The sequence below is a fragment of the Sminthopsis crassicaudata genome, chromosome 2 (assembly GCF_048593235.1).
Source record: "Sminthopsis crassicaudata isolate SCR6 chromosome 2, ASM4859323v1, whole genome shotgun sequence".
NCBI lineage: Eukaryota > Metazoa > Chordata > Mammalia > Dasyuromorphia > Dasyuridae > Sminthopsis > Sminthopsis crassicaudata.
This window is the reverse complement of record NC_133618.1, coordinates 103,317,288-103,873,910: the sequence shown is the minus strand read 5'-3', so window position 1 is coordinate 103,873,910 and position 556,623 is coordinate 103,317,288. Positions and strand designations below refer to the sequence as shown.

The 556,623-nt window shown below is 34.5% G+C and overlaps 2 protein-coding genes, 1 long non-coding RNA gene and 1 pseudogene across 8 annotated transcripts; 3 read left to right on the top strand and 1 right to left on the bottom strand.

Moving 5' to 3' along the window:
- The first annotated feature begins 78,124 nt into the window (after positions 1-78,124).
- LOC141552663 (glyceraldehyde-3-phosphate dehydrogenase-like) lies at positions 78,125-79,484 on the top strand (annotated as a pseudogene).
- A 91,365-nt stretch (positions 79,485-170,849) lies between these two features.
- Positions 170,850-229,761, top strand: RTN4 (reticulon 4). 4 transcript variants are annotated; one of them, XM_074286944.1, is made up of 9 exons: positions 170,850-171,810; positions 181,191-181,247; positions 181,966-184,389; positions 215,930-216,137; positions 219,387-219,525; positions 227,134-227,203; positions 228,246-228,292; positions 228,473-228,531; positions 228,774-229,761. In XM_074286944.1, the coding sequence occupies exons 1-9, from the start codon at positions 171,237-171,239 to the stop codon at positions 228,814-228,816; spliced, it is 3,621 nt and encodes a 1,206-aa protein (XP_074143045.1). In that variant the 5' UTR covers positions 170,850-171,236; the 3' UTR covers positions 228,817-229,761. The 4 variants fall into 4 exon arrangements, with proteins under 4 accessions (XP_074143045.1, XP_074143047.1, XP_074143046.1 ...); XM_074286945.1 differs by lacking the exon at positions 181,966-184,389 and having other exon boundaries at positions 170,860-171,810; XM_074286946.1 differs by lacking the exons at positions 181,191-181,247; positions 181,966-184,389 and having other exon boundaries at positions 170,853-171,810.
- A 1,063-nt stretch (positions 229,762-230,824) lies between these two features.
- EML6 (EMAP like 6) lies at positions 230,825-515,262 on the bottom strand. Of its 3 annotated transcripts, XM_074286942.1 has the most exons (43): positions 514,936-515,262; positions 513,063-513,959; positions 384,199-384,358; positions 377,571-377,669; positions 369,960-370,028; positions 363,662-363,847; positions 358,145-358,280; positions 336,589-336,790; positions 332,791-332,928; positions 330,673-330,929; positions 328,600-328,812; positions 325,015-325,182; positions 323,947-324,053; positions 321,622-321,740; positions 320,556-320,742; positions 317,420-317,525; positions 308,348-308,441; positions 301,169-301,269; positions 298,175-298,377; positions 295,277-295,388; positions 294,903-295,030; positions 291,248-291,389; positions 290,531-290,683; positions 290,230-290,361; positions 284,486-284,574; positions 277,143-277,319; positions 272,302-272,503; positions 272,057-272,183; positions 254,307-254,385; positions 253,628-253,757; positions 251,496-251,594; positions 250,771-250,791; positions 250,221-250,394; positions 249,029-249,237; positions 247,618-247,775; positions 246,773-246,887; positions 243,536-243,724; positions 241,776-241,948; positions 240,898-241,060; positions 236,038-236,141; positions 234,738-234,891; positions 233,847-233,947; positions 230,825-232,433 (listed from the first exon to the last, which is right to left on the bottom strand). In XM_074286942.1, the coding sequence occupies exons 2-43, from the start codon at positions 513,257-513,259 to the stop codon at positions 232,409-232,411; spliced, it is 5,898 nt and encodes a 1,965-aa protein (XP_074143043.1). In that variant the 5' UTR covers positions 513,260-513,959; positions 514,936-515,262; the 3' UTR covers positions 230,825-232,408. The 3 variants fall into 3 exon arrangements, with proteins under 3 accessions (XP_074143043.1, XP_074143042.1, XP_074143044.1); XM_074286941.1 differs by lacking the exon at positions 514,936-515,262 and having other exon boundaries at positions 513,063-514,880; XM_074286943.1 differs by lacking the exons at positions 250,771-250,791; positions 514,936-515,262 and having other exon boundaries at positions 513,063-514,879.
- On the top strand, positions 484,496-514,422 carry LOC141554716 (uncharacterized). Its single transcript, XR_012485925.1, has 3 exons — positions 484,496-484,633; positions 494,299-494,413; positions 514,349-514,422. It is a non-coding gene; the product is annotated as an uncharacterized LOC141554716 (long non-coding RNA).
- Positions 515,263-556,623: the final 41,361 nt, after the last annotated feature.

Genomic DNA, 556,623 nt, shown 5'->3' with positions numbered 1-556,623 from the left:
TGGAAAATAATATGGTCTGTTAGAGCTAATAAGAACCTTAGAGAATTCTTCAAGCTCCTGGCAGCAATTTGCTTTGTTTAGTTTATGTTATCATGTCATATAAGCTTTACTAACATAAACTAACATTTAACTGCTGCTTTGCTAGACAGACAGATATAGTTTAATATGTAAGTAGCAAAAGAACATCTTAGAAATGGAATTTAAAATAAGTACAAAAAGTTTTCAGGAACTATTAAGTATGAATAGATGTATTTTTCTTACTATTGCAAGTTTCCAGGTTTATTTTCATTTTCTTCCATTTTTTCTTTTTTTTGGTTTTGTTTGATTGATTCTTAATTTCATTGAGTCATTCCTTTTGTTCAGTTCTAATTTTTAGTGAATTATTTTCTTCAGTTACTTTTTTTTTTTTTTTTTTTTTTTTGCTGATACAGTTGGGGTTGCCTAGGAAGTGTTAAATGACTGAACTCAAATTTGAACTCAGGTCCTCCTGACTATCTACTACATCAACTAGCTGCCCCTCAGTTACCATTTTTAGCTCCCTTTATTGAATTTTTTAATGAGTTGATTTGTTCAATGGATTTTTTTTTTCCATTTCACAAATTCTGTTTTTCAAGGAGTTGTTTTCTTTTTCCATTCTGTCAAATCTATTTTGTAAGGAGTTATGTGCTTTTTCCATTTCACTAAATCTATTTTGTAAGGAGTTTTCTTCAGATAATTTCTGTGTTTCCTTTAACAAATTCTCCTTAAATGTTCTTATTTCCTTTCTCCCATTTTTCTATAATTCTCTTTTAAGATCCTTTTTGAATTCTTCCAAGAGAGCCATGTGAGATGGAAACCAATTCATATCTCTCTTTGGGGCTTCATCTGGAGATGTGTCCTCAGGGTTTGAGATCTCTTCTTCTCTTGCTCCATAAAAATGATCTATATGGGCAGAACTCTTTTTTTTTTTTTTTTTTTTTTTGAGGCTGGGGTTAAGTGACTTGCCCAGGGTCACACAACTAGGAAGTGTTAAGTGTTTGAGACCAGATTTGAACTCGGGTCCTCCTGAATTCAAGGCTGGTGCTCTATCTACTGCGCCACCTAGCTGCTCCCCTGGGCAGAGCTCTTTTTGTTTTTTTGCTCATTTTTAAAGGTTGAGCTGTTAGGGCAGAGGGGAGATTATCCAAATGTCTTCTCCTGGCAACAGTGGCTGTGCTGGGTCTGGGTTGGTGCTGACTAACTTCGGGGGCTGAGTAGTCAAGTCCCACGTTATTCAGGGGTTCAGGGCTCACTATTTGCTTTTTGTATTTGTGTTGTCTCACTGCTAACCTGCTGGTCTACTGGCTTGCAACCAGGATAGAGTAGCCAACACTGCTATAGATTCCTTCCAGTAGATTCCCCAACACCAGAACCCCACAATGTCCTAGGTATCTGCACTGCAGCCACCTCCCCTCTTCTTTGGTGCTTGATTGAGTCAAACCTTTTCTGAAGTTCTTCCAAAATATCTTCTGCTGGAAATTTGTTACACTCCAAATATTTGTGGATTTTGTCACTCCAAAACCAGTTCAGAGACTTGATTTGGTATTGGTTCTGAGAGACATCAGGGAGAGCTCAGATAAAGATGTGTCTACTTTCTGCCATCTTCTCCAGGTTTATTTTCTTGAAAATGAGAAACTTGTAGAATCTACTGCAGAATTTTTTTCTTACCTATAATCTTATACTCATTAGAGGCCTATCAGAAAAATCAGAAAATAAGTTTATGGGCAGAGCTTTTTATTATATGAGATTGTTAAAGTTTTTAGTTTTGGCATCAAAATTATCTTTTTATTAAATTATATATATATATATATATTATTACATATTAATAGGGATTATACTTTTTGTGATCCCAGAGGCCAGAGCTAGAATCAACAAATAATATTTAAACAAAGTAGATTGTTCCCAACATAAGAAAGAAAACCTTGCTAAAAAATAAAAGTAAGACAATGGAAAGGGCTAGCCTAGTAGGTAAGAAGTTCCATGGAACATGTTTCTAAGTGCTGTGGATTTTTTTTAACTTTTTTTTTTTTTTAAATAAAAAGTTCACTTTAAGAAATAAGGAATGGCCTAACCTCTCTACTTGGGACTATGCTATTAGCCAAGCTTTCTATTTTAAAGCTTTAGTACTCTGTTTTAGAGTTTAATTAAGAGATGAGCTCCAAACAACTGATTCTTATAAGGACCACAAATAAATGTTAAAAAGATTTGAAAATTAAGAACTTTTAATTAAGAACAAGATAACTTTTGCTATGAAATAATAATGATGGTGACAATAAAATTCAGTTCTTCCTATAGTATGTCAATTTAATGATCATTATACTTCTCATACTTAGGATACCAACAGTTAGGTTAATGTTTATAGATATTTTTAAAACTGTGTGATTCTTAGCCTCCTCAGTCAGGGATTTAAGAACAGATGAGTAAAAATATGCAACTACATGAAGAATGTTTTGTGTATTGATGATTCTAAGGATTTTATTTTCCTTTGTCTGAGTGCCTTCTCAACTTTTATGACATATTTACATAGTTTATTCATCCTCTAAATCCCATTTCTTTTAGTGAATCCCTCCAAAAACCTCACTTATCTTTTTCAAATCCTACAGGATTCATTGTTTATATTACTAATTTAATGTTTATTATATGCTACTTTGCATTATTAGTTATCTTTCTATGAGTATATTTGATCTCTTCAACTAGATTTTAAGTTTCTTGTGGTTAGATACCTTATACCTCTTTGTATCCCAGTGCCTTAGCATACAGAGCTTGAGGAATACTTCTTAATTATTATTTTGTCTTCTTCCTGAGGACCAGCCTAGCTGTCTCACACCCAATCAAAATATTTAGGTTAAATTTTTGTTGTTCAATTGTTTCAGCCCTATTTGGCTTTTTGTGATCCCACTATGCAACCTATCTGCTCCCTACTTTAGGCCTAGGGACAATATAATGATTCTTCAGATCTATATAGTTCTGTTTCTCTGCTGTTTTAGAGAGTTTATTTTTTAAAATAAAAATATCGATTGAAGTGTCTTGTTAAAAAAAAATTTCCATTCATAAAACAGATACTATAAATCATTAAAAAGATATTTGTTATACATATATATTCTTTAAAAAATATTTTTGAAATGACAAAGTCTAGATTATTACAAAATTCTTATTCTATGAAGATCCATTATGTCTATTGAAGTTGGTAGGTTTTGCCATAATTCACTATTTAAGTTGATGAATCACTGAAATTTTTTTTACAGCGTCTTTATTAAAAAATAAACTCATGGACTTACATAAACTGATGCTGAGTGAAATGAGCAGGACCAAGAAATCATTGTTTACTTCAACAACAACACTATATGAGGATCAATTCTGATGGACGTGGCCCTCTTCAACAATGAGATGAACCAAATCAGTTCCAATAGAGCAGTAATGAACTGAACCAGCTACACCCAGCTATGACTATGAACCACTACATAGAATTTCCATCCCTCTAATTTTGTCCGCCTGCATTTTGGATTTCCTTCACAGGCTAATTGCACACTATTTCAAAGTCTGATTCTTTTTGTACAGCAAAATAACTGTTTGGACATGTATACATATATTGTATTTAATTTATACTTTAACATATTTAACATGTATTGGTCAACCTGCCATCTGGGGGTGGGGAAGGAGGGGAAAAATTAGAACAAAAGGTTTGGCAATTGTCAATGTTGTAAAATTACCCATGCATATATCTGGTTAATAAAAACTATTAAAATATAAAAAATAATAATAATAAAATCATACATGATCTATGACCAGTATATAAATAGAACGAAACTATCTGAACAATGTATGGTTAAAACTACTATTCAAGTCAAAAGTCATTATCTTTATGAAAATAGTTTAATATGGGAAATTATCTCAGTCATTTATGGTCCTTTGGATCTTGTTTTTCTTTAACACTTTGTTGCTAACAAGTTTGTTTTTAGAGGAATATTGTCCTGCTTAATTAGTGAAGAATCCAGTTTTTATGATCTTTTGAAGTAATATCTTTTAGAAAAAGTATCCCCTCCCCTATGGTGCCTTTAATGCTCCTCTTCCCTCCTGTTGCCACTCCCAGTATAGGATTTATTTTACTCAAAGGATCAAGTGCTGCTGCTTTCACTTAATCATTGCTTCTTCTAGACCTACCACAATTTAAAGCAAGTAGCCTTTTTATAAGTAAACAAATTTAATTCAGGTCGCCTTCCCCACACACATTTAGATGTATCTTTAAAAAATCTTTCTCTTTTCCCCTTATAGTGGTTATTCTCTCTCCCTCCACTTCTATATCCACTCTCTCTTCTCTTCCTGTTTCTCTGTTTCTTTCTCTGTCTCTGTTTCTCCCTCTCTCTTCCCCTGTTCTTCCTCCCTCCTTCTTTTTCCTTGTCTCTCCTCTCTCTCTTTTATTCATTCTTCCTTCTTCCCCACCTCCAGTGGCTTTCAAGCAAGGAAGTTTCTATGAAACAATATTAGAAATGGAATAGAGCAGCCTGTAACTCTGGGAGCTTTAAAAGATCAGAAAAGCCATAAGGTAAGTGACAGGAATTCATAGCAGAGGCTAGAATAGTTGTAGCCCCTTGAGCCCAGCCCTTAGGCCTGGGGACTGACCTGATTAAATTAACCTGGCAGTAAATGGAGAGCCACCAAGACACCAGCCAAACACACAATGCGTCTCCTAATTATATTGTACCTATGTTTCTTAGCAGCTATTTTAAGTTTGAGCTCACTCTCTATAGGGAGTGATGTGCAGAGGTCTTGGTTTAGGGGGATATTTTTGTACTTTACGGCGGCTATATCTTAGTAAATATCCCTTTATAAAAGCAAATTAATGTTAATGGACAAATTGGTATGGAGGAAAAAACAAATACTAATTGCTGGAGATATTGAGAAGTTACTTAGTGACTAATATTGGAAGAGGGAGCCTAATGGATAGACTTAGATTTGATAGTTTTAGAGAAAGACATTCTTCTTCACTCTTCAGAGTTTAGCCCCAGAAGCCTTTGGAGAGAGAGTGCTGAATTATTAGAAAGGACCTGATCTACAAGTGCTAAAAGGGTGAGTGAGTCCAGAGCCTTGAAGCACTGCAGGTATAATTACTGTATAATAACACAAAATGCTGGAGGAAGGATTTAACTGATTTGAGGCAGTAAAGTGGCAGAGGGATAGAATGCTAGCTCTGGAATCAGGAACTCCTGAATTCAAATTTGACCTGAAACTGTGATTCTGGGCAAGTAATTTAACATCTATTTGTCTCAGTGTCCTTAACCGTAAAATGGGGATAATGTCACATTACATCCCAGGGTTGTTTTGAGGATCTAATGAAATAATATTTATATAATGCTTTGTACAATAACTGGCACATAGTAGGTACTTAATAATTATTCTCTTAAAGCTTTTGGGAAAGGCTTAAGAAGGGACAATTAAAATCTGGATGTATAGGAAGATATGAAGAACAAAGACATGGTAAAGCATAACAGAGCAAGGTGTGTTCCGAAGGCAGAGTATTCAAATTTGGTTGAAGTACAGAGTGAAGAGAACCAGATTCAAAAGATGTATTGGCTTGATAATCAACTTGTAAAGAAGTCTCTAGTGGAAGGTGCTAAGATTCTATCCTTGACTATGCTATTAGAATTTTTAATTTCAATGAATAAAGGTATGATTAACATAAAGCTAGGAAAGATAACTAGGAGCAACATAGGACTAGACATCAGTTCATCTGAAAAAAAGTCCATAGGTTTTGGTGGGAAACAAGATCAATATAAATTCATAATGTGACAGGACAGTCCAGTAAAGCTACTCTGGTTTGAAGCTGTATCAAGAGAAACACAGAATTCAAGATTAGAGACAACAGAATCCCACTGTCCTCTGCTTGGATCATCTGAAGTTTATGTTCAGTTCAGGGTACATTTTTGAGAAAGGCCATTGATAGATAAGCTGGAAGCATTCAGAGTAAGACAACAAGAATTGAGAAGGGCCTTGAGATCATAATATATGAGAACTAGGGGAAGGAAGGGAAACCTAGAAAAGGTGAAATACAAAAGAAGTGGGGAGTGAAGGCACATGTGAAAGCTGTTTTACGTTGTGAATCATAGATCATATCATGCATTTAGAGTGAAAATGACCTTTGAGACCAACTCTTTCACATCTCTGAATCTTCCCAAGATATCTTGGGGTTTACGGGCTAAATTTCTTAAGGACTTTCCCAAAAACCAATCTGATTCTCACTCACTAGCAATAGGTCCTAGGCCAAGCCCCTTTTGGTCATTGTACGGAGGTCCTGATCGACTTACATTGAAAGTAAATAACAGTCATTTCTGCTTTGGCTAGAAACCTTGAGGGTCTTCCCCTCCCAGATTCCTGCATTCATTATTGATTTATTTAGATTTTTTTTTTTTTTGGACTAGGTGAAAGAGATTCTTTGCTTCAATTGTTACTTAGCATTAATCACAGCCTTGATCACATGGCTGTGACCTCTGCCAAACTGAGAATTGTTGAAAAGCTTAGCTTAAAAAGTCTCACATTTCATCCCATCTCCAGTCCTCTTGATCTATATCTGGCCACTGGACCCAGATGGCTCTGGAGGGGAAAGTGTGGCAAGTGACCTTGCCCAACCCTCTTTCACATTTGATTCACTTGTTCATCATGCATCACTTCCCTGATGTTGTGATTCTCTTGGAGAAACAACTGAGGTCCAGGGCTGTTCAGGCATTTACCCTATGACTACATTGTGTAAGAGAGCTTGAATTTATTCTGCTTGTCTCCAGAGGTTAGAACTAGGACAATGGGTAGAAAGTAGTAAAGAAGTAGATTTTGATTTAATGAAGAAAAAGTTTCTTGATAAATAGGGATAAGCCAAAGTGGTACAAGTTGTCCCAGGAAGAGGGAATTCTACTATAGAATGGCCTAGATGGCCTCTGAAGTCTCTTTATATTCAGCAAAATGACCTAATGCTGGAAAGGTAGGACAATGCTATATTGTAAATGGCCTGGTAATTAGAAGTTTAATAAATACTTGTTGATTGATTCCATTTCTGACAAGAGTATGAACTTTACCTACTAGCCACTAGGAAATCCCTTTATATTTTTAGGTGGAATAATAATAATAGCAACTAACATTTACATTTTAGGTTTGCAAAGTCCTTTGCAAATATCTCATTTGACACAACAATCCTAGAAGATGAACGTTACTGATTATCCATATTTTACTGGTGAGAAAACTTGAGTTAGACAGAGATTAAGAAATAATAATATTTGCATAGCATTTACTATGTGCCAGACATTTTTCTGAACATTTTATAATTATTTTCTTATTTTATCTTCTCAGCAACACTGGAAAGTAGGTGCTATTATCATCCATATTTTACAGATGAGGAAGCTGAGGCAAATAGACATTGAGTGATTTGTCCAGGATCATATAGTAAGTATCTGCAGTAGGATTTAGGCCTTCCTGATTTTGGGTTCAGCATTCTCTCCACTATACCATCTAGTTTCCCCTAGCTGAGTATAACTAATCAGATATATAAAGGAGAAGTTTTATTCAATAACCATTATGAACAATTGAGGGGAGGTCAGAATGCCTGTTAGGAGTACTATTATAATACAGATGGGTAGCAATGGAGGGGGTGAGGGGCCTAACCTAGTCTGTAGAGTAAATAGAGAGGAAGAGACTCAGAGATATATATCAGCCTGAAATTGAGAGTTGGGAATCGATAGGATATGTGAAGTGGGACAACAGGAAGAACCAAAGATAAATCCAAGTTTTTTAATGTGAGAAAGGTAGCACCACAGATAGTAGTAATGAAATAAGAAAAAAAGAGACGGGTTTAACAAGGATGACCATAAACCCAGTAGATAATAAATATACAAATGTGCCAGGTTATCAATAACAATGATTACCTTTCTATCTTACTTGGCAATTCACAGGTAGAAAAAAATTAAATGAGTCTCCTTTATTGCTTATCTGTGGATTGCTAGTGTCCCCTGAGTAGCAGATCATCTCTCCTCTGGAGTTAAGGGCTAAAACCCTTTCCTACCTGAATTATAATTTTAAAGCCCTTAAAGTTCAAGTTGGAGAGGACAGAAAGGGAAGGATATCTGGAATTATAGAATGCCTACTATGTGCCAGTCACTGTGCTAAAATGTTACTTATTTGAATTCTGATAAATCAGATTTTGATCCAAATAAGCTTTCTGAGTGAAACACAGGAAAGAAAGTAAAAGAAACTTAATCTAATCTAAATAGCTACATAGCTCAGTGATCCCCATCTAAAATGGCAGCATGAATGCATCCAGATATCTTTATCTCAAAAAACCAGAGTCTTCCTAGATATATATTTTATACCTTTGTCTCAGTTCTGGAGAGGTCTGCCCTATTCTCAGAGATGAGATGTTTTATTTGTTCTGATAAACTGCCCAGACTAAGGCTTGATCTCACTTCCTCTCACCATCTGACCCCTGTTTGCCTAAGATAGAATTCTTGCCTCTGACCAAACTGTGATTTGTGGGAAATGTTGCTGCAAGGAGTGGCAATAAAGGAAGTCTAGCTTTGCTAAAGGTTTGGAGAGCAGGAATTTGTTTTTATGTATGAACCTCATCAACAGAAGGTGCTGACCAAGTTGGTTTTAATAGGCAAGGAAAAGGAGTAACCATCAAAGTGGCAGACTAAAATACATGGTTGAAAAGAGACTCCAATGAAATGTCTTTATATGAAGCTAACAAAGACAATAAAAGAGTTGGAAAACATGACCTTATTTACAAAAGCTATTGGAAAATGGGATTATTCAGAGTGAGGAAAAGGCTAGGGGGAAAACCATGAAGACATGAAACAGAGGAGGTTGAGAGAACTAGCTCTTCCTTCCCATAATTTTCCACTCTGTTTTCTCTGCTTCAAATGTGTTCCTTTTTGATTTGTACTTCTTAGAATCCTTTTTCTTCCTTCAAAGCTCCACTTTCCAGGAATCTTTCCCTAATCCCTGCTCTCCCTAATTTTTCTTGCACTATATTTATTAACATGTTATTTTTCTCTCTCTTCTCCTGCAATAGAAAGTAACCTCTCTGAAGGCAAATATTGTTTTTTTTTGTCTTTGTGTCTCTAAGGCCTAGAACAGTATTATCTGGCAAATAGGAGATGCTTAGTAATTGTTTTTTGAGGCAGGTAGGTGGTACATCTTTCTGCTCTGGACATTCTTTCTGGCTGGCTCCCTCCCTAGAATAATCTCTTCCCATGCTCTTACTAGTGACCTTCCCTGCTTCCTTTAAGTTTCAACTAAAACACCATCTTCTTTGCTTTCCTTCTGTTATTTTTTTCTTATTTATCCTATTTATAGTTTGCACTGATTATATTTGTTATCATGCTCTCTTCTCTATGTTCCTCTGGAGCAGGGATTGTGTTTTGTGTCTTTTTGTACTCTCAGCACTAAGCCTGACTACTTAGTAGGCACTTAATAAATGTTTATTGATTGATTTAATTACAATGGATAGATTATCAGGCCTTTAGTCAGGAAGACTTGATTTCAAATCCAATCTCATACCTAGTTAATTATGTGGCTAAACCTGTTTATTTCACTTTCCTTATATGTAAAATGGGAATAACAGCATCTACCTCTCAGAGTTGTTATGAGGTCAAAATGAGATAATATTTGTAGAACTCTTAATATAGTGCATGACACATAATAGGTACTATATAAATAATAATAGTTACCTATATAAATGTTAACCATCATCATTATTATTATTAACTGAATTTCATTCCATCTTTGCTTAGAACAGAGCAAAAGGCAAGGATTTTTCAGAGGAATAGGGAATGTAAATTAGATTCAGGGAAGAAGTTCCAATAGGAAGGGTTTTTAAATATTGGAATCCTGAGGATGGCTGTAGTTTTCAAAGAGTTGGGGGCTTCCTCATGCAAATAGAACAGTGTTGTCCACAGACAATAGTATTGGGAGAACCTTACCATCCACAGGGACTTCCTCTTTAACTCTGATTTTGTCTACAGTTTCCTCCATGATGATAATAAACATTTTTAGTGTACATCCATTTCCTAGGTCATACTTTACCTGGGATAAATGATCAAAGGTATGAAGAGAAGATGCTTTAGAGAAGAGCCTTCAAAAAGTGGTCTTTTGTTCTACCAAATCAAATGTGTATTGTTTTTGTTTTTATTAATCACTGAACAATAAGCATAATGGGATCCTTTTGGAAGGGTTATTCACCCTCAAAATAATGGTTTGATGTGATTAGAGAAAAATCCACATCCCAGATGTTAAGGATTCAGTGCTCCCATCATCACAATCTGGAAAATCTGCATAAATATTTTTGGCCTTCCTTAACAAAGAAGAAGTCTGAATTATTATGTTATTTAAACATAAAATATGTTGATATTATACAATACTATACATATATTTTATGCATTTCTGGATTTCTAAACTTTTTCTGTGTCATCTGCTGGGTTTCATGCATCATCTAAGACTTCTGCAAACTCCCCCAAAGTTCTCATTTAATTTCTTATGGTGACCTGAGACATATTGAAACCTAAAGGGGGAAGTCATAACATGAAAGGGATAACTGTTGTTGAAGATGCCTATTGTTAAATCAAAGTTTCTTAAATTGTGGAACATGATTCAATATGGAGTCATACAACTAATTGTGGGGGTTGTGAAATTTTGATTTATCATCAGTAAATGTTTGATTTGTATACCTATTATATGTACCAAGGGTCACTTAAAAGTTTCTCAGGCAAAAAGGGGTCATAAGTAAAAAAAAAAATTTAAGAAATCCTGGTTCAAATTATGACATGTGGTTATGTTCATAAAACTTATCCATTGACCTATGTAACTTACATGAACACTGTGAATGGACAAAAAATTGGGTCCAGAATTAAACAAGAAGAGGTGTATTTAGAAAGTCTTTGAGAAACTGCAAAGTTCTTTTAATGGCCACAAACTTTTAATGATCATAGAAATACACACACATATTTGTATATGCACACATAAATGTAAATCAATATCAATAATCTGCCAGTGTTGTTATTATATGAGTAGGACTTATGAAATAGTACAGTTTCCAAAACATTAAAAATAAGTACAACTCAAAGTATGATGCAGAGGTGCTTGGTGAAGGTGAGCAGGCTGCAACACATAATGCAAACAAGGAACTACAAAGAAGAATCAAAGAAAAGGAGATCAAAGAAATGTATGATCATAAAAGAAGATGGGCCAATCATGTGATTTTGTTATGTCAGTAAAAGACAAGAAAGATTGTGTCTTTGGACACAATTTTGGACAGACCCAGGAAACCAATTTGAGACACACAGTATAGATAGTCATAAATAGGTTATAATCTGTATCATTGAGGGGAACATTCATATCAGGATCATAGAACCAAATAAATATTTAAATAATGGAATGGAGTATTTATCTGTTAGATTGCTTTACGTCAGGGATAGATCTATAGCAGGGGTTGGCAGACTACTGCCCATGGGTCAAATGTAGATCATCTCCTGTTTTATGTGGCCTTCAAGCTAAAAATTATATTTTTAAAAATGGTATTTTCCCCAGTTACACATAAAAAATTTTCTTTTTGGATACATGTACATTAATTTTTAAAAACATTTCCTTATGAATCATGTTGGGAGAGAAAAATCAGAATAAAAGGGAAAAACCACTAGAGAAAAAAAAAGAAACAGAAGAAAAAGGGGAAAAAGTGAACATAGCATAATTGATTACATTCAGTCTCGATAGTTCTCTTTCTGGATGCAGATGATGTTTTCTCCAATGTTTATTGGGATTGCCTTGGATCACTGAACCACTGAGAAGAATCATGTCATTCATAGTTGACCACTGAACAGTTTTGCGGTTACTGTGTACATTGTATTCTTGATTCTGAGGATCAGTTCATATATATTTTTTCAGGCCTTTCTAAAATCAGTCTGTTCATCATTTTTTTAATAGAACAATAATATCCTCTTTATATACTACAACTTATTTAGCCATTCCCCAATTGATAGGAATCTACTCAGTTTTCAATTTCTTGTCACTACAAAAAGAGGTACTACAAACATTTTTGCACATGTGAGTTTTTTTTCCCACCTTTTATGATTTCTTTGGGATACAAACCCAGTAGTAGCTCTGCTGGATTAAAAGGTATGCACACATAGAGCACCAGCCCTGAAGTCAGGAGGGCTTGAGCTCAAATCTGGCTTCAGACACCACTTCCTAGCTGTGTAACCCTGGGCAAGTCACTTAACCCCAATTGCTTCAGAAAAAAAAAAAAAAAAAAGTATATACACTTTGACCCTTTGGGTGCCAGATTGCTCTCCAGAATGGTTGGATCATTTCACAACTCCACCGGCAATACATTAGTGTCCCAGTTTTCCCACATCCTCTCCAACATTTATCATCTTTTCCTGTCATTTTACTGAATCTGAAAGGTGTGAAGTGGTGCCATAGAGTAGTTTTAATTTGCATTTCTTTACTCAATAGTGATTTATAGCTTTTTAAAATATGACTATAGATGACTACTTTTTTCATCTGAAAATTGTTCATATCAATTGGGGAATGATTTGTAGTTTTATAACTTTGACACAGTTCTCTGTATTTTAGAAATCATAAACACTGGCTGCAAAATTTTTCCTGAGCTTTGTGTTTATCTTCTAATCTTGGTTATGTTGCTTTTGTTTGTGCAAAAACTTTTAAGTTAATGTAATTAAAGATTCCATTTTGCCTTTCATAATGTTCTCTAGTTCTTCTTTGGTCATAAATTCTTCCCTTCTCCAAAAGATCTGATAGGTAAATTGTCCCTTGTTCTTCTAATTTGCATACAGTATCACTTATTATGCCCAAATTATAGACCTATTTTGACTTTATTTTGATATGGGATATGAGATATAGATATAGACCAAGTTTCTGACCTATCATTTTCCAGTTTTCCCATCAATTTTTGTGAAATAGTGAGTTCTTATCCCTGAAGCTGGAGTTTTGGGGTTTATCAAATACTAGATTATTATAGTCATGATTATTGTGTCATGTGCATCTAACCTATTCCACTGATCCACCACTATATTTCTTAGCCAGAACCATGTTTTTGAAGACTGCTGATTTGTAATATATTTTTGGATTTGATGTTGCTAAGCCACCATCCTTTGTATTTTTTCCATTAATTCTCTTGATATTCTTGACATTTTGTTCCTCCAGATAAATTTTGTTATTATTTTTTCTAGTTCTATAGAATGTTTTGGTAGTTTGATTGGTATAGCACTGAACAAGTAGACCAATTTAGGCAGAATTGTCATTTTTATTATATTAGCTCAGCTTAGCCATGAACAATTGATATTTTTCCAGTTGTTTAGATCTGACTTTATTTGTGTGAGAAGTGTTTTGTAATTTTGTTCATATAGTTATTGGGTTTGTCTTAGCAGATAGACCCCCAAGTATTTTATTTTTCTTATAGTAATTTTAAATGGAATTTCCCTTTCTATCTCTTTCTATGGACTTTGTCATTAATATATAGAAATATAGATGATTTGTGTGGGTTTATTTTATATCCTGCAACTTTGCTAAAGCTGTGAATAGTTTCCAATAGGTTTTTGCATGATTTTCTAGAATTCTCTAAGTATATCAACTGCAAAGGGTGATATTTTTCTTTCCTCATTGCCTATTCTAATTCCTTTAATTCCTTTTTCTTTTCTTATTTCTAAAGATAATGTTTCTAGTACAATATTGAGTAATAGTGGTGATAATGGCATCCTTGTTTTACCCCTGATAATTTTGGGAATACTTCTAGTTTCTCTCCATTACAAATAATGCCTGCTGATTTTTAGACAGATCCTGCTTCTCAATTTAAGGAAAACTCTCTTTATTCCTTTGTTCTCTAGTGTTTTTAATAGGAATGCGTGCTGTGTTTTTTTCAAAAGCTTTTTTTAGATTTTTTTGAGATCATCATATGATTTTTGTGAGTTTTTTTATTGATTGACAAAGTCAATTATGGCAATAGTTTTCCTGATATTGAACCAGCCTTGTATTCCTGGTGTAAATCTGACTTGGCCATAGTGGATTATCCTGCTGAAAAGTTGCTGTAATGTCTTTTCTAATATTTTATTTAAAACTTTTTCATCAATATTCATTAGGGAGATTGGTCTGTAATTTTCTTTCTGTTTTGACTCTTCCTGGTTTTGGTATCAGTACCACATTTGTGTCATAGAAGAATTTGGCAGGATTCCTTCTTTACCTATTTTTCCAAAAAGTACAAGATATTGGAATTAATTGTTATTTAAATGTTTGGTATAATTCACTTGTAAATCCATCTGGCCCTGGAAATTTTTCCCTAGGGAGTGCATTGATGGTAGTTCAATTTCTTTTTCTAAAATGGGATTATTTAAGTAATCTATTTCCTTTTCTGCTAATCTGGGCAATTTATCTTTTTGTAAATATTAATTCATTTCAATTAGTCAGTTTTGTTGGCATACAGTTGGACAAAAATAGTTCCTAATTATTGCTTTAATTTCTTCCTCATTGGAAGAATTCCAAATCACTCTTTTCATTTTTGATACTGGTAATTTTTTTTCTTTCCTTTTTTTAGTCAAATTAATCAAAGGTTTATCTATGTTGTTGGTTTTTTCATAAAACCAACTTAGTTTTATTAATTACTTCAATATTTTCAATTTTATTAATATCTCCTTTGATTTTCTGAATTTCAAATTTGGTATTTAATAGAGAGTTTTTAATTTGTTGTTTTTCTAGCTTTTTTAGTTGCATGATCAATTCACTGATCTCCTCCTTCTCCATTTTATTCATGTAACTATTTAGAAATATAAAATTTTTCCCCAAGAACTTTTTTGGCTGCATCTCATCCATGCAGCTTTTGGTATGTTGTCTCATTATTGTAATTTTCTTGGATAAAATTATTGATTGTTTCTATGATTTGTTGTTTCACTCATGCTTTTATTAAAAAGCTTTCTTTTCAAAACATGCATAGATAGTTTTCAACATTCACCCTTGTGAAACCTTCTGTTCCAAATTTTTTTCTCCCTCCCTTCCCCCCACTTCCTCCCACAGGGAGGCCCTGGATGGCAAGTAATCCAATATATGTTAAACATGTGCAGTTGTCCCATACATATTTCCACAATTATTATGGTACATAAGAAAAATCATATCAAAAAAGGAAAAAATGAGAAAGAAAAATACAAATAACACAAAGAGTGAAAATAATATGTTGGGGTTCACACTTAGTCTCCACAGTCCTCTCTCTGCGTGCAAATAGGTCTCTCCATCACAAGACCATTGAATTGGCTTGAATCATTTCACTGTTGAAAAAAGCCATGTCTCTGGAATTATGCCCCAAAAGTTATCAAACGGTGCATACCCTTTGATCCAGCAATGCTACTACTGGAATAATATCCCATGGAAATACTAAAGAAGGGAAAGGGACCTGTATGTGCCAAAATGTTTGTGGCAGCCCTTTTTGTAGTGGCTAGAAACTGGAAAATGAATGGATTCCCATCAATTGGAGAATGGTTGGGTAAATTATGGTATATGAATGTTATGGAATATTATTGTTCTGTAAGAAATGACCAGCAGGATGAATACAGAGAGGTTTGGAGAGACTTACATGAACTGATGCTGAGTTAAATGAGCAGAACCAGGAGATAATTATACACTTCAACAATACTGTATGAGAATGTATTCTGATGGAAATGGATACCTTTGACAAAGAAAATCTAACTCATATCCAATTGATTAATGATGAACAGAATCAGCTACACCCAGAGAAGGAACACTGGGAAATGAGTGTAAACTGTTTGCAGTTTTGTTTTTCTTCCCAGTTTATTTTTACCTTCTGAATCTAATTCTTCCTGTGCAACAAGAGAACTGTTCGGTTCTGCACACATATATCTAGGATATATTATAACATATTTAATATGTATAAGACTTCTTGCCATCTAGGGGAGGGAGTGGAGGGAAGGAGGGGAAAAATTCGGAACAGAAGGAAGTGCAAGGGATAATGTTGTAAAAAATTACCCATGCATATGTACTGTCAAAAAAAAAAGTTATAATTATAAATTTAATTATATTATATGTATTATATATATTATATTATAATATATGTTACATATATATTATAATATAATTATATATAATTATAAAATTAATTTTAAAAATAAAAGAAAAGAGCCATGTCCATCAGAATTGATCATTGCATAATCTTATTGTTGCTTTGTACAATTTTCACTTGGTTCTACTCACTTCACTTAACATCAGTTCATATAAATCTCTCCAAGTCTTTCTGAAATCATTGTTTCTTATAGAGCAATAATATTCCATAATATTTATATACCATAACTTATTGAGCCATTCTCCTCCACCTAATGGTCATCCACTCAGTTTTCAGTTCCTTGCCTCTACAAAAAGGGCTGCTACAAACATTTTTACACTTGTGAGTCCTTTTCCATCTTTTATGATCTCTTTGGGATTTTGGCCTAGTAGAGATACTGCTGGATCAAAGAGTATTTACAGTTTGATAGCCCTTGGGGTATAGTTCCCTGTTGCTCTCCAGAAGAGTTGGATCAGTCAACAACTCCACCAACAATGTATTAGTTTCCCAGTTTTCATACATCCCCTACAACATTCATCATTATCTTTTTCTGTCATCTTAGCCAATCTGAAAGGTGTGTAGTTCACCTACTGATTCTTTAGAATTAGATTATTTAATTTCCAATTGGTTTTTAATCTGCCCCTTTATTAAATGTAATTTTTATTGCATTGTGATCTTAAAAGGATGAATTTACTATTTCTTCCTTTCTACATTTAATTGTGAGGTTTTAATGCCCTAATACATCTTTTAATGTATGTGCCATGTACTGCTGAGAAAAAGATATATTCCTTTTTATTCCTATTCAATTTCTCCAGAGGTCTATCATATCTAAATTCTCTAAGATTCCATTAACCTTCCTATTTTTTTTTTCTTGTGTATTTTGTAGATAGATTCATCAAATTCTGAGAGGAGGAAGTTGAGGTCCCTCCCCAAAAAAGTATTTATTGCTATCTTCTTTCTTCCTGTAACTGGCTTAAGTTCTTCTCTAAGAATATGGATGCTGAACTACTTGGTGCATATACACATTTAGTATCAATACTACTTCATTCTATGGTACCCTTTAGTAAGATATAGTTTTCTTCCTTATCTCTTTAGATAAGATCTTTTCTTTTTTTTTTTTTTTTTACTTTTGCTTTATTTAGATCAGAATTGCTACCCTTGCATTTTTTTTTTTTTTTTGCTTTGACTGAAGTATAATGAATTCTGCTCCAGCCTTTTACTCTTACTTTGTATGTATTTCTCTGTTTCAACTGTTTTTCTTGTAAACAACATATTGTAGGATTCTGGCTTTTAATCCAGTCTGCTAACTGAATCCATTTTATGTGAGAGTTCATCCCTTTCACATTTACAGTTATGATTACTAGCTCTTTCTTTCAGTATTTCTTTCCATCCTGTTGTCTTCCCTATATACACTTTTCTTCTCTATTTCCACCCAGTCCTTCCTTAGTAGTGTTTTGTTTCTAACTCACCCTGCCCCCAACCTGACTCCCTTTCTATTACCTCTTCTCTTTTCTTATCCCTTTCTCCCTGCTATTCAACCCCTCTCTTTTCTTTCCCCTTTCTCCTCCTACATCTTTATAGGGTAAGATAAATTTCTTTCTTTTCTTTCTTTCTTTCTTTCTTTCTTTCTTTCTTTCTTTCTTTCTTTCTTTCTTTCTTTCTTTCTTTCTTTCTTTCTTTCTTTCTTTCTTTCTTTCTTTCTTTCTTTCTTTCTTTCTTTCTTTCTTTCTTTCTTTCTTCCTTTCTTTCTTCTTCTTTTTTTTTTTTAATGATAGCCTTTTACTTTCAAAATGCATGCAAAGATAGTTTTCAACATCCATCCTTGCAAAACCTTGTGTTCCAAATTTTTCTCCCTCCTTTCCCCCAACTCCTCCCTTATATAGCAAGTAATCCAATATTTGTTAAACATGTGCAATTGTTTTTTAAATTTTTTTATTATTATTATAGCTTTTTATTTACAAAACATATGTATGGGTAATCTTCCAACTTTCCCCCCTCCTCTAGATGGCATAGTGCAATATATGTTAAATATACTAAAATATATGTTAAATTCAATATATGTATACATATTTATATAGTTATTTTGCTACACAAGAAAAGTCGGATCTAGAAAGAAAGAAAAAAAATCTGAGAAGGAAAACAAAAATGCAAGCACACAATAACAAAAAGAATGGAAATGCTATGTTGTGGTCCACACTCTTTTCCCATAGTTCTCTCTCTGGGTGTAACTAATTCTCTTCATTACTGAACAATTGGAACTGGTTTAAATTATCTCATTGTTGAAAAGAACTACATCCATCAGAATTGATCATTGTATAATATTGTTGTTGCCATGTACAATGATCTGGTTCTGCTCATTTCACTTAGCATCAATTCATATAAGTCTTTCCAAGGCTCTCTGAAATCATCCTGCTGGTGGTCTCTTACAGAACAATAATATTCCATAACATTCATATACCATAATTTATTCAGCCATTCTCCAATTGATGGACATACATTCAATTTCCAGTTTCTAGTCACTACAAAGAGGGCTGCTACAAACATTTTTGTACATGTGAGTCCCTTTCCCTTCTTTAAGATCTCTGTGGGATATAAACCCAATAGAAACACTGCTGGATCAAAGGATATGCAACAAGTGCAATTGTTAAAGTAAATTTCTATATCCAAAAGTGATTGTTATTCCCTCTTTGAGCAAACTGATGAGATTGAGCTTCAGATAATGTTTATCTCCCTCCCTTCTTTCCCTGTATTGTAAGACATGTAATTGGTCTTTTGTGCTTCTTCTTGTGATACAATTTATCCCATTTTACCTCCCCTTCCCTTTCTTATAAGGATTATAGTGGGCTTAATCTTTTTTTCTACCTCTTAATGTCTTTTTCTTTGATATCATCACATCGGAGTCAATTCATACCCACACTCTTCATCCATGTATGCTCTCTCTAACTGTCCATTAAAAGAATACAGTTCTCAAGAGTTACAAGTATCATTTTCTCCAATCTAGCAATGTAAATAGTTAACTTTTAAATAATGGTGATTTTTTTTCCTGTTTATCTTTCCATGTTTCTCTTGAGTTCTGTGTTTTTGTTTAGTTCTGGCTTATTCAGTAGAAATGTTTGAAAGTCTCTTACTTCATTGAAGATCTATTGCCTTCCCTGAAAGATGATACTTATTCTCACTGGATAGTTGATTCTTGGTTGTAATCCCAGGTCCTTGGCCTTTCCAGAATATGGTATTCCAGGGCCTCCAATTTTTTATTGTAGAAGCTGCCAGATCGTGGGTAATCCAGACTGTTGCTCCTTGATAATTGAATTGTTTGTTTTTGTTTGTTTTTGTTTTTTTTTTTTTTTCTGAAAGCTTGCAGTATTTTTAACTTGAGATTATAGTTCTGGATGTTTGCAATAATGTTTCTTGGGATCACTTTCTGGAGGTGATCAATAGATTCTTTCAATGACTATTTTGCCCTCTGGTTCTAGTATATCAAGTCAGTTTTCCTTAATGATCTCTTGAAGAATGCTATCCAAGCTGTTTCTTTGATTGTGGCCTTCTGGTAGATCAATAATTTTTAAATTGTGTCTCCTGAATCTATTTTCCAGGTCAGTTGTTTTTCCAATGAAGTATTTTACATTTCTTTCATTTTAAGAATTCTTTTTAGTTTGTTTGACTGATCTTAATGTCCCATAGAGTCATTAGCTTCCATTTCATGGTTCTAATTTTCAACGTATGATATTCTTCAGTTAGCTTTTGTATCTCTTTTTCCATTTGATTAATTCTACTTTTCAAGGTATTGTTTTCTTCAGTGGATTAATTTTTTTTTTTTTACTTTTGTCCAGTTGTATTTTTTAAGGAATTATTTTCCTTTTCCAAGCTGTTGACTCTTTCTTGCATACCTCTCATTTCTTTTCCCAATTTTTCTTCTACCTCTCTTATTTGCTTTTTAAAAATTTTATGAGGACTTCCAAAAAGCTTCTTTGGGCTGAGACCAATTCATATCATCCTTTGAGATTTCCCATGTGGCATTTCTTTGTTTGTTTGTTTGTTTTTTCCCTTCCTTCCTTCCTTTCTTCCCTTCCTTCCCTCCCTTCCTTCCTTCCTTTCCTTCCTTCCTTCCTTCCCTCCCTTTCCTTCCTTCCTTCCCTCCCTTTCCTTCCTTCCTTCCCTCCCTTTCCTTCCTTCCTTCCTTCCTTCCTTCCTTCCTTCCTTCCTTCCTTCCTTCCTTCCTTCCTTCCTTCCTTCCTTCCTTCCTTCCTTCCTTCCTTCCTTCCTTCCTTCCTTCCCTTTTTCCTCTTTTGTGCCTTTTATGGTCAAGTTCTGCTCCTGGGATAATAAAGGGGGTTGTTGTCCAAGCTTCTTGTGCCACTCTGAGCCTTGGCTTTGGGTACAGGAGCCCCTTGTGTTTGGTGTTTTCTTCACAGCAGGAGTTCCCCCCGTTTGCTTTCTTTAGGCAACAACCTGGTTTTCTGGGCTGCAGTTTGCCTTCTGAGCTGAGACTAGGGCTTATCGCACTAGTCTGCTCTGCCAGGACCACAGGTCTTAGTTGCTCATCTGCTGTGAGTAAGATCCTCTCACTGGCTTTTCCAGATAATGTCTTAGCTGGACTGAACACCCCTTTCATGCCATTGAGATTGACCTTTCTTAAAGTCCTTCCAATCTCTCTTGAATTGGAGGATGGTTTTATTCCATCAGACTTGATTTCATGAGGCTTGGTTTCATATGTTTTTTAAGGAAAACTGGGAAAGCTTGAGCAGCTTCCTAGCTTCAGTTTGCCATCTTGGTTCCTATTTTTTACATATTTAATGTAAAAACCATTCTTAGTTTCTGAGCCATAGTTTAGTGACTCTAGTTATGGTGATACAATAGACAATAATAACCTGTTCTACATTTGCTTCTGTGTTTTTCAGAGCTCAGAAAACATGGGATGATTAGCAAACTGAGAATCTCTGTCATGACAGTCTGCTAGCTCTAGAAAAAGCCAAGTGACAGATCTAGCAGCTGCTTCCACAGGTGTCATTGTCAGTTGATCAAATTATATAGACATCCTGCTCCTGCTGGAACTCTTGTAATAATAATCATGATATGTATAATGGGTATCATTGTTCATCTTCTCGATGAATGGGGAAAGAATTGGGGGAAGGGAGAGACTTTGAAACTGAAAATTTTTTAAATTGTAAAAAGAAAGGAAAAACAAAAATTAAAAAAAAAAGGAAAATAATATCATGCCAGGTACTATGTTAAAACATTTCATAAATATTATCTCATTTGATCTTCACAACAACCCATTGAAGTAGAGGTTATTATGATCCCCATTTGCTAATTGAGGAAACTGAAGTAAAGTTGCCTGAGATCACAGAACTGATAAGTGTCTGAGGCCAAATTTAAACTGAGGTTTTCCCAATTCCTGGCCCAGCTCTCTATCTATTGTGTCACCTAGTTGCTGGGGTGTAAAGTACAATATAGGTACATTCACAAATTTGAAATCTCCCTACTCTCCTATTCAATTCAACAAATGTTTATAATTTTTATATTGTGTTCAAAGTCTCTCTTTGATGTCTCATTATTGAGTAGAGGTATTCCTGGGTTCTTAAAGGCTTATGAATGAAGATTAAACCCTAATATTCCAAATTAGCTAAAAAGGTCCAAATACCACCTCATAATCTATATGACTCTTGTCCAACGACCAATCCAGCCATGTTTTGGGTGGTTTGTCATAAAAAAAGCTGATTACTAAGCAGTTGTTTTTGTTTTTTTTTTTCTATTCTTAATGACTCATAAAAGATAGCTACAAGATGTAGAGCAGTTTTGATCTGCTCTGTGATCTGCCAGCAGAAATCAGGCCTATTGTGATTGAAGCAGAGATACTTTAAGTATGAAACTAGCTAGGCATTGGGATTGCAAATATGAAAAATGACATAGACCCTACTTTCAAGGAGTTTACAATAAAACAGGAGTGCTAAGACACATGTAAATAGTAAAGCCAAGAAATAACTTGAATCTTCTGCTCCCTTTATCACCTCTATTAAGTCTCTACCAAGTTCACTTTAGGGCATGATATTAGTGATGGACAAGTATTTTCCTTGTTTAGTTGGATTATTTCCTTCAAGGATGTGATGATGGGGACAACTAAGTGGTGTAGCCCTGAAGTCTGGAGGACCCGAGTTCAAACCTGGTCTCAAATACTTAACACTTCCTAGCTGTGTGACCCTGAGCAAGCCACTTAACCCCAATTGCCTCCGAAAAAAACAAACAAACAGACAAACAAAACAAACAAACTAGGATGTGACGATATTTTAGCTCCAGAATTCTAGGCTAGGCTGGGTTGAGCAAGGCTCCTCCCTGGCCTTGATAAGATACCAACCAGACACTGAGGTCCTTTCTTGAACTAAACTGCCAAACATTCCAACTCTGCTGCAGACAGCACAAGTCTGTTGGGCTGGCCACATTGTTCGAATGCCAAATGGATGCTTGCCAAAAGGACTATTTTATGGAAAACTCACACAGGGAAAGCACTTAGAGGGTGGTCAGGAAAAGCATACAAGGATACTCTGGAGATTTCTCTTAAGAATTGTAGAATTGATTGTATGATAGGGGAGACAATGGCACAGGACCACCCAGCAAAGGGTGCCCTCTCAGAGAAGGTGCTGTGTTCTATGAGCAAAGCAGAATTGAATTAGTTCAGAAGAAATGAGAGATGTGCAAAATTAGAGAAGCTACCCTAATGTTCATAGGGGCTATCCGTGTCTGACCTGTGGCAGGGCATTCGGAGCTCATCTTGATCTGATCAGCCATAGTCAGACACACTGTAACTGAACTCTAACATAGTGAGGTCTTTTTAATCCTCTTTGAGAATGAGAATGACAACCACTCTTGTTATGGATTCTGGTGGTCTCTACTACCATCTAGTCCCTAAAGGGGAAGGGACCTTTGATGGTTCTTTTGACCTTTCAAAACTCACAAGGTCAGTTCTATATCCAGATGCATACTCACTTGAGATTAGAAAAGGATAAACCCAAAAGAGGCAACAGAAATGGAAGTGCTGTATGTCACAATCAGGGTAGGGAGATAAGGCAGATATTGCCCCTTCCTCCACCTAGTCACTCACAGCAGTCCTTCTCACTTAAAAATTACCCTCTGTGAGGGAATGGAGAATGTTCCCTGAAGAATACAGAGATCTGGCTCAATAGTAGTAAGATATTTTTTATAACAACATAATTCAGACTTCTGATTCATCAAGACTGGCACCAACAGTCAGGAGATATCTGTATTTTGAAGTGAGGACAGTTCAAGCTTCCATGCACTTGCCTAGAATTCTGGATGAGAATTCCCATGCCCCAAAGTAAAAGGAAGGAGGTAGAACATTACAAGGTACACAAATAAACATATGTTGGGCAGAATGTGATAACTACATGTATGTATCACAATACATTTGTAGAAGACAAGATCATTTTCAGTTGGAGAGAAGGCTCAAGAAAGACTTCCCAGAGACAACGACCCCTGAACTGGACTTGAAGAAAAAAAATTTCAACAAATAGAGTTAGAGGAGGGACCTGTGAAAAATGTATTGAAGTAGGCGATGAAACATGGAGTTCAGGGAATAACTAGTAGTCTGCTTTGGTTGGAATGCATAGCACTGTACAAGGAAGTAATGGAAAGTACAGTTGGAGGCAGACGGTGGAGGGCCCTAAAAAGTCAGGCTGAGGAATTTATATTTTAGCCTATAGGCTAAGGAGAGTCACTGGACATTTCTGAGCAGGCTGATGACATTTTTATTAGGAAGATGACTTTGGCAACTGTATGGAGGACAGATTGGAAAGGAGAGGGATTTGAGACAAGGGAGTGCTGCTTCAAGGTTTATTCCCTAGACTTCTGGACTTGCCTTTGACATATTTATTTTTTTCTCTTCTACTTTTCCAGTAATTCTTTCCCTCTTCCCTCATATAAGAAGTAAAGAAGTACAATCATACTGAGTTTCTTTTGATTTGATTAAACTACTTTCTTTTTCTCTCTCTCTCTTTTTTTTTTTTTTCCTCTGAGGCTGGGGTTAAGTGACTTGCCCAGGGTCACACATCTAGGAAGTGGTAAGTGTCTGAGATCAGATTTGAACTCTGGTCCTCCTGAATTCAAGGCTGGTGCTCTATCCACTGCGCCACCTAGCTGCCCCCCCTTTTTTTTTCTCTTTTAGTATTAAAGTCCTGGCCAGCCACCATCAGTCAGCTTGGTTCACCTGCCCCTTAATGATTTGATCCCATTAAATGCTAACTTAGATAAGAAGTTAAAAGCCAGGGTAACTGGCTTCTTTGGAGTCACCCATTATTTCTTTAGTAGTCACATATAACCTTCTCATCTGCAAATACATTATTAGTGAATTTCCAAGGCAAAACCTTTTGACGAAGGAACTGGGAATTCATGATTAAGGAAGCAGTAGGGGGAACTTATAGTGGCAATGTGGAAAGAGCACTGAAATTAGAATTGGAAGTGCTTTGAGACCTAGTTCTGTCATTTAATAGTCTTGTGACCTTATTAAAGTTGCTCCAACTCTGTAAGCCTCAGTTTCCTCAATGTAAAATTGGAATAGTAGTAACAATACTTACCTAACTGGATTGTGAGGAAAGCATGTGATATACCTTAAAGCATTATTTAAATAGGTAATCACTGATAATAATAGTAATTAGGTTATTATTTAGAATCCCTGCTTGTTATATTAACAATAATTTTTCCCAAATAGCTTATGAAAAGAATGTTGGTCACATCGTGATCCAGAAATTTCTTTGGGAATGGAGTGGGTTCCCAGAACAATTTGTAAATGTAAATTAATTGAAAATTCCCAAAATGTATTTCATAAACAGTCATCTCTGTTACTGTGTTTGACCTGCGTTTAGGAGGTTCCTATGTGAAGTGGTAGAAACTAAATTAGTTTTTACATTGAGATTGAGTCTGAGAAGAATAAGGGGAGTCCCCTCTCCTTTGCATCATTCCATTTTGCCTCTAAGCAATTAATAAATATTCATTCTATGTTGATAGTGTGGGGAGCTTTTGAGGCTACCTTTTGTGGAACCTTGGACCAGATTAGCACTGAGCAGGCTTGTACAAGGTAGTTCTTTAGAAAAAGAAAAATCTAAACAGAACCTAACACTATGTAATTATTGTGAACAGACTTGACTGTAGAAAAGAGATGAGAAAATGCATTTCCCTCTTGCCTTTGCAGATGTAGGGAACTATGGTTATGGAACATTGTATATATTGCTAGATTTAGATGAGGCATTAGTTTTGTTGAACTGCTTTCCTTGCTTCATTTTTATCTTTGTTACAGAGGACGTCTCTCTGGTTAAGAGAGGAGGAAAGGATATATTTGGAATTGATGATAGTGTAAAAAGTTAAAGATATAAATAAAAATAAAAATCAATAAACATATCCTTAAAAGAAAAAAAAAATATTCTGAGCTTCAGGGAATTAAAAAAAAGGCCCTAATGTTAGTTAGGACATTGCTTTCCATGGTGGCAGTCACAGGAAGTAATTATAAACTGGTAATAAGTTCATGATAAATTAGCAATTTGTATGGACCAGGGGGATAAAAGATAGAATGAAAAGATTCCTGGAGAAAAGGGTCTAACTGAGAAGATATCAGAATACTTTCTCTCATGATGACTCAACAGACTGTAATTTATTCATGAAGTGCCTGTGTACAGTATGGAAAATGAGCTAAAGCTAGAACCTGATCCCTGCCCTAGAAAGTTTAGAATTAGGAAGGAGAATCAGGTGTGAGAATGTAAAGGAACATCTAAGTGATAGAATGAAGCAAACTGACATTGGAATTCTGGGAAGATGGAGATGCTTTTTTAAGGAGAGGGAAAGAGACTTTGCTTTATCCCAAGTGACAGCCAACTATGAATCTTTGGTCTGTGGATAGGAGGAGTGAGTAAAATAAAAGAAGATTGGAGGTTGTAAGAAACTGTAAGAATTGTTGGAAGTTGATACAGAATGAGACAAACATTTTTAGACATGATCATGCATATCTGTTACAAGGTTGTTGTTTTTTTTTCAGTGAGAGGAAGGGACATAAGAAGAAGAGAAAATAAATGCTTGTTAATTGAAGAAAGATTTTGGGGGTTAGGCTATTCTGAATGCCTTCTGAAATTAGCTTTGGAGAGGAGGACATTTAGAGACCAGGCTAATCAGACTCTGACCATCCCTTTTCTGAGTAGGTTGTGTGACTCCACAAGGCCAAAAGAAAGAACGCTTACTCCAAGCAACAGTCTTAGCACGTGCCCTAGTTACACAGCAGAATGAACAAAGGAATGATTTAAACATCTTGAAATAGAAATGGCTATCGTGAAGCACCAGAGAATCAGCAGAATCATTGGATTCCAGCAAATGCAAATCCTTTAGGTCTCGGTATTCTTCCATCCTTGAGGTCAGATTGCTGGCAGTCTATGTGAAGGAACTTTTCAAGCAATTTGCAGCCAAGAGAGTGCCTCTGGAAAAAAGAAAAGGGAAAAGACAAAGCTGAGTTCATTCACCCAGCTTCTGGAACAAGGAAAAGGAACATAGAAATAAGCTGAAAGAGAAATTAAATCGAAAACCTTTATTTCTTGCCTCTCACCATTACCCAAAGAACCATAGGCTAGAAGCTTAGAATGAAGAAATTGATGCCATTGATAGAATTCCTGGTCCTTTTTCTGCCACAATTCTATTGAAAGAGCCACAGAGTTATTTTTTTTGTGTGTGTCTCAGTTTCTTTCCCTAAAATAAGATGTTAAACTTTGTTTCCCTGTCTCTCCATCAGCCAGCTGCAATGGCAGCACAAGTTTCCAACTGGAATAGAGGGAGGCAAACAGGGATCCTTTTGAAAACAGGAATGAATGAACCTTTCGGGATAATGCATACTCCAGTAACTCAAGAGGCAGCAGGAAGATATATTTTGACACTAGGCCCATTTTACTATAAAATAATCTATGCATAAGGGGGCATTTAATCTGAATGGCAAGGTCTTATCACTGAATAAATATTGCAACACTTGGGTCTTAGCTGAGCTAATCATGTGCAAAGGAAGACTGTGCCTTTCTGAATTCTCTGGCCCAGATCTTAGATCTTGATGCTCCTGGTGTGAAAAGGGGAAGCAAAACATCATAGGTTAAGCTATAGGATAGCTAGTTTCTTTTAAACAAACTTATACTTAAAGAATTGAGTCAGCAAAAGCACAGGACTAATAGCCAGGAAATGTGAGCTCTCTAGCCTAAGTTCCACCTCTGGTCTGCTAAAAGTCTGACTCTAGACAAGATGCTAAATCATTTTTGTTTGGTTTTCTTACCTGTAAAGTGGAGATAATGCTATATTGCCTTACCTATTTCACAAGGTTATTTGGGGGATTAAATGAAATAAATATAAAGCACTTTTGAAAAGTGTCAATTGTTATGTGAACAAATGAAAGGCTTTATTATTACTACTAACCATTTTCTTTCCAAAAAGATCCATTGGGGTCCTAAAATAATGCACAAATCTCTTCTTTGCTGCCGGTTGTCGGGGACTATGGCATCTTTGATGTCACAGCAAAAATAAGATGCAGCTGAAATTCACCAACTCTGCTCTTTTTGCCAGTCCCTTTAGTGAGATGGTTGTTGAACTACAAGATTGAAATGGTTAGTTAGAGTGAGATTCCAGCTGTCTCTCTCTTATCCCCTCAGGCTGGTGGGCATTCTGTTTTTCTGGAAGCCTCAGGTCTGGTCTGTAATAGGAGCCGTGTCTGAGAAGGCACTGCAGGGCGCCATGGCAACCGAGCTGCTGCTATTGCAGGGTGCCTGCCAGGTTGCAGCTCAATCCTATCAGTTATCATTCCTACAGGCTCAGCAGAAAAGAAGGCACAGTCTATAATTTAAATTGGAGGAAGGAAAATAAGTGGAGTGGGGAAAGGGGGATCAGTAGCACAAGCAGTCAGGTATGGATTCATTCATTGCCTATGGTTCTCACTTTGAATTAAATCTCTAATTGCAGGGAGAGAGGAAGGCCCTGTTTGTTTTCCCAGAACACCCCAACATGTAGTCTGATCTAAACGATCTGCTTAGAACTATTGAAGTCTGGGACATTATTTTCAAAAGCCAAATAGCCTGAAAGCAGGATAGGGGGCTGGACTTTCAGGGAGTGGGGAGTTCAGTTTTCTTTCTGACCTGGTATTAGAGAGCTCTGCAGCGATCCTTAGCCTTGAATCCATTAGGCTGTCACTTTATAAATCTGCCTTTTTATTTTCCATTTCAGCTGATAACTAATCCCCCGGATAGAATGTTGAAGGAGGAAAGGACAGGGAATGGTAGTACAGAGTCTGGATCACCACACATAAAAATAGGCTTATTACAAATTGTGAGACCCCAGGAAAGATTTGTTGCCCCTTCTCACTGTCTTTTTTTCTTGTCTTTGTTGTTGTTGTTGTATTGTTCAGACCTGTGACTTCAGAAATATAGCAGTTTCTTTGTGTAGACTCCCTCCACAAAAACAGATCAGCAATCCAACAATGACTTTTAGTCTTGAACAGTTTCCTGGATATTGGGATACTAAATAATTTTCCAAGAATCACACAATGCTCATGTGTCAGAGATGAGACTTGAATTTAAGTCTTGACTCCAAGGCTAGCCCTTTAGTCCCTTTAGTAATTGTGTTCTTTATGGAGACTTAAAAATTATTTATTAGCATTTACAGAGTGCTATGTGGTTTGCAAAATATTTAGCAAATATTTTGCAATATTTGCCAAATAACATTTTGACATTGTTATTTGGTCTTTATAACAATGCTAGGAGGTAGATGATATAATTTATCTCCATTTTACAGAGGAGGAAATTGAGGCACAGAGAGATTTAAGTGAATTGCTCAGGATTGTGTAACTAGTGAGTGGATGAGGCTGAATTTGAACTAAGTTCTTAATTCCATGGCCAATGCTCTATTGCCTATGCTACTTAGTAATCATAATAATAATAAATATTTATACAGCTTTTTAAAAGTTTGTATATGTTATCTCATTTTATTCTCATTACAGTCCTGTGAGGTAAGTACTATTATTATCTGATATTAGCAAATGAGAAATCTGAGGTTGAGAGACAAGCTTAATCGACTTTGTCTGAGGTCACACAATTAATTATCTGAGGCTGGACTTAAATTCAGTCTTTCTAGATTCAGCATTCTACCCATTCTACAATTTATCCTTTTTTTAAAAAGTGTGTTCCCAACTCAAAAATTCCAGAAATAGAAGTCATTGCTTAAGAGTCTGGAACTGGTAGGAAGTTGGGCCTTATAAAAATCTATATTGTTCCAGTGTTGATTACTACTTTGATTCATTAAAAATGGACTCCTCTCTTTTGATTACTAGAAAAAAAGAAATCTGAAGAAGTCTAAGCTGCCATCTTTTAAACAGAATTCTGCACAGATCCTAGAACACTCTTGGTAATAGGGTCTCTGAGTTGTGTCCTTTTAACAATTTGATAAAAGTTTTCTCTTTTTTGTTTCCCTCTTTTATGTCTTTCTTTTTATTATTCTGTCTTTCAATTATTACCCTGTAGATCTGCACATCTTGACTGTCTCCACTTTAGGACAGAGATTTTTTTTTTTTTTTTACCAAAGCTTTTTATTTTCAAAACATATGCATAGATAATTTTCAACATTCACTCTTGCATAAGCTTGTATTCCAAATTTTTTCTCTTCTTGCCTGACCCCATGGCAAATAATTCCATAGATGTTAAGCATGTGCAGTTCTTCTATACATATTTCCATAATTATGCTGCACAAGAAAAATCACATCAAAAAAGAAAAAAAAATGAGAAAAAACAAAATGCAAGCAACAACAAAAAGAGTGAAAATACTATGTTGTGATCCACACTTAGTTCCCACAGTCTCTCTCTGGATGCAGATGGTTATTTTCACAACAAGACTATTGGAACTGGCCTGAATCATCTCATTGTTGAAAATGGCCACATCCATCAGAATTGATCATCATATAATCTTCTTGTTGCTGTGTGCAATGATCTCCTGGTCCTACTCATTTCACTCAGCATCAGTTAATGTAAGTCTCTCCAGGGCTCTCTGAAATCATCCTCTTGGTCATTTCTTACAGAACAACAATATTCCATAACATTCACATACCATAACTTTTTTTTTTCCAGGTGAATAATTCCAAGTCTTTATTCAGAAATGTGAATACACTGAATACAAAATATATATGTATTGTTTATGGTTAACAATTACAACAAAACAATTCTATTGGTTCTTAATGTGTATTACATAAATATTTGGATGATTAGAGTCTTAATTTACTAAATGACAGAATTTTATATGGAAAGGTTATTTTTACTTTTATGTATTTTTTTATTATAGCTTTTTTTTTTTTACAAAACATATGCATGGGTAATTTTTCAACAGTGACTCCTGCAAAACCTTCTGATCCAACTTTCCCCTCCTTCCCCCCACCCTAGATGACAGGTAGTCCAATACATGTTAAATATGTTAAAATATATGTTAAATATAATGTCATATCATAACTTATTTAGCCACTCTCCATTGATGGGCATCTACTCAGTTTCTATGAAAAGGGCCACCACAGACATTTTTGCACATGAGGGTCCCTTTCCCTCTTTTAAGATCTCTTTGGGATATAGGTCCAAGAAAAACACTGCTGGATTGTAGGGTAGGCATTGTTCCCAAATTGCTCTCCAGAATGATTGAATCACTTCACCATTCCACCAACAACGTATTAGTACCCCAGTTTTCCCACATGCCCTCCAATGTTCATCATTTTTTTCCTGTCATCTTAGCCAATCTGAGAAGTGTGTAGTAGAACCTCAGAATTGTCTTAATTTGCATTTCTCTGTTCAATAGTGCTTTAGAGCACCTTTTCATATTGTTGTGCCACAGTTTCCTTTTAATGTCCAGACCCAGTTTCCCTAATTGCCCTACTCAGTTACTCTGCCTCAGGTTATAATCATTCCTTCTTAATGGTTGATAGGATAAAGGTCTTATATCTTAGACCTTAGGCTGTAATCATTCCCTATTAATGTTTGATGGGATAAAGGTCTTTATCCATTTTAGACATCATCAGGAGCCTTCCCCCATTAGGTCATCCCCATCCAGGTACCTCCCCCATTGTATCATCGTTCTTGTTACCCTATAAAAGAATCTAGTATCTGACATTCATGACTGGATTCTTGGAGACAATAGTCTCATTCAGCTCTGGGACCAAACCATGGATCCATTTGGTCCCAGTAAATCTCTCCCATTTAATAAATTATTAAATACTCTCTAATCTTTATCTTGCTCAGTTTCTCTAGCATTGCAATCTGACTAGAAATGCTTTCAGTTTCTTCAGCTGAAAATTGTAGGACAGAGATTCTTAAACTTTTCTGTGTCTTGGACACAGGATAGGCTGAAGTCTTTGAACAGGCTTCTCAGGATAATGTTTGTAAATGCATAAAATAAAAGATAATATTATAAAGGAAGCCAATTATATTGAAATACAATTATCAAAATATTTTAAAAAATCAAATTCATAGACCCCAGATTGAGAACCCTGTTGGATGGTAAGCAGTTCGAGGGTAGGACCTGGGCTCAGTTGGATAGTTGTCCAACTTAAAATAGACATTTTGTTTTATCAGTCTTCAACGTCATCATTATAAACTGTCTGTTTTTTACAAACTCTTCCTTTAGGATTTGCAGAATTTTGGTTCATCCCACACTTATCAGATTTCCTTTTCCCTTTTCTCCTTTAGGGGATACAATTTTGGGTGAGCAACTTTGCCTGATTGGATTATAGAGGGAGTGGCTGACAGAATAAGAGAGGAGAGAGAGCTCATTTGTCACCTATTTTCATAGACACTGCATTAGCTGCCAGGCTGATATTGATTTTTAAATTGCTCTCTGTGATTACACTGCATTATGCTTTGATTTGGCTTAGTGCCCTGATCTGAGCTTCTGGCTTTAAGCATCTCTGGAACTTCTCTGAAATATGCTGATGCTTCTTTTTGGGATGAATCCACAGCATCTGCAAGGGGTCCACAGACTGTCACTGATATCTTTTCTGATGAATGCTGTAAAGCTTTTTAAAAGGGCCAAGAAGCAAAGGATGCCTGTGCTAATTACTCCATAGCTTGGCAATTCTGGATCAGTTCTGAAATTGCTTCATATCTTAGGGGAATTGATGGCAAGACTAATGGAGCCACTAAGCTACCCTTAACAAGATAACTCACTCAAATATAAAACTTATATAGGAATTATCTGAGCCCCTATCAGTAAGAAGAGAAAAACTGTTCTGGGATATAGAATTAAGGTCTATCAGCTAATTCTTTCTTTGCTAAATTAGTATCTCACGAATAATGTTGGTGAGTGTTAATGAAGATCAAGATTATTAAGCACCAACAATTCTTTCCAGGGGCATGGCTCTGCTTGTCCTCCCACTACATTTTCCATTCCAAAATGCTGCACAAATATTAGCTTCCCCTCCCCACCCCTGCAGCTTTCTTCTTTGCACCAAAGTTCTCAGTGGTATGTGTACAGCGGAACTGAAGCTCTGCAGAATTAAAGATTGCAATGTGGGGGGAAGGGTTAGTGAACAGAAATTGGTTTCCTAAAGCTGAGGTTTCTGGGTGGAATGGCCCATTGCACCCCGGAAAGTGAGAGATCCTGCAGGACAAAGGAGGGTGTGCTGAGTCATAGAACTTAGCAGTGTGACAGGAAATGTGGGGGAGAGACAGAAAGTGGAGGGGTCAGGATCATGTGTGTGCCCCAAATTAGCATAGATTCACCCAAGTGGCCCACAAAAGGAGAAGCTCCTTTTCCTTGGAAAACGGTTTCTTTTTCAGTTAACCAAGGGAATTAAAGGGGTCTCTTTTAACAAATGTTGCTTACAGAATTCTTATATTGTTGGTCGATATTTGGGGAATATTGGGGAAATTATAAGGAATGATGAATAAAGTATTTCAGATGTCTGAGTGTATTTTAAAATTTATTCAATGCCATAGCTTTGTGAGTATGCAGAACGCTAGAGAGATTATCAACAACTTGTTATATGGGCCACATTAATGACGTCAGAACTGGAAGGAAACTCAGAGTCTGAGTCCAGTCCATATGACATGTAAATGAAAATTCCAAGCTCAGCAAGTAGTCAGCATTAGCTTGAAAACTCAGGGGCAGCTAGGTATTGCAGTGGATAGAGCACCAGCCCTGAAGTCAGGAGGACCTAAGTTCAAATGTGACCTTAGACACAACACTTCTTAGCTGTGTGACCCTGGACAAGTCACTTAATCCCAATTGCCCCAGCAAACAAACAAACAAACAAACAAAACCCCAGTCCTCATATGGTGGCTCATTCCACTTCTGAATAGCTTTGTGAGAAAGCTATATGAACAGAGTGGTGGGCCTGGACTTAGTAAGACTCAGGGCTTATTCACATTGGTCTCAGATACTTACTAGCTGTTTGCCAGTTCCCTTATTTGTAAAATGGAGATAATAATAGCACCTAACTCTCAATGATGTGGTGAGAATCATGAACTAATAATTGTAGAGTGTTTAACATAATACCTAGCACATAGTAGGCATTATATAAATACTTACCATTATTTTCTACTAATCGTACCTAAAGCTGTTTCATTTTAAGTTCTGCATATTAAAACCAAAGTAAGAGATATGGGTCTACCTTTGCCATCCCAAAGAACACAGAGTGATATGTCATCACACTAATCAGCCCTCTTAATGATCACTCTTCCCCACATTCCCAAAGTTGACCAGTCATTTAAGCCTTCTCTGGACTCAAGCAGTACCCGCATCACTGGACTCAAGCAGTACCCGCAATTTATCCACAGCCAAATAGAGTCACAGGACTGAGCCGTGTAGGGCGTGACCAATCGACAAGTATTAAGTGCCTATGATATACCACACAGTAGAATAGGTACTGGGGATCCAAATGCAAGGAATGAACAAGCTATCCTCGAAATAAGGTTAATAAGAGAGTCAAGGAGAATATACACAGAGGCCACTAACAGTTCTAGTGCAGTTTGGTGATTGAAGCTGAAAACCGCACCAAGACTGAGTTGTTAATGGTTCAGTCCCTTTCCTCCAGACCTGATTTGTCCTTGGTTTTTGAACTCACTAAAATATATCATCATATGATATAATATAATATAAAATAACATTATGAGACATAATAATGTAATACATTTAATGTAATTATATAATATACCCTAAAATAATATACTATATATAACATAACAATATACTATAACATAATACAACAATATAACATATCATATTATAACAATATGTAATATAATAGAGTAGCACATATAACCTACTATATTACAATAAATATACTCGTTTTGGTGATGAAGATTTGAATTAAGATCTCTCTGCTTTTATGTCTACTTATCTTACCTATCATGTTGGCTAGATAAAGGCTGCTAGCCTGGGGAATGCCAATAGGGAGGAACTTTCTAAGGTCATACTCTGAGCAGCTGCCTCTTCATTTCTCTCTCTTTTTTTTTTAGTTCAAATCACATTTATTCATATGTATAGCATTGTTTCAATGGGAGAGGCACAAAGCTAAGTCCCTGACTTCAGGGAGCTTATAGTTATTTGGGCATATATCATTTTTTTATTGAAGCTTTTTATTTTTAAAACATATGGACAGATAATTTTTCAACACTGACCCTTGCATAGCCTTGTGTTCCAACTTTTCCCTTTCTTCCCTCTACTCTTTCCCCTAGATGGCAAGCAATCCAATATATATTATACATATTAAAATATGTTAAATTCAATATATGTAAACATATTTATACACTTATCTTGTTGCATAAGGAAAATCAGAACAAAAAGGTAAGAAAATGAGAAAGAAAACAAAATGCAAGTGAACCACAACAAAAAGAATGAAAATGTTATGTTGTGATCCACACTCAGTTCCCACAGTCCTCTCTCTGGGTGTAGATGGCACTCTTCATCATAAGATTATTGGAACTGGCCTCAATCATCTCATTGTTGGAAAGAGCCACATCCATCAGAATTGATCATTGTATAATATTGCTGTTGCCGTGGTTCTGCTCATTTCACTTAGCATCAGTTCATGTAGGTCTCTTCAAGCCTCTCTAAAATCATCCTGTTGATTGTTTCTTACAGAGCAATAATATTCCATAACATTCATATACCACAATTTACCCAACCATTCTCTAATTGAGGGGCATCCACTCAGTTTCCAGTTTCTGGCCACTACAAAGAGGGCTGCCACAAACATTTTTTGCACATGTGGGTCTCTTTCCCTCCTTTAAGATCTCTTGGAATATAAGCCCACTAGTGACACTGCTAGGTCAAAGGGTATGCACAATTTGATAAGTTTTTGAGCATAGTTCCAGAATGGCTAGATCTGTTCACAGTTCCACCAACAATAGATTGGTATCCTAGTTTTCCTACATCCTGTCCAACATTTTTCATTATCTTTTTCTGTCATCTTAGCTAATTTGAGAGGTGTGTAGTAGTATTTCAGCATTGTCTTAATTTGCATTTTTGATCAATAGTGATTTGGAGCATCTTTTCATATGATTAGAAATGGTTTTAATTTCTTCATCTGGAAATTGTTCATATCCTTTGACCATTTATCAATTGAAGAATGGCTTGAATTCTTAAAAATGAGTCAATTTTCTATATATTTTTGAAATGTGCCTCTTCATTTTTCAGCCTTCCCAAGAAGTACTGAGTAAGTCTGCAGACCTTTCCCCACCCATTCTTTATTGCTACCAAATAACATCACAAACTCAGATTAAGTTGTTCAATTTTTCTTTTATGCAACAATGGCATATTCTATAGCAAAAAGGAATAGCCAAAAAAAGAGTATGTGTGCTCTGGGGGGCAGAATTGGGGCTTTCCTGAATGGCCTCCTGCTTACAGGGAATAACCTAAGCAGGAATTCTATAGGGAGTGCTGAATTTAGAGCAGTTGCCTTCTCCCTATCCAGAAGAGTGGGAGGAGAAAATTGTCTTTCAGGGATCAGGGATGATCTGACCCAGCCTGACATATTAAGCTTCCCTTTTCAGTCCTTAACCACTCAAATACTGAGGAAATAATGGGAAAATAGAAGAGCAAAAAGTAGGATAATGTATTTATACCATTTGGGAAGAGGGTGACTTGGGACCTATTCTTTCCTTAATATATAACTCTATGGTTAAGTTGCAGGGAGGAGCCATACCTACCATCATCCTTGTCTCTCCAGAGTAAGAGTTCTTAATTTTTTGTGTCATAGACCCCTCCTAGAGAAGCCTCTAGACTCCATCTCAGTGCACAAAATGAAATACTTGGGATTAGAAAGGAAATTCAAATTTAGCAAAAAATAAATATATAGGTTTTCTTTTCTTTTCATCCAAGTTCATGGATCCCAGCTTAAGTTTCAGAGGTCTCACAGTACACATCTAAGAGTAGTGTTACTGCTCAGCAGGAATTATAAAATCAGATCAGAGTATAAGAGCTGTCAGACTTGATGGTCATGCCTCAGGGAAGTATGGAAGCTCAGAGGAAGGGCTGAGGTCACCTGGCTCAATGCAATCTAAACACTTTTCAGTTAAGTTACTAAAGTCCTTGTGCAATCCCACTCACTCTCACCCCCACCAGTGCTGGCTTGAGGCCCAAGGGCTTCGTCTATCAGGATGGAGAGATTTCCTAAAATAGACATCATTGTCATCCTTTCTCTTCCTTTAGCTCAGATGGGTGGGGCATTGCCAAATGTGCTGGGAAAGATATTCCCATCCTCCTCTTAAGAACTCTATTCACAGAAGTTTTGTTTTGTTTTGTTTTATTCTGAGAAACCCCTGGAATGAACTCCCCTGGTCTTAAGGACTTGAAGTTGGTTAGAGAGTCATTTCAAGTTTGCTAGTTTCCAGCATTGTGAAGACTTATTTTACCCATGTTTGATTTTAAAAGCTATCCACAACTCCCAAGTGATTTAGCCATCTAATAGATTCTTCTCTTTCCTCCTCTTCAAACTCCCCCCTTCCTCATTCCCTACCAAGTCCCCCCCCCCCCCGCCCTGAGGCTGGGGTTAAGTGACTTGCTCAGGGTCACACAGCTAGGAAGTGTTAAGTGTCTGAGATCAAATTTGAACTCGGGTCCTCTTGAATTCAAGGCTGGTGCTCTATCCACGGCGCCACCTACCAAGTTTAAAGGAGTTTTAATGATTTGTGGTTTCAACTGTCTCTTTCCTTTTGTGTTTAAAAAGTTGGCCCCAGGAGGGACCCTTGGAATATTACTGGGGTATCAGGTTATTTCCCTAGGACTCCCACCATCTTTGGAGCCTTTTTAAACCAAATTTTCAGACCAAATTCAACCCAAAATATCCTTCTGGAGTCACTATTTCCCTATGTATATATTGTCTCTCCCAGTTAGAATGTAAGTTTTTTGAAGGCAGAGACTGCCTCTGGATTTTGTTTTTTCATCAGTAGCACTTTGCATAGTGTTTGGCACATAGTAAAGCCTTGAAAAAAATCTAATTAATGATGAAGAATACCTACAAGGGTCTCTCCCTGAAGAGAATCAAGCCCAAAGTGCTAAAGTCTCTTCAGACTTCAATGGCCAATTTTGCAAGTGTTAGCATGGGGCATGTTCAGCAAGTTATCAGGAAACAAGACTATCCAAACCTCTTTTTTCTTTCCTGTCTGGAAAGACAGACCACTTCTCAGGAGTAGATGGCTCTTTGCCATTGTGAAAAGATTCATTTCTCTATCCCCCAACTATTTCCCTCATTCACGGTGTGTTTTAATATAACTACACACCTCACTGGTTTTTACAGTTCTGATTTTGTTCTACAGATTTGGCTCAGGTTCCTGGGGGATGAGTTGTTCCCACCCCCTCCCTTCCTGTAGGCTAAAGAGTTCTGGAACCAGGAAGGTTTTATGGAGAATTTTTATTTTCAATTGGCGATTGGTGACAGTTTTTTATTTGTTTTTGTTGTGAAGCCTTTCGGATATCATCTGGATATCTGTGGTGCCACCCTGCCCCCACCCTTGTGATTAAAGAGTTTCCAAAACAAGAGTAATGTGAAAGCAACTTAGTTTCCTCCTGCCCAGTGATTTTTTCCTGGAGGATGATACAGTAAGAGGAAGAGGCAGAAATAGTCCTGATATCAAAGCCAGGTGTGTACTGGGTCCTTTGTAGAGGGGACAAGAAATACAATTTAGCATTTTGAATTTGGTAGATTTGGTAGGACAAAAGTGATCACTCCATTGGCAGCTAACAGAATAGTTCATTCATTTATTCAAAAAATGATTTATAAAGTAACTATATAAAGTACACCTATGTGAAGCAATTATAAAAGTACTTACTGTGTGTAAGGTGCTGAGAATAAGGAGTCTGCATTCTAAGGGGGAAAATATGTAACAGATAAGATAATACAAAGTAAAATTTTAAAAACCACATTTGAATGGTTTGGCATTAATATCTAAGGAGATGAGTTCAGGAAAGGTTTTGGGTATGAGAATTGATTACATTTGTAATTAAAAAAAAAAAAAAATCTGCACTTAGCAAACACTCCCTCCCAAATGAAAATTTCCACTTTTCAAACAGAATAAAGAAGATTTCATATGAAACCATGAATTTTATTACTTACACTTTTTCCCCCCTGAGGCAATTGGGGTTAAGTGACTTGCCCAGGGTCACTCGGCTAGGAAGTATTAAGTGTCTGAGATGAGATTTGAACTTGGGTCCTCCTGAATTCAAGGCTGGTGCTCTATCCACTGCGCCACCTAATAAATCCAACATACTATTTAAAATAATCTTATTACATATATATTTTAAAGGCATATAATAAATTCAACACATCGCTTTTAAAATATCCTGCTTATTTGGATTTCTTTCTGAATTTTTTTCTGTTCTCCTGTATTTTAAACAAAGCTAGGAATTCTAAGAAGCAGGAGTGAGGAGGAAATACATTTCAGATGTGAGGGACAATCTGTGCAAAGACACAAAGGAAGGAGAAGTGTCACAGGTGATCCAACAAGTAGGGGCATAATGTGAAGGCAGTCTAGAAAGATCAGTCAGAGCCAGGCTATGAAGGGCTTTAAATTCTAAACAGAGAAGTTAACATTTTATCCTAGAATAGCCACTGAAGTTTTTTGAGTAGATCCATTCTTTAGGAGCATAATTTTGAAGTTATATGAAAGAGAAGGAAGATCCTGGAAATATAGAGAGAAAGAGACCAAATTGGAGATTATTAAAATAGTGTAATCTAGAGGTGACAAAAACCTAAAGTGCTGGACATATGAGTGGAGAGAAGGACATGAATTCCAGGGAAGTTGTGATGGTAGGATCAATAGAATTGACAACAGATTGACTAGAGGAGGGGGCAAAGTAGAATAGAGTCAAGAATAACATGATGGTTGTGAATCCAGGTGGCTGGAAAGACGTCTTTAGTATCAACAGAAATAGGAAATTAGGAGAAAGGATGGTTTGGGGAAAAGATACTGAGTTCAGTAGGGGACATATTGAGATCCCTATAGTAAACCCAGTTAATGAAGACACAGAAGACATTAGACAATTTGGAACTAAAGATCAAGATTGGGGATGAAGGGTGATTTATAGAATAATGACTCATCAACTTAGGGTTGCTAATTGAGCCTATAAATTCAACAAAATAAAGGGTATAAAACAGAAGAGAAAAAGGCTTCAAGACACCCACTTTTGGGGGTAAGATATGGATGACAAACCAACAGAGATGGCTGCAGAGAGGTAGCATGGCAGAGTAATACAGGAAATTCACTGAATCTGAAATCATAGAACCTCAATTCAAATGCTAGCTCTGGTGCTTTTATAGTATTACCTTAGACAAGTCACAACCTACCTGTGTTTGCAGTTCTTTCTTTGGAAACTGAAAGGATCAGATTAGATGGCCTTCAGCTTTAAATCTAAATTAGAAATAGAATGACCATACATAGAGAAGAGAATCAAGAGAGAGTGGTGTCCTGAAAACCCAAGGAAGGGAGACTAAATGGCATAGAGACAAAGTGCCCCAGAAGCCTAGGACAGGTAGCATAGGCCCCTATTAACCCAAACCTCACCTTTATTCACTACAATGTAGGCATTAGGACAATATCTGAATTATTGCAGGAGCAGAGAGCAGTTGGGACTTTCTGGGAAGACAAGGTAATCTTAGAAGAACTCATGGTTATTTTTGGCTTGACTAGGCCCTGCCTAAAGAGAAATCCAGTAAGTTGACATCAAAACAAAGTAGTATGATGAGAGCTGTGTTTTTATGTTATGTTCCCTTTACCCAGAATTTCCTTGTCCAACTGTGCTCCAGGCAGTGTTACTGTGAATATCATTAGGTATATATTCAACTTGGCAGGTTTCAGCCTGCTCTTGTGACTCCATTGGACATCTGGCCAGCTAGCAAACGGCTGCAGCTGTTGGGGGGCTCTGTTGGTGAGCAGCTGGGCTCTCTGTAGGCAGAACCTCTTGGAAGATAGTTCCAAATCTAGTGTGGCAGTGCCTGCTTATTCACCCAACAACAGGCACTATAAAGGCCCCTAGAAGCATTCCACCTATTGTTGGTTATGTCTCTGGATAACTGGCCACCTCAGCTAAGAAATGATTTAATATATTAATGTTGAGACAATCTTATGCTCTGCTTGCAATGCTTGTGTGGCAGAGGCAAAAACCTGAAGGACACATGGCCTCGGTAGCCATGGGAACTTTTTCCCCATGTTTCTATGTTAAGTCCTTTCCAATGTCAAGGTCTTTTTGTCACTCAGTCCCTCAGGGGATTCAGTAGTGTGCTGGTAGATGTTTGACTGAGGGGGGAGGGAGAGGGGAGAGGAGAATGTACCTATGACACACACTTTTTAGTTTAATTTGCATATTTAATATTTTCCACATCACTTTCATAAGTTTAGAAATCAACAAAAATAATAAATTAGTCTCTTGTAACATTTGGTGCTTTCTGAAATGTAAATGTTTACACTGAAAATTTAATAGTCAGTTAAACAACTTGAGCTGAGACTCTGACAGGCTTAATTGTATATTTATGTCCTTAGAAAGACAAGAATCCCCAAACAAAATCTAGGAGAAGGAATTCTCAACTCTTTAGCAGAGATATGTTTCGTAAGATATAAGTGTGGAATAATTACAATTAGAATTTTTTCAATGTATTAACCAGTTTTGTTGAAATTTTTCTCATCTTTTAAAAATAAACATTTATCACCATTTCTATATACGATATTTGCTAAACTAGGCCCTGTGGGGTAGGTAGTAGGGATTACAAAAATATTAAGAAATCACTAAGAGGCTTTTCTGTCTACCTCCATCTCCACATCTCCCCTTCCCAACTCCCACTCCCAACTCCCTTCCCCCAAACAACCCTAATCCATGAGAATAGGAAAAGGGAAGTAATAAAAATAATAATAAAAAAAAATTGGTCCAACCAATGCAGAAACTCATTTGAAAATGAATATGCTCAGGACATAATCTTTGTAAAGCTGAAGATTAAGTCTAAAGCAAACATTTACAATGAGAATTGTCATGAGGAATGTGCAGGAAAGAGAAGCCATACTATGTAACTGCGCTTTAGGAATGTTGTTTACAGTCAGGTTAACTTGGAAAAATTAGAAAGAAATCAAGCTGGTTCTACAAGAAATCAGGTATGCATCAAAATTTTTTTCCATGGCAAATTGGAAATGCTTGTTCAGCTTAAAGATTATACTTCCTTAGTATCTAATGATCATTGTCATTTACTATAGCTCTGGGCTTTGTGACTATAAAGAAGGTTGGGGAATTTTTGAAGCTTGATAATTTCATTTATATTTGACATTAGACTTATATTAATATTATGAGGAAAAGGTAGTACTTGTTTTCTTTTCTCTGAATTTTCTAAAGGAAGCTGGGATCTTTGTGCCATTTGTTAAAAGGATTTTGGTTCCTATATTATTTCCTTTTGCTGGTCCTGAACTAAAATCCAGAAGTTCTTTAAATAAATTTTAAATATTTTTTTTTTTTTTTTTTTAATTTTTTATTTTATTTTATAATTATAACATTTTTTGACAGTACATATGCATGGGTAATTTTTTACAACATTATCCCTTGCACTTACTTCTATTCAGATTTTTTCCCTTCCTCCCCCAACCCCCACCCCTGATGGCAAGCAGTCTTATATATGTTAAATATATTACAGTATAATTTAGATACAATATATGTGTGTAGAACCGAATTTTTTGTTGCACAGGAAGAATTGGATTCAGAAGGTAAAAATAACAGTTTACATTCATTTCCCAGTCCTTTTCTGGATGTAGCTGGTTCTGTCCATCATTAATCAATTGGAATTGGATTAGCTCTTCTCTATGTTGAAGAAATCCACTTCCATCAGCATACATCCTCGTACAGTATCATTGTTGAAGTGTATAATGATCTTCTGGTTCTGCTCGTTTCACTCAGCAATATAAATTTTAAATATTAACATAAGTTGTTTAAAATTGCTTGTATTTGTATGCCATCATTTAAGTTACACCTAGGAAAATAATGTGAAAAAACAAAACTGTAGCAGAGACCAGCAAAATAAGCATTTATTAAATCACTATTATGTGCCTGCTATGTGCAAGTTGTAATGTAAAACTTCATACTGTTTCTAAAAATCCACTTACATGCTTTTAAATTCAGCAGATCAGTGCTCTATCAACATAGATTATAGAGGCAATTTCACAGATTCGGTTTTCCCCAATGATCTATACTCTTGATTATTTTTACATAACAGAAATTGTGGATCTCTGTATAACTATACTTTGAGAACTAATTAGCATCTTGAAATTTGTAGTTCAAACAGACAAATATTCTCTTTTGGCCCTGTATGTTCTTTGAGATTAGGGAGACTTCTGAGCTAGAAGGCAGAGTTAGTTGAGTGATGCCTTGGAGTTCTTGGCTATATATAGACCTCACCAGACAAACAGGGAGGCAGAAGGGAGACCTGAAGAGATAGAAAAAAGCTAGAAAAGCTGGAAAAAAAAATCATCAGAAGGGTGTATAACAAAAGAGAAAGAAAATATAGAGCTGAGCTTTGGTAAAAAAGGGAGAAATTGAGGACCATTATCCCTTAATAGACATTTCAAAGCAGAAGACTCAGGCTGAAGTTGCTGATTATATCTACTCCTTCCTGATCAAGAGGAAATTTATTTTTTTAATGTCCATTAAGACAATGTTTATATATATTCTACTTATTTTTGTTACTCTAACATTTCTGATATGATTCTTCAATGATAATGATTAGCTAGAAATTGGCTAGAGATAAGAAATTCAAATTGGGATAAGAATCTTCCTAACTGGGGGCTTTGAGCTATTGTGATTGTATTTTTAACTTTTCTTTTAATACAAAGTCCATAAAACAGCAGAGTAAGGGACTACATTCTCTTAAGGTGTCATTATATTGCCCCTAGGTTTAAAAAATAGCCATTTGTTGTAATAAGGTATGACTGATTAAGCTAATTGTACCTTCTATGATGACACCCAGGACTATCAGTATTATTTGTGCAATGGAAAAGAGACATTGGAAAACAGAAGTCCACAATCTTTCTGAGCTACCACCTGGCTACTTATTTCAAGCTCAGTTCTATAACTCATCTTTTTTGAAAATACCAATTTGCATGAAAAGAGTGATTAGGAAGGATGGGAGATAATCTACCAAACTGGGAACATAGCCTAGGTGGATCAATGTAAAGGTGTGCAGATTCAATTTATTCACAGTTGAGATAATTTATTTACTATAGTAATCCATTGCTTAATTCACTCACATGTACTTTATCACTTATTCTGGGTTAATAGGAAAGGTGTGTCTTCAAAAGAAGGCAGGATTAGATGGGGTAAATATGGATGTCAAATGAAGCACAGAGCAAGGATGGGGATTGCTAAAACATACTGGATGACCTTATATAAAATGGATATTTCATGGATTCATCACTATGTATTGCTTCCTCCATCTTTTGAGAATGAATTGGGAATATGAGAAGAGCCTGAAACAGCTCTGATAGTGTGAGAGCATGTGTTGTGGAAAATTGTCTTGGGAGTTGTTAAGTGGTAGTTTGCCAAGAAGCAGAAATCTTAGTGCTGGGATTTGTGTTTATTACGCACAGGCAGTACCTTATATATAGGAAACACATGAGAAATTAAATTAAAATTTTTAAATTGGATAGATTTTTTTCCCTCACTAAATAAAAACACTGATTGAAAGTACTCAGTATTGGAAAGGGCCTAGAATTCAAAGCTAGAAGTCTATAGTTCCATGTTTTATTCTGCAACAGGTGCTTGATTCATTGAGGAAATCAATTGATCCCTCTGTATCTCAGTTTCTCCACCAACAAAAACAGGGTGATGCTTGCCTATTATACTTTGCAGAGGTGTCAGAAACTTGCTCATGGCATAAAAAGTGTTAGATATCATTTGATTCACTGTGGAGGATTTAGCAAAGGTTGAGAATCTTTCTTGTAGGAAGGAATTTGGGATTATTTGTACTAAGTACTCTCTCTCTAAATATCTCTTCTCTTTTCTCTCCCTTTACTTCTCCTGTATTTTATTTAGTTTCATCTATGTATAGAATAGCAAGTCCATTTCCTTCTAAGCAAATTTCTGAGACTACATCAGTTGTTCTGGATATATTCCTTCATTGTTTCAGAAATTACATTTCTTGTGATGGACTGATAATGATATTGATATTCAGTCTACATTTACAAAGTGCTTTACAATTTGTAAAATGATTTACACACATGATCCAATTTGAGCCTTATGATTACCTTGTCAGGTAAATTTTATAGGTAATGTTATTTCCATTTTTACAAATGATAAAACTGAGTTACACAGTTTGAAACATATACATATATGAGATAGGATGCTCTTCCAGGTCTTTTGGACTTCTAGTCTACCATCTTTATCTACTAGCCACAATTTCCCTCTTAACTTTAGAATATTTAGAAGTAAGTAGTAACTGTTATCAGCAATAAGAATTTGGTAAATCAGAATTATGTTCACCTCAGACATTAGATGTATGACCTCCTTTCGCCTCTGTTTTACTCTGCCTTCTTTTCCTCAATTGTAAAATAAGTATAATAATCACTCCTACATCCCAGGATAATTGTCAGGATCAAATGAGATATTATTTGTGAAGTAGTGCCTGGTACATAGTCAATACATAATAAATGTTTTCTTCCTTCTCCAAAGCACCATTTCTCTAATCATATTTTCTAGTTTTTGAGGCAGTGACATTTGTTAAAGGTCCTGTAAGTTAATCCAATGTCCTCCTGCTTTCATTCAGCTTATTCCAGAGCTGCCAACCCTGTCCTTATTTGTTGGTTTTATTGCAGACATTCATACACATTTTAAAGCACTTCTTTGAATCTTTTGGGCAATGGGTGTGTAAGTTAATCAGTTGAAACATGCCTTAATTATGTGTTGGAACTGGCTTTATGAGAGTTATTACCTTCTTAATGATGGTAGATTACAAATAGTTTCCATGGTTTTAATTTACATCTGTGTGCTGGCATTCCCATTTAGTTACTAGTCAGAAAGCTTGCCATTTGGAAATACAAAATACCTGACCCATACAAAAAGCCCAGAAGGATGTTTCTGTCTGTCAATGTTAAATATTCTTTAACTGTCACCTGTTAAGCAATCAGTATTGATTTTGGTAATTATGTCTGACCATGAACCCATTGAAGGTCATGTCCTTTGACATGCCAAGACTGGATGTCAATTGATTGATTGCTTGCCAAACAAGCCTTAATGCTTTTCTTTGATCCCATACAAATATATTTTTATGTACAACATCCAGAATGCTTCTGAAATCTCGGTATTCTGCAATCACCATCAATATTAAGTAAATAAGAATTTCCTTATTATTGTTCTATGGGAAATGATGAGCAGGAAGCTCTCATAAAAACCTGAAAAAATTCCTCTATGAATTTAAGCAAAGTGAAATGTATTGTGTACAAAGTAATAGCAATATTGTAGGATGATCAACTGTGAATGACTGATACTTTCAGCAATACAATGATCTAAGACTATTCTGAAGGACTTATGATGAAAAATGCTATCCATACCCAAAGCAAAACCTGATTGTGTCGGAATACAGATTAAAGCATACTTTTTAAAAACTTATCTTTCTTGAGGTTTTTTTTACAACGTGACATTTATGGAAATGTTTAGCATAATTTCACATGTACCTTCTCAGTGCTGGAAGGATGAAGAGAAAGGGAGAAATCTGGAATTCAATGTTTTAAAAACAAATGTAAAAAATTGTTTTATATGTAATTGGGAAAAATAAAAATATTAAGTACATTTTAAAAAATTTAAAAGAACTTCCTATCTCGCTATATATAGTGTGCCTATTAAAATATATATATATATATATATATATATATATATATATATATATATAAAATAGCTATCACCTTAAGAGGGAAGGATAGCATAATATAGATTATAAACCTTTTTTCTTACATATAGAAATAAACAAGTACTAAAACTCAGTTTTCTTTATACAAAATGTCTCTTTATCAGGTAAAGAGGTGTTTACATAAAAGGAATTTTGTACTAATTAAACTTATCTCTTTAAGAACCAAATCTTTAAAAAATTAATTTCTCACAGATATCTTTCTAAAGACTATTGGCCAATATGGCTGCCTGAACAGAGACATTATCCAGATTCCATATACCTAATAGAATAAAAATCTGAAATTCATATCAGACCCAAAAATGATCAGGAAATCAATGAAAAGCTATAATAACTGATGTCTTTTAACTCAGAACTACACAAAAAGTCAGTCAAATGCCACGGATAATAAAAAAGGGGGCCATAAGAATATCTAAAACTAGCACAGACAAAACAGATTCCAAACAAATGAACCAAACAGATTCAGAGCTACATGTCTAGAAGTAGTTAAAGTGGAATACCGCCCCGCCCCTGCTCCTTGAGAAAGCCCCAAAAGGGACAGAAACCCACCACCACTATCTGTGGGTTTTAAAATCACCAAGAATATTTGAGATCAATATGCCAGCACTCAGACTGAGGTAGCTTAGGTGCCCAGGGCTCTTAGGAGCAATCTTTTCTGAAATTATATAGAGAGCCATAAAGATCTAATACTCTCAGTCTCAAAAATCCAAAATGCATAAGCCCTGGAGGCAGAGGTCAGTGAGAAGGTAGATGAATCAAGACAAAACCAAGTAGGGCTGACCATCTTACCTCCAAGTACAGCATGGGCAGAGCCTGGTTCTGCCATAAAACTAAAGCAAAACAGTAAGTAAATACATACACACACACACACACACACACACACATACACAGAGTGACAGAAAGAAAGTGAGAGTGTGAGAGAGAGAGAGAAAGGAGAGGAGAGAGAGGAGAGAGAGAGAAAGGAGAGAGGGAGGGAAGGAGAAAAGGAGAAAAGGAGAGAGAGAGAGAGAGAGAGAGAGAGAGAGAGAGAGAGAGAGAGAGAGAGAGAGAGAGAGAGAGAGAGAGATTTAAAAAAAAACAAGTTGAAGGGAGATAATTTAAGAATGGTTGGATCCCCTAAAAACCAAACTAATAAAAGCTTGGGCACTGTGCTATTTCAAAGAAATCATAAACTACTTAAATCTATTAGTGAAGATCTCCTGAAGTGATCATTTCTTGAAACAAAACTCAAGAGGAAAAGTCTCAGGAATGTCATAACCAAAATTTAGATTTTTCCATGTCAAAGGAAAAAGTACTCTTAAGTATCCAGAAAGAAACATTTCAACTACTTACTAAGGACAAAATCATACGAGACTGGAAGGCTTCCATTATAAATAGAGAAGATATTGGAATACAATATTCCCAAAGGCAAAAGATATAGGCATTCTATATCTAGAAAACATATAGATAAGGGTAGGCCCAACCACCCCACATCATTTTAAATCTAATATCTTAACCGGTTAAGAAGAAATCTCAATTCATCAATAAATCAAAGGGCTTCAGGGCAAAAAAGCTTTTGAACTAGAATGACTGGAATGACATTGCAAAATAATTGTGTTTATATAGGCCAAGGAAACTTGATTACACCCCTGAGATTTTCCACAGGGAATATTATCAATAGAATCGAGGAGGAAAATTCCAGAAATTGGAGTAAGTGTAGAGCTCTAGCTCAAGGTCATCAAAATACATCCTGAAGGCTAATTCAGATCCACCACTGTTTTTGCAGTCTCATTACAGCTGAGCTAAGAATGACTTTTTACATATTTAAAGACAATAAAACTTTGTTTAAAAATGTAAAAATTATTCTTAGTTCAAGAGTTGTACACAAACAGGCAGGTGGCTGGATTTGGTCTGAAAGTGTTGCCTGTAGGGATTTGGCCTGTAATTTGCTGACTCCTGTAGCTGAACTCTTTGAGTAGGGAAAGGAAGAGAAAGAGGCTTCAGCTTTGGCTTTGCCCAGGAGATCCTTTTTGAGAATTCAACTAGCTTTGCAATTAAAAATCTAAAAAGTGACTTGTTTTTGTCCTGAAAAGCCTATAATTCTAGAGGAAGAAAAAAATAGAATTTTAATAGATAGAGGACTTTCAAACATTTCTAGTAAAAAGATCAGAGCTGAGAAGAAACTTTGAAATATGAATGCAAGAAGTAAAAAAAACCTAGAAAGATAAATTTATGTGAGGAGTTGAAAGGATATGTATGATGATGTAGAGCTAACACTTTAGTAGAGTGAAAAAGAAACAGTGTCTTCAAAATTTTAATATCTTCAAAGGTTACGTAGTTGTCAGATGAATGAAAAAACAAAACAAGACAACTTGGAATCTAAGAAAATGGCCATCTACTGGGTAATGGCTAAACAAATTATATATCAATGTAAGGGAATATTATAGAATTGTTAAGAAAAGACAAAAGAGAACTTCAGAGAATCCTGACTCTAGTCAATACTGCAATATCCAGATGAAATACATTACCCACCTCCTTGCCAGCACAGTGGTGCACTTACCAGTATTTTTGAATATGGGCATATTGCAAAATCATTTTGTTTGATTAATCATAGTCACTTCTTTTTTTCTTCTACAATCTTTTAATTGGGAAGGATAGGATAGGATAGGTGAGTAATAGTAATTGCACTTGACTCCCTCTTCCCAAAAACCACCCACAAAACATTTTTTAAAATACACAAAAAAAGAACAGAAGGAATTTCAGGAGGAAACACAAATAAAATAGTTTTTAAAAATGTGTTATTAGTATAATAATATAGTATATGTACTAAAATGTATATAATTAGTATATTCTTTTAAAAGTGTGTGTAATTAGCAAATACTTTTAAAAAGAAGCAAGTAGAATTAAACGGGAATTTGCATTTTCACATATTTTCTCTTCATATTTTGCTGTATATTAAAAAATTTTTGATGTTTAAATTCAGAATAAAAAATGAAAAAAATAGGGTAGCTAGGTGGAGCAGTGGATAGAGCACTAGTCCTGAAGTCAGGAGGAGCTGAGTTCAAATGTGACCTCAGATACTTAACACTTCCTAGCTGTGTGACCCTGGGCAAGTCACTTAATCCCAATTGCAAAAAAAAAAAAAAAAAAGAAAAAGAAAAAGAAGAAAGAAAGAAAGAAAGAGAGAAAGAGAAAAAGAGAGAGAGAAAGAGAGAAAGAGAGAAAGAGAGAGAGAAAGAAAGAAAGAAAGAAAGAAAGAAAGAAAGAGAGAGAGAGAGAGAGAGAGAGAGAGGGAGGGAGGGAGGGAGGGAGGGTGGAAGGAAGGAAGGAAAGAAGAAAGGAAGGAAGAAAAAGAAAAAAATCTAACATATCTGGAGTACTTCACTTCCTTAAAAATAATTTAGGGAAGGAGCCATTATTGTTCAGTCATGCAAGTATATTAGATTCTTTATGACCCTATGGATCATATGGCACTCTAGGCTTCTACTGTCCCCTGAAATTTCAAGTTTCTTGTCTATGGATTTTTCTTGGCAGATTAGTAGTTTTCCATTTCAAGCTTTCTTGCTTTTTACCAGAACTCTCTGCTATGATCTGTCTGTCTTGGGTGACCCTGAATGGCAGAGCTCATAGTTTTATTTAGTTATGCAAACCATTCTGTCACAATAAACCAGTAATCTAGGAGAAGAGGCTGTTAAAGGTTGTTCTTTGCTTTTTGTCTAAAATTCTGATTTTATTCATGCAGTAGATTATCAGTGTGGAAACTCATCTATGACTTAATGTAAGTAATTGTCTATAGGTCTGAGAAGTTGTGATTTTCCCATGTTCATATGCCTAGAATTTGTCAGAGATAGGACTTGAACTTCGATCTTATTAACTACAAGGCCACTTTATTAACTTATATTGTCTTGTTATTTTTTTCTAGTGAGTCAGGATCATCATTATGAATACTGGTTCACAACATAAGTTGTGATACCTTCAGGGCAATTGAGGTCTCTGAGTCTGGTTTATTTACTAAGGGGCATTTGCTAGTAAGCATTCTATTTAGCAAACATTTATCAGGTATTTACCATGGACATGACACTGTATTATGTGTCAGGGACAGAAAATGAAAAATTATATAGTCTCTGACCTTAAAGAATTTGTAGTTTAACAGGAGGATGATGGCTACCCCTATAAATATGATTACAGATAAAATGTAATGGAGGCAAAAGAAGGATCAAGACAATATTCATTCATTCATCCATTCAATTCATTAATTCAAAAATTATGTGCTACATTTGGAGTGAAAATTTAAGAATATTAAGATATGTTCCTTGTCTTAAAGAAACAAATCTACTGGGGAGCTAAAAGATGAACAAAAATAGCAACAATACAAAATAATATTCTTATGAGTGCATAAGAGAACAGAATTAATTATATTTTCCTGCTTGATAAAAACACATATAGGTCAGTGCCTGGATCACTGCTAGTTATAGATCCATCAAACCACTGGAAATCCGATGGCCATTTTTCTCACCTATTTTTGGATATATGTTTGTTTTCATTTTTCAGAGTACCTCACTAAGTGACTGTATGGAAATTAGTTCCATTTTGAATTATTGTTGGCTGCTTAATAGATGGTTTTCCTGGATCTAATATGTTCTAGTGACCAAACAAGTCTACCCAGTTCATTAAGTTATTTGTCCTATAGGTTGCTTTCTCTGCTCTTCTTCTCCTGTATTCTCTTATTTTTGGTCTGGAAAATGATCTAGCAGTAGGGGGAGTATTGTGGCTTTGATTATCCTCTTAGAAATAGAGTTCTTTATCACTTGAGATCTAGGGAATGAGTATGAAGTTAATTCCCTTTGAAGATGAAGAAGCAAGAAGTCCCTAGAATTTCCCATGGGAAACTCACATTGAATGCTGCCTAGAATACACCCATATCTTTCCTCCATCATCTTTATTGCTTTATGAGAATGAGATTTCTATAATTTCTTCAGTGTCCCCAAGCAAGTGTGTATCTTTGTTATTTTTAATTTCTCTCTCACATTGAGTACTCCTTTAACTTGGCTGATATGCAGCTGGATTTGTACTCTTGATAACCCTCAAAGATTAGAGAGTCAAGAAGAGTGACTGAGTTCAAAATTCACTTACCATCAGTGTAACTGATGGGGTCACTGTGGACCTGTGATATTCAGGGGAACTTAATACAGCTGCTTGGCAAAGCTTGAATTTATAGATATTTAATTTTCACAGACCAAAAAGTATTTCCCAGTGCTTAATTATTAGGATGAGTTTCACATTCTGGGGATGCATTGAACTGAGGAACAGAGAGAATGGCAGGAGGTAATTACCAGTGGATTCTGACATTTAAATATAGGTTGGAATTATAGTTCATTGCTCACATCAGTGATGTTGAACTTTTATATCCTGTTTTCCCATCCCGTACATGACTGACTCATACCCTCTTCTACCACAATATCTGTTGTTATCTCTTAGAAGGGAAAATAAGTATAGGTATTGGAGAACTTATGTGTTAGAGAGGACATTATCAAACAGTCAATAAAAGGAATTCTTCAATTCTATGAATTACTAGCATGGTCATTGTGCTTGCTTAGAAATTTGAAGATTCCTAGTCTTGATTCTTAAACCTGAGCAGATTCAAATTTGAAGATATTTAATGAAACATTTGAATATTTGTTACAATGTGCTGGATAGTCTATTGAGATATTTATATATGTATCATCTGGCCCCCTTAGAGGTAGTCTACTAGATTTTATGTCTTAGTCAAATAATCTTTATCATATACTTCAATTGCAAGAACACAAACTATTGTATATGAGAAGAATTCATTCATATATATATATATATATATATATATATATATACATATATATATATATATATATATACACAAACATATATATGTCTATTTGAAGCTTATTTTTGAAGGATTTTCCAATGAAGAATATGTAAAAAATCCCAAATAATAAAAAAGTTATTCCAAAGAAAATAATTGTCCAATTTTGGATTGGATATTTCTAAATCAGTGGTCTGACCATGGCCTTCCTCTGCTCTAGATGCTTCAGTGGCTCCTAGGATAAAATATAAATCCTTCAGACTGATATTTTAGAACTCTTTATTATTTGATCCTGACTTCTTTCTTGTTGGATGTCATGCTACCCTTTCTTATGTACTTTGCAATCCCATCAGTTTAGCCAACTTTCTGCTCTCTATGTGACATTCCTTCTCTTGCCTGCCTACATATTGTTGTGCAGGCTGCCTGCATGCTTGGAATAATTTCTCTCTTCATTTCCTCCTCTTGGAATGCATAGCTCCATTCAGGGCTCAGTCCCAATGCCATTTCCCACTTGATACTTTTCCTTATTCTCCCAATTATTAGCATACTCCCCTCCATGTCAAAATATCAGAATCTACTTTGGATTAACTTTGTATTTGTTTCCTTCTAATAGTATATAAGCTCTCCAAGGGTACAGACTGCTTTTATCCTTTGCAAAATCTGGTATATGGTAGGTCTTTGAATTGTACTGATTCATGACCCTTTGCTGATTCAAGGGGTGTTTGAAAATAGAGGCATTGGGTTCTATACAGACATTTGAGAATGTTTCAGGTCTTGGAGAGATTGAACACAATACAGTGCAGGCTACTCTATAGTTCATTGGCTAGTCTCTCAAAATTACATCTTAAAATTGAAAAAAAAAGAATAAAAATCTTAGAGATCATACAATACAACAATAACAAATTCAATGTAGGAATGCTTCCTCTGACATATAATGATCCCTGCTTCATACAATTCAGTGATTGGGAGATCATTACCTAATGGGGCAGCTCATTTTGAAAATGAAGGAAATGATGAACAGACTGATTTCAAAAAAAGCCTGGAAAATTTTACATGAACTGATGCTGAATGAAGTAAGCAGAACCAGGAGAACATTGTACATAATAATATCAAGATTATGTAATGATCAACTATGACAGACTTAGCTCTTTTCAACAATTCAATGATCCAAGACAATTTAATAAACTTTGTATAGAAAATGCTACCCCTATTCAGAAAGAGAACTATGGAGATTGAATGTGGATCAACACATACTATTCTCAGCTTTTTGTTGTTTGCTTTTTCTTTGTTGTACCTTTTTTTTTTTATTCTGATTTTTCTTCACAACATGACTAATCCATGTGGATTGTACATGTATAACATATCAGATTGCTTGCTGTCTTGGGGAAGGAGAGGGAAAGGGAGAAAAAAAATCTGGAACTCAAAATCTTACAAAAATGAATGTTGAAAGCTATTTTTACATGTAACTGGAAAAATAAAATACTACTGAAATAAAAAACTATGTTTTGCATGACTGTACATGTTATATAACCTTTATCAGATTGCTTTGCCTTCTCAATGAGGGGGAAAGGGAAGGAGAGAGAAAATTTGGAACTCAGAAATTTTTAAAATGCATATTAAAATTGTTTTTACATGTAAAAAATAGTAAATTAAAAAATAAAATTAGAACTCCTGGAATAGCAGTACCCCACTCCCCAACTGCTAGAGGCAGGCAAATTGCTGTAATGCATAGAGCACTGGATCTCAAGTCAGGAAATTGTTATTCAGTCATGTCTCACTCTTCATAACTCTATTGGCATTTTCTTGGCAAAGATACTGAAGGGGATTATCATTTCCACTTTGCCACTATACCCTAAAAACCACAGAACTTTTTCATCTAACTTGTTGCAGCTGTTATAGGTATTGTTCTACAGGTATTATCTTCCCTATTGGATTAAAACTACTTTATAGAAATCTTGCTTTTTTGTTTGTATCTTTGAGGTTTACCATGATACTTTGCAAATGGTATGCACTTAGTAAAATTTTTCACTTATTCATTAATTTATTCATTCATTCAAATAATACTATTGTTCCCATTAATTCTGAGAAATATTTTGGTCATACCATGTTGGAGAATGGGGTTTTCTGGGCCTCTTATCCATCCAAGTCAGTCAAGGTAAAAAACAAAACAAAACAAAACAAAAAAAACAAACCCTGGCAAATTGACCTAGTAATCAGGGCATTAGGAACTGTGAGCCTGCTTTCTAATTTTCTGTTGTAGCCTCTAAAATAGAGGCTAACAGTAGGGATTTAATTCTTTTACATTCACTATCCTAAAAGTGTACCTGTCCTGTACTGTTGATGGCCTTGAGACTTCACAGAAGAATTGGCCTAAAATAAAGATTCGAGTAGTTCCAATTTGCTGCTGCAAATATATACAGATTCAGGCTGCCAGAGAACCTAATTTACTTGTAATTGGAAATTCTACATAATAGAACCACTGTCACTTGGTCAAACTGGTCATGCTCTTTGTGTGAAAATTTAGCTTTATTGCCAGTTGAATAAATATTTTCTTTTTTCCTGAAGAAAAGATGCTTATGACCTGTGTTTACCCAGGCCATTTGAATCATTATTTCTGTGTCCTTTATATAATATGAAAACTCACCCCATCAATTCATTTAAGACATTTTCAGAGCTCATCTGAATATCTCCTATCATACCGTGGGGGAAAAAAAAATTGGCTTTCAATTTTTTAATGAATTCCAGGCACAACCCTCATTTGAGGACATGTAAGAACCTTTGTAAGTGGGGAAGAGGACACAAGTGCAAGTCTTGATTAATAGCTTGAAATTTTTTTCAAGCTATTTTTAGGCAAAAAACACTGACATACCTGCTAATTTAATTATTTACCCAAGCTAGGGAAGTGGAAATTAGCAACTCAAAGAACATTTCCTTGGAAAATTTGGGGAACTGGTAATGCAACTTAGTTTCTCTCACCATGTAAAGAAGAGATTTATGGTATTGAACTTGGTTCTGTTTTATTTTTTTTTTTTTTCGTAGCATAAATACACCTTTGGAAATTTGCTCTGTATTTGGGTACATGTTTTCATACACAACACACACATGTATACTGTGTAGATATAAACATATATGCATGCATAATTTTATTTTTTTCTATGTATATGAAATCTTATTTTATTTCTTCTCTTTCAAACTCAATGGCAACAGAAATCAATTGTGCCCCTTAAACCTGAACAAATCTTCCAGCTAGGAATATGTAGATCAATGACAACACATGCTAAGCATTTACTAAGTACAAAGCCATGTGGTTGGTGATACAAATATGAAGAAAAAGTCAGTGCCTGCCCTTTAGGAGGGCATTCCTAAAGAATAAAATATGGACTCAGATAAATAGAATTCAAGGTTTAGTATAATTGGAATGAAGGAGAAATCAAGACAAATGACTCTAAGAACATTTGAGGAGAATATACTTTCAGTTGGGACACCAGAGAAGGTCACATCTGAACTGAGCCTTGAAAAAAAGGAGAGAATTTTGACAAGATATAGTACATGCTATTCTTCATTAAGACATAAATGTGGAAGATGGCAAGTCAAATTTGGAAACAGAGTTCATTTGTCTAGAACATAAAGTATGTGAAGGGGAGCAGCATGAAGTAAGACTGCTGCAACTAGATGAACAGTAAGCACAGTAAATTTGAGGCACTGTGCTACAGAGGGTAGACCTGGGTTTAAGTCCTATATATGGATTACTACCCTGGGCAAATTCCTTAAGCAACCAGTGCCCCAGGAAACTTGTTTTTAAAAATGTTTTTATTTGTTCTCTGTTTCTTACATTATTGTGGTTATCTCTGATATCCCTTTTACATCTCCCCAATGAGTATCTCATATAACAAATAATAATTTTTAAAGACAAAAAAAGGAAGAGAAAAAACCTCCAGCACAAATATATATTGAAAATACATTGAATAAAAAAAAATATATATATATATATTGAAAAAGTCCAAAAACATGTACAATGCATATCTGTGTACTTCCTATGTCCATGAAGGAATGAAGCAGAGGTATCTTCTCATATGATTTCATTTGAGTTGTGTTTGATCTAAAGATCAATTTTGTTACATTCACATTGGATTTTTTAGCATGTGACTATTCTTTTCATTTACATTGTTGTAGTAGTTATTATGTATATTGTTTTTTGGGCTGTTTATTTCACTCTGCATCAGTTCAGATCATTCTCTGTATTCAAGACATACATAATCCCCCTTCCCCCCCTCCCCCCCCCCCCAGGCTGGGGTTAAGTGACTTGCCCAGGGTCACACAGCTAAGAAGTATTAAGTGTCTGAGACAAGATTTGAACTCGGGTCCTCCTGATCAAGGCTGGTGCTCTATCCACTGTGCCACCTAGTTGTCCCGACAGACATAATTTCTAACAACACAATAATATTTCATTATATTTAGATACCACAATTTGTTTGGTCATTCCCCAATAGATGAACATCTACTTTTCTTACAATTCTTTGCTATCACGAAAAGTGCTGCTATAAATATTTAATGGGAACTTTCTTCTTTTCAATGACTTCCTTGGCATATAAATCCTATAATAGAGTTTCTGATTCAAAGGGTATGGATATATTAGTCAATTTTGCTTACATAATTACAAATTGCTTTCCAAAATAATTGTATCATTGTCATTTTTATCCTTCTTTAACAATTTGCAGGGATTGAGGTTAAACTTCTGGACTATTTTGATTTGCATTTGTCTTATTAGTAATGTGGAGCATTCTTTCAAGTTCTTGCGAATAGTTTGCAATTCTTTTGAGAACTGTTGATATTTTTTGACCACTTACCTTTTGGGGAATGGCTATTGGTCTTAAATGTATTTATTAACTGCATGTGTGTGTGTGTGTGTGTGTGTGTGTGTGTGTGTGTGTGTGTGTGTATGATACTGATTTGTATTGTATTGTAATTTTATGCAAGATTCCCCCCCCATTCTACCACTTCCTTTCTTATCTAAAGTACATTAATTTTGATCTTGTAAAAGATTTTTCAGTTTCATATGATCAAATTTATTTTTCCTAATTGCTTTTCTCTTATTGGTTAAAAATATATCTCCTCCATCTGCACTTAGAAAGAGCACTGTGGGGACTGAGTATAAATCACAACATAGTATTTTCAATTTTTTTTTTTTTTTTTTTTTTTGCTCTTTGCTTGCATTTTGTTTTTTTCTCATTTTTTTTTCCCTTTTTGATCTGATTTTTCTTGTGCACCATGATAATTGTGGAAATATGCATAGAAGAACTGTAAATGTTTATATTGGGTTACTTGCCATTGAGGGGAGGGAGTAAGGGGAAGGGAAAGAAAAAAAAAATTGGAGCACAAGGTTTTGCATGGGTGAATGTTGAAAATTATCTATGGATATATTTTGAAAATAAAAAGCTTTAAAATTTTAAAAAAGGATTTATCTTTTGCTCTTAGCTCAGAGGTATGATCTTCTTTTCTAATTCTTTTCATAGTATGATCTTTAATATTAAGGTCATATATCCATAGAATGTATTAGAAAGTGGCATATGGTATTGGTTTAAGCTTAATTTCTATCAAACTTCTTTCCAGTTTTTCCAACATTCATCAACTAAGGAATTTTAATACTGGGTTATTGAGTTCCCTTGTTTCTGATTTTTCCTGGTCCAGTTCATTCCATTGATATATCTTTCTCTTTTTAAAACCAATACAAATTAGTTTTGATAATTGCTGCTCGATAATATAGTCTGAGGTCTAAAAATGCTATTCTTTCATTTATCCTTCTTTTCATGATTTTACCTGACATTCTAGATCTTTTGGTTTTCCAAATGAATTGTAATTATTTTATCAAGTTTTATGAAGTATCCCTTTAGTGATTTGATTAGCATAGCATTAAAAGTATGAAGTTCTTTGCAGAGTATTGTCATTTTACTGTATTAGCATGATTTATTCATGGGCATAAGCTATTTAAGTTTTTTCTTATTTATTAAAGAAACCTTTGTATTTAAAGATATATGCTTTTGGTGTGCTTTGGTAGGTAAGTCTCCAAAGAAGTTATGCATTTTGTATGTCTTTAGAATGGGATTTCCCTTTCTATTCTTGTCTTGTGTTTTGTTGTTATTACATAGAAATGTTGATTATTTTTAAAGATTTATTTTGTAGTCTGAAACTTACCTGAAGCTATTGCCTCAATTAGTGTCTTTGTTTATTCTTTAGAATTTTCCAAGTATGTAATCTTCTCATCACTAAATAAGAATAGTTTTATCTTCTCTTTACTTTCTTTTATGCCTTTAATTTCTTCCTGTAGTCTTATTGCTTTTGCTAATATTTCCAGAACTATGTCAAATGATACGGAGATAGTAGGCATCTTTACTTCTGTATTTCTCGAAAAAAGTTCTAATCTATCACCATTTCAGGTGATGGTTGCTTCTGTTTTTTTCTTATGAAATTTAAAAAATGGTCTCTTTATACCTATTTTTCATTCAGTTTTTAATATTAATAAATTTTGTACTTTGTTAAAAAAATTTCTGCATTATATGGTTTTGGATGTTTGGGTTTTTAATTTGGATAATTGTGTTGATCATTTTCCTAAGGCTGAACCATCTTTGAATCTCTGATAGAAACCCTATTTGGTCATAATAAATGATTTCTTGGTTAAATTATTATAGTCTTTTTGATAGGATTTTGTTTAAAAATTTAGAGTCAATACTCATTAATTAAATTAAGTGTTTTTCTTTTCTAAGTTTCAAATTGGGTATTAGGACTAAACTTATAAAAGAATTCTTGTAGGGTGCCTTATTTCTCAATTTTGAAAATAATTTGTGAGATATGAGTACTAATTGCTATTTAAAAGTTTGATAGAATTATCTTGTGAATACATCAGGACCAGGATTTTTTCCTTTAATAGTTCCTTTACAGCTGAACTTTTCCTTTTCTGAGACTGACTTTACAAACTCTATTTGTCCTTCTGATGATTTGGGTATTTTATATTTTTGAAAGTATTTATTTCTTTTGTGTTCTCAGTTTTGTTAACATTTAAATGTACATAATATGTTCTGGTTATTCTTTTCATTTCTTTTGATTTTGTTGGGATTTCTTCCAACTCATTTGCTATTTTATTGATTTGATCATCTGCCCTCTTTAAACTAGTTATATAAAAGGTTATCAATTTTATTAGTCTTCCCAAAGGACCAACTTTTAGTTTTGTTTACCATTTATATGGCTTGTTTTTGTTTCTGCTTTCTAGCAAATTTATTTATTTTTAATACATATTGCATTATGAATCATGTTGAGAGAAAAATCAGAGCAAAAGGGAAAATCCATGGGAGAGATGAAAAAAGAAATAGAAAAAAATAATGAACATAGCATGTGTTGATTATTTCATTCAGTCTTCTTAGTTCTTTTTCTGGATGCAGATAGCATTTTCTGTCCAAAGTCTCTTGGGATTGCTTTGAATCATTGAACCATTAGGAAGACCCAAGTGTTTCATAGTTGACATTGCACATTCTTGCTGTTAATGTGTACAATATATTCCTGGTTCTCTTGTTTTGCTCGGCATCAGTTCTTGTAAATATTTCTAGGCCTTTCTAAAATCAGCTTGTTCATAATTTTTTTTATAGAACAATAACATTCCATTGTCTTCATATACCACAACTTGTTCAGCCATTCCCTAATTGATGGGAATCTACTCATTTTCAATTCTTTGCTACCACAAAAAGGGCTACTACAAACATTTTTGTGGATCCTTTTCCTTCCTTTCTTGATATACAGACTCAGTAATGGCACTGCTGGGTTAAAGAGTATGCACAGTTTTATACCTTTTGGGCATAGTTCCAGATTGTTCTTCAGAATGACTGGATCATTTCACAACTCCACCAGCAATGCATTAGTGTCCCGGTTTTCCCCACATTCCATCCAACATTTATCATTATCTTTTTCTATCATTTTAGCCAATCTGAGAGGTGGGAGGTAGTATCTTAAAGTTGTTTTAATTTGCAGTCTCCTTTGATTTTTAATCTCTTTTTTGTGCTAATTTTAAGTTTGTTTTATTGTTGCTTTCTAATTTTAAAATGCATATTCACTAATTAATTCTCTTCTTTCTATTTTTTAAATGTGTTTGTAAGGATCTGATTTTCCCAGTCCATCACTTTCCCAGTCCATCATCATACTGGTATTTTTTTTTGTTACTGGCATTTCCTTTTACATAATTATTAATCGTTTCTATGATTAGTTCTTTGACACACTTATTATTTAGGGTTCTTTGTTAAGTGTCCAATTTGAATCTATATTTTTGTTTGTGATTGCTAAATGAATGATTATATTTATTATGCAATGATCTATAAAGGATGTATTTATTATTTCTGCCTTTTTACATTTGTTTACAATATTTCTGTGCCCTAACATATGATCAATTTTTGTAAAAGTTTTATGTGGTGCTGAGTAATATGTATATTCTTTTTTTCAGGTTTATTTAGAAGACACCATAAATCTTTTAGTTCTAATTTCTCCAGCAATTTGTATGGTTTTGTTTTATATTCTACTTTTTTCTTTTTTTTTAAGACATCCTAAACTGAGAGGGGGATATTACAGTCTTCTATCACTATTGTGTTACTGTGTATGTCTCTTTGCAGTTCAGTTAATGTTACTTTTATGAATTTGTTCAGCTAACACATTTGGAGTATAAATAATTGGTATTGATTTATTATTATTGTTCCTTTCAGCATAATATAATCTTTGTTTATTCCTTTTTACTTTTTAGATGTTTGTTAGATAGCATGATTGCAACTCCTGCTTTTTTTTTTTGGACTCATTTGATATATTATAAATTTTTTTAATCAATTCAATTTTATTTTGTACATCTTTGTTTTTGTAAAATGTGTTTCTTGAAAGTAATAGTAAGGTATTTCATTCTTGTTTGTCATTTCTTTTCATTTTATTGAGTTAACACATTAACATTTAAAATTATTAGGGTTAGGTTTACATCTTTTCCCTACTTGTCTTTAGTATTAGGGTTTTTTCCAAGTTACCATTTTTTCTCTTTTCTTTTGTAATCATAGGGCTATGACTCTTTAATTATTTTAGCTTAACCTTTTTTAAGATGGCCCTATTTCCACCAACTCTTTTTCTTCTCACCCAAAATCCCTCTTCTCATTTGCTACTTTTTTCCTTTTGGAGTTTTGCTTATTAATTTCTTTTTGCTTATTGATTTTATCTGTTTATTTGACTCATCTCTTCTTTTTCCCCTTTTATATGACCAAAAAGATATCTTTCTTCTCCTCCCTTTTTATTCATCATGCTCATTAATTTAAAAAAAAAATTTAATTTTTTTGTCCCTTTCCATAAAGGCTTTCTTTCACTCTCTTCATTATTCATCCCCTCTGTCTACTCTATACCTTTATTTTCTGATTTATGATCCCTATAATTTTCTAGTTCTTGAATTCCTAATAGAATAAAAATGTCTTAGAAATTCATTTTGGGCTCTCTCCTTTAGGAACTTTTTGCTTTGCTTAGTAAAGCTTGTTTCATGGATGTCCCTTTCCATTGTGTCTGACTCCCAGAATAATGCCAATTCTTTTGCAATGAGGTTAAGTGACTTGCCCAAGGTCATACAGCTAGGAAGTATTAAGTATTGGATTTAAACTCAGGTCCTCCTGACTTCAGGGCCTGTTCTCTATCCACTATGCCATCTAGCTGCCCTTCTTCCCCTTTGATTTTCAGTATTTATTCAAAGATGCTTGACTTTGTTTACTAGATCTGAAGGTATGAGAGGTTGTGAGGATCAAATATCTATTCCTCTATCCTACTGATTTTGTGATCTGCAAATTACCAGGAAACTCTTAGAAGATTCTTAAATTGCTTTCTTACATCAGCTGAAGGAGTTTTTCCAAGTAATTCCCTATAGGAATGAATTCACAGATCCAGTTCCTATTCCCCTCCTCTTAGAATTTGTGGAAACAGGAAAAGTTGTAGGTAGGGAAGGGAATAAGTAGTTATGTAGCACCTACTATAAGTCAAGCACTGTGCTAAGTGTTTTGCAAATATTATCTAATTTAATTTCATTTAAAGTGAAGATAAGCTAACTGAAGCCATTATGAACCTAAGCCTCCAAGTACTTATTATCCCAGAAAATACTAGGTGTCCAGTATTCAATGGGTTGATTTGGAGGAAGAACCTTAGATTAGTCACTAAGAGAAATAATGACAAAAACCTGGAGACTTTAGATTCATTTTTTTTTTTTTTTGATCTGTAGACTGAGCTATAAATCAAATGCCAGAAACGAAAAACTCAAGTTATATGTGTTGAGAACCACTAAAATGTCTTCCATAACTTTCATGGTGTTTATCAATTGTTAATGTTCATATCTTTCCACTCTTCCCTTGGGTATTGATATATATTTTTTCATCTTTGTGAATGTTGAGTGCCTCTTAAATAGCAATGATTTTATTTTCATGTTTCACATTCATATTTTCTAGCACAGATAGTATGTTTAAGGAATTCTTATTAAGTCAAATTTCCACACCCTGCCTTTACTTTCATCCTTTACCACTGGATTAATTTTCAGATTCCTGCTCTCATCTTGTCATTGTGAGGATTTTCCAAATTCCCTGGGAAGGTGTGAGATCACAGTGAGGCTTCCTTAATCTTCACTTAGTGGAAGAATAGATTTTTTGCAACTTATTCCAGAACATAATCTTTTTGCCCAATTTAAGTGAGGCTGTCAGTGAAAGTCAGTGCTGTTAGGTGCTATTATCACCACTGTTAGTAGGCTTCGCTCCCATCAAGAATTGGGCTGTCCAGGATAGATAAAACCCTTATCAACCAGGGAGATATGAGACTACAGTACAGCTCACTGAGCACTGGGGAAGGGGTGGACAGAATCTGATCATGAGACAACACAAGTCCCTTCTCCTCCCCACTCCTTGCTGATCTGATCACATGAGCTGAGTAAAAAGGCCGCTGTTCAAAACAGCAGCCAGAAGGATTGCAATTATAATAGCAAAGAGAATGGATTCATCCCTAGTGCTCCATTAAAAATGGCATTCAAAATTATTGGAAAAAGCACGAGATTTATAATCAGAGGACCTGAATTGATATACTAAGTCTACTTACTTCTGCTGAAGAAACTAGAGCTGAGAAAAACAGAAGGACTGAGGGATGTGAATAAAAGAACCTGATGATTGAATTTAAATATTTGAAAGTCTATGATGTGAAGAATTAAATTTGCTGTATTAAGCTAAAGGGAAGAATAATTACAGGCAGAAGCCTCAAAAAAAAGCATTGATATCAGAAACAAATTTCCCACAATTAGAGCTATCCATAATTGTGCTGGAATTGTCATTGAGATAGGAGACTTCCCTTCATTGGAGGTCTTTAAACAGAGACCAGAAGAACACTTATTGGGTATATTGCAGTGGAGATTCTTTTGGGAGTTTAACTAGATGGCTTTTGAGGTCCCTTCTTGAATATTCTAAGATTTTGTCGATGAGTCACTTCACCTATTTTAGCCTTACTTTCCTGGAAAATGAAAAGATTGGATTAAGTCTGAAGGCCCTTTTCAGATTTAAGGTCTTCAATCCAATGGATAAAAAAAATACATTGCCTTTCCCTCCCTTCTCCATTCTCCTGAGTTCCATTGCTTACATTCTTTCCCCTTTAGTTTAATGAGCTGAACTAAGCAGAGTTAGAGGGAAGGGAAACTTTTTTTCCTGTTGGAATAAACATTATCCGGCTGTGTAAGTGTCAGGTTCTCAAAGTCATACTAAAGAGTAGAAGAAATACACAGGATTCAATGACTGACTATATATTTCTGTTTTCGAATTGAGGTATCACATGAGGATCTCACTATGCAAATTTTAGAGCCATCTGGAATTATCTAAGGCAGGGCTTCTTAAACTTTTCCCACTCACCACTCCTTTTTGCCAGAAAAATTTTTGGACCCCAGGTATATAGGTATGTAAAATAGGTATAAAAATCAAACATTTACTGATGACAAGTCACAATTTCATGACCCCTACATTCAGTTTGCAAACCCCATATGGGGTCAAGACTTAGTTTATGAATCTTTAAGAATTGAAAGCCTGTTTTGGGTGAATGTGAAGATATCTCCATCTGATCTCTTGTTTTGAAAACAACCCATCACACTTAAAAGAAAGAAATAGTGTTTCCTGGCAAAGTTATCTCATAAATGTTTATTAACTATTCTTTTATTTCTTATTCCTCTTGTTCTTCCCTGATTGACTCTCTTAAGTATAGCATGCCTCTTCCTTTTTCCTGTCTCTCAAGTTGGACTTGACTCCAACTTGAACTAAACATATTGAAGCTTTTCAAAAACAAACCTGTAAGGGGACATTTTGCACCTGGGCCAAACTCACTTGAGAGACAGGAGGCAGAGACTTCTGGGATACCCAAAGTCTGAACCTAACACTAAATGTGGAGGGTCCTGGGAATCATCCTTTACTGTCCTCTCTGTCTCTCAACCTTCATATACAATCACCTGCCAGACATGATAATTCTATTTCTCCAACATCTCTCAAATAGATCTCTTCATTTCTTCTAGTAAATCCTTAATTCAAACTCTTATATTACTCATAAAAATCATTGCAATAGCCTGCTAATGAGTTAACTTCTTCCAGTTTCTTCCTGTCTCTAATCTGTACTTCATACAACGAATTTCCAGAATAATCTTGCTAAAACAAAGGTTCTATTATGTCAGTCCTCAGCTCAGAAATCTTTGATGGCACTCATTTGTCTCCAGAATAAAAAAAAATCTTAACTTATGTTATGTCATAGGTTCCTCTGTTGTCTATAGAGAACAGAATAGTATTTTTAAAAAAAAATATTGAAGGGACTGCTACATTTCAGTTAGAAGTTTTTGAAAGTGAAGTAATTTTGTTGACATCTAAGTTCACAGATGCTCTGAAATCTATCTACAGATCCCAAGTTTTGAAACCCTACTCTAGGATAAGACAAAAATCTCATCGTTAACTAGATATGGCTTGACTAGGTCAAAATACAATGGGAGCATCTCATATTTGGGAACTAAGAGATATGAAAAACTTGGAGTACCCACCAAATAGGATTTATTTTGTCATTAGTGCCTAAATTTTGTCAATAGTGGCTACTTAATTGGAACATGAAGTCTGAATGAGGTAGGAAATGCATTTTTGGTAAAGTTCCCTCTAGTTCTAGATGAATACAATTAAATTCTTTATTAGGAAAACTAAAGCATCTTTTACATAATTAAAGTAACATTGTTGAGAGCAATTAGTGGCTTCATTATTTTAGGCCACTTATTAAACAGATTAAGCATGGATAAAAAGACATTTTTCAGGGATAGCCTCATCAGACCAGTTTTCAATTGGTCTAGGAAATAATAAGTTTATTTTGGTAAATATTCCCATCAGATTCCTTTTCTAGATGGTGATGAATTTCTATATTCCACCCTCTGCCCCCTACAATTGGCCAGTGGAGTTAGCCTAGATCCCACAACAAGAAGGCCATCCTTGAACTATGCTGTCTGACATGCTTCATTTGCTGTTTCATTTGCACATAAAGCAAATATCCCCAACATCACCCTTCTCTAGCCTCCTCAATTAGTATCCCCTTTGTTTTTTGCATCCCTTTGTTGGCCTGTTTGGAAAATAGGAGAGGAAAGGAAGTTGTCTTTATGGGTAATGGCACCCAGAGAGCTGGCTGCTAATGAAGGAGCCATGAATGGTTCAATTGTGTGGCTGTTTATATAGTTTTAACTTTAATTTGCATCTGTACCAGGCTCCAATCCCAAGACTCATTCTGCAGTGTTTGGTGCTTTTATCTTCTTCTGTGGACCCTAACCTGCCAACTTATCATTTGCCTAGAGGAAATGGAAATTTTTTTCCTCCCTACTTTTATCTTTGTTCCTGAATTGTTTGCACATACATGGAAGAAAATACACTCCACAGGGCAGGGTCCTGGGGCGGCTTTTTTCTTTATATTATTGTTTCCTTTGGGACTTGGCCCTCTCATTAAAGGCCTTTTAGATTGTAAAGTCCCAGAGGAAAAGAGCCTGGGATGAGGGTGGGAAAGGTTCTACGTATGCCTGGAGGAAGAGAAAATGCCCTTTTACTTGGATGGCCATTTTTGTCCTTCTTGAGCTACCCACCGAGCATTTATGTGAAGCTCAGCCCAATGGCTCCTTCTTACCTGAATCCCAACTTGTATTCAAGAGCTCAATCTAAACCCACCCTGCTTATCTAATTTTATTTTTCACAATTATCTAGTATGAACCCTGTGTTCTAGGCAGTCCAACGTTCTTCCTATTTGCCCCCTTTCCCCTGCTAATACATTTCGGGTTCATTACTGTCTTTACACATTTTTTCATACTGTTTTCCCTGCCTGAAAAAGCTTTCTTTCCTTTCTCTCTGGCAATCTCATCTTCCCCTCCCCCCATGTTTCAATTTAGGTTAGATTTCCATTCACTTAATACCTGAGCATCTACTATGGTGCAAACATTGTGTACTGAGCATTGAGGATACAAAGAAAAAATGACATCTCCTGCTTAGGAGCTACCAGTTTATTATGGTGCAACTTGTGCAAAGATAAATAAAATACAGGACAGCAGTGAGGAAAGCAAAAGAGAGAATTAGACCAAATACTTTAGCAAAATTTAAGACAGAAAGAAAATTTCAGTTTAGGGTCTGGGGAGGAGAAATCAGGGAAGATTTCTTGGAGTAAGTGGCATCTGAGCTGAGTTTGAAGAAAGATTAGGACTATAACAGCAGATAGAGGAGAGAGTATATTTCAGGTATGGTGGAATAGCCAATATGGAGTCACCAAGGCAGGAAATAGCATGGAGAGCCCAGATAATAAACTGGACCTGGAAATAATAGTCCAGTTTGGAGAGACGATGAAGAGCATAAGAAAAATTAACATAAAACAAGCCTGGAAGCCAGATTGTAGAAGGCTTTCAATGCTAGACTAAGGAGTTTGTACCATATCCTGAAGTCAGAGGAGTGAACCCATGCCTTGGGAGGACTATTTTGGCAATTGCTTGAAGGATGGATAGAGAAGCAGAGGGGCTGGAGAAAGGAAAATCAATTAAGAAATTATTACAGTGGTAAAAATGAGAGGTTGCCAGGGCCCTTTATTAGATAACTTTGGCACATAGGGTAGAGTGCTTGGCCTGAAGTCAGATAGACCTGAATTCAAATCCAGACACCTAGTGGCCCTAAGCAAGTCACATAACTCTGTTTGCTTCAATTTTCTCATCTATAAAATGAGCAGGAGAAGGAAATGGGAATGACAAAAACCCCAAAAGGAGTCTTATAGAGAACAAAAGCCTTTATGGACTTTTTTTTTCCAAGTTGCTCTTCTCTATATTGATCTCTTCCTTCTTTGAATTTCTTCTAGAGCATTTATTATCTATTTCATACTATTTAATGACATCGTCTTGCATTTCTTCTCTTTGTTAGCCATTCCAGTACAAGGATATATATTTGTATTTCCCTCAGTACCTACTAGCACAGTGTCCATAGGGTCTCCTAAATACTTGAGTGATAGGATTTTCTAGTGCACTGAATGTGTTTTCCCTAACCTTTCTAGCTAGGGAGAAAATAAATGTTCAACAATCTTTCCTCTTGTTATCAAGGTCATGAAAAAAAATATTTTTTAAGGAAATTAGGAAATAAATAAAGTCAAAGGGCTAACTTAATCCTTAAAAGCAATTAACAAATATGGCAGTGTAGAGGAAACACTCATCTGAATTCTCCCAACATTCCCCTACAAATAATTTTAAAATAATACCCTAGATCTAATTTTGGGGTGACAGAGCCAACAAAGATCAGCTTGAGAATTGTTCTAGCCCAAGACAACTTAAGAAGTTGCACAAGAGAGGTTGGCCGGAAGCCTGCATGGATGAAACACTAATGGTGGAACTAAGTGGTAGTTTTAGAAGCAACAGGACCTTTGGGACCTCTCAAGCTAGAGATAATAAGGATAACTGGTCAGAAAGAGGCTACGGACGACATTTGTGCTAAAACTGGGTGTAGGACCAGTCATTATTTGGTACTTTCATTACTTATATTCACTTGTGGTCATAGTTCAAGGGTGGAGAAAAACATTTTTGGCCAAGAGGGAGTGGGAACACCAAGGAGCAATATCACTTATTTGAGGAGCAATATCAGAATTAACTCTGAACATAATTGTGCAAAAAATACAATGCTTTTCCTCCAATTCCACACTGGGAAGAGAGTTCAACCTTAACTTAAAGTTCCAAATCAAGAAATAAGATAGAAATATGAGTAAAAAACAACAACAAAATAACCTGATAATAAAAAGTCATTATTGTTACAAGGAAGATCAAGAAAGAAATTCAGAAGACAATTAAGTCAAAACAGCTATAATATTCTAGGAAGCAAAAATTGGAATTATAACTAAAAATAACCAATCAGCAAAACTGAGTATAATCCTTTAAAGGAAAAAATATATATATAATGAAATAGAGGACTCCCAAGCATTCCTGATGAAAAGACCAGAAATGAATAGAAAATTTGATTTTTTAATATAAGGCTTAAAAGAAGCATAAAAATAGAAACATAAAAGAGAAATCATAAAGGACTCAATAAAGTTAAAACTGTTTATATTTCTATATGGGAAGATGACAATGTAACTTCTAACAACTTTATAACCATTAGGATGGTTAGCAATTGTGATCTCAGATAAAATAAAAAACAAATTAAAAGAGATACAAAGTGAAACTACATCTTGATAAAAGGAACCAGACATAATGAGTGATAACAATACTAAACTTATGCACCAAATGACATAGCATCCAAATTTTTAAAAGAAAAATTAAATGAGTTATAGGAAGAAATATACAATGAAGGACTTCAACTTTTCTCACTCAGAACAAGATAACTTTAACCTTAAAGTATATAAGAAAGAAGTAAAGAAGATGAATAAAATCTTAGAAAAGTTATATAATAGACCTCTGGAGAAAACTGAATGTGAATAGAAAGGTATATGCCTTTTTCTAGATTGTACATGGCATCTTCACAAAAATTGACTACCTATTGAGACATAAAAACTTTACAAATAAATGCAGAAAAGCAGAAATATTAAATACATTTTGGACCATAATACAATAAAATTATATTCAATAAAGGGTCATGTAATAATAGATTAAAAATTAATTGTAAGCTAATCTTTATCCTAAAGAATAAATGGGTCAAAGAACATGTCACAGAAACAATCAAACAACATTCTAAAATTTATGAAACAGAGCCCAAACTGTACTTATGGGGAAATTTATCTCTCTGCATATGTATACCAATAAAAGAGAGAAAGAGAAGATGAGTGAATTGTACAGCACCTAAAATAACTAGGAAAAGAACAAATGAAAAATCCTCAATTAACTACTAAAATGGAAATCCTGAAAAATCAAGGAAGAGATTATTTAAATTCAAAGTAATAAAAAAAAAAGATCCAAAACAAACTATTGAACTAATAAATAAAATTAAAAGCTAATTTTATGAAAAAATTAATAACAGATAAACTACTGGTTACTTTGATTAAAAAATAGAAAGAAGAAAACCAAATTACTAGTATCAAAAATTTAAAAGGTAACTATACCACCAGTGAAGATGAAATCAAAGCAATTATTGGGAGTTATTTTGCCTCCTAAAAAAACTAGTTGAAATAGTTACCAATTTTAGCAGAAGTGCAGAATATAAAATAAACTAGCATAATTTTCAGCATCTCTATATGCTACTGACAAAATCTAGTAGGAAAAGATAGAGAGAAAAATTCCATTTAAAATAACTGCAAGCAATATAAAATACTTTGATGTCCACCTGCCAAGACAAATACAGAGATTACATGAACACAATTTCAAAACACTTTTCACAAAAAGACAGATCTAGACAATTGGAGAAATATTGATGTTCTTGAATAGACAGATCCAATAAAATAAAAATGACAATTCTACTTAAGTTTACTTATTTAGTGCCATATCAATTAAATGACCCTAGAATTATTTTATAGAGCTAGAAAAAATATTAGCAAAATTCATCTGAAATACCAAAAGGTCAAAAATATCAAGGGAATCAATGAAAAAAATGTGAAGTTTCAGATTTCATAGTATTACAAAATGGTAATCATCAAACCAATAAGAAACTGGTTAAGAAATAGAGTGATATATACTATAAGATATTTAATATGTATGGGAATGCCTGCCATCTAGGGGAGGGGGTGGAGGGAAGGAAGGAAAAAATTCAGAAAAGAAGGGAGTATAAGGGATAATGTTGTAAAAAAAATAAAATTAACTATGCATATGTACTGTCAAAAAAAAGTTATAATTATAAAATTAATTAAAAAAAAAAAGAAATAGAGTGATAGATTGGTGGAATAAATTAGGTACACAATTCACAGTAGTAAATGACCACAGCAATCCAGTGTTTGATAAACCCCAAATCCATACTTTTGGGATAAGAACTCAATTTGTTTAACAAAAATTGCTGGAAAACCTAGAAAACAGTTTGGGAGAAATATGGCATAAGCCAATATCTCACACTGTATGGAGATAAGGTCAAAATGGATAAATAATTTAGACATAAAGCTTAATATACTAAGTAAGTTAAGAGAGCATAGAAAAATTTATTTGTGAGATTTATAGATAAGGAAAGAGTTTATGAACAAACAACAGACAGAGAATCATAAGAAGTAAACTGGATGATTTTTATTACAGTTAGTTAAAAAGCTGTTGCATAAACAAAACTAATGCACCCAAGATTAGAAGGAAAACAGAGAGCTGGGGGAAAATTTTTTTATGGGATGTTTTACTGATAAAGGACTCATTTTTCAAACATATAGGGAACTGAGCCAAATTTATAAAATAAGAGAAATACCCCATTTGATAAATGATATTTGGATATAAATAGGCAGTTTTCAGAAGAAGAAATCAAAGCTATCAATAGTCATATGAGGAAATGCTCTAAATCATTACTGATTAGAGAAATACAAATTAAAACAATTCTGAGTACTATGTCATGTCTATCAGATTGGCAAATATAACAGAAAAGGTAAATAACAAATGTTGGAGAGGATATGGAAAAATAGGGACACTAATGCTTTGTTGGTATATTTGTAAACTAGCCATTTTTTGAAACTATGCCCCAAAGCTTATAAAGCCAGGCATATCCTTGACACAGCAATGTGACTACTAGGTCTTTATCCCACAGATCAAAGAAGAGGAAAAAGGACCTATTTGTATAAAAATATTTATAGCAGCTTTTTTTATGATAGTAAAAAATTAGAAATTGAGAATATGCCCATCAATTGGGACATAGCTGAACAAGTTGTGGTATATGGTTGTTATGCAATATTTTTGTGCTATAAGGAATGGGAAGCAGGATGTTTTCAGAAAAAAACTTGGGAAGACTTAAATGAAGTCATGCAAAATAAAGTGAACAGAATCAGGAGAATATTGTACACAGCTATATTGGAAAGATGACCAGCAGTGAAAGATTTAGATACCTTGATTAAAACAATGATCCAAGACAGTTACAAAAAACAACAAATCCTAGAATAAAAGTCCTATCCACTTTCAGAGAGAGAACTGATTAATTCTGAATGCAGATCAAAACATACTTAAAAAATTTTTTTTCTTTGTTTTTCTTGTCTGTGTTTTCCATTTACAACATGGCTACTATGGAAATGTTTCACATGATTTCATATGTATAATCAATTTCAAAGTCCTTGCTTTCTCAAGATAGTGAAAGGGATGATAGGAAAGGGAGAAAGTGTGGATTTCAAAATTTTACAAAGTGAAAGTTAAAATTTTTACATGTAATTGAAAAATATTTAATAAAATAAAATTATTTTAAAGAAGTAATGAACACATATGTGTACTTTTTATATGCCATTATATTTATCGCATATGGTATGTGTGTATGTATTTGTGTTTGTCCATCTCCAAAGTCAGTTTCGCTTGTTGTCCCATAATCTATGGAAAAAATTTTGTGGCCAGCAATATAGCAAGCACTTAAAAACTGCTTATTGATTGACTAGACTTTGCAGAGATCATGGGACAACAGAAAGAAACTTGATGAACCTATGGTCCTCTGTGTGACTAGACAAAAAGTTTGCTGATCACATAGAGAAAATAAAGTGACAGAGGTTGTTCTGGTATTTTTGGAAGTAACAAGAACCATAGGAAAGCCTCTAGATGCTCTGTGAAGGGTTAATAGAAGGAAATGGACAAGAATCACATTGGATGAGAAAAAACAGAGATGGGAAAGAGAATCCTCTCATGGAACGCAGGTACCTGAGATCAGGTACCTATTTGAAAACAGGTTTTGAGAAGGCAGAATCCCTGGGCCCCTGGAGACCTACTGACCCCATTGGGGGTTTTCTTGGCAAAGATATGAGAGTAGGCTACCATTTCTTTCTCCAGCTAATTTTACATATGAGGAAACTGAGGTAAACAGGGGTAAATGACTTGCTTTAGATCACACAGCTAGTAAGTATCTGAGGCCAGATCTGAACCCAGGTTTTTACTCAGATTTTAGTGCTCTGAGTCTACCCTGTCTCCAGTGTGATACTGTGCTATTGAAACAGGCTTTATTCCATGGAAGTAGATTCATTCTAGCCTCTAAATCTGTATTTAGAGGAGAAAATACCAGGTGAACCATGATGCCGATTTAAGACAATTTAGACCAATAGGTAAGATTTTTTCCAGATATGAATATTAGAGAAGGAAATATTATTTACAGGCAATTGTATGTGAGGGTGCAGTAAGTAGAATTCTGTGCCAGGACTCAAATCTGGCCTCTGACACTTAAGCTGTGTGATCTGGACCAGTCACTTGATCTGTTTGCTCAACTATAGAACAGAGATAGTAACAGTACCTATCTCAAATGCTGTCATGAGGCTCAAGTGAGGTAATATTATAAAGTGTTTAAAAAGTGTCTGGAACACAGTAGGTACTATATAAATGCTCACGCCCATCCCTATGTTTTGGTTCCTTTGCTAAAAAATTATCATTCTGTGACCAAATCAGGTGCTCCTCACTTTATGCTTAGGATACCTTTTCTGAATCCCCTGAGTTCTTTCAAGCTATTCTTCTCAAAATGAAGGCAAGGAATATTCTTACTTGATTTTCTTTTTCTCTTTTTCTTTGGCTCTTGAATTACAGAATTAATCACAGAATGTTAGAATCACAAAGGGTTATTTATTTAGGGAATTATTTAGGGGTTGTCTGATCCAAACCATGCCTTACCTAAGTACATTACTGGGCACAGGAAAGGTGCTTAATAAATACTATCTGACAGATTAAACATGAATTTTCCCCTACAACACCCTGGACAACTGGCCATCCAGCCTTTGCTTGAAGGTGGCCAATGAGGAAGAAGCCAGTGGGGCTCTCAAGGCAGCTTACTCTTTCAGTGATTCACTCACAAAGCCTTTAAATATCAGTGAAGGTTGACTTTCCTCATCCTTCTCCCATGATTTTATCTGGGGAGATAAGACTTATTTATATAGAGGAAGCAGAAGGCAATAGGTTACAATAAATGTTTGTGTTAAAGGGGGCAGTATAGATAATAAGTGCTATAGGAATTTAGAGAAAATAAATTAATTCCCTCACATGGTGACTTGGAACCTACAAACTAGTCCTAGTTGTGATTATTCTATATCTACATCTACATCTCTATTTCTATATCTATCCATCTCTTTTTCTCTATCTATAGCTATATTTCTGTTCATCTATAGGTATGGGTATAAGTATAGATATATAATATATAATATAGATAGATAGCTATGTAAACCTATATCTAAATGAATATGATGATGTCCATTTTATCTGGATAAAACAAAAAAATATATCTTTTTTTGTTTGTTTGTTTGTTTGTTTGTCCCTTTTTTTTAATGTTTATAACTTTGTATTTCAATATAATTGATTTCCCTTGCAACTTTACATATTTTGTTTTGTGTATTTAAAAACATGATTCTGAGAATTAATCCAAAAACTTTGCCACTCTGTCAAAGGGAGTCATGACCCCAAAAAAGTTAAGAACTGTTGTCTTAACTTAAGTCTATATGTCCTGCAGCGCTCTATGACTGACAGTTGAACTTACTTTACCTGTGACTAGCTCAGGTGGATCTGGTTCAGGGGCCCTGCCTGTAAGGCTGATTGTCTTCCTGCTCTGATCAAGCAGGCCTCATGCAACCTGCTAGGCCTGTCTCACTAAGGCTTTCTTTCACTGCTCTGCCTGGAATAGTCTTAGTGACTCTGCAAAAATTGCAGTCACATTGATTTCATGGTCCTAGGGAAAGGGCTGCATTTGCAAGTCAGGGACAGGCTGCTGATTCATACCAGGGCCCCTGGGCAGAAACTTGGTCTTACTCTATTCTTTATACAAAAATAAGTGAATGGTCAGCAATCAATAAATGGCCATCAGCCTATTCACTGTACCTGGGAAGGGAATGAGAGCAGAGAGAAGAGAAAAGAAACAAAGTGTTGATATTTCAGACCTGACTTGTGGCAAAATATGTCTGTTCAGGGTATATTCAAGTCTGGCCCTCAGGGAAGTAATCTTGTGTGAGAAGTCTGTCATCAATAGGTTACCAGGTTGCAGTTATTTGGCCCTATAAATTCATTTAGTTAGAGTATGGTTATAGGTTCAATCTCTATGTGACTCAGTTAACTTCCTATGGGGGGAAAATGTGTATGTATGTTTATGTGTGTATAAATACACTGTGTGTGTATATATATGCATATGATATACATAGTGTATGTATGTATATATTTATATATTTACATATATATGTGTATATATATGCATATATATGATACACATATATAGTGTATGTATGTATATATTTATATATTTACACACAAATATATTTTACGCATGTGTGCACACACATACTTATGTACTGTATGTAGTACAGTGAAGAGAATGTTGCACTTGAATACAGGAAGATCTGAGTTCACATGTGACTTCTTATACTTACTAGTTAAGTGAACTAGAGAAGTCATTTAATATCTCTCATTCTCAATTTCTTCATCTGTAAAATGTAATACTAGCATCTACCCCCAAATTTGCTGTAAAAATAAAATGAGGTAGTATTTGGAAGACATGTTAAAGTATTATAAAATGATAACTAAACATATACTTGTTGCTATCCCGTGAGAGAATCATAGAAAAGGATGAAATGTCCATTGCTAGCTAATCTATTCAATACCTGAATAAGCATCCTCTTCACAATAATAGCTAACATTTATACAGTGCCTTCAGATTTGTAAAGTGCTTTACACTTATTCTCATAACTTTGGGAGGTAGGTAGGTACTATTATTGTCCCCATTTACAGATGGAGAAAATAAAATCAAGGGAGATAAAATTATTTGCCAAGAGCCACAGACAAATCATAAGTATCTGAGGTAAGATTTGAATTCAGGAATTACTGAATCTAAATGTAACACTCCATTCCTTGCAACAACTAACTGCCTCCCATGAATTAATAAGTAAAAGGCTTACTTTGTATCTGAAAGTTGAAGCAGTTAGAGTACCAACAAAATGGAAAAATAAACATCATTTTCCTCTTGAAAGCAATGTGTAATTTTTGGTTTGAACCTATAGTCAGGTTGTGCTGTTCTGCAGATGAAGTGATGATTAATGACCTTTTCTTATGTAAACGTTCAAACTAAGTTCTTTGGAATGTGTTTCTGGGGAACTCCTGAATTTCCTTTGATACTTAGTAAGAAATACTAAAAAGAGAACTGGTTTAGTGGACAGCTGTCTACCTAGGACATGTTATTTCTCTATCCTGAAGAATATAGCCTTAAGAAACATTTGCTGGAGAAGTTCCTGGAGTATTGAGCAACAAATGTAGATATTTGTTTCCTTTTCTGTACTTACTACCCAGGCAATTGAGCGACTTGGCAAGAGGATTAGGAGTTGGGTCATCCAGAACCCTTTCTTATTCTTTTCCTAAAAATGAGGGATAAGTATACCTTCCCTCTGAACCAGGATGTTGTGAGATTACATTATATAATAATGCAATGTGAAGTGCTAAGAGAGCCTCAAAGAGAGGATATTGATAATTACTGTTGTTGTAAGAAGAGTAATAATCATAATGGTAGAAATTATGATGCTATTGATGGTGACTTTGATAGTTACTCTACAGTGAAATTCTGCAATAATTCCAAGAAAATTGCCAAAAATTTAAAAAATGTTCCATGATAATTCTTGCTCAAAGCTTTGTGCTTGGGGAGTTGAGAATGGGGAACTAGGTAGTGGTTCAGGGGATAATTGGGTGGAGGAGAGAAGGCTCCTTGATTGCTCCTGAAAGACTCCAACTGGTTGCTTGATCTATGAGAGATTTGTGCTGGGTCCATTAAAAGGTTTACATTTTAATGTGTGGGGTGGTCCTTGTGCTCTTTTATAAGGTAGTATTATGCCTGAATCTTTGGCTTTTTTTTAAAGGTAGAAATAGTCTTAAATAAAGACGTTAGCTATATTGGGAAAAGATGAGGACCAACGATGGGATAAGACCTTTGTTAGGGGTAAATAGTATGATGATATTAAAAAATGCAGAAAATACACATCTTCTCGACCATTATTTTGTTTTTGTTTTCTCTGCCAAAGAGAATGATGTCTGACTGGAAAGGATAGAGCAAAAATATCTAATAGGGAATGGGTACCCAAGATTAGTAAAGAGATATTAAGTATATACCTATCCACCCTTGATGATTTCAGATATCCAGATATATTACATTTGGGTGTCCAAAGAACTGGTAGATTTCCAAGCCATGGTCAATGATAAGTACAAAAGCATAGAAAAAAGGGAGGTTTGTAAGAAGTGGAGGAGAGCAAAATATCAGTTTCCAAAAATAAAGAGTACAGATCCTGTAAGCTATAGGCCAGTAAAGTTGACTTAACAAAAGTCTAGAAATAGATTATTAAAGGGATGGTTAGTGAATGTCTAGGAAAGGAAGGAGTGGTCACCAAGAATCAGGCTTCATCAAGAACAAGTCATGCTCAACTGAGGGAGTGTTGCAGAGAGGTAATTATGAGAAAGGGCCCTCTAATATGGATATGTCTCAAATTCCCTAAAGCCAGGTAAGACTAGCATTAATAGCTTCAGAAACGGCAGCACCCAGATGCTTGATCAAAAACTGCACCAGTCCCCCCCTTTCCCACCTCTTTCCCCATGTTCAAGTTTCAGCTTGTTCTCTTGTGTCTTTCTCTGAATACAAAAAGAAGTAGATCAAGAGTAAGATCTGAGTATTTACATTTTGAAATTACTTGGTCATCCCTTACTCCAGTTTTTACTGAGGAAAAACTCTCTTCTCCCCTATTAGATGTGAATTCCTTTCTTGTCTCCTGCTTCATATATTAGTAGTCAGACAAATTCATGGCTTGTCCCATGTTCCCTTAATAGTTTAATAACAGTTCAAGTTACATAAAATATAAATAAGCAATGAAAGGAATAAATCTTCCAAATGTCAATCGCCATCACTACAATTGAGAACAAATATATGTCTTCCCTTCTTCCCTTTTCCTTTCTGATTAAAGGAGAGACATATTGTATAGATAAATAGAAGGCAGGTTTTCCATTCCAGAGACAGACACAGTGCTGTGGACTGGATTTGGCCATTTCAGCACCCATATATCTCTTTTCGGACAGCTTGCTCTCAGGTTCTTGGCTATTGTCTGTTCACTCATGTCTTATCACTTCCTCTGCTCCAGTCCTAACATCATCTGCCTTCTATTTATTTGAATTATGGCTGTTAGCAATTACTCTAATACCCACTTAGCCAGTCCAAAGCCAGTGTGCTGGATGCAGGAGTGTGATGGTAAAGGCTTAACAACTGGCTCTTCAGAGGGGAAACAGGTACCACAACACTTTATGTTTAATTTTCATTATTAATAGTTTCTCCATGAGTTTCTTAAGTGTAGGTGATCAACAAAACAATAAGTCAAATCCTGATTTATAGCATTTTCTGATTTCTGAGATACAAATGGTCACCTTGTAAATTTGACAACTGATTCTTGGGAGACAATATCAGAGATGGATCTCATTACTGTCCTCCGTCTCTCCTGCATGGACATTTCCCTTTCTCTTTAGAAAACTCTTCTCTTTCAACTCTTCTCCAAATTTAGTTCCAGGATCCGTTAGTGCAGATGCATCCCTGAGACAAGATTCTGAAGCAGAGCAGATAGATTCGGCCATATTGTGTGCCAGGGGACCAGGGCTCTATCTCCCTTGAGCAGAGTGAATATTATAGCCATCAATGACCCTTTTGTTGGCCTTAACTACATGGTTTATATGTTCCAATATGATCCTATTCATTACAAGTTTATGAGCACTATTGCATCTGAAAATGGAAAGCTGATGGTTAATGGAAAAACCATTACTATCTTTGAGGAGCATAATCTCACCCAGCATTAAATACAGACATAGTGGAGCCAAGTGTGTAATATATATATAAATATAAATTTACCACTATGGAAAAGCCTGGGACCACTTGAACAATGAAGCTAAGTGTATCACTTTGCCTTTCTGCTGTTTGCCCCTATGTTTGTCATTGGAATGAATCATGACAAATACAATAATTTCCTTAATATTGTCAGCAATGCCTTTTGCAATACCAACTGCTTCCTGGTCAAGATCATTCATGATAACTCTGACATTTGGAAGGATTGTAAGGCACGCCATTATTGCTACTCAGAAGTTGGCAGATAGTCCTTCTGGCAAGTTGTCAAATGATGGGCATGGTGCCGCCCCAAATGTCATCCCTGCTTCTAATAGTGCTGCTAAAGGAATAGGCAAAGTCATTACAAGCTGACTTGGGAGCTTTTGGGCATAGCCTTCCATGTTCCCACTTCTAACATATCTGTGGTGGACATGACTTGCTGTCCAGAGAAACCTGCTTGGGCTACATGAGGACAAGGTTGCATCCTGTGATTTTAACAGCAACACATACTCTACCTTTGATACTGGTGCTGATACTCGATGACTGTTTTGTAGGGCACATTTCTTGGTATGACAATGAATATGGTTATAGCAAATAGACCTCCTGGTCTACATGACCTCAGGAATAAAATGGAAAATTTTCTCCTTCCATGAATCTTCATCCTGAACTGAAAGAGGAATTTTACCAATAAAGAACCCAAATCTCTAACCCATTTCCCTATACTAGAGATCCCATGCTCCTTTGACAATAATTGCCTCAAAGTGTAGTAGGGATTGGAAAATATAGAATTCTATGTTATGTACCATCAAAAAAGTCATAGTCTGCAGTGGAAAAAAAAAAAGAAAAGAAATTTCTTCTTTCAAGGTCAAGGTTGGAAAATATAGAATTCTATGTTGTTTACCATTGGAAAAATCACAGTCTGCAGTGAAAAAAAAAAAAAAAGAAAGAAAGAAAGAAAAGAAAAGAAATCTCTTCTTTCAAGGTCATAGGAAACCTGAAGAACTAGGACAAAGTGTTCTAACTAGTTTGATCTTTCCATATCTCTAAGCTTAAAATGTGAATTATAGTCATTTTTGACAGTTTTACTAAACTGAAAGGCAAGAGAATTGGTACAGGTACAATTTTCCTACATTTTAGCAAAACAGTGACAAAAATCTCCTTGCTATTCTTGTGGAATATAGATACTCTAGATATAGGCTAGACTGTAAAATATTTAGATGTTTGGTCCTGTGGTTTTTATCATTTAAACCAATGCTACAGTAGGCTTTTCAGATTTATAAACGACATGAAGTCAGATGGTATATTAACATATTGGATGAGTTAGGAATCAAGAGTATATTGATGGGGGCAGCTAGGTGGCGCAGTAGATAAAGCACCAGCCCTGAAGTCAGGAGGACCTGAGTTCAAAAGTGACCTCAGATAATTAACACTCCCTATCTGTGATCCTGGCCAAGTCACTTAACCCCAATTGTCTCAGGGAAAAAAAAAAAAAAAAAGTTAAGCAAAAGTATATTGATGGATTAGTACAGGTGTCAAAATGCACAGCTTCCCAGTGAAATCAGAATCAGATTAAAATATAATTGAAAAAATGTAAAAAATACAATAAAACATAAATAATGCTAATTTATAGTTTTCTAAGTCAACATATGGCCTGCTTGAATCCTTGAGTTTAGCACAACTGGACTAGAACAGCTAATAAGATATAACTTAACAGGATTAAATGTAAATCTTACTGTTGAGTCAGAAAAAGCAACTTAATGGGTATAAGATGGAAAGGTTAACTAGCAACAGATTTTCTGAAAAAGATCTGGGCTTTTTAAGAGAGTGCAAACTGAATATGGGACAATAGTGTGTCCTGGCAACAAAGAAAGCAATGGTAATATCTGGCATCAACATAGTACGTTAAGGTTGACAAAATACCAAAAAGATAATTATGTGTGTGAGCAATATAACAACCATGTAAAGTAGATACAATGAATATTACTACCTATAATTTACAGATGAATAAGCCAAAGTTTGGAGAGGTTAAGGTCCATTAAACATAGTAAATCTCAGAGATGGAATTAAAACTCAGGCCTTCCTAATTCTAGGTCCAGTACTTCATTCACTATATTAAGTGGCTTCTTATTGCAACCTCAAGCTACACAGAGATAGCTTTTAGTACAGAGGGAAATGAGAATCCCATTCTACTCTGCTCTGGGATGACCATATTACGTTCAGTTCTGAGAAAGACATGGACAAGTTGGAAAGTGTCCAGAGAAAGACAAATAGGATGCTGAAGGGTCTTGAGATCATGTCACACGAGGACAAGTTGAAGAAGTGGGGTTATTTAGCTTGAAGGAAAGAAGAGGAATGAGTAATAGCTGTCTTCAAGAATTTTGAGAGAAATCATTATTATGTAACTAATTATTTATATAGGGGAAAGCTAGTATTTTTCCTTTCTCTAGCTCCTCATTCTCTACTAGGCCAAGTTAGCACCTAAAGGACATTGCTGATAAATGAGATAGCTCAGATCCCCAGAGTAAATGCCTTTCAATCCTAGGTGGGGGTTGCTGCCCCCCCCCCAATCCAACTAGAGAACCTTACAGAATCTCAGGTGAATTTTAGCCCATTGTGTTCCATTCAGCCAGGTCTAAGCAAAAGTGGACCCCTTTTTCCTCTATATTGCTTTAGGCAGAGTAGCCTGGATAAGAGATAAATGTTTTTATCCAAGATGTCATCAGAATCGTCTCTCAGCCCCTCATTAGAATGGACTTACTTCTCAATATAACACTCATTCTGTCATTATTTATTAACCAGTCAGAGTCAAATGCCACCCTTAGGAACACCCAGTCTTCCAAGAGCACATAAACATTGAATGGGTTCTATGAGGGGTCTTTATTGCTTGCATGATTAATAACATTATTAATTACCAAAAACTATATCTCTTAAACTTTTTACACATCACAACTTGAAAGTTATCTTGTAGAAGGACTAGATTTGTTCTACTAAGTTTCAGAGTTCAGAAATGGTCGCATTGAATGGCAATTAAAGTGAAATTGATGTAAGGAAAATTTTCCTAGGAATCAGAACTATCCAAAAATGTGATGGAGTGGTAATGGATTCCCCTTCATCAAACAAAGATTAGATGACCATTTCTTAGCTATGTCATAGAGGTTATTATTTTTCACATGTGGGTTGGACCCTGAGTTCCTTCCAATAGTAAAAATAGGCATTATTTCAAGATATGTGTTTATTTTATCCTTATTTTATTCTCTGTGTGTTACTTCCACAAATAAAGAACTCAGTAGGGTATGGTGGAGAGATCCCTGAGTTGGGAATAAAGAGAAGCTAATCTTAGCTCCATCATTATATGACCCTAGGCAAGACTTCACTAGTTAGGGACTCAGATTCCTTACCTGCAAAAGGTGGGGGTTGGAAAAACATCATCTCCACCTCTGTGATACAATATAAGATGGTGCTAAATTGTTCTGCTGACATCTATGTATCACGTATCATGTATCATGACTCCTGAGCCTCCCTGAGCAATAATCTAGATTTATCCCATTCCTAGATTGCTACGCTAATAACAATCTGGCTTCTGGGCAGAGCTTCATATGCTTCTCAAAAAGTCATCTCAGCAATTTGTAACTATGCCCAAAGGGCTATAAAACTGTGTATAAAACTTTGATCCAATAACTACTGGGTCAGTATCCCAGAGATAATAAAAAAGGGAAAAGGACTCATATATGCAAAAATGTTTGTAGACAAAGAACTGGAACTGAGTAAATAGATGCCCATCAATTGGGGAATGGCTGAATAAGTTATGATATATATGAATATAATGGAACATTAATGTTCTATAAAAAGTGATGAGTAGCCTGATTTCAGGAAAGCCTAGAAAGATCTACATGAACGATTGCTGAAGGAAGTGAGTAGAACCAGGATAACATTGTACACAATAACACCAAGATTATGTGATGATCAACTATGATGAACTTTTCTCTTTTCAAGGCAACAGACTTGGGATAGAAAATGCCAATTGTATCCAGAAAGAAAATTGTGGGGATTGAATGTGGATCAAAGTATAATATTTTCACATTTTTATTTGTTTTTTTTTCTGTTTTGTGTTTTTTTCCCCTTTTGGTCTGATTTTTCTTGCACAACATGACAAACATGGAAATATGTTTTAAAGGACTGCACATATTTAATCTATATCAGATTGTTTACTATCTTGGGAAGGAGGAAGGGAAGGGAAGGGGGGAGACAAATTTGGAATACAAAGTTTTCCAAAAATGAATGTCAAAAACTATCTTTGCATGTATTTGGAAAAAATAAAATACTACTGAGGAAAAAAGGTCAGTTCTCAGTTATACATAAAAATGGGGAATGGGAGGCCAGGTCTGAAGGTATAAAAGGACTGGAATGAGAGCCAGATATAATAGTGGAGAACATCTCAGGAACTTAGAGCCCATTCCTGAAATATCTTTCACTATGTTATTACATGTTATTGTTGTATGTTGTTGTTCCTAGAGGGACTAGAAGAAATCTTGGCAATGACTGGAGAGGACTGTGTTGTGTTTTCTGAGGCCCTTTTGTTGAGGCATCAGGCTGAGTAACCATCACATGGGAGCTCCCTGTTCCAAACTGTCCTTACGAAGCTATCCAGTGTATTTTGTTTTTGCCCTCAAATGCTTCACCCACACTGATACAGTATTTTTTTCTTTGTGAGAATAATTTATTGTAATAGTTTTGTATTTATGTACGCATGCACACATATGTACATATAGATGGAGCATAGAGGAATTTTACAAAGAGGAATTTTTAGTTCAGAAGGCATGATATATTCTAATTCTCCCAACTTGTGGGAGGCTAACCCTCTTCCTCTTCCCTTTGTACCACCTGAGACTCTGGGGAAAGGAAGAAGATTAGGTTCTTAGTTTGGCTCTGTTTTCATGGTCCCAGTTTCAAGACCAAAATTTCTCTCAGTTTCAAGTCCCAGGCCCCCTGGCTGCTCAGGGCTTCTGTGCTCACCTACTTGACACTCTACCTGCAAGTTCAGTTTTTTTTTTTTTAAGCATTAATATCTTATTTTTTATATTACTTTCCTTTCATTCCAGATATATTCCCTTCCTTCCCCCATTCAACCAAAATAAAACAAGAAAAAAATTAGTTTAGCAAAGCCAGTGGATATTCAATAGAGTTGGATGGAATGATAATGCCCTTGGGGGGGCATTTTATTTTATTTTTTTCATTTTTAAAACTGTATTCAGTGGCAGCTAGATGACATAGTGGATAGAACACCAGCACTGAAGTCAGGAGTTCCTGAGTTCAAATTTGGTCTTAGACACAACACACTTAATAGCGTGACCTGAGGCAAGTCACTTAACCCCAATTGCCTAGCAAAACAAAACAAAACAAAAAATCCCAAAACAAGAAAAAAAAAAGTTTTATTTTTCCAATTAAAAGTAAAGATAGCTTCCAACATTTATTTTTATAAAATATTGAGTTCCAATTTTTTTTTCTTTCCTCCCTTCCCTCTCCCCTCCCCAAGGCAGCAAGCTATCTGACATAGGTTATACATGTACAATTCTTTTAGATAATATTTCCATATTAGTCATGCTGTGAAAAAAAAAATCATGCCAAAAAGGGAGGAAAAACCACAAGAAAGAAAAAACAAATTTAAAAAAAGGTGAAAATACTATACTTTGATCCTCATTTTGTTCTCCATAATTCTTTTTCTGGATATAGATGACATTTTCCATCCCAAGTCCATTGGAACTATTTTGGATCAATGTTTTGCTGAGAAGAGCTAACTCTAGCATCGTTGATCATCACATAATCTGGCTGTTACTGTGTACAATGTTCTAGTTCTGCTCATTTCACTCAGCATTAGTCGATGTAAATTTTTCCAGATTTTTCTGAAATCAACCTACTCATTTCTTATAGAATAATAACATTCCACTATATTCATATAGGCATAACTTATTCAGCCATTCCCCAATTAATGAACATCTCAATTTCTAATTCCTTGTCATCTTGGGGTACATTTTTAAACTGCAATTTACCTTCCACTTTAAGAAACATAGAGATACCTATAACATTACTCACTATCCCTGATCTCCCAGTTCTTCTTTTCCACTTTCCCTCCCTTCCTTTATACCCATGACATCCTTCCCTACCTCCACTAGTTAATCCTACCCATATTTCTTTTTTTTTCTTTCTTTCTTTCTTTTTTTTTTTCTGAGGCTGGTGTTAAGTGACTTGCCCAGGGTCACACAGCTAGGAAGTGTTAAGTGTCTGAGACCAGAATTGAACTCGGGTCCTCCTGAATTCAAGGCTGGTGCTCTATCCACAGAGCCACCTATCTGCCTCAACCCTACCCATATTTCAATGTCCACCTCTTTTGATTGTTTTCCTACTCCATCCCTGTGAGAGTAAAGTAGTTTTTCCCTTATCTCATCTCCTAGCTCTTTATATTCTAATGTATTTATATTTTGTTCTGTATGCTTGCCTGTGTTCACATTTTCCCTTCCCCTACTATCACACACCCATGTTCAGAATCAAGGAAACATTTTGTTAGAGACTGTTCAAACTCGGTGCCTAGGCTATGCTAGTTAAACCTGAAGTCACTTGGACATGAGAAGCTGGTTCCCGAGTGACTGCGGCTGCCTGGGGTTTCTCAGTCCACTTCCTCAACCTTCAGATAAATAAATATACCCACCCGCACACTTTCCATAGGAGGGTGTGTAGAGTTCTGTCTTTTCGCCACAACACAAGGCGATCACGTAATTATCTTCCCCCTCGCAGTAAATAACAACCAGTCGCGGTTCAGGCTAGGAGTACTGCAGGGCTGGTATTAACCGTTACCTGCACTAAATATCCCTCAGCGCTACCTTAAATGTGATGTTTGTGCTGATTCCCAGAAGCCTAATCTGCTGTGATACCGCCCTTTTATCTCACCCCACCCCCATCCCCACCTCATCCCTATATCTCAAGGCATCTCTATGTCCCTATTGTCTCAAGGCTTTTTTTTTTTTTTTTTTTTTTTTTTTTTTTTTTTTTTTTTTTTTTTTTTTGCAAATAGTCTGCAATTAATTGGGTATGGTTGAGCATTCCGCTGGCCCAAATGGTGTGTTTATTCTTGCTCAGTTGTGGATGGAAGCTTCGATTTCTTAGGGGCACTTAATAGATTGTAAACTCCTTTAGGGTAATAGGAAGATAGAGCAATAGGGTTAGGACTCGGCTTTATTTATATTTGTATTTCTCCTAGGGCTTAGTCCAGTGCCTAGCATTTATTAAGTGCTGAATAAATGTTTATTGCAAGAAAGTATGAATGGACATTAACAACCTGGCATTGCTACTGATGCTTGTTTAGAGCCACAATCCTCAACTCTCAATTTTAGAAGCAAAACTGATAGCTACAAATTACGGGGCAATTTACTGAAAATTTGTCTGTAATTTACTGAGAATAGATGTTGATGAATATGAAAGAGATTTAATTAAAAGCCAGTAGATCATGACGCTTTGAGCTACCCTGAGAACAATAAGAATTATTTGCAGGTGCAAGGATCAATTGATTCACTCTAATTATACTAACTCCTACCCACCTCCTCTCCCATTTCACAGATTATCTCTTCCATTCTGGTGCTTTAATCAAGGGTCCCTGGCACTAATCCTCTATGTTCTTTCTAATAGCAACCTCCTGTGAGCTTCCTCTCTCCATGTAGTCCTATTAGCATCATAGCCTTCTAATTTTAGTTTCTATTTTGCATTCTGTGTTGCATGCAGTGAAATATAATTGCTAGATTTAAACAACCTGAGACAGGAGAGAAGTCAGGCCCGTACAGCTTGCCTGTGAAGTTGGCAGGAATCCCAGATCTGGTCGCTGGTGCCTGATGGCTGTCAGTCTGACAGCGCTAAAGAGAAAAGCTGTTCCTGGATGCACATTTCAGAACTGGATTCTTTCAAGAGTCCCCAGAAAGCTATAGCTACTCCTCCCCTTTTTCCCGAACATCAGAGATCCAGGTGCGTGATCTCAGATACGCCTCTAATCTGACCCTGTGGCAATCCAACAGGACACAGATTATGGAGAATTTTATTTTAGGTTTGTGTGTGTGGTTTAGAATGGGGTTGAACAATCCAGTTGGGTTATTGTCTCATTTTGTGGTACTGAACTGAATCCAATGTTCTGTCATGAATCAGGGACATGCTTTATCCAGTTGGCAGGAGGCCGGGTTTCGCATTAACTGGCGAATTGTGTTCTTGGGAGAGTGTTGATGTCTGAGGCAGGCTGTCCTGCCACTGCGGTTCTGGTCAGAGGCAGAAGAAGAACAGGGGGAAGGCTATTCAAGACCCGGTGACTGTGCAATTCATTTGGTTAACTCTCAGGTGCAGTCACTGCCGATACAGAAAACTCCAAGCTGTTAGCAGAGTGGCTTCCTGATTTTGGGGAGCTGTAAAACCCTGTCATTTTTTTTTTTTTTTTTTTGGATCCTGTAGTGGCCCCTAATTGGTCCAGGTGGCAGATATCTCTGATTCAAATTAGAGAAAATTACAATTACTTTGATTTGGAGAGTTTAGAAACAGCTACTGAATCAATTGAATATAGCCTGAGGCTTTTAAAAATGAGGCTAGGAATCACTGGTTTGGCATTTGGGATGGCTTTTCTGTTCCTTGGACAGAATTGTGCCTGGGAAAACATGGGACTAGCTGTTCCTCTATCCTGAATACATATGTAACTTGGCTTCCATATCAGCATTGGGTTTTCACTTGCTTTGTGTCCAGTGTGTTTACAGAGAGGGTGATCGTGTTTGGACTAGATACAGCAAGCAAAGATTATAGCTGTTTTGAGTCAACTGCTGTCAATTCTGTTTTCACATTTTCATTCTGATTTTATTCATGGTTTACAACCCATCAATCAACAGATATTTATCTGACAGATGTGAAAGATTGTGGAGGATACAAAGTAGTAAAAATCACTTTCCAATTCTAACCCATTTCAATCCCATAATTATTAGAGTTCTACTATGTGCAAGGCATTATGGTAGGCAGGGTTAGTAAAAGATTAAGATTCCCTTTTTACATTCAATGGGTGAAATAACAGATAATTAAATAAGTTTAGAGCATCATTTATGCATTATACAATTTAATTTTTGGAATTCAACTATGTGGACCAGGCAGAAAATCCAAACAAACCAAACATCATTTTTAGATACTTCAGGCAATTCTGCAGCCCTACCATTCTATCCAATGAATGTTTATATGCTGAGGAGTGAGTGGAAGCTTAATCTGAAGCTCAGCCCTCAAGTCAGAATCCTTATACTGAAGCCTGTCTTTCCCTTTGCAGAACAGAGAAAGAGGAGAACAGTGAGGAAGGGGGGAAGTAAAAAAGGGTTGGGGGGAATGATGGTGCCTTATTTATCCCCAATATGGGCAAAGCTATACTTAGAGCCAATCCCTATCTTGAGAGTTACTAGTCTGAAGTGCTAACTTCCCGTTGTCCCAACTGTCAAAGGCTGTTCCTTGTGGAGACCCACTGTGGAGAAAGGGTAATTTTGACTAGAGATTTTAGCTTTATGAGCCAATTTTAGAACCACTAAGATGTAATTCTACTGTTCATGCACATGATAATTTGAGGAGGAGGAGGAAGATAATAATAATGAATATAAGGGGATCATAAATGACTTCTCATAGGAGATAACACATGAGCTGGAGGATTCTTTCCCTTGAGACAAATAATCTCACTGGAAAACCAGAAGACATGGGTCTTAGTGCTTGGTCCTCTTCAGTAGTACAGAGTAGTAAGTGCTGTCAATCGAGTGTTTACTCCACCTGTCATGTCCAGAACCCAACACTAGTGAGAAATCTGGGGTATCATCCCACCTCCTTGTGCCTCTCTCAGGCTCTGTGAGAGCTGGCTATGATTCTCCTCTGGGTTCCGCCTTGTGTGGGTGATATTCCAGATTTTTAAATTGGCCTAGGGTTTGGCATGAATTTATACAATCAGATCATAGCTCAGCCGTCCTCATTCTACCCCAAGAAAACCCTGGTTTCTCATCCTATCCCTGACATGTTTTTGGGAGGTCACAAAGATTTATTGTTTAAATCTTTATATAGAATTTTAGAATGAAATGAGAACAATTTAACATCTCCCTTGTTAATATGATTTTCTTCAGAACAAGTATAACCCTTCCAGTACCAGAATAGCCAAGTTCCATAAATGTCCAGTCTTGAATCTCCAGCTTCCTCTGCCATCACATGAATGGTGTGGCATAGCTTCTAGGGAAGATGTAGCAATAACCTTAAAGTCTCCTGGCCTTGGGAGTGATGTAGTTGAAAATTATATATTTCTTTCCCTACCTTCTAGGGGAGATGTAGCAATTACCTTAAGGCCCCCAGGCCTTGGGAGTGATGTAATTGGAAATGATGTATTTCTTCCCATAGATTATCCTGCTCAGTTTATTCTATATGACTAGGATGCTAGGGCTACAAATATTGCTGGTTGGCAGATTACAGCTTGTTGGTCAGTGATAACAGAGTTTCTGAGACTAATGAGTAGCAATAATGAGTTATTTAAAATTGTAGGTAGCAGGACAAAACTGGGTGTCTGCCACTTACAGGTCAAAACATATCTCTGGAAAGTCCCTAGGAGCTCTGCCCAGAGAATTAGGACCATTGTACCTGTGCACAAAGTCAAAACCAGGTCACTTTTCAATTCCACCTCCAAGCCATAAAATTAACATAATAGTGATATTAAGTTCCTGGTTTCTCTAACATTTTTCTATAAATTTATCTTCTTCCCCTGGTATTTGCAAACTTCTTTCGGAACTTAGTCCACTTTAATTGTTGTTATAATTATAATAAACTTTGCCTTTTGACTTGGAGATGAGTCCAAGCTTGCAAATACTTTTGAGATACCTTGAGACACCTCTGTGGAACCCCAACCTTTTTGGAGTCTCTTTGGGCTCCAACATGACCATGGAAATTTATTTTGTTGTCCGCCTTTAACTCATCCCTGGATCTCATTCCAAGCTATATGGCGGAGGTAGTATTACTTGCATGACATTTTAACTTACCTTAACATTTTTCTCCCATTATCAGTGGATAGAGACTATACCTGAAATTTGGAAGGCTTGAGTTCAAATCCAACCTCAAATCCTTACCAGCTGTGAGATCTGGGACAAATCATTTAACCTTTGTCTATCTCAATTTCTTCATCTTCCAGAGCTGTGAGGATCAAGTGAGATGATATTTATAAAATGCTTTGCAAACCTTAAAGCACTATATAAATTTTTATTGTTTTTATTAATTCCCTAATTCCAACCGATTCAATAAATATTTAGGTTCATAGATAAGAGCTTAAAAAAAATCACCTAGTCCTTAATCATCTAGGTGTTCTTAACCTTTTGTGTATGTATGTCTGTGTCTGTGTGTTGTAGACCCTTTAGATAGTCTGAACCTCTTCCCATGATAATGTTTTAAAATGCATATGATAAAATGTATAGCATTATCATTGATCTGAGAAATGCAAATTAAGACAACTCTGAGGTACTTCTACTACACATTTCTCAGACTAAGATGACAGGAAAAGAAAATGAAGAAGGTTGGAGGGAGGGCATGTGGGAAAGCTGGGACACTAATACATTGTTGGTGGAGTAATGAAGCGATTCAATCATTCTGGAGAGCAATTTGGAATTATGCTCAAAGGGCTCTAAAACTATGCATACCCTTTGACCCAGCAGTGTTTCTACTGGGATTATATCCCGAAGAGATCTTAAAGGAGGGAAAGAAGCCCACTTGTGCAAAAATGTTTGTGGTAGCCCTTTCTGTAGTGGCAAGAAACTGGAAACTGAATGAATGTCCATCAATTGGAGAATGGCATAATAAATTATGGCATATAAATATTATGGAATATTATTGTTCTGTAAGAAATGATCAGCAGGATTATTTCAGAGAGGCCTGGAGAGACTTAGAGGAACTAATGCTAAGTGAAATGATCAGAACCAGGAAATCATTGTACACAGCAACAGCAAGATTATATGATGATCAGTTCTGATGAACGTGGCTCTTTTCAACAATAAGGTGATTCAGGCCAGTTCCAATGATCTTGTGATGAAAAAAGCCATCTACAGCCAGAGAGAGGACTGTGGGAACTGAATGTGGACCACAGCATAACATTTTTGCTCTTTTAGTTGTTGTTTGTTTGCATTTTATTTTCTTTCTCATTTTTTCCCTTTTTGATCTGATTTTTTTTCTTGTGCAGCAAGATAGTTGTATAAATATGTATGCATATATTGGATTTAACATATATTTTTTATCATACTTAACGTATATTATGCTTGCCATCTAGGGGAGGGGGCAAAAGGAAGGGGGAAAATTGGATCACAAGATTTTGCAAGGGGTTATGTTGAAAAATTGTCCATGCAGATGTTTTGAAAATAAAAAGCTTCAATAAAAATGTATAGGATTATAAAGGAAACCAATGATATTGAAATAGATTAATAAAATAAAATATGATTGATAATTTTTTTTAAGCTTCACAGACCCCAAATTAAGATTCCTAATCATTTTATAGATGATAAACTGACTTCCAGAGATGCTATTACTTTCCCCAAATCACATACATGTTTAGAATATTTAAGGCCTTGTGTTAGGAGCATGAGATGTAAAGATAAAATGAGACTCTATAATGATATAAAATAACATAATTCACCATAATAATATGTGTATATCTATATCTATATCTATATATATACACATATATCCCTGTCCTAAAAGAGTTTATGATATACTATGAAGGACAAAGCACACAGGTTAATACCTGTAACACAAAGGAGAATCTGATCAGTGCATACATTTAAGATCTTCTACCACTCAGGAGAACTGGTAACAGCACCTCTGGGGAGTGATACATTGCAGAGGCATCCAAAAAGCCAATATTCCCCTTGTTTTCTCTTTCTGGGACAGACTTCCTTTGCATAATCTAATTCCATTATAACTTTCCACCCTTATGTCCTGTTATTCTCCTCCACACCCTCTATACTCCATCCAAATTCTCTATCCCTTAATAACCTGCATTTTCTCATCTCTGCACGTTTTCTACTTCTCTCCTGTTCCTGAAATATTCTATTTCTTTGTCTACTTAATTCCTTCTTTAAAGCAAAATTCAATGTCAGAATCTTTCCTGATCCTATAATCTGTAATAATGCTCCCTCTCCAAACTTAAATCTACTTTTTAATGTAGTTCTCTCATGTAAGTGATACCATGTTAGACCGAAAGTTGGGAAGACCCAAGTTTCAATACTAGTTCAGACACTGAACAGGACAAAATCTCATTCAGCTCAATTTCCTTAATAGGGAGAATAATAGTGCCTAAAACACAAATGAGCTAACATGTGTAAAACATTTTGCAAATCTTAAAGCACTCTAAGTGCTAGCTATTATAGTTATGGGATTTTGTCATATCTCCCCAAGACAACAGCAAAGCAGACGTGTGTGAGTGTGTGTGTATACATTTATGAATATATAACAGGCAATATGGATTGGAGGAGCTCTTCCATTGGGTATGAGCTAGCTCATGAAGACCAAAAGAGTCTCAAATCTTGCTGAAAAGGAAAAAATTCCCCTAAGTCCTAATGTAGCAAGCTGACAACAGGGACATGATGGAGATTTTCAGTTTCTCTTGTATTCAGGTTTCTCACTGGAATCTTTCTCTCCCTTCACTTATCTAAAAGGAGGTAACTGAATATTACAGATTTTTCTCAAAGTTTGAAGCCAGGAGAACTGCAGATATCTCTTTTCTCTTGGCATTTCTCCCCAGTCCTTCACATAGGTACAGAATATTGACCTCTACCAATGAGGAGAGAGTGCCATATTGATAGGCTTTGGAGATCAGATTACATAAGGAAGTTTTAAATGCTCTAGCCAGAAATAGAACAGGCTACTTTGGGAAGTATTTGGGTTGTATCACTAGAGGTGTTGTTCAAGAAAAGGCTACATCAGTAGTGTCAAATTAGAACAGAAATAGAGATTGCTAAACTATACATAAGGATCTTGTGAACCATATATTAACTTATAAAACTATTTTTTATTAATATGTCAACACATTAAAATCAAATAGGAACTATATTTTAATGTGATTCAAGCTGCATTTGGGAGTGCTAAATGGCTTCATAGGCCTGTCACTGCCAATGACTCTCTTTGCAGGTATTTCTGCACCCTAAGGAGAAGGTGCAAGTGGTAGAACCTGTTTTGAAAGGCAGATATAAGAGCGTTTAGACAGACATGTTATTTTGGAGGGGCTTGTCAGAGTAAATGTATGGTCAGGAGGATTCATCCAATTCCAGAAGTCAAAGCCTTCTAAATTCTATATTCAACTCCAGCCTTCTGCCTCTAGGGCAAAGAAGCAGATCAATAGCTATTTTGTTAAGGTAACCCCCCATTTGTAGACAGTTTCTCTCCATCCTGGGGTATTCCCTATTCTCTGGAACCTTTAATCCAAAAAATTTGTTAGATCCAAATTTGTTAGCTCATTCACTCCTAACAAGAATCAGAGGTATCAAACATTCAGTTAAATACTCCCAAATACAGCCCGAACTGGATTAAATATGATTTGAAAATATTTATTTATTTAATAGTATTTTTTCCAAATACATGCAAAAATAATTTTCAACATTCACCTTTGCAAAAGCTTGTGTTACTTTTTTTTTTCTCTTTCTCTCCCTCTCCTTCCTCTCCAAGACAGCAAGCAATCCGATATAGGTATTTAACTTATGTGCAATTCTTCTAAACATATTTCCAAATTTGTCATGCTGCTCAAGAAAAATCAGCTCAAAAGGGGAAAAGAAAAAAGAAAGAAAAAAAAAAGACAAGCAAACAACAACAAAAGTGAAAGTACTATGCTTTGATCCACATTCAGTCTCCATAGTTGTTTCTCTCCATAGGGATGGCATTTTCCATTACAAGTCAAATGGAAGGGGGCAGCTAGGTAATGCAGTGGATAGAGCACCAGCCCTGAATTCAGGAGGACCCGAGTTCAAATCTAGTCTCAGACACTTAACACTTCCTAGCTGTGTGACCCTGGGCAAGTCACTTAACCCCAGCCTGGGGGGGGGGGGGGGAAAGTTAAATGGAATTGCCTTGAATTACTGCATCGTTGAGAAGAGCCAAGTTCATCACAGTTGATCATCACATAATCTTGTTATTACTATGTACAATGTTCTCTTGGTTCTGCTCACTTCTTTTAAGCAAAACTTTAATCAGCCTGCTCATCATTCCTTATTGAACAATGATATTCCATTACATTCCTATATCATAACTTATTCAGCCATTCTCCAACTGATGGATATCCACTCACTTTCTAATTCCTTATCACTACAAAAAGGGCTGCTACAAACATTTTTGCACATGTGGATCCTTTTTCCTCTTTTATGATCTCTTTGGGATAGAGACCTAGTAGAGAAGCTGATTAATCAAAGGGTATGCACAGTTAGTTGTATAGCCCTTTGGATATAGACATATTTAGCTAAATAAAAATATAATAAAACAGAGATGTTAATAAGCTAATAAGTTAATAAGCTAAGTCAATAATTCAGAGAATGTATATATCCCTTATTCTATCTGAGTTTTACATTCCATCTATGGTATATTTTTTATATATTTGTTTTCCTGTTAGAATGTAACTTTTTGCAAACAGGTGCTTCATTCTCTGTACTTTTATACAAGTTTAGTGTTTAGTATAGGACCTGGCATAAATACATGTTTGAGTATGTAACTCCAATATGTTTATATTTATTTACTTATAAATAATATATGATGACTATTATACTTAATGATATATAGAATAAAAATTACAGAAGGTACAAATTAAAAATGGATGAGATCAGGATGAAACAATATTTTATTTCAGAGTCATTAAGGAGCCACTAGCCTTTATGATATGGCCAGAACTACATTTTAGAGAAAGTACTCTGATAGCTGTGTGGAGCATGAATTGGAATGAGAGTTTTTTTTTTTTTAATAAAATTTTATTTTCCATTAAAAGACATTTAATTTATCTACCTTCAACCTTTCAACCTTTATCTACCTTCTACCTTTCAACTATCTCTTCCTCCTGAAAAGGAAAAAAGGAAAAAAGCCAAAACTCTTGTGATAAATATATATAGTCAGGCAAAACAAATTCTTGTATTGACCATATCCAAAAACGTGTCTCATTATGCCTTTTCAGTTTAGGATCAGCTTGATAGGAAATTGGTAGCATTCTTAACTTTTTTGCTTCCAATATTTTCCACATTTGTTTTGTTTATTAAAAAAAAACAACTTTTAAATTTTATATAATAAAACTATTCATTTTATACTCCTTTGGAATCATTATGTTGATCAGAGGTTTTTTTTTTTAAGTCTTTAAAGTTATTTCTTACAATATTGTTATTGATATAAATTATTCTTCTGGTTCAGGTCACTTCTCTGTGCATCAATTAATAAAATTCTTCTCAGGTCTCTGATATCCTTTCTTATAGAACAAGAGTATTCAAATACATTCATATATCATATTTGCTCAACCATTCCCCAATTGAAAGGCAACACTTAACTGAAAAAAAAAAAAAACCCTGCTATAATTATTTTTTGTTCATATGGGACCTTTTCCTCTCTCTTTAATTTCTTTCAGAATACAAACCTAGTAGTGGTATCTATGGATTAGAGGATATGCATTGTTTAATAACTTGCTGATCATAGTTTCACATTGTATTAACGTGACTGCTTCCCCATAATCCCTCCAATATTTATTATTTCCCTTTTTTGGTCAACTTTGCAAATCTGATAGGTGTGAAATAGAAACTCAGAGTTGCTATTATTTGCATTTTTTAAAAAATTGGTAGTAATTTGGAGCATTTTTTCCATATGGCTATAGATATTTTGGATTGCTGTCTTAGAATACTACTGTTTGTGCCCTTTGACCTATCAATGAGGGGATAGGTCTTATTATCATAAATTTGAATATATTCCTTATATGTCTTGGAAATGCAGCATTTATTAGAGAAACTTGATGCAAAAGACATCTTCCCCACCCCCATATCCTGACTCCATCCCTTTTAAGAGGTAGGGGATCCACAAATGTTGTACATTACACATATTTTCAGACTTTTCCATGTATTTTGGCTATGCTGATTTTTTGTTTTTCTTTTTTTTGTCTTAAAAATATTACTTCTTATATGGGACGATTGAGCAGTAGGAAGGGTGCTTGCAGAAATTATGGTAATGTAAAAAAAGAAGACAAAATACATAAATGAAAATTTATTTTAAAACACAAATTTCTGTGTATATAACATATTCATCATAGCTTTAGGTAATTCATTAGTATCTCCTTCCTTTTTCTGCCCAGTCATAGTTGTACTTCTGTACATATCTAATTTTTTCCTCCCTTAGTCATATACCCTCCACAAAAATCCTTTTTCAGTGATTCATTCTGGCATAAAAGTGACCTTTTGTTCCCTAAAGCTATGTTAGTAAAGCACACATTGTAATAGATTTTATTAAGCTGGAAAGGTTCAAGTATGAAACCCTTTGTTGGTGGAGTTGTGAAATAATCCAGGCATTCTGGAGAGTAATTTGGAACTATGCCTAAAGGCTATAAAACTGGGCATACCTTTTGATCCAACAGTCTCCCTAACTGAGGTCTGTATCCCAAAGAGATTAAAAAAGGGGGAAAAGGACCGACATGTGCAAAAATACTTGTAGCAACCCTTTTGGTAATGACAAGGAACTGGAAATTGAGTGGATGCCCATCAGCCCCCATCAGGGGGAATGACTGATATGTTATTGTATATGGTATATGGTATATGAATATAATGGAATATTATTGCTCAATAAGAAATGATGAGCAGTCTGGATGCTGAATAAAGTGAACAGAATCAAGAGAACATAGTACACAGTAACAACAAGATTATGTGATAATCAATTATGAAGGATTTGACTCTTCTCAACAATGTAGTGATTCAAGCCAATTCCAACCAACTCAGAGATGGAAAATGCCATCTACATCCAAAGAGAGAATTATGGTGACTGCATGTAGTTTGAAGCATGGTATTTTCACCTTTTTTTGTTTGTTTCTTTCTCATGATTATTTCTTCCCTTTTGATCTGATTTTTCTTGCAAATATGGAAATATCTTCAAAATATGTTTAAAAGAATTGTTTATACTTAAACTATATCAGATTGTTTGCTATATTGGGGAGGTAGGAAAAAAATCTGAAGCACAAAGTTTTACTGAAATCAATGTTGAAAACTACATTTACATGTATTTGGAAAAATAAAATAATATTGAAGGATAAAAAGAAAAGAAAAAAAAACACTCTAAAAGTACATTCACTAGACTGTAATCTTAGATCCTTGAAGTTTTTAGATATATTCACAGTTTGGGTATATACTCAGCTGTCCTCATTTCATGAGTCTTAAAACTAGATTTTCCAAATTTCTTTAATATTTTTATGGCATTATAGCATTCTTCCATATAAAGTCATCATAGTTTACTAGAAGATCTGGGTTCCAATCCTGCCTTTAACATATACTGTATGATTTTGGATTAGTAGTGTAACATCTTAAGACAAGGATTCTTCATCTTTTTTTGTGTATCATGAGTCCCCTGGAAGTTTAGTGCAGCCTAAGGATTCCTTGGAATAATGGCTCTTTAAAAAAAAAAAAATCACAATTGAGAAAAATGCTAAATTTCAGTTAGATATTAATGAAAATAAAGATTTTTTTTTTTACCCGCCCAAGTTCACAAACTTTCTGAAATCTATTTATGGACCCAAGTTAAGAACTCCTGCTGTAAAACTACAAGTTACAAATAATGTGTAAATTTGCCCTCAGTGAAGAGGGTCTTTCACACCAGGAAGTCCAACATGAATGAAATCATTGGTAGGTCCAAAAAACCAAAACAAAACATAGTTTAGTGTATAAGCAGATTTAATGAAAAAGGAAAACTTTGGTATTCTTAGAGAAGTAGGTAAGACAAAGAATAGGAGAATAAGGGGAGAAAATAAGGCAACAATTACAAGGTAAAAAGATAGTCTGAGAAAGAAAACATTGAGTAGAAATAAGATGGAGGAAAATTCAGAAATAGTAGTTATACTCTTGAATGTGAATGGGATGTTTATAGTAGCTCTTTTTATGGTGGCAAAGAATTAGAAAATGTGTGGATACCCATCAGTTGGGAAATAGCTGAACAAGTTATGGTGTATAATGAATGCTACTGTATATGATGAAATACTATTGTGCTATAAGAAATAATGAGCTAAGTCTTAGAAAAGCCTGGAAAGACTTGGAAAAAATTATGAAGAACAAAGTGAGCAGATCCAGAAGAACACTGTATACAATAACAACTATATTGTTTTAAGAGCAACTTGAACAACTAAGTCATTATAAATACACAAATTAAAAAGAAAAGACATATAAAGAAAGAAGCTATCTGCATCCAGAGAAAAAACACTGATAAATAGAAATATATAAAGGATAATTTTATATATCTAAGCCTATATGTGTCTACTTAAAGTCATTTCTAGCTGGGAGAGTGGGGGGGGGAAGGAAGAAAAGAGGAGGGAAAAGTAAATTATATTATAATTTTATTATATATCAAAAAAGAATAGCAAGTTGTACATAATAGATTTGCAGTTCCATCTGCAACCATCATTTTATTATACAATGTTATGGAAATGCTTATTTATGCCATAAATTAAAAATAAAAGAAATTTTAAAAAGGAAAAATTTTATTCTATTAAAATGCATTTTGGAGATATCTGTTTACTTCAATTAGAATAACTCATATTTATATAACGTTTCAAGGTCTGCAAAAGGCATTAAATGTGTTATCTCATTTGATTTATTCATGCTTTTCCTGACCTTTGCTATAATGGATGTTTTCTTTCAATCCCAGGACCCAAACAATGTCACTAGGGTTTATCTTGGAAATCCATCTTCATAAAGATAGCTTTTGCTTCCAGATTAGGTTAGATTCAGTGATACAGAATGGTTGCCATGGACCACAGTATGATATTTCTAAGCATACCCTGAGAACTGATGCTGGATGCCTGAAGTAGCCTTTACTGGGTAGTGGAAACATAGGTATCTGAGGGTGATACTGCATAAATAGCTCAAAGGTCAAATGGGGTTCCCTCTATGTCCCTTTGGATAAGCACACTTAGAACAATATAGACATAGCTTTTCAGAAAGCAAAATGCAGCAGCAATTTAGTTTTTGTGTTGTTTTTTTTTTTTAAGAGAAACATGAGAGAATATTGAAAGTATATAAGATTGTAAAACTCGTTGCTAGGGTGTTTTTTTTTTTTTTGTTTGTTTGTTTTTTAATTTTTAGATTGGGAAGCCCTAGCATCTATTTCCCTCTAAAATGTCACCATTGCAGCTAAATATGAAAATAATGTAGCAATAAGCTGCCTAGATCATTTTAGAGCCTGCTGTCATTGCTCTTTATGCCTCCTGGATTTGAGAGCCCAGACTTGGCTCACTAATGCAAGCTGAGTCATACTGCAGATTCTGCCAACTGAGGCAGAATCTTCTTTTTCATGTTACTCAGAAATCCTTTTCATGTTACTCAAATCTGACAATAGTCATGAAGATGAATGGCCATGACTTCAAAAGAATTTTTTTGGAAGGATTTAAGTGAATATTTCTATATCTAACTTATCTGGGTAGGTCTTATATTTAAACTCCCTTCTGTGAGGCTTTGGAAAAACTCTGAATTTGGAATTAAATTGACAAGCCATTTAACTTTTTAGGGCCTCAGTTTCTTCACCTGTAAAATAGGGATAATAAGACTTATTAGAATAAGTCCTAATTAATAATTTATTTATCCCATGAGTTTATTGTGGCAGTCTTGCTGAAGTGTCTTGGGCAGGAAAGCATTTTGTAAATATTAAATGTGATTAATTATTATTATAAGCATCTCCACTTTCTTGCTCTTGTTTACTTAAATGAGAGTTGTGGTTGGATGACCTTCCCTTAGAATGGATACTAGAAAGTTGCTACTAAGCCAAGTCCTCTGCTGAAAGCCCCTTTTAGAGGAAAAGAGGATTGAATAGAAAGAGCATTTTGTTGATATGTAATGCAGTTCTCAGAAGCTTAGGTCCCATTTGGCTCAAGAGTCTGTGATTTTTCTAACTTATTGGAGAACTTGGTAAGAGATGAAATTTTATTGTGAATAGTTAGTTGTTTTCCTAATATTGCCATTCATTCCATCTGAGTCATAACTTGCAATTCTAATGTCCAGGAATAAGTACCAGTTAATGTATTCTAAGCAGGCAGCTTGAAAGGTGCCCACAAATTAAATTATTAAGACAAATTCACCTGAAGGTAGGTAGATATGGGAAGAAACCTTAGAGAGAGACTTCAGAATACAAGGCCCCAGCAAGGAAGAGATTCTAGGACATTGTCCCATGTGTGGGAGAGTCAGAGAATCCAGGAAACCTCAATGGTATTGGTCCATGCTAGAGGATGGAGTAGGGTGATACTAGGTAAGATTACAAATCTCCTTGAGTGTGACTATTAACTGGGAATGTGGAGGAAGGAAAAGACTTCTATTTTAACTATATGTATACACACACACACACACACACACACACACACACACACACACACACACATATATATATTTTCATCACAACATTTTCATCAACACCTTTGTAGCCTGTTCTTATTATCTTGCCTCACAGAGGCCAAAGGTATGATTCTAAAGTTCAATTATTTTCATTAAAGAAATAGAGCAGAATTCTCTCAATCCAAATCATAATAATAGTTAACATTTATATAAAATTCTTTAAGGTTTTCAAAGCACTTTACACTTATTTTATCATCACAATAACCCTGGGAGATATGTGCCAATAATAAACTTCTTTTGCCAGTTTAACTTTTCAGGTTTGTAAATTCATTTACGAAGGACCTACGTCACCAGAAGGGGTTCCCACAACTCTTTGCCCTGCACTGAACCTCATCATTTGGGGACAGAATCCGGAACCTCTTCATTTGGTTCTCTGACCAGAAATCGAGGGGAGCTGGACCTCATCATTTGGCTCCCTGACCACCAGGAATCAAGGGAAACTGAACCTTTTCACAACCATGACCCTTGATTCCCCAAAACCTATTATCCCTGTCAAGAAAGTTGGGGGGAAAAATTGTGGCCGAGAAAAGGAATGTCAGTTGTCTCTTTTGGCTTTCAGACATCGGTCACTGATTCTGGGACTGGAGCCTGGTCACTAGGGGTGGTGACCAGTCTGATGAGAAAAAAAAGGCAGTTGCTACAGCTGTGGAGCAGTGGTATCATGGCACCAGCAGTAACTCTGATCCTTTAATTTGTTCCTCAAAATCCTCAGCTCCCCATTCTATACCCCAAGTTCTTGCTCTCCCGACTATTGATGCCCTTCCTCTTATATTTAATTATATTTATATTTAATATAACATTTAATTATGTTGTCTGTATATGTTTGAATGTATAGTACATGTGTTAACTTTATGATATATACATATATGCACATAAACGTATGTATACATATATGTGTGTATATGTACACATATATGTATTTTTAGTGCTTGTTGTTTTAACCATTGTAATATAAGCTCACTGCAAATAGGGAATTGTTTCATTCTTTGTACTTATTTTCCCAAGGCTTAGCACAGTGCCTGACATATATTAGGACCTTAAAAATACTTGTTAATTGATTTGACCTCTGCCGAATCCTGGGTAAATGCTGACAATAAGACTTTTGAAGCTATTCTGGAAATCTTGCCTTCTGTTCACTTTAAGATAAAAGAATATAGAAGGAATACTTTTTTGTTTTGTTTTGTTTTTGCACTAAAAGACTGTGCCTCACCTCGAACTTGCCAAGAGCTAAGGCAAAGAGAGCTTTATAATGTTAGTAATTTTCACATCTTAGATAACTCTCCTCCCCAGACCACTGTACTTACAAGGTCTTACTGATGATGTAAACAGGATTGGAAACTGTGGAGTAGAGTCTTTGAGGGAAATTAACAGCACTATAGATAGAAATACCCATCATAATTTCAGTTGCTCAGGCTTTGCTATGAGACTTCTGAATAAATGGGTATGCAGAGGGCAGAAATAAAAAAAGAGAATCTTCAATATCCAGAGCAGAAATTAGGGTCAGGCAAGTCAGACCCCATCATGCCCACTTTAAATGAGTGGTTTAGAAACAAAAGGACAATACTCTCAGGGATTTGCTTATTTTTATCACATAATGCTACTTCCTAAATTGTCTATGACTACCTGATGGGGAAGGAAATGTTACCCCTCTAAATTTCAGCACATAGGATTAAGTATTGCTTATTCTAACTTAGTTTTAGCTTTGGAGATACTAGCTATGGCAGGAAACTTTAGAAAATTTTCATAGAGCCACGATTCTGCATGAATTTCTATGTCTATGTCTTTGGTATTGTACAATAATTCCAGTAAAAGCCTTTTGTTATTTAGAGAGCGATGAACCCAAAGTGTAATTGTATGGAATATAGTAGAGCTATGGGGAATTTTAGGTCTCTGATTATGATATATATATATATATATATATATATATATATATATATATATATATATATATATATATATGTACACACACACACACACACACACACACACACACACACACACACAAGCCCTTATGAATTACTGATACATATGGATAGCCATAGCGGCTATGAAAGCTCCTGCCCTTGAACTATTTCTCCATTCCCAGCCCACAGGCTGCATCTGATAATACTGCAGCCCTCAGCTCTCTACTTGCTATCTTTAATAGTCACAAGGAGACTGGGACAGCAGAGCTTAATCTCACTCTTAGACCTGCTGCTGCTGGGATGGGGGTGGCCACCACCAGTGAAGTTTCTTGTTACCTCTGGAGGTAATGGTTCTCTCTCCCTGGATGTCTTTAAGTAAAATCTAGGTGCCTTCCTGCTTGCTTCCCTGGTTTCTCCCTGTCTTCTTGTCTCCTTCCTATTTTTCCCTCCTCCCACTCTCTAGGGATTTTTGTTCAAGTATGGATTAGATTAAATGGCCATTAAAAACCCTTTCAACTCTGACATTCTCTGTGTGTATGTGCATGCATTCACATGCATGAGCACATGTATATATGTGTGTATTTAAATGTATTCCTGGTATCTCCAGTTTGAACTTAGAAATGTTACAAATTATGTTATGTTCTATATATAAGTATATAAAGTTCTCTATATAAATATACATAGTATACTTATATACTTATTCTATATCTATGTACTAGATGATTAAAGGGACTTTATAGGGAAATATATTGTAAATTCCAAAATACTGACACAATAAACTTTTAGAATGTATCTTATATTTTGTTCATATGTTAAGTATTGTTATGCACACACACATCCCCATTGTTTAAAATCCCAGGCTATAAATGAAAACTTAGAAAATAGGTTAATCCTATTATCTGCCTTGCCTTTCTCTAAAGCATTGCATGAACCTTGAATTTCAAATAACAATTGGTTACATAAGCCTCTGTGTAGATCTGTGTTTTTATTTTGCAGCCAAAGTAATCAGGTAATTTTTAAAAGTAAGGCATACAATGTGTAGTTTTATTTTTTATTCTTGTACTATATATATATGTATATATATATATATGTATGTATTTTTTCCCCTGAGTTATTTTCCAGTGCCTAAATGATTTATATTTTTGAAAACTTAATTGACAAAGAGTGAGTAATCTGGTCTTTGAGATCCTTATTTGTCTGGGAGTGGAGACAACATTCCTGATGCTCCCAAAAAATCAAGGAAGGCGGCTGTGTTAAGAATGCCTGACTGATCAGCTGATGCTTTCTTTGTCTCTACTCTGAGCCTGACTGACATCTCTGAACACTTTTGCCTCTACTCAGCCTGAAGTATGTGACCTCATTCTATAAATATCAGCCCTTTACTAGTCCCTGTTGAAATTAAAAAAAAAAAAAAAAAAAAGCTACTGAATTCTCTTTATCGTATCCAATCATTAAATATATATTCTTTTCTTCTCTTTGCTGTGAAGTTTAATCCTCTTGTGATGTCTAACACATTAACTCAAACTATATACCTAGAACAGAAAAAAAAAATGAAAAAAAAAAGTTATTGTTCCTCAATAGAACAGACAAGAACCATGTCTTATTAAAATCGTGGTTCTCCCAGGGTCTAGAATGAAACTCAGGAAGAAAAGAATTCTCTTTGAAAAGGTATTAGGTTAAAATTTACATCATACATTTTAGATCATGAATCTATATTTAAAATATAAAATAAGACCATTTAGGGTTATATGGGGGAGATGTAGTGGTTGGCCTTTTGCTATAAATAACACTGATAAAATATATATTCCAATATTCAGATCTTGCCCTTCTTCTGGTTATCCTATCTCAGTCCAGTAGAGATTGCTTTCTCTCCTTTCTCCTTTTACATTGCCAAATAATGGAGAATTAAGGAATCCAGTTCTAGGATTTCCTGTGACTTCATAAGTGATTTAATTTTCATCAGATAATTATCTAGAAAATGACAATAATAATATTTATAGTAACAACTTTATAGGGCTATTGTGAGGAGAACACTTTGTAAACCTGAAGGCATTGTAGAAATGTATTTATTAATGTTATGTTTTTTTGTACCACAATAAAACTCAACCTCCCTGAAGGCAGGGATCATGCCTTATGGAAACTGTGCCTCTTCCAGTGCTTTGTGGGGGGACTTGTATATAGTAAATGCTTAATAAATATTTGTTAAATGAATAAATATTAATAGCCTACAAATCTGACAGAAGGAGGAACAGAATATAACAAGTATATTTAATCTTTATTAGAAAAACCAGAATATATTATATTAGTTAAAATATATCATGGCTATTCTGGTGGGACCTTATACCTAGATTGGGCTTGCAGGCCTTTTTCCCTCCACCATGTTCCTTCATATCAGAAAAAAGTTAATTTGATCCCATGCTGTAGAAAGGGGAGAGTAAACAACAAAGGTAGGATCTGAATCCAGATCTTTTGATTTGCAAATCAGTGGTCTTTTTGACATAAGCTCTGATAGTCTTCATCCATAGTGATGGTCCTGCTACACGGCTTTTTAACTTATTAGTAGGCCTCTTGAAATGAAACGCTTACCTTCCAATCACTTTGTGAGGTAGATAGTATCTATATGTATCTATACCTTCATTTTACAGATGAGGAAAATGGAGTTCAACACAGTATTATGACTAGGAATCAGGTCTCCTGATTCCAAGTCCAAGGTACTTTCCTTTCACCACATCCTGCTGCTTTGGCTAAAGTGATAGTCACATAATGCTGTATTGGTGAGACAAGTTTAGCAAAGAGTCATGGAATCTCCCTGTATTTGAGTGACTCATGGATTAACCAGTTTGGAGGGAGGATAGAGATTAAAGTTTTGTTGGATCTGTCATGGATTCTTGTAGGGTTCTGATGCTTTTGGGTCTGGAGAGAGAGCATTTAAAGTTTCATTTTGTAAACCAAATGCTTTTTAAAAATCAACAGTCAATATAATGTTATTTTATATTTATTTATATTTCTCAGCCATAAAGATGTGGCCTATTATAGCAAATTGACATATTTCTCTAAATGCAGAATGAAACACATTTAATGATACAACCATTACAAAACAAATGTGTTTACAAGGCTGTTTTGTTTTCATAAGGCAAAACTTTTATTTGGGGTAAGTTGGAAAATGGAAGAAAAAGAAAATATTAGGATAGTGATATAAGGAAAATAGAAAGGAAAGAAGAAAATATACATATATATGTGTATATATATATATGTATATATATACATATATATATATATATAAATATTTATATATATATGTATTTTTCCTCTGAGTTATTTTCCAGTGGAAAAGAAGGAGCAAAAAGAATTAGAGACAAGCTATATAGACAATGGTGGTGCTACCATATTAAATGTAATATATATTAGAAGGAAGAAGCTATATGTGGTAGAGTCATGATTTCATTACAATCCTCATTTTCTGGCTTTTGGTTATGGAAATGTTCATGTTTATTGAAGATGAAGTTTATTGTACATTTTAATTGTCTCTCTCTTCTCTACTTATGTTTTCATCAAGGATACTCTTGTTCATGAGCATAGACCATTTTCATAAAGGTTTAAAAAAAAACATAGATATAGCTGATAGTTATTGATATCTCTTCAGTCTCATTTTCTTTTTCTGCCAAACTCAAAGCACCATTGAAATCTTCCCTTTTGAGATTATCTTGAGAATCACTAAGTGTCTTTAAATCTATGTCACCTCCAGACTGGATCAAGTCTAGCCACTCTTCCTGATTTGATCTTTAGTTCCAGTAGAACTTGTTCCTGTGGAATATTAAGGACAGAGATGGCAGATTCCAAATTAATGTTTTCATTATCACTGCCAATGAGAAGACATCACTATAAGTAATAATAGAGCACATTTACATTGTGCTCTCTAGCTTACAACAACCTTTTAAAATAGGTAGTTTAATTGACATGTTTCCCAATTTACAGATAAGAAATTTGAGACTAAAATATTAACTGATTCATTTGCCCAAGGTCATCAGACTAATGTGACAGCCTTGTAATTTGAGCCTAGATTTTCCCCCCCATTATGTCATAAACTATAAAACACCCACAGATAGGGTCCTTTCATCCTCTTCCTAATTTCATCCACATATGATCTTTATTGAGTCATTTTTTCCATGTGATTTTTTGATGTTTTTCAAGGAAAATATTATTGGTAGTCTTCCACTCTCCTCCTACATAGAGTTTTGTTATTTAACTAAACTGATGGTATTTTGACTCCCATGAGCCAAAGTTCAACAAGAAAATAAAGAGTTTGCTGATTGAAATGGTTTCTGGGCTCTTTTATTCTCCTTGTCACGATGATTGCTTTACATCAGTATAAGTCTCTTAAGAAAAATATAATGTCTCATTTCATGTCTTTTGAAATTGATATCTTTAATCAGGTTAAGTTGAATCTGATGTAACTGTACAATTTTATCTTTATTCTTCCTCCTAATTTGGTATTCCTTTGACTTTTGCTTTAGCCAGCTGATGATTTGATTGAAAATATGGCTGTGATTCTGACAAGGTGGCAAGATGGCAGTGTGGTAGAGTGTGTGGTAGATTTGATTTAGAAGTCCTGCATCTGAATCTCAGTTTTACTAAATACTACATCTGTGACAACCTTAAGCAAGCCACTTAACCTCTCTAGATCTAGGTGACCATAAACTGTCTCTGATTCTGTGATCTTATGCCAGCTATGCTTATAGTATGTCATTTCTATTATAACTAATAATTAATTTCATTTTGAATGATGCCTTTTGGAATTTTCCTAAATTATGTCTTCCAAAACCCTGTTTGAGGAAAACATTCAATAATTGCATGATAAACAATGACAAATATGAAGAATTCATTAAAAGTTGGAAACACTGCTATGAACTGATGCAGAGAGAAGTAAACAAAACAGGGAGAACAGTTTTATACAATGACCATAATAAAGTTAAGGTAACCAGCACTGAAAGGCTTCTGATTAACTCAGTAACCAATTTTGAAACTAGTCTCTGCCTCTGCGCAGAGATTAGTGGTACAGCATCAGGCATTCAGTTTCAATTATAGATGACATATTCATTTGTTTTTCTTGATTACATTTATTTGATATAATGGAAGGTTCTAATTGAGGATTTATTGGGAAATAGTGATGATAAGAATGACACAGAAACATCAATAAAACATTTAAAATAAACCAAATACATTAGAAGGTATTCACAATGTGTAAGTAGGGCTTCCAAATTGTCTAAAAGTCTTTGACCTCTCTCTCTCTGTTCCTGCCTCTGTCCTCCTGTCCCTGTCCCTCTCCATCTCCATTTCCTTCTTTTTCCCTTTCTCTCCCTTCTCTTTCCCCTCCCTCTCTTGTTTAGGAACCATATTTTTCAACATAATTTTACAGTTCTCTGTAGCTGAATTTGCAAAGTACATGTGGACCTAATTTGCAAGATTTTATCAGGTTCTCCATAAAACTCAATTCTTTATTCTCTACAATTATCTTCAGGGTAGTCTATTTACTTATACTCATTATAAACAATTCAAGGCAAGGTGACCAAGTATTACATGAAATGATGTTTTTTGTTGCCTTTGGGCACATGATGAAATTATCACCATCTCCTTTAATTTATGTCCTTCTACTTACCTGTGATTCCATTCTAAGCAATGAATGTTTATGTGTAGACTGTAATCACCTTCATGGTAATGTATTTATTTAGGTTCATCATAAACACTTTAAGATAAGGTGACAAAGTACTCTATGAAAGGATGTTCCCTGTTGCCTTTGGGCAAATGATGATACCAACACCACCATCTACTTTTTATTTGTGCTTCTCCATTTGTCTGTAGTCTCTTCCAGTTTCATTTATAATAAGAATATGACAATGGATATGGTTTAATTCCTCGAGGAAGATATCAATTTATTGACTTTAGGACAAAGATGGTGGATTGAAATTACCAGCAGTTAAGTTCATGTTCTGTTGCTATAGACTTTAAGTCTAATTATAATTCTATATTAATTATTTGGTAGTAATTTGATATTAAATTTGATATTTAAAGTTTGATAGATTCAGTGAATTCCCTATTTTCTGTCTCCTCCACAGAAATCTTGATTCTCAGGAAAACCTTGTGATTTTGTTGGTCCTGACTGATCACTGTATTTAGACCATTCTTTCAAGAAAGCAAGCTCCTGTATCACTTCATTCCCCACTCTTCCACCCTCTCCTCCCCTTACAACTACCTTAAAACCCAGCATAAATCTCTTTCCTCCTCTTTTCATCTATGTACTTGTGGAACAATAAACCATAATTACAGCAGTTCTAGCATTGTTCCTGGGTAGGACACATGCATTTTATATACCTTTGAGGGTATACTCACCATTCCAATAACTTTTAGATCCAAAGTACCTCTCCCTGGCAACTATGTCTTTTTTGTGAATTATTTGTAGCTAGGTGTACAATGGATAGATTTCTGGACCTTCATTCAGGAAGACTTAAGTACAAATTAAGTACAAATTCTGTCTCATTATAGTGACTCTCTGTGACTCTGGCTGGGAAAGTAACTTAAATCTCTCTCTCAGTTTCCTTAATTGTAAAATTAGAAAGTAATAACACCTACCTCCCAGGGTTATTATGAGAGTAAAATGAGCGTAAAGGACTTAGCACAGTTACTGGCATGTAGTAAGGGCTTAATAGACATTTATTTTCTTCCTTCTTTTGTTAATGTCAACTTTAAGCCATAAACCATCATAGAGAACATTTTGATGGACTTTGTGAATTTTGTATAGAGCAATCAGGGAGGACTGGCACTTCTGGTGTGAAGGCTTGCCAAGCCCTTTTCAGGACTGCTCACCTTTGGTGTCCACCTGTTCACATCTCTCATTTGTGATTCCAGGAAGCTGTAGCATGCACAGTGGTACTGTCTTGTCAGATGTGTAAAACCAAGTGAGGATAAATGATGAGCCTTAAACCTTTATCAAAAACATTTGAAAACTTCCTCAGCAGAACAGAAGGATGAGGACAATTTGTTCCAAAGATGAAGGTAGCTGACGGAAGTATTATGGAGTGCTTAGACCTTGGTCAGATATCTAAGATTTCAAGATCATCTATTGAATCTCAGGTTATCACTAGTCATCTTGTCTTTTGTCTTGGCACTTGACTTCAATAACTTTGGAAGAGAGAGTGAGGCTCACAACTTTATGCAACTCTGATTTACTTAAATCCAATTCATTCACAAGTCAAGATATTACCCCATGATATTTTTGGTCCTCTTTGGAAACAAAAGACAAACAATTTTAATTTCCTTAGTTTTTCAATGGAGAAGCACATGCAGGATTCACAAATATCTAGAGAAGCTGTCACTTTTTTGGATAATATTTTATTATTTCAAATACATATAAAGATAATTTTCAACATTCATTTTTATAAGATTTTGTGTTCTAAATTTTTCTCCCTCCTTCCCTAATTTCCTTCCTCCCCAAGACAGCAAGCAATCTGATATAGGTTAAACATGTGTAATCCTTATAAATATATTTGATAAAAATTAAACCAAAAGGGAAAAAGTCCACAAGAAATAAAAAGCAAACAGACAAAAAAGGTGAAAATGGTATATTTTGATCCACATTCAGGCTCCATAGTTTTCTCTCAGAATGTAGATGGTGTTTTTCATCCCAAGTGTATTGGATTTGTCTTGAATTATGAATTATCATATTGCTGGAGAATAGCCAAATTCATCACAGCTGATTATTCAATAATGCTGTTGTTACTGTATACACTGTTCTTTTGGTTATGCTCACTTCAATCAGCATCAATTTATGTAGCTATTTCCAGGTTTTTCTGAAATCAGCCTGCTTATTGTTTCTTATAAAACAACAATATTCCTTCACATTCATGTACCATAACTTATTAAGCCATTCCCCAATTGATGGACTTCCACTCAATTTCTAATTTCTTGTTACTATAAAACTTGCTGTTATAAACATTTTTTGCATATGTAGATCCATTTCCCATTTTTGTGATCTGTTTCACTGTTAGTAGTAGTGACACTGTTAGATCAAAGGTATGCAATTTGATAGCCCTTTAGGCATAGTTGCAAATTGAAGCTATCATTTTTTATATTAATAATGCTTTTGGTAAGCAATAATTTATAACTTTCCCACTTTGAAAACACTCTAAACAAATTTGACTGATAAAATGCCTTGAAGAACTAGTTATCACAAGATTTTTTAGGAAAAAATATACACCAAATTGAAAAAGTCTTAATGGTTCAAGTTTAATAACCACAAATTAAGGAGGAAACAATTTAAATTAGCTAATGACAAAATCAAAATCCCTAGCCAGAAGCTGCCAATGCCCAGATATTAGAGGTTCACATTTATATAGTGTTTTATAGAGAGAATTTTTCTCACTTTAACGTTATGAGACAAATAGTATAAATATCTACCCTCAATTTAAGGGTAAGGAAATTGACTTTGAACATACTGTCAGAATTAGAACTTATCACCTAGAGCATCTGATTCCAAGTCCGATGTGGCTTTCTTCCATTGCCCCACCCTGCCTCAGCTGATGCAACAGTAGCACAATTCTGAAATGGTGAGACAAGTTGCAGCAAATGGCAAATGAATCCCCTTGGGAATGAGTGACTCATGGAGTAACCAGTTTGGAGTGAAGAATCCAGATTAAAGTTCTTGGGGGCTAGACGTGTTTAAGGAAGGAAAGTTGTTCATTTGGAATGTGATGGGCAGCAAGGGTCACTGAGGTGAAAAGAAAGAATCTGAGGAGCAGCAGCAGCAGCAGCAGCAACAGTAGCTAGAAATCCCAAAAACATCAGAGGAAAATGTTTTTGGTTTTTTTTAAGACCTGAATAGAAACAAGTTTGAACAAGGAGTAAGGCCTCCAAATCAGAACAAAGTCAAAATTTCTGTGACCTGGGATAAAAATGAGAATATCAAGTGGACAGAGCCAGTCTCTAACCTGTAGATGCCTCGAGCTGAATAGGATATTCAAGGCACTTTATCAGTCAAATATCTGTTTCAGAGCAGGCTAGAGACAGGAAAGTCAAAAATCAAATAGATGTTTAATTTCAAAGTAAGGGAAATGGCTTTCAAGCAAGGACACACATTCTGGAGCCCTGTCTCTTCTGTGGTGGAGGAAAGGGGAGGACCTTATGTAGTGTGGGGAGATCTTAATACTTATACCAGTGGCTGTGCAGTGAGCTGTAGTCCTAATAATAAGGGGCAACAGCAACCATGTGACAAGTTTGATTTTTAGAAAGGCTTCATGACCAGAAGTGACAAATGACAAGTGACAGGTTTGATTTAGAGTAGGGCTTCATGACCAGAACATGGTTACAGCAGTTGCTTGTTGGAGCTCAGAGAACACCTGGTTAAAGCAATACAATAATGATAGGACTTTGCCAGAGGGTGATTGCAAAGGATTGCTGTTATGTCAAACTCTGGCCTCCTTGCTGGGCCTTACCTCTGGAAAACAGGGTGTCTTCAAATATCTTAACAAGCGATTGGTTAGAAAGAAAGGAAAAATCATCCTTTGTGCTGTCTTTGCTTCATTAAAAAGAGCTAGTTAGGCTTTGGGAGCATAGATCTTATCAGTTTTCTATCCCAAGTAATACCTGGAGGGATGGAACTTTGAGAGATCATAGAATCATCACATGGAGCATAGTTTCATAGATTTAGAACTAGAAGGGAAACTAGAATCAAGATAGTCCAATGGTTTTAAATTTGATGTCCATAAACTTTAAAAAAAAAAAAAAAATATATATATATATATATATATATATATATATATATATATAAAACTATATTGCAAAACAACTGGTTTTATTTGAAATCCTATGAATTTTGCTTTATTCATTAGATATTATTATATATGTATATATGTAACACACATATGCATGTATGTATATATAATGTTTCTGAAGATAGCCAAGTGGGTCTAGGACACTAAAAAAATATTAAAAACCCTTGTTCTCACTATGAACACATTAATTTAAATGACTTGTTTAAGGTCACAAAGGTAGTAAACAGCAGACCTGGATCAGATAAATTCAACAATTCACTATTCTTTTATTTAAATTTCTGTTTTTATATGTTTTGTAAAATACATAATTATTCTGTGAAGTTTTACATATGTAGTCCTTCAAATGTGGCCTGATCAGTTCATAAAATAATATATCATGACCAAGTCCTTTCTTATTCTGGGTACTACATCATCTCTCTCTCTCTCTCTTCCCCGCCCCATACATCATCTCTCTTAATGAAATCTAAAATTACATTATTTTTTTAGTTACACTATTGACTCATCTTCAGCTTACCGTCCTCTAAACTCCCTAGAAATTTTTCAAACATTTGACTAGACATCTCTCCCATTTTTTACCCATGACATTGATTTTTTAAATCCATGTATTATTTTGTCTGTGTTCATTTATAGTAAGTAATTTAAGATGTGTGAGCCTTGTCATCAGTTTGACTAAGATATAAGCAAGACAAATGTGGCAGATGAAATACTAGTGTTAATTCTTAAATAAATCAGTGTGTCACTAGCATCTGAATGAAACTTTAGTCTATGTTGACTCTCAAGTGGGCAATAGTACAAGCATGTGAGAATGACAAAAACAGCCAGAAACAGAGAATAGAGCCTGTGGCTCTGGGAAATTCTAAACAACAAATTCCCTGCCTTCTTTACAGCTAACCTAGCAATTTTGACCAGAGGATCAATTATTCATTTAGTCCCAATTATAGCAGATATTAAAATGCAGAGAACGTTTTCAGCCATTTTGATTGATGATTCCTCAGTGGTAGGCAATTGTAAGAAAAAAAGTAGATAAATTTGAGTCAGCTATTGTTAGAAAACCTTGCATGCCAGAATTCAAGAATTTTGTACTAGAAATAGGTGATTAGAGATCCCATGGCATTTACAAATATTTATCATCTGAGGCAGCTTTCTATTGTTTATTAGCAGAGACACTTTCATTTTTACAATATGGATAGTACAATAATAAAGGCTTGATGAATTTTCCCCTAAATCATTGGAACTATTCTAAAGATATAAATATTATACTTGAATACTTTTCCAACCCTAAGGTTTTTACTGATTTTTCATAAATAAACTACAATATTCCTTAATGAAATGCTCATGTTCATCTCTTAATTTTTGATATTGGTTACACATATTTATGTATGAGTTTTTGAAGGTTTGAAGGTTTAAAATTTTGAAGCAGAGTAAGAGTCATTGAAACTTTCTTTCTTCTTATCTTGTTCAGTCTCCCAAATTGTCCTAACATGAACATTTCCTATCCCTCCCCCTTTTTGAGAGAAATAAAGAAAACTATATAATCTTCCCTCTTTCCTTTTTTTGTTTAGAAACAAAAAATACGTTAATAAATGTAATGTGTTTTGGCCTTTGCTAAGGATTGCAACATGTTCAGTGGAAGGTCTTTCACCTTGGCCTCTACTTGGGGGAAGGGAAAGCCACATGCCACTCACTACTCCTCTTTACAGGGGTTTTTTTGTTTTTGTTTTTGTTTTTGTTTTCTTCCTCTCTCTCTCAACCTCTGATTCTTCTCTATTACTCTTGGGTGAGAAGTACATGAAGCTATCAGTGCCAACAGTGCATTCCAAGTCTGTGAAGAGCCACAGACCATGAACTAGGATTTTAGGAGGTACTTGGTCCTTCCTCTCATGAACCAAAGGTATTCCATCCTTCAAACTCAATTTAATACAATTCTATAGATTTTTATTGTGCCCCGATTGTGTGCCAGATATTGTACTATGTGCTGAGGAAGATATGAAGACAAATAAGACTTGATCCCTGCCTTTCAAGAAGTCTAGTAGAGGAAATGGCAAGATATGTATTCAAATAATTATAATATGAAACAGAATTTAAGTATATAAGTTCAAACATATAGATTTTCATTCCAAGTGGCTGTAGAAAAGCTAAAGGAAGGAAGAAAAATAAAAGCCTCTAGAGTATAATGAATTGGGGGGCAGCTAGGTGGCACAGTGGATAGAGCACCAGCCTTGAATTCAGGAGGACCAGAGTTCAAATGTGGTCTCAGACACTTCACACTTCCTAGCTGTGTGACCCTGGACAAGTCACTTAACCCCAATTGCCTCAGAAAAAAAAGAAAAAAGAAAAGAAAAGAAAAAAAGAATATAGATCACACCATCATAAATCTAGGGCTAGAGAGGTCTTTTTTTTTTTTAGATAAAACTTTTTATTTTCAAAAATATATACATAGTTTTCAACATTCACCCTTGTAAAACCTTATGTTCCAAATTTTTTTCTTCCTTCCTTCCCCCTACTCCCTTCCCTAGATGGCAAGCATGTACAATTCTTCCATTCATATTTCCACAATTATCATGCTGCACAAGAATAATCAGATCAAAAAAGGAAAAAAAAATGAGAAAGAAAACAAAAAGCAAACAAACAACAAGAAAAAGAGTAAAAATACCATATTGTGATCTACACTCAGTCACCATGATTCTCTCTATGGGTGCAGATGGCTCTCTTCATCATGAAACCATTGGAACTGACCTGAATCACCTCGCTGCTGAAAAGAGCCATGTCCATCAGAATTGATTGTTGTATAATCTTGTTGCTATGTACCATGTTTTCTTGGCTCTATTCACTTCAGTTAGCATTAGTTTATATAAGTCTCTTCAGGCCTTTCTGAAATTATCCTGCTGATCATTTCTTATAGAACAATAATATTCCACAACATTGATATACCATAACTTAATCACTTATTCTAATTGATGGGTATCCACTCAGTTTCCAGTTCCTTGCTGTTACAAAAAGAGCTGCTACAAACATTTTTGCACATGTGGGTCCTTTTCCCTTTTTAATGATCTCTTCAGGATACAGGCCCAGTAGAAACACTGCTAGATCAAAGGGTATACACGATTCAATAGATAGTCCTTTGAACATAGTTCCATATTGCTTTCCAGAAGGACTGGATGAGTTCACAACTCCACCAACAATTCATTAGTGTCCCAGTTTTCTCACATCCCCTCCAACATTCATAATTATATTTTCTGGTCGTTTTAATCAATCTGGGAGGTATGTAGTGGTACTTCAAAGTTGTCTTAATTTGCATTTCTCTATTCAATAGTGATTTAGAGCATTTTTTCATATGACCAGATATGGTTTTAATTTCTTCAGCTGAACATTGTCTATTCATATCTTTTGATGATTTAGCAATTGGAGAATGAATTGTTCAAAAGGGTCTTTGACATACAATAAGAGTGAAGAAACAATACTATTGGACTTGAGAAGACTCAAGGTTCCTCATCTATAAAATGAGGGAGTTCAATTACATGACCTCTAATATTCCTTCCCCTTTTAAATCTATTGTCCTAGGAATGAAAATTGTTAAGGGTGACTGTAATTTAGGATCAGATATTTGCCTCTAGGTTAGTGCATATGGAACTACTGGGGAGCAAGATAATTGCTTGAACAGTGAGATTCATATCGTTGTGGAATGAGGAAGAAGAACCGACAAGAAAAATGGTAAAGTTTAAAACTAAAGATCTTCTTTCTAAATATTTTTAGTTTGGTAGATATGAATTCTCCTGATCAGCCATTTAGTTGTATCACTTTGTAACACATTTTTTTTTTTTAGTCTAGGCAACACTGCTTCATTTGCGGCTTTATACTGACATAATAATAACAGCTAGCATTTATATAAAATCTATTATGCGCCAGACATTGCACTAAATGTTTACAAATGTCTCATCTGATACTTATAACAACTCTGGGAGTTAGATACTATTATTATCCCCATTTTACAGTTGAGGAACCTGAGGGAAAGAAGTTAAATGACTTGCCCAATGTCACATAGTAAGTATGATAGTTTCTCAGTTACGAAATGCTTCTGTGGGTTTTTTTTTTTTTTTAAACTGCCAAGTTTCATCCACTATAGATGAAACACAGTAGTATATATCCACTTTGAAAATGAAAGTAATAGTAGAATATACTTTAATAGAACTAACCAGTATCCCAAATGAATAAAACTAAGGTCTACATGCTCCTTATGATCAATATTTTAAAACGTTAAAATTATGTCAGAGATGTTTTCACAGGCTGCTAAAATTATAACAAGTTCTAAAAAAAAAAAAAAATTATAACAAGTTCTAATCCCCTTCTGAAGGAATTCCCAAACATTTGTTGAGAAGTATGCCCTTCTAAAACCATAGTGTACATTTTTGTGCTCCTATATGTGAAATGCAGATATAAATAATGTGCGCTTATGAGAAATTATATTTATTAAGTTTCGTATAGGATTCCTAGTTCAGATGCAGACTTTTTATTTTCTATAATATTCAAATACAGGTCAGGGAGATTTAATACTTTTCTTCTTTTTTAGTAATTGTTGATATTTATAATATATTTTGACAACTTCAGCTAAAAAGACATTAATCCCAAATGTGAACATATCATGTGATGCTATAGAAAGAGCAGTAATTTTGGAGACCTAGGTCTGAGTTTCAACTCTACCACTAACTGGCTATGAGACCTTGGGCAAGTCACACCACCTCAAAAAAAAAGTTATTTTATTGGTTATTTGGGAGGCTTATCAAAGAAGCTCTGGATTTGAAGTCAGAGTACCTTAGTTCAAATCTAGGTTTCTGCCATTGGCTTAAGCCTCACCCAATTTTAGGGGGTTCCCTGTACCCCAGCTCTATTTAACTATTAACAGTCAGATTAGCTTTTACAAAGAATTACTTCAAAGATATAATAAGAACAAAGTGACAAGCACCCTTCCTAATATCTGGGGAGGCAAAAACCCCTGTATACTAGTATGTATGCCATATATAATCTCCCCTGTAACTTGGTCTCTGGGAAGGGAATTAATATCCATTCTACAAAGTTCCAAGTCCAAAGGCTCCCTGTCTTCTTAAGGTTTCTTTGCTGAACCTGAGATGTCAGGGAGGGTGTGATTATCTCCTTTTTAGTGCTTTCATCTCCCCTCCTGAGAAGTCAGGGGGGGCGTGATCACCTCCTTTTTGGGGTTCTCATCTCCCTGAAAAGTCAGGGATGGCGCGACCTCCTGTGGTCTAAAACAAAAGAAAGCGGGAGATGTAAAGGGCTAGAACTGAGCAATGCACTTGGATGATGAAGCACGTGAGACTAATTGCCAATTGGACGGTTCCCTATTAACTTGTTTAAGGTTGACCCTCCCCAGCTGTTCTGTGCTGACTTGATTGGTGAGACAAAGAGAGGGAAGTGACTTGTGTGGGAGGAGCAAGAGAAACTTGGGTGGTGGAACTCACGCTCACTTGCACTCGTGACCTGGCGTTGGAGACGACGGTAAAGATCTAGAATAAAGACGTTTAGTGATCCTGACTCCTGCTGATTTCTGGGTGGAATCCTGGCTTCAAAGTTACCATGGCTTGAGTTTCTAGAGCTAACTAACCAACTAGCTGTACCTAGAAATGAAAAGGATGAACTAAAGTGATCAAAATCCTAAAGCTATTTTGCAAGGAAACAGGCCTTTAAACTGGAAGAAGAAGGTGGATGTTTCTTCCACAGCCAACTTAGTTATTAGTGACCATCCTGGTGGGTGAGCAAGACCTTTGCCACTGGATGCAGATGGAAACAAAGAACAAGACTGTCTCAGTCTGGTACTTTTAAAGACAGTCTGTTCTGGCTCTGTAGCCAAAGGAAAAAAGGTTGCTTCCACCCACAAGGCAGGGGAACACAGAAGCCTTTTCCTAGGAGGAAGATTCTGCTATCTCCCACATGGGCAGGAGCTTAGGTGGTTCTGACATATGCAAAGCCCAGCTATATACTCCTACATAGTTGTTGGCATGTTGAGTTCCCCATTAGACAATGAGTGCCTTGAGAGCAGGGCCTGTTTGCTTAGCACAGTGCCTGGCATATAGTAGGTGCTTCCTAAGTGATTATTGACTTGACTTGAGCCTCAGTTTCCTTATCTTTAAAATGAAGGAGTAGACTTAAATGAACTTTGGATCTCTCTCAGATCTCTAAATCTATGAGTTTTTTCCTTCCTCTCTGTCATTCAGTGGATACCTGTGGACAACTATAAGGCAGTGGAAGATAGATACACTGCAGGAGTTCAATTTGGAACTCAGGATAGGGAACCATAGTAGGGAAAAAGGAAACCACAGACAGAATCACAATACTCTAGAAAGGGTGGAGTATAGACTTACAGATCCCAGAGAAATAGTGATAAAATGAACCTGCTGGGGACCATTAGACATTTCTTAGTTTTTTTTTTTTATTGTTTGTTTCTTTTTTAAAAAATTGACCCTGACTGTGATGAGCAAGGAGATTTAAAGATTATCTTGCTAAATCCCCTTTTTTGAGAGGTCCAGAGAGATCATATAACTTACCTTAGATCATGCAGTTTCTGGAAACCAAGCATGGATACCTGACTCTAAAACTAGCACTTTTCTCACTGTACTAGCTGCCTTCCAAATAATTAAATGTATTTTTTTTTTGGTGAGGCTTTGTGATTCTTTTGTCCCACAACCTATATTTGAAGTCCATTAGTCAGCAATATTTGGTAAGGTGAGATATTTTATGTTCCATCATGCCTGATGCCACATGGGGCCAAAGACCTATCTGTAAAATGAGGCCATTGGACTAGATAATCTCTAAGGGACTGCCTCGCACTAAATCTTATGATCCTGAACAGTGAAATGGACAGAACAGGATCTCTCAGGCTCAGAGATCTAAGATTTTTTTTTTTTCCTTAGGAAAAAGGATGGTTAAAGAGACAAGAAAAGGGGAGGGTATAAGCAGGGAATTGGATGGGAAAAAAATCCAATATAGGCAGCTGCTAGGGAGAAGAGAATGTAGCATATGTTTTTTTTTTGTGTGGTTGTTGTTGTTGTTGTTGCAAAGGAAGGATTGTATTCGGAAGGTAAAAATAATCTGGGAAGAAAAACAAAACAAAACAAAACAAAAAACAAAACAATGTAGCATATGTTTCAAAAGTAAATCTATAGGACAGGTATGCTATTTCCTCGGGTATTTATGAAAGTGAGGATAGCTTTCCTTCCTACCACCTACCCAGTTACACAACCACCAACTCCAAACCCTACTCCCCTTTTTCTGTCCATCATTCCTGAAAAGCTCTTGTGAAATTATCAGTGTAAGAGAAGGAAAGAATATCAATGGGTTAAGTACTAGATTGGATTTTTTTTGGACATTGTTTGACCTTCTTGAACCTCTGACTCTGGAGCAAGAATTAACATTTTTATTGATTTTTAGATCTACCATGACCTCTAGGTTTGTGAGAAAACAAACAAACAAACCTCTACAGAAGTAATTATCATTTGATCAAATGAGATATTTGTAAAATATTTTACACACCTTAAGTTGCATTACAAATATGAGCTATTACTATTGTTATTATGCTATATATTAGATTTTTAGAAATATATTTTTCCCAAGACATTTGACCTAATTCAAATGGACTTCTAGATTAACAAGTCCCATGTATGCGATATAATTCAACCAACATTTATTAGGCACCCACTATGAGCATGATATTCTGCTAAATAAGGAGACTATAAAAACAAAGAATGAAATAGTCAAACATTTGAATAAAATATTCCCTACCTTCAAGAAGATTACACTCAGGGTTTGTACTTCATACAGGTGGAAAAGGTGAAGGTGGAAGGAGATGGGAAATAACCTAATTTATTCCTTTCAGTGAAACTTGAAATGAGTTACTGAGTAGCAGTGTTTGATGAGTATCATGAAGATGGACATAAAATACCTATATACTAGAAAGAGTAAGTGATGTAGTGAGTAGCTAGAGTGCTAAACATAGAATCAAGAACTCTTCATTCAGATCCTACCTCAAACACATAGCTAAGGAAGTCAATTGTAAATAGGGATAATAATAATAGCTATCTCACAGGGTTATTGTGATAAAGTAAATAAAGTACTTTGAAAACAATATAGCTATATAAATGTTAGTTTCTACTACTTACAGGAAGATTGAGGAGGAAAATAGAAAGAGTGGATAAAACAGATTCCCTTTTATAGTTAGTCAGCTTTGTTTCTATAGGAGACAAATTAATTAACAATCGGTATCAATATAATTCCAAGAAAGTTTCTTTTTGTTTTTATTTCTCTTGGCTAATACTGGATGAAACAATTATGAACTCAGGCCACTCTCACTTGGACTTTGAATTTCTACCTTATTTTTATTTTACATAAGTCAGTTATGTGAAAAAAATGTTTTGTCAGCCACATATTGTGCCCTTGGTGAGCTTTGAAGGAGGGAAACAGCAATGGAATTACTTATTAACATCTTCAGAAAAGAAATGGACATGAACTTTAAAAAAAAGTCAAGAAATTTTCAGAAAATGAAGTTGAGATAAATTTTTCTCTAGATGGACTTAACTGGGTCACTACAAAGATTCTATGAAGGGGACAGAGTTTACTAGTGTATTTAAGGATGTGTGGATATATTTTAAAATTTGAATTTTTGAATGGCTATTTAAATGCATTGATTCTTAGGGATAGATTTATGGAAGACAGGGAAGGTGACAAGTTCTGTTTAAATAAATCTCTAAAACAAGAAGTTTAAAGAGAAAGGAGGAAAATTCCATGGATAAAAAACACAGTCTTCAAGGTTTAGTTCTAGTTCATTCAACAGATGTTATTGAGAGCCTCTGTACCAGGCCCTATGTGCTTATCTGTTCCTCTCCTCCCTTCTGCTAGCTTTCCAGAGAGGGCTATCACTGACTGGATTCACAAAGAGGAGCTTGAGGGGGAACAATGTTTGAAAACAATCAAGTCTATTTTTGGCACAGGGGCAGTATAGAAGAATGTGCAGGGAGAGAAGGCAAATAAAGTAAGCGATGAAAAGACAAGTCTAGGTGCAGGAAGGGAAATGAAGAAAAGGATGAAATGGGAACAGAAAATTTTAAATACAAAATCAGAGGTTTAGATTTGGGTTTGCGTTATAGCAGGCCTACATGATTCCTTGAAAGCTTTTGGTATCCATGTTTCATCATGGAAAGGAACTTCCTAATTTATAGCTTCCATTTTTAGCATAGCAATTTTCCTCCATTTTAATCAAAGAAATTATTTCCTTTCCTGCATTTTACCAAGTTTGATACTATATTGCTCCATGGGGATAAAGAGAAGAACAACTCAAATAATTCTGGTGAATCTGATAATTATGCAAATAAGCTAAATTATTATACAACAAGAGGTACAATAATGCTAGTTTGAAAGAACCAATATTTGTTTTCTAAAAAGTGTTTAATAGTTTTTAATAGGTGTGACTAGAAAGAAGGGAAATGAAATGGAGCTCCATTTTAAGCAAACTCAATAAATGAAAATCCCATTTTAAAGGATCAGGTAAATAAATTACACAAGATATAGAAAGTCCTTTAAATATCAAGTTCCATTAGAACATTTAAAGCAATCTCTTTTATTGCACATATATAACCTCTATCAGATTTCTTGTTGTCTTGGGGAAGGAGGAAGGAAAAAAATATGGATCTTAAAATCTTATAAAAGTGAATCCTGAAAACTACCTTTACATGTAGTTGGAAAAAATACCATTAAAATAAATAAATGAAATAACCCTATTTGTAAAAATTCCATTTACTCAACCATCTTTCAGGAGTAAATTCACTATAGAGGTGAGACCCATCCTTTGGACAATGGAGTGAGGTCTATTTCACAAATGATGTTTCTAAAGAGCTGCTCTAGACAGAAGTGCCATTACATTCTGAATTGTGAACAGTCCAGTGAATCAACATTCCATCTGCTGGCTCCACAGAAATGCACATGAGGTTTAATGTGCAATATAACTTGGATGCTGAAGAACCCTATGGAGAAAACTACAAGCAATAAAAAATATCTGATTCTTTTTTAATAACTTTACTTTCTTATAGTACACATTCATAATAATGCTTTAAGGTTCACAACATATTTTAATAAAATTATCTCATTTTATCCTCACAACAACCCTGAAAGCTGGGTGCTATTTTTATTCCTATTTTTGAGATGACAAATTTAATTTTAAAATGCAGACTACTTAAGTTATGTGCCCGTGTCTCACAGGTAATAGGTATCTGCAGCAGGATTTGACCTCAGTTTTTCCTTATTCCCAGGGTCCAGTGCGCTATCCATTCACTACTTCATTGTCAAAACTTGTTTATTTCATATGCTTGGTAGTTATTTTACAAATATTCTCTATCTTTAAACACATATATGTAAATATATGTCCATATACACATATACATTTACATGTATTTCCTATTAGATTGTGAGTTTCTTGAAGGCAAGGGACTGTCTTACTTCTGTCATTGTGTTCTCCAGAGATATGTAGTGACGCCCGATATTGTCTATTGATCAATGATAAGGATCTATTCTTTCAGTTTTCAATTATTTTGTTTTTCAGAATAATGATGTTGCAGAAACTACAAAACATTGTTTTCAGTTCCCACATTGATTTTTCCTTGTCCTTCATTTTGTATTCAGCTATTAATATTTCATATAGTCACTGGAAATTTCTACAACTATACTGATGCATGTGAATAGTGTGATAGAAGAGCCACAATAATGTGACTTACTGAGATAGAAGAGGAATGGGTGATAAGACTGGAGTGGGATTTTTAAGATTCTATATCATTTTGTAGATCAGATCATTTTTGTTTTTCCACCATAGTTCTCTAATGTCTTATCAGGCCTGGTGCTAGTCCTTGGTTTTAGAGTTGCTAACCTCTCCTTCCTTCCACAATTCTTGTTCATTTTGATAGAATATACCTCAACAACACTTAAAAAATAACACTCCTAAGTTCATAGTTTATCTACTGTTAATAGAAAGTAGAAATTGTGTCCTTTAACCATGATAGTGTGGTACTGACATAGACTACAATGAGAGTCTGGTTCTCTTGTTCTCCTTTCTTCATTTCACATTTCTTCCTAAATGGATTTGTCGGATTCTTTCACATTTGTCTTTATAGTAATTATTGGGCACCCAGTTTTATTCCAGTTTTAATTGTCACAAATAACAAGCAATATTATTGTAAATGGCCTATTATCACAAATAACTTCAGTTCCTTGAGAACAAATATTATATATTATTTATCTTGTATTTTGATTCATAGGATCAGAGTTTTAGACCTGGAGGAATTTTCAAGGCCAGTGAGTCTAACCCCCTACTTTTACAGATGAAGAAACAGAACAGAAAACTTCTGTTAAGTGACTTGCCTAAATTGATTTTAATGAAGGTATGACCATTATTGTAATTTTTCCCCTGAGGCAATTGGGGTCACACAGCTAGGAAATGTTAAGTGTCTGAGATCACATTTGAACTCAGATCCTCCTGACTTCAAGGCTGCTGCTCTATCCACTGCACCATCTAGCTGCCCACATTATCTTAATCTTAATGTAGAAAATAACCCAAACAATTATTAGGTACTTTATAGTTTTATGTTAATAAGTGATAATGATAATGATCATCATAAAAATTATTGTTTTTCAGTTGGGTCTGACTCTTCGTGACCCTATTTGGGGTTTTCTTGGCAAAGATACTGGAATAGTTTGCCATTTCCTTCTCCAGCACATTTCACAGATGAGGAAACTGAGGCAGACTGGGCTAAGTAACTTGCCCAGGATCATACAGCTCGTTTGAAGCTAGATTTGAACATATGAAGATGAGTCTTCCTGATTCCAGATCTAGCCCCTATCCACTGCATTGCTTAGCTTTCCATGATAATCACAGCTAACATTTTATATATATATATATATATAATGTACTATTTTCTAGGTATTGGCAAATGAAGAAATTGATGCTGACAGAGGTTGTGACTTGTGTCTTTTTGAATCTAGTCTCAGTACTCAATCCACTGCACCATCTGCCTTCCCTTTAGAATAAAATTAAAATAATAGAAATAGAATTTTTTTCTGTTGGTAAAATCAGTATACCGGAGCTCATTTAAGGTTCATAGAATCTCAGAGATGGAGCCGGAATATCCCAATTATTCTTTTGAGTATTCTTGTCAAAATATCTCTTAGAAATTGGGAAAATGGGAAGAAAACTATGCTGGCAGACTAAGAGTCTGGAATTTGGGATTCATTATTGATAAGAAATTAAGTTTCTAAGCATGAGTAGTTTCAATTTTAAAAATTCAAAAGCAATTTTATAATCCACTATCTCAAATATGTAACAATGTGTTCTTACTTCTCAATATAAAGCTATTAAAATGGGGACAGATGAAAGAATATTATCATTTAAAAGCTAGTAATACTATCAGCGAGAAAGTACATTTGATGCTCTATGAATCTGAAAGTTTATCCACTCATGGAAAAAAAAATCTCAGCAAAAGAAAAGGCCAGATTTTATTCTAGAAGGCCATAAGAAAACAAAAAAGACTCAGGCACAACTGAAGGATTTATAATAATTAAAAAAAAACTTGACACAAAAATTATTCATACTGCATATTTTTGGAGAGAAATTAATATAAAATAATAATGGTTAGCATGCACCTGGATTTATGAGCCACTCACCATAATGCCTAAACTCAGTAGAGAATTCTTTTAGTCAGTTTTGTCTAAAGATACTCCAGTAATGTTCATTTTATCTAATGTTTTTGAGTTCTCTTGCTAAAAGCATCTGCTATGGAAGTGGTTGCTGTAGTGAGTGGGTTTGCTCTTGCTGTTGGAAAAATGGGAGTTACGGCCAAGGTGGAAAAGTCTTTGAGGCAACCTCTCCTGAATATAGTTAGTCTATCATTTCACCAATAATGTACTATGATGTTTCTTTTTTTTTTTTTTTCCAACTATACTCTCTGAGGTGGTAACTTCTGAGGTTACAATATAAAATGGTCAGAACTCTTTAGAATTTGATCATAAATTAAATGTAGTTCAGCCTCAAAAAGGCTTTACTTGCTTCTTCCTCTCTATTTCATTGTATAATAATGAGTAATGGAGGTGACTTGATTAGCCTTGGAGTATGTGTAACTGGTTATGGTCTGTAACTGGTTATGATCTGCTAACCACATGGTTAGTTAGGAGAAGGTTTTTCAATTGTCAAAAAGATACTAGGAGCCAGATCCTCAGTATTCCTAAACTACTCTCTTTTTCTTTGACTTCTTTGCTGATGACACTGGGGAAAGATAATGTTGAAAGGCTAAGGATCTTGGACCATTTCCTCTGCTGCAATGTAACCTATGAATAAGAACCTGGGCTCTTTACTAGCCTCAAGTATTTGTTCCTTGGTTTTTAGTGAAGCAATTAAAAGACTTTATTTTATGAGTTTCAAAAGATCAAGAGAGCAAGCCTCCAGGTCCATGCTAGGTTTGAAGGCAGCCCAGAAATGATGCTTCAGGAAAGCCTTCAGAACCTAGGCCAGCAGTAGCTGAAACAAAGCTCATCCATCAGCAGTGCCAAATTTGAATATGAACTTGGTTGGACCAATGTTATGTAGAAGCTGAACTAAGTTTGAGCTTCTTCCTTTCAGAGACTGAAGCTAGATAGGAAAGAATTTGCCTCCTAGATGTTGGGGTAAAATGTTCTGATTTTTGTTCTTTCTATAATTTAAAGCAAATAACCTTTTGTAAAAGTTATATGCAATAAAAATTATTACAAAAACTAATCAATGTTAAGTGATTTCATGGAATTAAGGACATTAACTACTAGAAACTAACAGCAATAGGAATACAAACATTGAGTCTGCAGGCATTGAAGAAGAAACCCCCAAATCTAATAGGACCCTGAAGGAAAGATATAATAGCCTGGCTTTGGAATATAGTATTCATCTACCTAGTGTACTTTTACAACAAATTATAATGGTTCCTGGAATGATGGCTCTTATGTCCTACATACTTTTTTGACTTCCATTTTGCCCCTTCAGCCCATGTTAATCCTTCAGTAGACGGACCAGCAGCCCATACTTTTCATCTAGGCACAAATCTTCTACTTCCTTCTAAATTATTCCCTTTCCTTATATTCAAAGGCCTGCATCTATAATCTCACTGAATTGGATACTCCCTCCAAAAATGATATATAGTTAGATATGTATTGACACACATGTGTGTGTACATATTGTCACCATGATGAAACTTTGGAACCTACATGTGTGTGTGTGTGTGTGTGTGTGTGTGTGTGTGTGTGTGTGTGTGTTTTCCAGTTCATCCTGAATCATTCTTCTCCATTTTCCCATGAGTTCTCCAGTGGGATTTTGCCCAATCAATGTACTACTCTCCCAGTAGAAACCCAGTCACAGAAAAAAAGCAACTCACCCAAGCATATTATTTTTTGCATATCCAATCTAATAAGTTTTACATAAGCAAGCAAATATTTCACAAAATCACAGAATTTAGATTTCAGGGACCATTTCTATTCCATGCTGTATGAAACCCCCACTACAATGTGATCAACAACTTATCTAGCCTCCATTTGAAGACTTCCAAAGAAGAAGGCCCTACCATTTTTTAAAGCAGCCAATGTCAGTTTTGGAACATTCAAATTGTTCAAAGGTCATTAATCCACATCGCCAAAATACATCTATAATTTTATTGAATAAAAGTCCAAACTTCTGAACATACTATTCAATCTATTTCTGTGTCTCTTTATCTCTCCCTCCCATCATCCCCACCCCCCTCTCAGCAGCTCCCATCTTACATCTTCAACTTTGTGCCATCCAGTTAACATTTACTGATGAAGCACACAGTTGTTTGGATGTAGAATATGGAGAGCTAAGTAATATGAAATAATGACAAAAAAGGGCAAGTGGCCTTGAATGCTAAACAAAGGGTCTGAACTTAATTTAGTAGGCAATACCAAAGAGCTATTGGAGGGTTTTGAGTAGAGGAATGATATAACCAAATCTATATATAAGCAAGATTAAGCCAGTAGTTGTGAAGGATGATCTGCAGGAAGAAAATAGAGGGTGCTCCATCATGGACCCTGTGTGCTAATTTCTGATTATCCTTTATGTACTTTATTCTCATTCCTAGCTTTGTCTCTTTGCTTATGCTAGTCTTTCAAAAGAAATACCTTTCTGACTCCTCTCCACTGGTCTAAATTGTTTATTTTCCTTCAAGGTCTATTTCATCCATGGCATCTTCCTTGCCCAAAAGATGTTCTTTTAATCAAGCTTAACAAACATTTCTTGAGCTAATAGAAAGAACTATATGCAAAACATTATGCTAGATTTTTTTATTGGGGCATGCAGATAAACAAGGCAGTGTTTAGCAATGGTAGTCTGTTGAGGGAAGGGGGGGTTGGATAAAGCATTTATTAAGTTCCAGGCACTGTTTTAAGCATTGGGAATATGAGGATACAAAACTGAGAAAGCAAGACTATTTTTGCTCTCAAGGTTGGTACATTGGCTGTTGTCTTTCATTCTCAAACAAGACCAAAAAGATGTCATTATGTTGGGGTCAAGGTAAGGTGTGTCCGACTGGTTGATCAGACCAATATGAGTGCGGAACGCTCTGTCACAGATCAGACACACATAATTTTTATGACTATTTAGAGTAGAGATATCTCTAAATTTTTACATCTTAGGTTTTTTTTTGTTTGTTTTTTTTGGTCTTCAAATCTTTGCTCACAGAGTACAGCTCCTTCTTTGCTGAGTGCATGTCATGCTGGGTGGTCCTGGGTCCCATGTCTAATAATCAATTCCAAAATTTTTTAGAGAAACCTTGAAAGTGTTCTTGTAACATTTCTACTGACCTTCATGTGAGCACTTACCTTGTATGAGTTTTCTGTAAAATAATCTTTTAGGCAAATGTGCTTTTGGCCTTTGAATGATGTGGCCAGTTCTTGAAGTACTTACATTCTAAAATGGAAACATAACATGTAAAGGGAATATGAATGTTGGAAGGGAAGAGAGAACACAGCCAATGTGGAGGTGGGGCAGACCAGAGATACCCTGAAGGGACCAGAGCAGTAGGGCTGGAGCTTCTGATGCTATGATGGTTTCAAGCAGGTACTTATCAGTAAATTGAACAGGCCAGTCATCCTCTGGGGCAGCAAGGTGCATAGGTAGAGCAAACCAAAGAAAGGAAGAGTGAAGATCCCTCAAATTCAAGTCTTGCTTCTGATATACACTTATTCTGTGATACTTGACAAGTTACTTAACCCCTTAGAGGCAGCTAGTGGGCTCAGGGGACAGAGTAATGAGCTTGATGTCAGGAAGATTTTTTTTTTAAATGAAGAAAGTGTTTAGTTTTGGATTTTTCTATTTAATTTTATAATATAACATTTTTGACAGTATATATGCATAGGTAATTTTTTTTTTACATTATCCCTTGTACTCCCTTCTGTTCCGAATTTTTTCCCTCCTTCCCTTCACCTCCTCCCTTAGATGGCAGGCATTCCCATACATATTAAATATGTTATAGTATATCCTAGGTACAATATATATGTGCAGAACTGAATTTTGTTGTTGTTGTTACAAAGGAAGAATTGTATTCGGAAGGTAAAAATAATCTGGGAAGAAAAACAAAACAAAAAAAATGCTCACAGTTTACACTCATTTCCCAGTGTTCCTTTTCTGGGTGTAGTTGTTTCTGTCCATCATTGATCAATTGGAATTGGATTAGCTCTTCTCTATGTTGAAGATATCCACTTCCACCAGAATACATCCTCATACAGTATCATTGTTGAAGTGTATAATGATCTCCTAGTTCTGCTTGTTTCACTCAGCATCAGTTGATGTAAGTCTCTCCAAGCCTCTCTGTATTCCTCCTGTTGGTCATTTCTTACAGAACAATAATATTCCATAACATTCATATACCATAATTTACCCAACCATTCTCCATTGATAGGCATCCATTCATTTCCCAGTTTCTAGCCACTACAAAAAGGGCTGCCACAAACATTTTGGCATATAGAGGTCCCTTTCCCTTCTTTAGTATTTCCTTGGGATATAAGCCCAGTAGTAGCACTGCTGGACCAAAGGGTATGCACATTTTGATAACTTTTTGAGCATAATTCCAGAGATGTCATGAAGATTTAAGTTCAAATCCTATCCACTTATGACTAGCTGTGTGACCCTGGGAAAATAAGTTTCCCTCAATCTCTGATTGCCTCAACTTCCCCAACTGTAAAATGGTGATAATAATAACAGCATCCTTCTCACAAGATTGTATCCCAAGGAACTTTAAGACTATGAAAATTGCAGGAAAAACTACTGATTTGTCTTGGTATAAGAAATTCCTTACCTAGAACTCACTTTATTGATAAAAATACTTCTTCCATTTTTTAAAAAAATGAACAGACTAGGTTCTTGACATGAGGATATTATATTCTAGTAAGAAAGGCAGTGCAAAAACATAAATAAACAAATACAATACAGTATGTGGTGTTAAAGGCAATAGATAGAAATATGTGCCATATGATAAATGTGGAAGTATATTTAGAAAAATTGCACATGTTTAACTATATTGGATTACTTGCTGTCTAGGAAAGGGGAGAAGTGGGGAGGGAAGGAGAAAAACTTGGAACATAAGGTTTTGCAAAGGTGAATGTTGAAAACTATCTTTGTGTGTTTTTTGAAAAATAAAAAAGCTATTATTTTTTAAAAATGCCATGGGAAAACAGAATGACATGATTACTTTAATTAGAGGATCAAGGGTGATCTCATTCAGGGTTGTAGAATGAATCTTTGTGATGCATAGAATATCAAATGTGGGTAACTGCCTGGAAGGATGATAATATCCGTGACAGATGTAATAATAATAGTATATTTTTATGTAGTATTTTAAAGTTTGCAAAGAATTTATATCTATTTACTCATTTCATTCTCACAATAATCCTGTATGGCAGGTGCTATTGTTATATCCATTTTACAGATGGAGAAACTGAGGTTCAGAGATTAAATGATTTTACAAGGGCCACTCAGTCATTATTTAAGGTAGGAATAGTAAATCTTCCTTCTTGACTCCAAGTCCAGGGCTTTATCCACCAAACTACAGATTAGTAATTTTGAAGATTGTAGATTTGGAAGTGGGAGGAAACTCAGAGGACATCATATACAGCTTCCTCATATTACAGTTAAGGCACTGAGGTAAATGTAGGTTAAGTAATTTGTTCAGAGTTATTTACTCAGCTAGTATGTTTCTGAAGAAGTATTTGAACTCAGTTCTTCCTGATTTAAGGTCTAGCACTCTATCCATTCCATTGTTAGCTACCTTTATTACTAGTGTGATCTTGGGCAAATTAGTTAACTACTGTCTGCCTCAGTTACCTCATCTATAATATATATATATATACATATATATATATGGATTATATTATTATAAGGATTATATGAGAAAACACTTAGCCTAGCACAAAACACTCACTATGTAAATGTTAGTTATTATTGTTAAATGTTAGCAATTATTATTAATTAAAGAAATGTCAGGGGTAAAATTTGAACTGCGATCTTCTTGATTCAAAATTCAGCATAATTTTCACTGTGCCTTACTTCTCAACACGACAAGAAAGAAATACAGTAGAGAGGTGGTGGGAGGGTGTAGGTGGTACCATGCACAGAGCTCCCCTGGGACAATTCTGCCAGAGGTTATGGAGAGTGTTTGGGTTGAATTTCTGGCTGATTGCATCAGTACTCCTTAGGGATGCAAGAGACAGTGTATTTAAGGGTAGGGAGCTGCGTGATTAAGGTTTATGTTTTTTTTTAGTAAATAATCTACAATTCACAAAGAAATTACACAAAAGAATTGAGCAAGACCAAGAGTTGAGGGAGACATGTAATTGAAACCCTTTTGTTTGTGTTTGAGAACCTTTACTAATTGTTATCCACCTGGAAATTTTTTCCACCTGGAAACAAGAGTAATGGAATTGTGGTATGTGTATGTCTTCAGAGTGTTTGTGATTGTTATTACTGTCTTATCATCATCTTTGGCCATGCTGTTCCCCATCTTGGAACTGTGTATATTTTAAATTCACATTTCGGCTGTCGCGAAAAATTTTCCCAGTGTCAGCAGATGAGTTTTGTCCCTAAGAATGCTTCCATGAGCCACTTGTTTATCCTAAGGGCATGCCTGTGCTACAGATGATAGGACCTTGTCAATCAGAGGTTGAAGGACTCTGACAGGGATAACAATGTCTAGGGATTGAAGGAGCCAGGGAAGATTGTTTTCTTTTAATAATAGGGGACTCCTAATATGGAAATATGTTTTGCATGATTTCAAATGTTTAATTTATGTCAAATTGCTTGCCTTCTCAATGAGGAGGTTGAGGGAGGAACCCAAAATATTTTAAAAATATTATTAAATATTTTGACATGTAATTAGGAAATAGTTAATGAAATAAATAAAAGTATATGTTTTAAAAATAATAAGAGAACCTTGAGAACATTTATACTTGGAGAAAAAGGAGCTGGCTGACAATAATTAAGTTAAAGATGGAGAGGTAAAGGGAGATTTTCCCTATATCAAAATTCAATATATCGATTTTTCAGAATGTGGTAGGAGCAAAAAAAAAAAAAAAAAAAAAAAAAATCAAAGAAATAGGTTCAGGAGTTAGCTTTGTAAAGGAGAAGGGATATAATTTGAAAAAGGAAGGCAAAAGGAGAAAATTAGTAGAGTCAGATAGTTTTTTAATTGGAGAGAAAGAAAATTAAGGAAGCTTAATAACCCTTTTTTATAAACCCCCATACCATTTTAACTGTTCATGTCCCTGCCTTTTATTTACATTAGATAAAACCCTTTGTAACTGAGTATGCTGTCTCTCTCTCTCTTTGTCCCTCTCCCTCTCCCTTTCCTTCTCCCTCTTCCTCTTTCTCTTTCTTTCCCTCTCCCTCTCCCTTTCCCTCTTCCTCTCTTTCTTATGCTTCTTTCTCTCTCTTTCTCCCTCTCCTTCTCCCTCTCCCTCTCTCTTTTTCTCTCTTTCTTCCAATATTTTGGAATTCCCCCATAGTACCTATAGTATTGCCTATTGTCCCCATAGTACTTGGTACAACAAGGTAAAGACAATTCAAGATTTATTAAAAGCAAAAGAATTTCAGAAGATTATCATGATAGTTATATTTTCCCCAAGGCAAAATTTTCACTTTTAATATTAAGATTTTTTTATGTAGGCCTTTTAAATTAATGAATTCAGTATGAAGAGAGATTTAATGACATTCCTACCAGAAGAATTAGCTATTCATATGCACTTAGTTGTATAATAAATATTAGGAGCAATATAACTTTCTTTTGTGACTAGTGGTCTTACAAAGTGTGGCTAAAATACTGGGTCTGAAATCAGGAAGATTTGAGTTTGAATCTTGCTTGCGAAATCTTGCTGTGTAACTCTTGGGTTCAGACTCATTTTCCTGAGGATAATAATAATACCTACCTTGTGGTGTCGTGGTGAATATCAAGTATGATTATATGTGTAAAACATTTTGCAAAACTTAAAACTCTAAGTATTATGTAAGCTTTAATCCAGTCTCTTTACTGAGAGACATAAGAAATTCATCTTTTTAAAATTAATTTTATAATTGTAACATTTTTTGACAGTACATATGCATAGGTAATTTTTCACAACATAATCCCTTGTACTCCCTTCTGTTCCGAATTTTTCCCCTCCTTCCCTCCACCCCCTCCCCTAGATGGCAGGCATTCCCATACATATTAAATATGTTATAGTATATCCTAGGTACAATATATATGTGCAGAACTGAATTTTGTTGTTGTTGTTGTTGCAAAGGAAGAATTGTATTCGGAAGGTAAAAATAATCTGGGAAGAAAAACAAAAATACTAACAGTTTACACTCATTTCCCAGTGTTCCTTCTCTGGGTGTAGCTGATTCTGTCCATCATTGATCAATTGGAATTGGATTAGCTCTTCTCTATGTTGGAGATATCCACTTCCATCAGAATACATCCTCATACAGTATCGTTGTTGAAGTGTATAATGATCCCCTAGTTCTGCTCATTTCACTCAGCATCAGTTGATGTCTCTCCAAGCCTCTCTGTATTCATCCTGTTGGTCATTTCTTACAGAACAATAATATTCTATAACATTCATATACCATAATTTACCAAACCATTCTCCAATTGATGGGCATCCATTCATTTTTCAGTTATAAGAAATTCATCTTGATAGGAATCTACAAATAGCCATGAAGTTTAGGACAAGATGAGGAGTGGAATGATGAAAGTCATTTCAGAGCTTACTAAAGTAACTAGTTTAGGAGAAATTTAAGGACAGGCTCTATGGAACAATGATGAAAAACTAAACTTGTTAAAAACCTTTCACACTGATTGTCACATCAAATTTTTGTCTCCATCCAGGGGCAACATAAATAACAGATTTAAGTGTTGGAAAAATGTTAGAGGTTATCTGTTTCAATTTCCTCACATTATAGAGGAAGAAATTGAGATCTAGAGAGGAAAGATGATACACAAGTAGTAAGTGGTAGCCCCTTTGATCATAGATCTAGGGTTCTTTTTTATGTATGATGCTGTTTTAATATATTGTGCCTTTGGCTATGGTATCAAGGTATAGGATACTCTGGCTTCTTTCTAATACACTCTGATATCAAGAAATCAGAGATTTTGCCACTAAGAAAAGCTTTACCTCTGAAACAGATTGTAATGAATTTAGAACTAAAACTCAGGGTTATTTGCTGCCCTTTGATTACCTATAAGCTTCAAACTTTGACAAATTTAACTGATATAAAGAATTAAAATATCATTACATGCAACCTGTAGGGCTGTGTTCTATCAAAAGTAGAAAACTGAGTCCTTGATATTTCAAGGTTTATTTAATAGTTCTTCCTTTATTTTATTTTATTTCTCCACTATTTTATTCTTTGCTATTACTCTTTTGATTGTTCATAAATGATTTTGTTAAGAAATTTGTTGGAGTAGCCATCCATGAGACATTACTTAACTGGAATAGTGTTCAGCACTAATGGACACCTAGGTCTTTTGAGACTGTTTCTCCTTCTTTCTGGCACTCTCTCTTTCCTGTTGGGCATGAGAGCATAAACATCATAGTTCTGCTCCTTTCACCTTTCCCTTTTCCTGCTGGGCAGATGGACAGGAGCCTTCTTGGCTATTCTAATCCCCTCTCTTTCTACTTCCTGTAGACCTGAGTATGCTAATTCTTTTCCTTTCACTCTTGGTGAGCAGAATGGTAGGCTCCAGCTTGGTTCTTCTGCCCCTCCTTGTTTGAGAGGTGGTTAGGACAAATTTTGATTGGCAATTCATTTCTATTCTCCTTCAGAAATAATTCTTTGCTATATGTTTTTATGGGTTTTATTAAGTATCCTATTTTTGCCATATAGAAATCACTTTGATCTATTTGTATATTTGTAAAGAGCCAGGAATTTTTACTGATACTCTAGATGTGCTTGATAGTTCCCATTAAATGTCAATCTCTTCTCTCTCTGTCTCTGTCTCTGTCTCTATTTCTCTCTTAAAATGGTGTGTTCGTTTAGTGGGGTTCAATCTGTCAGGTTTTCTATTTATTATTGCCAAAAAAGATTCTTATGTGGAAAGAATACTAGCTTTTATAGATTTTGCATGCTCTAGTATTATTAACCATTACTTCTTCCACTTCTAGTTTCAAAGAGATTCTTCTTTGAATAATGTGCATCGGATTTCCGCCAAAGTCCTCATACTCTAGTACTTCTAAACAGATGGCTGGTATGATAAATTAGGCAGTCTGGTTAACAGCTACCAAACATTCATGCATAGGAATCCATAGATTGTTCATTACTTTAAATATATATGTATATACATATGTACACACATATGCTTTAAATATATATGTATATTTAAAGATCTACTAATTCTAAGATATAGTTTATAGTAAATATGTATAAAGTCACCATGTGGGTAGTTCTTAATTTATGAATGGATTGTATTAAGCTCATTTGTAAATTGGTTGCTTGGAACTGAGATTAGATTTTACTTTATAAAGTCTTGTTAATGGGTGCTAGTTTTACAGATTAACCCATTAAAACCCCACAAAGGTTATTTCTATTAATATGTGAATCCTAGGCTCAGAGAATGGGATGGGAAGGGAAGAGGTTTATGTAGTAAGTATAGAGGTTTGCTTTTGGCACTTCCCATGTTCTTTACTGCACCTTCCTCCCACATATTAGTGTGCTTAGATGCTTAGAACCTTTATTTTGCCCTATAGTCCCCTATAATATTTTTACTTTGTAAGAAAAGTCAGGTAAATCTCCATTCAAAACTCCTTTTTTTTTCCTAGTACATTTGAATCTGGCTAGATTAGAAGAAAACAATTTGACTAATTTTAGTTTCAGTTTAATGGCTCTCTATTAATGACAATATTTAAACAAAATATCTTGCTGGAAATATGTACAGAGGATTATTACATGGAATATAGGCTAAGACTATATAATCTTCCAAGTTTTCATTCCACGTTGTCCCACTGTCCTACCCAAGAACATTCCTCTCAATCCCCTTTCCTCATTGATGAGTTCCTGAGGGGAGGGAAGAGAAGGTCCTCTATTTTGGGGACATGTCCAAGCCAACCATTCTTCTTTTTAAAACTTCTCATTTTCAAAATATATGCAAAATTTCAACATTCACCCTTGCAAAACTGTGTGCTCCCTCCCTTCTCCTTACCCCCTTCCTTAGATGCCAAGTAATTCAATATATGTTAAATGTGCAATTCTTCCATACATATTTTGTTATTTTGACAATTATCATGCTGTTCAAAAACAATCAGATCAAAAAGGAAAAAAAAACTGAGAAAGAAAACAAAAAGCAAGCAAACAACAAAAAAGAAGTGAAAATACTATGTTGTAAACCACAATCAGTCCCCGCAATTCTTTCTCTGGGGGCAGATGACTCTCTCCATCACAAGTCCATTGGAACTGGTCTGACTTACCTCACTGTTGAAAAGAGCCACAACCAGGGGATAGCTAGTTAGTATTGTAGATAGAGCACCAGCCCTGAAGTCAGAAGGACCTGAGTTCAAATTTGACCTCAGACACTTAAACACTTCCTGGATGTGTGACCCTGGGAAAGTCATTTAACCCCAATTGTCTCAGCAAAAAATAAGTAAATAAATAAAGAAAAAAAGAAAAAAAAAGAGCTATCATATTTTCTTTTAAAAAAGAAAGAAGCCATGTACATCAGAATTGATCATTGCATAATGTTGTTGTTGCTATGTACAATGATTTCCTAATTCTACTCACATCAGTCAGCTTCAGTTTATATAAGTCTCTTCAGGCCTGTCTGAAATCATCCTGCTGACCATTTCTTATACAACAATCATATTACATAACATTCATATACTATAACTTATTCAGCCATTCTCCAACTGATGGGCATCCACTCATTTTCCAGTTCCTTGCCACTACAAAAAGATAAACCAATCATTCTTAATTTCCTTACTGGAAGTGATTTTGATTCTCTTCACTTAAAGACCTTCTTCCCCTACCCTTCAACCCCAAAATTCTTTTAGCTGCTTTTTTATATATTATTTTCCCAGCGCTTTGAGGGCAGGGACTATTATTTTGCTTTTTTATGATTTTATTATATACCTATAGTGTCTGCCATTAAGACTCTGATATTAATTCATTTTAGAGTGAAAATTATTAATACTGTTATAAATCTAATAGAAATATCTGCAATTTTTGAAACAAAAAAGCTTTTTTTTTCTTTTAAAAAATTGAACTAAATTTATTTTTGTTAGATTTTAGGTTTTAAACTATTCCCCCATCTCCTCTAGAGAAGGCCACTATTTGATACACATATGTGTGTATACACAGACACACCCACCCACACTATGTATACTTCTATTTATCAGTTCTTTCTCTGGAGGTAGATAGCATCTTTTTTTCATAAGTCCTTTGTTTTGAGTATTTATAATACTTTTTAAAACTTAGTTGTTCATAGTTATTCTTAGAGTAATATTGCCATTATTATGTATACATTCTCTGATTTTATTCAATTCACTTTTTACTATTTCAAGTCTTTCGTGTTTTTCTAAAATTTTTCGTTCATTATTTCTTATAGCACAGTAATATTCTTTTTTTCCTCCCTGAGACAATTGGGATTAAGTGACTTGCCCAGGGTCATTCAGCTAGGACGCATATAGTAATATTCTTAATAGAAATAAAATGAAATGTTAAGCAGTGTAACAACAGGGGGGAGACAAAGATTAAAAAAGAAAAAATGAGTCTGGGAACCTTCTTGCAGAGTCAGTCAGCTTTCTTCAGCTGTCCCTGCTTTTCATAGATTTCATTTCTTCTGAAAATACAGATTTTCTGTAAGCTCTCTGTCCTTTCTCTCTCTCCCTTCAAAGCAATGGGACCTGGAACAGTAACTTGCAGGGGTAGATCTGTGCAATGCCGATGAAGTTCAGGACCTGCCTATATTATCTGTTACCTGAGAAACTAATTTCTTCTATGCAATATAAATAGAAAGCAAATGACAGGTAATTCCATTGGTAAGTGGTTCACTTTCCATATTCCAAAACAGAACTCATTATCTTTTCCCAATCCTTTTCTCTTCTCAACTTTCCTGTTACTGTTGAAGATACCATCATCTTGTGAGTCACCATGGCCCACAATGTCAGTGTCATCCTCAAGTCCTCCCTCACACTCACCCCACATATCCAATCTATTCTCAAGTATTGTTCCTTCTACCTTTACAACATCTTTAGTGTCTTCTTCTCTGCTGTCATCAAACGCTTGAACTATTTGATTCTCAGTCTATATGCCTCACGTTTCTCCCTACTCCAATCCATCTTCCACTAAGCCATCAGAATGTTATCCTAACGTACAACTCTGAACATGTCAAAACCCTTCCTCTCCTGTAAAACTCAAAAAGTCTCCCTATTGTCTCCATGATTGAATTTTAAATCCTCTGGCATTTATAGCCCTTCACAACTTGGTCCTTTCCTAGGTTCTAGTGTTCTTGCAGTGTACTCCCTTCTAATTATTCCATAATCCAATTACATTGTTCTGGTTGCTGATCTATCTTTATGTTGATGATTCACTAATCTACTGCTCCTGTCCCAAACTTTCTGCTGGCCTTCAATCTTGAATGTCTAAATTGCCTTTCAGATGTTTCAAACTTAATGTCCAATACATTTTTTAAATTTAGTGAGTCCAAAATTGAATTCATTATATTTCCCCCTAAATCCTTACTTCCTCATATCTTCCCTGTTACTGGAGGGTAACAGCATTCTTCCAGTCCCTCAAACTCAGAATTTAGGCCTCAACCTGGAATTCTTACTGTCTCTCATACCTCTATACCCAAACTATTGCCAAGATCTGTCATTTTGTCAACATCTCTCAAATAAGCCCCCTTCTCTGCTTTGATATAGCTACCACTATAGTACAGATTCTTATGTCTAAACTATTGAAATCATTGCCGGTGGGTCTACTTGCCTCAAAAATCTCCCCATTCCAATTCAACCTCCTTTCACCTACCAAAGTGATTTTCCTAAAATCCAAATCTGATCACATCCTCCCACCCCACCATTTCCCACTCAAAAAACAGTGGTTCCCTATTGATTCCAGGGTTAAGTGCAAAATGTTCTGTTTGACCTTCAGAATCCTTTATAACCTTGCCTCTTTCTATCTTTTTTAGTCTTTTAATATCTTACTCCCAGACATATACTCTGTAATTCATGATCACTGGTCCTAGCTGTTCCACAAAAAAAGGTGTTCTATTTCCCAGTTCTAGGCATCTTCACTGGCTATGCCTAGAATTCTCTTCCTCTTCTTTCTTCCATCCTATTTACTGGCTCATTTGGCTTCCTTAAAGTTCCAGCTAAAATCCCATCTTCTACAGAAAACTTTTCCCAATTCCTCTTAATTTTACTTCCTTCCCTCTGTTAATTATTTCCTATTGATTATGTATATATTTGTTTGCGTATTTTCCCCCATTAGATCGAGAGCTCCTTGTTTTGGAGGTTCTTTTTGCCTCTTTTTGTATCCTTATTACTTAGCTTAGTGTCTGCCATATTCTAGGCATTTGATAAATGTTTATTCATTGATTGATTCCTGAACATGACATTCCAACTCTGGACTGCAAGAATTTTCACACGATGTCCCCTCCCTGTGCTTGCAGTGTTCTTCTTCATCACCTCCATCTCTTAGCTTCTCTGGTTTCCTTCAAAACTCAATTCAAATTTCACTTAGTGCAGATGTCCTTTTCCTCAGCAACCTTTCATTTATACTAGATATATTTTGTAGATATCTATTTTAACATTTTTCTCTGGCACATAGTAAGTGCTTAAATAATGCTTGTAAATGCTTGATTTAAATTATAGAGATGACTGTGGGAAGAGCATTAATATACTTTAGAGTTATCTACCAATGTTCTATCCATTGTACACATAAAGCACAACTCTACAGAAATTTACAATAATATAACTCAAATTTGCCAGATACTTTTACATCTGTTGTGCCATTTTATTCTTACAGTCATCATGGAAGTTTGTCTTAGTTTTTCTCAGTCATGTCCAACTCTTCATGTCCTCATCTGGGATTTTTTTTTTTTTTTTGGCAAAGATACTGAAGTAATTTGTTATTTCCTTATCCAGTTCATTTTACAATGAAAAAATTGAGGCAAACAGGGTTAAGAAGTGATTGGTCCATGATCACACTGTTATTAAATGTCTGAGGCTGGATTTGAGTTCAGGACTAGCAGCTCCAGGTCCTGTGCTTGATCCTCTGCACCACTTACCTGCTCTAACATGACTTGTCCTGAATCACACAGATAGTAAGGTAAAATTTAAACTAATTTCTTCCTAACTCCAAGTCTTGCTCTCGATCCATCATATTGCTATTTATCCTCATTAAAACTGAGCACAGAGGGATGGTTTACCTCTCAGACTTGTGGAGGAGGAAGGAGTTTGTGTCCAAGGGAGAACTAGAGTCCATTATTGATCACAAAATAGAAAATTTTGATTACACCAAATTAAAAAGTTTCTGCACAAACAAAACTAATGCAAACAAGATTAGAAGGGAAGTAACAAATTGGGAAAACATTTTTACAGTTAAAGGTTCTGATAAAGGCCTCATCTCCAAAATATACAGAGAATTGACTTTAATTTATAAGAAATCAAGCCATTCTCCAATTGATAAATGGTCAAAGGATATGAATAGACAATTTTCAGAGGATGAAATTGAAACTATTTCCACTTATATGAAAGAGTGTTCCAAATCACTATTGATCAGAGAAATGCAAATTAAGACAATTCTGAGGTATTATTACATACCTGTCAGATTGGCTAAGATGACAGGAACAAATAACGATGAATGTTGGAGGGGCTGTGGGAAAACTGGGACACTGATGCATTGTTGGTGGAGTTGTGAAAGAATCCAACCATTCTGGAATTATGCCCAAAAAGTTATCAAAATGTGCATACCCTTTGACCCAGCCATACTACTACTGGGCTTATACCCCAAGGAACTACTAAAGAAGGGAAAGGGACCTGTATGTGCCAAAATGTTTGTGGCAGTCCTTTTCATAGTGGCTAGAAGCTGGAAGATGAATGGATGTCCATCAATTGGAGAATGGTTGGGTAAATTATGGTATATGAATGTTATGGAATATTATTGTTCTATAAGAAATGACCAACAGGAGAAATATAGAGAGGCTTGAAGAGACTTACATCAACTGATGCTGAGTGAAACGAGCAGAACCAGAAGATCATTATACACTTCAACAATGATACTGTACGAGGATGTATGCTGATGGAAGTGGATTTCTTCAACATAGAGAAGAGCTAATCCAATTCCAATTGATTAATGATGGACAGAATCAGCTACATCCAGAAAAGGAACACTGGGAAATGAGTGTAAACTGTTATTTTTACCTTCTGAATCCAATTCTTCCTGTGCAACAAAAAATTCAGTTCTACACACATATATTGTATCTAGAATATACTGTAATATATTTAACATATATAAGACTGCTTGCCATCTGGGGGAGGGGGTTGGGGGAGGAAGGGAAAAAATCTGAATAGAAGTAAGTGCAAGGGGTAATGTTGTAAAAAAATTACCCATGCATATGTACTGTCAAAAAAAAAAGTCATAATTATAAAATAAAATAAAAATAAAAAAAAAAAACTGAGCACAGAGAGGTAATGACAGGATGCCTAACTCTTAGATTCATTAGATCACAAGGCTTCTTAAATATTGAAGATTGAATGTTATCCTCATAAAGGGAAAGGCAGAACTTAGCTTTATTTTGAAGAATTTAACCCTTGCTGGAAATTAAGCATCACTTAAATGACTGCAACTAAACGTGTACAAGGAGCACGACAACAACAATAAAGAGCAATTGATACTTGGAGAAACATATTTATGGAAATAAGAATGGAACATGTATGTAGAATGATCTTCCATTAGTGAGAAGGTTTAAAACAGTGGTTCACATATTCTTTATTAGACAGAAATACATAGTTTGCAAAATCAGAATTATATGGATCACTAATTATAAAGCTATTGGATGGAGTTATCAACAATTCATTCTTTTTTTCTTCCTCCTTTGCTTTTTTTTAGGGGGTGGTTTTCTATATTTCTTCATGTTTGGTTATTTTTCATTCTATGATCCTATTCCTGCCCAGTCTTTCAAATGACAAATTTTTCCTAATTCTGGGGCTGATCCAGATTAGTTATTCTTACTTGGCTTTACTTTACCTCCTGTCATCACATTACTATGGTTGGGCTCACTGTTGTTCTTCATTACTCTGCTTCCTTTGCAACAACAAAGTGACTAGCCAGAGATTGTGGCTCTAAATGGAGCTGCCAAGCCCTAAAAGGAAAAGGTCCCTTGGGTGCTAAGTTCTAATGCTTGGTGTGCCACTCATTGGCATTAAAGTTAGGATCGCCTATCTCAGATCTTCCTGCTATTATTTCTGAAAGAATAGATGGGTGGGAGCCACAAGTTCCAAAGTTACAAAATCTTGCAACTGATTTTCCTAGAGAGACAGAACATCTAAGAACTATTGTTGCAACTGGCATTCATATAACAAGCTGCAACTTTGTTTGAGCAGTGAAAGTTTCTGTAGATAGTGAGTATATCTGCTTACCAGAAAGTAAGTACTCTTGATCACATAAAAGTTTTTTTTCTTTTAATTTTTTCAGTTAGCATTTTAAATTCACTTGTTTCTTTCCTTATTGCTCCCTACCCATATTTGAATAGAGTTAAAAAAAAAAAAAGAAAAAGAAAGCCTTCAATATATAGCTGTATATACATTTTCATTTTTATCCATGTCTGAAAATATATTTCTTTACCTTTATAATTATTACACTAGGATTTGTTTTCTGTGATTTAAATTTTTTCCATGTTATATTATCCATGTATATTTTCCATGTCTGTTTATTTCCTTTCCTCCTCCCCCCTTTATATCTTCTCTTCCAGGAAGTGAATGGGCATATTTCAACTTCATTCTTTTGGATTTTTCTTATTGTATTTTTCAGAGTCCTAAGGTCTTTCAAAGTTGATTTCTCTATAATGTAATCATTGTTTAAATTGTTCTCTCTTTTTCTACTCATTTCATTTTGCATCAGTTTAAGGAGATCTTCCCAGTTTCTTCTGAAATTGTCCATTTCGTCATTTTTGTGGCATAATAATATTCAACAATATTCCTATACCACAATTTGTTAAATCATTCTCCAATAGAGAGATAGTTTCCTTAGTTTTCAATTTGTGGCCAGAATGAAGATATATTATAAATATTTTTGTGTGTATATGCAAACATATATGAATATATATATATGCATATATATGTATATATATATATATATATATATTGATCCTTTTCCTCTTTCTTTGATTTATGTGAAGTATACTTAGCATAGTATAGCTGGGTTAAAAGGGGCATAGTTTTCCATAATGACTGACCCAATTCACAGCTCCATCTATGATACAGTAGTGTACTTATTTTCTCATAGTCTCTTCAACACTGGTTTTCTTCCTGACTCGTTTGCCAGTTGGATGACAATTTAATTAGTATTAATTGATGACAGTATTAATCAGTATTAATAACTGATACCAAATAACCTAAAAAAATTAGAAAGTGGAATAGAACCTGCTTTTTACTGCAATTGCTTTCAAGCAGGACAATTAGTGGGCTCCCAACAAGTCATGTTGAATTGAGTTTGTCTGTTTATGAATAAGTTAAGACCCTCTTGATTCAAAACTAACTTGTTCCTTGGAAAAAGAGGAATATTGACTATTAAATCTTGGAGAGCTTGGATTAGAAAATTAAAATGTTGCCTTCTTTTGAGACGAAACCTCAAAATTGAATTAATTCAAAATTTTTAATTTAGTGATTTGGAGCATTTTTTTTGATATGAGTATTGATAGTTAGATGATCTACTTTTGAAATCTACTATTCATATCATTTGACCATTCATTAATTAAGGAATAGCTCTTAGTCTTAAAAATTTTAATCAGTCCCTTAGATATATTGTATAAGAGACCTTTATTGGAGAAACTTGTTGCAAATTTTAAAAATTTCAGTTATCACTTCCTTTTCTAATTTTTACTACATTAGATTTGTTTGTACAAAATCTTTAAAATTTTTCATAATTCAAGGTATCCATTTCATCTTGTGTAATTCTTTTAACACTGTTTTTCATAAAATCTTCCTCTTTCAATAGAATAGTAATTTCTACCTTGATGCTTTAATTTATTTATTCTTCAACTACTTATATCTTGGTCATGTAGATCTAATTGGACTTCATTTTGGAATATGTATGAGGTGGTGGTTCAAACCTAATTTCTGCCAGACTATTGTCCTTATATAAATATTTTCAATTGTGGCCCTTTATAAGGGCAAAATTGGATTGAAGATATGTAGCACAGTGCCCAGTACAAAGCTTCTTAAACTGTGGGTTATGATCTCAAAAGGGGCTGCATAACTGAATGTGGGAGATAACAAAATGATGATTTGTTGACAGTATACGTTTGATTTGTTTGCCTATCTTAAATAACTTCATATCCAGGGTATAGGAGCTGGAACCCTGGAGAAGTATACTTGAAACAAAGTGTTAATTCAGTGGAATTCTAGTATATAGTAGGTACTTAATAAATGCTAATTGATTGATTGATTTTTGTGGTTTTCTAGTCAGAAAGGAAACCCTTTGGCCATTTGTTTCTCAGAGAGTCTATTATTTGATAGTTAGCATTATTGGTATCTTAGCTATAAAAACATTTATTCATTCATTCTTTCAGTAGACATTTTATTAAGCATCCACTCTGTGCAAGCTACTGTTCTAGGCACTGGCATATAACATGCACAGCAAGGGAATAGAATTAGGGATCATACATTAATCAATCAATAAAACAGAGTTGAGGAAAAAAAAAACATTGTCCTGTGTGAAAGGTAGTGAGGTACAAAACAGATTTTCAACAAGCATAAACTAGAAGTTAAGTCAAATCAGAATCTAGGATTTTTCACAACACAAATATCCAAGGTATTGTTAAGGAAGAAAACACAGGACTGGAGATCTCAACCTGGAGGTCAACTTGGATCAAGAGGGATACTACTAGAAATGATTGTGAAATGACTTTATCTGTCTCCAAAAATCTTCCCAAAGCTTTGGATTTTTGTGGTAATTGTACTAATTCCCAATATCTTTCCTATTATGACATATAACCATGATCAAAAACCAACTGCTTCAATTTCCTCATGACCAAGTAGAGCTAGATAGGATGTGGAATTAAATACTATCTTTCTCCCTTGAATTGATCCCTGGGCTTTAAGGTAAAAGTTCAGTGAGATATTGTTGATGGAAGACTTCAGCTGATTCTGAGGCATAAATGTCCTTCCTCATGTGAAAAAGATCTTCATAAATTTTTATGATAAACTTTTTTTAACCATTAAAGACACTAAAGCATCCATATGTAAACTTTAATTTCTCAATCTCAGAAGTATGTAGTTGGAAAGATACCCAAGATTTCCCTCAGAAGTTCTCTTAGGATTGACTAATTTCTCTAATGAATATAAAGTAATTTTCCTAATGAATATTGATGCAAAAATTGTAAGTAAAATGCTAGCAAGGAAATTATAGTAATATGTCACAAAGATCATAAACTATGACCAGGTGGACTTTATATAAAAAAATGCAGGGCTGGTTCAATACTAGGAAAACTATTAACATAATTGACCATATCAATTAAAAATCCCCCCAGAAATTATCATTATCTCAATAAGTGTAGAAAAAGCCTTTGACAAAATGCAACATTTATTTCTATTAAAAACACTAGAGAAAACAGAAATAAAGGACACTCCCCTTAAAATGATAAGTAATATTTATCTAAAACCAACAACAAGCATTACCTGTAGTGAAGATAAACGAGAAGCTTTCCCAACAAGATCAGGGATGAAGCAAAGTTGTCCATTAGCACCTTTATCATTTCAATTTTGTAATAGAAATGTTAGCTATAGCAAGAATAGAAGAAAAAGAAATCAAAGCAATAGACAATGACACAAAGCTATCATTCTTTGAAGATGATATGATGATATACTTAGAGAATCATAGAAAATCAACTAAAGAACTAGTGGAAAAAAATAACAACTTTAGCAAAGTTGTAAGATACAAAATAAACCCAAATAAATCATCGGCATTTCTACACATTACTGATATTCCAGCAGCAAGAGAAAGAAAGAAAAATTTCATTTAAAATAATTATAGACAATATAAATTATTTTGGAGTCTATCTGTCAAGACAAATCCAGTAACTATATGAAGACAATTACAGAACACCCTTCAAGCAAATAAAGTCAGATCTAAACAATTGGAAAACTATCAATTGATCATGGGTAGGCCAAGCCAATAAAACAAATATGATGGGTAAATTCTAGCTAAATTAACCTATTTATTTAGTACCATACCAATGAAACTACCAAAAATTATGTTATAGAGCAAAAAATAATAATAATAACAAAATTCATTTGGAAGAACAATGAAAAGATCTGAAGGAAAGTATTTTAGCCACACCATTTTTATACTCTATTATAAAATACTAGTTTTCAAAACAATCTGCTATTGGCTAAGAAATAGAGTGATGGATCATTGGAATAAATTATGTACATATTGTCTTATATTAAGTGACCATAATAATCTAGTATTTGATTAATCCAAAGATCAAAATTTTTGGAACAAAAACTTGTTATTTGACAAAAACTGCTGGGAAAATTGGAAAAGAAACCAGGTACAGATCAACATTTCACACCACAAATTAAGATAAAGACTAAGTGGGCATGTGATTTATATATAAAGGATGAAACATAAATAAATTAGAAGAGCATAGAATTATTTATTTGTTGGATCTATGGATAAGGGAAGACTTTAAGGCCAAAGAAAATGTAGAGAACATTGCAAAATGTAAAATAGATAATTTTGATTATATTAAATTAAAAAGTTTTTACACAAACAAAAGCAATGCAACCAAAATTAATGGGAAGTGGAAAACTGGGGTGGGGGGATTTTGCAGCATATATCTCTGATAAAGTCTTATTTCTCAAATATATAGAGAAGTGAGTCAAGTTTATAAAAACACAAGTCATTCCCCAACTTATAAATGGCCAAAGAATATGAAAAGGCAGTAATCTGACAAAGAAATCAAAACTAAATATAGTCAGATTTTTAAAATGCTCTAAATCTCTATTGATTAAATTAAAACCAACTCTGAGGGACATACTTCACATTCATCAGAATGGTTAATATGACAAAAAAGGAAAATGATAGATATTTGAGAAAATGTGGGAAAACTAATGCACTATTGGTAAATCTGTAAACTGATCCAACCATGCTGGAGAACAATTCGTAACTATGTCCAAAGGACTATAAAACTATGCATACCCTCTGATTCAGTAATATCACTACTAAGTCTATATCACAAAGACATCAAAAGAAAATGGAAAAGACTTATTTATATAAATATATTTATAGCGGCTCTTTTTGTGGTGGCTGAAAATTGGAAATCAAAGGGATGACCATCAATTGGGAATGGCTAAACAAGCTGTGTTATATGATTGTGATGAAATATTATTGTACACAAGAACTAATGAATAGGATTATTTCAGAAAAAACTGGGAAGATTTAAATGAATTCATACAAAATGAAGTGAGAAGAACTAGGAGAATGTTGTACATAGTAACAGCAATATTGTATGATGAACTATGTGAATGACTTAGCTTTTCTCAGTAATATAATGATCCAAGAGAATCTTAAAGGAGTCAACATAGAATTCATTTAAACCCAAGTGACAAATATTTATTAAATTTCTCCTGAACTCAAGGCACCCTTTTAAATGTTGGTAATATAAAAACAGAAAAAAAAAATTCTGCCTTTAGGGACTTTATACTCTTCTGGAGCTTATGCTTTATTTAGTATCAGAGATTCCATACTGGAGATAATGCTAGTGGAGATTATAAGTGTAGAAAAACCTTCAGTTTGAGATCAAACCTTGTTCATCAGAGAAGACCCACTACAGAGAAGCCTTACAACTGTAAGAGTATGAAAAAATTTGCCCTAGAAACTCATATTTTAATATAGCACAACAGAGATTCCATAGTGAGAGAGACTTGTTGGAGGTAAAGTGTGTGGGAAAAGCTTTCAGTTGTAGTTTGTACCTTATTGTACTTCAGAGTTGCCATAAATTGTATAGCCTTTTAAACTATGACTGACACAATTCATTTAGGCTATCTGATTTGTGATTTCTATAATCCTCCCAATTCTAACTTTTTTTTTTTTTAAACAATGTATAAGACTATATTTATTTCCTAGAATTGTATAATTCTAAGTGTCATTCTTCTTCACTGGACAATGTAAATGAACTGAAATTTCTTGCTAGAAATAGGAACATTACACATACATCCATATATAACTATATTAATAATTAAAGTCTTTCCCCCTTTGTTAGGATCTTTGTATACTAGAAGTTTATTTTCTTTCTCTTTTAGAATCTGAGTTAATATTTCTATGTAAAATTTCTACATAGAATCCTAAGAGAAAAAGCTATAAGCAACTTCCTAAACCCTTTGATCCTCAGTCTGAGAAATTAACCCAAGACCATTCCACTGGCACTGACCAGTCAATGTAAGAGGAAGAAACTTCTGAGAAGACCTTTGTGTACCTATAGAGTTTTAATTAATTATTGCTTTGTTTTTATTTCCTCCTAGAAACCTAAGACCTCCTCTTGATTCTGCAATTATAACATCATAAGTAATGTCCATCTGAGCCCAAATGACCCCATACTATCCAAGATCATAGGTAAGATTCTTTACATCTCTTGTTAGCAAACCTCAAATAAATTAGGAAACATTCCAATCTCCTAGTTCCATTCTCTCTCAGTCAATTACTGGGTTCAAAGATCCCACAGTATAAATTTGGAAGCAGAAATAAAATGACACCTTGTATTCTGCCAGTCACTATCTTAGAACCCTTTTCTTCTAAACAAAAAGGAAAGCAGGGAAGCTTACTTGAAGGAGTTGCCATATTATCCCATTACTCTAAAGTGAATGCATATTTGGAGATGTGATGGGTAAAAGATAAAATGATTGAGGAAACAGAGTTTATCTTCCAAGCATATCCATTTATTAAGCAATGAATGCCAGTTGCCTAACAAATTATGACCTGGCCCTTCTTCAGCTTAAGGCTGGACCTTGAATATGGGGAGACAGATTTTTAAACATTAAAAAAATAATAATAAAAAAGACCAATTAATTAAAAGGAAATAATTAACTAGGATACAACATTAGGTAATTTGATTTTTAACTGGATGAAAGATTAGGGATTTTCCAAATTGGGAAGGAGAAAGTAAACAGATACAATTCCCTGAAATCAGAAAAGGAGGTATCCTCCCCCTAACCCCAAGTGTCTATGAACAATCAAATGAACATGGAAACAATAACTAATTGATCAGTATGGGGCCAGTTTTCAGATAAGACACTTAGGTCACTTGAGATGTACAATTGTGAGAAAACTCCTTGTATCAGTTTTGTGATCTGACTGGGTTTCTGATCAGCGTTTCCTAGGTCCTCAGTTAAAGTTCTCTAAGCAGCTTCCCAGCCTTGTAGGGCTATCTTCAAACAATACAATATCCCCCTCAAAAAGCTGACTTGCTTTATAGAGTTGTATATGCCACCCTTCCTTATATGATAATTTTAGTATTCTGAACTTCCTGGCATGGATGTTTTGGAAAAAAAAATATTCTAATCAATTGGGTCCTTATTATTCAAGATTTAATTTAATATCTTATAAGTTTTTTTTCCCTTTTATTAGGGATATAGTTGTAATGAAATTTTCTTGGAAAAAACAACTAAAGATTGAAAGTAATAAATTGTCAATTCATTTTGCTAAAATGTCTTCCTAAAATGCTGAAAATTAATATTTTCTATTCCTTATCTTGTTTCACTGTGAAATGGTTGTCCTTTCCAGGTGAACCTGTCTCTTTTAGCAAATTCTGATTTTATTGCCTCTGTTTCTAAACTTAAACATGTTTTTTGTTTATTCACTGCTCTCTACTAGTGTTACCAGGAAAGTCAGCATATTACTGAAAATAGAATTGTTACTGTGGTTTCATTCTTTTTGACTAAGTGCTGAACCACCAGAATATTTTATAAAGATCCACTATCAACTGTAGTTATTTTTTTTTTAAATCTATTTGGTAATAGTATAGAGAATTTTAAAATATTATGAATATTATAAACATATATATATATATATGTGTGTGTGTGTATGTCTTATACATGCACACACACACACACACACACACACACACACACACACACACACTCCAATATCCTGATGATGCTAAATGTTGGGGATATCTGTTAATGGCTTCAAACAAACAAGAGGTTCATTTTCCTGGGCAAAAGAGATGATAAGGCTTTATAGTTAGAGGATTGGGGTTTGAACAGACTTTTCTATTTACTATCTGTGTAATTTTGGGCAAGTCCATTACTCTCTTTAGAATTTAGTTTACTCATCTATAAAGTGAAGAGAGTAGTTAGACTAGTTGATCTTCAATCTCCTCTTCAATCAATCTGCAAATCTTTATTAAGTATCTAATGTGTTCCATCCAATATTCTTGGTGCTGAGGCTACAAAGGCAAAAGTGAGTGAGTTTATGCCCTTGAGGAATTTACAAATCTAGCTGGAAGAAACAATATCTTCCAGCTTTTGATTTATGTGACTTTGAGAAAAGAACATGGCAGACATGTCTTACTAGATTTAGCAGCTGGGTGGTCCAAAAGATTTAGCATAAGGCCTGGAATCAGGAAGATTCATCTTCCTAAATTCAAATCTGGCCCAAGACACTTATTGGTTGTGTGACTCAGGGAATGCCACTTAACCTTATTTGCCTCAGTTTCTTCATCTGTAAAATTAACTGGAGAAGGAAATGGCAAACCCTTCTAGTATTTTTGCCAAGAAAACTCCAAATAGTGTCATGAAGAGTCAGACATAACTGAACAACAAACCAACAATTATTATTAGATTATTATTGTTAAGTATGGGCCCAATTTAAGAATTGAGGTGAAATTGTAACATAATCAAGATAAAAAAAAACAAAACCTGGTTTCTATTCCTATTTTCTTCAATTGTCTAATATTTTGAGTATTTAGAATAAAACTGTAAATGATAAATTTCATAGAATAATTATTTACAAAAAAACCAGATTTAGCTAAATCTTTTGCTACAGAAAATCATTTTGAGAATTTCCTATGTTTATAATAAATTTAGAAGTCATAAAATAGATTTTAAAAATCAAATTAAAGCATCAAAGTTACTATTGATGAAGGGGATATTTTAAGTTGAAAAAAATGTGTACTTTCACCTTCACTTTACTATACAGAAAATAATTCACTATTTTTTCATCAATGCTAAAAATATGATTATTACTTTAAAAAGTTACAGTATTTTCAATTAATTGAAAAATACTTGGTAAGTTTGTTTAAATACTCAAGCAAACTTTTTTTTCATTTAGTCAATGTTTCCATTTTCTGTCATATTATTTTATAATAATTTTGTTATTTATAATAAATTTCATTCATTCATTTACATATATATATACATATAGGTTGATATATTTATAATAAATTTTGATGAATTCTCAATGAAGTTTGATTCCAGACTACTGAGTCCCTTACAGAAACTTCAAACTAACCCAGACTCTAATAGATCCTATCAAATTGGAAAGGCTTTGAGTATAAGCAAGATCAGGGATTATGTATCTGTCACTTGGGCACATTTGGAGACACATATTGTCAGAAGACTAACTAAAGGCAAATAATATATCTTTTGGCCAGAGCAAAGCATGAAAGGATTATAATCAGTATAGTTGGAGAGGATACGAATGTATAAAAAAAAATTTTAGATCCTTGAAGTTAATATTAAAGTATTTATTTCCAGTCAAACTCCATTGAATACTCCAACTACTCCACTGTTATGTTTATATTTCATATTTTCCTTTTTCTCTTTTTCTTTAATTTAAAAAATCGTGTCTAGACTGGAAATACAGAGGCTAAACAAAGATTTTCCTCACTCTGATCTGCATAGGAGTTTTGACCTGCTCCAGTTTCTGATTTGGGCTTGTTTCTGATCCTGTTCTGGCAACCCAGAGTCATCACATTTATAGCAAATTTAGCAGTCCTAATGGGCCTAGTCCATTGCTGCTCAAAATCTGTCAATCTCAAGGGCAGCAACTATAGGCATTAGTAGCCATAACTAAATATTTCATAATTTTCTAAAATCTTCTAATTAGATGTTTACATTTGTTGCAGCCTTAATAGAACAATGGGCAGATTAAAAACCTTATTGTTGTTAAGTTGTGTCAGTCAGATTTGATTCTTCATATCCCTATTTAGCAAAAATACTGGAATAGTTTTGCCATTTCCTTCCCCAAATTATTTTACAGATAAGGAACTGAGACAACCAGGTTTAAGTGACTTGCCCAGGATCACAGAGCCAGTAAATGTCTGAGGCCAGATCAGAATTTGTCTTTCTGACTTCAAACCTGCATTCTATCCACTGCACTACTAGACTCATTAATCTTATTATTATTACATTATAATCCACAAGTATTTACTAATTTCTATATGAAAGTCAGATTATGTAGATTTTTGCTGGAACTATGTTAAAAATATAAATCATCTACTACATTTTTTTCTTCTCCTTCTCTTTTGAAATTGTTCTTCTTTAATTTCCTCTTTCTCTTGTCTTTCCTGCAACTTATGTATCAGATCCTGAACTCTGGAACAACAAATTACATTCAGACTTAAGGTTGTTTATATAAGGATTTCTGATAATTCCTAAATTCAATGGCCTCACTCAGGGTTTCTCCTTGGAACATCAGTATTTGGATCCTTTCATTTCTTCACCCCATTGCCCTAAAGTACTTTTCCTTGAACACCTGTGCTCAAAACTCTTTGTCCTTCATTTATGTTTACTTGAAGAGGAATTGACTTTTAGGAGTCAAAAGTATTCTCTTACATGAAACATATAAACAATAAGCAATCACCTTGCCAGATATAATTGTTTACCTTTCTTAAGTTTCATCATACCCCAAAATTTTAGAGTTTGGAGGGACCTCAATTATGATATAATCATGTATTGAATAATATATTGAAAAAGAATCTCCAATACAAAAACATCAGATAAATAGTCATTTAATCTGCTTGAAGACCTCAAATTGGCCCATTCCATTATGGATTACTTCTAAAGAATTTTTCTGGTTGCAAAATCTAAAGTTTTCTCTTTGAAAGCTCTACCCATTGCTTCTAGTTTTTTCCTCTAGGTATACATTGACTAAGTCTTATCCTTTCAACTGGCAGTCCTTGAAATACTTGAAGACAGCTATCATATCTTCCCTAGGTTTTCCCTTTTCCTGACAAAATATTTCCAGTTCCTCCTATCCATCTACATATTATACAAATTCAAAACTTTTCAACATCTTAGGTGCCCATGTTTGACCTATATTGGAATACTTGCTGTCTAGGGGAGGAGAGAAGGAGGGAAGGAGGAAAAAAAATTTGGAATACAAAGTTCTGCAAGGGTGAATATTGAAAACTATTTTTGCAGGTATTTTGAAAAATAAAAATCTATTATTTTTTTTTAAAAACCCCAAAAAACAAGAAACATCTGAAGTGCTCTTCCCTAGACACTCTTCAGATCATTAATTAAATTCCTAAATGGTGCTGCCCAAAACTGAAAACAATACTTTAGAATTGGCCTGACCTTGACAGAGTACAGATGAATTACCATCTCCTTATATTTGAAGTTATGCCTCATAATCCATGAGCTCATTATCCATTTTGACTGTTATATTGATTCATATTGCACTTGTAGTTCCCTAGATATTTTTAGATGAACTTCTGTCTCACCATGTCTCTCTCATCTTGCACTTATAAAGTCAATTATTTTAATACAAGTACATGACTTTACATGTTTTTTCTTATATTTGATCTTTATGATTTAGTCCAGTGGTCTAACCTAGATCTTTTAGGGTACATACTCTGTCACTTATGTTAAATATCCCTTCAAACTTTGTGTCATAGGCAGAAAATTTATTTTTCCTAATAAATTTTCATTTGAAAAAAATCAGCTCAATTCTACCTTCTGGTTTCCCTAGCTTCCTTCAGGTCCAAACTAAAGTCAAGAAGTTTTTCTTCTACAGGAAATCTTTCTCAATCTCTCTTAATTCTAGGGCCTTCTCTTTTTAAATTATTTTCTATTTTTCTTTATATATAGTTTGTACACTTTTTGTTTGCTTATTGTCTTCCCATTAGATTGTAAACTCTTTGAAGGCCAGAATTGTCTTTTGCCTCTTTTTTTTGTGTCCCTGAGACTTAGCACCATACCTGGCATATAGTAGATTCTTTAAAAATGTTTATTGACTATCAGAAAAGCATTGATTTTATTGAAATTTAATCTTTTTTCCTGTGGAATTTGTTCAAGTTTATAGGATGTTAGTGTCTTTCTTTGCTTTTTGATATAGCATATTCTAGGCTTTGCTTTAATTTCTCATCATCAAGGAGTAGTTCACCACATTTTGGATTGGTCTTCCTTGAAATAAAAATAAGCAACTATTTCTTACTATTTCCTTCTTGCAGTTGGCAAGACCTTTCCTTCCATTCTTGAGCTCAGAAACTACATTTCTGAGTGAGGTGAAGGTAGAATTTTTCTTTTCTTCCAGACCATGGAATCTATTAATGTATGTTTCCTATTAATTTCAATACTTTTGTATAATTTGTAGTATGATTTCCTAAAGTATGGTATTAAACAGATGTATAATAAAAACAAATATCTTTCCTTTAGGATGCTGACACTGAGAAGGCAAGGGACATGTTTTTTCTGTCCTGGACACTGACATGACATTGAGTGTACTTTTCTCATATGGTTGGTATCAGGTTGGTAGGAAATTACTACAGAGAGAAAGTAAAGCCCAATGAATATGGTAGCTTAGATGGAGAAAGTTCATCTTTTTACTGCTTCCCTTACTTGACTCTAGGCTACCATCTCATGAAGATCTTATCAATTAATCAGTCTTAATTTATCAATTATTAATTATCAATCACTGTACTAGGAATGAGAATACAAAATGAAGCAGTCTCTGTTCTTAAGGAGCTTATATTCTATCCAGGAAATAAAACACAAAATAATACACAAAGAACATGAAGTAGTAAATATGAGATAGTTTCGGTTAAGGGGGCATTAGCCTAGGGTTACATGGCTAGTAAGTGTCTGGTGCAGGATTTGAGTTCAGGTCTTCCTGATTCCAAGCCTGATACTCTATTTACTGTGCTATCTACTGTCCTCTAATGAAAGGTACCTTTTTCTCTAATTGGTTTATGACTCCCCACAAATTTCCAAGAAGAAAATCTCCCCACTGCTCCAGTCAACAAGTATGTCTTGAGTAAAATACCAAGAACATGATAAAGGGCAGAATTCAGCCAAGCCAGATTAAAAGGCAAATTGGGAAATATTTAACAAAATAAATAAATATGAAATAAAACACAGATGATTTTTAAATGTGGTTTTCTAAGTCAACATGTTTATCACAAGAATCCTTATATATGGTTTAGTGTCTCTGTTTGGCACTCCTGCTAAAAGGAATAATAAAAAATAGAAAACGTGATTTTTGTCCTCAAGTAGCTGATAATTTAGTTTAGGAGTTCTCAAACTTTTTGCCATCAAGACCCCTTTAACACTCTTAAAATTATTGAGGACACTCCCCAACTTTTGTGTACGTATGTTGTGTCTACTTGTCTTTTCTATATTAGTAATTAAGGGGGCAGCTAGGTGGCAGCTAGGTGGCGCAGTGGATAGAGCACCAGCCCTGAATTCAGGAGGACCTGAGTTCAAATCTGATTTCAAACACTTAACACTTCCTAGCTGTGTGACCCTGGGCAAGTCACTTAACCCCAGCCTCAAAAAAAAAAAAAAAAAAAAGAAATTAAAAAGTGTTATTATTATCACTACATTATTGCATGATGCTATTATTATGAAAAGTTTTGACCTCACAGACCCCCCTGAAACAGTGGGGTTCCTGGTCTCTGCTTTGAGAATCACTGATCTAAATAAATCAAGATCAATACACATAAAATTATTAGGTATCTAATAGCCCAGCAAGTTGACATTAATAAATGTTTGTTGATTGATTCATTTATTAAACCACTTGGCTGAAATGAAGTCTGGTTCTGTATGAACCTGTCAAAACATTTTATGTAATTTCTGACTTTAAGCTCTTATCAAGGAAGTAAGAGAAACCTTAGTTCAATTCCCAATTTCCTTTTTTTATTCTTTGGGAAGAGTTGTGTTGACAGTATCCACGTAAAAACTTTTTTGCACTTAATATTGTGCAAGTATATGATTCTAATATTAAGGTCCTGATCCAGGATTCTCCATTTTAATAGAGGATTCTGAAAATTAGATAGAAGAGTGACTCCCAAGCAAAACATATTATATAGAAAAGCCATATGGGTGAAAAATCAATTTATAATGAGTTTGTGTGTATATTTTTCTAAGTGCTTTTTTAGTGATACTTTTAACATTATCACCACCTACACTTTCAGTTAAAAGCTGCTCAGAACTCAGTAGAAATCCCTGATTCCCTCCTACAACATGTCTCAGTTTAGCTTTGGTGTGAGTTGTGGGTGGACCAATTTAGGATACTTGCACCTTTTATCCAGAATAAACATTCCAGTCATATAACATGGGCAACACTGTATAAAACAAAAGATTAATTTAAATATATTTAATAATTATATAAGTCCAAGAAAAATGAACAAATTCCAGCATATTGTCCTTACTTTCTTTTCCTTCTCCATCCCTTATTTCCCAATTGGGAACTTTGGGTTCTTTATTGATATTGATATTTGTTGATATTGATATGGATATTATCCTTTATTTCCCAATCAGGAGCTTTGATTTCTTTTTGATATAGGCTGTTGGTGAGAAAAGGGTATGTCAGCCTTAGAGAAGAATGTGAGTAAAGGTAGGAAGGAGGAAAGTGCAGGACAATTCTTTTTGTGTCTGCTTATAATTTGACTGCATCATACAATATATGCAGGGGCATAGTATGGATAAAAATGGAATGGTTGGGTTTTGTTTTCTCATCTGAAAAATGGAAATATATTATTTGGCTGAGGGAACTGAGGTTGACAAACTTGAAAGCTGTCCAGAGAAGCCATTGCGCTTTTGGAGAGTGAAGGGCCTTGAGGTCAAGCCATGTTTAGTTAAAGGAGATGCTTAACCTAAACAAGACCTGGCTAAAGTGGGATCATAGCTAGTGGTAGTTGTAATAGCTATATTTAAATATTTAAAAAGTTATGGATGCAGAATAACAATAGTAATTCACATTTAAATAGTGTTTTAAGATTCATAAAATACTGTTTTCTCATAACAACCTCAAAGGTAGGTATTATAAGTACTGAGTGACCCAAAAATCTTTCAAACCACTCTGTATTATTAACTGTTTTACAGATGAAGAAATGGAGGCTCTCAGAGGTTAAATGATTTTCTCAAGGTCATAAATCCAGAAAGTGTCTGAAGTAAGAATTGAATTCAAGTCAGACTTCCAGTTCAGGCCTCTACTAGGACAGAATAAAGAACTATTGATTGAAAGTCACAGAGAGGCATGTTTGGGCTCAATATGAGCAGAGAATTTCCTAAATATGAAATGAATAAAAAATGAAATGGGCTGCTTTGGTAGTGGGTTCCCTTTCCTGGAGATCTTCAAGAAAAGACTGGGTAATTTGTCAGTGGTATTGTAGAAAGGTTGTTTGTCCAGCCATGGATTGGACTGGATATCATCTGAGACCCTTTCTAATTTCATGATTCTGTGATTTTGGAATAGCTATATGGATCATAAAAAACAAATACAAGTGCCATTACTATTATTATCTTGTAAAGACCATCTAAATTTGCAAGATTTCTGCAAGATTATTGAAGATTTTCCTAACTGTTTAGGCCAGATCAGTTTTTCCATTGTCTGAGTGCTTATAACATTTATCTGTCATCCATTTTTGTTTTTGATAATATACTGTTTTACCATCTTTTGTATGTCTTATTTTTAAATCTCTTTAAGTTATCTCTTTAAGAATAGCTTCTTTTAATTGATAAACTTATAGAATGATTTTATATGTACATATTATATATATATGTATATATATATATATATATATATATATATATACATACACACACATATATACATATATATTATATGTATTTTTGTGTCTAATGGTAGCCGTCTCTGGAGTGTGGGGGGAGAGAAAAAAAATGAAAAAATTTATATAATAATTTTATTACATATTTAAAAAGGAATGACAAGTTATACATAATAGATTTCCAGTTTCATGTGCAACCATTCTTTCTTTTATTCTATTATATTGTGGAAATGCTCATTTTATTTCATAAATTTAAAAATAAAATGAAAAAAATTGTAGCTTCTTTTATTTATCCTGGTTCAATAATTACTTAGATTGGATCATATATGTGTTTCACATATTTATTTATGTGTTAAATAAGATGCTAATTCAATTAAGATGCATTGTAAGTTATTCTGTATTATATATTTATATATATATATATGTATATATATATACTATCCCATTTTATTTGAATATCTTTATCATATATGCATATGTGTTAAATAAAACACTAATCCACTAAAGAAAAATTAACATTATCAGAATCATACCCTGCCTTTATTGTTCTAATACACAAAGCATATCTTTTTTATTGAGCTTACTAGAATTGACCAAATACATATAAAAGATATCGATGCTAAAGGAGAAACAATCATAAAAGTACTGAGGGATACTTTTTAAAGTTGTCTCAGGGAAGGAAAGATCTGAGTAGAGGAATAAAAATATATGACTGGGCACCATGCAGAGGCTCTGAGGAATAGAAACTTGACCTAAATACAAAGGTGTTAATGAGCTATCTGAGGATTTGTGGGAAATAAAATGAATTGCTAAAAACAAAGAGACCAAAGAAAAGATTTGCTGTAGAAACATTAGTTCTAAACCTTAAGTCTTATTTGATTCTAGAATGCTATTGTCTTTCTTGTAACATTGTTATCATTGCTAGTAATAGTAGAAACACAGGACCCCTGGTGATGATATTACAATACCACATTGAGGTAAATAGAGCTTACAGTAAGAATTCTTCCTATAAATGCTGATGTCACATACGGCCCAAGACCCTCACCTCTTTAACTATTGGATCAGGTTCAGTCTAGGGAAAATAAGACCCCAAAGAGGTGTAGTTGGGTTTTTCTTGAATTCGTGGGTTCCTAATCTCAGAGCCACAGAAAAAAATCATTTCAGTAAAGGTTGGTTACTGTAAATGTGTAGAGTATCTCCAAAAGAGACAAACAGATTCCATTCTTCAAAAAAAAAAAAAAAAAAAAAAGCTGTTTAATGAAAAAATAGTAACTATCTGATCTGAATATGATGGCTATGTATTTCCTCTACCACAAAAGAAATTCTGAAAACTTAAGATTCAAAGGGTGCTTTAAGATATACTTAACACCGTAAACTATAACCTATAACTATTCTTATATTCTCTAGGAGGGAGAAAAGACATCTAGGAGAAGACTGATGAGATCTGTGAATAGGCATTTTACTTTGACCTTAGTCTTTAGTATCTTAGTAGCTACTCAAAAGTCCAGCTCTTCTGACCAGTCAGGACATGCTCTTTGTTTCCTATGTCCTTTCAGATTCTAGGGGATCCTATCAATGATCATCTGTCCTCTTCTGGAAAAACTGTATAGTTCCCATTGGGCATCTAAAACCTGACTGGAATTCTTAAGCTGTCAAGCAAATTCACAAGGCAGCCACTGAGGCAGCTCTGAAAAGAGCCATCTCTTAGAATTGTTGTTTGGTCCCCTGTGTTCGGAAAGAACCAAACAGTAGACAACAAAGTCTAGGCTTTGGCTCACCTTAGCAAGTACATATTTTCAATGCCATGTTTGTAAAAGCTGCCAAAGCTTCTGCTGGGAAGGGGAAGAGAAAGCCCTTCCCCTATCCACACTGGAAGTCTAAGAGAACTGGCAGAATCCCAAATGACACACTCAAACCAGAGGAAATGAGAGCAGAGTGTTTGTCTTCTCCTTTTATAGTCTACTGTGTGTAGCCATGCTCTTCCTGGCCTATTTGACAGCCCTCTTTAACAAAGCACCCAGTTATGGAAATTAGTAAAGGATTTCACCATTGTCCCATAGTGCATGTCCTTCAGATTATACATATATCCCTATGGAAGCAATGTGCACATGTTTGCCCTGATCAAAGTTTCAAGGAAGTCTTTGTTATTCTAATATCCTTAGGGGTCACAAAGAAAACAAACAAACAAAGAAATAAATGAGATACAGTTTCAATTTTCCAAGTTAACTCTCTTGAAAATTCTGCCTTTATTAACTTTCATCCTGATATTCTTGAACAAAAAAAAGTATTGATATAAAAATCTTATTCAGAAAATGAAATATTTTAGTAACAGAAATGCTATTGCTGATACATAACTTGGATGCATATTTAGAAACATTTTTTTAAACAGCTTATTCACTTTTACTTCCCCCTCAATTTAGGACTCTCCCTGTCTCCCTCAGAGATATTGAGTCATTTCCTCTCTTTAAATATAAACCTTCTTCTATTTACTTTAGTTGTAATTGACTTGCTTTCCAAAGAATTAGGTAATAAAATGTATTAAGGTTACAATGTAAAAATTATGAAGTTCTATATAGTAATATAATAATTTATGCTAATCCAAACATTCAAATCAGTCACATCTAGATTTCTGATTCTAAATGAACTTTCTCTTTTTTAGAAGAATCTTTAAATATACATGATATTTTTAGCATATCACTTATAAGATAGTTCATAGGAGGAGAAAAATATTCTGGAAATGGAGACTAAAATGATATTTTTTAAATTACCAAGGTAACCCAACTATGTTGTTTGGAATATAATTGTTAAGTTGGAGAATGGTCAAATAAACAGATCAACTTACTCCATTCTAACCCCTCCAAAGTTAGTGAAAAATTTTGTGCTTTTATACTTTAACTTGGTGCTATATAGAAAAAAACAAACAAACAAAAAAAAAAACCACATGATATAAGACTGTAAAAAAAAGTGTGTTTATACACACACACACACACACACACACACTTCATTCAGGACTTTTGAGACTCATATCAACTTTGGCTGAAATAAAAAAGCTCTGCAGTCATTATGCTTTATCTTTTGACTAATATATCTGGCCTAGGCAATGACTTTAATATTATCTTCCTCAAAGTATTGCCAAGTCTACTCAGCTTTCACATTTTCTTTAAAAGTGAGAAACATGAAGCTAGGGAAAAAGCAGTTCATCTAGTTAAATATATGATGATATTGCATTCTCTCTCTCTCTCTCTTTGACTCTCCCTACCCCCATATTTCTCTCTCTCTCTCTTTCTCTCTCTCTCTCTCTCCTAGTTCTTTTGACTATAAATTTATCATTCTTTCTAGTGTTTTCCTCTCTGAGAGCTCTTACAACTCTAAAATTCTTTAACTACAAAAGAGCTCTGCTTTGTTTAAAATATTATGTTTTTGTATAATATTTTATATTTTTCAGGTATCATATACTATCTGAAAATAGCCAGTTATTCAGTACTGTAGTCATTTCTGAGCAATGACTTAGTATGGATTTGTAAAGAATTTTAATTGTATTTATTATACTACCAATGTACATGTACAGTAGAGAGTAGAGGCTCTAGAATCAAAAGATCTGGATTCAAATTTTACCTTAGAGGTTACAACTGTCCCCTTAGGGCAAATCACTTTGCTTCCCTAGGTGGGGCCCCCTTTCTCATCTGTGAAATAAAAGGATTGGATTAAGGAGCTATGATAGATGGAATGCTCTATTTAAATTTAGAAAAAAAACCAAATTCAATCTTGCCCCAGACATTTGTGATTCTGGACCTGTTACTTAACCTCTCCAGGGCTCAGTTTCCTCATTTGTAAAATCAAAGTGGCTTCCAAGCTTCCTTCCAGCTCTAAAATCTATGATTCTATGACTAGACAGACTCTGTAGTCTCTTCCAGTTCTAGAGTTATGATCTTTTAACTCTCAGAGATAAAATACTCTTTTTTTTTTTTTAAATCACAAATAATTTGTCATCAGCTATGAATTCCTAACTCTCTGAGATAAAAGAATTCATAACTGATGATAAATTATTTTGTTTTGATTCAGTCATATCTTGGCAAAGAGACTGGAGAGGTTTTCCATTTCTTTCTCCAGCTCATTTTACAGATGAGGAAACTGAGACAAACAGGGTCGAGTGACTTGCTTGGGACCATACAGCTGGTAAGTATCAGAGGCCAGAGTTGAATGCAAGATAAGGTTTCCTGACTCCAGGTCTGGCACTCTATTCACTGCATAGCTGACCCAACTGATGATAAAATGTAGTATCAAGTACAGTCTTAAGCCATAATCCTAAGCAATAAAAATAAAACATGCCACTTACTTCCCGATAGAGAGGTAATGAACTTAAAATGCAAAGACATGCATTTTTGGAAATGGCTAATGTGGCAATTTGTTTCACTGAACTATGCAGCAATAATGAGGGCCTTCTTTTGCTTTTTAAAAATTTGTTCAATAGGGATTTAAAAAGACAAGAATAAAAATGATTAATTGAAAATTTTGAAATTTACATTTTACAAAATTGAATCATAAAAATGTAAGTTGCTTTAGAGATTTTTTTTTGCATATATTTAGGAGGTTGAGTTAAAATGTAAACTTTTAAATAATGCCATGCCATGGAACATCACCCAGTTTCACCTTTCTGAAGGACAAGATCGATTAAAGAGAAATGTAATGTTATATTATGGTCCTGCCTCTCTGATTTTTGGGAATAATGAATAATACATATATATGCTTTCATATGCTTTGTCATTTTCAAAATAAAATTTTAAATGTTTATCTGGATTTTAAAGTTATAAAAATAGTAATTTTTATTTAAAATTATAACTAAATATTGCTTATTAACATGAGTATTGCTAATAATTGTATGAGAATAAACAACTGATTTGCATGTTTATAGGCTCATATAACATCTGAGATAGGTGAAAGATATTAGATCCTTCTTCCTGCCTTAGAAAGGATCTTAGTTCCTTAAAACAGAGCATCACTTAGATATAGGACTATAATTGAAGCTGGAGTCTGAATTAAGAAAATTGTTGGGGACTGATATTTCATGGGAGTGGAAAAGGGTCCTCCTTGTCTAGTTTTTGGACTAAAGTATGTTATCCGGAAGGTTATTCCTTTCTCTCTCCTCTTCTCCCCCATCCCAAATTTATTACCACTTTTTAAAAACCAGCTTACAACCAAATTTCAGGGAGTGTCCTTTCATATTCCAATGAGCTTTTTGCCTGAATCTGAGAAATAATCTCAGGAATTATAAGAACATGGTTAGAATGCTATAGAGATAGCATAGCATCTTTATTTAACTAGCCACAGTATTTTTCACTTTTCAACACTTAGTTATTTCTAGAAAATAGAATAGAACTAAGTAAAAATGGACATTTTGGTTCGCTTAAGTACATAGAAACCTAAAGCACTATATCTAAAAGGGAGGACTAACTGCAGAATAATCCCTTCAGAGACCAAAATAGCTGCATGGATCATGTTTTGATTTGGTCTAGGTTCAAATTCTACCACTGAGTCTCATTGGCCATAGACAAGTTACCTTTTGCAAATTTTCATTTAAAGTGTATATTCTCTTCTTAAAATTAAATTTGGGGATATATAGATGCCATACAAGGAAATAGCATGATAATTGAAGTTAGCATTTGGCTCTGGGCTTTTATTTTATTATTATTTTTTAAATTTTAAGAACAAATTGTTATTGGAACACAACACTCCATTTCCAACTCCTAGCACTTTCACTGGCAGACTTCCAAGCCTGGAACTCTCTGTCTTCATCTCTGCCTCCTGGCTTCCGTGTTTCCTCCAAGTATAACCTAAATTCCCACCTTCTGAAATAAATCCTTCTTAGTCCTCCTTAATCTTGGTGCTTCCCCTCTGAAACTATCCCAAATTTATCCCACATATATTTTGTTTATTAATAATTGTTTATATATTATCTCCCTTAGTGGAATGAATACTGTAAACTCATTGAGAACATGAAATGGTTTCTGCTTTTCTTTCTACTTCCAGCACTGAGCACAGTGCCTGGCATATAGTAGGTGCTTAAAAAATTCTAGTTGACTGAATTTAGAATTCAAGTTATAATTCTTAAATAGAAGTAAAATACAATATAATCAGTGATTACTTCATCAATTCTTGGTTATAAAGGAACTACTAATACATATTATATATTGATATAATATAGAGTAGCTAACAAATATCTATATTAGTTAATATGTAATAGATAACAAATTTTAAAGATAAGAGACAGAATCGTGTAGTAAATAAAGTGCTGAGTTTAGAATCAGAAAGACCTGGGTTTAAATTCTTCTTCCATTGGCTAAACCATCTCCACCTACCAAATTCACTTATTACCTGTGATTTTGAGAAAGTCTTAAAATCTTTCTGCTTCAGTCAGTTCCCTAGGATTTATCTGCTAAGTCAAAAACAATTGAGATCTGGCACAGAGGGGCATTTGGGTGGCACAGTAAATAGTATTCTAGGACTGGAGTCAGAAAGACTCATCTTTTTGGGTTCAAAGTTGACCTGAGACACTTACTAAGTGTGTGACTTTAGAGAAATCAGTTAACTCTATGTACCTCAGTTCCCTAATCTATAAAAAGAACTGGAGAAGAAAATGGCAAACCACTTCAATATTTCTGCCAAGAAAATCCTAAAATATGGTCATAAAGAGTAGGATGTGACTGAAAAATGACTGAACAAAACATCTGCATAGAGAATTCTCTATCTTAATGAATCATAGATAATTAGGATGTAGTCTAGATCCTGAGATTTTTCTCTCCCTGTTTGTATTTTATCCATTTCACTGTTTTTATTAGCAGCTTCATCTGTGGAGTGATCTTGGTCTATTCCTTATTCCTGAAAGGTAATTTCTCCTCATCTCTGTCTGACTCAGTAGAGATAGCTAGGCTTTGTTTATACCTAATTTTATGCTTCTGATTGTTCCAATAAAAAATTTTACCTTCTCTGTAGTTATTGAGGTAGGAATCTGAGAAATCCCAATCATATGTTATATTTCCCCTTTTTGATTATATACTGTTTGTGGACAGGAAGTGTGAAGTTTTTAACCTTTACACTCTCAATGGCTTATTAAAAGTGTTGATGAATTGAATTTGGGTGGGATAAGGTTATAGAAAAGAGTTAAAATTCAGGCAGCCATTTTAGCAACTTATTATTAACTCTGATTTAAAAGTCTGATGTGGGAGAACGTTGGAGCCACTAGTTTAATGGAAGCTTATGTATTATCTATCCAGTGTTAAATTAATCAGTTCACCCTCTGATTAAAAAAAAAAAAATTAGAACTAGATACTTTAGGCACTTAAAAACTCATTTAGTTTTAAAGTTAATTTCATGAGTGAATTGGAAAGAATAAAAAAGGAATGGTTATACAAGAATGGGATTTCTGGGAAGAAATGCTAAAGAAAATTTGTTTTTTAAGCCTTGAATAAGAAAGGCAGAGAGGAAATTACAAATGTCTTTAAGTATATGGCAGACTATAATGCAAAGTGATTTTGTTGTGCAAAGCCTACAAGTGATTATGTGAACTCATTAGATGCTGACTGTACACTGAAAAGGCTTACAATTTTCATTGTAGGTGGTCTCCCTCATTAGATTGTGAGTTCCTTGAGGGCAAAGACTGTGTTTTGCCTTTCTTTCTACTCCCAGAGTTTAGCAGTTGTCTATTTTTCTTGAAGATGATGACATCAGGGAGGTGATACCATGACATGATATGAATTGGATTTAAGTGAGGGAGGGCTGTGCAGTCAGCAGCTTCACTTTCTCCTCCAGAACCATTTGGAGATATATACATCAGGATAACTGGAAAAGGCCCTGGATGCAAGGGAAATCTTGGCCTTTTAAAGTTAAGGCCTTTAACAGGCCTCAGTTTGATTAAGGGAATACTCAATCAGTGATTAAGTTAGGTAAGAAATGAGATGGAAATCTCTTTAGTATACACACATATACACACACACATATATATGTACATGTGTGTGTATGTAAAATATACATATCTCCATACAAATATAGATATATCTATGTATAGAAGAAGACCCTCAAGGATTCTGGCCAAAATAAAAACAATTGCTATTTACATTCACTCTGAATGAATTGGGGTCCAAACAATGACCAAGTGGGGCTTGGCCTGGGACCCACTGTTGGTCAATGAGAACCAGAGTAATTTGGGTTTAAGGTAAATCCCAAAGTATCTTTGGATGATCTAACATATTGCAGACACTTAATAAATGCTATTTGACTGAGCAGTACATGCTATCAAATTTTATTGAGTATTCAATAATGCAAACATCAAGCCTTCTAGGACCAATAATCAATCTGATTTCTAAGGATCCTGGTAATTATGTTTTGTATCTAGTGTTCATCAAAAGATTCCTTTCTGTCTTGCAAGAGATCCATATATTTCCCATCCACCAATTGTCAAGAAAACATGGAATGCTTATATTTCCAAGCATGGGGAAGACCAGAGTTCATCCTAGATGAGACCTAGGAACTGTCTGATGTCTGGGATCTCCAGCAGGTTTTTGGTTATAAACTACTTCTAAATTCTGATTAGTGACTGATTACTTAAGCTAATGATGAAATGAAACTATCAGTCAAAACTTTAGTTTCCTTATAGGAAACCAGGCTAGCTTTCTACAGGGCCTTGGGACCAGCCTTGGTCTCAACAGAAGTTCTGGGGGGGGGGGGAGTAGGAGCCATCACTATCATGACTTATTTCTTCTTTAAACTAAATTTTGTGGATAAAATATAATAGTAATTCCTCCTCAGTGATGAGAATCCCAATCTAGGAGAGAGGATATTCCCCCATAAAGTATATCAGGAAATTATTATTACTTTTGACTAAGAGAGAATTCCTATAGTTGGCTGGATAATAAAAATTCCATGTCACTTATTACTCCATTCACTTATACCAAGTTTATGATGTTCCCTTAAATACTTACCTATGTTTTCTTTCTATCCTAGTGGTCTATAATGGACTCTGACAACAATAATGGTTCTGTTTCTCTCTTTTGACATCCACTAAAATGTTCTCAATCACACATCTACCATCTATCTTCTCCCTGGATTTCCTCACATGAGTTTTTGTCAAAATTTACTTAATATCCCCTCCTTTTACAATTTACCTAACTTGTTCCTTTTGAATAAGCATGCCTTGCTACAGTTTATGAGTATTCTACTCCTAGGTCTCATCCCATCAAATCTTGATTGTGCCTATTGATGAGGTCCTAAGTAGGATTGGTAGATAAAGCCTGAAGTATTGATAAAGTGATGAAATTACTCTAGGTAATCAAGGAAGAGCATTGATGGGAATTAGCTCAGCCTTATAGTTCCAGGGCCTACTCCACCTTTGCAGAATCCCTTTTGGATTAGCCCATCACAGCATTTTGCCTCACAGTATCTTTCTCTCCACTCCTCCCCCATGTCTCATGGTATCTTTCTCCTTGCTAATTAACTCTTTAAGGTGCAAAATTTCTCTATGGATTTAGTCTGCCAGTTAATAGCATATTCCCTTTCTTTTGGTTAATTATGAGTTCTACTGGGGAACTTTTTTTTTTAAATAGTATTTTCTTTTTTCAAATACATGCAAAGATAGTTTTCAACATTCACCTTTGCAAAACCTTGTATTACAATTTTTCTCCCTTTCTAGCCTAACCCTCTTCTAGACAGTAAGCAATCTGATAAAGATTAGACATACAGTTCTTATAAACGTATTTCCATATTTGTCATGCTGTGCAAGAAAAATCAGATTAAAAGGGGGGAAAAAAAACATGAGAAAGAAAAAAAAAAAACAAAAACCCAAAGCAAACAACCAACCAAAAAAATGAAAATACTATGTTTTGATCCACATTCAGTCTCCATAGTTCTCTCTCTGGATGCAGATGGCTCTTTCCATTACAAGCATATTAAAATTGCCTGAATCACCAACGATGTATGTGTCCCAGTTTTCCCACATCTCTTCCAACATTCATCATTATCTTTTCCTGTCATTTTAGCCAATCTCAGAGGTGTGAAGTGGAACTTCAGAGTTGTCCTAAATTTCTCTAATCAACAGTGAAAATCTCTTATTTTTCAAGCTTGAGAGGACTGAATAGCATATTAGGATGTCAGATAGAAGAAGGATTAGATTTAACTGCTGAGGAGAAAAACGGGTGGAATGATCTAGACTGCGGGGTTCTCAAACTACAGCCTGTGGGCCGCCTGGTTATGGCAAATGGGCTGAGGGGCGGAGACAGTGTGAGTTTTAGCTTTTACTACAGTCGGGCCCTCCCACAGTCTGAGGGACAGTGAACTGGCCCCCTGTTTAAAAAGTTTGAGGACCACTGATTCTAGAGGAATTTGAAGAGAAACAAATAGGGAAGGGAATAAGCATTATTTAGTACTGATTATGTGCCAGGCACTCTGCTAAGCACTTTTTTATAAAGATTATTTCATTTGATACAACTCTGGAAGGTAGGTGCTGTTATAATCCCCATTTTACAAATGGAGAAAATGTGGCCTTGCCGAGGGTGATATAGCTAGTTAGTGTTTGAGGTCTTCCTGATTCCAGGTCTGGCCCTCTCCTTTACTGCCTATGGAGTGAAATAAAAGTAGACTGGCTTTCCTTTTAGAGGATGTAGGGACCCTCTCACAGGGAGTCTCCAATGGGAGCCCTTGTTGAGTTAGTGCAGAGAATAGACTAGAGGCCCCTGAAGGTCTTTCTAACTCCTGGTTTGTAATACTGTGACTCTTGTTATTTATTTCTAAGCAAGGCAATTTTTCCTATTCAGTAATTTACATCTTGGTGTCCAGGATATTCACTTCATTCCCCCTGCTCTGTAGGACCATAGCAAACTATAAATAGATAGAATGAATAGAGTTTATTGTTCAGTTGTGTCCAACTCTTTCTGATCTGATTTGGGTTTTCTTGGCAGAGATACAGGAATGCTTGGCCATTTCTTTCTCCAGCTCATTTTACAGATAAGGAAACTGAGGGATAAATTAAATGATTTGCCCAGGGTCACACAGCCAGAAGGTGTTTGAGGACAGATTTTGGTAAACCTCCCTTTCCTTCAAGGTCAGCTTTGGCATCACTTTTACCGGGATGATTTCCTTGATCTCTCCATCTTCTAGTTGAAAGTGTTTTCTTTTTCCTCAAATTTTCTTACAGATCTTTGAATCTTTCTGTGTCTTTTTCAACATCAATCACATCCATGTTGGAATGAGCAATGGTTTTGGATTCAGAGGCACGGAGTTCCAAACTCCAGTGAGTTAAAGAAACCTGTGTACTTTTGAGCAAATCCCTTAATATTCCTAGATCTACATTTCCTCCACTGAAAAACAAGGGGATGGGACAAGGGAAATGGTGTTTTTCATCTTTATATCCTCAGTTTCTAGGACAGTGATTTGAACACAGGGGGTCATCATTCAATCAGTCCACAAGAATTTACACTGTGCTATGCATTGGGATATGAAACCAGAGATGAAAGAGCTCTTGTTCTCAAAAGGCTTACTTTCTAATAGGCGAAATAGCATTTACCTATCCAAGTACATCAAGAAAAATACAAAATTAATGAGATAATTTAGGCAGTTTATAATTGTGGGAAAGAAAGTACTTTTTTTGTTTTATGTTTTATGCATTCACATAAGAGATCTGGCCAGGATGAAATGTTTATTATTTTCACAAAAAATGAAAAAAGATCCAGAGTAAGGGAAGAGGACACATGCTATTTCACATCCCTCTTTCTGGAATGAAATTGCATTAGTCAAATTAAGCCAAATCAATATAAATTAAAAGAATGACATATATGACATGTTTGAGGTTTAATTTTTTTTTTTTTTAAAGACCTTTTGAATAATCGGCATTGCCCTTTGGCAACTAGTGCTTTTCAAATTAGAGGGATACCTTGGAAATGAAAAGTGTACCAGAAATTTAAATACACTTGCGAAAAAAACTCCCACAAAAAAAAACAACCTAACTCTAAATATCTAGATTTTGATTCTTGTATATGATGAAGCCAGTATCTCTCAATTTGATACACTGCAGAAAGTGAACCGAGGGTCAACTCCACTCCTGCAAATCAAATCAGAGCTCGGAATGCACGGCTGAACTTCCAGAACGTCTGAATCATCAGAAATGTTTAATAAAACGGAGTTGACTTTAATGTAACAGGAATCAAGTTAGCTCCCAGACAGAGATGCAAACTTCTTCCTGGTAGGCTCCTACCCTCCTCCCGGATGACTCATCCTCCCACCACGTGAAAAGGCCAAGCACAGGCTGAAAAGGCTAAAACGTCCTGGCAAAGGACTGAAATGCCTTTGCGCGCCCCATCCTCCTCCTCTCTTTATAGCTCTGGCTTCTTCGAGCCAGGTATGGGATTCCTGAATGTGGCTGGTAGTTTGGGAGGGCTCTGCCGTGAGATGAAGAGATCACTTTGACAACCAAAGTTCATTATTTATTGCATTTAAAAAATAGTAAACCCTCCCCGCCTCTTAGCCCCATTACTCCTATTTTTTTCTTTTCTGCAAAAGGGGATTTCCCTTCCCCAAATGCCCCCTAGCCCACATATCAGATTACTACTCCCACCCTTTAACCGATAAACCCGTCTAGGCCAAGTCCGCAGCCAGCCCCACCCCAGGCGAGCATCCCCAGGAGGTCAGGGAGAGACGCACTGGTCCCTAAGCCCCGCCCATGCTCCTTCGCTCCCCCTCCTTCCCTCCCGCGACTAGAGTGGCCCAGCCAAGCCTGCCCCTTTCCGTCCCCATTGGACATTCCCGCCGTCCTTTCCCTGGATCCTACCGCTTATTGGTCCAGGTCTTCCGCGGGACCGTCCCCTCCTTTCGAGCCCCGCCCCTCTCCGCCCAGCCCCACTATTCTCTCATCCAGAGTCGCGCCAAACTGGGCGGAGAGTCCCTTGGCTCTGCTAACTCGCCTCTCTCTGCCTTCCTCCTTCCCTCCCTCCCCGGTCTGGGCGGCGGCGGTGCCTGGGGGCTGGTGGGTGGCGCGGCGCAGCGCAGAGCAGCGCAGCTGCGGGGCTCTCAGGCAGGAGGAGCCGACTCATTGTTCCGGCAGCCGTAGCCGCAGCCACCGCGCCCCTGCCCGCTTCTCTCTCTTCTCCTCATCTCGGTGTCTCTCAGTCACTCCTCGTCTCCGTTCCTCTCGGCGTTTTCCCGGGTTCCGGGTGGAAAGCCCTCCCTCCCCCGCTTCCTCCCTTCCCGGTTCTACCGCCGCCGCTACAGCATCCTTCCGAGCCCGGCCATGGAAGACCTGGACCAGTCGCCCCTGGTCTCCTCCTCCTCGGGCTCCGCCGCGGGCCCGGCCCGGCCTCAGCCAGAGTTCAAGTACCAGTTCGTGAGGGAGCCCGAGGACGAGGACGAGGAGGAGGAAGAGGAAGAAGAGGACGAGGACGAGGACCTGGAGGAGCTGGAGGTGCTGGAGAGGAAGCCGGCCGCCGGGATGACTGCAGTGCCGCTCCCGGCCAACGCCGCCGCCGCGGACGCGCCCCTCCTGGATTTCGAGAACGAGTCGGTGCCGCCGGCCCCTCGCGGGCCCTTACCCGCCGTGCCCCCTGCAGCTGCAGAGCGGCAGCCGCGCTGGGAGCCCAGCCCCGTGTCCTCGTCCTCGCCATCCCCGCCGCCCTCCTCTGTCGCCGGCGCCGCATCCCTGGAGGAAGACGAGCCCCCTTCCCGCCCCCCTCCCCCTCCCCCAACGACCAGCGTGGGTCCCCACCCAGATCCTGCGCCCCCTGCCTGGACTCCGAGCACCCCGGCCCCAGCCGCGCCCCCCTCCACTCCGGCCGCGCCCAAGCGCAAAGGATCGTCGGGCTCTGCTGGTGAGTGAGCGCCCTCCCCCATCCTGTCCTGTCCCGCCTGGGGGGAGGTGGAGCTGTGGCGCGGAGGGGAGGGTGTTGGGGGGTCCTCCCTCCCTCCGTTCTCCAAGCCCCTGGGAGCTTTGTGTGCCCCTTGCTAGGAAGGAGGCCGAGGGAGGAGGGTGGAGCTGGTGGTGGTAGTAATTGTTAGTCTGGTCCTACGCCGACTTCTTCATTGTCTGCGTCTGCCTTGCAGCAGGGACCATGTGCGTTCTCTTCTCACCACGCAGTGTCTCTACATTCTTGCCTTGCTTGCTCCCTCTTTGTTCCAGCCCCACTCCCGGTCCCTAGTTTGTGTTTAATTGGAAAACGGAGGATGCCCATGGTCAATAATGGGGAGCCGGGAGGAGTGCGGTAGATTCGGTCCGCGGGTGTGGGGGGTGACCTAGCCCTGCTGTCTGATCTCTGTGTCTACTCAGTCTGGGGAAGAGGCGAAGTTTTTCTGTGGTAACCCTGCTGCTGCCGCCTCTGCGTCGTGCTCCCCTGGTCCGCACTCAGTGGCCACCTCTAGACACTGTAGTGACGGGAAGAGCGCCTCCAGCGGCGGAGACCGGGAGGGGGAGGCAGTTTTGGTCAAGCCTGATTGCCACCGCCCAGTTTCTTGACTGATGCGATATGATGTGGCGTCTATGCTTGCAGCCACTGAGCGGAGGAACGCGACCGTCCTTTAGCTGCTGGGTCGTCTCTTTGGAGGAGGAGCAGACCTGCCAATTTTCTCTGCCGCAGCAGGGGATGATTTGTTAAAACATAGGCGCATTCAGTGCCTTTCCAGGCCCTTCTGGAAAGAAAATTTAACAATGGCAAAATGGTTGACACGTTAAAAAAAAATCACTAAACAAAAAACCACAAACCTGTAGATTCTTTGATTAGAACCAGCCAATCAAGAACAGAAAAATCAGTTTTGAGATATCAGTAATTTTTTGAATAGTGGTATATTAAAAACATTTTTCTGTTCAGGCATTTGAAATGAGTATCTTGTCTATGCAGCATCTTGTTGTCTACAATTTAAAAAAATGCATATATATATATATATTTACATTAGTTTGGTAAAGATGAATTTTTTGCTAAAAGACAGAATTCTATAAAGCTTGTGTAGATTACTTCACCTCTTTTTGTGTGAATACTTGAATATGTAGTTTTATTTTTTATGAGCCATCTTAGGCAGGAGTTCCTTTGAAAGGAAACTTAAAGCTTGTTAAAAGCTTAAACTGTTTGGTGATACAGTTTTGATTAATACAGGGTTTTATTGAGATAGTGATAGGTAGGTGATCAAGAACATAACCTCCGGCAGAAATTTATTAATGAAATCATAGAACTTCAGCATAAGGACTAGATATTAGGATTCATTCACTTTCCTATTTATCGTATTGGAAACATTTATTTTTCGTAGAGGAGACTAAAGGACACATTGGGGAGATGTAGGAATGGGTCGGAAGATTTAAAAAGTATTAAAAATAAGAAACGTTTGAAATTTAGAGACAATTTAGACAAAAGAATGTTATTTAGCGATTTTACAAAGATTTTCTGAAAGTAATTGAACTTAAAAACAATGATGATTGAAATATAAATATATTTATATTTTATATATTAAATACATAAATATAAGTAATATCAATCTTTTAGTATCCCAATCAGTACTGTTCAGAAGGCAGAAAAGAGTTATTTGAAGATGATCTTTATTCAGTTCTGTTTAGCTTTTATTAGAAATCTACTCTCTGTAGGACTACTAGATACTGAGGTGATATAACTTGAAAAATGACATAGAACTTGCCCTCCTCCAGGAGCTTAAATTCAGGAGGGGGGGGGGAAATAGAAGGAACACACATGCATATGAAGGATGACATTAAATGACAAGTCTCACATAAATGAATACCCATAGGCAACATTGAATTGAATTTTAAGAAAACATTACAAATGTCTGCACTGTTAGTTTTGCCAAAACCAAGAACAAGTTATTTAGGAGTGTTGTTTGGTATTTGTTTCACATATAGTGTCATATTTTATTAAGTTAGCCCTGAGATCCATGGAAATGTATAGAATTTAAAGCTGAATGAGACTTTAGCAACCATTTACTTAGTTTTTTACATGAGGAAACTGGCTCATAGAGGGTGTCAAAGTATCTTGCCCCCAAATCACATAGTAAGTAACATACCTTGAATTTGAACCCAGATCATCTCCCAATGTAATCTTTTAATTATACCATTTTCTTCATGTCTTTTAAAGATAAAAATCTCTCAATATTAAAATTTTAAGAGGTGTAATGGTCATTATCACTATGCCTGGTGTAGACTCCAAGAACCACAGCCTTAGATGGGTTTGAAGTATTCAGAAGCTGTTGTAACAAAAGAGTAAAAGGAATTCTGACTTGTGACTTCTAACTCAGGAATTATGTGTGGACTAAGAAAGTTAACTTTTGACTTAAGCTTTTTACCTGGTCTCTTTGCTTGGCTACCTTTTTTTTTACTTTGTTAGACTATTGTAGCATTCTTGTTGGAGTATTCAGCCTCTTGTGAGGTTTCCCCTAAGTAGAAAAGATTACACAATCTCTTTTTCTTTGTCTCCCCCTTCAATAAAGTTTAACTTGGAATTCTTAATAGCATTCTATGAATTGAAGAATTATTTAACCAGTTTATATTGGTTAGTTGTTAGAAACATTTTCCAACTAGGAATATTCAATGAGACTATCTCTTGCATCATCCCATATTTAAAATGATGCCTACATCCTGAAGCATAGTGATAATGACCAACATAACTCTATTTTAGAAGAATTTTTTAAAATCTACTAAATTGTATAGATTTGAGTCATCCCAAAAGCTTTTTTTGGGGGGGGGCGGAGAATGTTCTTTTCTGGAAAGAATAGTTATGGCACAGAAATTAAGCTGTTTGTGGAGAGGGATGTCATTGGGTTACTTATTCAGTATGGTATACTTTTTTGCTAATGACTAATGAAAAATGCTTTTGTGCTAACTAGGTGCTCTGAATCACTGCTTCAACCTTGAATTGTCTTTTTCTCACTTTATAACCTGATTTTTTTTTTTTCTTTTTATACTTTTCTGGAGTTTTCTTAAAATATAATGAAGTTCTGATCCTTTAAGGGAACTCACTGACAAAAGTAGAATTATTGAACTGTTATGTTCTGAAAGAACGCTAACAGTAATTTAATGGCTTAAGTTTTATATTGGATTTTTTGAAGGTCATCACCATCTTCTATAACATTTTTTAGTCTTAATTTCCCATGACCTGTTTGTAATATCTTTCACCTACACTTTTTTGGAAATCTTTTCCCTTTGTTATTCTTGAAGCTGTATGATTTTCTTCCTTCTTTTCCTTTTCCTTTTCCTTTCCCTTCCTTTTCTTCCCCTTCCCTTTTTCCTTTTCCTTCATTCCTTGCCTTCCTTTTTTCCCCTTTTGCTGGTTCTTCCTTATCAAATTTGGATATACAATTTGTAGTCTCCACTAACTGCTGTATAATATTCCTCTAAAAATTTTTGAACTATCACCTCTGTAGTAGATCAGTTTCCATTATATATTAAATCATAATTTTTTTTTCCTAGACTTCCTAAATTCTTAGTTATATATGTGATTCATCTTCTGTAAACTTTTTTGGATAGTTCATGAAGTCGGTAACATAAGGGAAATATGTACCTCCACCTGTTTAAACATAAGTTTTGATTTTTTTCTGCTACTTTATGTATTCCTCATGGATTAACACACAGTTGGTTGTTCCAGTATCAATTTAGGAACACTGTTTAAAGTTGAGCTGGTTGAGATAGTGGAAAAGACATTGAATTTGAGATTGGGAAGAGCTCTGTTCAAACCGCAGCTCTGACACTTGCCAGGTTACTTCTCAAAGCTTCAGGGGGTAATAATAATGTTTTTCTCACAACACCTGTGTAGGCTGGGTAGTGTTTTTTAAAATTTAAAGTGCTATAAAAATGTTGAGTAATATAGGATGTTGTTTCATAACTAGCTCCCTCTGCCCATTTTGCGTATTTTGTTTATTGATATCACAGTTCTCTAACATTTAGGCTTGAGATTTCAATTATCTTTTATTTATTAATTTATTAATTTCATCTTTTTCAATAGAAAGAAATGGTCCAAGAATAGTCATTGTCTTGCTATTTGTTCCCTTTTATTTAATGTTTTAATGATTATATAGGTGGGTAAAATAATTTTGTATAATTCAATAAAAGTATTGAGTTGTAAACTAATCTTTAGTAATCTTGCTCTAAACATCTTTAGGACAATCCATCAGTAAGTTTGATTGACTTATTGCTACTAAAATATAACATCAACTAATTTCTTTGACATTTAAAATCAGAGGTATTCATACCTAAGGTGTAGTCCTGCATATAATAACCATTTCTCACCTGTTTTTGTATCTGCTGTACATGCCTGGAGTGCTTTTGCTTTTTATCTCTACTTTTTGGAAGCCTTAGTTCTCCAAGTGTCAACTCAGGTGAAACCATTCTTATTAACATTTCCCCCCCTAAGCCCCAAATTACTTTGTATATATTTTGCACTTGTTAATGTCTGGAGTATAGTAGATGCTTAGGTTTTTATTAAAATTCATTGATATAAATGAGTAATATACTCACATTTATCCTAATGTAACATCCTTTTGTTTATCTTTCAAATTTTTGAGTGTTTTTTCTATTCCCCCTGTTCCCAATTCTGGTATTAGTGAAAAGGGTACAAATTGCCTCTATTTTTAGATTTAGGTGACAACTCAGGTTTATCAGAATGACCATCTTAAAGAATTTCTAAAAGTGGGTGTGCTTCATATAAAAGGGATACAATTGTTTTGCTAGGATAAATGACAAAATATCAGATTGATGCTATCTATTGATAGAAAGATTCGCTAATGACATTTTCCCATTTTATCTGTTAAATGATTAAAAATAGATTAATAAACTTTATGAATGATAGCTCTTGGTTCTAATTTATTTGAGCAAAAAAAAATACAGTACAAATTTTCTTAAACATAACCTCATTAAAAAATTGTCTGGTGAACATAATCAACTTGGCTCTGACTTGTAGAGTCTTAGAATGATAGAGTTGAAAAAGGTCTCAGCATCTATCAGGTCCACCTTCTACTTGAAAAGGAATTCCCATTAGAATATTAAACTTATTTGGTCTTCTAGATTCTGCATGAAGACCTCAAAGGAGGAAGAACACATAGCTCTTTATTTCCCCCCTTCTGAGTACATACTCAGATTTGCCTCTTTGGTAGAGGCAAAGAAGTTTACTTTCTCTTAAACACATCTTTCAGATATTTGAAGAGGATTATATCTTCTCTCCTCCTTCCACCCCTGTTCTCCAGGCTAAAATAATCTCTAGTTCCTTTAACCTATCCTTATGTGAAATATAAGGAAGCCTATATTGGCTTTCCAACTTGGAATGCTTTGAAAGTTTTAGTGAATTGCAAATTCAGTTTGAATTAGTATTTTGATAAGCTCAAACCAACTGCAGAAGAGGTAAATTATATGGAAAAGATGTGTGAAGTATGTCTGCTTTCAAGGAAAATCTCCTCAAATGTATGTTTTAGTAGAATATGTATAGGTCATATATTGTTAGGTCACATTTAGAATAATTATAACTTTCCTTCTGTAATCAAGAATAATACTTGATATATATGTATGATGATGGAATTTTTCTCAGAGTAAATTTACAAAGAGTTGTGCTTATCATTAATCTCTTGTGATAATTTTTTTCTTAATTGAATATTTCCCATTGACTATATAGCCAGGAATATACAGTGAATTCTAAGGATATTTTGGCCTTAATTGTGGTAATTATTTAAGCTTTAGTGTATTCGGTTTCCCTCATTCATTCATTCATAGAATGATCTCCCCTCAGATTTGTTGAGTAGCAAAATATAGGTAACTTTACTTTTTCTTTACTTCCATTATTTTACATATGTTTTTAAGCAGAAAATCCTACTTTAATTAGTGGACACTGTAAAGAATAGGTATTTTTTGATATAATTGACAAACATTTGTTGTGTCTGCTATGTGTAGAATTGCTAAACACTGAGGGAAATATAAATCTTAGCTAAGATGCCATCCTTGCCTTCATGGAACTCAGCAATTTAGTAGAGAATTATAAAATGTATTGACAATTGCGATATGCAGTATTTTACATTATTTCATATATTGTGAAGCAAAGCTTTTGTTCTTTATGAAGTTTAATAAAAATTTAGATTTGCAATGCTCTGCATACTTAATAACTAAATATGTGAGATGGAGAAGAATCAAAATTTTGACATGGGAAATTGGTGATACCACTGTTACTGCTTTTGAATATATTGAGGTTAGTAAGTCTTTTGAAAGATGAATGCAGGGGCAGCTAGGTGGCACAGTGGATAGAGCACCAGCCCTGAATTCAGGAGGACCTGAGTTCAAATTTGATCTCAGACATTTAACACTTCCTAGCTGTGTGATCCTGGGCAAGTCACTTAACCCCAGCCTGGGGGGGGGGGGGAGGAGGGGAAAAGATGAATGCAAGCAGTTGGAGGTATTAGTTTCTTTTTTTTTTCTTTTCTCTTTGAGGCTTAAGTGTCTGAGATCAGATTTGAACTCAGGTCCTCCTGAATTCAAGGCTGGTGCCCTATCCACTGCGCCACCTAGCTGCCCCGGAGGTATTAGTTTCTAACCCTAGAAAAGAGAATCAGCTGGACATAGAATTTTTTAGTTATTTAGATAGAAGTTAAAGTTGAAACTGAATGATTGACATTGCCAAAGGAGAGAATGGAAAGGGAATACTAAATATTATACTTTTGGGAATTCCTCCTTTTTTCCCTTCTGTGGTTTATTTTTGTAGCTATAGAAAAGTTAGTTGGTTGTTTTTTTTCCCCTGAGGCAATTGGGGTTAAGTGACTTGCCCAGAGTCACACAGCTAGGAAATGTTCAAGTGTCTGAGACAGATTTGAACTCAGGTCCTCCTGACTTCAGGGCTGGTGCTCTATCCACTATACCATCTAGCTGCCCTTAAGTTAGTCTTAAGTGACACCCCTTTTGTTTTGGTTTCTCTAGACCTAAATTTAAAGACTTATTTATTTTTATTGCATTACTAACCAATACATCATTCGTGTTGAAATATGTTTGATTTATATCTCCCATCATGACTTTCAAATGTGATGGTATAGTTAATTGCATTTTTAATGTTTTTAATATTTTCCATTTGTGAAGGCTATCTGACCCAAGTGATATTTTATGAAGTTAGTAAAGCTGTGTAGTCTCTCAATTCTGTATAAACAGCAACTGACTTAAGTCTCAGCTTTGGGAAGAAAAGGGAACAAGATGTGGAAACTATAAAGTCAAAAGATTGCAGTTGCTGTAGATGTGCACAAAGATTGGTTGCAATTGATGTAAATGTGCACATTAGCTTTTTTGGAGGAGGGTAAGGATTGCAGGAATTTCTGTTTTTGAGCTCTATGGCTATTGCAAGAGCTTCAGATTATTGCATCTCTTTGGAGAACTAGATGATGTAACTTTTTCAAGGTTTTCTAATTGCTTTTGGAAATACAGTACTTTTACCCAAATTGCTTATAATTAAATTCTGGTGATAGGATGCATTTAAGAATGAAAACTGATTTGAGGGAAATGTAATTTTCTAAAACTTAATGAGTAAGGTGGCTTTTATTATGGTATATATTGGGATATAAAAGAAAGAAGCTATATTTGTTTAAGAATATTCTACCATTCAGATTTTTGACAGACTCAGTCTCTCCATTCTTCTGAATTATTTTAATATATTTCATTCCATTGACATGGAGACATTGATAAATGTTCAACTGCCTTAAGGATTTGGTAGGAACCCACAATTCTCCATTAAGACAAGTTACTGTAGTACTAAATTAAGTAATGTTACCACAAAAAGATTGATTTTATTTATATATTTATATATAAATATTTATATATTCTATAGTCTGTTATTTGGTTCAGCTATTCATCTTCCAAATCTCAAGTTTTGTCTCTGATAATTTAAAGTGAAGGAAATATTGAGAAAATCTATTGAACATAAAGAACTGGATTAGACATATATCTTATAATGATACCAAGGGGTTAGTTAGGGGTTATAGTTAGGAAAAGCTTATTCCCTTGCCCTTAGATGATGAAGATAAATATTCATATTTTTTTAAAATGAAAAGATTGGATTAGTTAAAAACTTTTAAAAAATAATTCACATTGTTTTGAGTAAAGTATTATAAAATGAAAAAGTTTACAAGTGTGGACCTCTTAATGGCAAAATTAATGATCACAAATCATATCTCAGCAAAAAGAATGGGTTACAAATGTGACCTGTTAATATTTTATTGTATTTGTTATTAGCCTTTACTAGAAATTTAAGACTGCTGTGTTTTTCATTTTATTTTATTTTTGTTCCAGATTTCTTTTTACTAGAATCAGGAGGTAACCTTTAGTTTCCTGGCATGCACCTGGCTATTGTAGGTGCTTAATAAATGTATGTTGATTGCAGAACAAATATATTTACTTTATCCACATCCTTTACACCTTTATGTGTAGATTTTCTTCATATCCATACTCAGTCTTTACAGATTTAAGTCCAGTTTTGGTGGTGGTGGTGGTGGTGGTGGTGGTGGTGTGTGTGTGTGTGTGTGTGTGTCCTTTAGGGCAGTTCTCCTTGGCCATTTTGCTTGTCAATTGAGTGCTAGGTTTGGAGTTAGGAAAGAGATCATTCTTCATTCAAATCTGGCTTCAGACACTGCTATGTGATCCTAGGCAAGTCACTTAGCTGTTTGCCTCAGTTTCCTTATCTGTAAAATTAGCTGGAGAAGGAAATGACAAACCACTCTAGTATCTTTGCCAAGAATGCCCCAAGTGGGGCACAAAGCCAGATATGATGGGAAATAGAACTTTTAGAGATTTTTTACTAAATCCACCATATCTTCACAAAGTAGTATACTCCAGGTATTAGGCATGTGGTGTCATAATTTATAATTAAGAAAAGTGATACCTTATCTTAAGATGTTGATTATTTAGTTTATAGAACTACGTTAACCTACATTTAAGTTTATATTAAGAAATTTAAAAAAATAACGCTGCCTCTTTGAAGATATGGGTCCTTTGCATGAAATTTTAGTAAATATAACTTACAATGAACATATAGCTATATTTAAAAGTTTTTGGTTTAATGTGAGTTTATAGCCTTTATTTTTTTTTAGGTTTTCTTCATCTTGACTTTTTCTGTGTGAATGTTTGTGTCACAATCTTGTGCTAACTCATTATGAATCATACACTAGCTTGCTTCCTCTTGCTCCCAATCTCCTTTCAACTATCTATCTTTATTTCTGCTGAGGTTATATTGTATTTGTTTTTCAGATGAGACCCTTTTTGCTCTTCCTGCTTCATCTGAGCCTGTGATGCACTCCTCTGCAGGCAAGTTCTTTCTGCTAGCCTTGTGTCTTAAATATATTCTGTCCTTTGAATCTTTCATCTCATTAACCTTTTACAGTATAGTTTGTGCTTACTAAAATTTAGCATGGGTCCAAGAATGTTTATAATATGTCAGGCTGTAAATTTGTAGTTACATACTCAATCTTCCTAGATAACATGTAAGAGGAGATGGGCAGAATAAGAATACATACATGGGAATTCTTGGACCTTTAATTTATACATTAACAATTAATTTTTCCTAATAGACATATTTGCTGATAGATGAAACACATTAATTGTTGCATTAACTTTCTTAATCCTATTTGTAAATGAATTCCAGGATTAGATCACTTAGTTATCCGGTTGCTTTTTTGTCCCCTATACACTGCCAAACCAAATCTCCTCTTTTCTAAAAACTCATTAAAAGTAACTTTCCCTACTTGTTAACACTTAAATTCTTTTCTAATCTTTATTTCTGTCTTTGCATTGCATGAAATTTCTTTTGTCACATATATAATAATTTTTTGGTTGCTGGGCAGTAGCTTTAAATCAGTCAATAATTTAGTTTCTAACTCATTTAGCATCTTTTTATACTGTCATTTTAGCTAACTATAGGTGATTTTTTTTTTTTTTTTTTACTAATTTGAATCTGTCATAAAGTTTGCATTAACTTTTAAGAACACTTGCATTCTCTAACTTTCCTTTCTGTCCATGGTCACAGAAAAAGTTATGAACTTGAAGGAGCAGCCAGGTAGCACTCTATCAGCTGATCAAGAGGAACTTACATCTGTACTTCTTGAAACTGCTGCTTCTCTTCCTTCTCTGTCTCCTCTATCAGCTGCTCCTTTTAAAGAACATGAATCTTTTGGTAATTTTCCAGCTGTATTATCTACAGAAGAAACATACCAAACTACAAATGAAATTTCTAAAAAATCCACAGAGAAGGCAAAAAATCCATTTGTAGATAGCGACTTCAGAGGGTTTTCAGAGTTGAGATACTCAGAAATGGGATCTTCATTTGAAGGGTTGCAAAAAGCTGAATTAACCTTCAAAGAAATCCCTCAGGAAGAAATATTTATGAAGAAACAAGAGAATTTAGTCAGTGAGACTCTCCGCCAGTGCCAACAAGATTTGCCATTAGCTCTCATTAAATCAGAAGAAAAAGACAAAGTAATATTTTCTGAAAAAACAAAATATGATAAAGACAACATTGGTGAAAGGGAAGTCTTAGTACCTTCCAAGGAAGAGGCTCCTCTAAGGGAAGAATATGTAGATTTCAAACCATTTGAGCAAGTATGGAAAGTAAAAGATACTTACAATGAAAAGAGTAATATAGAAAGTTTTCGAGGTAATTTAGATAGCAAGTTGGAAAGTATTGTGGATGAGAAATATGTTGCAGATAGTCTTAGGAAAAAGAATCATGACAAAGACAGTGAAAGTAGCAATGAAGATACTTCTTTTCCCAGTACACCAGAAGCTATAAAAGATGTTTCACAAGCATATGCTTCTTTTGAACCTGATGCAGTAACTGAAAATCTTTCAAAAAAAGGTCTCTCTCTCTTAGAAGACCAAACTTCTGAAAATAAGACAGATGAGAAAAAAATTGCAGAAAAGCAAGCTCAAATTGTGACTGAAAGTAATAGTATCAAAACAACAAACCCTTTTATTGTGTCAGCACAGGATAGTGACAGAGACTATGTCTCAACAGATAGTTTATCAAAGGTACCTGTAGAAGTTGGAGCAAACATACCAGAAGGTCTTACACCAGATTTAGTACAAGAAGCACATGAAAGCAAAATTAGTGATGCTACTTCCACAAAGCTGGTTTATGAAACAAAAATGGATTTGGTCCAAATGTCTGAATCTTTACAGGAGTCTGTACATTCTGTACCTCAGCTTTGCCCTTCATTTGAAGAATCTGAAGCTACCCCTTCACCAGTTTTGCCGGACATTGTTATGGAAGCCCCACTGAATTCTGTAACTCCTGGTGCTAGTGCTTCATCTGCTCAACTCAGTTCATCTCCCTTAGAGGCTTTTACACCTGTTAATTATGAAAGCCTAAAACTTGAGTCAGAAAACCCCCCACCCTATGAAGATAGCATGAATATACTCTCAAAAGAGGTACCATCAATAAAAGAAGAAAAGAAGGGACCTGAATGCATTAGTCCAATCGTTGAAGAAACAGAAGCATCATACATTTCTATTGCATGTGACTTAATTAAAGAAACAAAACTCTCCACTGAATCTGCTTCTGCAGACTTTACTGATTACTCAGAGATGGCAGTAAAAGAAAATGTTTCACAGCCTATGCCTGACCTCTCTGACCTGGTGGAAGACTCTTCACCTGAATCAGAACCAGTAGATTTATTCAGTGATGACTCAATACCAGAAGTTCCTCAAAAGGAAGATGAGGCTGTGCTACTTGAAAGAGAAAATTCACCGTCATTGGTGTTAGAGCATGAAAGTAAGGAAAAACTCAATGCATCACCTCCTACCATGGGAAAGCCATATTTGGAGTCTTTTCAGCCTATTCTGGATACCTCAAAAGCAGCTACTGCTCTGTCATCTGAAGTTACTTTCACAATGGTGAACAAGGAGAAAATTCCTTTGCAAATGGAGGAACTGAATACTTCAGTTTATTCAGATGAAGACTTATTTGTTTCTAAGGAACCAAAAATAAGAGAAGCTGAACTCTTTGCTGATTCTTCTCCAATTCAGATTGTAGAAGATTTCTCTATAACAGTCAGCTCAAAAACTGTTCCTCCTGCTAAATTGGCTAGAGAATTCACTGATGTAGAAGTATCACTGAAGGGTGAAAATGGTAGTCACCAAGAAGTAGTAAGCTCATCACTTTGCTCAGAATTACCCCATGACCTTTCTCTCAAGAATGTACCTATTAAAGTTGAAGAAAAAATTCATGTTTTGCACAAAGCTCCAGATGGAGTCACCCAAGACATGCCTGATGGGTCCAAGGGGCTTCCGTTGCCTACAGATGTTTCTATTTTGCCCACTAATGCAGAGATAGGCAGTATAGTAAAGCCCAAAGTTATTTTGAAAGAAGCTGAAGAAAAAAAGCCTTCTGTTACAGAAAAAGAGAAAAGAGCACCTTCGGCTATATTTTCAGCAGAGCTGAGTAAGACTTCAGGTAATCTTGTAACACTTTGTACTTACTAACCAGCCATTTTCTCAACTGCCATGTTATGAATTTCCATATAACATTTCACTACATCTTATCTAATATACTACATTTGTTGTGATGCTTCCTTGAAATCATGATATCAATTCTTATAATCTTTTCTCTCCTCTTTCCTTTTCACCCTATTTTGACCACTTCACAAATTATTAGTTCATCACTCAATACATATATTCTCAACTACTAAAACAGAATTTGTTCATAGTATGGGCAACTTTTTTAGACCCAGTTATTCTATTATGATTGAGATTAATGTCTTAATTTTGAAGGAAGAAATCTTAAGTATCTATTAACTTCTTTCTATTTGACGAATTATTCTAGGCTTTGAGGATCCAAGTACAATACAGTCTTACAATGATCTTTCTAATGAGGAAGGCAACAAGTATGTATGTAAATACAAATATTTTATACTTTATGAAGAGAATACATACAAATACATACAAAGTATTTAAAAAAAAGGTAGAGGGGAGGTCAGTAGCAGCTTCCAGAATTAGGAAAGACTTCATTCAAAAGATGATGCCTAAGTTGCATCTTAAAGGAACAGTGATGGAATGAGATGGAGGTGAAGAGAAAGTCCATTTAACCAATCAGGAGATTGTTGCAAAAATCTAAGTGAAAATGATAAGGACTGGTTGTAAGAAATGTGGTAAAGATAGAATTGGTAAGACGTGGGGTGAGGGACAATGAGAAGTCCAAGATAATACCAAGATTATGAAATACCAGGATTTGGGGCAAAAAGTAATGAGTTTGGTTTTGGTTATTCTTAAAAGGTCTCTGGGAAAATTGGTTTGAATTTTCTGATAGACCATTAGTGACAATGGGACTGAGTCATCAGAGGAAACACTTGAGCATGCATATGTAGATCTGGAAGTTAATCTGTAAAAATGGTAAAAAAAACTTTTGGACCTGATTGTGCATCAGGAGTTGTTAAAAAAAAAACCAAAACCTATTTTGTGTCCTAAAGTCTTTTTTTACAGAATTATGTTTTCGTATGTATAAAGTAAAATAAGATTATATAGGAAGCCATTGATATTAAAATAGTTATCAACATTTTAAAGAAACAGAACCTAGGTTTTGAGTCCCTGGTATAGAAGGAGAAGAGGGCCCAGGACATTCCTTGCAGAATGACCGTTAAGTGTGATAATCATCTATTCTATGTCTGTTATCCTGATTTAACATTCACCTTTGTAAGCAAAATAATTATATTTTTAATCAGTGAATGGATATTTATCTGGCACCTATTATGTGCCAGCTATTACAGTAAGAACTAGGAATATAAAGAGAAAGGCACAAAGGCAGTCCTTATTCCCAAGTATCAGGGACTCTCATAGTCTTGTGAAAGAAGCAATATGGAAATGTACAAGTAAAATATTTTCAGGATAAATTGAAAATAATTAACAGAAGGGAAGGTAGGCACTAGCATTAAATGGGATAGGCTTCTTACAGAACATATGATTTTAACTGGGACTTGAAGAAAGCTAGGATGGGGCGGGGAGGCTATTCCATGCATGGGGGCTAATCAGTGGAAGCCCTTCCAGTTTGGAAGTAGTCTCTTAGAAGAGGAATAATAAAAGGAGGCCAGTGTTCCTGGATTACAGTCTATGTTGTAGGAATGTACAATAAAAGAACCCTGGAAATGTAGGATATGGCCAGGCTGGGAAGGGCATCAGATGCCAAAGAGCATTTTACATTAGGAAGTTCTAGAGAACTATTGGAGTGTATTGGGATAGGTTGTCGTCGTTGGTGGTACTGACACGGTCAGATCCTTGAGATTGATGTGACCGCTGAATGATATGATCTGAAGTGAAGAGGGACCTGGCATAGCAGACCAACCAGCAGGCTGCTGCCGTGGTTTGTGATGTGATGAAGGCCTGTGACAGTCTCCTGGCATTGTCAGGAGGGAAGGATATGTTGATTGAATGTGGAAAGGAAAAAGAATTGAGGATGACATCTAGATTGTGAGCCTGAGTGGCTGGAAGGATCTTGAGATCAGGAATAGTTTGGGCAGGAGATGTTCTAGTTTTGGAAATGTAGAATTTAGGAGGTTTGGGACACATATAATAGACAGGTGAAGATTAAGAGAGAGAGAGATGAGAACTGTGTAAGGAGATGTGAGAATTATCAGCATATCATTGAAACCTGGGAGCTGAGGAGATCATCAAGAGATGACTTAGGGCAGAGCCCTGGGAACACCTATTGTGAGCAGCCCTGGCCTGGAAGACGGTCTAACCGATGAAACTTGGATGGGTTTGGAAATGGAATAAACTTGTATCCTTATTAAGAATTGTTATCTCTTCATATGGTACCAGAGATATGACAGAAACCCCCCCCCCCACTATCTATATTTAACTTCATGATATAGTGGAAAGTGCACTAAATCTGGAGTTAGTGGAATTATTTTTGAATCCTAACTTGTGGGATCTTGGGCAAATCACTTCCTCTCTCCAGACATCAGTTTCCTTATCTGCAAAATCAAGTTAACTGGATTTCTAAGGTCCTAGCTTACTTTAAAAGGAATTCTGATTTGTCTTTTATGGGTGTATTGTGACTAAAAATAGAAGTCAACTTATTAACAATAACAAAAAGAGCCATTGAATATTACAGGAAAATTGTCCATAAAGTGACTTTTCTTTAAAGTGGGTTTTTTCTTTTTCGTAATTGGTTAGCTTCCATTTTAGCAGTTTTAATGAGATTAAGGAAGAAAAGTGTTTACTATGTTCCTGATTTGTGGGGTATTGCCTTGAGTACTTTACAGATAATTACCTCACTTGATCCTCACAACCACTCTGTAAGGTAGGTGCTATTATTATCCCCATTTCACAGATGAGGAAATTGAGGCAATCAAAGGCTAAGTAGTTAGAATCATATAACTTGTATCAGATATGAAATCAGGTTTTACTGACAGCAGGCCTCTTGGTCTATCCTCTGAGTCCCTGAATGGCATGAAGATTAAGTTCGCTGAAATCCAGTCCCTACTAGAACTGACAGTAGCTTTGTTTTAAGATGAAAGATGCTATCTTGTTGAAAAAGACTTTATTTTGGAATTAGAGATTATTCCCTGTATGGCCTTGGACAAGTCACCCTCAGAGCCTCAGATTTTTCATCTGTATTTACTATAATCTGTGAGCTTATTGTATTGAATTTATTCCTTCCCTCTTTCTCTTTAAGCATTGTTAACCAATTAAATGATATTCTTGAAATCTCTTGCTTTCTTGTCCTTCTCTTCAACCAGAAGCCTGGATTACTCTTTAACAGGTCTGGCTCTCCCTCTGCTTTCCTTCTACTCTGTTGCTAATGAAATGGTGCTGTTGGAAGTCAAGTAACTGCTGATGAGAAATACTCCTGTGTTTAAATCAAGGGTGCACAGATCCCTGTGTATAGATTTAAGTGGTTGTGTAAATTCTGTATGGAAAAAAAAATACATCTGTGTATTACATAACTTCTAACTGAAATTTAATATTTCTTTCACTTATGAATGAAGGCAACAAATAGTTTTTCTGAGAATAGGGCCATAGACTTTATTGGACTGACAAATGAGTCAATGACACATAGCTATGAACCTCTGATTTAAATAGTAGTTTGTTAGTAAGTAGTATAATTTATGTCCCTTTGGATTTTCCTACTAAGCTTTCATCTCTTGTTGACAATGGCAGCCATTTGTATGGGGTAATTTTGTGGTGAAAAAAACCCATATTCTTAGCTCATAACTCAAGCTTAAGGAATTTTTGTATTGTTTGGGGGAAGCAGGTACCAGTCTCCATTATAATCCAGAAATCAGCTTTTTTTATTAGACGTTGTCAGTCAACAGATAGGAATTTGGCAACAATATTTGGGCAAGTTTTAAGTATGACAACAGGAAATTTCCAGGCATTTCAATTCATTTCCTTTAATGCTCTTTGGAAAATTATAAGATATTGGTGGTTTCATTGTAGAAAGGAGATTTTGTATTTGAGAAATTACTGCCAAGTTTCCAAAATGCTGCATAAGAAAAATAAATTGCTAGCTAGGTGATACAACAGCTAACTTGTATAATATGTAAATGGTGTCCTAATGCCTGGTATTACTGGGTTGATTATCGTCTACCTTCCTCATTATATTACCTGAAGTTTTTCTGGTAACATATAGATTTACACTTTTAGAGCCATTCTTGGTATATAAACGTTATTCATATATTCAAAATCAATGGGACATCTACATGTAGAAAAAAACTAATTGGTCTTGTCAAGATGGACTCAGTAGGGACAGCTAGGTAGCAGTAGATAGAGCACCAGTTCTGAAGTCAGGAGGACCTGAGTTCAAATGTGATCTCAGACAGTTAACACTTCCTGTGTGACCCTAGGCAAGTCATTTAACCCCAAATGCCTTAGGCCCTCCCCCAAAAAAAGATGGACTCAGTAACATCTTGATCTCATTAATATTTTTGTCAAATCAGTTAACAAATTACATAAAGTAAACTACTTGAATGGAAATTTATGGAGAACTTTTCTGCAGTACCAAACTTTAATTTTAAAATTTTTGTTAGAAAAGGGTATATAATATAACCTTTAAAAGCTAAAGCTAGAAATCTACCGAATTTTAGTATTAGGTTTTAGAATTTGTTCTCATTTTCTTGTCAGCGAGCAGTTTTTATTGCAGCATTGTAGACTGAGGTGTGATTGGAGAACAAGCTCTGTTCTCATGTTCCCCTGTTTTTCCCCAGGCACATATTGTATACCCACTCTAATGCCTTATGGTGTAGAGGTAACTCAGGGTTCTTGAAAACTATATCAGTAGAACTTAGGCTTTGGCAGAGTCTGCCAACCTGGATAGACTTCAAGAACAGTTCCTGTGACAAACTGTACCTGCTGTTTAAGGACCAACCTGAATACAGGGGAAGCTCTTTACTAGAAATATGACCACTGAGTGTTTAAAAAAATGTAATGGCTATTAGTTTTCAGCAACCTATTCTGCTTCTATAGAGATTATTATATATATGGTGGAAGGAGTGGGGGCAGAAGGTATAAAGAGTAAATAGTTTAATGATACACAAACACCAGTTTAATTGTTGGTATTCTCATATTTAATCTTTGTCTACCTATCAGTGACAATCAGTATTCTCTAGTAAAGTATCACTTGCATAGCAACCTTTCTGATCAGTAAAATGTAAAGAAAAAAGATTAGTTATACCAAAATGGAACAATGATTCATAGAGGTGAATAAAGGAATTATTGGAGTTGGTTTCATTGTTTTCTAAAAGGCAGTATTTTTCCATGGGATACTTGGTGATCTTGCCTGGTAGTGCTCATGCTGAGCTTAAGCCAGTGTAATAATTAGTTGCTGGTTTAGTTGCAGAAGTTGAAGTAGAAAAATTAAATTGCATAAAGTACTTGAGAGGGTCTTCCTATTGAATCATCCATTTATCTTGATACTTGATGATTTAATGTGAAGATGGCCACAGGGAGAGACAGCAAAACATTTTGGAAATTATTTTGGAATTGAATAGAGCATACAAAGATTTATCTTGTCAGAAGATTCATTTTTCTCTCACCCATACATGAGGAGTTGGAAGATTTTGGCAAGTTCTGAATATTACCAGAAAATAAAGAATATATTAAATAGGCTGAAAATAATTTGAGTACTGACATGAATATCACCTGTCTTGGCTCATCATTTAGGAGTTACCTGTCTGCAGTCACCTGTCTTTTCTCATCCTTGACAAATACTGGTTAGAATGAAGTTCAGAATCAGTTATTGAAGAAAGAGAAGGAAAATAGCTCCTATTTTTTATATATATATATATATATATATATATATATATATATATATATATATATATAAAATGTGCTTTAAAGTTTGCAAAGTACTTTAGATTATTTTATTTGAAGAATTATCCCATGAAGTAATTACTACTGGTAGTATCTCTATTTTAGAGATTGGAACACTGAATAAGTAGCAGAGTCCCTTTCCCTTCTTTAGGATATAGATAACTGAAGATTACAAGCAGCTCTGCCTTGTTAAAAGAACAGATGATATAACTAGCAGAAAGCTTTGTGTTAGTTCCCACCCCCTCGAGCTAGAAAACCAGAAAAACAGATATCAAAGTGGAATAGATAGATTGTGTATGATCTCATTTTTGATAATAAAGTCACCACACATTGAAGTTCCTTCATTGAATGTGTTATATGATGAACTTAGTGATACACTGGAATGAATATTGATCTTTCACTTAGGGAGAGGAAAGGATGTAGGTTCAAATCCTCCTTAGATGTGTGACTATGGCAAGTCCCTATATTTTCCTGGGTCTCAGTCTCCTCATCCATAAAATTAGGAGGTTGGACTGGATGACATTTGAGTTCCCTATAAGAAGATGAAATTGAAAATAGTGATTGTACCTACCCTGATATATAGAGGGCATTATTTTCCTAGTTAACATGTAAAACAATTTGTTTTTAAAACTTTTGAGTTTAAAAGTTTGAGTTCTCTCCCTTTTCTATGCCCTCCTCCCCCATTAAGAAGACTTGTGAAAATGTGCAAAATATTTCCATAAAAGTCATGTTCTGAAGGGAAACATAGATCTCCCCCCTCAAAAAAAGTCCTCAAAAAAAGTAAATCTGTTTTGAGATACAATCATTTCTTTCTCTGGGTATCTCTCCCTCCCTGGAAAAATATGGGTCATTCTTCCTCTTCTCTTCCACTTTAGAAGCTTTTTCTTGCTTTTATGGCAGATAATTTATGCCCATTCTAGAGGTGGGAGAATTGGGTACTTAGTTTTTAAATTGTCTTAAAGAGAAAAGAATTTGGAAAAAATGACCGGAAAAAGCACAAATGATATTAACTTTTAAAAAGCAATGGGTAGTGTGGTGTAGTGGAAGAATCAGGTGATTTGGCCTCTCAGTACTTGTGAACTTGACCCCCAGTACTTCACTTTCCTGGATCTTAGTTTTCTCCTCTGGAATGAAAAGGTTGGCCTGAGAGAGTGGAGTGGGGCAAGTCTCTTGAAGATCACCTGTGGATGTAGTTTTTAAATCTATATTTTTTATTTCAGTAAATACCTTCCAATTTATCTGGTTTTGCTTCACTGGGGAATGTTAGAGGCAGTATTTGACACAGGACCTAGCTCAAAGTCTGTGATAGAGCACTTTGCAAATTATGAAGATTTTGAAATACAGTATGTATTCAGTAAACAATTGCTGAGAGATTGGTTTGCTTTTAGTGCAGTAGAAAAGGTTTTAATTTAATAATTATGAGAAGCTCTATAGACTACTGGAGAGCTGTTAAGCATCCAGAAGACCTGGATTCAGCTTTTGTTGAATCCTTTTAGTTCTATTCTACTCTTCGTGATGCCATTTGGAGTTTTCTTTGCAAAGATATTGGAGTGGTTTGTCATTTCCTTCTCCAGATCATTTTATAAATGAGGAAACTGAGGCAAACAGGATGAGGTGACTTACCTAGGCTTACATAAAGATAATAAATGTTTGAGACCAGACTTGAACTCAGGAAGATGAGTCTTATTGATTACAGCTCTGGCCTATCCATTGTGCCATCTAGCAGTGGGTTCAAGTATTGGCCCTTTGACCCTAAGACAAGGTACTTAAGACAATTCTCTGGTTATTAAAAGAACAGTCTCCTGTCTAATTTGATGTAGCAAATTGTCTCATTTGGTAAAAATAATTGTTTATAGTGTTTACAACATTTTTGCCAGTTTTTCAGAGTGAAATATATAGTTTTGTTTCTGATTACTGTTAGTTATTGAGAGTATATTAATAATTCTTTTGAAAACAGTTCTTGTCCTTTGACCACTATCTTTTGTAGAATGGTTTGTAGTTATATTTGTTAATTTCCCATGTGTATTGTTATTTACTTCATTGACCTGAAAATGCTTAAGATTTTTTTTATCTCATCAGTTTTGAATAACTGTTTCTTGTCTAGTTAAGATTTCTTGCATTCTCCCTATTTTAAAAATAATGTGACCTTTTTCTCATTCATTACCATGGTTATATGGTGTAGGATGTTGGTCTCCCAACATATTTCTGTCAAATTTCTTGTTGATGAGGGAATCTTTCCTCCATGTTCTTGAATGTAGCAAAGACTGGACTATTTTTGTTGGGTTATAGATTTGAGAGTTTGGTAGTTTTTTATTACTTATTTTTTTTGTATTATCAGTACCACATAATTTTCATGTTTTTTTTGCCTCATAGTAATATAGCTTGAAGTCTGGTAAATGTTATGCTCTGTTATTTTTAATTTTACTTTTTAATTTTTTGTTTCCATTTTTGAAATGTTTCTCCAAATGAAAATTGTTTTTTTCCTGGTTCTATAAAGCATCTCCTTTGGTAACTTGATTGGTATAGCAATAAATATGTAAAATATTTGAGATAGTATTTTCATCTTTATTCTTTTTTCATGAGCCAATCGTGACCATTAAATCTTAGTAACTTAAATTTTCATTTATTTCTGTAAATAATATTTTATAGATGTATTTATGCCTTACATATATTTTTATAGGTTAACTTCCAAATAGTTGTATACTTTTGATGCAAATTTCTTTTTGGGGGGGGGCGGTTAATATTGACTACAATGTCAGCAAGTATTAATACGATACAATTACTATACTATACTATACAGTTATTATCTTATTTGATTCTCACAACAACTGAGAAGAAGGGTGCTATTACTATTATCCCACAGATGAAGAAATTGAGGCAGAGATTAATGACTTTGTCTGGGTCAGGTCTTTCTGACTCCTGGCCCACTTTATGTACCACCTAAGCCATCCTTTTGTACAAATGAAAGCATAAAGACAATTTCTGTTTTCAAGGATCTTGCATTCTAACTTGGCAAGACAATACATAAAAGAAAACTAAATAGGAGAAGAAAGACAAAGTATCTCCTCTCCACCCTGCCATGGTAGAAATGAAGATATGATTGGCCTTTAGTAGGGTTTCTGAAAAGACTCATCTATTTAAAAGGAGAAGCTTCATGAAGTCATTATCTAGAATAAATTAATAGATAAGTCTGAAGAACTATTGGGAATTTGTATAGATTTATTTTGCATTCTATGGATTATAGTCATTACTTTTCTGTCTTTGATTCATAGTTTTCTATGTCATCTGCAAGTAATATTGATGTTTCTCTGTGTATATTGGATATCACCCAATGTCTGTCACAAAAAGTTTTAAATAGATTGACTTTTGGGGCATGCTGTATTTATACCTTTAATTCTATTGTTATTCTTGTAGCTGCAATGTCTAGAACTGTCAAAAAATAGTTGCATGGAGGCCATTATTTTGCTTTACTCTTATTTGTATTAGGGAAAACTTTTGTTTACATTTATTACATTAAAAAAGATCTGTTATTTAAGAGTTTTTAACTTAAAATGAGAAACATTTTTCTGAATATGTTGAAATAATTGGCTGATTTAGAAGAGGCAGTATGGTACAGAAGAAAGACTGGAGGCAGAAGGCTTCAAATCCTACATCTGACACTACTTGTGTGACTTTGACACCTAACTGTGGATCTGTTTCTTCAGGATTAAAAATGAGGAGGTTATATTAAATGGCCTTTAAGTAACTCCTATCTCTAGATTTTGTTATGATTTGTTTTTGTTCGTTCTTTGCTATTTATGTACTAAACCATATGCATCCAATTCAGTCATAGTGAATTATTTTCTAGATCTTGACATCAGTATTTGGTTAATGAGATTGTTCTCTGTAGCTTTATCTTCTCTAATATTGAGACTGTATGTTTTAAAAAAAAAAAAAAAAGGAAGAAAGCACCTATTATGTGCCAGATACTGTGCTAAGTAATTTACACAGTATCTCATTTGATCCTTACAACAACCCTTGAAGATACACGCTATTATGAGGTACATGCTATTATTATCCCAACTTTATAGATGATGAAAGTAAGGCAAACAATGAAAATAACTTGCCCATGGTGACAGCTAGTTTTCGGATTAAGATGTCTTTTTTTGCACTTTTAAAAGTGATTATTTTGTAGTGTTTAATTATATGATCACTTTATTGCTCTTTTTCTACTTGTTAATGCATATTTTCAGAAATGAAAATTTCCTCTGAGCACTGATCAACTTAACTTATTTTATAAGTTTCATTATTCTCAATCTATTTAGTCATTGTTCCTATATTTATTCATTTAGGATGTCATTGTTTAACCTCTATTTAATGTTGTATCTTTTATTTATATTTCTCTTAACTAAATTTTATTTTATTGTTTTAAGGTTTATAGAAGATGTTTTATTTTTGCCTTTTTACATTTGTTTAATTACTTTATGATCACCCACATAATCAATTTTTATAAAAGTGCCATGGGATGCTGGAAAAATATATACTTTATAATTTTCCCATAGAGAGGTTACTATAGGTCCATCACTGCCACTATTTTGTTATTGGCATCTTTTGCAGTTTACCTAGCAAAAACATGACCTATTAGGCCACTTTTATTTATTTAAATTTTTTTCGATAGTCTATGCTATCTTTGAGAATAATTTCCCTTTTGATATCAGTTTTTATGATTGCCTTATTCATGACTATAATGCTTCTTTTAATTAACCAGACAGTTAATTTTGGTCCATTCCTTCATTTTCACTCTTGACTGTAAGATTGGAAAGTAAAAAAATGGAAGGTATTGACTTGAAATGATAGAGCAAGATTGTTTATCAGAAGTTCCCTATCCTAATGAAATCATAATTCTGGTTATTATCTCTCTGTGTGTATGTTTTTAGTGTTTTGCAAAAAGTTGTTAGTTTTAAAAAATTGTATTTTTTTCAGACATTTAATCCTTTCACATCTAGAGTTTTTTTTGTATTGAATTTATTTCTTCTCCCCCCCCCCTTTTATTTTTAAGTCTGCCCTTTTCTTTACCTGGTTCTGTTTTTCTTTCATTAATTTCCCTCCCTCAGTTACTTTGCCCAATCCTAATCTCACATTTCATCTCTAGCCTTGGTCTCTTTTCCGTTTTGATAAAAGTGTGGTACTTAATCATTCTTGTCTTTCCTCTTTTTGCATTATGTCCTTTTCACTGACATTAATTTATAACATTCCTTTCCAAGAATTGTTGTTTTCATGACAATCTGTTCCTTGCTTGTTTCCCTTTTGAGATTCATTTTAGAATTTTTTTTGCCAGGAATGTAAGTACTCTGAGGTAGTGTGGAAGATGGTTGAGATTGTTCTGTTACTTGAATCTGATGGGCTCTGCCTGCTCTTTCCTCACTAATTGTCCCTTTATATTTGATGTCATGGAATTCTCCTTTTTTAATCTGTATTCTCTTATTCAGCTTCCTGAGCTATACTCAACCCTAATGTATTAAACTTTTTTCTTCTCAGTTGAGATTACTAAGAAATTGTATTCCAAAAGCATCTATTTTACATACCTTCTTGCTGTTCAGATTATCTCATCCCCTGCTGCCTTTGTAAAATCTGAGCTGCCAGAGCATTCAATTTCTCCTATAAGTATTAACAAGAAATGAACACTTCTTTATACAAAATAGAAAAATATATTTTGTACAAGTAATTGTTTTAAGTACTAAAATTAACAGTACCAACATTACTTATCTGTTTTCCTTTGTGAACTACCTTCTTTCCATTAAAAAAAACTTTTCAGGGTTTCCCTTTTCTTGCTGATTTGTTAGATGAGAGATGAAACCCCAAATTTATTTTGATTTGTATATATTTTTTTTAGTAGTGAGTTCTATATTCTCTCACCTATTGACACTGTTTCTTCTCAGTGTCTCTAATCCATGTCTAATCTGGTCTAATCCATGAAATAATTTTTTTTTAAAATACAGGAAATTTAAGCAAACTGGCAAAAAGATTTCCCTTTCTACACTTACCTTTTATCTCACCCACTTGAAAAACAAATATTTCATTTCTTAGTCCTTTATTACTATTTGAACATGGTTAGCTTATGTTTAGGCTGTTTGCTTTTTTAAATACACAGTCGACCTTTGGATTCTTTTTAAGGAATAGCTCATTCTCGCCTTTTACTGAATCCCCTGTTATTTCTTTAATTAGACTGGGGTTTGCTGATTTTTAAAGCACCTAAACTGTTTTTTTTTTTTTGTTTTTTTTTTTTTGAAATGGCATTCCAATATTTTTCTCGGATTTTCAGGTAGCATAGGAAGAAGCATTGATTGGGGTTGCAGCATCTAGTTTAAAAATCATATTTTTCACACTTAAAATCTGTCATATTGAACAAATCACTTAACTTTCTTGGACCATATGTAAAATGGAGATTAGATTATTGAGGTTCCTTTTAACTGTAGATCTATAGTCAACATGGTTTTTTACAAACAAGGAACAATCTCCACTGTGCTGATTTGTTGTCTTTGTTCTCACTGTGCTGATTTGTTGTCTTTGTTCTTATAGGTTGCAAATTTAGATGTAATTTTGAAAACTAGAAAGTTTTGGGTGAATTCAACTTGGGAGTATTTTCTGTTGGTCTCAGTCTCTACTTTGTTACCAGTATGTTTTTGATTATGTTTTCAATTCAAACGTTTTTTGAAAAAAAGTTTTAACTGACCTCGTGGCCTGCTCTAGAAGATAGGTTTTGGTGCCATCTAGTGCCTAAGTTAGAAAACTTCTTGTGAAATACTATCAGTACAGACCAAATTAAAAAAAAAATTGCCCAGCAAAGGCATATATTTTTTTTTTTTTTTTTTTTTTGTTTTCACATGATATTTATTGTTAACTTTCCCCCCCAATGATTTGCTAGCATATTTCTTAAGCATGTAAACAACTGTAGACCCAATGCTTATATTTCTTCCTAATGACTAAAGGATCTGCCTCAAAACTTGATTGTTCTTATATTTCTTCAAACTCTTCTTTATTGTTTCTTTTTTTTTTTTTTTATTATATATATATATATATATATATATTTTACAATATTATCCCTTGTATTCACCCCTCCAATCCACCCCCCTCCCTCTATTCCCTCCCCCCGGCATATATTTTTCTAAAAAAAATTTGACTCCTAGGATTTGGAACTGGAAAAGACTTTCAAGGTTATCTAATTCAATTCTTTTTGCTTTGCAGTTACAGAAACAAGGACAGATAAACTTAAGTGATTTGTCCTCTTAGGTGGTAACTAAACAAGAATTAAGGTCTTTTGACTCAAATCTTAAGTGCTATTTTCTCTGCATAATCCTACTTATACTTTGCTTCATTTAGTAAATACCAACATATGATAATTCTGAGATAATATAATTTTAAAAATATGAACAACTTGTACTTCAGACTAAGAATTGAGTAATTTTTACATTATTATGTAATGTTTGTATACTCTTATACATTAAAAACATGAAGTAAATAATGCTTTTTATGCAAATATGCAATTTAAAGGTTCTTAAAGTTTGGATTATTGTAGCACAGAATTAACATTCAATTTTTATCTTAAATACTATCTTTTAAATTTGATAACTGTAGATATCAATGTTGACGCTTTGCATATTTTTTATGTGAAGTTATTCATATATTACAACTTGGTCAAATTTAATTTTTAGCTATTATCTAGAACCAAGAATAGCTTTGGTTGAAAAACTTTTAAAATGTTATTAGAGCTGGAAGTAGTTATCTAATGACCCACCTTCTTTCTCAATTTTATAAGTAAGTTAAAACCCTTTTACTCTGATAGCAAAGCAGCAGAAGTAGACCTCTATCTATCCAGTTTGTACCATTTCAATACTGCTTTCTCTCCATTCTATAGTCAAAGCTGAAGTTTTCTAATCCTGCTATAGAGGGTGCTATGACACACACACACACACACATATATATATGTGTATATTTATAAGTTTCAGTAATAGGATATAACAATTGAACATATCTGTTTAGGTCCTTCAAAATTAACCTTAAAAATGCATTTTTAGATATTCCATAAAACAGTGGTTTTTCTTTTTAGATTCACATTTATGGTTTCTTCATTGTAGGGCACCAGTTTTTAAATTCTCTAAAGGTATCTAAGGATTCTTTTAACCTCTTAAAAGTTATTGAAGTCTCTCCCCTCTCCCCTAACCAGAACCTTTTTCTAGTTATATCTGTCAATAATTTCAGTCTTGGAAAGTAAAACATTTTAACATTATTATAAAAATAGTTTTTTATCTTATGGACCTTTGAAATGATCCAGGAGACCAAAGCTATGTCAATAGTCTGTATTAGCTTTTTATGTATTTTGTAGAATTCTTAATGATGATATATTGAATTTTTTAATTCATTAATTCATTTTCTCTAATAATCGCTTGATTTTGAAATTAGATACTATGGAAATCTTTTGATATGTTATCCTTAGAACAAAATGATCTCTTCTGGGTCTCTCTAGTCCTTTTAAAAATCTTAGGATAAAACCAATATAAATAAGTTATTATTTTTTAAAAATTGTTGCCAGGGAAGTTTGTGAGGATTGGAAACTTGGTCATTGAGAAGGAAAATTGAAAAACAAAAGATTCAGATACTTCCATATAGGTTTTAACACCTGCAAAATAGAAATTGGAAAAGAAATGCTTTATATCATTTCATTTGATCCTCAAAATCTCTGGAGATAGGTATTACAACTTTTATGTTTTCATTCTACTGCTTAAAAAACTGAAACTCAGAGCACTATTATCATTTAGCGCACTGATCATGTATCCAGGAAGTTTCAGAGATAATATTTTATATATATCCTGGATATTTCCTCTGAATTTGTTGATGATGTCCCAGAATTCTTTAGAGGGAAGCAGTTTCAGAATCATATACTCATTCTGTCTAACTTGATTAATCCTGTCCTAAAAATAGTTAAGGGAAAATTGCTAAAGGAACAGTGTTTTTGTGCATTTTATCAATATCAAGGAACAGACCCAAGGAATATGTATCCTTGCAGCCATGTTATGGGCAAATGATGTAACAGGGAGGTTTCACAATGATTTGCTTGGGTTTTAATTTTACTATTACAGGGTATTTTAAATATAGTTTATGTAGAACTCCAAACTAGTTAGCATTTTAAAACCTCATTGTGCTCTTACTAAAGTTGTGGTTTATAGCGTATATTGAAGGTTAGGTTGTGTAGACCAGTGATGTCAAACTCATTAGCAGCCAGTGGCCAATAAAACTTCTGTGTGAACAAGATTAAATGTAGTGTGCCAGATTAAATTAAATGCATCAGATTCAAATGTAATTGGTAAATGTTTGACAAAATAAAAATACAGCACAACAAAGGATTTTTATTTGAATTTGCCACTACTGGTAGACAGGTACACAAGTTGGGTAGAATGATTGTTGTGGAAAGGTTTTCTTTTTATAGAAGTTATATAAATTATTCTTTGCATGTGATACATTCTTTTCCTTAAGAATGAGTTAGATAATGTTAATAATTTTTACTTATAATATTTTTAAGGTTTGGGTAGTGTTTTTTTTTTTTTTTTCTCAGAATAACCCTATGAAATAAATGCCCATCTCCAAATGAGGAAATGAAGCTCCTAAAAGGTTTGATACCTGATATGTGCCCATATAGCCATTCTGTCAGAGGTTGTAGTAGGATCCGGGTCAGAGGTCAACTTGAATTGGCAGAGGGAGTTCCCTCATCTGGGAGTTCTTTATGCCAATGAAGTACTAAATTTGGCTCCTAAAGACTTGCAAATTAATGTAGAGTGACATAAATAGAACCAGAAAAATAGTAAACTTTAGTGAATGTAACAGTGCAGATAGGAGAACCATGTGGAAAAATTATATGATAATGACTGCACTGTAACCTGCCCAAGACCTTCCTCTGATTGCAGAGGTACAGGATTATTGAATAAACTGCCAGATTCTGTGGTTGTTGTTATTCTGTAATGTACTTTTCCCCCCTTTTTATATTTGTTGCAAGATATAGTTCTTGAGCCATATTTAGAAGTGAATGTGATGTTAAAACAATATCAACAAAGATAATAAATTTTTAAAAGCAGTTCAGTGACCATTAAAAAGAACCAGGAATTTTAGTTATACAGAAGGCTTGCTTCAATGTGTTTTAATATATTTTATAAATTGGATGTAGAATATCAAAGGTTCTGATTGGATCCTGATGTTTACCCTCTTCCCCCTCCTAAAAAAGAAAAAAATTAAGAGTAGGCCTGTCTTGAAAGATTAAATTTGAGAGCTCTTAGATATATGTTTAAGTAATAGTTCTTAAAGTGAGGGTGCAATGTATGAAATAAAATGTATTTTATTTTGTTATTTGGTAGAGAGGTAGAAAAGCACATGAGTCATTTGGCTGTTTTTCATATCTGATATTTAAGGATTTTTTTCAGCCTACATAATGCTAAAAAGTTCCAGAAATGTTTCAGTTTCTTTATAAGATGACTGGATGTGTTGTGGTGCAATAAAAATGAACTTTCAATCATAGATCATATTTCGTGTAACACTGTCATTTCATGTATTTCTTTTAACTAGTTTGGTTTGTAAAGAATAAATCTTAATCTTAAGTGTTTGGTCAGTATGCTTTTAAAAAGGTAATTAGCTATATATGACAGAAGCTTATATGATTTTATATATATTCTTCACTGGGGTAAAAACATTCTTTTAAATTTAATGAAATTGAATTTATCCAATTTAAAAATTCTGACATATTTTTATAGATATTTCTGAATATTACTAAAAAGATTCCTAGGATGTGAATTTTCCTAAATAGCCATTAAATGAATCAGACTTTTTTTTTTTAAAGGATATTTGTACATTTGTATTCCATCATAACCTGTACAGAGAATATGTTCTCATAAATGCCATCCAATTTATTTTTTAAATAAAGGACAAAGTGATCATATATGAAATATGATTTGAGGGGATTCTGGTTCTAAGAGATGTCAAAATAATAAAACAGTATTTCTCTATTTAAATTATTCAAATTTCTTGATTTTGCTAGCTCCTCAGATTAATATCATAGTGAATGCTTAACCATAATAGATTTCAGCTAAGAACTCTGCATTTTACAGGTTTGAAATTAAACTCTGTCTTTCTTTGGATCAGCCCATTTTAATTGCATAAGGTACAGTCTTTATGATAATCACTGTATAGTTGGAACTGATCCTGAATACCAGTATCATAATGTCATAATATGACAAAACATTACCTAGACATAACATATATTTCAATGCTGACAATAGCATTTTTGCATTTGGGAAAATGTAGACTTCACTCAACAAATAGGTTCTTTTTGGTCTGAGCAACGAGTAGAGGGTTAGAACAATAAGCAGATTGAATGCAGGAATTAGTGCTGAGGTATTAGTAGCCTAGTTACAGATTGCACTGCGTCAGTCTGCTCCACACCCAGAAGACGTCAGGTGACTAAAGTCCTGCAGTAGTTGTGCAGCATATAAGACTGCAGACCTCTGTTGATGAAACTGATGTTTCATGTCTCAGGCAGTAGATTTTTCTTTTTGCAGCTTTTCTGTTGGTATGCATAATTGATATTCCCAGCTGTTGGCTAGATCTTTTGGAGAGCCATGGACTGCCAGCCGAAAACTTGGAAGGACAAGGGTAAATCAGCTTTAAAATTTCCTTTTCTTATGCTTTTGTATGTGACCAGCCATGTTGTTCAGTGATTGCAGCTTGCAGGTTAGGCTTTTCAACTGAGAATGAAACTGAAAATATTTGAATTTTATAACCAAATAGGTTTTTAGGAAACGATTTGAATTTAATAACCATGCAGCATATTTTCATAACTTGTGTTTGTTATAAAATGGCTTGTTCTAAATGTTTTATTGGCATTTGCTTGAGATTATTGCTTTAACCTTGTACTGTTTGATCAGTGCAGTTCTAAGCTGATTTATTCGCTTTCCTGGTAACTTATCTTTGAATTTTGGTAAACATTTACTGGTCTTAATTAAATATATACTATTGAAATTCTTTTGGTCTGTTTTCATTTTCCTTGATATTTTAGATGTAAGCAGGTTGTTAGTAAATCCCTTCTAATCAGATTATAATTGTTGTAAAACCTTAAAAATATGATTGGCAAGAACTATTTTAAAATAAATGTCTAGACTTGATTCATTAACCTTTGTCCTTGTAATAACCAATCAGTGATCTCTATCCCTTTTCCTCCCCTCCTAAGCTCCAGACCCCTTTAAGTTTCAGTGAATCATTGTGTAAGAATTTAACCCCTGTAAGATTTTACATTTTATAACTTAACTGTAAGTATGCTTTTAAGATTTTAAGTTCCTTTACTAAAATGTTGTTTAAAGGAAAAAGCTGAAAATGATAGGCCTTCAGCTTTGCTCTTAAAAATTGATAAGTTATTTAAAGAAGACATTGCAGAATGTCCTCAGAATTTTAAATGTCTAATTCTTGACTTATGCTATATTAAAAATTATAAGAATATTTAAACATACAATTTGGAATCATTAAGGTTTTGCATAAGGTTTTTGCATTAAGGTTACTGGCACAGAGTTTAGGTGATTGTGTATACAATAGGAAATTATGGAGAACTACTAATCATAGCATTCAATATAAAATTTCTTCATTCAGTTTGGTTAAAATGTGGGAGGAATATGGTGGGTGTGAATTCATATTCATATATAAAATTGGATTTTAGAAATAAAAAACAATTGAGCTATGAGGATATATCTTTTATATTAATTTAGTTTTAAAGGAATAGTTTTCCTTTTAATGAGGGAGGCCTTTATCAATGAGAAATTGTGCTGATATTGTGTTCATTGTTCACAAATATTGTATTGATGAACTTTTTGTGGGAATGGCTTGTTTAGGAATATCTTTGTGGAAACTCCCTGCATTGATGAAGATCTCTCTCTGAGAGTGGCCTGGGGACACTCACCACACCCATGGTCAATAGGTTATCATGTATCAAATGGAGAACTTGGAACCAGGTCTTCTTGCCTCTATTACAGCCTTCCACTCAGTCACACACTCTCAGGAATGATGGTAGTGACTATAATAAATATATGGGTTCCCATACCAGATCATTCCCAGGTGACATTTAGTTCTAGTTAGTAAAATATGTAATACCTTCATGTTAATTTGTAACACCAAATGAATAATTCAGAGTAAATTGGCTGCATCAACTTTAAATATTTAATGACATTGTAAGTTTTTAGATTATGTCTATTAAATTTTTTTTCTGAATCTGAGACACTGGAGAGGCCAAAGGAAACCTTCTTGGAAGATCTGAAATTGATTTTGAATTCATTATTTATGCCAAATCAGTCAGACCTTTAACTTCTTTTGGATTGATTTGTAGGCAAACCTCTCTTGGGCTTTGGGGGTGAAATACCTTGTTTTGTAAGATTCATTAATGATTTCTGGTGAGATTATATTTATTCTTAATGCATCTTAAGACTTAACCCCTTAATCCAAATAAAAAATATTACTGTTTTATGTTTTAGAGGGATTGGTGCACTCATAGGAAGCACTTTCCATGTGGGAAGAACCTAAAAAGTATCAGGTTGTATTATGCCTGATGAGACAGCTTGAAATATAGAAGAGCTATTTCAAAAATTTAGTCGAGTTCTTCCTTCCCCCATAGACCTATTACATTTTTAATTTTTAAGGAAATGGGTCATTGTTGCCAAAATTTCAAAGTAAGGCCTTGAGAGTATGTATTTTATCATTAATTTGTATTTGTAATCTCAGCTCTTGAATTTGCATTCCTTTTTTGAATGATTCAGATCTCATTTATGACACTTTAGCAGAAATGTTGATGACAAGTGAAATCTTCTACATAGCTATAATTTTAGGCTGTAGATTGTTTATTAGGAACTACAAAATGCAAGATGTGCTTAGGGATACAAAAAAAAGTATAAGAAATTATTCTTTAATGGGGGAAAATCACATGTTTATATATAGATAAGTAGCAATACAAGATAGTATTTGATTAATGCCAAATGAATGGTTCAGTAATTTAAGTGCTATGGAACTTCTAAGAAGTTGGGACTCTAACTGAGCAACGACAGGTGGGGTAGGAATCAGAAAGAAAGATAAGTATTTCAGATTTGTGTGAGGAAGGAGAAAAGAGGAATTATCTGGCTTTACCAGGCTAATTTTTGTTCAATAATATTGGGAAATTAGATTGACGTTATAGAGTGGAAAGAGCACTGGCCTGGGAGTCAAGTCTTGGACAAGTAGGCTTCGGAAAAGGAAGAAATAGGTGAAGGTGAGACTTTGAAATGACAAAAGTTTCTCAGCTCTGAATGACTGTATCATAAAAACAAAACTGTCATCAAACTTTTCTGCCTCCTGTGGGCAGTTGCTCCCCTCTCACCACACTAATCTATTCTGTTTAAGCATCAAAATGATTTTCCTAAAGCTTAGGTTTGCCTGTGCCATACTTCTTCTTCTCATAATTTAGTAAACTCCAGTGGCTCCCCATTGCCTCCAGGATCAAAACCAAAGGTTGGGCATGCAGTGCCCTTCCCAGATTAGTCCAATGACAGTAGTCTCTTGGTAGGTCCATCTTTGAGCTCCAGGCTTCCTGCTCCCTTCTGTGCCTGAATGCTCTCCTTAATGTCTCCACCTTCTGGCTTCCTGTAAATTCCACCTAAAAGCCCAACTTCTCCAGGAACCTTTTGCCAACCCCTCTTAACTCTAATATTTTACCTCTTGGTTATTTTCCATTTATATTGAAGAGAGCATATTTGTTTGCACGTTGTTTTCCCCATTAGATTGCAAACTCTATGATGGCAAGGATTCTCTTCTATTTCTTTTTGTATCTCCAGAATTTAGTATAGTACTTGACCCATAGTAGGTCTTTAATAAATATTTACTGATTAATTGATTATGAAAGCTAGTTTCTGAAACTGGTTTTAGAGGGGTGAAGATAAATTTAATTCTAGTTTGTTGAGGTTAAAGTGCAGTGTGTTATCTGAGTGAAAATTAACCATCAATGGGGGCACCTAGGTGGTTCAGTGGATAGAGCACCAACCTTGAATTCGGGAGGACCCGAGTTCAAATTTAATCTCAGACACTTAACACTTCCTAGCTGTGTGACCCTGGGCAAGTCACTTAACCCCAGCCTCACCAAGGAAGTGAAAATATGGGACTCAAATCTACCAAACGCAGGGCGTAGGAGCCAAGAAGTCCTGGGCTCAAATCCCGTCTCAAATGCTGCTTTTTGTGTGATCCAGGCAAGCCATTCATCCTGTCTCAGTTTCCTCACCTGTAGAGTGGGCTAATAATAATAGCTCTCATCTCCCAGAGTTTTGTGGAGCTCTTAAAGTGCGCTGTAAATACTGACTAGTTAGTAGTGCAGATTCTGTGGGCTGGCCATGCTGGTAATTGATAAGATTTAGCAATTTCTTGCAGATAATTGTTGAAGCCAAAGAATTTTTAAGGCTTAGCACTGAATCTTGGGGAACGCCCACGTTTGATGAGCCACTAGAGGAAGTTGAACTATTAAGGGGATGGTTTAGTTGATGTGAGAAGAGTAGGCGTACCACATGTACCAAGGAAGAAGAATTTCAAGGAGGAGGAATGAACATCTGTTCAAAAGATAAAATTCAGATTCACAAGAATAAAGACTGAGAAAATAGATTTTGGTAGCTGTGTAGATTTTGAGAAAATAGATTTTGAGTAGCGGTGGCCACCACAGGAGTACTTTTTAAACCATCAGTGTATGTTGACTTACCTTGAAACAAATATATTTTCAGTGAATTCTTCCACCTAAAACCCACTTCTCAGAGTAGGGATCCTATATGGCTCTTGGTGAAAGCTACTATATTGAAATTGAAGCTCAGAGGTTTGTGTGTGTGCACTCATGTCATGCATTTGTGCCCACACAAATGACTATGAAGCTCACCTATGCAGGGTCAAGGCTCTACTTCTGGTTGCATTATTATTATTTTTTTCCCTGGTGGAAGGGAATACTCATTCATAGGGAATAATATATCCCTCATCCCCTGCAAAGAAGGGAGATGTGTTTTCTTTCTCTTTGGGGGGGGACAAGCTTGGTCTTTAGATTTAACAATATTCTGTTTTGTTTTTCTTTTCAATTACATGTTGTCCTTGTATATCTTGTTCCTGGTTCTGCTTAATTTGTTTTGCATCAGTTCTTAGTCTTGTATTTTTCTTTTGCAGAGACAGGGAGGTATTTTTATTTTGCTCTGTTTCTGCTTGTAAGATTTTTAGAATTTAGACATTTTAGAAATCAAATTTTTTTTCATGTTTGTACCAATTTGTGTGTGTATGTATGATTTTTTTGCTCTGCTTTGAATGGGATGAGTATATGATCCCATTGGGGAAGAGGCAGGATTGACAACTTCTGTTCAGCTGTGTTCCAAGGTTCCAAAGGAGTGGGGGGAAAGCTGCTTCCTGGGCCAAGAGTGTAATTCTTATCCATCCTTAAGGATTAATTACACTCTTTGCTTTGGAAAGAACATTTAGTTGGAGCATGGAATTCAGACTGTCCTTTGGATCTCCCTGGACTCTTCTTTCATTCCTTTACCTCTTGGGCTACCCCCACTAAGATTTGGATAAAGGGGAAAGAGTTGTTGAATGAGAAGCAACAGCTCTATATACACTTGTACTTTGATCATAAGTTCAATTGTGTTGCTGCCTGGGGACATATTGCTGATCTTCCTTACTGTTGTAGAATGCTGAGCTGAGGTCAAAGTACTTGACTGCTGCATTGCTCTGCAATATAATATAAAAAATGTTTTAGATAATATCCAAGATCTACATCAGGAGGTGAATAGAGTGAAAAAAAACTTGAATATATTTTTTAGTCAATTATATTTAATCTTTATGTGGAATATTATTAGTTGGTACTAAAGCACTGTTGCTTTGTTTTTCCATGGTATATTGTTATATACTATATTACATGTATACAATTAATCTTTAAAAAATAAAAACAAATCACTTTATAGAAGAATGGTATTAACCTCTCCTCTCTTCATTCTTCCCCCTTTCCCTCCCAATTGATAATTAGAAAGACAGAAAGAGGGAGAGAGAAAGAATTCTTAAATTTAAAAGTAACTTTTTTGAGGCTAAGGAACTCTCTTCTCATGTAGATTTCATTCTGTGTATGACTTATGTAGATGAGTCCTAGAGAATTGTCTCAGACATACCAAGGTTGTGATTTATTTGGGATCACTTTGTAGTGTTTGAGGCAGCATTTGAGTCCTTATCTTTTTAATGACAAGCTTAGAACTCTTATCCACAAGAGTCACATCTTTAGAAGTTTAAAAACCTGTGCCTTTACTTCCCTAGAGTACTAACAACCTAAGTATGTGCACAATCTAACATGCTTTATATCCTTGTTTTTAATCAATATTAGAGTTTCTCTACCAGTTCACAAGAAGTCCTGTTACTAGTTGTTAAATAGAATTTCAGTGTCTTTGCATATCAAAATGGGAAAATGCTTTTGTTGAAATAAAGGTTTTCATATTTGTATAAATGAGTTACCTTTAAAAATGAAAATTGTTGAAACTTGTGTCCAGGCTAAGGAACTATGTGCTCGATATCATTAAAGTAGCTAAATCATATTCATTCAATCACTGTTATGAGTTTGCTCTGACTTCTGTTAAGTAATGATTTCATTAAAAAAAAAAAGTTCTGTTCTCTGTGGAACATCCTTTCCATAATGATATTTATTCTACAACTAATCTCTTTCTGGGGATGCTGTGTGTTTTAGTGGGAAAATTGCTCAGGAGAGATTTGGGTTTAAATCCTATCTCTGGTACTGAGCTTTTTACATTACTCACCTGGGGAGGATCAAATGGGGATAGTAATACCTGTAATACTTCCCTTACAGGTTGATGTATCAGATATCATAAATCAGGCAACCAGGCACAGTGTATAAGAAGACTCATTAAAACTCTTATTAACTTGGGCAAGTCACTTGATCTATCTGCCTCAGTTTCCTTATAATTATAATGCTTGTTTCTCCAGTTTCTTGTGGAGTTTAAATGATAATATTTGTAAAGTACTTTGTAAACGTGAAAGTTCTATAAAAATGATAGCAGTAACAATAATAATCAACAAAATACTATGTAAATTTATATATAAATTCAATTATTAGTATTTTTTCATCTCCTTTGGGGAGTTATTATAGGTCAGTGGTTAAGATTATGTCTTGGGTCTTCAAGAAATCTTGAATGATGACAGACACTTTGGTGGAAGAGATCCTTTAAAGCAGTATTTTTATTCTGCCAATTTAAATGCTTAAAAAAAAGGAACAATGAGCACAGTGGGATCTTTAATTCTCTACATCTTAGAGTCACTAATATGAAAGTAAAGATATTTTCTATGGAATATTGCTTGCAAAAGCCTGTCTTTTGACAGTAGAGATCTTCTAGTAATATGACTGTAGAGAGAATTCTCACAAATTTTATATAGATGAAAAGGCAGGCATTTAGATCAGTAAGTAGTTGTTGGTATTCTTCTGATATTTTTCTGATATTAAGGTTTAAGGGGTCCCTTTTTCCCCTTTTTTGCCATTGGTATATTCCCTTCCTTCATATCATGGAGAATTGGTCTCTCCATGGCATCACACTTATGTTACAATTGGTAAGACAGCTGGTAATCCAGTGGAGTCACTCAAATAGATGTGGGACCGAAAGGATCCCTGTAGGCCTCATATTGATTTAGTTTTAAAATGTAATATTATCTATATCTTGTTATTACACATTTATCTATTCTGTTAAAAAATTCCCAATTATGTTTTAACCTGATTTGGACAACACTCAGGAGGAATACAGTGTACCCTCTTGTGTCTTCCCCTCTCAACTTTTCTACATTTCTATTTTCTCTTCCTTTAGACTATAAGTTTCTTGATGGTAGTCTGTCTTTTTATTAATTATTTTCAGATTGTTAATTGTATCCTCTGCTTAATGTTAGTGCCTGGTATTTAATAAGTATTATTTTGAATTTTTCTGCTTTACAAATAAGTAAGTCAAATATTTGTTGAATAAATTGATTTTTTTTTTTTTAATGTTACTTGACTTCTTGACTTGGCTTACAGGGAGAAAGATGAATGGTCAACAAAGGTGAATGAGTTCAATGCAGCCTTCATGTTGAAGGATTCCCAATGGATGATAAACAGAAACTGCAAATATTTCTGTTACAGATAAATATCTTGGTGGTTACCTAAAAGTCCTAGATTATTTCAGAGAATTCTGGCCCAGCCATCCATATTTTGGGGTGGGAATGGATAGATGATGTCTATTGCCCAGAATGTAATATATTGTTGGATGGACCTACTGTGATGCTTTTCCAGCTATACAAATGGACAAGGAGTTGGACCCAGAATTAAACAGAAAGAAAGTAGGTTAGATTGCTGATTGCTTTTAGGAAATTGCAAAGCTCTTTTAAATAATGACAATCAAACATTCATATTTTTTGTTACTTCCATTTCATTGTTACATTTTTTTGTTCTGATTCACTGTTTCATGTAAGTTCTCAGTACTTTTCTGGATTCTTCACTTTTGTCATTCTTACATTGCATTTATTACATTATGTTCATGGGCCACAGTTTGTTTAGCTGTTTCCTAGTTCTATTTTTGTTTTACTACCACACATGAGTATAGATAGGTGGAAGAATGCATGATGCAAAATGAATTCCACCTGAGGCATGGTGTTAATATTTTAAGCATTACAGAAGTAATGAGAGGTTTCATTATTTTTAATTTCTTTAACTTTTCCTTTTGAGATAGGTATTTTTGGGGATCATCAGTATACCCTCCCCAAAAATACCTAAGTGTTTTTAGGATGAAACTTAATTGTAACTTAACAATTAATGAAAGCAAAAGCTTCAGTAAGTTACTGATTTGAAACAAAGTATAATTGGATGACTTTTGCATTTAAGGAATGCTTATTACTGGAACTATTTTTAGTTATGCCAGATGACAGTTTGTGATTACCAAATGTAGGCAGCTGCTACTTATTCTAAAATGGTTCAGGAAAACTTATTTTGAAGAAAAGATTTCAGTGCAATGAGTATTTTAAATGTCAGACTATTTGCTTTTGAAAAGATTTTGCTCTCTCTCTCTCTCTCTCTCTCTCTCTCTCTCTCTCTCTCTCTCTCTATATATATATATATATATATATATATATATATATATATAATTATGTATATAATAAAACTTGCCAGAATCACACATTTATAATTTGCTCATTTTTTCTTTTAAAAATGTCATTTAAGAAATAGCTTCTTATAGAACAAGATTACTTGGGTTCAAATTTAGTTAAAATCAAACCATATGTCATTTTACCTTTTCAGAATTTCAAATTTAGTGTGGTTAATTTTATGTATTGCAAATAATAAATAATTGATTTAATTGAATTCAGTATAAGCTGCAAGTAGTAGCAGTATTAGATTTTTTCCTGTTCTGTTTAACTGTTTTTCTGTTTTAACAACTTTTGGATTAACTCTTTTATTAACTCTTGACTGTGAAAGATGTACTGTACAAGCTTTCTCTAGTATAAGCTTGCTTGTAAAAGGTAGGGAGTTAGAGTAGCTGACCTCCTAAGGGCCCTTCTTCTAAATTTAACAACTTTGTACATCTAAGTTTTGGCTCTGTTAAGGAATTAAAAGAGGCTAGCTGGAAACAAAATGTCTATAGAGCAAACTTTTTCTGCTTAGATGTTCATTATCAATTATATTATACCTTAGAATGTCAGGCTTTATCTTTAGTTAGAAGCAGAGCCTGACTTAAAATGCCTAATTTTCCCTTAATCCCAGTATTGATACAACTTTTGGTTTTCTAAGCTAGGTTGAAGCACGCACATTTTCTTCCCTGCTGCTTTTGATTTTTCTGCTTCCTTTTCCAAAGCATTCAGCCCTGCAGATTCTACTGTTTCCATTTCATTCAGATTTTTTTTTCTTTTTCATTCCTAATTCTTTTCTCATTTTGTTCAAATCCTAATGTCTCCTTTCTTTTTACCTTTCTGCAGTCCTTTTCCTGTCAGCTCTTTACCTGCAGCAATAGTGAAATCTTATTAAAAATGTATTAATGGAAGAGTCCAAGATTTTTGATAGAATTTGGTTGCCGCTTTAAAACAGGCTAAAAAGAAACCCAGCTTATGTCTTTCATATCCCTGTCCTTCTGCTTCAAGAACTGTGTTCTGTCCCCTGTCATCTACCTGTCCTAGTTTCTGTCCTGTAAAAACCTCTTTTCCAGTTTACAAAAAAGCTATGAATTGGACCTGAAGTCTATGGTGTTGGGGGGAGGATAGGAATGGAGAAATGGATATGGTTACCTGTCTATAAATACTTGGTTTCATTAGTATATTATTACACTAATTATTTGGGTTCTATAATATTAGACTTTTTGAGGGCCCAGACCTTGGAATCTACCTACCATTTCTAACAATGGTTATTCTATGAATAAGTTGGTTACAAGTTTTAAAAAATGCTATTTAATAACCAAGATTGAAAATTCTGGCAAGGTATCTGCTAAAAGGGAAGATCTGGTATTTGCCTAGGTTATCTGTGACATCCTGGGGGTAGTAAATGAAAAAATACTAGGATATGAGAGAGAAAGGAATATGGAATAATTCAGTATGTTTGGAGTTGATGTTGAATCTTGCTGAGTAAGTGAATGGAAGGAAGGGTGTCTTTTAAGACACCCTTTTAATTGGGGTTAAGTGACTTGCCCAGGGTCACACAACCAGGAAGTGTTAAGTGTCTGAGATCATATTTGAACTCAAGTTCTCCTGACTTCAGAGCTGGTGCTCTATCCACTGTGCCACCTAGCTTCTGGCAGCCCCTGAAGGAAGGATGTCTTGAGTCACCTTGGAATCATTGTTAGATATATGCTAACTGTATGGATCTTGGGTACCTAAGTGGTACTGTGGCTAGAGCATATCTTCATGAGTTCAAGTTCAGCCTCAAACACTTAGTAATTGTGCTACCCTGGGTAAGTTGCTTAACCCTCTGCCTCAATTCAAATGGAGAAGAAAAGAACAAACCATTCCATTATTTTTTCCCAAGAAAATCCCAGATGGAGTCATAAAAAGTTGGAGACCAAACTTCTAAGCAATAACAACAAAAAGTGCCATCTAAGGCCAAATGGGAGTAGCAAGTGAACATCTATGAAACTGGATGGAGAAAATAAGGGAATATTTTTACTTGAGAGCATTACTCACATTTTAGGGAGTGAGGTGAAGAGCCCTTGGCAGATAAAGATACCTAGTACAGTTGTGAACTTCCAATGCTGTCTAGGTGGGAAGAAGGATTTTGGTAAGTAATTGAGTGATCCTGATACAAAACTTCCAGAACATGCTTACAGTCCCAAATTCTGTATGTTATCTATTCACAGTCAAATAACATTTCTATAGACCAGACTTTTTCATCATTGCTGTTTAATGTTCTTTATAAGATAGTGAGACAACATTTTTACTCTAGTAAGTTCAGTAAACTTGATTTTGGGAACTTTTGCCAGATTTTTTCATGAGAGCATAGATTTTATTTTTTACTCTTAGTCACAGGTTGTGTCCATTAGCATTCAATAAGTTAATGAGTTAGGCTTGTATTGATCTAATGATTTGCTTCTTTAACTGTAGCCACTATCTTCATTTGGGAATACTTCCTTCTGCAGTGCTGTGGGTAGAGAACTGAATTCAAATGTCTATTAGCTGGGTGACTGGCCTGGTCGTTCTATAAAGTGGAATAATAAAAATAGCACTTGACTATTCATATTGTGAGGATAAAAAAATATTTTTAAAAGAGCTTTACAATCCTTAAAGCACCATATGACTTAATTATTATTGGGCTTCAGCAGCAAGATAATTCATTTTACTGGAAGGTGTGTTTACATATATTCAGTACTTCTCCCTTTCACTTTCATCTCTTCCTTCCCGCTATCCCAAGGAATGTTCAGCCTCATAGGTGATAGATGTAGAGCAGAGAAGTCATTGAGTCTAACCCCTTCTTGATACAAGTGAAGAAGCAGACCCAGAAATGTTACCCGAGTCACAGACTCATGTTCAGTGCATGGCTTGTGCTCAGGGCTTCCTGACCCCCAAGGGTCTTATCCATGGACAATTCCATTTTTATCTTTCTATCCCTAGGGCTAAACACAATGTCCTAGTGGAATAGGTGTTTAATTAATACTTATTGAAGGGAAATTACTTGTTTACAGTTATGTAGCTGGTCAGAGCCACTCCTAGAATCTAAGTCTAGTATAGGTACATTAGCATCTGGTGGCCTGCAGTCAGGAAGAGCTGGGTTCAAAATTGGCTTTTGACCCTTTCTAGCTGTTTGACATTGAGTAGACCACTATAATCTCTGCTTGTCTCTGTGTTAAACTGTAAAATAGGTTTAGTAAAAGCCCCTGCCTCCTTGTGAGACAATTGGGGTTAAGGGCACACAGCCAGGAAGTGTTAAGTGTCTGAGGTCAGATTTGAACTCAGGTCCTCCTGACTTCAAGGCTTGTGCTCTATCCACTGCACCATCTAACTTGTAGTGAGATCATATATTTTTTAAAACAACAGCACACCTAGTAGGCTTTTCCTTTTCTTTTTCCTTTCTCTTTTCCTCCTTTCTCCCCTCATAGCTGCTGCTCTAGTCCAAGCCCTTGCCACTTATCCCCTGGATTGTTCACTCCCTCTTGGCTTCTTTGCTCCACATCTCTCCTCTATGGTATTGCATTTTCCCCTCAATTGTTAGTGATTTTCTTCATGTCAGTGCACCCCCCGTTCCTCTCCTCACCAACTTAGGTGTCTCCCTGTTAACCTCCAGCATCAGAGAAAGCCTTCTCACCTTTCCCATCTTGTTCTGTTTTGCCCTCCTCCCCTGCCACTGGTCTGCTGGGGGTGGGGTGCTGAATCTTTCCTTCCACTTCTGCCTGTGTCCCTGATATGTTTTCTCACCTGCCACTTAGTTTTCCTGTCTTTCTAAAACCCCACTGTACAAGCCTCAAGTTCCTTCTGTGAGTGGAGTTTTCAGCACTTAGCATAGAGACTGGCACATAGGAAACTTAGCATCGTTACCATTTCCTGGGCCCAATATTTACCAGATTCCTATTTAATGAAAATACAAAAATTTAAGTGAATCTCACCTGGGTTTAAATCAGGTCTGGCAGAACCCCTTCTGAGCAACAGCTCTTGAACATTGATGTCAGATTTTCCTTTTCTTCCGTTCTCTTACTGAGGTTTTACTGTTTGTGGTAATGAGAGTAGTGGGGAGGACTCTTGTCTAACTTCTAATTAAGTCATGGTGATTTCACCTAGAATTTTAGCATTGGAAGAGAGCTATCAAGAGACAGTAGCTAGTTGAGCCCACAAACAACTGAATAGAAAATCACTCTTCAAACTTAGATCAGTATCTTTAGGAAGTTTTTCTTTGCATTGCACCTGAAATTTTTCTCATATTCCTTCTCATTTCTTCCAGATGAGACTAAACTCTTGCTTTCCTTTTCCTCAATCTTGACACTATACTTAATTAGTACAACATATGTTCTTGACTTTCTTATTGCTCCATACCCTGCAAGCTCTCAACTTTGGATCTATACCTACAATTCTATTGCCTTATTGACTTGGAACTTGATTTATAAAAGTTAATATCACTGGTGGGGAGGTTAATATTGCCATGTGGACAATCCTGTGACTAGAAAAATGAAGCAGTTAGCAATGCCTGTGATACTAGTTATTTGTTTCAGAGCATATCTAAACATCCTCTAACTGGTGACTTATTTATTACTTCTCTATTTCTTTTCCCTGATCAGAACAAAAGAAAAAGAATTGATTTAAATCTAAATTAATCTAAAATTAGCAACTAGTTTAATGAAGCAGAGGAGTAAAGGGGGAGAAAGTTGATTTGCTTTAGATAACATTTTGAGGACCTTTAAGAGCAGATTGTTGAAACATGCGATTTTTGGTAACTATTAACAAACACACAAATAGTATTTATAAACCCTTTAAAAGTTTGCAAAATAGTTTTCTTACATCATTGTATTACAATAACCCTATGATAGAAGTACTACAAGTTTTATTCTTTCCTATTTGCAGATCAGTAAAATGGAGCTTTAAAAAGTTTCTTTGTTATTAATGTCAAGAGGCAGCAGGATCAAAAACTTATAAAGAGTTTGGTGTGGCTAACTTTTTTTTTAAATTTGTTGCCACAATTAATTACAAGCAACTTTGTAAATAATTTAACAAATATATTAACATGTTATTTTGACATTCTTTGGAATGAATTGAAGAATCTTATCCATAGCTCTTATTTTTAGGTAGAATGTTTTATTTATTTGAATCATAACATGAATTATCATGAAGTGAGTAAATAAATTTGAAATAGGCTGTGATTTTTGTTGTTGTTTAGTATGTATTAATGAAATTGAATAATAATTCCTCACCAAGGAATGATGCCTGTTAAGAGGGAAGAGATACAATGAAAAGAACAGTGACAATTTGTTTAATTACTATTTTAAGGAGTAAAAATTTTAGATCTTATCTGTGATTAGTTCAACTCTTAAAAATACATTTTAGATTTAGCTATATATTGTAGCCATAAATTTTAATTGTCACTTTTGTATATTAAACCGTATTGTCCAATAGATAAAACAATGCATGTTAATTTAAGATTTTTTTTTTAAAATTTTTAGTGGTTGACCTTCTTTATTGGAGAGACATTAAGAAGACTGGAGTGGTATTTGGTGCCAGTTTGTTCCTGCTACTTTCATTGACAGTATTCAGCATCGTAAGTGTGACAGCATACATTGCTTTGGCCCTGCTATCTCTGACTATCAGCTTCAGGGTATACAAGGGAGTGATCCAGGCAATTCAGAAATCTGATGAAGGTCACCCATTCAGGTAAGATGATTGTTTTTATTCAAGGCCTACATTTTATAATATGTATATGGTACATTTTGAGATTTTGCTTTATATTGGTATTATTAGAAATACTAGTATTTCCATTGTCATAAGAGCATGGGTTTAAAAAAAATTTTTTTTTAATTAGACTAAAATCAATTGATTTTCCCCCCCTCCCCCCCAGGCTAGGGTTAAGTGACTTGCCCAGGGTCACACAGCTAGGGAAGTATTAAGTGTCTGAGACCAGATTTGAACTTGGGTCCTCCTGAATTCAAGGCTGGTGCTCTATCCACTGCGCCACCTAGCTGCCCCTGGATTTTTATATTTTATTAAAAGTTATAGCAAAATCAAAGTGAAAACTGCAGTTGTATATCTAAATTAAGAGCTACTTATTACTTAAAACATTTTCTTACAACAAATGTCAGTAAGTGGAATTTTTTTTCTTTAAATGAAAATAAATCATTCTAACAGGGTTATTGGTATTAGCAAGAGGTTAAATTTCAATATAGATCCTTAATCTAGTCAATCTTATTGAGTCTCTTCGCTGATCTGCCAATTATAATTTGCCAATTATTCCCTCTTTGTCCTTACCTTGGCATGATCATACAGTTCAAGACCCAGCATTTTCAAACTAAGTCCTAACCATTTTTTCTTATCTAAGAATTCTTGTAGAATATTTATTTGTTACAGGAGCACCCTGCTAGTGGCTGCTGGATGTTATGGGAGCCACCTACCAGGGACTGCTGGGGATCCAACTCAGACAAGTAGAATAGATCCCTTCATGTGAGAGGATGATAATGATACAAGGAGACAGAGAGGCAGTTGCATTCTCTGACCTCTCCTCTTAAATTTGTTTTATTCCCAATGCACAAGCTACATCTGTGTCAATAAAGGCTGATTTGCAATTCCTTCAGGGGTATTATGATTCACAGATGTGGGGGCTTTTGGAGAACCATACTGCCTCTTAACACTTAGGTGTGGTCCTTAACAATTCCTTTTTTTTTAATGGGAATATGATTAATTTTCCCCCAAAGCGTGGTCAGTAAGTTTGTCCAATATTTGAAACAGCTGTTATCTGAGTCTGCCTGCTGAGGAATGCAAATAGCACTATCACCTCTGGATGGTTATAGAGTGAGATACTATAGCAGGTGTTAAATCTTGTGAGATGTCATGGAGGCAGATTTTCTGACAAACAGAAGAGGACTGTAGTCAGAACAGGCATTTTTCATAAGTCTCTCATCAGTCTCCTGTGATGTGTTGGCCCATTTAATTACCCCGACTGAAAAAGTCTTAGCAGGTCTCTTCTCCCTTTCCTTCTTTTTGGGTTACTGAAGGAATTTTCTTGGGAGGATCCTACTCACAAACAGCTCTTGAGCGTTGCTGCTTCTTTGTTTCTTGTGTCCCTGTTTGGGTGCCATTTGTTACAGGAGCCACCTGCTAGTGGCTGATGAATGTTATGGGAGCCACCTACCAATGGCTGCTGGGGATCCAACTCAGACCAGCAGAATGGATCCCTTCACGTGAGAGGATAATAATGATACAAGGAGACTGAGAGGCAGTTGGATTCTCTGACCTCTTTTCTCTCTCCTCTTCCCTCTTCTTTCCAAATTATTTCATTCCCAAGCCTCAAGCAACATATGTGTCTGTAAAGACTGATTTGTAATTCCTTCAGGATTGTTATGATTCATAGCTGGGGGGCTTTCAGAAAATCTGCCTAGCCCTTCACACTTAGGCATGGTTCTTAACATGTATTGAAATGTGTTATGTTTTTGACATCTTTTATTTTTTTAATATAAATGGATATTCATTCATATATTAGTAATGAATTTATTAAACTGTGTACTTTGAATGCTGTTAAGTTGATATTGAAAAATTTTATAAATCTTTTCAGACTATTAAGACTTTCTTCTTAAAGATTAATGATTGGGGGTAGATAGGTGACGCAAATAGAGTACCATCCCTGAAGTCAGGAGGACCTGAGTTCAAATTTGGCCTCAGACACTTAACACTTCCTAGGTGTGTGACCCTGGGCAAGTCATTGCCCAGCTGCCTCCGCAAAAAGAAAAAAAAAAGAATAAATAAAAGATTAATGATTAAGCTGTCAGATTTTCTAAATTACATAATAAGGTTGCATAAGTCCTAAATGTATATTATGTTTATTTATTATTAAAACCTGAGGATTGCAAATTTTTATTAAAGACAAAATGTTTATAATGTACAGGCCTATAGTATAATGGTAGATCATTATATAATCCATAATCCTAAAATTAGATCTTTTTAAAAGGGAGAAAAAGTACAGATATGAATTGAAGAATGAGTAAAATTGTTACTTATACTCTAGTTCTAATATTGTACTAATATTACACTTCTTTAGCATAAACCTTGTCTTTCTAAACAGTGAATAGGAAAATAATTTTTTTTTTTTTTGCTTCTTTTTACCCTTAGAAGCATTTAATTCTTGGATCAGACAGAGACTCTTAATTTAATTGTAGATCAAATGAACTTATTAGCTAGTTTTAGCCTGCAACATAATTTTGCCTTGTCTTTCCACTTTGGGGAAATTCAGTACCCTGAAAGTCAACCCTGAAGGGGATGTTATTATGTCGAGAGGTATAACTAAAAGTTTGTGTCATTTAAATCAAGCTATTTGATTGAATTACTCTGAAGTGGTAAAGTGAGAGAATGCTTGTGCCTTATTTTGTTCTACTTTGTTTTGAAATTGAAAAGTGAAATGATTTATTAGCTCTATTTCTTATAGTCATTTCTTCAAAATTTAACAGCTTTGACTTATGACATAAAACATCTATTTGAACTGTTTTATTAGGATTAATATAATGTATATTATATTATACTTGTAGAATTGTATAATTATATATTTAATGTATATTATATTATACTTGTAGAATTATTTATAAAATAATTTATTGAAATTTAATGACAGGTCTACTTATAATTTATTTTAAAGTTTTGTCTAAGAAGAAATAACTTGGAAATAAATGTGTTAGAAAAATTTCATTTTTTTCATGACTCAGTACACGAATGAAGCTCATCTAGCACATTGGATCATTAAAAATCTTTCCTAGTGATTCATGTAGAAGAAATATTAAGTTTATTTAGTATTATTAGAATGTTGTTTAACAGGTTGTTTTCCCCTGGTTATGTGTTTGTCACTAAATTAATGAATAAAATCTTTCAAACTTTGAATTTGCTGAAGTTTGCTCACTAACTGCTAGTGCATTCCTTTGGCAGGGCCTACCTGGATTCTGAAGTTGCAATATCTGAGACTCTGGTTCAGAAGTACAGCAAATCTGCACTTGGTCATGTCAACTGCACAATCAAAGAACTTAGGCGCCTCTTCCTAGTTGATGATCTAGTTGATTCTTTGAAGGTAGGTTTGTTGACTGTACACATTTCTTATTTAAGACTTGGTTTTTAGCTGGTTCTAATTCTTGTCACAGAAGCTACAAACATAGAAGATTAAGATGGTATCTCCGTTAAAGTTGACCTTTACCTTATATGAGAAGATAAGGAAGGCACTAAAATAGTGGTTTCATTAGTAGAAGAAAGTCTTGGATAAGGAAACTACCTCTGGTAATACAGGTCAGCAACTTCTCTGCAACCTAGAGTCTTGGAGAGCTGCCTAGAACACCAAGCAGTTCTGGGACTCTTCCTTTATGGCTCATAGGCAGGTCTTAAGTCTTCTTGTTTCCAAGTCTAGATCTCTGGCTTCTTAACCCTGTTATACTCATTATGACTCAGTCCACAAAGTCCTTTCTTTATCATGTCATGGAAATGATCTTTAGTTCTTTTTTTTCTGGCTTCCAAGTATGGTCCTAACTTTTTAGCAAAGTACAGAGCTCATTTTTAGTCTGTTGCAAATTGCTAATTATTTTTTGGGGGGTGTGGTGGGGGGAGAGAATAAAAACTAATGAAGCAACTGAAAATATAAAATGGCTTCTTTTTGGAGTGAAGATGGCAAATGTGGGGACAAAAAAGGGAGACATTAGAAGGTTCTAAGCAGCAGCATTAGAAATTTTATAAGTGTTCATGGAATGCTCCTGGGATTCGTCAGTCCTTTCATTGATTAATATTTGGACATAATACTGAAAGAACTGAATTTTATCATCGGATAGTTTTTTAAATTGATCATTCAGTAAGACTTGTTAATATTTTCATTATTCAGGGATTTTTATTACGAGGTTTGATTTGTATTTTCAATTCTTTCAATTATGTCTGAATCTTTGTGACCCCATTTGGGGTTTTCTTGGCAAAGATACTGGAGAAGTTTGTCATTTTTTTTCTCCATTGATTTGAATACCATATCTTAGTTGAAGGATAATAAAAATAGTCTTCTCTGTAGAGTTTTCTCTGAGTGACTACATATGTAGTAGATAAAAATTACATTTAGTGGTGCATTTAGTTAGGTGGTGTAATGGATAAAGCACCAGCCCTGAAATCAGGAGGATCTAAATTTAAATCTGGCCTCAGAGACCTAACACTTCCTAGCTATGTGATTCTGGGCAAGTCACCTAACTCAGCAAAAAAAAAAAAAAATAATAATAATAATAATAATAATAATACATTTAGCTTAATCATGCAGAAACTTGAAAATCCATGATTTTAATAATAGGATTTGTTTACCTATTTGCCCTAAACATAATGAATTTCTAAAACTGAGGAAAAACAGCTTCTAGGCAAGTAGTATATAAAATCCATTTTGTTTCATTTTAATCATAAACTATCAGAACTATATTAGAACCAAGAAAAATCTTTTAAATGTTTATCTAATCCAGTTATATTATTCTGTAGCTGTGGAAACTGAAGTCAAATGCCATTTCTCATGGTATACAGCTAGTAAAATTATTTGTGGCACCAAGATTAGAACCTAGATCTTGAGACTGACATTTTCCCCCTACACTCTTACCAACAGGCTGATTTTTTACCTCTTGTTCAGAATAAAGAACCTGTTCACCTTTTCGTTTCCTCTCTTCTCTTCCACCTCAAAGAATTGAAGCCTTAATTGCAAGAAAAATTAGATCTTTCTGTAAGGATAGGGAGACCAGGGTTCTATTTCTACTTTTGACTCTGGGTAAGTCACTTTTCTAGAACCCTCATCTGTAAAACATTTGAAAATTATTTTCTTACAGAGTTGTCATGAACAGAGTGCTCTATTATCTTAATAAATAAATATTTATTCATTTAATAAATAAATATCTACTAAATAAATACATATTAATAAATAAATACATAAAATGATAATTGTGATTTGTGAAGATACCACCTAGTTGATTCTTAACCTGTACCCCTCTTTTTTTCTGATTTATTTATCCTCTTTAGTAACTAGATGTAAAGATAGTGGTTGGTCCTAGTTATGAAGTTGAAAGACAGTGTATTGTAGTTTTTAGAGCCTCAAAAGTGAGTAAATATGAAAGCATTACTTGAAGAACAGTAGATTTTTGTTTGGGTAGTAACTTCCATAAAAAGTTATTTTAAGTTATTAAAAGTTTACTTTCCCAAGGCTAAGTACAGTGCATTGCACATAGTGTGTAATAATGGTTATGCAAATCAATAAAAATTTTTTTGCTTTGAAATGTAACGATTTCAGTATTTTTGGAAACAACAATTAAAACATTAGACATGGGCTAAGTGAAATATTGTATACTTTATACTAAAACATAGTATTTTTAAGCTTAATAACCTTCTAAACTGCAGAGAATTTTCAGACATCTTGTTATAAGTAGATGATGATCCATATAAAAATTCTGAATAGCAATTGTTCCTGATCTATGGAACTTGGCCAGTATTTTACATTTACATAAAAAATATTATGGCTATGGTAAATAACAACAAAATTTTGGCTATGGTAAATAACAACAAAATAAAAAAATAGACTAAAATTAACAGTCTTATTCCTTTATAATCAAAACTACTTGTCCCTATCCAGATTGAAAAAAAATCTTGGAAATGAAGTAATAGGTAACGAGTTTCTAATATCTCAGAATGAAAACTTATCTTTTCTAAAAATTTATTTTGGTTTCCTGTTACATTTTGACACTCAAAAAAGGTGAAAGTAGACTTCAGTTTTCTTTAAACTATCAGTTATAGTGCTGTAAAAAGGGGATGTATTATTTCTATTTTCTTAAAAATTTTTAAAAAATATCTTTCTAAAATATCTTGGTTGGTAGAAATTGAGTTTGTGTTGCCTTTTAGGTCACAGTAGATTTAAAACAGCAAACTAGAAAGAATATTAGGGGATTATGTGAAAGTAATATTACTGGCACTGCTTCATTACACTGTGTGCATACTTTGTTTTTATTTCTCCCTTCCCAAAATTATCATGACTATCCAAAGACAATTTTAAAACATGGGCTTTTCTAGCATGGTATTTGCTTATAAGATGAAACTTTTTTTGGAAATATAAAAATTTTCCATAGATTAGAATTGGACCCAATATCATCTTGCCAGTTTGCTCTACCATAGCATCCAGCTAGGTTGTAAATATAGTGTAATGTTTGTGAGCATTTCTCTAGTAGGGATTTCTACATGAATTGTGATGTTAAATGGGATAAATCTCTTCAGTTCTCTGCTGCCAAGATTCTTTGATAATGGTTAGACATTTCTGATTTAACTTTTCATTGATTAGAATGTTTGTAGGAGGTCATTTGGAAGATTAAAAGTAAGTAGTGAAATATTTCTTTTTTCTCCTGAATACACTTGATGTTTAATCAAATGCTGATGCTTCAGTGGATCCAGCATTTTACTGATTTATTATTCTCTCGCAAGTACAAATATATCCCATTTAGGCTTTTCCATTTTATCTGTTTGTTGTAGAACTACTGTGAAAAGATTTTCGCTCATAGCTCCAGTCAGCATCTTCCTCCCTTCCCCCCTTTAGCTACACAGCTAAAAATATACTATGCACTTCAGTGCCATGAATCTGTGTTTGTCTATCATCAAATAGAAGTTCATTGGGAAAAACAATTAATCCTTAAACACTGGACAAAAGATCACTTTAGCTACTATTGATAAATAATCACACTACACACATCTCAATATAGCAATTAAGTTAACTTTGATAACTAAGGAAATTCAGACATAGAGACCATCTTTTACTGTAAAGTACAAGAAGGGAATCCAAAGATTTCACACCTGGCCCATGTAAATCAGTCACTCTCAGGCTGAGCTTCAAAGGCTCAAATGCCACCTGACTTCTGAAAGCCCCTCCTGAAAAGCCAGGGTTTCCACATACAACATGAAGGACAGAAAAAGGACTGCTGATCCAATCTTGAAAGCACTGAGAGTGTTTTTTTTTTTTTTTCTTTTTTTTTTGGGGGGGCAGTGAGGAGAGGAAGGTGTTCAGAAAATGAATAGGCCTATAAAGTCTACTCTTTCTAGCACACAAGCAGATATATATTCTACATAGCATCTGTTTTCTCTCACATATGATCATTAAGTACAAGCTCAAACATCTGTAATTAAGAGAAAAGACATTTTTCAAGGTATAACCCAGGTATAACCTTCAGGTTGTTATGAAACAAGGAATTCATCACCTACTAGGAAAGCTGCTGTTCATTTCTAAGTGCCCCAAACTAGCAGTTTATGGAAAGCATATTGCAGACTTTAAAGCATTCTATAAATAGCAGGAGTTATTGGAATATTAATATTGGAAATGAAGGAAGATAAGAGATGATGGATCTCATTTAAGTTTTGCTCATGCTATGGTGTGATACCTTGCAAAGAGAGGATGATGAATGGGAATAGATAAGGAAGTCCTGATGGTGAAACTGCTTTGAGACCTGGGACCAGTTGCTTAAATCTCTCTTGGTTTCTGTTTTCTTTTCTGAAAACAAGAGTGTAATAAATGATCTGTGAAGTTCCTTTTAGCCCTAAAGCTTTGGTTCTGTAATTATGGTCCAGCTTGACTAGGTTCACCTAGCTTACCTTGCTATGCAAGCATGATGGTATAGATCAAGATTTTTACTTACTTCAGATACAAACACTAGTGCAATGCATAGCCTCTAAGCATTATTTTGTAATGCATACATGTATATGTGTATCAATATACACGTACATACACATTGTACATTGTCTTCTCCTGTAGAGTGTAAGGTTCTTTGCATCACCATTGCCTAGAACACTGCCTGGCACATGGCAGGATTTTATTAAGTATTTGATTGTTAAATACTGTTCAATCACTAGGGATTTTGGGGCACCAGAGACTAAAAAGCTTGGTATGTAGTAATGTAAATTAGTGGAGGGAAGAAGAGAGGGGGAGAGAGAATTTGAAACAATTTTTTAAGAATTTTTAAGAATATTAAAATTTGTTTACATGTAATTGGGAATTTAATGAAATAAAAATAAATTTTAAGTGGAGATATTTAACAAAATAAATAACAGTAAATAATACTACATTTTAAACAAAGTCAACATGTCTTATAGGGATTGTTTAGAGGCACTCATTCTTGTTTGAGTTGGGAACCATTGCTCTAGAGTTGAGGATATGTGGTCTAGATGGGACTTGTGGGGATGGAATATTGATGTGAGATAGGGTTGTAAAAGTAGATATGAAGCAATAAGTAAATATTTATTACTCTATACCAGGCACTGTTCTAAGCCCTGAGGATACAAAAGAGGCAGACAGTTTCTGCCCTCAAGACCTCATTTTAATGGAGTGTAGACAACATGCATCCAAACATATACAGAGCAAGCTATTGTGTACAGATTCAATAGGAGATAATTTTCAAAAAAGGAAAGGGAAGGGCATTGGAATTAAAAGGGGTTGAGGAAGGCTCTCTATAAAAGCCAGGATTTTAGTTGGGACTTTAAAAGAAGCTGGATTCCAGCCTTGGAGGATAGCCAAAGAATACCCAGAGATAGAATGTCTTTTTTGTACAACAGCCAGAAAACTCTGCCACTAGATCAAAGAGTACATGTCAGGGAGTAAGGGGTAAGAATAACTGATGACAAATTGGGTAAAGAGTGCTGAGCCTACAGTCTGGAGATACTGAGTTCAAATCCAGCCTTGGATATTTGCTAGTTACATGACCCTGGACAAGCCATTTAATCCTGTTTGCCTCAGTTTCCTCATCTGTAAAATGAGCTGGGAAGGAAATGGTAAACCAATCCAGTAACTTTGCCAAGAAAACTCGAAAAGGTCAGACCTTTTGGCAGGCTCTTCCAACAGTCTAGGCATGTAGTAGTGAGAGGCCTGCAGCACAGTGGTGATGTTATCAATGGAGAGAAGAGGGCATCTACTCGAAGGATGAACTTTGACAACAGATTGGCTGGGATGAAGACTGGGAGGACTGCTCTTGGCAGCCTAAAGGCCTGGGAGGGGGGTGGTGCTCTGTATAGTTAGCAGGAAAGATTAGAAGAGAAGGGTTAGAGGAGCAATACAATTCTGTATTGAAAATGGTGAGTTCAAGTTGTGTACTGAACATTCAGTTCATGAATCCATGTGATAGATCAGGTTGGGCATATCTGAGAATCATCAGCATAGGGCTGGAAGTCATATCTATGGGAGCCAGTGAGACCACCAAGTGAGATAGGGTGGGGGGAAATGGGGAACATGACAGAACTCTGAGACCTGGGTTGAAGGGTAGGATCTCAAGGAAGATCCAGGAAGGGTGACAGAGAAGGAGCAGTCAAGTAGGAGAAGAACCAGGAGATAGCCTTCTCCTGAAGGCCTGGAGAAAGAGAGTGTCAAGGGAGAGAGCAATCAAGATCAAAGATCAAAGACCGAGGACTGAGAAAAGGCCATTGGATGTGGCACCTAAAAAGTGTTAGTAACTTTGCAGGAAGCTGCTTTGGTAGAATGATGAAGCTAAATTGTCAGCTGCTAAGTAGAGAGTAAGAGAGAAAGTGGGGGATCCTGTTGAAGCTGCTTTTAGAGAAATTTGGAGATACAAAGGGCAAAAGAGAAATGGGATGATGGTTAGCAGGCTTGGAAAGGTTTGAGTGAGATTTTTTTCAGGATGGGGAGGGAGCCTTAAGGGATTCACAATTTTAAGCTCGAAGTAATTGGGAGATGCTAAAGAATTGTGAATTGATTGATTAGAGATGTGGATTGGAATAATTGATCTTATTTAAGATAGATAGACTGAATTGGAATAAGGAAAGACTAGAGTGTAAAGATAATTTTATTCTTTGTATTTTTATCCCTAACATAATGTCTTGAGACATAAGTGAGGCTTAAAGATGCTTATTGATTACAATTGGTTAAATTATTTTAGGATGAAAATAGGAAAAATATTTCTATGCTTGATTTCAATTCCACAAATATACCATCATCAGGATAAGTTGAAATTTTATCTCTATGCTTATTGCTTCAGTTTTTAATACATAGCACCTCAATACCCTCAGTTCATTCTTTTTTCTGATTGGAAGGATTTCTGATCTGAAGGCTCAGAACTTTCCAGATATCTCTTCATTTTCCATCATATGACTATACTTGGTCTTGATTTCAGTACCATTTTCGTGTATTGTCTTCCCTTACTGTAAGATTATAAGTTCCTTGACGGCAGAGACTGCCCTCTTATTTGTATCCTCATCACTTAATAAAATGCTTGATATATTTAGCATTTGATAAATATTTATTGAATTCAATTGGAAATAGTAACAATAATTTAGGTAGCTAGTAATGACAATGCTATTTGTAAAAACAACATTAACAATAAGTGAATTAAAGATTGAGGGTGAAGTGTCAATTTTGTCTACCAACACAAATGGGATACATATGTAGTACATTTAATAGTCTTACTAATCCAAGAGAAGTTGAGGTAGCCATTTTTATTGGTATTATTTAGAATAAAACTGTCTAAATGTTTATTTTGCTGTGTCCTCAAACTTGGTTAAAAATAATTTCTAAATGAGTTAAAGAATAAGAGATTACCGTTTAGTTCATAGGAAGAATTGTTTTAGAAAAGTTTAATTCAAGAAGGAATGAAATGTGGGAATTTTTCCATGCTTTTTTATACCTTTTGTTTTTCATTTATAGTTTGCAGTATTGATGTGGATCTTTACTTATGTTGGTGCCTTGTTCAATGGCCTAACACTACTGATATTGGGTAAGTTTATAAAATTTCAGGGGGGAGAATAATCACAATTATTAAAGACTGGAGAAAAGGCAAATACTGGTGTAGGAAACATTCATTTATAAAGGTATAGTTAGCTATAGTGGGCCAATTTGGTCATAAGGGTGCCTTTACCTGACAGATTCCAAAAATGTTTTCTTTTCCCTTATAATAAACCCCACCAAAAAAAGCAAATATCCTTTGGCTGAACAATATTTCCCTCTTAGCAGAGGTCCTTGCTTCAGGTTTCACAGGAGAAATAGAGGCCATTCACTCTGAGTTTACTTTTCTATGCTATGTTTCAAAATCTTTTGTTATCATCTTTTTTTTTTTTTTTTCTTTTTTTTTTCTTTTTATTCCAGTCTCTGATAAAAAAGTTTTCTCCAAATTTGCTTTAGTTAGAGAAATTATCCTTTCCTGCTTCTCAAGCAGGAAAGCCTAGATCTCACCCATCTTTTAAAACAAAACAAACTTGATCCTCCCATTCCCTAATGCTATATCATACTATATCTCCCTAGCCCAGACTTTCTGTCAAATTCTTTTAAAAAATCTATTTTTGTTACCTCCAATTTTAACCCTATGCAGTTTGACCCCCAATTTTATCATTCAGCTGAAGCTGCTCTTTTTGCAAAGTACTTTGCAACTTATAAATGCTTTATGATGCTTGCTGTTATTATTACTATTGTTTCCAAAGTTAGTAGTTATCTGTCACATAACAAAGGGCTTTTCTTAATTCTCATCTTTATTCTCTCAAGCTTTTGAAGCTCTTGACTCCCCTCTTCTGGATGCTATCTCAATTGAGTTACTCAGCTTGCCTGGTTATGCATGACTTCTGGTCTCTGGCACATTCATCACCCTTGACTTTTAGGGAAGGTTTTCCCAAGACTGTCTCGGGCTCGCTTTATTTCTTGTTGTGTGTCCTCTCTTAATGACTCCTTCAGTTTCTGGGACTGCAGTTTTCATTGTTATATTTGTAATTCAGCTGTCACTGTGTTCATGATATGGGTTTAAAATTCTATTTCTTTTTTTATTACAGCTCTGATTTCACTCTTCAGTGTTCCAGTTATTTATGAAAGGCATCAGGTGAGTTTAATGTGGAAGGCTTTATAGAATAATCTTATATATTAGGGAGTTTATGATGATGAGTTGTAGAAATAACCTTAATGAAATGATTTCTTAAGCATCTAGAATTGGACATTCACTTACCTTCAAATTCTTTAACACTGCTAATTATAGCTATCAACCATTTTGTGTTGTTTACAGACCCAGATTGATCATTATCTAGGACTTGTGAATAAGAATGTTAAAGATGCCATGGCTAAGTAAGTATCCAGTCCTGTATGTATGTATGTATGTATGTATCTATCTATCTATCTATTTGAGATAGTAGCAAAAATAGCCATATTGAGTACAAGGAATAATGCATGGCTTTTAGTGATAGCTTATTCCAAATTATTTGTTGCCAATATAGCTAAAACGATATTTTTCAATTATTTAAATTGTCTATAAAATCCTTATCTTTAGAATTTTACTAATTTATTTTTTCCCTTTCTTTCACTTGTAGAATCCAAGCAAAAATCCCTGGATTGAAATGCAAAGCTCAGTAAAATCAGCAGTAAACACCTCTAAGAATTCATCATTTGGGGGAAATTTTCATTTGGATTCCATGGGGAGGGTCGGGGAAGAATGGAGCCTTGACATTGCAGAGCAGTCTCACAGATCTTTATTTTTTAGCAACGCAGTGTTTGAGGAAAAAAACCTGTTTTGACTGCTTTGTGTTTCATCATCTTGAGTATCGTAAGCTGCTATGTCTGGACTTCAGCCGTAATCATCTTTGTTTTTCCTTTGTGAGGCACTGGTTCTCACATAATGATCTGAGAAAGCTGTACATTGTGCTTCATTGAAGGTAGTCTTGCTGTGTTTCAGGAAGTTGTATAGCAGGTGGAACTGTCGGGAGAACCCTTTCACAGTTTGTGCCCTGTGTATGGTCTGTGTAGAATGATGCAGATTTTCTAAAATAAAATGTTTAGAAGAGATCATACCACTAAAGCAAGAAAGAGAAAACTTGCATTCTTGGTATGAGTCTAGCTGTATTGTGATTTTACTGTTTCATTAATTGCCAATATATATAAATATATATAGTGTTTCACAAAGCTTAGACCTTTCAGCTGCCCCACAGTGCTTGATATTTCAAAGTTGATGGTTCTATGAGTAGCTCTAAATCACATAAGCTAGAAAAAGAAATTATATTTCTAGAACACTACCATCCATTTTCAACATAAAATTCAATCCCATTTCCATAGAAAGTCCCATCCACAACATGCACTTCCTTGCTCAGACCTACTGTAGTTAATTTCATCACACACTTTGGATCTATGGACTGAAACTAATGCTGAAAAAAAATGTTGTTTGGAAATATCAAACATTGTTATGCAAGAAATTACAAATTAAGATTTATTCAATTGAGGTTTAAGCTGTATCTGAACTAAGTCTGTGGAATGCATTGTGAAATGTAAAACCAACCAAGTATCAATAAAGCTTAGAGACTTAAATATTTTTGGTGTTTTGGTTTTTTGTGAAACTAGCAAATTATTCAAAAGTTGTTTTTGTTTGTTTTTATTTTTGATATCCAGTTGTCTAAAAACTTGGGAATTCTAACATCGCTTCCACAAATTGAATGGAAATGTTCACTTCTTAGCTTTCAGTAAATCTCATAATCCAGCTCCTAGAAAATCAATGTCCATTATGCTTTTAGATATTCCACAAAGGCCAGACGACATGGTAGAATAGACTGAATACAGAAGATAGATTCAGGATGGATTTGAGTGTAATTCTCGCCTCTGATACAAGCAAGGAGTTTGAGTGAGTGGTCACTTTGTTCCTCAGCCTGATGTCTGTCCTGTGAAATGAGAGGATAATGCCCTACACCCTTACTTCCTGGGTTTATAAGGGTCAAATAAGAATATGGGGAAAGAGCTTTACCTCCAGTTTTTGCACTATATGCCATTCACCTATTAAACATGAATCTGTCAGGGTGTTGACAATAAAAATCAACTTAAACATGTGTATGTAATCAAATTTATTTGACACAACAAAAATGTTTTCAAATTGTGTTTTTCAAACACTTTAAACAATTGAAAAATAAATTCATGCGCCAATATTTTAATTTACATTAGGATACAGTGCAGGGTTTATACATAAAATCATACCATATAAATGCTTACAAATTATATATTGTGTTTTCCTGACACACAGACACTATTGCTCTTAAATAGTTTTCACATATCACCATTGATCAGTTCATTGTATTTTCACGTTTATTTCTATTAAGGTACAATCAATATGAAAGGCCAACAGTAGTACAACATAGGCAAAAGTGGTGATCACCCAGCATCACCAGTCAATATGGTTACATTATAAATACAGGGGGAAAAAATTAAACTCTAGTGAAGACTGCATAGGGACTCGTGGATCTGACAAAACTAATTGTTTATTAACATATAAGGCATTAATAAATTTGGCATAGAAAAATAGCTTAATGAATGATGTATTTTGTTGAGAATGCTGAAGCACTTGTGATGTTGGAATTTTTATTCCTTAATTGAAGACAGATCGTTTTTCTTTTTTTTTTTTTTTTTTTTTTTAACATGGTAAAATAACCAATAACAACTCTTAAATTTCCGTAGTTCAGTTCGGTAAATGTATAAGGAATAGCTAGTGCATAATATCCTTACTGCCAGTCAAGTCAGTACAGGGTACTTAAGTTTTCCTTTTCTCTTTCTTTATTCACTACCCTATGGTATAGTCATTTGTATTAAGTGCCTTCTTTATGCAAGGCACTGGGTTAGGTCCTGTAGTCCATTACTGACCATGGTTTATTTTACTAGTAATCATGATATAATCTTACATGGTACAGTTTGGGAAATCCTTTTTTTTTTTTTTTTTTTTAAATTTACCGAGACTTAAGTTATCACATTCCCCAGGGGTTTATAAATTTGTCACACAGGGATTTTTGTTCTGACCCCTTCCTGAAGCAAGGCAATGGACAAAAAAGCCAACAGCTAGCTGAAGGCTGCCTGCCAGTTTTTGAGAGGTGGGAAGTGAGAAGGGAAGGAATGGGATGTGAGAAAGGTTGAGATCCAGGTCAGCCATAACTCCTATCAGGGAAGTGAGGCAGCAAAGATTTTAATTGACACAGCTATTTATCATCAAAGAATAGACTAGGACATAGAACAAGTGAGTTTTGGAGTTCTTTTGGTGTCCTGGAAGCAGGCTTTTTTTCCTTGAATTTTTGAAAAAGGTGATTTGGGGTCTGACCTGCCTAGTGAACAAAGCTTAATGAAAATCTCAGTCATTCACTCTCCACTCCACCCCTACTGCACTATAGTAACTTTAGCTCACCCGTATTCATTATTTCTGGAGCAGATGACATATGTCAGCCCATTACAAATTTTGTGAAAAATAAAAGGACATGAATGAGAAACTACATATTTGCTAAAGGTGTTTGATTAGCCCTCAGTTTTAAAGTTATAGCACCATATGTAGAAAGCAGGTATTTGTGGGAGGTGAAAGTAGCCCACATGACTAAAAACTTTCAAAGGCACTTTATGGATATAAAATTCTGCAAATAAAATATTAAAAAAATTAACATTTTCAACTTTTTTTCTTGTACATGGCTCATTTGGTTTTTGAAAGTGTTTAGCTTTGTGGAAAACAGTGTACTTTTAGCATTTCTTTTATCCCAGTGCATATAACTTAGAATTAATCTTATTCAAGATAATGATTTTGAAAAGGTGAACATGTCCTAAAATGTGTGAAAACAGGATATAAAACATATACTTTTAAGACGTTACAATGCAAAGTAAAGCTATATAATTTCAGGGCAACTGAGGCTTAAAATTTTGTCAAGTGGGCTACATTATCAGACGAGATTTTCTCTCTGTGTGTGTGATGATAATTTTAGTCTTTAGGAATAGGGGCCATCAAATCTTCAGTTTGGCTTTCCTTCTCCATGTAACTTAACAGTTTTGCAAATTTCAGGTTGTTAGAGTGCTTCCTTAGAACACCACCATTTGACTACATCCTCTTAACATCAATCGTTTCCAAGCACCTGAAAAGGTAAGGAGGCATCTGGCCACATCCTCTGAAGTGCAGCAATAATGTGATATATTTCTCCAGGTTTTGTGTTTTTTTGTTCTTTTACAAACATCTCCACACAAATATACTAAAATAAAAAAGACAACAGTAAATTTATATTGGCAATTTTTCTTTCTTAATTTTTTTTTTTTTTTTTTTGCTGAGGCAATTGGAGTTAAGTGACTTGCCTAGGGTCATACAGCTAGGAAGTGTTAAGTGTCTGAGGCCAGATTTTGTATACTGGAATTTTTCAACTGTCTGAGAGTTTGTTGGGCAGTCACATGCATATATATAGTTGATTTGTGTTGTCTTTTCTTTCTTTTTCTTTTGGAAATCTATGAAAGTTTTTTGTTTTTGTTTTTACACACTACTTGAGTATGAGAACAGGGCTTTCCATTGTGCTTCCCGAGAGTTTGAATACCAAGGTAGTTATTTCATTCCCTCAAGGGTTATAACCCACTGTGGGTCTAACAGAAGCCACTTTGTTTTTCCCTTGTTAGGGGAAATTACTTCAATCTCATTACTTAGCCAGAAATTATTTTGCTAGCATGACTTCTAAGTAGTCACAATCCATGACATGTGGGATGGTTGGTTGCTAGTATTCCAGTCATTTAGAGGGAAGCTAAGTGCTTGAGCAGTGGCGAAAGATCTATGACCCTGAAGTCGTGATTTGACCTGCTAATATTGCAGCTTTCAACTAGTTTGGGGAGAGGAGACATTGCAAAAAACAAAAACAAAAACAAAAAACCCCCCCAAAACCTCAGATGTCCTAACAGCCCCTCCTCCCTCATCAGTCCTTGAAAGCTGGTTACACAACATATACTGGTTACAACATAAAGCAGTAAGGTGCATCCTCAGAGTAGGTATCTTTCAAACAAGTACAAGTGAAGTGGATTAAGCTAGTCCTTAATAACATGGGCATTCATTGGATGAACTTCAAGGGTCCCCCACCACACAGAAAGTTTCTCTGAGAAATTAGGAAAAGAGGTCCAAGAGCATGCCGAGTTTCTGGAACTAGAATGAAAATTTTCTTTTCTAAAATATAGGTTCTCTGGGAGTGCATAGGGAACCTACTGTCTTGATGTTAAATACATCAAAAGGATGCATTTAAAATGAATTGAAATACTATAATTTTGCTAATTATCTTTATGAACTAAATGAACAATGGAAATGTTTAGACATCCAGACTGAGAGCTATCTACCCTTTTGTTTATATACAGCAACTTGAAGGGGTGGGGCTGTTTTTGGTTATGTAATCATTGTTAACCAGTCACATGGCCCTTGGATACCCAGTATTCGAAGGATACTTTGAACCTGTCCAAAATCTTAGAGTTGGATTGGGACCTTGAACTTTGATGCTGCCATTCTCCATAGGAACTCAAAAATCATCTACAGTTTTACTTAAGGCTCACTGTGTGAGGTCAGACCTGGTGAGACTCAGGAGGCCATCAGGCCTGGGGAATCAGAAGAACATAGCCATGGAGTCTGCACTGTAGATTACCTGCAATCATCTCCTCCAGTGCTGATCACATACTTGTCGTCATGAGAGAACCGGATGTTGGTCACGTGGGCTGAGTGACCAAAGTAACGCTTGTGTTTGGCCTGTAGATGAAAGTTAACACCCAGAAAATTGGGTAAGAATATTGCAATATCCCTCCCTCCCAGCAGTCATAAATTCCTCAAAGCCACCTAATAGCATCTCCCCCACTTTATGCCAATATTCTGAACAACCTATGTTACCACTTGCTCTTCTCTGACTTCCTTCCATACTCTAGGCCCTTCTGCTCCCTTTTCTACTTTATACCCCGTTTATATATATTTACTTAGCTGACCTCTATTCAAGTAAAATTTCCATCCTTTATTCTAGAAAGTTTCCTCTCTCTCTTAGCTCTCTCCCTCTCTTCCCCTCCTCTCATATATATATATTTACTTAGTTGACCTCCTTATTCAAATAAAATTTCCATCCTTTATCCTAGAAAGTCTACTTTCTATGATTCTGGGGATATAAATAGCTTCCAAAGTACAATTGAGCAAAAGCTATTTTTGTGGCCTCCAGGATCTTACAAAACAGCTAAGTTTAGTTATTGTCTCATCTCATGGCTATAGGGGGATGGACCAGAATGCTAAAGGGTGTGAATTCAGTGTGCTATTACCCTTAAGCTCTGGCTTATAATTAATTAATTAATTAGACTCCTGATTGATCTCTCATTCTCCACCCTTCTACTCCACCTCTGCCCCTGAACATTTCCCACTCCTTACTGTGGCTTGGACACCAAAGGTACTAAATGCTAAAAGCACAGGATTGGCCAACTAGTTAATAGGCCTATGGGCACCAAGGAATTTGGGGAAAATATTACCCAGCACAGGCAGCTACATTCCAATGAAGACTCACAAATTTTTCTGTACATGGAAAATCAAAGAGTTTCACCAGCCCAAAATCATCTCCAGTGGCAACATTCAGGCCAGCGTGGGTCACACAGGCACAGTTGACATCAGCCTTATCTGCATTTCGAGGCCAGATCCCAATGACTTCATCTCCTAGAATGCTATTCCAATCAGAAAATATCATGAAATGGGAATAGGGATTGGGAAGACATGGGAGTGAATTTCCTAAATCCCTTAGGGATAGCAAAGTCAGAGGAAGAGGGGAGCATCTTTTTATCACAGAACCTTTTTACCTCATGCATGCTTTATAACTCTAGTCTTTAAATTTCTCAGAGTTCTGTGAAATTTTAGTTCTGGCCAGTTTTTCTTTTCCTTCTTTGTTTTTGCTAATATAGCACTATAGAAAACAATACTTTCCTCTTATCTCTTCTTCATTAAGTAACATCCTTGATCTCTGCATAATACACTCCCTTTTGATTATTCTTCTAAATGGTTTCCCCATCTGCTATAATACACTAATGTTCTAAAGCTAGCACCCTGCCTCCAATCCCCTATCACCTATATGTGGATGCTTATTGTTTTTTCAGTTATATGTGACTCTCACCCTATTAAGGATTTTCTTGGCAGAAACAATAGAATGGCTTGCCATTTCCTCCTCCAGTTCATTTCATACATGATGAAACTTGAGGCAAATAGGGTTTGCCCAGGGTCACACAGCTAGTAGGTCAGATTTGAACTCAGGAAGATGTCTTCCTGATCCAGACCCAGCACTTTATCTAGTGCGTCCCCATATAGGCTGGACCCCTAAAATTAGATCTTAAAAGGAAAAATGTAGAAAAATACCGAAAGTGAAATTTATTATAGAGTATACCCAGATTTTATATCCATGTTAAGAAAAAAGTTCTATTTTTGAGTCTATATTTGAGCCAACATGGTAATTCTAGTCCCTTGATTCTCTCCCAGGTCCACCATCAATTGGGTAGCAGAGACTTTAGGTGGGTTCCAGGTCCTTGGATTTATTAGCAGGAGTTCAGCTTAAGTTGGAGGGGAGTTATTTCCCCTGAAGTCAGTAAAGGGAATAGGCGATTTCCTATAAAAGTGGATTTTTGAAGAGTGAATTCTCATTTAAAAATTCTGGGTATGTTCAGAGTTAAGGATCCTAACTGATCCTAAACTACTCAGTCTCAGAATCTCCTATAAATAAGTACACATTTCTGAGTTGCATCTGTGCTTTAGAGACAAGCCATCAAGATCTGAAGCAAGAATACATTTTGATGTTTTTCCTTAGAGGATTTGCTTTGAATTACCTTGTCCAGGTGGCCCAGGTGATATTCTCAATAACTGAGGCATCAGTCACCTGCTTTCCCAGTGGGACTTCATGGACCTGACGCTTGTAAGAGCCTGTTGAAACCTGCAAATGAATGGCAACTCATGGTGACCAATTTTTTCTTGCCTGAGAGGATATTGCCTCATAGTGCATTTTCCTCAAAATACCCACCCATCCTTAGCAATAATTGGGGCCATCCCAAGAGCTCATCTTGTCATCTCAGGCTAATTTGGAGCTAAGATCTGTGCAGCTAATTCAGAGAGCTAAGTGTCTATATCTGGGTATAGAAACTACATCTGGCCTCTCAAGGGTGATAAAAGCTATCACCCACTTTCACTTTCCTACCCACTTCTTGTGTGTACGAATATAATTCTAATAATAAAACTAACTTTTATATATGTGTGTTTATATAGCATTTTATTTTTATGTTTTTATTTTATTTTAAAATTAAATTTAATAAAATTAATTTTTATTTTTATTAAAATATATTTTATTATATTTTATGGTATTTTATTTTTCCAAATAAATGCATATAGTTTTCAATATTCATCTTTTCAAAACCTTATGTCCCAAATTTTTCTCTTTCCCTCTTCCCCTCAGACAAGGAATTTGATATAGATTAAACGTGTATTTCTTCTAAACATATTTCCATATTCATCATGCTACCCCCCACAAAATCAGATCAAAATGGAAAAAAACACAAGAAAGTAAAAAACAAAATTAAAAAAAAAAACCCAAGCAAACAATTAAAAAAAGTGAAAATATATAGTTTTTAAATTTGCAAAGCTTTTTACAAACATCTCACTTGATCCTCACAATAACCCTGGATGCTATTATCCTCATTTTATAACTGAGAAAATTGAGGCAGACAGAAAGGTTAAGTAATTTACCCAAAGTTGCATAGCTAGAAAGTATCTAAGGCAGGATTTGAATGCAGGGCTTCCTGACTTCAGTCCTAGCACTCTATCCACTATGCCACTTAGCTAAAGTTAGGGCACAAACCTTGGGAAATATGAGCTTGTTTTTAAAATATTTTGATAACTATTCCACTCTGTAATTACTTTACTCTGAAATCCTATGTATTTGGTTTTATACATTTAAAAACATTATTCTGAGAAGTCCATGGGTTTTACCAAACCGTGAAAGGATCCATGACTCTAAAGAGATTAATAGCCCTCAACTCTAGTGTTTCCAGTAAATATATATTGAGCACCTACTGTGTTGAAGACCCTGCTCAGGACAATGATGAAAACAAATGCCATGTCTCCAGCAAAAGAGATGAGTTTTCTCATTGAGAATATGCGATTTGAATTATTCAGAAGATATTTTTTCCAGGAGAAAATTTGATTTTCAGATTCTTTGCCTCTTATGAGAAAATCTGAACTTTTCCCATTGTGGACAAATCAAAAAGATACCATTTTTTTTCCCCCTTGTGCAATGGACATTGCCAATTCAGATCATTGGGGGGATTCCTATGATATCCCTGAAGAAGATCCAAGATCTCCTTTTTCCAGCTTTTCATTCAGTGTCTGTAGGAACACTGCTAATATGTAATATCCCTGGGCATGGTGGTACATGATTGTAGTTCCTGTACAGCTTGAGGCTGGTGGATCACTTCAGCTCAGGAGTTCTGAGCTTTACTGTGCTAAGGCAATTAGGGGTCTGTGCTAGGACTGGCACCAATATGGTAGCTGGGTACATGGATCCAGGTCAAGAAATGGAGAAGATCCAGGTTTTGGTGCTGATCAGTGGTAGAATGGGGCCCATGAGTGTACATTGCATTTCCAGTGTACACTGGATGACATATAGGGAGACCCAATCTAAAATCTAAAAAAAAAACAATTTGTTTAAAAAAATAGAGATATTCAAAATGGACCAGTAAAAATGATCATAGTCTTCCAGTAAAGGCTGGAGAATTGGTTCTGTAGGTGATTTTTTTTTTCAGTATAGGTTGGATTTGATGACTTCTAAAGTCCCTTATTAAATGAGATTCCTTATAATTAATCCTATTATATTATACTATAAAATCTTCAGTGACTTCCACTGAAATAAGGTACATATTCTGTAAGATGCTCAAAATTCTTTACATTTTATACCACTCCACATGACAGGCAGCCTGAAATAGAGGAAAAAAACTCTGAAATTTGGAGTCAGATGTCGCACTCTGCATAAACTGGGCAATCACTTAACTTGTCTGGGTCTTTGTTCAATTATAAAATGAAGGCCATGGACCAGATGATATTCAAGGTTCTTTCCAGCTTGAAATTCTAGGATCCAATCTCTCCTACTTTATCTCCCTAAACGAGACTGTCTCTCTAATCTCAAACTTGCAAATTCATTTTTATCTTTCCTGTCTTTCTTTATGTCTTAAATTAAATTAAATACCTTCAAAGCTCTCCTTCACTGTGACTTTAATTCCTCCCCATTTTCCCATTCCATCCCTCTTTTCCTGGCCCCACATTCCTACCTTCAAGGACTCTTCAACAAACTCCTGAGAAGGAAATATGCTTTCCTTCCCCCACCCCCAAAACGTGCTTCGATCCTTGCCCAGAGAACCTCTGGATTACCTCTGACAGCCTTTGTACAAGCTGTATATGCCCCATGCCTAAAATGTGTTCCCTCCTCCTATTTACCACTTAGAATGTCAGACTTCCTTCAAGGCTAACTTTCCTGCTCCCTTAAGTTGTTAATGCTCTCTCTCCACTGTTGTGTTAATGTTTACATGTTATATCTCTATTACACTGTGAACTCCTTGAATGCAAAAACTGGTTTTTGTTTTAATTTTTTTTGCCTTTGGGTCCCCATCACCTAGCAGAGTGTCCAAGCACATAATACTCTTATTAAAAATGTTGAACTGAATTGCTTTTCATATTCATGCTTTATGTTCCAGCCTCAAATAATATCTTTTACTTTCCTACCTCTATACCTTTACTTATATGGTTCCATATATATACTCAGAATGTCCTTTCTTCCCTTCATGCCTCTTGAAATCCTTCTCATACCTTAAAATTCATTTCAAATGCCACCTGCCCCTAGATTATGACTTCTCTGATTAGTTTCTGTTAACTTTTCCCCTCAAAATACTTAAAGTAGCTCTTCTTTTGGTACCGTCTACAATGTATTACTTGGCAATTATCTGTCTCTCTGCAGATAGCTCCATGAAGACTGGGAGTATGGTGTTTTTTTTAATCAAAGGTTTATATCTCCCTTACTCCTAGCTTAATCCTTTACACACAGTATGTATTAAGAGGCAACCAGATGGCAAAGTGGACTTGGTGTTAAGAAGCAATGATTTAAAAAAACAACAACTTTCCTATTGCATAGCTACCTATTAAAATCCATTTGAAACTCCAGTGAGACAAAATAGAAAAATAATTGTGGAAAAAAGAAAAAAACTAACTCAAGTATATGATAATTCATAATTTTCAAAGTAGTAAACAATTCTCCCAAGGACAATGGATGAGATTGGTTGTCTTTTGAGAATACTGAAGTCTGACTTGTTCTTCTGATTTTATATACCAAACTTCATAATTAACAGATTCATTGAGAATTGAATGAAAAATTTTAGCTATTTTGGGGAGTGGGAGGAGGGATACAGTAGAAAAAATATACATGATATAAAATGAAGCAATATCAGCTGGATGTGGCTCTTTTTAACAATGAGATGACTGAGGCCAGTTGCAGTGATCTTGTGTTGAAGAGAAAGGACTGTGGGAACTGAGGGTGGATCACAAGAGAGCATTTTCATTCTTTTTGTTGCTGTTTGCTTGCATTTTGTTTTTTTTCTCATTTTTTTCCTTTTTGATCTAATTTTATTTTGTGCAAGATAACTTGATTTGTATACATATATTGGATTTAAAATATATATATTTAACATGTTTAACATATATTGGATTACTTGCCATCTAGGGGAGGGGGTGGGAGGAAGGGGAGGAAAATTGGAACACAAAGTTTTGCAAGGATCAATGTTGAAAAATTATCCATGTATATTTTTGAAAATAAAAAGCTTTTTTTTTTTTTTTTTTTTTTTTTTTTTAAAGCAATATCAGCAAAATGGCAGGGAGTCTTAGTAAAGAGAAATCTGGACTTTAAAGCATGGAAAACCTGGTTTTAAGTCCCTCTTCTGATACATATTGGTTGTGTGATCCTAGGAAAGTTATCTTCTCAGAGAAAGACAAAACTGTGAAAAGCAGTTGGAAAAAAAGATAATTTCCTGTATTGTTAGGAGTTTCTTCCCATACTATTTTGGGAATTTCCTATGGGATTTTCCCATACTATTGAAATCATAGGAATGTTCAGTATAACCAATTCTAAACAATTCAATCGTATCCTATCCTATCCAATTCTAGCCAATCCTATCCTATCCTCTCAAAACAATTCAATCCTTCCTCTCCTCTCCTCTCCTCTCCTCTCCTCTCCTCTCCTCTCCTCTCCTCTCCTCTCCTTTCCTCTCTTCTCCTTCTCCCTTCTCCCTTCTCCTTCTCCTTCTCCTTCTCCTTCTCCTTCTCCTTCTCCTTCTCCTCTTCTGTCCTGCCTTGTACAATTCTATTCAATCCAATCAAATCCAATTCTATTCTATTCTATCCATGCATATAACCTTGACTTCTAGTATTAGACACCCAACAGCCATCTGACTAGGCTAAGTCACTTCACCTTTTTCTATCTCAATTTCCTCATTTGTAAATTGGAATGATAATAGTTTCGATTTTACAAGATTGTCAGGAAGAGAAAATGAGATAATTTATGTAAAAGAATTTGTGAACTTTAAAATGCTATGTAAATGCTTACTATTATTAGTGTTTGATACAATTGAAATAAACTTAATTCAATTAAAAAATACCTGAATGTATTTGCTGTCAGCTGAGAAATCCATCTGAATAACAAAGCTTGGAATATCTTTGCAATACCCAATTCGGTTCAAGTTTGTGCCTTGGGTGAGATCATAGAAGTCCACAGTATGCTCTGATGAACCCACAGCTAAGAAGTGGTTGTCTGGACTCATTCTAGAAGAAATAAACCAGGGGCATGGTCAATGGAGAACAAAAATGGGGAATAGTTTTTAATTGGTTTTGAAAAGAAATACATAATCTGCTCTCACTTTGATCTGGCAGATTTACATATAAATTAAATCTACCCTGGCCTCACAGGCAACAAGATCTCATCCCAATATAATTTGTGGTCACTTCTTTCCTATATTCCTTACTCACAGTTATGGGATCACTGATATAGGTCTACAAGAGGCCTTAGAGATCTTTTAAATTACTTTATTCCTAATGGTTCCATCATCTCCATTCAAATCTTAAAATTCAATTTTCTTGCCATTTTTTACAAAGACAAACAAAACAAAAAAAACAAAACAAAAAAACCCACTGGTTTACCAACCCTCCTTTGTCTTGGCTGAAGTAGGGGAAAAATGAAGATGATTCAAATTTAATTCCATAGTATTTATATAGTCTTGGATGATATTGTTATCTAAGCAATTATGTTTGTTTCAACAAACTCAGCAGACATTATGAAATTCAATTCAAGTACATTTATAGCTGTGTTCTTTTTCTCTTTTTTAAAACCAGTGATAGCATAAGACCCCTAGAAACATCCATTCAATGGCTAGAGGAAAGGTTTGAGTGACAACTGAGTACTTTTAGATGCCCTCTTCTACTGGCCAGAGCTTGTTGAGTCCCCAGTAAGTGGAGTGCCCACCCTGACACCCATTAATACCTGATATCCTGAATAGCTGATTTCCGATCTCTTTTTTTCCCCCAGACTTTCAGGCTGTTCACCAATAAGATGACAAATTCTCCGTTCTTCATGCCAATGGCCACCATATCTCCATCAGGGCTGTAGGCAGCACATCTAGCTGCATGTCCCAAGTTGACCTTGTTCAGAAGTTTCTGCAGAGACATAAGGAACCCTGTTTCAAAATCATAAAACTTCTTCAGTTGGTAATTCAAGGAAAATGCAATGGCTAGACCCACCTAGCTGTGATATCCCAGAGACATAGATCTCTTATAGAAAACTGTAACTAAATGGTTCGGCTATATAGTAAGTTTCTGTTTGATAATAAGTGTCCCCACACTAGTGGGCTACCATGAATGTGTTCTAGCTACTGGTTTCTGATTTCCCAATGAATAAATAGTCAACTCTACAAAGGCAGGAATTCTCTTCTACCTAATTTTTCCATTTCCCTTAGCGCTCAGTGTAATGTTTTGTCACACGGCAGGGGCTTAATAAATTATGAGTGATGACTGTCTGACACATAGTAAGCACTTAAATAGTTGTTGATTAATTGAGTGATAAACATATACATGAATGAATTCTAATTCTAATACACAGAAGCAGCATAGAGAACAGAGCACTGGGCCTGGAGTCAGGAGGCCTAAGTTCAAATCTAGCCTTAAATGCTTACTTGCTGTGTAATGTTAGGTAAGTTACTTAACATTTACCTGCTTTAATATTCTCATCTGTAAAATTGGGATAATAATAGCACATACCTCCGGGGGTCATTGTGAGATAAAATGAGAAAATATTTGTAAAAGCATGTTGCAATTGTTAAAGCACTATTTAAATGGTAGCTATTAATGTTGTATTTATTTAAATATTTATTGTACTTTCTTCCAGAAACATGACCTAAAGATATAACTGGCAGACAGAACAGTTTTTAGAGACCTAACTTAAATTCTATCTGTGGAATTCCAGGCCAGATTTCTTCCTTCTCTAACCTTTTACAATACTTAGAATATAAATCATGTCATTTAGTATATAATGATACTCTTCTGAATTATTCCCTAATTGTTTTATATGTGGAAATCTTTCTTCCTAACTCAATGATAATATCCTGGAGGGAAGTGATTACATTATGCTCTCATATCCTTCACAGAACTTAACACAGTGTATAGTCTCCAGATCCCTTTTCTGGTTGCCTTATTCTCTGAGTGAAACTCCTTTTTCATTCTTTATATAATGCAATATTGTTCTACAACTCATTGCCATACCACAGTACTTTTTGCTTGATTACAAATATCTTCCAGGAGGCTCTGCAATGTTCTGGGCTTGATGCAACTAGTAATGTTTCATACACTGACAGGAACATCTGGAAGATTTCACTATCTATAAGGAAACCCACTTTAATTTGGATTCTGTGCTGGATCTCCACTATGGCAGGTCAGAAACTGTCTTTGTTTTTTGTATGTATATCTCTGGCACTAAGTTTAGTGCTATATATATATTTGACCCTTAAAGTCAAATGTAGACTCTTGGGGCAGTCCACCTGTCATCATTATCCAGACTACTTTTTTTTAAAAACTACATCCTAAATGTAGTTGTGTTTTTAAAATAGTGGACATTTTTAAATCTAAAGAAGTAAACATTGGTATCACTCAAACACATCCCAGTCAAAGGAATTACCCTCTTGATGGGGTTTGATACTGGAGTAATTTCTGAAATTAGTCCCATTTGGAAAAGGAAGCAGCATCACTCACTTTATCTGCCAAGTCCCATATCCTGGCTGTACCATCATTGCTGGCTGAGATGAAAATATCCTTGGTAGGATGAGTGGCCAGACCCCAGATCTCCCCTTCCATGTGTCCATCAATCAACATGTTGGAAGCAGCATTTTTTTCACCAACTTCAATTATTTCTCCATCTTTGGTTCCCACTAAAATTTTCCCCTGTTGAAATAAAAATGAAGCTAATGTAAACTTGAGGAAATGTAATAAATACCTATAATATTAAAAGAGAAAGTTAGGATTCCCTTTTTTCTCCCTACATCTACCTCAACTACTCATAGTAGCTTTCAAAACAACCAAAAATCTACTAGTCTTTATCATTTACTATTTTCTTTGTCTTGTTAGAACATTTTTTCATCCATTCATTTCACTCATTCATAGCTCATGTAGCATATTTCATCTTCCTACTACCAATAAGTCATTTTATTTCCTTGTTTTTCCTCTCATTTCCCAAACATTCGATTTAATTCAATGCAACATTTAATAAGTGCCTCTTATGCCTCAGCAAAGCACTGAGTAAGAAAGCAAGGCCTCTCCCCTCAGAGAGCTGAGGTCCCAGGAGATAAAAAAGAGAATCAAATAATTATAATGTAAATTAGAGATAGGTTAGTGCTAAGGGGAGACATAATATGCAACAAGTGTTTTTTGAGAAGGGACAGATTGCTCTTGCTAAGCATAGACGGTAAACTTTAGAATTGGATTTGGAAGGAAAATAGGAGACAGTTTGATGGAAAAAAGAAGAAAGTATGAAATGGGTTTAATTAATTCAGAAAATTGTGATTAGTTTAATTCTTACCAAAGAAAAACTGGTTATTAGAGATAGACATGGTGGGAACTTTGAGAGGAAGTGATCACTACATCTTAAAAGTTTTTGATAGATAAGGGAAGAAAGCTAGGAATGTTCTGGTGTATGTGTCTTAGATTTTGGGAAAGTAGATTTCAAAGACGTAAGAGATTTGGAAAGATCTCATGGATTACATAAATGCTGGCTTCTTAAGGTTTTGCAAAGTGCTTTACAGATATTACTTTTTTAAAAAAAAAAATCATCCTAACAATACTAGATGGTAGGCTCTTATCCCCATTTTACAGATGAGGAACTGGTGGCAAACAGAAATTAAATAACTTGTCCAGGATCATACAACTAACAAGTATACGAGGTAGGATTTGAATAATTTCATCCTGACTCCAGGTCCAGGAGCTCTTTAATCCAGTAGTCTCAGTGGAGGAGCTAAATGACTTCCCCAGTGTCACTTAGCTAGTATATGTCAGGAGTAAGACTTGAACCCAAGTTTTGCTCCTATTTTCTCTATTAATAAGAAAATTATAGGTCTAGATACTACATAATAAATATGTAGGAAGTGGCTAGCTGATTTTAATAAAAGAAATCCTATCTTTAATAAGAACCAAGAGAAGTGAATGTCTTTGTCAATCATTTTGGAATGATAATGGAGACATGTTGCAAAATTGGATAAAGGTAAGCATTACTCAGACTTTCAAAAAACAGAACAGATAATCTTCAAACTACAGACCAAATGAACTTAACTTTTATTCTTGGCAGAATTCTAGAACAAAGAAACTAGTTATTAGAACCTAGAAAAAGAAACAATGTTCCCAAAGAACTAACATAATTTGATCAAGAATAGGTCATGATGCTTAGTTTCCTTTTTTCATTAGGTTCTTAAACTAGTACTGTTGATGCAATAGGAGTGGATGAAGTGGTGGATGGAAATGTAGTTTATCTAGAATTTCAGTTTGATATAAGGAAAAACTTTCTGACAATCTGAGTTATTCTACAATGAAATATGTTGCCTTTTACTCACTTACGGAATGTCTGTAAGTGAATGTAGAGGGAATTTGTCTTTTCCAGGTGAATTGGAGTAGATGGGCACTGAGCTAACTTTTAACTGTGACAAGTCATGATAATAGAGAACCTAAAAGGGAAGAATGAGAATCTGGATTGGATCCAGATTGTAAAGAGTTTTAAGTGCCAAACTAAAAAGTCTGGGATTTTTGTTTGAGCCACTTGATTATGCTTGTATCTTCAGCCTGTGTATGTGTGCACTGTATCAAGGAGAAAGGAGAATGCTATCATAATCTTTAAGAAGTTTTCTAGATAAAAAGATAAGGTGGGATTCTTATTATAAAGGTTTCTTTCTTTTTATGTTCCAGCAACATCTAATTTACAGATTAATATACAGTAAGTGTTCCACATAATTGACTAATTAAAAATTATTTTTCTGCCTATTGCCATCCTAAGGATGGAAAGGCATTAGTCAAGGAAGCTGATTCAACTGCCTGCTACTACCACCATTCCAATTTTATTTATTTATTTATTTATTTTTTGCTATTTTAGAACATCATAGGTCCAAGCTTTTGATGCTAATTTACTTTTCCCCCCAATGTTATCTATTATAAACATAGCACCATTCCTCTTCCCCAAACCACCTTTCTTAAGTTTTTGAAATTTCACTTGACCAAAAACTCTGGCCAGAAAGCTACAGATCATTGACCTGGAGAGTACACTCAGTAGATCAAAGACCTATTTCTTAATTTTATCAGATTTTAGATCAAGCTAAAGTGTTGTCATTGTTATTGTGTGGTGAAATTAAGTATAAAATTGACCTCTAGATTTGCCATAAGACAAAAATCATGAAGTGCTTATTAATTCAGAAATAGAGAAATGGAAAGAATACTGTCCTGGGAGTCAGTGGAACTGAGTAGATCTGCCACTATCTAGCCATAATATTTCTTTGTTCATAAAATGAGGACATTGAATCTCTCAAATCTTTTTTAGATCAGAGATCATATATTCCCATATATACTTAGAAAAATTATAAACATTTTCTTGACTTTCTTCTTCTTGAATGATAACACAATCCTTTCTAACTAATACAATAAATTTGGTTACAGTCTTTACTGAGTTTATGAGTGTTTTGTGAGGCTCATCTGCTTTCTCCTATTCTCCCCTAATAATTTATTTGCCTATAAGAAAAAAATGTCTGTTTTGAGATGAAAAGTTCCATATTCTTTTATATATCATAGGCATCTTCCCTTTCTAAGTTATGGGTTGGTGGATTCAGAATCAGCTACATTTGAATGTAGGTAAACTCTGATCCCTACTTGCTTAATCCTGGTTTTTTCCTAAGCTCAGTGGGAGGACCTGAGAAGAAGGGAAATACAGGTAATAGTGCTATGCTGATTTCTACTTACTTTGCCTCTACACACTGAGCGTACACATTCCACCAGCTGCCCAGTTTCTAGCTGAAATGCTCGGCAGCGCTTCATCTCCTGGTCCCACAATTTCACAGCTCCTCCTTCTTTGGTCCTAAAAGGGAGTAGGCAGGCATATGGAGAATAAGATCCTCATCCCCACTCCATTTTCCATTCTCTTTACCAACCATTTCAGCAAATGTACAACCAATTTTTTATCCACCTAATCTTTGATAAATAATTGGTATGTCTGAAAAAACACCATTCAAGTTTTTCTGTGGGTTTTGCTTTTCTATTCATGGTTCATGTCCCTTTTAAGTTACCATGTAAACGTCTAAGACAAGATTTGAATTCAAGTCATCTGACTTCAAATAATGATATTCTGTATTTTGAGAGGAGGAAAAAAATGTGATCTAGTGAATCACACTATGGCCTCTCCTAAATCCTGTCCTTTCCACAGTGTTTCTTATCCTTGAAAGAGCTCTAGCAGGGAGCATATTGTAACTACTAAAGAAATTCCATTTGCTTCAGGAATCCTCAATGTCTTTCAGGACCCTTTTAAATTAGGCATTTTGCTCTTCACTCAACTGTCTACATTTGGGGTTTCTGAAGCCAAACTGCCCTGATGCTTTTCTTCTCTTACATCATCAAGGATCACTTGATCTAGGAATCTCTTGGAGAATAGCAGGGACAAATCTCCTTCCTGAACATGAGGGATAGGAGAATTAATATGGAAGCATTCCTCCAGAGAAAATCCATACTTCGGAGGAAAAGAAGTTGTTGGCAACCCTTTTCCCAGAGATAGAAAAAAATGGCATAATATTTCTAGAAAATATATAGCTTACGGTCTCTCCTTTCCACCAGTGACTATCAGTCCATCTCGAAGAGTTGTATACATTGTAAAGACTGGGCCTGTGTGAGCTTTGGCTACCAGCCTAATAAGAAAATGGTCCTTCCAGACATAGACATCTCCATTTATGGCGCCAGTGAAAGTGAGATTGTTCTGGAAGAAAAACAAATGAACAATTTTCAGTGCCAGAAATGGGCATGATGCCTTGAATAGATACTTTCCTCATCTGCTTGGCTGCTGTAACAAAATAGAGCTATTTATAAGCAAATGCAAAAGGAAAAAAAAATTCAACTTTTGAGCATCTGTCATAATAAAGGCAAATAAGTAATAGATGCAAATCATCCTGAATCATGCATAATACAGAAATTCTTTGGATTTGATTTTGGAATGACCTACACATTTGTTCATTTTCATTTATCTATTTTGCTAATGATAGTTCCCCCCCCCCCAGATTTCCATTAAAATGAATTTTCATCCCATGAACATATTATACTGCTAACAGGAGAAGAAGGTGACCCACATACATGCTAAAGGGCAAGGGAAATCATTTTGAGAGTCAACATTTTCTGTGGGTGATCTACAAAGTAAATTAATTCATCCCTAGATCATCAAAAAAAATTTGACCACAATCAACAACAAAGCATCAGCTGGCTGGAGTATCACATCAGTCCCAATCTCACCTATGCTATGGAAAGGTAGCAATTGTACCCCCAATGCTTGGATGGATTGATTCAGGACAGGAAAGATATTCCCAAGGGCTGTGAATTAGACCAATCATGGTTCAGAGGAGGAAATCATTCCCCCAGCATATCTTTCTATATTTTTCTTAATTGCTAGCTCAAAGAACTTAAGCACCCTGGTTTATTAAGGCTGTAGTGATCAAAATATATGATTTTTTAAAAATAGATTTGGAGTTGGAAGAGACCTCAGAGACCATTCATTCTAACCACCTTGTGTTATATATAAGGAAATTTATAATCTGCTACTAGCAGGGGTTCTCAAACTATGGCCCACAGGCCAGATGTGGCCCTCTGAGGACGTTTATATCGCCCTCCAGGTTATGGCAAATGGGCTGAGGGGTGTGAGTTTTTGTTTTTACCATAGTCTGGCCCTCCCACAATCTGAAGGACAGTGAACTGTCCCCCTATTTAAAAAGTTTGAGGATCACTAAGCTAGACCATTATACAGGTGGTAAGTATCTAATGTGAGACTTGCTCCCAGGTCCCCTGACTCCAGAGACACTAGCAAATCCAGATTTGGAAGCAGAGGTTAAGGAAAAACGCCCTTTGGCTTGGGCAGAATTTCTTGTGCGGGAGAGGTACAATTAGAAGGCTTGGAGATGTCTCCTGTTTAGAGGGCTGTTACTTCCCATTTGCACCCCCCAAGAGTGTCGTGTTAGAACTTACAGCACCAAAGGCCACAGATAGCATGGTCTGCATTTTGGCACCTTCCATGGATCCAATAACTCCTTTCTTATACAGTAGGGCACTGCCAGCCAGTGTCCAGAACTTCATGTGCTTGACTCCCACTGATACAAATTGTGTGTCAGAGTCTGGACGGAATTCCACCACAAATATTCGTTCAAGATGACCCCCTCGGCTGGCAACTCTGGCACCTGCATTCATAAGAAACATCAGCTAAGTTGTTTCTCAACCCTCTTTACTAGGAAATCTTACCTTCTGTTGCTTTTACTTTTTAAACCAGTTGTGAAGGAAATTATCTCAAGAATATGAAGATCTTTCTATACTAGTAATTGTGTTTCTAATATTTAACATATGTTGTATTCTTCCTTTTTAACAAAAAGGCTAGAGATCTAATTTATCTAAAGAGGAAGTGCTATTTCACCAATGATAATACTATTAAAATAATACCTAATATTTTTATCCCTTACTATGTGCCAGGCGCAATTCTAAGTACTTTACAAATATCTCACTTGATGGTAATAAGAACACTAGGAGGAAGGTACCATTATTATCCCTATTTTTATAGCTGAGAAAACTAAAGCAAATCAAGATTAAATGGCTTGCCCAGGATCACACAATAACTTCGGATTTAAACTCAAATCTTTCTGCCTCCAAGCCTGGGACTCTATCCATTATGCTGTCCAGCTGTCCTGAAACCATTCTGATAATAACAACAATAATAGCTTGCTAATAATAGTCATAATAGTTAACTATTTAATATAACATTTATATGGCACTTTTGCTAGCCTTTATTATTATTATTAAGGTTTGCAAAGAACTTTATGTTATTGTAGATCTTCATAACACCCTGGGAATTAGAGTTATTATTATCCTCACTTTATAGATGAGAAAACCAAATGAAGTTAAGTGACTTCTTCAAAATTCCACTGCAGTAAAATGTCTAACTGGAATCTAATATAAAGTCAAAACTAATTCTAGCTCTAATCTGGAATTTAAACTTGTGTTGGAGCTAAAACAGAAAAAAGACAGTTATTCTCTTTGCTTTTCCCTTTGCCCTGATTTCACTGTGTGATGTTGAAATAACCACTTTACTTCACTAGTTCTTACCCAGGAAATAGAAGCTGACAGTCTTCCTCACTCAGAGAGTGAAAAGAACACATAGCCTTAACTTTACCTTCTTGCCAACGCCAGACTGTGATCGTATGCTCAGGGTCTACTCCTACTGACACCAAGAGCTTTCCAGTAGCACTGAAATTGATATAATTAACCCCTTTTGCATGGAAACATCGAAGCATTGAAAGTGTCTGCTTGCTCATTGCATCCCATATGTGGATTGAAGGCGTTGTTCCTGAGAATCAAAGAAAGTACAATAAAGAATTAAGGTTAAAGAAATCTCAAATTACCGGTTGGTTTAAAATTATGTAGAAGCCTTTTTCTTTTTAAAAATACTAACTTAGGGGCAATCAAAATTTCATATTGGGCTCAAGAAGTCAATAGCTATTAAATGTCTAGAATAATTGGAAGAAAATGGGAAAACATCTTGCTTGTGGAGACAGATACTATGTAAATGACAAACATTCATGGAGGATTTTATACAAAGAAACAATTTGGGATAGTATATGGTTTGTATCTTCAATTCATCTTGATACAACCAGATACAACATAAAAGGTTGAAAGGGTTTTGCTGTGTGGATGAAAACTACTCATAGATGAAATAGCCTTACCTGGGATTTCCACAATATCACCTGCATTGTGTGAGCAATGGCAATGAGGAAGCACCAAGGGAAAACAATAGCTAAAATAAGTCATATTTCTAATACTGAAGCACTCAACACCAGCATCAGAAAGCACAAAATTAAATTGTAAAATGGACATGAGCTCAATGAAAACAAGCAGGAATATTGGTGAACTAAGCCAAAAACATTATCCTTGAAGTGACCAAGTAAAAAAAAAAATCAAAAGAACAAATGTGAGTCAGGTCCACATTTGTAGTTGGTGGGTTCCCAGGGCACAGCTGTGTCAGGAACACTGATTTGGAAGATTCATACTGAACGCATTCTTATCTCTATCCCCCAGAACTCACTTTAGCAAACAGTGTATTATAACTATGTCACTATTGCCAATGGAATATCATAGGTTTGCATGTCTTATCAATCTTTCATTTCATATCTTGGGTCTGTTTGGATGGGGTTGAGAAATGTTCCACATATGTTCTTTGGATAAGAAGTAATATATTTATTGTGGATCCTTCAAATCACCAACCATCCTGAAAACACTTAAGTAAAATGTTCAAAATCAATAACCTCATCAAAAAAGAAAGAATAAAAGGGGAAATGACAATGACCAGATTCCATATATGAAATGAATAAAATCTATGATTTCCAATAAATCAGTGTCCCTGATCATTTGGGAATATAGAATTTCTTAGTTAATACAAAGAATCTCCTACCTATTTGGCTGGTGGCTACCACATTTTTATACTTAGGGTGTTGGTTTACAGTCAAACAGAGAATGTCATCCGTGTGTTCCAAATAGAAACTCTGACTTCCTAAAAAAAAATAAAGAAAAGACTTAGTAGAAACACAAAAGACATTTTTAAAGAACTATTTCCAAAAGATCTTTTTTTTTTTTTTGTATCACTAGAATTGACTGTGTAAAAATGTGAAGCTTCAGATAATGTTCTCCAAACATAGCTCAAAAGAAGAAATATGAGAGGCTACTTGGGCCTATTTCTTTGTAGAGGCAGAAAGTTCATTGATGCACATGTATTGATTAATTGTCCTGATTTTTTTCTCTTCTTTTTCTTTAAAAATTCTATTTGCTATATGAGATGACTCTCTAGGAGGAGGGAGGAGAGAATGTGGAAGGAAAACTCTGATGATACAAAAAGCAAAAGATATCAATAAAATTTAATTTTAAAATATTACATTTTCATTTGTAAGTGGTCTATTAGAGAATCAATGAATTAATCAACAAATATTTATTAAAACTCTTCATATTCTGGCTCCTTCCTATTTTCCAGTCCTTTTTATTTAGTCAATTTTCTATCATGTCTGACTTTTCATAATCTTATCAGACTTGTTTGTTATTGTCGGGTTTTTTGGGCAAAGATACTGGAGTGATTTGCCATTTCCTTCTCCAATTCATTTTTTAGATGAGATAAACTGGATAAAGTGACTTGCTCAGAACCCAGGAAGATGACTCTTTCTCACTCCAGGCCCAGCACATTATCCACTGTGTCATCCAGACATTTCTAATGTCCTTAAGGCTAATCACAGTAGGCCCATTGCCTCACTGACACCTTCCAGTATTTCTTTATCACGTTGACACTAGCTCCTCACAGAAGATACTCCAATTTCTAACTCAAGGCCTTTTCCCTGGTGGTTCCCTCATGTCTAATTTTCTTCCTCATATTTAGCTCTTGGTTTCTCTGGCTTCCATTGTAGTGTAGATAAAATTCCATCTGGTACAGGCATTCACCTTTATTCCTCTTGTTGCTAATATCTTCTCTTGAATATTATCTCAATTTATCTGTCTATATCTTGTTTGTGCATATTTATTTGCTTATTGCCTCCTTTTTAGATTGTGTTTCTTGAGAGCAGGAATTACTTTTGCCTTTCCTAGAAACCTTATCTTTTAGCATTGTGCTCAAAATAGGTGCTTGATAAGTATTTATTTATTTGTCTTGATTTGACTTACCAGGTACTCTATACCTTATTAGACACAAAGACAGAAATAAAAGAGTACAGGCTCTCAAAAAGAACCTGCATTTCTGTTGGAGTAAACACACACACACACACACACACACACACACACACACACAAAATTAATATAAACTTGGAATCTTCTGCATTTTGGTCATTGGGGAGCATGTACTCTTTTTTTCTGAATGGAAAACTTTTTTTCCAAGTTCTTTCTGCTTTATGATCTTGATCTTAATATAGAGAACTAGGGATTCCAAAATATGAAATACTTGAGCACTTCTCTAGCTTCAGGAATTTGGGGCTCAAGCTTCCCAAATCTTTCTTTTAAGGATTGATATTTCAGAAGGCCATTTTCCAATGCTAAGCAAAATTGATTCATTAATTTACCATTTGTCAGATACAAAAAGATGCCTACTAAAGAAAATGTAGGAGATGATGAGGGGAGCAGTCAGTTGACTATAACTAATTAATCCTTCCTTATTGTTGAGAAGGCAATATGGTGAAAGGAGCATTGGGGTCAATCCAGTATTCGGGTTCATCACTCTCAAGGATTCCAGTAGAACCATTACTCTCCCTCCTAGGGGTTGTATATAGCAAGAGTTGACTTGGACTGAGACTAAAGGCAGAAAGAGGATTCAATACCTAGAAGATAGCTCTGAATATATCACAAGAGAAAACAAGTGGGACAAAAAGGAAGGATACAAAGAGATATTTAGCTAGAGATAATTTGTTAAATTTCCATGACAACAATACCAAAAAAAAAAAAAAAATAGGAAAAACATAAGAACATTTCTGAAAATGCCTGTGTTTTATGTTATGAAGGCTTGGCTTCCTAGTAAATTCTGAATTTCCAAGGCTGGGCCCCATTTTTAATTACCTGTAGAAAGATTTTGAACTATGCCTGCTGCTGCAGTGTGGAAGATTATATCGGCACCATCATTAAGGTAATGCAGATTATTACGACAGTCAAATCCTCTATAGCCAAATACGTGATCTAAAGCCAGCTCCTACATTTATAGACAAAACAGAGAGGCACCAGAGAACAGAAGAATAAAACAAATGAATAACATAAAACAAGTGAAAATGCAAGCATGTGTCAAGAATTGTTTGGTGGACAGTATCAATCAGTAAAATTACTTCATTCTTGATCAGTTTGGGAGAAAATGAAGGATTTCATTTTGCCTTCTATAATGCTACAGTTTATTGATTAAAGTGCAAAATGTCTTTTGGACTTTTTAAACAAATAGCATTTTCTTCCTGTTCTGATTTAATGTCACATGCAATTTTATATCAATGAAACATCCACAGTTTTTAAGTAAAAGGATCATGGTATTAACTTAAAGGGGAGCTCAGAATTTTCTGTCAAACAAAAGAGAAATATTGTAAATGCCATCTTGATTTTTCAGTGGAGAACTTAGCCTGAATAGATTTTTCACTTTAAAAGGACAGTAGCTATGGATACAATTCTCTGCCTTTTTCATGCAGACAAGCAAATGCTCTAAGTCCCTAAGACAGCATATATCAAAAATAAGAGCAAAACAACTGAAGCCCCTCACCTCAACCAGTTTCTTTTTTTTGGTGATATTATTCTTCTGAAGTTTCTCTGGCTGGGGAGCTGCCCTGCTCACTGGTGGCCTAAAACAGACATTGGCCAAGATAAGCACCATGGTTAGCAATGGATTTTTAGAGATCTTCACATTCAAGATCACTATCTGTGGGCAAGTAGGGCCTTTTAAGATCACTTGTCCAGATAATTTATCTTCTCCCTTTCTCTTTCATTTTGGACTTCTTCCTTTTTGTGTAGTAGGAATAATTTCAAACAATGTTAATGGTGGCAGCATAGGCTTGAATGATTTCCCCTTACCTAAGCTATTCACTTTAAAAGGAAATATCTTGAGGTAACCTCTGTTCCTTTTTTTTTTTTCCTGAGGCAATTGGGGTTAAGTGATTTGCCTAGGGTCACACAGCTAGGGATTGTTAAGTGTCTAAGGTCTGATTTGAACTCAGATACTCTTGACTTCAGGACTGGTGCTCTCTCTACTACATCAACTAGCTGCTCCCTGTTCCTTATTTCTTGAAGGTATCATAGAAGCCAGAAAGAATGAATGCAGTTTTCAAAGGCTATTAATTTAAGACTAAGAAGTGAGTTGACAGATCATGGAGAGATTCTGGCTTCCTTTTAGCAGAACTGAGGAGAGACCACTCTTTTCTATTATCTACTATCTACATATCAATATAAAGACACAGTTTGTTTTCTAGGAAGTCTCAAAACTTCAATTTCTATTCTTAACCACCTATTTTAGGGATGATGGCATAGATTTAAGTGGGATACAGTCACTGGAATTTTAAGAACCAAGTATTTGTTGAACATGGATAAAATTCTAATTATCCAAAAGGTAAAGAGGATTTTTTTTTAGTAGTCCTGGTTGTAGTTAGTTATACAGAACACAGATGATTTTATTCTATAAAGAATATCCCACCTAAGGAGATCAAAATTTGCTGCATCAAACATCTAGGCTAAAAACTCATTGTCTATGCTCTATAGAAAGCTCAGAATGTTACAATTGGTGGAGCTCAAAGAAGGTATTCAATTCATTCCTCAAATTTGCTAAAAAAATATATATATATATAACAAATCCAAAATATTCTTTTAGCTCTGTCCCATATCACATATTTACAGACAAAGTCAAGCTATTTGTTAGCACTTTTGAAAAGCTATTTATTCATCTATTTGGAGGATAAAATTTCACACAAAAATATTGACAGATTCTGCAATGTGGTTTGCTCATGATCAACTATGGATTTCTTAAAAAGTATACCATTTTAAATGTTATGTAAATATATCCTAGTCCAATGTAGATATTTCCTAAAATTCATTTCTACAATGATACAGAAAAATGAAAGATACAAATGTGTAATCAGCTTATTATGTCTTCACCAAATATATCAGTTAACTAGTCTTGTAATATGTGAGAGAAAATATTACCTGGATCCCCTTGTAAGCAGCAAACAAAGCCAAGTGAGAAACTTAGTACAGTATAGAGGATCATTATGAAATCATTTTATTCATGCACAAGCATTTTTCAAGGGAAACAGACATTCCTGTGTGGCACAAACCATGCTTTTCAAGCATGCCAGCAAAGGACTAAAACAGAAACGAAAGAGTGCACCAGTCTACAAATGCAGAAAGCTCCTACCCTGGCGTCACTGGGCAAACTCTGCACTAAAGCGCCTACAGAATAGGGAGAAAAAAGGAAGCTTTGTCAATGCTTCCCACACACTTTACGTGAAGTTACTAACGCCTCCTATGGACTTGGCTATTTTTGTGTGTGCCATCCACAAATTGTTGTTGCCAGAAACATAACATCCTCCTGAATGCGGTGGAGAGATTGGTACAATGGATGTTTTGTTTTTGATTCAAATCTAACTCATAATTTAGTCTAATAATTTTCAGTGTTTACTAGTAGGCCAACTTGCTTGCTGGAACAGTTTGGCATTTTTTTTCCCACTGGGGAAAACAAGACACCTTTATTTTCTCTGAAACTGTTCAATCAAAACAGATTACGTAATCTTCAGTGATAATTGGACCAAATGGTACTATAGTAACCAACAAATAATGGGTAGAAAACAATTCTTTGCACAACTACATCCCCAGCTCACGTCTCTGGTAACTAAATTGAGGGAAATCAGGATGTTGGGGCATGCCATTTCACACAGTTAGACATTTCCTGTCTCCACATTAATTGTCCCTTCCCATGACGCCTGCTCTTTTTTCTGTTTTAGTAGAACTTTCAAATGAAATTCCTGGGTTTACTCTTTTACCTAAGAAGATTTAAGTATGGATAAAAGCAAGCCAGGGATTGTGATGAGAGCAAGAGGACAATATGGTTATGGCATGGTTCATAAAGAATCATTTGCTATAAAACACATGGTTTATTTTCAAGAAACACACAGGCTATGGATATATATATTCATATATATGTATGTGTATATATACATATATAATCTATACATAAAGAATATGCATACAAGCACAAATATTATATATTTATATATACGAATGTGTATATATACATTCAAAAGCATTCAATGCATTTTCACCTTTATATTCATTTAAAAAAATTGAAATGTAAAGCAATATCAGAAAGTTTTTCTTCTTTTTTTCACAAGCATATGATCAAAGCTATATTGCTTCCAAACTGAAGATGAAAGGGGCAAGGGAAAGAAACCTGCATTGTAGCAAATTAAGCAAATTATAAGTAATTACTCTTTAGGACTTTTTCTTCATGAAAACTTAGTACTGAAAACTCATAGAAAACCTGAGCTTTTCCAGTGTACTGTTAATACTTACTTGACAATTCCCTGCCTCCAAAGGAAAGCAAGTTAAAACATAATACAAGTATTAAAGCCTTCTTTCCGGTTATCCATAAAACTTCAAACACTGGGCACTAAGAATTATTCAGTGGTACTAAATCTTCCAGATTTAGACTCCACCAGAGATGTGGTCTTGTAAAAAGCTAATCTTGGTGGGTAATAGTAGAGTAAGGGACAATTCATTCAACTTAAACCAATGAACTTTTTGTAGTTAGTTGGTTGCTTTAAATGCCACACAAGACAAGAGGTAGTAGAACAATATGCTCACTTGTAGTACATAAATGGCAAAAGTGCACAAAAGGGCCAAGGATGAAGAATGGAAGAATGAAAGAAAGAAAGAAGGAAAGAAGAAAGAAAGAGAAAGAAAAAGGAAGGAAGACAAGAAGGAAGGAAGAAAGGAAGAGGGAAGAGAAGGGGGAGGAAGAAAGGAAGGAAAGAGGAAGGAAAGGGAGGAATAAAGGAAAGGAAGGAGGAAAGGAGGAAAGAAGGAAAAAAGAAGGAAGTAAGTCGGACTTTACAGGGAAAATAGTGAATCTCTGAGAGGAGAATGAAGAAAAGGATGTGAAAAAAAGAATTATTTTATCAAATATTCAGGATAAGAAAGATAAAGAAAGATCTTAGTAAGAGAAAAAAGCTCTGGGTAGATTAGAAGAAAATTGTAAAGGGTATGTAAATCATAGAAAATACAAGAAGAAATAGGCAAAACTTAGGTACAAGCCACTTGGGGATTAATTCTATATTTTGTCCTATGGTTTATTGTTGTATTTCATCATTTGGGAATCTTTCTCTGGCTCAGGATAGGGGAATGCAGCCTATACAAATGAGTGAGAGCCTGTAAGAGCCCCAGGGTAGGAATAGGCAATGTTCCCACTGTTTCGGTAGCCCCCACACAGGCCATGAAGAACTGGATGGCATAATCAATCCTAGAGCAAAGGCATGTGCATAGTTGAGGTGATATTGATGCCCAACAATGCTATTGCTAAACATAAAACTTGGATTCCCATCAAAGTGGATGCAGCTTTCACTGTCCTAGAATCTAGAATGGTAAAAGGTCATTTAGTGATACTGCCTCATTTTCCAGAAGAGGAAATGGCAGTCCATAAAGAGAAAATAATGTGCTCTTTGATACACATATAATAGGCAGAAGTGCCAGGATTTGAACCCACATTCTTTGACGCTAGATGTAATACTCATTCTTCCCAAGCTGTTTTCAATTCTAATTTGTAGAAGTTTTTCCTAGCACAAAGCTAAACCTGCTTCTGTACTTCTACCTATTTCTCCTAATTGTACCTTGCAGAGTCAAGGAGAATGTGTGTGTGTGTGTGTGTGTGTGTGTGTGTGTGTGTGTGTGTGTGTGTGTGTGTACACAAACACATGTGTGTATATAAATTTCCTTTACTATAATACTTGAAAATTCTTGAAAAAGAGAGTTGCTATGTCTCCTTAACCCTTGGCCCCATATTTTCCAATCCAGAATAAGCATCTTGAATTACTTAACCAAGTTGTTGTTGTTTTTTTTTTTTTTTTTTTTTTTCTGAAGTGTTCTGGACTTGGATTCAGGAGAGTATTGGTCAAATCTCACTTCTCACGCTTGGTAACTGTGGAGAATCAATATACAACTCTGAGCCTTGGTTTGCTCATATGTAAAATAAATATAATAATATTTGTAGTTTATGAAGCTAAGTGGTATGGTGGATAAAGTGCTGAGCTTGAAGTTAGGAATACACTTCTTCAAGAATTTAAATATAGAGTCAGACACTTACTAGCTGTGTGACCCTTGTGTATGCTTATCAAACATACAAGCATACACAAGCACGTATGTGTACATTCCTGCTCCAAAATGGTCTCAGAGAAATCCATATCCAAATAGAGGTCCAAATTTCAATTTTTTAGGTGTGACCTACTTACTTAAATAATGGCAATTAGTTTCTTTTAGAGCTTTCCCCATTTTCTCCAGGGTTATAAGTTTCCTTCAAGGCTGCCTCAGTTTTCCCCTCACACCAAAAAAATATAAAAAATGATGGTAAGACAAGGTGGGAATAAAGACTGAATTCTGCTGGACAAACCTATTACCTTGATATGGCACTAACAAAAGGCACTGGAATTAAAATGATGATAATTTTCTTACTTTTAGTGATTTTCAATCAAAATAAGCATTGAATGATCCAAGTGAAAAATAATGAGACAAAAATTTTTATATCCAGGTAATCATTATCAAACATTTGTTAAACATTAATGAGACATTGGGCTAAGCTCTGGGTAGATTAAGAAAAGCAAAAATAGTCTCTGGCTTCAAAAATCTTGCAATATTTTTACATATAGGGAAACTAAGGCAGATAGAAGGTTAAAGTCACACAGTTAATAAATGCCTGAGACTGCGTCTTCCTGACCTATCCACTATACTACATAGCTGCTGGTGATTCTTAAGTGGTCAAAGAAAGATGTTCTTTAAATATTATTGTATTGATGTTCTTTAAAAAAAGCCAGGAATACAGATATGGTACTGACACCTAAATCAGGTAGGGTCAAAACAGAAAAAGAAAATCATAGACCAATATCCCTAATGAATATTGATGCAAAAATCTTAAAGAAAATATTAGCAAAAAGTCAGGGAAACCCTCCATCATAAACACTACCATCACTTTAAGCAAAAGATGAGCTTTTAAATATATCAGCTATAAATATCCCTTTAAATTTACTTTGAGAATGCCTTAGTTATCAGATAAATAGTCTATAATGTTGAAAAAAAAAGAAGAAAGTAGTCTGACATTAGAAGCAACTATGTTGGATCTCAATTAGAAGAAAAATAAATCTACAAGTCAAATTTGAAGTACACTCCTATGAATAAAAATTTGTCTTCTTTAAAATGAAAAATGTTTATTATATATTTGAAATATTTTTTCTTACTACTAAGATGAAGATTGACTGGATCCATCAATTAATTTCATCCCACCTCACATAAAGTAACTGACTAGATGTTATGCTCTGATACTTTTTCCATATGAAAACATGTCTCTAGTTAATTAATCATAATTCTAGACCAAGCATGGAAATGGACTATATCAGTTTAGATGTTCTCCAGAGAGCCACTGGATGAATTGAAGTGATGTTGCATAAAATATTTTCAGAATGGTTGAAAAAAAATTGGTCATTTCTCATATATGCTATAAAATAGAAGACAAGTGTAGAATCTAGAGATGAGAGAATCTGGCAGCTTAGTTTGACTGATCTTTCAGCCAAGTAAGTTATTGAGAAGAAAAGAGGGGAAGAAAAGAGACCTGATCTTGGCCTTGGTCTTGATTTCCTATTCTCATATCCATATTCTTGGCCAGAAGAGAAGTTTATGAACTTCAAAGAGTATGGGAGAATTCAGTCTTCCTATTGTTGATGACAATGTCTGGATCAGGAGCTGAGGATATATTGGATACAAGGAAAAAGGCAGATTCAAAGCTCTACAAGGAATCCATGAGAAATGTTAAACTATACTTAATGGTAACATCTTGAGGATTCTATCAGAAGGATTTCCAGGATCTGAAAATTGACACACATGTTCTAAGTTTGGTTTTACTTTCCACAATACTCTGTATGTACTTATGGGAAAATGTGTCACAGACTTTTAGGGGAACCATTCTTCTCTGACCTTAGTAAATATTCCTAACTAAAATCTAATTAACTCCAGTTATCTAACATCAATTGATAATCATGAAAATAAACATAGAAGTAGGGGCTTGGAGGCATAGCATTAGAAGAACTTCTTGGTCTTTCGTGATACCCCTCAATCTCTGAAGGAAAATGTAGTTAGCCAAGCTCTGGAAACTCAAGCTAAAAATGTATGAGAATAGAGTAAAGTGGCTAGAGTCTACATGCACTAAGCTTGAAGAGGGATTACTAATTGAAGGAGGTATATGATTTCCTAATTTTAATCATTTCCTCCTACAGTTTTCTGACACTCTAATCATATTCTTTGTCTCCTGGTGTCCTCTTTATGGTAAAACAAAACAAGTTATTCCAAAATTCATAGTAATTTAAATCCTTGTTATAATATTAAAAACTATTAATTGTATAGATAACGTCACTTTAAACAATACAGAAAAAGACAATAGAAAATAAATAAATTCATTTCTAAATGTCACAATCTTTTTATTTTAAAATCAGAATTATCTAGCTAGTTAACTTTTTTTTTTTTTCCCCCAGTGGAGGAAGCTAAGTCTATGGGCCTGGGAACTCCCAGTTAGGAAACTCCCTCTTTTAATGCAGACCATCAATAACTAATCTTGGAGAGTTATAGGTGAAGTCAACACCTTAAAGTGTGATCTCCAAGACATTTTTAGGTCAGCAGCATAAAAAATACTAAAGCATCATTTGCCCTTTTCATCTCCTCATTCAGGTGTACATTGGAGTTTTCTAGTGGCTACAAGACCTGTGTGAATTAAATATTTAGTTGCAAACATGAAGACCAAGTTAATATCTCATCTACAGAACTGTATCTTTACCTTACAAACGAGTAGACATGGCCCAACTTGCTATTTTGTTCATATCTGTTCTGTATCAGCACCAATTAATCACTGAAAAAGATCTTTTATGTGAATATTTAGCAACAAACACAAGTGGTGCTGAAATATTCTGTGTTGAGTAATTGTTTTTGAATCTCATGATTTATCTTGGAGCAATTGTGTTGACCTTTGCACTGATGGTATAAAAAGCAACAGTAAGCAAAACTGCACATATGAATCAAGGCAATAGCACCTAACTGTACCACTGGTCATATTCTTCATCACTATGAACTCTCAATATAGCTAGTGTTTAATATTATTTAGCCAAAAATTGCTAATTTTACTTAAAAATAATAATAATAAAATAATAAAAATTGTTCCTTTTATTAAATTTTGATTCTTGAGCACCTTTCAAAATAAGAATTTTTGGAAACTTGTATACCCTATGGTGACCTTGATAGCTTTCCCCCATTTAGAGACTTTTCTGATGAGATTGGTTGTGATGATTCAATGGTGATGATCATGAATGTTATTTTTTTATATCATATAGTGAAATATATCAGCATTTGGAAGATCTGGTTTAGCTCAGTTGAACCCAGTGACCAAATACATGATGTTACGAACATGGTAGAATATCCATTTAAAGTGTAAGACAGTCTAATGGATTGTAATGTAACAGAGTGTGAAAAGTTCATTGATATGGTTTCAGAGTTCACATTATAATTAATCTTTATGAAACTACTATTTACTGAATTTTGGTATGGCATAAAAGATCATCCATGATTATATTATTAATCTACTCTTTCATTTTGCAACTACTTCTCTGTGTTAACTGGATTGCTATTCATACACTTCAACCAAAGCAATATGTCACAATACATTGAACCCAGAAACAGATATGAAAATCCAGCAGGATAAGCAGAATATTAAAGAAACTTACAAAAATATAAAACAATGCCATTCTTCTCAGTCCAATTTGTTTTGGAAAATATAATTATTTTTCTTAAAAATATGCTATTTATATCAACATGATGAGTTTAGCATTGCTTTTTTAAATGAATTAAACAAATTCTTCAACCTTACTTTATAATATTACAAATATCAATAGAAATAATCCACATAAACAAAATATCTTTGGGGTCCTTAGTAATTTTAAAAATGTAAAGGAGTCTTGAGAACAACATGTTTGGGAACTGTTAGGTTAAGTGACTTATGTACATCACACAGTCATTATGCATCAGAAGCAACATTTGACTACAGGTCCTCTTGACCCCAGACAGCTAGATTGCACAGTGGACAGTGCTGACTCTGGAGTTAGGAGAGCATGAATTCAAATGTGGCCTCATACACTTATCAGCTTTGTGACTCTCAGCAAATCACTTAACCCCAATTTTCCTCAGTTTCCTTATCTGTAAAATGAGCTGGGAAAGGAAATAACAAAACCTCGAATATCTTTGCCTGGAAAACTCCAAATGGGATCAGAAACAACTCAACCTCCTGACTCTATTATGTATTGTAATTTCATTTCCTTCAAACACACTTAAATCAATTGACCAAAAGAAGCAGAAATCTTGTTGTTCTCTACCCATGTTTTAGAACTGTTCTGAGAGCATGGCTCCCAAAAACTGCATAGAAAGATGAATAGGACTAGTGAGCAAGGTGGGAAAATCACATATGTAGAAATATTTTGGAGTAGATAGTTGAATTTTCACGTTATGTCATTTTTGCATGTTTATATTTGAGCTGAAGCTACCCCCAAACTATTGCCCAATCCCAAGGGACACTAGATAACTTTTGACCCTCTGGCCTACTCCCTTTTTGCCAACACTCATGAGTTTGGTTCATTTACTATCCCCTACTTCCACCCTCTTGCAGACATGGCCTCTCAAAGCCCAGATAAAATTCCCTGGAGCCTCTTGGGCATTGCCATATGAGATGTTAATGCACCCCAGGGATTCCTGGGTTCATTATTGCGGTAATGCATCCTAAGAGTTGTATTCCAGGGATTCCTGGGCTACCTGGCCACATCCTAAGAAACACTGGACACTTCTTAGTTGATCTGTGACTGAACTTTCCTATTATGTTTTTTCTCCCTTGATTAGAATGTAAACTAGAAAACAGGGAGTGTCTCACTTTTCTATTTGTACTCTCAATATTTAACAAAGTGTTTGGCACATAGTAGATGATTAAAAAATACCTTTTCATTTATTCCTTCATTTATTTGTACAACATACTCCACTGAAATTTCTATCTATAGTCACCAATGGGGTTTTTGCCGGGACCTTTATTACTTTGTGGAGCAAATGCAAGTTAAATACTCCCACTTGGGTTTAAAGTTTCAAGACAGAATTGAACTATTGATGATTAAAGAGCCAAAGAAATGGACTATATCAATTGAAAAGGAAGTAATAGTACCCTCTCTTTTGGTTATTGACATTTTTTGAAAGGATTTGCAATTCCATCAATGTGGGTATTTCCTTCTGTCCAGCAGATTACAAGCCAACCATGCCTCTGATCCTGAGCAATTTTCTGTTCTTCACATCTTTGAGAGATGATTAATTAACAGGTTACGAGTTTGTTTGTTTTTTTTTATCCCTTCATATATTTCTTGTATTCCAGTGCATTATTTGGAATGTTCTTCCACATTCCATCCCCCACCCCTCCTTTTTGGGCTCACTTCCTTTTCTGATTTTATACTTTCTTACATATACTGTCGCTTAGGACATTTTCTTGTGTGTTGGTCATTGTTTGAAGATATGCTACTTGCACCGCTATAGGAAGTCATTGAAAAAATAATGAAATTACAATTTCTTTTAAGAAGACACTTATGAAATATTTGTAATGTGATTTAGACAACTTATAATACCCAGATGCCATAGACTCATATGTTATGAAACTAGGTTAAAGGAGACCATGTATTAGGATTAAATGAGACTATACATTCTATTATTGAAATCAAAGTTTTCTCAACAAAGTTCTTTGGCATTAAATACTACTTTCTTCACTCTTCTATTTAGACTCTTAGAGATGTGAGAATGATCATGTGGATGAAAAGGGATATAAATTTGTCAATAAAAGGGACCCATCCTCAGCATCTTCATTTGGAAAATAGATTTAACTTATTTTCCATTAAAATGCTGTACTTCCAGAGGTAGAAGGGATTTTGGAGGTAACTTAGGCCAGCTCCCGTATTTTATAGAAGACCCTGAATCACAGAGAGATGAAACGACCTGTTTAATAGTTGCTGTCTAAGGGAGAGGGTGGGGAGAAGGGAGGGAGAAAAAAAATTCGAATGCAAAGTTTTGCAAGGGTAAATGTTGAAAACTATGCATATATCTTGAAAATAAAAAGCTAAAAAAATAAAGCCATATAGCTAGGTAAGAATAGAAACAGGATCAGAATCTAGATTTCCTTTCTCCTATTTCAGTCCTCTTTGCAATCATTTAAGGTATTTTATTTTTATATTAAAAAGGGTTCACACTGTTTTTTTAAATCCCTGTCTTTAGTTTCTATGAGAGAAATGAAAAAAAATTGCTTCATACCTAAGATGTAATAGCATGACTTTGAACTGTGTAAGATTGTGTAGGAGATTATCTAGGTTGTTCCTTCAAGTCAAATGGGTACTCTAGCCCCATTAGATCACTCTTACAACCCTCCCCAATCAAACACAACTCCTGAAACACAGGTAAAATCGAGAGCAATTTGTCCTTGGATCAGGAAAGCAAGAAATGAAAAGATGAAAAGGAAGAAGAAAAGATTTATAAAACAATATAGAAAAGAAGTAGGAAAGAATGGACAAAAAAGGAGTAGGAGAGATGGAAAAAACAAAGTGCAGAAGAGGAAAGAAAATAATTATAAATTATTTATTTTGCCCATACTAAAAATGAAAAAGATATCAACACTATTCAATGATAGTTTGTCTAGGTCAAGAATTATATTACTTTTTGCTGGGTCTTCTCTTGTGCTAATAAGATTGTGTTTTCCCCGTCAGACTTTAAGCTACTTGAAAGCAGGTGATTCCCTGCATAGAATTTTATTTGACAACTAGGTAAAGAATATGTTTTATATCAAATTTGGATGAACTTACTTTCTCCTTAAACTCTTTGCAGGTGTGTGGAATAAATCAGGCTAAAAATCAAATACATAATTTTTATATGATAAAATTTTAGCTTCCCAATATGATTGTTGTGCCATCTCTTCATTTTATAGATGAAGAAATAGGAGATTGGAGACTTACTTGAAGGACTTCAGAGATCATTTGAATATCAATTAAAAATCCTAGTATTCTTTTTTTGTGTGAATGTATAACTGTAAGGATATTTTAGGCCTTAGGTTTATCAGGTACTATAGGAAGAGAGCTTAAATATATCTATGATGTTTTCATTCTTCCCAAAAGTCAGTGTGCTATGATTCTGTGCAATATTGTTTTTCTAATAATAATTTTTCAAGTAACAATTTTCTATAATTACATGGAATCTCTAAATTAATATTTTAAATAGATATGCTAAACTGGTTTAGGGAGAACAAAATAAAAATTAACAGACCAACTAGCAAATGCTATTAAATATCATTAAATGTCTAATTTGCATTTGGAATCATTACCTGGGTTTTTTTGCAATTCATTTAAAAACTTTCTTTTATTATCTTGAGCAATTGAGAATGACTGTTGTTCAGTGATTCTTCTCTTCTCTTCTCTTCTCTTCTCTTCTCTTCTCTTCTCTTCTCTTCTCTTCTCTTCTCTTCTCTTCTCTTCTCTTCTCTTCTCTTCTCTTCTCTTCTCTTCTCTTCTCTTCTCTTCTTCCCTTATTGATTCCATACTTTGTGCTGTTAGGTTCTTACTAAGTGTTAATGAGATAATGAGATATTAGGTTCTTACTAAGTGCTAAGTCGGTACTTAACGATTCTCTAGTTCTGGCCTTTAAGGGGAGTTTTACCCCTTTGAACTTCTGGGGAGGAGCTTGCATGTTTAAAAGGAGCAAGTTCATTGGTAGAAGTAATTTTCCCACAAGCCCTTGCATTCTCACATGCCCATTCTCTGGAAGGATAAAAGAAGACACCATTGAGCAAGGAGAGAGTCGAGTCTGGGCCAGAGTTGGGACTGTGGCCTGGAGGAGCAGTTCTGGATTGGATCAAGGAGAAGACGTCTGGTGGATTCGCAAGTGAAGAGGACAGAGAAAAAGATTCATAGAGAAAAGAAACCTCCTCCCAGAGAAGGATTACAATTGAGAGACGATCAGAACTTGACATTGTGCTACACAATGACGGATTTAAAACTTTTCTCCTTTTGTCTCTTAAGTGTTTTCCCATCTTCAACACATAGAGCAGGTGACCCAGTCTCTTATTTCACCGAGATTGAGATCATATGATAGAAATAACTTCCATTTTCCTTTTCATGCCCCAAAATGTCTAAGCAGCTCATATTATTTAATTTTTGTTAATGGCTTCTTTCCTTCTAGAAAGAAGATCTGCTTCATACAATTAGGCCTTCTAATTCTTTTGCAAATTCTTGTATTATCCATATTACTATTGGGCCACCCAGCTATTTTCCCTTACTCTTGTTACATTAATTAATCAATTAATCAACTAGTCAACAAGAGTTTGTTAAGAGCCTATTAAATGCCATGTAGAGCTCTGAGCATACATATGAAGACAAAAATAAAATAGTTCCTTCCCTCAAGGAGCTTACATTCTGTCCATTCTCCTTCATATTCTAGTCATAAATATCTTTGATGATATCTTTTATGTTACATCTTATGTGGAAATAATTGTTAGTCTAGAGCAGCAGTCTGCTTTCACTAACCTGCATCTTTTTCATTGTTGCCACTTGGGTTTTCAGCAATTTTGGCCTAAAGATCATGGTGTTGTTGAATCATAGGTTTGGAATAATATTGGTATTAAAATGATGATATGTATAGGCAGCAATAAATTTTAGATGGTTGAAAATGTTATACACAAGATTTCTACATTTCTTTGTATCTGTATGGATCAGAGAAGAATCCCATTTTCCCTTGAAGTCATTTTTAAGGTTGCATAATTCCTTTATTTGTGATGACTGTTCATTTTTCCTCCCTTATACATCTTTGGAAATATAAGCTTTTGTTTATCATTGGTGGGTTCATCTGATATTTCCTCATACTCTGTTTAGCTTATGGACAATTCTATTCGCTTAGTCTAAAGCTTTAGGTAGAATTGACTAGGAAACTTCCTTTCTTTGTAACTAACCATTACACCTTAAGAAAAGAATAAAAATAAAGAATCATTTTGGTATAATGGAAAGAACTCTGGTCTGGGAGTCAAAGCTCTGTTCTGAATCTCTACCTTTATGTGAATTTAATTCAATTTTTTATCTGGATATCTAGTATCATGAAGATATGATACAAGTTGCATCTGAGGGAAACCATAAGGACCCTTTTAATTTGCTTGCTCTCTATAAGATTGACATTAAAATCATTATGGTGGCTAGGTAAAAAGTATCTAAAATATGTGAGGTATTGCACATGGGCATGATGCATATCTACTCAAGATGTGACCAAGATTTGTTTCAAGTAATCAAATGAGAAATAATTAATTTTAACAGTGAGGTGTTCTCAATAGCTTTACAAATTCCCATTACATACTCATATCTCCACTGCAAAGAAAACCATTTTTACCCCCTCTGAGATAAATGGCAATGCCATCTCATTGGTCTTGATTGCTTTCAAGTAGGTGGAATGTGATTTCATCTGGAAGGCTGCTAAAGTAAAATCTTACAAGCAAAATTGCTTGAAAAACCAGCCAGAGGAAAAAAAAAAGAGTTCCTTAAGAAACATTATATTGATCCCCTCTTTCTAAGTTAATAATAATTATATAGAGTTTTGACATTTGCCAGTCATCATCATATATCATCATATTTGAATCTATGAGGTAGAGATTAGATATAATATTACCTTCATTTTGACAATGGAAAAAATTTGAGGCTCAAGTTAAGTGACTTGTCAGTGATCATACTACTAATCATACTACTAGAAAGCACCAGAACCCAGCGTTTCCTGATTCCAAGTTCATTAATTGGGGTTCCTTAACATTTGCTTCCATAGATATCAACTTTTTCTGAACTAATAAGGAAACTCTTGTACAATAAATATACTTAATTATACGACAGGATTACAAATTTCCATTTTTACTTTTTCAAGTAAATGAGGTCCCAAAAAGGTTCTTTATCTAAAGCAAAAAAATTGAGCAAGCCATTTGGATCAAAATGCAGAGCAAAACTCTGGATGTTTGCTGAAGGATTTAAAAATGCCTAAACTGGGGTGTGAAAAGCAGAAAAGAGAAAAGGAATTGATAAGCCTGGGCATAGGTTGGAAATCAGGTTATATTGCTTAAAGAAAAGGAATCTAAGAGAACTGAGTGTCATAATACATGTTATGGCCAGATGATTTGAAGACACTAGAAAGCAGCATGGTTCACTTCTGATTATCTTCATAAACAAATTGGATACAGGCAGAACAAAATCTGATGAAATGTGCAGAAACTGGCTATTGTTATACAGATTACAACAACCACTACCACTACCATCACCATTCTTCCTCTTCCTCCTTTTCCTCCTTCTCCTCTTCCTCCTCCTCCACAACCCATTTGGTTATATTATATATGGTATTTGGCAGGTAGTAAAATTTTCTTCGAAGAGAAGGCAATTAATTTAGGCAAACCAAGCTTTTAGATTTAATATATTACGGAAGAACCCACACATCTACTTGCATGATAATTCAATTTCTCTTATTTTTCTTAGTCATTTAAGAGGAGTCCTATGACTCCCTTAAACCACACTGTAATTAAACTATATTATACATGATTCTATTAAACTTTTACAACCTTAAAAAAATCAAACTTGCAACATATCATAAAACTGAAAAATTGAGAACAAATAATCTTCAAAATATACTGATGCCATCCACAAAACCATTTTTATAGGCTTACTCTAGTATATGGAATGACAGAAATAAAGAAAGAAATTTGATTTTTGTCTGTCTATATTTCAACCTAATACTAGAGATTTGTTTAGAACAATCACATAAATATATTATTTGTATGCCAAACAAACAATATATTAAACAAGCAAACTTAATTGTTCTTCCTAGGCAAAGACACTTTACAATATCATAAATGATTACTGTATTTTGTGTTCAAAAAAGATCAAAATGACATCATTATGTTGGTGAAGGTACAGTGTATTTGACTGTAGCTGATCAGACCAAGAAGGCTCTACACAGGTTAGGCACAAGTAGATCATAACAACATTTAGAATGAAGATGTCTCTACGTTTGCACATTTCACATTTCAATGATGAATTTTTCAAATGTCTTTATGGTATAGTATAGGTAGAGCTCAGGACTTGGAATCAGGATAATTAGGTTTCAAAACACACTTCACTAGCTCTATGACTCTGGACAAGTCATTTTAACTCTCTCAACTTTCATTTGTTCTCTTCTATAAAATGAATATAATAACATCACCTAAAACACCTTGTTGTAAGTAACAAGTAAAACAATATATGTAAAATATTTTTCAAAACTTAAAAAGCTATCTAAATGGAGCTATTATTATTAAGTGAAACATACTTGAGGATACCAAAGAGGTAAAAAGTTTAAAATGTCTATCGATAGACACCCCAATTTTAATATGTTCAATTTTGTAATAAGCACCCTTTTTCAGAGAAGCTGAAATGTTTTAACAATTATCAATCCTTATGAAACAACCTATTAAAAAGTATGAAACAGTACCAGCAATCTCCTTTTTTATATGAAGAAAATAAGGAAAAGAGAAATTCTGCTCAAAAGGTCTGTCGCCATCTGTGACAGTGAAAAGCTATTTGAGGCCCAAATATTTTACTCAGTTTGTTCACAGAAAATAAATAGCATGGAAGAAATTGAAGCCATATTTTTGACTATGGTTAGGTCCACACAGATAAAATGTACTTTCACAGCTCAATAAATTCTCCTCAGTCAAAGCCTTTCAGAGTCCTGGTAGTTCCTGTTCATTTCACTCTGGAAGCCTTTCTTGTTTACACATAGTATTTGGTGAAGATTTTGTGGAGGCTGTGAAAGTCAATGTACTGGGCACTGAAACAAGAAGCCCTCCTAATATCTTTCCTTTCTCAAGTGAAATGCTATAACAACATTCTATACTTCATACAAGAGTCTAGTCCTTTGTCACTCTGCTTGTGGTAGCAGATGATTCTCCCTAGAAAGATGATTTTATTATTACTTCTCCCTACAGTAGTATGTGCATATTACTAATTTGAGATGATTTTATTTATATAGGAGTAAACAAAATGTTCTGTTTTAATCTAGTTTCATTAAATATACAAAGAGCTAGAGATAGTGATTTCATTGGTATAAAGCAGGGATCAGCAAACTGTGACCTAAGGGCCAAATTCACCTGCCTTCTGTTTATGTATGGCCTACTAGCTAAGAGTAATTTTTGCATTTTAATTGTGCTAGGTCTAGTGCTGTACAAAAATAGGCAATGAGCTGAATTGGGTTCCTAGGCTATAGTTTGTGAACCCCTGGTATAGAGGATTCTTAGAGGAGGAACCTCCTTTTCCAATGCAGCTTTCACTTTCTTTGAAATTTAGAAAGTTGTGTAGTTCTTCAAAAGGTTAAATGACCCATCTGGATACAGTATTGATTGGAAGCAAGGTCTAAACCCAGGTTTTCTTTACTTCAGTACCAATTCTCTAGCTACTGGACTATATCTTGAAAGGTTTCAAACTAGTATAAAAGTTTTTTTCTAGTTTTATCACAATCCTCATAATATATCTTAAATGTAAAATCCTGAATCTGAGTAATTTCAAATGTTTCTTGAATCTTCTACAGTGGCTTATGCCCACTATATAACCAAAAAGTTTCTGTTATAATCCTGGAATTGCTGCTTAAATTTTGAATAAAGAAAATCTTCCTCAATGAAGTCAGTGTCCTCAATGTTCACCATAACCTCAGAATTCATTTTTCATGGCAGAAATATTCAGATAATAAATATAAGAAATTGTGTTAAATGTAAATTCAAGGGCAGGTAACGGGATAAATTGGTTGCTTGTTTTTCTCCATTCTTGAAGAGGACCAAAATGATATCACTATGTTAGAACCGAATTACAGTGTGTCTGACTGTGGCTGATCAGACCAATACAAGTTTGGATTGTTCCACCACAGTCAGTAACAAATAGTCCATATGAACATTTGGAGTGGATTTTCTAACAGTGCATCTCGCATTTCTTCTGAGCTAATTCAGTTCTGCTTTGCTCACAGAGCACAGCACTTTCTCTGATGAGGGCACGCCATGCTGGGCGGTCTTGTGCCAGTGTCTCCCATGTCTTCAATCAATTCTAAAGTACTTAAGAGAAAAAGGATAAATATAACGGAACAACGTAGTGAACACAAACAAACCATAGACTGCCATACCTTTCCTCCATTGAAATCTCTTTCAGCTGTTGGTGTGGCTTAGTGCCTTCCATTTCCCTGATGCTTACCGCGTAGATCTTAGTGGTATAGTCAATGGCCTTTTCCCTGGCAACATCACTGTCATAGCCTCAAATCACAAAAGTGACAAGATTAGAAATTGTAGTTTTAGTGAAGGAACACATGAAGATTTATGCATAAATGGGGAAAAACAAAATCAATTCATTTATTGATAGTGTTTGACTTACCTCCATCTTCTTCAGCATCAGTATCTGACTCCTCACTGTCAACCAATTTACTTTCCTGGGTTCCGACAAATTCTCTTGTCCAGATCATCAGAGCAGTATCAGCACCACCTACAGTTAGCAGTACGGAATCATTATGTAGCCATCTGACATTGGTGACATGGGCACCGTGCCCCACATATTTCTTGAATTTTGCATGTTTGCCCTGTAACACAAAGAATCTACAGATTAGAGTCAGCTTATTTTTTGTTGTTGTTGTTGTTTTATCCTCCTACTTAATGCTTATCATTTTCCATCAGAATTCCTTCAGGTCATAATTCTGAGAAAGCAGCTTGTTTAAGGAACACTTTGAAAATTATATATGGAGAAACTGAAATTCTTACAAACCAAAAATATTTTAAAAAGGTTACCATAACCCAGAGGTATTTAAATGTAGTGAGTCAGAATTAATTCAGATGATTTAAACTAGCAATTTAGATATCTGTAGGCATGGAGGCATCTTTCTGTGTGACTAAAAACAACTAGATACATGGAAAAAAATTAGATTTATTCAGATAATAGAGTCTATTGGTGGTATCCAAAAGGTACACATTTTGTGTGAAAGTTTACTTTCACAGTTCCCATATGTTTTTGATGTATATAAGTATCAATATATAAGTATCAGTATATAAGGTACAGATTCTAGGTGATCTCAATTGCCTTTTAGTTTCTCTCTAAAGAAATTTATATCCAGTCTGTGACTTAAATAAAAAGTTCTGTTATAACTCAAGGTTCTTGACAAATAAAATCTTCCTTAATGAAGACAATAGGATATTCTACTGGATATTATTCATCATGAACTCAGAAGTAATTTCTACCAATAAAAATATATGGATGATAGAGATATAAGAGTTTGTGCTAACTGCAACTTAGGGAAAAGATAAAAACATTGAGGGGCAAAGACTGTTAGTATGAAGGGACCTGATACTAAAAGGGAGCTGAGGATGGCAAAAAAGTGTAAAGTTCAATAGAAAGACTTTAAACCTATATTGGAGACAAGAAGAAGATAAAAAATGATAAAAGACATGATTACCTGGATGATAGACAAAAAGCAGTTTTCACTCTTATTCAAGCAAATGATCTTCAAATTGGGAAGAACAGGACAAAAATGGTTTCCAAAAGTTAAAACATAATAAATTTGAAGATAGTAAGAAAAATACTGCTCTTATGAGTCTCTTTCACTGGGATTAAATCAACTACTTGTCAAAGTGGAAAGAATTGACAAATATAATTGCTAAGCATTTACTGTCAGTGAACATAGGGAGATCATAGGGAACAGAAACTGAAGACTGGCAAATGTGCAATTTTTAAAACAGAGAAGAAGGGGGATTCTTTGAACTCAAGACCAGCAAGCTTGATTTTCTATCATGGTAAGGTTTTAGAGTATATAAAGAAATGGTTTATGAACATTTAAGAAAAGAAGTAGCAATTACTAAAGCCAGTTTACTTGCAACAAATTAGCCTTATTTTCTTCTTAAGGTTGACAGACTAGAAGATCCATGCATAGTATACCTAGATTTTAAATTAACATGTTACCTAGATTTTAAACTAACATTATTTCTGGTAAGGTTTGGAACAGTCTATCTTTCAAGAGGGTCTTAGATCCTTTCAGGGGATCTTTAGAGCCCTTGAATATTTCTTCCAAGTTAATAAAAAGATGAAACTATTACAGAATTAGACTGGGTGGGGGGAGAAATGTTCTAGAGAAATCTCTCTTGAGAGACATTTAGAAAGAGACAGAGAGAGACAGAGAGTCAGATAGAGACAGAGATAATGACAGAAAGACAGAAAGAAAAAAATGGCAGCAATAGCAAAGGGAGGATGCTTTCCAGGAGAATGACTCTAAACCTAGCAAAGGCTGGAACCTTTTCCTTTCCTTAGTTCCTCAGTAAGATGGTGAGACTCCAGCAGACAATGATGGATTATGACCACTAAGAGAAATTGTTGGAACAGTGGTGTATTTCCTCCCCTTTATATTTCTTTTTTTCTGTATTATTGCTGTATACAATCAATTCTTTATGGTTCAGTTGTTTTCACTCATATCTAGTTCTTCATGACTCCATTTATTTTTTATTTATTTATTTATTTATTTGTTTGTTTGTTTGTTTGTTTGTTTATTTATTTATTTTAGCAAAGATACTGGAGTGGCTGGCCATTTCCTTCTCCAGCTCATTATACAGATCAAAAAACTGAGACAGTGTCACATAACTAGTAAGTATTTCAGGACAGATTTGGACTCAGGAAGATAAATTTTCCTGGTTCCAGGTTTGGTACTCTATTTAGCTTCCCTATGTAACCAATAGCATATCTTATAACTGTTTCCTTGATATTTTAAATTTTGCTTACTAATTATTTATATATTTTTTAAAATAATGGTTTTCTAGATACAGATACAAATTTTAGTGGCCTCTTTAATTGGTGTTTTTGCTAATAGAAAGTGTATGTGATTGGGGGAGATGGGATGGGAATCTGTAGATAATTGATTACATCAAATTCAGTTATCTGGAAAATTTTTCTAGTCTGACAATTTAAAATAGATCACTTATTGAGTAGAAGATCAATCTTATGAATTTTATTAATAATCTGTATCTTTATACTTTTATACTTTGTAGAGAAGAGAAATTATGAGGATCCAGGACCCTTGCCCTAGATTAAAATCCTAGAACTAATCTTATTTCCAAGCAGTCAGGTTGCCCTGTACAAGTGGCTTTCTCTATCTTTAGCATCCTGAAAGTAAGATGGGGGAGAGGGATAGACTGAAACCTTAAGAGAAGGTCACATATATTCTGAGTGGAGTTCAGTGGGGGGCAAGGGAGAAAGGATAAGCTTGATTAAAGAAAATCAATTCCAACTACTCCTCCAAAGGGAAAGGTATAAAGAAAGTATTCATCCAAATGGCCCTCCACAGTGACATCTGCTGGGAATCATATATAAAAAAGTCTTTCATGTAGTCCTTGTATAGCAAATGAAAGAGATGAAAGCTCCAAAATAGATTAGTTGATTCAAAATTTGGTTAATGACTATACCCAAAAAGTAGTCATTAATGGGTCAATATGACTTTGGAGGGACATTTTCCACAGATTTGATTTTGACTTTGTGCTATTTTATCACTTTTCTTAATGAATTTCATGAAGATTTAATTCACACATTAAAATTTCAGAAACACAAAGCTGGAGTGGCCAACTACTAAATGGAGAGCCAAAAGTTCTTGACAATCTAGAATCAACCAACTGATTAACAAATATTTATTAAGCATTTAGTATGTAGTAGGCACTGGGCTAGGTGCTAGGGATACAAGGACAGAGATTAAAGTAATTCCTATTTGCAAGGAACTTAGAATGATGGGACATAACTAATAAGATAAAATTATGTAGAGATAGGTATCAAATCCTATACAGTTCAAATAAACAACTACATGATGGAAGGGTAGGTGCAGGATAGACAGTACACACACACATAAATAATCTATAAATTTTAATAGATTATAAACTCAACTAAGTGAACAGTGTGATATGGAAGCAAGAAAAATGCTACTATGTTGTTGAGAGGCATAGTGTACAGAATGAAAGAGATGGTAGGCTGTATTCTGACCTGATAAGTGTCATCTGGAGCATTATGTTTACTATTGGTACATTTTAGTAATGACACTGACAATTCTCAGCATCCTTAGTGGAGGGAAAGAGACCAGGATGGTGACTGGAGACCATGCCATACAAAGATCAATTGAAAAAAACTGGGGATGTGTTTACCTTATAAAAGAAGAGATGTAGAGGGAATAGCTGTTCCACGAACTTGAAGGGGTATCATGGGGAAGAGGGATTGGACTTTCTCTGCTTTGCCTCCAAAGAGAGAATTAGCAGAACTGGGAGAATGTAGAGAAGCAAATTTCTGTTTGATGTGAAGAAAAGCTTCCTCTAGCTATTAGAAGTAGAACAGGCAGCAGTAGGTATCATGTCTTTAATCAAGGACTACTGAACCACATGCCAAGAATACTGTGGTAGGGACCATTGTTTAAGTATTGGTGATGGTAAATGAAATGTGAGGTCTCCTCTAATTCTGAGATTTCAAGAGACTTTATGAATGATTGAAATAGATTTTGTTGTTCATTACTGAAGGATTCCGGTTTTGGAGTTGGCAATACCATTTCTTCTGGCATGCTGGAAGTAGGGCATTTTGGGAGAAGTGAAGAACAGTGAGTGCTGACTACATGAGAAGCCAGAGGCTGAATTAAGGGTAGATGGAAGGGTGTGCCAATTAGGTAGTGGCCACTTTTTCAAAGGGTAGGCAGGGATTGTGTCAACACCTGAAAATTGGCCCATACTCTATTTTTGGTGCATGTGTTGAAGATTATTCTTGTAGGTATTGTTCAGTAAGGTAGCTTCTTTCCTGATTTTTACCACTCTTTGGCACTGTCAGGCAATTAAAAAAGCCACACGAACCTTTTCAGGAAATGAGGGAACCATTTTATGTGCAACATCAACAATTTATGAAAGTCAACTAGATTTTTATTTCTTTTTCAAAGAGCTAAACTAGTCCCTTTGTACTAGTTCCTTAGTACAACATTGAAAAAATCAAGTAAGCTATAAAAATGATTAGTGGATGATTTTTGAGATATCCCAAATAACTATAAGGTCAAAAATGAATTTGATAAACCATAATTTATTATGTTGATTTAGTCTTAAATACAATAGAAAATTAAAATTATATTAATTAAAATTAATTAAAATGAAAATTACATTTAAAAATTATAGAGCACCTGAGTGATTTATGTGATTGAACAAAAGTGGTCATATACTATTAATTACCTTTACAGGATATGAAAATAATTTTACAAAACCAAAGTCATCTCCTGTGGCTAAAAGGGAGCAATCTTTGGTAAGACTAGCAGCATTCACATCTGTCACATCACTGTGTGCCGGCCAGATTCCTTCACAAGTAGGGCCCAAAACACATGTCCATGTGTCCCATTCTATCTTCTCAATCTTTCAGAGGAGAGAGAAAAGAAAATAAGCATATTAGGAATAAGACACTGTCACATTTTATTTTCAATTTTGGAGGGAAACTTTTTGATACTAAGTAATCCCTCACTACAATCACATGGATTTCCAAAGTTTGTATAGTTCTTCTATTCTGTCCCCATACTCCTTTTGTTCTTTCTTTTCATTAAAAGTCTCACAGCTTAAACTATCATCTATTTTTATAATAGCTTTTTATTTTTCCAAATATATGAAAAGATAGTTTTCAACATTCATCCTTGTAAAATCTTGTGTCCCAAATTTTTCTCCCTCTCTCCCTACCTCCCTATTCCCCTAGATCGTAGGTAATACAATGTAGGTTAAACATGTGCAATTCTTTTCAACATATTTCCATATTTATCATGCATATCATCTATTCTTTTAAAAAAGTGTAATCTTATTTTGACACTACAACCATTTACAGAGGACTCTTGCACTTGATAAGAGTCCCTTACAATAAAGTAGAACAATTAGATAAGACTATGTAATAATACAGTAATGTTATCCGAAAGAACATACATCCCATAATCATTTCACAATTAGAGTAATCCTCCCCCTCCCACTTCTTTAACTTTAAAAAAAATTAACAATAATCTAATTTTTTCTCTTTTAAAAAAATAGATTGTGGCAGCTAGATGCACAATAGACAGTCAGGAGCACCTGAGTTCAAATCCAACCTCAGATACTTAATAGCTGTATGACTGTGGGCAAATCACTTAATCCAAATTGCCTTCTTATTCACCCACCCCCAAGACAAAGAAAGAAAAAAGAAAAAAATGGACTGTTTGATTTCTCTTACACTTATCCATTCATTTTTTAAGAAATATGTTTCAGCTTTTGCTCTTCCCTACACCTTAAATTCCCTCCACGTAATTGAGATTCAACTTTTCCAGTTTGAATGCCATCTTCTCCATGAAGTTTTCCCTGATTGCCTGTCAGTATCTCTGACCTCACCCATAATCCATATATTATTTGACTCATGCTTTTTATAATCAGTTGTCTTGTATTATTTTTTATATGTGCATATGCCTTATCTCTGGACACCACTGCATTGTGAACTCCAAGAGAGAAGTGATCACAACCTTAAGCTTTTTCTCTACTTTGAAATCTAGAACAGTGCTGCAAAGTATAAATCAGGTCATTAACTATTAAAATGGTAACTCAAGCTACATAAATAGCTTCTAAGAAGCATATCCAAGTCTTTCTAAGATTTGTATGATCTCAAACATCTAGATAAAAACTGAAAAATGCAGCAAAGTATTCAGATTTATCTAGAACATGTTCTTGATTTTTATAAGTATAAAAACATCTTGTTAAAGTCAAAACATATACAACAGTATAGTTGTATATGATGAATCTCTTGATTTGTAAAACATGTGATGAGAAAAAAGCTCCTATGAATTCAGTAGCACTTTTAAAAGACTATATTTTATTTGGGGAAGCTAGATGGTGCAGTGTAAAGAGCATCAAACATGGTAGTCAGTTCAAATTTGGCCTTAGATACTTATTAGCTGAGTGACCTTTGGAAAGTCATTTAATCCAGTTTGCCTCAGCTTCCTCATCTGTAAAATGAGCTCAAGATAGAAATGGTAAACCATTTCAATTCTTTGCCAAGAAATTCCCAAAAGCATCATGAAGAATTTAATATAACTGAACAAGTATTTTATTCATCATAATGGTATCTATATACCTTTGAAAAATAAATGATGATTCAAATATTTTTAAGACCTATTTTAGTGGATAGAGTGCTGGAGTTGTAATCAATAAGGCATGAGTGTGAATCCTGACACAGATACTTACTATCTGTGTGCCTCTGGGTAAATCATTTAACGATTTTTAGCCTCAGTTTCCTCATCTGTAAAATGGAATTAATAATTACACTTCACAGGTCTGTGCTAAGAATCAAATTAGATAATGTATATAAAGCTCTTTGTAAACTGCAAACTGTATATAAATGTTGGCCACTATTATTATTACTAGGGATAGAAAATAGAGCCATAATTTCATTGACATAGGAACTTCCAGGTAAGGAAACTCCTTCTACCAGTACAAGTTGGCACTTCTTCTGCCACTTAGGGTTTTAGAGAACAAATGGGAAAGTATTTGTAAAGCACTTAGCATAGTACTTGGTATGTGGTAAGCTCTTAATAAATTCTTGTTTCCTTCCTTTCCCACTTAGAAAGTTGCACAGATCAATGGAAAATTAAATGATTTGCCAAGGGTCACACATCCACTATGTCAGAAACAAGCCATGAAGCCAGGCCTTCCTTGCTTTGAGGCCAGCCCCTTTTCCACTCTGCCAAGCTGTTTCTTGGCTAAATCATCATTATTATTTTCTTAGTCCAGAAAATGGATGTTTGCTTATTTACCACATTGAATTTGATAGCTTTTTGTTGGAGCTAAATTAAGGCCAAAATGACAATATCTGGTTTTTTATTTGGATTTGAAAAGGGTTGAAGACCTTTTGCAACAACTTCACAGCCTTCTGCAACAACTTCAGCTCACTGCTAAAAGCAATGCCAGAAAATTGGGTATTTGGAAAATGTGCAGAAAATGGATTAGAGTTTTCATTTTTGGTCCAGATGAATGATCCTGGGTAAATCCTAATCTAGGTTATTTTGGGTGTTTGCTACATGGAGATGCCATTAGTTGTCTGCTTACTTCCTGTCATCACCCCACCTGCCACAGACATAAGATATGTTTTATCTTTTTTACTGTCTGCTTAATTTACTTCATGGCCTGGAGAGGGCTACCATGTGGCTTTTCTCCAGCTGTTCAAGTTATATTGGCTCATACACAAGTTTTGCACTTGGATGACAACTTTGCATGAAATGCACAGATGGGAGATTTATAGTTGGTAGGAGCTAAATTCTAATAGCATGAAGGCTTCGATTCTTAGTAAGAACCAAAAGAAGTTGCATTAAATTTTCTTGGGGGATTTAGACATGCTCGTTTTCATTTAAAATCTGTATCCTAGGCATTACAGCTCCCTTGGAGAAGAACTTTTAAAAATACTTTTAAAATAACTTTTAAAGAAAATTAGGAAGATGTAGCTAAAATTGAAGCCCATTTTGCTCCCTGGAGAAAATGTAGATTGTTCCACTCCAATAGCATGTAGCCTAGATTTTTGTAATTCTCTATTCACTCTCATCCCTTGGAGGTGTAATTACAGAGGTACAGCCCAAATTTTATTCAGAGTGCTTTGTGATAATGGGGTACAGGTTTATTTCAAATTCCTTGTTCCTTTGAGAATGGGCAGGGCTAAACATAGATTCTATTCTGTGCATATGCTAGCATTGCTATAGTACCCTGCTATGAGAACTGGATTGAGCTGACAGAATGCCCCTATGGAGTTTGTAAATAGTGGACTGGGGTGCTAATGTATTCTTGTTTTTCCTAAGTTTTGTACAGGTATAGTGAGGACCCATCTTTCCCACTGAATTATTACTATCAGATCTCTTTGCCAGTAGATTCTTTCTGAAGAAAAAGGAAGCTAGGTGTGCAGTTTATAGAGCACTGGGCTTGGGTTCATGAAGGCCTGAGTTCAGATCTTACTTCAGTCACTTGACTGGCTCTTAAATGAAAATGATCATGTCTAAATCCCCTAGGAAAATTTTCGGTTTTTTCGAAGAATCAAAGTTTTCAGGATATTGGAATTTAGCTTCTACCAACTGCAAATCTCCCATTTATAACTTATTAGCTGTGTGATCCTGAGCAGGTCACTTAACTTTGTTTGTATCAGTTTCCTTATCTGTAAAATGGGGAGGCTAATACTAGCACCTACCTCCCAGGGTTGTTGTGATATAAAAATGTTAATATTTTATTAATATATTAAAATAACTATTAGTTATATATCAAATATATTAGATATTAAAATAATATTTATAAAATACTTAGCACAGTGCTTTGCACATAGTAGGTGCTTAGTAAATGCTTGTTTTATTTTTTCCAGGACATAGTGAGTGAACTAGATGTTGAGGGAGAAATTCTAGGTTCCATCTTTGGCATATTCATTTTTCTTTCTCTATAACTGTTCCCCTTTGCAGTTACCTAAAAGACTCCATCAATAGCACTGGTAGTGATAATAGGACAGGAAGGATTTAAGTCTTGGAACTATTTACCTTGCTTTAGACCCATAGCAAAATAAGAAGGTTTATGGAAGGAGAAGCTTGAATGTTATCTCAACCCAAGTTAGCCACACTGTGGACACAGGCAGTGGCTACAGAAAGGGAAGCATTTTTATGTTATTGTTCAGTTGTTGTTGCTATATGTTGTTCTTATTATTCCATTGTTTCCAACTCTTCATGATCCCATTTGGGATTTTATTGGCAGAGATACTGGAGTGATTTGCCATTTCTTTCTCCAGCTCATTTTACAGATGAGGAACTGAAGCATAAGTTAAATGACTTATCCAGGGTTACACAACTAGTAAGTGTCAGGCCAAATTTGGACTCAGGAAAATGAATCTTCTTGACTCCAAGGCCAGCACTCTAGATAGCCTTGAGCTACCTAGCTGCTATAGAAGCATTTATATAGAGCCTACTCTATGTCAGATACTGTGCTAAGTGCTTTTTATGAATTGAGGCAAACAGAGATCAATGGCTTATTCATGGTCACTCAGCTAGTAGGTGTCTGAGGCCATATTTGACCTCAGTCCTTCCTGACTTCAGGTCCAGCAAGCTACAACCTGATTACAATCAGATGAAGCACAATTCCCTCTAACTAGGAAAAAAAAATTGTCATCAGAAGAAACAAGTGCTCACTGGATATCAGATCAGAAACTGTGATGAATGATACTAAAACATAGAGTATTCAAAATGAATAGTTGGCACCCCGCCTAAAAATAAACTTTAAAAAATTTAAAAACTTTTAAGGGTAGAGCTTTTAAGCGATGACCTGCTCCAATGCCCTCTCTGTCTTTAGTCAAGGAAGATATCATCAGTCTGGTTTGGTGGTGAGAAGTTTGGAATTAGGAAAATCTCAGTACAAATCATGCCTCAGATAATTGCTTGCTATGTGACCTTAGACATGACTTAACCTGTCTGTGATTCAGTTTCTCCATAGCTATATAATAAATAATGCAGAGTTTTGAGACCTCTAGTCATTCTCAATATCCATTAGTAAAATTATACATATTAAATATTTTCAAAGTCCCCTTTTCTAAAAATTTCAAGATGTGACTATGGTGATTAAAAACTTAATTATTTAATCTGGATCCCAAATCATAAAAGATTTTATATGTTATAATCCTGGGGCAGCATCTGTATAGTAGATAGAGCACCAGCCCTGAAGTCAGAGGGATCTAAGTTCAAATCTGCCCCAGACACTTAACACTTCCTAGCTTGTGACTCTAGGTAAGTCACTTAACTCCAATTACCTCAGGGAAAAAACATATAATCCATAATTATAGACTTAAAACTGGAAAAAGTTTCAAAAGAATCTAGTCCAAAGACCTTATTTTAGAGATGAGGAAAAGTCAAATGATCTGTTTAGTCATAGATGTAAGAACTGGCAGGTTATTCAAATCTGAACCATCATCTTTTCCATTGGCCCACTGCTTCCTGATCAAGTTCAAAGAAAATGGATCTGAGAGGAAGACAGCCTCAACCTGCCCCATTCTCATTTTATTTCCTGGATATTGTGGCAGGATATACAGGCAACTTATTTAACTTTCCTGAAGCCCAGTTGTTAAAAGGGGTGGTTGGGATCATGGATTCAGAACTGGAGTGTTCTGAAGCATGGAATAGTTAAGTGGCTTGACTAGTTAAGTGACATCAGCCAGAGCTCTTCAAATTGGGATTTGGGGAGAAATGAAAAAGAAAAGCTAAAGGGAAGAACAGTTTTGACATTAGCAACTGCTTTTCATTAATCCTGTTGCATTTTAAAATAGTTAAATTTAAATAATATAGCATTTATGATCCACGATATTCCATATTTCTTTAGCATTTGGCATCTAATGATTTCCAAGCATTTTATAAACCACAAATTTATTAACATCAAAGACTTTTGGGTTCTTTTATAGGTAGTTTGGCAAATTAAGGAAGAGAAAGGGCAAATTATTTGTCCAGGGTCTCTCAATTAAAGAATAATAGGACTGATAAGTACTGATTACCTGCCCTACATCTTTCTTCACAAGAAGGAATATTTTGAAAAACACAATATGACAAGAACATTACCAAATCTTAAAGCACCATATTGTTTTTGTTGTTCAGTCATTTAGTTATATCTGACTCTTTGTTACTGTAAACCACACTGACCCTGGGGTTTTCTTGGCAAAGATAGTAAAGTGGTTTGCCATTTCCTTTTCCAGTGGATTAAAACAAATTCAAGTTAAGTGACTGGCCCAGGGTCACACAGTTAAGTATATGAAGCCATATTTGAACTTGGGTCTTTCTGATTCCAGGCCCAGTGCTATATCAACTGACCCATCTAACTGTGCCAACTCCTCTCCCAGTACCATGTAAATACCATTTAAATGCTTCCCCCCCTTCTCTTTGTTATTGCTATTGCCACTATTATTTCCTCCTGTCTTGTCCAACACTATATAGCAAACATAAGTCAGATTCTCATACAGCCTAAAAGCACTTCCTGGCAGTATATTAGACAAGTACTTAGACAATTTTGGACAAAAGCAGAATTCACTTTTTAGGCCATTCTGATTCAGTTGAATATTCTGAAACTCTAGTCCAGGTAGTGTCTGAAAGAGTTAACAGTTTCCAAATGTGCTTAACCTACAATCAGGTTGTAGCTCAGTCAGGGGAAAAATATGGCTCATTCATTTCAAAAATAGCTTTGTAGAGTAGAAAAGATATGTAGGATTGGAAGGAAAGGAATCCCTAGTGGTGAGCCTTAGATGGAGAAAATGAAGGGGAAAAACACATGCCTCTAATCTTAATTAGTAGCAATAGATTTACAAGAATGGAAAAAGAAAAATGAAAGAAAAATGCTCTTGCTGCACTGGTGGGATATCAAATAACCTGGGAAGAAATTAAAAAAAGCAATTTTAAACATTCCTAAACAAGAAATCATTGTTTCAACTGTCATTTTTCTTGTTTCTTTATATCTTCCATTATAAAAATGCATACATATTAAATTTTCCAAAATATTAAAATTATTTTGAGTATGTTAATTACCTCTGAAGCACGTATTATGTGTCTTTTTCCTCTTGGGGCTTCAAAAAAGAGTTGTTCTTTGGCACCTGAGTTGACTTGTAACAATTTTCCTGTTTATGGTGAAATAAAGTAGACAGAAGATTTTAATTTCCCAATTTGTTACAGAATGATAAGTATGCCTCTCATTATTTTCTTTATTTTAATCAAAAGTTCAAGTTGATTCTAAAAAAAAAATCTGTTGAACACTGTTGTATTAATATGGATTCACTTCTTTGACTGACTATTTTACAGAAGTAACTTTGTTACAAAATCAATCTTATGATATGTTATTCAGTATCTGCTAAGAAGAAGCAAATACTTTGCAGAAATATAAGATTGCCACAAATGTATCTTTTCCATATTTGTATGTTACCTTCTACCACAAAAATAAAGTGAAAGCTAATTGACATTGGCAAACAAATCCATGTTCTAAATGAGATCCAGAGTGTGAATACTCATGTCCTCTGTCCAGGACTCAAATCTAAATTTGTACCTTAGGCTTGCAAACAGGGAGGCAAAGACACACCAAACAGACCATATATGCCCATTTGTTCTCTTTTATTTCTAAACTCTATAAAAAGATCATGTTTGTGTGCTAGAACAAAATATTGACCAGAAAATGATCTTCCAGTTCAAGGCAAAATTAGAATTTTTGATTCATAACAATTCATACTAGAAATTTCTTCCTAAATTATCTAGTCTAACTCCGTGCCCCAACAAAGCAACAAAGCATTGTTTCTTACACAACAATATTTTGTAGATTTTAATGATTCAGGGTTGAGGGTTTCTACTATCTCTGTGAAGAGTATGAAAAGATTATATTACAATAAAGTTTCCAGTTGACAAGGTGTATATCCAATGAATTTAGAAGTCAAATGGTTGGAGTCATGGCCTCAAATGTGACATACTTCAAAAAGTTTCTCTTATAAATAGCCAACTTGAAACTAAGCTCATTTAGCTATTCCAAATGTTCAGAGCTGGATGAGTTACATTCCCTAAAATTAGGAGAACATGTTTGTGTTTTGGTCCTGAAGCTGCAGGAACACCTTAAAATGCAGTTCCCTGGTCTGCAGATGGTGGTGGATAGTATTCTTCCCCATATTTAGAGAGCTGTGATTTTACTGCATGAGGGAACTTCCATGAAGAGAAACTTGAGCAATGAATGCTGTCTCCTTCTCTGCAAGTTATATAACCTTGGTGGGCTGCCTAGAACACTGACAAGTTCAAAGTCAACCTTATATGTCAGAGGCAGAACATAAACCTAGGACCTCCAGACTTTCAGACCAGCTAATTGTCTATTCCAATATGCAATCTTGCAACCTTGATTGTATTGTAGAAAAGGAAATGAGAAAAAGCCATGATTTTGGCTTCTTTGGCACTAAAAAGAATAGCCAATATTTTTCCCAATGAGCAGAATAAATCTGGAAAGCAATTTTACATTTTAACATTCTCTAGAGAAACTGCAAAGAACAAAAGCTATTTAAAAAGAAAGGTTACAAAAAGAGTACAATGAAAATATCCTTTTAAGATATTCAGAGTCAGCTCTAAGTCATTCATGGCTATTAGCATGGTTGGGTAATTGGAATTCTCAGATGTCTCACTGTAATTTTCTTTTTAATTTCTTCCTTTACATAATCTTTTATGATTTTTTTTAATATCATCATAAACTGGGTTGAGGGTTAACTTTTTATTCTCCTTGCTGTTTTTTTTTTTAATTAGCATTAACACTGAGTGAAATAGTCTAAAGAGAGAGAATGGGAGAAAGAAATAAAAGGCTTGAACAATCCACAAATTGCCCTAAATACTAATCAAGAATTATTTGTACATTCAGTTTTTACAAGCAATGCTTGTGCTTGGGCCCTCACAAATCGGTGCAGAGAATGGAATGGAATTAGCATTTATATATCACCCACTATGTGTCAGGCACATAATTAAATGCTTTTTACAAATATTATCACATTTGATCTTCATGACAACTCTTCAAGATAGGGGCTATTATTACCTGAATTTTATAATTGAGAAAATTGAGGCAAACAGAGGTTAAGTGACTTGCCGATAATCACCCAATTAATACAGATCTAAGATAATATTTGACCTCAGTTCTTCCTGATTCCAGGCCCGGTGCTCTATTGTCCTATACACCCTTGAGCCTGACCTATGGTCCTATGGGCTGCGAATTCAAATTGACAACATGATGTTATTCTTGGAGAGATCATTGAAGACCAAATCAGACCAGTGGTGAAGAGAATTGGGCGATTGGGTGGTTTTCTATTTTAATTAACTCATTTTGCTGTCTATATACTAAGTTCTATTTTTCTTTTGCTCTTGGAGGATTAAAAATGCTTTCGACATTCTGATCCAGAGCCCCAACTCTCCCAATTTTGAAATGGCCCTCTGTATTTTTTAACTGTATTCCCTCAAAGTTCCCATAAATATATATTCATTAAAAATACCTATCTACATATATTATATTTGAAAGGGACAGATTCTACATTTATTTTCTGAATAAATTAGTCATAAAGCTAATGTGGCAAACCAAATAGATCAATGAAAGTGGATATGAAATGACATCATAGGCAAGTCACTTAACATATCAATTTTCTAGGCAGTCTATGAGCTTTTAAGTTACAGAGAAGGTGATAACCTGTATTAGAAGAATTTCCTCATCAAGGAGTTTCCTAAACCAGTGAAAACCCAGGTCATATGCTCTATCCCATAAAATGAGCTTAAATCAAAATTGTATTTCATACTGTCATCTCTGAGATTAAAAAAGGTCATTCTGATCTCACAGAGGATAAGATTTCATCTTGTTATTGTTGATATCCCTGAAAGAACCTCTTTCTCTCACTTTAATTTCTTCAATTTTTCTTGGGATCAGTGGTTGCTATGGGAAACCAAATAGTTACAGCATGAAATCAATGCTATTTCATTGAGGCAGGTCAGAAGGCACATGCTTTTTATTTGTTGCAATAGAATTAGAAAAATGAGGCATATCTGGGCACAAAGTTTTGTGTGCTGCCTCTCCCAGATGAATAGGATGTTGGTTTATAAAAAATCAAGTATTTGATTATGTAGCTGGGGCCTTTCCAGGAATCAATTCAATTTAATTCATTTCAACAAGCATTTATTAAGTGATTATTTTCAGCTGGACACTCTGAAGCTCAGTCAGGGATTATGAGATAAATCATGAGATAAAAGGTTCAAAAATCTTAATATATAATATAATAAATGTCATCTTAAAAATTAGCATTAAATCCTCAGGATGTTCAATACATTCTAGTGAGTAGGAGCTTTACTTGGTCTTAGTCTTAGTCACTTTGGAATCAAATCTCAGAAGGGATCTCCAGGCCATGTGAGCTAACAAGAATCTTTTCTTCTGCAAACCTGATGAGTAGCCATCTGGCCTTTGTTGAAAGCTTAGATGTGTTAGAACACTTAACATAAGAATCTTAAGTTTCTGAAAATGTTGCATTCAATGAAAAATGAACCTTCTTAACTATATTTACAACTAACTTCTGGATTGCTTGACTTAATTCTTGGGCTCTACATATACAGGCATGATGTTTTCCAAAGCCCAAATCAGGAAATATGACTTTTAAAAAGCCATTATTTTTTCTAGAGACTCACTGCTTAAAAATAAAAATTAAGGAATACATAGAACTTTTATAGTTGGAGTGCCAAACCTAGATATTATGACTAAAACCATACTTTCTTTTTCCTATCTCTGAAAATCCATAACTGCCATGCTGATGAAGTTAATGCAGACTTTTCATTATAATATCCTTTTTTTCTGATAGCATGAACCATCCAGACTATTATTCTAAATCTGAGTAAGAAAGGAGGGAAGAAGTTAACTCACATCAAATTGAAGTACATTAATAGGGATAAGATTTCCTAGCATCAGATTTTTCTATTTCAACTACCTCTTTTTACAAATGAGGATACTAAGCTCCTCAAGAGCTATGAGTAAGCTCCACAAGTAGGATTAGCCTTGTCTACTCAGGAGGCAGGAAAGTGTGATGGAAAGAATTCTCAATTTGTAGTCAAATCCCAGAAGCTTGGTTCAAATTCTGGCTCCATCATTTAATAATTAAGGTGCATTGGGTATATTACTTTACCTCTATGGGCCTCAGTTTTCTCATCTTTAAAATGAGAATGTTGGACTGACATTGTGACATATCACATCTTTCTTGATTTGAGAATGAGGTTAGTCAATCAAATTCTTGACTCACCATGTTCACTTCTTGATAGAACATATTTACAGAAAAGGGACTTTGAAAATGCTTAATACTAGACTAAATTACTTTATAATTTAAATGATGGATATTTTATATGGTTAGAAAAGGGAAGGGAAAATAGCATTTTTATGTGCTTTCTATGTGCTAGTTATTGTGTCAAGTGCTTTATAAATATTTCATATGATTGACAGTGGGTTCACTTGAACCTATCATTCTCTGAAGGCAATGAACGTGGCAAATATTTCAAAGCATTCATCTAAGATCTCAATTCAGGCTCAGTACCTGTTCTCTTATGAAAGTGATGGTAAGTGATGAAAGTGATGGCAAATCACCTGCTCTTCTGCTGCATTTGTTGGAATTGTAGTATATTCTGATAGGATAGATGTTGTCACGAGCTATCATATTTTATCTTGTAAAGTCTGATAAACAGACTTCCATTAAAATAAATTCCATTAAAACAAATACTATCACAACAAAGAATCTCCAAATAATAATTATTTCTAAGTCTTAGTTGAAAACTTGTGTTTCAAGCAATAATAAAGTAAACATTTCCCTTCCTATATGTGGAATACAAGATGGATTGGTTACCTGGCAATGTGGACAATCAGAATCCTTTATTATTATCTTTGCAAAGTCAAAAGAAAATGGGGAAGGCCTTCAACATATTGAGTGGACTTCGTCAGGTGAAGTTAAGGGATGACATGGACAAACATGGAACAGGATAGGCAGGGATAAATGGGCCATAATCTGCCTTCATGGAAGGAACATTCAAATTGAGGACATCATAAAGCCCTCTGAGTATTCAAAACAACATCCCAGTGCAACAAGTGAATCTGCATTACTTATCTTGAAGTCTGTTATACTGCCAAAACTTATAATCCAAACCACTAAGAAATGAACTAAAAATAAGTCTCATTCTCTAAGGGGATAGGTTAGTACATGGATGTTCTTTTGTGGAATGCAGGGGAAGAGAAGGAGGAAAGGAAGGACCATTCTACAAATGTACATACACTATGAGAGAGATGCATAGCCCCAGGGAGGTAGTAGATATCTCGGGCTAGCTTGGGTGTAAAAGTAGTTCTCTAATCTCTAATCTGTAGAATATGGAGGTAAGAAGAAGGGACAAGAAGGGACCGTTCTATAGTGGGAGGAGCATACAACATAAAATAGAATCATGGCTCCAGGGAAACATGGGTATACAGGGATTGTTTGGCAGTAAAAGTATTTCTCTAGTTTCATTTAAGGGTCATTGCTTAAGAGCCTAGGAATGGTCTGGGAAAAGTGAAAAGAAGAGAGAAGCACTTTTGTAGGGAAGCATCTTCCAAAATCCAAAGAAAGAGGAAAGAGAGAGTCATGATTATAGATGGTCACCAGAAATTTTAGCTCTTCTGGAAACCTACCACCTCTCCTCATCTTCAGAAATAGTATATGCTCATTTGACATTTAGTCTAAAAGCAAATATTGCCATAATTTTGAGGAATATTTTACCTCTCAAATCCCAGTCGATATGTGTAATGTAACTTGAAGCACCCTTGCAGATACCCACTCTTTTGCTGGTGAGTACATTGTAAATGTCTACAAAATTATCATGGGATGCCACAGCCAGGTATTTCCCTGTATCTATGAGAGAAAAAAAGGCTGTTAGCACCAGATCACTTTATATGATAATTTACTTCCAAGAAATAGACATTTTCAAATGTAAATGTTTCACCTTTTTATTACAGTCCTCCTTATTACTAGTTTCATTATAAATCTGTGATTAAAAAGAAGAATGAGGAGAAATCTGTACCTTTGGAAAATTTGATATCAGAGATCATCTCCTTCCTGTGGTGAAAAGAGACCATATCTTCAACAGTATCAGCATTCACAACTAGGAAGCTCCCATCATTCAGCCCAACTGCTAAGGCTTTTCCATCAGGAGAAAAGGCACAGCATCTCCCACCTAAAAAGAAAATCCAAAAGAATACTTTTTATTTTTATTACACAAGGCTTTTTTGTCAATGAAACCAGTCCTGGCTCTGGAGTCCATGACTGTTATTGTTATTTAGTTGTTTTAGTTGTGATTGATTCTTCATGACTCCATTTGGGGTTTTCTCAGCAAAAGTACTGGAGTGATTTGTATAGCTCATTCTACAGATTAGAAACTAAGGCAAACAGGTTTAATAGGGTCATACAGCTAGTAAGTGTCTGAGACTAGATTTGAATTTACTAAGATGTATTTTCCTGTCTTCAAGCTAGGCCTTCTATTTTCTATATATTTAGTGGCCTTGAAGTCTAAGAATCTAGGTTCAAATTCTGAATCTCTGAAGATACTGTCTTGTGTGTTCTGATGATAGTTCCAGAATTGGAAAAAGGGGAAAATGTCAGAGATGTACATTGCAAAAAAACCCAAAAAACCTGCACAATCCCTCCTAAATTGGATTACACCATTCTGAATGATATGAATGATATCTACATAGGATAGCTTTTAGACAATTCATCAGAAATATAAGATAACGAATGTTGCCTTTTTTGAGCTTCCGAACAGCCAACATGCGGTGCTGGGAGGACAGTTCCCAGATTCGTAGAGTTTTATCATCACTCACAGTTGCACAGATAGGCAGGAGAGGATGCGCTGCCAGACCCCATACTTCTCCCTCCATATGCCCCTGTTTAAAGAAAACAGAATGAGGTGAATTTATTTCATAGTTCTTGGAATTCTAGTCCTCAGTTTAAGGTTCAAATTCTGCAGAAAGACAGGTTCAACTCAACTATAAATACTTATTAATTCAATTCAACAAACATTTATGAAGTACTTTATTCTGAACTAGATCTGTGCAAGGTTTTTGCTAGGCAATGGGAAAACAGAGATGGAACTCTGGTTTCACAGAATCTTCTTTCTATTGAGGAAAAGCAGAATATGCTTAGATGAGTAGATTTAACATACATCCACATTGAAGCATCCACACTCATATATAGACACACACAATAAAAGTAGAGAGTTTGGGGGGTTATAGGAAGTAACAAACAGTGCTGAAATCTGAAAAGATCTCTTGTCAGAGGTAGCACTTTAGGTGAGCCTGGAGGAGATGAAAGAACTTTTGGAGATAGAAGAGAAGAGGAACAGCATTGAGGCATGGAGGATGATCTCAATGAAGTCACTGACATGAGAAACAAAATTCTGAGCAGGAAGACTTGTGCATGATTCGGAGGCTTAATCATAGTGGTGCCCTCAATAGAAACAGAAAAGCTTGGAAGACAAGTAGGTCTGAGGAAAAAGATCACTAATTTAGGTAAATATCTCTTATATGCTAGATGGGGAGGAAACAAAGATCAGCATAAAACTCTTCCAGCCCTCAAGGATGTTACATTCTAGGAGAGGTGTTGGTAAAAATATGTTAAAAAACAAGAAAATACAAAGCAAATACAATAAAGACTAAGTGATTGCAGGAGAGAGGGATCCCTAACAACTGCAGAAAGCCAGGAAAGATTTCATATAGGAGGTGACATTTTGAAGGAAAGCAAGGATTCTAAGAGACAGACCTGAGGTCCACTATGTAAGACCTGGAGGTGGGAGAGGAAATGTTGTAGACAGGTAAAAGCTAATAGATAACTATGTAAGAGGAGTGTTTTGAAACAAGACTCCAAATGTAGGTAGGACCTGAAATGACAAACTAAAGATTTTGTTTTAAATGGGAGACAGAGGGCTCCTAAAGATTTCTTTTAGGAGGGGAGCAACACGGTCTGATTTAATTTGAGTAATATCAATTTGGCAGCAGTGTAGAGGATGGATTGGAAAGGGAAGAGATTGGAAGTCAGGAGGCCAATAAGAAGATTTTGTCTTAGTCTGGACAAGATATGGTGAGGGTTGGACTATATCACCTCCAAGGTACCTTATAATATTCCAGGCTGAAAGTTCTTTGTATTTGTGATTCTATCGGATTCTCCCAATAAAGAGAAAAAAAATAAGAATAGCTCTACATGGCTGATACATTCTTTAAAAGAAAAGATTTATTTTTTAGACTTGAAATTTCTATTTGTTAGGATCATTATTTTTCCATACAAATTTACTTGTGTCAAAAATAAGAGCTTTGACTGAATGCCTTTTCTTTTATTAATTAGGTTTCTCTCTCCACCCCTTATATTAATCATGTTAATTTAATTTCTCTTTAGTGTGAATTTTTTTATTATTTAATAAAGACTATATTTCAACTGAAGAATTTTCCACATTAAGTACATTTATGAGATTTCTTTTAGCATGAATTTTTTGGTATAAGAAGATGAAAGTTCAACCAAAGTATCTTTCACATTAATTTTATTTATAGGGGGCAGCTAGGTGGTGCAGTGGATAGAGCACCATCCTTGAATTCAAGAGGCCCTGAGTTCAAATCTGATCTCAGACACTTAACACTTCCTAGCTGTGTTGACCCTGGGCAAGTCACTTAACCCCAGCCTCAGGGGGAAAATTATTTATAGATGTTTTCTTATGGGCACAGAAAGTTGACTTGTGCTTGAAGGCTTTCCCATATTCACTGTATTCATTAAATTGCTCTCTATTATAAATTCCCTATTTTTCAACAACAACAAAAGAACCCATCCATAAGTAGCTTTTCTGGTGATAGGGAAACACAAAACCTAAGCACAAAAGTTGATAATGCCTTGAAAATATCTACAAGCAAAATTTTAAAGAAAAATGCATATTGAACATATGCCCAATCAGAATTTCTAGAAGACCTAAATAAAGGGAGGGAGGAAGCAAAAGAAGAGTTTGAAAATCAAATAAAATGGCAGAGGAAAAGTTGGGAAAAGAAATAAAAAACAGTAAAAGAAAATTATGGCAGTATACTAGATAGCTTAGTAAAAGAGGTACAAAAAACTCTGGAAGAAAAAAATTCCTTAAAAATAAGAAGAAACTAAATGGTAAAAGAGATTTCTTCACTGAAGAAAATCATTCTTTTTTTTTTTTTTTTTTTTTTTTTTACCTGAGGCTGGGGTTAAGTGACTTGCCCAGAGTCACACAGTTAGGAAGTGTTAAGTGTCTGAGATCACATTTGAACTCAAGTCCTTCTGAATTCAGGGCTGGTGTTCTATCCACTGCGCCACCTAGCTGCCCCCAGAAAATCACTCCTTAACAATTAGAATTGATCAAGTAGAAGCTAACATGTCTGAGACATTCAGAAATCATAAAGTAAAAAAAAAGTACAAATGTGAAATATCTCAGAAAAGTGACTTGGAAAAGATCAAAGAACAATATTTTAAGAATTACTGGATTGCATGAAAGCCATGATTTTTTTAAAAAGTGTCTTATACGTGGCTCTCTTCAACAATGAGATGATTCAGACCAGTTCCAATGATCTTGTGATGAAGAGAGCCATCTACACGCATAGAGAGGACTGTGGGAACTGAGTGTGGTTCACAACATAGCATCTTCATTCTTTTTATTGTTGTTTGTATTTTATTTTCTTTCTCATTTTTTCCTGTTTGATTTGATTTTTCTTGTGCAGCAAGATAACTGTAAATTATAAATTGTAAATATATGCATATGTATACATATATTAGATTTAACATATATTTCTAGTGAAATATAATTTCTTTTAGAATGCTTTCTCACATTCATCATATTTCGAATCTTTCTCTATGGTATGATTCAAAAATGAGTAAGAATGATTATGGCTTCAGTGAGCCATCCTGATAACTTTGATTTTTTTCTTCACTTGACTTTGAATGTAAAGCTAACACTGCAATGATATAAAAATCATTTGATTAGAAAATGAAACTTTACATGAATGAGTTAGATTTTTGTTTACTATATGATAAAAATATTTAAACAGTAGAAAGCCATGTTGAGGCTTTTTTAGGCTTTGTGTACACATCACTGTATGTATTGTTTAGAAAAAGTAGCTTGATTTTGGAGATGAATGATGCTATGTTCATTTCATTCTTGCATTGTCCACCACTGAAGAATCTGACTATAATATGGTCCTGTATTCAATACATTTATCAGAATATATGTAAAGGCACAACATTTGAATACTTGACACATATTTAAATTTGATATTTGCATTGGGTGGGGAGAGTGGGAGGAATTAGAGAGTGTTATATAGGGTGATTTACTTTAGACCTCACTATTACTCAGGATAATCTTGTATGAGATACAGTTATGATGTATGAGAGCACTATACCTGAACAAGCAGAGTCATAGGGCCACTTTTATCAATTTCAAGTATTTCTCCATTCTTGGTCCCTACTAGGATATGTCCATGTCCCAAAGTGATGGCACGAATTGAAGGATTGTCTTCCAAGAGCAAACCTGGGTGGGGTAACAGGAAATAGTATTTGACAGTGTTAAAGGTGGTTAGAATACAAATATTATTGAATATGAAAGCAGTTTTTCTAAATGGTTGGCCATTACTTCTTTGCTGGCTCTACTAAAGGGCATGAGCTCTGAGTGTATAGAGAGTAATGAGAGTGGATTTGGGAAGGGTTTTTGAGGTCCATCAATAGTGACCCATTCATAGGAATGGAACCATTACTACTGTGTATTTACAAGTGGCACCTTTAGAGCTAGTTGATAATGCGGATCTTTTAATAGCGTAAGTCTTCAAGCATCTCTCAAACATATCATCCCAGAGTTCCACAATTCCATCTTTTCCACCTGTTACAAAACCCTGTAAAAGCACAAATGCAGAGCGTGTATAGACATCAATCTTTCAGTATGAAAAATTTATCTTTAAAATAACACATCCACTTGGAAGAGGTCTTTAAAAAAACTGCCATGTTTTTTAAAAGCATACATCAATATATTTAGTCCCATAGTCATCAGAAATTCTAGTTATAATATTTTGTAGTTTTAAAAATGTTTTCATGTTTATTTTCAATCCCAGTAGAAAGTATTCACATTTCTTTAAAAAGCAATACAGACATTTTGTCATATAAAATTATTTTGGCTTCAGCTTCTCATCTATAATTTGAGGGGATTGGACTGGATGAGCTCTTCTAGTTCCAGATCTATGGTCTTATGGCCCTGATTGCTCATTAGCATATAATTAAATGTCATCAATTTCCACACTAATTAAAATCAGGATTCATCTTTAGAAAAACTGGCAGACAAATTGCTCAACAGATTGATTATTTTTTCTTTTAAAAAGTTATCTTTATTTCTTGATCAAGGCATATGATTTATTGATATCATCACTGAACTTTACTTTTGGCAACTTACTGGAACACACCAACTATCCAACTGTCCTTATTCATAAATAATTTCCTTTTTTTAAAAAGCAAAATACCAGACAATAATTAATTCTGTTCCCTTTGAGATTATTCCTGTACATTTCAATGAAGCTAGAAAAGATAAAAAGAAATATTGAAGATAGAGAGCCATCCTGACACCAGTAAGATCTGGCTTCAAGTTGGGCTTTCTGACATGGACTACCTGTGTGACTCGAGGCAAGCCATTTAACATAGATACTCTAGGAAACTCTGTAAGAGAATGTGCCTCTCTGTACTGGTGAGAGAGTCCTCAGTGGGAACTCTTTTTTCTTTTCTTTTTTTTTTTTTTTTTTGAGGCTGGGGTTAAGTGACTTGCCCAGGGTCACACAGCTAGGAAGTGTTAAGTGTCTGAGACCAGATTTGAACTTGGGTCCTCCTGAATTCAAGGCTGGTGCTCTATCCACTGGGCCACCTAGCTGCCCCCTAGTGGGAACTCTTTATAGTGATGAAATCATAGACCTAGTATCACTAAAAAGTACTAAAAAGTAGTACTTAAAACTTTATGTATTGAAATACTATCATTCTTATTATTTGGTATAAAATTAATCTCCATGATTAAAAGATATTGCAAAGTTTCTATTATTTCAATAGCTTTGTGATTAAATTTATCAAGTAATTAAAAAAGTAAAGTAGCATTCCCAATGAACTAAAGAAATCCATAGCTTAGCTGGCATTGGAGTCAGGGAGAGAAATCTGAGTTCAAGTCATACCTCTGACACATGCATTTTCTAATCTTGGAATAGAGAGTTAATGTCAACACTAAGCTTAGACCATAGGAAGCACTGAATAAATGTCGTGAGGATAGATTGACATTAAGTCTAGACAACTTTCTAAGACTATTGGCAGGTGCCAACCTGCCCTGGTAGAGGGGGAGATATTTTCATCCCTATCCCTAACTATGGTATTGGTGGGAAATTTTTCTTTCCTAGTCTTAAAAATTTCCTATTTTTAGTGGAAATAAATTTAATAAGAATAATATATTCTATTTTAACATGCTTAACATATATTGGATTGCTTGCCTTCTAGGGGAGGGGATGGGGGGAAGGAGAGGAAAATCTGAAATACAAGGTTGTGCAAGGGTCAAAGTTGTCAAATTATCCATGCATATGTTTTGAAAATAAAAAGCTTTAAAAATTAAAAAAGAATAATATATTCATATAACAGTTATTATAGATTAACATATGAGAAGAAATTGTTTTGAATTGGGATCAGTCACAAGTTGGACAGTGCATCAGTAAATGTCAATCTTGAAAAATCAGGTACTGACTTGATTAGGTGAGTTTAGAAACTCAGACTGTCTAAGGGTCTGGAAGCCCTGAGTTGGCTTGACATCCCAGTCAATAAGGATTAGGAATACATTTTGGTTGCAAAATAGGTTGAAATAGATTACTTATAAGGAGGAATTCAAAGAAATCAGCACTTTCTAAAATCTGTTTGGATAATGGTGCAACTTGATAGTTTGAGCAAAATACAAATAAGTATATTACAGGATTTCCATTTGGAAGGGACTTAAGAGGTCATCTGGTCCAATTCTTTATTTAAAAGATGAGAAAACTAAAGTCTGACAAGTTTAAATACTTGCTCAAGATTACAGAGGTGGCACAGCTAGGATTTGAATGCCTTTCCCCTGATTTCAGATTTAGTACTTCTTTCCATTGCATAATACTGTTTAGAATTGGAATATAGTAGAAAGGCAGGAAGACTTCAATTTAGCACTTTTATCAAAGGTTTACAGCCACCTAAGGAAAGTGGGTTGATCTGTGGAGTCCATTTTCATAAGATCGTGAGAAAAATTAATAAAACAGCAAATACTCTTGAATCTTTATTCTATTAAAACAGTCCTCTGAACTGAACTACGTGGTTTATAAAGTTTTTCCCATTAATTCTTAGACAAAAGGCCTCACAGAATTTTTTGGCCATATTTAAAAAAAAAAAAAAACAGGTGTCATCCAGATGGAGAAAGAAAAAAAAATGAGAGCTAGGAAGAAACAAAAAGAATTAAAAAAAATTATCAAACTACTTCTCCCCCACTTCCTCTTAGCTACTATTTTCCAACCTGAATGATCAACCTTGTGCTTTTTTCCAGATGCTTGGCTTTTTTGTTTGTTTTAGTATTTCTTTCATTACATAATGGTTAAAAAAAAAAAAGTGAATTGGCAGCAGACTTTTAAATAATATACTATACCTTATCCAATGCATGCATTGCAAAAACAGGCCCATCATGAGCTTTCACAGTCTTAAGTAAAAGAATATCTTTCCAAATAAAAATATCTCCCGTTGCAGCTCCAGAGAAAACTAGGTCTTCCATTCGTCCATAAGAAACAGACATCATTGTTTCCAATTTTCCAATGCTTCCAAAGATCCCTCGTTTAGATGTGAAGCCTCCACCTGGAATTGGAAGGGGGAAAGGTTTTATTATATTTCTGATGAATATCCTTGATGTTATCTTTGGAGAGCATGTAAAATGAATATTAAGTAGAAAATACATGAAATAAATATGGGACGAATCAATTTCTTTTGAAAGAGCCTTGAAAATGATAATTCAGTAAGCAGAAAGAAATGTCATTGGAAGAAATATTCTAAATATGTATGTGAAGCCAAGTTTCAGACAAATTAAGTGTATTAAAAAACAACAACAGCAACAACAAACCAATGTAAGCAAATATACTTTATGTAAGTTTCTCCATTTATTTTTCCTCCCCCACACTTAATAGTATTTTATTTTTTTTCCAATTACAGGTAAAGATAGTTTTCAACATTTATTTTTGTAAGATTTTGAGTTCCAAATTTTTCTTCTTCCCTCCTTTCCGTTTCCCTTCTCCTAGAAAGCAAGGTTATACATGTACAATCATGCTAAACATATTTCCACATTAGTCATATTATAAAAGAAAAATCAGAATAAAATTCTGCACATAATCTTTAAAAAAAAATCCTAACAAACTGAACAGGCAATGAAAACAGCATTCTGTACTTGCATAAATATATTTTCCACAGCAAGTGTTATTTTGAGAATGTGAACCTTTTTATGGGAAAATTACTAAAATGAGCTTATCAAATTTGTCACAGTGTGTCATTGTTTTTAAAGTTATGATAATAGCATGAAGCCTTTCTTGATTATCTGGGTAGTTAGTATTCTCTCTCTCTTCAAATTATCTTGAATTTACTTTCAATTTGTGTACAGTTTTTATTCATTTCTGGAATGTAAGATTCTTGAGGGCAGAAACTACTTCATTTTATGGTGGTGTTGCCAGAGCTTATCATAGTGCCAGTCTACAGTAAGAAACAGACACATACACATAGACACACACAAAGCATATATATATACGTAAACATATATGTATATATATGTTTCTATGAAAGTATTATATGTATGTATGCATATTAAATTGATCCCATTAATGAGTAAAATGGCTAACTTCTTATTGTGATAGAATGTCAATTATTTCATCATTCAATTCATTTTAATAAAGTTATTAAATATCTGTGGAAATACAAAGGGAAAAAATAAAATTGTCTTTGCTCTCATGAAGCTAGCATTCTGCTGGGGAGAAACCATATGTACACAGATAATTAAATACAAAATATATACAAAATAAATACTTATGGGAGAAGAGAAGAGCCCTATAAATGGGGAAATTAAGGATCTGTGAAAGAAGTGAGGAATTCCAAGGAGTGAATATGAGAAATAGGAATTTTCCAAGAATGAGAAGCATGGAGACCAAACATAGATTGTTATGGTTAAAACATGTATATCAATCATAAAGGAAGACAGTTTGGAGTGATTTTTACATGGATTTTTTTGGGGGGAGCAACTCACATCAGGGCAGTAAGCTAAAGAAATGAAATCCAAGGCTAAGAGTGTTACAAATTTAATTGTCAGTATGAACCATGAATAAGAACAAGTAATCTAATAAGAAATCAGGAAATTTAAATCCTATCTCAGACACATGATCTATGTAAGATTTCTAAATTGAGTTGGGGCACCCATTAATTAATTAATTAATTAATGCAACTCATTAGTTGGGGCACCAAGAATAAGTTATGGTATATGAATATAAAGGAATGTTATTCTATAAGGAAATGCTAAGCAGACTAATTTCAGAAAAGCCTGGGAAGACTTAAATGAATCGATGCTGAGTAAAGTGAGCAGAACCAAGAGAAAATTGTATATAATAACAACAACAAACTTATATGATGATCAACTGTGATGGACTTGGCAGTTTTCAACAATGAGATGATTCAGGGTAGCTAGGTGGCGCAGTAGATAGAGCACCAGCTCTGAATTCAGGAGGACCAGAGTTCAAATCTGGTCTCAGACACTTAACACTTCCTAGCTGTGTGACCCTGGGCAAGTCACTTAACCCCAGCCTCAGAAAACAAACAAAAAACAAAACAAAACAAAAAAAAACAATGAGATGATTCAAGGCAATTCCAATAGATGTGATGGAAAGAGCCATCCAGAAAGAGAAAGAGCTATGGAGACTGAATGTGAATCAAAGCATAGTATTTTCACCTTTTGTTTGTTTGTTTTCTTGCCTTCTTTTTTTTTTCCCTTTTGATTTGATTTTTCTTGTTCAGCATGACAATTATGGAAATATGTTTAGAAGAATTGCATATGTTTAACTTGTTTGATGTCTAGGGGAGGGGGGGAGAGAAAGATGGAGGGGATACATAAAAATCTGGAACACCTGATTTTGCAAAGATGAATGTTGAAAACTATCTTTGCATATATTTGGAAAAATAAAAAACTATTACAAGAATAAATAAATAAATGAATTGTATTTTAAAAAGATTTCCAGTTTTGTCTCACAAAGTAATTCTGGGTAAATCTATTAACTATCCTGGCCCTTAGTTTTTGTTTTTTTTTTCTGAAGCTAATAATAGTAGCTTATCTAGAGAGGATCAAATGAGATCATGAATGTCAAGGATTTTTACAACGTAAAGTGTTAATTTTTACTATTATTATTTGTAGAAAATGTCTACAGATATCCACATGGCATTCTAGATATTGAAAAATTATGATTTGACATCTCAAGCATTAAGTTTCAAAATGATGTTAGGAAGAAAAAAATTTTAATACAATTTCAACTGGAATGAGAAAAAGACTAACTTTCTTCCCTCTAATTACTATCATAAAAATTATAATAAATCCAGAAAAAGACAAACTTAATAGAAGTACCTGCTTGTTGCCAGAATTTGATGTGCTTAATCCCAACAGTAACCAATTTGTCCACATGATGTGGGTTGCATTTCACAACAAATATCTTCTCTTTATGTCCTCTGTAAAAGAGAAATAGGAAAAAATGGTAGGTTAAACAGAGGTGGGGGGGAGAGGTAAAATATTTAAGTTAAATAATAAATGGAAAATGTTTAATATTTCTCTTTGTTGGTCATTTGTGGCCTAAATTTCATTATGAACATTTGAGATGCACATAAGGGGCATTAGAAGGAAAACAGGAATTCACATATATGTCCATAGAAATTCTTAAATGGATCAGCCAATGTTTTTGTTTTATTGTATATTTGAGTTCTTATACTTTACCTCAAAGTTGATATTAACATTCTTTTAATTATTGTCTAAACAATGGATAGATAATATACATCAATCTTTTTTTTTTCTTTTCATTTTTACCATGTCCAAAGAACATGTCACCTAATGGCCAACCAAGCCTCCACAGTGCTAGGATGGTTCTTGGACAACAGATGCACCATCTGTTCTACAACAGAAGGTGATATGTGTGGCAAGGGAGAGACACATGGTGGGAACAAGTAGTCTGTAGCATATTATTGCTAATATGCTGTGCACAAAAATGAGACCAAAGATATCATTTAGGAATGCAGAATCATAATGAGGAAGTGGATAGGTAAGAGTTATTTATTATAGGCAAATAGCTCGAGCGATGCACTGGGACTCATGGGAGGCTACCAGTATAATTGATAGATCATTTAGGGAAGCTTTATAGAAAGACATAAACAAGAACTGAACTAGATAAAAAAAAGCGTGGATGGATTATAATCTATGCATTCAGTAGAAATACCTGAATCAGTTGGATTATGGATCTATTATAGGTACCTTTTGTTAACTAATATCTTGTTTGACTTCTGTAGTGTGTTTCTAATTTGAGGTGCCCCTAATGTATGAATTCCTGATGATAGATATAACTAAATGATGCAATATTGGATTAATTTATTAATTATTGGACATTGAAAACACCAATATAACCCCCATTTTTGGAAACTTCCAGCTAAAAGAGAAGCATATTAAGGGTAGCATATTATTTCTTTTCTGCTTGAATGCTGAGTTAATGTTTTAATATATATCTATCTATAATTACATCCCCACATACACATACTTACATGTAAAACTATAATCTCTTAGCTTGCCTATTAAAAGTTTAGCAAATTTACTCTTTAACTTGTAAAAAAAAAACTCCTTGCTTTTTAATTTACTGTAGAGAATTCTTAACCATCACCTCACCTCCATTTTAAGGTAAGACTAGCTTTTCAATGTGACCCCTGGGCTAATTATGAGAAATTGCATAGTACAGATTTCTTAGGCAGATAACAGCTACCTGTGTCTGAGACTGCTAAGGGTATTAATTATTTTGTATTAAAGTTTAACTGTCCAAAACACATTAGTTCAGAAAGACACCCTGTGAATTTAGGCATCTGTACTCTTGCCAATTAATATCCTAAAACTTTCCAAGGTTAGGGTTAGGGTTAATAAAATCAAAGTGTCAAATCAAAAGTAAGTCAAAAATCTCAAAAGTAAGATTTAATGAAAAACTTCAGAAGTAAAGCTTCCCCTGATATATGTAGGAAGAACCTGTCTTCAACTTATACTATTGCCTCCAGAGGTGAGAGTTTATTGTTGGTGTGGAGATAGGAAGACTTATAGATCAGAGAGGAATTTTAGAAGCAATAGTATTATTCTCTATAATTTTGTGCTCTTACTCATTTAACATTGGTATGCCACTAAAAAAGGAAAAGGAGACCCCATTGAAAACTTTATATCTCAAAGTACCCACTATCTGTTCCCTTATTCCTATTCCCCTCATGCTCTTACTCAGTTAATATTGATATGCCACTAAAAAAGGGAAAGGAGACCCCATTGAAAATTTTATATCTCAAAGAACCCATTATTTGTGCCTTTATTCTTATTCCCCTCAACTCTGTCCTTCAAATGTTCCACTTCAGAACTACCAGTTCCTTCCATTGTGCTCTCTGGAATACTTGTTTGCACCATAAAACTTTCCTTTCTTATTCCTTCCATTTTTTTTTGTACTTACTGAGATTTTTCTGTCTCCTAATGAGATAGCTAGGAGGCATAATGGATAGAATCCTGGGCCTGGCCTACAGAAAACCTTAATTCAAATCTGGCCTCATACACTTACTGTGTGATCCTCAGCAAGTGACTTAATCTCTGCTTGCCTCACTTCCCCAACTGTGATATGAGGATAATAAGAGCATCCAGCTTACAGAATAGTGAAATCAAATGATAATTGTAAATGCTTAGCATGGTGCCAGGAACATGATCGGCATAAATGCTTATTTCTTTCCCTCTCTGCCTTTCTTTCCTTATACTGGGTGCACCATATTGCTCATAGTGGAGTAGTCAGAATATTGATCCTGAGGGCCACTTCTAGACTCTTCTCTACCACTATTACTCAGTAACCTCTCTTCTTTTGAGGTTAATTCAACCCAAATTTATCACTCTTTGAAGATTCTAGTAGCTGTAATATATAAAACCTGGGATATTATTCTTCCTTTTTCAGCACTCGACTTAATGGCCTCTCTCTCCTCTCCAACTCTTGTACTCATACCAGCATAATACAACATATATATCAATACTCTCAAACATCCTAACTTTCTAATTCCTCAATTCACTCATTTTTCATGACCTGCTCCACAGCTATACACAAAGATGATGATTCCTTTAATGTTGCTATAATTCATAACTATTCTATATTCATGAACTCTGAAATTTCTTTATCTGATTACAATCTTTTATCAGTTAATCTTTTCTTTGTCTTAAGATTTCTAAAACTGTTCTTTATTCTCACCGTAACCTCCAAATTCTTCATCTCCAAGTTTTTTTTTCCAGGACATCACTCATGTATTGGGTATATTCTCCTTCTTCTTGACCCTTTGATGAACTAGTTCAATTAAAAACAACCTTCTAAACTCAAATCTTTTATGGTCTTATATTATTGCCCATCGGACCTTGTTAATCCCCAGTCTTGGGTTGTTATTCCTACCATCAACTTTCTTTACTTCTATTGACATGTTGCTAAATGAAACTCAAGAAAATCACAAAACTGTCCTTTATTTCATCTACTACAGATTTATGTTACATAATCTCAACTGTCTTCATTTTAACAATACAATACTTTTATATCCTTCTGAATTGATTCACAATCCAACTCACTCACTGTGGCTATTTGAAACTTTTTTTCCCCCCCTGAGGCTGGGGTTAAGTGACTTGCCCAAGGTCACACAGCTAGGAAGTGTGAAGTGTCTGAGACCAGATTTGAACTCTGGTCCTCCTGAATTCAGGGCTGGTGCTCTATCTACTGTGCCACCTAGCTGCCCCTATTTGAAACTTTTTCATTCCTCCCCAAGTCTCCCACATTCTCTCAGCTGAAGACCTGAATTCCTACGTAATTGAAAAAAAAACAACAACAAACCAACAAATAAAAACCTAACTTCCTCTTCTTTTCTTCCACATCTCCTCCTTTATCTGTTTCACTTGAAAAGTAGCCCTTCTTGTCAAGACAAACATTTCTATAGAAACTATCTTCTCTAGCAGATTGCTCCCTTTGACATCCTTTCACTATCTTCAGATTTTACTATCTTTCAGATTTTCCCTGTCTGCTGGTTGTTTCTGTGTTGCCTTCATACACAACCATAAAAGCCCAAACAAACAAATCCCTCACCTCACTTCATCTATCTGTGCTATTTATGGTTCCTTTCATGGTCGTCTCTTCTTCATTTCATGGTTAAACCTTAGAGAAGCCTCTACAATTAGTATATACACTTGCCCTTCATTTCTCTTATAATTCTTTGCAATCTAGCCTCCAACTTCATCATTCATTGGAAACATCTCTAAACAAAGTTACCAGTGATTTCTTAATTTCCTTTTCTCAATTATTATCCTTCTTGATATTTCTATAGCCTTTGATACTGTCATCCTATATACTCTCCTTTTTTAGATTCTCATGGCATTGTTCTTTCCCTATTCTCTTTCTACTTATCTGACTATTTTCAGTCTCTTTTGTGAGATTTTCCTTCAGGTCACACTATAAATTAGGTCTTAGTCCTTCATCTCTTCTCTATCTGTGCTATTTCGATTGATTGTTTTATCAGTCCCATAGGTTCAATTATCATAGACAATATTCTCAAGTCTATTTACCCTCTCTTAACACCTTTTCTGATCCTTAGTCTAGAATCTACAATCTACACACCTCAAATTCAACACCCTGGAAACAGAATCTATTATTTTACCCTCCAAATTCCCCCTTCCAAAATTTCCAATTAATTTCCAATTAATCACCATCTTATGAACTTGCAAACTCAGTGCCTTTTAAATTCCTCATTTGTAATCACCCCACATATTTAATATGTTGCTAAGTCTTATCATTTCTCTCTTCACAACATCTCTTGTGTATATTCCCTTATCTCCATTCATAGACCTTGGAGTCTCAGTTAACAAAGTGACCTTAAAGTAAGTCTGACTCTTCTACTCAATAAATTATAATTATTTCAGGATCAAATATAAAATATTCTATTTGGTATTTAAAGTTCTTTACAATCTAGGCTATTTGTAAGTTTCCATTCTTATATTTTACTCCCTCCAAATAATCTAAAGATCCAAAAGTACTGGATAGTGGTTGTGTCGTGGACTGAAGTCCAAGATTGGCCAACTCTGACATAAAAATGCAAGAAAGGAAATTTTCCATTAAAAGAATTTAAAATTACCCATAAAAATAACATGGAGTAATATATAACCTTAAAAAATTGGATTGGCTCAAAAAAATCTTGTGGCAAGAATATAAATAAATTCCTAATCTTATGAACTTCTTTAACTACTTTGGTCATTACTCTCTCATGGGTAAGTGTAAGCTGGCCTGGTAAGAAATTCAGTTGCACTAAAGATTTTTTTTACTGTCTGAAGGTCTGTAATCATTGTCTGATTTTTAACACCCAATGTGTCATAAAGGAGTTAGCTATAAAGTGCATAAAGTTATAATAATAGCTGACATTTTTTTATAATTTGATGTTTTCAAAGTACTTTCCTCATAAAAAAACAATAAAGCAGGCAGTACACAGAGTGGTATGTCATTTATACAACTAAGAAAACTGACATTCAGATTGATTTACCAAAGGCTACAAAACTATCAACTAATTATGTTGCTATTAGGTATTTTCTTCTCTTAGAGCACTAAGATAAGGTCTAAGAAATAAAGATGGCATCCTTAAATCTCATAATAATAATAATATATTTATAAGGTATATGATAAACTACATGTTGTTACACAGATCATGAATTTTTATACTTAGATGGTCTTCAAAAAATTGATGTTACCAAACAGGATAATAAATTGACATAATATTTTAACATTAGTTTTCAAATCATTTTTTATCCTAATAAATTTATGAGATTGCTATTGCCAGTTGAGAAGATAGAGACTTGGAGAATTTAAGAGATTGGTTTGGGGTTACAGAGGTTATAAGAGCTCAAGTCAAAACTTGAGCCCAGATCTATTAACTTCAAGAATTGAATTTCCACTATTGCTACTATGGTCTCCCTGAAAGCTACTTCTTTCTTCCATTTCTATTTATGATTTGTAGAGAACAGCTGGTTAGCTATCCACAGCTGTGCAAGGCTTTCCAAATGGAAAATGGCACAATTGTTTCTTTTAAAATTAAGACATATGGTTTCCCTGAAATTATTTACAAATGCAGTTGGCATATTTTCATAAAGAGGACCAATTAAAATTCAGTATCTTAAAATAATACAAGTCTAGATAGAAAGTAAAGGTCTTCATTTGAATCTGAGGTGGGGCAAAGAGTATTAGGGGGAGAGGCCATTTTCTAGAGTAACTAACTTGTTCTGATTTCCTAGTACATATCTCTTTTAATTAGGTTTTGGTCTGTTTTTCTTTTTAATTGTTCTGTCTTCTATGTTTTAGCTTTTCGAGCTGCCTCAAATCTTTTTTTAGAAGCAAGTGAGGTATAACTCATTAAAAAAAAACTTTTATAGTATGGAGCTTAATCACCAAACAGGTATAGCCAATCCACATTCAACTTCTCTAGCACCCTAAAATCAATTGTAGTTATTCATTAACTTGAATTGCAAAATCCATGTTTAATTTTATGAGGACAGTCTTTGGAGAAGGACAGAGAGCAATGGAGACCCTAACAACTAGTTTCAATTAGATTCTTTGTTAACTCTCTAAGGTTTTCTAAATACAATACCATGTGTCTGCTAAAATATATATATATATATATATATATTTATATGGAAAAATTTATGACTAAATGAGTGTCAGAATTTAAATCCCTTATTTAAAACCATTATGGACTCATGACAGAAAGCTAATTAAAGCATGGGTTGGGGGGAACCAATGGGAAAGCAAGGCAATACTGCCTCAAGCAACAAATTGTCTTATTAGACCTCTCTTTTCAATTATTTTGGCCTGTAACCAATGCTGTGTGAACAGCTAAGCTAACTGTAAGTAAAGGGGTAGGAAGCAATGTTTGGGAGATAGCTGATTCAGCAGGGAAAGAGCATGAGATAAGGGAGGACAGGTGGCATGTAAACAGCAGTCATTCTTGAAAAGTCTATTTATAAGATGGGTAGATTAGGAAAGCAATTTGCCTCCTTTGAAACTCAGTAGCAGATGTATGCTGATGGGGGCCTCTTATGTAGCAAGCACTAGTCTAATGACAAATGGTACTTCTGACTTTAATGACTTTAAAGCTACTTGCTTAAAGTAATAAAGCAAGAGGAAAAATCAAGGTGCAAAGCACAAACTTGAGGAAAATGAGGATGTTGCTCTACTGGAAACTTTTAAATAAAAATAATAGAAAATGCAGTAAAAGTGGAATGCTACAAAAATAACTTATCTAGAAAAAAATCAGAATTTTCTAATTCTCAGTTACAGAGACTGTTCTAAGCTAGATTAGACATCCGTGTAGTACTGCAATCTGCTTTCATTTAATGTGTGTGTTGCTAACCCCATAAATAACTTCTTAGAGACAGAAAATGAAATCTTGCAGATAAAAATCAATTATTGACCTTTAGTGGAAGGTGACTTTAGTAGAATGTTATTATCATGCTTGAGCAATTTCTTACCTTGTTGTTGCTATCTTTTCTCCTTTTTTCCAATCCCAATATACAATACTGTGAAAATCATCTAAACCAACAGACACCAGACATTTCCCATCAGCTATAAGAAAACAATGGAAAAGTGAGTGGACAAGTTTCTTTAATAAAAAACAAACAAACAAACAAACAAAAAACAATAGTTTTCAATAATAGGAGAATGGAATCTGAAATGAACCTAAGAATAGTTTTTAAGTGAAAGGGTGATAATCTATTTACTATTTTTCATTGAATAATTGACCAGTATTAGCTGAATTCAACATATCATAGAATCTTAGTCTTATGGAACTTCAGAAGCAATTGATTCCTGTCCAGACCTGATCAAGAACCAACTTTTGCCTGATGAATTCAAATAAGAGAGAGAGAGAGAGAGAGAGAGAGAGAGAGAGAGAGAGAGAGAGAGAGAGAGAGAGAGAGAAGAGTGCTTTAAAATATCTCATTTGATCCTTAGAACAACCCTAGGGTGTAGATGCTATTATTACAACTCTCATTTTACAGTTGAAGTAACTGAGGCAGATAGTGGTTAATTGAATTGACTAGGGTCACATAGCTAGTAAATATCTGACTGAGTCTGAACTCAGATATTCTTGTTTCCCAATCCAGCATTCTCTTCATAGCTTTACTTCATTGGGCATAAAGGCATGACAGATCTAATTGTTTTATCAAACTTGAACTAAGATGTGTTTCCAAGCTTAAGGTAGCCTCTTTTCAATGTTCACCTATTGTTCTTCATTCTCCCTTATTTGGCCAAACAGAACACATCTAATAATCCCTGGGACAGCCCTTCAATACTCTCCTCAGTCTTTTCTCTCTAACCTAAACATCCTAAAATTGCCTTTAACTGATCCTTATATAACATGAACTTGAAATCCTGCATGATCCTGGTTGCCCTCCTTTGGATTTTCTCCAGCTTACTGATGATCTTCCTAAAATGTGATATTATCCCCAAATGTTGTCTAATCAGGGTAGAGTACAATAGGATTGTCACCTTCCTACTGCAGAATGCAGTGTTTCTCAGTGATGCCAAAGACTGGGATTCTTGGAATGTATTAGGATATTTAATTTAATTGAATTATCATACTTCTGTGCCAGACTTGTTATCATTTTCTTGAACTCATCTAATTTCTCCCTCTATTAAGTAGCCTATAATATATTCTGATGACAATGCTACTCCTGATTCTGCTTCCACTGATCTCCCAAACACTCTGTACTATACATCCTTTTGTTCCCAGGTTCCTATATTTTCTCTCATGAGTATATCTTGTAGGATGCTATTCAGCCCAACCCCCTACCTATACTGTAAATAAATAAGACATACTTTCCATTGTCATAAACTAGGCTTTTAATAATTTTATCAACCAAACCTTAGTGATCCCTATGAGGTCAAATTTGTCTCTTTCTATTAGGATACTAGTTCATCTTACTTGCTCTTCATGCTTTATTAAACATATGTGGCCATGGCTTTTAAAGCTGTCTTCTTTCTAAGATTTTTGTCACACATATTTCTGAACATGGGCAATTAATAATAATGACTGATGCATTTTTCATTTTTAACTAAAAATAAAGGAATTTGTGATACCTTATTATTTGTGTCCTCTTTTCGGCAAGTAACTAAAACCATAACCTTATCAGCTTCATAATGAATACAACAGATGCTTCAAGAGCTATAGGAAATAACTGGATTAGTGATCTTGGGTAAATTATTAGCTGTAGTTCATGTAGACAAGCCATAAACACTTTAGATACTTCCATAGAAACTGTTTCTATTTTAGTTGTTAAAAGTCTATTACATAATCTATTTTAATTTATAAGACACTTAATTCTGTCTTTACTTCACAAACTTACTCATCAGGGGCAGCTAGAGAGTCCATTAGATGGGTCCCAGCCCTGGAGTCAGGAGGACCTGAGTTCAAATGTGACCTTAAACACTTAATTTTTCCTAGTTGGGCAAGCCCCTTAGTCCCAATTACTTTTCAAAGAAGAAGAAAAAAAAAGAAAAAGAAAGAAAGAAAGAAAGAAAAAGAAAAAGAAAGGAAAGGGGGAAGGAAGGAAAGAAAGAAGGAAGGAAAGAAAGAAGGAAGGAAAAAAGGGAAGGAGGGAGAGAAGGAGGAAGGAAGGAAGAAAATAACAAATTATTCATCAAAGCCTTGTAATTTTTCTTCCATTTTTAGCACTTAAAAACTTCTTTATTGGGAAAGTCCCTTTTCCAAACAAAATCCTTCTTTGGCTATTATCTAATGAATAAAGCATAAACAGACTGGCATTCAGAACTCTCAATATTGGCTTCTCTTTACAATTGCTTCTAGCCTTATTTCACATTATTCCCATTCTTCCATTCAACATTAGAGCTAAACTAGAATACTTGTGGAACTCTATCTCCCACTCTTCCTAGACCCCTTCATAATCCCCTTAGTTGAAAGCTACCTTTCCTTTAAGACCCAGCTCAGTTTCCCCATGGAGTGATCTCTCTCTCTCCTCAAATCACAAGTTTCTTCTTTTTTGTTCTTTTTCTTCTTTTCCTCCTCCTTTTGTCCCCCTTCCTCTTCTTCATGACCCCATTTGGAGTTTTCTTGGCAAAGAAACTGGAATGATTTGCCATTTTCTTCTCCAGATCATTTTATAGAAAAGGAAACTCATAAAGAAGTTTAAGTGACTTTCCCAGAGTGACATAGCTGGTCACAAATGACCAGCTATGTGAAACAAATCTGAGGCCAGATTTGAACTCAGGAGCAAGTCTATCTAACTCAAAGCCCAGAATTCTATTCACTGTGCCCCATAACTGCCCTTTCTAAATACTCATCAGCTTCTTAAGGGTAGATACTTGCTTTATTTCATCTTTGTATCTTTGAATCTAGCACATAATTGATGCTCAAGGATTGCTGACTTTAATGCAATTGAAATTAAATTGAGGCAGTGAGCACATGAATATAAATCTTTCGGCACATAGCAAAAGAGCCTTCGCCAGTTGCTACCTTTCAGTATCTATATGTAAAGAGGACAATTGCTTAAAATCCAGTTAAAGCTCTCTGGCTGCAAGGTTGCTGTGAGGGGAGCTATGATTAATTTCACTTGGAGTCAACTTCATTGGGCCCTTTTTCCAGGACACAGATTAGTGAGACATTAAGGTATTTGCTCCATGTGCCAAATGGCTCTTCCCCAATCCACCCTGGGATGCCCCTCTCTTTTCTGAATATAGAAGCACCTGTCTGAATAGACTCTTCTGCTAGTCTCAGACCATTCTGGTTAGACTGTTTCAGACACATGATCAAAGCCCTGAACCTTTATTTTGGCTCTATTTGTTTCCCTTCTCCCATCTCCCCTCCTCAAAATGGCTTGGCTTTAAAGGTATGTTGGTGTTTACTCTGTGAAGGCTTTTTCACTATACAGGAAAAAAAAGCAGAACCTAGGCTGAGGAAAATTCTCCACTATGCCTAAATTACTCTTCTCTAGTGAATGAAGCAATTAAGAAGTTGCACTAACAATTTCCAGGGGCCTACCTCACTATCAGGGAGTAAATGTAAAAAGAATCACAGAATCTTAGGCTAGAAGAGACCTTATAGAATATCTAGTCCAGTCACTTTACAGATAAGAAAAATACATTTTTAGTGATTTTTAATATAAACTATCTGAAATGATGCAGAAATATGTAAATATAAGGAATCAGGAAGACTTAGGATAAAAGACAACATGGACATTCTTTGTGGCTCTGTGTAAGAAACACAGATTTTATTGCCTCCCTGAAATTTTATTTCCTCTTCTGCATAATGGAAATTAATATTAAAAGCATTATCATACATAATAATAATTATAAGAATATTCTATATAATAGTCTAATATATACAATTATGTTATTTGAATATTATAATTTAAACTAATAATAATTAATATTATTTCAATAGTACCTACCCACCTTATGGGATTGTAGTGAGGATCCAATAAAATAACACAAGAAAAACACTTTGCAAATCTTAAATTGGCACATAAAATCTCTTAGTATTATTAATGTTATCACTAATCAATACCTATTATTATTATCAGACCTTAAACTAAGCAAAATTTTATTTAGAATGATAAGACTCACATCTATTTTTTATGACTGAAAAGATAAGTGATGAATATTATCTTAAACATTCCTAGTTACCCCTTCATAATTCTGTAGCTTTCCATACAGTTAGAATTCATGATGTTTCCATACATACATATTTTTCTCATTCCTATTTTTTGATGATTTTATTGACATGTTCTGACATTCTTCTTAATCTTTAAACTCCTTGAAAAAGCATCCTGATCTTCTCCTACTCTGACTCTACCTCACCTTGACTGTAGCTTTCTGCTCACAGTTGGTTTTCAAATAACATGCTTGATCCTGACAAAACTGATGATGAAAAATCATGATAAAGCATACCCTTAACTGCTGTAGAAGGAAAAGGAAATGCTTTTTGAAAAGGACTTCCCTATAGCCCTTTCATGTTTGTATTGTGCTATTCTTCACTTTGAGGATTATATATTTATTGCCTATATTTATTTTCTCTTTATATTTTTGTTGTTTTTGCTTCTAAAGAGGCTAAAAATTCCATGAGAAAGGGCAGCTAAGTGCCACAGTGGATAGAGCATTGGCCCTAGTCAGGAAGACCTGAATTCAAATATAGCTTCTGACACTTACTAGCTATATATGACTGTGGGCAAGTCATTTACCCTCAATTGAAGAAAAAAAGAAAAAGGAAGGAAGGAAGGAAGGAAGGAAGGAAGGAAGGAAGGAAGGAAGGAAGGGAGGGAGGGAGGGAGGAAGGAAAGAGGGAGAAAGGAAGGGAGAGAGGAAGGAAGGAAGGAGGGAGAAAGGGAAGGAGGAAGGAAGAAAGGAGGAAGGGAAGAAGGGGGGAAGGAGGAAGGAAGGAAGGAAGGAAGGAAAGAGAGAGGGAGAGAGGGAGCAAGGGAGGGAGGAAGGAAGGAAAGAAGGAAGGACGGAAGGGAGGAAGGGAGGAAGGAACGAAGGAACGAAGGAACGAAGGAACGAAGGAGAAAGAAAAACTGTATGAGAAGGATCATTCTAATATCAATCTTTGGTGATACTGGGGGCAGCTGTTGGTGCTGTGGATATTGTACTGGGCCTAGATTTAGGCAAGCTTCAGTTTGAATGCAGTCTCAAACACTTAGTTATCTAATCCTGGACAAATCAATTATCCTTTGTTTGCTTCAGTTTAGAACTGTAAAATGGAGGTAATAATAGCATCTACCTTTCAGGATTGTTGTGAGGATCAATGAGATAATATTAAAAAAAAAAAACCACTTACCATGTCGCATGGCACAGAGTAAGCTTTATATATGCTTATTCCCTTTCCTACTACAATGGTTGACACATACTAGATGCTTATGGAATGCTTTTGGAAGGATTTAGTCTAAGATTTTGTCCTTTTTTTGATCATCTATTTTTAAATATAAATATGCATGAAAAATAAATATAAAACCTAAGATTATATGGAAATTTTGCTCAATTTAAGGTTTGGTAATGATTATCATAATAGAAATATAATAACAAATTTTATGTATGTTTTAAAATATAAAGTGTTTCATGTGCATTATTTTTTTGACTAATATGTCCTTAGGATACAAGCTTATAAAGATGAAAGATGTAGCTCTTTCCCTAGTAACAGCATCTGCACCATAGCAACTGGGTCATCTAGTCCAATACCATGTACACAATAAAAGCTCAATACATTCGTGATGTTGATTTGTAGAAAATTTTTTTTCACATTTTCTCAAGATGATCTGTAATAAGTGACAATTACTGCCTCGTTCTTTCTTCTTCAAGGAGAATTTTTGAAGGTTGAAGTTCCATCCATTGACATAATAATACAAGACTTCAAAGCTAGCCTCATTGTGATGGTCCCTTTCTGTCTTCTATGAGCGTGACAGGAAACAATACACATGTATAGCTTCTTTAATTACTATCTCTTGTTCTGTGGCATTTTTTCTTCCTGCATCATGCAGACTAGGCTGTGTTGACATGATAGATAATAAACATTCAGTTACCTGGAAACAAACAGAGAATGGATAGACTCTGATTTTTTTCACCTGCATGCATGACATTTTCCATGAGGCTAATAGGCATTTTTCATCAACAATTATTTTTGGAGGGTTAGGTAATTTTCTTTCCCACACTTTCCAAGCAGGTGCATATTAATTATGTATGTTTTTTACATTGTTCATAAAAATAAATTTAAAGCTTATAATGTCAACTGTAAAGGACATTTTTAAAAAAAGTTCTTTTACCCAACAGATAAGTAAGTTGGTCTCCTACCCAGGGTTCATTAAATATATATAGACTTTCTGAATTAGATAGTGAAAGAACAAGTTATCTATTTAATCGTGTCTTTGTCTAATTTAATGCTATTCCATTGTGTTCTTTTAATGGGAACAATATTCAAGATACAAATATTTTTTCTTTCACTATTTTTTAATTTTAAAAAGTTTTAAAATTTATTTTAAATTTAAGTACAAATTAAGTACAACAAAAAGTGATAATAAAAAAATTGCCATGTACAGAACAGACCAGAGAATTCACTGTAAAGTAATATATTTCCATTTCAAGAAAATCTATTTAATAAATATTATACATTGCTTTCAAAGGTGTCCAACCTTTTTTTTTTTGTTTTCTTATAAGTTTTCTTTTGTCCTCTATTGTGTAGTTTTTATTTTCATTTTTTAGCTGAATGTCTTTGTCCTTGTCTAATTAAATGTTATTGCACTGTGTTCTTTAAATGGCAGTGATATTCAAGATACTAAATTTTTATACAGCTAAACTGTTCTAATTTATGTTTCTGTTCTTGTAGAAATAATTGCTTTACTAACTGCTAACAAAAACACAAAAAATGTTACTTTTTCTAGTTGGATTAAATGCCCTAACTTAATTTCTTACTGACTCTGTATATGTCACTTTATTTGAGACTCCTAATTCTGTAAAACTGGGACTTAAAAAAAGACCTATGCTGGACATTTCATCCTTTAGGGATCTCATGGTAAGGACATTCCCTTCAGCAACATATATATCAGCAACTTTTTGATAATTTACAGACTTTCAAAAGTTGTCTGGAGCCCTGAGATGCTCAGTTATTTTCCCATAACACAGCTAATATTTTGTTAGAAGTTGAATTTAAAATTTTGTATTGCTTGTGATTCATTGTTCTATACATTCTGCAGACTGTTTTGTATAATGATGATGAGTATGATGATGATCATGATGATAGCTAGTATTTACATAGCCTTTTATGGTTTATAGAGCACTTTACAAATAATACAAATGTTATCTCATTTTATCTTTACAATGGGATGGATGCTATTATTACCTCATTTTAAAAATCCAGAATCTGAGGCTGAGATTTAATACCTTGCCCAGGAATACAGAACTAATACATGTCTATAGTAGGATGTTTTGAAATGTATAAATTGTTTTTTCCTCACTTAACATTTTATTTTTTCCCAATTGCATGTAAATATCGTTTTCAACATTTAGTTTTTTTATAAGATTTTAATTTCCCTTTTTTTTCTTCTTCCTTTCCTTCTGTACTCGCTCCCCAAGATGGCAAGCAATCTGTTATAGATGTATAAATTATTTTGATAAAAAATGTCTTAATTACTTTAGAAAAGTGCTAGAATTGATCATTTCTTGTACCTGAGAATACATTTCTGAAATTAAGAGTGTCTTTTAATATTCTATAGTTTAAAATATATAATATGTCTGCCTTAAAATTCTCAGATGGTTTTTATATATTATATATTTTATATATTGTGGTTATGTATGCCTAACATACACATAACAACCTAACACCTGAATTGAATTCAAACATGAGTTTTAGCCATAAGTATCTTCAGGATTCTGATTTACATGCAGTTAATTCTTAGACAGATTGAAACAAATGATTAAGCCCTGTTCACATGCTTAATCCAGGAAATTCATAGCATGATCCCACCACTCTGAATTGTGATTTAATCATGTTCATGTTTGTGTGAGACTATTTCTTTGCTTTTGATTCTACCTTCATTAAAAATGGTATTCAAAGCGGACCTAGAATCTATGATCACTTTCAATGGGGATGAAAATGGATTTTTTAAAAAGGTAATTGAAATAGAGTAAATGGGCTAAATTCAATCCATTAGAATTCATCTGGGAAGATAATCCATAGATCACACAGAGTATTTCCAGAAAATATAGCTTAATTTTGACTTCTAAAATGTTTAGCATGACACTTTTGGCATTTACCACCAAGCTGGGCTTTTCAAAATTACATAACTTTCTTAGACAGCAAGGTCACATAATGTCAGATAACCTGGAGTGAAGAAGACTTGAATTCAAATCCAGCCTCAGATACTTATTAACTGTGAAAACCCAGGCAATGCAATTAATTTCTATTTATTTCATTTTTCTCAATTATAAAATAGGAATCATAATAGCATCTACCTGACTGGGTTGTGAGGATCAATAATATATATAAAGCACTTAGCACAGTCCCTACTACATAAAAGTTGCTTAATAAATAATTCCTTTTGTTTTCATTCCTTGCCACTCTTCCTGCTTTCTTCCTTCTCCCCATCAAATTTCTCTCTAAAGCATAAGTGCTATAGAAGATTCAGGCTCAATGAACATTTTTATCACTAATTGTATATGCCAAATGGAGGTGGTAGGCTTCTCACTGATTTAGATAGCTGGAATGTATGTCCTAAGCCAGTGCCAAACATTTACAATGAATCATCTCAACAGTAACAGCTTCTTAGATTTCATAAGGCACAGGTGAATACTTAGCACAATATGTGCTTTAGGCTCCAAATTACTATTTATATTTTTTTCTGATAATACAAGATCAGAGAAATTAATATATATATATAGCTCCCATAGATTAATCCATTTTCTAGTTTCCTGTAACTGATACACACAGGGAATTCATCTTTATTTTGGAGACAGAATTTAGCTAAGATATGAGGATTTTAAAAAATCTGTCTAGACATAATATTATTTTTAAATTCACATTATGCATAGCTGGTGCTTACCTGAGAAATCTAGAGCACATACACCCCTCTGATGCTGTCCCTTTAATAGTGACAAACATTTTAGAGTCTGTGTGTCCCATACATGGATAGCAGCATCTCTTCCAACCTTAAATTACAAGATAAATATTATTATCTACTTCACAAGTAATATTAATCATTCAACTACAATGTCTTCTGGTATGAAGATGATCTTACCAAAAGTCACACCAACAAAGCAAACCAGATCCCACTAAACTAGAAAGGCTTTGACTATAGGCATAAAGATGAACTGCATATTTGCCATCTCTGAACCAGAGTAGACATGTTCAGAAAGGTCCATTACAAGAAGGTTGACCAGTCAAATATTAATGTTTTGACCACAGCAAATTATGAAGAAAGTCTACTAAGATGGAGTGGGGCTTCCACCTGCATGAGCAAAGATAACACCCATACTGACAAAATGAAGAGTGAATGTGTAATTGGAAGGACTTGACTCATTCAGACTTAAAATGAGGTCAGAAATCAAGAATCTTATTCTTTTTCCCCATTCTCTGTCATTATCATTTTTAAAATTAATTATAGTTTTTATTTACCAGATATATGCATGGGTAATTTTACAGCATTGACAATTGACAAACTTTTTGGTTCCAACTTTTCCCCTCCCCCCCCCCCCAGATGGCAGGTTGACTAATACTTAAATATGTTAAAGTATAAATTAAATACAATATATGTATACATGTCCAAACAGTTATTTTGCTGTACATAAAGACTTTGAAATAAGTGTACAATTAGCCTGTAAAGGAAATAAAAAATGCAGGTGGACAAAAATAAGAGGGTTTGGGAATTCTATGTAGTCATTCATAGTTATTTCCCAGAGTTCTTTCCCTGGGTGTAGCTGGTTCAGTTCATTACTGCTCTATTGGAATTTATTTCATTCATCTCATTGTTGAAGATGGCCACATCCATCAGAATTGATCATCACATAGTATTGTTGTTGAAGTATATAATTATCTCTTGGTCCTGCTCATTTCACTCAGCATCAGTTCACGTAAGTCTCTCCAGGCCTTTCTGAAATCATCCTGTTGGTCATTTCTTACAGAATAATAATATTCCATAATAAGAATCTTATACTTGAAAAAGACTCATAGAATGAGAGAGATATTGGAAATCATTTGATCCAATCTCTTCTCTTTGTAAATGAACAAAACCAAGATCTAATTAAACTATGTGACTTGGGATCACAAATAGAATAATGACATAGAATCACCTAGTCTGAATCCTTTTTATTAATAAGAAAATGAAAATCTAGAAATAAAATAGTTTGTCCAAGGTCACATAGGTAGTGAGTAGCAGAGCTGTGATCTTGGTTACTGTGCTAAATAATGTCAGGTCTTCTGATTCCTAGGTGGGATTTTTTCTGTTATATTATGTTTCTCTTAAATGTAAAGAAGTGTAAATAACCTGACTTATCTTCTCCTTCTTCAAAATTGGTAAACCCAATATTTAATTTGTGCATACCCTCTCAGTGAGGATAGACTACATGTGGGATTGGGGAAAAAAGCCAATATGGCATTTTTCTCCAAAATAATGACACAATTGAGGGGTGGACCCCCCAAAACATCATTTATCTTCTAATGGGAATTTTTTTTTCTGGGAACTCAACCCCAGTTATTCAGCTGCTTCTTTAGGAATGTGAACTAACCTTATACTGGTTCCTAATAAAAGGGAAATGAATAAGCCATAGTAGATAAGAAATTACCCATACATTAAAGTACATCAAAAAAGACAAGAATAATCATTATGTAACTACTATACTTGAGAAGGTGCTGGTAAGCTGGCTAAGCTTATTTCAACATATAGGTCATAAGGGCTTTATGAATTCATTTCAAGGAATATCAAGAATCAGCCTTTGGTTTATTTTAATTTTTTAAGAAGATGAGTTGTTAAATATTTATAAATTGAGAATAATGTTACTCATAAGAAAGATGAAAAAATGAGGAGTATGAATGCAAATCAATATCTCATAAAATTAATCATGGCAACTAATGAAGTGAACAGGCCTATCAACTCCCCAAACTTCCAACAATTGCTTCTCATAGTCTTCAAAATCTTTAGTGTTCTGTTACCCCTTTTTGGTATCTGAAACTCAGACAAGAAATGGGCCAGTTCTTTTGAGTTAGCTACTCAGATACTGAACAACAGATATGAGATGAGTTTTCCCTGAAGTCTCATTTTTAAATTTAAAAAAGGCATGAAACTCATGTAGTAATAACTCATTACAAATGGAAAATACTTTCAATCACATGACTATTTTGCCAAAATGAATGCAAATGACGTTTGACTGATTTTCTGACACCTCTGAATTAAATTGACTAAAATGATTAATTGTTTTAGCAAAGTACAGAAATACCCATTTTTGAGGGATGATTTGTTTCTATTCTGGCAGTCCAGAAAAGATTCTGATAAAATTTGATTTCACCATAAGATTCAAATGACAAATTAGTGGAACTTCACATTGCTTTGCCAGAAGTCTTACAAATGATTGTTATAAATTATTTTAATTTGCAAATAATTTCCCCCTATCTTCTACAGGAATTATATTTTCTGTAGCTACATCTTTGTCCATACCTATGTCATTATCAATTAAAAAGCATTTGTTAAATTTCTTCTATGCTCTAGACATACTGCTAGCACTGGAAATACCAAAAACCAAAACAAAACAAAACAAAAAAACCCCAAACAAACAAACAACCCAAACCTCAACAAGACAGCCCTGTTGACAAGGAACTCACAATCTAATGAATTCTGAGTCTCTACATCTGTCTATGCCTATTTTTATGTCTCTGTTTCTGTCTGGCTATGTCTATGAGTCTATGTCTGCTGGTATATTTATCTTTTGGATTAGGATAGCCTTTAAGGTTCTCACCAAATAAGCAGTGCTTTTTACATATTTATAATAATGAATTGATCAAACAAATATTCATTTTGACTTCCAGGCTCATATCTGTTGATACTAAATTTCATAAAATATAATTTATAAATTAAATTCAAAATTAAATACATTATTTTTTTTTCCTTGAGAGTAAAGGTGAAGAATGAAAGAAAGGTGAAGAAAAGGGTAAAGTGACTGTAGGATTATGTAAGAAAAGATACATACTTGTCCAGTGGCTACATAGTCTTTCACTGGATGAATAGCCAGGCTTAGGATGTCATCATCATGTCCAAGATACAATCTTTGGGAGTGTTGCTGCCTATTGTACACAACTGCAACTGCCGCAATGTGGTAGACTACCTCTCCAGTTTGGGTATAGAACAGATTATTTCTACAGTCATAGCCTCTATAACTGAAACAGACATTTTAAAAAGTCCAGAAAACACAAAATTAATTGAACAAGAAGCAAATGAATTAAGAAGGAATTCTCAAAAAGCATAGGTAGTATACCGAATTATTATGATACTAGTGGAGCAGCAAATGCTTCCACCATCTGCCAAGAAGATACAAAAAGGAAATAAGGTACTATTTAGCACTACAGGGAAGAAAAAGTTGTCCTCATATTAAGCATGCTTAATAACCACTGCCCTGAAGGATACAGATATAATAGAGGTAGAGAGAAATTTAAAGTAGTGGAGGTTAAATGGAGGCAACTGCATATCTTTTCCTCTAGCCGAAAAAAAAAGTATAACTGAAATGTGAGAAATCCATAGATTATCACATTTTAGCAAGAAAAAGTGATTTATGAATTTGAGAAATTATTTTATTATGTCTTTGGGTAGGCAACCTAAATTTAGACTGAAACAACTGGACACATCTTCATAATTTGAGGGAGCAGGATTTCCAAAAACACTTAGGCATATATTGGACAAAACTACCATTCTTTTCTTTTTTCTTTTTTTCTTTCTTTTTTGCTGAGGCAATTGGGGTTAAGTGACTTGCCCAGGATCACATAGCTAGGAAGTGTTAAGTGTCTGAGGTCAAATTTGAATTCAGGTCCTTCTGACTTCAGGGCTGGTGCTCTATCTACCACACCACATCGCTGCCCTGAAAACTTCCATTCTTAATAGCCAGAAAGATGGCTGTACATTAAGCTACCATAGATTAAGGATTAAGATCCCTAATTATGTGAGACTGGAAGTACACACAGTGATGTCTTGAGTAAAGAAATAAAAAATGGGGGAAATACAACAGAAAAGTAAGGAGGGAAATCACAGTGGAGGCACCATACCCATGTATGAACTGTAGCTTCAAGCTGTCCTCTGGAGCTTTTTCTCTTTTAAGGAAGGGCACAGAATGGTTTTTCTCTTTACTTTGTTGTTTCAGCTGAGGTAGATCTTCTTTGTAAACCTTAAGGAAGGATGGAAACTTTTAATTAAAAATCCTTTGTCTGGAGTTGTAAAGAATGGTTTCTCTTTATCAGTAAATCTTTAATTTCTTCAAAACCATATTTACTAAAATGACACAAGGAACAGGTATCTGCTAAGATATAATCCTTAGCACTGAATGGCTCTTAAACTACTAGTTTTGAAGTTTTATTCTTTTATCTCAGATACATTTTATTATGTGCTTTGCTAAAGACAACTTACACTGAAAAATGCTGAGTTTCATTACTACCAAATTCTCGACACTTATGAAAATTAACAGATATAGGAATGCAAAGATAATTGTTTTGCGGTCATAAAGTTTCTAAGGAAACTCTCAATGACTTTAATTAAAATGCCTGAGATTTGAAACTCATGAATCTAAGGCATGGAGTTCTCAGAATTTCACATTGTAATCATCTTCATTTTTTATTATAATATGTTCTAATAGGAAAATATTTGAATTGTAGGATTAGATCTATTTATTTATCTTAGCCTTTGACTAGATTCTGTATACTGCCTAAAGGTCAATTTCATACCGTTTATTTATTGTTTACTGTGTATGTACTCTGAAGTCAAAGTAAGGAAACATTTTATATAAATTGATGACAAAGTTTCATAAAATATAATTTATTTCTAAATTATATGATTTAATTGTATTTTGTCATTAAAAGAAATAAGAAGCATAAATAGACTGTTGATATCACTCAGGATTTGATCTTCATCTTAAAAAAAATCACCAGAATAATCATTCTTTTGCCAAACCCAGAGTTAGTAAACTGAGTTAGGAAAGTTTGGAGAAAATCACATATTTGAATTTCTTTTGTTTTTAAAATCATAATCAAACTGTACAATAAATGTGCTTATATACATTGTGTACTTGATTCTTGTGAACTTCTGAATCTAGCTCAAAATGCTGGACTAGAATCAAAAATTTGGCTGCTATTTCTGGTTCTCTAAAACATTATTTGATGGATTTATTTAACCTTTCTGGGTTTAAAATTCTAATTCTTATAAAATAGGGCATCTAGGTGATACAGTGCTCATTCTGGAGCCAGAAAGACTCATGAGTTCAAAGCTGGACTGCTTTGTGACCCTCAGGATGTCATATAACTCTGCCTCAGTTTCCTCCTGGAGGAATGACCTGGAGATCTAGTATCCTTACCAAGAAAACCCCAAATGGGGTCATGAAGAATTGGAGATGACTAAAAATGACTGAATTCCAAAATAGAGATGATAATCCCTGCACAGTCAGGAATTTTGAATATGTAAAAGACTATGTGTCATATGTTTTAGAAATAAAAGCCTGGATATGGATATAGAAATGTGCAAATACAATGAATTTTTTTCTGCACCAAATTTTTGAATCTTTTAGTCAAGTCCTTTTATAATTAAGGAAACTGAGATAGAAGTTAAATGGCTTGCCGAGGGTTACTAAAGCTATTAAGAGTCTGAGGCAGCATTTGAATTCAGATCTAGGTCCAGCACTATATCTACTATGTATCCAGCTTCTTCAAAGAAAAAGAAAATAAAAATTTTCTGTGATCTACTGTGATCATTTAAATAATGTTAAAAACTCCTCTGGAATTTATGCTTTCTCTTTCTTCTTTTTCATACTAGATATTTTTTGTTAAAGAAAAAAATATTTATTTTCAAGAAAATAAAACTTAATTTGGATATAATTTTCTAATATGCCTATTAGAAAGAAATTCTGACCACAGAAATTATGTATACTACATCTGGGTTTTACTTTAACAAAAAGATGATAGGAATCAGTTAAGACAGGGACAGGATAATGGGTTGTAGTACAAAATACAAATGAATATGTTTCAAAAGAAAATTATACAAAGATGATGCTTTTCTATTGTCGTTATTTTAAACCTGTTATGGGAACAGAAAAGTGTGACATTTTGGGGTTTTTTGAATGTTGTTTTTTTCCAAGTAAATACAGATTAGATTACAAACTAAATTACAGAGTAGATACAGGAAAGCTCAGGAGTGACAGGCTAAATACTTGAAATTTCTGTTCCCACCTCCACTTTTACTTTAGCAAATTACATCATAAGACAAGACTTTAATTTTATTTTATTAAATGAAAAATTTCCTAACTTTTTCCCTAAGCATGAGAGCCAGACACATTTTTGCAACTAAATCAAAGCCAGCACAAATCACCTATGACCATCATGACTGACCTGGCGCTCATAGTTGATTTGAGCTTCTTGCTCTATATCTGAGTCCAACTCCGGCACATCTGATAAATCAGAATCAGATTCTTCACTGTATGAATCATTGCCACCCTCTGCAAAAACATAAAAATGTTAATTTTCCAATTGCATCTCCAAGCTTAAAAAAAAAGAGACTCATCCAAAGTAAAATCTTTAACATTGTTTTCTTTAAGATATTGTTAAGTTTTAATTGTACTGTTCTGTGGTAGCAATTTTACATCAGCAACTTTGAATTATACCCCAAAAGCAGACTGGACAAATTCACATTTTATTATGAGCAAGAGTCTCTAAGGGCTACAGGCTCCACCTGATGTCTGGAAAATGACCTGGCTTTGAAAAAATGTCAGATTTTCAAGCCAAACTAGATGGCAGCAAGTATGATGGGGATAATCCAACTTTATAGTTCATGAAGTAACACTCTTTATTCTTCTGTTTAAATATCCAATGTAGTGCCAGAAATGGCTTGTGGCCTAAACTACCGCAGAACAACTTCCAAAAGAACATTTTGTCACTTTTTTCAGTTTTATAGCCATCTGTCTTGGTGATATCACAACAAATATAAATAAAGATGTATAAAAATCCGATTGCAAACAGTGCTTTGCCAATCATCAAATTCACCAAATATTCATATTCATATTTGCATAAGTTACACTATTTCTAAGGCTAATTGGACATATAATATTTGGTGGTTGTTCTTGGCACTGACATTCCCTTCAGAAATGATGTTCTTCATGACTCCCTCATACTTGTAGCCTAGACATGGCATTAAAAAAAGATTTTTAAAATAATGGAAATAATTTATAATAATCAACCGCAAAGTTAAATGTCTGTTTTTTCTCTCTTCTTGCTTTCTATTCTCTAGGTTGATCATAAACACTGTAAAAGTTAATAATTATAATATTTATTAATAAATAAGTATAGGAATTAGTAAATAAATATAAGGAATAATAAATGTTTATTGGTTACTCTATTGTACAAAACGTACAGCTTTTAAAAATAGTGAGATAAAATGTTTTTTTAAAAAGTGACATTTACCCTGGGATGCTGAATCAAGAATACCATTGGTCACACCTTCTGGAATAAATCTCCACTGAAAAACCGAGTGGTCAGCACCTCCTGTACTCAACACCCACTGGAAATCATGTGACCATCGGACATTCGTTACATGGGCTGAATGGCCAACATACCTCCTAAATTTAGCTCCTGAAATATACATATGGAAAAACATAGTTATGTAATATTATAAGTTCATTGATCAAATTATATGAAAGCTATTCCTCACTTTGAGGAACAAAATCTTTACATATATTTGAAAGTAAGACTGCCTACTATATAATTTGATGCTCAAACTAATAAAAAAGAATGAATAGTTTAATAGCTCCTATTCAGCAGGTAAAATAATGACATTATTTTATTCAACAAAGAATATGGATTTATGAAAGAAACTGGATTTTTGCAAAACATTTGACAATATTTTGTGGCATTCTTATGGAAAAAAATGGAGACAGAGAACTAGATAGTTATGTGGCTTCAGAATAGGGGTAAGAGGCCAGGACCAAAGGATAGTCTTTGAAGGTTCTGTGTTACCTTGGAAAGATGTTTATCTTTAATGAAATAATGTAAGGATATGCACTTGTCTCTGTGCTATTTAACATTAGCAAAAGCTTAAACAAAGACACAAAACAGCACTAATTATGGGAGGAAATTGTTGACAATGACAGTGATTATAGATAACTAGAAAACTTACATAGAAAATCTATATAATAACATTAATGATAATTATGATCATTTATGTGAGCTGATTATTTGGTCTGTAGTGGAATATTAGCCACTTAAAAATAAGTAAATGTATCATATTTTGTCTTTGTATATCCTGGCAAGAATTTCAGGTTTGCAGATGACACCAAATAAGAAGTGATAGCTGACACATTGGAGGATAATTATGATCTAATGAAGATCTTAACGCTGGGCTTATTATAATAATAAGAAATTCAATAGGGATAAATGTAGACTCTTATACTTGGGTTAAAAAATCAATTTTACAAGTACAAGATGAAGAGGAAACTATGGTTGGAAAAGATCTGGGACTTTTAGATATCATGTTCAAGGTCAGTCAACAGTGTGATTGAGTATGGTTGTCTTCAAAACTAACATGATCCTATCCTTCACTAAGAAAAGCAGTGAGTTCAAATCAGGGATATGATAAGTACCATCTTACTTTTCCCTGGTCAGGTTAAATCTAGAATAATGGGTTCAGCATTTGTGCCACAGTTTTAGAAGAACATAGATAACTGAAGAAGGTTCACGAAAGGAGAGCTAAGCTGCTGAAGAACATAGACATCCTGCCTAGAAAAACTAATTGATGGAATGAATTATGATTGTATAGTCCAGAGAAGACAAGATTAAGGAAAGATTCAATTTTTAAATGTTTGAAAGGTTGTCACATGGAAGAGAGATTAGACTCATTTCATTTTGTCACAGGTATTAAGTTGAAGAGGTAATTTAGTTTTTATGTAAGGAAAGGCACCTAATAATTAGAATAACTCCAAAATAGAAAGGTTTCTTTTAGGAAATAATGAGTTTCCCCCTCATTGGAGTTCTTCAAGGAAAATAAGGCTAAAAGACCACTTGCTGGGTATTTTGTAGAAAGGATTATTGCTCAGATATGGGTTGGATTGGATGGTTGCTGAGGTCCCAATTCTAAGACTGTAATTGTGCACATCTGTTCTTGTCGGCAAGTTGGGCATTTTGGAAAATGTGTTAATTCTTCCCAGAGTTTCTGTGACTTACGACAGCCATATGACATAAGACATAAGACTACTAATACGTTGAAAGATACTTAGTGAATTTTAAGGAGTTAAGAAGTTCCCAAGCTTCCTGACTTACATTCTGAATCCAATTTCCTCATCTAGTAGGAACTAGTCTTTCAGATGATTTTTGGAATTTGGCCAATTTTTTTCAGAATGGTAAGGTTTTTCTTCTGTCTTCATGTTAGTATTCTGTTAAATTGATGTCCATTTTGTCAATCAGCCATGGTGGTAGTTTTATTATTCATGATAAGTAAGCGCTACTTTTAATATTTAAACTTTTTTTTTTTTAAATATCTGGTTGCAAAAAAAATAAACTTAATGGAAAATACATTTGTGATTACATTTCTCATTTTTATTCCTTAGTCTACTTTTTTTTAAATCATGTGAAATATTACTCAGCCAGTGGTGATTAATTCTCCTAAGGCAAGATTTTAGGACACTTAATTGAAAATTCTCAGAAAAGTCTTATTTGAGGAATACTAATGATCATGAAGATTTGCCCACTCATACAAAATAGAGAATTAAAGAAATCATTTGTCAGATCAAGGTAAAATCTACATCTGTCTAAAGCAAAGTAATTAAGACAATAGTATTTTGGAGGATTTAGGGTCTATCTCTTGCTGGAGAACAAAACACTGAATCTGAACTGTGATCATGGATTCATAATTTATATAGCCTTGGTTCTAGCATGGATTCAATCAAATGTATCAAATAGTAGTAGAACCACAGAATAATTTTTAGCCTTTAATAAGATAGTTTTATATTTATTTTGTTTTTCTCATAATAGGGTTTGAAAACTGACTTGGAAAACCCCAAGGATTCTAATTCAGTATTTTCTTGAGGCTCTTTTGCTTCTCAGCTCTTACAGACTCTTTTCCTTTCTCTCAGTCTGCCCTCTTGTGGACTTGTGTGTACCCCCCCCCCCCCTCCCTTTTTTGGGTCTGAATCAAATCTATCTTCTGGCTCAAGATAGCTACCCCGAAATGCTCTCAGAGCTTCTCTCTCTGAACTGCAGAGCACAGAAAAGAGTATCATAAATCATTGTAACTACTAAGGTGATATGATATGATGTGATATGATATATAATACAATATAATATGTATTTATATTATATAGTATCACAGATTTAGAATTATCAGGGTCATATAATATATGATAAATGATATGATACAATATAATATGCATATTTATATCATATAGTATAATATATTTAAAATTACAATGATCATTTAATATAATATTTTGATATAATATACATATTTGTATTACATAGTATAGATTTAGAATTACTAGGGTCATATAATTAATAAATGTAATATGGCATATTATATTTATTAACCATATTAATTAAAATTAATAATGTAATAATATTAACAATTAGGTATTAATTAATTAAAATTAATGAGCAGACTATCCTGAAGACATTTTGTAATAAGGATACTTATGACAGAAAATAAAATAGATTTATTTAATAATGTGAAAGTTTAAATTATGTTTTCAAATTATAAAATAATCAGTGACAACTCTAGATTGAGTACTTGTGTTTTTGTTTGCAGATCCATTAAGAACATTTTCAGATATGTTGAACAGTGAGTATTGATCCAGTAGCTATAAGACAGATATACAACAGATTTCTTTTTTTTTTAATTTTAGAATAAATATTAGAAAGAAGATTAGTAGTTCTAATGAATTGGTCCCAAGAACAAAATGTTTTAGTTTAGTCATGCAGAGATATTATCTGTATAACATTATAAAAAATCAGCAAAATATTTGGCCTGGCCTCCTTGGAGGCAAAATTATAATTTCTTACCTTTCTTTAGACAAGGAAATTTAAATAATTTAACCAGTCCAAAGTCATCTCCAGTGACTAGCACTGAACTGTTGTAATTTGCATCTACTGAGTTGATATCAGTAATGTCATTGTATTTGGGCCAAATTCCACTCACTTCAGGCCCAATCACACAGGTCCAGGCAGTCCAATGAATCCCTTTGATTTCCTCTTTACTTGTTAAAGGTTTTCCAGCTGAAACAAATGAATATACTAATTAGTTGTTTTTTAAAAACACATATATTTGATCCTACTAATGTATATTTTTGTCTTTAAAAGGCATATGGGTTTGAAAAAAATTTTCTACTTCAGAAATTCAAGAAAATCTCATAGGAATCCAATTCCCTTTTATATTTATGAATTCTCCCCCCCTTTCTGTTACAGAGAAAAGCATCTGTAAGCAAATATTCAGCACTTAGAACAGGGTCTGGCACATAGTAAGCACTTAATAAATGTTTATTCACTATTTGATTCATTGATGAATATGTATTCTAGATAAAGAAAGTAGAGAGATATGTCATAATACTAAATGTCCAAGTCTAATTAGCATCATCATTCAAACTTGCCATAATAATAAAGCTGATTTTGTTGAAATGTGTCTCTCTCCAATTATAGTTAGCAAAAATACCCTAACTTTTTTTTAAATTAAGTTTATGTGAGAGGCAATATGGTATATTAGCTTGGCAATAAGTGATGAAGCACAAGTTCTGAAAGAATGGTTTGGAATGTAAAAAACTCACAAAGGCTCTTCATAACCAGATGGAGTACTTTATTTCATGAAAGGACACATGGACTAATCAAGGTAATCTAGATGTGGTTTTGAGTCAAAAGATATTATTTAAACATTGAAGAAGGAAAAAGGAAAGGATGGGGTCTATAGAGTTAGGGAAGAACTGGGGAGGGTCTTAATGGAGAAAAAACTTGCAGGAGAATTAGGTCTACATCAGTAATTGCATGATGGCAATACAGAAAGAAGGATATGCTAATACAGTTTAATGAGGATACTTTCTTTACAAAGGTTACTTTTGGGCAAGAGTATGCTCTAGCTTATTTACTGAGGGGAAGGAAGGGACTCTTATCTTCAGGGTCTTTACTGATTTGGAAGGTTGGGCTAGCCTCTGTCTTGCTGACAAGGTAACAGTACCAGGACTGTGGCCTCTTTTTGTGTGGGATAAAGTTGACAATGGGAACAAGGTGGGCTCCATTAGAGTTCATATCATTCCCAAGGGCTGTGCCACTCACTATATTCAACTTCTGCTTTTGCTACTTACTGTGTGACTACAATCAGATCACTTAGTCTCTGTGAGCTATTCCCTCCAAATATACAACAGTTATCATGTAAATTTTCTTTTTATTTTCCTTTTTTCCCCCTCCCTATTCTATCCTGGAGGTGGCTACCAATAGATACAAACAAGTATATATTTATACGATTTTTCTATTCATACCAGTATTCATCAGTTTTTCCTCTGGATGAAGGTAGCCTCTTTCTACATATGTCCTTTATTTTAATTTGTGTATTTATGATAATCAAAATTACTTAGTTACTCAAAGTCATTGTTAAGACAATATTGCTCTATCCATGCAAGTTATTACTATTATTTATACCATAGTGAAACTCTCAATGATTCATAGTAACCTAAAAAAGGAGCAATGAAACTAAAAGCCAGATAATTTTTTTTTTTTTTTTGGAGGCTGGGGTTAAGTGACTTGCCCAGGGTCACACAGCTAGGAAGTGTTAAGTGTCTGAGACCAGATTTGAACTCGGGTCCTCCTGAATTCAAGGCTGGTGCTCTATCCAGCTAGCTAGCCCCCCAGATAATTTTTAAAGTACTGTATACCTATTTTCTAACTATTTGTGAGAAAGGATGACAATATAAAACAAAGTGGTTTTACTTACCCTATTATATTTTAGAGGAAATGTTAATGAGCAATGAAATGAACAAAAAAGCAAGCAGAAGAAAAAAGGAAAAACAAAAGCATGGGAACGCACAACAAGGATCATCCACTCTTTAACACATGAGAAGTGACTGTATAGCCGTTTCTGACATTACTTACATGGCATCTTGTAGAATAATCGTTCTCCTGCACCATCATTGGTTTGTAAGTATTTACTATCCATAGACCAGTCAATGTGAGTAATAAAACTAAAAGATTTGTTACATTCTCCAATTTTTTTATACCGTTGAGCAACAGCATAGATATCCACTGGGCCATCATTGGACCCTACTGCAAGATAAGAACCATCTGGAGAAAATTTCATTTCATGAATTACTTCCTTTCGGTCTTTGATATGAACCACTTCTGTCATATCTCTGTAACAGTAAAGAAATGAATAATCTTGTAATCCTGTAGTCAAATTCAAAAATACTTTTTAAAAAATCGCTCTCACACAGAAAGAATCTTTAAATGGGAAAGAAGTTTTCAGAAATGGAAGGACTTTGAGGAAAGCTATTATAGGGCTTTCTTGAAATTTTCTAAATTAAGAAAACTAATAATAAAGACTTTAAGCCATTGCTTAGTGTATTTTAAATATTTAAATCAGTGTATATGAAAGCATTTTACTTTAATATTCAACTATACAATGATGTCCCCTAAAATTATTCATTTATAAATAACATTTATTTTGATATTGCATTTGAAAAAAATTCCACATGTAAGGAAAAAATACCAATAGACAGTAGACACAAAAGTTTTTTTAAAACTCTAGAAATGTGTAGACAGAATCACTTAAGTTGGATGTCATAGCACTACTTTTTTTTTAAATACACAAAATTTACAATAAGAAACACTTCCCCCAAAGAAGAAAGAAATTGCTTTTCAAAATGTTTAATTTCTTTTATGTAATAATCAACATATAAGAAAACCATTATTAGAATATAGACATTTATTGTAGAGAATTACTTCTCTACTCCTTAATAAGAGTTTCTAGCATCCCTCAAAACCTTAACATTGATGTTTTCTTCGATATTGAACATATTATGATTGACAGGTGTCCCTTGAGTGAGACAAGAACTCTTTCATTAAGACTAATATAAATTGCATATACAAAATGCCAAATTTTTACTTCAACTGACTAGTTTTCTACAACTGTTATTATTCATTTTGATCAAAATTAATTGCTATTGTAAGTGGGAATTTTGGAATATCTTTGCTTGGAAAATCCACCAAATAGAAAATGTTGGTTAATTAGCCCCACAGTTCTTTCATGCATCATGAATCAGAGAAAGAGAATGTGGAATATCAATTCAATAATAAATTAATTGTAATGTATAATGAGAATTTAACGCAATGAAGTATGTAAAAATACATCTAGATAGTGTGGGAAGTGATAGAGCATTTTGTTTTATAGAATTTTCTATTGTACAATAACATAAAGTGATAACTTATATCTAATAAATGCAAATAACAGAAAAAGAGCAAGATCCAAAAGAGATTCCATCTTCTTCAATATGATGAGTAGATGGAATTTTTTCATTGAAAAATTATTAAAATAAAATTTAACTTACATTTAACACCCAGGTCAGCTACATTATCCTCTATCTAAAGTCCTCTTGTCTGTTCCATGAATATGACATTCCATCTCTCAGTTCCAAGCATTTTCTCTAACTCTCCTCCCTACCTAGAATTTTCTCTCTCTCCTGACAAGTGACCTCCCTGAGCTTCCTTTAAGTCCTAATTAAAATACCATTTTCCATAGAAATCCTTGTAACTCCTCTTAATTGCAGTGCTTTCTCTCATATAATTCTTTCCTATTTATCCTATATATAGCTTGCTGTGTGTGTGTGTGTGTGTGTGTGTGTGTGTGTGTGTGTGTGTGTATATATACATATATATATATATATATATGTATATATACACACACACACACATGTTTGTTTACATGTCCGTCCATCTCCATTAGATTCTAAGTTCTATGAGGGAAAGGACTGTCTTTTGCCTCTCTTTGCACCCTCAGTGCTTAACATAATGCATGGCATATAGTAGGTACTTATAAATGTTTACTAAATGAATACATGAAATCCTTTTCTAATGGATTTTTGGACTTGTTCTTGACTCTAGTGTATAATTCTATTCAAATAGATTTGTACTGAGAAAAATTTAGGCACAAGTTTAAATACCAGAAAAAATTTTAATTAAAAAAACAAACAAACTATTATCTAATCTTAGATGTACCTGACTCGGAGGACAATGAAAGACCCATCTTTCATTCCCAATGCTAACTGAGATCCATCTGGGCTGAAGGATACACTGCGTACTGCTTCTTCCATATTACAGCGGGCAATCAAGGCGTGATCAGCAAGACTCCATAATCTAAGCACAAAAACAATGTCAACTAATTCCTTCTCAGTACTAAATTTCTTAAAGTTATTGACTTACCAAAAATTGGAAAGTTACTTTCACAGCATGTAATTTCATTTCTACTTCTAACAATATCATTAACTCATTGGTTTTCTTCCTTTATGTGAGTCAACATGACAAGGGGAATATCCCTCAGGAGTTCTGCAAGTCATTTTCACCACTTGAAAAATCTTTTTTGTTAGACAACATTGACAAAGAATTTGAGATGCCTCTTTAAATAAGTCATATATGCTTCATATAATATTTTATTGTTTCTCTTTGGAAATATAAAATTATTATTTGTTTAAAGGATCCATATGCAACTATTAACTGTAATACTAATAATATTCTTTAACTTTTTTATGTCTTATGAAGTCTATAGAATGCTTCTCACCATTTTTTGAATGCATAAATTTGAATGCATAAAATTATTTTTGAATACATAAAATAGTATGATAGGGTTACAATGGGAGTCAATTACTAAAATGCAGTTGTCAAAATATTTTTAAAAATGCAAAGTTCACAGTGAGAATCTATGACTTAAGTGAGCAATAGTAAAGGAACAAACAGTTAACATTTGGATTTAAATTAGTTATGGAGCTAATTTTTATGCTTATTTGGATACATATTGATTGAAATGCATATCACTCTTATTTAAAACATTTCTAAGATGGGGAGCTTGGCTGATAATTTGATCATGCTTATGTAAGAAAATTACTGAAGGAAATAACATACCTATCAAAAATAGTTTCAAGCCTGACTGTAGAAAGTTCTATACTCTAATTATCAACAAAATCTTGTTGAACAGCTACCTAGAAGCTATTCACTGATTGATCAATTCAAAGAAAGCCCACGTAACAATATTGGCAAATAGCAAAGCTACCATGCAGATAGAGCTGATATATAGCTTTCAACTGTGACAGCCACAGGCTAATCAACTCAAGATAAAGAACTGAGTTTTAGGCTATTTAAGATAATCTGGGAACCAAGAGCTGAATATATAATATTTAAGCATAGAAATGTAACTTACATATAGTTACATTTGGTTCCTAATTTGCTCTAAGCAATCTCTACTACAATCTTCTGTTACAGTTAGGCACAAAGACCACTGGCTATAAGGACAGAACAATTTTTTATTGCATATGTTACAAATCATCATTGGAAAAGGATAAAGTGATCGGGGTTAGGACTGGAGAATTATACCTAGTCAAGTTCCCATCAATAAAAAAGCTAATTCAATATTTCAGTAAAATCATATGCAATGTAGGAAATGACAATAAATCATTTGTATCAAAGTTTCTTTAAATGTGATCTACCATCCTAAATGCAACATGGGAATAATGCTGTTACTGAGGCCTTTCACAGTATACTCAGTCAAATCTGTGCTAATCAAATTTCTCACAAATTTTGGTGCTATTTCTATTACTCTTGTTTGAAATTCATAATCTTTAGTAATTTGGGTTGGGCTTGAGCTCAATGAGTCAAATGAGCTTGAATTCAAATGAGGCAAAAGGATTATGTCATACTCTAAGTACCCTGGGGGAAAGGACATGTTGAGAAAAGTGACCATCAACAAAGCAAACATTCAGTTTATATTTCAATTCACAAATGAATGGACTAATATGTCATTTTCACTGTAGGAACTGTTGAGGCTTTGGTTTTCTGTAAAGATTGAGAAAATGGTTAAAATGAGCATATTATTAGTATCTTCAAGAGTTCACATTAGATGCAGACTAGTAGAAAAGAAACAATGACCACAAATCTTAAATTTTCTATTTTTGGTGTTCAAACTTCTTTTTCTTTTTTATAGTATTTTATTTTTCCAAATATATACAAAGATAGTTCTTAACATTTGCGTTGGCAAAATCAAATCTTTTCCCCTTTCTCTTCCTCCCTTCCCTCCCCAACACAGCAAATAATCCAAAATAGGGTAAATCTGTGCAGTTCTTCTAACTATATTTCCATATTCATTATGCTGTTCAAGAAAAAAAATCATATCAAAAGTGAAAAAAAAAAAACCACGAGAAAGGAAAAAACAAGCAAGCAAACAACAATGAAAAAAAAAAGTTGAAAATACTTTGTTTTCATCCATATTCAATCTCTGTAATTCTCTTTCTGGATAGGAATGGCACTTTCTATCACAAGTCTATTGGACACAAATCTTAACTTATACTATCCCAACTCAAATTTTAAACCCAGAAAAAATGATTCTCTGACTTTCTCCATCAGGCACAATCAATGGTTAGCAAAATATGCTGAACTAGCATCTTAACTGCTCTTAGCTCTGATTTAATATACCAATGGTTCACTCTTCAGAAACCCATTACTCTCTGAATTAGACATAATTATTTTACTTAATGTCATCCTCTGTATTAAACATAAGAAATCCAATGCAAGAGTACTCTCAATCTTAATCAGATAGGTTATATTTTCTTTTAAGAGCTGGCAACTAGTAGGCAATGGAAAAAGTTGGGATCCAAACTCAAATCTGACCTTGGGCACTTACTAGGCCAGTCATTCAATTTCTGTTTGTCTTATTTTTCTCATCTACAAAATGGAAATAATAATAGTACCCACTGCCCATTTGATCTTGCTAGTGAGATCAAATGAGATATATTTTTAAATGATTTGTAAATCATAAAGCATTACATAAATGTTATCTCAATTTTGGGACAATGTACAAAGTCACACGTGTTAATTAATTAGTAGAAGTAAATGTTCTCTGTGTATTAAGGAACACTTTTAAAGTTCTAAATGATGATGAATGAGAAAAGAAGCTCTACTTGCAGTGTGCATTGAGATAAAATTGGAGCCCATCAATCACTGTAAGACATTTGTAGAATATCAGAAGTTCAAGGGAAAATATGATTATGTCAGAGCATTAGCTCAATATCTTCAATAAGAAAAAGAGCTGAATTTCAGCCTATAATAAGTTTCCTTTGAATCAGATCTGTCTCAAGTGGTCTGGAACTGGCAGAAACAACTATGTAAACTGAATATAAATTTCAGTGTGAGCATTTATATCTTGAAACTATAAATTGGGGCTTGATTATTATTTTGTAGATTGTAGACTTAAGAAAATATTGAAGAAAATGCTAATAAAGCAATTTAAACTTAGAAAATTTTGGATAATCAGTTGTTCACTAGCATTCTTTTATGTTTAGTTGTTTTCAGTCATGTCAGACTCTCTGTGACTGCATTTTGGATTTTCTTGGCAAAGATAGTGGAAGAGTTTTCCAGTTCATTTTAGAGATGAAGAAATCAAGGCAAACTATGTTGAATGACTCACAGCTAGTAAGGGTGTGGGACAGGATTTGAACTCAGGTTTTTTTGACTTCCAGTCTGCAACTCTTTTCACTGTAGCATCTAGCTAATGCCCATCTCTGGTTTTAATTGATTGATCTGGAGAAATCTTCACTTGAGGGTGAAATTCAAAGAGATCTCCAAAAGATAGGCAACTGAAACCTATAAAAAGTTAATTATTCCTTAATTGGTAATCTTAATATCTGCATTTGTAGATTTAAATTTGCTTTTCTTTCTAAGGAAATGAAAGATGGTAGGAAATGAAACTAAGAATCAAAGGAGACCATATGGTAGAATTGAGGAGTGAGAGTTAGTTAGGAGCAACCTTACCGGACGGATCGATCATCACTGCCTGTAACAGCTAAAGGTTTCTTGGGATGGACAGCCAGTGCCCAGAGCTCCCCTTCACAATGGCCTTGCATGATCAACATCGGCTTATCTCTTTCTCTCACTATTACTTCAAATATTTCACTGTCCTGTGTACCTGCTAAAAGTCGATCTGCTTTCCAGCAAACACTACGGATGGACAAACCTGGCAGAAAAGAAAATAGTTTTATCCTGGTTACAAAGATAAGTCAAAATGAAATATGCCTAACATTAAAAGCACATCTTATATTGAGCAATTGGAGATAAGCAAAGCCACAAATAGGGGAATAGGAAGGTCTGAAATTATTTTAGAAGGAAAGTATCCTTCTGAAGAATTTCCTGGCTTTGAAAAATTTTTCATCTCCAAAAATATTTTTCTTCCTATTCTGAAGACTAATCTGTTATTGTCACAAAAAACTTGTCTTTCCTTTTTCTGACTTGAGAAAGCTATAAGTTTTCACAACACTCATTAGCACATCTTAAACTGAAAGTTAGCCAAAGATGATGGGAAGTCTTTCTTTGTAAAAACTCAATACTCTTTTAAGTCATTTCCTTATTATTTTCTGTGAAAATGAAGTATTATTTAAAATGCTTGGGTATTAACATTATTTTAATAGAGTATACAGGGGAAATATTATGATACAGCTCATTATCATTTCAGACAAGTTTAGTGTGAATTTTATTGCACCATAATTATCATTTTGATGGATAAACAGATGCATTGTGTCCCAGAAATATGCAAATGAAATACTAATTTCAGTCTCAAAATATCATCAAACATTTGTCTTTGAGAATTTTATTCTACAAAGGAATAGTTCACTGACTCAATGGCTATATGATTTGCTTTAAAACAATCTGTGTACCTATTGTTCAAGTGCATCCTTCTGGTTCTAAATTAGCAGAAATCTTTTTATGAGTATGTGCCACATCAGATATTTATGCAATTAGAGCTCTCGAAATCTAATCTCATAATACCTTGTTGCTGATGGCATTCCCTATTCCTGGAATATCTTCCCCCTGCTATTGCCACACATACTGAAATTCACCTATGCAATAGTGGAATTGTTTGTCTTAAAAGATAAAGGTTTCTCCATTCCTAAAGATCTTTAAGCTTTAAGACTTGACTGACCACTTGCCAAGTATGTTGTAGGAGAAATTATTATTCAGCTACAGGACTTAGTAGTTTAAAAAGTGCTTTCTTCAAAATATTCCTAGGAAGGAAGCAGTGCAAATATCACTATATTTTATTGATGAGAAATTTGTAGCTCCAGAAAATGAGACTTTCCCATAAGCTAAGTGAGAAGTCATTCTGACACTTAAGTCAAATGCTCCATTTTATACTTTATGGACTCTTCTCCTGATCTTCACCCTAAATTTCATTTGTTCATTTGTATTTTTCTCCTGGAAGGATAAAAGTCTCTCAAACAATAATCATAAACATAATTACTTGTGCTTATATAAAATTTGAAGATTTACAAAGCATGATTTTCACCATGAAGATCTACCTTGTGAGGTAGGCCACATAAGCATCATTATCCCCATTTTAAAAACTCATTCAGTAAGCATTTATTGTTTTAAGCATCTCAAAAACAAAAGTAGTCACTGTGCTAAGCACTGGGGATAGGAAGCCAAAAACAAAACAGTTCCTGTCCTCAAGGAGTTTACATTTTAAAGAAGATAACAAGTTTGGAGAGAATTATACCCCCCTACACACACACACACACACACACACACACACACACACAATTTGAGAAGATTCTCTTCTCTTAGTTACCCAGCTCCATAAATTTGGATTCATCCTCTGTCTTCTCTCTCTCACCTCCATATCCAATCTATTCCCAAATTTTTACATTGATATCATCATAACACTTCTTGTATATATCCCCTTTTCCCTGACCCCCAGCCACTCCCTAGTTTAAGCCCTCATTATCTCTTAACCTGGACTATATTGCCTTTTAATTGGATTTCTGTATTAAGGCTGTCCCTATTCTAACCATCCTCCACTTAGGATAGAACTGGTCATGTCACCCTCTTATTCAAAGAACCTCAATGAATTCTTATTACCACCAAAATCAAATATAAATTCTTTTTTGGCATTTAAAGTTCTTTATCTTTCCAGTTTTATTCTTTACCTCCACTCCACAAACATTCTACAATCTACTGATAGTAGTTTACTTTCTGTTCTTTATATATACTATTATGCCTTTACACTAGCTATCATACTGATAATCTTTTGTCTCCTGTTCTTGCCCCTTATTTCCTCCATCTTCCCTCAAGACTCAGCTGAAATCAGACCTTTTACAGGAGGTCTTTCCCAGTCTTCCCAACAGCTAATATTTTCCCCTTCAGATTACCTTATAGTTATCCTGTATAGATCTTTTATGTATCTAGTGCTTTGCACACTTCCTGGTAAGTGCTTGATAAGTGCTTGATGACTGATGCAGGAGCTTGGGAGAAAAAACAAGGTTCAAATAAACTTGATAATTGAATCCATTGGAGATGATAAAAATCTCCAAATGAAAGAAGAATCACGACAGAATCCTGAGGTACAAACACAATTAGTAGATTTGGCATGGATGATGAGCCAGTGAAATGAACCGAAAGAGAACAATTGTATAGGAAGGAAGAAAACCAAGAGAATGAAAAAACCTAGAGGGGATTGAGTAACCCAGAGTAGAGGATGGTCAACAGTGTCAAATGCTGCTGTAAAGAACTGAAGAAAAGCTGTTAGACCTCACCATTAAGAGATCACTGATAACTTAGAATAGATAGTGATGAGAAGATGAGACAAAGAGAACTGCAATGATATTGGTGAAAACTACTGGAGAAAATGGGAGAAAGGATGAGTCACAGTTGCCTAGACTGGCTTTAATGAGAAAAAGCGTTATGGAGGAAATACTTAGGGATGATGTCAAGGAATTGTGGGATGATGGGAAAGGGAATAAAGAAAGTATTTTCTTGGTAAACTATGAACTTTACCAAAGCTCTCTTTAGTTGAGAGACTATAGTAAGAGGATTTTATGGGGGGCTTGTGAGGGTTTGAAAGAGCCACTGTCAAACATGGAGTAGGGAATCACTTAGTGGAGGGGGGAGAAGGGGCTAAAACAATTGCTTTGCTGCAGTGAGAGCCAGGTTGATATTGGATAACAGAAATTTGTGGTGGAATAAGTTAACACAGAATTTCCTTCAGTTCAGTTCAGTCACGCAGGAGTAGAAGGGAAAGAGATGCATGGTGGGTATAATCCAGTACTGGCATTTGATAAAATCTGAGCAATGATAGGACATGGGAGTAAGAGATTCAAGAGTATAGTGTATAGTTGAATTGATTCACTAAAGATTCAAAATTTGAAAGGAATGAGAGTCAGAGTAGGGATGATAATATGAGAAAGTACTAAGAGGTGGAGGGATTGGAAAAACAAAACAAAACAAAATAATGAGATTCATGACTTTTTAAAGATCACTCAGATAACAACAAAGTCAAGATTTGAATCTAGGTTTTTCTTATTTTCCAAGTCCATCGATCTCTCTATGCTTTGTATCTTTCCAAAAGGATAGTTTATCCTTTTTTTTAAAAAGTAGTTTATCATAAGATTTAAGGCTGACTGCATAACTTAATGTCAAAGTAGACTTAACTATACCCAAAGTAGTGTCTGAGGATCAAATGAGATAACATTTGTCAAGCAGTTAGCACAGTGCCTAACTCGTAAAAGGTGCTTAATAAATATTTGTTCCCTTCTTCTCCTCCCAGAGTGTTAATCTAATGCCATTTTATTGACAGAAATGTTTATATGTCTTTTATATATATAGTGTCACTGTCAGCAAATATAATCTCAATTTATGAAGTAATTTTGATAGATTTGTATGTCTTTCTTTATAAAATATTATTGCAATGTCAGTGTAATATGCTGTCCTTCAGAATTTTTGGAGTAAAGAATATGCATCTCAACAAACCACTGAGACTTCTGGTTGATACTTAATTGTATTCCATCATCAATATCAAAAATGAATAAAGAAACAAAAATCAACATTCATTGAATATGTAGGTTCTGCAGGACACCATGAAAAGTTCTGGGAAGACTAATGAATATAAAATACAATCTTTTTAGTCTAGATCACAGGCTCATAAAATCATAGCTCTATAGGTGGAAGGGGTCTCAGTTTCTTTAATCTAATACTCTCACTTTATATTTTATTTTTGTATATACTCAACATCTTCTTGACTCCCTTAGCCTCTTCTACCTTCTGACAGAAAGGTGGATGTCAGAGCACTAAACACTCCCCTAAGCTTTCTTTTATTGAGGGATGGAATCCGAACTTTCCAGCTAGCTCTACTTCTTCAACACCATCTCTGCTTTAGACTTCAGAGAGCATCTCGTCCTTAGGCCAGGTACCCTTTGGTTTCTGGACTTCACTCCCCACACACTTGGCTTTCCAATTTCTTTTTGTCTATTACCTTCCCTTTGAGGGCAAAGGGTAGCTTTCTTTTTCTTATTTGTATTTCTAGGACTCAGCACAATGCCTGACACATAATAGATTTTAATTGAATTGAATTGAATTATATATGAAGTTTATTAGAATCAAGTAAATTTTCCAAGATCACAGAGAACTACAGTATTCAAATCCAGATCTTGTGAATCAAAAGCCAGTACATTTTCCACTGTTCTGACTGAAGAGAGCATACACACACAAAAAGAAAAATAATCATACAAAGTAGTATATAGTGCAGTCAATGCTAAACTAATGGAGTGGACTATAGGAGTTCAGTGAAGGAAGAAATTGCTGGAAGCAGATAAGTTCAAGGAAGGCTTTGGATAGAAGGGGAGATTTGAACTAATCTTTGAAAGACTAGAACTAGTCAATGTACAATATACATTGACAAAAGAGAGGACATTTCAGGTAGGTAGAATGTGTTGATTCATTAATGTATGTTTGTATTTATTTATATCTATGCATTCACAAAAACTACTTAGAATTTCCTTAGTGATATATCCATTACATTATCTTTGTAGTATGTATCCATATATAACTATCTATCTATTTCAATTACTCACTATAACTTCATTTTAAATATTCAATAGTTCCTTTTGGTATCAGCACTACTGATTCTCTTTATGATTCCTCCTCCTTCTCTATCTCCCTTCTTCTCTTCCTTTTTCTCTTTCTCTTCCTCCTCCTCCTTATTCTTTTTAATTGGGGTTAAGAGACTTTCCCTGGGTCACACAACTAGTAAGTGTATGAGCCACATTTGAACTTGGTTCCTTCTGACTCCAGGGCTGGTATTCTATTCACTATTCCATCTAGCTGGCATCATCTGGGAGCAGAGATGCTATACACAAAAGTGTCCAGATTACATTAAGACTGGATTCTAGGTCCAGACTACAAAATCTATTGCAGACTGCAAAGATGGACAGGCTTGGTTTTTCTCAGGGATGAAAAAGAATATTCCAAAGTATCCCTTCCCAATGGGTAAACCAATTTTGTCCCTCTAAGTAGATGAGTCAAATAACTGGTCTAATCATTGGGGGTGTGAGGAGAAGAAGTTTCCGGAGGGCTGTTACATTTGCATTGCCTACTTAACTTAATCAGCAGGATGTATCCTATCCTCTCTTAGTCAGACATTCATCCACCCACATGCACTCATACTGGCATATTCACAGTCTTCTTTGCCTGATTCTGATGGAAAATGTTGGTCAGTTTAAGACTTTTAGACACTGAGACAATCCACAAAATTCATTGTCTTTTGAATTAGAATCAAGAGGTGATTATAAGTAATTAAAATTAGATTGATTTGTGTCCATCCAAATCAGGCTTCAAGCCCTAAAGAAAGGAAATTCTTTTAAGACAGAGTTTCATTTTTTCCTTGCATCCCTTACACAGAGTGTTCCATGCTGTGCCCACTTCAGGTGCTCAATGAATGCCAGTTATCATTCATTTCAAATTAAGACTAGAGATGCTTTAATAGACCGGCACATTTATTTATATTACTATATTATGGTCCTCTCTGAAATCTAAGCAATAGTTTTCTAAATGCAAAAGACAATTAGGTGATGCATGCTGGGCTTAGAGTTGGGAAGATCTGAATTCAAATTCAACTTCAAACATTTAACTAGTTGATTAAACCTGGACAAGTCACTTAATGTCTGTGCCCCATCTTCTTCATCTGAAAAACTAGGACAATAATAGTACCTGCCCCCTAGGGTTGTTATGAAAATTAAATGAAATGATAATTACACATATATATGTACATATATATACATATATATACACATTCTAATTATTATTATTAGTCTGTCAACAAGCATTTATGTGTATTCACTATGTACCAGGATCACTGGGGAATACAAATACAAGTAGAAGGGGAAAAAATCCTTAATTTTAAGAAACATCAAGGAACAGAAGGAATTTCAAGGAAGCTGAAAAAAGGAGGAGAAAGAATATTTGGCCCAAGCCCACATTAGAGAAAGTCATAAGGGAACTCTGGAGAGGAAAGAGGTCTCAGTTTATCTATTCTAATATCCCTGGGCCTACACTCCTCCAGGAAAGGAGCTTCTCTCTGATACAAATACTCTAAAGAAGGTTCTGTGAACAGTGAAATTCTGAAGAGATTCTGACAATATCATCTTTGCATGGTTGAGCCAATTTTAAACTATTCTGTTGAGGAAAATATAAATCCCATTTTTCACATTGGCAAAGATAACAGTAGCTTTGGGAAATGACTGCCTTCTCTCTATATCCGCTCTGATAAATTATAATACCATAGGGTCTTGTATGAAATTCAGTTGGAAGTATACAAATATTGATGAAAGAAGAAAAAAATCAGGCTGTTCAATTTTATAATCTAAATATTTTTATAAAACATGAAAATATTTCATTGCCAACATAAACCCATGTTTTCCATTCTATGGGAGCTGAATCTTGATTTCTTGGGACATTCATCAAGGTCGTTTTCATTTTTTATAATCCTTTCTAGATCATAAATCAAAAGGTGATGGATTTTGTGGATTATCTTGGTGTCTGGGCAGCACATTGGGCTAGGGACGATTTTCATTTTAAACTCAATTTCATTAGAAACGCCATCCTGTTTGCCTATATTTTAGCAGTGTAAACTGAAGGCATTTTAAGAACACTTCACTGAAATGATGTGGTGCCAACATATCTTGGAAAATATTTCATTGCTAACATGAACCCATGTGCCAGTTCCTTTTTCAAGAAATGTGTTCTGGCCCATGCTATTTAGAGCTAGCCAGCAGATGGTGCTAAAGAGCAACCTCCTTTATTTTATTTTATATTATTTAGAAAGCTCCCAGTCCTTCAGATTTTAACAAACGGCTTCCAATCACTTATCTTTGTCTTCCATTCAGAGCAGGGTCTGAGGCATATCATACTTCCAGCATCCTCTGCAACAGTAATAAAGCTTGGGAGTAAGAAGGCCTATTCCACAAATATTACCCCCGAACCATCTTTTATTTTCCAGGGACAGGGCTGCTTATTTCTTTTCTTATTCCAAGGCTTTTTTTTTTTTTCTCTGTTTTGTCAGGCTAATGAAATTAATCATTCAGTTTTAATATGTAACAGCATTTGGCTCGCATGAAATTTTATGTTATAAATTGACAAGAGTAGCTTTGAGAGTAATGTCAGTTGTCAGGGGGCTCTAGCAACTATCCATTCTAACCAGGTCCCCCCAAATAATCCGGCTGATAATACTCCCACGCATCTAAACTTTGCTTTAAGACCTGCAATGAAGGGGGAGCCCATCATATACTGAAACAATCCATTTCCACTTTGGACATAGATCTGATTGTTAGGAAGTTTTTCCACATTTCAAAGCTAATTAAAAAAAAAAAAAGTTTTATTGATTCATTTTGGTTTTATGTTAAAAACATTTTTGCAGATTCTTCCTATTTTATGAAAGATCTCTTGTAAAAAAAAAAGTCAAATAATTAAGCAAAAATAATATATGCTACAGTGAGCTCATCTGAAAGTGTTATTTAGCTCTTTGCAGTTTCTACCTGGTATTCCTGGTTTTGCCCTACTGTACCATAAAGAACAAGTCTAACATTTTTTTGGTACAATTGCCCTTCAAATGCTAGAAGAAAGCAATCATTCCATCTCTCCTCCACAATCCTAGCTCAGTTTCCTATTCTTTAACCTAAACATCTCTTCTTAAGGAAGACACCCCAGAGGCACAGTCAATGAACCCCCCCCCCAAAATCCCATCTCCTCATGGAGGCAAACACAGAGGAGGGAAAACTTTAAAATGGGGTTGCCTTTTAAATGAAAATACTCCCTTAAAAAGTCCATCAAGGTGATACAGGGGAGAGAATGCCAGGCCTAGAGTCAGTTCAAATCTGGACTCAGGACTAGCTGTGTGACCCTGGCCAAGTCACTCAATCCTGTTTGCCTTAGTTTCCTTATCTGTAAAATGATCTGGGGAAGGAAATGACAAACCACTCTAGTATCTTTGCCAAGAAAACCCCAAATAGAGGCATGAAAAGTCAGACATAACTGAAAACTATCCAACAATTATAGGTACAACAACTGCCTAAGAGGGAGATGGGGATTAAGGTACGATGTGCCTTAAGCCATAGTTTGCTGACTAACATCTCAGTTACCAGTAAAGACTTAAACAATCAAAAGACAACTACAGAGGCAGAAAAGCTTACTCTAGCTCACTGGATAAGAAGCTGGAACTGGAAGATCTGGATTCAAAACCTGTTTTTTTTTATACACATTAGTTATGTAAACCTGGGCAATCTCCTTGTCCTTTCACTATTTTAGGAAATTATTTAAGATTATAAGTTGTCCAGAAATTGCCCCCCTGAATAAGGAGAGAAAAAGTCTTCCTCCAGGATACCTCCCCAACACCCACCAAACACACAGACACCAATGAAATCACAGGTGCAGTATTACTTCTTATCCTTAAAAAAAGCAATACTGAACAAGGAAAAAGAGGGAGCAAAGGGAAATGGGAGAGGGTTAGAGAATACCAAAGATAATCTTCACCTGCTTCATAATTTCACTCTGAATTTACATACCTGTATTAATACAATTATCTACTCTACTGATTTTCTTTCAGCACTGCCTGAAGTTCCTGGACAGAATCTAATAAATCTACCACACACCGATCACATTTCTCTTCAGCAGATGTTACTATTGTACATTTTTTTTTCCTTTCCCCCAGATGGGGTAAATAAAAGATAACTCTAGGCAGGCTTCGATAAAATTCTTGTTAAATTGAGCTGAACTGAATTAAGTGTGTTTGTCATCAATAGACCATCAAGCCCAGACCAAACTGAGTCTATATAGCAATCCTACTCTGACCTTCTAAAAAGCCAGTTTTGACCTACTGTAAATAATCGATTGAGTTTCTTAAATGGTTTCATCAGCATGATGAAATCAACTTGAGTCTGAATCAAGCTTACATTTAAATGGCAAGTCAGGATTGCCACTAGGACAGCCTGCCAATAATTAAGGACTTTATTGTAATGAGTCTACCATACTTGAAATGGAAGAATGAACAAGATGACCAATTCTGCTGCACTGTGGTAAGCTTAAATGAAACAATCGAGAACAGCATCAATCAACCAATAAGTCAATCCACTATCACTTATTAAGCATCTACTAAGAACCAGGCACACTAGGGGGATATAAAAAAAAAAACACAGACAATTCCTGCTCTCACAAAGTTCAAGTACAAGCAAAAGAACACTTTAAGGGGCAGCTAGGTGGCACAGTGGTTAGAGCTCCCTGATGTCATGAGGACCTGAGTTCAAATCTGACCTCAGACACTTAATTCCTAACTGTGTGACCCTGGGCAAGTCACTTAACCCCAATTGCCTCAGCAAAACAAAACAAAATAAAACAAAACAAACAAACAAACAAAAAACACTTTAAAGAAACACTGAGAGGTGCAGACAAGATGGTGAAGAAAAATGCAAATGGAGGTGGCCTAGCTGTACAGACTTAAAACTATATTATAAAGCAGTGATCATCAAAATCATTTGGTACTGATTAAAAAAATAGAGTAGTTGATCAGGTTAGGTTCAAAGGACAAAAATAGTCAATTATTATAGTAATCTAGTGTTTGATAAGCTCAAAGACCTCAGCTATTGGAATAAGAACTCACTGACAAAAATTGTTGAGAAAATTGGAAAATAGTATGGCAGAAACTAGGCATTGACGAACACACCATGCTATACCAAGATAAGGTTGAAATGAGTTCATAATTTAGACATAGAGTAAGACAAGCAAGTAATATAAGCAATTTAGAAGAACAAAAGATAGTCTACCTCTCAGATCTGTGGAGAAGGAAGGAATTTGTGGCCAAAGAATAACTGGTATACAACATGAAATGCAAAATGAATAATTTTGATTATGTTAAGATAAAGAGTGCTTGTACAAAAAAAAAAAACAATGCAGAAAGATTAGAAGGGAAGTGGTAAACTGGGGGGAAATTTTTCATTCAAGAGTTCTGATGAAGGCATCATTCTAAAATATATAGGGAATTAAATTTATAAGAATAAAAGTCATTTTCCAATTGATAAATGGTCAAAGGATATGAACATACAATTTTTAAATGAAGAAACTAAAACCATTTCTAGTCATATTGAAAAAAAATGCTCCAAATCACTATTATTCAGAGAAATGCAAGTTAAGACAACTCTGAGGTACCATCACACACCTCACAGATTGGCTAAGATGACAGGAAAAGGTAATGGTGAATGTTGGAGGAGATGTGGGAAAACTGGAGCACTAATACATTGTTGGTGAAGTTGTCAACTGATTCAAACATTTTGGAGAATAATTTGGAACTATGCCAAAGGGCTATCAAGCTGTGCATGCCCTTTGATCCTATAATAGTTCTAATGGGCTTGTATCCGAAAGAGATCTTAAAGAAGGGAAAGGGACCCACATTGCAAAAATGTTTGTGGTAGCCCTTTTCATAGTGGCAAGGGACTAGAAACTGAGTGGATGCCCATCAGTTGGTGAATGGCTGAATAAATTATAAGATATGAATATTATGGAATATTATTGTTCTATAAGAAATAATCAGTAGAATGATTTCAGAAAGACCTGGAGAGACTTACATGAACTGGTGCTAAGTGAAGTGAGTAGAACTAAGAGAACATTGTACAGAACATTATAGCAACAAGATTATGTGATGATCAATTCTGATGGATGTGGCTCTTTTCAACAATGAGATGATTCAGACTAATTCCAAAAGACTTGTGATGAGAAGAGCCATCTGCATCCAGAGAGAGGATTGTGGGGACTGAGTGTGGGTCATAACATAGCATTTTCACTCTTTTTGTTGTTGTTTGCTTGCTTTTTGTTTTGTTTCTTTTTTTTTTTTCTTTTTGATCTGATTTTTCTTGTGCAGCAAGATATTTGTGGAAATATGATTAGAATAATTGTATTATTTGATGTTTAAGGATGGGAGTTAGAAGGAAGAGAAAAAATATTTGGAACACAAGGTTTTGCAATGATGGATGTTGAAAACTATCTATGCAGAGAAAAGATAGCAACCCCAAACCCCTCTGAACAATAGAGTAAACCAAAGAGTAAAATAAAAATTTAAACAATCCATTGATCACCTTCTAAAACAGATATCCAAATGAAAAGTCCTAGAATATTGTAGCCAAATTCCTGAGCTCCCAGGTCAAGGAGAAAATATTGTGAGTAGCCAGAAATAAAACAATTCAAGTATTGCGGAGCCAAAGTCAGGATAACTCATTTTAGCAGCTTCTACATTAAAGTGTAGGAGGAATATAATATTCTGGAAGGAAAAGGAGATAAGATCATAACCAAGAGACAAAAAATGGATATTCAATGAAATAGTGGACTTTCAAGCATTCTTGATGAAAGAAAGACCATGACTGAATAGAAAATTTGACTTTCAAATACAAGACTCAAGAGAAGCATAAAAAGATAAACAGGAAAGGTAAATTATAAGGGATTCATTAAAGTTAAACTAAATAAGGTTTACATTTCTATGCAGGAAGATAATACTTGTAACTCATTAGAACTTTCTCATTATTAGGGAAATTAGGAGTATATATAGAGGGAGAGTATAAATATGAATTGAATATGAAGAAATGATATCTAAAAAAAAGAAAATTAAGTAGTGAGAGAGGAGTGAAAGAAAGGAAAGAGAGAGGTATAATGGGGCAAATTATCTCACAGAAAAGAAGCAAGAAAAAACTTTTTACAATGGAGAGAGAGAGGGGAAGAGTGAATAAACCTTACTCTCACCAGAATTAACTCAAAGAGGGAATAACAAATACACTCAATTGAGTATAGAAATCTATCTTACCCTACAGGAAAGCAGGAGTGGAAAATGTGGATGATGTTGGAGGAGGAAATAGTCAGAAGCAAAATACTTTTAAAGAAAATGAAAGAAAATGGAAAATAGAATAAATGGGGGAGGGGGAGTAAGAATAGGATGAAAGGAAATTCAGTTAGCAATAGTAACTATGAAAAAAAGATATTGAAACAAATTTCTCTGAAAAAGGCCTCATTTCTCAAACATATAGAGAACTGAGTCAAATTTATAAAAATAAGACCTATTCCCAATTGCTAAAAATGATCAAAAGATATATACTGTTTCCAGATGAAGCAATCAAAGCTATATATAACCATGTTTTTTTTTTTTCATTGTTCTAACTAATGTAAATTTAAACATTCTGAGGTATTACCTCATATTTACTAGATTGATTAGTAGGACAGGAAAAGAAAATGACAATTGTTGGAGGGGATACGGAGAAAATTAGACATTAATGTATTATTGATGACATTGTGAACTGGTTCAAACATTCTGTGGAACAATTAAGAACTATGCCAAAAGGTCTATAAAACCATGCATATCCTTTGATCTGGCAATCCCAAAAGAGATAAAAAACAAAAAGTGTTGTGCCACAGCTTCCTTTTATTGTCCTGCCTCAGTTTCCCTAAATTGTCCTGCTTCAGCTTCTCTAAATTGTTCTGCCTCAGTTCCTTGAATTGTTCTGTCTCAGAAGTTGCAAACCCCCTTCCTGACCATTAGGACTGACACAAGTAGGGCTGATTAGCATTTCCATAGGCAGATAAATAACATATCTCTTGTTCCAGACTTTCTGTCTCTAGCTGACTACCCCCCTTCACTCCCAATTTATCAGAACTTATGGCCCTACCCCTAACCTATCAAAACCGAATTGAGGGCCCCTGCTTGGAAGTTTCTGCACTCACCACTGTTCAGACTCTACCCCTTGCCTTTGTCTCCCCCTGATCTCCCCTGCAATATGGAAATCATTGGAATCTCACATTTGATGCTGAATTATTTGAGACAAAAGTCCAATTCAGCCCTGGAGAGACAAATGGATTCTGATTTGCCCCTCAGAAAATCTCTCCCTCTCAGAAACTCAAATAAAATATTAAAAACTCTCTAATTTCTATCTTGCCTCATGTTCTCCAGCATACAAAAGGACAAGTATATATACACAAAAAATATTTATAACAGCTCTTTTTTGATGATAAGGAATTAGAAATTGGGGGGATGCTCATCAATTGGGGAATGGCTGAACAAATTATGGTATATAATTATAAGGGAAAATTGATAAGCAGAAAGCTCTCAAAAAAACCTGGAAAGACTTCCATGCACTGATGCAAATTGAACTGTTCTGCATACAAAGCAATAGCAACATGGTAAGATGATTAGCTATGAGAGATTTATCTATTCTCACTAATATAATGTCCAAGACAATTCTGAAGGAAATTTTATGAAAAATGTTATCCATTCCTAAAGAAAGAAGTGATAGTATCTGAATACAGACTGAAGCATAGTTTTTTTTTTTTTCTTGAAGGCTTCTTTTTTGTTTTCTTTTCACATGACTAATATGGAAATGTTTTGAAAGACTACACATGTATAACCTATATCAAATTGTTTGCTTTCTCAATGAGGAGGGGTAGGGAAGGGTTAAAAGAGATACTTTGGAATTTAAAGTTTAAAAAATAAAAGTTAAAATTGTTTTCACATATAACTGGGGGAAAATTAAATGCTAAATATTTTTTAAAGAATAAGAAAGAAACACTGAGGCACAACTTCAAATTAAGATATAGCAAGATGAAGTCTTAGAAAATACCACCAGCCTCAGATTAAAGAATAGGCATAGTCACAAGCTAAATAAAGAATAGTTATCATGTGACTATAGAGTTACTAGGTCAAATATTGACTTTTTAGCCCACCCTGACTCTCTGACCTCTTGATCATTTTTTATTTGCTTGCATTTTGGCTTCCAATTTCACCTACTCTACTAAAAGTGGTCTCTTCAGAATTATTAATAATTTGTTATTTAATCATTTTCCAGTTGTGTCTATCTCTTCATAACCTCTTTTTGGGGTTTCTTGGGAGAGATACTGGAATGGCTTGCCATTTTCTTCTTCAGTTCATTTTACAGGTGAGGAAACAGAGGCAAATAGGGCTAAGTGAATTGCCCAGAATCATACAGCTAGTAAGTATGTGGGATCAGGTGTGAAGTTTGGTCTTTCTGATTTCAGGTTCAGCACTCTATCTACCATGTCATTTACCTGTCTCATGCACTACTTAGTTTCAATTATTGCTTAATAGTTATATCCAATGGTCCTTTCTCAGCCCTCATCCTTCTTGACTTCTTACTTTTGACACCCTTGACAAGGCCCTCCTCATGGTTTCTCCTTTCATAGCTTTTCTCACTCTTCTCTGCTGATTCTTCTCTTATATATTTGACTTATCCTAAGTCACCTTCGTAGGATCATCAGATAAGTCCCACTCTCTAATTGTGAGTATAGCTCAGAGCTTCTGAATGCTCTTCACTTTTCTCTTCATCTTTCACTACTGATAATCCTCTGAGTTCATTGACCCATTTGTATTCAGATAATTCCAAAATCTATATTTCTAGTTCTTTATCTCTCTTCTGAGTCTCATATTCATCAGAGGCCTACTAAATATCACCAAAAGATACACCTCAGATTCAGGTTGAGCAAAAGGAAGCTCATTATATTTCCTAATAAACTGAACCTTTCCTCTTAATCTATTTTTTTGGGGGGGGCACTAGCATTCTCTTCAAAATCACTCAGGGTCAAAACCTTGAGTTTATTTCTTCAGTCTCCCTCATTCCCCATATGCAAATATTAGTCAAGTTTTGTTCATTCTAACCCTAAAAAAGCTCTTAAATACTCCCTTTTTTCCACTCATGCAACCACAACTCTGGTTCAGACTTTTACTTCTTTCCTGATCAATTGCAATTACTACCTAACTCCCTTCTTGCTTTTCATGTCATCCCCTCACCCCTCTACCATTTTTAAAAATACATTTCATTTCTCTCCAAATCATTTTGTACATAACTGCCAAAATAATCTTAAAGTATCATTCCAACTGCTGCATTCCTGATAAAGGAGCTTAAATGGCTCCCTGTCACCTCCAGAACAAAATAAAAAATATTTTATGAAAGCTAAGGACAATCTAACTCCATAATGACTTTCTGGGCATTTCACATTACTCCCCCTCAAACACTCTACAATCTAGACAGATTGACCTACTTCTTACCTGATCCCTTTTATAGGATCACATTTCCTTCCACATACTTTATGATGTAGCAAAGCTGACCTTCTGGTTCACACTCAATATTCCATCTCTGACTCTATGCCTTTTCACTGTGATCTGTCTCCCATGCCACCTCATCTCTCCCTCCTGGTTTCCTTTAGGATTCAGCACAAATCCCATTTTCTGCAAGAAGACTTGCCCTGCCTTCCCCAACCCTCCCATGCCTGAAATGCTCCTCTTTCATTTTTAATTCCTATAATTCCGGCTTTCTTCAAGGCATAGCTCAAGTACCATCTCCTACATAAGATTTTTTCTAACCCTGGGACCTCCCCAGTTTATATATTCCTCTTCATCCCTGAAATTATGTATTTATCACCATATCATTGCCCTACTCAAACGTTTTTTATTGTCTGTTGATTCTAAAATATAAAATCTCAGTTTGGCATTTAAGGCAAGCCAAAATGTGTCTCCCACCTATCTTTCCAGTATTATTTCATTTTACTCCCCTTCACATGTTCTCTGTGTTCTTTCAGTTCTGTGTTTGTACAGATCTTACAGATTGTTCTTAACAGTTATTTCCCACACATGACATCTTGTCTCCCACCTCCATGCCTGGGGCACAGATATGCCCCAATGTCTCTGCATTCCCTCCTCACCTTCACCTTACAAAATCCCTAGCTTGCTTCAAACTACATGTCAAGTGCCAGTTCAGCATGAGGCCTTTCCTGACCTCCTAAGTTATCTCCTTCTTGATATTCCTTTGTGTTATGTGTATGTGCTTTGCATTTAGTTATCTGCATGTTTCATGTTCTTATATTAGAAATTAAGCTCCCTCAGGTTAAGGGCAATTTTGCTTTTTGACTTTGTATCCTCAGAAATTAGCATAGTGCTCTTGCATTTCATAGATGTCTAATAAATGGCAAATGAATTCCATATAAAAAAATGATTGCCATCCACATCACCTTCAAGAAAGAATAGCAGTATTCAGAATCAAGCCAGGGTGATCAAGAAAGTATGGCTTATTTACCAAAGCTAGTCATAGAGTATTTAAAAATTAATTATTCCAAAGAATGAGCTAGTCAGTCAGCCTTTTACTCGTCTGACACCACTTCCCACTTTGTTTATCTCTGAAATACAACATCACACCACACGTGTTTCTTCACTGAACACCTCACATCATTCTAGTGCCTGCATTATGCTTTCAGGCAGCTTCTTACCACTTAGGAACAGGATGGCTTGCTGGGTGCATCAGCTCTGGCAGTTGCTGCTTCAAGATTACTGAAGTCAGGATTGTAGATTCATTTATCTACTGTAGAAAATACTGACATGGAAAGCATGGCATAAGAAAAAGTGATAGGCAAGACAGGAAAAGAAACTTTATAGAGGAAAAAAATGGAGGAGAAATAGTCATATAGTGAAGAGCCACTGCAAGGGAAACAAAACCTAATAGGAGCTATCTCTTTTATCTTCCTTGTATATGAATTATCCCTGAGCAAGGATTATATAATTTTAAAATATCTGCAATACCCAGATTTGCAAATCTGCAATGACAATAGGATGTAATGTCATCTTCCCAAAGAACATATTCAAGACTTGGTAGAGAACTTCCCCAAATTTATCAGAACAGATGGTTGCTACCTACTTTTGGTAATTCACCTGAGACAAATGATTTGGCCAAATGGGAAATGTAGAGAGCATTGCTAAAGATTACAAGTGTTAGGCAACAAATAGAATACTTGAGAGGCACAGATGGTATTTTCATCACTAATGCTCATCAAAGACAAGGGGTTGAAATGAGGATGACTTGAGAAATGAACTTCAGGTTAAGAATATAGTAAGGGAGCAGCTAGATGGCACAGTGACTAGAGCACTAGCCCTGTAGTCAGGAGGATCTTAGTTCAAATCCAACCTCAACTAACTTAACTAGCTGTGGGATGCCAACCAAGTCATTTAACCCCAATTGCCTCTCAACCTTCCCCCCCCCAAAAAAAAGCCAAGAAGATAGTCATTAAAAATGCAATTTAGATTTCTAGACCAAAACTTAAAAGATAAAAATGGAGGGCTCCTGGCCAGGAAGGGAATGTATCTAACAAGGGGCAGTAAGAGAATATTTACCTGGAGCCTTGCAAATCTAATCAAAAGAGTTTTAAATAGAAAGTGGTGGAGAGAAAGGAAAGAAGGAAACAAACTATCCATATATATATATTTTTTTCTACCATAGAAATAGCTAATCAAGATAGCTAGATACCACAGAGATTAGCTAATCAAAGTAGGAAGAATAGAAGGAAAAATATCTAAAAATTCATATAAAATAAAACCCAAAAAAGAAGTCAGTAATAAAACCCATAGACTAAGGCATCTATATAGAAACGCAAAAGAGAATAGGTAGCAAGCAAGAAAAAGTAAAATTTTAAATTCAGAGGCAACTTTTACCATCAAATCAGTATTGCTGAGACATGATGGCCTGAGACCCATCATTGAAACATGGCTCTGGCAGAATCTATCTTATTTTTTAAATAAGATTAAGAAGGGTAGATAGTGGGGAAGAAAGAAAGTAGTTGATTCATGTGAAGAAATCCAGGGTCCAGAACATGGAACCATAGTAGAAAATATTTCCATGAAAATGAACAGAGAAAGAAAATTGTATCACCACAATACATGATAGTCTACCTAGACAGAAAGAAGAAATAGTTGAGATCTCTGGTAAACAAATTACAAGTCTGCTACACAGAGATGTAGATATCTTGATAACCATAGACACGATCTAATATCTTATAATTTTTAGGTTTCCTTTTCCCTCCAAGTAAACCCATGATATCCTTGGAAATAAAGTCCATAATTCTTAGTGCATAATAACTGCTAGACAAATTTTTGTTGATGATAGTAATGATGGCAATGATGTCTGAAACCTACTTTTTTTAGACTAGTGTCCAATCCTTGGGAAAATCTCACTGAATCTTTTGGCTTAATACAATTGGCTGATATACTTTCTTGTGTAGACCTGAAGGAAAAAAAAGGCTTTGGGCTAAATAATTCAGCATATATTTGCACTTCCCCTTATTTTCCCAGAAGCACAGAATCTCAAGAGACACAACAAGCCTAACTAAAGATCTCCTCTACCATATGCTCTCCAAATGGTCCTATATCTTTGTCTGAAGGCCTACTTTAAGCACTAATATACTATCCCTTGAGGAAACCTATTCTACTTTTGGACAGTTCTCATTGTTAAAAAAATTTTAAAAATCTCTTTGCAACTTTCTCCTCAGTGCTAGTTTTGCCTCTGGGGTCAGTGTCATTATGAGAATAAAACTGCTACTTTCTCTCCACTTTCCATAGTCTCTGTTTCCCATCCTCTCTACTATCTCTCTACTTTCTTTTTCCTAAAACTTACTTTACCGCCTGATCACTTCTTTCATCAAATTTCCATGGCCTGTTAACAAGTATGTCATTGCTTGTCCATTCCAGTACTACTGTGACTGCCTATTTCCTGTTTTCTGCGATTTCTCCAACTGTCAATGCAAAACTACCTTCACAGTGTTTTTCTTCCATTTTTCTCCAATACCAAATTATCTTCACATTATTGTACCCTTTATATGAGAGCCAACATTTTGGTATAAAAATGAGTATGATTTCTAGCTTTATTTTTTTGATTTTCTGGAAGAGAACAGGGACTTTTTATCTTACAGAATGTGATGTCTACATAAATTTTTTATTAAAAAAAAAAAAAAAGCTCCAACTCACTAATGCTGGTTACCAGCAATGGTTTTTAACTTCTTCCTTGAAAGCTGTGTAATTTAATGTATGTAGATAATGTTTAGAGTCATATCATGGGAGTTGGGATCTACCCACTTTGAATTATTTTTTTCTAATTAGTTTAAAAGAGGTACTGAGCACATTAGAAATTAGGTAGCATTAGCAAAATGAATCACTAGGATTCATTTCCTTAGAAATGGACTCATGAGTCTTTATTGTGTTATTGCCAAAATATGTAAGGAACTTGAATTATATCAAGAAATTTTTAAAAGCCCAAAAACATAAGAAAATTGTATTTGTAATCAGAAGACCTGGTTATTAATCTTGGCTCTAACAATGACTATTTGGCAGATCTTGGCATTCTACTTTACTTCTCTAAGTCTCAGTTGCCATATATGTAAAATGAAAGATTAGGACTACCTCAGTTGTTCTCCAACTCTTTCAAATAGGAAGAGCCCTTTTTAGATACCCCTCTATGACATTTATTCTAATGTTTAAGAAAATATATGATAAAAAATGCCCTTAATCAAACAATATTTTAAATTACTTTAAGGGTTATCTATCACAAGGGCATCAACATATAATGAAATATTATTCAGTGTACACCACAGACTAAATGTTTATTTGCATATTGATTATGCTGAAAATTTTTTTCTTGTTAAGCAAAATGAAGCTTCAATATTATAAAACTGGTACACACAAACTCAATTCATCACAATGAATTTTTATTGGAAGTAGACCAAGGTCAAAATGGCAATGGTCTGTGTATTAATGAAATGAAGAACCATTGCATTAATGTTTTGGACCTAGGGGTCTATGGTCCACTGGCTGAGAAAAATGGGACAATATATTTGCTAAGGCCTTCTTTGGCCCTCAAATTATACCCTGCTAAGATCCACACAAATAACATCAATTCTCATTCAGTCTTGAAGAGATATTTTGGTTTGCTTGAAATTTCTGGGGCAGAACGTTATCTTTTGTATTGTATATTTTCCAGTGTTTGATATGAGGTTGCCTGAGAGAAGGAGTATTTGGGAATCACAATGGGTAAGAGAAGGCATAAATGATGGGAGGAGAACTAAAGCAAAACTAGAAAGAGGGAGTGTGGGAAGCTGAAGGAAAAGGGCTCTCCCCTAGGCAGAAAGAGTTCTGAGTCATGAGGACTAGAAGGGCAGGAAGTAAAAATTGGCTAACCATAGAGCATGGGCAGTGCCAAGTATAGAGAAATTGAGTCAACTCTAAGATTCTAATTAGAATGATCTGGGGGCAATTCTGAACATCCTCATTCAGAGTTGGGATCTCTCATATGATTACAGTGGGAGAAGAGTGAATTCTTAATTTGAGAAGATTCATCAGTTGTTACCATAATCATTTAAAATAGTAATTTATCAAGTGTTGTTCTTGCTAAATCAGCAGTCTAAAGGCATCACTCCATCATCCCTCTCTTCCATGTTGCAGACATACCACTTAGACCATCTGCCTTTCTTTTCATCTGTCTAATTTCCCATCACCAGGTACTGATTGTTTTTTTGAGAGAAAGTAGAACACGGAAGAGAAGAGAAACACTCAAACCATTTAGGAGTGTACCATGATACTTCTTTTCACATGGTCCCTTCCAGGACTACATTGGATTAAGGTCTTAGCTCATTTATGACAATCATATGACAAGTAGCAGGTCAAATTCAGGATCTGCTCTATGGGATAGACTGTAGAAGTCCATCTCACTTAGGGATTCTGATTCCTTTGGTTATTTGAAGAAGTCTCCAGTGTGGAGCTGCCTCTGTTCAGTTTTGGGTTAGTATTTAGATTTGATTTTGTCTTTCCCAGGACCTTAGGGCAGGGGTGTCACATATAATGTGGCCAAAATAGCCCTATTCTCTGGTCTTGGATGAGATTTAAAATACTGGGAGCTTTTTTCAATAGAATAAAATAAATCGCAAAACATATCAATGAATCAACTGACCCTTGAGTCATTTTTTAGCAGTGAATCTAGTCTATATGAACTAAAATCTTTAAAAAAACTGGGGAAAGTGTAATGTTCTGATCGTCTCTCAGTTGTCAACTGTCTTGTGTTATTGATTATTAGGATAGCATACAATTTAACAATAAAAAAGGTAAGTTATCTATCATACTGCTAGGTTATACAATATTTAACTTTGTACTATTTCATACCTCATAATTTATTGCCAAGTAATATATTACATGCATTACCTTTGTATCCTTGCTCAGTTTCCCTGAGATCAATTTTGGTTATTGGTTTGAAGTCAATATCCCACAATCGTATGCAGCCATCTCGACCACCAGTAGCAAAACCCTCATCACAGGCATACATGCTAAAAATTCCAGCCTGTTAATCCAATAATGCCATGTCAGCAAATCAATCATTCTGAAAATAGGCTCTACATATCTTTTTATCATTAGACAAAGAAAACATTAATTTTTGTAAATTGTTAGTAGATCTAGATATTGTGTATTCTTAGACAATTTTGTTTGGGAAGGAAATATTCTCCAACTGAAAAAAATAATCTAATAAACAAATTAGATAATCTACTTTATTTGAAACAATCCTTTTCAATTTTAATATTTAAAAGCATATTATGGGGGGCAGCTAGGTGGCACAGTGGATAGAGTACCAGCCTTGAATTCAGGAGGACCTGAGTTCAAATCTGGTCTCAGACACTTAACACTCCCTAGCTGTGTGACCTGGGCAAGTCACTTAACCCCAGCCTCAGAAAAAGAAAAAGAAAAAAAAAGAAGAGAAAAGCATATTATGACCAATATTATGCAGTATTATCACAACTAAAGCAAATTTTAAAATAGTAAATACTCAATGATTATAAATTACTTATAAAGAATATTGAGTCACTCATGGATACAAATAAATTGAGCAAAAACAAATAAGCAAGCAATACAAAACTTTTTATTGATACAGAAATGCCTGAGATATGATTGAACAAGTTCAGTCAGATATCATTTGGAATCTAATTGGAACTGAAAAGTATCAATTGCATTTTCTTAAGTATGATCAAAACTACATTTGTAACAGTTTGTGCTTTTTAAAAAAATCCTTCAAGTAGCTTCACAAGCTACATATCATCATGCTTTTCACATTAACTTTCTTTTAGCATGCTTAAGAGTTCCACTAAAGTAAAGTGGCATCATATAATGCTACATATCAGTTATTCTACTCACTGATTTTTTGTGAATTTGAAAAGAAAATGTCCTGGTCTCTTGACCAAATGAATGCTTCCCTTATAGTATTTGCTGATGGAAGACTATATGGAGGACTTAGACAATGAGAAGACTGGTCCATAATCAAGAAAACAAAAACTTAATGTCAACATAGAACAGCATTTTTTTGTTTCCAGAACTGAGCTTTTCAAAGAGTACATTTAACATTCTCTTCATTTTCAAGATTATGTGTTAGTGAAGAGCAGTATTCAATCTTTCAGGGGGAAAAGGATCTAATAAGTTAGGGATAAGTAGTTCAACAAATTTCTGTTCACTATCATCTTTTTAGAAGTGTTTTTCCTTCCACATTTTCCTTTATTTTTCTGTCCTTGATACTCATTTAATTAAGCACTCTCCATTTCAGCAACTGTTACCATCATAACTTAAATAATCTGGTATTCATGATTTGGAGGTTAACCATTCTCCTATCTTGTAACGAGCTGTCGTCTCCAGAATCTGCCGGATCGCTCTCTGGGAAGAGATCTGCTGTGTCTACTCAAATCTCTCAGACAGATTCTTCTTCCTGTAATGAACCGTTGTCTCCAGGCAGTTGCTGTTAACTCTTGTCCAAAGAAGTGACTTCCCTTCCTGCAGAGAGCCCCGTCAAGCCTGATGCAATTCAGAGTCCTCTCCTCTTCCTGGATTGCTGTCCTCTTTATCCTCCCAGAGAATGGGCGTGGGATAATGCAAGGGCTTCTGGGAAGAACCACTTCAGCCAATGGGCTTGCTCCTTCTACCAAGTCAACCTGAGTTCTCACCTTGTAACTATCCAGACAACCTCAGTTCTCACTTAGTAATCCTAACATCTCCCCCTTTCTTTTGATTTAGAACATAGGACAGTCATGACCTTGAAACATAAATCCATCAATATGGGAAGTATTACAGATAATTACATAAATTACATAAGCACATAGTAACATAGTAACATAACACATGCTAGAAGTATATAACATAATCATAATCAAATAAACATAAATTGAAAATTTATAAATGTCCATAAGTCCATTGTCCATTAGTCTCATCTTGTGTGAGGAAGTCCAATGATTCCTGCTGGTTTTTAAAGTTCTTTAACAGTCTTCTTATTATTCATGATCTTTCAGTGTCAGATGTTTCTTAGATCTTCTCCTTTATTTTGAGGTCTTTCTCTTTTTCTGTCTCTCTCTGGTGGACAAGCCGAATATGACTTGTTGGCACCCATCTGATTCCTTCTCCTGCTGAAGAAATACAAGCAAACCCTCTCCCCCAGGCAGTTAACCTATCTAATTTCCTTCTATTTACCACTTTCTAAATCTCTTCTCATCATCTGACAATTACACTGGAGTTGTTTGCACTGGGCACAGCCCTGTTGGTTTAAAAGGCCTGTATTCTCCCCAAGTGTAATCCATTTTTGCAATCTGATTGCCTTTTGGCTCACTTATCAGGTAATCCCTTTCTGCCATGTGATTGCTTTTCTGCTGGTTAATTACATCAGAGTCCTGACCTTCTAAAGGCTCTTTGGGTGTAACATCAGCTGCCATCATGCCCCAAGTCTTTTTTGCCTGGGGCCCTGGACCTGGGCCCCTCATCCCATTTCCCTGAATTATTCTACACTCTGATGCCCAATGGAGTCCTCTGTTGCATTTTGGACATGGGGTTTTAGGTCTTCTTTCACCCTGTCTTCTCCCTGTATCTCCATACCTACACTGAGCTCTTATATGTCCAACTTTTCCACATTGAAAACATCGCCGAGTTTCTCTAGAAGTCCCTTGCCAGGAGGGACCCCGCCTTTCCACATTCATCATTGTCTGGGTGTAAAAAGCATTTGTTCCCACTGTAGCACAGCGTCTTATGATCTCCTCTAAAGGAGCATCTTTGTCTAATCCCCATATAATTCTTTTGCAAATCTCATTGGCATTTTCCTTAGCCAGATGTCTGGTCATTATTTCTGTAGCTGAATTTTCTCCAATAGTTCTTTTGACAGCAGTTTGCAAACGTCCCACAAAATCTGCAAAAGGTTCATTGGGACCTTGCTGTATTTTAGTGAAAGCCTCTCCCCGATCTTTCTGTCCAGGGAGGACACCCCAAGCTTTTATTGCAGCCTTAGCAATTTGTTCATATATTGTCATGGTATAATGAATCTGTTCTGAATTCTCTCCATACTGACCTTCACCAGCTAAGTGCTCAAAAGTGAATTGTGTGTTAACTCCTATTTCCAAATTGCATCTGACTTGAATTTTACATAATTCATGAAATTCCGCAAGCCATAATAAATTTTCTCCAGGTTCCAGACATGTCCTTGCTATGGATTTCCAATCATTCGGGGTTAGGACTTCATAAGACAAACCATCTAGTAACATTTTGACATAAGCTGATGTAGCCCCATAAAGGGTACAACCTTTTTTCAAATCCTTAATTTTATTCAAATCTAAAGGTGCATATCTTCTCCTTTTTTTACCTACAGAGTCAGTATTTTCAATCACAGGATATGCATGTATAAAATCACTTATATCCTGTCCTTCTCTCTTAGCTTTAACCAATGCTTTTTCTAATCTTGTCATAGGCTTAGACTGCTTCACAGACAATTCTGTTTGTGTTTCTGCCTCTTCCTCTCCTCCTTCTTGCTCCACCCATGAAGGGTTAATTGAGGGAGGAGATGGGAGGTGCTCCTGTTACTGTTGCTCAGAATTGTACTTAACTTCATTGTTATCTGATTCATCCTTTTCACCTAGTTTAGTTGACACCTCCCCATTTTGCTCCTTCATCTCTTCCTTTAGAATAACATTTTTTAAAGCCATTTGGATTAAATTGTAGGTATGAATTGTATCTTTGGAAACTGAGTTTGGTCTGGAACCAAAGGGTAAAATGTCACAAAGGTAATTGTACTGTTCACCTAATTGCTCTCCTACTAATTTCCACTCATCTGGATCCAATTCTTCTTCCAGAGAAAAAGAAGGACATATGACCTTCACAGTTCTTAAAAGTTCAGTAATCTCCTCTAAAATTATAATTAATCCTTGGCTTTTCATAACCTTGATGATGCTCTCTAAACATTTTCCCTGAACAGAAGGTGATTGCCCCATTTCACTATAAGAGATTGCTGGTTTAGCCCTTAACAAGTTTCTTATTTATCTATTAGCACGCTCACTTAATCTTTAACAAAGTTTCCTCGTTACTCACGGTTCTGGGTCAGAGAGACTGAGATCTAGATTGGAAGCTTTTCCACTGGAATCAGGACCGTGTCTGTCCCTGTTCGGGCGCCAAATTGCGAAGGTCTGGTCTAGCTCCTCTTGTCAGGATAAGCAAAAGTCCTTGCCCCACGTTGGGCGCCAATTGTAACGAGCTGTCGTCTCCAGAATCTGCCGGATCGCTCTCTGGGAAGAGATCTGCTGTGTCTACTCAAATCTCTCAGACAGATTCTTCTTCCTGTAATGAACCGTTGTCTCCAGGCAGTTGCTGTTAACTCTTGTCCAAAGAAGTGACTTCCCTTCCTGCAGAGAGCCCCGTCAAGCCTGATGCAATTCAGAGTCCTCTCCTCTTCCTGGATTGCTGTCCTCTTTATCCTCCCAGAGAATGGGCGTGGGATAATGCAAGGGCTTCTGGGAAGAACCACTTCAGCCAATGGGCTTGCTCCTTCTACCAAGTCAACCTGAGTTCTCACCTTGTAACTATCCAGACAACCTCAGTTCTCACTTAGTAATCCTAACACTATCTGACAAAAGGAATTATAAGGATAGCACTATCCTCCTATTTTTAAGCTGTAAAAAGAAAGAACTACATTAGTTTTGCCTGCATAAATAAGCATTAAGAATTTATATGACATGACGTGGTGCAAAAGCTACTCATCTAAACTTTCAGAGCATTAAAAATAAACATCATTAAAGTCAAAAATGAAATGAGCCAATATTTATATTGTATTTTAAGGATTGCAAAGTGCTCCACAAAGATTATCCAATTTTGATCCTCACAACAACTTGGGGAGTAGGTGCTACTATTGTCCCCATTTTATTGATAAGGAAATTGAGGCAGACAAAAGTTAAATGACAAGTCACAGACTTAGTAAGTGTTTAAGCCTGGCTTGAAGTTAGGTGTTTCTGACTCCAGATCTAGTGCTGTATCCATTTCACCACGTGGCTGCCTAAAAAGTTATAAATCTTATTTCACAGCAAGACTGTTAAAATAAAATTCAACTAATAAAAGTGTTATAAATAACAGAAGCCTAGTATTTTACAAAAGGTTTTGCTGATGAATAGTACTAGTTATAAGATTAATAGCCTCAGAGAATGGCACTTAAATTGTTGTGACCTTGAAATGCATTTTCTTCCCAGCAACTTAGAAAATAGTCATGAGATATAACAGGTATTCAATTTGAAACCTAATCCTTCATTTTTAATGCTCCTTTAATTCATGCTGAGAGCTCATTGAGGTCAGTATAATCCTAAGGAGTGGATCAAAAATACATAGGTAGAGTCTTTAATGATTTCCAAAGCTATCCTCCAATTTCCTCATCATGATACTTACACTATGAGCTCCTTGAATTGTGCGTACTAAATTTAGCCCTTTCCAGACATAGATATCTCCATTTAAAGCACCAGAGTAGGTAACATCTTCTTTGGCACACGCAAGGCAAAGGATTGTCTGTAGATCCCCTGTTTTGCCAAATATTCCTCTTTTAGCAGTCAATGCATTTCCACATAGTGTCCAAAACTATAGAACAAAAACAATAGATTAAAAACCACCTTCAAAAATAGATTATTCCAAAGTCTCTCATCACTGATTCTTATTTGCTAGGGTTGCATGGCATAAAAAAGTTATAGGGAACATTTTATCTGAGCTATTATCCTCAATGAGGAAAAAAGTCAAAATACCTTGCAATCTTTTAATCAGATACTATTACTATCACTGTGCCCAAAATCTATCATTTAAAAAGCTTCTGTGGGAAAGAATTAGAATAACAAGTAAACTTTATAAACTGATTTAAATTCTACAAAGAATATTTCACACATCATCTCATTTATTCCTTACAGCCCTGTGCAAAATATATATATATATATTTTTTTCCTCAATGATTTAGTAACTAAGGATTCCTTATATTTACTTATTCCTGTGTAAAAAAAATGTATTTTCAATGATTTAGTAATTAAGGAACTAGCTCTGTTTGTATTTTAGCAATGCTAATTGCTTGTCAAATTATTTCATTTTTAGTACCAAGAAAGTCAATAACTTCAGAGAATTAGAGTAATTCATAAGTCATTTTGAGTCCATTCAAAGTGAATCATCATTCATTTTGATCCATCGATCACAAGAGTTTTAAAAAGAAACTCATAACATTTAAAATATGTCCATATTTTCAGATGAAAGGTTTACTGGTTAATTAGAAGTAGACTGAGAGCTGGAAAATATAGTGAGCTATGTTGGAAAGAACACTGGATTTAGATTCTGAATACCAATTCCACTATTAGCTACTTGTGTGAATTCGGGCAATTCACTAAATCTCATTAAGCAACAGTTTCTTCATCTGTTAAGATTCTATTTGGTTTTTAATGATGGCTTTTGGGATCCCTTCCAGCTCTATGAGTTCTGAAGGTTTCTTTTAAGCAAATATCTATGCTTCAGTGTTCCAATTTCTCTTTTGTTAATTAATTAATTATAAGTAAAATACTTCAATGTACTGAAAAGCTGCTCATTCATTATTATTTTCCTTTCACTCTTAAATGGTATAAATGGCCATAATTTTAAAAAGCTATGTATCTTAATAGAGACCCCACCCCTAAGTTCCAGGGTTCAAATGTCACCTTCGACATAGAGAGATTATGTGACCCTAGGAAAGTCATTTAATCTCTCACTGATCTAGACTGCTTACAAAAACTACAAATTATAGAGCCATTACTGATCTGCATAGATGGAGGTTTATATCATAGATCTTCTTCAAAATGGATTCCTAAGTTTCATCATTACAGAGGCAAGAACATCAGACTGCCACCTCTTTTTGGCATGTTCCATAGCAAAATGGAATGATTTCAAGCATAATTATAGCAACAAAATGTATTTGCTGTCCAAGGAAGCAGGGGGGACACCAAGTGATGAATAATAATTATTTTATCAATTTGGGTTGTAGAATTTCTCTACTTCTTTACTTCTACCTTATTCATGTCTGCCAGAGATGCTGGCATATGGGTTCTTTCAGATATTTCCATGGCTTATACTGATGATGATCACCTCTTCTATAAGACAAATAAATGCAATGAAGGATTTGCTTTCATCATGTCCCTGAAGTTACTTGTTATCTTGTTACCTATTACTTGTTACTATTTCATAGAGCATTTAGTCACTTCTCTTTACTTTGCTCATCCTGGGTATAAACCACAAATAAGCAACCTATGACAAATACTTGATCTCTTTGCCAAGACAGAGTAGTAAAGAACAATATTGGTTTAGAATACAAGCTAGTTTATAGGAACTGAATATTAATTACTTACCCAAATATTGGATAAATATGTGATTCTAGGCAATTTACTTTAATTTTCCACACTGGTAATTCTTATAACTATGACACTATAAGTCTTAAGTCTTTAAAACAAAATTCCATATAATCTGCCCATAAGTTAGAGAAAATTATTTTTAGTTCTGAGTAACTTAATTTTAGGAAAAGCACTGATATGGCAGTGGAAAGCAACCAAGAAAATATGATGTCATATGATTTCCATAACTAGTATCACTTTAGGAATTGCGGAGCTTTAGTCTATAGAAGAAAAGACTTAGAAGGGACATGACAACTATCTTCAAGTATTGGAGGATTGTCATAGCAGAATACATAAATATGAAGATTCAGTGATACACTTAACATATTGGTTAAATGGTTTACAGACCCATTTGAAAAAAATGAAGAATAGTCAAATGACATCTCTGTTTTAATCATTTCATGTTGTGATATCTTTGCTAAGACAGAATAGTAAAGAACAATATTGGATTAGAATACAAGCCAATTTATAAGAATTTATGAGAACTGAAAATATTAATTACTTATCCAAATGTTGGATAAGTATGGATAAATATATAAGTATCCACATAAGTATGTGGATAAGTATGCATAAGTATGACACCTGTAAGTATGGGTGTCAGTCTAGGTGATAGTCATTTGCTCTGAAAAAGTGGAGTGAATGGTTTTATTGCCACAGTACAGCCTGTAAATACAGATCATTGAGTCTGGCTACTAAAGGTCCCCTCCTACATTAAAATTCTGCAATCCACAAACCTATTAGGTTTGTTTGCTTCAGATTCAATGAAGCATATCACCCCAAGTTGTTATTGTTTTTCAAATGCTAATTTCAGATAATTACAGTTTGACTGTATGCCACAAAATGCTGGTAATTAAGCAAAATATGTATAGGAATTTCACTCAAGGCTTTCACCCAAGGTATGCTGGATATATATTCTTTTAGTATCAATTATGGTACTCACCTTGGGACTAGCTGAAATGATTTGATAAAGGAAGTAAATGGTATATCTGATAATTTGATACATAAAATATGAACTGTGATCATAGGTTTCTGATAGAATCTGCAGAAATTTTTTTGGTTAATTTCTTCCTTAGAACAAAATCTTTAAGTTGTAGACAGCAGCAAGAGCCTAGCCATTAGGGGACTTAACTGGACCTCATTCACTGGCAGATACTCTCAATTTGTCTTACAAATGAGTGCTTGTTTTAACTCTCACTAATGGATATCTGCTAAAGTGTAATTAATGAAGCTGACAAAAAAGAGGTCCCTGAGATTTTATAAATGAGATTTCAAAAACATGAGGCATTCAGCTTTTAGATAAGTAGATTAAAAATTTGAGTTAGCTAAGGAAAGAAGTAAGTGGAGGGGAAAAAAGAGGAATCATTGTCCCAAACAAACTTAGTTGGTATCCAATAAATATGGTTTGAGGGTGTTTAGTTCTGCATAAAACCAAGAAAAAGTAAATGATCAAAGGGTTAGTTTCTAAATGATTTAGTTTCCTGGTATTCTTTGAGATAAGGGATAGCATTTCAGTTCAACAACTCAGAAAACATCTATTAAACTAGATGATGTATACAGGCTAAAGACAGGAGAATATTGTTCATTTAAGTCCTTAACTTCCCAAAGCTTATAGTTTAATAAAAAGTAGCTAAATAGTGGCTCTATAGAAATATACATGTAATTTTTATTCTTCTAGGCTTATTAGAAAAGTATGAAATAGGTAACTTTTATTTGTTGCTTATGCAAGACCAAATATGACTTGAGAATTATTTTCTCAGGTTAAATTAAAGCCTTTTGTTGAAGATTACAAAATGTGTTCAAAGCTATCTTGAATCTTCTTATCATGCATGATACTTAGTAATTCCTATTCAGCCCCTCATTCATGTCACCAAAGCAGGAAGAATAAGAAGGAACAATAAAACACATGGAAGGATAAGCATAGGGATTGTTTTAAAAAAAGGCTGACTAGGGAATGCTTTCCCTCTCACCACTTGTACTACAGAGAATTGTCAAAAATGATTTCACTCTAGGGGCAGTTAAGTGACACAGTGGATAGAGCACCAGTCCTGAAGAATTTGATTTCATATCCAGTCTCATAATTCAGACAGTTAACATTTATAACTGGGCAAGTCACTTAACCCCTATTCCCTCACTACTCCCTCTTCCTCAAAAACAACAACAACAACAACAACAATAACAACAAAATACACAATTTCATTCTGGAAACAATGAATTTGATGAAAGAGTTCTTCAAACACAATTTTACACAGAAGTCAGAAAGGAAGTTTTTCAATCAAAATGAAGGGGAGGATATTTCTGAAGTAGTCAAACAATATAGCATCTTTTTTATATCAGTTCATAAAATTTGGTGGAAAGAAGCAATCTGGGATTTCATCTAAATGTGAGAATCTGCTAGGAAAACAACAACAGTTGTGAAAGTTTAGCCTGGAGAAAAGCAAATTTAGGGAGCACCATAACCATCATTCCATATTTGAAGGGCTGTCATGTTGAAGAGAGATCACATTTGTTCTCTTTGGTCCTAGAATGCCAGAATCTAGCAAGAAGTTGCAAGCTTGGGTTTGATGTAAGAAAAAAAAAAACTTCCTAACAATTAAAATTAGCCAAAAGTGAACTGCTTCAGGAAGTAGAGGGTTTCTTCTCACTAGAAATCTTCAGGTAAAATCTAGGATTTTACCATGTTTTCTCCAGCAATCTTCTTACCTAGAGATTCCTTCATTCCTGAAGCCTTTTCCTCTAATTAATTAGTTACTGCTGAGAGCCTCCATTTTAAGAAGCACTCGGGTCAATCATGTTCATTTTTGGTCCAGAGTTTCTGATTGTCTGGACTTCCATTTCCATTTCAGCAACCTGTTCACCCTGAAGATCCCTCCCCTAGCACCATACTTCATAGCTGTCCCTTTTACATGTTGTCCCCCTTACTATGTAAGACTTTTGAATTAAAGGACTCCCTGTGTGTGTGTGTGTGTGTGTGTGTGTGTGTGTGTGTGTATAAAATTTGTATTTGTGTTCCTATTTCCCAGCATAGGGCCTGGTACATAGTAGACACTTAGCAGATGAGCTATCTATTCACCTATTTATCTATTTCTCTGTCACTTTATATCTATCTGTCTATCCACTTAAGTATTGGTCTATTCATCTATCCATCTATCAGTTTATGAGTCTATCTATTCATCTGTTTAACTGTCTTTATATCTCTCTATAGAGTCAAAGTCAACATTAAACAGGTGCTGTCAGTCTATCAGTCTATCTATTCATCTATTCATCTATCTGGTTGGCTGTCTATCAGTCTATGTATTAATCTAACTATTTCTCTATAGATCAAAGTCAACACTTAACAGCTGCTCTGTCTGTCTGTCTGTCTATCTATCTATCCAGCCAGTTGTTGTACTTCTTGTAGAGGGGATTTTTTCTAGGTCTGGATTGTACAAGATTGCATCTGAGGTATCATATATACTTTACAACTCAAGAGAATCTGTAAATTTCCCTCATCCTTTTTATTAAGTGGACAAGGGAGATTATGTTAAAAGAAGTAATGTGTTAAAATCACAAAATAAATTAGTCCGTTCCTCTTTTTTTTTTTTTTTTTTTTTTTTTTTTTGCATAGTTATCTACCAACCTTACAAACAGAAGGCATATATATACTCATGCTTCTAGGGTGTAATCAGTGTAAAGTAAGAAGTAAGGAATGTTGCTTGAGTTAATTTTATTTTCTGTGTAGCCCAGGCTGGGTAATAGAGAACAGAATGGCACTTTTTTTTTCTTTTCAGTCTGCCTTCCTGTTGTCTTGCTTTCTTGGTACAGACAAATTAAAAAAGATGAAGAAGAAAAGATGTCCTTGTATTTCTATGCTGACTGCAATATGGTTCCTGTCTGCTAAGAAAACATTTCAAAAGATGAAAAATTCCACTGACTTGAAATATATTAAATGTATTCCTCAACCTTTTAAAAAAATTATTGTTTCACTGAATTTAAAATACAACTCCTCTAAAAGGTATAATGCTGAAAATATTCTGTACTTCACTGTTTAATATTTAATTACGTGGAGTGCCCTTTACAATGCCTGCTAGGTACTTTATTTCCTTGCTGTTATTTTGCATTTCTGAAAGTCTGCCTTATCAGCTAGAATTAGATATGGATGGATAAAAGATAGATAAAAGCATCATAGAATTAAGAAAAGGTTTCCCCTAAGGTGATTACTTAGCAGTTTCTTCAAATTTTCAAGTATTTGTATAAAATAACTTCACCTGAAGTCTGTTTAAAATAAAAAAGAAATATCAAAGCAATAAAACTAATTTTACCTTAATATGTTTCACTCCACAACTAACCACTCTGTTCGGCTGATATGGATCCCAGGAAATATCAAAAATCTGTTTGGAGAGCAGAAAGCATAAAACATTATACTAAAACATTTAAAATTGCTATTTTGATAATTCGATGTATACTAAAATTTAATTAGCTTTTTCATGTTTCCAGTTATTAAGCTTAGTTAAATAGGACACATTGTTAGATTAATTCAGTGCTTTAGAGCTTGGATAAAAAATGAATTGGGTTAGATCAGGAATTTTTAACGTGTGGTCCATAGACCTAATGAATAAATCTCAGTAAACACACGCATTTGGATGGGGGAGATTAATCTTTATTTTTAATAACCTTTGATTTCCTTTGTTTTCCTATGTATTTTATTAGTCTAAAAACAATTATTTTGAGAAGAGATCCATAAGCTTCACCAAACTGCCAAAAGGGTCTATGACATAAAAAAAAAAAAAAAAAAAAAAAAAAAAAAAAAGTTAAGAAACAGTCATTTAGGTGAAGGAAAAATCCAGTGATTATATCACATTTTAAAAAAAATTTTCTTGCTCCTACATATTGAAAGCTCAAGAGCCTCCTGAGTGGAGAAATAAACAACTACTACTGTTTAGAACTATAGCTGATGGTATTTTCTAGAAAAATGTGACAAAAAAACCTTCAAATATATCTACAAGGAAATGTGTTTAACTATTAAAATACCATGGCAACTCGCCAATGGTTTGTTTAAGGTCCTATTTATAAAACAATGTGAGTTGACTTTATATTTTTCCAAAAATCTTAAAATGCTTTTGCAGAATTTACTTTTTAACCCATTTGGCAGATAGCTGTGGATAGGATTAGTCTTCTTTTGGAGATAGGAAAAGTAAGACAGAAAGAAATAAATTGATCATCAGATATAGCAATAAAGCCCAGGTCTTCTAATTTGTGATATATCTATTTAAGCTAAATGATCTATCCATTTAAGCAATAGTGAAGTTAGTCATAGGCGATTATGGTGGAAGTAAATATATATATATACATATATACACACACACATATGTCTCAAACCAATAACAAAGATCAATTTAATCTATAACTACCCTCTAGAAAGAACTGAATAGAAAAAATAATATCAAAAAGATATTGCCATTATCAAAGAAATATGAGGAACTGAAAAGGAGATGAGTTTGTCTTATAGTAAGCATAAGGATATAATCTATTTGTTCAATTGGTACCTGGGCAATATCAAAAGATATAGAAATCCCTCCATATATTGACTGGATCTCTTCTGGGAGATTTATGAGAACACATAAAGAGTCATGGATGGGTTGCAATGTATTTCACTAGGATTTACCTATAGTAATAAGGTCACAGAAATAGATCCCTCAAATTGAATAAATTCAAGCTCATTCTACTTTGCTTTTGCTGTCCTGCCTGGTTTCAGCTCTACAGAACAAGATATGCCTTGGTGCTTATTTGTCGCCCTCCCTCAGTGCTTTCCTGCTTCCTTTTGTATGTTGTTTCACCCTTCTTAAGGACAGGGACTATCTTTTTATTAATTGTATCTTCAGTGATTAACATAGCACCTGGCATATAGTAGACAACTTAAATCTTTATTGGATTGGATCAGATTGGAAATACAATTTCCTACATGAGGCCCATCCCAATCCCCACCTCATTGTTACTATCCTCCCATTTATGTTGTATTAATTTTGTGTGTGTACATATAATGTTTACTTATCAGTGCAATTTTATTCTATGTAAGTTTTGTGAGAGTAGAGACTGTTTTATTATTGCCTTTGTAAGCCTTATATTTCACACAGTGCCTGACACACAACAGGTGCTTAATAAATGCTTGCTGAATTAATAAATGAGTATAGGCTATGTGGTTTGTAGGAAAGATGTGCTGAAAAATCAACTTTATTACTATTTACTATTACTATTAAACTATTTACACTTCTCTCTTTACTTATAAATGAACACAACGTAGATAATATTATATGTCTAAGCAAGAGAAGAAAAGACACAGAAAAAAGAAAAGAAGAAAAATGAATAAAGAAGAAAATTCAGAAGAAATTTTTAGAGGAATTTAGAATAATTTGAGAAGAGTCTCAATGAAGCATTAAATTCTTTAATTTGGTAAGATTTTCCTAGTTTAAAGTGTTTTTTTCTCAGTTTTCCATACCCATGCAAAGAGAATATGCCCAATATTGACATTATGCATTGATTCATTTTAAACAATAGAGTGGAATACTGGGCATAAATAAGAAATTATTGTATAACAATATAATTGGTCATTGACATGTAACTTGTGAATGTGTATAAGTTCTACATAGGTATATGTGGAAGGTAGGATGGTACCAGCAAATTTGAAAAACTCAAGAGGAGCCACTGGAAAAGATCAGATTATGTCCCAATACTAAAGAATGGCACTACTAAGGAATGTTCAAATGACCTACAATTGTGTTCATTCCATATGCCATCAAAGTTATGCTTAATATTATGTAAACTAGATTTCAACAATATGTGAACAGAGAATTACCAGAAGAGCAGCCTTGTCTTTCAAGAGACAAAAAAACTAGAGAGCAAATTGCTAACATTTACTGGATTATAGAGAAAGCAAGGGAGACCCATAAAAACATCTATTTCTACTTCATTGACTGAAGCCTTTGTGTGGATCACAACAAAATATATCAAATCCTTAAAGAAATAGGAGCACTACATTATCTTACTTGTTTCCTGAGGAACCTGTATGCAAGTCAAGAAACCAAACATGGAATGATTGTTTGGTTTAAAATGGGAAAAGAGTATGACAAAGCTGTCATCTCATTTGTTTAACTAATATCCAGAGCACATTATGTGAACTGCCAGGCTGGATTATTCAAAAGCTATAATTAAGGTTTCTGGGAAAATATCAATAATTTTAGCTATGCAGATGATCCCATTCTGATGGCAGAAAGTGAAAAGAAATTAAGATGAGGGTGAAAGAGGAGAATAAAAAAACTGGCTTGAAGCTTAATTTCAAAAAATAAACCTAAGACCTTGGCAACTGATCCCACTACTTCCTGGCAAATGGAGAAAAAAAAAAATGGAAGCAATGTCAGACATAGATGGTAACTACAGCCATGAAATTAAAAGATACTTGCTTCTTGGAAGGAAAGCTATGACAAATTTGGACATGATACTAAAAAGCAGAGACATCACCTTGCTTACAAAGGTCCATGTAGTCAAAACTATAGCATTGTTTAGCTGTAAGAAGTGAACTATAAGAAAAACGGAGTGCCACAGAATTGATACTTTCAAAAGGTGGTTCTGGAGAAAACTTTTGAGAGTCCCTTGGATAACAGAGATCAAATTAGTTAATCCTTAAAGAAATTAATTCAGATTATTCACTGGAAAAAAACAAATACTAAAAGTAAAACTTAAATACTTTGGCTACATAATGAGAAGATGAGATTCATTGGAAAAGACTTTGACGCTGGGGAAGATTGAAGGCAAAAAGAAAAGGGGATAGCAGAGGATGAGATAGTGTCATGGGAACAACAAACACGAACTTGGACAGATTTTGAGAAATAGTGGAGGACAGAAGGAGGTGATGAAGAGTCAAATGACTGAACAACTGAACAACAATAAGAATGGTGTAGTATACAGAAGCAAGGAGTCAGATTGTCCTGGCTCTGAGTCTTGCCTCTGATGCTCATTAGTTGTGTGATGCTAGATAAGTCACTTAAATTCCCAGTACTCCTTTATTTGTTAATTTGCTTTGGTAATTTGATGATTTTCTCACCAGAAGTTTGCTGGACCAATAAAATAAGATTTTTTGCCTTGAGTTTCTTAATTTATTCTGATACCCATTTCTACCCTCCTACTGGGTATAGTATAATAATAATACTGGGCAGGAAGACTCCAAAGGTAGAGTTACTGTTCTTATTATTGATTAAATTAAATCACTATTAAATTGCCAGTTGATTCATTCCAAGTGGTATGTTCACCTCCTTCCAATTTTATCTATAAATGTTCTTGAGAGAGAGTTTGTAAGATTTTATGGCCATCATCCTTCAGATCATTACCTTTAGCTTTTTTTTTTTTTTTATGAGGCTTCAAGGTACTATAATTCATTTAGCATCTTAGGTATTTCCACACAGAGAAGCAGGTCTTATATATATATATATATATTTTTTTTTTTCTTTGTTACTTTGTTTTGTGGTTGTTGGTTTGTTACTTTGTTACTTTGGTTGATGTGATACAGTTTGCTGAGAACTTTTCCTCCTAGATGTATGAATCAGAAGATTAGATCCTTGAATCAAAGTACATTACTAACCCAAAGGGACCTCTAAGATCCACGATTCTTCTTACATTAGTTCACTCTGTGTAAAAATATTCACTCTAAAAATGATAGTATATTCAATATTTAATTAGTCTTTCAGCAGGGATACCTATTTAAATGATAGCACTTCAGTGGTTCTGTGATTTGCACTTCTTCCCCAATGCAGATGGAAGCAATCTATCCATTCTCTCTTCCCATTTTCTGTGATTCTTCCTCATTCTTCCATGGAGGTTGTACTTGAGACTCTAGAAGGTCTTTCTTATTCTTTTTTTAATACTAATGTTGTCATCACTCATTTTCATATCATAATTGGCTTAATGCCTTATTTATTATGCATGCCCTGGTATATGTATTTTAAAATATTTTTTCAGGTTAATTCATTGCAAGTACTATCCTGTGCCCACCAAGCTCCTGCAATTCTGACTCTTCTGAGATTGGGGTTTTCTATCATTTTACAGTCATTTAGTACTAACCAGGAAGAAACTTACGTTTTTTAAAAAATATTATGTGTAATATATGCATACACACATGTTTTACAGACGTGTGTAGCATGGAATCATTAAAACCATGGCTCAATTTCCTAATTATGACCAAGCTAATTTCCTATTTATATTCAATTGTAGAACCATCTCACTTTGGGGAACACACTAAATTCAATTCTTTTCAACAAACTATATGCTATATAATAGCTCAAAGGATTAATAAGACATATTTAAAAAATTAACCATTGTTAAAAATTCAAAATATTGAAGCAAAAAAGGGAATTATTCAAAACATTTTTGACAAATATTCTTACAGACAATGCGTAGTTATTCTATTCTCTCTTGCTTGAACATATGCAATTGCTATTAAATTATATCTTTCTAATTTTGTTAGGAGCTATACAGACAAAAAAGGCACTTGAAAACATTAAATATAACATAATTTTATTTTATGTCATGTATATGTGTATGAGAGGCATAGTGGACAGAAAGCTAGACTTATAAAAGTATTGATTACAAAGAGTGTGATTCATCAAGAACAGGTCATACTGAACTAACTATATGTGGAGATGGTTCTTGCCAATTATAACCCAGCTACCTGTGAACTTGATCCCATTGTTCTGTCTCATCCAGGAGCTTATCCATTTAATCATAAATTTTTTTTTTGTCCTAATTGCCCTTATCCACTTGTCCTTTCCCTGCTACTACAAACTTGCTCAGATCGCCACCCTTTAAAAAACTTTGCCTAATTAATACCCCTTCAAGTTATATTATTTCTTTTTTTTTTCCTTTCACAGATAAACTCCTGGATGAAGGTGAGAGTAACTATCTATTTCCATTGTCATTTTTTCAAACTCACTGCTCAGTTCCTTGCAATCCCTACTATTCTATGGAAACTGTTCTCTACAAAGTTATCAATCATCTCTCTTCGTGGTTAAATTCAATAACTTTTTCTCATTCTTCAACTTTTCTGACATACCTTCATTATTTGACACAAATTACTCATGTAAATTCTTTCCTCTCTTGGTTTTTAGATATTACTGTCTTCAAGTTCTCTTATAATCCATGAAACAAAAATTTCTCTATCTCTTTCATAAATTCATTATCTGTATTTTGCCTTGTGCAAAGATATCTTCCAGAGCTCTGTCCTAGACCATCTCTTCTTCTCTTACTACACTTTCAGTGATTTAATTAGCTCTAATGGATTCATTTCTCATCTCCATGCAGATGATATCCCATTCTATATATGCAGACTACATCTCTCTCCTGAGTTCCAGGCCTGAATCTCCAATGGCTTGTTTGATAGCTCCTTTTGGATATTCCACAGCACTTCAAACTCAGTGTGCTCACCACAGAATTTATTTTTGTCCTAAATCCATGCTCCCCTCTTCCTTCTGTATTTCTATTAATCACTTAGACTTGCAGCATAAAAATCAACCTCAACACTTCATTCTTTCTCAATGCTCATATTCAATTAATTGCTGAATCTTGTCAATTTCATGTCTTCAATCATCTGTCCTCTCAGTTACACAGTGAGCATCCTAGTCTAAGCCCTTATCATTTTAATTTTATTTATTTTATTCTGAACTTAATAAACAAACATTTCCATAACATTGTAAAAAAAAAAGATAATTGTATATCAAACTGCAAATCTATTATATACAACTTGCTATTCCTTTTTAAGTATATAATAAAAACTATTGTGTAACTTTTTTCCCTCCTTTTTTCTTCCCTGCCCTTGTTTGCCATCCTCCACTACTATCAGATTACAAATATGTAACCTCATCACCTCTTGACTAGACTATGGCAACCACCTCAATTTTGTCTCCCTGAATCCAGGTTTTCCTCTCTCCAATTCATCCTCCACACAGCTGTCAAACTGACATTCTTAAAGGCCAGATCTCACCATGGCATACATCAATTTTAAAAGGAATCTTCATTCCCTTTAAGTTAAAATAAAAATTACTCTCTTTGGCATTTAAAGCCCTCTGAAATCTGTCTCCAGCATACTTTTTTTCCCAGAAGATACAAATTCAAATCCAGCTTTAGATTCTTACTAGTTGTGTGAACATGAACAAATAGTTTAATTTCTGTTTGCCTCAGTTTCCTCATTTGTAAAATGGGGATAATAATCACACCTATCTTGCAGGGTTTTTGTGAGGATTAAATAAGATATTCGTAAAGCACTTAGCACAGTATCTGGTACATAGTAAACACTATATAAATGTTTATTCCCTCTTTACCTTTTTCTATACACAATTCATCTCCTACCCCTGTGTGTCTTTCCAAACATACACTGTGCCTCATGTCTTAAATGTTTTCCTTGCTTAGTTTCTACTCTTGGAAATCTCAACTCCTTTTAAGGCTTAGTTTAGGCCTTGCCTCCTTTGAGAGGTCTTTCTGTTCCCTAGTTCCTTCTAATCACTATCTATTATACATGTAGATATAATTTACAAATATATGAACACAGTGCATATATTTAGGTGTTTATGTCTTATATATTTAGCTATTTGTGAATACATTGTCTTCTGCTAAATGTAAGGCCCTTAAGAACATGAACTGTCTCATATTTGTATTTCTGTCCTCAGTGCCATACATGGCAAATGGAAGGTGCATAAATAATATTTGTTGATTCATTGATTGATGGAGGAAACATTTAGTATATTTTTATTAAAAAATGAATTGAGACAATAACTTCAAAAGAATTTAAACTAGTAAGAACAAAAAGATTCTAAAGACATCTTACATATACATGTACACAGAAAGAGATTCTATATCTTTTCATTATGAATGATTCAGTGCAGCATAATTACCCTATCTGAATGGCCAGTTGCTGTTGCCAGTAGTTTTCCCTTTTTCCAGTCCCAAATGCAGACTGTGTTTTTGGCATCCAATCCCACAGAGGCCAAACGCTAAGAAAAGAACAACAATGTTGTCAATTGGAGATTATCACAAAGATTTTTTTTTCTGCTCAGAAAATCATGTGCAAGGCATTTTTCCCCAAATTTATGTCAAATTAGACAAAAACTAAAGATAATACATTACATGTCTAAATTTAAATTATGTTGAAAATTCAATACCAATTGGCAAAAGTTGTAAATTGATCACATATATTAAAGATATCAGATATTGTTGCCAATATTGGTTACAGATTTTTCTCAAAAAGTTTCGACTGAAATGAGTGGAAGTGATAAAGGAAGGCAAATTGAGGGTAGGGTTTACCGTATACCTTTAATTCAATATTGGATTAGAGTCCAGGTTTCTGAAGTCAAGAAATCTACTAAAACTGTTGAAATTGAAGAAGTAAAAAGACTTTTTCTTTAAAAGAGCAAGAGGGAGGGGAAATATATATATATATGTATATATATATATATATATATATATATATATATATATATAGTTACATACATTATTTCTAAATTGTTAGATTCATATATATTTAAGAAACTAAAGAAAAAATATACTTAATAAAGCTAATCTAATTTTCTAGTTTCTGGTTTGAAATATTTAGTTAAGGCCAGAATTTTTCTTCCAGTGAAAATCATCAATTAAAAAAATAGCAATATAATTATGTACAAAATCAAACCCAAACAAGTAATATATACACATAAATATATATATAATACAAACCTTTCTAAATTAAATGATGGAAAAGAGCAAATACATAGTAAGGCAATGTGATAACATGGGAAAAGTGTAGTAATGGGGATCTAATTTAACATCTGTTACTGTTAACTTGGTAAGTATTTGATTTGGGGCAAATCACAGTGTCCCTTATTCTCAATGTCCATAGTTATAAAATGTAGATGATCATTGCTTCTCTCGCAGTCTTCCTAGAATTGTTCTGAGGAATGATTGAAGTAATATATGTAAAATCACACTGTGAAAAAGAAAGTATGATCCAAATATAAGTTATTATTGTGATTGTTTAGGGCTCTTCAGGAAAATTGATCTCCACTGAAGATATTTAACACATAAATCATACACAATACTCTGTGTTTAGAGAGGATACTAAACACTTATTCTGGGTTCATTAAGAAATTTTTTTTCTTAAGGTCTCCAAAATTCCACTAGAGGGAATGACTCAATGATACTGTTTTCTCACATGTGATGCATATGAAAGTAGGATAGTTATTTTACTCCAAAGCTACACCACTACTTCAGGTATAGTGGATAGGGAGCTGGTCTTAGAATTAGGAAGAAACCTAATTGGCCCTTAACAAGCCATTTAGTTCCTTAATAGTTCCACCCCAGAAAATTCTTTAAGAACATAAAGACAATGCATGGATACATATTGATAGAGCAAGTTCCTCACTGTGGAGACTTGCTATATTGATAAAAGCACAGATCTATTTAATTAAGTATGAAGTGGGCAGTGTCTTTCATTTACTTCCTTTTCCATTGTTGACGGAATGTCTATACCAACAAAATGATAGATTATGAAAGAATCAAAGCATTGTTTTTGTCAATTTAGGATGACCTTGCATCCCTATCCTACCCACTAAAATCCCATAACATCCTCCTGCCCAATAGTTGCTCCTCAGGACTCTTGGGTCTTGCTCTCTGCTCTTCCACCAAACCTAAGGACCACTGATCCTTTTTAGCCACCTCGCAGTTGAACTCTTCTAGAAGCTCTTTCTCAAAAGCTAAGCAGAGGGAATCGTCTTAACATTTCTATTTGTATTCACACTACTGGGCTTACTATATGCTTACATATAGTATATGCTTTATATATGCTTTTCCATGCCATATGCATACTAAGGGAGATCTGCTTACTTCACCCAGAGCAGCATCACTTTTTGCTCAGAAACAATGTTCACCTCAGTGCCCAGATTCCACAAAACTCCTATAAGGTTTTTAGTGTTTTTTGGCCAAGTCCTCAAAATGTTTGGGAAATACAGGTTCTATTCTCATGCCCTCTTCCTGATGGGTAGTATGGTTACCTGTGGAAGAGCCTATCTTATATGCCATAGAGGGGACTCTTCTATTACTTTATTTGTTATGTTGTTTTATTAAAGTCTTTTGTTTTGAACTCACAGATTCTCAGTCTGGCTGGTAAAAATAAAAATATTCATGATTTTGAGTGACTCAAATCGCTGGGAGCTTTTCTAGCCATCCACAGGTGAGAGGGCATTTCAGGTATTATTCTTTAAAAAGAAAAGTCACAAAAGCATTATAAATAAGTGAAACCAGTTTTCATAGAGCCAGAGAACTTCTGAGTTGTAAAGGACATCAGAAGTCAGACAGAAAAGCCCAAGCCATCGTATAAATTCACTCTATGCAGAAGTGTTCAGTAGGTGCTAGCTAGAGTACCTAGAAATCAGCTTATTCCATTACTTGAATTAGAAAAACAAAAGGAAATTAATTTAATTCAAATTTCATTTAACATTCCTTTAACTACTTTAAAGGCATTTCTATGTTCTTTCATTGGTTGTGAAGTGACATATCATTTGTCTATTGCTAAATATCACTAGATCCCACTGGACCCTGACCAATGAATAAATGCCTGGCCTGAAGGAATAGGCAGCAATGAGCTAGGAAATGCATCATGGCAAACAACTACAAAGATGTTTTTATCCACAGGAAATTAAGTATCTCAGATAGCTTGATTTTCCCCAATAAAATAAAACTAAAAATAAAGTAGTTGGCATTCTAATATAAAATGAAGGTAAAAAAATGAAAATCTCTTTTTCATCTCATTTGGTATTTTTATTTAGGTACTGCAGAATATATATCTTGACAAATGTTTAAGAAAACATATTTGCAACAACATTAAAGTAAATATGAGCAGTGAATTTGTCTATTAAGTTTCTCTGTATATATAGGTAAAGGTAAATGAAAAATCAAAATAATAAGGTAGACATTTATGTGTAAATAGTACATAAATTGTATATGAAAATACATTAGCCCAATTTATAAGGCTACATAATATACACTCTGTAATAATAGCTTCTATTTACATAGTACTTTAAGGGCTTTTTAAAATGACCTTTACGTATTTTATTTCATTTGTTCACCAAGACAACACTGAAATTGAAATTATTATCATTATCTTACAGATGAGGAAACTTCCAGCTCATAGAAGCTTGTGCATGGTTATATCACTATCAAATCAAAGGTTTGTCTTTGATTTTGTTTGCAATTTTGAATCAGAAGCAGGATTCAAATTTAAATTTGCCCTATATCTAATCTAGATCACTTTTCAGTATAACTACACTATTTTTCATATTTAGTCATTTTTTCAATCATGTCCAACTCTTTGTGACCTTGTTTGGGATTTTCTTGGAAAGTTACTGGAATGGTTTGCCATTTCCTTTTCCAGCTCATTTTACAGATGAGGAAACTGAGGCAAATGGGGTTAAGTGACTTGACCAGAGTCACACAGTTAGCAAGTATCTGAGGTAGGAATTGAACTCAAAAAGATGAGTCTTAGTAATTCCAGAGGGGCAGCTAGGTGGCGCAGTGGATAGAGTGTTAGTAATTCCAGAGTCAGCACTCTCTCCACTGTGCCACCTATGTATTTGCCTGTTTCTCATCTATTGAAAGATAAATGCCAAAATGGGGGTAAAAAAATTCAGAATAATGTTATTGTTTGGAAATTTTTAAAAAATGTTTCCAAAGAGGACCACTCCTGACATACAATAAATTTCTTGGAACCTTAGTGATCTCACACTATTCTTTTTTACATCCTCTACATTCCAGACAAATTCACCATTTTATTGTTTCCAGAATATATCTTCTCCTTTTCTGCCTTTGTTCATATATTCCTTATTCCTTTTTTTCTTCTTTTTTTGAGGCTGGGGTTAAGTGACTTGCCCAGGGTCATACAGCTTGGAAGTGTTAAGTGTCTGAGACCAAATTTGAACTCAGGTCCTCCTGAATTCAAGACTGGTGCTCTATCCATTGCGCCACCTAGCTGCCCCCATATATTCCTTATTCCTAGAATACACACACACACATATACACAAACATATATATTTCTGTCTATGGAAATCCCACCTATTTTTCAGGGCCAACTTAAATGTTGCCATTTTTAGGAAGTTTTCCTTCATCCTGATAGCTGGAAGTGGTCTCTCTTATCTGGACTTTCAAAGAAATTTATTTGTACCTTCTAGACACTTTATCATCCCTTACTTTGCATTGTTTTATGTGTATGTGTGAGGGTGTGTATGTATGCATGTTTGTTTCTCCTCAAAAAGTTCCCATCTACATAGACACTATAGATTTCCTTACATTGTTTCAGAAGACCACAACCCACTTGGGTAGAAAAATATTAGGAAGCTGTGTGGTACAATGGATGAAACAATAGGCCTACAATTTAAAAGACATGAGCTCAAATCCTGCCTCAGACATTCCCTAATTTTATGGCAAGTCACTTAACCTCTGTCTCAGTTTCCTTATCTGTAAGATGAGGATAATAGTAGCAACCAATGGCACAGTGAATGCAGCTCTTAGTCAGGAGTCAGGAAAAATTGAGTTCAAATATGTGTATGACTCTAGGCAAGTTTAACTCCTGTTTGCCTCAGTTTCCTCAGCTGTAAAATGAGGATAACTCAGCACCTACCTCTTAGGATTGCTTTGAAGTTCAAATGAGATAATATTTATAAGTCACTTAACATAGAATCTGGAAATATAATAAATATTATATAAATGGTTATTAGCTTCTTCTTTACATCTCTTTATATACTTAACTTTATGTTATCTCTCTAAAGAATTGCCTTTGAGAAGCAACTCTGTGTGGTGGCCAAAAAAGGTCAATCTGAGAGACACGAAGACCTGGGTTCACATCCTGTTTCTGACACAGACAAATAGAATAATCCTGGGCAAATCTCTTAATTTCTTAGGGCTTTAAACTTATAAAAAGAAGAGTTTCAGAACAATCATTAATCCATATTGGTAGAAGCAATCCCTTTGCCAATCACAGATCTGGACCCCTAAAAATTTAATTTAAAAATATTAAAGATACTATAATTTAGCATAACTATAATTCTTAAAAAAAAAGTTATGCATTTCATCAGAATATAGTAAGAGTAGTGGCCAAATTGTTGGGTTTTATACACATATATGCACACACATATACATAAATGTATACACATATACATATGCATAAATCACTGTGTATCTGCATACATATGCACATAGATATATGTGCATGGACATAAAATCACATATTTAGATTTGTGTATACACACACACACGTGTATTACATTCATAGGATTATCAGGAAGATAGAAGGTTTATTTCCTAACCATTCATTATTGTTCTACTAACTAGCTCTGTGACCTTCAAATTACTTATTTAACCTCTGGAGACCTTAGCTTCCTCACATCTTTAACAAGAAGGATTGCAGTAAAGAATGCCTATGGTTTATTTCTATCCCTATATCTATTATTTGTATAATTTTGGCTATTTTGCCACTTTTCAGAAGAATAACAACTGTCTGAAATGGATAAAAAAAAATGTTTCTGTTTGTACTGACTTTCAGAGAGAGATTTTGCAAATCTCTTTAAAATCCAGTTCCTTTCAGCCATAGAGTCCCATCTACAGATTACTGTTCTCTAATCCTCACTGTTAGGAATCATAAAGCATTCAGGCTGGAAGAACCACCAAGGCATTTCCATAATGAACTCTGTCTTTCTACAGTCCTGTTTTCATTCCTAGGTAGCTGTTTTCTAGGAAGCACCAATCACAGAATCTTCATAATATCTATGCTGCTTTGAGGTTTCCAAAGTGGCTTACAAGCATTATCTCATTCGATCCTATCAGCAATCTAGTGACATAGATATTACTAGAGCTATTATTCTTTTATAGTTATTATAATAAAAATTACATTTATAATATAGCATATAATGCAATTATTATATAAATAAATGATATTTATATTATTCATAACATAGTATAGTAATATGTGTGATTAATATAATACAAATTTTAAAATATTATTAATATTGATATTATTATTCTTTTTTTTCCTCGATGAGGAAGGTAGGACTCAGTGATTTGCTCATAAAGATACAATTTATGAGTCCTAGAGATTGGGCTTAAATACATGACTCTGAATTCAGCACTGTATCTGAAAATCTAACCTGTTTTTTAAGAGCTCACAAGACCTTCCAGAAGTCCATTTCCTATGCCTCTTTAATATAGAGAAATATGTTTGTTACCATCCTGGTTTAGATTTGTCTCCAAACTAAAAGATGGCCTCCTTTAAGACTTCTGCTTCTCCTTTGTATAATCACAGACTCTACCAGAAAGGCTATCATTATGGAAGTTTTTCTACTCACAACCCTTTCACCAAACCATATATTACTATAGGTATATAAACTTTTTTTCTTTAAGATATGATTTCAAAATTACTTCAAGTTAAAAGACTTTGGAGATTATAGAGAAGATACAAAAAAAAACAAAAGTAAAGAAAAGAAACTTGCAAATTATCCATACCTGTCCATCCGAATCAAAAGCCAGACAAGCAATTCCATGTGTATGTACATCTTTAAGAATGGAAACAGTCTGTACATTATAAGAGTCCCAAATGCAAATATAAGGATCCTTCCCAACTTGTCCAGTTGCAACCAAGGTTTTATCAGGGTGTAAGGCAAGGCTGAAAGAGAGGAGAAAAAAAGTCTAGGCCATACATATAATTGATCCAATCAGTTCAAAAACTTCTCAAAGTAAAAGAAAATATTGACCAAAATATTGACCATTTTTATATTCTCCAAATTATTACAATTTGTTTGTCACTTCTTATGCCTTATAATTTCAAAAGAAAAGGTATTAAAATTATAACTAAAATAATATTTGATTAATCTAAATAACAATGTTTAACCTAACTGAATACAGAAAGTAAAATTCAGCAATGGGAACATTTAGTCAAATTTAAACAGGTAGATTGCCATGAAAAAAACAGATGTGACCATTTTGGTTGTATTTGGTTTGTTTGAAATGCTGTATACTCTGCTATGTGAATTCTGTAATTACTATTGTTGGCTATATTTGCATACTGATTTTGAAAATAGTTTATCTTTTAAGTCATCTCATGTACTTTTGAAAAAATGCTAACAATTCAGAAAAGTGCCTCACTTAGAATTAATTAAATCTGTCTATAAAACGCTATTGTTAGACTTGTTATGATAGGAAAGCTCTGAGAGGTCACAGAGTCACCATATTTCTATGTCTGTCACCAAGGATTATGCATTTTTTAAATGAAAATTTCTATTTTACATAAATTACTATGCACCCAGAATAATTTCAAATAGATAGACTTAGGGTTTGTTGACAATTTTCCTATCAAAATAAATCATTTTCAAGACTAGTATTTGGAGAAAATTCTGCTAGCTAGCAAGAAACTAGAAATTAAATAATTGTTTTGAAATTTCTTAAAGAAAAATCACCCAATTTCTAAATACACCAAATAAATCATAGACTAAAACATTTCTAAATAGATACACACATACACACAAAGAAGACAGAGATAAAGACAGAAACACAGAAAGACAAAGATACAAGAGGAGAGACAGAGACAGAAAAATAGAGACAGAGAACAGAGATATAAACACACACACAGAAAGAGAAAAAGAAAGACAGACAGAGACAGAGAGGGGGAGGAAGAGGAGGAGGAGGAGGAGAAGAAGGAGAAGGAGAAGAAGGAGGAAAAGGAGGAGGATGAGGAGGAGGAGGAGGAGGAGAAGAAGAAGAAGAAGAAATGGAAGGAAGGAGAAAATCAATTAATATGTATTATCAAGAGTCTACTATGTAACAGACACTGCGCTAGTTACTAGTAATACAGATAAAAACAAAATAGTATCTGCTCATGAGGAAGAAACTTACATTTCCTTTGGTAAAACAACATGTACACATATTAGGAAGAGAAGGAAATGTAAGGAAGGGAAGGGAATAAGTATCTATTAAATGTCTACTATGTACCAGCAACTGTAGTAAGAATTTCACAAATATTTTCTTATTTGATTCTCACAACAATTAGAGGAGATAGGTGCTATTATTATCCAGATTTTATAATTGAATAAACTAGGACAAATCAAGTTTAAGTGTCTTGCCTAAGGTAATGCATCTAGAAAAAGTATGAGACTGTATTCAAACTCAGTTCTTCCTGCCTCCAGACTAGAGTTTTATCCACTGCACTACCCATCTATCTCAAATATATTTACTAACTATATTTATTTATATTACACATTAAGTAAATATAAAATATATGCAAGATAAATACAACATAATTTTACAGGGGAGGCAGTAGCATCTGGGGAGACCAGAAAAAGCCTCGTGGGAAGTAAAATAGCTAGGTAGCACAGAAAATAGAGCACTAGGTCTGGAGTCAGGAAGACTGGCCTGAAACACTTACTAGCTATGTGACTCTGTATGTGCCACATAACCTCATTTTGCTTCAGTTTCCTCATCTGTAAAATGAGCTCGAGAAGGAAATGGCAAACCACTTCAGTATCTTTGCTTAGAAAAACCCAAATGGGGTCACCAAGAACTGGACATGACTGAAAATGACCGAACAACAAAACAACAATATTGTACAACAACTGTGAATGACTTAGCTATTCTTATCAATGCAATGATCCAAGACAAGAGACTCATGCTGAAAAATGCTATACACATTTAGAGAAAGAGCTGATGTATATCTGAATGCAGAATCAAACCATAGTATTTTTTCCACCTTCTTTTTTCATTTTTTCTCCATTTATATTTTTGTTACATGACTAATAAGAAAATAATGTTTTGCATGATTGAACATGTGTAACCTATATCAAATTATTTACTATTCAGGGAGGAGGTGAGAGAATTAGAATTCAAAATTTAAAAAATAAATGTTAAAAATTCTCCTTACATTAATTGGGAGAAAATACTATTCAAAAGAACCACTCACTTCACATTATTCTCTTTTATCTTTCTTTCCTTTCTTGGCCAAACTAAAGTTTATTCCAATTGTCTAGTTTCTCTCCATTCATTCATCTTATGACTCTTGCAATCTGGTTTCCAATCTTATCATTCAAAGATGGAAAGAAAGCTTCAGGAAATGTGACCTCTTTTGACCAACAGAAGTACTGGCCATATACTTTACAAAGGTACTAACTCCTGGAACCTAACATAGAACTACAATCCAGGAAAATTCTTGAGGAGACTACAAAAAGAGAAAAGGACATTCAAAAACCAGAAGTTTTAAGTTAACCCTGTAACAAATGTGTTTTCTACACATGTGTTTCATTATCTTTGTTCTTTAACTGTGTGCCCACTTTCCTCATAGATACAGTGTGTTTTTGTTAAGAGAATGTGCCTCAGACTTTGGGGGAGGGAATATTGTGTCACTACTATACTTGCTATAATATTTTAGTAAATATTTTTGATAAAAAGCTAATTGTCTGGTTGATTGTTAATGGGAAGCACACTGATGTTGATGGTATTAGAAATCTTAACTCCTCAGATTTATGCTTAGAACCTTAAAAGTGTTAGTAGTTGTCTTCTGGGTACACAGTCTACTAAGTCCTGGGAGAAGGAAGAAACTGCACTAACTTCTGACCTCTCTACTCTTTTTATTCTTCTCTTTCATTCTTTTTTTCTCTCTTTCCTTCCACTCTCATCTCTTATTTTCTTTCCTTTCCTGACCTTCTAAGCATATTGATTATAAGAAGTACAATTTGCATCTTAAAGGACCATATGTGTATTGAAAACTTTAGAAAATTCAGTTCAATTCAAAAAATATTTTTTAAAAACATAAACATTATGTATAGGTATTCTGTACTAGATGTTACAAGACAGATATTGGATAAGCCTCTCATCCTTGCCCTCTGTAACATGTTACACATAATAAACAATACACATAACACAAAATAAAATGTCTATAAAGTAAACACAAAATAGTTTTAGCTGGTGGAAGAAGGCACCAGAAGATGAGTGAATTGCTGTTGTCAGTCATTTGTATCTGACTCTTTGTGACCCCATAGACATAGCACTCCAGGATCTTCCATCCTCCACTATCTCATGAACAGTGAACTCTGTTCAAGTTAATGTTCCTTGCTTTTGTGACAATACTAACATATCTCATCTTTTATCATCCCCTTATACTTTGCCTTTCAGTCTTTCCAACATCAAGTCTTTTCCAATGAGTCCCTTCTTCTCATTTTGTGGCCAAAGTATTTAAGCTTCAGCTTTAACATTTGACCTTCCAATGAATAGTCTGAACTGATTTCTTTTTTTTTTTCCTTATTAGAATAATGTCTATTTTATTAATCTTATTTACTTTTTAGGATTTTCCCCAGTTACATTTAAAACAGTTTTTTACTTTATTTTAAACTTTTGAGTTCCAGATTCTTTATCTTCACCCTCAGTCCCCATTAAGAAATCAGATGTGAAATTATGCAAATGAATGAATATGCTTTGATTTCTTTGTTGTCTAAAAAGATTATCAAAAGTCTTTTCCAGCACTACAATTTGAAAGTATCAATTCTGTAATACTCAGCTTTCCTTATACTTCAACTCTCACTGTCATACATTGCTCCTAGAAAAACCTTATTTTTGAGTATATGGACCTTTGTCAGCAAGGTTATGTCTTTGCTTATTAGTATTCTCTCCAGGTTTGCCATAGCTTTCCTTCCAAGAAGCAAAATATCTTTTTAATTTCATGACTGTAGCTGACATTTGCAATGACCTTTGAGTTTAGGAATATAAAATCTGACACTGCTTCCATTTCTTCTTCCTCTATTTGCCAGGAAGTAGTAGCACCAATTGCCATGATTTTAATTTTTTTGATGTCAAGCTTCAAACCAGCTTTAATACTTTCCTTTTTCACTTTCATCAAGAGCCTCCTTAATTCTTCTTCATTTTCTGCCATCAGAATGGTATCTGTATGTTTGAGATTGTTGATATTTCTCCCAACCTCTTTAATTATGGCTTTTGAATCATCCAGCCTGGCATTTCACACGATGTTCTCCACATATAAGTTAAACAAAGTGACAACATACAGCCTTGTCACATTCCTCTTCCAAACTTAAATCAATTAGTTGTTCCATATTTTTTCTAATTGTTGCTTCTTCACCCACATAAAGGTTCCTCAAGAGACAAGTAAGATGATCTGGTACTTCCATCTGTTTGAGGACTTGTCATATTTTGTTGTGATCCACATAAAGGTTTTAGTGTAGTCAATGAAGCGGAAGTAGATTTTTTTTTTCTGGAACTCCCTTGCTTTCTCTATAATCTAGTGAGTGTCGGCAATTTTGTCTGTAGTTCCTGTGCCTCTTTTAAAACCAGATTTTTTTGTGGGGGAAGCAAGAAAGGCATGTAAGAGGCTTCAATTGAGACAAACTTTGAAAGACGCTATGGATACTGAGAGGCGATAAGAATGGGTAGTTATAAGACACCAGCCTACAACTTGTGTTAACCATATCATTACAAAGAATCCTTAGGACAACTGATAGAATGCTGACGGTTCTATGAAACAATTTATAAACCATTTTCTTAGGCAATCTATCATCTTTATTTTTTTCTATTAATGCTTATTTCTTGGATTTGAGGGGAAAAATTTGTTCTCTAAAGGGGATCCCATGAAGAGGTGCTTTACTAGGGTAATTCATTTTAAAAATATGCATCAAAGAGACTTAGAAGTCATTCATACATCTCAGAGCCTCTTTTAGCAGTGACCCATAGTAAATGTTCTTTTGTGTTAAATTGCTATTTAGGTTAGAAGAATTTCTATTCTGGCTACTCTTACTTTTTTTTCCTTTTAAAATATTGGTAATAAACTTCCTTACATTCCCCCCACCAAAAGTGTGAAAAAACTCATTAGAATTTCACTTTGCCAAATGTTATTTTGCTTTTTACACTAAAGAGGACACTAGTCTAAGATTGTTATTATTAGTTCAAATAGCTTTAAGATGTCTTTCATCATCTCTCTGAATAGTTTAAGGGAATTCAATAATTTTTTCTTTTACCAACCCTGTTCTCCATCCTCACTGTACAGTAGTTCCTGATATTACCATTTATCTATTTCTGTGGATAGAATAGGGGAAAAAAAACCCTGAAATCTTCTTTTCTTCCACTTGCTTATTTGTTACTATTATTCTAATTAGGCTTAAAGTGTAACAATTTTTTAAAAATTACTTTCAATTTTGTTTACTTTATTTGCTTGTTTATACTGACAGGCTTTTGTGGGTCCCCCCTCCCCAAACATACTTATGTTATATTTTCTTATATTTTGAGTATACAAGAATCAAAAAGCCTTCTAGCAAACTTTAAACACGGAGTTTGAATGCAAACACTTAGTATTGTTCCAGTACTAAAATTCTACAAATGAATTTTAAGATAGTGTCCAAAAATCTATATCTTTCTTACTATGGTTCTGTTTCCTATTATTAACTTGGGACTTCTATAAATGATAGTTTCCAAAAACATCATTAAAGTTTATATTGGAAGCCATTTAAAAGGCATATGCTTATATAATAATACCTGATTTTGTACAGTGATTTCAAGTTTATATTTTCAAGTAACTCCTGCATATGTAGAACCTAATTGCTACTTTATGCTAAACTAGAATGTTTTTTCTTCATGCCCACAGAAGTATCCCAATCCCAAGAAAAATACTTGTGATAATTTTTTTAATTGGGAAATTGAAAGAATGATTCAATCCATTTATTAAAATAAGAATGAAATAATATTCTTTCAGCATATTTAAATACTTGGGGCACACAAATAACCATGTATTAACATAGAGCTTCATATGAAAGAAAACTATGTAGCTTGCAAAGGGAATTTTCCTCCCTCCCTCCTTTCCTTTCCTTTCCTTTCCTTTCCTTTCCTTTCCTTTCCTTTCCTTTCCTTTCCTTTCCTTCCTTCCTTCCTTCCTTCCTTCCTTCCTTCTTTCCTTCCTTCCTTCCTTCCTTCCTTCCTTCCTTCCTTCCTTCCTTCCTTCCTTCCTTCCTTCCTTCCTTCCTTCCTTCCTTCCTTCCTTCCTTCCTTCCTTCCTTCCTTCCTTTCCTTCCTTCCTTCCTTCTTTCTTTCTTTCCATCTTTCCTTGTCTCCCTTTCTCGGCTCCCTTTCTCATCTAGGTTGGACATTAAGAGGCCATTTAAGAGCCTGAACTTACTGATCATCAACACAAAGCTTTGACCTGCTCCATTTTTACTTAAGCCTAATTTACCCCTCCTTAAGCAACCTAGTGATCCTATGCTCACTATATTGATGTAGACTTATTCTGGAGACCCAGTCAAGCTTAGCCCTGTTACAGCTCAGAACTGTCTAAATCACATGAACCAACAGCTTACTACTCCTCATATACAGGGACTACAAGGATTTGCCACTATACTCAAAAAAGATAAGATTTAAAAAAAAAATCAAGAAGTTCTTCCTTCCCTTCCACCTCTATCCCATTAAGAAAGTAAGAAAAATAAAAGCCCTGTTACAAGCATACTTAATCAAACAAAACAAATCCCAGTAATAACTATGCCCAAATCTGTGTGTATACACACACACACACACACACACACACACACACATTTTCCATCTTCTAAGTGCAAAGGGTATATTTTAAAAGAAATACTGAGAATGCATTACCAATAGTTCTCTGGCCTAGCCAGAACTCTATGATATATACCTGCTTAATTAGGAAAGTTATCTCTTGAATAAACTAGAATAGTTTAATGTAGCTTTGTCTTTTTCCATGCACTCGGGATACAAAAGTACTCTTCTGACATTAGACTATTTGTAGTCTAATGTAGAGAGTAGAAATACTACTCTCCAGAGGAGTCATTATAGATTGGGGAAGGAAAAAGAACAGCTTAGCTTAGAATTTATATTTTTCCATTTCTAAAACACATTGTTATTGCCTCCCAACATTTATTTTATGATATGATGAAATATGCTGTCATTTTCCCATATGTTATTTTTCTGAGTATAATAGGAATTTGAGAATTTATTGGCATTCTGAGATTTGTAGGTCAGAGGATCAAGCAATATATATATATTTGTGGTTATTGTTCCTTTGTTTTTCAATCATGTCTAACTCTTTATGACCCATTTGGGATTTCATGGCAAAGATATTGGAGTGGTATGCCATTTCCTTCTCCATTTCATTTTACAGATGAGGAACTGAGGCAAAGTTAAGTGAATTATCAGGATCACACAACTACTAGGTGTCTGAGGTCAGATTTGAATTCAGGTTTCCTTAGTCCAGATTCAGAGCTTGATCCACTGCACCACCTGATTGAAATATAGATATTATCTATATCTGTGTAATCTATATATTTATCTATATACATATATTATATTCATATGTATACTTCACATATATATTTCATGTTTCCTGAAAAATATTTAATGTTATTCTTTGCTGTCTTATTGAGACTCTCCTTTCAAACAAGTTCAATCATGAAGTAGAAAAGCTCTGAGAAAGGAATATTGGTATGCTGAGTCAAAATGAAATTGAGACCACTGAACACCTTTCATTCAACACCCAAAATAATCATTCAGGTATGGTTATTTGTGTTACATAACTTTTGGTTCCTCTTGAATATGGATGATCCTCAAGGCTCTGGAACTCAATCTTTTTTATCCTTGGCCCATGACACGTTTTCTCTCTTAGAGACACCTTCTTGACCAAGGCTTCCTTGTCTCAGCCTGTTAAAATGTGAACTTGAAAGCAGGGATCGATCAATTTTTGTATTTGTTTTGCCCAACACTTAATACTAGTGTTTGGTGCATGGTAAACAGTTAAATGTTTTCCCCTTCATTCATTCATTTCACTCATTCCAATGGTTACAGTTATCACCTTAATTCAAATGCCTTTCAAATATACATCTTCCCTAAACTCCAGTCCTGCAATTCCAATTGTCATCTAGGCATTTCTACCAGTATTCTTACCTCCTTAAGCTCAACATATGTAAAATAGTACATAGAAAACTACAACACAAAACTGAATATTTATAATATAATACAATATGATAATATATGCAAAAAAACCCAAAAGGAGACACTCAGTGAAATTTCACTAGTTACTAGCTACTACCCTTATTATAGTTTCTGTCCTACCTCCATATATATATATGTATAATACAATAATAATAATGATAGCATTAATTTGGTGTCTAATATGTGCTAATATTTGTTAATATACAAGTATTATCTCATTTGATCCTTACAACAAGCTTGGAGGCAGATGTTATTATTATCTCCATTTTATAGATGAAGAAACTCAGGCAAGCAGAGGTCAAATGAGTTGCCTGAAGTCACTGAGCCAGAAGTTTGAACTCAGGTTTTCCCTACTACAAGGCCCAGGGCTCTCTATCTACTGTGACATTTAGCCACTTCAGGGAAATAAATACAAAAATAAACAATCATTTGCAAACATATTACATGTTCCTACTAGAAGGTAAACTTGTCACATTTGGAAATATGTCTCATTTGAAAAAATTCTCAAAGCAAAACTATCTGTGATCAGAGAAAGTCATTTCAATTGTCTGGACCTCAGTTTTATTTTGTGTCAAAAAAAGCATTTCATAATCTGAGTTGGAGGAGATCTCCAAGCCATCTAGGTTGACTCATACCTGATCAATAATTCCTGACTGCATACCTGAGAAGTAGACACCAAGGCTTGCATGAAGGCTTCCAGGGATGAAAAACTCAGGAGGTCATTATACCTTAGGATAGATCTAATGGTGAAGAAGTTTTTCTGAATATCAAGCATACATGTGCCTATTTACATCTTCCCTCCATTGTTCCTCTTTCTGTCAGATCAAGAATCTGAACTAGACCTTGAAAGTCCCTACCAGCTGACCTAGGTGTACAAGACCTAAAACTATATTATAAAGCAGTGATCATCAAAACCATCTGGTACTGGCTAAGAAATATAGTAGTTAATCAGTGGAATAGATTAGGTTCACAAGACACAATAGTCAATGACTATAATATCTAGTACTGACAAAAATTGCTGGAAAAATAGTATGGTAGAAAGTAGGCATTGACCCACACCTAACACCCTACACCCAGATAAGGTTTAAATGAGTTCATGATTCAGACATAAAGAGTGATACTATAAGCAAATTAGAAGAACAAAAGATAGTCTACCTGTCAGATCTGTGGAGAAGGAAGGGATTTGTAGCTAAAGAGAACTAGAGTACATTATGCAATGAAAAATAGATTATTTTGATTATACTAAGTTAAAAAGGTTTTGTACAAAGAAACCAATGCAGACAATATTGAAGGGGAGCAATAAACTGGAAAAAATTTTATATCCAAGGGTTCTGATAAAGGCTTCATTTCTAAAACATATAGAGAATTGACTAAAATTTATAAGAATATAAGCCATTCTCCAATTGATGTGATTAAAGAGTATAAACAGACAATTTTTGGATGAAGAAACTAAAACTATGAAAAAATACTCTATGTCATAATTAATCAGAAAAATGCAAATTAAGACAACCCTGAGGTACCACTACATACTCTCAGATTGGCTAAGATGACAGGAAAATATAATTATGAGTGTTGGAGGAGATGTAAGAAAATTGGGACACTAATACATTGTTGGTGAAGTCATGAACTGATCCAACCATTCTGGAAAACATTATGGAACTATGTCCAAAGGGCTATAAAACTGTGCATATCTGTAGAGGGGCAGGAGGTAAGACTGCATTCCAGGTTTTGAGTCTTACAGTAACTTGGCTCACCAAAACTCCCTAATTGAAATAGCAGAGACTGCTTGTCAACATAATAAATTAATAATCTAGTGACTAAAGCAAAATGCAAACACTACTCTTTGGATTAAAGGCAAACCTTTGAATTTAGGACAGGAAAAAGAGCCCACAATAAAGACTAAAGACATTTGGGAGAAAGATACTTGAGACAATGGTATGATAAACTTTACCATGATGTGTATCTCACCTACTTGCATCTGTATCTAATTAACCAAGATCCAGGGCTTAATCATTTACATCTCAGTAGATCTTGTTTGTTAGAAAAAACTATAGGAACTTCAAAGAGTATACTTTGTATTAAATCTATGAGCATTTGAGGTAAATATATTCCTGATCAATAAACTTTGAAGATTTCTAATTGAGACTTTCTCTGCCTGGCCCCAGTAAAGTCACACTCCTCATTTCACTACAGGAGCTGGACTCCAACACATACCCTTTAACCCAGCAGTATCTCTACTGGGCCTGTATCCCAAAGAGATCATTAAAAAGGGGAAAGGACCCACATGTGCAAAAATGTTTGCTGCAGCCCTTTTTGTGGTGGCAAGAAACTGGAAATTGAGTGGATGCCCATCAGTTGGAGAATGGCTAAATAAATTATGGTATATGAATGTTATGGAGTATTATTGTTCTAATAAGAAACGATCAGCAGAATTTCAGAGAGGCCTGGAGAGTCTTACATGAACTGATGCTAAGTGATATGAGCAGAACCAGGAGATCATTGTACATGGCAATAACAAGATTATGTGATCATCAATTCTGATGGATGTGGCTCTTTTCAACAATGAGGTGATCCAAACTGATTTCAATAGACTTGTGATGGAGAAAGCCATCTGCATCCAGAGAGAGGACTGTGGGGACTTATTGGATTACAACATAGTACATTCACTTTTGTTATTTGTTTGCTTTTTGTTTCTTTCTCATTTTTTTCCCTTTTTGATCTGATTTTTCTTGTGCAGTATGATAATTATGGAAATATGTATAGAAGAATTGCTCATTTTATCATAGATTACTTGCTGTCTAGGAGAAAAGGTGGGAGAAGGGAGGGAGAAAAAAATTTAGAACACAAGGTTTTGCAAAGGTGAATATTGAAAACTATGAATATATTTGAAAACAAAAAGCTTTTAAAAAGTATCAGCTCTCATTCTTTGTTTCTGATTCAGATAATAATTAATAATAATAATTAGCATTTATATAGCACTCAGATTTGCAATGATCTTTTAAAATACTATCTCATTTAATCCTTATGACAACCCTAGGAGATAAGTATTATTATTATTATTATCCCATTTTTTCGTTGAGGAAACTGAGGTAGACAGCAGGTATGCAACTTGCCCAGGATCACATAGCTAATAAGTAGCTAAGGCTAGATTTGAACTCAATTCTTCCTTGATGCCAGGTCTAGTCCTCTAGCCACTGTATCACTAGGTAGTTAGTAAGATGAGAAATTAAGGAACAAATCTGCATGCAACTGAGAAAGAAATACTTGAAAGATTAACTTATGGCTATGGATTCATGATGCTATGTGATTCTGTGGTTTACACAATCCCAGAAGTACCACTCTCTATTAAATCAATAAGTCAAACATTTATAAAACTCCTACTATGCACCAGACATTATGCTAAATATTTGATATATAAAGAAAAAGGCAAATCCCTTGCTGCCATCATCCTCACAATGTGTGATTAAATTGAAGAGGCAAGTTTTACAAGGTTTCTGTCTATCTCAAATCTTTATAAATTTATATATGGCATCAGATCAGTAATGAACAAATTTTTTTATTCTTATATAATGCATTATTAATATCTAATGTAGATCAATCATACTATTATAAGCAGATAAGTTAAAAATATACATATATATTTCTTTAAAAGTTTGTAGCCTAGTTAATAATTTTGTGAAAGTATTAAGCTTCCTTATAACTTCAGAGTTTGTTGAAAATATAAATTGGTAAACTAAGATTCTTGAAAAATATTTAATTACTCTCTACACTAAAAGTGTACATTATTCTAGGTGATTATTCTAATAGCAAAAACAATGGAGATAGTAAGAGTTTTCCATATGGCTAAGACCCAAGGTCAGATGAATTCACTGATGACTTCTCTAGAGTATTTAATCCGGCCTTCCTGAAATCTATGGTTGGCATATTTAATTATCCTAAATTAACAGGACTTCTGCCAGATTTAGCATAGGCCTGGAATCCTGAGTCATGCTCAGTGTTTTATAAAGATAGAAAATCATAGATGAAGATCGTTAATTTCATTAAAGGATGTCCTTATTAACCAACTATGCTGGTTGGTTGGTTTTTCCATGCTGATCAAAAGCATTTGCCCAAGAATAGATGTTCTAAGATAAACATATGAAGTTTTGTACATTGGATATATGTGTATACACACATAGAGAACCAGGAGGTACTATGGAAAGAGTGTTGGTCTTGAAGTCAAGAAAATTCTTCTTCCTAAATTCAAATCTGGATTCAGAAATTTACTAGGTATGTGATCCTGGACAAGTCACTTAACTCTGTCTGCTTTAGTTCATCTGTAAAAGGAGCTGGAGAAGTAAAAACAGCAAACCACGCCAGTATCCAAATGAAATCAAAAGATTCAGACACAATTGAAATGTCAATAAATGTACATATATGTATGTGAATGGATATATATGTGTGTCTGTATAATAATAATAATTTTATATATAATTACATATAATAATATAATATAAATAATAATTTATATAGACTGTTAAGGTTTATAAAGCACTTAATAAATATGGTCTCATTTTATACTCACAATAATGCTTAGAGATAGGTGCTGTTATTATCCTCATTTTTCAGATGAGAAAGCTAAAACAGATAGAGATTAAATGACTTGTTCAAGATCTTACAGCTAGGGAATGTTTGGGTTCAGATTTGAAGTCAGATCCTCCTGACCCTAGGTTTGGTGCTCCATCTATTGCAAAGCTGTGGTGATGTATTTATTTAGATATGCATGTCTTCATCTCTATTGAAATTCTTCTCTGAAACTCATGTTTTGTAGAGGACTAGAGGTTTTCAGAGACTATGCTAATTCAGAGCAAGCACCAGAATATCTGACCAAGTTAGAAAGGTTGATTATATATGGCTCAATCTACTTAAATGTAGAAGGCTTATAGTTAAATATTTGACCATCAAACGAAAAAATTTTGAGGGCATTTTTACTGGCTCTTTGTTCTATCTGAATCACTGTTCTTCCTCATCTTTGACTCTTATCCTGCCTATCTTCCTTTCAAGTGTCAGGGAAAATCCTACCTATTTCCAATTTATCCTATACATACATAGCTTTCTCACATTGAATTGTTTTTTTTTTCCATGTCATCTTAGACTATAAGTTCTTTGAGAAGTAGGTAAGTATTGTTTTTTGCTTTTCTTTATAGCCTTAACACTTAGGATAGTGCTAACACATAGTAGGTACTTAATAAATGTTTATTGACTGACTCGTAAATGCTTTCTTCAGTGTGGAGGAGTTACTGTCTATATTGATGGAGGAAATGCCTATACTTAAGAATTCTTAGATTTTTAAATATATTGAAATATAATCTTGCAGACATTCATTCCTACTTTCTTTCTATGGAAGATTTTTTTCTTCTCTTAAGCTATTAATTGAAGCTTTAGATCTTCAAGAGAGCTTTAATTCTATCTATTATGTATCTGTAAGAATTTCCTCAGGTATCATCACTTTTTAAAATGATAATGATCTGTATGGGTTCATAAATCACTATATATATATGTATATATACATATATATATATATATATACAAACATATATTGCACAATCAATGCAGATGGATGATGAATTGGGCTCAGAATTGAATTAGAAAGAGAATAGAACTTAATTGCATTTGGGAAATTGCCAAGGACTATCACCAATCACAAATTATTCCCCATTACTAAAGCTTATCTCTTTAATAGCAGTATTTTCCCAATGATGCAAAAATTCTGTGAATCATAGAATATTGTGACTCTAGAAAAACATAACCAAGGATTTGTTGGAGTCAGCTTGAACCAGTTTGCAAGAACTGATTGTTAAATTTTCAACGTGAGCATTGACACCTTGGAAATTGGAAGTAATACAAATCAGGGTTTAATTTATTGTTTTGTTGACTGTCTATTCTTAAGAATGAATTGGGGAAAATATTAATAATGCAGTTTAAACTTAAATGTGTTTTGGCTATTTTTTTAGTGAGGCAAGTGCTAAATATTTACCAGAATGATAGCACAAAGAGACTTGCCCTGCTTACAAAGTAATTCAGCTTAGCTAGAGGCTCAGATGAAGAATTTGGAGCATTACAAAACTCTGTTCAAAACAGAATCAGCTATTATTATAGGTTTCAGTGGATTTAGGGCTAGAAGGGATTTTAAAGATCAACATGGTTGACATCATGTCCAGTACTATTTCTGCTGTGGTATGCAATATTTGTAGCACTATGTGTGATATTTGCTCATCTTACCTTGTAATGTGAATTCCTAATCTTATAGTTTTAGCTTTATATAAGATGTAAAACATTATGTAATCTCTATTAATAAATTCTAAAAACATTTGGACATTTTTTTTTCAAAATGCTCTAGGTTTCAAATATTCATGAGCATTGAGATTAAGGATATTTTTTTTTCACCTTTGAGGACAGTCCTTTAATCCCTTTACTGTTAGTAATCACTCACTGAAGATATTGAGGGAACTTTTTATTTACATATATTTCTATAAGGACTTGATTTATAATCTGACTTTGTTTAAAAAATTTACATACATACACACTAAAATGTCACTTTTGTGTGATGTTCTGGAAATAAAACAGACTGTTGTTCATGTAAAGCGGGTCAGGAAGATAGATGATTCCAAAGATTGAAATCCTAAAGGAAAACCTCTGAAGAATAAATAAATCCAGACACCTTTAAGTAGAGTGCACCAGCTGAGCTCAATTCCTGAGAAAGCTAGTGAAATAGCTAGAACTCAAATCAAATAAAACTTTATGAGCAAAAGTCAAGGCCAGGCACAAACACTTTTTGTGCTTTGCCTGAAACAGATACTCAAATATTTATTTTTTTGCCTTTAGGAATCAAGTCTCTTTGACCTTAAAAAGCATCACCACGGCAACTCTTTCCCTGATACTGTTATGTTTCATCTCTCTCCAAATTGTTTTTGGAATTCTTCCTGACTTCACCTGACATTACAAACATGATCTTTCTCTCCCTGAAATTCTGCAAGAAACTAATCAATTTTTCCTCCCTGATAGGGAGATGAATGTCCTTCTCTGCAATGTCTTCTATCTCTATGGTAACAGGAACTGGAATCTCCTGATGGAAATATCCTTATGTATTCAGAGAGAAAACAATTCTTTGAAGACTTGATTAATTTTATTTTTGCCATATGTACAAACAAGAGCCTTATGTTAGACCGAGTGCCAAATGAAAAGCAGAACATGCAATCTTGTTTGAAATGGCAAAAAAAATTTCTGAGTGTGAAATGAGTCTTCTGAGGCACTGAGACCTTCACTGAAAAGTGCTTACGTTTTTGCAACATTAATACTATAATGTTGCTATTTCAGTTATAATGATTTACAAAATTGATTTTTTTTTTCAGGAAAGAGAACAGGGAGGTGGTTTAATACACTGGTAACTGGAAGACAGTTCCCAAATGTAAGAGTAACATTCTTACTTCCTTTTGTGGGAAGAACCCATGGAGCTGTGAGGGGGCGAGGAAGACAATGAACGGTTTAATAATAGTATTCTCCATTTCCCTAGCTTCTTTTGCAGAAATTTGCCTTGCCAGTAGTTAAACTCTTCACATCTTAGAAGGAGGAAAAGCATATGCAGTGGTCTTTTTACTATTGACCTTCAGCCACTTCTGTTCTGAAATTTAAATTTTTATCTAAGAACTAATTTCAAAACAAAACAAAACCAAAAATCAAAAATCTAATTCCTAAAACCAACTCTGCCTTCCCCTAATCTAGATGGCAGAGTTGTTCTTGGACACTGTTCTAATGAATTTTACTTTAATTCAAATCAGCAAATATTTATTTAGTTCCTATTATAAAGAATATAATTTCAGTTCCTTGATGATAGAGACTGTTTCATTTATTTTCTTTGCATCTCCAGCTTCCAACAGAAGGTTCTGCATATAGTGGTCACTTAATAAATGTCTATTCAATTTAATTGAATTGAGGACAAGGCATTAGGTAATTTAGGAATTTAAAAAAAGAAAAAAATCAACACTGCCCTCAAAGAGAAAATAATCTAGTAATGAGGTAATCTTGTCATTTCTATCTCCATAACATCTCATATATATGTTATTTCCTCTATCTCACAGAATCATCATTCTAGTTCAGGGCTTCATCATTTTTCATGGAAACTATAGTAGTATTTCCTCAGACATTTTGCCCCACTCCAATCCATATTCCACACAGTTGTCAAAGGGATTTTTTTTTAAAGCTCTTTCCCTTGTTCCCCTTATTAAAGAAGCTCTGATACTTCTAATTATCCCCAGAGAGATATATAAATTTCTATCTTTGCTATTGAAATTTCTTCTCTGTGAGTTTGACACCATATTATGTACACAGTGTTTAATAAATATTTAATAAGTGAAATCTTTACTTTTTGGGAGGTTCTGGTATTTTCTGCCTCAGGTTTCCTTTATAGATTTGGTAGTATTATCTCATCTCTTCCTTTATTGCCATTACTCTACCATATACCTATCAGGATTTTCCTCCTAATAGAGCTTTCCCTTGTCCTATTTCTTATAAGCAAACAGTAAACCTTTAATGAATCCATATTTGACCCCAGATTAATTAAAGAGTACAGAGACTGATCTTCACCATTCTTAGACTAAGATGAGGGTCAAGAAAACTCTCTTATTTTCTTCTCATGTTTGTTTTATGGGAACTGTTCTATATTTCTGACTCTATATTTCTTCCTTGAATTTTGACTTCAAAAACATTGTAATCTCTAGCTCTGACTTGTAGTTGGACTCTCTGGACAGATTAATAATTCCAACTTCTTTTGGTTCCAGTTCATGATCTTCTTATGTCCTAGGATATAATTTTGATGTTAGCCTGTGCAGCTCTGCCATGGTCAGTGATAAACCTTTTCATATAAAGTGATTTAAAATATAAAGTCCCCAAACTGTTGGAGGGAAGTTATGGTTATCCTATTTTATATATTGGAAAATAATGACTCTGAAATACTGAAGGATTTTTGATTCAAATGTTCCAATTCTATCATCAATTTTCAACATTACTACCATCTAGTAAGGTAATAATAAAAGTAAGGTAGAATTCTTCCTATCTATCTTTCACATAACATATTCACTTTAATGTACACAATTCTTATCATAAAAAATGAGAAGTATGAAATTTGAGGTACATTTTATTCATCCACATATTTCTTAAAAAGCTATAAGAACAGCATGATGAAAATCCTCAGGGTCTTAACACCTAACCAAGATACAGCTGATGGTATATTAGACTCAATTCAAAGGGGCATATACTTCCTCTGTCCACTAAAGTACAAAATAAAATATCTCAAAGTTTTCACTGTCAGTTTTAAATGGTTGTATTTTTATTTCTTTGAACTATACACTCAAAAAATATCTTTCAACAGAGGGGAGGAAAGGTCTTCAGGTACCAAAAGCACTGCTAATATTTAAACACCAGCTCACTGATTTTCCCATATTTCCTGATAAATAAAAATGGTTCCACATGGGAGAACATAGATTCATCTGTAAAAAAAAAAAAAAAAAAAATTGTACTTTTTCTTTTTCCTACTTCCTTCTTTTCAGTCACAGAAGTGATAAGTATTCAAACAGGTATGTCCTTTTAAAAAGTATTCAAACCAAGAGGACAGAATCAAAAGAACATTATACACAGTAACATCAATATTGTTTGATGAAGATCTCTGAATGACTTAGCTATTCTTGGCAATGTAATTACTATAATGACTATGAGGACTAAGAATGGAGCATATTATCTGTCCCCAGAGAAAGACCTGATATTGTTTGAATCCAGACTGAAGCCTAGTATTTTTTCACTTTCTTTCAATTTTTTCTTTTATTCTAGTCTTCTTGTACAAAATGACTAATATGGAAATATTTTATATAACTGTACATGTAAACTATATCCTACTGCTTACCATTTCAGGGTAGTGGGGAAGGAAGGGAGGAAAGGAGAAGTAGAATTTGGAACTCAAAACTTTAAATAAGAATGTTTTTAAAATTTGGGAAAGGTATTCAAATAAAATGAGATAATATTTGCAAAATCCTATGCACAGTACCTGACAAAGAGTAGGCATTATATGAATGTTAGCTATCATCATCATTATCATCCCTCATATTTTTTTCCATGAAAGGTTTGCATTAGTCCATCCACAGACCCATCTTATCTAAACTTATGCAAATATGACATAGGCCCAAGCCCTCTATTCCCTATTCTAATCAATGAGAAACTCAAAGCTAATTGATAAATGTACGGAGGCAGAGCAATGCAATCCAATCCTTCTATTTCAAATTGGCCTAGATAAAAAGCAGAGTTTAAAAATACTAAATTTAAGTAATTATCCAAATATCAACTACACTGGATTCATATAATTCCTATTATATAATTCTCTAGTGTGTTAACTGGGAAAAAAAGTAAAATGAAATAAAGGCTATGTTAGAAACATAAAAAAAAATGCTATCAAGCAATTATCTAGCTAAACTTCTATGAGATTTTTGTATTCTCCAAAATTTTTGTGTGAAAATAATTACAGATATCTTTAATATATGAACATATATTTTGCGATCCAATGTAGAATTATTAAATGTTAGAGCTAAGTAAACTCTGCCTACTAGGAATATAATATAATTCAATAAAAAGTAAGAAGAGGATGCTCAGACTTCATAAAAGAATTAAATATCAGAACTGGAAGAGATAAAGGAACATTGGGTCATTTTAGAGATGAGGAAACAGGGGCCCAGGGAATTTGAAGTGACTTACTCATGTCATAAAGTGAGCTGTGGTAGAGATGGGACTGGAATCCAAGTCTCCTGACATTCAGGTCTGCTTTCTTTATGCTACATGATTCTATTTGTAGTAAGAACCAGTACTTGAACATTAGCTATCAGATACATTTATACAATGATCATAAAACCACTGGGAAAGAAATTAGTCTAAAAATAGTAATAAATGTTAAAAAAAAATAAACGTGAATTCTTTTCCAGCAAATTGGCTAGTAGATTTGGCATTGGGCACATAGCCTATCATCATGCTTTTCTGAGAAAACTTTAAAAATATAATTTTTACTAGACAGCTTTTATAATAAATTGGTGATATTTATATAGTGCTTTAAGATTGTGGAGTGCTGGGGCAGCTATTTGGTGTAGTGGACACAGCACTAGCCCTGAAGTCAGGAAGACCTGAGTTCAAATTTGGCCTTAGACATTTAATACTTCCTAGCCGTGTGACCCCGGGCAAGTCACTTAACCCCAATTATCTCAGAAAAAAAAGATTGTGGAGTGCTTTATATATCTTATTTTATTTGAATCCCACAACAAGGTATTATTATTCCTGTTTTACAAATAGGGAAACTGGGGATCAGAGAAGTTGGTATCTTGCCACTGGACGTATAATTAGAAGGAGACACAGAATCTGAACACAAGCCTTCCTCCCTCTAAATTCAGCTTGCTGTCTCAACTACCTTGCCTCTCTGTAGTCAAAGTTTATAAAGCAAAAGTGAGTCAGCATTCATCTGAATATTGATATGTTCTTCTGGATACTAATACAGTCTTCAGAGAGCATTTTTTTCTTTTTAAAGAAAATGGCTGTGCTATGGAAACTCCTCAATCCACCTGTTCTGTGTATTTCATGTGAAAAAAAAATGATTGAGCAATTATGAGGTAGAATTCCCTCATTATTTTTGTCAACAAAGCTAATAGCCCTATTCATATTATTGAATATGTATTTAATTTAAATGACTAGTATTTTTAAACCTTTCATTATAGAAAATTATCTATTTTTGAAATGATGATAAAATCAAACCTCAAAAAAGATAAATCTATAATTATATGATATTACAACTACTAAACAGTTCATCGTGACTAGAAAAGTATAAACTAGTAATTATATTACATTAAAAATCTGATTTAAAATAATTACCAAATTTGTTGAAAACTTAAACGTATGAATTCTTTATTCATGACAAAATAGATGAATGAACCTAAAGCCCCAAGTATTTTTCTATTGTTGGACTTGCTTGCTAGTTTTGGTCAAATGGATTCACAAATAGTAGTCACTTAATAAGTATTCATTGATTAACTGACTAGAGTGACTTATCCCCTAGGAAACCTTCACCCCTTCCATATCTTTTCTTTTCTTTTCTTTTCTTTTTTCTTTCTTTTTTTTTTTTCTGCTGAGGCAATTGGGGTTAAATGACTTGCCCAGGGTCACACAGGTAGAAAGAATTAAGTGTCTGAGGCCAAATTTGAACTCAGGTCCTCCTGACTTCAGGGCTGGTGCTCTATCCACAATACCACCTAGCTGTCCCCCTTCTACATCTTTTCTCTGAAACTCTGAGAATGCTGTTGCTATTACTTTTGTATGGGGGCAAGTGGAATGGATTATTTGGCCAGGATATGGTGTGGTTTGGTTTTGGTTTTAGAGCTACCTAAATCTTGTACTACTTTTCTCTACCCAATAGAGGGAATCAGCAAAGCCCCCTAATTCCCATCTAAATTGTGGAATGCTCAGGGAGAACCTAGTCACATTTCTTGCTCAGTTTAGGGAACAAGAGGGAGGGAGCTAGGGACATGATTTTTCTGGGAAATGATTGTTCTGGGCTGCTAGCCAAAAGCAGCCAGTGCTCATATCATTTACTTTCTGATGGTCTTCCTTTGCGTTTTTCTGTCTATCCATATTTTGATAATTGAAAATTTTAGTGACCACCTAAATCCTGTTTAAGCAATTAATGCTAGGGAAAAAAATAAAGTTTTGGTGAATCACCTTTGATCCTTTAAAGAGACGGAAAGAAATATGAGAAGACATTTTTTGTTATTTCTTTGCAGGAGTGGGGTGCTATGGATGTAGAACATTACATTTATTATCATGTTTTTGGCATGTGGCCAGCAAGGGTACATTGAGAAAAAGGCAATGTAAAAACAAGAAAAAATAATAAAATTATTTGTAAAAACAACAACAACAACAACAAAAACAAACAAGAAGAAGAAGAAAGAAAAAAAAAGTCAGTAATAGTCTAAAATAACTGCATACTTCTCTCGAATAGAATATCATAGGATTAGAGGGGTAAAATATTGCACACACAGAGAAATGTGTTCAGTATATCATTGTTTTTAGTTAATTATTTCTCTTTGTTAAAAAGTAAAGTTCAATTCAAATTCTTTATTCATAACAAAATACATAAATTAATCTAAAGCCCTAAGTAGTTTTCCAGTGTAGGATTTGCTTGCTAGTTTTAACCTAATGGACTGTTTCAGAATTTGCTAGGAACTAGAGACAGGACTGTGGACATATTTCAGGGATTATATTGGTGTAAAAACAAAAAGCATCTATTAAATTTATTTAAAAAAAAAGAAAAAAAGAGATGGAAAGCATAATCACCTTTCCTTATAAGCTGGGTTTAAAAGGGGAAAAGTCAGAGACCACTTAAATTCTTTTTTTTTTTTTAATTAAAGCTCTTCACCTTCAAGACATATGCATGGATAATCTCTCAACATTAATCCTGCAAAACCTTGTGCTCCAACTTTTCTCCCCCATTCTCCCACTCCCTCCCTCAAATGTCAAGCAATCCAATATATGTTAAACATGGTAAAAATATATTAAATCCAATATATGCATACATACTCATACAACTATCTTGCTGAACAAGAAAAATCAATTCCAAAAGGAAAAAAATGAGACAGAAAAAATGCAGGAAAAAACAAAAAGAGTGAAAATGCTATCTTGTGATCCACACTCAGTTCCCAGAGTCCTCTCTCTGAATGTAGATGAATCTCTTCATCACAAGATCCTTGGAACTGGCCTGAATCACCTTGTTGTTGATGAGAGCCATGTCCATTAGAATTGATCATCATATAATTTTGTTGTTGCTGTGTATAATGATCTCCTGGTTCTACTCATTTCACTTAGCATCAGTTCATGTAAGTCTCTCCAGACCTCTCTGAAATCATCCTGCAGGTCATTTGTTACAGAACAATAATATTCTATAACATTCATATACCTTAATTTATTCAGCCATTCTCCAACTGATGCATATCTATTCAGTTTCCAGTTTCTTGCCACTACAACAAGGGCTGCAACAAACATTTTTGCACATGACCACTTGAATTCTTATAAAGAAGAGGGCCTACATTTTAAGCCATAATTATTCCCTGGACTAAATGAGAAGTATTGAAGCAAACTCAAGCCTGAAATGGATAATACTTACTCCCAAGTGAGTATTAGGATTGGAGAGAGGGGAAAAGGACAGTGGAGCTGCTGAAGCCAAACATTGCTTTTAGCTATGCTCTGAGTGCTGAGTCTTTCTATTATAATTTTATCCTGAGTCAGTTTTGCTGCAGATTGCTATGGCTAGTCACCAGGTAAGAATTCTCCTAGCAACTGCACAAATGTTTAACTTAATTTAAAACTTTACAAAAGTTCAAGGTATCTATGAGACCTCAATCCAATACTGTTATACATGGGCCTTCATTTACCTTATACATTATATAGAGAAACTTATTTTTCTTCTTTCATTTTATAATTGTTTAAAAAAGGATTTATTTTACAAAATAACTTAAATTTTTTATCAAATCTCTATCATTGAAACTAAAAATTAGTATTTCAATAAAATTTCTTTTGTTGAGAAATCTTAAGATTGACAGGACACCAAGGCAGCTAGGCGCAGTGAATAGAGCACCAGCCTTGAATTCAGGAGGACCTGAGTTCAAATCTGGTCTCAGACACTTAATACTTCCTAGCTGTGTGACCCTGGTCAAGTCACTTAACCCCAAGCCTCAGGGAAAAAAAAAAGAATGACAGGACACCTTGATACTTTATCTATTTTGCCATGTCACTGATATGGCACTGTCTTCTCAATTGGTCTAATCCATTTCTAAGAGACAATTATGGCTGAGATGCCTTCTCTTCCTAACATCTAAAACTGGATGTCTATTTAAATACACTCCAAATTTCCCAAAATATAACTCCTTTCTAGACTCTCTTCAATCCAAAAATTTCCTTAATCTTTAGGTACATAATTAGGGAAGAGAACAAACATTTATATAATATCTATTATGTGTCAGATACTATGTTGTGTTTTATAAATACTATCTTATCTAATTTTTATAACCCTAGGAAGTATAATTGTTATCCCCATTTTTTACATTTGAGGAAACTAGAAAAAATGTCTTTCTTCACTATCAAATTCAAAGAATATTTCCAATATAATGGCAGATTAATGGGTACCAGGCGCTGATGGAGTCCATATAATCTACCTGATGAAATTACAGGATATAAAGGATAGGGAACAAAAACAGTGGAATGTGATGGTATACCTTGTTCAGGCTGTAAATGGCCTACATTTTCAGCTTGCCAAGGACATGAAATTTTGATTGACCCATTTTCATTTTGTAAAGAGTATGCCCTTTTAAGACTTGGACTAGCTCTTCATAAGACCAAGAAATTTGTCTGAGGATTGGCAGAAACAATTGACTTTCCTATGTATTTCTCTCTCTTCTCATCTCTCTTCCCTCCCCCCCCCCCATTAATTACAGTATCTTATAGCAGAACCATATGGCTATAGAAGTTCAGTATCAAAGAAAAATTGAGTCAGTGAGAGAATCTATCTCCCAAAGTAGGAATTTTATTTATGAAATCACTTGATATTTCAACAGGTCTTAGAATATAAGCTTTTTTGCCTCCCAAAAGATCATTATAGTATCTAGGGCCAAGATTTCAGGGGAGTTTGAAACTAGAAACTATAGATAAACTATGGCTCCTTTTGCCAAGGAGCAAAGATATTGGACTTAGGAAGGGACAATGTGAAAGACACGAAAAGACATGAGAGTCCCAGGAAAACTAGACATATAAGTTGCCTTGTTTTGTGTTCCTTTATATGTATATCTTTCCACTTGTGACCTCTGAGGTTTTGACTCTTCCCATTGACATACTATGTTTTTATAAGAAGATGCATGCCAGATTTATGGAGGAGTGACATTTTTTGCTACTGTTCTAAATATTCCATTTTGGTAAATGCATTTGCTTTAAGCTGATTGTGTACTCTTACTGACTAAAAATAAATGCAAATACCTAAGGGAACCTGATGAGTAATAATTTTAGGATTGTGGACCCTTAGACTGAATTGAAAAAAAAATCCCCTAGGATACCCAATCTGAGAGTAAACACATGTTGAGATGAGGAAATTCTAGAAGTAAAGATACACTTAAATCTTAGATTTTAAAGAATTGTGATAGAATGAAGGAAGAGATAAATAGGACTAGTAAATAGGATTCTAACTTCAAGAATCTCACAATCTCTTTATAGATTACATTATGCTAATTGCATCAAACTTCAGAACACTGAAGAACCTCCTGAAAAAGATCTGGAATCACTTGATATTTAGCTTCGAACAAGCATATAAGAAACATCAAGTAAATGAAAAATGTCTGTTCAAATCACATTTCATATTTGGATAGATAGGCTAGATAGTTTTATCAGTCATTAAAAATTTACTAAGTGCCTTCTATGTGCCAGACACAGAGCTAATCTTCAGGGATAAACAAGGAGACAATTCCTGCCCTCAAGGAGCTCAGAGTTTAGTAGGAGAGACAAAAAGTATTAAAAAAAAATAAAAACAAGTTATGCCCAGGATAAAAAGGAAATAATTTAGAGAGAAAAGACACTAAATTAAGAGGCATGGAGAAAGACTTCCTATAGAAAGGGGAATTTAACTTGATACTTGAAGGCATCCAGGAAATTTAGTAGGCAGAGTTGAAGAGAGTGAGCATTTTGGATATGGAAGACAACTAAATAAAATGGTGAGAGTAGAGAAATTGTTCCTATAATAGCAAGGAGAAGCAAGGAGACTAATGTTACTGGATAAAAGAAAATGTGTGGAGCAAGATAGAATAAACTAGATAAGTAGATGAACATTAGGTTATGAAGGGCTTTGAATGCCAAACAGAGGTCTTTGCAACTGATAAGACATAGGGAACCATTAGAGTTTTTTGAGTAGGAGATGGCATGATCAGACCCATACTATAGGCAAATCATTCAATGGAGGAAAGATTTCTTTTCCAAATCAATTTAAATTTATTGTTATCAAATTTCTATCATTGAAACTAAAAATCTGTTCTTGAACTTAGATAATAAATATCAATTTACAACTCTTTTTAAAAAGTGGAAGAAATGTCAAAGAAGAGAAGATGATGTATTCAAAAGATGTTGCAAAGATGAAATAAATAGGCCTTGGCAACAAATTGGATATGAGAGTAAAAAATAGTGAGGAATCCAGGATGACTCCGGAATTATGAGCATGAGGGGCTGGTAGGATGGTGTTGTCCTCTACAGTAATAGGAAAGATGAAGAGGGAGAAGATTTAGAAAAAAAAGGCTATAAGTTTCAATTTGGACCAGCTGAGTTTAAGATATCTCTCCAGATCAAGCTAGCTAAAAATCAGTTGGAAATGGAGGATGGAAGATTGGAAGTTAGCAGAGAGATTTGGGCAGGATAAGTAAATCAGTGAATCATCAGGAGATATACCTGGGACAGATGGTACAGATGGATAATAAGTTGGGCCAAGATTTGAACAGGTGGAAAAAAAAGCAGGTTGAATTGCCTTTGGAAAATTGCAAAGTTCCTATAATGACCTCAAGCTTCCCATTACAGCAAAAACCCGTTTTTAAAATGCCAACATTACACTAGTGATGCTTCATGGCAGAAAGATAGGGAATATAACAGATTTTTGAAGCATTAATGCTGAATATCACATAGAGATCAATGACGGGCATATAGTGGGATGCAACATATAATTGCTATCATTTAGATAGAGCTTTAAAGTCTGCAAAAATGTTTTTAAAATATTATCCCATTTGGGGCAGCTAGATGGCGCAATGGATAGAGCATCAAATATGACCTCAGACAATTAAAACTTACCAGCTTTGTGACTCCAGGCAAGTTAGCCGAATTTCCTCTTTAAAAACAAATAAATATTATCCTATTTGATCCTCACAATTCCTTAAAAGATAGGCGCTATTGTCCATTTAGTAGATGAGGAAATTGAGTCAGATAAAGACCTAGGGTCAAATAATGTCTAAAGCTGAATTTGAACTCAGATCTTGGAGTTTGGTGTCCTATCTACTGTTTCAATATATAACTCATAAAAACTCTGAATTGCAGAGGTAAAAGGTGTAATCAGAGAATTATATGACAGAAAATGAGCTAGTAACAAAGTAAAGTGGGCAACCAACGAGTCTCATTAGCATCTTTACCATGTGAAAATGATGGGTAGACCTCCTAGTTGAATTTATGGAAAGAAATGGATTAGAGGAACACAGACTGGGCAGGCAGGGATGGATTGTTATCCACATCCTTGAAGGAACTTCCCCATCAGTGAGTTCATAGGTCTGTTTGAACACACGAGAAGTACAAAACAAACTGTGTTGATTAAAAGAAACATAAACAATGTGATGTATTCTTAGAATTTAGAGAATGGAGAGATTTTTCAAGTGAGGGACATGGAGGTTAGGGGACAAGGAAGAGAAGGATTCAAGCAGGAAATAGTATGAGCTGTAACTTGAAATCAGGAATTCAAAATATAAAGGTGGTGAGGGGAAAAGCAAATATAGGAAAGAACACGAAGAGACAGAAAACTAGGAATAAATTAATTAACTAGTATTTTATCAAGTGCCTGTAATATACCAAGTATTGTACTAGCACAAGAAAAGCAAGGTTTGCATTTAAGAGGATAATAAAGCATCCAATTTGGCTGAAGTGTGAAGTATGTTAGTAATGGGTTATTAGAATGGAAAGATATCTTGGAACCAGATCATGTAGGTTTTCAAATGCCGGGCTTAGGAATTTAGATTTTATTTAATAAGCAATTGGAAAAGACAAACTTTTGAGCAGGAGACTGATGGAATCAAAAACTACAGTAGAAATTCAATTCAACAAATATTTGTTACACACCTTTCATATATTTATATATTCACACATTCACACACACATATTCACATTATTGTGAACTGGAGAAATAAAATCTTAAAATGCCACAGTCTCTGCCCTCACAAGATTTACATTCAGCTGAACTAAACATTTATATATATATATATATATATATATATATATGAAAATAAAATAAATTATAAATTGATAGAACCAAAGAAGATATACAAAAGGGAAAAAAGACTGTTTTGGAAAGGTTTGAAGAGGAGGTATTGCTTTCAACTGGGGAGGGGAGTAATTTGGATATCAGGAAAAATTCACGAAGGTGACACCTGACCTGGGTCTTAAAGGAAGACATAGATTTCAATAAATGAAGGTGAGGAAGGACTATGTTCCAAATGTGGAAGATGGCCTCTGAAAACACAGAGGCAAGATATAATAGAAAGTGATTTTAAATATAACTAAATAGTAGTTTAATTTGTCTAGAGAACATGAAATAAATGAAAAGGAGCAATGTGAACTCTATCTTGAAAGGTAGGTTGTAGCCACATTTCAAAGGACCTTAAGGATCAATTTTTAGTGGACATTGGGTCAAAGATTTAGAGACCCTATGAATTGTCTAGTTCTCTTTTACCCATTGGAATAAGCAATTGGAAATGCTTGCCCTAAAATGCTCTAAATTCTTTAAGGAGGCATTTGAAAACTAGTTCCAAGCTATCTTTCCATTCAAATATTCCTCTGTTCTTCATAATATACCTCATACTTCAGCCAAATTGTACTCTTTACTATTCTGTAAACACAACATGGGAATCCTATAAATCACTAGTTCATTTCTTTCATTTAATAGATAAATTTCCCTATGGTGACACAGATAATTGGCAAAGCCAGGATTAAAATACAGGTCTTTACACTCTAAATTAGCTATTTCTGTATCACATGCCTCCCAAGGAGTTCTATCCAATAAGCAGTAAGAAGTCATGCATTAGCAAATAACTATGGGAAGCTTTATGAAGGGAAGATCATAGAAGGGAGAAACTATAGGAAAAGCTATTGTCTGCCTTCCCAAGCTAGTATGGGAAGAAGGATACTAGCAATTACAGGGCTATTTGTACTTCTTCTTACTCCTAATTTTACATATATACCTTCAGGGCCATCCAGAAAGGTTTAATGACTTATCTAAAGGAGTCAGTGGATGACTTAGAATTTGAATCTAGTTTTCCTAGATCCAAATCTAGTATTTTTTCCACTATGGCATGCTGGTGATCTACAGATTAAGAGAGGTGAGAAAACAAAGAAGATTTGGAATAGCCAATGTGGTGAAGTCTAGGGAGATAATAAAACTATTTAAGATGTAGTAGTGAGGAATCAGGGATAATCAAAAACATGAACTTGTAGTGCATCTAGTCAGCATGATTTGGGATAATAGTATGGTCTAAGATAATAATCGCCATGGCAAGATTGAAATAGAATGGAAATAGGAGTTTAAGAAGTTGGTAAACTAAAAACAAAACAAAACAAAACAAAAAAACAGAATGTCAGAAGACTCAAACAAGAGAAAATGAAATCACCAAGATGACAGTGCTGCTTGGAGTAGAAAGGAAGAATATGAATTAAGTACTGAACAAAGTACTGAAGTCATTGAGAAAAGAGATATTTATCTGGATGTCTCCATTTTCCTAAAAATATGCATCATCAAATGAAAAGTGTTTTTTTGCCTTTGGAGATCAATTTGCACTATATTCCATAGGCAAAATTCCCACTAACAATTGTGACTAACAAAACATATATAAGCATGACTTTGTTTAAGAAAATTTTTTAAATTTTAAATCAAAGTTTTCTCCTCTATAAAATGAAGAATTTGTACTACTTGATTTCTAAGATCTCTACTATCTATGTTGTTGTTGTTTGTTCTTTATTCTCGAAGAGGACCATGACTTCAGGAAGATGATACCATGACATACAAGTGAATTGGATTCAAGTGAGGGAGGAGTGTGACAAGGTCACCTGTCTCACTTTCCCCTCCAGAGTCATCTGGGTCCAGTGGCCAGATATAGATCAGGATGACTGGAGATGGCCCTGGATGCGTGGGAGACTTTGGTCTTTTTAAGATCTTCAACAGGTCTCAGTTTGACTGAGGTCACACCCATTGATTAAGGTTCCCTCCCCCCCCCCCAGATTCTTACCTTCATTTATTTATTCATTTATTCATTCATCTATTTGTTCATTCGTTCATTTATTCATATATTTATTTGTATTTTTTTTAAGATTATGTGAAAGGGGAGATTCTTTGCTTCATTTGCTATCTAGCCTTAATCTATCTATGTAGCATTGTGGAAAAAAAAATACTAAATGTGAAGTCAAGAGAACCTGAGTTTAAAATCTAGCCTAAAATCACTTATTAGTTGTGTGATCCCAGGCAACTTCTCTCTATCTTAGTTTCCTCAACTGTAATATGGAATAATAATAGCACTTTCTTCCCAAGAGTATTGTGAAGACTGAGACAGTATCTGTGAAGTACTTTTCAAACTTTAAAACACTACATAAAAGTTAGTTAGTTATTATTATTCTATCATATATTTTATAAATTTATTATTTTGTCTCTACTTTGATATTTTAAACAAAATCTTTATAAATTTTTATTGGGTTTTTAATTTTATCAGTGCAAGGAAGTTCTAGTAAGGAAATTCCTTCAGTTGCACATTGGTAAATGTTCCATTTTTGATAGTCTTCAAGATTTGCCTGGGACCTTATCAAGGTAAAGCAATGCTTCCATAAAGCAACTTGTCATATGGTTAATTTGTGTCAGATGTGGGTATTAAATTCAGGTCTTCTTGATTAAAAGGTCAACTCTTATTTCACTGAGTCATATTTAATTTTTGACCCACAAAATAATCATGAAAATTAACATAATCATTCTATTAACCATTAGAAAATATTTCTGTATGCAGCATATGTCTTGCATATTTAACTATATTCAGAGTGATAGGATTCAAAGCATACAAAAACATGATGGTCTGAATATTTCTTAACTCTTTGCACACAATTCTAACCTTATTTAAAGACTGACTTTGTTGATATATTCTCAAAGCTCTTGCTTGGTTTGCATAATTTCAAGATTTCATTAAGAAGAACCTAGCATGAGTATTGCAATGATTTCCACTTTACTGATTGTTGCTAAAGTTAACTGAACCAAAAATGAGCTCCAGATTTTAAAATAAAATGGAATTTTAATAATATTTAAGTACTTGTTTGGAGTACAAAGTCTTATTTACTTCACTGTTTCAAAAATTCAGCCCCTTCTAACTTAAGAATCTCCATGCACATAAAAAACTGGGAAATCTGGTGGTATATGAGAAGATTGAAAGAGAGATGAAACATGCAGAGGAGAAGGATACAAATTTTCTCATCTCTCTTCCTAATTTTAACATTGGATAATGTATTTTGAGATTGTGAGAAAAGTAGCAATATGATAGAATGCAGAGAATCTCATATGTCTCTCAAACACTTGAATGTGACTTAGTGACTTAGACTTGCACCATTGTGCATTATGACTTAGAGATGCACTACTCTACCAAAGAATAAAAAAGAATTCTCTCTAGACTCCCCCTCTCAATCCAGGAATCCACAGAGGGACCACCAGAGTCCACCAGAAGAGCAGATTAAGGACAAAGCTCAGAGGGGACCTTGAACCCTGCTGGGTAGTTCCTGTACTCTCTGCCCAAGGCTAATCTCACTCATGTTTTCTCTAAGGCCACAGCAGAGAAAAGCTTGGGGGCTCTGGCTGGTGTGGGAAGGAATTCCCCACCTAAATCAAGCCTAGTCCAAACCTTCTCCAAAACATTGGTAGACTGCAGGACTGGGGCATTCTGAGTAGTTCCAAAACAGCACTCCCACCTAGGCCAAACAGAGCCTTAAGCCAATCTAGTCTAAATACATTTTGAACTCATCATTTGCCTAGCAGAGATTCCAGAGGTAAGTCCTAGGAGCTGGATAATAACCCAATAACAAGTTATAACTATGAATGTGAATTGGCTAACTCACCCACCAAATGGGATGGGATAGATAGCAGAATGGATTAGAAAGCAGAATCCAACAAGTAGAGTGATTACAAGAAACACAATTGAAACCCTAAGATTCACATAGAGTTGAAATAAAGGACCAGAGCAAAATCTAGTATGCTTTGGCTGAATTTAAAAAAGCAGAGAGATAGCAATCATTTCAGATAAAGCTATATAGTAAGTATAGATAATTTTTTAAATAAGGAAGTAAATTGGGCAAAATAAATCATAATGAATTAATATTAATAGTTTATATGTAAAGCTAATAACATATCAAATTATTATAGAAGTTCATTGAATTAAAGGGAAAAATAATTAACAAAACGATTTTCATAGAATACCTTTCAGAGCTAGACAAAACTAACCAAAAGATAAACAAGAAAGAAATTAAAGACTTGAATAGAATTTTTAAAAAATTAAAAATTATAGATCCCTGGCCATTACTGACTGATGGGAATAGAAATGAATTTATATACTTCTTTTTGGCATATTTAATCTTAACAAAATTTTACCATGTTTTAGGGAACAGAGATCTCAGTAAAATATGTAGCAAACTGTAATACTAAATATATATTTTACTGATGATAATACAGTAAAAATTATACTTCACAAAGACACATGTAAAAATACCCACTACTGTTTCTTGCCCTTGTATGGATACAATGGCAGGTCTACTACCCCTTGGCACAGCTCTTCCTCCTTGAGTCCCAATTAGATCTGTGACCTTGCTTTGAGGTCAGAGAATAACTGTCAGTTATTTCCTGTTTTCAGGTCTCTACACATTGTCAGGCCTATCTCTGATGGATTTGTAACCTCATGCATTAATATAAATACCAATAATCTCAGTTTCTACCAGCAACTCCTGCTTGCTTCCTATTCCACAGAACTTTCCTCAAAATAAGAAAATCTTATCACCATCCAGTTTCACTTAGTTTTTGAAACTTGCCACTTTCACAGCTCTCTCTTAGTCTCTTCCCTCTGATCAAAGAGCTAGAGAGTGAAGGAATAAACTCTTTTCATCACTTTCCTTTATAGTAGGCTTCAAACTTTCCAGGTAACTATCCATTTTTTCATCAGTGACTACATTTGGTTTCTACTCCATGGAACATCTACTCCATTTGGTTTCTACTCCATGGTCTGTATGTTGTCTTCCATTATTAGATTGCAAGGGCAGGGACTGACTTTTTTTTCTTGTTTGTACTCGTTTGTTATAGTGACTGCTTTAGTACCCTGGATATCTTAGAATCAGCCGGAGTCAGAATAAACAAAAGTCTTTATCCTTGGTCTTTTGGGATCACTGTCAGAGGATTAGATCTAGCAATCTCCACACCTCCTTTCTCTCTCTCCACAGCCAAAGAATGAATCTGCTTGGCCTACTCCACCCTCCGATCATTCTCACCCTTCTCTGTCCACATCCACAGATTGAGCCAGCACAGAGTTGAGTAGGGTCATCCTCCAAACGTATGTTAATAAAGTATTGTCCAATTGGTAATTAGCCTCAAGTGCTCCATTATCTCGGTTAAGTGCATCTGCTCAGTTCTAGCCCTTTACAGTTTGTGTGCATTTCACACAATTCTTGACAGAACTCAGCCTGTCTCCCTATTCCAACCTGGAATGAAAAAATGACTTATTTTGCTTTTTCCTTGGACTTCCTGATCATGATTCACTCTGGTGCTCTTTATGAATCGTATTAGAGGAGGTGACCTGGGTTTCATTGCTTCCTCTTACTGCATCATCTTTGCTGATTAGTCCCAACTTCCATATTACTGTCAAATAACTACCAATTCCCAGGCTTGTAACTTTGGTAGCATCCTTGACTCCTTATTTTTTTTTCATCCTACATACCTAATCTGCTGCCAAATACTGTTAATTCTATCTTCACTACACCTGAAGTGTATTGTCTCTTAGTCACATAGCCAAAACCTTATTACAGGACCTTGTCACCTTTCTCCTAAACTACTGCAATAGTCTTTTATTTGAACTCACTGAATCATTCTTTCCTGCTCTAATCTTCTACACTACTGCCAAAATGATTTTCTTAAAGCAAAGTTCTGACCACTACTCAATAAATTCTAAAGGCCCAAATTCCTCTAGCATCAAGTATTCACCCTTCTGCTTGGCATTTAAAGCTCTTCACAACTTGTTCCTTTTCAGATTTTCCAGTCTTTTAATTACTTCCCACCACCTATTGTGCGATCCAGCCATACAGGTTGTTCTTCACCAAAAAAAAAAAAAAAAAAAACACAACAAAACAACAACAACAATAACAACAAAACACACTCTGTTTCATATATACCCTCTCCCAGCTGTTAATCTCTTCCCCTCTAAGACTAACTCTACATTTAACTTGGATATATTTATAAATGTTATTTTCCTTTAGATTATTAGCATCTAGAGGTCAAAGATTGTCTCTTTGTATATCCAGTGGTGCAACAATTAGTACATAAAAACACACACACACACACACACACACACACATATATATATATATATATATACACCTATGTGTGTATATATACATGTACACAAAGACATATATGTCTCTCTGTATGTGTATAATAGGCAATTGGATGGCAAAATAGAGAACATCATCAAAGTCACACAGCTGCTAAGTGTCCAAGGCCAAATTTGAACTCAGGAAGGGGAGTTTTTTTTTGTTTTGTTTTGTTTTTGTTTTTGTTTTTTTACTTTAGTCCCAGCACTCTAATTTATTTGAAACTTAGCATCCCCAAAAATGATATTTTAGAGATTTGTTGGTCAGTAATGTCTGACCCTAATGTCAAACTATCCATGGGATTTTCTTGGCAAAGATTCTGGGGTAATTTAGCATTTCCTGCTGCAGTATTAAGGGTAAATAGGGTTAAATGACTTGCCCAGAGTGGATTTGAACTCAGGTCTTTCTAACTCCAGACCCAGTGCTCTATCCATTAAGGCATCTAGCTGCCTCTTCTCTTTATTACCTCCAATTTATTTTTGTACATGTTTGTTTGCACTTATATCCCTTAAGTAAACTCCTTGAAAGCAGAGCTAGTTTTTGTTTTGTTTTGCTTTGCTTTTTTTTTTTTGTTGTTGTTGTTGTTGTTTTGTTTGTTTTTTTGCCTTTTTTTCTTTACCTAGTACTTAGTACATGGTAAGCACTTAATAAATATTTGTTGACTCATTGAACAGTAAAAGGGAGTTCAATGAAGATTTTAGATTATACTTCTAGATCTCTTGGGAAAATCTTGCAGTTCAACTTGCTATGAACATAATAAAAAAAGTCTCTGAGACAAGATATCCAGAAATCATATTATATACTAGTAACTAAATACTAACAACTAAACTCTGAAACTGCTTACAAGGATATTTTGAATATTTGTTATAAATTTAGTTTTATGATTTCATTTCTGGTGCCCTTAACTAACCAAAAGGCCCCCAAATAAGTAAGAAATCATTAGGTTTGTGTTATAGAAAACAATAAATATATATTTTAATGATATGTGGCAGATTTTATATTGAAGATTTCATACATAAAATTAATATATTTATCAAACAGATTACTAAGTGCTCATTTAGATCACTAAAGGATTCAACACTATAGTCTGTACTAAAATTTTAATTTAATTATATACAGTCTCTTTAAAAATTATTTATTAGTTTTCAACTTTGATGATATTTACTTTTATGATATTTTGATTTACATTTTTCTCCCTTCTCCTGTCTTCTCCCCAAGATGGCAATCTGATAACTATTATACATGTATATTCACAATCATATATAGTTTTGACACAATGGAAGTTCAGATTCCTCATTACCAAAATTACTGATCTTGTGCTCATTTCCTTTTCTTTCTGGACAAATGAAGTCAAACATGGGAATTTCCTTCTCTTAGTTGGTCATTAATGACTATATTTTAATCTTTAATCTAAAAGCTTTAAATCAATCCGGGAGATTCAGTTCATCATTTTGTGTCTATCTGGTGATTTTAGTAACTTTTTCCTCTTTGGCAAGAAGGAAACAATATCCATTTGTTAAAAACCTTCCCTCTCAGGACTCACCGAGCATTCTGTTTTACTTCTCTAATATATTCATCATATTATAGAGAAGTAGTTGTTCCCAGAGAATAAAATACTAGATTTAGAATTGAGAAAAACTAGGTTCTATTCTCACCTTTGACACTTATTAGCTATGTGACCATGTAAAATTCACAAAACCATTGTGAAGGATATAATGTATATAAAAGAATACAATGTATATAAAGAGTATAATGTATATAAAGCACATTAGTAGTAGTAGTAGTAGTACTATGATTATGCTCATTTTTAGATCTTATACCTTTTACTTCAATTGACTTATTTAGAAATCAGGCCTGATAAAACAAAGTAGCCCAGAAGGCATATTGCATACAAATGATTTAGAGATCAAAATACATTTATCTCTGCCACCACCAAGAGCAGGATAGTATTATGGCCTAGAAGACACACAAAGTGGTATGAATTGGTTTCAGTTTTGTCCGTGCAGCACTGACCATTGATGAGGAACCCATAGAGAACAGGATAAAAAAAAATACTCAGTTCCAAAATGCTATTGAAAATTTTATATGTGTGTGTGTATATGTATATATACAGGAAATACTATTAATTGTTTCCTTTCTGTAAGTTATGTCTTTGTATCCAAACTGTAAATTTCTTGAGGGCAAGGATTTATAAGTCAATCAATATAGTATAAATATATATATATATCAAATGTTACTGTCATGAAATAGCACTGTATTATATTTCTTTTGTAACCATGCCATTTGACACTTACTTGTAGGACAGGATATGAAATCACTTTTTTCATTCAATGCAAACAATACAAGATTTGAGTTTTGGTCAACTTTCCAATCATCCCCATTTACTGTTTGTCAGCTTTCTGATGAATTTCTTCTCTGCATCTCCAAAATGATGCGGATTCTTGTCTGTGAGTATTTATGCATCTGATCTGAACAAGGCATTGAAGATAAAAATAAAAAACAATATACCCTGACCTTAAAGAACTTATTCACTATGGAGAATACATAAGCAAAATACAACCAAATAATACAACAGTGACAAAGGAGATAGGGAAACAAAGCATTCTAAGGAAATGTAAGAGTGCAGGATAACTTTCAATTAGAGAAATAATAAGGGAAGTTTCTAAGAAGATAAGGCCATCTGGGCTGGGCTTTGAAAAAAAGATATGATTTTTCAAGAGGCAGAGCTAAGCCAGGATTATATTCCAAAGGAATGGGCTGCAGAGAAATGCAAAGAAGAATGACCTAATAGGCATTAAGATGAACTGAGAAAAGATCTGTAGTCCAGTATTCTTTTGTCAAAGAATTACTGAAGAGAAACTTGCACTGTGAAATAAAGGTGAAAAAGCATGTTGGAAACAAACTATGGAGAAACTTCAATGCTAACTGAAGACTTCGGTATTTTATCTCGTATTCAATAATATGTTAAATAAGGAACACTAAAGACAGGAACACTAGAACAAAAAAGAATACTGTCAGGAAAACTCCAGGACTCTTGAAGCTCTTTGGTGGTACTGGAATATCAGGGAAGATAGTCATTTGTACAGAGATGTTCTTTGCTAAATAACTCAAAATGTTCTTTCCATCTGATTCTGTAATCATCACAGCAACGATATTTCCAGTTCCCGGGTGAAACATGGTGACTACTTCTTCGTTATTGTTATAGATGACTACCGCAATTGCATCGTGGAAAACCGCACTCTGGTATATTTTCTGCTTAAATGTACAGTTTCCCCTCTGCAACAGTGCAATCCATTGTTTCAAGTCCGGAGTGACTTGGAAATGGGTTTCAGGATCACAGCCTTGGAGATTCAAGGATTCTCCCAGAGGTTGCGGGGCCAGCACCAGCCCTGTCACCTTCACTTTGGGCGAATGTACACTGTAGCGGACGTCATGGATGAAGAAGGTGTGAGGATCACGCTGGCCAGGCTCTTGCACAGTCACCTTGATGAGGGAGGAATGCCGTTCTGGAGTAGTTTTCGCCTCACAAGTCAGCCAGAGACTCCAGTGTAACAGGATCACCAAGGCCAGGCTGAACTGCCCTAAGCACCAGGGCTCCTGTCTGCGCCCACCAACCATCCTACATGCTTCACTCTCCAGTCTTCTGTAGAGACTGATTAATCTCTCAAGCCTGAGACTGGAGCTAAGAGTGTCTTTATGTCTTCTCGGGGGCAGCGTCTTGTCACGTGGCTCAGAAAGGCTCAAGATCTACGGTCAAATACCTACAAGTTTAGTGGGCCTGGTTGTTGAGAGGTTGGGTGCAGGCTCCAGCTTTTTAAAAAGGCTTTGGATCAGTCTCCGCCGCAATCTCAAACACGCTTGCCCCACTGCAGAAATGTTTTTCCAGAATGCTGTGTAAACCTTGGCCAGAGCAGACTTTGGATATATTTAACTTTTTTTGATGACCATGGAAATGATGCCCTATTGGCCTTGTTCTAGTAACTTAGTGCTTGACATGAGAGTTTACTAGAAGTCAGGTTGCAACTTGCAAAGGTCAGCATTTGAGTCCTTGCCAAAAACAAGCACACCCTCCGGATCCCCTTTTAGACTGGGATTTCTCAACTTCCTCTGGATGAAAAAGCTCATTCATCAGGCACATTACAATAACGTGATCATTGCTTCCAGTAACTTCTCTTCAAAGTCTGATGTTTAAGGATGAATATCCAAGGCCTGGCTTAGACAAGATAACTTGAAGAAACTTTCCAATCATTTAGCTTATTTTGTAGTCTTCTAGTGTCTCATTCTAGAGAAAGAGCTGCTTTTTCATTTTCCATTTACACATTCAGAACAAAACCAAAGATTCCCTCCAAGATCTGACTGAGAAAACTGCTTCCCTATGAGAGTATTTCCACAAAGAGCTCCTGAGGCTGCAATTTGTCAAGGCTTGGTGATGAATTTCCTGGGCATCTACATTGCCTTCTTTAGACAGCTGTCCATTTTCTTTGTTGAAATGATTTCACTTTGTGACTTCAGAATGTCATTCTTGACAACATGCAGCCCTTTTGAGGTGAATTTCCAATTAAAATTTTAATCTACAGGAATTAACTTGCTTTTTCTCTAGCCTTTGAAATTGGTTTCTCCTAGAATCTAGGGTACATGAGCTTATTTCCAACTTTACTCTGCTTTTCCATAATAAATTTCAAGATGTAATAGTCCCTCTCCCTCCAAGCTCCCATCATTTTTACTTATTGAAGTAAATATAAACTTACACATAGCCTATAGCAAGCATTCAAAAAGTATTATAGAATCAGGGAATTTTGCAGTTGGAATGGACTTTTGAGACCAGACAGTGGACACAAGACTTTAATTTTATTTGATTGTTGGATATGCTTTAGAGACAGGGATAATTTCAGTGTTTGTTTAGTAAAATCTGCTGGTATCTTTCAAATATGATTCATTTTTAAGTTACTTCACCTCAAATTTTTAAGGAATATTAACAAATATGTGTTTTGTGTAAAGTGAAGCACACCTAAAGAGGAAATATTCTGTTTTTCCTTCAGGGAAGAAATAAGTTTTCTAAAACAATTGCCATTTACAAAATATTCTAATGCAGTATTTTGAGTGTAATAAGGACAATATAGAAAGACTCAGTATGATTTCTTATCCCCTTGCCCCCTACTATTTTTAGAAAAGATTATTGAAACAGATTTCTCTGGTAACTATGTTCCCTTTCTACCTCTTCCCCACCCCCAAGCCCAAAATTCCCTCCCCAACAAAATCAGATTCTTAATTGGGGGAAAATTGTCCACTCACCTAGAATTTTTTCAGATATTATTTATGCAGTGGTTTAGGTTTCCACTGCAAAGGGGTCATTTTTTTTTCTGAAATCTTACAAAACTTTTTTCTTCTTTGTAAAAATGCTTAAAAGGTCATTTAAATAGTAGGACAGATGCAGCAGATGAATTGAAGTAGCAAAATATAGGGAGATAACTTGACTGGTGCATTTCTGAAATAGTCTCCAGTACCTAATTGTTCTTGGCAAATCAGATGACTAAAACTACCTCTCATAATTGTCTCTCCAAGACTTATTTTAGAAGGGATAAGACAAGAAAAGGTGATCTGGGAAGTAAGATTCTCCATATGGTTAATTCACTTACCTGATTATGATAACTAATCATTCGAAGATTTTTTCCTTCCAACTAAAAACATCAGATTTAATCATATGGAGACATATTTGACAATATGCTTTCCCTAGGATCTAGTCCCCAGACTAATTACTTGATGGCAAGTAGAACAGATTAAGAGATACAGCTATACAATGCAATTTCTACTCTTGTAAACCAAATGAATGGCTAAATAAAAACAATATTTGTGCTGTTATATTTAATTTCACTAATTTGCTCCCTAAGGTTACAACCTTATCAGGGCTCAGGAAAATAAGATGGATTATATATGAGCCTGATGTACCTCTTAAGAAAAGGCAGCATGAGATATGGTCCTTACTTAGTGAAATCTGACCATCAGACATGAAACAACCAATAAATATTGCAAAATAATTAATAATCAAATTATAAAATTGAAAAGTATAGACCAAGGTGGCTCTGTCATTCAGTTGTTAGAGTTGTTAGGCTTGTACTTAGGAAGATGACCTTACTTAAGTTCAAATGTGCCTCAGATACTTTCTAACTGTGTGACCCTGAGCAAGTCACTTAATCCTCTTTGCCTCTTTCCTTCTCTGTAAAATGTGCTGCAGAAGGAAATGTTAAATTACACCTTTACCAGGAAAACCCCAAATGAGTTCATGAAAATCATGAAAAATCAGACATGACTCAAAAACAACATAATAGACCACAAAGTGATAAACAGTTCAGAGAAAAGGGACATCAACCTGAACTAATGACCTATGAAAAGTTAATTAGATAAATGATTAACAGAGTCATTACTTATAAGAATTTCTATTTACTTTGAAAATGTTTCATGATTTGCCACTTTTATGGATGCCAAAAAATCCTTTTTTTAAAAGATAAAACTTCTGATTCAATAGCTTACTATGATAGTCATTGAACCTGCAGATATATTTTCAAAGATCCTCTTATGGCTTAATCAGTACTGTAAAAGTTATTTCTAATCTTAGTCATAAAGTCTCTTTGTTATTATTGTCAGTTACTAAGGTCAACAGCATTTATTGATAGTAGTTCTTCATTCTATTTATTTAAAAAATATCTATTATCACATCCATAAGTCAGAGACTATCAGCCAAACAAAAAAGTATTCATTGAATACCTACAATGTGCTTAAAACTATGCTAGGTACCATGGATAATATAGTATGACTATATATAGCTGTCAAAAATAGATAAAGGCCATGAACAGGTAGTTCTCAAAAAAAAAAAAGTAACTGCATGTAAGAATGTTCAAAGTCTCTGTAAATCAGAGAAACACAAACAACTCAAAAAGTCATAAAATTGCTCAATTAACCAAGATAATTAAAAATAATAAAATGCAATTCTGGTGGAGCTATGGGAAATCAAGTATCCAGCTATACTTTTAGTGGGTTATAAATTGGTATGAAGATTTTGAAAAGCAATAATTATACAATTAGAGCTAATAAGGTTTTGGTACTCTTTGGCCTAGCATAAATTCCACTATGAGGATTAACAAGCAAGTATGTTATTTGCAAGGAAAGGTACAGAAATAATCCTAACAGCATTGATCATATGGTTAAAAAAAAAAAACAAGAAAATAACCCATATCCAAAAATTGAGAAATTCTCAGACTAATTGGATATATGAACATAACAGAATATTGTGGTACCATAAGAAATTACAAATATGGAGAATATGAAGAAAAAAGTTATAAAGATATTATATGTATAGATTATTATTTTAATTACATATTATTACATATATGTATATCAATATTCCCAAGTTGGTTTTTTTTTAAACAATTCAAGACTATTGAGACCATTCAATAAAGACCATTTATGCTCAAAGCACTATGTTAGGAAGTAGAGGTTCAAAAACAAAATAATCCCTACCTCAAGGAGCTTACATTTTACTTAGGGATATATACATACCTGTAAGTAAATACAAAATAATTTCAAGAAATAGAGATGCTAAAAGGTCTTGTGTAGGTCACCTAAGCTGTGATTTGAAAAAAAAAAAACAAAACAAAAAACTAGGGATTCTACAAAGGAGAGTGGAACACAAGGAATATTGTTTTGATCATGTGAACTTTGATATGCTAATGGGGCTTCTGGGGTGAAATGTCCAGTAAAATGTACCCATATGGGTTGAGAAGAGAAATTAGGGCTGAAAAAAGTTCCATGGCAGTAGCAGCTAGGACTATAATTCCCCTTAGGCTGTACTATTTTGGGGCTTTTCTGACATTGTCACAATGCTAAGAAACTTCACTATTCTATAGGGTATAATCATCTGTAGTACACTTCCCTCAGCACCCTCTTTCTCCCTCTGATTGGAAAGTGGAGCCATGACTTCCAAATCCTTCATTTAAGGATAGCATCCAACACAGACAGCCCTCTCATTTCCCACCTAGTTGCACTACTTTCAGACATTTTTTACTTTGTATCTCTAGTTCCTTATAGAGTATCTAGAACATTTTTTTGTGGTTGAGCCATTTCAATCATGTATAACTCTCCATGACTGCATTTGGGGTTTTCTTGCCAAGGAAACTGGAGTGACTTGCTATTGCCTTCTTAAGCTCACTTTAAAATGAGGAATTGAGGCAAACAAGGCTAAATAATTGAAGGTTAAGAGCTCAGGGTCACACAGGTAGTAATCATCTAAGGCTGACTGTGAATTCAGCTCCTTCTAACTCCAGAGTTCTTGCTCTATCCTTTGTACCAGATAGCTGCCCATCTGGCATAAAGGAGGTGATTAATAAATGCTTGTTAAATTGGAGTGATTTGGAGGTATACAATAGGAGAGGAGAGCTAACTCATGATAATAGTCTCTATTTTTTTCCAATAAAGTTCAAGGTGAAGTATTGCCCAGAGAGGGAAAGGAGGAAGGAGGAGATGATATAAGACATATAAAGAAAAATGAAAAGGTTCAGAATAATTCTAAGGAAATTGTGATAGTTAATTAAGAAAAAAAAATAAAGAATTGCCATTCAAGAGGGAAGGCCCAGTTATGACTTAGAATTTTGCCTATCAGCACATACTTTTTAGACAACCCCTATAGATGAGCAGTAAGTAGTCCCTGGAGCTGAATAGGAGAAAGATTGCATTTGAGAAATTGTGCATCACAATCCTAGGCTGTAGATGAAAATAAAAACTCTGGCAGTGAGGTGGGGGCAGTTGATAGAGTATTGGACCTGGAGTTAGGAAGACCTTTGTTCAAGTATAGACTCAAAATATTTATTAGCTATGTGACCCTGAGCAAAGTCACCTACTCTCATTTTACCTCAATTTCCTTATCTGTAAAATGGGGATAATAATAATAACTTACCTTCTGGGTAGTTGGAAGGACCAAATGACATAATAGTTATGAAATGCTTTGTAAACTTTAAAAGGCTATATATATGTCAGCCTTGGGGTTTGGTGTTTTTTGTTTGTTTTTTCTCAACTTCTAAGAACTAATCATTTAAAAGATCTAAGAAATGTATAATCATAAAATTGAGTGTAGGAAGATTGAGGGATAGTATTTGGACTACCATTGGTGCCTACAAACTATTATTAAAGAACTAGAAGAAATCCTTCAGGACATGGCTAGTTCTTCTATGGAGGATTTGTGAGAAAACCCAGACAAGAAAAGCAAGCTTGAAAAAGCATGAATGGGATAGAGTACCAGCCTTGAAGTCAGGAGGACCTGAGTTCAAATCTGGCCTCAGACACTTAAGACTTCCTAGTTGTGTGATCCTGGGCAAGTCACTTAACCCCAACTGCCTCAGCAAAAAATAAATAAATAAATAAATAAAAATAAAAATAAAAGAAAGAAAGAAAAGAAAAGATAACAATAACGTTTGAAGAGAAAGGATTCATTGGTAGTTTTAGAGTCAAGGCAGCTAGGTGATACAATAGATAGAACCACTGGAGGAAATCTATATATCATTATCAAGGAAATCATGGCTCAATTGAGATACTAGAGATGTAGAATCATTTTCCATTCTTCATTACATATTTGCTGTGGTAATCTAGTCACAAGGACCATATCAATGTACATTTCTTTTTTATCTAAATTGAGTTTTTTAATTTAACTTACTCTTTTTTTCTGAACTTAAGAAATAAAAAAGTATCCCTGTTACATAATAGAATAGAAAAAAGATGGTTGTACACAAAACTGCTCATTTATTATTTACAACTTACCATTCCTTTCAACTATACTATAAAATTGTCATGTAACTTTCTTTTTTCCCTTTTTTCCTCCCCTTCTTTCCCTTTCAATTATGTTTTACCATTAGATTATATGTCCCTCATGTCTTGTCCTCCTTTGGGATCCTCAATCACCCAGTACTAAGTACAATCTTAAGTACACAATCCACATTTAGCAAATACTTTTTGATTGATCCCTCTTCCCTGAAAAAAAGCTTAAAAGTTAGTTTTGCTGTTCAGTCTTTATTAACAATATTCATACTACCCAAAAGGCAGGATCATAATTGTCTAGAAAGAGAAATTGGCACCAAGTTAGCTGCTAGCCCAAGGGACATTTAATTAAAGCTGTCTAGACATGAAAGGATATAATGTATCAAGATCAATCATTCACTTTTACCCAATGCTATAGAGGGAGAAAAGAAACATTCATGGTTGAAAAAAGGTGAGAAAATAGAGGTTTAAAATCATTTTTTTCCCTTTCCTGTTATTTACACTTTCTTGGATTGCTCAAAGGAAAAAATAGTAATCAATCAAATCAGTTTTAAAGGTTCTAGCATTCCTTTAAAAATCATTGACCACAATAACGTTTGAAGAGAAAGGATTCATTGGTAGTTTTAGAGTCAAGGCAGCTAGGTGATACAATAGATAGAAAGCCGGGCTTGAGGTTTCAGTTACACCTGAGTTCATGTATAGCCTCCTGTATGACTGAACAAATCACTTCACAGAAATACACCTTATTTCCCAGGTTGTTGTAAAGATCAGATGAGATATTTGTAAAGTGCTTTGCAAATCATGACATGTTACATAAATGCTAGCAATTATCAAGAAAAAAATCTATTACTTCTTATAAAATAAGGCTGGCACAGTGTTATGATGAGCTTGGAAGTATAGATGTGACTGAAAGTCACATCATCTTTCTTCCAGAAGAAATAAACTACAAGAACTAAGATATGCTATTGCTGCTTTCACTTTACATTTTAGTTATGAAAATTTCTAGACTCCAAAAGATCCTAATACTGACAGAGTACAACTTCTAAGACCTCAATAATCTGTGTGCTGGATATCAATCAATCAATAAACATTTATTAAGTGTTTCCTATATGCCAGGCACTATACTAATCTCAGGAGATAAAAAAAGAAGCAAAAGACAATAGCCATTTAACTCCAGAGTTGGTATCCTCAAGAAACTCATGTTCTAATAGGAAAGACAATAAACAAATATGTCCGAACAAGTCATGTACAGGATAAATAGGAAATAAGTAACAGAGAGAAGGCACTAAAATTAAGTTTGGGAAAGACTTACTACAAAAGACAAGATTTTAGTTGGGACTTAAAGAGAAAGAAGCTAGTAGATAGAGTTAAGAAAGGAGCACATCCAGAGCATGGGTGACAGTCATCAAAAATATCAGGAGCAAGAAGCCAGTTGCTGGTGGGGAGTAAGATATAAGATGACTGGAAAGGTAGGAGGACTTTAAGGTCCAAAAAGAGCACTTTGTGTTTGCTTTGATTTGACAATATGGAGCTATTAGAGTTTATGGAGTAAGGAGGGTCCTGGTCAGATCTGAACTTTAGAAAAATCACTTGAGTGGCTGAATGGAACATGGAATGAATTGGGGAGAGAATTGATACAGGCAGACTATCAACAGGCTATTATGTGAAGTGATGGGGGCCTGCACCAGAGTGGTAGCAGTGTCAGAAGAAAGAAGGGGGACACATTTAAAAGATGTTGCCAAAGTGAAATGGACAGACAACAGATTGAACATGGTGGGGTGAGATAGCAAGGAGAAGGGATGACTCCCAGGCTGTGAGCCTGAAATTCTTAAAGGATGGTATTGTTCTCAATACTAATAAGGAAAGTAGGAGGTGGAGAGGGTTTGGAAGGAAAAGATAATGAGAAAAGTTTACTTAGTTTAAGATGTCTATTGGACTCTAGTTTGAGATGTCTGAAAGGGCATTGGAGATGGAGAGGTTGGGGCAGAATAGGTAAATCTGAGAACTGTCATAATAGAAACACTAATAAATCCAAGGAAGTAGATGAAATTACCAAGTGGAGTAGTATAGAAGAAGAGAAGAGGGCCCAGGACAGGATGTGATCTGGATGAGGATCCAGAAAATGAAACTGAAGAGTAGTCATATTGGTTGAAGAAGAACCAGGACAGAGTAATGTCTCAAAAACTAGAAAAAAGAGTAGCTAGGAGAAGAAAGTAATTAACAGTCTTAAAGACAGCATAAAGGTCAAGGAGAATGAGAACAGAGAACATGTCATTAGATTTAGCAACAAAAAGATTACTGGTAACTTTGGAGAGAGTAGTTTCAGGAGAATGATTAGATTGGAAACTGGATTATAAGGAGGGGAAAAGAAAGTGAGAGGAGAGAAAGTTTAGGCATCTATTGTAAATAACTCTTTCAAGTTTATCTACAAAGATTAGAAGAGATAAAAATCTATGTAGTAGGGATAAAAAGATTTAGTAAGGTTTTTTTGTTTTGTTTTGTTTTGTTTTGTTTTGTTTTGTTTTGTTTTGTTTCAGGATGAAAGGGAGCTGGGCATGTTAATATGCAGTAGGGAATGAGCTAATGGATAGGAAAAAAAAAAACTAAAATAATTAATAGAGTAGGGATGACAGAAGAGCAGTCTTTTGGAAAGCAGAATGGGTTTTCTTGAGGAAGAAGAGGGAAGTTAGCCTTGGCAATGATTAACTGCACAGAGTGAGATCCACCTCATAATATTGAGACAGGGGTGAAGAGATAGTGGCAGAAGGCATATAAGTTTTATGAGATGAGGAAAAGGAGGAAACAGGGAGCTCATAGAAAATGGCCTCAATTTTTTTCTGTGCTTCTTTTTTTATATGAAGCAAAAATCTCTACTGAGAAGATGGGAAAGAGAGAAATGATGAGAGGTTTCAGGAGGGATGAAAAGGTTTAGAAAAGTCACTGAGAGTGGGATAGTGAGTTGATAAGACAGTTATAGAAGGACTGCCTAGCAAAAATAAGAGCCTAGTTGAAATTTCATAAGAAATCTTTAGTGGATCCTATTGGAACAAATGTGTAATCTTCTCCACCTTCATTCAGCAACATGTGTTGAGGAAGAAGGGCTAATCTCAGAATTTTAAAAAAATTACAACAAATTTGGAGGTTAATGCCAGACTATGATGCTGTAATTATTTCATACAAGTATGCCCTTGTTCCCAAATATTTATATATAAATTTCATTTTACTTCAATTTATAATAGATCATTTCACACTAAAACTTGTAGTGTTGATAATAGACTATGAATTACTATAAACACAGCTTAAATGTCAATACCAAGATAATGTTAAACAAGTCTCAATAAATTTCCCTTACTATTGCTAGAAATTCATTCCATGCTTAATAGTACAACTCAGGAGGCTTTTTCCTGGAGGCAAATTCGTAATTAATTACAATAGTATTTCCTGTGTTTAGAGTATTACTTTTCATATAATTAATGCAACAGTGAAATTACCATATACCCTTATAGAACTTTTCAAGGCATGGGTAGAAGATGTTATTTGCCATTTTTTAGAATATCTTCATGATATCTAGATCAAACTGTTAAAAAATACATTTGTTTTAAAATGCTTCATCCAAAACCACTTCTAACTCAATCTTTATAATACATTTATATCAATGAAGTCTCTCAGATAAATATATTAAAATTACTACTCTATATTTGTATTTAGGGAAATAACTTATTCAGCAAATTTTTATTAGGGAAGTATGGTGCAATGAAAAGAAGGGTAGATGATTTAATTTCTACCCCTGTTTTTTTCCTTTGTAGAAGTAGAAAGTTAAACTAGAGGAGTATTAGGGTCCTCTCCTGCTCTAAATCCTAATTACTAGATATAAATTATTTTTGAATTATTGATCATGATAGCAGTGTCTTTATATTGTTTACCTCATCCCCACGAATTGATCTATCACTTTCTGACTTGTGTTGATGGATCACATAAGAAATAATATCCTGTTATGTGGTGTTATCAAAGTTTCCCCTATATTTCTTGGAAGGATGGTCAGACAAAAGTAAGTCCAATAAGTGATAGGAAATGAAAAAATGAAAAGGTGTATAAGGATAACATGGGAATAAGACAAAATAAGGAATAAAAGTCATCTAGATTACATGTCCTTTGGACAAAGTATACTTTCTAACTTGATAAAGAGCTTAAAGAATCCTTAGGAATCAACTAGTCAGGTTCCTTTACCTCATCAATATTTTTGAAACTTCTAGGAATCATTTTGTCTTATTTCTTTTGTTAATCATATGTTCTCCAAAACTGCCTGTTTCAATACAACTGTTATACTATAGGAATCAGGCAAAGATACAAAAATCTTGTCTGCTTTCAAATATTTGTGATTTCATTAGTATATCATTTCCTACATTAATAAAGATTAGAAACCCTGCACATCTTCTTATCTTGATTGATTTTTGTCCATATTTTCCTGATGCCCTTCAGGACATCAAAGTCAACAAAAACTTAAATAAAAAAGACAACAAACTATTTCAAAAAATAAGAAAAATAAACATGAGAGTGGGGGGGGAGACACTTCAACTCACATTGTGATGGCAAAGCTTAGTTGCTTCAGAAAGTTTGAGAAATACTAGTAACAAAATGTATACAAGAAAAATCCCTTTAAACATTACAAATATAGGGAAACATGGTCACTTTCTTTGCTTTGGTCTTTATTCTTCACTCTTTTAGTATTAGTACCTATTTACCAAAAGTCATTTATCTGCAACATATTATCATGTATCTTTCCCCCACCTAGATTCCCACTTACTCACTATAAAGCCTATGATGAATTCACTGCCACATGACAGCCAAAAATATCTGATGGAAAGCTGATCTAGGAGATTCATTCTAAGTGAAAGAACACTAACATATAGCTAGCCCTTTAAGAAATTTCTATCTATGAAATATGAATAGTTTTCTTGGAGATAAAATTTCATACATTAGTTTATATAATATGTGGAGGTGCTCTTTTGCATCTTAGCCTATTAAGGAGTAGGAGTAGGAGTATCTTGTCCTGACACATTTAGAACATAAGCACTTTAATGAAACGAGAAAAGAAGCCAAAATTTGAATCATTGTATCTAGCCAACAGATTTCAGCCTTTATTAAACTTGTCAGAGGCACTTTTAATTTTCATTAGTTTTATAAAGAATGGAGTCTAGCACAAATCTACAGAAAGGATAAATATAAAAACATTAAATTTAGGTGAGAGAAAATCATTCGGATTCTTTAGGCATATTTCCAAGATTTTAATCTCATTGATAAGCCCTTTTAATGTATTTTACTATTTCAAAGAAAATAAACAAAGCTTTCATTTAAGTTAGAGAATGGGAATGGTTCTATCTATTCATGTGACCAATTAAACTGATAGTACCTGAATACATCCAGTCAATTTATTTCATCAACCAGTTTGGTTGTTGTTTTTTAAATGAATTGTTTGAATAGACTGACTCTATGTGGGCCCATGTAACCTGACAGCAGAGGGGATTTATTAGGAGTGTAGGGCACAGGAAAAGGAAAGCAGAGAGCAGCAAGGACAAACTGTATTTATATCATTAATTTGATTAATGCTGGCTGGTCCTGTAGATTCAGTCTACTAGGTTTTGATGAGGAACTTGAAAGGGAATTTTCTAAGAATGAAAAGATATGTTTCTTGTTTAGTTTAATGTATCTCAGTAACTGTTTTATGACTTCTAATCTTCAAATTTGCAGTGACTCTCTGAATGACTTTCACAGAATCATGCATGTTCAGAGATGATACTTGGGGGGGGGGGGAACCAAGATGGCAGAGAGTAGACAGATCTTTATCTGAGTTCCTCCTGACATTTCTCAGATTAATACCAAATCAAGATTTTGAACTGGTTTTGAAGTGAAAGAGCCCACAAATATTTGGATTATAACAAATTTTCAGCAGAAGATATTTTTTTTACTTAATAATTTTTTATTATATATATATTTTTTATAATATTATCCCTTGTATTCATTTTTCCAAATTATCCCCCCTCCCTCTATTCCCTCCCCCCGATGACAGGCAATCCCATACATTTTACATGTGTTACAATATAGTCTAGGTACAATACATGTGTGTGAATATCATTTTCTTGTTGCACAATAAACATTAGATTCCGAAGGTACATGCAACCTGGGCAGACAGATATTAGTGCTAACAATTTACATTCACTTCCCAGTGTTTCTTCTCTGGGTGTAGCTACCTCTGTCCATCATTGATCAACTAGAAGTGAGTTGGTTTTTCTTTATGTTGAAGATTTCCACTTCCATCAGAATACATCCTCATACAGTATTGTTGTTGAAGTGTACAGTGATCTTCTGGTTCTGCTCATTTCACTCAGCATCAGTTGATTTAAGTCTCTCCAGGCCTCTCTGTATTCCTCCCAGCAGAAGATATTTTGAAAGAATTTCAGAAAAGGTCTGTTTTAATTGGGCACAGGGAGAGCAGCCAAACACAGGTGCAGCTCAGGGACCTAGGACAGGGTAGCATCCATGCTCTAAGGAATTTACCAGAAGACTCTTAGCCAAAATACAGCAGCACTGACTAATCCCCTATTCTGAAGCCAGGTGATCAGCAAATTAACTGTGAGACATCCAACACAAATACAAAGGGCAGGTAGTGAGCCTTTGAATCCCAGAATAATATAGGATTTAGCCACACTCACCTATTGCAGGAAAGAAGTCAGCAGCACCAGCCCTGGGCAACTGCTGTGACCTATAGAGGAAGCTAGGGACAATCTTTCCTTTGTATTAAGAGCAGACTTCAACCTTTAAAAAATGAGCAAAAAAAGCAAAAAAAACTCTGACTGTAGGTAGCTTTTATGGAAAAAGAGAAGAACACACCTCAAACCCTGAAAAAACTAAAGCAAATTATCTCTAGATGAAGCCCCAAAGGATGATATGAGTTGGTTCCCATCTCACAAGGCTCTCTTGAATTCTTATTCAAAAAGGATCTTAAAAGAGAGTTAGAAGAAAATTGGGGAAAGGAAATGAAAACATTACAGGAGAGTTTGAAAAAGGAAACAGAAATTATCTGATGAAAACTTCTTACAAGTAGATTTAGCTAAATGGAAAAAGCATATAGCTTCTTTTTTTTTAAATTTTTAAAATTAATTTTATTATAACTTTTTTTTGACAGTACATATGCATGGGTAATTTTTTACATTATCCCTTGCACTCACTTCTATTCCGAATTTTCCCTTCCTTCCCACCACCCCCTCCCATAGATGGCAGGCAGTCCTATACATGTTAAATATGTCATAGTATACAATATATGTGTGCAGAACTGAATTTCTTGTTGCACAGGAAGAATTGGATTCAGAAGGTAAAAATAACCTGGGAAGAAAAACAAAAATGCAAACAGTTTACACTCATTTCCCAGTGTTCCTTCTCTGGGTATAATTGATTCTATCCATCATTGAACAATTGGAACTGAATTAGACCTTCTCTTTGTCGAAGACATCCACTTCCATCAGAATATATCCTCATACAGTATTGTTGTTGAAGTGTATAATGATCTCCTGGTTCTGCTCATTTCACTCAGCATCAGTTCATGTAAGTCTCTCCAAACCTCTCTGTATTCATCCTGCTGGTCATTTCTTACAGAACAATAATATTCCATAACATTCATATACCACAATTTACTCAACCATTCTCCAATTGATGGGTATCCATTTATTTTCTAGTTTCTAGCCACTACAAAAAGGGCTGCCACAAACATTTTGGCATATGCAGGTCCTTCTTTAGTATTTCTTTGGGATATTTCCCTTCTTTAGTATTTCTTTGGTATATAAGCCCAGTAACAGCACTGCTAGATCAAAGGGTATGCACAGTTTGAGACTTTTGGGGCATAATTCCAGATTGCTTTCCAGAATGGTTGGATTCATTCACAACTCCACCAACGATGCATCAGTGTCCCAGTTTCCCCACATCCCCTTCAACATTCATCCTTATTTTTTCCTGTCATCTTAGCCAATTTGACAGGTATGTAGTGGTATCTCAGAGTTGTCTTAATTTGCATTTCTCTGATCAATAGTGATTTGGAACACTCTTTCAAATGAGTGGAAATAGTTTCAATTTCATCATCTGAAAATTGTCTGTTCATATCTTTTGACCATTTATCAATTGGAGAATGGCTTGATTTCTTATAAATTAGAATCAGTTTTCTGTATATTTTGGAAATGAGGCCTTTATCAGAACCTTTAAATGTAAAATGTTTTCCCAGTTTGTTACTTCCCTTCTAATCTTGTTTGCATTAGTTTTGTTTGTACAAAAGCTTTTTAATTTGAAGTAGACAAAAATTTCTATTTTGTGATCAGTAATGATCTCTAGTTCTTCCTCCTCCACAAGTCTGAGAGGTAAACTATCCTATGTTCCTCTAATTTATTTATAATCTCATTCTTTAGGCCTAAATCATGTACCCTTTTTATTCAAAAATACATTTGGTATGTGGTGTTAAGTGTAGGTCCAGCATATAACTTCTTATAAAATAGATTTGACAAAATGGAAAAAGAAAACAACTCCTTGAAAAACAATTTGTGAAATGGAGAAAAAATCCATTGAAGAAAACAACTCATTAAAAAGTTCAATTGGCCAAACACAAAAGAAGCTTAAAAAAAAAAAAAAGCTACCTGAAGAAAATAATTCACTAAAAATTAGAATTTAATAAATGGAAATTTCAAGAATCAGCCAAACAAAACCAAAAAGAAGAAAAAGAAAAAAAGAAGAAAAAAAAAAACCTCATTGGAAAAACAACTGACCTGGAAAAAAGATCTAGGAGAGACAATCTAAGAATTATTGGACTTCCTGAAAACTATGATGAAGCAGAACCATGAGAACATTGTACACAGTTAAAAGATCATATGATGATCAACTGTGATGGACTTGGCTCTTTTTAACAAGGAATAATGCAAGGGAGTTCCAATAGACTTGGAATGGAAAATGCCAATTACATTAGAGAGAGAACTATGGAAACTGTGTGTGTAACAAAGCAGAGTATTTTTACCTTTTTGTAGCTATTGTTTGTTGGCTTTAAAAAAAATTGTTGTGGTTTTTTTCCCCTTTTGATCTGATTATTTATTTATTTATTTTGCACATGACAAATATAAAAGTATGTTTAAAAGAATTGCACATATTTAACCTATATCAGATTAACTGTTATCTTGGGGATGGGGGAAGTGAAGGAAGAAAAGATAAAAATTTGGAACATAAAGTTTTACAAAAATGTATGTTGGAAACTATCTTTACATGTTTTTGGAAAACTAAAATGCTATTAATAAATTAAAAAAAAAAGAAAACTATGACGATAATTTCTTTCTTCCCCTGCTTCTGTTTTTCCTATTTCTCTTTCTGTGTGTGTGTGTGTGTGTGTGTGTGTGTGTGTGTGTGTGTGTGTGTGTGTGTGTATTCTCTCTGGATCTCTCTTTCTATCTGTGTTTGTGTGTGTCTCATTCACATGTAGTTCTTAATTAAAATTTGAAAAACATTTATGATATTGATGCTCTGTTAGAATAGTGGTTTTCAATGTGAGGCTTGAACTGGAAAGATGAATAGAATTTAGATAGATAGAAGAGAGAAAAGAAACCATTCCAGAAAATGAAAATGAGAATAGCGGATGAGAGAGATGAATTGGTGTGACTGACTAGAGGGGAGATTGCATATTAAAATATAGAAGAAAATTATGTACAAACTGATTTAATATCTTGATCTTAATTTTGGTTTGTTTAAATTTATGCAAATTTTATTAGCATATTTTGTGGGTTTTGTAAAACATTAACTACCTTGAATTTTAATGAGGGCTTTTGTTGCCTTAAACAACTCGGTATTTTCTTATGGATAATTTTATTTCAAAAGATGTATGATTTCATCAGTGTAAGTACTTCCTCCAATGATTCAGATCAAACCTTATACTCTTTGGTAAACAGTCATTATTGTGGCCCAAAATTTTTTCACTTAGGCTAAGGTTCTCATAATGATCTTTGCTAGGATAATCTTCAGACAACAAATAGGATCTACACGCCAAGCCACACTTGAAGACTTCAGAATTTGTTAAGAACCACCTTGGGCTTACACTTAAGTGACATATCTTGATAACCCCTGGCCACCTCCTGAGCATGATAAGAAATGCAAAGTTGGGCTTTAATGGAGGTTTCCCAGGCTTCCTCACTGAAATAATACTCTACAGTAACAGCTAGGACAACAACTTCATAATCTTAGAAGGGAAGTGCTATTATCTCTATTTTATACAAAAGGACACTAAGTGTATGAGGTTACATTTGAACTCCCACCTTCCTGATTCCAGTTCAAAGCTCTTTCCATTGCACCACCCAGCAGCCTTAGGCAAGTAAAGGCAATGATCAGGATTTATCTAAAATTTGTTATTTCCCCCTAGTGTTCTGTACACACTCAATGCTTAATACTTGCTCATTAAATTTAATTGGATACAGTTATTATAAATCAGCATTGCTTTGTACTTGGAATGTAATAGTATGTCATTACATGCTCTCATGTTGTCTCTCGTAGCTCATAATGTAAGAAGTATACATGTGATCAATGGCTACAGAAAAAAATAGTTGTTTCTTGTATTTTATGACTTTATAGTATTAACACAGTAAATTACACTTTCCAGTACATCTTCCAGTGTAATAAAATGCACTCATAATGTTCATGCAAAGCATGATATAAGTATAGCATAGGAAATAAATTCTGGACATTATGATGCATTATTTAATATTTGTTGACTAGTATACATATGCAAAAAGATGATTATAGTATTTCTTAGTTAAATGAACAGTTTCACAAAGAAAATTTGTTTTTCCTAGACATTGCTATTGAAAAATGATCAAAAAAGTAATTACACAAGTGAATGCCCATGATTCATGGGAACCTCATCACCATCCTCAAAGTGCCAACAGAGTAACTTACATTAGTGGTGCCAAACAGGCTGCTCTCCTAGTGCAGCCTGAACCAGATTAAAGTGAAATTAGGAAGTATTCAACAAATTAAGTAAAATACAATAAAATATTGATGATATTAATAGGTAATTTTCTATATTGATATGTGACAGCAGAGATCTTTATGTAGGATGTAGTAGCCTTCCTTTTCTATTTAAGTTTGACACTAATTTGACATAAAAGATACTCAATAATTATTTGTTAAATGAATTAGAGAATGAAGGAAGAAAAATCAAGATATGACCTGTGTTATCTTCTTCTAGCAAATTCAGCACACTTATAAAAATATTTAGAAACTCTGCATCTGAAACATTTAAAAGTAACGTAATATGAGAATAGCTACATTAAAATAGAAAAATAAAGCACTGGTATTGGAATTTTTCTTATGAAGTGCTAAGTTCCCCCAAGAACAGATATAATTCTATGAAGGGGCTAGCACTATGACATGTACTTTTTGATGATGGTTTACTTTTTGGTGTTAGGATTCTTACAAATGCAACCTCTATATGACATTTTAAGGGGAGACACTGCTGTAAACTCACAACACCAGCTTACAAAAGAAGCTCAAGAGGCTTTGAGAGAAGTTGAACTGGCTTTATCCAATGTGGTCAAAAGAGTAACTCAAAAACCCTTGGAAATATCAGTTTTTGCTACAAAAGAGGCACCAACAGCAGTCCTTCATTAAGGAAACAGTGTGATAGAGTGGGTGAACCTCCCAGCACAACCAGAACAAAGCCTTACTCCTTACCTAGTGCTTGAAGAATTTTATTAAAGGCTATTAAGTGAGCAGTACAATTATCTGGGATAAGACCTGACAAAATATACATATTTTATACTAACACACAAATTAATGTATCGAAACCATCCCAGAGTGGCAAATTTTATTGGCCATGGTCTCCATTAAAGATAATCCAACTATTACATAATTGGCAATGGATTTTTGAAGAAAAGGTTCTAAGGTTCCTCTTAAAGGACTAACTATCTTTATAGATGCATCCAAACAAAGTATTTGTGCTGTATACTCTCATGATTTAACCATAAAGAGAGTAATCAGAACTCCTTTTCAGTCCACTCAGCAGAATGAATTATATGAAACCATGCTAGCTCTTACTTATTACCCAGGAAATATAAATATAATATCTGATTCAGCCTATTCAGTAGGTGTGGTACAAAGAATTGCCACAGCCCAAATAAAATTTTCAGCTTCTAAGATTTATCAGCTCTTTAATGAACTTCAAGAGCAAGTGAGAAGGCATCCAGATAAGATTTATATCTTGCATGTCCACTCATATAGTGGACTTCCAGGTCCTATTTTTGATGGAAATTCAAAGGCAGATAGCCTTTTAACTGTGTTAGCCAGTACTCCTTTATTTCAGGAAGCCAAAGAATCTCATTATAAATATCATCAGGCTGCTCGAGTTTTATGTTTACAATTTGGGATAACAAAAGAGAAAGCTAGGAGCATAGTAAAAGCCTGTACAGTTTGCCTTCCTTTCCACACTCCTATGCTCCCTCCAGGGAAGAACCCTTGTGGTTTGAGACCCAATGAAATCTGGCAAATGGATATGACCCATTATAAATCTTTTGGTCATCTGTCTTTTATCCACGTTGTGGTAGACACCTTTGCAGGATTCACTTTTGCAATACTAAGAGCAAAAGAGACAGCCCAAGTGGGTTGAATTCCTTATCCAAGCGTTTGCAATTATGGGTGTGCCATAAGCAATAAAAACAGATAATGGACCTGCATATACTTCTAAACATTTTGCACAGTTTTGTGCATAGCATAACATTTTACACACCACTGGCATACCTTTTAATTCTCAAGGTCAGGCAATAGTAGAGAGAAGAAACAGAGACATTAAAACAGTGCTCCAAAAACGAAAGAAAGGGGGAGCCACGTGTAACCCTAGAGAACTTCTAAATTTAGTCCATTAATTTTTAAATTTTTGATAAAGATGCATTGGCTCCAGCAGACAGGTTTCATAACCCACTGGAAGGGCAGTGTCCAGTGTGAGAGGCTCTACTATCTTTAGATAATTTCCAGGTGATGTGGAAAGATCCAGAAAGTGGTGAATGGAAGGGACCAGATAGGTTAATTGCTTGGGGAAGAAGGTTTGCATGCATTTCTACAGATGGAGAAGGAATCAGATGGGTGCCAATGGGTCGTATTCGTCTTGTCCATCAGAGAAAGACAGAAAAAAAGAGAAAAATCTGGAAACAAAGGAGAAGACCTAAGAATAAAATCTGCAGGAATCACTGGATTCCCTAACACAAGCTGAAACTGTTGCAAGACTTGAAAATCAACAGGAATCATTGGATTCCTTGAGATGAAAAATTGTTGATGAGACTATTGAAGGACTTCAAAACTTGCAGGAATTATTGGATTCTTGGCATATGAACTAATGGACAATAGATTCCTTTTGGACTATTTCTAGGACTTATGGTCATGTATAAATCCTCATGTTGATTCATGTTATTTGTTACATCACTACTAGCCTGTGTTACAATGTGCTTATGTAATTTAATTATGTGTACTATCTCCCATATTGATGGATTTATGTATACCTGTTTTAAGAGTGAGCCCCTTCAGAAACCCACTAATCTCATTTGATTTCCCATTTCCTTTCATCTCCCTTCCTGAGATGTTAGGGAGGGCATGATCACCTCCTTTTTATGGTGTTTTCACTACTTTTTTGAGCAGTCAGGGAAGGTGTGATCACCTTTTTTTGGGGGGTTCTCACCTCCTTGAGAAGTCAGGGAGGTCATGATCACCTATGTTGTAAATCAAAGGAAAGCAGGAGATGTTGGGATTCTTACAAGGTGCTAAATCACTGGAATTGATAGAGACAATAATTATGTAATTTAGCATGGTTCAGTATGATTGATCTGATCCTACAAGGAGATATTATGGGCCAGAACTTGAAACAAGGTACTAAGTGAAATTGAGGAGACAATGGTTAAATCTAGTTTAGCATTTATTTAATCCTACAACAAATAATGGTTTCCTAGTGATAAAATGATTGGTGTATACTCAGTGTGGGGCATATAAGGTAGAGCTGTCAGGGCCAGGAAGGACAAGCCCACTAAAAGCTCATTTGGAGGAAACTAGAGGTAGAAGCTGGCAGAGGCAAAGGACTAGTGGCAGGAGCTCTTGGAACCAAGGAGAGAGATAGGCCTCTGAGAAAGCTAACTGGGCTCCAGGAAAAGAGACAAGACTTTGAAGGAGACAATAAAGGATTTGGACTCTAACTCCTGGCTGCATTTGGGGTGATTACACTGAACTGAAACAAAGGCTGCTCCCAGAAACCCCCCAAGAAACCTCCTCCCAGAGAACATTATAATTTAGAGAAGAATTTATCATTTTGGTGATAAAGACGTTAAGGAATAAATAGATAATAATCTATAAGAAAAGCACATGTCAAAATGATCATATAATTTAATCAAATAATTGGGAAAAATTAATCAAATTGATTTGATTATGAAGAATAAATGAGATAATATAGTGTTATATATATATATATAATATAGTTATAGAATTATATTATATAACAGCCAAATATATACATAAATAATAACTCATAATCTTATTATGTTATTTTCTTCTAAATATCACAAAGTGACACAATAAAGAAAAAGGAAGTCCTACTTAATACATTTAACTTTGAAGTTCTGCAAAGGAAAAAGAATTAGCTAGTAAGAGGAAGATTGTTCTAAGTTATTAAGACAATATATGACAATTTAACTCTAGAAAGTATGGATGACAGCTTGACTCTAGAAATAGATTTTTTTAATATATGAATATGATGGCAATGAAATAATAATTTATGAATGGCATGAATTTGATTAAGAATCACAGAAATAAAAAAATCCTCTAATATCCTTTTTACCCACTACAATAATTTCTGATATTCCAAATTATCTCATTCATCCATTCATTCATTTTTACTAAATTCCTATTTTGTACCAGAAACCTATTTTGTGTGTAGTAGGTATTGAGGATATAAAGACAAAAACAAGATAGTGCCTGTTTATAGAGAGTTTAGATTCTAAAGGGGGTGAATAATTGGGTAAAGGAGTAGGGGGAAAGAAAAATATAGACACAAATAAGAAAATACAGTGTGTTATAAAATAATTTAAAGAGAATGATAAAAAATGAAAAGGTTCAGAAGGATTTTGGGTGGGAAGTGGCACCTAAACTAAATTCTTATGGAAACAAGGGCTTCTAATAGGTAGAGGTAAATTCCAGACATAGGGATACCTTGTACAAAGACATTGAGATGGAAAATGATGTGTTGCACTTAAGAAATAGCAAGTTGACCAGTTTGGCTGAAGTGGAGAGAGAATGAAGAATAATAATGAGAAATCAGTTTAGAAAGGTAAGTTGAAGCATGATTATGAAGGGTTTTAAATACCAGAGAGAGGAATTTATGTTTTATCTGTGAGTCAAGAGGAAAGACAATAAAGCATTTTGAGCAGGGAATATACTTAGCTCAGTGCTCTAAGAACAACTGAACCTGCAATTTATACCACGTGTCCCAAGAATAATATAAATATCATTTTAATGTAACATAATTTAATAGTTCATAAAAAGTAACTCATGACATTGTATGAGGTTTTTTAGGGAGAAGTCTCTAAAAAGTTTAATATAATTCAAATGTAAATGTATAAAAGATGAACTAAAATATAAAGTAAGATTACTTTAGTCAAAATGCATCAAAGTACAAAAATATTTAGTACATAGCATGAAAATTTATTATGTGACTTTAAAATAGCATAAAATTCATTGGTTTATGTTTAATAAGCTATAAAACACAGAATAAAGTTTGTTATTTTAAAATATCAGAATCATCATATTAAAGAATCTGTAAAATTATAGGTTTTAAAATATCAGAATCATCAAATTATAGATTTTGGGATATGAAGAAGACTTAAATGGTCATTAAGTTCAAATTATGCCTTCTAAAATTACTTCTATAATATACAACTAATTTAATATTATTAATATTAAATTCAATCCAACCATTCACTAAACATTTATTATAGTTGAGTTTTAGCTAAAATGTTGCTACTTGGCAACAGAATGAAAAAAGGAGATTAGGGATTAGTGGGGTGGTAAACTTAATACATATATTTCAGTTACCAATTCAGGGAAAAACTAGTGAATTATAAAATGTTTAAATGACAAATGGAAATTTATGTTGATAGTTTAGATGTATTTCATTTCTATTAAAATTAGACATTTAGTGCTAGTAGCTTTCCATAGTTTTATCTCAATAGTGGTGGCTTTCTTATGACCTATTTAAATTTATTGTTTTCTAAGATCATGCTATCTTAAGAAACACAGGTCCAGGCAAAAAGAATTTTTGGAGCAAAGGCACAAACTTGACTTACTAGACCTCAGGAGAGAGATTGTCCCCTAGAAGGTCACAAAAATGCCAGCTAAGGCACTCAATACACCAGTAGAGATTGAAAGATAAATTTATTTCCCCAAGAAGGAATTACATATGTTCAGGACCATGCCAATAATTATTGGCAAAATTATAAGAGTAAATTATAATTATAAGAGTAAGCCACAGATATGGGACAATACAGACTTTTTAAGTGATGAAGAGAAATGAAGAAAGAATGATGCTTATGATCATCATGTTTGCAAGAGAAGGGAGAAATGAACCTCAGTGAATATGAAGTCCTATTTTTCTAAAGTTGGACATTTAGCTACTCTATTTCATATCTGCTTCCCAAATCTGCTCATTTGAACTAGTGTACCAGCAAAGTAGCTTAATAAACATAGACCTCTTTTACATCTCTTTCCATGCAAGGGAAGTAAGGATCTGGGAGGAACATAAGCAGTTTCTAGTATAGTGCTAGGCATGGAATATGCACCTAATGAATGGTTATTTAAATGAACTGAATTAACAAATCAAGATGAAGGAGCTACTTATAATCAAGAATTTGAAAAAATGTATTAGGTCTATTAAAGCATAAGTCTGCTGAAGCCAGTATAAAAGATTCAAACCTAGTATGGGTTAATTAGCTTAGCATTCCCTAAAAACCAAGCACTTCAAATACTTTATGACCATCACAAAATGTACAAAATTTGAATCAGTGTCTCCCTCAAAAGTTATCTGAAGAAAAACAGAGCAAGAGTTTGGAGACCTCAGTATAAATCCAGCACTAGTACAAAACACACATCCTATAGCAGTGCTAGCCTCATAAATGGAAAACAAAATATGAATATTACTATTCAAATATTTTTCATAATAATTCATAACTGCTAATGCTTATTTTCTTTCTGACCACAAAAATCATGAAAATACTGGCATGAGTTAAAAAGCTTATCGTTACAATGAGCCACCATCAAATTATTCTAATACCAGCAGCAGCAAAATGAAAATTACTAGTCATGTCATGTACAAGCAGGCTTACCCATATATACTATTCTTTAGCTTATTAAATGAAAGGTTTAAGGCTGAACACTTCTCTTTCTTCCTGTCTTCTTTCCATATTATAGTCTGATTGCAATTATTCTACTGGGATATTCTATAGTCCATTTGTGGCATTTTCCTTTAAGTATTATATTATAACTCATCTTAATTATAGTTCATTTAATTTATTTTTAACCTTGAATTCACCTCTAAAATTCTTTAACATTATGGAAATTGTCTACTTGTTTACTGGGAAAAAATTAAATGGAAAAAGGAATATAAAAAGAAATAAGAAATAAAGCTTCATTAGCCATTCCTATAATGCATGTGTATGCAATGACAAAGTAGCCAAAGAGTCTTGGGAGTAGAAAGTCAATTATTTTCCTCAGACAACCACCCCATCAGCAGTCCAACCATGCAGCACTAAACCTACAAACATAATTGTATGTGATGCATTTTAAAAGCCAGATAAAATAAAAATCGTTTGGTTTCTGAATCTCAAAATGATTTACAAAGCTTAAATATCCATTTTAATAAATTGGTTAGTATTACACAAGATTATAAACTGAAAATAATTTTTAACTACATCTGGTCCTAATTAATCTTTTTCATGTGTTAATACTGACTTTTCAATAAATACTGTAAAATTTCAGTCAAAGTAATAAAACCAACTATTTCAGAAAAGACAAGGTAAAGTTAAAAGGAAATGCCATATTCTCTCTCTACTCCTCCCATGAACTGTGCTGCTGTGAGTTTAAGAAAAACCTTCTTTGTTCCATTAATTCTTCCATTAGCAATATTTACCCATTCTTCATAAGTGTAATATACTACCTTAATAATGTTAACCTTATAAAACTCTCTGAATTTTCTCAGTTGAAATAAATATAGAAGTACAAGCCATCAGTTCATTCTTCCTATTATAATTACTGAGTGCAAATCACATACATTTCATACAAATTAAAAGATTGAATGCAAAAATGATTTTTACTCCTTTTAAACAATGAATTTCTACATCCTTTTTTTTCTCTTTTTTTTTGCCCAATAGCAGGAAATGCCATGCCCACAGATATTGCATACCCTCAATGTCTGCATCACTTTAAGCAAGTGGGATGAAATATATGCAGATCATGTAACTGTCTAATGGAAATACCCAGAATTGGCAAAAGAAAGATAGTAGCAAGGACCTTCAGATATCATACAAAACAACCCATTTTTAGACATAACTGTCCAAATCTCATACATACAAGAGAATCTATTTTTTCTTTTCTTTTTCTTTTTTTCCCCCTGAGGCAATTGGGGTTAAGTGACTTGCCCAGGGTCACACAGCTAGGAAGTGTTAAGTGTCTGAGACCAAATTTGAACTCAGGTCCTCCTGATTTCAGGTCTGGAACTCTATCCACTACCCAACTAGCTGCCCCTATTTTGTTTTTGTTTTTGTTTTTTTTATAAAACAGGTATTATATTATAGTCTCCCTAGGTAACTTATTTCAGTACTCAAATAAACCACAAAAATATTTCATCAAGATCTTATATGCAGCTATTAAAGCCCATTTTTCTCATGTAGATTTTCTTGGTAATTAATCCAAAGTTTCTTAACCCTATTACCTATTCTGAGGTCAGTTGAATTTTTAAACATTTGTGGATATAAGCTGAGATTCAATCTTAGTCTTGAATGTACTTACATGAACAAAAAGAGAAAATCCATCACTTTCATCTTTTCAAATATCCAAATAATTGGCTTCACAGAGCTAAAACATCAAAATGAGTTCCTGCCAGATATTCTGGCTTCATGTAGATAGATCCTGAATGATTCATGGAATCCTTTCTTTGTATTCCTCCTTGTACATATTTCAAGATAGTTGTTGGTGCATTGATATTTCAGGATTGTTCAAAAGTAAGATTCTCTGAATCAGACTACTAAGCCAAGTGTATTTTAGAAAAACCCTTTTTGAAACTTTTAGCAACTTACTATGAATTTTTCTGATTGTAAAATCTTCTGCTTTTTAAATGTGAAGATAATTTCTTTTATTAAGAAAAGTCAATAGAACAACTGTTAACATAATACTTTTAATAATGAAAACAATCCTTTGATGGAATGAGTTATCTTGCAAAATAATGAAGTTTCCTTTATTGAAAAATGTCCATTCTGGATGATCCTATAAGTTATTGTAGAAGAGGCTTCTTTGTTTGGAAGGAAATTAAACTATATGATCTTGGAGGTTCCTTCTAACACATAAGGATTTATGGTTCTATGATTCTAATACATACAAATATCTGAGTATAACATAGAGATATGAATGGCTCTATTAAGGTCACACAAAGATTCCAGTTCAATGTCTTTGTTTTTCCTGGGGCTCCATTCTTACTACCAGGTAATGCTGACTGTATTAGAATCTGATTTCATGAAGAGTAAGTAAGCTGTAGAAAATGTATTTATTGCTTCAGGGCCATCATGCAAGTTGCTACCAAGCAGTAGTTACATGTCATTTTTTTTTCCTTGAAATGAACTAAAGATAAGTGACCCAAATTTATAATGTAGAAATAAAGTATGCTATTAAGCAAGATCATTCTAATTCATAAAATCCAACTAAAAAATGACAAATATCACAAGTTGCTGAACAAAAGTGAATATGAAAAAATTTGCAAGGAATTAATTTTTCTCAGAAAAATGACAATGGTCATCTATAATATTTGAGCAAAAGAAAAATAAAAAGGTAGAAACTTTGTTGAAGGCATATTACCACGAAAGAGAATTTATAAAAGTAAGTTAGCAAATATGAGTTTGTCATATGTGAATGAAAATGAACTAAGCTCAGATGAAAGATGGAATAATTTTAAAATAATTAATATCTAGGAAAACATTGGAACATTTTAATATACAATTAAGATAGTAGGAAAAGAATATAATTCCAGAAGATTGAGCCACCAGTATTATTTCCTCAATTTGTATTAGAGGATTGCTGTTACACTGAAAAAATGACAGGGATCATTTAAAGAAGTATCCCTTGGCAAATTTTTATAAATTATGAATTTAAGTATATATTACCATCTATAAACAGTGATTTTTTTTTTGTAAATCACTTTGGAATCCTTGAATTACAGATTCGTCATCTATAAGATGAAGAAGCAAGAATGATAAATTTTTACCATCAATAACAAAGAACTGAAAAGTGCTGGCCTATCACAAAAATTCAGCTTTTATTGAGTTGAATTTAAAGACCAGTGAAATCTGAGAATAAAAGGCAGCAAGGGAAATGAGTCCAATAGAAATTTATATTCATGGCAGCTCTTTTTGTTGTAGCTAGAAACTGGAAGTTGAATGGATGTCCATCAATTGGAGAATGGTTGGGTAAATTGTGGTATATGAAGGTTATGGAATATTATTGCTCGGTAAGAAATGACCAGCAGGAGGAATACAGAGAGGCTTGGAGAGACTTAAATCAACTGTTGCTGAGTGAAATGAGCAGAACCAGAAGATCACTGTACACTTCAACAACAATACTGTATGAGGATGTATTCTGATGGAAGTGGAAATCTTCAACATAAAGAAGATCCAACTCACTTCCAGTTGATCAATGATGGACAGAAATAACTATACCCAGAGAAGGAACACTGGGAAGCGAATGTAAATTGTTAGCACTACTGTCTATCTACCCAGGTTACTTATACCTTCGGAAGCTAATAATTAATGTGCAACAAGAAAATGGTATTTACACACATATATTGTATCTAGGTTATATTGTAACACATGTAAAATGTATGGGATTACCTGCCATCGGGGGGAGGGAGTGGAGGGAGGGAGGGGATAATTTGGAAAAATGAATAAAAAAAAAAAGAAATTTATATTCACAGAATTATATGTGGACATATACACAGTCAGTCAGCTACATGTAAGGATTTAATGATGCCAGACAAATGCTGAAAGGAGAAAACATCAAACTCCTGTGATCATGCCTTTGGCATTATTTCTACTTAGATTGGCAACATAAAATTTTTAGTTAAGAACTTTCATGCTTTATGGATGACTTATAGGTGAAGGTTGGTGAGGAATGGTTTTTGTTTGTGTTATCCATTTTGTTTGTTTCTCTTAACTGCCACGCTCCCAGTTATTTGTATAGGGACATAAAAAGCAAAAATAATTATGGACTGAATTCTGCGGTCCCAGTTTTACCTACAATATAACCTGAGGGTTCTTCACATTTTGCTAGCAGTCATATTGAGTTAGTGTGCACACAAAACCATGGAATACATTGGTATGCTGTATTTTTATACTCAATATATCAATTTACTTGTGGTTTCATCAATTTGAGTACTCTCTCCAACAGGGAATATAATAACCTATCCATGTGTTCACATTTTGTATGCTACTTATTCACGTTTGCCCATAAATCTTCTATAAGAATGAGTTCCGGGGAAAGTGGAGAGGAAAGAAGACAGAATTCTGGAAACTTTTCTTTAATATTACCTTATAATAACTTCTACAACACTATTATACATCTTTCTTGCTATAAAAACAGCCCACCCCTTTTTTGATCATACATTTCTGAGACATTTTGACATTTTTTGTATGACTTTTTTTACACAGCTCACTACCTGCAATAGGGAGAATCCTGTTCGTGCCCAAAATTACCCTTTTAATGATTAACACAAATTTTGACTTTTTGGAGATTATGATATTCCATAGCTCATAAACATTCAGCAACTCCTGGAAGAATTTTGGGGTTTTGGGTCAGGGAGATCTTGAAATGGTTGAAAAAAATTGCACAAATACTCAAATGCAATCCCAGCTTTTATCATTCATTGTCTTATTCAGTTCTAGCCCTGCAGTGTCTGTCAAAAGGCATACAAACCTGATTCCAGGGACTAATGATGAAGCATGTTACCACTTCCAAATAAAGAAGTGATGGTTTCAAGATGCAGAATAGTACATATGTTTTCAGACACAATCAATAAAGGAATTTGTTTTATTTTACCATGTATACTTGCCATATATACCATATGTCATATATATTTTACCCAAAAGCAAGGGGTTTGCTTTTCTTTTTTATTTTGAGGAAGAGGAGGAAAAGGGAAGAATACTGATAGAATTGTCAAAAAGAAATAAAAAAGAATAAGTGAAGCATTTTTAAATGTACAAAACAAAACAAAAACAGAAGGAAATAAGCAAATAGGAAGTTTTGAAAGTTGCATGTTTAATTTATTATATTCTTAAAAGGAGAAGCAAACCATATGTAATAGAGACTCATAATTTCATATACAATCCCCTTTCTATTTTCCTTAGCAATGCTGAGTTTTTTGTTTGGAATTAAAAAAAAAAAACAGCTTGAGTACCTTCTACAAGAAATTTTTCCTGAGCTTGCTCACTATTAATGCACTCCCTCTAAAACCCGCCTTGTATTCTCTGTGTATTTAATACACATGTATTTATACATATTCATGTTGTCTTCTTCTTAAAAATTATATCCTTGAAGGCAAGGCCTGTTTTGCTTTTGATTTTGTATCCCCAGCACTTACCATAATATCCTGGACACAGTAATGGCTTATCACCTTATTGGGAGATTAAACAGCACAGTTCACTGGAATTAGTGCTGCTTTAAGGTGTAGCTATCAATCAATGTCACCATGTAGCTGAGCCACAACTTAAAACTGAGAAAAATTATTGCTGGAAGCTATCATTTGCTCAAGAGCCCAATCTCATCATTATTTCTAAAAGCAATCTGCAGCACAGGATATTTTGTTTTTCATATGATGTTAATAAATCTCTTTAAAGATGAAGCAAGAAGCTAAAATGCAAATTGATCTATTCCCACAGTGAGTATTTCTTCTCTATAAAATATGCTAGAACTTTCTGGTTTGGAAAAAATCCAGAATACAAAGTTCCATTGTTTCCATGGGTCATCACATAGAATTTCAGTTGTTAAAACTCCTTTTACTTACTAAGCATTTCATAAGACTTAAATATAAATTCCTTTAGCATTATGGCTGAGTGTTATCACAACATAAACCATTCTAGAACATCTTAAGTGTCAAAATATGGGTGAGACTATCTTTTTGTATGAATAATTGCCAGTTTACTTTTCTATTGGAAGTTCTACATGGTCCTGATTAACAGCTGAAAGGAGATACTTCCATCTTCAGCACAAATCTATCCCTCTCCCTTTTCTCCTGCTGCTCCTGCTCCTACTGGAGCTCCTGTTCCTCCTCCTCCAACTCTTCCTTTTCCATCTCTGTCTCCGTCTCCATCTGTGTCTGTCTGTCTGTCTGTCTGTCTCTCTCTCCCCCCAGTTGGTTCACCTTTCTTTAATTCCCTATTTTGAAAAGGCAATAGCAATAACACTATTAAAGTAGAAAGTGCACAATTTTTCTACTTCTTTTACATACCTTTACACCCTACAAAAGTCTGTTATAAGGTGTCTCTGCATAATACCAGCAAAACAACCATTACTCCCACCACTACCATCTCCATCCTGCCAACTGAATTTGCCTTAAGAAATTAGTTTGAAGGCATGTTTGTTGCTGCTGCCCCAGATAAAATTTAAAAAGCATTCTCTGGGTAAGAAACAAGCTGAGTTTAAGATCAGTTTATAAGAAAAGAGCAAAAAAAAAATTATAAAAAGAGTTTGTAAAATGGACATGTAGGATTAGAACCCTTTAAAATGGATGCATAGGAAGAAAAACTATTCAAGCATGAAGAACAAAGAAAGGAGAGGCAAGATATAAACAAGAAAAATTAAGGATTAAGCTTATCAAAGTCCAAAGCAGGACAATTTAGAAGCAAATAGGAGAGACTTCTGGATATAAAGACCACAGCAAACAAGAAATCTATCAGAGTAGTAACATGATATGCCAACTGACCTGAATTCTTAAGTAGCTGGTCATGGATATAAATAGAAAGAACTTCATTTCTTCAATGTTCATAAGAAGCTTAGGTATGGAGCTCTAAAAGGACTGAAGTTACCTAGTGGATGATTAAATAGTCAAACTATATAAAAGAATAGCTTTCAAAAGAATAATCATATCTATAAAGGATTCCAAATCCTTAATATGAGATATGTAAATCAAAATAACTTTGGAGTCTCGCTTCTTACCTAGCAAATTAGCAAAGATGACAAAAGACAAAGATAGTCAAAACTGGAGGAGTTGTATGCAGATAGACACACTAATAATACTCCTGATAGTTGGACCAATTGGTCCAACCATTCTATACACAATTTGAAATTATACACAAAAAGTAAATTAAATGTCCAAACTTTGGCTCAGAAATCTCACAATTAGGCATATACCCCAAAGAGGGACGGAAAGATCTCACATAAAAATATTATTCGTAGCATTTTCATATTTTGTAAGAAAGTATATATATATGCATATATATATTAGTAAAAAATTATATTCATTAGTATCCCTCTTTACTTCCTTGTAAATTATTCTTTTACTTTCTATTACACATCTTTTTTACTTTATTCTTTTCCCCCTTTCTTTCCGCCCACCCCAAGCAAGATTTAATTAAGAAAATACATATTTATGTATATAAATGTAGATATATACACAAACATACATATATACACCGCACACCATCACACACACACACACACACACACACACACACACACACACCCCTTTCCTATCCCTACTGACTCTTTGCTTTGATTCTTCTCCTTAACTTGCCTTGCTATTAATTTCCCCATGGATCCCTCCCTTACCCTGACTATTTGCTTCCCCATCCTCCTATCCCTCCCCTCTTATTTCTTTATAGATTTTGGAGAGTGTTATATCCTTCATGGCATATATGTAATGTTACCTATTTAACCCATTCCTAATGTGAGTAGGTTTTCAGAACTATGAATCCTCCCCCCCCATACCTCTGTGTCTATTATTCCTCTGTATTTCATTTGTATAGCATAAGTACTATTTGTATCTTAGCTCTGCCCCAATCTTTCTTTTGAACTACTCTATTGTTGGTGTCAATCTTAAAACATATGATAAACATTTCCCATAAAAAAAAACATTATGTCCATGTTGAGTTCCTTAAAAATGATCTTTGATACTGGCTCTTATATGTTGTTAAATTTTCTATTAAGTTCAGATTTGATTGATAAAAAAAATACTGAAAATCTGCTGGTTCATTGAATATCCATTTTTTTCTTATTTTGGGGAGTTTGAAATTTACCAACCTATTCCACCATCTTCCCAGAATCCTCCCACATTTTTGTATTAACAAAGAACCAGAAACAGAGTACATGCCCATTAATTAGAAAATGCTTAAACAAATTATGGCATATGAATGTAATGTAACATTTCTTTACTATAAGAAAGGATGAATATTAAAAAACAGAGAGAAGCATGGAAAGTTTATATGAACTGATGCAAACTGAAATAAAAATAACTGAGAAAATTATATACAATGACTACAATAATATTGGTGGAAAGAATAAAAAAGAAGCAGGACTGTATAATTATAATGAACAAATTTACTCTCCCCAAAGAGACGAGAAAACATAGAGAGGGAATCATGAGAATGGAACACTGCATATTTATCAGACTCAGTTTTCTAGTTTAGCTGAACTGCTTTCCTTTCTCTGTTAAAAAAAATTCTTGTTATAAAGGACAACTCTTCAGATAAGACTTAGTGGGAAGAGGATATATTTGAAAAAGAGGATAATGCAAAAATGAAAGATCAATAAAAATTAATCAATTGACAAGAGGTAAAGCTGTATGAATTTAGGAAGGGGAGATTACTCCAGGGATTCTTTTTAGTGCTAAAATTCTAGAATCAGTGCTTCTGAGAAGCCAAATAATCAAACTTGAACTGAGTTGGACTCATTTACAATACAATGTATCTATATTTTCCATACTAGTTTATAACTTATAGAATGCATGTTTGTTGTCTGAAAACTAACCTAATTTAGCTTAGAGAGGACCATCAGGCTGGCCATAATAATCATAGCTAATATTTACAAAGTGCTTTAAGTTTTCAATGTGCTTTAGATATGTTATCTCTTTTGGTGACTTGCCCAAGGTCACACTGCTGGTTATAGTCTGAGGCAAGATTCAGACTCAGGTTTATCCAATACACCTCCCAGCTATCTGTTGAGGCACAGCAACTCTCAAAGACCTAATCTACTAAAGTATGGAGAGATTGTGACTGATATCAGTGGAAGGAATACTTATACTGATACAATTATATATCTTTTATTATTAATATTAAATATTAAAACTTTTAACTTAGATTCCCCACTCCCCCAACCAAATATTAGGTTAGCACAAATTAGAGCTGAAATCTATGTAACCAAAACCTTAGGCAAGTATAAAATTATTTATAATTTGGGTAGAAAATGAAAGCTGTCATTTGCTATTTCTATTGAGACAACAGCTATGATTTTTGCAGAAGGCAACAATGAAGAAATGAGTCAGTTCTTTGTAATACTATCCTATTATTTTATTTTGTTCTATTTTATTTTTTGGAGACTGGACCTCATCATTTCACCTGGGCTAAAGGTTCTGATAGTTCTGATCCTACCATTGATTGGCAAGGAAGCTTTAACTTATTCTCTTGGTGATCTGGGTCAATTTGGTAACTCTAGGCAGCCTAATAGCCCCATGATTCTAGGTACTCATCATGTTGGTGTCTATGCAGCATAATCCTACTGCAGCTCAGGAGTCAAGTGATCGATCAACTTCATTCTCCCGATTAGCAGAATTATAGACCTGTGCCAACATATCTAGCTTCATCTCATTCTTTTTAAAATGGATCAGAAAGCATACTACATATTTTAGTTACCTGCTTTTGGTATTATGTAGAAATAGATAGGAGGCATCTAGGTGACTCAATGGATGGAATGTTGGACTTGGAGCCAGGAAAATCTCAGTCAAATTTGGTCTCAGACACTTAATAAATGCATGACCTTGGGCAAATCACTTAGCCCTATTTGCCTTAATCCACTGGAGAAAAAAATGACAAACCACTCCAATATCTGCCAAAAAATAAAACAAAATACCATGAACAGTATGGTCCACAGGGTCACAAAAAGTTGAACATTACTGAACAAAAATAGCAAAATACATATTGTGTATCAAAGCTTATTATATATTCTATTAAGTGGAAGAAAAAAATCAAACCTATTTTCTAAGATAAATTAATGGTTTTATCAAATTATAAAAGACCCCTAGGCACCATTCATTCAGTGCCCTTATTTAATAGATGAGAATATTGATACATCTACTTGGTAACAAAGTAGGACTAGAACGCAGGTTCTCTTGATTCCTTTCTTCAGCATGCTTTCTATAAATATAGGGTGTCCCAAAAGTCTTGGTGTTATTTTAAGCTATTTATCTTTAAAACTTTATTAGTTTAAAACTATGCTAAGACTTTTAGGATACATTGTATAATTCTTCGTACAAAGTTGGCTTAAAAAAGATTAATTTTTTGATCCTATCTCTCTGATCCATAAATATACAATGAAGCTGTAAGGATACAAATTCAAAGAAGTGACATCAAAACTCTTTGGAAATTATCATGTAATCCAAGTCATATTGGTTAATATTACCCTGGAAAGTTCTATCTAGTAAAGAACTCTCTTCTTAGGCTTGTTCTGTTCAACATGTTTTATCAATGACTTGAAGAAAGGTTTAGATGGCATGTTTACCAAATTTATAGGCGATATGAAGTTAACATTTCAAAAATGATAGGTTAAAAAAATTTCAGGAATCTGGAATCTTGTTTTAAATCCAATAATAGAATTTTCAGTATGGATAAATGTTAAGTCCCACACTTTGGATAAAAAATAAATTTGCCTGCATAGTATAAGGAAGTTTGGCTAGTTTATGAAAAAAAAAAAGTCCTAAGAGCTTTAATGACTTAGGTTCATAGGAAAACAAATTATATGGAGAATAAATTAATATGAGTCAATAGCAACAGACAATCCAAAAAGCCAAAATGATGATAGGTCACATTAATAGAAATATAATATCCATGAAGAGATAGGTGAGAGTTTTATTGTATTCTTTCCTGATAAAATCACAACTAGACATTGTATTAAGCTACAGATATCCCATTTTAGGGCAGTCCCTAACAGTATGGAGCACATCCAGAAAAAGATGAATAAAATAAGGAAAATAAAAGGAAATGGAGAGGTTTAACTTGGAAAAACATGATTTTAATATGACTAGGAAGTGATATACAGGTCTGGATAAAGTCAAAATAAGGCAAACACTTTCCTATCAGAGCCCAGGACCACTGAATGATTCTTATAGAATGAGGTTGTAAAGAATAGCCCCAGTGGAGGAGACAGCATAGTTAGGAACTGAGAAATTTTGCAGCTTCAACAGTGTCCTATTAAAGCAGTTTCTTTTGGACTTCTTTATCAGGTTATCTCTATCTGAAAACCTATATTTCACTGTTTTTCCTCAGAATTATCCACATCTAAGCATTCTCAGAAAACTTACAATCTTTGACTATTTAAAAAAAATCTTGCTGAGGCAGGAATTCTAAAGTTTCTGCAAAGCCACATGATTATTACTCAGACACAAATCCCATGTAGATGTCTTTCAAACTGAATTTTAAAAATGTATTTTTCCAAAATATTTGTAAGTAGAAAAATATTTGCATTAACAAGATCTTTACAACTTAATTTCTCTTAATTGTCGTAGTAGGTGAATAAGAAGATATTAAAAAAATAACTATGTTGAATTTAAATGCACATAGCACAAAACAATCTACTTATGAAGTGGTTTTCTAGAAAGTCAGATGTATTTGCAATTTTCTTTTGCTCCCAACTTAAGAAGAAATAAATGTTATCCAATATTGATAACATTTAAACATTTGAAATAATGACTGACATTTTTGTAACATTGTAAAATGTATAAACTGCTTCATAAGCATTAGTCATACCTGGAAAATATATAATAATATATTTAATAATATAATAAGAGAACTGGAAAAGTCATATATACTCCATAATATCTCCATAAAAAGTTAATTTTGGTTTAGCTACAAATTTACCTTATTGCACATCATATCCACACATGTTAGAGTTTGTCAAACTGCCTTGTTAATGTTAAATTATGTTACTGCACCAGTTAACATTCTGTTATGACAACACTGTCAAGCACATATTCAGAAGGTTCCCAGGAAATGGAAGACATCATATATGTTCACAATGATCTACTTGAGTGTCCTCTCTCAAGGAGAAAACAACTTAAATAAAAACATAAAAATGAAGGCTACCAGGAATGATTTTCCCCTAACATGATATAAAGGGGGCCTATATTGCTGAATTTAATAACCTAAATTATGATTTTTAGTTACTATACTACTAAAAAGGGATACTTAAAATCATCTTAACACTAAGTATTTAATTCATTTGCCTCTGGTACTAATGAGGTACAGCACAATAAAATGATGTCAATACAGTCACCATTTCCTTAAAGCTTACAATCTAAGATAATACTTAAGTAGAATTAAAATATATATAAGTATGACAAAATAAAAATAATAGATCAGTATATAATCAGAATTGGCAAGTATGTTCTGAATTTTTTAAATACAAATGCAAATTTTTTAAAATACAAAGCAGTCAGTGGGTATTTATTGAATACCAACTTGGTGCTCGCAAACGACAATAGGTACTCCTGAGGAATACAAAATAAGTATAAGGTATGGTGTCTTCTCAAAAGACTTCTCTTTCAGTGTAGCTGGAGAGAAGAGATTAAAATATAGTCATTAAAGAACTATATAAAATAGTATACAATTAAGCACTAAATTATGTAGCATACAGAAATAACTACAAGTTTCCTAACCTGACTTTCTCTGAGTTCTCTAGCTCATCTTAAAACAGCTTCAGCCTGGTTAATGTAGACTTTTTTTTAAAAAATCACTGAAAGCTTCATTTTCTGCTTTTATGAATTTTTCTTTTTTTTTCCTTGACCTTCTTTCACTTAACTTGCTGATTCATTGCTTGGATTTCAAAGTTAAATATTTCTTCAATTCTCTGAGAAATTGAATCAACAAATCTATAATTCTATCTTTTTTAGCTCCAAACCCCTAGCTAGACATAGTATTTCTGGCAAAACATCCCAATCTTTCTTCTATATTTCTTGGTTCTCTGAGGATGTTTCCCAATCAATAACCTCCTACCATACATTTTGAATAAGTACATCCAGATTAGCAAATATCAAGGCCAAAATAACAACAACGTTAATAGTAGCATGTATGTAACACTTTAAAGCATGCAAAACTCTTTACCTATGTTATATCATCTGATCCTCACAGTATCCGAGGGAAATAGGTGGTATTATAATTTCCATTTTACAAATGAAAAAAAATTGGTTATTGAGAGATGTTAAATGACTTGCCAAGAATTACGTAGCTCATAAGTGTCTGAGGCAAAACTAGGTTCTTCACAACTCCAAATCCAATAGTACCCATTATACTATTTAACTACCTATAACATAAGTTATAAAGTAACCATTTAAAATTAAGAAGTAAACAAATATTCCCCCTATTGACAGAAAAAAAAAGATTTCAGGCTCTCATATTGAAGCCTAAAGAGAGAAAGGAGATACAAAATTGTTGTCTATAGTGAGGAGCTAGAAAAATTTCAGCACCACACTACATCTCAGTATAGCTCTTGACTAAACAGTCTAAATAGTCTTGTTCCCAGAGCACTGATCTGATTCCCTGTGAAGGCTGCCACTATCCAAATTTCCACTTTCACAGACGACATGCAGCTTCTTGTGGTCTCCCATTCTCCAACTCCATATATCTTCTACACATTTTGTCAGGGACTGAATCCCCCTATAAATCTGATTTTGCCTGAACTGACTTTTGGGGGCATTGTTTATCTTATTTAGTATTCAGTTTTTTGATACATTCAAGAGACCTGCTCCCACCTCATATAGGAAAATTTATAGTTTAATATTTTATTAGTTTTTTTTAATATATAAAAAAATTAGTTCTGTAAACCATCAAGTCACCCTGAGAGAGAAATAGGAGGTAGCATGTACCAGTCAAATTAAACTACCACCTTGAGCACTATCCCCCCCTCATACTCTATTGGAGACAGCCCATAACCTTGAACCCAAGACCTTGAGAAGGGTGGCAATAAATAATAACTTTGAAGAAGCATTATTAACATCTGCTTTGCTGCAGCCTCAAAAGGATCAAGAGACTTTCTATTCAATTTGTACCTGCAGTCTTCCATGTGTTGTTTCCTCCATCAGAATGTAAGCTCCTTACAAACTGGAAATGTCTTAGAATTATAATTATTATACATCCCTAGCACTTAACATAGTGTTTTGCACATAGTAAGTGCTTAATAAATGTTTTAATAATTCATTCATTAGCTTTTGGGATTTCAAGGACTTACTGTTTTACAAATAGTACTAAGCCACTTACAATATATGAAATCAATACTTTAAATCACTTTAGTTTATTTAAAACAAAACAAAGCAATTATTATGAGACACTTTCTTTAAAATGCTACTATAGATACCTTCTAACATTTACCAGTTGATCAAATATAATCAAGCATTTTCCATTTTTTCTAATATTAATACAATCTGGTTTTGAAGTGCAAATTTCTGCCTTGCCAATTCATTAGATTTTAAATTTCAGCATTGCCAGGTAAATGTGTGTTTGGCTTGTGTCAATAAAGACCTGTATTCAAATTTCAACTTTGACATTTACTGACACATGGGTAAAGTTATTTAAACTATCTGTGACTGATTGAGAAATATCTCTAAAATTTATCTATTAAGTCACAGAGTTGAAATCTCTGTTGAAAGAGAGCAAACCCATGATGATAAAATCATAGATCCTTTATATGTTAGATTTTTCAAAGAAAATATATTGGAGGACAGGGAAAAAAGTTTGTTTTTTTAAGAGAAAAATCAAATCTCACAACAAAAACTATTTACTTCACACACACATATATGCACATATGCATATATGTATATATATATAATAGCAATTCTTTGATTATCAAATATCAGAAGTCCTAAAACATAAAAATTGACTAGAAATTTTATTGGAAACACAAATTGATAAATTTGTTCTAAAATAAACAATTCTAGAGGCAGCTAGATGGTGCAGGGGATAGAGCACCAGCCCTGAAGTCAGGAGGACCTGAGTTCAAATGTGGCCTCAGACACTTAACACTTCCCAGCTGTGTGACCCTGGGCAAGTAACTTAATCCCGATTGCTGCAGCAAATAAACAAATAAAATAAACAATTCTTCAAATAGAATAGGGTAAATAGGAGTTTGTGTCACAGACAAATAACCTAGACAATAACATATACAAATTAGAAAGATTCATAATATTCAACAAACATTTGTTAAAAATGCTTATGAGAGACAAAATGCTATGTTATGTGCCTGGGGAAGATGAATGTGACTCCTATCTCAAGAACATTGACATAGAACTATTTCTTTTTTGGTGGAGATGAATGCCTCCTGGATGAGAAGTGAGTTAGAACACAGTGGGTGAGAGTTTTCCATCAATCTCTTACTAGTCCTCTTTGGGACCTCTTCACATGGGATTTTCTCCTTTGGGGATTGATTAATTTTCAAATCTTCCAGTCCTTTGGGGATGTTCCTGACTTCCAGTTTTGAGAGGGAAGATGGAATAATCTCTTTCCACTGTGATCACTGATCTCCAGTCCTTCAAGTTCCAACTAACGGCCCACCTTCTTTAAGAAGTCTCCCACCCTTCTTAATTGTGCCTTACTTCTGTATATATAATTTGCTTGCATGTTATATCCCATTAGATTATAAATTCTTTGTTGCTTTTTTTTTTGTTCCTTTTTGTATTTCCATCACTTAGCACAGTACCTGGCACTTAATAGGCACTTAAATATTTATTGTATTGAATTGAAGAGATCCACCTTAATCTTCAAGTTACTAAAAGAAAAGATTCTGGGAAAATAGAAGAGGACCAGATAGGTAATCTCCATCATGACCATATACCCAACTTGCCACTCTAGAAACTTAAGGAAGTTTTCCTCATTAGGTAAGATCAAGAACATTCTCGGTTATCTATCTTGCTTCCAATGGAAAAATGAATACAGTGTGGCACTTGCCCTTAAAAGGTTTACAATCTAGGAAAGAAACATTAGCCCCTAAAAAGTTTACTTAGTGAAACAAAAGATTTGGCAATATCCACAATTAAGATGATAAATATTTTTTAAATTAAGTTAAATTATCCAGATCTAATTAAATTTTTACAGATTTAGACCATTTCATTTTCTTCTTTCTGGAAATGAAGGATCTTATATAGATTGTCAGCTCCCAGCAGCTAATGCCAGCAATAAGCATACATGAACCAGATCCCAAATGCAAGCAAAATTTTATTTTTACAGATTTTAACCTTTAAAATACCTGAAATTCCACATAAAAGCAGTGGTCTAAAAATTGCACAAAGGGTTGAGAGAATAGATTCTGGATAAGTTTACAAATATTGAATATTTTGTAAGTATTATCTTTTTTATTATTAATCTGATCTTCTTTAACTGGTTCTCAATCAAAGATATTTAATCAAAATGTACAATTATAAAAGACAGCTTAGCTCAGTTATTATTGAGCTAGCTTAGAAACCAAGACCACCTTGGTTGAGGTCCCTCCTCTGACACCTCTGGGCTGTGTGACCTTGGACAAATTACTTACTCTGTCAATGCTCTAGACAACTCTCCAAGTATGTAAATTATAGATGATGTAAAAGCTTATATTGGTAGGGGCAGCTTCTTCATATGAAAGTTCCTGCTGCCAATTAATTATAGATTGGGTTTTTATTCCTAATACTTCCATCATGTCCACTTTGTGCCAATTTGTCATATTAGAGAATTATAAGGAATTTTATTTCCATGCAATTACAATCAGATTCCCTCTGGTTAAGCTATAAACTCTTTGAGGGACTAACATTTTCATCTTAATATACTCAGTGCATTACACACATTAGATTCTTAATAAATATTTGTTGAATTGGATTATTTTTAAACAGATATACACAGTACTCATATAACTACCACCCTCAGCCTTCCTACAACATTGATCCCTTTCTGCTGTTCTCTTTATCACTCAGTTAAAACAACATAAGTACTTGTCTATATGATAGAATATTCAAAGATCCTCACTAAAAATTACTTTTCATTAAAACAAATCAACAGAAAATAGAAAATCAAAGCAAAACTTTGGAGAAAGGGAGAGTCAGAAGCCCTCAAGATGTGAACTCCTATAAAGTCCCTTCAACAAAAAATTGTAGAATTACTGAAAAGATATGACTCCTTTAAAAAAGAGAATCATATAAAAATAGTGAAGACTTTGTGGCATAAGAGAAGAAATGACAAAAAATATGGAATTTCTAATTTTAGAAAAGATTCTGGGAAGATGGTAGAATAAGGAAGGAAATTACCTGGTTCTCCCAAATTCCCTCACAAAATAATTTAAAATAATGTCTCAAAAAGAGCTTTTTGAGAAACAGAAATAAGTAAAAGTCAGGTTAAAACAGTTGTCCAGCTAAGAGAACTTTAGGAAAGAACTAACTTCCCAAGTTGATAGTTTAGCCTAATTGAAGAGCAATGTATCTGGGCCACCAAATCAATAAACAATTTCTCAGGGCAACTATATTGGCAGCAACTTCAAGTTCAGGAATTTTATCAGAGGGCTGATTAGTGGAAAATTTCAGGGCTCTCTTCTGAGATTGGATGTGGAGCTCAATTGCACTAATCAGATAAAATCTCAGGCTGTAGCTATGGTTGTGAGTGAGGAGTGAGTGTACATTGATTACAGAGGGGTAGAGACCCTGCTGGTTGTGGTCACTTGCAAAAGAACAAAATCCCTGGTTCTGGTTCCAGAGAAGAGGGGTGAGTTGAAACTTGCAGCTGCAAGTTGTAATGACAGCATTGCTGGGGGCTCTGATCATGGCTCAGAGTGGAGAGGAGTATCTAAGGTGAGGCCCCAGATAGAGTTTAGAAAACAACAGTAGGAAAAACCTGAAACCTGGGTCACTATCCCTTCACATACTTTGGAACTCTAACACAAAGTTAAAAGTCAAGAAATAAGCCACTAAAAACAAATTGAATGTGCAAAAGGGAAAGGACCTAAGTTAACTAGAGTAATAGAGAAGATCTGGGTTCTTACTCAGAAGACAATGGAGTCATAATAGTTACTTCTACTTCAAAGAAAAAATGTAAAATGCTCACAAGTCCAAAGAGAGTTCTTGGAAGAACTTTGAAAGGACTTCAAAAATCAAATAAGAAAAGTTGAGAAAAAATTAGAGAAAATGAATAATTCAAGAAAATCAAGAAAATTATGGAAAGAATGTCAATCAATTAGAGAGATCTAAAAACTTATAGAACAAAATGACTCCTTAAAAGTTAGAATTGAACAAGGAAAGCTAATAATTTCATAAGACATTAAAATATTAAATCAAAATCAAAAGAATGAAAAAAGAAGAGAATATGAAATATCTCACTAGAAAAACAACTGGTCTAGAAAACAGATCAAGCAGAGACAATATAAGAATTGTTAGACTACTCAAAAATTATGATTAAAAAAAGAGTCTAGAATGCTACACTTCAAGAAATTATCAAGGTAAATTGCCCTGAAGTTTTAGAGCTAGAAGAAAAAATAGAAATTTAAGAAATCCATCAATCATCACCTGAAAGAGATACTAACATGAATACTCACAGGAATATTAAATTTTGAAACTCCCAGGTTGAATAGAAAATACAATAGCTACTAGAAAGAAACAATTTAAATACTATAGAGCTATAGTCATAATAACACAAAATTGAGAAGCTTCATCATTAGAAGACTTTTAAAGGACATGGAACACAATATTCCAGTGAGCCAAGAACATGGATTTGCAACCAAGAATAACTTACCCAGAAAAGGTGAGTATGATACTGTATAGAGGGAAAAGATGAATATTAAATTAATTAAATGACTTTCAGTTTTTCATAAGGAAAAGACCAGAACTGAATGGAAAATATGATCCATAAGAATCAGAAGAAACATAAAAAGATAAACATGAAAGATAAATTATAAAAAAAATTTAATAAGGTCAAACTATTTACTTCTTATACCAGAATATGTTAACTGTAACTTAAGAATATTATCATTACCCAAAATGTTTGTGGTTACCCTTTTTGTAATGGCTAGAAACTGGAAATTGAATGGATGCCCATCAATTGGAAAATGACTAAATAAGTTGTGGTACATGAATATTATGGAATATTATTGTTCCATAAGAAATGATCAGCAGGATGAATATAGAGCGGCTTGGATAGACTTACATGAACTAATGCTAAGTGACATAAGCACAACCAGGAGATCATTATACACTTCAACAACAATACTGTATGAGGATGTATTCTGATGGAATTGGATATCTTTGACAAAGAGAAGATCCAATTCAGTTCCAATTGATCAACGATGGACAGAGAATACCCAGAGAAGGAACACTGGGAAATAAATGTGGATTACTTGCATTTTTATTTTTCTTCCCAGGTTATTTTTCCTTTCTGAACCCAATTTTTCTTGTGCAACAAGAGAACTATACAGATCTGCACACATATATTATATCTAAGATATACTTCAACATGTTTAACATGTATGAGACTGCCTGCCATCTAGGGGAGAAGATGGAGGGAGGAAAAGGAAAAGTTGGAACATAAGTGAGTGCAAGGGACAATGTTGCAAAAATTACCCATGCATATGTTCTGTCAATAAAAAGCTATAATAAAAAAGAATATTATTATTACTAGGGTAGGTTGAAAGAACATATATATATAGATGGAAGGCTTGGGGTTGATTTGTGTATGAAGGGATGATCTTAAAAAATAAAACTGAGTATGGAAAGATAAATTGGAGCAATTATCTCACACAAATGAGGTAAGAAACAATAAAAGAGACAGTAAAAAAGATAACACACAAAGACAGTAAGAACTGTTACGGGTTCGGAGTGGGTGAAGGGCTAGTAGTGCTAGAACTTTATTTTCATCAGAATATGATTAAAGAGAGAATAGCATATCCATTTGGATAGATATAAAAATCTTCATAACTTATGAAGAAATAGGACAACAAGAGGATGGGATAAGAGAGGAGCTTTTAAAAGGACATGAAGATTTAGGAATATGAGGTCAAGGGGAACAGGGGAAAGGGATTTTTATGAGAGTGTACAGTAAGAAATAGGAAGGCAAGAGGAGGGAAAATAAGGAAAGGACTCAAAGTATGAATATATTAGGGAATGGGGAAGAAGAATATGGGAAGGATTCTTGGAAGAGGGTACAGATTAGGAAGGCAGTGTTTAGAAATAAATTAGATGTTTGAGGATGGATAGGGTGAAAAGAGAGGGAGAAAAGGATAAAAAGTAAGAAAAATAAGATGGAGAGAAATATGTAATTAGTAATTATACCTTTGAATGTGAATAAAATTAATTCACCCATAAAATAGAAATTTATTGCAAAATGGATTAAAAAAACAAAATCCAACAATGTGTTGCTTACAAGAAATACATGTTAAAATAAAAGATACACTTAGAATAAAAATAAAGGGCAACAGTAGAATTTATTTTCTTCATCTAATGGCCCCCCAAAATAGTGATCATGATCTCAAAGTTAATTTAAGATTTAATTAAGAGAGTTAAACAGAGAAACTCATTATGATAAAAGGTGATGTAGATAATGAACTAAAATCAACAATAAATCTATATGTACCAAATATAGCATCCAATTTTTTAAAGGAAAAATGAAATTAATTACAAGTGGAAAATAGCAAAACTATGACTGGTGGGACTTCAACTTTCCTGTCAAAACTAAATAAACCTAATTTTAAAAAAGAAATAAGAGGTCAAGATTAATAGACTCTTACTTAGATAAGCCAGATATTATAGAATTCTGGAGAGAACTGAATGGGAATAGAAAGGAATATATATTTTACTCAATGGTATGTGGTACATTTACAAAAATTGACCATATATTAGGGCATAAATACTTTCTAATTAAATTCAGAAGAGCTAAAATATTGATTGCATCCTTTTTAGGAACATAATGCAATTAAAATTATATTTAATGAAGGACCATGGCAATGGGTTAAAAATTAATTGGAGACTAAGTAACCTAATTTAAAGAATGAATGGGTTAATGAACAAGTCATAGAAACAATAAATAGGACAGCTAGGTGGCACAGTAGATAGAGCACCTTCCCTGAAGTCAAGAGAACCTGAGTTCAAATGTGACCTCAAATACTTAATACTTCCTAGCTGTGTAACCCTGGGCAAGTCACTTAGCCCCAATTGTCTCAGAAAAAAGAAAAAAAGAAAAAAAAAGAAACAATAAATTATTTTATTAAATAGAATGATGATAATAAGAAAGCATATCAAATTCTATGAGATGCAATGGAAGTCTATATCTCTATATCAATAAAACAGAAAACGAGCAGACCAATGAATTGGTCTACAATTTTTAAATACTGGAAAATACCAGTTAAACACCAATTTGGAAATCATAAAAATTAAAGATAAGATTAATAAAAGTGAATACAGGAAAACCATTGAATTAATAAATAAAATTAGGCATTGGTTTTATGAAAGAAAAAATAATACAATAGATAAGTCAATATGATTTTTAAAAGAGAGAAGAAAACCAAATCACTAATATCAAAAATGAAAAGGGTCAAAGAAACTAGGTGGTGCAGTGGATAGATCACCAGCTCTGAAATCAGGAGGACTCAGTTCCAATTTAGCCTCAGAACACTTTTTAGCTATGTAACCTTGGGCAAGTCAATTAACACTCTTTGCTCACCCCTCTCCTCTTTAGAAAAATGAAAAGTGTGAATATACCACTAATGAAGATGAAATCAAAGCAATTTTAAGGAGTTATTTTGCCCAATTATATGCCAGTATATTTAACAATTTAAGTGATGTCTTAGAATACTTACAAAAATACAAACTGCCCAGATTAATAGAAGAGGAAATGGAATATCTAAATAAGTTTATTTTAGTAAAAGAAACTGAACAGTCCAAAAAAAAGCAAAAAAAAAAGCATCAAGACTATGTAAATTTACAAGTGAATTCTACCAAACATTTTCACATATAGCATAGAGTCACAAAGACCTGAGTTCAACTGTAGCCATAAACACTCATTGGAGCTGCTGAAGCAGAGGCTTGTGGGTTACGTATCAGAGATGTTGCAAAGGGCATACAAATGAGCTGTAGCTAGTAATGGAGCTATAGGATATCTAAGGTCCCAATCAAATCTAAAATTCTTTTTTTTATGAATATACTTTCCAATTATCGAAACAAGTAAAGTGCTAATGAATTAGTATACTCTATTAGTACAATGAGACGAGAAAATGAAGAATACTGGATTTATATTGTTTTTTCAATGTTCTTAAAGACAGAAACACTAGTTTTGCAAAAAGAAAGAAAAAACTTAATAAAATGTTTTTTCTTTTAATCTGAAGTGCAGATATATAAATGCTTCATTGTACTTCTTTAAATGTTCCTTTGTTTTTATTATATCCAGTTTATTGTCAAAGTATACCCTCAACAAGTTCATTTAAGAGGACAAAGCACTTTCAACAAAATTGTAATAACACACAGCAAGGATACTAGCAATTTTCACATCTTTATAATTATTCTTACCAAAGTATGACTTCAACCACAAGGCCAGCACTAAACCCAAATTGTACATTCACATAGAGAAAATTCCTTAAGAATTTCAGTAATATACTTGGAAAATTAAAACTGTTATAGTCTATTTTATTATGAGATAATACCAATACATACTAATAATAAAGTTTTCATTTCTAAATTTCCCCAAAGATTAATAATAGCTGGCATTCCTAGAGCTTTCTAAGTTTTGCAAGGCATCTTACATATATTATTTCATTTGATTTTCAAATTCCTGTGAGGCAGGTGCTATTATTATCTTCATTTTACATATCAGAAAAGTGAAGCAAGGAAAGGTTTAGTGCCTTACCCAGTCACACAGTTAGAAAGTTTCTGAGACAGGTTTTGAATTCAAGTCTTCCTAATTCTAAGTCCGGCACTCTATCTAATAAAGACCAAAAATTAAATTTTGGGGTTTTATTTCTCTTTAGTTTTGTACAGCAAAGCAGGATTCAATAATAATAAGTGACTTGCCCAGGGTCACATAGCAGGAAGTGTTAAGTGTCTGAGATTAGATTTGAACTCAGGTCTTCATGACTTTAGGGTTGGTGCTCTATCCACTGTGCCACCTAGCTGCCCCTCAATGATTATTTATAGTTCTACTTTCCAATTTACAAATAACACTACATTCAGACTTAGAATAGCTAGCAAACCCATTTCACAAATAAGGACATTATGATGCTACTGCTTTGCTTTAGCGTCTTTCAAAGTATAATTCATCTTCTCAATTGAAAATTGCCATAGAGTACAGAATTTCCCAATCATGAGATGACACTGTCATTGAACTACAATGTGACCATATAATACTGAAAAAAACAAGAGCTTAAAAGGGCATGGAAATAACTTTGTTAGCATAAGTATTAAAACCATTAATAATAAAATCAAATATTTCTGAAACTAATACAAAAAAATTAGTTAATATCCCTCCTATCAGCTTGATTATCTCTTTTATATACAGACTAGTAACACTGACTTCTGCCACAGAGGTAGAGGGTAAGACATGGACTCAAGAAAGACCTGAGCTAAAATTCTTAACCTGGATTGGTTGGTTTTGTCTTTTATGCTCAAAGAGGACCAAAATTATATCACTATGTGAGGGGTAAGATACAGTGTGTCTGATTCTGACTGATCAGACCAACATGAACTCAAAAAACTCTACCACAATCAGACACAAATATTCCATATTAATATTTGGAGAAGAAATGTCTCTAAATGAACCTATTCCTTTCCCACATGATTGCTCTTCAAATATTTCTCCCCTAAATCTCCTCTTCTATAGGATAAATATCCTCATTTGCTACTGAAAAGGCAATACATTCTCATCATCATATATTCTCCTTTGGACAGCCTTCCACTAATCAGTGCCCTCACTATAATATGGTGGGCAGTATCACCATGTCTCACAATTGATTTCAAAGTTCTTTAGAGAGACCTTGTGAGTGTTTTCCTATTGCTTCTTCTGACCTCCATGTGACTGTTTATCTTGAGTGAGTTTTCCATAAAAGAATCTTTTAGGCAGACTACATTTAGCATTTGGACAACATGGCCAGTCTATCAGATTTGTATTCTTTGCATTAGAGTTTGAATGGTTGGCAATTTGTCTTGAGAAAGGTCCTCGGTGTCTTATATCTTATCTTACTAGAAGATTTCACAATCTTCCTAAGAATTCAAATGGAAGTGATTCAGTTTCCTGTCATGACACTAGCATACTGTCCAGATTTCACAAGTATATATCAATGAGGTAGTATGATGACTCTGTAGACCTTCAGTTGAGTCTAATACCTCTTCTCTCTCTCCCACATTTTTCTTTGGCGCCTCCCAAGCACTGTGCTATCTCTAGCAATCCATGTGTCAACCTCATCATCTATATGTATATTCCTGGAAAGTAAATTGCCAAGGTATCTACAGCATTAAAATTTTCTTTTTTTTTGCTGCAACAGATGGCTCCACATATGGATGGTGTGGCGCTGGCTGATGAAGAACCTCTGTTTTCTTGGTGTTAATTGTTAGAACAAAATTAGCACAAGTAGCAGAGAACTGAGCCATACTTTGTTGCATCTTAGACTCAGAGGCTGCATTGAGTGCACAATTATCTGTGAACAAAAAGTCACAAATTCTTCCTCTACTTATTGTGAGGCAAGTTACTTTGCCTTTCTGAACAAATTGAAGATAAAAATATTTTCACTACCTACTTCAAAGGATTGTTGCAATAAAGTGCTTTGTAAACCTTATGCTGTTATAAAAATGTGATTTTTTATTGTTACCAGTCATATCTTTTCCTTTACCAATATCCCAGACTGTTCTAGTCAGTGAAGCAGCTTTCTTAAAACATTAAACAATGCATGATAATCTGGCAAAAAAATGTTTCCCATGTACATTCCAGTTCTTTCCAAGCAAATTTTCTTAATGCTACCATTGAAGTCATAGGATTTAAAACTGGAAGGGATATCTGAGGTCATCTAGACCATTCTCATCTTATATATGAATAAATTGATTGAAAACATCACACATGCAGTAAGAATCATAGTCCATATGCAAACATAGTACTTCTAACTGCAAATCCAAAGATCTTGCCACTGTCACATGTAGGTACCATTTAGAGTGGACAGATTAACAAAGGAAGGAAAGAACATTCACTAATCTACTTTCTTTCACAAGAAGAGGGCATATGAAAAAACACAAGAGAAACAAATGGTAAAACTAGAAATATGAAGGCCCAGGGTAAATCTGAACAGAAAATGATGGAAATTAATGACAATGCATAATTATTCTACTTAGCTTTGATCCTAGGATCTGGGACCATGATCATAAAAATCAAAGTCACAAAATATTTGAGTGGGAAGAGATTTCAGACACCACCTCAGACACTACCCAATTCAAATAATATCTGAGCAGGAATTATTTATCTAGTGCCATAACCTCCAAGATAACCTGTCTATATTTTAACTACTGAAAAGTTGTTACTTTCAGAAAGTTTTTCCTTAGAGAAAATTCATATCTTCCTCTCTGTAACTTCTAGCCACTGTGTCTCATTACATCCTCTGGGGCCAAACCTATCCTGACCAATCCCTTTCCCACATGATGAATATTTAAATATTTCTCCCCTAAATCTCCTCTTCTACAGTATAAATATTCTCATTTGCTCTTAAAAAGGCAGTAAATTCTCATTAACATATGTTCTCCTTTGGACAGACTTCCACTAATCAATACCTTCACTAAAATATGGTACTCAAAATGAACATAATATTAAGAAGGTACCAGGGTTTTTACCTACTCTAACATGGTTTATGCAATGAACTCTGAGGATTTATTAGCTTCCATTTACCCCTATCTCCTATATCAAGCATGAAAATACTGTTACAGAGGAACTGAAAATCCAGTGACTTTTGAAAATATTAATAGATTAGAGTATAAGGAAAATTTGGTTCCATAAGGAATCAGGGGACAACTATAAATGAAGCAGCATTTATCCAGTTGACCAATAAGACACATGATCAATTATTAAAGCAAAGAATATCTAATTTTTTCAAATTATTTTCAGTGAAAGATAACATATCGATTGGCAGGCTGACATTGTGCATCTTATTCTGAATGTCTTTTGGAGGCTTTCTCATCTCTATGAATCTGTATTAAAATTCATGCTTTATAGGCCTTTGAACAGGAGCAGCACTTAGAACAGATATGAGGATGTGGTAGTTTCTGTTAGTCAACAATTGTTTATCAATAAATAATATTGTATTTATTATTGTTTTGGTACCTAGTAACAAATATTTGTTAACTGGGTTAAGTAGAAGGAATTTGTTTAAAAAAAAAAAAAGCCAAAGTATTAAGGCAGTAGTTATCATTATATATCTGTCTAGCATTTGAATTTGAATAAAATTTACCCCACTACAAAACAACTGCTCTTTCCTATGTATTCACAAAATAGTATTATAACAGCTGGTGGAGGAAGGGAAGGAAGGCTCGGTAATTCATGTCTATTCTTTCTATAATAAAATTATAATTGTAATATTTCCTATAAAATAATGCACTTCCAACAATTTTATCAGAAGAATTGCTAGAACCAAATGTATCTCAATGTTATCATTTCTATAAATTCCCTGAGGCTTTGAAGAAATGAAGAAATAATCTTTTCAACTAGCTTCAAGGACAAACTTTTTAAGCTATATTCTTGAATTGAACATTTTTAATGATGTGAGTGGTAGCTACATATATAACAGTTATCTGTGCAATAAATTACCAACTAAAATGCTACATGACACTGGAAACTGTGGACATAATTATTGAATTTGCATATTTAAGAGTAATGAATTATTAGTAGTATTATTAGGAAATTTTCATTTGCAATCAGGCAGAATCTGTCCTTTTGCAATTTCCACCCATTGCTCTTAGCAAAACAAATATAATTCCTTTTGAATGGCTATTCTTCTGATTCCAGGACTCTTCTTCAGAAATGGGAAACCAGGATTTGGTTCCTGAACTCTCCCTACTAGGTAGTGGTCTTACTACTATGCCTTCTCTAGTTCTAGGTTCCTTCATCTAACTTCTGCACAAAAATGAATACCAGCTTCCATTTGTCTCCTGATAGGTACCTCTGGAATCACCAATGAAACTTTTTAATTTTTAAAGAGCTCCTACTGCTAAATCCTATAGGAAAGCACATGTGAACTTAAGTAACAATGTAGAAAAAATACAAAATTACAAAAAATTCTAAATAGCTAACATGGGTCTTCCAGTTAACTGTATCGAAGCTCTATTTTTTCCTTAGCTTCTCTTCTTCCCTGACTGATTGCTTGACATTATATAAAAAAGTAATTTCAATCCTTTTTGAATGTAAAGCTCTGAGGTTTATCTTCCAAGATAGATTGCATAAGGCAAGATATCTCTGCTTAATACATTCTTCTTTGTAACAACAAAAAATTACCCAAACTGAATGCCATAAAGTTATAATGACCAAGGTTGGACCCAAAGAAAGAGATAGAAAATACCTCAATCTTCACACATTTATTTTCAGAAGTAGGGGACTATGGGTATAAAACACATGAATATAATATCAGACTTGTTTGATGTGTTAATTAGCTTTGCCAAATGTGGTTTTCTTATTTTTTTTACAAACTTTTTGTTATAAGGGATGATTGGGAGGTAGTAGAAGAAAGAAAACAGTGGGGAATGTAGAGGATAGAAAGAACGAAGAAAGAAGAGAGGGAAGAAAGAAGGAAGGAAGGAAGGAAGGAAGGAAGGAAGGAAGGAAGGAAGGAAGGAAGGAAGGAAGGAAGGAAGGAAGGAAGGAAGGAAGGAAGGAAGGAAGGAAGGATGCCATTTTCTCAGGTTGTCCTCCATGCATGGAACGTTCTTCCTCGGTCATTCTTTCCCTATTGACTTCCTTGATTTCTGTCAGGTCCCAACTAAAATTCTATCTTTGACAGGAAGTCTTTCCCAACCTCTGTTAATTCTAGTGCCTTTATTTTTTAATCATTTATTATTTTTTCCTGTTTTTAGTTTATATGTATAGTCTTTCCTCCATTGGATTGTGAGTTCCATAAGGTCAGAGGCTGTCTTTTGCCTCTTTCTATATCTTCAAAACTTACTACAGTGACTGTCACATAGTAGATGCTAAATAAATGATGATTTAAAGAGTGAATGAGTGAAGTAAAGTATACCTCGGGCTTTTCTGAAGTGCTTAGTAAATATTTGTTAAATTGACTTAGAAGATAATTGTTAAGAGTTGTAAAAACTATGGCCAACTAGATGATTAACCTCTCAGAATTTAGGTTGGCCTTCAAATATTATACACACACACACACACATATCTATATATATCTATATATATAGATATATATAGATATGTGTGTGTGTGTGTGTGTGTGTGTGTATACATATATATGTCACCAGCTTAAACCCAAAGTTTTTCTAGCATGGTGGTTGGAACCTGTGTGAAATTGATTCTCTGATGGGATAGAGTTAACTTCACATGATAATGAGGCCATCTAGGTAGGACTTCAGTGGAACTTAAAATATTTAATGAAAGACTTTGAAACTCTGATAGACACAACTTTATTTTTCTGCAATTTTGAGGGGTGAGTTTTTATGCCCTAGAACATAAGTTGTTGTTTTCTTTTTTTAAAAAAACATGTACAACTGAGATATATGTTTATTCTTTTCAGGTCTGATTCAATCATCACCAAATATGTAGCATATCTAATTATGCTGAACTTCTAATTAAGTCTTTATTTTCTTTCTTATTCATATTTTGACTAGATTTGGCTAGATATGAGAGGGGAGTTTATTGAGATCTCTGACTATTGTGCTTTATTATCTATTTTTTCCTATAATTACATATATATTTATATATAATGTATATACACACACACACACACATATGCAGAGAGAGACCAACAGAGAATGAGAGCAAGAGAGATAGAGACATACAGAGAGATAAACAGAAAGAAAGAAAAAGAATGAGAGAGAGAAATATAGTTCAGGAATAAAGAATGAAAAATATCAAAGATTTGTAGATTGTACAGCAACTTCATGATTATATATCATGAATATTTCTGTCAAGAAAAGAAATGTGAGGTACTGGACAGAGAAAGCACCAAATAACACCACAAAATAAAATAAAATTAGTTATAGTTTAATGGACAGAAAATGCCTCATTAATGATGAGGGAGTGATTTCTGAATTGTCTGTATTTAGTTAGACTCCCAACTATTTAGAGTAAAATCAACATGAACAAAATTAATATCAAAAATTCAAATCAAATTAAATTAAAACTTGATTTTAAGATTAAAATCAAATCAAATGAAAATGAAAATTAATGAAAAACTAATAAAATAAAAATGATAAAAAAGATATGACACAAAATGAAACAACTCTACCTTGAGCTATTAAAAGTTATTAGATAGAGGAAAAGACGAATTATAACAATCCCCAAAAGAAGATTAATCAATTCAAACCATTTTCCATAACAGAGGCAAAAGAGGAACAATTAAAAAATTCATCTCAGTCTGAAATCATTTCATAGACTTGCCAGGTAGAAAGTTTAAAGAAAACTTAGATAGAGACCCAACTAAACAAAGTCATCTCAGAACATTTAAATTTGAAAGTAGGACAACAAATAATAAATGGGAAAGAGCTATAGATATTTTTAATACAAATTCTTTTCATCATGAAGGATTTATGAGAGGATGTGGCCAAGAAGTTTCCAGGATGAAAAGTTATGAAGAGATTGCAAATTCTATATCATGGCATAATGTACTCATGGCAACAAGATTACAAATCCATGAAAATAACAAAAGAAAGTAAAGGAGTTGATTATATAATTTCTTAACTGTGAGAATAGGTATGTAGTTTCAAAGGATAAAAGGAAATGAAAATGACATTTTAAAGAGAGGAGGTTGCCACATAAAGCAAACTTGCAACAGTGATTCAGTTCTAAGACATCCAACTGAGCGCAAAAAATTGTTTTCCTACTGGCTTCTCTACTTAAGTTTCAATCCTTTGAAGGTCAGGCTTCCCTCAGGATAAGCTCAACATCAAAAATCTCATAATGGAGAATGTTTCAGCTTTGGTACTCAGCAACTCTTCAATCCACTCATTTGTTTCTCCTCCATGACTGGAGAGCTGAAAGGCAGAGCAAAAACTCCTCCCAATGCCTCCCACTAGAGGATTCATAATTTTCCAGCCAGATATTCATTTTCCACCAGCTGCTCTGCATGATTTTAATGATGCAAACATCATGCCCCAGATACAGCAACAAGTACCTTTTAGTGCCTCATCATCTTTGTAGCTTCCTTTAGAATATTGTCCTTCCCCATTAGATTGTAAATTCTGGACTGGGACTGCCTTTCTTTTTCTTGTTTGTAACATCAGCACTTAACACAGGACCTGATACATGATAGATGCATGATTATTGAATAATAGTATCAAAAAATCTTCAAACCTAGAAAAAACTACTCAACTGTTCTCAATACAGAAGTGATCATATCAAACACACACATACACACACACACACTCACACACACACTCTTTCTCTCTCTCTCTCTCTCTCTCTCTCTCTTTCTCTCTCTCTCTCTCTCTCAAATAATCATGTCTAAAAATACATTACCTTCTAGTGAAGAGAATTGTAAAAAAATCAAATCTAAGATTCTGTGAGGTTTCTACCTAATTTAAGCTCTATGAATATCCTTGTAATTTGAAAGAGATTAAGTTGTAATAACTAAGTGGCCTAGAATGAACTCACCCTAAAGCTAGGGGAGGGAAAACGAAGTTCAAAAGCTTGAGTTACATTCATAATGTGCAAATGCCTGTTTTCATATTAATCAAATACAAGATATATAGCCTTTATGAGTATTCTAAATATTGCAATGACACACATTTTGATTACTCATTTTTCTTGGTATCTGTTCAAAGGATTATCCTGTTTTTTACATTATTTTCTGTCCCATTTTTCAAAAATTAAGTTGAATACCTTCTAGCTAGAAAGCAACAGTAAAATGCTACAACCATTTCCTTCAATTATGAAGCTTGCATGCCTGACCCAGAAAACTTTAAGACTAATTGCACCAGCATGGAAGAAGATCCCAACCCAGCAGTGTTTTGGTTGAGGCTGCAAAAGGCATTTATAAAATAAACCCAGAAAATTGTGAGTTTTTTACTTGAAAATAAAAGCCATAGTAGTACAACTTAATTGGTCAAGAAAAAATTGCTTGTAACTAGCCTCTTTCTTTCTAGAAATAACTTCTTTTTCCTTTTTGGGGGGTGGAGGAGACAAGGAAGAAACAAGTCTTTAAGCTAAAGTAACTATAACTGAATGGGGACATGAACTATTTGTATGATCTTGGGCAAGTCACTAAACCCCCTTGTTTCAATTTCTTAACCTGTAAAATAAGCTGGAGGTTAAAAAGGGTTACACATGACTGAAAAATAACTGAACAAATAATTCAGTCGAAGCAAAGAACTATAATCCTATTTTTGTCCCAAAAAATAACTAATATCTCTCTCTCAAACTACTGTGAAGTGCTCTGGATTCTACATGAAGTCATTTGCTTACTGTCTCTTCTATCCTACATTAAGGTCCACCATAACCATACCAAAGACAAGCTCAACACTGTCTTCCTGTATTTATGTTTTCCATTACTTAAATCTTGAAAAGCTTGTATTTAATAATATCCTCTAAGATTAACTCACCATATATTTATATTAAATTCAAATAATTTTTATGTTTGAGAAAGAATATCTGGCCCTTATCAGATGACAGCCTCTAGAATGACCAGATAACGTGAAGTACATGACAATGAATTTAAACCTTTCTTTTTACATCAACAATGCAGGCAATCAAGCTCACTTCAGTAAAAATATTTCTATTTCAAACATTGTAAACAATAGTTATATAATATACAAAAATTATCCTTACAATCCTGGAGTTTTTTGGTTTATTTATTTGTTTGTTTTTAGGCAACTAGATCCAACACAGAATGCACTCTCTACTTTCCACCAGCAGTTCTGCCTAGTTTAGTTTTCACACATGATACCCCATCTAGGATAAACTGATCACCATCTAGGATAAAAAGAAACCTCATTACCATGCTGTTATCTCAGTTTGGGATTTTCAACACCTTCTTAACTCCCTTAGCATCCTCTCCCTTCTTATTGGAGCACTGGAGGTAACAGCGCTAAACTTCTCTCAAAGTTTTTCTTTATACAAGGACTGAAATCTGTAACTTTCCAACTGACACCCCACTTTTCATCAGTAACTTTGATTTGAACTCCATCGAACATGATATCCCACAGCAAGTACTCTCAAGTCCTCTGTCAACCCCAATCCAACCTTTTCAGGTATGATCTTACCCTATTAGATTGTAAGCTCCTTGAAGTTAAAGATTTCCCTGTTAAAGGATAGGTCAATTCTCCAAGAATCTCCATAACTGTGAATCATAATATCTGAAGGAGTTGCAAGGCAGCCTTTGCTGACACAGATGTTGAGGACTGGGAATGAGATAAATTGGAGACAGAGGGAAGAGGAGAGAGGTCAGACAATGCAACTGCCTCTCTGTCTCTTTGTATCATCCTTTCACAAGAGAAGATTCATTCTGCAGGTCTGGGTTGGATCTACAGTAGCCACTGTCAAGTTGCTCCCGTGTACTCCAACATTTCCCCACCTCCCATTTGTATCCCCAGTCTTTATCATAGTGCTTGGTAGCCACTTAATATTTATTGAATTGAAATTGAACATGTGAATCAATAATCAATTAAGCACACTCAATGTGCCAGGCACTTTGCTAGATACTAAGGATGCAAATACAAAAAGAGAAGCAGTTCCTGCCCTCAAGTAAATTTATAATCTGCTAGAATAATACAAAATGTTCATGGACAAACAAACATAGGATACATACAAATAAGAACGCAGTGATGAAGAAAAAAAATCTGACAACTGGGGAAATTAGGAAAACTCTATGGAAGGAGGGGATATTTGAACTCAACCTTAGAGGTAGCTAAAAGTTCCAACATACAGTGAAAAGAAAAGATAGCCTAGGCAAAGACAGGGAAATGGAACGTCTTGAGCATAAAGCAGGTCTGTATACCTGAAGCATTAAGGAAAGTAATGTATGTTAGGCTAGAGATAGATTAAAAATGTTTTTAAAAACACAGGTCTGTATTTTTATACCAAAAGCAATACAGAATGATGGCAAGACGGATTTTAGGAATATAAATTTGATAGCTATGTGGTATATAGGTTGGAGAGAAAAGAGACTAGATATAGGAAGACCAATTAAGAAGCTAATGAAATAATTCAGATAAGAGCTAATGAGCATAAGAGAGAGTATCCTCATTCTCTCTTCCTTCTCAAATCAATCTTTTATCAAGTCCCATCAATTTTTCTGTCTTTACAACATCTTTTACATATTCCCCATTCTATCTTCTGATACTTCCACCACCCTGATATCAGCAGACCCTATTGCAGTCTATCTTCCATGGCTGTTAAATTACTCTTTCTAAAAAGTGCGAGTCTGACCATATCATTCCTTTACTCAATAAAGTGCAAAGGTTACTACTTATCACTTCCAGGATCAAATATAAAATTATCTGTTTATCTTTAAAAGCCCTTCATAATTCAGCCCCATTCCACCTTTCCAGTATTCTTACTTTATTCACCCCCACATACTCTCTAATCCAGTGATAAGAACTCTATGCATTTTCAATGACTATACCAATATGCCTAGAAATCTCTCTCTCCTCATGGCCATCTCCCGATTCCTTTAAGATGCAATAAAATCCACTTCCTCAGGAAGCTTTTCCCAGTCCCCTTTCATTCTAGTGGCTTTTCTCTGTTGATTATTCCCAACTTATCTTCCATATATCTTATTTGTACATAGTTGTTTGTAACTTTTCCCTTTCTCCATCCTCTATCCCTTCCCTAACCCCCTCCCCTCCTCCATTAAATTTTGAGCTCTTTGAGAGTAGAGACTGTCTTGTCTTTGTTTGTATCAATAGCATTTAATATATATGTATATATATATATATATGTATATATATATATATATAGTGTGTGTGTGTGTGTATGTGTGTATAAAGTTCACAGATCTAGATGACTGGTAAAAATAAATACTCTATTTCAGACTGAAGTAGTTGATGAAATCTGCATCTAAGGCAGAATCAATTTAATTGCACATTTATGCCAGCAGGTTGCTCTTGGAGAAAATCGCAGTTTATTTCTTTTTTTGCTTATTTGATTCAGAAGCACACCATGTAATGTGAAAATTATTTTTCATTCTGTTTTCAATTTCCATAACAGTATTAATAAAATAAGAACTTTCTTTTGTATTTTCTTAATACATTTCACTCCCTTCTCTTTTTCTTCTATTAGAAATTAAACAAAAATTATCATCTATTTCAAGTTGGCTTTTTAGAAGGAAAAAACAATGATCTATATAAAATTCAGATATAAATCTATCAAAGATAGCTATCTGATAATATCAACTTAAAGGAAAGCGTGGTATAGTGGAAACAACACAGGGTATATTAATCCTTGACTGTGCCACTGATTCTCTATGAGAATTTATTTCACATAATTGGCCTATCTAGGCATCAATTTCCTCAACTATAAATATAAGAAGTTGGAATTTATAATCTCAGAAGTCCCTTCCACTTTATTTCCTATTTTAAAAATCTCACTGAGGTAATTATCTTAAAAAGAACTCTGCTTTGAGTTTCTCTGTTAGATGTTTAGAATTCTGCTTTAGGGAGTCTATCTTAATAGTTCACAGTTTCCTCTGTACTATCATTCTACATGAGAAATTGTCCTAAATTTGTCCTTTTAAGAATGAAATACTGAGAAAATATTTACAAACATCTCAATATAACTTCTTTCCAGAAAAAATGCAAAAACATCCAATGCCCACTAATGTCTTGACCCACAAATAAAACTGTGATACTCTTAAAGAATATAATATAGTACCTTTTAAAACTTAAAATGCATTGATCAGAGAAATGCAAATTAAGATAACTCTAAGATACCACTACACACCTCTCAGATTGGCTAAGATGACAGGAAAAGATAATGATGAATATTGGAGGGAATGTGGGAAAACTGGGACACTAATACATTGTTGGTGGAGTTGTGAACAGATTCAACCATTCTGGAGAGCAATTTGGAACTATGACCAAAAGGCTATTAAACTGTGCAAATCCTTTCATCCATAAGTGTTTCTACTGGGCTTATATCCCAAAGAGATCACAAAGGAGGAAAAGGGACCCATATGTGCAAAAATCTTTGTGGCAGCCCTTTTTGTAGTGACAAGAAACTGGAAACTGAGTGGATGCCCATCAGTTGGGGAATGGCTGAATAAATTATGGTACATGAATGCTATGGAATATTATTGTTCTGTAAGAAATGATCAGCAGGTTGATTTCAGAGAGGCTTGGAGAGACTTAAATAAACTGATGCTAAGTGAAGTGAGCAGAACCAGGAGATAATTGAACACAACAAGAAGATTATATGATGACCAATTCTGATGGACATGACTCTCTTCAACAATGAGATGACTGAAGTCAGTGATGGAGAGAGCCATCTGCATCCAGAGAGAGGACTGTGGGAACTGAGTGTAGATCACAGCATAGTATTTTTACTTTTTTTGTTGTTTGCTTGCACTTTGTTTTTTTCCTCATTTTTTTCCTTTTTGATCTGATTTTTCTTGTGCAACATGATAATTGTGGAAATATATATAGAAGAATTGCACATGTTTAACGTCTATTAGATTACTTGCCATCTAGGGAAGAGGAAGGAGAAAGGGAGGGGAAAAATTTGGAACACAAGGTTTTGCAAGGGTGAATATTGAAAATTATCTATGCAGAGCAATTTGGAACTATACCCAAAGGGCTATCAAAGTGTGTATATCATTTGGTTCCAGCAGTGTTTCTACTGGGATTATATCCCAAAGAGATCATAAAGAAGGTAAAGGGACCCATATGTGCAAAAATGTTTGTGGCAGCCCTTTTTGTAGTGGCAAAAAACTGGAAACTGAGTGGATGCCCATTAGTTGGAGAATGGCTGAATAAGTTATGGTATATAAATTTTATGAAATAGTATTGTTTTATAAGAGATGATCAGTAGAATGATTTCAGAAAGGCCTGGAAAGACTTACATAAACTGATGCTAAGTAAGTATAACTGAGAGAACATTGTACATGGCAACAGCAAGATTATATGATAATCAATTCTGATGGACATTGTTCTTTCCAACAGTAAAGTGATTCAGGCCAGTTCCAATGGTCTTGTGATGAAGAAATCCATCCGAACCTAGAGATAGGGAACTGAATGCAGAACACAACATAGTATTTTCATTTTTTTGTTGTTGTCGTTTGCTTGCATTTTGTTTTCTTTTTCCTTTTTTCCTTTTTGATCTGATTTTTCTTGTGCAGTATGATATTTGTGGAAATATATAGAGAGGAATTGCATATGTTTAACATATAGTAGATCACTTGTTGACTGGGGTAGGGAGTGAAGGGAAGGGAAGAGAAAAAAATTAGAAGACAAGGTTTTGTAGGGGTGAATGTTAAAAATCATCTTTGTATATATTTTGAAAATAAAAAGCTTTAGATTAAAAAAGAAAATTATCTATGTATATATTTTAAAAATAAAAAGCTTTAATTTAAAAAAACTTAAAAGTGCAAAATAAAAGTCAGCTACTATCATTATTATCATCATAGATTAGCTCATTCCTTATCCATCAAATTCTTTTTATAAAATAAAGATAAATCACATCATAGGTAAATTACTTGTATATTACCTGTATCAGACTTGTATAGGATAAGAATTTATGAATAGACAAAAGAGAGCATTGTGAGAAGTAAAACAGATGATTTTGATTACATTAAATTAAAAATGTTTTGTACAAATAGGTTTTTGTAGAAAAAACAATGTAGCCAAGATTAGAAGGAAAGTAGAAAATTGGGGGGGAAATTTATAGATAGTTTCTTGGATAAAGGTCGCATATCTCAACTATATAGGAAACTGTCAAATTTACAAGAATATAAGTCATTCGTTAATTGATAAATGGTTAGAGGCTATGAAATATCCTCTGAGATGAAGAAATCAAAATTATATGTAGTCATAAGAAAAATATTCTAAGTCATTATTGATTGGAGAAATACAAATTAAAACATCTTTGAGATATCATCTCATACCTATCAGATTGGCTAAAATTGTAGAAGGGAAAAATGTCAGATGTTGGAGAGGATGTGGAAAAATTAGGACACATGCACTACTGGTGAAACTATGAATAGATCCAACCATTTTGGAGATTAATCTGGAATTATGTCCAAAGAATTATAAAAGTGTATGCCCTTTAACCCAGCAATACCACTGTTAAATTTGTTTTCCAAGATGATGGGGAAAAGGAAAAAAATTTATATGTTCTAAAATATTTGTAACAGTATTGGTGAGGATTCTGAGAAAATGGCAGAATAGGTTGGTAAATTTCAAGTTCTCCCCAATTTCCTCCCAAAACAGACAAACTTGTGCCTCAGGGAGAATATAGACTCATGAAAAATCAAGAAGATTGGGAAAGAATTGGGATTCTCTTGATACAATCTCCCAGACTGTGGAGTCGCGGGTTTAAGTCCAGGAAGCTTGAGTGAACCTTGACAGATTGGGAACACTGGTCCAGCTGTGCTGCTGAGACCGGGTTCTGGGTGAGAAGGAACCAGCACCTTGTGAGTGAAGCAGCAGCTGGGCAGGGGGCACTGCTGGCTGTGGGCCCTTGTAGGAGCATGGAGCTTTTGAGTTGAGGTTCCTAGTCAGAGTGGAGAGATGAAGGGAAATTTGAAGCACCATCCCCCCACCACATGACTAGAGGAGTTTACACTAATATGTTTTCTTTATTAAAAAAATTAATTGGCAAAGAAGAAAGAACCCCACCATTGAAATATATTATGGGAATAGGGAAGAGTGGGATTCATCTTCAGAGGAGGACATGTTAGTATTAAGGAAAAAAAAAAAGCTTCTATCCAAGAGTGAAGTAAAATGGCTCCCTGCCCAGAGAGAATTTATAGAGAGAACTCAAAAAAGAAATTAAAAATCATATGAGAAACATTGAGGAAAAACTAAAAATAAAAATAAGAACCACCCAATAAAAACAAGAAGATTAAGGGGGAAAAGTTAACCAGGTAGAAAATGAGGTATAGAGTCTCAAAGATGAAAATAATTCTTTGACAATTAAAATTGGGAGCCTTGAAGTCAGGAGGACCTGAGTTCAAATCTGACCTCAACATGTAACACTACCTAGCTGTATGTTCTGGGCAAGTCACTTAACCCCAATTGACTCAGCAAAAGAAAAAAAGAAAGAAAATTAGAATTGGCAAAAAGAAGACATTGAAGCTATGAGAGACCAAGAAATAGAACAGAATATGAAACATGTTATAAGAAAATAAGAACAGATCAAGAAGAGAAAATACAAAAATAATTGGACTGCCAAAAAATTCTGACCAAAATGAGAACCTTGATATAATAATACAGAAATAATCCAAGAAAATTGTCTTGGAATGATAAAGCATGAGGGGAAAGGAGAAATAGAAAAATCACCAATCACCATCTCAAAGAGATACTATATAGAAAACAGACAGGAATATTATCACTAAATTTCAAAACCCCAGATCAAAGAGAAAATTTTGCAAGTAATAAGAAAAAAAATATGCTGGAAGAAATTCAAATATGCTGGAGTTATAATTAGAATTATACAAGATTATCAGCAGCTACAATAAAAGGCTGCAGTGTAAGGATGCAGTTCCCGCAAAATAAGAGAAGGGAATTGTAAGGGCCCTTTAAATGGGTGGCACAACAGTGCAACAGGAGATTTGAGTGGCCCAGAAGTAATCTCTGTGGATATAGGTCTGCCCTGTGGGTGGGATCCTGGCCATATTGAGATAGCTTCGTAATGGGTGACGACTCTCTTGCTGGTTGGCTGTGTGTGTGACTTCACAGGCCCTTTATAAGCCCACTGCAGACAGCAGTCGTGCTCTTTAACCTGGTGCTCTTTAACCTGGCTCCCTAACCTGGAGTAGCCAAGCCAAGCTGATGGATAGCCGAGAGGTAAGGAGTTTGGTAGAGAACACATGGGTCTTCAGACCAGCTGTTCACTAGGAGCTGACAAGTCAGGGCATTATGTGAGTAGGTATAATAAAGGCTTTTAAGATTACACGTGGCTGTTCTTGAGTGCGCTACCGGTTATTAAACTATAGATTCAAGAGATTGTGGCCAGAGACCTTTGAAGGCCTCAGAGGAGGCGAGCCGGGTAGAGTTGACACTGGTCAGTGGTCAAAGGTACTCTGTTGGACCTAGGGCAGACTAGAAATTGTAACTGCCAGGAGTGCATGTTACACTGCAGGTCCTAGAATCATATCTACCAATCAAAAGAACTAGGCCTGAGGCCAAAAATATCATATCCAACAAAATTATTTATAATTCTGAATGAGAAAAAATTGACATTCAATGAACTTGCAGATTTTCAGTATTTCTTTCAACCAAAGCTGAACTAAACAGAAAATGTAACATATAAGAGCCAATATGAAAAATCAACTTTAAGAAACTTAACATGGACAAACTTTAAACATGCACAAATTATTTATGTTTTTATATATGTATCTATATACATATACATATATAATCATATCAACAATGGGATACCTCAAAGATTACAGAGTTAAGATAAAAATAACAATTATATTATACAAATAATGTGCAGAAGAAGAATAAACAGAGAGGTAATAGAGGGCTTCCCCCTCTCATAGAGTGTTCATTGTTCTGAAAACCTACTCACATCAGGAATGAGTTCAATAGATAACACTACATATATACCATGAAGAATATATTACCCTCCTAAAAAGAAATAAGGGGGGAGGTATGGGTGGATGGGGAAGCAAAGGATGAGGGAAGAAAACAAAGGACGGGTCCTTGGGTGGGAGGAGGTTAAGTAATATCAAGGCAAGTTATGGAACAGATTTAATTAAAAAGGCAACAAGGATAAGAAAGACATGTGTGTGTGTATGTAGAATGGGTGTAGCAGGTGTGAGTGTATGTATCTATCTATCTATGTGTATCTATATATGTATACATAAATATATTTTTTCTCAATGTAGCTTGCTTGGGAGTGGTGGGAGGGATGAAAAGGGGGAAAAAAGAATAAAGTAAATAAGGTGAGCAGTAGAAAACCAAAGGACAATTTACAAAGAACTAAAGAAAAAATGCTCATTCCTGAATATAATTTCTTTTACTAATATATATACTTTCTTGATCTAGTAATTTGTTGTTATATACTTTGAATCCTCCTTGATGTTCTGCTGGGCACATGACAATGTTCTCTTTTATTTTGCTTTATTTTGTTTTGTATTACTTTTCTGTCTTCCTTTTTTTCTTCCTCTGTTTTTTCAAATTAAAAAAAAGAAAAGAAACCTCAGTACCCATCTAGTCCAACCTATATATGAAAAGAAACCCCACTATCACATACTTCACAAATGGCCATTCAGTTTCTGCTTTGAAGACCTATGAAGAGGAAGCACCCATCACCTCTAAGGGAGTCACATTCCACTTTTGTATAAAATGTTGTTATAATGAAATCAAGAAATTTATATAATTTTAGGAAACAGATTTGTAAAAAAAAAACAAAAAAACAAAAAAAAACCATTCAAAAGTTTCACAGGCACAAAATCAACGTGACTGACATATAGACTAGTTTAATGAGATAAATGTGTCCTTCTATGTTAGATGCCAGCAAACTATACATCATAAGCCAAATCTAGCCTATTTTGTTTTTGCCCTACTTATGAACTAAGAATGTTTTTTTTACATTTTAAAAATAGTTTCATTGTATTTTAAAGTGTAAAAACATTCTTAGCAGGCAAGCCACACAAAAACAGACTACTCACCTGATTTGGCCCACAGGCCTTTGTTTGCTGTCCCTGTTCTATATTATTGAGTCACAGCATTAAACTTCCAAATATATTTACCCAACAGTACCAACCTCAGTGGTGCAGTAGGTATGACTACTGGCTCTGTAGCCAAGAAAACCTACATTTAATTTTGACTCCTGGGCAAGTTACTTAACCTCTATCTGCTTCAGTTTCCTCCTTTGCAAAATGAGGACAATAACAGCACTTACCTCTCAGATAAAATGACATAACCTTTATTAAGTGCTTTGCTAACCATAAATAACTATAAAAAATGTGTAACAGTAGTAGTAGGAAAAACTACAAGTTCTGTTGCTAACTAGGGAAAATATGATATAAAGATATAAAGAATAATGATATAAAAATATATAAGTGATACAAAGAAATATGATATAAAGAAAATTACTTCTCTCTGAAAGGTCTCTTCTCTGTGACATAGTGGATATAATTCTGGTCTAAGAGTCAGGAAGACCCAGACTACTCACTGAACTTGTCTGAGCCTCAGTTTCTTAGTAGGAAAATGGGAATAATGATGCCTACAGGACCTGTTCTCATAGGGTTGGTGTATAGCTCAGATAAGATAATGTATATAAAGTGCTCCACAAACTTTAAAACGCTATATAACTGTCAGTTATAATTATTATTAAAACAAGGCAGACTAGATCATCTTAAGGTTCTTTTCAATTCTAATATTCTGATTTTAGAATAATACTAAATGTGGATATATTCTTATAAGCTGTTTTCAACTTTAGAGATGACTACAAAAATTAACAAATATCTTAATTATAGCTGTGAAGCATATTTTAACCTATATAAAAAAATCAAGACAGAAATATTAAATGAATTTACCAAGATGTAGAGGAAATTTACAACAGTTTCAATTGTAATTCTAGATTACAATTCTATATCTTCCAATTGTTTGCTGAACCAAATTGAGGTTGAGGAGGGAGGTTAGACAGTGGATGAGGAAGAATATGTGAATACTTTACCTTTTTTACAATAATATATAGAAATTTAGTATAATTTAATAATGAGATAATAATGAGACCAGATTGGATTTCTTTTGATGAAAAACTGCATCATTGAGGTACATGAAAGAACAAATATTATCTAGAGTACTTCATTGTGCTAGGAAAATAAGTGAATTTACATTAAAGCAACATATGCTACATTAACTAATGGGTCCTAGAAACAAATGATTTTATGCAAAGTGCCTAAAAATGTTGGTAATAACTTGGCAATAAAAATGGCATATAATTTGATATTCTGAACTGTTTGAAATATTATAATCAAAATCTATTGAAAACTTAAATTTTATGTACCTTGATATGAAACTTAGATTTTTTGAATCACAGCATATAAAAAAACTCAAAATCAATAAATGTTTGCCTGATGAAAGATAGTTGTCTCAATTCTCAAGTGCTCAATATTGAGCCAACAGGAAAAGGACTTGCCAAAGTCAGAGTTTAAAAGTTTTTAAAATAAATATTAAGTTAAAATATAGGTTATTAAAACAAAATGATGGTAGCTTACTTAGGGGAGGGTTGTATCTCCCTACTTAAATATTAAGTTAAAATATAGGTTATTTTAAAAGTTTTTAAAAGTCAGGTTCAGCATCGTCAAATAAATAATATTCTATTTACCCCTGATTCTGGCAAATATTATTTGATGTTGACAATATAGTAAAATAGTTGAACCCTCCTTTCTCTTCTGATACAGTATTCATATATAAGTCATATTTGCCTTGTCCATCAGAGAGAGACAGAAAAAGAGAAAGACTTCAAAATAAAGGAGAAGATCTAAGAAACATCTTACACCGAAAGAGCATGGCTAATAAAAAGACTGTTAAAGAACTTTAAAACCAGCAGGAATCATTGGACTTCCTCACACAAGATGAGACTAATGGACAATGGACTTATGGACATTTATAAATTTTCAATTTATGATTATTTTATCATGTTATTTGTTATATACTTCTAGCATGTATTATATTACTATGTGCTTATGTAATCTATGTAATTATGTGTAATACTTCCCATATTGATGGATTTATGTTTCAAGGTCATGACTGTCCTATGTTCTAAATCAAAAGAAAGGGGGAGATGTTAGGATTACTAGGTGAGAACTCAGGTTGTCTGGACAGTGACAAGGTGAGAATTCAGGTTGTCTGGACAATTACAAGGTGAGAACTCAGGTTGACTTGATAGAAGGAGCAAGCTCATTGGCTGAAGTGGTTCTTCCAGAAGCCCCTTGCATTATCCCACGCCCATTCTCTGGGAGGATAAAAGAGACAACATAACACAGATCACTTCTGTCAAACAATATAGTGAAATTCCTTTGAACAAAATTTTAATATATATAGTGTCTCAGATGTGTTTGGTTTTGTTGTCTTTTCCTTTGGGATATAAAGAAAGTGCTCCCTCACTTTTTCAATAGGTTAGGTTTTTAAGGTCTTACTGAGGAATCCTATTGCCTGACCAGGTTGATAAGGGCAATCCAAGGTAAAACTGGAATCTGAAAAATTTGTTTCTTCAAGAGCCTTCAGTTTCCCTTGCTTATTTCCCTTTTCTACTCTTTGCTACCTAATTCCCTCTTTTCCAGGTATTAAATTTCTCTATGATCTTACTTTTGTTAATTTTATCACAACCTACTATCAGAGAAAGACTTCAGATTAGGTCATCATCATAACAGCTAACATCACTATGCTAAGCACATTATAAATATTATCTCATTTGATCCTTCCAACTCAGAGCAGTTTCTTTCTCCTACTAAGGAAACCTCAAGTATCTATAAGTATGTGGGGAAAGTGGGGAAAGAGGTGGGGTACCAAAGTACCCTAAAAAATGCCAGGTAGACCATCACTTACTTTATCTATAAATAGTGCCAAGGTCATTTTGGTACATTCATTCATTTCTAAAGATACTATTTTTAGAAGCCTGGTTTGGGTAGGAAAATGCTTGTTTTATGGCTACTTTATTATACTTATTCTTACTGATTTTTTCTAATCTTTCCAAAAAGATTATTAATAATAATAACTCATATATTTACATAGCACTGTGATATTTCCAAGCACTTTTTCACCTCATTCTTAGGTACAGTAGGAAAACCAGACAGATTAAGTAATTTAGGATCATAGATCTACAACTGGGAAAAATCTTAAAGATCACTGAATCCAACACCCTGCTATTTATAGTTAAGCAAACTTAAGAGGTGAAGGGATTTGCCCAAATTCACACAATATCTGCTGCAGGATTTTGAACCTCTGACTCCAAAGTCTTTGAATGTTCTCACTAACCTACATTCTCAAGATTTGAATCCCAAACTACTGACTCCAACCCCAATACTTGATCAGTATGTTACCTTCTCTGAGGGTAACAAATCTCTGAGGAATTATTGAATATAGATGATAAATAGATAGATCAATCCATAGATACACACACACACACACACGCGTGTATTGTGTGTGTGTGTGTGTGTGTGTGTGTGTGTGTGTGTTAGGATTGGGTGTTTTAAAAGTGAGACCTTTTTAAGCAATAGCCCATCATTTTGACCTTTGTGGACTATTTAAGAGTAACCTTTGCTTATAGGAATAGCAGTTCTGGAAATTAAGAATTCCAAAAGTAACAACCCTTCTGAACCTAAATATTTGCAAGTCCTGATAAGTATATTTTGAATCAGAAATTGTTTGCAAATTTTATTTCTTTTTTCCAAAATTTTTAAATCCCTTTAAGATGTACCAAAACTTTAAAATCCTGAGTTCTTATACCAACTGGCTTGTGATATTGGGAAATCTCTTGGACTCTCTGATATCTTTGTCTGAACAATGAGAATAAAGCATGTACTTATCTCATATGAGACTGTAGGGAATGTCAAATGAGACCATGAACATGAAAGTGCTCTGGAAACTTCAAAGCCATTGCTAAATGGAAGCTAAAAAAGACCAAGGGTAGTATTCCTAAAGAAACAATGGAGGAGAGATTTCAAAATCAAATACAATTTTCCTGAGGGTATGATTTTATCATTTCGTAAAGCTCTGTATTTAATACATTTTTATCTCCAGAAATTTTATCTCCAGCATTTCAGGTATCTTTTATATGTTAAATTAATTCACTTAACAGATTATTCTAGGATCCTAGATCTTGAGCTAGACAGGATATCAGAGGCTAGTTAGTGAAATCATTTGAGGAAGTTGAGGTTTATCTAAGTGACTCTAAGACTACACAGTTTATAAGCATCAAAGGTTGGATTTGAATTCAGGTTATTGGACTCCAGAGTCAATTCTCTTTCCACTGTAGAGCCATGGACAATAGTTAGTTAGTGAAGAAACATTTATTAGCTATCTGCTATGTGTCAGCAGCTATACTAAGTGCTAAGAATACAAAAGAACTAAGGGACAATCCCTTAGTTTATAACCTCATGAAAATATGGCAACAACTTATTGTCTCTACTTATTGTTTAAGTTTTTAATTTCTAACTGCTTTATAGAACTCTCCAACCAAAATTAGTATGTTGTGCTCTGGATAGAATAATCCATCATTAATTATGAGTCATTAGTAACTTTCATCATCTCATATTTTTAAAATATGTATCTTGTTTAGCAGTTTGCATTTTACCATATATGGAACTGTATACAAATTGGCCCAGTTATTCAGAAGGAAAACACTTCCTTTGAGTCCAGCTGATTATAGGCATATCACATACTTATTTACATATCTTCTCCCCCTTAGAAATGGGAATTGAAAACAGAGACTATGTTTGTGCTTGTCTTTGTATCCTCAGCATTCACTTAATAGAGCCTTAAAGGCTTCTCTTCCAACACTGAGCTTCACCCACATAGGTTGTGACTATACAAGGTTCCTGGAGGAAAAAAAAAGAAGCAGTGATTATGACCCACTAATTAAGAAAAATTATGACCGGCAGCTAGGTGGCGCAGTGGAGAGAGCACCAGCCTTGAAGTTAGGAGGATTTGAGTTCAAATTTGACCTCAGACTTCCTAGCTGTGTAACCCTGGGCAGGTCACTTAACCCCAAATGCCTCAGCAGGAAAAAAAAAAAAAAAATGACGACATGCTTATCCAATGACCAAGGAGTGATGGTATTACTAGAAGAACTGAGTTATGTTAATCTTGACATTCTTGCTAAAATACACCAGAAGATGAAAGATGCAGAAAGTGAGACCCTGGATATCTTAGAATCAGCCAGAGTCAGGATAAGCAAAAGTCTTTATTCTTGGTTTTTTGGAGTCACCGGTCTCCATCAGGGGATTAGATATAGGAATCTCTACACCTCCTTCCTCTCTCTCCACCGCCAAAGATACAAAGCAAATAAAGGAGTTGAACAAATTGGCCCTAAAAGGACAATGCCTGGAACACTTCGTGACAACAATCTCCAAACCATACTACATTATCTCCAGTCATTGTTCCACCTCTTCCCCATCATAAACTTAGAATCCAGGTCCCAGAATGACTCTAATTAGGTTCTGGTAGATGACCTTTCATCTTATATTGTCTAGAACTAGGGGTTTAATTAACCTCATAATTATCAGCTTCAAATCATGCTGCTCTTTCAGCTTTCCCTTGATTGGCTTCTCCCATGTGAATGTAAGTTCCTTAACATCAGGTATCTCCCAGACTTAAGTATACTGCCTGGCACATTATAAACACTTAATAAATACTCCATTTATCTATCAGTCACTGACATCTTTCCCTCCACTGTATTTTCTGGACAAGTTCATCCAGAAACTTTCATTTGAGGAAGAACCCAAGCCAACGATGCTTACTCCAAACCTAGTTCAGGCCATGATTCCCTGGGTTTCTAGAACTCCAACCCAACGGCTGTCTTCACAAATTGGCAATTCTGGTGGTAAGTTCTGCTGGGAACCTTCAGTTGAGAAAGCCCCCACACAATCCAAGCTTACTCCCAACTTGATTTCTTCCCTACCCCACCCCTCTCCTTTAGTTTTCTTTTATGTATTCTTTTCCCCATTAGAATGTATGTTACTGACAGCAGGGACTATCCTGCTTTTTGCTTGTATTTGTAGTTTCAATACTTTTTTACAATACCTAGCAGATAGGTTTAGTATCATATTGTATAGTATTATATTGTATTGTAAGTATTAATAAATGCTTTATCTTAAGTTTTTAATAAATGTTTTTTGATTAATTACTGATAGAACTAACACTGCAGAATATTTAAGTGACTTGTCTATGGTCACACAAGTAGTAAATGGAAGGAAATCAGGAAATCTTTGATCTATAGAACTCTTTACACCTGAGCCATATTATCTAAAATATTTATTTGCCTATCCTCATCTATTTCTACCTTTGAATTGAGGTCATGAAATACCAAAGTACATGTTGATTTAAATTAGAGAGTATTATGTTCCTTTAGAATTTCTCTAATTGCGACACATATTAATATATAAACTGTAATTATTTTCACAGTAGTGGTTTTTTTGTTGTTGTTTTTTACCATAAGAAAGATGACTAAATATCCCTTGAAATTATGTTCTTTCTTGTTGTAACACTTTGTAAACTGCTTCTGCTAAATGTGACACCAGTGATACTTGTGGTACTCTAAACTATATGTAACCCAATGGACTCCTGTGCTGCTTTCCTTAAGCCTACAGAGTAATATTATGGTGCTATTAATTATCTAGAAAAATAATAAAATATCAGAGTTGCTCACCAGATAGCATGCCCCTTAATCAGGTGGGCCAGAAGCCACCTCAACTCCTTTCTGGCATATTTGTGCAGTGACCTTTTTAAAGCCCATAGTATTCTTACTTCATCGACAAGGATAAACAATAAAAACCCATTCTGATTAATTTGAAATTATCTAGTAGATGAAATAAAATATAATAATATAGATTATATGTTTTAAAATAGATTATATAGTGAACTCTACAATCTATTAGTAAACCTAGAGTCTCCACATCTAAAATCTTCTCTCTCTGGTCAGAGCTCCCTATGTTTGCCATACTTAATCATTGTAGTGTGTTCAAAAAGCACATCAAACATGTAAAAAATGTCTTTTTTGTTTGGTTGTGGTTTTTATTGCTGAGGCATTTGGAGTCTAGTGACTTGCACAGCAAGGAAGTACTAAGTGTCTGAGGCCAGAATTTTACTCAGGCCTTCAAGGCCAGTTGGAACATGGAAAAAAAATAAAAAAAAAAATTAAGTGCCTATATATACAGGGCTACCCATGTGCCACTGTCTCCCAAACCTTTCTTACTTTTCCTTCCAAGATCTTTGAGATTGATAGGAGGAAACTTCCAAACTAATCATATTTATAGAAAAGCAATGATGGGGAAAGTGTATATATCTGGGCTCCTAGATGATAAGGGAAAGCAAAAGAAGAGTGTTGGAAGATACCAGTCTTCCCACTCCTTGTTCATTAGTCAGTGGAATTTTCAAAAGGTACCAATATAAGGATTAATAATTCTCCCTTTAGATAATCCAATCTCTGCCTCTGCACTACAATTTATATCTCCTCTGAAGCCCTGGTCTCCAACAGTCTAAGTTTTCAACAGGTAGAGACTTGGATCTCAGCAGCAGTAACCAATGTCACAATTACAGGCACTTTGGCCAATCTCAAAGAAGTCCCATAATCTCAATCCAAAGGCAGTTGCCACTGGTCTATTCATGCCCACATAGCACTTAGCCAACTTGGCTCCCAAAACAGCCACCAAATGTCCCCATCTCTTGCATGACAATCAGGAGATCTGAAATTTACTGGCAGCAGATAAAGGGGAAGAAACCAATTTTGTTTGCCATTATCCGACTCTCATATTTCTCTCTATCCTTTCTTGTAGCTACCAGGCCTAGAGCAGGCTCATCAAGATTCTTAATGAGGAGGATACATTCAGATCATCAAAAACTTCTTTCCTATTCCGTCTCTTCTTAACTAGCATCAACCTGAGCCAAGAGGTAAGCATTAATTTGAAAAAGATAAGAGAACATGGTCTATGTACAGATTACATTGCCTTAAGGCACAAAATAGAACCAGCTCCTTTGCTTTCTAAGGACAGCCTGTAAATTCCCCTTCAATATAGCTATAATTTCCTTCTGCCTCATTTTACTTATAGCAAGAATACTAAAGTGACTTTGATCAATCAATGAATAAATATTTATTTCCATTCACAGCCAAATGGCTTTTCCATATTTAGTTATTCTAATCTTTAGAAGTCAGATGTGATCTGTTACCAGAACCATAAATGAAACTTTTCTGACATGGCTGAATTTGTCAAGACTTGTATAGAGCCTCTGACAATCTATAAAAAGAATGTATTAATTGTAATAATATACAAAAAAGATGTCAAGTCATTTTGAATGAATGAAAAAAATCAAATACTTACTATGAGGCAAGCACTGTGCTAAGCCCTGTGAATAAAAATTCAAATTTGAAACAGCAGTTACTGCCCTCAAGAAGCTTAATGGAAGAGACAGCAAATATAGGAGTACAGTGCATAGGGAAAGCAATTATGGTCTGGGAAGTTACAAAAATGATGAATGGAACAATAAAATAGCCAACTGGCATGGCATTTCCAGAGTCAAAGGTAGTAGTTATTTTGATTGGCACTTTGGGAGAATGAGGAACTCTTTTCATTCCCTTGGTGCCAATATGATATCAAGAAGTATCTGAATCAAGGCGATTGGCTTTAAAAAGGATAGTTAATTTCCTCCCTTACTCTCTTCATTCATGTCTTGAGATTGTATAAAAGGAGGTAATAGCTTTTCCACTCCACCAAAAATGGCTACCTAATCACATATAGCAGCCAACATAAAATGCTGGTTTGGATGAATTTGAGACTGGATCTCAGAGGTTGTGGTGGCTGCTTCCATTTTGGGTTTCTTTCCTGAGCATAGAAGACCAAACAGAGATCCTAAGTTGAATGTATCCAGCCTTGGAAGTATTCTTATGAGTTCCTACTGCTGGCTGTACTTTGAAAGGAAGCCCATCAACTATTATGTCATTTTTTAGAAATAATGACCATTAGCAAGAGGATACAACTCAGACTCTGGCATAGCTTGCGATTCTTTCTGCACCTTAGAGGAAGATAGTATAGAACCAAATCAAAAGTGAAATGTTTATTTAGCAGTCAACCAAATGTTTCAGAATTTGTTGTTTTAAGAGTCAGTTTCTTAGAAGACTATAGCAGTATTCTTTGTTGTTCAGTCAGTGATGTCTAATTCTTTGTGACCCTATCTGAGGTTTTCTTGGCATTGATACTGGAGTAGTTGCTAATTCTCTCTCCAGCTCATTTTACAAATGAGGAGATTGAGATAAACAGGGTTAAGTGGCTTGCCTATCTAGTAAGTTGTCTGAGGCCAGATTTGAACTCAAGAAGATGAGTTTCTCCCCTGACTCCAGGCTGAGTATTCTATCCATCATACCACTTACCTTTCCTGTTATTAGTTATTACTGCTACTTTTTTAAGTCTTTTGTCAATGCATGCTTTTGAATCTCTCATGTCTAGCATTCTTTTTATATTGAAGAAATAAATAACTATGTCTGACCTAAATTGCATATTGAATAACCTAACACATCCCCTACCTTTGTGGAAACCCTAAAAATGACTGAAATCTAAGCTTTAAGTAATTCTCCCAGAGCACCAGAGTAGGGGCTTAAAGAGACTGAGTCTAAGGGGAAAGAGTTTAATCCCTCTCTCTAGAATTCATACCCAGAACTACATCTACCATACATACTTAATTCCAGAGCTGAGAAGGGCCTCTTAGTAAATAGGGATCACTCATCCTTCTGGGGCCAAAAGTGTCACCATCAATTTTACTGTTTATACACACACACACACACACACACACACACACACACACACACACACACACACACACACACAGCTTTATTTTCCACCAAAATAACCCTGATACTTTATTTGTAGGATTAAAACAGAGATGAAAAAGAAAAAAGGCAAAGGAAAAGAGGCATGGAAAAAGGATAGTCAAAGACCAACTTTCCTGCTCTAAATGTTAGACAGGAATACTATAGCCTAAGGAAAGGGTGTGTGTAGTGCTGTGGAACAAAGTCACTCCAGTTATATTTATGCAAAAGTATTATCTTCCTTAGCAATTCATCCCTACATAAATGACACCTATTCTGATTATGATTTTATTATGAAACACTCTTGGGAATGAATATTTTATGAAAACTTAAATATTTATATCCACATTTTGAAGTTTCAAGGGTAAGGTGATAGAAGATACTGACCAGAAATACTAAGCATTCAGAAGAGGTTTTCTTCAGGAAAAGTGTCATCTATATTGTGTTAATTTTCACCAACTTTACTAAAAAAATTACTATGACATTTAAAATCAAAATTCAAAACATTATTTCTGAATAAAATAAGTAAACATTTATTGCATGGTCATAATTTTCTTGCATATTTGTATCATTTTGGAGCATAAGTTTTTATTTAAAATGAATGTTCCAAATGACATAAAATTCTCATCTGAAAAGAACTTAACTAATAAAAATTTCACAAAATTTCACTCCCAGAATCCACAAAAGTGAATTCTTATCTCAAAGAATACTTTGTACTATGGAAACATAAAAATATGATTTCTCTGGGTAACACAATGCTAGTCTTTTTGTTGTCCCATATTTAAGATAACTAGGGCAGTGAGATGATTCAGTGGATAGAGCACTGGACCTGGAGTTAGGAAGACTCACTGAGTTAAATGTTTCAAATTTTTCTGTTATAGAATATTTAAAGGTAATTTTTCTTCTTGACATACCTTTCCCTCCCTCATATTCTTTACATATGTTAGTCATGTGCCAATGAACTTTATGTTGCAATGATATGAACCAATTTCTATTAAGCCATTAATTTCTATCACTGAGAAACTAATGTATTTTTTAACCCACAGATTGCCAGGAATTTTTCTTGAAGTGTTTAAAAAAAGATGCCATTCTAATTCTCCTTCTTATTCTCTCTTCCTCATCTCACATCACCCAGATGCCTTCTATCATTCTCTTCCTTTATCACTCTCTTACAGGAAGAGGTGGCTATTCTCCTTTTCAAGGCAAACCCTTCTACATGCACAAGTGATATCATTCTATCCTTTGTTCTCTAGCAGATTGCTTTTTTTTTTTTTTTTTACTCCTACTTTTTCACTTATTTCATTCTTTGTCTACTGGTTGCTTCCCTACTCCTTATAAACATGCTTATGTATCACCTAGGCTCAAAATCCCTCCCTTAATCCACTCATCCCAGCTAGTTATTTTTCTATAACTGATATAAGATACCTATATGTGTATAAATATATATACACATTTATACATAAAGATATAGGAGATATAGTATATGTTGTGTGTGTGTTTGTGTGGGTGATACTGCCCATTAGACATTTTGAACTAGATGTACCATAAACATCTTAAACTAAACATATTCAAACACATCTTCTCCTCTTCTGAACTAACTTCCTTATTTCTTTTAGAGATACCAACTAGTCCCTGAGACTCCCAACCTGCGTGTTGTCTTGAATTCTACTCTCCCTTGCTCCTGATATTCACTCTGTTGACTAACCCTATCAGTTTTGCCTACTACACACATCCCCACTCATACTCAACCTTTCTCTCCTCTGACTCTGCTGCCATGCTAGTCAAAGCCTTATCACCTTACATTCATATTATTGCAATAGCTTACTGATTGGGCTTCCTGCTTAGTGTCTCCTCACTCCAGTCCATCCACCATACAGCTACCAAATTGATTTTCCTAAAGTGCAAGTCTGATGATGTCAATCGCTACTCAATAAACTTCAGTGGTTCCCTATCATCTCAAAGATCAAATATAAAATCTTGTCCTTGACATTTGAAGTGTTTCACAACCTGGTTTCCTCTTACCTTTCAGACCATCTCACACCATACTCAGTACCACATACTCTTCAATCAAATGACGCTAGCCTCTTTGCTGTCCCTCATATAACATAATTGGGGCAGCTAAATGATTCAGTAGAGAGGATGTTGGGAATGGAATTAGGAAGATCTTAATTCAAGCCTGACTTCAGCCATTTATTAGATGATCCTGAGTAATTCATTTAACTCTGTTTGACTAGTTTCCTCATCTGTAAAACTAACTGGAGAAGAAAACCCCAAATAAGACACGGAAAGTCAGATATGATTAAACAACAACAACATAAAACATAAGACAATTCACCTCTTGACTCCAAAACATTTCCCTACCTGTCTCATATGCCTGAAATACTATCCCTCCACATCTCTACTTCCTGGCTTTCCTGATTTCCTTCAAGTTCCAACTAAAAGTATATCTTTTACAAAACACCCTTCTTTATCCCTTATAATTCTAGTGTCTTCACTTTGTTAACTATCTCCAATAAATCCTATTTACATATAGCTGTTTGCATTAGCCTGTGAGCTTCTTGGAGCAGGAACTATCTTTTACTTTTCTTTATATCCTCAGCACTTAGTACAGTGCTTGGCACATAATAAGTGTTTAATAAATATTGACTAACTTTCCACAAAATATGTGGGAAAACAGACTCTCCTTACAAAGAACTAACTATTTAATGGGAGAGGATAATAAATATTTGCAAACATCTTATACTCAGGATCCATAGAAAATAATTAATAGAGTGAAGATACTAGAATTAAGAAAGGTTGGGAAAGGCTTCCTATTGAAGATGGCATTGGGGTTTAAAGGAAGCCAAGGAAGCCAGGAAGCAGAGATGAGGAAAGAAAGCATTCCTGGAATGAAAAAAAGGCAGAGAAACTGCCCAAACCCAAGAAAAGAACTGCCTTGTTCTTTTTTTTTTTTAACTTTTTATTTTCAAAACATATGCATAAATAGTTTTCAACATTCACCCTTGCAAAATCTCATATTCCAATTTATTTTCTCCCTCCCTTCCTGCCATCCCTTCCTCCCAGACCGCAAGTAATCCAATATATGTTAAACATGTGTAATTCTTATAGATATAGATATATATACACATATATCCATAATTATCATGCCACACAAGAAAAATATGATAAAAAAGAGAAATAAAATAAAACACAAGCAAACAACAACCAAAAAAGTAAAAATTCTGTATTGTGGTCCATATCTAGTCCCCACAATCCTCTCTGTGGGTCCAGATAATTCTCTCCATCACAAGACCTTGGAACTGGCCTGAATCACCTTACTGTTAATAAGAGCCATATCCATCAGAAGTGATCATCATATAATCTTGTTATAGCTATGTGCAATGTTCTCTTAGTTCTGCTAACTTCACTTAGCCAGTTCATGTAAGTCTCTCCAGGCCTCTCTGAAATCATCTTCCTGATCATTACTTATAGAACAATAATATTCATAACATTCATATACCATAACTTATTCAGCCACTCTCCAACTGATGGGCATTCACTTATTTTCCAATTCCTTTCCACTACAAAAAAAGGGCTTATACAAACATTTTTGCCCATGTGGGTCCTTTTCACTTTTTTATGATCTCTTTGGGGTACAGGTCCAATAGAGACACTGCTGGATCAAAGCATATGCATTGAACTGTCTTTTCATGAAAAAGAAAGGAAGCTACTGTCAATGGGACTGAAAAGTAGGTAGTGAGGAGTAAGAAGCTTGGAAAGTTAGGAGGAAACTAAATTTTGAAGAATTTTGAATGCCAAATAGAGTATTTTGTATTTGATCCTGGAGGTAATAGGGAGCCACTGGAATTTATTATGTAGTGAGTGTGACATGGTGGAATACATTCTTTAGAAAACTCACTTTAGTAGTGATTTGGAAATGGTAGAGAAGTAAGGAATATATGATAGTTTAGGCGTGAAGTAATGAAGCCCTGCATCAGACTAGTGGTAATATTAAAGAAGTAGACATACTTGAAAGATGTTGCAAAGGTGGAGAGATCAGACCTTGAAAACAGATTGGAAATGGGAAATGAGTGAGGATCAAATGATGAAACATAGATTAGACTAGGAGATTGGTGTTGCACTAATAAGTAATTTATTAATATAAAATAATAAGGATTTAAGAGAGAAGGTAGTTTAAGGTAATAGATAATGAGAACAGTTTTGGACCTGTTGAGCATGATTGGAGGTCAACAGAGAGGTTGGGACAGGATATGTAGATTTGAGAATTGTCAGCATAGAGTTGGGAATTAAATCTATGAGAATTTATTAGCTCACCAAGTTGAAGCAACATATATGGAAAAGAAAAGATTTAGAATGAAACTCTAGAAGTCATGATCAGGATGAAGACCAGCAAAAGAGACTAAGAAGGACCCTCACAAAGTAAGTAGAGAACCAGGAACAGAGAGAAAAAAGGAGTGTCAAAATCAAGGAATGATCAACAGTATCAAATCTCAAGGTCAAGTAGAATGAAGGACTGAGTGAACTCCATTGGATTTGACAATTAAGAGATCATTGATGACTTTGGAGAAAGTAATTGTGGCAGAATGATAAGATCAGAAACCAGATTTTAAGGAATTAATAAAAGAGTGAGAGGAGGAAAAGTGGAGGCATCTATTGTAGGTGACTTTTTTTGAGTTTAGCCACAAAAGGCAAAAAAGTTATGGAATGATAGTGGAGTTAGAAAGATGAAGGTATTTTTTTTTCAGGTTGAGAAGATATGGGTATATTTGTAGGCAGTAGGAGATAAACCATTAGACAGAGATTGAAAGTAAGTAATAGAATGGGGATGTTAAAAGTGGCAAACTTTTGTAAGAGACTGGATAGAATGAGATGGTTTGAACACATAGAATTTAGATTTGTTAAGAAGTAAAATAGTTCATTAGTTGACATTACTTCCAACAAAGGGGGAAAAAAGAATCCTGGATAAGAAAGAAAACATAGTATTTCTATTTTCTTCATACCTTAAACTAAATTAGAAAGGAGTCAAGGAGAATTTTCCAACTTATTATTACCAGAAATTGGCAACTCCCTGCATTTTTACATTCAAGATTTGAAATTTCAAATAGTTAAAATGCTGCTTGTTCCCAGCTAACACCCAACCCAAAGGTCCCACTCATTGCAACTATTGCTACTTTTGTCTTGGAAGAATTTTTTAAAGTCCCTTAAAAAGAAATATAAGGAGCCATCTGAAGCAGCCTCTTCATGCTAAAAGTTCATTTCAAGCATGTCAACTTTCACACTATTAAATATTACTTATGCCTGGACCATCACATATTCCTTACTTCTCTCCCATTTCCAAATCACTACTAAAGTGATTTTTGTAAAGAGTGTATTCCACCATGTCATGCCCACTACATAATAAATTCCAGTGGCTCCCTATTACTTCCAGGATCAAATACAAAACAATCTATTCTTCTAGCTAGCTCTTCTCAGAACCTCCATTTTACAGAAGTATCCAGGTCATCCATATCTTCCTTTTTCTCTGGGCTCCACTCCTAATTTTCTGAGCTTTCTTTATTATGACCCTTATATGGAAGCTTTTTCTTCTCTTCTTTGTTCCCTTAAGCTTTTCTTCTGTTTTTTGTGTATTATCTTAGTCCATGAGAATGTAAACCAGAGTTGTTTGGTTTTTTTTTTTTTTGTATTTATATTCTTAGCACTTAGTACAGTGTCTGGCATATAGTAAGAACTTGAAGACTTGTTCATTTGCTCTGTTGATTTTTCTACTCTCTGGACTTTCTAGATTACAATTCTCTAGAGTAAAGAGAGTGGCCTATATTATCTAAAGATGTTAAGTCAAATTAAAATATCAAAACTAGACAAGCAAAATAAACTTTTTTTAAAACTTCCCTTTTATGAAAATGAAAGAAAAAATTTAAAAGATAAAAGTTTCTCTGAGGATTTGGGGCTTGGGGCACTTGATTCTAAAATTTAAAGGGCCACAAAACAAGATTTTTTAAAAAGGCAAAAAGTAAAATTACAGCCTCCAAAGTAATAATATCTCATTCATTGCTAGACCTTGAGAAAATGTTAGTATTATAAAATTAGCTCCTGACCATTTATATATTCCTTATTCTATTGAAATATACAGAGAAAGAGGAAGGGATACATGAAAAGTAGGAAGAAATAGAAAAGAAAAAGATGATGAAGAAAAGCCAACATCTGATTCAAGAGTGATGAAGTAATGACTATAATTATTTGCTATCTAAGTCCTTAGTAATTTAAAAAGAAAGAAAAACGGAAAAGATTTTGGATTCTGTCCTTTAATACCAGCTGAGAGCAAATTTTCCTGTTTCTTCTTTATACATCAAAATTCCACCACAAAAACCTAGATCTGAATTCTAGTAAAAACCTCTTTCCCAATTTAACTCTCATTCCTACCAATTGATGCCATCTATGAATTAAAGAGTGGGTCTGAGAAGAAATACAAATGCATTTGCAGTATGCAGTTTGGTAAGAAAGTACCAAGATATCATTAAAAGACTTAAATGAATCTTTAATGAATCTTAAATGAAACAGATAAAAAATTTTTACCAGATGTGACCAACAAATTAATCTAGTTGGGTTCTATAATTTTGAGGGGCATTCTTTCAGAGCACAGTCAATAACTATAGGGAAATAAAATTTTGAATCTATTAGAAAGCCTAGCTCAAGAACACTAAAAACTTATTAGCCTACTACTTTTTACCAATATCGCTTTTCCTATGCAGTTAATATTTCTAAAATCATTTGAGAATTGAAAAGAATGTTAGAAACAGTTTAACCCAGTGGTTCTCAAACTTTTTGGTCTCAGGATCCCTTTCTTCTCTCAAATATTATTGAGGCTCCCAAAGAGCTTTGGCTCATGTGAATTATTTCTAACAGCATTTATCATATTAGAAATTAAAACTGATAACATTTAAAACTATTTATTAAGTTACCAAAAAATAACAATAATAAAGTTATATTACATGTACAGTTATAATAATATGTTAACATAATATTTAAATGAAAAATAATTTATTTTCCAAAACAAAATAAATTTACTGAGAAGAGTGAAGTTTTTAAAAACATATTTTTGTAAATATCTTTAATGTCCAACTCCATAGAAGACAGCTAGATTTTCACATCTGCTTCAGCATTCAATTTATTATAATCTATTGTTCTTGTTGAAGTACATGAAAAAAAGTCCAGCCATACACAGAGGTATATTTGGAAAAGGGAACAGTACTATACTTCTTGTTCTTGTTGTTTCCTCAAAGGGTCCTTAAAAAATTCTTGAAGACCCCTAAGAGATCTACCAACTTCATCTTGAGAACTATTAACCTAATTTAACCTCTTTATTTTACAGATAAGGAAACTGAGGCCAAGTGGTGAAGAGTGACTTAGTCCAATGTCAAAAAGGCAGTCAACTTCATAGTTGAAGCTAAAAACTAAGTTTATACTCACTCTAAGAGTTAAGTTACTCTAAGTTTATACTAACTCTGTGTCATGGGTCTCTGGCAGTCAGGTGAACACTTTGTACAGGGTTTTGTGATAACATTTGTAAAGCTCTTAGCTCAGTATATAGCAAGTAATAGATGCTTGATAAATGCTTGTTCATTTCCTTCCTTCTTAATTTTAGTTTAGGCCAAGAAGATACATCATGGATCTCAGAATATATTCATGTTTTTAAATTCATGAAATACATATTATATATGTATACATAGATATAAGATTACATAGGAAATCAATCTTATTGAAATATAGACATCAAAATATGCATTTAAAAACCCATAGACCCCAGATTATGATTCCACAGATAGGTTTATCCAGGGTTCATTTATTTACATCTTACCATCTCTCTCTCCTGATGACTATTCATACAGATTCTTTTACCCAGACCAACTTAAGACATAAAGGTTCTCCAGAATATGTTCAACCAAGATCACAGGAAGACCTGGAAAATTTTGTTTTACCATCACGTTTTCTTATAAGTTCACCTTCTCCAATTGTGAACTCTCCTTTGTATGAAAGAATCACAGACATAGTCTGACAGCAAATTCTACATCTGAAAAATTCCACATCTGTAAGTTCCTAACTTCTTTACAGAAGGAAAGGAAGTGTTTCATCATCTGTTTCCCTGGAAAAGCTATCTTGGTCATTACAATTAATGATTGTAAGATTACATTGGATACAATGCTGAGGGTCAAAAAGATTTGAGTTCCAATTCCTCCTCACATAGTTACTAAGTGTGTGAAACAGGGATACTAAGAGCTCTTAACCCCTCCCCCCATTATGGTGAGGATTGTAATATTCTTAGATTTCAGTGTTATTTTCATTTGCTTTTTTGTAGAAGTTATTCATGCCAGTTTCCTGGTTCTGCTCATTTCACTGTGCTTCAATTCATATAGTTATGGAAGATGTTTTCAACAGCACCAGCAAACAGAAGCTAATACACACACACAAGAGTGACAATGCTAGGAGCAGTTGTAACATCTGCCATCTAATTTATTATTTGACAAGGAAATACAACTACTTCTGCATAATATTGCAGAGTTTGGGGTTGTTGAAACTAAAGGGAATAAGAATTATATAGTATCTACTACAGATAATAGATACTATAGGCTTAAGTGCTTTAGTTGTCTAATCCTCACAATAATTCTGAGTAGTAGGAACTATTAATATCTTTATTTCACACAGCTAGTGAGTGTCTGAGTAAGAATTTGAATTCAAATCTTCCTGGCTCCAGGTCTGGCATTCTATTCACTCTACCACCTACCTCCCTCAAGAGACTAGTCTGGAAAGTTACAGGAATAAATATGCTTCCTAAACACCCTATGTTGTTTTAAAAAAAAAAAAAGTTCTGTAATTCAACAGACAGTAGAAAGTGTATTTATTTAGAAACCAACTTATCTATAATATATACTCATAAGCATTTTATTGCATTTAGCTTTACTGAGAGCTTCGCAGACATATTTTTTACAAATTGAAGGTTTGTGGCAATCCCACATCAAACAAGTCTATGTTTGTATGTACGTGAACATATGCTCACAATGAGTCTCTGTCACATTTTGGTAACTCTTGAAATAGTTCAAACTTTTTCATTATCATCTGTTATGTGATTTGTGATCAGTGATCTTTGGTGATATAGTTTAATTATTTTTAGATTCCACTGTGCCCACATTAGAGAGCAAACTTAATCAATAAATGTCATGTGTGCTCTGTCAGCCCCACCAGCCTACCCTTCTGTATCTCTCTCCTTCACTTCTAGTCTCCCTATTCTTTAAGACACAACAATATTGAAACTAAGCCAATTAATAACCCTCCAATGGCCTCTTAGTATTCAATTAAGAGTCAGTCTATGTAGCAATTTCATTGTTGTCTTATTTTAAGAAATGCCCCAGCCTCCCCAACCTTCAGCATCTACCACTCTGATTGGTTAGCAGCCATCACTGAAGCATCCATCAACAAAAAGATTATAACTCACCAAAGGCCCAGATGATAGTATTTTTTTAAACAATGAAGTATTTTTCAATTGTTATTACCTTTTTTTAGATATAATACTATTGTACACTTAGTAGACTTAAGTATAGCGTATATTATTTATATGCCCTAGAAAACCAAAAAATTTGCTTTATTGAGGGTTTTGAAACCAATCCCATAATATCTCTGAGATATGTCTGTATTCCCTATTCAGTATTAAACTTCCAAAGGATACCTCCTGCTAAGAATGCTTATTCAGGGTGTTAAAGACAATTGCCATTGATCTTCATATTAATAAAACAGGAGGCAAAAAAATCCAGCTAAAATCAGAATGAGAAGTCATCCTTCTCAGCCACCTCTTCTTTATCTACATAAATAAAATAAAATGCCCTAGTAGTATCTACATTCCAAAGCATATAGTACATATAGATAGTATAATATGATTTTTTCTAGTGGGGAGTGGGATGAAAGGAAGTAGTAGTTAGCAAAGGACAACAAGGACTTTAAGGATAGGAGTTTTGTTTGGAGCTTTCTTCAAGTTTTAAAGGACTATCATATGGAGAGATTAAGCATGTTCTGTTTGGCTCCAAAAGGTAGAACTAGAAACAATAGTTGGAAGCATTAAAGAGATAAATTTCCATAGGCTTTATGACAGGAAAATCTTCCCAACAATTCAAGTTGTCTCAAAGTATAATAAATTAGTCCAAGAAGTAGTGGCTCTTCCTGCTTGGTGGTCTTCAAGTAGAGGCTAGACAATAGTAGACTATACATTATATTGGGGATTCTCTTTGGATTGGGCTAGTTGGATGCTAAAAGAGATTCTACTTCTCAAATCTTGTAATTCTATTACATTTATGTAGCGTAACTCTAATCAAATGAGCATCTATTTTATTTCCAGTTCTTTGAAACCAAAGGGAAAAAATGTTGCTATTAATGTTTTGGCATATATGAAACTTTTGTTTATATCTTTGACTTCGTTTATGTATATACATAACAATAGGATCTATGGGTTGATGAATAATTATAATCACTTAAAAAATTTTTTTGCATTAACTCCAAATTTTCTTCCAAAATGGTCAAACCAATTCACAACTCCACTAACAACATATTGGTATACCCATCTTCCTTTACTTCTTCCAACAAACAATTAAAATCTTTAAGATACAAAGTAAAAAGGAAAATAAGTCCTCCTTTAAGGAATGTACTTTCTAGTGCTAATGAAACAAAAAGAACAGTTTATTTGGTGTCAGAAGACTTGGATTTGAATCTCACTTCTACTACTCACTGCCTGTGACTGTGGACAAGTTAATCTCCGTAAGTCTTAGTTTCCCTATTTGAAAATAAAGACCTCGGAAGTCTCTTTTGGCTCCTAATCTATGTAACTGCTTACATATGTGTTTGGAAAATTTCTATATATATTAGATGTAATATCTTTATCATAGATTAAGTGATGCAAAGTTTTCCCCCTCCAATTAGCAATTTCCCTATTTATTTTACCTGCACTGATTTTATTCATGCAAAAACTTCAACAGCAATCTGCTGTTCACCTTTTGTTTTCTAAGAACACCAATGATATCACAAAGTGATATTTTTTCTTCCATGTGAAGTATATTTAAGTGAGGCAACATGGAAATGTTAATTGAGTATGCTTGCCCAAACTATTGGCTGCCTGTCCAACTCAAATATATACATACAGTAGTGAGACCAATCCCATATTATCTTGATCATGATCATATAGTCTGGCTAAAGACAAATTATGCTTTTTTAATTAAATGTTACAATGATATTTTTCATTTTCTTCTTCCTTTTATTTCTTTCTTCTATCCTCCCTTCCTTCCTTTCCCTCTTTTAAAAAATTTTTCTATTCTGTTGTTCTTGTTTTTGAGATTGGGTCTCCCTATGAAACCTTTGATTGGAAACAAAGCAGCCACTCATAGGCCTATTCTCAATATTGATTGACATAGAAGTTTTGACCTGTGCATTTTTTCCAACTTGGCCAGTTTGGCAGCCTAGTAGTTTTCCACCCCTCGAGGATGTAACATATTGGTGCTTGACAGTACACGTGCCCTATCAGTTTTATCCCTACCAAATCTCAGAATTCTGGAATTTAATTGATCTATCATTCTCAGTTTCCCCAGCAGAAGGGACTATAGGCATTCATTACTTTACCTGGCTCCCCATAGTTTCAAAGCTCATTATATTCCTAAAACACACTTGAACCTGAAAACACTTAAAGATTGAGTTCTGGAAGTCATGTTGTAGGAGAAAGCAAGAGATGATTATTTTAAAATAAATCAATAAATGTTTATCTGCTGAACTCCTACTAACAACAAAATTATAGCTCTTAGTCTCACCATGGCTTATAATCTATTTAAAGACGTGACAAATAGATTTATTAAAAAAAATTAACAGTTCAAAGCAAAAAGTAAGAACCATGTAAACTATGGGAGTGATTAAAATTGTAAGGCAGCTAGAGTGCTGGTCCTAGAATCAGGAAGATTTCTCTTCCTGAATTCAAATCCAAGCCCAGACACTTACTAGCTGTGTGATCCTGGGCAAGTCACATAATCCTATTTGCCTCAGTTACCTCATCTGTAAATGAGCTGGAGAAGGAAATGGCAAACCACTTCAGTATGTTTACCAAGAAAACCTATAAGGGTCACAGTTTCAATCAAACATGACTAAAAATAATTAATAAATAATAACAACAACAATTAAAACTGTATGAATTCAATTACAACTAATGTGGTCATGGAAAACTTTATGGAAGAGGTAGAATTTTTTGATCTTAAAGGATAGGTAAAGTTTAAGGAGGTAGAAAAAATTAAGAGGTCATTTTAGCATAAGAGAAGAATTAAGACAAAACACAAAACACATTTAGAAAATAAGTGGACTACGTGTGAAACAAAACATTCACATAAGGTTGAAAAGGTCAGCTAGAGTCAAATATTTTAGGATTGAGTATGAAACTGAAGAGTAAGTACTATCCTGTACTTAACTATTCTGTAGACTGGTGATCTTCAAAGGCAGTCCCAGGGAAGGTATGAGTAACCACTCAGAAGATAGGAAGATGGTAAGTTTCATTCCACCCTCCTTGGGATAGAAAGCCAAGGAACTTGTCTCAAACATAACCAAACCTATTTAAATTCCTCAGTACTCCTTTTGCTCCTTTTGCCCCCTCTTTCAGTTTTGCAACCTCCCAACTTCTCCCTGTTGACCTAGGAGAAGGTCCTTCAAGGATCTGTTTCCCAGATCACTTTGTTGCTGTGACTGGTGCTATTTGTAAAATGGAATCTCTGCTCTGGGGCAGTGACCAGTGAGTAAGGGCCCTCCTTCCTTCTGTTTTGGGTGGGGCTGCGTGAACAGATTTAGATGAGTTATGATCTGCATTCTCAGAATATTTTACATTGTCTTTTTTCTTTTTAATTTTTTTCAATTAATAAGCATTTATTTTCTCTCCTTCCTATCTCCCCATCCCCAAAGAAAAGAAAAAAGGAAAGAAAATCCTTTGCATAGCATATCTGCATACTCAACTCCAGCAAATTCCCTTATTGGCCATGTCTAAAAATGTGTGTCTCATTCTACATATTGAGCCATCATCTCTCTGTTAGGGGGTTATACAATAATTGGAATCATGAGTGATTATTGATCAGAAATTTTATGAATCCATCTTTTCTCAAAACTTCTTTATTCCTGTCAAGGGCAACATCATCCTAATAGTCACCAAGATTTGCAAGATGGTGTCATCTTCTATTCTACAATTCTTCCTCCCATATATTCAATTAATTGTCAAATATTGTTATTTCTTCCTTTAGTACATCTCTTACATTTGTCTCCATCTTTCTTCTCACACAGTTCAAAATGCCACCTTCTCATGAATCCTGATCCCAACTGTTAGTGCTTTTCAGGCCTAACTACCCTGTACTTAATTGTCTTGTATTTATTCTCTATGTAGTTATGTATGTTCTCCCCCCAACATAACATTAGGTCCTTAAAAGAAAGGATTGTTTTATTTTTTGTATTTGCATCCTCAGTAACTAGATCATGGTAGGTACTCAATAAGTGTTTATTGATTGGTTAATTGCCTTCAAGAACTCTCTCATTCAAAACACTTATTTAAAAATACCAGAAATTATTTTTAGTTTCTTCTATATATGTTTATTGAGATAGCTAAAATGTGACATCATCCTCTAATATGTTATCTGTATAAAAGGGTAATCATTAAAAAAAAGAACAGAAAACTAATCCTTCACATCCAATAAATCATATTATTCCTAGTATATTAAGTTTTTTTTTAATTGTCTTAAACTTACAACTTATCACTGCAGGAGGACATATTTGCCAATGGACTACAATTTGTTCTGCCAAATCCTACATTTTTATGAAGCATCAACTTGCTTTTCAGAGATGTCTTGATTTCTTGAAATGGAATATTATCAATATTTATTGGACTGGCTTTCTAGCTAGTATTCTGAAGAAAGTGATATAATAATAAAGCAACAGTAGCCCTAACATGTGAAGTGTATCTCCTTTAAAAATAATACAAAAGCAAAATATTAGATAGGATGATATTAATTATCTTAATATATTTTATTGAATCGAGATAGTCAAACAATGTTAACATCCAGGGTACAAGAAATCTAAAAGATGACTGCCAGAAATGTTTGCTGGACAATTTTCAATATATTGCACAAGAATTGTACTTGTGTGACTCAGAAATCAATAAAAATCTATAAAAGACTTAAGTATTTTCCCAATATATATGCCTATGTGTATCTCTAGTTTATAACCTGTCAGCAATTCACAATATGGATTTTAATCATCTATCTTGTTTCTGAAATTAAATAGCAATTACATATTAAGCTCAAAATACTGATGAGTAAAAAAATAGGAGGGAATAAAGATCATGTCCCATTATTCTCAGTAATATATAAGTGAACAAAGAAAACAAAGTAAAATAACAGCATAATAGTATGATTTTTAAAAAAAAATCTAGGTCAAAATATAATCTCTTATTTGTGTTCAATCATCTTCCCTTTTTTATTTTTATTAAAAAAAAGATTATAAGCAGAATACAGAACCTACTCTGATGAATTTACTTAGTACCAATCAAATATGCTAGAGAATTTACCATAAAGTGCTGTCTCTAAATAGATACATTCTCAAAGAAATCAGTGTGTATGAAAGTCAAAAAATAAACTCTCCTTTTTTTCTTTTATAAATTTTAGTCTCTCTACAAATAATTTTGGGACACAAATTATTTCATCCTTTAAAAAAAAATCTGATTACTTGGGGTTGAAAGGTTTCTATAAACCCCAATCAGCTCTATACTGTTACATCTCCAGTGGTCCAATTAGCCTGTCACTACAATGGTTTACTGCAACTCCACCCTCACCCCATCTCACTGTTAGAAAACTGCATTATTGTTAAGGTTTTCCAACATTTAAAAGCTCTTTATTTGGAGATCCAACTTCTCAGAGTTGTTCAATTAACTATAATGTATAATGTTAGGGATTTCTTAGCATATTAGACATCTTCTGCATCCCCAAATAATCACATCTTTATTAAGATATTGTAACAGATATAATGCCCTAAGATATACAACAAATACTTAATGCTTTTAATTTTTTTAAATATCCAATCATTTAATTCAGTGATCCACATCTATGATTTTAATAATAAGCAATGCAGTAAAAGGAGCAAAATCTCAGCGAAGGAACTTATTGCAAATGTCCAGATCAGCACCCCTTCTATTAACAGGTTGTAATATAAGACTTAGTCTATCATATGCAATATGAATGAAGTTTCATGTGTGATTTCTCTAAGTAATAAAAATCCTGAACTTTGAAAAATCAAGACTCTAGCATATTTTATATTTCATATCATTAATTTTCCAATTCTTTTGTCTCAAAATATAAAAGGAATAATCCCAAAATTCACTGTCTCTGCCATACTGAAATATGGGCAGGAAAGCAGCCCAATTCAGTACCATTCATTGCAATGGGAAATGTGTTCTGAACTCAAATTATGACTAACTTTTATACTTCTTAACCATTTCACTGCTGCAATTAAATGTCTAAAAATGGTCTCCATGGTAAGATAATACATTTTTGAAAATGCCTACAAAGCTAATAAGTTTATTTTAAAATGTGCCAATTTGAAAAGTATAGTCAGATAGTTTCTCTTAGTTTTTTTTTTTCCCCAGGCTCAGATTTTTCCTGTTAAAAGGCTACTCCCATAGCTAGAAACCTTTCTTAGCTGTCAAAAACTGAGATTCCCTTTGCAAACCATCTGGGCCACACCTTGTTTGGTCACCCAGGAGCTATGAAGTTGGAAGAAACATTTGTCTTGGTGGCCACAGGGAAATGAATACCAAGAATTAGATTTTCCACAGCTTACAACCATCAATTCCTAAACTGACCCATCTTCCAGTTTTGCTCTGCTAAGAGTCTAGTGTCATCAGCTACTAAATGTTTGTTGTTTTAGGGTCAGATAAGTAGGATGTGATGTGGTCCAGCAGCTGCCAGTATTTAATAACCTTATTGGTGTGGAAGGATCTTCTTAGAAACTCACCACCATACTATAGGATATTCAACCATTGTTAAGTAAAATATTGTAGCACAGTATTTAAAAACCAAACCAAACCAAGCTCACCACTTCCCTCAAAAATCTCTCAGATTGAGTGATATGAAAAAGTACCAAATTTCTCTCTCTCTCTCTCTCTCTCTCTCTCTCTCTCTCTCTCTCTCTCTCTCTCTCTCTCTCTCTCTCTCTCTCTCTCTCTCTCACACACACACACACACACACACACACACACACACATTCCTTTTACATTGTAACTCTGGCAGTTTTCTAAGTGACACCCCAAAAGTAACAGAGATAGTTCAAGCTTTGGGTACTATTAACATGGCTCATCTTTAATCCGTGGGGGTGGGGGTAAGGGTAAAGGGGAAGTGTCTAAAAGTTACCTAGGATCCCTCCACTTGTAACAAGAATGAAAAACAACAACAAATATCAAGACACTTACTCCTTAGAGACTTGACATCCCTTAAGAGAATGAAAGGAATCAGTGCACATTGTCCCCCACACTACCACTCTTTCCCTGTAACACGGCCTTGAAAAATGCTTTTCTGTTGTGCCGGGTTGTACCAAAAGGTTTGATTTTCACGTCTTCCAGACCTGACCGTGAGAAAAGACCGGCTGATTCATCTTGCCCTGTCCCTTTTCCAGCTTCCAACCCCAGTCTACTCCTCTTACCTGATAATGTCGTCGTTGTGTCCCAAGAAGAATTTCTGGTTATGCTCCCGGGTGTTGTACACCACTCCTACTCCAGCCACGAAGTAGACCACTTCCTTGCCCGCGGTATAGTACAGGTTGTTGCGGCACTGGTGACCCCTGTAACCGTAGACCCACTCCAGCCGAAGCTGGCATCTAGGAGCTGTCCGATCCGCCATGATAACGCAACCCCACTCACACACACACACAGGGACACACAGACACACACAGACACACACACACACACACACACACACACAGGCACAGATACACACACACAACACACACACGCTCAGTCTGTTCAGTCCTTTCCCTTCCTCCCGTCCCCCACCTTGCCTAAAGCTCTTGCTGGGAAAAGCTCAGAGCTGCGGCAAGGCTGAGAGTCTTCAGTTGGCACTTAAGAGATTCTGATTTCCAAGAGGAAACGCATCCACAGCCCAGTGTGCCCGCTGCCACCATAATCTGCTGCTGCCGCTGCTGCTAAAGATGAGCAGCTGCTGCTGCTGCCGCCGCCGCTGCTCCACCGGTTTGCAACCCAGACACTTTGGGGGAGATAGATGAAATGGAAACACTCACTGGTCTTGGACGGATATTGCTCCAAAGACAAAAGCAACTTCCAGGTGCCGCCGCCACCTGCAAGGTCTCTCTCTGACTGCTGCCCCTTCTCGTAATTGGCACCGAAAGAGCTTCTTGGGATTCTCTCCACTTACCCAAACACACCTTTTAAAAACAGAGACCTATATGTTCAAACGGCAAGGATAGGAACCAGTCTTTATGTTTTAAGTTTCGGAGGGCTGGGATTCTGCAGCAATCCCTTGGATTTATTGGTGACAACCTGGATTTTATCGAGAACTCTTTTCAAGCTTTTCCATCATGGACCTTCCTTTCCAAATTGTCCAGCAACAACCAGGATGAGTGAACAAGAAACAGATAGGATTAAGTAAAATGTCTAGGTTGCACACACACACACACACACAATCACACACAATCACACAATCTAACCAAAATGATTCCCAAACTACCCTTAGCTTGCAGCTCTTCCCCAACTGCCCACCGTTAATAAAATATCTAACAAATCCCGCTGGTTGGTGACTGAACTAGTTGGTAATGATTTAGAACATGTCCTGTTCTTTTTTAATTAAAAATGACCCTAAATCCAAGACAGAAATCGAATGGTCATTTTTGAAGAAAAAAAAATACCTATAATTTGTTCAAATTCTTTGGGGCCATATTAAAAAAAAAAAAAATTCACATTCTTCTCTCCCTAGATGTGCATGAAAAAATAAATTAAAGAGCTCCAGCATCAGTGCACTCGCCAGTCTCCTGAGACTAAATCATAAACGTCATACGAGATTCTGAATCTGAGGAAAGAGAAACAAGAACGGGTTTGTAGTGTGAGTGTGTGAGTGTGAGTGTGAGTGTGTGTGTGTGTGTGTGTGTGTGTGCGCGCGCGCGCGCGCGCGCGTGCAGAAAGAGGGAAGGATGGAGGGAGGAGAGTCAGAGAGACTGACAGACAGAGACAGACATTAGACATTGCCACAAACTAGTCCTGGGGCTGAAAAAATTGTTCAGTGGAGATTAATAAATCTTTCCTAAAGGGAGAAGCCAAAGCTTTAATGCGGGGTGCGGGGTGGAGGGAACACTAGCTGGCTTTGAATCAGTACTTGGAAGGATGTTCCCTAAATCCATCTACAAACGGAAAACAGCTAGAGTTCACACGCTGCCCCTCGCGGCCCTTCGTCCGGTGCGGGTCGTGCACCTCTCACCTGTCTGTCACGGAGAGACCCTCGCTCCCTACCGTCCTTGCCTGGGGTGGAACTAAGGTGGCGGGCACTGTCTGGGGCATTAAACCTACCCCTGTGTCCAGTACTCAGTCCCTCCCAGGGGGGGCTGGATTTCCGCCCCCAATTCAGAGTTAGCCAGCCTCGCTTTCTCTGCGGTTACTGCCCTGGCTGGCAGCTGTCCAGATCTAGGTTCCCCGGCCCCCAGTGGAGAAGGCTGTGCTTCGAAGACCGGCAGACCCTGCTTCCTCCCTTCCCTGCTTTCCCCCTCCCGCTCCCGAGTGGGGGCGGCGGGGTCTGCTTAATCACTAGGACAACGAGGGGAGGGCTGTTCTTCCTCCAGCTAAGGCTCTCGGGGAAAGGGGACTGGAAAGAGGGAGGAGGGGCTTCGGCGCAGGCGTCCCGGGCTTTAGAGAATCACAGCCCGCTGGTAACTAAGACAGCCCGGCGCTTAGAAACCGCGACGCCTTCCCTCCTTCCCACCACCCGACTCCTTTGTGGCTCAAGGGATTCTGGGAAATGTAGTTCGCAACGGCCGAATTTACCCAGATTCTTTAGAGGAACTGTGTGGAAAACGCCCATAAATCCCAGGATTCTCAGCTACCGGAGTGGCGTAGTGCGAGAGCGCTTTTAGGGCTAAAGGTATTTGGGTGGGGAGCCGTGAGGAGCAGACAGTTTCTCGGGAGGGGCGCGCCCCAGCAACCGCCGCCTCTGGAGGCCTGTGCAGGCTTGTGGGTCTGAGGAAGGACGCGGAGGAGGGAGGCAGAGTCCCTCCTGGCTAAGGCTGCCCCACCACTCTCTGGAAGGTCATTCTCCTGAGACCTCTTGTCTGAACTGATGCTTCCAGAGCTGGCGAGCTGCTTTGTTTTCTGTCTCGTTCAGCTTCCTTTTCCATCCAGAAAGAGCGATTGGGTCAATACCTAAGGATTAACCTCTAACTTTGCAGATTGGCAAGGGCGGCCGATGGGAGATGAGTGTTGCAGTGCTTGTGGGACATAAGAGCACTGGTGCATTGTGGGTGAATCACTGCGAAGTCCAGCCATTGTGGAAAGTGCAACTAAAGTGACTCTGACCCAGAGATTCCATTATTAGACATTTGCCCCAAGGAGGCCGTAGATTAGAAAGCCCCATATTAACTTTGTTATAGCAATACTTTTTGTAATACCAAAGAATATGAAACATTGTAAATACCTATTATTGGGGAATGATTGAATAAATTGTGGTACATGAGTGCAAGGGAGCATCATTAAAGTGTAAGAAATGATGAATATGACTAATACAGAGAAGCATGGAAAGATCTTCATGTGTTAATGCTGAGTGACAGCAGATCCAAAGAAACAATATTAACAATGCCCGCAACAATGTAAATGGAAAGCAACTATGCACACAAATCAAAGACGAGTTGGGATAAAGACAATAATATACGCAAGTGGCATATTTGATCATTTTCATCATTCTGTTCATTTACATTATAACAATAATGTATGAATATAACAATGTTGCTATTCTATTAGTGGAAAAGTAGCTAGACCAGACCAAGCATAAACAGAGAGAAAATCTATTCTGGAGGCAGTACAGTTTTGAGGGCACTATGGCTCTCAAATTTAAGGCTAAAGATGAGTGAAAGAATGATTGGGAGAAAATATGGATTTTTATTACTATAAAGATATTGGTAACAGCTGACCCATCTTGAAAAAATCTTTATTAATATTAAGTGAAAATTTACAGACCTGCAGGGAGCATCATTGATGAAAATATGTGAATACAGAAGGTAGATTTTGTTAAGTGACTTTCTACAACAGAATATGTATTTACAAGTACACAACTGACTAGAAGAAAATATCCCACTGTTTAAATAGTTTTTGTAGACAGGAAACTACAAAATCAGATAGAGAAAATGCTAACTTAAAAGGTCTCCTCCAACAAGGAACCTTCATGCAAGTTTTAAAATTGCACAAGATTCTTTGACAAATACTAAAATAAGAATAAATTTGAAAATCCTCTTATAAGCTGAGACATAAAGGAATAGACCTGCACTTTACAGTTGACATTGTGCCATGGTGGATAAAATTTTGGACTTTGGAGTGAGGAAGACCTCTTTTTAAGACTTATCTTTGGCATTTATAACCTGGGTGACCAGAGGTAAGTCATTTAGCCTCCTTGAGTTTTGATTTTTCTATCTGTAAAATGGGCATAATATTTCTATTTCTGATTTTATAACAGTGTGAAGCCAAATGGACATAATATGAATAGCATTTCTGTAGTGCCTTAAAGTTTGCAAAGCACTTTGCATATGTTATTTAATTTGATCCTCATATCTATCCTGGGAAGTAGATACCATTTTATTGAGAAGGGAATTGACTTGCCAAAAGTCACATAACTGCTAGTGTCAAAAAGCAGGATTTGAACTCATAGTCTTTTTTTACCCCAAGATGCCTGGCACTTTTTATCTATTGCAGCATCTATCTGTAGAATAAAGTACAAAAGACTCATCCTTACCAAAGATAGTTGGTACCATCACCCAGGACTCCAGCACAGAGTAAAATGACAAAGGGATTCTCTAGAGGTAGTAAGGTAATCCATATGCTCTCCTTTGGGTGTTGATTGCTCCGAAACATGGCAAAACTCTCCTACCTGAGATCCATAATCATTTAAGAGAGTTTTGGACAAATTTTTCCACATAGGAAAAGTAAAAGTAGATGAAAATATGTCTATTATACAGACCTGTTCAGATATGAGTAATCTGTACTTACTGTTAGGTTTCCAATCTATGAGGCAAAATTTATATTTTTAAAAATTAGCCTTAGTTGTTCAACTAGTATTGTCTGGTTTTTTGTCAAGCATTGCTTATGATAGTGTAGTGATAAAAATGGCTCATGCTTATACCTCTAGTTATATAGTAAAAATTTTTCTAACAGGCTGGGGGGTTGAGATCCTTAGCTCTATATTAGGAGGGATTACTCTCTCTCTTTTGTGTGACTCTCACACCTGTCCTATGACCTCATGCCACAAAAAAAAGGGGACACCAGACAATTTTAAGGACAGGGTAAAACCACAAGAATTTTTGAAAAATAAGATCAAGTCCATCAAATGTATTCTTTAAGAGAATTTTTTAAAAACACAATTAAGCAGAAATAAAGGATGGAAGAGGAAAATTAAGGACTAATTCCTCCGTCTGTTTCTACCAAAGCAAGCAACCATGAAGAAGACAGAGTCACTTATTTCTCTATTTGTCTATTTAGGGAATAACTCTCATGGTCTTAAAGAAGGGAATTGCTGATATCATGATCCCTTCTGCCCCAGTCTTATTGTTCCAAAGGATGCCTATCAATTCTCCTTTTCCCTCAACACCCTCAAAATTCCCTGTGTATGTGAAAAAAATCCTTTCCCTCCAGGCCTCATTTTTGTAATAACTTCCCCTCTTCCCAAGCTGAATCTTCATGGACAGACAAAGCTTTCCAATGGTTGTTTACATATGCAGCTAGATAAATATGCCATGAACATGATTCATCAGTACATAAATCTTGGACAGACATTGCAAATGGATGGTAAAAACTGGCCCAGAATTTAATAGGATGAATAAAGCAGAAGAAATTACCTATGAGAACTTCTGATCTTTCAATGCTTCTCCCTGACATAAAACAACAATAATAAAAAACCCATCTTTTTGACATTAATATTCTTCTTGTGTTGCTATCTGGCATTCAAATCAAGGAATAGTGCAATCTATCTGATAAATCAAAAAACCAGGTTGCTCAAGAAGCATGGAGAGCATGTGAACATGTAGCAGTATACTACCAATAACAAATTGAATGCAAAAAAGTGAAAGAAAAAATATTAATAAAGAGATATATGATGGAAAAAAACAAATAACACAAAGTAAAGGATAATGGATAGAAAAGCCATGTATTGTAATGATGAACAGACCAAGAGGAAGGCATTTAGTACATTAGATGGATCCCCAACAGAGTATATATAGAATAACATCAGCAAGAGTTGCACAAGATAAAAAAGGCATGAAATTAAGACAACTCTGAGGTACTACTATACACCTCTCAGATTGGCTAAGAAGACAGGAAAAGATAATGATGAATGTTGGAGGGTATGGGGAAAAAACTGGGATATTAATACATAGTTTATGGAGTTGTGAAAATGATTCAACCATTCTGGAAAGCATTTTGGAAAGGGCTATCAAACTGTGCATACTCTTTGATCCAGCAGTGTCTCTACTGGCTCTGTATCCCAAAGAGATCATAAAAGAGGGAAAGGGACCCACATGTGCAAAAAATGTTTTGTGGCAGCTCTTTTGTAATGGCAAAAAAACTGGAAACTGAGTGGATGCCCATCAAATGGAGAATGATTGAATAAGTTATGGTATATAAATGTTATAGAATATTATTGTTCATAAGAAAACGATCAGTAGCATGATTTCAGAAAGGCCTGGAAAGACTTACATGAACTGATGCTAAGTCAAATGAATAGAACCAAGAGAACATTGTACATGGCAACAGCAAAATTATATGATGATCAATTCTGATGGAATTGGCTCTTTTTCAACAGTGAGGCGATTCAGGCCAGTTCCAATCATCTTGTGATGAAAAAAAGCCATATACACCCAGAGAGAGGATTTTTGGGACTGAGCGTGGATCACAACATAATATTTTCACTTCTTTTGTTTGTTTACTTGCATTTTGTTTTCTTTCTCATTTTTTTTCCTTTTTGATCTGATTTATTTTTGTGCAGCATGATAATTATGGAAATATATATAGAAGAATTGCATATGTTTAACATATATTAGATTACTTGCCATCTAGGGGAGTGGAAGGAAGGAAGGGAAAAATTTGGAACAAAAGGTTTTACAAGGGTGAATGTTGAAAAGTATGCATATGTTTTCGAAAATGAAAAGCTTTTTGCCATCTAGAGGAGAGGGTGGAAGGAAGAAGGGGAAATTTTGGAACACAAGGCTATGCAAAGGTCATTGTTGAAAAAATTGTTCATGCATGTTTTTGAAAATAAAAATCTCTAATAAAACAAACAAAAAAGAAAAGAAAAATCTTTAATAACAAAAAAGATAAAAAGGCATGAATGAATTATAACAGGCATTATTGAAAGCAATGTCCAAATTGATGAGATCATATGACTATTTGAACGGTTAAAGTATAAGCATTTTAGCATAATCCAATTAAAGTAGTATTTTAATCTCCATTTCAGTCATTTTTCATTATTTCACACAAGGCACTTGCTAGACACTGGGTATACAATGTAAATGCCTTTCCTTCAAAGAACTTAACTCTTAATAAGCCTTGCTGCTATTACCTCTTTGGCAATATCACTACCTGATCTGTAAGATCCAAGAAAAGGAAAAGAATGTATATGCACAAAAATATTTATAGTAGTTTTTTTTTTTTTTGTGTGTGTGTGTGTGTGTGAGAGAGAGAGAGAGAGAGAGAGAGAGATGACAAAGAATTAAAAGTTGAGGGAATGCTCATCAATTGGGAAATGACTAAACAAGTTGTGGGATATGATTATAATGGAATATTACTGTGCTATAAAAAATGATGAAGGAGATGGTTTCAGAAAAACCAGAGAAGATTTATGTGATTTAATACAAAGTGATGTGAGCAGAAGCAGAAAATTATACACAGGAAAATTAATATTGTCATGATAATCAACTGTTTAAGACTTAACTGCTCTGATAAATACAATGATCCTAAACAATTCTAAAAAATACATGATGAAAAAATGCTATCCATCTCCAGAGAGAGAACTGATGAATTCTGAAGTAAGAATAAAGCATATTTTACCACTTTTTCTTTTTTTGAATCCATATTGATTAATAAGAAAATATGTTTTGCATGACTTCACATGTGTAATGAATATCACATTGTTTACCTTTTCATTGGGTGGAGGAGAAGATAAAGGAAGGGCAAGAATTTGAAACTCAAATTTTAAAATGAATATTAAAAAAATAACCATAGTCAATCAATAAGTCAATAAGCATATATTAAATTTCTATTATAAAAAAGAGGGCAGCTAGTTCAGAGTTCAGAAGATTTGAGTTCAAATCTGGCCTCAGATACTTACTAGCTGTGTCACTGTGGGCAAGTCACTTAACCCTGTTTATCTCAGGTTCCTCTTTTGTAAAATAAACTGGAGAAAGAAATGCAAACCATTCCACTATCTTTGCCAAGAAAACCTCAAATGGTGTCATGGAGAATCAGACATAACTGAAACAAATATACAAAAACAAAGTTAAGTGAAAGGTTGAGAAGTCTAACAAGGATTTAATCATATAGTAGTCAGGAGGGGGCAGAGCAAAGACGGCAGAGAAGACACAAGCAACTTTCTAAGCTCTCTCATGCCCTCACTACCAACTATTTAATTCAGCCTCAAAAATAGCTCTTGACTGGTAAAACCCATGAAGATTAGAAGTACAACAACTTACCAGCCGGAGAGAATCTGGAATTTCATCAGAAAAAGTCTGTCCTGAGGGGCGGGAAAAGACTGGAGCGGACAGTGATAGAACTAGGCTAACATATTGTGCAGATAGGGCTGGGGAGGTCTCTAAGGTTAGAAAAGCTACAGAGACACAGGACTCTGGCATAGGCTAATTGCTCTACTCTGCTTGCAAAACAGCAGATCAGCAGAGAAATCAGAGCCACTTTAAAAAACACCAGAAACTATAGTCTGCCTATAGCTACCCTAAACCAGAAGTGACTCAGCACAGATCACAGCACAGCTGTGCAGACCCATTCTGCTGTATGAGGATTTTCCTTGGTGCAGTTAAGAACCTGCACAGCAGGGGGATACAGCCTGGGGCATCCTCTAATCTGCACAGTGCTCGGCCTAAGGCAATGGAACTTCCACAGCAGGGAAATTTCCACAGCAGCGCCTTGCTTCTTGGGGAAGAAATACTTCTGGTCTGTGCACCCAGGCTATTGCTGGTCAGCTGCTAATATCCACAGTCCCATAGTGGGCTTTGGCCTGGGGTTGTGATACTTTCACTGTTCAGGGCAGTCGCTAGGCCACACATCGAAGGCTCTTCACTTGGCACTTCTGCAGCCCAGCCTGTGCTAACCAGCTCTGAATCACTTCCAATAGGGAGGGGAAATTCTCTCCCAGAGCATCCTCATACCTTTGCAGACCATTCCCAAGACAGTTGCCGTCCATATACCTATTTCTGCTCTGCATAGGAAGCTGGTAAACTCCTTGATATGAAGGCAGACCCTATAGGTTTTTTTAAAATGAGTAAAAAAAAATTAAAAGGACAATCAATAGCTTCTATACAGAAAGAGAGCAGGTTTGCAACCCCGAGGAGACTAATAGCAGACAGTCTCCAGATAATACCCTGAAGGGGAATGTTACTGGCCCCCATCATATAACTCTCTCCCCTAGAAGAGACTATTAAAAACTTCAAAAGAGAGTTAGAAGAAAAATGTGGAAAGGAAAGAGAAGCTATGCAAGAGTTAACAACATCCTGAAATGTGAATTGGAAAAGATAAAGAATTCACAGGAAGTGCAGGGAAACAGAATTTGTGAATTGAAAAAGGTTAAAAAAAATTCCTGGAAAATAAAATTTGCGAATTGGAAAAGATAAAAAATTCCCAAGAAAGTAGGATTTGTGAATTGGAAAAAAAAAATAATTCACAAAAAAAAAAAAAAAAATTAGTGAAATGGAAAAAAATTCCATAGAGCAAAGCAACTCATTTAAAAACTCAATTGGACATATACAAAAAGAAGCAAAAAAAGCTAATGAAGAAAATAACTCATTAAAAATCAGGACTGAACAAATAGAAATGAATGATTCATTGAGACATCAAGAATCAGTCAAGCAAAACCAAAAAAATGAAAATATGGAGAAAAACGTCAAATATTTACTTGGAAAATCGACAGACCTGGAAAATAGATCTAAGAGAGATAATCTGAGAATTCTTGGGCTTCCCGAAAATTATGATAAAAAAGAGCCTAAATTCTATTTTACAGGAAGTCATCAAAGAGAACTGCCCCGAGGTAATAGAACCAGAAGGTAAAATAAGCATTGAAAGAATTCATCTACTACCTTCTGAAAAAGACCCCCCCCAAAAAAAAAAAAAAAAAAACTCCACAGAATACTGTGGCCAAACTTCAGAACTATCAGACTAAGGAAATAATATTACAAGCATCCAGGAAAAAAACAATTCAAATACCAAGATGCCACAATAAAGGTCACTCAAGATCTGGCTGCCTCTACATTAAAGGATCAAAGGGCCTGGAATCTGATATTCCAAAAGGCAAAAGATCAAGGATTGCAACCAAGAATAAACTACCCAGCCAAGTTTAGCATTTTCTTCCATGGAAGAAGATGGCCATTCAATAAAACAGAGGAATTCCATTTGTTTCTAAGAAAAAAAACCAGACTTAAACAAAAAATTTGATCTACATCCACAAGACTGAAGAGAAACAGAAAAAGGTAAACAGAACTCTTGAGAACTGTATCTCTGTTGTGGATATATAGAAAGTCCGCATGGATAATTTGATTTTACTAATATAAAAAACAGGGGGGGGAATAGTAAAGGGAAGGGGATAGTGTCAGAAAATGGGAAAAGGGGAGAGAAAAAGAGGGAAACTACATCCCAGGAAGAGGCAAAGAAAACTTATTATATCTAAGGGAATTTAGAGAGGGGGAGGAATATTGTGTGAATTGCACTCTCATCAGAATTGGCTCAAAGAGAAAATAATTGACATATTTGTTTTACAGAGAATTATCTCTCACTTCATTAAAAAGGGGGAGAGGAAAAGGGAAAAGGAAAAGAGTAATAAGGGAAGGGAAGTAATAATAGAAAGGGGAAGGGATTTAGAGGGAGGGGGGAGGGATACTAAAAAAGGGAGGGCTGTGTGACACAAGTGGGGCCCATAAGTTTAATACTGGGGAAGGGGTTTGGGGGGGCAAGGGAAAAAAAAGCATAATCTGGTGATAATATGATGGCAGGAAATACAGAATTAGTAATTTTAACTGGAATGGGATGACAGAACGAACTCGTCTATGTGGCAAAATAGTGAGATGATTTTACAATAGAGGTGAAAAGCCTATTCGAATTTAATGATAGCTGGTTGTCCAAAAAACGAATTTAAGTTCAACTTTAAATTTAACTAAAGTACCTATAAACCTAACTTAAATTTAAATGATAATCAAAAGGGGGACATCTCTTTTGACACGTAAATAAACTTACTTAGCGGATAATGAAAATTTTACAAAAACATTGTAGGCCTAAAAGCAGCCATCAATTAAGAAAGTGTTAAAGCTCAAATTAACATATTATTTAATCCCAAAAATTTATCAAAATCCCTAAAATTAATATTGGACAATTCTATAATAATATAGAAGATATAATGCTACTCTCCCATTAAGTGGAGGCGGATAGCAGGCTGAATCAAAAGTCAGAACCCTACAGGAAACACATTTAAAGCAGGGAGATACATACAGAATAAAGGTAAAAGGCTGGAGCAGAATCTATTATGCTTCAAGTGAAGTCAAAAAAGCAGGGGTAGCCATCCTTATCTCAGATCAAGCAAAAGCAAACATTGATCTAATTAAAAAGAGATAAGGAAGGAAACTACATCTTGCTAAAGAGTAGCATGGACAATGAAACAATATCAATACTAAACATATATGCACCAAGTGCTATAGCATCTAACTTCCTAAAGAAGAAGTTAAGAGAGTTGCAAGAAGAAATAGACAGAACTATAATAGTGGAAGATCTCAACCTTGCACTTTCAGAATTAGATAAATCAAACCACAAAATAAATAAGAAAGAAATTAAAGAGGTAAATAGAATATTAGAAAAATTAGGTATGATACATCTTTGGAGAAAACTGAATGGTGATAGAAAGGAGTATACTTTCTTCTCAGCAGTTCATGGAACCTATACAAAAATTGACCATATATTAGGACATAAAGATTCAAAATTAAATGTAGGAAGGCAGAAATAGTAAATGCTTTCATTTCAGATCACGATGTAATATGAAAACTACATTCAACAAAAAGTTAGGGATAAATAGACCAAAAAGTAATTGGAAACTAAATAATCTCATCTTAAAGAATGATTGGGTGAAACAACAAATTATAGACACAATTAATAATTTCACTCAAGATAATGACAACAATGAGACATCATACCAAAATTTGTGGGATGCAGCTAAAGCGGTAATAAGAGGAAATTTCATATCTTTAGAGGGTTACTTGAATAAAGTAGAGAAAGAGAAGATCAAGGAATTGGGCTTGCAACTTAAAAAGCTAGAAAAAGACCAAATTAAAAACCCCTAGGCAAATACTAAACTTGAAAATCTAAAATTAAAAGGAGAAATTAATAATATTGAAAGTAAAAAAAAAAACTATTGAATTAATAAATAAAACTAAGAGTTGGTTTTACGAAAAAAACAATAAAATAGATAAACCTTTGGTAAATCTGATCAGAAAAAGGAAAGAGGAAAATCAAATTATTAGTCTTAAAAATGAAAAGGGAGAACTTTTCACCAATGAAGAGGAAATTAGAGCAATAATAAAGAATTACTTTGCCCAACTTTATGCTAACAAATTTGATAACCTAAGTGAAATGGATGACTACCTCCAAAAATATAGGCTTTTCAGATTAACAGAGGAGGAAGTAAATTGCTTAAACAGTCCCATTTCAGAAAAAGAAATAGAACAAGCTATTAATCAATTCCCTAAGAAAAAATTCCCAGGACCAGATGGATTTACATGTGAATTCTACCAAAACATTTAAAGAACAATTAGCCCCAATGTTATATAAACTATTTGAAAAAATAGGGAATGAAGGAGTCCTATCAAACTCCTTTTATGACACAGACATGGTACTGATACCTAAACCAGGTAGGTTGAAAACTGAAAAAGAAAACTATAGACCAATCTCCTTAATGAATATTGATGCTAAAATCTTAAATAAGATATTAGCCAAAAGACTACAAAAAATCATCCCCAGGATAATACACTATGATCAAGTAGGATTTATACCAGGAATACAGGGCTGGTTTAATATTAAGAAAACTATTAGTATAATTGACCATATTAATAATCAAATTAACAAAAACCATATGATCATCTCAATAGATGCAAAAAAAGCATTTGATAAAATCCAACATCCATTCCTACTAAAAACAGTTGAGAGTATAAGAATAAATGGACTATTCCTTAAAATAGTCAGGAGCATATATTTAAAACCATTAGTAAGCATCATATGTAATGGGGATAACCTGGAATCTTTCCCAGTAAGATCAGGAGTGAAACAAGGTTGCCCACTATCACCATTACTATTCAATATTGTATTAGAAATGTTAGCCTCGGCAATAAGAGTCAAGAAAGAGATTAAAGGAATTAGAGTAGGTAATGAAGAAACCAAACTATCACTCTTTGCACCTGACATAAGGTATACTTAGAGAATCCCAGAGATTCTAATAAAAAGTTATTAGAAATAATCCACAACTTTAGCAAAGTTGCTGGATACAAAATAAATCCACATAAATCCTCAGCATTTTTATATATCACCAACAAAATCCAATAGCAAGAGATACAAAGAGAAATTCCATTCAAAACAACTGTCAAGAGTATAAAATATTTGGGAATCTATCTACCAAAGGAAAGTTAGGAATTACATGAGCAAAATTACAAAACACTTGCCACAAAAATAAAGTCAGATTTAAATAATTGGAAAAACATTAAGTGCTGTTGGATAGGCCGAGCAAATATAATAAAGATGATAATGCTCCCTAAACTAATCTATTTATTTATTGCTATACCAATCAGACTCCCAAGAAACTATTTTAATGACCTGGAAAAAATAACAACAAAATTCATATGGAAAAACAAAACATCAAGAATTTCAAGAGAATTAATGAAAAAAAATCAAATGAAGGTGGCCTAGCTGTACCTGATTTAAAACTATATTATAAAACAGCAGTCACCAAAACCATTTGGTATTGGCTAAGAAATAGACTAGTTGATCAGTGGAATAGATTGGGTTCACAGGACAAAATAGTGTACAACAAACTTTGTTTGACAAACCCAAAGATTCCAACTTTTTGGATAAGAATTCATTATTTGACAAAAACTGCTGGGAAATTTGGAAATTAGTATGGCAGAAATTAGATATGGACCCACACAATACCATATACCAAGATAAGATCAAAATGGGTCCATGATTTAGGCATAAAGAATGAGATCATAAATAAATTAAAGAAACATAGGATAGTTTACTTCTCAGACTTGTGGAGGAGGAAGGAATTTGTGACCAAAGGAGAACTAGAGATCATTATTGATCACAAAATAGAAAATTTTGATTACACCAAATTAAAAAGCTTTTGTACAAACAAAACTAATGCAAACAAGATTAGAAGGGAAGTAACAAATTGGGAAAATATTTTTACAGTTAAAGGTTCTGACAAAGGCCTCATTTCCAAAATAGAGAACTGACTCTAATTTATAAGAAATCAAGCCATTCTCCAATTTATAAATAGTTAAAGGATATGAACAATTTTCAGATTATGAAATTGAAACTATTTCTACTCATATGAAAGAGTGTTCCAAATCACTATTGATCAGAGAAATGCAAATTTAGACAACTCTGAGATACCACTACACACCTGTCAGATTGGCTAAGATGACAGGAAAAATTAATGATGAATGTTGGAGGGGCTGTTGGAAAACTGGGACATTGTTGATGGAGTTGTGAAAGAATCCAACCATTCTGGAGAGCAATCTGGAATTATGCCCAAAAAGTTATCAAACTGTGCATACCCTTTGATCCAGCAGTGCTACTACTGGACTTATATCCGAAGGAAATACTAAAGAAGGGAAAGGGACCTGTATGTGCCAAAATGTTTGTGGCAGCCCTCTTTGTAGTGGCTAGAAACTGGAAAATGAATGGATGTCCATCAATTGGAGAATGGGTGGGTAAATTATGGTATATGAATGTTATGGAATATTATTGTTCTGTAAGAAATGACCAGCAGGATGAATACAGAGAGGCTTGGAGAGACTTACATCAACTGATGCTGAGTGAAATGAGCAGAACCAGAAGATCACTATACACTTCAACAACAATACTGTATGAGGATGTATTCTGATGAAGTGGATATCTTCAACAAAAAGAAGATCTAATTCAATTCCAATTGATCAATGATGGACAGAATCAGCTACACTCAGAGAAGGAACACTGGGAAATGAGTGTAAACTGTTTGCATTTTTGTCTTTCTTCCCAGGTTATTTTTACCTTCTGAATCCAATTCTTTCTGTGCAACAAGAAATTCAGTTCTGCACACATATATTGTATCTAGGATATACGATAACACATTTAACATGTATGGAACTGCCTGCCATTTAGGGGAGGTGGTGGAGGGAAGGAGGAGAAAATTCGGAACAGTACAAGGGATAATGTTGTAAAAAAAATTACCCATGCATATGTACTGTCAAAAAATTATAATTATAAAATTAATAAAAAAATAAATAAAATAAATTTTTAAAAAATCATATAGCAGTTGGAGTAACCCATACCTCACCCCAAGCTGATCTGTACTCCCCAAACTACTTACAAAAAATTCCATCTAAGAAATTTGGGAGGGGGAGCAAAGGGATGTTACACTTGATATTAAGAAAATTGCTGGACACTACCCCATAGCTGATATTATAAACATTCACTCATTTTTTGAGTTATTATGAACATAACATGTTAGGATTCTTACAAGGTGTAAGTCACTGGAATTGGATAGAGACAATAATTATGTAATTTAGTATGGTTCAGTATGATTGATCTGATCCTACAAGGAAATGGGCCAGAACTGAAACAAGGTTATGTACTTAGTTCACACCTTTAAAGAAGTTCATACCTTTAAAGGAGTTCACTCATTGGTTCTCACATTAAACTTCACACCTTTAGAGAACATATATAAGGAAGGGAGGAAAAACCTGCTCTTGGACTTCCAGGAGAATTCACAAGCCCACAGAAATCCACAATCCTACTCTCAGAGGTGGAATCAAGATTCATTCCCACTTCCACCTTTGTGCTGTCTGGAGACATTCAGATAAGAACTCTCAGGAACCAAGGAGAGAGGAAGGCCTCCAGAAAACTAACTGAGCCCCAAGTGAAGGAGATAAGACTTGGAAGGAGAAAATAAAGGATTTGAACTTTAACTCTTGGCTGCATTTGAGGAGATTATTGAAACTGAACTGAAACAAAGGCTGCCTCCAGAAGCTCCCCAAGAAACCTGCTCTCAGAGAACGATTATATATTTAGAGAACAGAACATTACAATAACGCACTGCTAACTAATGGAGAGTGCCTGTAAGGAATTTATTTGGAGAAATAGAAAACATCTTTAAGTTATGTTTTAACATGATTTACTAAAAGCATTCCTGTGTATCTTATGAGTATTCCTCATTTCAGTGTAACTAGAGCTGATTCTCAGCAGTCAGAAAACTTAAAAATCAACTGTCAGTAGGCACACATTTACAAATTTAAAATATGACCTGAGACTTGCTAATGTTGACATGTCAGATAGTCTACTTCTTAGTAGATAAGGGGTTTTTGAATTCTTAGTAACAACCTGCTGCGAATATACTTTTCCAGTAAATTCCCTGTTGACATATTTATGGTATCATATAATAAGAAAGAACTTCAGAGTTAGAAGGGATTGCAATCCAGTTCAATCTATACTCTCGCTCCCCCCCAAAAATAAAATAATAGCCATTATGTATATGTGTGTGTATATATATGACGTGTCCATTCTAAAAATCTCCATATAGTAAATACCCATTACTTTCTGAGATAGCCCATTCCAATTTGTGGATACATCTAATTGTTAGGAAATTCTTCCTTATGTTTTTCCCCCCCTGAGGCTGGGGTTAAGTGACTTGCCCAGGGTCACACAGCTAGGAAATGTTAAGTATCTGAGACCAGATTTGAACTCAGGTCCTCCTGAATTCCAGGCTGGTGCTCTATCCACTGCGCCAAATTCTTCCTTATTTTAAGTCTAAATTTGCTTATTTACATCTTTGACTCATTGCTCCCATTTCTGCTACATGGGGCTAAATGGAACAAACTGAATCCCTCTTCCACAAAATAGTTTTTCATATGATTAACAGAATCACAGAAAAATAATTTTAAGGAACTCAGCAACCATCTTTTATAACCCAGACCCCAAAATAACCCCTATTATGACACAGCCAATAAGTGACTCTTCTTGAAGACTTTCAAATATCATGACAAAGTTCAATACATTTTCATAGTTGTCTAATTGTTAGGCAAGGTAGGGGGCACAATGGATAAAGCGTCAGGCCTTAGAGTCAGGAAGATTCATCTTCCTGAGATCCAATCAGGCCTCAGACACTTACTAGTGGGAACCCAAGGCAAGTCATTCTGTTTGCTTCAATTCCTTCATCTATAAAATGAGCTGGAGAATGAAATGGCAAATTATTACATCATCTTTGAAAAAAAAACAACAAAACCCCAACAACCAAATAGGATCACAAAGAGTTAAAAACAACTAAAAAATAATTGAACAAAGGAAGCTATTCCCAATATAAAATCAAAATTTGGCTCTTTTCAACTTCTAGCCATTGCTACCAATTCTGTCCTTTGGGGCCAAACAACAAAACTAATCCTTTCTCTCTATGATAGGCCTTCAAATACTTAAAGGCAATGATCATATCCTCCCCCCCACCCTGCCGTCTTCTTTTCTCAAAGCTTTTTTCAATTCTTTCCAATGCTTCTTATGTGACATGAACTAAGGTTTTTCATTATTCTAGTAGTCCTCTTCTAGACATTCTTTACTTTATCAATAACCCTACTTAAACTGAGATATCTAGAACTCCAAATAAGTTTTGTCAGTCAAATGAATATTATTCTTCATCTTTTCTAGTCAGAGAACAAATGAAATATTACTTTCTTATTCCTGGAAGCCATACCTTTATGTTCAAGATTGTGGTAGCTTATTTGGCTACGTTATTGAAATGCTAACTCATGTTAAGATAAAAGTTCATCAGTTGAATGGATGCCCATCAATTGGAGAATGGTTGGGTAAATTATGGTATATGAAGGTTATGGAATACTATTGCTCTGTAAGAAATGACCAGCAGGAGGAATACAGAGAGGCTTGGAGAGACTTACATCAACTGATGCTGAGTGAAATGAATAGAACCAGAAGATCGCTGTACATTTCAATGTTGTATGAAGATATATTCTGATGGAAGTGGATATCTTCAACATAAAGAAGATCCAACTCATTTCCAGTTGATCAATGATGGACAGAAACAACTACACCCAGAGAAGGAACACCGGGAAGTGAATGTAAATTGTTAGCACTACTGTCTATCTACCCAGGTTACTTATACCTTCGGAATCTAATACTTAATGTGCAACAAGAAAATGGTATTTACACACATATATTGTATCTAGGTTTTATTGTAACACATGTAAAATGTATGGGATTGCCTGTCATCGGGGGGAGGGAATGGAGGGAGGAGGGGATAATTTGGAAAAATGAATATTAAAAAAATTACTCATGCATATATACTGTGAAAAAAAAATTCTGGAAAAAAAAAAAAGATAAAAGTTCATCAAATGTCCCAGGTCTTTTTCAGATAGATTATTGTCTCTTCATCCTCTATGCTATATTTGTGATGTTATTTGAACCCAATGTAAGACTTTAACTTTACAGTCACTGAATTTATCTTACTAGATTCAGCCTTGTTCTCTACCCTGACAAAATCATTTTTGGATGCTTACTTGGTCATCCATTGAATTAGCTATCACTCCCAGTTCTGTGTCATCTATAAATATCATAAACATATCATTTATGCCATTATCCAAGTCAGTCAAAAATAATTATCATGTTCTTTGCCACACTTCTGACTTCTCAGTCTTCCCTTCTCCAAGGTAAACAGCCCCAGGTCCTTCAATCAATCCTTTCACAGCAGAAACTAAAGATACTTCACTTAATTAATTTTTAATTAATTAATAATTAAAGTTAAGAACTGGGTCTAAATTATATACATATTTACAAAAATGTGTATTCTGACTAAAGTTTAAAAATAAAATCAGGAGTGGCCATAATGATATCAGAAAAAGTTGACTTCAATTCAGAATATTCAGGTCAAAGGTATACTATCATAGTGCAGGGTATACTATATATTGAATATTTATTAATTGTTCATCATAAAGTTCCCCTCCTCTAGATGCTCTTTATTTTATCAATGCCCTTCCCAAACTTCCTTTACAAGGATTATATAAATAATTCCAAAGAGAAAATATGAAAAATTGGTCATGAGGTTGAAAACAGATGTTGCATTTTGAATATATGTCAAATGACTTAGCTAAAGTTGATTTAAAAAACATCTATGCATCCTGTTAGTGATTGTTAGTTCTGGAACATTGAATCTAACTTAATTATATTTTCTTCCCCTGTGAACTCTATAAGCTTAATCAATATGCCCTCTTCTTCAATTCATAACATGAAACACCTTATTTGCATGATTACAATTGTATCTTTCTACATTTTATATCTTTTCTCTCTGGAGCTATTAAAGCTGCTAGGGTAGCAAAATTGTACTGCATTTTCCACAATTTGCACTTATTTCTCATAAATGCTTGGTAAATGTCCCTATATTTCGTTTTGAAATATGTTCTTCAAGTTCTTTAAAATGGCAAAATAAAAAACAGCAAAAGGGTCAGTTCTGCTTTGACACCTTTAGTAACATAAAAATATCCCACTCATGGCTGAAAAGAGATGAGAGAAAAGTGCAGGATTGAGGTGAAGGGAGAGGGTGATGTAGACTTTTAATTGGAAATATTCAGAAATAAAAAATGAGGGAGCAGAGGACATAGCCATTATCTACCTGCTTTTATCATGCCAAGTTATTGCTGCATGTAGAACTATAGATTGTGACATCTGCCACTAATTTCACAGGAGGCAACAACTGGGCAATCTACCTCAACTATTTCCAGACTTTAATAAGCTGACCTCCAGCTGTCAGCCAAGCCTCCAATGCAAGGAACCAATCTCTACCTCAACAGAGACTGCTTCCACTAGTCTTTTCATTTCCCACCAGCCAGAATGCTACTATTATTATCCCTATTGCCATAAATACAACCTCCAATCAAAGGAATTCCCCTGTTCCCCCAAAGGCTCAATCTCTAACTGAGCAGAAAGAATCAACATTACTCTCATATGTCAACATATGCCATATAACATATTAACAGGGTGGACAATAGCTACTTCCTCTCTGAAAGCTATAGATTCAAAAAAAAGCAGTGGATAAAGCACCAAGTTTGAAGGATGGGCAACTCACTTAATATGTTTTCCTTAGTTCCTCAACTACAAAATAAGCTGGAGAAGGAAATGGCAAACCAGTCCAGTATCTGTGCCAAGAAAACCCCTAACGAGGTCACAAAAGAGTTGGAAATAACTGAAACAATCAACAACAAGCTAAAGCAAACAAAGGTTAGTTGTGTTGCCTGGGATCACACATCTAATAAGTGTCAGATTTGAGCTCAGATTTTCTTGACTTCAGATCCAGTCCTCTCTATACTTTGCCACCTAGATGCCTCTGCAAGGAGCCATCTGGAATATACTATCACCTTTAGTTCCAAGAGCACTTCAGTTGAACTTCCTGCCTAGAATTCTTCCAAATCTTTTCCAACTACTACCACCATCACTCTGAAAGCAAAGACTAATAACCAAATAAACAATAAAATCCAGAGCAACTACGCAGCCTCTCTACTTCTGCCTCATCCTGAGAGGAAAGAGGAATTAAATTAACAAAGTAGAAAAAAGTGATAAGGGAGAAATTGATAAAGCATCCAGAGACAGGTCAATAATAGTAACATAAAAAATAGACTTTCAGCCTGACTTAGAAAGAAAAACAATAATAAGCTGATAAATCTGATATAAAATAAAACTGATAGAACAGATAGATAATGAGCAAGTTAAAGGAAAACTTGGACAATAAAGAAAATCTGCAATATAAAAGATGCTGGGAATAAAACATTAGAAATTTTGAAATGTCTCTATAATAGTTTCAAGAATTATTCTTTATTCTTGAAATAAAGGATTATGGGGCAGCAAGGTGGAGCAGTGGATAGAGCACCAGCCCTGAAGTCAGAAGGACCTGAGTTCAAATTTGATCTCAGATATTTCACTTCCTAGCTGTGTGACCCTAGGGACAAATCACTTAACCCCAATTGCCTCAGGAAAAAAAAAAAAAAATATATATATATATATATATATACATATATATATATATATAAACGATTACATAAACCAGTAAATGCTTTTGAGAAAGACTTTCAGCTCACATGAAAAAGCATAGAAATTTATAACAATTAGCAAAAAACAAAGTTAACAGAGAGGAAATAAAAACATCAGTTCATAGCAAATGGTAAACAGTAGAACAAAGATTATTGGACAAAGAAAAATTAATTTTAAAAGAATTTAACAGATATGAAGCTAAAATAATAGACTAAAAAACAGAGGAAGAAGTTTGTGTATTAGGTTAATCAGCATTTCGCAAAATATTGAAAGAGAAAAGAGACTATATTTGAGAAATTAGAAAAAATTTCTTAGCATAGACAACTCTACTAACTCTAAAGTTGAAAAAAAAGAGATTCAAAGAACATTACCATAGAAAAAAACTTAATACAAGTCTTCTAAGCATAAAATATTTAATTTCAAAATTTTAAAGACAAAGAAAGTTTCCTCCAAGCTTTGAGAAACTTAAAAAAAAAAACTATTAAAACTATCAATTAAAATATTATCAGATTTTTTTTTAAAGCAATAACATAGGAATGATGATTAAGAGCAACAGAAATATTCATGATATAGGTTTAGGTCCCAAATGAATATATCCTTTAAACTTAAGCATATAACTTGAAAGTAAAAAGATATATTTCAAAAAATCATCAAGACCACCCCAAAATTGGGGCAACTAGTTAGTGTAATGGATAGAGCCCTGAAGTCAGGAGGACTTGAGTTTAAATCTGGCCTTAGTCATTTAACACTTCCTGGCTGTGTGACCCTGAGCAAGTCACTTAACCCCAATTGCCTAAGGGAAAAAAAAAATCACTCCAAAATAATTTGTCAATGAGGCAAGGCAACAAGCAAAAAGAAAGCCAGTTCTTGCCCTCAACAAATTTGCATTATAACAAGAAAAGACAACACATGAAAGAGAGCTAAAAAGCAGTGGGCTGTAAAGATGGGCTAAAGAAGAAGAGAGAAGGATCGTGGTTTTGAAGTCTGGAAAGTCAGAAGCAGAACCAAGAGGGTAATAAATAATTTATTCCCTTAAAGATTGTTCACCTAGGAGATGTGATCAGATATCATCTAATTGCTGATCACTGTCATTTTGGTGAAAAGTAAGATCACAAGCTCTATATTTAAGGCTTGATTCTTTTACCATCTAATACCAGTTCAACAATGAACACACATAGAAAATAGCAAGGAAACACTTTTATACAAATCATAGCAACACAGAAATCAGAGAAGGTATCCATAAGAAATTGACTATACCAAACAATACAGAGTGAAAGAGCTCTATTGAAGATTAGATAATTCAGCTAAGCCAAGAGAGAATGAATTCTAGATTTCATCCAAGGGAAAAATCCCTAATGTTTCAGGAGTAGTAAATTGGACATTGAGATATGAAGGAAACTGATAGCTCTTCTTATGTCTTCCCAGAGTCTTTTCTTTCAGTAAACTGAAGTGGGTTTCACTTTTTCATCTTCTCTCTCAAAGTTGGAAGCCAAGAACTCTAGAACTTGAAGACTTGAAGCTTGATGACTCTTTGAAGGGGAATTACTGAGAAGTGAAGCTCTTTCTTCTCATCAATTTCAAACCCCCACCTCATCCCTCACATAAGACAAAGTCTTCATCTCCATCAGTCCATAATTATGGACTTTGGGACATATACTTCAGGGGGATCACTTCAAGAACTGTGTGAAGTATAGATTGGAATAGAGATCAATTAGAAGGCTAATACAATAAATAGTTAAGGCAAAAAATAAGAAGGGCCTGGAACCAGCCTGGTAAAGGGAACCTATTCAAGAGATATTGTAAAGGTAGAAATGGTGAGGATTGACAACAAATTAGATATTTGAGAATATAAGTAAGGAATTGAGAATTATATCAACATTTAAAACTTAGGTACCTGGAAGAATTGTAGTGCCTTCAACAGTAATAGGGAAGTCATACAGAGAGAAGGATTTGGGGGCAGAATGGAAGATGATTCTGTTTCAGACATATTTGGTTTAAGTAGTCTACAGGATATCCATTTTGAAACATCTAATTTGATTGAATTGAATTTAATTAATAATGTAATTAATTAATTAATAGTTTAATTGGATTGAAGCTGAGGAGTGGGTATTTCACTGATGAAGATCCAGCAAAAGAGACTGAGGGGTGTTAAGATGAGGAGAAGAACCAAGAAAGATCAGCATTAGGAAAACTTAGAGGGGAGAAGCATCAAGAAAGAGATGCTCAACACAGTGTCATAGTTTTTTGGAAGGGCAAGAAGGATAAGAACCGTTTCAGCTGAGTGATGAGATCAGAACTGGAGCATTTAGCTTGGAGTGAGAAGAGATAAAAGGGATATATAGAATATAAGAAACCCATGACCTGAGAAAATACTATTCTCCTTTTGCCCTTTTTCCATAGCAACATTTGGCCAATACATGAGCTTCATGGGGAGAAGTGAGTATTTTTAATTTCTTCCTGAAGATGGCGATACTAGACTGTGTGCTAAACTTTTTTTTTCCTCCTTGTTCTTAGGGGAAAGTTCTTGTGAAATAGTGATATTAAAGTATATAAGGCCATATCATCAAAACAATGTGAAAAGTGCAAAAAAAGAGAGAGAGAAATGAACATTTTATATGGAACACTACAGGGAAAGGCAGTGAAAAAAATTAATTTAATTCTCAGCTTAACTGGAGAAGATAATTTCCTGATCTCTAGGGTATTGTTTTGTTTTGCTTTTAAGAGGTATTTTTTTTTCCTCCTGACCTTTTTTTTTTTTCCTGCAGCATCAGTTTCCACAAATAGGATGTATGAAGTAAGAAAGATTATTTATTGTGACAGACTAAATGATCATCTATCAAAAGTGAATTAGAACATATGCTTCTACTCTAGGCATTTTATTCTTTGGGGCCAGTCAGTGAAGTGTGTCATTAAATCTTCTGGGCACATTTTCTTTTGTTGTGATTATCCACATCTACATGGGTAGAAATACGTTTTTGAAGCATTTGTGGGAAAACTCAAGAGTTATTCATCCAATACCCTTGAAAGCTTTTCTTTTAATATAGCACTAACCAAAAAATAAGAATGTTGTGACCATAAAAAGGACAGTAAATTAGTCAAAAAACATTTTATAGCCATGATCCAGGAAGCTGTTCTGAAAAACATATAAAAAAGGTTTGATTGTCATAACTAGCTACACTCAAATAGGGGAAAAGTAGCAATGTTTAAGGCTAAATAGGAAGTTTAATAATCTCAATTTGGATCTCTTTAGACACTTGTAAACTTATTCAGATAATTTTAAAAGTTTTCCTTATGTTAATTTATACTTGGGCAATCTGTTGATAATACCCCCAAATTTCCTTTTAGTTCTGAAATATGAATTAAACTTTGCATAAAACAAATCACAAAATATAGATGAAAATGTTCTGGAAACACCCCACCCACCCCCCTGCCTCAGCCCAAGTCTTCACTAGTATACCATTCTCTTGTTTGAAATGAAATCATTTTTAGCTGGCTTTGATGGTTCACACCTATAATCTCTATAACTGGTAAGTTTGAGAATGGTGGATTGTTTGAGTTTAGAAGTTCTGATTTGCACTTGGATTAAGGTTGAGAAAGTGCCCCAAACTGCACCAGGTCAGAAAATGGAATTTTCTGGTCTGGAAAATGGAATGGATTTGGAAAATAAAAATTTCCAAATCAATCAACAGTGGAATCAGTCTTGTGAGTGCAGTTCTTATCTGAGTGAGACAGAGAGACCCAACTTACTCACTCCCTCCTCCCCCCCAAAGAAATCATTCTTAACAAATATTTTTAATTTCTGTTCTAACATTCTGTTCTTGTGTTTTAGAATTTACTTGTAATTATTGTAAACAAGAGCATAATATAGTATCCTTACATTTTTAAGAATAACAAATAATAGTGGGATGACAGGATTCCTTTCCATAAAATTTCTTTCTGAATTGGATCATTCCCATAAATTGAACCCCTGCTGGAAAGCTGAAAGAAAACTCCCAAGGACAGTTGCTACAACCACTCTCAGGGTTTTAGGGATAACCATGTGTCTACTCCTATTATTTAAGATTCTGTATCTCTACCAGTGTGCTTCTCCTTAGTACTCTTATTTATCTATATTTAAATAGACACTAAAATGATGTTGTTCAAGCATTTTTAGTCGTTTGTCTCTTCATGACCCCATTTAGGGATTTCTTGGCAGAGATACTGGAATAGTTTGCTAAATATATACAATGTATTAATAAACTAGAGAAATAATAAATATAAGATACAAATGTTTATGTATACATACATACTATTTATAGTTTTTTTACTATGACCAATGTTACTGCAAAAATCACCTTTGACTCTTAAAAATATCAATAGCTGATATTTTATGCTGACTCATTTTTACTTGTCTGGAAACTCAGTATTATTCCATTCCTTTTCTCTCAAGATAATAAGTGAAGTATCTTTGAAAAATCTCTTCATATCTTTTTTCTCTATGATTTCATTAACTTCTTGCCAGAAATCATAGGAAACATCTATCCACCATTTATCAAGCCAATACTTTTGATAGTCTCTTCAATTTATCAAAACATGTGCATAGATCAAAAAAATAAAAAACATGCACTCTCTGAGTCCATATGGAAAGGCATAAAATACAAAATTATTCACAGAATAAATTCTTCATAGATCCTTCTAAATCACAGATCACCTCTCTTCTTCCTTATTCATTCTCATTTGTTACTAACCTCAAAAATCAAAAATTTTCTTAATATTCTATTTGCAACTTAAAGTTGTGACACAATAACAATCTCTATAATCTCAGATATTCAAAGGAAGAATGGCATTTGTCTTTGCTTTTTTTCCCTTTGAATCAGCAAAATTGCCAAAATGTAAAAGGGGTTATACCATATAAACCCTTATATATTTATACATAAATTATAAAATATCTTTATTATCCATTGTCTCATTTGATACCCAAACAAATCTATGGGATAGTATAAATATGATTGTGTCCATTTTATAGAGGAGAAAACTGAGATCCAGGGAGATTTTATGACACTGCTAAATAACAATAACTGACATTTATGTAGTGCTTTAAAATTTACAAACCATGTCACCGACATTATCTCACAGGTGGTACATCTGGCTTGTGGCAACGCTATTGCCTGGCCTTTGGATGAAATGGCAGACTTTATAGAATTGCCTGTGGACATATAAGTAAGGGGAATCAAAAAAAGCAAAATGAACAAGAATAAGGAAAGGAAAAAGGAGAAACAATACTCTTAAGTCCAAAACAGTTCTAACTCTCCACTGTGGCTGTGGGAAAATTCATGGAAATACTTGTATCTCTCTCCTTGCCCCTTCCCAACTCTTTTTAAGGAAAAAGCTCAGTATCTGCAGAACAAAGCAGAAGTCACAAATCATTTCCCCCTCTCCATTCTTCCATGTAATGGAAATACTTATTCTATTTCCTAAGTTCAGAATAAATTTTTTTTTTAAATTAGAAAAGGAAAGCAAAAATCTTGTAAAGAATCTATAAAAGTGAAATAAATGATCTTCAATTAAAGTTCTATTGTCTCATAAAAAAAGGTGATGTTATCTTTCTCACCAGCCTAAGTTCCTGAGGCAGAGCCCAATGATTGATGTAACTATATAGAGGACCACAGACAGTGGGGGAACTTGGTAAGGAAGAAGACCCTTCAGCCAGAGGGAACCTGCTGACAATGTCTGGTTCAGTTCTCATCTCCCCTTGGGGGTGTCTCAGCCTTCCTGAGAAGTTGGGGGTGAAGCTGACAACCTGTGTTCTACTTGAAACAGCTATGCTTGCAGTAAAGAGGCATTTACATAATAATAGCAAGGATCTTATAGTTAGCACATGCTCAATGTGCAGTGGTAATGTAGATACTAAGGTATTTAAGGCTGAGAGAACTTGAAATAAATGGACTCCATATTTGACCATCCATATGAGTCCCTGCCTCCTCCTCCTCCTCTAAGAGCAAGGACTCACACTGGTCCCAAGATCCTCCAGAGAGCTAGTTCTGGATGGTACATTTTGGCATCCCAACATTGGACTCTAGAAAGCACAGAACATTTTGGCACCCCAATGTGGGAGTCTAAAAAGCACACTACATAACTATTCTTCAACTCTTAGGAGAGATGTTAAACCATACTGGATCTTCAAAAACAGCGGGAATGGTGGCTATTCATATATATTTGTTCATATTTCTAGATATAATTATCTAAATTCTCAGCTCCTTGGCATGTCTGATCACACAAATGATCTGCATGACTGTTCTATGCAGGATTTGTCAAATGCATTAGATAACATAGATAATGGCCTGAGCTGTATCCTGACACTGAGAGTAAAGGATCCTGGGACATAAATTTTACTCTACCTTATTGCTGGTTCACGTATGCTGCGTGGATTGTTCTAGCTCCCTTCATTGGCTTCTAGGTAACATCAACCTGCAATATCTCTCAAATTTTATGTCCTTGGCCATTTTTTCAGATCAACTTCTCCCACCCCAAACATGAATACAATATTGGTTCTGTCATGATTTATATTGTATCTTTGTACTGGCTATTTCCTATTTCCATATTCCTATTCCTCCTTAACTCTGCTAGAATCCTTGACTTCTTTCAAAACTCAGCTCAGATCCTACCTTCTGCAGGACACCATTCTCATCCTTGTCCCACCTCCCCCAGCTGCTAATGTCTTCCCTTCTGAGTTTCCCTTTCATCTTCTCTGCATGCTCAAGTTTGTTTTTTTTTTTCAAGTTATATCTGACTCTTCATTACCCCATTTGAAGTTTTCTTGGTAAAGATACTGTAATGGTTTGCCATTTCCTTCTCCAGTTCATTTAATAGATGAGGAAATGGAGGCAAACAGGTTTAAATGACTTGTCCAGGATCATACAACTAGTAAGTGTCTGAGGTCAGATTTGAACTAAGGAAGAGAGGGCTTTCTGACTTCAAGCTTGGCATTCCATTCACTGTACCACCTATAGATCTTGTATGTAACTATTGCTTTATATGCTCTTTCCTCTATTAGATTGTTAAGTTCCTTGAATTCAGAGACTGTCATCTGTCTATCTTAGTTTTCCATCACTTACCATGATGAGTAGCATACAGAAAATGCTTAATAAATGCTTACTAATTGGCTGACATTCCCAGGGACAGTGAATTGGGTAACTTTAAGTGATAGAATATGCTAGACTTAGTTGATCTCAGCCTGGCTCCTGCATCCTATTCTCAATTTCTTCAATTTAATTATTCTTATATTATTCTTATAATTATAAACACCACAAGTTTAATTTTTAAAAAATATTTCTTCTGTTATGAAAATCTTTCTACTTTAACCCCAAAGCATAAATCCCTGTCAGGACCATAAGATTCTAGTAATAGGACTACTACAATTGAAATCTTCCACATAAATTAAAAATAACAGGTCACCATTGTATATCTAAACTCACTGATATATTGTACAGATTTCAGAGATGACAGCTTTCAACTTATTTCCTAATATCTATATCAGATGGAAATGAGCCCATATTTGTCAATTAAACATTAATGGAAAATATGATAATAACTTACTGTCTTAATTACATATGGCACTTACCCTAGGTTTTCTCTAAGGAAAGTTGTACTGCTTCCACATATTTTAATAAAGATAAAGCTCTGAATTATCTCCTGCTGAAACATTAGGAAGGTCACTGACAACCTGCAATGTGCATTGGCCTCTGAGCTATTTATAAACATATGTCAACCCAATGCACCACTGTCCATCCTAGCTAACATCTGTACCACAGAGGCTGGAATGCTGGCTGCTCCAGGCACTTTACAGCATATTTCTGAAAATGCTGACAGATTGTCTCACAGCATATAACCATAATGCTGTATCCATGTCTCCTGTGCCAGTCCTGCAGCTTGAATTGTCTTTATAGCAGCAAATTTCTGGAGGGCTAATCCTTTTTTTAACCTCTCTCAGTCTGTGATTGTGCCTGAACACTGAAACAGGAAATTAAATCATTCCTAAATTTTAACTAAGGTCTATTGGCATAGATATTTGGATCAAGGAATTTTGTAGTTTGATCAATCACTTCTTATATCTCACTTTTATATAATGGTTCATAAAGTTTGCCTTGGAAGGTAAATTAGAGGTCAGTCAATCCAACCCCTTCATTTTTACAAATAAAAACACTGACTGTAAGCATCTTGAGTACAGGGATTATTTTTGCTTTTTTTTTTTTTTTTTTTTTTTGTATCCTAGTTCTTAGTGCTGTATCAAGCAAATATTAGCTGCATCATAATCAATCAACATTTTTTAAAATCAATCAACATTTTTAAAACACTTGCTATATGTCAGGCACTTTATTAAGGCTGGGTATACAAAAAGAGACAAAAGTCAGTGCCTGCCCTAAAATCTAATTTAAGAAATGCTTGTTGAGGAGTGGATTCTAGAAAATGGCAGTGTAGATTGGTAAATTTTAAGCTTTCCAGATTTCCCTCACAAATAGAAAAATTTGTGCCTCTGGGTGAACATTAGTGAAAAATCAAGAAGACTTGGAGCAGAACAGGGGTCCTCCAGATATAATCTGAGAAGATCTGAAGAAATACCCCAGGCCAGAATTAACTTGTCTGAGGTACAAACACCTCCAGGCTAGCTCCACAGAAACATTAAGTGAAGACCTCTCAGGCTAGCTGAGTGTGATTAAAGCCTCAGGAGGAACTATAAAGACCTTCCCCCTCCAGACTGTAAAGTCTGAGAAGATTGAGTAAACTTCCACTGACTGGGAAAGACAGGCCCAGCTACACTGCTGAAACACAGCTCTGGGCAAGAAGGAATCAGCACCCAGTGAGTGCAGAAACAGCTGGGCAGGAGCACTGCAGGCTGTGGATACTTGTAGGAGAGTGGAGCTCTTGTTTGGGGTTCCTAATCAGAATGGAGAGCTGAAGGAAAGCTTGAGATATCATCCCCCCCACCCCATGATTAAAGGTGTTAAAATAATATCTCTTTATTTAAAAAAAAAAAAAAAAAAAAAAGAATAGTTAAGGAAAGAATACCACCCATGAAAAATGTGAAAACAAGGAAGACCAGGGTTCATCTTCAAAGTAAAACACTTTAGTAAAAAAAAAAAAAAAAAGCTTCTACCCTAGAGAATGAAGTGAAATGGCTCCTTGTCCAGAGAGAATTTATAGAGAACTCAAAAAAGAATTTAAAATTCAAATGAGACATATTGAGAAAAAAACTACAAAAATAAAATAAAAGTAAAACTATCCAAGACAAACAAGATTGGGGAAGAAAGTTAATCCACTAGAAAGTGAGATAGAGTCTCAAAGATGAAAAGAATTCTTTGAAAATTAGAATTGGGCACAAAGAAGCCAGTGAAGCTATAAGAGACCAAGAAATAATAAAACATAAAGGATGGAAGACAGAACAGAATATGAAACATCTTATAAGAAAAAGACAGATCTGGAGAACAGATCAGGAAGAGAAAACATAAGAATAATTGGACTTTCAAAAAGCTGTGACCAAAAAGAAAACCTTGACACAATCATGCAGGAAATAATCCAAGAAAATTGTCCTGGAGTGATAGATCATGAAGAAAAAGTAGAAATAGGAAAAAAATCCACTAATCACTACCTCAAAGAGAGCCTATGTGGAAAATACCTAGGAATATTATTGCTAAGCTTCAAAACCCCCAGATCAAAGAAAAAATTTTGCATGAAAAAAGAAAAAAACAATTCAAATATGTTGGAGATACAATTAAAATTGTATAAAACTTACAAGTAATTACAATAAAAGATCTCAGGTTCTGAAATTGTGTCTACTAACAACCAAAAGAACTAGGCCTGCAGCCAAAAACATCTTTCCAGCAAAATTATCTGTAATTTTCAGTGAGAAAATATAAACATTCAATGACCTTCCATATATTCAGGACTTTCTATCAATAGAGCCCACATTTAACAGAAAATTTAATATATAATAAATAGTCAATATGAAAGATAAATGTTAAGGAACTTTACATGAACAAATTATTTTATTTACATGGGAAAATGTATACTATATATTTAAGATTCACTTCAACAATAGGGTAGCTCAAATAAAAGATTGGCAGTGTCAAAGTAAAAATTGTAATCAATGTTGTACAAATGAGGAAGAACAGACACAGAGGCATTAGAAGGGGGAAGAAAGCTTATACTTCTGAAAACCTGCTTACATTGGGAATAGATTCAATAGGCAACACTACATACATACCATGAAGGGTATAACACTCTCCAAAATCAATAAAGAAATAAGGAGGAGAAAGAATGGATGGATGGGGAACCAAAAGGTGAGGAAAGAAGACAGGGTGGGGGGAAGTTAAGTAATAGCAAGGCAAGTTATGGAACAGAATTTAATTAAAGAGGCAGCAGGAATAGGAAAGATATATTTGTATGTGGGGTGTGTATGGATGGGTGTGTATGTACTTATCTATATCTACATAAATATGTCTTTTTTTAACTATAGCTTGCTTGGGGATGGGGGAGAATAAAAAGAGGAAAAAGAATAAAATAAATAAGGTGTGAAGCAGAGAACCAAAGAACAATTTAAAAGGAAGTAAAGAAAAAAATGGATATTAATGAATATAATTTCTTCTGTTAACATATATACTTTCTTGATCTGGTAATTTGTTGTTATATATTTTGAATCCTTCCTGATGTTCTGCTGGGTACATAACAATCTTCTCTTTTGTTTTGTATTTCTTTTCTGTTTTTCTTTTTTTTTCTTATATAAATAAAAATTTTTAAAAAAAGAAATGCTTGTTGATTGAAGCCCAGAAATTGTAATAATTTGCCCAAATATCACAAAATAATAAATGGAGGATCTGGGATTTGATAGATCCTCTGACTCCAGAGCTTTTACCACTAGCCCAGGATGCTCCTCATAGTCTTTGAATGTTTGTTCAAGCATTTGTAGCATTTATTAATCTCTTCTAATCCCATTTCTACTATCAGTTTGACTCATTTTCCCTTCATAGTTATCCTTAGAATTAGACAATCCCAATTCCTCAGGACTATCCTTAGAACCATTCAGGATTGGGATTATCTATTATTGTCATTTATGAGATTCCATTATTTCCCCACATTAATTATAGCCAGACAGACTTAATGAGTTTTTAGATTCAGATGATATATTAAAATATAGTATACAGTAAGCAGCTAGGTGGTACAGTGGATAGAATCAGGAAAATTCATGTTCAGGAGCTGAAATCCCACCTCAGGTCCTTACTAGTTGTGTGAACCTGGGCAAGTCACTTAAACGTGTTTGCCTCAGTTTCCTTACATGTAAAATAAGCTGGAGAAGGAAATTGCAAACCACTTCAGTATCTTTGCCAAGTAAACCCTAAATGGGATCACAAGGAATCAGATACAACTGTAACAATACCTATTAAAAACATCAGAACAAAATATTCCCCTCAACAATTTCCCTTGCATATAAAAGGAATCTGAGGAAAATGGCTTAATATCTGAGAGCACATGTGTTAAATGAGGGTAACTTATAGTTTCTGGTTGGTTGCCATTATATGCCTAATCTCAATAATATATTGCACAAAGAATCTGTTGAGTCCTTATGAAGTTACTCTTTGCTGATTTGTAAAAAATTGGTAGTCTTGTACAATGTAGAAGATTTAGAAATAGAACAATTTATTTTACATATATTTAATCAGTGGTCATAGAGTAATCAACTGAGCCTTCTACTATCAATATGCAAGACTTTGGACCACTTTCTGTCTTTTTTTCTTTCTCTCCTTCTTTCCTTCCTTCTCCCTCTCTTCCTTCTCTCCCTCTTCCTCCTTCTCTCTCTTCCTCCTTCCCTCTTTTTCTCTATCCCCTTCTTCCCTCTCTCTTTCTCTGTCTCTCTGTCTCTCTCTCCCACCCTCCCTTTCTCCCTCTCTTTTATCCCCTCCCTCTCCCTATCCCTTCTTCCCTCCCTCCCCTCTCTCTCTTCCTCTTCATCTCTCTCCCTCTTTCTCTACCTCTCCTTCACCCTTTCTCTCCTCCTCTTCTCCCCTCTCCCCTCTCTTTTTTTTTCTCTCTCCCTCCTCCCCCTCTCTTTTTCCCTACCCCAATGTCCTAGTAGGAAATACCTAGTTTTTTGAAGGGGGAGCACCCTCTTCTACCCTCAACAATTATGGTGGCTTCAAATAATATATCTGAATAGATGAACTTGAGCTTCTGTTACATTTTTTTTCTTTGTGTTTTTTTTTCTCTAACTAGTTTGCAATCTTTTTGCAAGCCCCATAGAGAATGAGTAATTTTCCCCAACCACAAGAAATTAATGATGTACCTTTATCCGCTGTCATTCAATTCATACCTTTGATTGACTGATTGATTCAGTTGTTGTTTGAAGGAAATGTAAATATTTGATTTATAATTTTGATTGATTGACTCTCTATTCCACTAAATCAAAGAGATTTCATCAATTATTCAATGATTATTTATAAAGTCCCTATTATGTGTTCAGCACTGTGCTAAATGCTACGAATAAAAAAAAAAAGAGTCAAAGACATTCCTTTTCAAAGAGTTCACAATTTAATAGGTATCAGGATATATAGTATCTTATTAGTTATAATAATTAAAATTTAGGATATAGGACAACTTCTTTTACATATATTCAATCAATGGTTATATGAGTAATCAACTGAGCCTCCTACCATCAATATGCAAGACTTTGGACCACTTATTTCTTTTTTTTTTTTTTCTTTCTTCCCTTCCTTCTTTCCTTTCTTCTCCCTCCCTCTTTTTCCCTCTCTCTCCTTCCTCCTTCTCCCCCTCCTTCTTTCCCTCCTAGTACTTGAAAAGGGGGAGCACCCTCTTCTATCTTCAGCAGTTATGGTAGTTTCAAATAATATGTCTGAATAGATGGACTTGAACCTTCTGGTTGCATTTTTTTTCCTTTGTGTTTTTTCCAAAGCACAGGTAACCAAAATGATCATGAGAAATTGACTCTTGGGAAGAAATCTGAGGATTCCTGTGTGCTGGACTGACTACAATGATTCATGGAGAAGATAAAAGAAGAAACCCAAACCCTAGCCTGGCTTCTCTTAAGACATGGTGCTTAAAGAATGTCAAGGTGTCATTGACTCACATAGAAATGGATCTCTACAAATCGCATGATGGCTTATAAAACCACAAATTAATATTATCTCTGTCATATTGCATTTTTTTTTTTTTTTTTTTTTTTTGCTGTGACTTGCCCAAGATCACACAGCTAGGAAGTGTTAAGTGTCTGAGGCCAGATTTGAACTCAGGTCGTTCTGACTTCTGGGCTAGTGCTCTATCCACTGCACCACCTAGCTGACCCAGTCTTCATTTATTTTGTTAAACATTTCCCAATTACAGTTTAACTAATTCCTCTACAATCACCAGGCAGCTTGAAACCATAAATCTGACACCTTTGTCAAAGAAGATAGTAAAGAGATATATTGGAAAGTGAAAAACATATTGAGAAGTCTCATGATGTTTGGGTGTTTTAATTATCACCTTCCTGGAGAGCATGATTATATTTGTAAGTTATTGTTTTACATTTAAGTCTTTATTAATTGTGCTTATAGATTGGGAATTGTAAATCTTTTTGCTTTCATTTCTTTTAAGTGGAGAGGAAATAATTAAGTTGTTCTCTGTCCAATCTTCATTATATGTTGAGTAACTACCTACTCTTCCTTTAGGGAATAAATCATAGTCATAAGATAAATCAAAGCTTTAAGTAATTTCTACTGGAGATCAAGGATAGGGGTCTAAGTAGCCAGAGAATTCAAGAAAAAGAGTTTCTGTCCTATGTATGCCCTTTTCTGTTTTCACTCTGGAGAGAGAAAAGACAAGTGGGTGGTGAAATGCAGAGAGTATTGGCTAATAGTCAAGAAAATCTGAAATCAGCTATGATCTCAGACACTTATTAGATTGTGAACCTGGGCAAGTCATTAACCCATACAAGCTTCAGTTTGCCCAACTGTAAAATGGTGATAAGGAGAACATTTATTTCTCAGAATTGTTGTGAGGATCAAATTAATTATTTGTACCCTACCACTTAAGGCAGTGCTTGGTAAATAATAAGTGGTTAATAATAAGTGCTTCTTTCTTTCCTTCTTTATAACCTTTGATTTAATGTACCTCTGTTTAATTATGAATTGTTTTTAAAAGCTATTGATAAGAAGGAAAATGAACATTAGAAATATCAACTATAATAACCATCTAGAAGTTATGCCAATATAAATTAATTGCTACAAAAGAGACCAAAAGAGCCTAAAAAGAATCTTAGTCAGCAAACACTGGACTTACTTGCCAAATGGAGAGAGATGACTGGCAAAGATGACACTGGGTTAAAATATAAATTTTTTATAAAATCTTACAAAGGAGAATAATGGATGATTATGAGCAGTATTATCTCATAAAATAGGGAGAAATGGAAGGTAAAACCAGTCTAAATATAAAGATAGTGAGATATCTTTAAAAAAAATAATCCCAAGGCACTTAAAGATTTAAAAAAAGAAAGCAAATGAAAGAAAAATGAAAAAACATTGCAAAAACATTTCAACAAACAACAAAATGTTTTTTTCCTTCAAGGATATGGAATCATTTTGGATGGACCCTACTATCAATTTCTGAGGTGGTTATATAAAGAAGAGATGGCATTAAGGGAACAGAGATGGATTGGAGTAATTGTAATTAAAGGAGACATCCTAAATGAGAGTATAACTAGGAAGAAGAAAGCTTTCACAAATAATACTCAATGATGGATCATATCTTTATCATCTGATAATACTAATCTTTATATAGCATTTTAAAGATTACAAAACACTTTATAAATATTACCTAATTTTTTCCTGACAACTCCATAACTGAAGTAGACAGAGATTAAGTATAGGAAGGGTCTAAAACCAGAACTGAATTCATGCCTCCTTTCTTCTAGCTCTAGCATTCTATTCACTTCACTATCTAAATGTCCCTTTCTCTCTTTAGATGAAAGCAGGGAGCTTAAGTAATTGGCCCAGATCTTTTTGACTATAGGCCCAGCACTCTATCCACTGGCATCACCTCGCTGCCCTATTTGATAGATAGATAGATGTATGTAAAAGAAGTTTGAAAACTTGTTGGCATCTTGGGATTTGTAATTTATAGGAGTGAATGTAATCATTGTGAACTCTCTTAGTCCAGAGAGGAAACTTTTGACCCTTTCAGTCTACCATGTTTTGGACTTCTTAAAAACATATACATAATAAGAATAGAATTAGAAAACAAATAGGTATCCATCAATTGGGGAATGGCTGAGCAAGTTGTAGTATATGAAGCTAATGGAGTATTATTGTTCTATTAAAAATGATGAACAAGCTTATTTTAGAAAGGCTTGTAAAGATTTACATGAACTGATGCTGAGAGAAACAAGCAGAGCCAAGAATACATTATACACAATAACAGCAAGAATATGCAATAATCAACTATGAAAGGTTTGATTCTTCTCAGGGATTCAGTGATCGAGGGAACCCAATAAACTTTGGATAGAAAATGCCATCTGCATCCCCCCAAAAAACTATGGAGATTAATGTAAATCAACACATGCTATGTTCACTTCTTTTCTCTGTTTTTTTTCTCTTCTGTGGTTTTTCTCTTTTTGTTTTGATTTTTCTCTCAGTGTTATTCATAAAGAAATGTGTATTTAAAAGTTAATATATATGAATAACTAGAAAAAAATTTTTTAAATGTTTTAAAAATACAGATTGAGAGGAATTGGTAGGAACCTCAGTATCTGAGCAGTAGCATCAGTTTGCGTCAGCCTCCTCACCTCTACCCAGTACTTAATGAACTAAGGTCTGAAGAATTATTGGCAAGGGTCAAGAAAAAAAGAAAAGAAAGAAAAAGAAAAAGTTACACTAAGCTACTGAAGAGAAGGGAGAGACTGAAGAAGTCCATTGCCCCTACCAGTATGTTGGATTGGAAAATTCAGGCTGATGCTTCCAATTTTACCCAACTCCCTAAGGACTGAGGGAATTTCCAAGAAAAGAATGTCTTTTTCCGGGATATGGTCCATAAACAACCACTGTAATATAGTGAACTTATTCCTTTAAACAAATGTTTTTTGGTAAACTGCATTATGTCTAGAGAATTATTTTCCTGCTACACGTTTTTTTCCTTTTGTACCAGGGTTGTATCAGTGAAAAAAAAAGTCCTTTTTAGTTGTTTCTAACTCTTTGTGACCCCCTTTGTGTTTCTTGGCAAACATACGATAGTGGTTTAACTTTTTCTTCTCCAGCTCATTTTGCAGATGAGGAAACAGGCAATTAGGGTTAAATGACTTGCCCAGGATCACATAGCTAGTTATTTATCTGAGGCCAGATTTGAATTTGGGAAGATGAGTCTTCCTGACTACAGGCCCAGCATTCTATTCACTGCCCTACCTAGCTTCCCCTCCTGAAGAATAAAAAAGAGTAGACCAAGGTCAGATGTTGGAGAAGTAGAATTGACAAACTTGATAGCCAATGATATGAAAAATGAGGAGAGCACAGATCCAAAGCAAAGCAATTAGTGAAGTTGAGAGGTAAGACAAGTTTATTTATGAATATACTGAATTTGAAGTACAGGTGGGAGTTCAAGGAGGAATTATAATTAAGAAGATGGCATATATGTTTAGAGATTAAAAGAAAACTCATAGAAAACATCCATAGATTTGATGTTTTCATATAGAAAGGGAAAAGAAAAGATTATAAGCATAGCTTGTTTTATTGCTTCACTTTTTTTAAAATAAATATTTTTACAAATTGAAAATTTTTGGCAAAGCTGTGTCAAACAAGTTTTTTAGCACCAATTTTCCAAAAGCATGTGCTCACATCATATTTCAGTGTCACATTTTGATCATCCTTACAATATTTCAAACTTTTTCATCATTATTACATCTATTATGATAATCTGTGATTAGTGACCTTTGATATTATTATTGTGATTGTTTTGGGGCACCACAAATCATGCCCATATAAGACATAATCAGTAAATATTGTGCTCTACTGACCAGCCATTACTGGTCTCTCTTCCTCTCTTGGACCTCCCTATTCCCTGAGACACAGCAATATTGAAATTAGATCAGTTAATAATTTTACAATAGCCTCTTAGTATTCAAGTGAAAGGAAGAATCAATCAGTCCAGCAAATTTCATTGTGGTAATATTTTTTTAAATTGCTACAAGCACCCCACCTCCAATAACCACTATCCTGATCAGCCAATAGCCATCAGCACTGAGGCAAGACTCTTCACCAGCAAAAAGATTAAAACTCACTAAAGATTCAGTTTATGAATTGAGGTATGTACATTGGGATTTTAGACATAAAATTATTGTACACTTAATGCTCCAAATATGCATTGGGAAACAAAAAAAAAAACTAATTTATTATAATATTCATTTTATTGTGGTGGTCTGGAACTGAATCTGAAATATCACTGAGGTATGCGTGTACCTTTTCACCATTGGAAAGAAGTCAAACTCTTCCTCCCAAATCACCAATTCAAGTTCTCTTAGACTACAACACAAAAAGTTTCCAATTTCCTCTTTTTTTAGTCTCAGGATTCCCTGGGGTTATAGATATCATTCCTGCCAGCAGAGGTTGCTCTGCTCAAGTTCATGACTTATTAATGACTTCTGAAATGGGGAAGATAACTCAGAATAGGAAGCTTCTAACAAAAGGTTTACTAAAACAATTTTTAAGTTCACCTTGATCTTTTGGTCTTCAAGAGTAAGAGAAAGGCAGAAATGCAACTAACCGGAGAAGATGGCTATTGCATGAGTAGCTAAACACTGTTTTTGAGTCCTTTTAATGAGTCAGGTAACAGAAATAGAAAATCAAACAAAAATAAACTATCTAGATTCATCTGAGAAGGAAAGTTCAGTCAGGGTAAAGCAATTAATAGGTGCAAATATTCCCACTGAGTAGTCAATAACCAGTTAAGAGCAAGAATATGGATGATAGACCTAGGAAGAAAATAGATTTTAGGATATTGATATTTTAAAGTCAAGTAGACATAAAAACTTTTTTTTTTTTTCCTGAAAAGATCATGAATAAACAACTTCTTCATGCTAAACTTGCTCTGATAGAGAGCACCCTATTGGCACATCATAATATTTGCACTTTAATGGGATAATACCACCCACCCATCAATATACTTGATCTAGGAGACCAAAGATAACAATGTTTATCTGATCGAAAGGTGTTAACTTAGTTCAAATATTAGAGCTTCTGGGCCTTAGGTAGTCTCTCTGCCTTACCTAAAAGGCTTACCTTTGCAGAATGTATTGCCTAACATAAAAAGTAGATGGGTGTTTTATTGACTATGACCTCAAAGCTGACTTCATTCACTAATATTATGAGGTGAGAAGTGTGGAAAGAGAGATGAGAAGACAATTAAAGCTACCTCTGTCCTGGCAAAGCCTTTAGGAAGTCTGTTCCATCATAAACTATTGACAAAATTCATTCTTTGTTTTGACATTTTGTGAATATCATGAGTATTTTTATTGCAGTTTTTCAACTGCGGATTCTAAAGGAAGTCATTTCCTAGAGTCAGACTTTTGGTTTAAAATTACAATTTGCACACATGCAGCAAACCTTAAACAGATGACAGAAAAGGAAGGATAATAGAGAGAACAAGTTTTCTATTAGAGTTGACCTATACTAACAAAAAAGCAAAACGGAGGACTGAGAAAAGATCTGAAATCTTGAATATCACACTAACCAATTTGTATATGTTCAGACTTTTCTTATGCGGTTAATGTATGTAGCATAAATATAGCATGTATGACTGAGGAGTCATCCAGAATTTTTCACTATACCAAGACCTATTCATTTTAGCTTTGCAATATCTCTCAAATATGTCTTTCCTCTGACACTGCTATCACTCTAGTGCTGGATCTCACCATCTCAAGCCAGGATTATCACATAGATATGCTGGTGTCTCTGCTTGCCTAATCTCCCAACCCAATCCATCCTCCAAGCAGCCACTACAATGATTTACCTAAAGCACAAGTTCTACCAATGCCTCTGACCCCCACCCCACTCAGTATGCTCCAGTGGCTCCCTGTCACCTTCAGGATCAAATATAAAATGGTCTGTTTGGCATTCAAAACCCTTCACAGCCTAGCTCCCTCACATTTCTAGTCTTCTTAAACCTTTCTCCCCACCACATTGTCTTCCTGGCTCCTCCATCTCTCTGCTCTGGGCATTTTCTCAGCTGCTCCTCTTGCCTGAAACACTTTTCCTCCTCTGAGCTAACTAATGACCTTTAAATTCTAACTAAAATCCCATTTTATATAGGAAGATTTTCTCAACTCCTCTTAATTTTAGTGTCTTCCCTCTCTTAATTCTTTCATATTTGTCCTCTTTCGTATTCATATCTAGCTTATTTGTTTTCTCCCACTTTAGATTGTGAACTCCTTGAGGGCAGGGACTGCCTTTTGCCACTTTTTCTATCACCAACATTTAGCCCAGTGCCTAAATATAGTAGGTGCTTAATAAATGTTTATTGATTGGCATGTACTGTGCTAATTGCTTTATAAAATTTTTCTCACTGGAATGGGGGGGGGAGATATGTGGAGATGAATCTAACTAAATGCAACGTTTTCTTTTAGAGAACCCCAAACCTTGAGGAAATAATTTAATCTGGAGACTCCCTAGGTTCCTGGGAATGAATGGGGCTCATTAATTAGAGAAATTAGTTTCTCAATTGAAATTGAGCATTTCTTTTTCATAGGAGAATGAGCCACTGGGTGGCACTATGAGTGGGGAAAACTGTATGACCTCTAAAGAGAAAGAAAGAAGGACTCAAAGGGAGAAAAGTGAATCTGGATTGTTTACAACTCCTCTCAGCCATTTTAATCGTTTGAATGCTTGCTGTGGGGAGAAATAAAGCGTTTTCTCTCATCTGATATGTGGATTTGTAATTTCATCTGTGAGGGGGATCCCCAGGATGAGCACCTCCTCCAATGAGGCAGATTGTCATTTGCTGAACCATAGAGAATTAAGGAATTGTCTAAAACACTGAAGGATTCACAAATTTGCCTAGAGTACACAACTAGTTTAGCAAGGGGTGAGAAACAAACAGATAAAGACAGGCACACAGACCCAGAGAAACAGAGAAAGAGAGACAGAGACAGAGACAGAGGCAGAGGGACAGACAGACAAAATGAGAGACAGGGACAAAGGCAGACAGAGACAGAGAGAAACAGACAGGACAGAAAGACAGAACAGAGAGACAAGAGACAAACAGAGAAAGAGAGAGACACAGAGGGAGAGACAGAGAGACAATGACCACACACACACACACACACACACACACACACACACACACACACACTCAAATCCTTGCAATGAAGCTAAAGTTTCCTTTATCACATCTATGGGGCTGCATCCAGATGTTGCTAGTGGAGAACTTCTGTGGGAATAAATCTATTCAAATTTGAAGTTCCCAGGGGAAATCCTGAGTAACAAAACAGAGCCTATGCATAAACTGCTGTAGTTACAGTTAAGAAGAACTAAGTCTGAATCCTGCTCCATTTGTGACTCCTGGAAGGTCAGTCACTTCATTTGCCTTTCTGAGTCTCAGTTACCTCTATAAAATAAGTATAATAATACCTACTTCATTGGTTGTCTGTAAAGCTCAAATGAGATAATATGTAGAAAGTACTTGTCAAATTCTAAATCTCTCTATATAATGTGAATTATTATTTATTCCACACCCTCAGAGACTTCCAGGTTGGACACACCCAAAGCTAAGATCTTAGGTCATGGTTTACATATAAAATGAACATGTTAGGGACAGCTAGGTAGTATAATGTATAGAGTACCAGGCTTGAAGTCAGAAAGACCTGAGTTTAAATCCAGCCTCAGACACTTAACTAGCCTTGTGACAGTGTGCAAGTAATTTAATCTCTATTTACCTCAATTTTCCCATAGGTAAAGTGGGAGGGCGGGAGAGGAATCAGCATCTACTTCCTAGGATTGTTGTGAGGATCAAATGAGATTATAACTGTAAAGCACTTAGCGTGGTGCCTAGAAAATAGTAAGCAGTATATAAATGTCAGTTATTATTATTATTGTTATTATTATTACCCTTTAAATGTAATCTGAATTTGTATATATATAGTTTGAATATAATTGAGATTAAATCCTAGACACCAAAGTAGCTAGGTGAGTGATCCCAGGTAAAATCACATAACCTCTCTGAGCCTCAGTTTTCTTATCTGGACAAAGAATGAAAAAATTTATAATAACTCTCTTAGGATTGTTATGAGGAAACTACTTTGCAAATGTTAAAATACCATTTAAATGTGAATTATTATGCATTGGCATCCTTCCACCATCCCTTTTAGTCCCCTTCTGAGCAGATGTCTCCCTCTAGGCTCTTATACTATACATTAATCCTGTAAAGCTTTGCCCAAACTAGTTGCCAATAATTTTCCTTAAGGTGCTGGGTGATAAAGATTTGATGTATCACCCTTCCCTGGGAAATTCACATATTAATAGAGAGTCTCTTAAGGAAGAAAAGGTAACTTACAGATTTAGTGCTTTACCAATCAAACCAACTAGGAATTACTTTATAAGCCTGGGCAAAATTCATGTGGACATATAAAAGGTCTATAATCTTAGAGGAAATTATGAAAAAATGTAAGTAAGAATGTAGAGAGAATGGCACCTTTAGTCTTCAAGTTATATATTACAAAGCAGCAATTTTCAAAGATGGAGAGATCTTTAAAATTCATATGGTATTAATATCTAGTAGAAGATAGTGTGATATAAATGAAGGAAAAGATAGATTTGGAATCAGAGGATCTGGATTAAAATTATGTTTGAAATCTCAACTAATTTGGCCCCCAGTTTCTGTGTGAGTCTGTGTCTGTGTTTCTCCTTTGGTATGTTGCTATAAACTGTCAAGTCCTCAAATAAATCAAACTTATAACTGAAGGAATAAAGTATTTTTTATGTAGATAACAGGGTTGAAAATCTGCCACACTGGGGAATATTCCACTAGGAGACTTATAGGAAAGGTTCTTATACTTTTAGGAGAAAGGAGGGAAGGGAGTCACATTAGATAGCAAGGTCTGGTCATGAGATACCAGCTGCCTTTGGCAATCGGAGCACTTCATTCTGGCTGCTTTGCCCTTCATGCCATGAATCCTAACAGAAGAGAGTTAGGACATCAGAAGCCACTTTGGAAGTTGCCCTGCCTCAAGCTGGCTTTGTTTCTGAATTTACGAGGATCATTAAGAGAGAATGGCAGGTAAAATTACATTTGCTATTCATTTTTCTGTCATTATACTAACTTTTTTTTCTGTAATATGATAGGGAAGGTGAATGAGATGAGGTGAGATCTTTCAAGACAGTTGTGAAAATCGAGTAAGGCTTCATCTACTTCAGAGTTTGAGTAGGCCTGAAGGATTGTGAACATCGAGTCAAGGGCATAATTGCG

Excerpts from the sequence above, each read along its gene's own strand:
- RTN4 (XM_074286944.1), top strand. The coding sequence starts at position 171,237 with ATGGAAGACCTGGACCAGTCGCCCCTGGTCTCCTCCTCCTCGGGCTCC. Across the intron at positions 227,204-228,245 it reads CCTAACACTACTGATATTGG|CTCTGATTTCACTCTTCAGT; the intron begins GTAAGTTTATAA and ends TTTTTATTACAG. Across the intron at positions 228,293-228,472 it reads TTATTTATGAAAGGCATCAG|ACCCAGATTGATCATTATCT; the intron begins GTGAGTTTAATG and ends TGTTGTTTACAG.
- EML6 (XM_074286942.1), bottom strand. The coding sequence starts at position 513,259 with ATGGCGGATCGGACAGCTCCTAGATGCCAGCTTCGGCTGGAGTGGGTC. Across the intron at positions 295,031-295,276 it reads ATTATCAACTAGCTCTAAAG|GTTTGCTCTTGGAAGACAAT; the intron begins GTGCCACTTGTA and ends TACCCCACCCAG. Across the intron at positions 272,504-277,142 it reads TATTTTCATATCCTGTAAAG|GGCAAACATGCAAAATTCAA; the intron begins GTAATTAATAGT and ends TTTGTGTTACAG.